Consider the following 552,438-nt stretch of genomic DNA (forward strand, 5'->3'; position numbering starts at 1 on the left):
CGCGCTCAGCCCAGAGCCCCCGAAACTTTAGGAGCCCCACAACTTTTCCGGGAAGTGCTGCCTCTCCGGGGGCGTGGACGGAAGGGGCAGGCGAGGCGGGAAGTCTGGGGGGAAGCGGCGGGGAGCCGGGGAGACTCGAACCCGCGGCGGGGGTGGTGGCGGAGTCCGCCCGGGCCTCGCGCCGCCGCGGCCCCCGCCTCCTTCCCCGCGCCCTCCCCGCGGCCGCCGAGGCGGAGCCTCTTAGGCGGCGGCGCGCCGAGCCCAGCCGGGCCCCCTCCCCGCGACCTCCGGGCCCTGTGGCTCGGACGCCCCCGGCGCGCGCGCGAGGCCGGGGCTCCCCGCCGCTTCGGGGGGCAAGGAGGAGGCGGCCGGGCGGCGCGCAGTCCCCGCCGTCCCGGCGTCGCGGGGCCGGGCCCCGGGTGTTGCATGCGGGGCGGGGTGGCTGTGAGCGGAGGCGAAGATGGAAGGTTTAACGCTGAGCGATGCGGAGCAGAAATACTACTCGGATCTCTTCTCCTACTGCGACAGCGAGAGCACCAAGAAGGTGGCGGCCCACGGGCGGGTGCTGGAGCTGTTCCGGGCCGCACAGCTGCCCAACGACGTGGTCCACCAGGTAACGCCGCCGCCGTCCCCGTCCGCCGCGTCCGGGGGGTCGGCCGGCCGCCGAGGTGTCGCTTCCCGGCGGCTCGGGCCTCCAGCCGCCAGCCTCCTCGAGGTGGGAGTGGGCGCCGTTTCCAGAAGGGCCGGCTGTGGGCAGGTTTCCCCGGGTTTCTCCGCTGCGGACCGGAGCCGCAGGTGCCCGGAAGGCCCGGACTCGCGAGGGGAAGGGGGTCGCTCTTCGAGGACAAAAGTCATTCAAAGATACGATGGGGGTGGGGTTGGGGGGGGGTCTGTGTATTATCTCTGGAGAGCGTAAGTCCTGTATCTCTCGGCTGCCCCTCAGAATCTGTGTTTTTCAACACTGGAAGAGCAACTTCAGATGAAAGATCTTGGATTGTTAACCATGTCTTTGAATCCTAGATCCTGGTACCTACTTTTATATATTTTAAGGAAGCTCAATTCTTAGGGAGATTAAAAAATTAGAACTTTTAGCTAGTAGTTTGCAAGTAGCTATGAAAAGAACTTTATAGGATGCGTGGCTGATGTAAACTGGGTAGTTTTTCGATTGGCATTCGATAGCACTTGGTGGAATTTGTGGATTGGGTTGGGAGGTAAGTATTGAGCAACTGGAAGTCAAAGGTGCATATTTGCCTCAATCTGTAGCCCTAGAGGAGCAAGCAGAGTAAGTTTTAAGCTTTCTTCATCACGTCTGCTTTTAAAATAGAAGGCTTCCTGGAAGTTCTCTCTAATGTATGTGGTGAACATTGATGTTACTCTGTGTTTAATGATGCAAAGCTGCTAGTGAGAGTCTGTCTAAACAACATATCAGAAACAGGTTTTAAGCTTCATCTTTATGGTGATCCAAGCCAGTTATCCAGATCTCCAGAACTTAGAGCCACGTGCATAGGTATGATGTAGTGCACTGCGGAGAGCCCTGAATGAGGACTTTTCACACCTGGGTCCTTGACCGCACTCTGTTAACCCCCAGTGTGGCTTTGGGCCAAGCGCTCTCAACTCTTCAAGCGTAAGTGTGCTTCTAACAAAAATTCTGGGAAATATAAAAATGTCCCCAAGGCCTCTGTTTTAGAAGTTACCTGTGCACTAGCTATGACTAAATTGAATGAGTTCTGTCTTTTCGCATAATCTTGTTTGTTTTACGTTGCTTTTTAAAAATTTTGGGAGGAAAAGTTCGGTGTCTTACATACCAACAGCTAGGAGTCTCATATTCATTCTGCTGAAAACAAAGTAAGTATTTTACGCTCTGCTGGCCACATACAGTCTCTTTATGTATATTCTTTGTTTTCATTCTTACAGCCCTTTAAAAATGTAAAAATCATTCTTAGCTCAAGGGCATACAAAACGGGGTCCACGGCTGTGCGGGTACTCTACGCTCCCCATATGGCTTTGGAGTTACACTTATAGGAGTAGGTCTGGTCAGAACATGCTCAGTAATGATTTTGCTCTTTTTGTAGAAATACTTTCAAGTCATTAAAAAACTAAAATTAAGGGGAAAACTCCCGTGTTCTATTCGGCTTATTATGTCTGGGGTGGGGGGAGCTGAAATAAACTGACTTTCATATTTTTAAGAGTGCATGTTGTTAAAAAAAAAGAGTGCATGAAGACTTTAAGACTTTATGTTATTCAGGATGCAAATTAGCATTAATTAACCTTTGCTTAAAATATGTTTAATCCAATCCAAGTTATTTTCATGTTGTGCTCAATTTATTAACACTCAAAAATAAATTTCTGTTGCCTTTTTGTATAAAGAGAGAACTTAAATAGCGTAAATAGTCAGGATTCAGTTACACGTTGGAAACTGGGAACTCCCTGAAGCAGAAGCAGAATTCTTATAGCTTTCTGGGTATTTTGCAGGCAGTTAACTTAAAAATTGGCCTAACACATAAAATGTGGAACAAAAGAGGAATATGGACAATTCCCTTATGGAAGTTCAGCATTGTCTGAAAACACAGCCCTCCCTTGCTTCTTAAGCGGGAAACATTTGGGGCAACTCACGTGTAATGTTCAGTTTTTACTTAGCACTGGGCGAGGCATTGCAGGGCATCCAAACAGGAGTAAGAAGTTCGCAAGGACCTTGTAAACTACAGGAATACACATGTGTAACATAAAGCAATGTGAATGCCCTAAGAGAGGATAAAGGAAGGTATGACCAGGAAAGGCCTCTTGACTTAATTCAGGTGGACCTTATATTAGTGTGGAGGGATGAAGAGGACTTCCAGGCAGAGAAAAAACACGACCAAAGGTGGAAGGTGTGGGAAGGAGCCTTTGCAAGGACTAACAGATAGACAGGTTTTGCTGAAGCTAGAGTATGTTTTGGCGATACTGGAACATAGAGTCAGAAAGAGACCACGGTAGGAAAGATTCTAAAGAACAGGCAGATTTCATATTTCAGTAGGCAATGGAGACTCAATGATAGTTTTCTTTGTTTGTTTTGTTTTTGTTTTCTTTTTTTTGCGGTACGCGGGCCTCTCACTGTTGTGGCCTCTCCCGTTGCGGAGCACAGGCTCCGGACGCACAGGCTCAGCGGCCATGGCTCACGGGCCCAGCCTCTCCGCGGCATGTGGGATCTTCCCGGACCGGGGCACGAACCCGTGAACCCGTGTCCCCTGCATCGGCAGGCGAACTTCCAACCACTGCACCACCAGGGAAGCCCCAATGATAGTTTTTGACTTTGAGTGAAGGAGAGAGTAGAGGGTGGGGAAGGAGGCTCGAGCAGTGATCCGGAATGGATGCTAGGTACTGGGCACCCAAACCAGGGTGACAGCAGTAGAACAGAAAGGAGGGGCTGGATGAACAGGTCTGTGTTATTGAAGGGCTGCTGGGTAGCCGCAATGTGAGGTGCTTTGTGGGATAATGTTTCATTGAGACCAGATTATCAAGGCTGGGTGGAGAGCTTTGAACTAATTGTGAAGGTGGCAGGGAGTTGTAGATTTAAGAGAACTGACTCGTAAAAGCAGTGCTTTAGGAGGCATTTAGAAGATCAGAGCATCTGGAAGTAGAGGAAAGAAACTGGAGACAAATTTGGGGACTGATTGTCTCGCACATACTGGGCTATGGGACTCAAATATGGGAGTGGGGGACACTGCGGGGAGCGTGATTCTGCCCCCCAGGAGGCATTTGGAGACAGTTTTGCTTGTTGTAACTCAGGGAGAGGAAGCAGTTCTGGCCTCTAGTAGGTAGAGGCAGGAGCGCTGCTAAAACAGCCTGCAATGCACAGAACAGCCCCTACAGCAGACAATCACCTGCCCCAAAACGTCAGCAGTGCCAAGATTCAGAAAACCTAATGTGGACTCTGGTGGTGACAGTGGGACAGAAAATGAGGCTGAAGATAAAGTAGAGATTATGAAGGTAGACCTGATGGGCTTGGGTTGTCTGGTGATATTTTGATGAGAGACGAGTAGGGCAAGTGTTACTCTCTGTTGGACACCACTCACAATTAGAAAAGGGGCAGGAAGAGGGCCTGATTTTAAAAAGTTGATAATGAGTTTGATTTCAGGCATTTTGAGACGGCAGTGCAAATCTCCAGGGGACAGTTGGAAATGTGTGATTTGTCCACCCTGAGTGCCGGTTATTACAGTGAAATTCACATGTTTGGGGTCTCTCCTCTTTATCACCTGAGTATCTTGGAGGTAGAGGCCAGACAGCTTCTCACAGGGTAGGCATGCATTTACACATCAGGGCTTTGACTGATGTGGTAGTTTTCAGCATTTGTTAATAAAAGTCATGAGAAGGCTGAGTCATCTGGGGGAGTGAGTATAGAGGACAAAGAACAGAGGGCCCAGAACTGAAGGAGGAAGGAGCTGGCGTTTATTGAGTGCCTGTTATGTTCTTTTACTGGGCAGATCATTTTCATGCAGGAACTCACTTGATCTTGTAAGAACCCTGAGAAGCGAGGAGTATTCTTGTTTATTAACTAGGAACTTGATAGGCAGAGAAGTTAAATAACTGGTTAGTTGTATACACTGATGTGTATAAAAATTGATGACTAATAAGAACCTACTGTATAAAAAAGTAAATAAAACAAAATTCAAAACAAAACAAACAAAAATGACTAGTTAGTGAATAGAGTACTTCTCCTTTACCATTATTTCTTGCCACCTCTCAGCTCTTTCCTGCTTTTCACTGTTCATGTGATTGGTTTGCCCATAGTTCTTATGAAGAGTAGAGACTTAAAATTATTTGATTTTGAGTTATATGTGGATTTCCTCCTTTGCAAAATAAATAATTTTATGTATGATGATGTCTGAAAACACAGCCACTTAAGAGAAATAGGAAGATTCTTGTAGTTGGTATCCTGAGTTTTACATTGCTACAACTGTCAAACATCTTGAGAAACGTTCATTACACTTGTTTTGGAATACCAGAGTAAAACCTGTTCTGAGTTTAAGAGTTTGTTTTGGGGAGACAGTGTGTTAATAGCTAAAGCGAGTGAGCTAAAGCTTTATAGAATTATGCTCCACACCAGAGGGGAACAGGACGAGGGGGAGAAAAATCTGCTTCATAGGATTTAATCATGAGGAATTTTGCTGTCTGCTGAGCGAGAAGATATTCAGTGGCTTAAAAATAATCTTCTTCAGAATTATTTTGTTTTTTAAACATTAGGGAAGGTATGCTATTTACTACACTAATCAGGATGCTTTTCTAGCTTTTACTTAAAATTTCATCTTTGGGAAAAGCTTTAAAACTTCATACAGACTTTGAATGAATAATAGCTTGATAAAAGGTTCTAGTACTAACTGTTCTTTTATTGAAGATTATAAGCAATGTATCCTATAAATGAGGCTGAGAAAATCTTTCAGTTCATTTGTGTTGAGCAATATCTTGGTAGAATATTTGAATAACACGTTAGTTTAATGGAGGAAAAGTGATGACAATGAAACAAACCATTTTGTCTCTCTTGAAATTTGTTCAATTATGTGATCTACTCATTAGAGATAGGATTAAAATAGAGAAGCAGAGCCTCATTTATGCATTGAAAGTTACAAACTTAATACTTAATGAAATAAATGTCAGGTTTGTTGTTCTGGAGTAGTGATTTTGTCTGTTTGTAATCACTAAAAAAATTATAACAAACTATAAAAATAATCTTACCTTGAACAGACACTTTACACAGTTGAAAAACATACTGTTTGTGAAAGAAGTCATACTTCATGGCTCTCTGTAGTGTCATATTTACTTAAAGTTTTTTTCTTTCCTATATCATAATGTACTTTTAGTCTTCTCTTTTTTAGCCAGTAGGCCAGAGTTAGAGTCTTAGTATCTTGAGAATTCGAGCTAGGCATTTTGACAGAGCTCTAAAAGAGTGTGAGAAGTTGATGTAAGGAGAACTAAACATGGAAGGCAAGTTCCAGCCCTGACCTTGAACAAGTCACTTTAATGCCTGGATTTTAGTTCTCACCATGGAAATGATTGAATTGGGGTTTTCAAAGGAGAGGTTACAGTGTAGGGATGGCCACTCTGTCCAGCCACATCCTCAAGAAAGTAGCCACACAGACTTGAAATTAGTTGATACGCTATTTTGAAACTGGAATTGATTTCTTTTACACACTTCGGGAGATTTGAAGAGGAGACTCTTGCCTAGAATGCTGAAGTGAGTATATATATAAGAGGGAACTGATGAAAGTGTTTTAATGTCCGTGGTACTTAGTTCTTCACAGTGTCTGGCCGGTGGAAATTTGAAATGGGTAAGACTTGGCATTTCTGATGTTTTCCCTGATACATGTTTCATTTTCTGTAGCCTTTCCTGTGATAGCTGCATCTTGATTTGTCATTTCCCTCTGCCTCTATGTAAGGAATTTATGGTTGATGGGTTGCATATATAGGCATGACATAAAAATCAGGTTGTAATAATTTTGCTTCAGAAATCTTTTCTTTAAGTTCATACCATATACCAAATTTTATTGCAGTTTGATAAATTATAGGACTTAAAAGTCTTAAAACCACATCTCTTCATTTTGTTTTAAGAGTTGACTCTATATGGAATTTAAGCCTCTTTTGTTAAATGATGAAGACCGAATTTATTAGACTGTATTTCCGTCTAACCTCTTTTTTGGTTGTGGATTCCTTTGAGATTCCTGTTGCACACCTAAGTGTCCATCGACAGATGAATGGATAAAGAAGATATGGCACATATATACAATGGAATATTACTCAGCCATAAAAAGAAACGAAATTGAGTTATTTGTAGTGAGGCGGGTGGACCTAGAGTCTGTCATACAGAGTGAAGTAAGTCAGAAAGAGAAAAACAAATAACATATGCTAACACATATATATGGAATCTAAAAAAAAAAAAAAGGTTATGAAGAACCTAGGGGCAGGACAGGAATAAAGATGCAGACATAGAGAATGGACCTGAGGACACAGGGAGGGGGAAGGGTAAGCTGGGACGAAGTGAAAGAGTGGCATGGACATATATACACTACCAAACGTAAAATAGATAGCTAGTGGGAAGCAGCCGCATAGCACAGGGAGATCAGCTCGGTGTTTTGTGTCCACCTAGAGGGGTGGGATAGGGAGGATGGGAGGGAGACACAAGAGGGAGGAGATATGGGGATATATATATATATATGTATAGCTGATTCACTTTGTTATACAGCAGCAACTAACCACTGCAAAGCAATTATACTCCAATAAAGATGTTAAAAAAAAGAGAGAGAGATTCCTGTTGCACATGCTGGACATCTGCTTAGAAAACATAGTTACGCAAAAATTTGCATATAATTTGAGATAGCCAGCCTTCCCCCAACCTAGTCAAGCTCATCCCATGGACCTCTACATTAAGACAGTTTTAAGGAAGAGCAGACAGACCTGGGAAAGCTGAACGTAGGTCTTAAGTCAGTTTTGTATATTTTCAGGAAATATTTCTTCATGGCTACTATTTATACTCAAGGGTGTGTATGCAGTGGTGAAAACTCAGAAATCTTCCCTGCCTTCATGGATTATAACTTGTGGTAATGTTAAAAAGGAAAAGAACTGTATTAATGGGGAATCATGGGAGGCTATGTGGACCTACTTAGGTATAAGGGAAGGCCTCTCTGAGGAGACGGGGACGTGGTAAGGGAGTGAGAATGAGATGTTTCACATAGAAGGAATGAGCACTCAAAGGGCCTGAAGAGCATGTGAAGAACTCTGTGTGTTTGAGGAGATGAAAAGCTGGAGCATTATGGGCAAGAGGGGAGAATGGCAGGGGCCACATGCTGCAGGGCCTTGTACACAGGGATAAAGAGTTTGGATTATAAAAGACTGAAAGTTTATATTCAGGGGAGTGGCAGCATCCAAAGTATATTTATCAAAGGTTACCCTGCTGTGTAGAGAAGAGAACATTGGGGCAAGCAGAAACAGGTTGGCCACTGGATATGCAGTAGTTCAGGTAGGAGACCATGATGGCTTATGTTAGTGATGCGGTAGGTGGAGAGGAGTGGACATATTTGAGATATTTGTAGGTAGAAATAGGAGGATGTGATAATGGATTGGATATAGAATATAACCGGGGGAAACATTCAGGGATGTTGCCGGAAGTCACCATTATTGGATGCCTGGAAGACGAATGGGTTTTTCAGGGTTTTTTGTTTTATTTGGGTGGAAGGTAATGGTGAATTTGGGAGTTTTCTTTTATCAATCGTAAGTTCTCAGAAGCCTGTGAGATCGTTAAGAAGGCCTCTATCAGAGAGGATCATCAAATCTTGAGGAACTCAGAGATATTTGGCTTGGAGATGTCAGTTTGAAGCTTACCAGTGTGTTAGTGATATTCAAAGCCATGCAAATAGGTGAAATCACTGAAGAAGAGACTATAGAGAGAAGAGAAGGATTGGTTAGAAATAGAAACCTGAGGAACACTGCACATTTCTAAGTTGGGTAAACTGGAAGCCCTCTAGGAAGGAAGCTAAGAAGGACAGCTCGAGTGGTTGTAGGGAAATTGGGAATATATATTGGATCATGTCATGGATACCAAGTAATGCAAGTATTTCAAGAAAGGGATACTTAACTATTGAGTTTGGCTGAGAGGTTGAGAAGATATGGGCACAAATATGGCTGTTGGATTTGGCAACCTAAAGGTCATCAGTGACCATAATGAGCCAGTGTCATAGACTGGTAGAGGTGGAAGCCAGATTTGAGTGACTTGAGGGATACACAGTGGCCCAGGAACTAGAAATTGGGTTTAAAGAAGTTAAAGGAAACAGACATGGGGCCAAAGCGGAAGTATGAGGATGTGAAGGAAGTCTTTGATTTTTTGAGTATATAAGAAATATTGCAGCATGGTTTTAGTTGTTAGGATTAATACGGGAAGGAAGGAAGATGAGGAGAGAAGTCCTTGAGAAAGCAAGAATGGTCTAGGATCCTGATGGCACAGGACAGCAGTTCTTTGATAGGAAACAGATAACTTCCACAATTTCAAAAGGAGGAGAGAAAGGGAAAAAATAATCTAGTCACAGTAACATCAAAAAGAATAAAATACTTAGGAATAAACTTAACAAAAAAAGAGCACCAAGATGTTTATATTACAAAACATTACTGAGAGAAATTAAGTACGTTTTTTTTTTTTTTTTTTTTTTTTTGGCTGCACCGTGCAGCCTGTGGTATCCTAGTTCCCCGACCAGGGATTGAACTCAGACCCTCGGCGGTGAGAGCGTGGAGTCCCAACCACTGGACCACCAGGGAATTCCCCTAAATAAAGATTTTTTTTTTTAAATAAATGGAGAGATAGTCTGTATTCATAGATTGGAAGATAGAATGTTAAGATGGCAGTTCCCCAAATTGATCTATAGATTCAGTAAAATACCTGTCAAAATTCCAGTAGACTCTTGTAGAAATTGTCAAGCTGATCCTAAAATTTGTAAGGAAATGCAGAGGATCTAGAATAGCCAAAGCATTTTTGAAAACAAAATAGGAGAGTTACCCTGTCTAATTTTAAAACTTATCTACAGTGATCAAGACAGTGTGATTGGCATAAGGATAAGCATTATAGGTCAGTGGAGCAGAATTGAAAGTCCAGAAATTAACCCTTATATTTATGATCACTTGGTTTTTGAAAAAGTGCCAGAAGAGTTCAATGGGGAAGGGATAGTCTTTTCAACAAATGGTGCTGGAACAATTGGATGTTTGTATGTTTTAAAAAATGGATTTAGATATACTGTTTTATATACTTTACACCGTACATGAAATTATCTCAAAATAAATCATAGACTTTGTCAATTTGTAATTGGAAAACCTAAAGCTATAAAAATTCTAAATATTACATAGGAGAAAATCTTTGTGACCCTGTGTTAGGCAGAGTTCTTAGATATGGCACCAAATGCATGGATCATTAAAGAAAAAACTGATAAATTGGACTTCTTTAATGAAGTTTTAGAACTTGTTACACTTCAGAAGATACTTAAGAAAATAAAAAGACAAGCCACAGACTCTCAGAAAATATTTGAATATTACAAACTTGGTAAAGGTCTTTAATCTAGAATATATAAAGAAATCTTACAACTCAGTTATGCAGAAAAAAATCCAATTAAAAAATGGGCAAAAGACTTTAGTAGGTATTTCACCAAAGAAGATATTATAAAGGGCCAATAAGCATATGAAATGATGTTCAACATCATTAGTCATTAAGGAAATGCAAGTTAAATCGCAATGATATATTGTAACACACCCACTTAAACAGCTATAATTTAAAACTGACATTACCTATTACTGGTATTGTGGAGAAACTGGAATCCTATACACTGCTCTTGGAAAGGTAAATGGTACAGCCATTTTGGAAAAGTTTGGCTTTTTCTTAAAAAGTTAAACATATGCTTACCATACAAACCAGCAGTTCCGCGCTTAGGAGTCTATCCAACAGAAACGAAGATGTGTGCACACAAAGAATTGTAAATGTCCATTTTAGCAGTATTATTCACAATAGTCAAAAATTGGAAAGCAATCCAAATGTCCCTCAAATGGTGATAAACAAAATATGGTATATCCATACAATGGAATACTGTTCTATAATAAGGAGGAACAAATTACTGGTAAATGCTACAACAAAGATGAATATCAAAAACCTGATAAGTGACAGAAGCCAAACAGAAAAGAGTACGTATTGTGTGGTTGCATTTATATGAAATGTCTAGAAAAGGCAAATCTATACAGAAAACAGAACAGTGGATACCTGAGGCCAGGGCAGGAGTGGAAACACTCTGGAGGAAAATTTTGGGGGTGATGTGATGGAAAAGTTCCAAGATTGGATTGTAGTGATGATGCACAACTCTATAAATTTTCTTAAAGCTCAATGAATTGTACACTTACGGTTGAATTTTGTGATGTATAAATTATACCTCAAAGCTGTAAATTAAAACTTTAATAATTTGGAGAGTGAGGGGAATGCATGAAATAGTCATCTTGGAGAATGCGCAGGTGAGTGTGGTAGAGAATAAAGGACTCTGTGCTGTCTATATAATTTTAATTACAAAACCTCAGTGTAACTTAATGTAATCTGGCATTTGGTTACGCATTTGTGTTTTGAATATCATATGAAAGGTGATATATCGATAGATATTATGTATGGAAGAGATTGCCATATGAAGATTCATTACAACTGGGTATAAATAAGTACATTAATTAATAGATTAAGAAGGGGTTGAAAAAATTGTGATATGGAATAATGGAAATATATATATTTTTTTGAAGATTTAATATTTTTATTTATTTTGGCTGCGTTGGGTCTTTGTTGCTGTGTGTGGGCTCTCTCTAGTTGCGGCGAGCGGGGGCTACTCTTCGTTGCGGTGCGCGGGCTTCTCCTCGCAGTGGCTTCTCTTGTTGCGGAGCACGGGCTCTAGGCGCGTGGGTTTCAGTAGTTGTGGCGCACGGGCTCTAGAGCACAGGCTCAGTAGTTGTGGCTCATGGGCTTAGTTGCTCCACGGCATGGGGGATCTAAGCAAACCTGGGATTGAACCCATGTCCCCTGCACTGGCAGGCGATTCTTATCTACTGCGCCACCAGAGAAGTCCCTATATTAATGTGCTCCTTTGGATAAAAAATAGCTGCTAAGAGTGCTGATCTAAGAGTGATTATTGCTTCTTGTCTGTGGATTATATAAAACGTTGTATGTGGAAATAGGAATATCTGTGTCCTTACGAAAAGAAATTATTGTCTAGAAACTATTCAAGAGTGTTTTTGATTTTTCTTGTCTCATTTGTGACTAGAAGGATCAGAGGTTTGACTGCTTAAACTACAGTGTTTATTGGTATTGTATGTTATTAATAGTTGATTTAGAAGAATTCATATTTTTTCTAAAGCACTTAATTATATTTCATAGAAAAGTATTTACTTACAACACCCTTGTAATTTTCTGCGTCAGCAAGTATTGAGTATGGTCAAAATTGCACAGACTTAGGAATGTGACAGTTCTAGATTTGAATCTCCACCTCAGTGCTTATTAACTTTCTTGCTCTGAGCGAGTAACTTAATTAACCCCCTTTGAAGACTCCCATTTCTTCATCTGTAGGCTGAGGATGATACCAAATCCAAAAGTTTCGTAATACCACAGTGAAGTAACATGTAAACCTAGTGTAGTGCCTGGCTCTTAGAGGGTGATCAGAGAAGCGTCGTTCACTCGAGCTCTGCTCTATTAAGGAAAATTCATAATTTGTAGGATCTTGGCTTTAATGGTAGTAAAAATCTCCCCATTGTTCTTCAAACCTAGCTTTATACGTTTTGTTGTTTTTGTTGCATTGAACTTACTACACTGCCCTCAATCCTTTGATCCTATCAATAATGCTTTGTGTTTCTCCCTTTCATGGTGTAATTAGAGGATTTTTACTCCTGAAGTGAAGTTTACCACCAAAATACTAAAATAAAGGATAATTCTGAGGTTTTGAGCCTACTTGGCTTGCAGAATGATGATAACCATTAATGGAAATAAAGAAGTGAGGAGGGGGGGCCTAGTTTAGTTGAAGGCAATGTGCTGAATTTGGATGTGCTGAGTGAGCACATCCATGTCATGTTCAGTCCATCTGGGCAGCAAGGTTTAGTGGGCATTTGAAAGCTTGAGAGCAGCAGCTGGGTGGCTTTAGAAGCTTGTGCAGACTTGGTGGTGGTTCCTGAATGAGGCTATTCAATAGAAATGAGGGATGCAAACTTAACTTAGTGTATTTGAAATGTCCTTTCAGAGTAGATGGTAAATTGCACTTTTGTGTAGAGATTTAGGTATTCTCACTTACGACTTAAGAAATTTTCTGAAACTCTCTTGAGACTGTTAGGAAGGCAGGGTGGATGAGGAAGTGTAACGTCTCTTTACCTGAACTTAGTCCAGCCTCCAGAGAATTGAACCATGGTTGTTAAACCCAAAAGGCATTTGCACATTTAAAGTAAGAGGTCTTAGCTGTTTGCAAGCAACCTCCAAGGCAAAGAAATTGCATTTAGCTGAGGAATGTGCCTCAGAGCTAGAACAGACTAGCCTACGCTTTCCCATCAGCATCTCGTTGCAGCTTTGTGCTTCTCATTTAACGCAAGATCTCTTTTAATCTTTATAATATAAGTCTGACAGATATTGTTATCCCCATTTAATTAATAAGAAATTGAATGCTCTCATGATCCTCAACAATTAGATGTGTGGAAAAATTCCTTGAGGGTGAGTTATCCTGGAGCATTGCTGTACCATTTCTTCAGGGATGGTTCTGTTGAATTCTGCTTTCCATATATTCAGAGTACTTTCTTCTATTTAATATCTTACAATTACATCATTAATTCAACAAATATTATTAAACATCTATTATGCATCAGGGTGTGCACCAGCGGCATGGAGTATGCAGAGGTGAATGGAAGAGACATGGTTCCTGCTCTTCTGGAAAACTTAAATCTTTCTCCTAAGCTCCAAGAACCTAGCAGGGGGTCATTGTTCCTATCTGGTCACAACTATATCTCTGGCACATTGTTGGTAGTTAACATTTGTTGAGTGTTGAATGAGTGATCATGGATTTATCCTTTTTTTCCCCCCAAATATGTTTGCTTGTCACTAGCTTGAATATATATTGCACCCAATTCAAATAATAATAGTAATAATAAATGCCAGTGTACTGCCTACTGTATGTCAGGTACTGTTTGCACCCCTTTACAAATATTAATTTGTGAAGTGGGTACAGTTTACTATCCCTGCTTTTAAAATGAAGATAAAGAAAGGACAAGTAGCTTAATACAAGGTCACACAGCTCGAAAATGGTAGAGCTTAGATTTAAGTAGTCCTTTTCTTAACCACTTTGCTCTACTTCCTAAATATTATATGATTAAATACTTATTATCCCACTTCCATGCTCATATCTTTACCATCTACTATATCTCTCAATATTTTAAATTCCCCAATTTCTTCTTTAGAGTTACTTGACATTTACAGATCACGCTGAGGTCCCCACACCAGCTTGTGTAGTCCCTGTACTGCTGTGAGTCTTGTTAGGTTCTAAGAGTTATTATAACAAGTCCGGTTTATCCATGTCTTTCAGCAGCGTGTCTTGCGATAGTTTTGCAAATAAAACTTAAAAATAGGTCCTTCTGCTACATTTACTTAGATGCCATTGTTTATTTTCGGTAGTTTGCTGAGTAAATTAATAATTTTATTGAAATAAAGGGATAAAATTTTAAACTGTTTTTATATAGAATACAAATAACACTCTACAACACAAATAACATTCTAAAAGATGGCTAAACAGAATACTTTCATCCGCCAAGGCCGACTTAGTCAATGTCTCCTCTAGGAAATCTAGATAACATTAATTTGTTTGACTTTATGAGGACCTGCTTCTCCAGAGGACTGAAACTTAGGAGAGGGTCCTTGGTAACCTGGTTTTGCTCTCCTTAGCATAGGAGTGGCAGTTTACGCCATTGGTATAAATAAGATCAGCCAGGATGAACTTGTGGAGTTAAAGGAAGGAGAGAGCAAAAGGAAGCCTGAGGTAGTAGCTGCCTGAGGCATTGGAGGGAAAGCAGAGAAACAAAGAAAGGAAGGAGAGTTATGGAAAGAGTCATCTGTCACATGCTACCAAACTCAATATTGGGTTTCATGGAGGCATGAGTGGAAGTCGGATTGCTTCCTGACAAGTTGGTACATTACTCTTTCAAAAATGTGTTCTAATTTAGACTTTGAACTAATTCATACTTGGTTTTTCTTTTACATTCTCTACACTGTTACTGAGGTTTTATTTATTCAGTATTTTTCCTTAGGATCCAGAGCATATCCTTCTCTTGATGAGTTCTCTATATTGAGATATTTGAGATATTTGCAAACTAACTCATTTTTTATAGTCCTTTAGTTTCCTTCAAAAATTTTATCCCAGATGTGATAAAAAAAATCTGAATCATCAAGGAAAATCTTGATGTTCATAAAAGACAATGTTGTACTGTTTTCATGGAATTAGAAAGAAAACGGAAAACCCCGAATGAAGTTTCTGGCCAAACCGATGGTTTGACATCCTGCTTCTTTGAACTTTCCCCTAATCCTCTCTACCAGATAACCCCCTTTCTGTAATCTTCCCATACTGTTGTATATGTTTGTACTTGTATATACAACTTGTACTTCTAGCTTCCTGTTCGTGTGTGTATGTTATCCTTGATAGGTGACAGGCAATTTGAAGGCAAGCGTTAGCTTATTCTTGTTTTCCTCAGATCACTCTGCTTGTGCTAGGCACCCAGATCTTATTGGACTGGTTAATTGGTGCTGCAGGGCTTCGCTCTTCATCAGTACCTTGATGGGTCCTAGCCTAACCTCTTCATTTTGTCATACCACTTAAAAAATTCCAAACGACAGGGAATGAGCCTTTTTGAACAATATGGAGCCTCTGAGACCTGATTATATAGATCTTCCAGTTAGACTGTGAATAAGCCAGTTAATATTAATACTTTTGAAGTTGTTCAGGTGGCTTTAGTCAGATATGGTGAGCATGCATATTAATAACTGTTCTTTAAGCCATTGTACCTCAAGGATGTTTTTAATTTTTTATTTTTAAAGATACCATAGTTTAGTAATAAACTCACATGAGATTCTCTGCCTTTCAGAAGTATAATTTCTAATTCTTGAACATGACAACTAGCAAATAGTGGTAGATAAGTAATCTAAATAAGGAAACAGGTCAGTAGTTTCTCATTTAATTTAGTTGACTCTTTTGGAGGAAAGCATAGCATTCTCGTAAAATGCTTGGCAGTAGGGAGAGCATATCAAATCTGAGTAGTCATGCTTACCCAGCCTTAAAAGTTATCTACCAACTCACTCCCACTTCTCACAATCTTGTTTCTGATTATTCTTCTAATGTGGACTTTGTGTTCTAGCAGATCTGTTTTCTGTTTCTCACAGTTACTTGTTAGGTTTTTTTTCCTCATCATGTTAACTTTCTTCATCTGCGGTACCCTCCCCCGGCTTCCGTGCTTCCATCCTCCCCCTTTTATTAAAAACGTGCCTTAGTTTTTATATGTTTGGAAATGTCATTTGAACAACCTTACCTTCTCTCTGACTCTCATTTGCCTCCTGCCTATCCTTCTGTATGTGTTTTGCACTGTTACTGCTTTTTGTTCGTTTATGTCATTGCTTGACTGCTTTTCCAGGATATTTACATCCCAACAATATTATAAGTAAATATTATAAGTAAACCGTAAATAACATTCAGGTTTCTTTTCTTTCATGACCTCATGATTATCTAGAGCAGCAAAAGCACATAGTAGATGTTTATAAAACAGAGCTAACTATTTAGGGAAGCCAGTTGCTTAGCTCTGCTATTGCTGTGCATATATGGATGTGATTGGGGTGACGAATTAAGGCACTTCTGGGGTCCTCACCCAGGAAAGTAAAAAGTACGGGTGGTGAAGCTTGCAGCCTTGGATGTTCCACTGCTAGTGCTATGGGTACTCTCTCCCCACCCCAGTCAGTATTCTGGGCATGAGAAGAGAAGGAGGCAGCAAGAACAGGAACAAATAGCACAGAATTCTCGGAGTTTTGACTTTGCAGCTTTGCTGACCAACATTGCCAGTTCCCTCTCCCTCCCTTTCAGAATGCTTTTTTCCCTATTCTTTTTTTTTTTAATAGCAGAATGTAAGAAGTTTAAAGGAAACAAAATAGGAATTTATTGGCAACTAAAATAAATCATGGTGGAATCTTGGCACTGTTGCTTATATTTTCTTTATAAAATATAATAAAGCACAGCTTCTGTCCAGTTCCAGTGTACCTGGCTGAAAGGAGAAGACCACAAATCCATTTAGAGGGAGGGTGCTGGGTACACTCACATGACAGCGATTGCACATTCCCTAGCACAGGCCATTGAGATTTGTGCCGTGTCACAGTTACAGATTATACTACTTGTCACGGTCAATGTAAATCTCACAGGAATAGTAGAAACTACTGATGTTAACCTTTGAAATCTAAGAACCTACTGTATTCTGTGCCTGCCTTCAGGAAGCTGAGGATTTAATAACCAGAGGAAAGGAATTTATAGTTAGGTTTTCTATTACTACCCACAATTTAAAACTCGTAGAGATAGAAATCTTTTACTTCCCTAATCACATTTCTGTAGATTACCCCTAAGACTTGTTTCTGGAGTGAATCCAAACTTGTGTTTCTCACACCTAACAAAGGGAAAAAACAGAATTGTCAAAATTACTAATTGTATTGTATAATGGTTATTTTCTAATAGTGTTCCTTTTTGCTTCCTGTGTTATTTATTTGACTGTACACCCATCTATCTGCCTTTCTATTTTTCTTTTACTGCCAAGTAACAAATGGCCCAGATTTCTTCTCTACTGTCTGTACTAGTAGCCTAACTTTTTTCTGTTCCTCCTACCCTACCCCTTAAAAAAAAAAAAAAAAAGAAAAAAAAAAGATATTCTTAAGGTTCACCTTTATCCTAGCCACCAAGTCCCGTAATATTTTCTTAGGTTTCATTCTGTTTTATCATCTCCCTTGTAATTGATACTGAATTAATTCTTGGTGGATATTATCTCTTCTTTTTGTTCTCTGTGATGCTAAATTATTATGTTATTTTATATCTTTAAGCATCCTATCTTCCTACTGTGTCTTTCTCTTGTGTAGAGTCAGCTTTGACCCCTTTTCTTAACATTCAGCCTACAAAGTCCTTGAGATTTTCTTTCTCTGAAAAATCTCAATCATCCTTTTCTGTCCTTTGCATTAATTATTTTCTGAGCTCTGACTATGTTATTGCTACACTACTGCAGTAGCCTCCTAAGTCTTAACTAGGTTTTCTGTAATTGCTAAAGAACAAAAAAGCGAATTTCTGAAAACTTATATGATACTCTTCAGAAGTGCTCAGTAAAGATTAGTCTGGCATTTAGAACCCGCTCCATCTAGTTTGGTCCAGTTTACTACCTAACCACACTACAATTCCTACTTTGACCTGTTGGCACCCCCCCAGTTTGAATGCCCATCTTGACTTACCCAAAAACCTGTCCATTCTTTAACATCCAGGTTAGGCTTTTTTTTTTTTTTTTTCCTAACAAATATTTCCAACCCATAGTAACTTCTCTCTAATTCTTACAGATACAAGTATTAATTACATAGCACCTGCTATGGGTCAGGCATTGAACTATTTGGCATATGTTTAATTTTAAACTTAGAGAATATATATTATTTCCGTTTTATAACTGAGAAACCTGGGGCTCCAGAGGCTACATGCTTGACATAAGCTGGAATTCAGATCCAGCTCCATCAGATGGCAAAACTTGTGTTCAAAACACCAGCCATTTCAGTGTATAAGATTACAGCCTTACATAATAGCTTATCTTTGTCATTTGTATGTTATGTTTTCAGCTAGGTTAGAAGTTTCTTAAGAATAGGGGATGTGTGTTAAAACTTTACATGCCTCCTAGGGCCTACTGTGTACTTTGAACATTGTGCGTACTTAAGAGGGGAGCATTTTGCTGAGGCTGAGGCATTTCTGTGGCTACTAATTATAACAGTGTGCCTACGTTTCTTGTTAGAGCATTCTCTAAAATGTTACGAGTGCAAGAAAGACTGCAGACATAGCTGCATACTGAATTAAAGGGAGGCAGTAGAGCAGCCTTATGATTTGTTTCCCAAAGTGTGGGCTATGTACCCAACAAATGCGAAAGCACATAGTGAGCTATTCCTTTTGAATTGTTTTTCAAATCTGATTAAGGAGGAAGTTTCGGTTTGTTACTTGTAAGTTTTTAACACCTTTCTAACACAGGTAACTCTCTTAATAAAGAACAGGTTTTTTTGCAGACAGTGGTATTTTGGCTGAAATTAAATGACAGTTTTGTTTTCATTGAACGTATTACTGTTTTTGTTATTTTCTATTTATCTCAGGTGATACTTAATTTCCATTTATATAGTGATACATTTTCCTTCTAAAATAAATTTATTAAGTTTTTAAAGTGTCTTGATTTAAAGAAGAAATATTAAGAACATAATAGCACAAGTGGCCTGTAGACATGGCAGAGCTTGTGATGGTGGTATGCAAGAATCTGAAGTTTGGGAAACGCATAATGGAAAAAGCCAGGCTTTGGAGTTTCTCAGAGTTGGGTTCATATCTTGGCCCTGCTGATTTCTAGTCTGTGACCTTGGACAAGGACTTTCTCTTCGCCTCACTGTTTTGATTTATAAAATGAATGTAACAATGCTTACTTCTTAAATTGTTTGAGGATTGTCTTAAATAAGTACTGGTATACCACTCAATAAATAGTAGCTTTTTCATCATCAATTTTGATAATTTGTTGTTTATTTCCTCATTTGGTCAACTAAAAATCTTTAATAGAATTTTAAAGATGCAGTTGAATTCTTAGTATTTTTGACCCTCAAGCAAGTATTTCACTGCCCTGGGCCTTAGTTTCTCTGGGCATTAGTTTTTTCATCTGCATATTGAGAATAACTTAGCACCTGTATAGGATTGTTTTGGGGACTAAATGAATTTGTAAGATAAGTAGAATACTACGGTGCCTGATATTTGGAGTAGTGCTATATAGCTATTAGTTATTACTATTATTATTTCCTTAGAAAGAATGTAGCTTTTTGGAAGATCCTGAGGCTATTTTTCCTTTGTTCTTACCATCCTGAGTTGGGGATGGAAGGTGTTTTGTGATATTTGATATGTTCATTAAGATTTACTGAGTGTAAAGCATCTTGGTACTAGCATCATTGTAAACCAGCAAGGGAGAATAAGGAGGTCTTCAGCAAAACTACTCTGAGCCACCACCCAATTATTACAGCGTGCAGTTAAAGAAACTGAAAGGAAGACAGATAAGCCCCAAAGGACTGAGGGGGTCTGATGTTGAATCATCATGAACTTCTGTATGTTATAGCATTTTCTAATTGAGTAAAATGCCATGGAACATTTGATATTGATATGTATACTTTATCGGCATTTTTTAAAGGCAGTACCATGGGTTCATATTAGTTGAATGGTTATATTTAGTACTACTTTTGTTCTTCAATTTTTATCTATTTTCTAAGATACACCTGGTTTCAGGACAAGTAGTGTTTGTTTTTTACTCTGTGCATTATGTTCCTAAATGTCGGTTATAAAACAAATGTGGTAAGCCAAGTCATTTTCCTATTTTTCTTGAGTAACAACACTGGTTCTCTTCCTATAAAAGGGAAAATTGACCTTAAGGCATAATAAAAAACTAGAGTCCAGAAAGTTTTTTGTTATCAAATATTTTATACAAAAATATGATAAAACACTCATTTACAAAGCAAAAGTACCGATGCTTGAATTTCACACCAGATATCTTTCCTTTGGAGGCAGATTTACAGGACAAAGTTTAGCAAGTGACTTAATTATTCCTACTTAAATCCCCAACACAGTGAAATTAATTCCTTATATTTTTTGCTCATCATAACAATTCATATTTAAATATGTATTTAAATATGTATCATTTTTAAAAGGGAGCACGTAACTAATAATCTTGTCTGGTACTTTGGCAGAAATAGATTTTTGAAAATCAGACGTTTTCAGAGGATAGTTTGTATTGTGGTTACAGACTTGATATAAAATTTTCATTCAGAGAAATAATATTTTCACTAGAAGGGATCTTAGAGGTAGAATCTAACATTTGCCTTTTATTTACGAGGAAACAAAACATATTATGTAACTTACCTATATTCACATAGCAAACAGTTATCAAAACTTGATTCTGTGACCTAGTCGTCAAAACTAACAACTCTTGTTTTATGATGTAACATAGTAGAACTCTGGTATAGCACAGCTTATTATATGAATTTACCACTGGGAAAATACAATTGCTATGAAATAATGTAGTGGTTAAGTGCATGGGTTTCAATCCAAGTTCTGTTGTTTGCTGTGTGTCCTTGAGCAAGCTCACCAGCATATCAGTTTTCTGTTTTGAAAGAAGTACCTACCTCATAAGGTTGTTAGGATGATTGTGTTAGTTAATATGTTACTGAGCTTGGAACAGTGCTTGACACATTGTATGTACACCATCAGTGTTAACTACCATCATAATCATTATTGTCATCCTCACCCTTTAATAACCTTCAATAGCCCATAGCACGGGTTAGAACACTATCCTAAGAGTGGGATAAATGGGTTTCTCTTTATCACAAGTAATAGAGGGACTTCCCTGGTGCCACAGTGGTTAAGAATCAGCCTGCCAGTGCAGGGGACACGGTTTCAAGACCTGGTCTGGGAAGATCCCACATGCCGCGGAGCAACTAAGCCCGTGTGCCACAACTACTGAGCTGGCGCTCTAGAGCCTGCGAGCCACAACTACTGAGCTGGCGTGCCACAATTACTGGAGCCCGTGCTCTGCAACAAGAGAAGCCACTGCAATGAGGAGCCTGCGCACTGCAACGAAGAGTAGCACCCCTCCCCCCCAGCTCGTTGCAACTAGAGAAAGCCCACGCGCAGCAACAAAGACCCAACGCGGCCAAATATAAATAAATAAATTTGTAAACAAACAAAACAAGTAATAGATATTTCCCAGGCCTGTGTTTTACTGACAACTTGCCAGTGATAGAGAAAAATGTACAAGAAATTACATCACAACTGCTTAACCCTGTTCACTCTAACTCTACTCACTGAGTGCAGACACTTTAGAGCTCCACTCTATTCTGTGTACTTAGGGAAAGTCATGGGCTTCCAGTCCTCCCAGTAAAGGAGCTGTAGTGGTAATATAGTGCAGTAGAGAAGAACATGCCCTGGAATCCTCCGCTTCCCCATTTCCTTGAACCATGGTGGGTTACTTTACCTCTATCCTTTAGTTCTCTTATCTGTAAAATAGCAGTAAAAGTCTCTGTCTTTCAGGGATGAAAGTTTCTGTTATGAAGACTAAATGAGCTAATTTATAAGGTGCTTAGAATGATGCCCAGCCCATGTTTAAATGTTTAACTTTTATTATTATTTTTAAAATTTTGGTAAACTAGAGTTGCTGTAGCTCTAGAATAGTCAGTTAAGTCTCCATGTAAGAAAACAGAGGGGCTTGATTACTAGTACTGGTTTCTGAAAAATGTTACTCTTTAATTAAGATTAATATTCAATATGACATATTGTAAGGGAACATGTTTTAAGTGTTGGCTTTTCCTGTAACCTTCTGCCTTCTGTTGGTTAAATGGAATCATTTATCTTTAAAGGTGTTTTGGAAAGGCAAGTTATAAGTCTGTCTTTGCTTGAAACAATCCTGGCTTATGCCTCTTGTCCAGGCATACTTATAAATAGTACTCCCTTTCACTCTTGCAAATGTCTCAGGTTGGATGTAAATTTTGTGGTCACCCTAAGTATAGTTTATTGGCCAGATTGATTTTACTAGATTATCTCCATGTCTCAATAATATTTTCTAAAGGCAAACACTACTACTTTAAGCCTAAGTTTTAGATGGTTTGTGGGATTTTTCAAATCACTTTTGTATTTTTATTGTTTTTATCCTTTCTTACCTTTAATCTATATTTCAGTTTTAAGTTTTTTTGGTTAAGTAGGTAATACAAAAAATTATTTTAATTGGACGTGGGGACTTGAACTACCAGTAAACTTTATAGGCAGTCATATAATTTTTCATATTAGAATCTTTACATTTGAGGCTGTCAGAAATGTTTTATTTCTTTAGACAACTAATGACTGTGATACTGATTATAAGCAATAAAATATTTATTGGTCTGTATGTACTACTCTTACCATAGTTGACTGTCAAAAGGAGTTTATATTGCCCAAAGCGAGTAAAATTATAGCATTAGGAATCAGATATATTGCTAAGAGGAATCTTTTTAATTACCTATACCATTCAGAAGTTCAAGTCAAGAACTTCATAAAATTTTAAAATCTACATCTGTCCTCTTTTTTTTAACCTCTGTCCTCTTTTATAGTAATTAACTCAATATTCTTTTTTTAAATTTTTAAATAAATTTAAAAAATTTTATTTATTTACTTTTATTTTTGGCTGCCTTGGGTCTTTGTTGCTGCACGCAGGCTTTTCTCTAGTTGCGGCGAGTGGGGGCTACTCTTCGTTGTGGTTCGCGGGCTTCTCATTGGGTGGCTTCTCGTTGCAGAGCACGGGCTCTAGGTGCATGAGCTTCAGTAGTTGTGGCACTCGGGCTCAGTAATTGTGGCGTGCAGGCTCAGTAGTTGTGACGTATGGGCTTAGTTGCTCCGCGGCATGTGGGATCTTCCCTGACCAGGGCTCGAACCCGTGTCCCCTGCATTGGCAGGCGGATTCTTAACCACTGCACCACCAGGGAAGTCCCTCAGTACATTCTTTATGGTTCCTTGTTTTAGCGGGCAGAATGAAATCTGCCTTCCAGTATTAAGCTTCTAAGTCCTGTAGCAGTTATCTGTATTGTTATAGTATGTTCTTTGATGAATTCCTGTGATAATATTAGTAAGGGAAAAAGAACTTGTATAATATATTTGAACTTTTTTCTGCTGAAAAGTTATAGGAGACATTTGTAGTTTTTCTTTACACTGAAAAATATACCTTTTGCAAATACTTGTAGTGTAGAAAGGGGATTATTACTTATTTAGTACTTATCTGATATTTCAGTCCCTGATACATAGTAAGGGCGCCAGAAAATTCTGATATTGCTATTTAGCTACAGTATTTGACAAATTTTATACGTATCTTATTTTTGAGGTGGTCTGCAGAATGATGTGTGCCATTTGTCAGCAATGTATAGATGGTTTTCTTTGTTCTTTCTGAGGACATACTGTTGAGGAAAGACTTGGAGAACTCATCCTTAACTGAGATAGGAAAGTGGTTGAAATGTAACATGGAAGTTATGCATGAGGGTATGAGTGAAAGGAAGAAAAGAATCAAGAGAATACCTGTTTATTTACCTAAGTGTTAGGATAAAATCATAGCAGGAGAAAGCAAAGAAGCCATGTGGTTTTGAACTGTAGGCTTGTAATCAGAAATCATTTGAGGGCTTCCCTGGTGGCGCAGTGGTTGAGAGTCCGCCTGCCGATGCAGGGGACATGGGTTCGTGCCCCGGTCCGGGAAGATCCCACATGCCGCGGAGACGCTGGGCCCGTGAGCCATGGCCGCTGAGCCTGCGCGTCCGGAGCCTGTGCTCCGCAATGGGAGAGGCCACAACAGTGAGAGGCCCGCGTACCGCAAAAAAAAAAAAAAAAAAATGAGTTGCGTTGTATAAGCAAAGCAAAAAGCATTAAAGGTTTTGGATAAGAAAGTAATATAGTAAAAGTGAGATTAGATATTTGCCCCAGTGCAACTAAGTATCTCAAAGGGGTTGGTAAGATTGCATTTCACTTCAGACCTGAGTTTAGTAGGAAATTGGCTGTGGAGTTGGTCACAGAGTGATAGCTAGAGTCGTTTAGGAATGCAAACATGCTTCATGAATCCAGTAATGGATGAGTTGCCCACTTTGTTGGAGTATGCTAAGCATTTAAATTAAATTGTTTTCGTAACAGAGGAAAATACTAGAGATTAATATGTCCACATAGCTTGTAAACAGGTGAAACATGCTTTGTGTTGACAGCAGTATTTGAAAGGGAATTAAGTCATGTTGGAATGATTGGGCTTTGATGTATGCCCTTATCTTCTTTGCCACTGACTTTTTTTTTCTTGACCTTTTCTACTTGCCACAGTGTACTGCAGCAAAGATGCATGGATGGATCATGTGTAATCCAAACTACATTGGACAACGCAAACTATGTTTATTATTAGAAAATGTTTCATTTTTAAAGGAATGGTAAAAATGATCTTTCCTAGTAAGAAAGATTTAATTCAAATGAAGACTAACAGAATGAATTCGGTAAATCAGGAGGATGTGGGCACCATGGGAGAGCAATTCTCTTCAGCGCTAAGTGGCAAAATACAGTGCCAGATCTTTCGGGGGGTTCCAGTATGACTAAGTCATGGTCTCTGCCCACAAGGAGTTTAATGGAGGGAGGAGGTGTCAGGAGTGTGCAGTGTGGTTAACCTAATTACACAGGTAACTCAAGTAACTCAAATGGTAGAAGCTGGAGTACTAGTACAAAGAAAGAAAAAGTCATCTGCATATGGATAGCAGATGTTACAGGAAGGCGGAGCCTGTTATGATGGTTTGTGAAGAAAGGGTATAATTTTAATAGGCAGACATAGGTTACAGAGTGATCTGGTGAGAGAGAAAAGCAAAAATATGGAGATAGGTGAGCCCAGTCTCTAGATTGACCGAAGTAAGACTAGAAAAGCAGTTTGGGACAATTTTACAGAGTCTTGAGTGCTAGACTTATGAGTTTGTTCTTTAAATATAATATACATTATTCAGAGCTATACTTTAGGTTTGTTAATCTGGTAGTCTGTATAGGAGTAGAAGGAGACTGCAGCAAAGTTGATTCAAAAATATTTCATTCATTCATGTATCCAACCAACAAATGTATATAGGTACTGTAAATCAGGAGTTGTTCTAAGTGGTGGGAATATAAGAGATCTTCTCTGTTCCTTGGAAGCTCATTCTTTTGGGAGATGTTGACAATAAATAACAGTAGGGTACTCAGAGGAAGGATTGCACTTTGAGCTGAGGTCTGAATGACCGAGGAAGTAGCCAAGCAAAGATCTGAGGGGCAAACTGCGGATACGGCAAGTGCAAAGTCCTTGAAGTGGGAGCAGTCTTGACTTATTGAAGGAAAGGAGGAAGCGGTGTTTTAGAGTTCTTGTATTAGTTATACTGTGGGTGTGTATAAGGACTGGACCTGACACTCCAGGGAAGGATGAAATAATGCATTTTCTTTTAATTAATTTCCCTTGGTTATTCTTCAGTTGTCTCAGTACTTTGAGTCACTTGCTAGATAACAAGATCTTATATAAAGCCATTGTATAATGATTCATTAATGACCTGAATTAATGACCTGAGAATAATTTGGGGGGGCTTCCAGAGTCTCAGCTGAAACACTCTAGGACCATTATATAAGTAGGATAGGTTAATATATAATAATACCTGTATATATGGTTATCTTTCATGAAACTTGGTCTCACTTTTTTCTACCCTGCTTGCTAGAGGACCTGAAGGAACATTATTGTAGTTTTTGCCATTTATTTTATGCCATTTTTCTAGTAACTATAGAATACTCTCTGAGACAGAATATGTAGATATGTGATCTAGGTGTTTTAGTTGATCTGCATATTTAAAAAAATTATCTGAATCCACATTAGCATTTAAAAATGAGAACAATATCATAGAATATTCCAGATTTCCAGCTTTACAAAAATCTGAAGATGGCATCATTTGACAGATGTTCTTCTATAGCAGCAGTTAGCTAGAGCTGAATAGCAGCTGCTCTTGTCACACCTGCTCACCTTACCTCACTACATCCCCCATCTGGCCAGTTTCACTGATTTATGGTATACTTGCTTGCGCCTGTAGACATTGTGTTTTCAGTGGCTGCTCTCGAGCAGGGAGTATGTAGCATTGACATCAAAGCAAGAGGTCCTTCTATCACTACCATATAGAGAGTGTGCTCTATAATAGCATTTCTCAGAGTTTGATCTGCAGAGCCCTGGTCTGATATTTTCATAATACTACTAATATGTTATTCCTCCCTGCTCCCCCGCTTTTTTTTTTTTAATCCTGTGTTGACCTTTGCATTGGTAATGCAAAAGAAGTGGTGGGTAAAACTGACTCCTTAGCACAAATCAATGCAGTGTCACCAAACTGTAATAGTATTGTATTCTTTACTGCCATACAAGAAAGAAACCAATTTCGCTGAAGAATGTTCTATGTAGGGAAAAAAACCCTGATTTTATTAAATCTTCACCCTTGAGCATATATTTTTTTCGTATTTTGTGTGATGGGAAGTATGCATAAAGCACATTTGCTGCATACTGAAGAATGATGGTTGTCTTGAGGAAAAGTACTTATTTTTTTGTTTGAGTTGTGAGCTGTACTGACTTTTTTTTTTATGGAGCACCATTTTTCTTGAAGGAACAGCTTACTTGGGTATTGGGCAAAGATTTTCTTGAAAATGAAGCAAGTATGACTGTCACTTAAGGGAAAACAACTAATGCTATTTGTTACTAATGATATAAAATTTGAGCTTTCTGGCAAAAATCAGGATTTTGGAAAACTTAGCTGCAACCATGTGTTTGACTGCTTCCCAGTATTTAATGACTTTTCTGATGAGACCAGTGGTGATATTAACAAATGTAATTTTAAAAAATATTTTGTAAATAAAATGTGTCAACATTTGGAAGATCTGCATGACTATGAACCAGTAGTTTACATATGACCAAAGCAGGTTGCAGTGCACCAGATACACCAATGGATTTTTAATGTAAGAGTATGCAAAAGAGTTTATTAATATGGCTTTGGATTCTATATTGCAGCTAACCTTTAAGCAACTAGCACTTGTAGAGTTTTGGTATGGTATCAAAAAATGATAACAGATTTATCTGAAAAGGCTATTTAAATTGCCCTCTGTTGGGACTTCCCTGGTGGCACAGTGGTTGAGAGTCTGCCTGCCGATGCAGGGGACACAGGTTCGTACCCCAGTCCGGGAGGATCCCACATGCCGCGGAGTGGCTAGGCCTGTGAGCCATGGCTACTGAACCTGCGTGTCCAGAGCCTGTGCTCCACTCCACAACGGGAGAGGCCACAACAGTGAGAGGCCCGTGTACCGCAAAAAAAAAAAAAAAAAAAAATCCACCTGCCAACGCAGGGGACACGGGTTCAGTCCCTGGTCCAGGAAGATTCCACATGCCGTGGAGCAACTAAGGCTGTGTGCCACAACTACTGCCTGAGCACCTAGAGCCCATGCTCCACAACGAGAAGCCACCGCCACAAGAAGCCCGCACAGCGCAACGAAGAGTAACCTGTTGCCACAACTAGAGAAAGCCTGCACATGGCAACGAAGACCCAAGGCAGCCAAAAATAAATAAATAAATAAATAAAAATAAAAAAAACTGTCCTTTGTCTTCCAACACATACCTGTGTGAAGTGAGTGTCTTTAAACAAAGCAACATATTGCAGTGAATCAAATACAGAAGCAGATATTAATCTTCTCATAAGCTGGACATTAAGGAAATTTGTATATATATAAAACAATGTACTCTCAATTTTTTATTTTGGAAAAAAGTTATTTTCGTAAAATTTTATGTTACGTGTGATAGGATTATTCTTGTGTTTAAATGAATTCATAGGTGCATTTTTTTTAATATCCCAATTTAAATTCTAATATGGTAAATATCAATAAATACAAGCCACAAAAACAAACGCTTTGAGGGAGTCCTCTTTAATTTTTTTAAGCATGTATAAGGAGGGATCCTGATACCAAAAAGTTTGAATATCACTACTCTGGACTCTTAAACAGCATTGATTCCCAAAGTGTGTTATACAGAGCATCTGATCTATGGATCACTAGTTCTAAAGCATTTTAATAGATACTAAACCAAATAGAGGTTTGTTTCTAGGCTGTAGGATTTTTTAGTGCCTCTTATGAACTAAAAATGCATTGTAAAGTCGCCAAGGGGGCTATAATATATGTTTATTCAACTACAGAGCATTTAACTTGACTGGTGTTCTTTGGAATACATTTTGGAACTACTGCCCCATAAACATGCCATGTTGAGAGTTCTGTTTAGCTATGCCTTGGAGGCACCTGGGAAGAGAGGCCTCGGACTCAGACTAATCTGGCTTTGAACCCTGACTGCCACCTACTAACCTCAGTTTCCTTTCCTATGAACTGGGGATAATGGTAGCCAACATTAGAGGAGTGTTCTGAGCGTTAAGTGGGACAAGAAGTAAACAGTCTTCCTAATAATAGGTATTCAGTGTAATTGTTCCCTGTTTTCCTCTAATTTCTCTAGTAAACCTGAGTCTCCATTACAAGTTATTCCCATGTCGGTAAAGCTGATGAGTCACAGAGAGGTGTGGGGACAAGTCTAACAAGTTAATGAAACAATAAAAGTTAGACTGACTTGGGAGCCAGCGTTGTGCATGTAGGTAGACCAAACTGCCTGGGCTTTTAAGCCAGCAAAAACAGTCAGCTTGTCCATTGACCCAGTCCAACTTAAATTAAAGAATGTTTATAAAAATGAAAGCAATGGAGTCACCTTCTCAATTTTAACTTGATAGTGACTATAAAGGGAGGATCTTACTTTCTATTATATTTTATTAAACATTCATAAAATTTCATTTTGGAGAGAATTTTGACAGTATTCTCAGTGATGATGTATTGATTCTTAGTATTATGTATAGTTTCATTCCACTTTTTTGCATTTTTCTACTTTATAATTCAGCTCGTAGATTCAAGCTGAAATTCTCAAATAACTTCCATATACCTTTCTTGTTGTTAGAATTCCCTGTACCTCATGTTCTGAGCATAGGATTAAAGAACCTTCCTAGTGCATTTAAACTACTCTTTCATTGTCACTTTGTACTAGGCACTCAACTTTTAGGACTTACTGAGGGTACTTGCTCTGAGGCAGCTGACATTATTCTAGGAAGAGGACAGTGGACAGCCTGTCTTGGTAGAAGATTAAAAGCATGACTTTGAATTATAGCTCTGCCCTTTTTTGAGCCCTCTGGCCTTAATTACTTGGCCAGTCTGATTCTCTTTCTTCTCCTGTAAAATGATAAAAATAGCAATTCTACTCCATTATTTTTAGGATTAGATGGGAACACCTTGAGTATTTAGCACTGTGCTTAGCATTGTGTGCACTCAGTAAATGTTAGCCCTTTCCCCAACATGTCCATATTTTGTGTATCAGAAGTAAAAAATGATGCTTGTGTACATTTTGCTCATTGGAGAGCTCTTCGAGTTATTATTAAAGAACTATTTATTCTTGTTTTCTACAGTATTAAAAGGTTGATTCCTTTTCTAAGCCATGGCGTACAAGGTATAAAGGCAATGACTAGAAAGACTGCTGATAGAGCAAAAATGCTACCTTGGCAAAAAGGAAAAAGTCACAAATCATTAAGAACAGAACAAAACAAAAACTCTTAATAGTGTTATTCCATTAGGTGAAAAAAAAAAACCCACTTTTTCTTAAGCACCCCGAATACATAAGTTATCTTCCAGCAGTTGTATAATTTTATGCTTTACATTTAGATCTGTGATCCATTTTGAGTTAATTTTTGTAAAGGGACTAGGTGTACTTTTTTGGGCATTCATTCTGCTTTGTGTTCTCTTAGCTTACTGGATCAGTGGTTCAGTTTCTGGCATTAATTTGGGGGAAACTTTTAGTTATTATTGTTTCAAGTAAATCTTCTGTTCTTTTTATTCTCCTTCTTGTCTTCTTATTACATGTATGTCATACCTTTTGTAGTTGTCCCACAGTTTTCAAATATTCTGTTCTGTTTTTTCCTCTTTTAGTTTTAGAGGTCTTACTGAGATCCTCAAGCTCGAAGATTATTTCCTCAGCCATGTCCAGTCTACTAAGCCCATCAAAGGCATTCTTTGTTTTATAGTGTTTTAGATATCTAGCTTTTTTGGGGAGGAGGGGGGGTTTCTTAGGATTTCCATTTCTTTGCTTATATTGCCTATTCTGTTCTTGTATGGTGTCTACTTTATCCATTAGAGCCCTTCACATATTAATCATAGTTCTAAATTCCTGGCCTGATAATTCCAACATCACTGCCCCTTAGTGGCAGAACAGCAACTTCCTCCTGTGCTGATTATTCATAGCAAAAATGACTGTATTTTTTCCTTGTGCAAGTAAACAAATGGTTATTGTTATTGTGATATGTTGCTGAACCAGTGACAGTTGCTTTTTTGCAATTCTAGTAAATACTTCTGATTTAGTACCACAGCGTCTCAGGTACCTTAATCTTCCTTTGAGTGTTTTGGGAAAAAGAAAATAGACAAAATATGTTCCCTTTGTACAAGAAGTTGAATTTTTTGAGACGCTGAGACAAGGATACTTAGTGCTTGTTTTAAGATTACTTTATGATGTCTGTATAGTAGATGTTACTCCAGCTTTGGGAATTATAATTTAATCTTGTAATTCAAAATTCTCTTTTCTAGTCTGAAACTTGCAGTAGCCAGTCGAGAAATACTTGTTGAGTGACTAGAATGATCCTTGAAAGCCTTCATGCTTTAAAAAAAAAAAAAAAAAGCAAACAAACAAAAATTGTTGTTTTAAAGAAAAGTAGTATAACCACATTAAATATAATCTGGAAAATAAGAGGGAAAAAAAACCATACTGTTAATCTCACCTAACAAATTTGTTGGTAGAATTTTTATATATCTGTTTGTTTTAAAAGTTCTGTTTATGTAGTTAAAATTTTGCCTCCTGCCTTTTCCCACTTAGTATGTCATTTTATGACTTACTTTAAATGGCTGCTTAATAATCTGTTAGTTGCAGAAACTTTTGGCCCTATTGTATGCACAGTGTTTATGAAGAAGAGTAGATGGTACATTTGTTTCTAAAAGATAAAATGTAGTTACTTATCACATGAATTTTAATACGTAGGAGAGTGATAACCCTCTTATTGTAAGGTCAGTGCCTTTTTATTTTCAAACATTTAAACCTGAAACTTGAGGAAGTTGGTTGTCAGTTGAGAGTAATATACCATATGTCAGCTATGTATTTTGGAGAAGTGATAAACAGAAGTTAGATAGCTGCTTATGTGGAGAATTATTGTCATAATTCTTAATGTTAACATTGTGTTCTTTTATAGATTATGGAGCTTTGTGGTGCAACTAGACTTGGTTATTTTGGAAGAAGTCAGTTCTATATTGCTTTGAAACTTGTAGCTGTTGCCCAGTCTGGCTTCCCTTTAAGAGTGGAAAGTATAAATACAGGTAAATACGGAATATATTAGTAACTGAAATGAAAATGAACTTCTAATCACAAATGAAGTAAAGTCAGAACTGTTGAGTCTTTCTGATGTTTCAGTGGTATTTGTGACGTTGAGTTAGTGTCATGTCTTTTACTACCATGCTCTTTTCATTTGTTAATATTAGAAAAATATGTCTGTCTTAACTCTGTTATGGCATATATGTACTTCATACATATTTGATGGTAATATAAAAACTGTTAAAATGGTGATTTTTAAAAATTAATTTACTAAAAATTGCTTAGAATTTAGATGAATAATTTTATCAAGGTAAATGATGAATTATAGCGCCCATCTTCATATATGCTTTCCTTATATTCTTTTCTACTAACTAAGTATAAAACAACATTATACTTTGTGTTTTCCTGTTTAGAAAAGCCATGAAAGCTCCATTTGAAATTAGAAAGTATTAGTTAACCAAAATTTTGATTGAAAGACACAGTATTAAAAATATTGGCAGACTAAAACCCAAATACAAGCATCTAACCACCTTACAAATGTCACCTAGGATAATTTGTTTTTCTGTTATTTGGAGGCTCATTGATGCCGAAGTAGGTGGAAATTCTATAAAGGTAGGCACTTAAATGCAGAGTTCTTTGGTTTTCATAGGAAAGGCAGGCAAGAGAAAACTTGAGGTTTTCTCTGATGTTAGAATTTTTATAACATAGTTTTCAGTACCAGCTCAGTTTATTAGTCATCCAGAGGTTTTCATTGTGGAGCTCTGGTTTGCCACATATCATTGTTCTGGAGTTGAGAGTTTACATTCTTTCCAGGTAATTTTGAATTCCTTTATATAAATGCTGAATAAACAATGTTTTCCCTTCTTAATGTGGAGATTCTAAAGAGAAATTCTGGTAATCATGGTGGAGGGAAGTACACTTTCCTCTAAAAATGGTTTTGGTGCTGTATTGTTCTAGTCTAAAAGTGTGCAGAGAAATTCTCAGTCTTTTATCCTCTTTTCTACTTAAAATTGAATGTAGAATATTTGCCTGTAGGAGTGTCATAAGCTAGACTGAAGTGGGTGGGTATAACTGACACCTTGTTCTGTGTCCTTGGTAGGTGAACAGTAAGTTGTTTTCAGGAATTTCTGCAATGAAAATGTCTAGATTAATCTAGTCTCAAACTTAGTGACATATTCTTATTTCGCTTAGAGCTCTAACATTTTCCTTTAGGGAACCAGTGTGAGTAGAAACAGCCTAGGCTTCGGGGTCCGATTCACCTGGGTGGAAATCCTAACTGTCAATAACCTTGGTATCTTGGAGTCTCAGTTTCTTTCTCTGTAAAATGGGGTTGATAATGGTTATGAGACGAGATAGATATAAAGTACAAGCATAGGGCCAGACATGCAATGAACATTTAATACAGCTTAACTCCTTAAGGACAGTTTGGTGTTACTTCTTTCTAGGTTAGAGTTTCCCTAAACAATCTAAGAGAGATGATCTGAATTTTGTAGAGGTGAACATTTTGTGCCTGTTGTTTCTGTATCAGTTTTTGCAAAAATTCTTTCTAATGTCAAATTCATCTCTTATTTTAGTTTTTCGTGTGTATACCTTTTTTTATTTTGAAGTAATACTTATTTTTGTGGTTAACAGTAAAAGACCTTCCTCTGCCAAGATTTGTTGCTTCAAAGAATGAACAGGAATCTCGTCATGCAGCCTCATATTCTTCAGATTCTGAAAATCAAGGGTCTTATTCTGGTGTAATTCCCCCACCACCGGGCAGGGGGCAAGTGAAAAAGGGATCCACAAGCCATGATACTGGCCAGCCTCGTACATCTGCAGATCAGCAGGTAAGCACGTGCATGTAAATGCTATCAGTTGATGTCCTGTGCTAATGCTTACACTGAAACATTTATTGAGTGCCTTGGTAATGAAAATGTTACCTTAAAATTTAAATTTTAAAGTAATGATGTTCTTTCTAGGAACCTGTATCCCCAGTAGTTTCGCCACAGCAGTCTCCACCAACTTCTCCACACACATGGAGGAAGCACAGCCGCCATCCCAGTGGAGGAAACAGTGAGAGGCCTCTTGCAGGACCTGGGCCATTTTGGTCTCCCTTTGGTGAAGCACAATCAGGTATTTAGAAATTTTTTTAAAGTAACATTTATTAAGGGTTGTAAATTGAAGAAAACTTGATAATGTTCCTTTAAGAGTTGCCTCCAAGTCAATTTTTAATTATATGTTAAGTGCCTTAAAAAGCAAAAGCCAGCTGTGAAAGTTTCTAAGTAGATATATCACTTTGAAGAGTGGTAATTGCATTTATTTATATCTATGATGCTTAGACAAAAGTTTACTGGGATCAGATTCTCTGAAGGGTAAAATGAATAAATAAATATTCCTAGGGATATATTCCTAAGTATAGATTATATTAGTGAAGGGAAGTACACTTTGTTGTAAAAATGATTCTGCTGCTATATTGCTTATTACAGCAATAAATTGGTTATACCAAATGAGGTATAATTTTAAATTGACAGAAAAGATTCCATTTTGGAAATTGTTAACATTTCTTCAAAGTTAGCATTTAAAAGAAAACTTTTATGTGTGTGTGGTGATTTGTTATCATTAAAAACCTTGTAACTTTATTTTTTTCCTCCAAAAATGAGTCAGCATGTTTACCCATTCTGCTTTTAGGTTCTTCTGCTGGTGATGCAGTATGGTCAGGGCATTCTCCACCTCCACCTCAAGAAAATTGGGTCAGTTTTGCAGATACTCCACCAACCAGTACTCTTTTAACCATGCATCCTGCTTCTGTCCAGGTGTGACATTTTATTGGTATTGCATTTTTATTTGCTTCATTCAGAGTATTGCTGCAGTCATTGTTTTCATATTTTGCTGTTGCAAATTTTATAAATGCAAGTTCACTCTTTTACAAAAAAACCAGAACTCTGTGCGTTTTCTTCAAGTCTGTTTTCATTGGAATGTTTCACTGAAAGTTTTGGCTGATTTTCTTGCTAATTCCATAGTGAAGCTTTGAAAGGTTTCTGCATCTAGGAATATATTTGCTTGGCTTTCTTAGCACATTTCACATAACTTTCTGTTGCTTACATATTGCTGTCGTTCTACACATTTATATAATCATTGTGCACAAACGTTTAATAACCTATATAACAAATATGTGGTTTGCTGATGAGTTTGTGAAGACTTCTTATTTTTTAAACATCCACAAAAAGTTTTACTTTCAAAGATAAGTAACCTAGCGATCTTGGTCCATGTAATCATATAGATAGATGCTGTACTGAGGAAAAAATGTTTCATTACAGGACCAGACAACAGTACGAACTGTAGCATCAGCTACAACTGCCAATGAAATTCGTAGGCAATCCAGTAGTTATGACGATCCCTGGAAAATAACAGATGAACAAAGACAGTATTATGTAAATCAATTTAAAACCATTCAGCCTGATCTAAACGGATTTATTCCAGGTGAGTTGTTAAAAACAGAAGTTCTTCTAGATGGGATAGGACAATCTCAATTTCATAATCTCAAAAACATGGTTTTATTGGTCAGAGATTATAAAGGATAAATTAATTCTCAAATTGCTTAAAAACTTTATAATCGCTGGAAACCAAAAACATGGCATGTACACATGTTACGGTTACCTTTTTCTCAGTGACAAAAGTCTTAAGACTCTTACCTCACATTTTATTCTTGGAGCTGTAAGTTCAGAATAACATTAAACAACACTGTTTTAATATTTCAGGATCTGCAGCTAAAGAGTTTTTTACAAAATCAAAACTTCCTATTCTTGAACTTTCTCATATTTGGTAAGTGTGGTATATCATTAGTTGGGTAATGTGGGTTGTTTCAGAGGAGTTTATAGCAGGTAGATTTTTGAACTTTAAAAAATAAACTATTAGAGTAACCTTTTCAAGAGTATTCTCAAAGTACTCAGTATTGCCTTATAATAGCCAGCTTCTCTCTCACTCTTTAGAAAAGAAATAAGTGATAACACTGTAGTAGTTCTTTAAAATGGGTTATAAAATTCTTTAAGCTGTATCACCTGTTTCTTGTTGAAAGCATAATGTGTGGAATAAAAGCTAGTTTGCTCATACATGGTTATGTTTATCACATTTGTTTTTTAACAGGTTTAGTAAGTCCTATACCAAGGCGTGATCTTAAGGACATGCTTAGCTGCCATTTAAATATAGACTGAGACTCAGGATAGCTGCTGTGTAGTTGAAATTAGCCATTAAAACACAAATTACAATCACAAATTATTTTTTAAAAACAATTATTGGATAAACAAATGTTATTTCTACTGTATATAAGTGTATTTCTTTACATTCTAAATTATTTTGTTATTAAGGTTTTTAGAAGCATAGGATGCTATGGTAGGAAGTAGGTAGATAATGCCTAAAACCGAAAAATCAAGAACTAGCAATATATGCATGCTATTTATGTAGTTTAAGGTAATGAATGAAAAATGGTTGCATCTGCAACCAGAAAATCGACATCAGGGTGGGGCTGCTCTTTCTTTGTATCAAGCCTTGTAATTCTGTTGGATGCCTTAAAGTGCATACATGTAGAAATTTGATAACAGTAAAAACAGTTTTTAAAAATTTCAGTGACTTACTAACTAAGCTTAGCTTTAACTAAATCCTGTTACTAAAAATGCATATGGGGTAAAGGTCATTTTTTGGTGACTTTATTTGTTGGGACTGTTTCTTCAGCATTTTATTATGAGAATTTAAGACATACAGAAAAGTTTAAAGAATTGTTCCTTGAACACCCATATGCCCGCTACCTACAGTTAACAGTTTGCTATATTTGTTTTATTACATATCTTTCCATCTATGGAATTTTAAAAATTATAGATTGCAATTTTCTGGGAAAGGATTTCTCTCCTTTTTGAGACCTAAAGGGAGTCAAAGCAGAATATGATTATATTAATAAGAAGTTTTTCTTCTAGGGAACTCTCAGACTTTGATAAAGATGGAGCCTTGACACTGGATGAGTTTTGTGCTGCTTTTCATCTGGTAGTTGCTAGGAAGAATGGCTACGACTTACCGGAAAAACTCCCTGAAAGCTTAATGCCCAAACTGATTGATTTGGAAGATTCAGCAGGTAAGACCGGGAGCTGAAGAGACCTGACTGCATGCCTTAATAAACATAACACTTGATTCTTAAAGCAAAATAAAGATAGACGTTAAAACTTAGTTTAAGAGCATAAACATTTCATCAGAAGCACGTAGATTTGCCATCAGAATAGGATGTACAGGCTGAACCTGGATTAATGGCTTGGCTTATTTAGTAAACTTTAAATAAAGAGATAAAGAATACATGCCACTATTTCACCTTACACTAGTGACTTGCAGAGATCTGAAGAGCATTTCATAGTATCTTGTTACTTTGCTGCCTTTAATTGCATTATAAATTGTCTGAAGTGGGTAAAGTAGCCTGTCTTCATTATCAACATTTTTCCATTTAATGCATCTTAATTTGTTGAAGGGAATGCCTGGTTTATCCTTAGACCTCTACAGTCGCAAGCATTTTCCTTTAAAAAGCCCACTTCTTTTCTTCAGACTCTAAAGAAATCTGGGAAATTTGTATTTGATTGTAGATAGTGCTTTTTTTAAAATGTTTACAAGAATGCTTTTATAAGTGCTCATACTTACTGGTAGCTTTCTTTAAAAGGAAATAAGACTACAAGGGGTAAAAAATGAGTACTTTTTCCTTACATTCTGAATGAATAAGAGGAAATTAATGCTAAATTATTAATGTACCTAATTAAAACTAAATTATTGTTTACAATTTTTCTATCTAAATTCTCTTGTATTTTATGTTGGAAGGAATTTTATGCTTTTAAAAAGAGAAGATAGAACGAAATTTGGCTCTTAAAAGGGCAACGTCTGTTTAACTCAGAAACGCAAGTCATCTGACTTCACTGTCTAAATTTTACGGAAAGAACCATATACATGTCATTACTGTCAGGAAGAGAACAGTCTCCTTGGAGTTAAGAATCTGAGTGTGCTTCTAGTTTTGCTACTTACTCTGTGACCTTCCTTGGGCAAGTTCTAACCATTTACTCTTATTTTTTCCTTCTGTTTCTCCACCTGAAATGCGGATTTGATGCCATTCATATTTTAAGACCTGAATTGTATCCTGACCTTTTATCAACCAATAGGTTGATTAAATAATTTACTGTTGATTTCAGTTTTTTAGAAACATTATCCTGTGAGAATCCTAGGATTTGCCTAATCATTTCAGGTAGTTATTCGGCGTCAGTTACCCTCTAACTTGAGCTGAAAGCGAAGCGTTTTTGTCAGATAATTTTGCTTCAGAGTTCTTTGGTTTACCTAATTAGGAAATAAACAAAAATCACTTCTTTATTTAGCTTTTTGCTAGTAGCCAAAAGGGAAGCAATTTTGATAGCTGCAGACTTGCTGCATCATTGATTTATAAATTGGGCTCGTATGTAGAGTTTTTTTATGACTTTAATTTTTTAAAACCTGATAGCATACTAATACAAGAAATAAGTCAAGCTTATTCTGTTGTATGTCATTTTCTAGAGGTTTGTCTGATCTTGTTATCTATTGGATTCAGATAGGTGAATCTGACTTTTGCATGTAGTCAGTAGAGTCTTTGTTTTCTTTCTTTAATTTAAATAAAGTGTGATTCTTTGTCATGTTGATCTACTGACGGAATTTTAAGGCTGATGATGCAAGTTCTTTCCTGGGCATTTGTCTTTTTACACCTGTTAGATTTGTTTAGCAAAGAGACACTCTGGTTTTTTGCCTGCATGTCTCTATACACTATTCCTTTAACTATAATTTTAAAGGTGTCAAAGACTCAGTTTTTTCCAATTCTAACAAAATATTATATGGTTTCCAGTCAAATTTATTGTGAACATTTTGACCACACAATATTAGATTAAAATCTGCTTTGCCTACTCATAAATGATGAATTTGGAGTTCTATTTTGAGGTGGGAAGAACCATTTAATCTTCTTTCTCCTACCTATCATAAGCCTGAGATTCATGACACAAAGTCCTTTGAATATAGAAATTGTCATGTGACACTGTGATTCAATCAGTATCCTTAAAAACCATTTTTAAATAGCTGTGTTTTTAGATGTTCCCAGTTAAAGGAGGCACACCCAAACACTTTCTTTTGGCTGACCTGAGAACTTACCATAAATATTCCTTCTGTGGAGACTTTGTGCCTTACAGGCAAAGGTGGTTTCTATCTTCTCTGATCTTGCACAGCATATCCTATGTGCTGTTCATTATGGCACACATTATGCTGAATCCTGTTCTTTTTTTCCACTTTCTACCACTACACTCTGAGCGCCTTAAAAAAATAGGAGATGTATCGTATTCATTGTAGTATCCTCAGGACCTAGCACTTGCAGGCATGGACTAAGTAGCTTAGTAAATAATTATTGAGTAAATTACGCTAAATATGTGCCATTTTTAAAGTAGGGTTTTTTCCTTAACATTTCTGTCTTTGGAAAAACAGTCATTTGTTTTAACTTTATGATGTTGGGACATATTAAAATATTAGCTCCACAAGTATTCTATATTTACAATTTAAGTAACTCTCACAGAAAAATAGATGATGAATAATGATGACTTGAGTTACAGTTGCTTGAAGTAACAAGCTAAGCTTTCTGTAGGCATGCAAACATAGGTGGGATATATATGTATTTTTTCCAAAGTCATTTGATTAGATTTATAGGATTAAATATACCAGATAAAACAGAACAACCAAGGACCAGAGGTAGAAGTACTTGTGTAGACCTGAATTAAAATATTTAACATTGAACATCACTGAATTTGACAGCTGGAGTAAATAACTTTCATTGTCTTATAAAAGAAAACATACAAGAATTCATCTGTGGAAGCTTTCTGAAGCTGAATTCAAGAAAGAATGGTAATCTTCTAGGAATAGCTATCTTCTTTTTTTCTAAATTTTTAAAATTTTTATTGGAGTATAGTTGACTTACAATGTTGTGTTAGTTTCAGGTGTACAGCAAAGTGAATCAGTTATATATAGACATATATCCACTCTTTTTTTAGATTCTTTTTCCATATAGGTCATTACAGAGTATTGAGTGGAGTTCCCTGTGCTATTCAGTAGGCACTTATTGGTTATCTATTTTATACATAGTAGTGTGTATATGTCAATCCCAATCTCCCAATTTATCCCTCCCCCCTCTTAGGAATGGTTATCTTCTATTAAAAAAAAAAAAGATTAAGGTGACCTGCTAGCCTACCACAATTGTATCTTAAAGAAAAAAAAAAACACGTTGAGTTATTATACATTTTAAACTCAATCTCCACCTCTTAAACTCAATTTCCAAAGAATCATCTTTGTAGCACAGTTTCAATTTTACATATATTTTTTTGCGATTATTTGGTCAGTCTCTCTTAAACTAGATTAGAGGTTCCTGGGCAGATAGTAACCAGATTGGTCTTGTTCATCATGTTTAAGCACCTAGCAGGGTGCAAACTGAGTACACATAAGTAGGCGTTCGCATTTTTGAAATGACTAAGTTGGCTGAACCACTTGTTTAAAACTGTTTCCTGTCTTCACACCACACTGCTCACATGAGCACCTCAGTAGTATCTGCTTGAGATGCTCAGAGAGGTAAAGGAATTTGTTCACTATTCTGTGTCCTCCTCCGTAATCGTTGCTTTGTACAGTAAACTTGAGCATGTGTTTCATTGTTGTTGATACGGTGCATAGATAGCATAGGTCCCCAAGCTCCTAGTGGTACTTTTAACATGAATATTTTTAAAATCCAGACTTTTTATTTATGAGTCGTTTACCAAAAATACATACTTGAGACTAGCTTGATGTGCGTTAATCAATGTTAATAGTTTCTCTTGTGTTCACACAGAAAATTTTAACATATAAAAGCCTGTAGAAGTAACACATCCAGCTATCTGTTTTTACACAAGTGCATTCACACTGTACATCCTTGATTTTTTTCTAATAATGTTGTACATCTCTGCACTTTGTTACATATAGAGCTGTCACATTCTTTATCATAATTTGTGAATGTTCCTTAATTCAACCAGTTTCTTATTGATGGAATTTTCGAGTAGTTTCCTGGCTTTACTTTTAAATTGGTGTTGCAAAAAAAAAGGTACATATATTTTTGTTTTGTACAGAGAACCTCGAATCTTTGTTTTGGAAAATTTACTCTCCAAGTGCCTTTAGTTGCAGAGGAAAATGAAAATAGGCACTAATATTCATCATTAACTTTACACCTAAGGAATTAATTCTCAAGCCCCCCACCCCATATATGTATACATTCTTAACACTCGTGTCATTTCTTTTCAGATAGTGGGGTATTTATTGGAGGTGATGAATCAGTACAATTGTAAATATTGGCAAAGGTGCACCATTTAGTGAAAGTGGACAAAATAACTAAACTCCTCAAATTCCTGGCAAAAACAAATTCCTGACAAACAAGACTAGCTAATACTTGAAGGAGAAAACCTCTGCAAGAATGACACAATAGGGGCTTTAAAAGATTATGGTTTAAATATCAGTGGATTCAGTAAGAGTCCTTGGGTATATTTAATGATACCGTTAATTATTTTTTGCAGAAATGAGCTTTTTTCTTTATGATTGTGTTGTGAAAGTCAAAATGAAGTGAAGGATGTCTGTCTTGCTCTGTTAGGACGAGAACTCCATGGAAATAAATGGGAGCCTTGTCTTCTTGCTCAATACTGTATCTTTGTTTACTATATTTACTTATAGGCCCTCAGTAAATGTTCACTGACTGAATTCATGCTTTTATTAATTTTGCCACCAAATTTCGCCCAAAATCTTTAACATCTTTTATGGTTTGTTCTTTATACTCATTTTCTGTGTAAGTCTTGAAGAAAACGCCCCAGTTTAGTTGTTTTTTCTCTTTATGAAATTTTAGTCCTTATTTTAAGTGGATTAACTTTAAATGGGCTTTTTCCATTTGTAGCTATACTTAGATAATGGAAACCTCCTGTATATCTGTGGGTAATATTCTTTGAAGTATAATAGCTGAGCCAAATGGTATTTGCTATAAAATGTTGATCAGTACTGCAAAAAAAGAAAAAAGGGCAACAGATGCAATTTAATTAGTATTTGGGGTAAGTGTTTTATTGTTTTCAAACCTTGTTAGACATGTTTTTACATTCATTTTTTAAAAATCTTTGGCTTTAATTCAAAACTAATAGACTTCTACATAGTCCTTAAAATCTGCTTACTGAGTAAGTTTCCATTTTGTGGAATATTGGGGAGAAGTGGAATTAATTTTGGAAATAGAACTTAGTTTTTCGATCCATGTAATATCATTCAAGGCAAACAAAGCATATCTTAAATTAAGTTTTTAATTTCTTTCTGCATATGCATTGCTTATCCCTGTCTTTTAAGTGTGAATGAAAAAGGTGCTGTTTATAGGGGGTTTTTTTAAACTTAAAATTTATCCACACCTGTTTTTTTTTAATTTTAAATGTTTTTTTCTTGTACAAATAATATTCACATCTCAAATAAATAAAAGATATAGTTACTTTTTGCTTAGATGAAGTTGATAAATGAAATTAAAACCTTGAACCTACATGATTGAAGAATTCTTCCTAGGTTTGTTTTGCTACTTGAAAAGAAAATAAGTTTTAAACCATAAGACTTCAGGGAGTATATATATTTCTATTAGATTGATAATAGCTGGCAGTCATTTTGAAGCAGTTTTTTTAGTGTATTGAGTATAATACTAGGAAAATGAGAGAAATTTGGGGTGGGTAGATTATAAACCTAGAATGAAACTGAAACAGGTTCTTTCTCTTTAAGAAAGAGGTTGTTCAGCAGGTACACTGAACTGAACTGAATCTAGGAACCTTTTAGGGTCTGTGGAGCCTAGAAGGATGAAAACTACTGACAGTATTTTTATTTTCTAGTGCGATCCTGAAAATAAGGTTTGCACTTTTCGTATTATCATTACTAACTTTTTTTTTTTTTTTTTTTGCGGTATGCGGGCCTCTCACTGTTGTGGCTTCTCCCGTTGCGGAGCACAGGCTCCGGACGCACAGGCTCAGCGGCCATGGCTCATGGGACCAGCCGCTCCGCGGCATGTGGGATCTTCCCAGACCGGGGCACGAACCCACGTCCCCTGCATTGGCAGGCGGACTCTCAACCACTGCGCCACCAGGGAAGCCCTATCATTACTAACTTTTAAATGTAGATTGACAGTACATCAGTATGATCACCCTGGGTTGTGCCTTCCAGGCACATTTCTATACATGCAAATACTTTTTGCATAAAAGCCCTTTTGGGGTTGATTTTAACAAATAATTTAGGCTCATGCTCTTCTTTTTCAGCCCTGATGCTCTGATGATGTCAGGGGCAGAGCAGAACCCTCAGGAGGGAGGCAGGGTTGACACAGTGTTCCAGCAGGAGGCTAGGTTGGAACACTGCATCAGGTAAGAGTAAAATTACACCCCTGCCTCCGTAAGGATACAGTCTTAAAGACTAACTTTTGTGGGCAGCTATGAAACTCTTTGTTGGAGTATTTATAAGGAGCCAAGTTGAAGGAAGTGTAGTTTATTTACAAACCTAATGCCTCTTCCCAGGCTCATGACTGTTAGTTTCTAGAACATAGGTAATTTGCTCCTTTTCTACTGCCATTTGTTGTACTATATATGAAGTTAGGAAAGAAGCAATGTGTAATTTTGCTAATTTATTCCAGAGATAATTTTTGAATTTTCTATGACAGTGATTTTTTTTCAAACTTTCTCATCTTAGGGACCCCTTTACATTCTTAAATATTTTTGTGGACCCCCAAAAAGGCTTTCTTTTTGTAGATTACATCTGTCAATAGTAACCCTATTAGAAATTAAAACTGAAACATTTTTTTAAAATACTTACTGCTTTATTTTAAAATAACAAGAGTATACCCCTTATATATTAGCATAGGTATTTTTAGGAAAATAACCATATTCTCCAAAATAAAAAAATTGTGAAAAAGGTGGCATTGTTTTACACTTATGCTAATCTCTTTCATATTTGGTTTAATAGAAGACAGCTTAGAATCTCAACTAGCTGCATTCTGCATTCAATCTGATGAGTGTGTTACTTTGTTTGAGGTATATCAGGTGTTGGCACACCAAGCCCTGAGGCCAGATCCAGTCTGCTGACTGTTTTTGTATAACCTGCAAGCAAAGAGTGGTTTTTGTTTTCAAAAAAGAATAATATTTATTACACATGAGAATATATGAAATTTGAATTTCAGCATCCATAAATAAAAATTTATTGGAACACGGCCAAGCCCATTCCTTTGTGAATTACCTATAGCTGCTTTTGACAGCAGCACAGTTGAGTGGTTGCAGCAGAGACCTTACAGCCTGCAAAGCCTAAAATATTTACTGGCTAGCCCTTTGCAGAAAAAGGATGCCAATCCTTAGTACATGAAGAAAATTTGGCCTCACGTAGTAAAAGGGAGGACTATTTTCAGATAATTTTGGATATTCTTTGCTATTGCACCAAAACTCAACAAATGGTAATTTCTTAAAGGTTAATTGCAGTGTAAAAGCTGAAACCATATTAATGAATTGTTTGTACTGTTACATAGATCTGTCTTGAACTTTGAATGAATCTTTTACCCATGCACGGCTTTGTAACATAATGCGCTGATTATTTGTAAAATATCGGTTCATTGAGTTGTACAGCTCTTTCAAACGTTGGGACATTTTATTATAAAATATCAAAAAGTGTGTTTGTTAATATCACAACCTATCTTATCAAGGAAGTACTGGGAAGCTCTTGAGCTTATAGACATGGATATACATTTTCCAAAATTCTAATCTTCACTTAAAAGCTCAAACTTTGTCATTAGTAACAAATACTGAAAATTGTTATTTTCCTTGAAGGGACAGGGTCACTTAATCCATTTTCAAGAAAATCCCTGCCTAATAGCCATGTCTGAATAATTACAGTTTATCACCTGTTCTTTCAAGAATAATAGTGGCCTGTTCAGCTGACATCTGAATCACACTGAGACAACCGTTGCACTTTAATATGGAGAAGTGCTTCATATTTGTTTCCCATTTTGCCACAGAATATTTTAAAAATGTGTTTCCAGGGGTGAGATTTAATAAAATTAATAATTTTTACTGCTTAATTGTGAACATCCTTCAGTGAAATTGTAATGCATATTTATTGATTTATTTTTACATATTTTAACTGGAATGCATGGTGGTAAAGAATACAATGACTGCTATATTGTAGCAGTAATCACTATATATTTAGGTGCCACTGCCTTGATTCTTGCTAATAAGCTAGCAGTTTTACCCACCATTGCTTTTGCACCGTCAGTGCATATGCCAACACAGAGAAAAAGCATTATTACTATTACAAAATAATTTTGATGTTTTAGACCCCCCTAGCAGTGTCATGGGGACTCCCAGGAGTCCACGGTTCACAGTTTAAGAACTGGTACTGTAGGAAAATAACTGTATCGGAATGACTATGAAGTATAATTATTTGGGTGAATAACACTTAAGTTCTTAGTTAGCCTCAAGGGGCTGGACCCACTGCAGCTTGGTACTAGTGAATCAAAGAGGTACCCAGAATCCATCCCAAACCTGAACTTCCCTGCAGTGGGGATGGTGTACATTCTGGCCCTAAATTTGTCAGTAGAAAACTAACAGGAGAACAGAGGTCCAGGCAAGTCAAATCAGGGCCCCAGTTTGCCTTAAGGTGACATTTGAAACTTAAATAATAATACAGTATGACTTTTAAATAGGTTCTTTCAAAAATTAATCATCCTATAGTTAATACTATTTTTATTCTATTTTTCCTTTCCTTAATATCTGCTTTGGGAGATCTTTTAAAGACGCTTCTTCATTCACCATCCTTCTGACAGAGTTTCACTTCCGGTAAACTATCAAATCTATAGCTATTATCCTTCTTTCTTTAATTCTCTTTCCTTTTGTTTTGTTTTAATTTAATAAATTTATTTTATATTTATTTTTGGCTGCGTTGGGTCTTCGTTGTTGCACACAGACTTTTCTCTAGTTGTGGCGAGCAGGGGTTACTCTTTGTTGCGGTGCACGGGCTTCTCATTGCGGTGGCTTCTCTTGTTGCGGAGCACAGGCTCTAGGCGCGCGGGCTTCAGTAGTTGTGGCACGTGGGCTCAGTAGTTGTGGCTCGCGGGCTCTAGAGCGCAGGCTCAGTAGTTGTGGCGCACGGGCTTAGCTGCTCTGCAGCATGTGGGATCTTCCCAGACCAGGGCTCGAACCCATGTCTCCTGATCTCTGCCCAGTGACATATGTGATCTCCCTGCATCCCTCGTCCATCCTCTCCCACATTTGCCAAAGTAGGCTGTCGTACTGCTCTGATGTAGAGCTCACTAGAAGCATCTTGCTGGTGAGGTCCAGCTCCAGTTTGCCGTCGAGCGCCTTGCCGTCCTTGCTACAGTCCAAGTTGAAGCTGCTGTGGGGCCGGGCAGCAATCACCCCCGGAGAGCTGGGCTCGGGGGCGAACATAGAGGCCGAGACCGGCGAGTTCATCCGGGAGCGACTCTGCTCCGCCACCATCTTTAATAACTTAGGCTAATTCATCTCCCTGTGTTACCATAGGAAAAAAAGTCCATGATTTTTGTTCACACTGAAAACCACAAGCTATTTCCATGAGGAATTTGCTGCTACTATTTATTATAAATAATTTTTTCATTAGTTTTTCTCTAAGAGCATTGTGTTAAGAGGTCTTCATAGAACATTATATAAAGCGTTTCTGCCTCTTATTTGTTCTATATCACTTTGGCACTTTTACTGAGAAAGAGATAGAATTAAGAAAGAAATAGCAAGAATGCTTGATCTTAGAAAACAAAAAATTATCAAAATATGATGCTGGACTACAAATTAGAACTTGCAATGTGATATGACTATAAAGAAATAATGTCAGGGTGAGTAAAAGGGGGGTATTTTGAGATAGTCATGTAACAGAATAGGTGAAGAAAAATTTTGAGACTTCTTCAGCGTATCAATAGTTAATTTTGGTTCTAGAAAAATAATGGTAATGGAGAATGAATTTAAATGAAGAACACACAAAAGTAACTCATTCAATAAATATTTGAGTGCCTAATATGTGGTAGGTCCTGTGTTAGGCACTAAAATGTGAAGGATTTACTTATGAATAGATTGGAAGGTTAAAACCTATACATTGCTAAGTTGTTATATGGCTGTCTATATAGGAATCTGAAGTATAGTACTAACATTTAATGGCAAATGTCTTTCTTTCTGATGGAGAAACTCAGGTGCTATTTATTTTATTCAACTTGCCCATGGTCAAACAATGAGATAGTGACAGATATTAGAGTCATATTTTTGATACAGGTTCTAAACAGATTAGGTACTCCCCATTAATTTGGCAATCAATGTGATTTTCAGACTGGGATTATATTCAAAGCCATGTAAAATTTGGGAAGATTGGAATGAGAATTTAGTTACCATTAAATTCCTTCTGTTTTTAAATTACAATTTGAGAGCTTGGAGAAGCCTTAACTAATTAAAAGTAGAACATGATGTCACATAATACTTTAAAAACCACTTTGAAATCCTGTCGTGGATTTGTAGCTCTCTCAGTTAAGTCTGTAAATGCTAGTGAGCCTAACGATAAAAGTTTGTTTCGTGTGGGCTCATTGACTTTGCTTTTTGCTCATGCCTGGGCTCTTTCTCTCCTTTTGCTGTCTGCCTTGAAAATATATGCTGCTTCTTGGTAACAAGGAAGACTTGTAGAGAAAATTCGAGAGAATTAGTGTAAATCAGCAGTTCCCAAAGTGTATGCCAAGGGAATATTGAGGGATTTTTATCTGATAAAAAAAGGTTTATATTTGGGAAAAACTGATTTAGACATGACAAGTCTTTGATATACAAATGTGCGTGGGGACACTCCAACAGGGAATTTTAGTATTCCCAGATTTATTTGAATAGAAAACCTAATTTTTAAAAATATCTTACTGATTGATATTCCATGGAATACACTTTGGGAACTGGTACAAATCCATCCCTACTAGATTCAAAGTATGTGCCCTATTGCATTGCTATGTACAACACTCTTTTTCTACTTATTTCTAACTAGATTTTATTTTCATGGAAAACTCTGGTTTCAGGTAGACAGTAAGTTGCAAGAATAAGTATTGCCTGATTGTCTGATTGTTAAGATGTTTGTTTCGGGAACATGAGAAAAGGAAATTTAGATTATAAATTACTACTTGTGAAAACCTTCTGTTAGGTTTTTATGAGTAAATATTCCTAAACTAAAATATATTGTTTATAGAGAATTTCTCTTTTTTAAATTGCAGACGTTGGGGATCAGCCAGGTGAGGTAGGTTATTCAGGCTCTCCTGCAGAAGCACCTCCAAGCAAGTCTCCATCTATGCCGTCACTAAACCAGACTTGGCCTGAGCTGAATCAGAGCAGTGAGGTTAGCAAAGCTTCCCTTTTCTCTCACTAACATTCACTTTTTTAAGGTAAGAAGTTCCGAGCAGGGTAATTTCAGCATATAGCTCTTTCAGCATGCATGCATAGTTGAGGGACCATATCAAATGTGACTGTGATAGATATTTGTAATTATATGACTCTGAGGTTTTCAAAGTACTTTTTCATATGTATATACTATCATTTAGTTTCCACCATTCATTCCTACTAAATCTCTGTGGGTTAGATGGGGCAGATGCATGAAATTAACAGTCGAAAGGGTAAATGTCTTGGACAAGATATCTTACAGCCAGTAAGCGACAAGGGCTGAGGTTTGAACACAGGTCCTTTGGACGTTCAGTCAGCTAGCATACCTGCTGTGTCACACTGCCTTCTCATTCCTGTAAGCAAGGCCTGGGATAATAGATTTGGAATCTTGGCTTTGGAAGTGATATGAGAAGCCACTAAACCAGCTTTCCACATGAAAGAAGTATTTTCTACATTCCAGGCTATTCATAGTAATTTATTTTATTTAATACAAAATGGAATGATTTAACCCTATTAAATGCAGTGGTTAAAGACCATGTTATATAAGACCAAGCCCAGCGTGGAAAACAGAATTTGAGAACCACCCCCCATTACTTTGGAACTCCATTATACAAAACAATAGAAGTAGGGCCACTATGATTAGAATAAGGGAAGAGGACCTGAGGCCCTGCCTCCACAAAGCACCCTCTGAGGCCCCTCTGTTAAATCTTCATGCTCTGTAGAACTTCAATTGAAAACCACTGCTCAGCCTGTTAGAGCACTTTTCTTTGTGAACAAGTTATATTTTTTTTCCTTACAGTCTTTTGTATCACTTTTAGATAGTGCTTGAAGCTTCTGTGCTTTCTGTGTCTTTTAAAGCCAGAAAAATACTGGGTTTAAGAGACACTAGTTAATTTTGGACAACTGAAAAACAAGAGAAGTAACTGGCAGGTTTAAAGTACTTTGCTGCTGCTTTATGACAGATACCTGCTTCTGAGACATTATAATATACATCCGTCATGCTGTCAGATATAAAACCATTTATATAAGTGTTTTTCTGGAGGGAAGATTTAAGCCTTGAAAGAATTTGCTAGTAGAGAGGCTTTATGGAGAATAGGCTCAGTGTTCTTGAAACCACTGTTTTTTGCTGCCTTTATTCATTTCTGTCATTTTTTTTAAAAAGCAGTATCAGATTAAAAGATTATTTTTACTGATATCTGTTCATAAATAAAAGCAACTCTTTCTAAAGCATGTCAGTTCAAAAGCCCATCTTCATTCCAAGTAAAAATCACATGTGATCATTAAAGACTAGCAATGGAAATCCCTTTCAAATCTGATTTAAGCAGTTGCATTTTCCCTTCTTAAATCTTCTTACCAAGTTTCATTTTGTGGTGTTTGCTAATAAGGACATGAATGTCATAATTGGTTTTTTGCACTATGTGTGGAAAATCAAAATGTTACTAAAACTAACATTGATTTTTGACACATTTGAATAATATTTATTTTTTTTAATTTACTTAGGATATGGAAATTATATTTTAATTTTCTACCTCAAAGCACTAATATTCTTTCAACAAATATTTATTCAGCATTTGCAAATATGGATGAGGCACTGTAGGGGATAACACTAATAATCTGTAACACATATTGAGCACTTTTGATGTAACCGTTCTGTTCAAAAAGCTCTTTACATATATTAACTCTTTACATCCTTATAACAATCCTGTGACATAGGCATTATTAATCTCACGTTACAGATGGTACAACTGGAACACAGAGAGGTTAGATAACTTGCCTGAGGGTGTGCAGCGTAACTAGGATTCCAGTCGTCTGGTTCCAGAGCCTGTGCTCTTAACCATTATACTAAAGTTACAAAGATAAGAGTGTTTCTCTGCTCTCCAGCTAGCTTACATACAGTCTTGTAAAATCAAGTAAAATCTCATGCCACCAAATAGGTAGACAGATGTCTTCTTTTTGGAAAAAATATTCTGCATCTAAACTTTTCTCCATAGTTAGATAATCAGAATTTTAAAAATTCCTTCTGTACCTATGCAACAATAATTATTGAAGAAACTAATTACATTAACAAATATTGGTAAGTCACTTCCCTGAAGTGATGTCCCTTGATAAAAGTGAATCACTGTGGATTTTCTTTATTCAGGAAACACGCTGAATGCATCTCTTATTTCTTAGTATATCTTAATTTTATGATTTCAAAACTAATCTTTAGGGAAAGCTGTTGAATGATTGCATTAGCCATTTCTGTAGATAATTTTTATAAATGTGTTCATTTGCTAACATTTAGTTTCTACATGTCTTCTCAAATTGAATATTACTATTTTAAATAGTAAGTCGAACTTTGAAGCATAAAAATGTATACTTTTCTATACTGAATTATAAAAAGAGGATTTTGGTTAATGGAGTAGGTGTGTCTGTGTGTAAACATTCATGTGTATATATTGTATATGTGCAGATGTTTTTCCTTCAGCGTATAACTGGTAATTCTTAAGAATCAAATTTTAATGATAATTTTAATATGATTTTGATATAAAATCCTATACTGTTTATTACTAAGATCTTCAAATGGAATTTACTAAAATTAATAATCACTTATCACTCCACCTAATTTGAGGTATGATATTTGTGTACCTCTTTTAGAAGAGTAGTATTTCATATCAAAATACATCTTCTATATATAACACATACTCAGTTGCTTGATTTGCTCTCATTGTGGCCGCATTCTGATTTTTCTAGCATGGGGTTGGAGGTGGGTGCCTGATTGGCAGTTTTGTCTTGTGGTCTGGCATGGCCCTGTTCATAATGCTGATTACAGGGGTTGACTTGCTACAGATTGACATAAGCTCAAACTTACATTAATTCCAGAATTCTTTGCATTTTATCTCAATTATATTTTATTAAATATCTATACATATGTACAGAATATGTGCACATACATAATAGAATCATCTTTCAGGGGTCGCACTGGCAAGTCGCACTGACTTGCTTTGTTTTGACCAAAACTTTGGTACTCAGAATTCATTAGTACCACCAAATCAGTGCATTAACATTTGGATTTTAAAAGAAGGATTTGAAGTTATTCTTTCTCTAGTCAAGACAAACCCCTTTATATTTTTCTTTTGTCACCATTTATACCACTTAGACTCTGTTCCTTTATTGTGTTTTGAGTTGAATTCTGTAAGGCTTTGAATCTCTCCCATGGAGATTGCAATAAATTGTTACTGTACATTTGATCGTGAAGCTGCTCACTTTACATTACAAGATGACCCAGCATAGATAATGTAGAATGTTTATGGAAAAACAGAGCTTACGGAATTTTGTCAGGCCTACGAAACACAACTTGCAGTGCAACCTCTGAATTACTTTGCTAAATCTTCTCCGGTGATCTTTTACTCCATCTTTCTCATCATGCTGACTTGTCTCTCCTCTGTCTGTTCAGCAGTGGGAGACATTTAGTGAACGCTCTTCAAGCTCACAAACTCTGACCCAATTTGATTCTAACATTGCACCAGCTGATCCTGTAAGTCAATCACTTAGCTTGCTTGTTTGAAATTAATTTTATTAACCCAAATTTTCATTCATTATGGTTTTTAGCTGATATGCATGATTCAGTGGAGTGCTTAGAGGGAAATGGTGGCAGGCTTTTCAATTTTGTGTGTTTAATGGTGGAAAGAACTTTTTTTTTTTACCATTCTTTGTATTTTCTAGTTATTTTAATGAGAGAAATCTATGTTTTTAAAATCTGATACATGTGTCTAAAGGAGCATTTTGTGACAGTTGATTTAGTTGACCTTGTTTTCATTTGCTAATTGAGTGTATGTTTTATTAAACATATACTGCTTATTGCAGTGTAATGACAGTAAATACTATTTTATTTGTATGCTTACACATCATGTAACATGTGCTATGTATGTAAACATGCAGTGTCATCTTTTATTTTAACAGTCCAGATGGTACAGCTTTGACTTAATTAGTATGTTGAGTCCTGTTACAAGAGAATCAAGTTCAGCAAAACAATAGCGCTGTTGGTCAAAGATTCCCATTGTGCAGAGGAGGCTCTGTCTTGTCTTCCTGTGGTTCACTGTGTTGCTTTGAAAATGCTACAAAGTTCACATCCTGATTTAAACAATAAATTCTGTCCCATAGATTGAACTTCATATATGCCCCACCCGTCCCTCAAGTTATTTGAAAACTTCTATACTGTAGCTATTACAGTCTTCTCACTGTTCACTCCTGCCTTTTCTTTTATTTTTCATTTTTTCCTATAAAGAGAAGGACATGCTAATAAGTACCTTTCAAAAAGAAAAGAGGAAGTAAGTAGGAAGGGAAGAAGAGTGTAAAGGTAGGATTTTAAAAATGAGTTCAGTGAAAAGAATTGGAGAAAGTGACACAAGGCATTCTTTCTAGATGTTTCTGACCAAAGATAGCCAGCATTTATTAATTAAATGTTAAAATAGTCTTGTTATTTAGTATGGATTTGGGAGAAGTGGCATTTAAAGATAATAATACATCTTCAACATTTTAAATTAATGGCTCTTTGGTGTGTTTTATAATTTTAAAGAATTTATATCTGTTTGAAATACAGAGAATGCTGTTATATTGAATTCAGACATAATGTATGGAAGTGTTTTAAGTGTCTATTTTATAATCTATTCATTATTCAGGGGCCAATTAATATGTAGATTATCTGAGCCTTTGGCCTTCTCTTTCCTTACTACTTTGAGGACATTAATCTTTGCTTTTAGTCTCTGAAAAATAGGAGAGAAATAAAAAGGCAGCACTTAACAATTTTTACTGCTTATTAGCAGCAGTAATTAAAGTTTCTTGGGAAGTGACACGTGCTATAAGCTGAAAGAAAGTTTTACTTTAGCTCTGAGTTTCATTTCTCCATATTATTCTTATCTCCTACTTACAGTCAAGTTAATTTTATTTAAAGTACTTAATAAAAGTATTTTACAGGGAAGGATGTAGCAGTAGAGACTCTTTTATTCTCTAACCCTTAAGAGATATTCAGAGTAATAATTCATTGTATTATGATCTTTGTCAGGCCAGAAAAGAACATTAAATATAAAAATCTAGAACTCGGAGGCAAACTAAATTGAGTCATGACTGGCAGGAAATGCAGGGAAATAGTTGACTTAATAACAGTGATATTCTTGTAACTTTTTGGAAATAATATCCAAATTTGTGAATTCCAGCTCTAGTGTTTAAATGATATGGCATAATACTTTCTTTTGCTATTTCTAGTATGGCAGGAGGCTCTAGGAAAGAAAGTTTTAAATGGTTAATTGACATTTTAAACTTGAGTTTAGGCCTCTAAATTTGATAAAGTTGGCAGTCTTAAATATTTATAATCTGGTACCTAGAAACATCTTTTTTCTTTTACGCTGGCAAACTATAATCTCACTGTAAACTTTCAATTAGTACAATGCCCTGCTTTCAGTGAGGGTCTGAGTTTCTTAACCTTCATTTAATTCTTACCTGACATATTATCAGTCTACAGAACACAGCCTGTGGCCACATTCCCAAATGATCCTTTGCAAGGTTTATATAAATAAGGATTATAAGTAAGTAAATAAGGTCCATTCAGATTAGAAGAGACTCACATAGGAGAAAAAGAACACTACAGTTCTGATATGAATTTGACATACCTTACAGTGTCAGAAACACTTAATGGAATAATTTTTAAAAGCCAAATTTTGATAAGTAGATATTGCTCAATAAAGTTTGTCTGTGAAGGACTCCAAACTGCTCTGTAGCACTTAGAGACAGCCATCACCCAGGGCAGTGACCTCACATGCAAACTGAGATGGTTAATTATTAGGCTCCCAGAATTGTTATGAAACTGAGTTTCTGATATCTCATTTCCAGCAACCTGATTACTTTTGTTGAACTGCTTATTCTGGTAGAATGTGTTTCCACCAGGAAATTCTAGACTGACGAGAAGTGCAGTGCACTGGTCTCTGCCATGACTTATCTCTGATCTTGAGTGCTGTAGAATGTTTGACTCACTCAGGGTATGACAAGGGAGTTCATTTGATCACTGATTATGCCCAGCCAACTCAGTTGGTTTGGTGGAGCCCCCTTCCAGGTGCCTGTGTTATTCTCTAGGAATATCAAGATGTCAAAAAACAAGTCCAGTCTTAAGTAGACCACAGCTTAATCATTATAAACTGATGGTAATATGCTGACTTTGATAATTATCATATGTAGCCATGAACAAAACTGTGGGCAGAGAACTGTGGGCTAACTCAACCCAGTGTGTTTGGGCAAGTTTTCACAAAAGAGGGTATGTTTGTATGATGAGTTTTGACTGAAACCGTGAATTGGCAGAAGTGGACAAGGACATTGCAAGCAGAAGGTCACGAGCAGCAGCAATTCAGTGCAGTGAGAGTGTAGGGTAGACACGTATGGGGGAGTGATGGGGAGCTGAAGAGTGTGGCTGAAACCTGACTGGGAAGATCTTTGTTTCCTAGACCAAGGATCTGAACTTAACTGGGAGCTAACAAGAAGTACCATGATAAGATGGGGGCGCCAAAGAGGTAGCTGGGGAAGATCGTTCAGGCAACAATGTGAAGGACTGCTGGGATCAAGAGAGAGTGAACAAACACATGAAAGAATACTCAACATCATTAATCATTAGAGAAATGCAAATCAAAACTACAATGAGATATCATCTCACACCAGTCAGAATGGCCATCATCAAAAAATCTAGAAACAATAAATGCTGGAGAGGATGTGGAGAAAAGGGAACACTCTTGCACTGCCAATGGGAATGTGAATTGGTACAGCCACTATGGAGAACAGTATGGAGGTTCCTTAAAAAACTACAAATAGAACTACCATACGACCTAGCAATCCCACTACTGGGCATATACCCTGAGAAAACCATAATTCAAAAAGAGTCATGTACCAAAATGTTCACTGCAGCTCTATTTACAATAGCCCGGAGATGGAAACAACCTAAGTGTCCATCATCGGATGAATGGATAAGGAAGATGTGGCACATATATACAATGGAATATTACTCAGCCATAAAAAGAAATGAAATTGAGCTATTTGTAATGAGGTGGATAGACCTAGAGTCTGTCATACAGAGTGAAGTAAGTCAGAAAGAGAAAGACACATACCGTATGCTAACACATATATATGGAATTTAAGGAGAAAAAATGTCATGAAGAACCTAGGGGTAAGACAGGAATAAAGACACAGACCTACTAGAGAATGGACTTGAGGACACGGGGAGGGGGAAGGGTAAGCTGGGACGAAGTGAGAGAGTGGCATGGACATATACACACTACCAAACGTAAAATAGATAGCTAGTGGGAAGCAGCCGCATAGCACAGGGAGATCAGCTCGGTGCTTTGTGACCACCTAGAGGGGTGGGATAGGGAGTGTGGGAGGGAGGGAGACGCAAGAAGGAGGAGATCTGGGGATATGTGTATATGTATAGCTGGTTCACTTTGTTATAAAGGAGAAACTAACACACCATTGTAAAGCAATTATACTCCAATAAAGATGTAAAAAAAAAGAGAGTGAGATGATGAGCACCTGAACTAAGTGACACAGGAATAGCAAGTAGACAGGACTGGTTTCAGACAGACAGGATAGTAAGATTTAAGCCAAGTAGAAAATGTAGATATTTGAGCACAATAGAATATTCAATAAAGTACGAAGATGTATAAAATCAAGTACCTAAATATATAATACAAATGTGCCATGAGTGTTTAGGAATGGGTTTCCTAAAGGTTTTGGGTGATTTGAATAGTTAGAAGAAAGTGAGCAGAGCTTGTGAGTCAGTCTCTTTACTTTTTTCTCTGTTTTTAAATATGGGGATGCTAATTTGGAGCAGAGAAAGTGTTACTTTGGCATCTTGTGCTCAGGACCTAGAGACTTACAGGCATTTATGGTTCTTCATCTGGGTGTTGAAATGCTTAAAGTCAAAGCTCGCTCTTCTGCTGCACGTCACAGTCACAGACCGAGCTTCTGATCACTAGTCTGAGGTTGGGCCTGGTCATCTGTGTTAAAGCTCTTCCAGGAATTGCCTTGTCCTACTAGTAGCAGGATCCACTGGATTAAAGCTGTTGCAGGCTCATAGCAACAATTAGTTATATGACTGAAGTATGCAATAGGAAATTGATTTGCTGGTACAGAAACTTATGCAAATTATTTAGAGAATGAATAGAACATTCATGATTTTCTTTTTGGGGGGTCATTATTGTGACTTCCCTTTATTGTACTGGAAATATATGAAAAGGCTACTTAATATATCTGTTACAAATTTTATAAATATGACTCTATGTACATATACACAGAATATATATTAGATCAATATTATGAGTTAAAGCATGTAATAAGTTTTCCTTGCTTGTTTTTTCTTAGTGTGCTTTGGGTTTGGAATAAGCATGAATCTATCATGCTTTCTCCTTTAATCTTGCCTTAGAATGTTAAAATCTGATTCTCAGCAGTTATTTCTGCTATTAAAATTGTAAGTTAAGAAAATAGTAGTTATTCTTAAAGCCATGTTTTTCATAACCATAAACATAACAAACAACATCTTGAGTGTTTTGTTAATAATTTAGAATGTTAGAATGTTAAAATCTGATTAGAATGTTAAAATCTGATTCTCAGCAGTTATTTCTGCTATTAAAATTGTAAGTTAAGAAAATAGTAGTTATTCTTAAAGCCATGTTTTTCATAACCATAAACATAACAAACAACATCTTGAGTGTATTGTTAATAATTTCCTGAGTATGACTCATTCTTATGTGAGAAATCTAAACTTTTATCCATCTATTATGTTTTATAACTGTAACTTTAGAGTTGTAGGGGAAGTGTTAGTTCAGGTTTATTAAATAGTACATAACCCTGTCCAGAATCTCACTGGCGTAGGGACAGGAAATTACTGTAAATGGATTTATCTGTATAATTGCAGTAAAGAATTCATTTGTTATAAATGGGTTGAATTTAGAGATTATGCGAATAAGCCAAGGCGACCTGTCAGACAGGAGATGGTATGCTAGAACTTGCAGAGGTGTGGTGTTAATACTGTCACCAAAACAGCGTCCAACTTAAATTGAAAGGTCATTATCCTTCACATTAAATGATAAATTTAAACTCATTACTAGTTATTTGAAATTTAAGGATCTCAAGTTCAGTCTTTAGCAGCAGCACATACAAAATATGAGCTGACTCCTAGTAGAAGGAGCTGAACTCCTGTAGGCATGTTTTTTAGCTGGTCTGTTGCTGTTAAGCCAAATGCTTGATCCGTTCTAGTTCCTCCCCTGCGCGTCTCAGCTCCCAGGGCCAGGCCTCCCTGGCTACCCAGATGCACCTTTCTCTCTTCCTTCCCTTTTGGAGAGGCTGCCATACATTGCCTTATACTCTTTTCAGAAGTTTATTCTGTCAGTTCCTTTACTCCTCTAACTAGACTTGCCGCTCATGCCTTATGTTGAGAATTATCAGATGTAATATAGTCATGAAAAAGTTTAAGGAAAGTATTAATGTTACAGTAGGAGTGTTACTTATCATAACTCTTAAAAAAATGGGTTCCTTTTGTGGAAGTTTTATGCATGAATTTTAAACAGTTCTGTAGAACTAATCTATAGAATATATGTATCATGCCTACTGTTACAATATGACAGGCATCTCATTAACTTTGTTTTATATATGAAAAAGAAAAGTGTCAAATTTTTTGAGCAGTTTAGTGAAAATGAATTCAATCTTTTACTTAGTCTTTGGGTTCTCATATAATAGTTCCTTTTAACCTCAAAGGTTCAGATTTGTATAACTTCATCAGATCATTTCACACTTTGCCTTTGAATATTGTCTTGAATTGTATTTTTATAAGATCAGTTTTCTTCTCAAATCTTTAATCACTCAAAGTTAAAATGTACTTTTTATAAAACAAATCAGAATATTAGGCGTATACAGAAAACTTGATTTTTTTTAAATATAATTCTGGAACTTTTATTTAAAAAATTAATTTTCATGCTTGCCTTAGTGTGAATGAGGAACCCTGTCCACCGGTTTTTGAAGTGTTTTTAATTTTGGTTATTTCAGGGTACCTGCTTGGCATTTTTAATACAAATTCTGTATTTCTTCCCATTTGTCTGTAGGATACTGCTATTGTTCATCCAGTTCCCATCCGTATGACTCCAAGCAAAATCCACATGCAGGAAATGGAACTTAAAAGGACTGGCAGTGGTAAGGAAGCTGTTGCTGGGTTGTGTCTTAGTTTAGGAGGTTATATTTTAGATTAGCATCAAACCAAAATACACAGGTAATCATTCTGAGTTCAGGTTTCTTTTGTTAATTGCTTATTTTTTTAACATAGTACTTTTTCTGCAATTATATTTGTACTGTGTGTGTGTGCTTGTATATTTTTTAAAATTTATATTACAGTTTTAAAAGCAAATTACTGAATTTAATTTATAAAGTTTTTAAATAAGGACGTTTGGAAAACGTGACTTTTCTGATACCCTGTGGGTTTTTATGATCATTCTTGTGAATTTACATTTAAAGTATGTTCAAATTTTAACCTAAGAGGTATATGTTAAAGTGAATCTTGACTTTGAAATAGTATATTTTGCTTTAACTCTTGAAGTTTCTCCTCATTTTAGATTAAATGTTTTAGTTAGGGTCTCTCACAGATAGATTTGTTTTCTATGTAAGTCAACAACATAAATTACTTATTTTACAGTCATTTGTGTGGTGTTTTATTTAACTAATTGCCCTACAGGGATAAAGTTAACAAAGTATGAACATGCAGATTGACTTTTTCATTATAAAGTATCTTCTGTTGTGGCAGAAAACAAAATTGTGTATAAACAGGTTTATGTTTGTCCTATTAAATATTATTTTGTCTTACATTTCATGGATTTACTTGCTACTTCTTTGGAGTATTGAAACAAAGTCTTGTACTCTGAGGTTTATGAATTTATTAATTCAGATACCTATATCTTGTATTTTTACCTATTAATTCTCTCCTAGATCATACTAATCCCACTAGCCCATTACTTGTGAAAACATCTGACCTTTCAGAAGAAAATAAGATAAATTCATCAGTGAAATTTGCTTCTGGAAATACTGTAGGTAAGTGAAAGATAGAATTACATCTTCCATTTGAGGTTTATTAAGTCTGGACTTAGAGTCTGAATAATTCAAATATATAACCATTTAATATTATCTTCACTGGATAATGCAGGAGAATAGTCAGTCCTTTTAAACACCCTACCCTCTGTATGAATAAATGGTTGCCCATTGCCACTAAACCTTCTTCAAGGCAGGCCTCCTGTTTGCCATCCCTCTCAACTAGCCAGATTTTGTACATTGGCTCTTTCCCACTAGCTCCTTTCTTTCTGTCTCACAAGAAATTGTGCATATATTCATTCATTCAGCCAATGTTAATGGAATACTATGTGCCAGGCTCTGTTCTAGACACTGGGGATTCAGCAGTAAACAAAACAAAACAAAAAAATCTTTGCCCTTTTGGAGTTTACATTCTGTAGGGAAGGTAACAGAAAAAAAGGACTCATATCTTAGGAGATAATTAACACCCTGGATAAAAATTAAGTTGTGAAAGGGGAGAGGTAGTGACATTTTAAATAAGGTGATCAAAGAAGGCCTTACAAAAGATGACATTTGAGTTAAAACTTGAAGGAGACGAGGAATTGGGCTCTGTGAATATCTGAAGGAAGGATGTTTAAGGCACAAGGAACAGCCAATATGAAGCCCTGGTTTAGGGAAGATGCCTTATTTACTGGGAACAGCAAGCAAACGCCCGAAATAGAACTAGTTAGTAAATTTGGCAGGTAGAGGTAGCAAGTGGGAGAATAGTAACTGGGGAGCAGTGTAAGACTGACTTGTACTGAGTAAGATGAAAAGCCATTTAGAAGGGTTTTGAATGGAGAAGTGACATAATCTGACCTTCCTTTTTTAGCAGGATTATTCTGGCTGCTGTATTGGGAATAGGCCAGAAGAAGGCAAGAGTTCAAACAGGGAAAGACCATTTTAGGAAACAGTTATAACAATACAGGCAAGAGAAGATGATGGCTTGGCCTAGGGTGGTAGCAGTAGAAGTGCTGAGAAGTGGTCAAATTCTGGTTAGATTTTGGTAGGAAAAGACCACAGGATTTGCTTGAATGTCAAGGGGTGGGGGTGGGCGGTCATGGGTGGTTCAAGGGATCTTAGCAACTGGGAATTGACAGAGTCTGTGGTAGGAGAAGGTTTGTGTGGGGGGTGGGGGAGTCGGAGTTCAGGTTTGGACATGATAAGTTTGAGATGCCTATTAGAACATCCAAATGGAAATTCGTTAATTTTAGCATCCTTCTTGTACCAATTAAGTAAACTTCTCAGTGATTTGACAAGAAAAAGGAAAGGGATACATTTTGAAATGAAACTAAACCAAATAACCAGTCCCTTCAATGTATCACTCTTGAAAGGTATGAGGAGTATTTCTTCAAATTATCCCTAGAGTTTCTATTTTAAAACTTCTTTACTGCTTCACAACTCTTAGTCTCTTCTGGGATTCTCTTCTCCTTCATAAGACTTTGAGGAAATTGAAAATGATATGACCTCAGGTGAAAAATTGGTACCCTCTGGTTAATTTCATAAATTTTATTATTGTCTAAGCACATTTTATTCCCTTGTCAAATTTTTAAAAATTTTACATTAACAGTTTTTAAGTTAGCTTTTTTACTTAAGATATTTCTAATTTATTCTTTAAAAATGAATTTTTCATTACAAAAATTATTCACACTTGTAGAAATGTAATAAATAAAAATATGAAAATTACTTGTAATCTCACTATTCTACGAGTGACTGTGATTAGCATTCCTTGTCAACCTTAATCCTCATTCTGGGCATGTTATATTCTTATGTGAAATGAAACTGTAATACATGTACTGTTTCCTGTCCTCCTTCCATGTAACTTATTTTGAATATTTCTCTGTTATTAAATAATAACTTTTTTAGATTGTAACTTGTTCACTGTGCATAGTATTGTGTTGTGTAAATAGTCCATGATTTATTTGATTTATATCTAATTTTTTACAGTTAGTAATACTATGATGAAATGTTAACGTGTTAGCCAATCTTTGAATATCTCTGACTTGAAACAATAATTCAGTTATATAAATGATTATTATTAAATAGCATATATCCCATTTATCAGCAGATGGTTACAGTAGTTCAGACTCTTTTACTTCGGATCCAGAACAGATTGGGAACAATGTAACTCGTCAAAGGTTAGTGTTTCTGTCAATAAAAAGCATAATTAAAATATCTTGTTAACGTTTTAATATTTAAAATTATTTAAAACCAAGTATAAGTTATTTTATTCTTCAGTTCTGCACTTCTCTAAAGGCTGTTAGGTTACCTACTGATTTATGTAAAAGGGAAATGATTTTGATTCTTTCCAACTTTAATAGGAAAACAAAAGGAACCGTTATGTCTTCATGGTATTCTGTGGAAGGTTTAAAATGAGCTGATAATTTCTTGGCAGTAGTGGTTGAATACAGTCCTTTTTGTAGCTCATCACTGAGAGTCTATTTAAGTAAGAAATGTGCAGATTTCCTTTCATAGCCTTATGGGCAAGTACCAAAAGAATTCAGTGTTTTAAAATGTCATCTGGAAGCACAGCCCAGTGTTGGACTACCTACCCACCCTGAAGATCTGCATTATACATAACGTCTCAGGCACAAACAAAAAAAGGTGTGGGGTAGGGTGAGGGTAGCAAGGGCTCTGTCTACAAGGGCTTCACCGTCCACTCAGAACTGTGCACAGGACAGAAGCATCTTTCTCCCCCGCTTTTCACGCATTGTAAGAGCCTTTTGCCACACTCCCGGAGGATATATGGAGAGAGTGGTAATACAGAATCTCTGAAGAGCTCACACAGTCAAAAGGCTGCCTTTTCATATATCTTAGAGTTCTCAGCCAGTTTGGATTTTAGTCTACTTTTTATTCCTATTAGTGAGGATCAGATTGCTAAAGTCCATGAGACTCTTTTCTGAATACATAGACGACTTTGGTGGCCAGTAAGTGAATCTCGAGAGAGGGTTGAGCATGAGGATAAATAATCACGTCTAAAATGAGAGGGCCTGTGGTAACACAGAACGGGCATCTCACACAGTGGAGCTACATTCTACCTCAGCTTACCAAACTTGAAATAAGTTGAAAGCTAACCGTATCTGAAAGTAGAGTTTCTCTTTTTTGAAAATAGCTTTTCAGACTAATATTATCTTTAAATGAATGGAAAAACATTACACTAGGTTAGAAGTCTACCTTGAATTCATGTTAATAGCTAACTTTCTTTCTAAATTTTTTGAAATTTTGTTGAATGTATAATTATACTTTATAAAGAAGATTCTTTGCTATATTAAATAACTACTTGTGAGTGCGCATCATAAACAGCACTGTTTGTTTGTTGTAATACTCGTCTGTCCTCTGGAGAAAATGTCTCACCAGTAAGATCCTTTGCTGCTTAGCTGAGTTTGAATGCTTAAGAAGAAAAAAGAAAAGCTCCAATGTCAGTAGCATGACCAATTGTAACGGGGCGAATTTTGCAGGTCTCATTCAGGAATGTCGCCTGATAACACTGCACCACCACCTCCCCCTCCAAGGCCTCAGCCCTCTCATTCTAGATCGTCGTCTTTAGATATGAATCGGACCTTTTCAGTCACCACAGGTAGGGGTTAGAGAACCATAATATATATTAAATACATTAAATATATTAAGCTAAAGATACACAATATTTTCTCTTATTTTTTGATACTTATATAAAGAAAAACTTTGAATTGAAAAAGTATCAAATGAGAGGGAATTTTTTTTTCTTAATGACTACCTAAATTGAGTTCAAATGATAACGATGGGAACCTGAGAGATGCCACAAGAGATTTTAAAAGAATGATGTGGAGATATCAAGGAGGTAAAGCTAATAGGTCTTAAATTACATGACAAAAGAGAAAGAAGAGTCATAACTTACTCAAAGGTTTCAGTTTTTATATGACCGGTCGTATTGTTATCACGCTGGTGGAAATAGAAAAGTTAGGACGGAGGGTGATGATGTTCTGTTTTTGATATTATGCGTTTGGAATGATGAGAAAAAACAGAAATAATCAACAGGCCAATTGGACTTGTGGATTAGGGAAGAGTGATGCATTATTTGAGAATCATTTACGTAGAATTAATAGACTGAAGTGTTAAATGAGAGAAAATTTGGAAGTCTTCATATTTGATAGCTAAAGAGCAATCAGAAATATGGGAAGAAAACCAAGAATGTATAGTGTTATGGAAATAGGGAGGAGCAAGACAAGAGTGCCTCATGCAGCAGAGCAAGAGAGATGAGGTCTGAGAAGAGGCCATGAGGCCTGACCACATCTAGACAGCTTTACAAGTTATATGTGGCTTCCAGTACCATATGTTGGTATTGGAAATCTTTTATCATTTGATCGCATTCATTCAGCCTGTCTGTTCTATTAGCAAAGTAATTATATATTTACAAAAAGAAGACTTGTGTGTTCATACAGGACAGCAACAGGCTGGAGTTGTTGCCCAACCTCCTGCAGTGCCTCCAAGACCACAGCCCTCACAGGTAATTCTCCTAGGTATTCACTACTAAGCATCAGTTATTATAGTCCCCTTAGTCAACTTGTCTGTTAGGTCTTTGATTCTATTCTAGAATTATTCTGAAGATCAGGAATTACATAATTGTCATTCTTAATGTGCATTTATTAATAATTCAGGGAAGGGGACTTCCCTGGTGACGCAGTGGTTAAGAATCCACCTGCCAATGCAGGGGACACAGGTTCAAGCCCCGGTCCAGGAAGATCCCACATGCCGCGGAGCAACTAAGCCCGTGCGCCACAACTACTGAAGCCCGTGCGCCACAACTACTGAAGCCCGTGCGCCTAGAGCCTGTGCTCCACAACACGAGAAGCCACCGCAATGAGGAGCCCGCGCACCACAATGAAGAGTAGCCCCTGCTCACTGCAACTAGAGAAAGCCCGAGCGTAGCAACAAAGACACAACGCAGCCAAAAATAAATAAATACATTTATTAAAAAAATAGTAATAATTCAGGGAAGCTAGGTCTTATTTTAGAAGATAAGGATTCCAATAATGATTTATTTTTTGAAAGAAGCTCAGAAGTGAACCAAATGATAATGTCTTGACAAAGGAGGGTTTAGAGGAAAGAGCAATGGACTGGGAGATATGAGGTGTCCATGTTATGTCCTGGATCTAACAGTGACTCAGAGTAACCTCCCTGCATCTCCCTGGATTTGTTACTGTGTCAGTGAAGGAAGTGTTAGATGACTTCTGCAACCCCCCTGCCAGGTCGAAGTTGTTTGCATCTGCATAAAACTGTTATGTTCCAAGATAGATTCTGGAATATAGCTTAGTTTCATGTGACTGACTGGCTACCTTTTACATGAATGAGTTCGGTTGATTTTTCTGAGTTAGATTCTTATAATGAAGTTGCTTATTTGCAGTAAAAAATATGGTTTCCTAATCATCAAATACACTGAAATTTGAATATTCCAGTATTTATTTTATCTAAAGTGCCAACAAAAATGCTTTTACTGTGTTAAGCTGTGAAACCCAGTGAGTTGGTCTCTTCACTCAAGAACCAGTCTAGTGCGAAAGACAGAACTGTAAACAATTATAATAAAAGTGCTGCAGTAGACATATTTATAAAATACTTTGGCACAGCTTTTCTAGCTGGTAAAGTCAGGAATCACATTGAAAAGGTCTAAGTAAAATGAAGTAAGTTAGACTTAAGCAGAGACTTGAAAGATAAAATGGTATTTCTTGGGGAGAGGGCATTACAACCAGAAGGAATGGCATAGAGAGGTGTAAGGTAAGCCTGGCATATTCTTCAAGGAAAAACCATTGAGTTCAGTACAACTAGAGTCATGGGAAAGGAAATTAAAGAGGTGGGAAAGGGGCAGAGCATCTCCTATATCATACTAAGAAGGTGGAATTTTTCTTATAGGATGTAGAGAATTTTTAAAGGGACTTTTTAAAGAGACTTCAGATTTATTCCTGTAGCATCCTGTACTTACTTCCCTTGTCATAAAACTCCTCAAACGGTATTTTAAACCCTTGTTTATTTATCTCTTGTCCTGCACTAGGCTTTATTAGGGGATGGGCCTTACTTGTTTATTCACTATTATATCTATCCATAGTGCTTGGCCAAAAGTAGATACTCAATAAATTTATTTTTCGATTGAAGACTTTAGAAGATTTGATCTGGCAAAGGAGTGGAGGACAAATTGAAGAAACGTGCACTGGAGTGTCAGAGAGTAGCTAGAGCACGGGTTTTCACACTTTAAAAATAACAATCTTTGGGCTTCCCTGGTGGCGCAGTGGTTGAGAGTCCTCCTGCCGATGCAGGGGAAGCGGGTTCGTGCCCCGGTCTGGGAAGATCCCACATGCCGTGGAGCGGCTGGGCCCGTGAGCCATGGCCGCTGAGCCTGCGCGTCCGGAGCCTGTGCTCCGCAACGGGAGAGGCCACAAAAGTGAGAGGCCCGCGTACCGCAAAAAAAAAAAAATTTTTTTAGAAACAAATGAAACATTTAAAAAAAATAGCTTTTTTAAAGAATGAACAATTATGCAGTAGCCCAATTAAGAAAAAAATAGATGCATGGGGAGAATCAGAGATTAGGGCCAGAACTTCCCCTCTCCTGTGATGCCCTTTCTTTGCAATAAGAATTTTGTAGAAGTATCTTTTTTAATTGGAGGTTTGTCATCTTAATTTTTTTAGTGTCTTAGCATTTCACTTAAGGTTTTTTAGAGCTAAATGTTACTGTACCTCACCTCCCTGAATTTTCAGCTAGTAAAAAGAGCATCCTTATAAATAAATTTTCAGAGAAAAAGAAGGCTACTCTCTGACACTGATAACACCAATAAAATGTCTGTTCCTCTATATCCTAAACCCTCATATAGGCTGCTGGTCCCGTCGTGCATCGCCCGGTGGATGCCGATGGCCTAATAACTCACACTAGTACCTCACCTCAGCAGATACCAGAACAACCAAATTTTGCAGATTTCAGCCAATTTGAAGTATTTGCTGCATCAAATGTAAATGAAGAACAAGATGATGAAACCGAGAAACATCCAGAGGTCTTGCCGGTCAGTTTTCAAGGGCTTATCTAATTTTCTGCTGGGAATCTTCTCATATCATGCTCAGAGGAACCCCTAAAAGAGCAAATAATAGAAGGGACATCAGCGAGTAAAATATCTGCTGCTGCTTCTTTTAGAGGATTTATATTCCCTAGGTCAGTGCTTCTCAATTTCTTATTGGCCTCAGATACCTGCTGGTTGCATAAAATGCTTAATAAGAATCAAAATCTGGGTGAGGGGTAGCTGTCACATGAAAAGACACAAACACAACCATCTGGTCTTGGCTAAAACACTGTTCTGGGAGTTGTACCTTAATGCTAAACATCTCGTGTGATTTGGTGAACATTTCTGTATAATAAGAGGCTATGGTTACCATAGCTACACTCAGTTTGTATGAGACTAAGTCACTTTATGGGGGGTTGCATCTTACTGCTAAGCATTTGATTGTGTGATTTGGTGGAGATTGTATGAGAGGAAGTCACATTAGTTAGACTTAACAGACTACAGGATGTCGAAATTTAATCTTTGCAGACAGTGTTCTGGGAGACTCTTTCGTTCTAGCAGCAAGAACTTCTCTAGGGATCCCTGTCTTCGCTAAGTGTAAATGTGGAGTTGGAGGGAACAGGGGAATTCTGAAGTCCATTCTGATTGTTTCAGTTTATACTGATCTTCTGTTAACACATCCAAAAATCTGATTGTTTGACTGGTGTAATTTAGACAAAGTGTTCTTATAGGTCTGATCCATGGAAAGTTTTCTACTAGCCACTTCTTCAATCCTGCAACTTTCTGCCTGGCCTGGGGCTACTAGGGAAATGGGCTGCACCTCCAGGAAGGCAGGGTGGGCCTAAGGGGAGTGCAGGTGTGTACAGGGTACTGGTACTGACTCGCCTGGAATGGACGCTTCCCCTCCCCCAACCAAAGAACTTCCCAGACAGTGCTGCACCCTCAGCTGCCCCCCACCCCCTCAGAGATTTATTACCTCCCCTCTCTGCCCTTTAGTAGTAGAGAATGATCATTTTATAAGGTATTCTCAAATTCCCCCTCATCTTCATCTCACGTTTCTTATTGTTAGAATGAATATTTTATAAACATTTAACTCTCTGATTTGTTACATGTATATTTATTCATATATGTATATTACTTATATATAATTTGTGATAATAATATATTCATCTCTAGGTTGAAAAAGCTTCTGATCCTGCAAGTTCTCTTCGAGTTGCCAAAACAGATAGTAAAATTGAAGAAAAGACAGCTGCTAGCGCTCCCGCCAATGTGGTATACAGAAGTCTTTTTAAATATTCATCATTTTTTGCATATGAAAAGTTATATGAGATAATTTGAAAATCTTAGAAATAAAGTTCGAGATGATCTAACTCATTCCATTGCCTTTAACTGTAATATGCCTAGTCCATCTCAGAACACAGTCCACCTAGAGATAGAGATGATAGCCTATCATTTGTATTAATGCATGCCACAGGTTCTCAAATCTTATGTGGTTATTACAGTCTTTCAAACATATAAAGTAGAACTTCCTTATTTGTCATATTCAGTTTCTCTTATTGCAGTTATGAGTATAATAGGGAAAAATTATCAACCCTTTAAGGTTAATGTTATACTCTGTGCTGTTTTTATTTAACTGTCTTAGGAATGATTTTTTTTCCCAAAAATTTATTATGAAAAGTTTTAAACATACAGAAAGGTTGAAAGAATTTTACATTGTACATTAGTAAACCCACACCTTGATTATACCATTAGTATTTACTATACTTTTTCTTTCAGTTTTATTGAGATGTAATTGACACACAACACTGTATAAGTTTAAGGAGTACAGCATAAAGATGTGACTTACTTACGTCATGAAATGACTGTCACAATATGTTTAGTGAATGTTCTTCATTTCATATAAATACAAAATTAAAGAAATAGAAAATATATGTTTTTCCTTGTGTTAATATACTTGCTTTATATCTCCATCCTTCTCTCTAACTATATCAATCCTTCTTATCTGTTGCTTGCATTTCAAAGTAAATTACAGATATCAGGACACTTCCCCTTGAGAAAAAAATTTTGGTAAACTTTTTTTTGTCATCATTAAGACATTCCCAGTAGTCATGAAAACAGTGAGTGTTTCTGAAAGTGCTTAAATTCTACTTTCTGGACACTTTAATTTTTACTACATTTAGTAGTTCTGTGATTTTCTTAATAGTGAATTTTATTTTTGTCAGTTAATGGCAATAAATTAAAAATAGCACTTAACCAAAGAGATGGCATTTGACTCTTGTTTTTATTTATTAACAGGTCAAATCAGGTTATGGTAAATATCAGAATACCATATTTGATTCTGCTGAGGACACATTCACAGTTACCAATAAAATGTCCACTCATTTTCAAAAATTATAATTATTGTGCATCTTAGTGATGGATTTTTAGAGAATTGCCTAGTTTTCCACTTCTTTATAAATTGTTTTATTCATTAAGATAATATATCTTAGGATTTTTGAGTAGGAAAGCCTATGGAGATAATGGATGCATATTTCTGGAGACTCCCTTTTATAGTTATTGAACAGGTATATATCGAGTGTATCATATTTATGTTAAAACTGAATATGATAGCTTTGAGTCACAGAATTTGGACCTCAAGGAGCTTATTATGTCACCCTATAAAAAAATTTGTCTAGTAAGTACATTTACAATTGTAGTGTCACTAGGAACGTTCTTTCCCATTGCAATTTAAGTCAGTTGTTGCCACAAATATATAAATTGTTTCAAAGTAGGACAGGTGACTCTTAATTTTTGGAGAATGAATGGCTTAACAAAACCATATGATGTTGGCAAAGTGCTAACTAACCGTGAATGTCTTCAAGAAATTATGAATGGAATTCATAATTATCATTATGATGATATAAGCATAATCATTATGAATGGAATTCTTGTCTCCTAGAGCAAAGGCACAACACCTCTTGCTCCACCACCTAAACCTGTTCGAAGGAGATTAAAATCAGAAGATGAATTAAGGCCAGAAGTTGATGAACATACACAAAAGACAGGTGTCCTAGCTGCTGTTCTTGCATCACAACCTTCTATTCCTAGGTAATCAAAGCCATTCCTAAACACATGTAACTACTAGAAACAAAAAGCACAGCAATTAAAAATATCAAACTGAAAGGAATTATAGTCAGACTAGTCCTGTAGGTGAGCATAGGCTTTCACTGCTCCTCTTTGAGAGTTCTCATTTTTGAGCGGGTAGAATATTCTTCCCACTTTTTTCCCTTCTATTATTAAGTTCAATTCCAATTCCACTTTTACACTCTATTGCAAATCCTGGAGCAGACTTTAAAAATTATAGTGCACAGGGACTTCTGTGCTGGCGCAGTGGTTAAGAATGCGCCTGCCAACGCGGGGGACGCGAGTTCAATCCCTGGTCTGGGAAGATCCCACATGCCGCGGAGCAACTAACCCCGTGCGCCACAACTACTGAGCCTTTGCTCTAGAGCCCACGAGCCACAACTACTGAAGCCTGCGTACGTAGAGCCCGTGGTCCGCAATAGGGGAAGCCACTGCACTGAGAAGCCCATGCACCACAATGAAGTGTAGCCCCCGCTCACTGCAAGCAGAGAAAGCCCAGGCACAGCAACGAAGACCCAACACAGCCAAAAATAAAATATAATAAAAAATTTTTTTAAAAACCTTAACCTTTAAAAAAAATTACAGTGCACAGTAACACTGATGTTTTAACTATGGTAGTTCTAGACCAGGAATTGGCAGACAAGGGCTCATGGGCCAAAGTCAGCCCATGGCCTGTTTTTGTAAGGCCCGTGAGCTAAGAATGGGCTTTTACATTTTTGTAAAAAAGAGGAGAAAAAGAAAAGATATAAAAAAAAGAAGAACATTCAGCACAAATGGTATGGCCTGCAAAGCTTAAAATACTTAACTGTCTGACCATTTACAGAAAAAGTTTGCTGATGCTTGCTCTAGACTGACTTAAACTCAGGTGATTGTACAGAATAATCATTAAAACAACAACTACAATAATTAAGTCTCTGAAGCTTAGATACTTTTGGTGGAGCATTAAAACTGAGCAAGTGAGGTTGAGCTATGCTAACAAGGCAAAGATGCTTCCTCTGCGTTCTGGGTTTAGAGATCAGGGAAGAATGGAGAGAATTTAAAGATAAAAAATGAAGGTAATTTTTTTTATCTTCTCAGGTCTGTTGGAAAAGATAAGAAAGCTATTCAGGCGTCAATTAGACGCAATAAGGAAACCAACACAGTTTTGGCCAGATTGAATAGTGAATTGCAGCAACAATTAAAGGTAATGTAGTTTCTGAATCTTTATTTGGGAAGTTCCATGGACTCAGAGCCTCTTAGTGTTGAACTGGAACTTGGAGGAGATCCAGCAATTCTTACGCTAGTATGAAACTTTACACGTAGCAAGAGAAGTGTAGATCTGAAGTGTTTTATATGCCTTTGAGTCCTTTAATAGTAAAAAGAATTTCCTGTACTCAATTCTGGTATGATTGCCTTATCCTACATGTACATAAGGCATCATATTCCTAAAATGTTTAACTTTCATAATGAGACCCAAGAGCAGAAATGTTGTGACCTCGGATACCTCCACTATCACATGTGTGGCTCTCTACACTCTAATTCTAAAATGATTTGAGTATTGTTAATTTACCCTTTTATCAAAGACAACTCAGATTCTATTAAAATGACTTAAACAGGTCTAAAGATGAGGGATGGGGGCAATTTAGATCATCTCTAAAGTAGAAAAGACAAGCCTTAAATAGAAATGGTGCTTAGTGCCAGTGTGTACTCCTGTCATCTGTACTTGAGAGGAATGAGTTTGTTTTTCTTACTTACTACTAACCATGATTTCTTTGAATCCCTACAAAAAAAGCTAACAGCCAGAATCATTTATGACTCATCAACATTATTAAGCATTCATGTCTTATAAACCAGTGGTTCTCAAACCTTAATGTATATACGCTTAATTAGGGGTCATGTTAAAATGAAAATTTTGATTTATATCAGGTATGGAGTGGGACCTGAGAATTCTACGATTTCTAATAAGCTTCCAGGTGATGAAGATGCTGCTGGACTGTTGGCTCCACTTTGAGTAGCAAGGTTGTAAACCACAAAGATGAGGAAAGAGTCCATTGAAATGTAAAATGAATACAGAGTTATTGAGTCCCATAACATTCTTTTCATATTCCTTATCTAGCCTTTATCACATTGTCCATATCTATGGCACATTTGTCTCTCTGTCCTAGTAAAACTGAACTTGTTGAGGGTAAACCATAATCATTTCTGTTTAGGGTGACCATATAATGTTCAAACCAAGGTACATTTTGTTTTTTTTTTTCTGGCTGCGTCGGTCTTAGTTGCAGCACACGGAATCTTTTGTAGCAGCGTGCGGGTACTTCGCTTTTTTGTGGTGCACAGACTTCTCTAGTTGTAGCATGTGAGCTCCAGAACGCATGGGCTCTGTAGTTGTGGCACGTGGGCTCTCTAGTTGCGGCACACGGGCTTAATTGCCCCGCAGCATGTGGGATCTTAGTTTCCCAACCAGGGATCGAACCAGTGTCCCCTGCACTGCAAGACGGAGTCTTAACCACTGGACCACCAGGGAAGTCCCCAAACCAAGGTACTTTTGAGAGAAAAGAGAGAGATGTGTTAATAGGCCAGGACATCAGAGATAAACTGAGACTGTCCTAGATAGATTTGTAACTATCTTGTCTCTGTCCCCAAAACCTCGCACATGTTAGGCATTTGATAAATGTATGTTAAAGGAATAATATTCTTGTATAACTCTCTGATCAAAGAAGATATTCATAGCTGTTCTATGATTATGAATTTGGTCCATTGTAAAGGAAGGTATTAGCATGACAAGCTTGCTAATACCATACCTCGAAGATGAAAGTTTTATTAATGCATGTTTTTCTGAAGAACTAAGGAAAATCATAGCAACATGTATATAGGAGCTATTTTAAAAATCACTTTTCTCATTATCTCTGAGGACAGAAAATAGGAAGTATGGTACCAAATAGGAAGAGGTCATCCTGGTTAAAACACTATACTATTAGTATGATAGAGAAAAAGGAAAAAGGAAAATGGATGAATTAGAAGTTGTGGGCTATCTGAAAAGTCTGCTCAAAATCAACAGTAATTAGAAATTCTGATTACAAAATACATTTATTCATTGTGAAACTGAAACTCAAAAGGTGGTTCAGGAGTTGTTATGACCAGATGTAATCACCAGGGGAAAGAATCTGTGTTAACTGATTCATCTACGGTTAACTACAGGGGGTAGGGGTTATGCAAAATTCATGCATCAGTAACTATCATTTGCAAATACTGGCTTTTCTGATAATGAAACAAAAAACATTTTATTACCCTGACTTAAGAAATGAAGATTTAATTAAGATCACATTTTAACATTACATACATATAAAGAAACTACATTTCTAAAGTAAAGTATCCTTTTAAAATATGAAGTTGTCCTTCCTCTTCTTAACAAATTTAAATTGTTTTACTGAATACAGAGCTGTTGTTAGATGTGCCTTCATTTTTATACATGTTGAAACGTAACTTGGCTTTGCATCTTTTTCAGGATGTTCTTGAGGAGAGAATTTCCCTGGAAGTTCAACTGGAACAGCTTCGACCATTCTCTCACCTATAAGCCAATTGCCGTTAACTGTGAACATACCCATTTTTAAGCGGTTTTGGGTTCAAAGCCAATTTGGAGACCCAAACGTTCAGCTCACTGCTTAATTCAACATTAAATTTTATGATTCTGTTTCGCCCTATGTGTTCACCACTGTATTTAAGTACCTTTTATTTTTTAATTGCAACAATAAAAGGGTCAGGATGACTTCGTGGAGGGTATGTTGTGTTTGTTGGCACAGCCCACCCTTGTTGCTCTGTAGCGTTAGGAGTACATCCATAACATTGGTCCATTATACTTATGTGGCCAGAACCGCTCACTGCTTGGATTTACAGAACGGGCTTCTCATTTACACCTCGAGCACAGACTCAGAAATATTTACAAAAGGAGACAAAATTAAATAAACTGTCAGTTTGTCTTTAGGTTTAGTACTTAACGTAAAGAATCCAAAAATCTTTAAAATGCATTTCCTATTTAATTTTTGATTTGAAAGAACTATATGGTATAAGGCATTCGTTAACCATAAGCTCTGCCATAATTAACAGTCTTCAAGAGTCACATGGTACTTTCAGACTTTTCCACATCAACTTGGGGGGCAGATTTTGTTTTCCTTATGAAAATTTGATCAGTTTCACCTGTGACCTAAACTTGCTTGTGTGTGAGATTTTAATTCCACAGCAGTCATGTAAACTTACAAATTAACTGTGAAGACAGGCCTTTTTAAATTGTCCCCTAGAAGCAAAGGGAAAGTGTTGACACCACAAACAACGTAAGTACTGTCCACTTGCAAACATCACCACTTTTTGCACGATTTATGTACTTAACTCTCAATTAGAAGCTTATGCTCATCAGCCTCTACAAGTTTTTTCAAGTAAAATGTTTTAAAATTTCTGAGGACCTTAATTATTCACAGAATAAATGGAAATTCCTTAAGATTTCTGGTTTATCTTGAGCTATCTTGTTACTCATTCTTTTGCCATAGAGAGAGGTTTTTCCTGTTAACAAAGGGTTTCTGAAGTTTGTCCTATTCAGGATAATGTAGCGTCTCAGGATTTGTTTTGTATTAGATGATATTTTCATTTTGATCACATTTGTAAGTTTGCATTTATTGCTGACTAACAGCAGATATTCCTTTAACGTTTTCTTCTGTGTGTGGCATCATAGATGTTAAGCTGCATGGATATATCATAAAAGAATCAAAAGTGTGATTTTTACACTAATAAAAACAGTATTTTAACTTTTGTACATTTTTTAACAAGAATTTGAATTTTTAAGAATTAAAAATTCTGTATTTTGTTGAAAGAAGAAAATGTTTAAAATAGCCTAGTTCACAATCCTAGACTGTACTAGTAAATTTCATTTCCTTAAAGGAGAATTTGAAGCAAAAAGGAGACTGACAACCAAAAGCTTCCTATATTAATACAACTTTATCTACCATTATTAAGTAAAAATATTTTTACTACTGCATATATCAGCTAAAGTTTCAAAGTGGCTAACAGGTTATAGCTTCAGTTTATTAAATAATTAAATGAAGGCTTTAAACGCCCAGAAAACTACTCAATACCTATTTTTATTTTTCTCTGTTTTAAAACAGTTGTCTTAATTTCTTCATTTTTTTACTCAGCAAAATTCCATTACAGGCAAGTTTTGTTTTTTAAAAGGTACCTCCCCACACCCCCTGCCAAACAGCCTTCTAATTTAACAGTGTAACAAATTTTTTAATCTTTTTATTTGGAAGGTCTAAGAATTTAATTTTGCAACAAAAGACCACTTAAAAGTTACAGAAAAATTTTTAGTACTGTATAGTGGTATATTTTTAATGCTCTCTGGAGGAGTACATTCATATTAAGGATATATTTGACAAGTTTTTAAATAAAGTACCAGTTATATTTCTTTTTTTTTTTTTTTTTTTTTTCGGTATGCGGGCCTCTCACTGCTGTGGCCTCTCCCGCTGCGGAGCACAGGCTCCGGACGCGCTGGCTCAGCGGCCATGGCTCATGGGCCCAGCTGCTCCGCGGCATGTGGGATCTTCCCGGACCGGGGCACAAACCCGTGTCCCCTGCATCAGCAGGCGGACACTCAACCACTGTGCCACCAGGGAAGCCCCCAGTTATATTTCTTATACATATTTTTTAAATCCATAACTATTTCATGAAAATGTTAAAGATAATTGGTAAATCACCAACAGATAAAGACATTTCTCTGATCATTTAAGAAACACTTTTCATTATGACTTTATTTTTCATTAGATCAGAAAACAAAACTTTAAATACCCAATATCCTTATTCAGTCTTAGGTTCTGTCAGTCAGATTACTCTAAATAATACTGTTCATGAAAAATAACTACCAAAAGAAGTGGTTCAAAATATCGTACTCAAATTTTTCGTACTGTGCATTTCACATAATTGAGCATAGATGATGAAGTTTAAAAGTTAGGAAGAGCTTTATGGGTCATCCTAGTTCATCCTCCCATCATCCATGACAAATAATCATTCTGCTCCTTACTGGATCTTCTGGAACAGAAAATAACATGCTGTCTGTCTTTGCCAGGGCAGGTTGGAACTCCCAGTGTTTTAAGTCCAGTCTCACTTTTCCATACTACTTTCGATGACATTTTGGAGTACTGACAACCACAGGAATTTATCATCCTCAACTTCTGTAGCACAAATCCATTCATGTTTTGGACCTTGAAGAATAAATGCATTCTTGATATCTATAAAAAAAAAACATTTGAGGTACACTAATTAGTCTTTGCAGGTAAAAATCAAAAGGAGAAAATGTTTTAAAATTCAAGTCATCTTGAAGAATTTTTTGAAAATTAAAAAGAGATTCAAACAAATACAAATCCAGTTTAGAAAATAACTTCCTAAATTACTGAATTATTCAAATATAGTCTAAAATAGTCTTGTCTTTATAATTGTTTAATTATAATTAGCAATTATTTTTAAAGACTAAGTGATAGACGATGCAATGTTCTTTAATTCCAGAAGGTACTGGGACCAGTAAAGGTCTTTACTAAGAGTTAACTGTAGATAAGAAATGCTGAGAGCTAGACCTAGGCTGCCTTGGTATGAGGCCAGGACAGAATTAAGCCAGTGACTTAGCTGAATGCCCACTTTTAGCTAACATTATGATGTTCTGACATACAGCATAACTGATTAAGAGGAGGTGAAAGGAGACATGTCATACATGTTATGGGTAACTAACCCTTCTTAGCTGAGTTTGTCTTCTAGGTGAAATGTTTATTCCCACATTTAATGTTCATTTTTTCTCATCCTCAGATTTTAAATGGAGCTGAAGCTAATGGGAAGCAGACCTTTTTAGATAAATTCCTTCTCTAAGATCTTGGTTCTGGCTTTAACCTTAAGTTCTACCTTCACATGCAGTGAAGAATATTGGAATGAGAGGTGTTACATTCAGATTGCCTGGCCTAACAGAAATATAGGAAAGAGATACGGATCCTTTTAAGATTGGGAAGTAGAATGTAAGATAAAAACTAAAAATAGGTACAGTAGGTTTAAGTAGGATTTCTTTTTGTAACAAATGATATTTCTGTTGAGATTATTATGAATGAAATGTTTGTTATTAAATACCCTTTACAAATCGATCCTTTATAGAAGAACTCTTAAATACGAACTTACGGAGGAAGAGGTACAGTCAGATCTGCAAAAATCACTTAGTCCTAGTAGAATGGAAAAATAATAGATAAAAACCTAAAATTGTAACATCCTCAAGCAAAATAGAGTAATGGTTAAGGACTCCAGCTCTCCTGTCAGACTACTTCAAAGAATCCTTCACAATGATGTAGGGTTGTGTTTCCCTTTGTGATTTTTTTTTTTTTTAAGATGTTGGGGGTAGGAGTTTTATTAATTTATTTATTTTTGCTGTGTTGGGTCTTTGTTTCTGTGCGAGGGCTTTCTCTAGTTGTGGCAAGCGGGGACCACTCTTCATCACGGTGCGCAGGCCTGTCACTCTCGCGGCCTCTCTTGTTGCGGAGCGTGGGCTCCAGACGCGCAGGCTCAGTAGTTGTGGCTCACGGGCCTAGTTGCTCCACGGCATGTGGGATCTTCCCGGACCGGGGCTCGAACCCGTGTCCCCTGCATCGGCAGGCAGATTCTCAACCACTGCGCCACCAGGGAAGCCCCCTTTGTGATTTTTGAAAGCTGTTTTCTTAATGTCTAGGGTGTGTGTCTGACAATGCCAGCATTCCTTTCTTTTGCTATTTTAGAGGTAGATGAAAGTTTACATTAATGAGACCCTAGAAGTATTTGGGAAATTATTTGCAAGCTGTCAAATTCTAGTTCTTGTCCTGCTTCTCTATTTTAATAGTTAATATGTTTTATATAATGTAGCTTTCTAAAGGTATTTAACTCTTGGGAGGAAAAGAGTACATACATTTGGAATCTGGAATATCTTCTATGAGTAGTCTGTGAAGGGCCACTGATGCAATGAACTGGTAGGTTGATTTTGAAGTCCTTTCAAACGGAGTATGAGACGTGCCCCCACTAGAAACAAGCAGTGCATCGTTGAAGAGGAAAAGACTGAGATCACAGGTATGTTCATAGAGCCTGGGTTTAAAAAGAGAAGGAGCAGTTTTAGAAGTTTTACGTACGTGTTTTGTTACACAGTTCACCATCTTTACGCTCATAAGCTGATAGTCAAGGTTCTTCCCTACCTCAGACCTTTTGAATGGCTTATTGAAGTTCTCTGTATATTTTCCTCCTGGTGTGAATAGTCCCTCTGTCTCTCAGACCAGTCATGTGGGTGGGCCTCAAGGTTCCTGGTGAAATGGTTTGAGCTTATCCATTGGACAAGTATCCAATCAATGCAGGAAAAATGAACACTGCACTTTCCCAACTTGATGACATGAATCAGGTTAAAGCTCTGTTTTTAAACTTTTGTCAGAAGGTTGGTATTTCGTGTTGATGTATTTAGGCAATCTGGGGAAAATGCATTTTCATTTGGTTTGGTTTCATCTTTAAGGGTAACACGTTGGGTTAGAAAAAAGCACAAGAATCAGTAAGGTGCAAGGTGTCTTAAGTAGGAAGCAGGGGAAAGAAAAGCATTCACTAAGTAGGAAATAGGGATTTTTCTAATTTTGATTGGAGGAAAATTGCTAAGTATGAAAAGCTGGAATTAAGTAGCTCTTCATTTCCACAGGGGTTGCTACCATGGTCAACAGTAGGCATGTTTATCAGCAGGCAAAATATTGTGTCCCTAACCTCCATCTAGTATCTTCTGTTGGTGGACCCAGGTCACAGTGTTTAGTAGGTTTCACTGTACTCTAGTATGGGTTATCTCATGTCAGTACTCAATGGAGCATCAAGTGATGTGCTAGGGAGGAGCTTCGGGGAGCCCCACCGAGCCCCCCCCATCTCCACCCCCACCAGGAATGGCCAAGTACAGCAAGCTCATTATTTTGATGGAGGATGACTGAAAAAGAATATGTTTTGCTGAGAAGCATCAAGCAACCCACAGGAAGTTACTGTGAGGAAGTGAGTCAATTTACTGGCTTTTTCAGAGGAATTCTCTTATTTTTTATCTTCATCGTCTTTGTTTAATTTTTAAGTTGTTGATTTAGATCCACATAAAGTTTTACAGCAATGCTAAAGTAACATCAGAATATACTATCAGCTTTTTTCGTGCACTGTTCTTTTGTTTCACTTTTTCTTTTTGCTTGGCTCACTCCTCCCTCCACTCAGGTCACCCTAGTGCACATCTTTCCACTTTTCTTTAACCTGCCCAGGTAGTCACTCACAGATGTACCTGTATATGCATCTACTTACAGGTAGGGTGCCATTGTTTCAAGTATTATTCGAGAATTTTTTCTTGATTTTCTCGTCAATGGAAATCACTTCAAGTTCTTTTTAGTGACTAAGTGATACTTAATAGTGTGGATGAACCATGATTTATCCGACTCTTCCCCGTTTGATGGGCATTTGCTTTGTTGACAAGCTCAGGTCTCTTTCTTCCCTCCTTCCCTCCCTCTCTCTCTTCCTCCTTTCATTTGTTCTTTCTTAATTGCCACTGTGATCAATGTTGGGATAAATCGATTTCCTTACATATAAACAAATTCCTTACATGTGCTGTTATTTCTATCAGGATTCCCAAGGGTAGGGTTGACTGGCCAAATGGCATATATATTTTTATCAAAGACTTCCAGATGGTTCTCAATAAAAGCTGCTATAATTCACATTTAGAATCCACTTTATATTATAATGGCTCTGACATATATAGTACAAACTTTAATGTGCATCTGAATTACCCAGAGATTTTATTAAGATGCAAATTCTGATTTGGTAGAGCTAGACTAGCCTGAGATTCTGCATTTCTAACAGCTCCTGGGTGATGCTGATATGCCGACCACACTTTGACTAGTGAGGCACTTAAGTTGTTTATTTATTACAGTCATGCGTGTGACATAGGCAGAGGACTAGATCGGGAGTTAAACATTTTTAAGGAGTGCTATACTTCAGGTTCAGCTCTTTGGAGCGTGTTAGGAAATGCAGGTCACATTAGGTGTGTGGATAGATAGAAGTGCAGTGGTCATCCAACCACTGGAGCTAACTTCCTTTTTCAAACATTTCCTTCCCACCTCTGTGATTATTTAGGCTGGAAGGAGTGGGATGCTTCATATTTACTCATAGTTTATAAGAAATAATGTTCTAGATCAATTTGATAGGTTATTCTGAGAATAATGGAGCACATAGAGCTAGGGATGAGGGAGAGGGGAAGCAAGAAAGATGGGGTGCGTTTAAATCGGTGTGTGGTGGGCTGTATATGGTGAATGGCCACTTTAAATAGGCAGAAGAACTTCACCCATATCCTTGACCCTTTTTTGGCAATATTTTTACTACTGATAAGAATCATCATATCATTTTAGAAAAATGTTCAAAGCTATAATAAAACTTTGCCGTTCTATCTGAATGACCAGGGAATGTGCCTACAAGAGTGTTTTGAAGAAGTAGCTTTGAAAGGGGTGTTTGCTTGGTAAACAGATGTTTGGTTTTTTCCTTTGGAAGGGACAGCATTGAAAGTAGAGGTAAATGAAGGAGAATTCTAGTTTTGTGACCCACTTGGACTGAGTGCGTGGATGGCCCAGAGGAGGGAAGGAGCAGGCACATTAACTTGAGCTTGGAGTTGAGGCCACTTGTAATCTGAGGACATGAGAAGAGAAAGATAAACGCACAAAGAGGTTTTTATTATTTTAATCTGATTAGGAAAGTGCTATTTAAATTATATATAAATGAATTTTACCTACAATAAAGCTTTCCGAAAGCCATTTACACCCCCCCCCCCAAGATCTCCAGTAATTTTCATCCAAAGACAAAAAACAACAGAATCTTTTTTAAAAAACTTAGTTCTTCTGCACATGTAAAAACAAGTGATTTTGCCCTTCGTACCGACATAATGGAGCAACTGAAATGGGAGCTCTGGATCCTACTAGGGTTTCATAAAGCTGCTTCTGCTCACATTCAAAAGAACCAACTCCAGGGTTAGAGTTCTTTCCTTGAACTTGGATAGGATTTCTTTGCTAATTCACAAATAGGCTCAGTGACTCAGCCAACCATAGTTTAAATTCTTAACACCATTCGAGAAGTGTTTTGTTGTTTAATTGCTACATTAGCCAGACCAAGAGACAAAGTACCCAACTTCCATAAATACATAAAACTTTGAAAGTAATTTTCAGAGCACAACCTTTGGCATGAACAGACAACAGTAGGTCATTGGTTCTGTGAGCTGACCTGAGCCAAAACTCTGAACGGTGGATCATTGTGGCTTTTTGGGTTGCCAGGATAAAAATCAATTCGGAGCCAGAGTCCAGCATCCCTGAGAAGTCTGGGTATTTCTCTCTCCCCAGTGCCTAGCTGCCCTGGAAAACGACTGTAGGTCCCTCTGGGTAAGCCAAAAGGAATGTTAACAGTGTGCATGCTCGGTAGTGTGGTAGTGTTTTTCCTCAAGAGGACTCGGGGGTCTGAGAAGTGGATGGCTCTGTTTGGTGGTTTAAAGCCATGCCTGTATTCACCAGTCTTAGAGGGCTCCACTTTTGCATCTTTGGCGACACCCCCATTAGAAGGAGAACAGAAATAAACAAAAATGCTAAAAATCAGCAAGCTTAAAGTCACATAGATGAAAATTGGTGTTTCTGAAAAAAACAATAATATAAAAATTCCAAGGTACATAATGTATTATAAAAGCTTAACAAACCCAGAACTCTGAGGGCTGTATCCGGAGAAGGGAAAAATGCCTCCAGATTCCCTAACTCTAAAATGACTGCGACTTCATCTCTACCCCAGAGCAAATTTTTTCATTTATAGTACAAATATTTACTTGTTCTTTTTGTGTCACTGCTCTTGTTTATTAGTAATTTGTTTAGTACTTTTTGCTATGTTGGTGAGTTTATTATGAGGAAGTCTCAGTTCATCTTTCCACCTGCTGGTCTAATCAGTGGATAGAACACTGAGACCTGGTTTTGAATTCTAAACAAGCACTTGTTAGTAATGTGACCTCAGACAAGTTACTCAAGTCCAGATTCCCCACGCATAACATGGTTCCATTCCTACCTTCCTCACCAAATGATTGTAAAGAGTATATCAAATGAGAGAAGTTACAATACGTGGTAAACTATAAAGCTTTAGACTCATGTGAGTTGGCACCGTGTGCAAAATATAAGCAGACTTTCCCCTAGTAGAAATCCCTGATAGAAATCGTGGGAATGTCATTTCTTGGGTTTCATATGACTTCCTAAAATGACAGAAAACAAGGTTTCAGCCTAAATGTTCTGTGATAACTTTTGGAATATGAACCTTTTTTGCATTTACTTAACTTAAATATTAATGTAAAATTACATTTGTATTTACTGCTTGGCAAATCACTGAGATAGTGCCTACTTAAACATAAATGTACCTTGTAATTAGAGTGTAAAATAATGTAGTATTCCCCTGTTTTCCTGAAACTCTCAAATGTACTGTTGTCCAAATACTAAAGCAGAAGTCTAAATTCTAATATTTGAGACTTCTGGTTGGATGTGTAAAGAGCTTGGAAGTCATCACTTCCATCGCACGACAAAAAGGAAGCTGAAAACTCAGAATCAACAATTCTTCCTAGATCCATCGAAGAAGTGAGGTTATAAAGTAGATTACCACCCCAAAGCTGAAGAGACGAGCTGATACGTAGAATCACAGCTTACTGAAAACAGAAACTGCTGTTGGAGCCAGCATCAGGTAAGAATATTAAAGCGTAGTTGACTAATTGCTAGAGCCTGAGTGTGAACTAGTTCAAGAGATTACGAATTCCTGGAGGCCTAGCACTGGCCCACACCACACCTCCGCACCCTTGCATGAGTTTAAAACTTGCAGGAGTTTTACCTCCAGGAGCCTCACCAGATTCTCACTGTGACACTCAGAAAAATACCCTCATTCTTCCCATGGGGAGGGAGAAAGTAACTATTTGAAACATGCCCAGAGTCCTATTCTATTCTCTTAACAAAGGCCTGCCTTCAAGGGAAACAGTTTTACCAGAATCTAACCAAGATGAGGAAAGGGAAATACCCAACCCCACAGCTACCTCTAACCTTCCTGTCTCGTCTTAGAGGTGACTAACAATAATAATAATAATAATAATAAAAGTAAAAAGCTGATAGACACTTGTAAAGGTCATAGCGCAGGGGTGCAGTCTCACTGAAAACCTGAGACCTAATGATAGGACATACAACTCTTCCCTTCCCCTCACATCTTCCTACCACATCAACAGGACTCCTTATAATAACAAGGTATTATAGCTGAAAAGGACTGCAAGGTTCAAGTCCTATTTAAGGAATATCTAGGAAAACCCAAAGACAACAGGGGAGACAAAAATGAAAATTTCAGCCTCTGACACCACAGCTACAACAAATGGTAAATACAGGCTAACATTTAGCCAGATAAATGTAAAACCTCATACTAAAGACCTATTGGCCTCATTTCCTTTTATCCAATACATGATGTCTAGCTTTCAACAAAAAAATTATAAGGCATGCTAAGAGGCAGGAAAACACAGTCTGATAAGACATGGCAAGCATCAGAACCAGACTCGGATATGGTAGAGATGTTGTTAGAATTATCAGACCAGGGAGTTTAAAATAACTAAGATAAGCTAAGTTAAGAACTCTACTGGAAAAAGTGGACAACATGTTAGTACAGATGGGTAATATAAACAGAGAGATGGAAATTCCAAGAAATAATTAAAAAGAAATTCTAGAAATCAAAAACACCATAATAGAAATGAATAATGCCTTTGCTGGGCTCATCAGCAGACTGGACATAGCCAAGGAGAGAATCAGTGAGCCTGAACTACATCAACAGAAAGAAAAGAGAAGAGTAAAAAAGAAGGGAACAATATCCAAAAGATGTGGGACAATTACAATGGGTGTATAAATGTCTAATGGAAATATCAGATGGAGAAGAAGAAGGATGAAACAGAAGAAATAGTTGAAGTAATAATGGCTGAGAATTATCCAAAATTATTGACAAGCACTAAACCATAGGTCCAGGAAGCTTAGAGAATACCAAGAAGGATAAATCCCCCCAAATCTATATGTATCACATACAAATTTGAGAAAATCAAAGAGAAAGATAAAATCTTGAAAGTATCCAGAGACAACAATGAAAAACAAAACAAAATGAAACATCTTTCTTATAGAGGAACAAAGGTAACGATTACACTGGATGTCTCTTTGGAAACCATGCAAGCAAGAAGAGGGGGGAGTGAAGTAAGTGTTGAAAGAAAAAACCCCACCAAACTAGAATTCTGTAGTCAGAAAAAGTATCCTTCAAAAGTGAAGGAGAGGGGACTTCCCTGGTGGTGCTAATGGTTAAGAATCCGCCTGCCAATGCCGGAGACATGGGTTCGAGCCCTGGTTCAGGAAGATGCCACATGCTGCAGAGCAACTAAGCCTGTGTGCCACAACTACTGAGCCTGCACTCTAGAGCCCGTGAGCCACAGCTACTGAGCCCACGAACCGCAACTACTGAAGCCCATGTGCCTAGAGCCCGTGCTCCACAACAAGAAAAGCCACCGCAGTGAGAAACCTGTGCACTGCAACAAAGAGTAGCCTCCACTCACCGCAACTAGAGAGAGCCTGCACCCAGCAGCGAAGACCCAACGCAGCCAAAAATTAATTTTTTTTAAAAAAGTGAAGGAGGGGCTTCCCTGGTGGCGCAGTGGTTGAGAGTCCGCCTGCCGATGCAGGGGACACAGGTTCGTGCCCCGGTCCAGGAAGATCCCACGTGCCGTGGAGCAGCTGGGCCTGTGAGCCATGGCCGCTGAGCCTGTGGGTCCAGAGCCTGTGCTCTGCAACGGGAGAGGCCACAGCAGTGGGAGGCCTGCGTACCGCAAAAACAACAACAGCAACAAAAAAAAAAAAAGTGAAGGAGAGGGACTTCTTCCTGGCGGTCCAGTGGTTAAGACTTCACCTTCCAATGCAGGGGGTGCAGGTTTGATCCCTGGTTGGGGAGCTAAGATCCCACATGCCTCACAGCAAAAACAAAAGAACAAAAAAAACATAAAACATAAGCAATATTGTAACAAATTCAATAAAGACTTTAAAAATGGTCCACATTAAAAAAAAAATCTAAAAGAAGTGAAGGAGAAATAAAGACATTCTCAGACAAACATTGAGGGAATTCATTGCCAACAGATCTACCTACCTAGCAAGAAATGTTAAAAGAAGTTATTCAGAGAAAAGGTAAGTTATATAAGTCAGAAACTTGGACTTACATAAAGGAAGAGTGTTTGAAAATGAATATATGAAAGTAAAATAAATTCTAATAATAAAAACTGGAATAATCCCTAGCATGTCTCCTACTACACCAGTGCGTTTAGAATTGCTGGCTTGACAGCTAGTTTCCTTCTACCACTGTAGCTCATTTCTATTGCTACTGACCAAAAACAACAAAACAAAACAAAAACACCATGACAATGAGAAAAGTGATACGACTATGTGATTTGATTTTCATTTAATATCCACTCCAGGTGGGGATCGAGGTGAAGGGACTGGAAGGGACTGGTTTCTTCCAACCTCCCCCATCCCCCGCCACTGCCACCACCCTGCCCTGGGCCTTTGGGAAACATTCACTGAAATATTCATTGAAATAACAGGCAAACCAATTTTCATTTCTTTTATTGCAGTTAATTCCTCTCCATTTGGTTGCTCTTTGTTGAGTTATCATCTTTGCCATTAATACTGAAAACATAGATTGGCAAACAATTTTCTAAAGCAGGAATTGAAAACCTATGGCCTCACCCCTTGTCTTCTGTAAATAAAGTTTTATTGGAACACAGCTACACTCATTCACTTAGGTATTGTATTGTTTTTGAAGATTGTATTATTCATTATGTATTGTATTTATGTAGCTGCTTTTGTGCTATAACAGCAAAGTTAGGTAGTTGCCACAGAGATCATTCAGCAAGAAAGACCTAGAATACTTACCATCTGCCCCTCTACAGAAAAAGGTTGCCCATCCTTGTTCTAAAGGAGGAAAGGGAATGCTAGCACCCTCTCGTCACAATAGCTCTTATACTGTGAGCACTGTACAAACTAGATATGTGAGACCTCAATACCATGGTGGTCTTAGGGTGAGACCTTCTGAATACTGACCTCAGTAACTAACTGCGGACAATCAACTGGTCTTCTCTTTCTCAGAGTTGAGCAGATCATCCATGTGGTACCCCGCAACACCTGGCTCTCCTCTCAGTAGGAAAGTGACCAAACTTCAGAACTCCTCTTTCAGTGGAGTTAGTGGTCCCGGCAATGACAGTTCAGTTTCTCCCATTCTACCCAGTAGCTGCCTGGTATGCGAGTAAGGTGATAAAACACCTTACATCATCTCAGAGAGGGGTGTGTGTGTAACTTTTTAGTTCAACACAAAGATTTATCGTAAATTTACAATATGACAGACATTGTACTGGATTCTGGGTACAAGATAAATATGATACAGTCACAGCCATAGGATAGTTAAATATTTACCTTAAAGAGAAACTTAGTTCCTCATCACAGCAGTGAAGTTGGGCTACATCTTGGACCCTAATCAGATATCTGTTTACTTCTGATAGAGTCTATGAAATAAAAAACAAAATTAGAAATATATAAATTTTTAGAAAATAATTTCCACTACTGAAGAACCATTTTATATCCCAGAAGATGTAAGTGTTGAGTAGAACTCAGTTCAATTATGAAAAAGCATTGTTTGTCAAACAGTGAAAACTGTATTTTTAAACTATTGAAAACATTGTTTTATTATAAATGCTTTCCTAGCATCAAAAATAAGGTGGGGGTGGGGTGAGTCAGAAGGGATCTATGGAGAAAAGGAGGTGAATGAAATGTTACAAATTAAGAAGTCAGGCCCTTTTACTGATCTAGCCATGGAGATGATCACTTGATGTGTATAGTGATCCAAAGGTAAAGTTCTGTGGGCTCTGTGAGTTCCAAGATTTTGGATTTTCTGTAATCCAACCAACTCCACCTCTTTCCCTATCAAAATGTGCAGATCTAAATTAGGCCCAAACAACTCCACCTTGCTCCCCAGTTTGAGCAAATAACAATAACACTTCCAGTCAACTGATATTTTAATTCAATATAATTCATATATTGAACTCCTAGTATATGCTGAACACTAGAAGACACGAAAATCATAGTTCATACCTGATGGAGCTCCCAATCTTGTGAATAAAGGACTGAAGGAAAACGTGGCAGAGACCTTCAGGGTGCTGCAGAATACCTAGGAAGGGGCAGCTCACACTGGAGACGTTGTGGGATACTTCACAAGGCAGACGAAGATTGAAATGGATCTTAAAAGGCTGAATAGGAGTTTATCCAGTGGAGTAGAAAAAGAAGGCAATTTCTGAGAAGGAAGAGCATGGGCAAAGCACAAATGTGTGAAGAGAGGCTCACGTTATTAGAGAACCGTGAGTAGATTTATGTGGTTTGTCATAAGGTGCTAGGCGAGGCAGTGAGAAGGAGGGTAGAATGGGACCAGATGATATTCCGTAGGTAACAGATAGCCAGCAGAGGACTTCTAGGATTCCCGCTGATGTCCTCAGTGGGCAGAATCCTGCACCAGATACTATGTGCAGGGAGATATAAAACAGTAAAGACACGGCCCCATTCCTCAAAGGGGGTCATGATCACAGTAGTCCCAAGAAAGGTGCTAAGACTGCAGAGAAGTTATGGGATGGGGTCAAGACCACATGTGCCTCTTCTCATCTAGCATCCTTGCCAATAACAGGGATGTGGAATATGAGAGCTTGGCAGCCCCTGGCACACAGCAGGCACTCAATGGATGTTAGCTGAATCAAAATCTGTATGTCTCCTTTTTGCCAGTGACTTGAGGTTATAATTCATGAGCCTGAGACGGAGCAAGTGCATCAGAATACATACCAGGCACCCACAGATGATTCTCTCTATGTTTGACAGCTGATCTTTCATATTGATGTTCTGCTTCATCCAGAAAACAAAGTGATTTTAGGGAAACTGAAATTGTGATGTTTTTATACATAAAAAGTAGATTAAAATATTTTATGGCACTTGATAAGGGCACGGTATTTTCATAAACTATTATGAGAATCTCCATTTCCTGTACCCAATATGTTTTAAAACAATGAGGCTAGCGACAACACTGTATTCAAAAATTTCTTCTGGGCATAATGAGCTGTCATTTACATTCAGCCCAGACTCCCATGCACTGTGCACGTCACAGTGATGTTTTCAGAATGATAGCACCGTACTCCAAGACGCTGAATTCCTGCAGAATATAGTTGTGATTGCTCTACTTACTTAGGCAGGAAAGTTAATTAATACATGAAAAAGTACTTTCAGAAACAAGGGGTTTTACTCTTTTTCTTTTCTTTTAGTTATCTAGAAAAATCACCCAAATACTCCATTTTTTAAACTTTTATATTAATAAAGATTTTATTGTACTTCTACAGGTATCTGAAAACATTGTCTCATGTGATTTGGTTTAGAATAGGTGCCCTCCGTGCTCAAAATCACTGAATACAATGATTTCACATTAAAAGGATGAAAGACTTTGAAGTAAAGAATACCCCAGGAGGATAAGGTATTTCAGGATCTTTGAGTTAAGAGTACACAAAAGCACTGTAACATTTTTAAAGGACACAGGCTCTTAGCAGCAGCCAACCTGATCTATGTAACCTTTGTATTTCTTGATTACTTCAATTGCAGTGGTCGAGTCCCGTGGTCAACATGTTCTGCAGAAGTGTGAAGCCTCAGAGCGTAGAGAAGAGAATATATTCTTCAGACCTTCGGGATGGGTGCAAAAGCAGCTCTGGAAGGCTGTATGAGGCACAGACAAGGGAGCCCTGGTCTCTTTCTGACAGCCAGAGAACGCCCATACTTGGGGTGCCCCGGCTGTGCTCTCCCTCAGAGCTTACCTCAGCATCTTTGTAACAATGGTCTTATCATGCCTCTTCAGGAAAGCTCGGAGTGCTGGTATCATTTCTCTGCACTAAAGGTGAGCATTATATTGTCAAATCTCTATAAGACAGTTTGGAAGCATTCAGTTCCACCAGGCGAGCACCATCTGTGAAGCGCTCAAAAGCAAAAAGGCAGCATCTACATCTAATCACAGTGTTATTAACACTATAGGTGCTTACTGATATCCCAAGTATAGTGTTTTAATTGTACCATAAACCTAACCCTATTCATTGAACTTAATAAGTATAGAAAACTGAAAATGGGCTTTGTGTGCAGGTAGGCCTGGATTAGAATTAGAATTCTAATTTAATTCTATCTAATTCTATGTGACTTTGTCAAGTTACTTAACTTCTCTGAGCCTCAGTTTTCTCATGGATATCATATCTAACCTTGCAGTGAGTGGGGAGGGGGCGAATCCTATCCGTAAAGTGCCTGTCACACAATAAAGGTTATTTCCTAATAGTAAGAGACTATTAATGGGTTCACCTGTAATACTGCTGTTAAGCATGTTTTCCACAGCAACATTAAAAAGGTGCTCCACTATACTTAATATCTGTTTTAAAATGTATTATTCATCACCATTACAGCCCCCAGGAAGTTACCTCATTTTTCTCAGATGGAAGTGATGCTAATTTCTAGAAGTCAAATAGTCACTGATTTCAGAAATGTTAAGAGCTAACGTTTATTGCATGCTTACTTATATTCACCCCCATGCTAGTGAAATAGATACATTATTATCCATAACTATAAAAATGTTGGCACAAATTTGCCTGTAATAATATATGATGCTTTGTTCCAATTCTTGTCCTAAATGTCAGTTCTATGAAATTGCTTTATTCATGCAACTTTCACATAATCGAGTTGTCCTGCAGTGTTTAAACTCCCCAGGTGGGGCAGGAAGAGGACAGCAAAGGGCAATGTCTGAGGTCAGGAATCGTCCAGAGACTTCCCAGCCCCGGGCTTTCCCTTCAGGGCCTCAGTGCAGACAGGTGGACATGGCCACAGTGGACGTGGGGACGGTGGCAGAGTGCACCACCACATCACAGGGTGCCTCTCCTGCTACCCTTTTGATGTAAACTGAGGAGGGAAGAGAGGTATCCTACGCCATCAGAGGAGATCCCAACAAGAGCAGCAAGGGGCATAGATGGGAGCTGCATATTTCCGCTCAGACGGTGTACGGCAGGAGTCACAACAGGGACAACTGTTTATAATGCACTCGCTCGGGAATGTACGACAAAGGAACTCCTCATTTCATCGTGAGATTTCACACATTGAGTGTTTTTATTCCAATGTGTGGATTATGAATTCCTTTTCTCCATGAGAGAGCTGGACTCGCCCAGGACGCCCAGGCCTGTAGTGGCAGCATGGAATCAGGGTTAACAGTCTTGCTTCTGCCTCATTGTGAAGCATGTTCCTGTAACCGAACCCCAGGGTAACTGGGACAGGTGGGAGTCTGGCTTTTTGCATGAGAATAAGTTCAGTCCCACAACCGGTTCCAGGGCGCTGCTGGATCAAGCACTGTGCCAGCCCGTAGCGACACAAAATTAGGTAAGTCAGGGTCCCTGTCCTCAAGGAGCTCACAGTAAACCAGAGAAGATCTGGAAGCCAAGAGTAGAGAAGAAGTCTTTCCTGGTAATTGTAGTCCTTCGGGTTACACATGAAACTTCCTCTCAAGCTCAGAAGGGCTAATAAGTGCCTGGATGGTCACTCAATCTTTTACCTTCTCCATAGTTTTCAGAATAACAGGGTAATTGTGGAAGAAATTGGTGTATATGTTCAATTGGCTTCCAAACTTTATGAATATTTCTCCCACGCAGTGAGCTGGGCCCCATTCCTGTAGTCTGTCTCTCAAGTCATCTAGAAACCACCTGCAATATGAGGAAAGCGTGGCCATGAAATATCGGCTAGTGACAACCTATAAACTTAAGAAATAAATTCGTGGTCAGTCGTTTAGGGCAGGGCTTTTGTCAAATCCTTTTGTCTTGACACTGAGCGGTTCAGATTTGACAGGAAAGGAGGAGATGGGAAGTGAGGACGCAGGTTGAGTCAGGTGGTCATCCACCAAAGACCTTCCACCAGTTTCCACCGAAACTCAGGCTCTCCTTTCTGTGTTTAGGGAAAAGTACCTGTGAACCCGCCACTCCTGGGTAATTAGGTTGCCTGGTGGTCCGTATTTTCTATATATCAAAGTCCTGTTTTATTTTGTAATGCAGAGGGAGAAGCCATACACTGGTGTAAAGAAATCCCACATCCTGATATTAACTGTGCTATGTTTATGTATGGAGAAATTAATTTTCCTTACTGGGACTAGGTAATTCCTTTCCTTATATTTGTACTTTTGAAAAGTTGTAAAATTAGTATCTTTACAATAGAAAACAATTACAGTATTCAATTTTTAAAAATCTAATGGCCTTGTAATATTTGAGGCTAGAACGATTAAAACTCCTAGAACACAATTTCCTCTTTTCCCCTCCAGCCCTAAGTCTGCCCCACACTGCCCCAAATAAAATATGGTAATACTAACGTGTAATGCCATGTGATCTTCACCTGAAACATCAACCATAATTTCATGAACTAAAATTAAAATGTAAAAGTAATTTAAGAGAAAAATCAGAAAACTCATTCTGTTTGAAATACTATAAGCACTGTTCTTGGTTAAGTTTTATCTTTCAAACACATGGTCTGTATATAATGCCTATTTAGACATATCTAATGAGTTAAAAAATACATCTATATCCCACTTGGCAGTTGGCTTACAGCCAACTGTATATATATTATATTTTATGTGTATTTACATATTTTTTACATATTTTTAAAGTACTGGCATTATCTAATATTTATCATCATTTTGACTTAAGGTTTCAGTTGTCACAACTTCTGTCGTTGTCTTAAAACCATTGTCAGGTATTATTACCAATAGTCGGATGAGATTCTATCATAATGACTGCACTATGTAAATGCCCTCCTCCTTGGTGGTTCCTGGGGTTGGGTTTGGGGATGAGTGAGCGCGGGACCGGCGAGGTCCACGGCGGCACCATCCACTGTAGGTGGACTGGCCCTGGGTGTTGTGTGACTGGGAAAGACCCTTGGGACTGAGCTCTGCGCTGCAGGATTCAAAATTCTCTCTTTGCCTGTTGTCTAACCTTAGGGAAATCCTTTAAGTTTTCTGACTTTACTTCTTCCTCTACAAAATGTGGGTTCTAACACCTGACTTACAGGATTCTGTGGTTGAAACGTGATAATAAATGTGGATGTGTGTTGCAGAAATGCTAGACGGCACGCATGCACTGTGTGTTACTGTCACACAGGACCAAGCCTCTGCCTGTCTGCACCTGCTTCACCCACTACTACCCTTTCTAAACGGAAAGACAGAGCCCTAAAAGTTATATTGATTATACTCAGCGTTTGAAGTCAGACCATAGCTGATGGGTCGGTTAAACCCTGTGAACCTTCACGTCCACGTACCACTTCTTTAAATGCCGTCCTAGTGTCCTATCAGAAAAGCAAGGAGTAGCACAGAGATGGCTCTTGCTGCCGAGATGTTACACGTCCATCCTCTTGCCTCAACTTCTTTTTAGACCAGGATTTATTCAAAAGAAAAATCTACTGGCTGGATTTCCCCCAGTTATATTTGAAGGGTTCTTTTCCCCTAAGAGAAACTTTCAAGAAAAAAGGAAAAACAAACCAGAATAAAGGTTGAAGCTTTTTTTTTTTTTTGGTCAGGAGCAAAACAAATAGAAAATTCTTATTATGTGATAATTGGCTTACCAACTCAAACAGCAACTCAAAATTTGGACCGTTTTTGCTGAGACTTGATTTTGTGTCCCGAGGATTATCTTCTATAACATTTCTTTCCTGAGGATTAAATGCAGACTTGGTTATTTGGGGCAGGCCCTGGGATGTCTAACTGCCCAGTCAGCGCCAAGCCCCCTGAGGGTTCAGAAGCTCTGCCCTTCAGCCATAACCATAGTGGCCCTGAGACACAATGAATTAAGCACTCGACAAATTTGATGCCTCTCTTAAATTAAATGTTACGTTAAAAAAAATAATAACCTTTTGCTTCCTAGGAACTGCACGATCCTTGAGAAACTAAATTCAGTGCAGCTCCCATTCCCCTGGAGTCAGGAGAGGGATTCTGCTCTTCAGCTGCTCCTCCCAGGTGCCTGGGACCAGGCCTCTGCCTCAGCGCTGCTCTGTCACCAGGCAGCAGAGTGCAAACAAGTTATCTTGCTTTTAAGCGCCAGAAGCAAAAGCTCACAGTACTTTGTAAAATTCACCTCTTTGTTCACCTCGTGAAAAAGCGTCAGAAGTAATTCACATGCCATTTCTAGATCTGTTTCCACATTAAATATGGCTTATTCTTTCTTTACTTTGCCTTGTTAATTGTTCTTGTGGCTTCCATATAATTTAGCATGTTAAAAAAAAAGCCCCCCCCTTCGGCCTGCAGCATCCCAGGGTCCACCCCAGCAACGGAACAATGGTCCCATGTTTGTGCTGAGACGTATGATAATTAGTGGCCACTACTGCTGCCCTTCCTAGTCAAAGATAAAACTATCTATAGCAACCCATTGATATGTAGGAGGGAGACTGAAAAAAAACACCAATTCACAAGCAAGACTCCCTTTGCCTTACCCTACTCAGGCAAAAACAAGTTTTTATTCTGTACCTGCAGCCATCCCTTATGGCTGCCTGAAGCCTTTGTATGAGAGGTCCTGGAACTGCACGCAGCCAGCCAGCGCCTGAGCCTGAGCGCTTCACAGCTGCCCCACAGAGCCTTTCTGCCATGTCCTTTGTCTTCCCCGTTCGGGGCTGACCCATAGCGGCCTGGCACGTATTTATACTTAAATCTACTTTGAATTTTGACACAATAATTTCTATGCATAGAACACTCTCTTCTTTCAAAATAAATTATAGTGCTGATAATTTATATGGAGAAATGATAACTTCAACCAGTCAGGGTGACAGCCGTAGTTGTGTAGGTATACGTGGTTGCAGGCGTAAAATGAAAATGAAACTCAACCTGCCTGGCCGAGGTTAAGAGAGCCCAAGCGGTACCGATCGGATTGTGGATCCCACAGACGAGGGAGGCCCCCTTACCTGGGATATCATCTTTTTGTACAGGCCCCCATGAGTGCTCAGGCATTAAACTTAAGGAGTGGACGCCTAGACCCCTCTGGCTCTCCTAGAACCTGCTTGCTCATACTGGGGCTTTGTTTCATCTCTGGCTCAGCAACAGCTTTTTAAATTTTTTGTTTATTTACTTTTTGGCCATGCTGAGTGTCTTGCAGGATCTTAGCTCCCTGACCAGGGATCGAACCTGGGCCTCCTGCAGTGGCAGTGCAGAGTCCTAACCACTGGACCGCCAGGGAATTTCCAGCAACAGCTATTTTTTAAAGGTAAAATTTTCTCTGTGGCTAGGAAATCAATTTGATGCAGTAATTGTGTTTGAACCTAAAAACAGTGAGTTCTCTCATTTTATATTATCCGTCTAATTATTAGGATTTTTAGAGTCTATTTTTTGGATAAGATACCATCCCCTCTTCGTTTTTAGGGATGAATTGGGATGAAGTAACAGGGGCAGCAAACTTTGCACATTTTTAAGAAAACAATTATTCGGAGTTGCTGGGCCTTTGCCTTGGCTCTGTCCATGACCCGTAAGGGAGACCTTGGATCACACGTTAGGAATTTTCCTCTAGGATCTTACTTATTGCTAACATCCTAGTTATTGCTGGCGCTTCTCCCAGAAAACACTTGGCTGCCTGAATTAGGGACCAGAAATAGTTGTGAAAATGACAGGTACAACTATGTCATATGTCATTGTCAAGAACAACTATGATTCTGGCTGTGACTCATCACTGTGGTTGTATAGTATCAGTGTAAACACTATAGACGTATCAAGGCCAGGAGTTAACTACTCACTGGGCAGCAAGATGATAGATAGATAGATAGATAGATAGATAGATAGATTGAGTGAGCTATATATGTATCTGTCTATATGTATATAGGTGTGTGTGTGTGTGTGTGTGCGTGTGTATTTGGTCCTGGATTTGGCAGACAAGCCCTCTTACACAAGCCCCTGTGGAAGGGTCTTTAAAACAATTATCTCAGAAGAAGACATTACTTTCCACTCCTATGGCTGAGAGTTTGTGTGCTCTTCTGGACGAGTATCTACACCTTTAAAAATAAACCCCGAGGTGTGGAGATACTCAGCTTCTCTATTTTATCTGAATTCAGCACCTACGTTTAAGCTGTGGTTTTCCTTCCTAGGGTCCCCAAATTTGTTTCATGGGCATCACGCACAAGCTCTCAAGTGTATAACAGAGAACCAAATAAGGATCTAACACCTATTTTTTCTGATTTGATTTTGAAAAAGGAAGATATCAAAGACATTCCTAGGCACTAAGGTGTTTCACATTTCTCTAGTTTTATTACAGGCAGACGATGTAACAAGAGCAGGCCTGACTTCCAGCATGGAGGCAACTTTAAGCCCAAACTTTCTGCATCATTTTATTAAAGTGATTAGATGATTAGGTTGAAAAGACTTAATTCGGTGTGGATTTTATTTGGCAGTGGAAAGAATGAAAGTATCTTTGAGAGGAAATGTTCTAGGTGACCATTCTTTTAGGGGCCAGAGATTCCAGAAATTGTTCTCAACAATAGTAAGGTCTTTCAGATGTAAAATGAACACTTCACAAGAAGAGGCACTTACAGTTTTGTTCCTTTTGCTTTCTTCAAGCTATCCTGCTCCAAAGAAGGGCATTTCTGGGGCCTGTATGTCCATGGTTGAGGGTGACAGCTTCATTCTTAAGAATAAAGGTTGATGGAAGAACTTCAGTAAGGTTTCCAGGGGGTCAGGAATGACCCAGATGTTGTAAGGACTTTGGAATAATTTGGAACCTGTGTGATGTGGTTACATGTCGATTATTCCCTTTAGTGAACCAAGGGGAAATTAGTGGTACTGGAGCCCTGGGTGCTATATTTCAAAGGTTTTCACAGGCTGAAGGAGGGATGGAGAATACATCCACCTTTTTGGGAGAATAATCCTCAGAAATCTCAAAGAGATAGTGGCCACCATAACAAGGCAGAAGGACTCTGAGAAGCAGAAAGAGCATCTCGATTAAATGCCGCCCCTTGTGCCCCACTCCCTCCCGTGCATTCTGCTAACAGGCATTGATCATGCTGCGCCATCTGTGTATGTGTCAGTCTTATCCACCTCAACGGCAGGGGCTGTGTGTTATTTTATGTCTATCCCCAGGGCTAGCACAGTGCCTAGCACGTGATTGCTTCCTATAAGTATTTAGGGAACCGAACTGAGAAGCTGGGGACTTGACCTCTGCCTGAGAAGTGGTTTGTGATGGTTAATTTTATATGCCAACTTGACCAGCCCACAGAGTGCCCAAATGTTGGCCAAACATTATCCTGGGTATGTCTGCTAGGAGGTTTTTGGATGAGTTAACACTGAAATCAGGAGACTGACTAAAGCAGATTGTCCTCTCTAACGTGGATGGGCCTCATCCAATCAGTTGAAGGCCTGAGTGGAACAAAAAGGCTGATGCTCTTGCAAGTAAGAGAAAATTCCTCCTACCTGAAAGCCTTCAGACTGGGACACTGGCTCTTCCCTGCCTTTGTATTTTAACTGAAACATCAGCTCTTCCTGGGTCTCTAGCCTGCCCTGCCTTTGAACTGGAACTACTCCGTTAGCTCTCCTAGTCTCCAGCTCACTGACTCACGCTGCAGATCTTAGAACTTGGCAGCCTTCATAACTGCATGAGCCAATTCCTTACAACAAATCTCTTTCTCTATATATACACTCACATCCTATTGGTTCTGCTTCTCTGGAGAACCCTGATGAATACATGGTCCGTGAGCATTTCCTGAAGAGAGAGATTTAGGGGTGGGGCATCAGGGAAGCAGGGCTCGGACCTCTAAAGGGTTTAGATGTCCCTGCGAATGTGTTTATTAAGACTCCTCTCGGGGAGGATGCTTGTGGTTGGGAAGAATAAGCCACTTCAGGGGGAGGAGGGGCCGCTAAGGTGCACAGTCTGCTAATGACGGAGGGCGGGGGCTGAATAACTGCAGGCCTTCCGTTCTGCTGAGCAAGTCTGGTGGAGGGGACGCTGCCTCCAGCCGTCCACCCTGTTTGCCCCTCCCTGCACTGTGCTGTCCTCTAAAGCCAGGTGGACAAAAACTTCCAGAATATCAGGTTAATGGGGCAACAAACGATTTGCCTGCTGGGGGAACCCACAAGTCTATTCCTCCTAACACTGTCCATGGTGACTTTGTGTTGGGGGTGGCATCCAAGCCTTCAGTCATCACAGATAGGTGCTTTTTCAATGGGCATGAAATGACATTTTCATAGAAATCAGCTCTCTGAATGACGATGCAATTTTCAGTGTTTCCTGAATCCAGATTATTTCACTTAACCAAGAATGTACGGATTCTGAATATAGTACTGGCAAAATTATTTTTTCTTGACTAAAGAACTAGCTTCAAACCCACTTTTTTACTTTTATGAATTTGAATCTCAACTTAAATTTAAAAAAAGAAGAACCATTTTTAGTTTCACCAAAAAAGTGTCCTGGGCCACAGATGAAAAAAAATTCTTTAGGTTATGTTGGGCAGAATGCGAGTATCCAGTTCTTCCCCCAAAAGCCAACTAGTTTTACTCCTGTCAGTGTGATGCCACGTATGCTTGTAAGTGGCTTAGATGTTACTCACATTATGAAACTACAAAGCATACTTTTTTAATAATAATCCATGAAAAGGAAGTTCTTAGGAGAAATGACCAGGTGAAAGCTTTCCAGGTAGAATTATCATTTTTGTTTATGAATTTCTTAAGCACATGTGTCTAACTGTACAGTGAAGCAATGGCATAAACATGCAGCAGCAACTTTACCTTCATGAGTAAATTGCACGTTGCCTTTGGGTCACATTTTGTCAGAATAAAATTTCCTTCAAAGTCTGCTCTTTCTACTACATTTCTTCAGCAGAAAATATGACAAAAATTCCAGAGGGTTGTCCTGAAAAATCCACCCCCCCCCCGCAAGAAAATTTCTATTTCAAATACAGGTCAACAGAAGTGCAGCAGAAAACACATTTTTTAAGTAGAGTTTTCATCTCTCTACCTAATTAATTTGCAAGTCCAGAAAACAAAGTAACTGTTATTCAATTAAAGTCAGTAAATGGAGCTTTCCAGTTAATTTCTCAGCTTATGGTCACAGTTCAGTTAGGATGCCAAGATCTTGTGGGAGGGTCTCAAGATCTTCAGAACCAAAGTGGCCCACACTTTTTAGCCAGATGAGGAAAGGGGACAGGACAACTCTTGTGTCTTCACAGGAAAAAGAAGGTCTGGGGGAGAGGCTCCAGCAGCAGAATTCCCGGGGAAAACACCCCGTGAGACTCCCAAATTTGGTTGCCTCTCTGACTGTAGGTTTGAGCACCACCAAAGTTATATCATACAAGGTTATTTTAAAATAATTTGACGGTAATAAGTACCATGAACCTACACCAAACATGTTGACTAATTTGTTGGTGTTTGGGGACGGTGCGGAGAATTTCAGGGCCTCAGGATCATCCCTGTAAACGTCTCTGATCATATTATCAGCAAAGTTTTCCAGGGCCTTTACCACTGAGCTGCCTGAGGATTGGCTAGTGCGGTGGGGAGCTGAGTCTTCAGGGAAGAAATTCATGGCTAACGGCAGCTCCCCAGGTTTCTCACTGGACAGCGTACCCAGGAGATGTCTGGTGCTTGCCCAGGAAGCCAAGTTGAAACCACGAGATAAGGAGACAGTGTCCAAAGACGTTGTTAAAGCACCCACAAAGTGGAATTACTACAGTGAGAGGGAAGGATTTGAGAATTTTTCCTTGGAAAACTAGAGACCTTACACAGCATCAGGTATGTTAATATTGCCCCTACTCCTGTCCTATTCTCAACTGCCTCTGAACTGAGGATTGCATACAACTGTCCCTCCGTATCCACAGAGATTGGCTCCAGGATCCCGGCTGGTGCCAAAATTCTCGGGCATTCAAGTCTCTTATGTAAAATGGTGTACTACTTGCATGTAACCTAGGACATCCTCCCATATACTTTAAATCATCTATTACTTAATACCTCGTACAATGTTAATAGTTGTCAGTGCACAGCCCAATTCAAGTTTTGCTTTTTGGAACTTTCTGGAATTTTTTTCCCCTGTATTTTCCACATGTGGTTAGTTGTCCTAGGATGCAGGACCCATAGGTGCAGAATCCACGGATACGTATGGCTGACTGTATTTTATTTTCCTATAACCTTGCCATGGTCTTGGGGCAGAGTGTGTTCTGTACACTGCCCCTACTCACTGTATCCTGGTATGTGGACTGACCTTTGTAGAAAAGCGTTCAAGATTTGTTTCTGATGAAAATGCTTCTTCAGGCTTTCCCCCATGCCTCTGCCCAACTAAATTACTGATTTGCTTATTTCTGTTCTTGTGTTCTCTTTCCTCTCTTATCTAGCCTTCCTTGCCCTTCATCTTTTTATATCTGATTTCACACTTTCTTAGGTTTTCTGCCATAATTGTTTTAACTGTTGAATAATGTTTATGTGAAATATAAGCCACTAAACGTGTTTTTTAAAGCCACTTCTGACTGAAATTAATCACAAGACAGAAAACAGTGCGTCATGTGATCAACTTTAACTTATCGAGATTTTTCCTATATGTCTATTTTATGCAGCTAATACATCTTGGGTTTAGAATCTCTCAGTGGCTTTTTTCCATAAATTGATGCACTTTCTCTGAGGAATTGCATCCCAGAGGGATAAACTGGTAAAAAACAGTAAATGCAAACTCAAAATTTATTTAACGTTGGGGTTTTTGTACTTTGTTTTATTCAAAGGAACACTTACAGAATTTTCTTTTGAAAGTTCAATCAATCCCTCTGCCAGAGCTTGTATAATTTCTCGGTTATTCAGAATGTTAGCCATACTCATGGTGTCAGATACAAATTGCCCTGAAAATATAAGGTGATAGGCCTGTAATTAAAATATGTAAGAGATATGATCAAGAAGAAAACTCAGTCCTCACAGTTGCTTGTTAGTGGATAAAAACGCAGACTAAGAATAAAAATTCTACTATGCGGGCTTCCCTGGTGGCGCAGTGGTTGGGAGTCCGCCTGCTGATGCAGGGGACACGGGTTTGTGCCCCGGTCCGGGAAGATCCCCCATGCTGCGGAGCAGCTAGGCCTGTGAGCCATGGCTGCTGAGCCTGCATGTCTGGAGCCTGTGCTCCACAACGGGAGAGGCCACAACAGTGAGAGGCCCGCGTACCGCAAAAAAAAAAAAAAAATTCTACTGTGCCATGTTAGCTACCATGATAAAGTAGAAAATGAGCAAAAGCATCTAGATGTGTAGCGTATAGAACGTACCCACCCTGACAAAGCTGGTATTGAATGAAATCTGTAAATTGGACAAGGAAAGAACATGTGAAAAAAAACCTTATAAAGTTTAGATTCTCAATTCCACCAAAAACGCTTCCATAGTCTGCATTAACTTTGTGCTCAAATCCGTAAATATTTTAAGTCCATAGGGAATAACATACAAACATACATACATAGACATCTTCTACATTTTAAAAATATTTTGAAAAACTTGCATTTATTTGAAAAACAACCTTTTTCCATTTGACTTTTCATTGCTTATGACCTACATGACATACTTCTATCATTCCTCTTGCCACTTTTCTTTCTAGTCCTTAATATCTGTGAAAGAACCAGGAAAAATAATTTCTCCTTGTTTATAGTCTCATAACTTTTAAAATACTGGTTGAACATCCACTAAATGTGGTAGAGTTAAAACCAAGAAGACAGGGCTTCCCTGGTGGCGCAGTGGTTGAGAGTCCGCCTGCCGACACAGGGGACACAGGTTCGTGCCCCGGTCTGGGAAGATCCCACATGCCGCGGAGCGGCTGGGCCCATGAACCATGGCCGCTGAGCCTGCGCGTCCGGAGCCTGTGCTCCGCAACGGGAGAGGCCACAACAGTGAGAGGCCCACGTACTGCAAAAAAACAAAACAAAACAAAACAACAACAAAAAAAGCCTAGAAAACCAAGAAGACAAATCCCTGCTTTGGAGACCTTTGTGTAAAGAGATGTAGGCATATGTTGACATAAAATATCCCCATGCATGTTTGTGTGTTACAGCTCTTGTGTAGACAGTAATTATGTTAACAGATGTCAAATAAGGAGCAGGACAGGGGAAGGGAAGAAGCAAGGCATATGACTTGATTGGTACAGTGCTTCAGTGACATGTGAAGAGTTAGGGAAAAATGAGTAGGCAGTTAAAGACACAGGAGAAACCTATTTAAATACGTGGGCTTTGTTTGTTTGTTTGTTTTAAAATACTTCATTTTAAAGAACTGACGGGTTTAGATGAAGATCTAAAGTTGAAACAGGAAGTGGTTTCCAAAAGACTTTCTTGTGATAATTGGATCATGAGTATGACTTGTAAATGAGAAAACACATTCAGTGATGTCCGATAGGCTTGTCCATGGAGCCCATCACCAAATTAAATATTTTAGATAGAAAATAAATAGAACTTAATTATAGAACAATTTAAGTCATGGGTGCTGTGGTCTAAGAGATGCTTAATTGGGATGTTGGCAGTTAACTTTTAGAGCAAATTGTAGAGGGAAATGGACCGAACTCTCTGGCTTAGCAAACAGTGAGTTTTGCCTAGGTAAACAATTGACTGACACAGAATTAATAAGATGGTAAAATTTGAACCCAGGAACTAGCTTCAGCATTTTGAAGATGAATATATTTTTTCTTAGTGGATATTCATGATATTTTGAAAGGAGATATGAAAAACAAAGGGAATAAAGTTTACCAAAGATGCTTAAGAGTCAACTTTTACTTGTGCATTCCTACACTTGTATTCACTCTGGATGTGTAACAGGCTTCAAAATTAAGCTGCAACAGAAGTAGCAAGAGTTCTTACCTGTCATCCTGCCACTTACGTTCTTCTGCAACTCCTTGAAGAGAGGACTTAGCTGTTGCCTTACTGATTTCAAGGTGTCTTCCAGGAAGTCGGTGAGGCTGGACCATGTCTGCAGCTTTGATTCGCTGAAGTAGGTGGAAGGGGGCGCCTTTTCCCACTGCCGTCCCAGCCAGTCACTAAGAACTGACATTATTTTCTCCTTTTAGCATCGCAGACTTAAGCTCAGATGAAAGAATTCTTCCTGTTTACAGTATGAAAAAAAACTTAATTGCATTTATATCAGGCTTATTATCCTTTCTCATTAGAAGACTAAGATAAACACCCATAGTCTGCTTTCAAAGGTAAAATTAGAAACGCAAAAAGGATGCAATGAATAATTTCAAATGCCTATCTACTCTTTGATGGATAAGGCTGACATGTTATACTGTATTTGAAATCAAAAATTAAATAGCTGCTGGATTTTTGCATCAGAAAGCAGAATAGACATCCAAGTAAGGATATACAATTGTATGTTTACATCCTAAAAATAAAAATACAGAAAAACCCCCCTCTGCCTGGTTTCTCCATCGTGTCATCCAAAGTCATCCCCATTGTAGCCAAGCCTGTATCTTGTTTACATCATGTCAAGCTACTCTTTCTCTACAAATATCTCTACAAGACTGTACTGGGGGCTTAAGAAAGTTCCTGTCCTTGAAAATCAGTGACTGAATGATACAGGACCAAGTGAAATTTGATTTTCTGTCCTAAATGGACAGTTTGATTCTTCTCCCCACATTTTTTGCTGATAAACGTGAAAGTATTTGTAACATGTTCTTCTAGAAGGAGAAGAAGAAGAGTGGGAAAAGGAGGAAAAGGAGACAGAGGAGGAAAAAAAGAAGAAAACCTGTTTTATAAACAGCAGTGTCTGCACCCCGCTGTCTCTGCAAGGCTGATTCCTCCCTGCTCGGGGCCAAGTATGCTCTCATTGGATGATGGTGCTATATAAACTAAAATTAACAAACACTTCTGCTACAAAACTATATTAGGTCAATGTGCTTTTTGTTGTATCTATATGGAAACTTTCCCCTTACAAGCCTCCCAATCATGCCAGCTTTCCTCAGTCTTGAAAGGCCCTTAGCGTTCAGGATTAGAGAAGCAATGCGTTATATAGTTTTACATCACTCTGAGTCCTCTTTGATAGAAGGTGAGGGATTTTTGAAGGGGTAAATGATTAACATTATTATAGCAAAGCAATTTGGCTCTCTCTGTTCGTCAACCTATGTTACATTTTGATCCAACAGTTGCAGCTTTAGTATCTAAGTGAAATTTTGCTCTCAGGTGTATTTTACCTTTGTTCTTCCTCTCGGATAATGAAACTTGAGCTGGCCCCTTCACCATCTCTTTATAGCTGCAATTCATTTTTCCAAATGAAAGCACATTGATAATGTTTTACTAAGAAAAATTGTTCTCTGTATTTATTATTTCTCTAAATCAGCTACTATACATCTTTGTTTAGCTGTTAAAGCTGGTGTTCTCAATGGAGTTTTTGCAAGTGATGGTTTGAAGCAAATATTTGCAGTAATAATCCCCTTCTGAGCAATAATAATCCCCTTCTGAGTGATGAGAAATGACCTAGTTTGGGAAGTGACAGCATTCCTTCAGAGAGGAATGAACCGTCGCCAGAACCAGGATTATGAGCTGTGCTTTGTCCTTGGTGATCCTGGAGTTGGTGGCTGTCATTGGGCACGGTGGTCAGTGCCCATATTCCCTTACTGTGTTGGTACGAGACGGTGGCAATCCCAGTGGGGGGCGGTCAATAACGTGCCAGTCAGTTGAGATAGCTGAGAAAGAACTTCTGTTCCTGCCTCTGCACAGCCAAAAATACTTTCATGAGTTTGCTCACAGGTTTTGCCATGAACAGTTAAATATTACTTAGAAGCACTAATGAGCTGGCCAAGAAAGGCCACTTGTAGGTCTTGTCTTCAATTCAAATCCCTCATGGAAGAGTCCATCAGCACTTTGCAGTTCACCCCTAAGTGCTGAAGTCCAGACACTTCATTCAGGAGGACTGACAACAGGTTGGAGAAAGAGGCGAGAAGTTTGACCTGGTGCTAATTTTCAAATTTGGAATTCTCAGGCCAAAGACAGAGAAAAGTCTACATATATTTTCTAAAATAGTCTGATTCAAAGAAGTCTCATTATAAGGGGATAGATTTAAAACTGTTAAACACATAATGGAATACAATGGTCAAATTTTAGCATTAATTTTACCCCTTCTTTGGAGACACAGCATATAGATCGAACTACTTCAAATAAAACTATAGGGTAATATATTTGAATTCTTTGTGGTCTAGGAGTAAATAATTACTCCAACTTGTTTCAGTTGCTTGCAACGAGATGGTAGTGGCTCAAAGGTCGGGGTGTCTCTCACTTATTGGTGTCTAATGTTTTCACTGACAAATAGATCAGTGAAGATAAAGAGCATTCATAAATGTACCTACACATATGTAGTCAATTGATTTCAACAAAGATGCAAATGAAATCCGCTGGGAAAAGGATGGTCTTTACAAGGAATGGTGCTGAAATAATTTGATAGATGGCCACATGTGTTTAAAAAAAAAAACTTCAATCCATACCTTGTGTTCTATTTAGAAAAAGCATAAATCAAATGGATCACAAACCCAAATTTCAAACTTAAGACTATAAACAATTTAGGAGAAAACACAGAAGTGACCTTGGTTAGGTAGAGTTTTTAGATATGACATCAAAAGCATGATTTATAAAACTTAAAGACTGATAAATTTGACTTTATCGAAATTAAGAATTTCTTGTCTTCAAAAGAAACTCTTCAGAGAAGGAAAAGATAAGCCATAGCCTGGGAGAAAATATTTGCAAACAACTTTTCCAGAATATACAAGGATCTCTCAGTAAAAAACAAAAAAACCTAATTTTTAAAATGAGCAAAAGGTTTGAACAGACACTTCACCAAGGAAGACAAATGGCAAATAAGCACATGGAAAGATGCTCAGCGTCATTAGTCATTAGAGAAAATGCAAATTAAAGCTACAGTGAGATACCACGACACACCCATTTGAATGGCTCAGATTAAGAAGACTGACCCTACCAAGTGCTGGGCAGCTGGAGTGGAAATATAAAATGACACAACCACTTTGGAAAACAGTTTAGCTTTTCTTTTTTTTTTCCCTAAAGTTAAACATACACCTATCATATGACCCATTCATTCCACTCCTAGGTATTTTCCCAAGAGAAATGAAAGCGTATGTTCACAGCAGCTTTACTTGTAAAAGCCCCAAACTGGAAAGAACTCAAATATCTATCAACAGGTGAATGGAACAAGTTGTGGTATATCAATACAATATAATCATTCCCAGCAGTAAAAAGGAATGAACAATTGATAACAGCATGAAGTGGATGAATCTAAAATAATTATTTGGAGTGAAGGAAGCCTGACAAAAATGCATGCATACTGTATGATTCCATTTATGGAAAATTCTATAAAGTGCAAACTAATATATTGTGCAATCAGTGGTTACCTCAGGTTGGAGTGGAGAAGCAGAGTGAGAAATTGCAAAGTGGCAGGAGGAAACTTTGGGGGACGATGAATGTGTTCATTATCTTGATTGGTTTATGGTTTCACATAGTGTGTAGACAGACATATGTCAAAATTTACCAAATTAGGGACTTCCCTGGTGGCACAGTGGTTAAGAATCCTCCTGCCAATGCAGGGGGACACAGGTTCGATCCCTGGGCCGGGAAGATCCCACATGCTGAGGAGCCACTAAGCCCATGTGCCACAACTACTGAGCCTGTGCTCTAGAGCCCACGAGCCACAACTACTAAAGCAAGCGTGCCTAGAGCCCATGCTCCGCAACAAGAGAAGCCCGCGCACCGCAACGGAGAATAGCCCCTGCTTACCGCAACTGGAGAAAGCCCGAGTGCAGCAACGAAGACCCAACACAGCCAAAAATAAATAAATAAATAAAAATTAAAAAATCACTTAAAAATTTATCAAATTACACACTTGAAATACTGTATATCAATTGTACCTCAATAAAGCTGTTTAAACAATTTAAATGACACCGAGAAAGATGAGTTTTAGGTGTCTGGCTTACGCAGTAACTGGTGAATGATGATATCTTAAGTGAGGAATCCTGGGGGAGGGGGAGGTTTGTGCTGGGAGGCAATCAAGAGTCTGCTGTAGGCGTGTGAACTCTGAGATGCCCATTAACCATGCATACTAAACACCCACATGAAGATGTCGAGTAAAGGCTAGATATGCGTGCAGCTGAGAGATTTTAGAGCTGGAGACATAAGTTTGGGAGTCTTCAGCATCCAGGTTGAATGTAGAGTCATAGGAATAAATGAGGCTCCCTAGGGGAAGAGTGTAGTCATGGAAAGGATGCGAGCCCGAGATCAAGTCCGGGACACATTTAAGGGTCTTGAGGAGGAGAAGCGGGAGCCAGCAAAGGAGTCTGAGAGCAAAGAGACCCCAGAGGTAGGAGGCAAACAAGGAGAGGGTAGTATTGGGGAAAGCACGGGAAGAAGAAGAGTTACCAGAAGTCTTCATCCTCCTCAAATGCCGCTGAGAGGTCAAGGCCCGGTAAGGATGGAGAAGGGACCGTCGGATTTGGGCACATGAGAGTCACTTATAGTTTTCCCAAAGTGATTTCAGCAGAAGGAGACCACTTGGACGAGCTTGAGGGGTGAGTGAGAGGTGAGGACGGTGGAGGCAGTCAGCTAGACCAGCGGTTCTCCAAGGGTGGCCCCCGGGTTAAGCAGCATTCGCATCACCTGGGACCGTGTTAGAAATGCAAATTCTCAGTCCCTGTGCCAGACCTACTGAATCCGAAACTCTAGGCTGGGACCCAGCAATGCGGATTGTAACAAGCCCTCTGTGAGTCAAATACACGTGAAAATTTTGAGAACCACTGGTATAGTCCACTCAAAAATTGGTGAGACAAAGTTTACGGTCTCTCTTTGTGGTGGGGGGGAGCGAGAGGGGAGGAGCTACTACAGGTGTTCTTGATTTGATAGGAATAATCCAATAAAGAAAGAGGACTCAGGCTGTGGGAGAGGATTTGAGCATAGGAGTGGCGTCTTGGGAAGGTGAAAGGCGATGTGTTTACAGAGTCCAAGCGGAGTAGTTGATGTTTGATTCGAGCAGGGGTGCTTCTTCCATCGTAACAGAAGGGAAGACAGAATGAAGGTAAGAGGTGGGATAGGTGGTGGATTTTGTGGTGGGCGGTAAATTAAGGAGTTTCCTTAGGGAAGTAAAAGGTGAAATCAAGTGAGAGAATTATTGAAAGATTGACTAAAGGAGAGAAGGGGGCTTCCCTGGTGGCGCAGTGGTTGAGAGTCTGCCTGCCGATGCAGGGGACGTGGGTTCGTGCCCCGGTCCGGGAAGATCCCACATGCCGCGGAGCAGCTGGGCCCGTGAGCCATGGCCGCTGAGCCTGTGCGTCCGGAGCCTGCGCTCTGCAACGGGAGAGGCCACAACAGTGAGAGGCCCGTGTACCGGGGGGAAAAAAAAAAAAAAAAAAAAAAAGGAGAGAAGGGACATCATAGTCATTTTAAGAGTGGGGAAACGAATTTACCAAGGAAATGTGATAGGATTGCTTATCAGAGCTGCAATCCCATTTGATATTTATGCCATTAAAGTTAGAGCAGTAAGAACAGTTGTGTTACTCTTTCCAACAGTCTTCAGCTGCTTTAGTACAGGCAGGCATAGATTATGCAGATGGTCGTGTTTTAACCAGCATTGGGGCTTAGCCAAATGAGCTGGGATTTGGCCAGGAGAAAAAGAAACAAAGAAGTTCAGATTCTTTGCAAGAGAGTAATGATAATGACGAACCATTAAATCCAAGTTTAATGAGGAAGGAACCAAGGTCGAAGCCATGGTGATAGAGAGTGAAAAAGTGGGAGTGTGTGCATTGGAGGTCCTCAGACGAAGAACTGATAGAGTGGGAATACTTGAGTATATGATTTGGAAGTTGTATTCGGAGAGACAAATGCTTGAGATCAAGATTTCAGAGGTGATACAGCTACCGGGAAGGACAAGCTCAGGAGTGATGCCTGAGGTGGTGGGAAAGAGATTTGTGACTGAGAAGCCTGGGCCTTTTGACTGAACCAGGGGCTTGATGGTTCACCCAGGTGGAAATTATATTTGACACGAAGTTCAGCGATGATTTTGGAGCCCAGAATGGCGGTGGGAAATCCATTGTTTGAAGACCATTAAGTTTCACTTGAGACCATTTTTGTGTCACCAAATCTATTATTCTTTTCCCTTTTCACCCTCATTCTCTCGGCCTTTGAATACTTTACTTTCCCTCATCCTTTCTTTTTTTCCAAAACAAATTTTAGAAAATTTGTTTTGCTCTCATTTTAAAAGTAACACTAGTTCACTACAGAAAATAGAGGCAAATAAAAGAGATAAAAAGGAAAAAAAAAAGAAAGGAAAACTCACTCATCCAACTATTGTTAGCATGTTGGTATACATCCTTCCAAACCCCTTTTATACACACACACCACCACCACCCTCCCCGACACATACACGGGATTTAAGCATTGGGATCACACCTTCCATATTCTTTGTAACTTACTCTTTTCAAACTGATTTTAAAAATAGGAAATTTGAAAAACACATCCAGAAATAGATGGTGTTAAGAGTTTGCTATATTTCCTCCTAGAGTTTTCTATGCCTATTTTCTACATAGTTGAGATTATATAATTGTAGTAACTGTAAAAAAAAAAAAAAAAAATTTTTTTTTTTTTTACAATAATTTATACTTTGTTTTCTTTTAAACGCCTTTCTATCCTTTTGCTTTTTCCTTTGCCTCGTGGAATCCTGCCAGGGTCATGCTTTGTATGTACTGAATAGTTCAGTGAAATCTGAGGATTAAGAACTTTAAAACTCACAGTTCCCTAAGGAATGGGTAGTAAGAAACAGTTTGAGAAACTTTAATTTCACACTCCCTCTCCTCTGCTTGATTTAAAAAACAACAAAAACAGACAAACAAAAAAACATAGCCCATGAGTCCATGAATACAGAGCTTTTATGTAACAGATATCTGTTAAATATGGCTGATATTAGACAGGTAGGCACTTAAGATTATCAGCTACCACACATCTCTACAAGGCACTCCACCGTTTTTAATACTCAGAAGAAACAGAAATACATTTCCTGGCTGGCTCTTGCCACTAGTGACTTTATTTCTTTAGGGACAGTTACTCTGACCACTAACCCTGATGCCCTTTCCCCCTAAATACCTCTCAAAACTGACCTGATGCTCCGAGTCATACAAAGAGGTCCACGTGGCCCCCTTCTTCTCCAGGGGCCACATAGCTTCCTAATTTCTCCCAGAAGTCTCTCACTTCAGGCCTCAGTAAATTTTTAATACCAATTTTATAGCCTGAGGGGGGAAAGATCAAAATGTCATATCTGCTCTAACACTGTTCACCACCATCTAGAAAATGAAACCAGAACTGTAGGAACGAAAGCCCATTACTTTAGAACACTTATTAATAAATTAAAAACAGTGAATATGTAATCTGTGATTTTTAAAGACTATTGTTTTTCTTCAAAAGCTATAGGAGGAAGATTTCCCCTTCATTTGTTCCTTTTTAAATTATTTTGTTTCTTTTCTAAGAGGGGAAATTTAAGGGCATTTGTACCTCCACCACTCAGAGAGAAATACTAACAAATTATTTTCCTCTAGCTTTTTCCCTTGTACACACCCATGCACAGAGACATATATACTGCTTTTAAAAATAATAAAATCGAGATCATACAATTTTGTAATGGACTTCTTAAAAAGATTTTGGGGGCTTCCCTGGTGGCGCAGTGGTTGAGAGTCCGCCTGCCGATGCAGGGGACACGGGTTCGTGCCCCAGTCCGGGAAGATCCCACATGCCGCGGAGCGGCTGGGACCGTGAGCCATGTCCGCTGAGCCTGTGCGTCCGGAGCCTGTGCTCCGCAATGGGAGAGGCCACAACAGTGAGAGGCCCGCGTACCACAAAAAAAAAAAAAAAGAAAAGATTTTGTTTTCCTCTTAATTATGAATTTCAAATGATCAATGTTGATAAATATTTCCCATTTAAATAAATATTAAAACCACTGTTCTTTTAATTCAACAACCAAATAAACCTTTCATTGTGATATAGTTAATTCATTAGCAGCAGACAGGTTAGAAAGTCATTGAAGGCATTGATTTTTCCCAAAACTTCATGCCACTTTCTGGAGGTCACGGTTCAACTGAATAGAGAACCGCCACATGGTTACATTCTGGTTTTTACCTAAACCTCCATTACATTCATAGTCAAATAAGTAATTATGGCATAGTCTTATGTAAAGAAGACAAATAGGAGAATGGACTCATTTGATTCCAGTTTATTCACCCTAACTCTGTCACCAGTTATCCTCTGTGCCCAGCATTATGCATTTTTAAACATTAGAGAAACTATCTATGGCCCACATGGAGATCAAAGCTCTGATCTTGCTTTCACGTGGATCCATTAAGCTAGCTAGTTGTAAATGATCCAAGTCAATTCCTAGATGCCCAAAAAGAAAAGCGATTTCATACCTTGACAGCAACCATTTGGTTACAAATAAGAAATTTTTGCAAAAATTTTCTAGGTAAGCCATTGAATGTAGTCTACTAATGCCATCCCTTACATATGTGCTTATGTGTGTATTAATGCATGTATATATACACATATACACATATACATACATATATAAATACATGCTTCCTATGTCTTCTTTGTGCTTCCTTTTTCTTATATTGAAATTTAAAATATATAACTTCATTATAGAAAGCATATTTTCATCTAATGGCACCCTCGTTAAATAGATCACAAAGTAGGATTTCTGACATTTTTCTTTTGAGAGATGGTAGTTACATGATATTATTAAGTTCCTTGGTCATTCCAAAGAAAATTTAAAATAATTTGTGTCACTTTGCTCTTTTATGGATTAAGTGCAACGAATTCGATTCAGTAAAAATGTATTGGACACCTACTAAATGCAAGGCAGTTTGGGTCTTTAATACTTTTTAAAAAATAATTTTGATTTATGGTTATTTTTATTGCTTCTGATTTTAAAAACTGTTTGGGTCTGTACATTTCCACCTAGATCAGACTGCTTTTCTTTTAGAAGATGAATCACTTTCGTACACATGGTGACCAAAAGATTGCCATACGTCCTCTAGGGGAGATGAAAAAAGACCCAATTCAAAAAAGGACCAGCCTCCTAACACACTCTGTACCTCATATGCAGGAATCCGAGATGATATTAATATGAAGTGTGGCTGGAGAGCATGTGAAGAGCTGCTGTCATTTTTATAAACTCCATGCCAATTTTTCTTTGATAATAAAGGGTAGGAATGGCATCCAAAAACATTGCTTCTGTAGGGAAAAAGGGAGAATAAGTGAAGTTTTGATTTTCTCTTAATTTGACTTTGACAAGTGAGCACCAGTATGTCCTCTGGATATCAGCTGTCCTGTACAAGGCAAGCAGCCTGAGTACCTCAGTCTCTCCCTGCGGTTTTCAGGGACAGCGGCAAATGGGGCTCCTGGGCGAGTGGGTCCAAAGCTGCCCTCTGGGCCTCTCCTCCTGCATTTGTGGGATGCCAGAAAGGGCTCTTGGAACTTACTTTTGTGGGGCACTTAAAACCAACGTAGTGACATACTTAAGGGCTCAAAATGACATTTGTAGAAGGAGCAGTCAAAAGATTTTATTTATTTATTTATTTGCAGTACGCGGGCCTCTCACTGCCGTGGCCTCTCCCGCTGCGCAGTACAGGCTCTGGACACGCAGGCTCAGCGGCCATGGCTCACGGGCCCAGCCGCTCCGCGGCATGTGGGATCTTCCCGGGCCGGGGCACGAACCCGCGTCCCCTGCATCGGCAGGCGGACTCTCAACCACTGCGCCACCAGGGAAGCCCCAAGAGATTTTAAATTTCCTTAATCACCTGGGCCTCATGATTTTCTGAGTAGTGTCCATTCTCTCCACAGTCACCCCTCCCCCATCACCATTCAGATAGGCTTACTCCTTACAAAAAAATTTCTGGAAAAATGTTACTTTTGCTCAATAACTTTATACAGAAAATACAGTACGTCCACAATATAGCCTCTTTGCGGGGTTAAGAATATTTAAAACGTAAATTTTGAATGTTATGTATCTCCCTCTTCAAGAAGCACGTTTAAGACCACTGTTCTTGAAGATTAAGGAACTATTTCTATTGCTATTTCATAGGATAAGAGCCATATAATTACACAAGATCCCTGCATGTTAGCTGAATTATTCTAGAATGAATTCTTGGTGTCAGGATGGTCCTCCACCTTCAGTAGATGGAGGTTTGCTTACCGCTTGGGCAAAGCTTCTAAAGATGCAAAAACAAGCTGTTTCTCCAAAGTGTCCTATAATCCCACTCGATCCCTCACAGTTTGGGAGAGACGTGGTTGGCATTTGGATTCGAACAATCTAGAGCAGCATGTTCCATTCACCCAAGGGGGTCGAACTTTGAACAAATTCTCTGAAAAACAAACAGCAGCAGGCTCGGCTGTTTACTTCATGCTTCTCCCAGCCAAGTCTACACAGTTAATGGCATAAAAATAGAGCTGTTCCAAGGCAGTATTCCAGATGGCAGTAATTAGAGCCACTTTTTACACACTCTTTGGTTTTCTTATCCTCTCGGCTCTGTGGCTGCAAGTTACCAGTCACTTCAGGTCAAGAAACAAGCTCAGAGAATAAGCAACTCTTTTCTTGTAGAAACCAGTTCATCAGTTTGTAGGCTTTACCTCATTTTTGGCCTTCTTGGCTTCAAGTAATTTCCCATTTGTTACAATCTCGCAGAGGGTGAGTAAGTGAAAACAAAGATGGGAGAACTCTAATCAGGTTTGCTCATTACCTTTACACACCGTGTAAATCAGAAGGCTTAGCTCAGAGTGTCTCATCCTTACTCCCTTTCCACTTAAAAAAAAAAAAGTCGTTATTCCTGCTTCTGTTTCCATTTTCATTTTTCCTCCTTTTTCACCGATCCTAATTCTTCCGAATTGTCCTGATCCTATTTATTTGCTTTTGCCTGTATTCGTACTTCTCTCTCCTTATTTTTGGTCTCACAGAGGCACTGACATTTGACCTTACATATTTTATCAGAAATCTTTTTGTTTTTCTTAATTAATAGTGAAGAAAAAAAGAGTTTGTCCTGAGATACTTTAGAGAATGCCACTTACAGGCTGTTTCAGAAAGACCTTGCTATCTTCTGTGGGAATTTGTATGTTAATCCATTGGTTTCTACAATACTTGGTTAAGATATAAAGTTGTAAAATGCCACTCACTCTTACGTAGTGCAATTTTCTCCCAAATTATTTTCCTTAGGCACTTTTCTCTTTGCCTCTCCTGTAGTTGCTCATCTTCTGTTTTGGGTTCATTCAGGGTCCCATAAAGAGCTGCGGCTTCCCTGGGGGTTAGTCAATCTAGGTTGGACACACAGCAATGTAATGGTGCTTCCAAGCACCATACTCATTATCTGTTGGTGTATAGGGCAGAAACCATCCAAACTTCATGCATTTGGACATCCATAAGCAATCCTTCAGAAAAAGAAATGAGAAACATAAGTTACGAGGACCATTTCCCAGTAATAATCTTTTCCAGTACACAGATCATTTTTTCTTATTACATTGAGATTTCTAGTGCAGTTGACTTGCCATCTAAAGTTGACTCTGAGAAATAAGAAGCGTACACCTTACTACACAGGAAAAATATTCTTTGATGAACATGTTTATTATATATGAATATATGTATTAGTCATCTTTGTACACTTATTCAATGCTCTCATAGCATTTGGTTACTTTAACCCCAGATTTTGAGAATTCTGCTTCTAGCAATTGTACAGTAGTTTGTCACAGACCAACCCTCCCACTGGGACCCATATGATATTGCCAATAGGCAACCAGTTTTGAGATACGAAAACTGCAAATTTCATGTAGTTTCATCTAATCAAATATCTAGACAAAATACTATAAAACAATGACTTGAGCTACCAATTCAATAAGGACTTGTGCAACCAAGACCTCAGAGAGGAGGGAAACCCAGAGAGGTAATATCCTGATTTGGCCTCACTTTTCACTTCAAGGCACTTGACAGTTCCAAACTCAGCCTTAAAACTAAGGCTGAGAAGCAGAGAAGGAAGTGAAGACTGAAAGACTTAGAAGCTGTTAAGAATTTTAGGCATTTTCGCAGGGAAGAGAGGAAACAAATTTAAATTCAGGGCCCACTAAGGGAAATAGCCCTGGTAATGACACTAGGCTTTTAGCTGAATCCTTTTCAGTAAGGATGACAAGGAATTAGACTGAAACTAGCTTTGAAATACTCTCTGATTGAATTTAAGTGAGCGATTCCTAGCCTAACCAAATGCCAGAAGCAAAAGCAAGATCTCTCTGGAGAAAGATAATATCATCCGGCGACTCAAATTATTGCATCGATTTTTTATATTCAATATTTGGTACTCAACCAAAACTATCAGGCACACAAAAAGACAAGAATTGTTTGTTTCTTCTTTTGTTTTTTAATAAATAGAGACCCTCAGAAGATCCAAAAGTTGTAATTATCAGACATGAACTTTAAAAAAGCCCTGTAATTACTATGCCTAAGAAATTAAATTGCTGGGTGGAAAATTTTGGCAAAGTAAGCAAATTGACACTCTAGAACTAAAAAATATAATAGCAAATTTAGAACTCAATGGACCAGTTTAAGAGCGAATTAGAATCCAGCTAAAGAGATAATTAGGAAACTGAAAGCTAGCCCAGAAGAAAAATCCAGACTGAAACACTGAAGGCCAAAATGATGGAAAAGGCACATTAGAGAATATGAAACTTGCGGGACATGGTGAATCAATTAAATGTATTGAAACCCAGGGCTTCCCTGGTGGCGCAGTGGTTGAGAGTCCGCCTGCCGATGCAGGGGACATGGGTTCATGCCCCGGTCCGGGAAGATCCCACATGCCACGGAGCGGCTGGGCCCGTGAGCCATGGCCACTGAGCCTGCGCATCTGGAGCCTGTGCTCCGCAACGGGAGAGGCCACAACAGTGAGAGGCCCGCGTACCGCAAAAAAACAAAAAACAAAAACAAATGTATTGAAACCCAGGAGAAAAAGAGAGAAAGTGGAGCAAAAGCAATATATGAAGAGATAGCATCTGAGAACTTTGCAAAACTGATAAAAGACATTAAAACCCCCAATTAAAAAATCAATGCAAAATACAAAACAGGATAAATACACACACACACACACACACACACACACACACACACACACACACACACACACACACACACACACACACACACACACACACACCCCTCCAGGTACATTGTAACAAAACTGCAGAAAACAAAAGACAGAGAAAAAGATCTTAAAAGCAGCTAGAGAAAACAGAAATATTACCTTTAAAGGACCAAAAATAAAACCCCCTACTTCTCCAAAAAAATTATGAAAGCCAGAGAACAATGGAACATTTTCAAAGTTCTATAAAAAATGAACTGCCAACCTAGAGTTCAAATTCCCAGTGGAAATATCCTTCAAATTTGAAGGTGAAATAAAGACATTTTCAGACAAAAACTAAGAGACTCTGTCAGCAGCAACCTGCACTAAAAGAAATATTAAAGAGAATTCAGAAGAAAATTGATCCCAAAAGGAAAATCAGAGATGCAGGAAGGTATAAAGAACAACAGAAAAAGTGGTTACTTCCATGGTGGTGCAGTGCTTAAGAATCTGCCTGCCGATGCAGGGAACACGGGTTTGATCCTTGGTCTGGGAAGATCCCACGTGCCACGGAGCACCTAAACCCATGCACCACAACTACTGAGCCTGTACTCTAGAGCCTGCGAGCCACAACTGAGCCCGCACGCCACAACTGCTGAAGCCCATGTGCCTGGAGCCTGTGTTCCATAACAAGAGAAGCCACTGCAATGAGAAGCCTGTGCACCACAACAAAGAGTAGCCCCTGCTCGCTGCAACTAGAGAGAAAGCCCACGTGCAGCAATGAAGACCCAATGCAGCCAAAAAATAAATAAGTAAATAAATAATAAAATTACTTTAAAAAAAATAAAGTATATTTTCTGACCACAATGCAACTTTGAAAAAAAAATTTTTTTGAAGTGGTTACTCATAAATAAATATTAACTATATAAAACAATAGTAGTAAAGGCTTGTGAGGTTAATATATATATTTTTTAATGTGTGTGTATTTTATATATGTATGTATGAGTAAAACTAAAATATTTGAAAACAAAAGCGTACAAACCGAGCAGGGAAGCAGACGGAGTTTAAGAGTTCTGTGCTCCTTGCATTACCTCAGAGGTGGCAAAATAACCCTGGATAAGTGGTGTAATCTCTATGGTAGCCATAAGAGAACTGCTAAAGTATCTACAATTAATCTAAAGAATATTTAAGTGGTGTAATCTCTATGGTAGCCATAGATAAGTGGTGTAATCTCTATGGTAGCCATAAGAGAACTGCTAAAGAATTTACAATTAATCTAAAGAATATTTAAGCTAATCCTAAAAGAGACAAGGAGAAAAACAAAATATAAAATAATAAATAAAAATAGTAAAATGTTGGACTTAAGCCCAAATATATCAGTAGTTACATAAATGCGAACAGACTAAATTACCCCAGCTAAAAGTCAAAGATTGTCACCTGTTAAAAGAAAACCACCACCACCATATTCTGTTTACAAGACATGTTCCTTAAATATAAGGACACAGAAAGGTTGAAAGTAAAAAGAGAGGAAACAATATACCATGGGAACACTAAGCTTGGATTCATAAATGCTCTAAATCCAGGGCTCACAGTTGCCTTTTGCATGTGGCCCCTCCATGGAGAGCCAGGTATTCTCCAAGATGAGAATCTCAACATAAGCCCATTCTGGAAAGTTTGTGTAAGTTAAAGGAGTAAATTATTGACTTGTATTTAAAGTATGTCTACCTTTACATTTCATTAAGTCTTTTAAAAGAAAGAGAGGAGACAAACGGGCCAAATGCAGAGATAATGGCAGAGGATGTAGATCTAGATTTATATTCTTCAACAGAGGTTAGCCAAAGAGGAGCAGTTAAAGTTGTGGTTGTATAGCAATTTTTGAGGTGGGTTATCACGAATAAAACAATCTCATGTAAAAACCAAAGTTTAAGTAATTTTTCACAAAAAAATGGACTTCTTAACCAAGATAATTAGTTTCTAAATAACTAAATTGAGTAAAGATTATTAAAATTACATGAATTATTAGAAGAGTGTATATCCCCCTGACTTATAAAATAAATTACTGTATTTAATTCATCCCCATTTTTTTCTCTTAAGGGTAAGTTAATTATGGTTCAGATATGCTCAGTTATTATCTTCAGGAAAGGGAGCTACCCCAATCACCTCATTACAGATGACAGCTGCATTTGGGCCCTATTACTAGGAAATGACAAGTGGTAAAGCTGTTCAGTTAAAAATTTCCAGGGCCAGCTGACTTGTGCCAGCTGCAGCACAAATCTTTTGGAAAGGAGAAGATACATAGAGAAATGAAGCGTGGTAGAGAAATCCACTTTGGCCACTTGCATCCTTTCTGAAAACCAGTCTTGGACAACCCTAAAAAGAAAAATGCAGAAATTTAGTTCAGATCACTAATATCTAAAATTGATTAAAATCCAGTATAAATATTGGTCACTGTTCTTTCTCTAGTGTTCTACCTATTAAAAAATTAAGTTCTAAATAACATAAGGCTAGATTTTTAAGTATCCACTTTCAATGATCCATTCTAAAGAGCAAGATGCATTACAAAAATATCTAAAATCCACAGGGGAAAAAAGTCGGAAATAAACATAGTTGTATGATATAAATCTGGATTTTTTCCTTTTTCTTTACCCAAATTCAATAAATCAGCAAGTCCTGTCGGCTCTATAGATATATATCCCCCAAATATGTCCCCCATCCCAGCCACTTCTCTCCACCTCCCAGCCTTCACTCTAGTCAGGGCACCTCCACCTCTCTCCTGGGCGGTTGCATCTACCTCCTGATTGCCCCCCTGCTTCCACTCCAGTCTTCCTAGAGCCCATTCTCCACACAGCAGCCCAAGTGGTTTATAAAAATGTAAATTAGATAATGTCACTCATGCAAGTAAAACCCTACAGTGACTTCCCAATGCAATTAGAATAAAAACCTATAGCTCCATCACACTTAGTAGTGAAATAGTAAACGCCTTCCTCGTAACAAAGCAAGGTTGACTACACTCTCTACTTTAACATGGAATAGAGGTTCTAGCCAGTTCAATAAGGAAAGAAAAAAATAATGAAAGGTATACGTATTGGAAAGGGAGCAGTAAACTGTCTCAATTCATGTACCATGTACGTGGAATCTATAAAACAACTATTTAAATTGTTGAACTTATTAATAAAACATTGTTGCTAATTTTCTTTATTTTTCAAATGTTTATAGAATCTATAGCAACATCCCCTTTTTCATTCCTGATATTACTAATTCACATTTTCTCTCTTTTATCCTTGGTTACTCTTCCTAGGAGTTCATTGATTTTACTACTACTTGTAACAAACCAGCTTTTGTTTTCATAGATTTTCTCTATTGTTTGTTCATTTTCTATTTTATTGATTTCCACTCTTATTTTCATTTCTCTCTTTCTATGTACTTGGGTGTAATTTGCTATATTTTTCCCCTAGTTTTTTTTTTTTTAATTTAATTATTTTTGACTGTGTTGGGTCTTTGTTACTGCACACAGGCTTTCTCTAGTTGCGGTGAGCATGGGCTACTCTTCGTTGTGGTGTGCGGGCTTGTGGTGGCTTCTTTTGTTGCGGAGCACAGGCCCTAGAGCACGCGGGCTTCAGTAGTTGCAGTGTGTGGGCTCAGTAGTTGCAGTGCACAGGCTTAGTTGCTCCTTCCCAGACCAGGGATCGAACCCGTGTCCCCTGCATTGGCAAGAGGATTCTTAACCACTGCGCCACAAGGGAAGTTCCTCCCCTAGTTTCTTTTTTTTTTTTTTTTTTTTGGCGGTACGTGGGCCTCTCACTGTTGTGGCCTCTCCCGTTTCGGAGCACAGGCTCCGGACGCGCAGGCTCAGCGGCCATGGCTCACGGGTCCAGCCGCTCCGCAGCATGTGGGATCTTCCCAGACCGGGGCACGAACCCGCGTCCCCTGCATTGGCAGGCGGCCTCTCAACCACTACGCCACCAGGGAAGCCCCTCCCCTAGTTTCTTAAGGGGGAAGTTGAGATCATTAATTTTAAAAGCTTTTTCTCATTAACATAAACATTTACATTATATTGTTTTCCCTCTAAGCTGTGCTGCAGACCACATGCTTAGCCATGTTGTATATTCATTGTCATTCAACTTGAAATATTTTCTAATTTCCCTTGTGATTTCTTCTTTGACCATAGGTTATTTATAAGTGCTGTTAGTTTCTAAATGTTTGGGGATTTTCTAGATGTTTTATTTTTATTAATCCCAAAATGTATTGCATTGTTGTTAAAGAATATACTTAATAAGATTTCAACCATTTTGAAATGTATTGAGTCTTAGTTTGTGGACCAGGAAATGAGGTATAAAGGTATAAATGTTACTTTGCTCATAAAAAGAACATATATTTGGAAATTGTTGTGTCTAGTTTCTATAAATGTTAGTTCAAGGTGGATAAGAAGATTGCTCAGTTCTTCTATATTCATACTGATTTTTTTCTTTAGCTCTATTCCATCAGTTTTTGTTTCATGTAATGTGAAACTCTGTTATTTGGTACATAAACATTTATAATTGTTATGACTTCTTGATGAATTGTTACTTATTATAAAATGTCCATCTCTACCTATCTCTCTGGTAACACTCCTTGTCTTGAAGTCCATTTTGTCTGATATTAATATTGCCATCCTACTTTTATATGCTTACTATTTGCATGGTGTATCTTTTCCTATCCTTATACTTTACCAATCAGTGCCTTTATATTTAAAGTGTATCCCTCGGGGCTTCTCTGGTGGCACAGTGGTTGAGAGTCTGCCTGCTGATGCAGAGGACGCTGGTTCGTGCCCTGGTCCGGGAAGATCCCACATGCCGCGGAGCGCCTGGGCCCGTGAGCCATGGCCGCTGAGCCTGCGTGTCCGGAGCCTGTGCTCCGCAACGGGAGAGGCCACACAGTGAGAGGCCCGCGTACCGCAAAAAAATAAATTAATTAAAAAAATAAAGTATATCCCTCATAGTCAATATACAATGAAATTTTTTTTAGCTCATTTGACGACCATTGCCTTTATTTGAGGGTTTAGTCTGCTTGTATTTAATATAATTATTGTTATAGTTGAACCCAGGTCTCAATTTTGTTATTTGTTGTTTGGTTGTCCCATCTGTCTTATGAGCCTTTATTTCTCCTCTCCTGCCTTGGTTTGAGTTAATACATATTTTTGTATTTCATTTTAATTCCTTTATTAGCTTTTTAGGATATCTTTGCATTAGTTTTATAAGTTGTTGCTAGGAAGAATCATATGCATCTTTAATTTTTTGTAGTCTACTTAGAGGTAATATTCATATAAAATTAAAGACCAGTGCAACAATATAATTCTCACCATCGTTTGTGCTTTTGTTGTTATCTCTACTGCATCTACTTATGTTATAAACCCCACAATACATTGCTTTTGCTTCAAATAGTCATATGTCTCTAAAATAACTTCAAAATTTTATATCTTCTCACACATTTATCATTTCCTGTTCTCTTCATTCCTGTTTATAAATCCATGTTTCCATCTGGTATCAATTTCCTTAGCCTGAAGGGCTTCCTTTAGCATTTCTTTACTGCAGGTCTTCTGACAACAAATCTTGTTAGTTTCCTTTTATTTGAAAATGTCTTTATCTCACATTAATATTTGTAATACTATTATGACCCCATTAATTAATTCAAATAATTATCATCCTGTAGCCAATCTGGTTTCTGCTACATCCTATTTTTCTTCTTCCTCCCTCATGCCGCTATTATTTTAAAGCAAATCCAAGACATCATATAATTTCTTTTTTTTTAATTATAATTTTAAAAAATTTATTTATTTACTTTTGGCTGTGTTGGGTCTTCGTTGCTGCACGCGGGCTTTCTCTAGTTGCGGCGAGCAGGGGCTACTCTTCATTGTGGTGTGTGGGCTTCTCATTGCCGTGGCTTCCCTTGTTGCGGGGCATGGGCTGTAGGTGAGAGGGCTTCAGTAGTTGTGGCGTGTGGGCTTAGTCGCTCCGCGGCATGTGGGATCTTCCTAGACCAGGGATGGAACTTATGTCCCCTGCACTGGCAGGTGGATTCTTAACCACTGCGCCACCAGGGAAGTCCCAAGACATCATATAATTTCATCCATAAATATTTCAGTGTGTATCGATAAATAATATGTTGTTTTTTGGTTTTGGGGGTTTTATTTGGCCGCACCTCGCAGCTTATGGGATCTTAGTTCCCCGACCAGGGATAACCCAGGTCCTTGGCAGTTAGAGCATGTAGCCCTAACCACTGCACCACCAGGGAATTCCCTATCACTAAATAATAATAATAATAAATTTTTAAACATATACTGCATATAATACTGTCATCATACCTTAACATTCAACAATTTCTTAATGTGACATTCATAAAGAAAACTTTTTAAATATGACATCCATCAAGAAAGACTTGTAAGTGAGGATCCAGAAGAAGTAAACTTCTTACAAGCATGCCACCTAAGCACAGACAGATCTTGAATGAATACAAAATCCAAGCCCCTACTCAAGTGGTCATCTTGGAAGCTATATAGATCTTAGGCCAAAGAAACATTTCATGGCCCATGAAGGATGTACTGCTGGCTCTGCAGCTAACAACTACACACAAAAAAGGACACTGAATACCTGATTGTCCTCTGTATATAATTAGCAATAAACATCTGCTACAGCCCCAAGCCACCAGATAGCAATCCAGGTATGAGTAAATCTAGCTCTTCCCTGAAACTCCTGATTTCCTCCAAACTCAGCAGAATTACAGATATTTGTGGCCAATCTCACAGCTGATTGGAAACTTTGGTATAAGAACCTACCAGAACTCATTTACCTAAGGCCACTGGGAGTACAAGACTTCTTCTCACTACTAAGTGGCTACTGCTACCCAATTACTGGGTCCTAATGGACTCAGATTAACTCACTGAAAGAAAAGTTGTAACTCTGAACAGACTTCGTCCTGCAGCGGATCTTCTCTGACCTGAATTCCCATAGAGTGGGTCAAGCCTCAGAAAGTTTCAATGTGAAATGAAAATGACACCTCCAATTAGGTACAAACAAGACTTTAGTTACCCCCACCAACACATTGTTGAATATCCATTAGACCCAGAGACAGTCTTGACCATGAATTAACAAACTTTTGGCTTAACTGGAGCCTCACTTACAAGTCTTGGGAAAGGAAATGTTCTACCTTGCTACACAACACCAATTCATACATGTAGAAGGAATTAAGAAATGAGAAAATCACCACTTGGTAGCTATCACAGTAATAAGTGCTTCAGGTAAGAATCATCAATGTATGCTAAAACTAGTAAGTAAAAGTCTGACAAGGAAAAAAATACTTGCATAGATTCAAATACTTTTTAATTAAGTTAAAAGTAATCACTCAAATACTTTTTAGTTACTTATTAATTAATAAATACTAAATACTTAATAATTAACCATCTTAGCCGATGGTAAAGTTAAGATTATAAACAGTAGGCCAAATTGACATGCTATTCCCCCAATATGATCCACTGAGAAGAGCATAGCATTAAGTCTGTGTTATTCCTGCCAAGAACGTATGACCTCAATGTCGTCTTGAGGAAATATCAGCCAACCACAAACCGAAGGTCATTAAACAAAGTAGCAGATCTATGCTCTTCAAAAGTGTCAAGTAAGAAGGTGAGGAAAAACTGAGCAATTGCTCCACATCGAAGGTGGATGTAGAGACATGAAAACTAAATACAACAGATGACCTTAGATTGGATTTTGGACTGAGAAGGAAAGGACGATTATAAAGGACACTGTTGGAACAATCAGGAATATTGAATGGAGTCTGTGCACTGGACAGTAGTGCTGAACCAATGCTGATTTCCCAACATTGCAGGATGCACTGTGAGTTTTCAGCAGAGCGTGCTTGTTTTTTAGGAATCATACTGAAATGCTTAGGGTTAGTGGGGCATTATGTTTACAACTCACTCTCAAATATTTGAAATAATAGGGTAAAAATGGTAAAACGTTAACAATCAAGGAATCCAGATGAAAAGTTTAGAGGAATTGTTTACACTATTTTTGTAAGTTAAACATTATTGTAAAAAGTGGGGTTTTTTGTTGTTTTCTTGTTTGTTTTTAAGAAGCAGCTACCTGCTTCAGTTCCAAGGTTTAATGATTGCCTGTTATTTTTGTGTGTTTCTACTCCCCTGACTTTAAGTCACTGCTTTTTCTTGGTCCTTGTCCATGCAGCTTTGTCATAACTGGAGACAAAACAGAGTGGCTTAAAATGAACCTGTTGTCAGGGCAGTCTGGAGGGAGGGTGGGAGTCGGGGTGTAAGCAGGAGGAAAAAGAACAGAGTTGTGTGTGTGCTGGCAGCACAGGGTACTCACAGGCAGAGGTGTCCCTTAGGGGTCTTCTCAGTATGGATAGACATTAACGTTCAAACTGAATGAGACTTGTGACCACACCAAGGACAGTTAATCCCAGTGGATTCGTGACCTTAACTCCTGCTTCATAGTCATTCCACTGGCCCTTGAGAGACAACTTGCTCTCATTTGGAACTCTAAGACAGATCAATAAAATAAAATGCAAAACAGAAACGTTTTCAGCCTCCTTTTCAGAGACGGGTCTCAGTACCTTCAGAGTCTTTGTGCCCATCCTCACAGCATCTACTGTTCCGTCCCAGCCAAGCAAAAGAGAATTGAGCCTGAATTGCTTTTTAAAGTAAATCTTAATCATACATATTTTATATTTGTTCCTAGTCTGTGCTGCTGCAAGGACACATTCGAGTATAATGAATTTTAAGCAAGAAGGAAAGAAAATGCTTCAGTCACATTAAAAAAAAAAAAATCAGTACATGAGGAGCAGAGAACTAGGGTGGTTTGCGGTAATGACATTGTGGCTCATTGCATTTTAGTTAACGTCGCAAAGTAAGAAATCCGTGAAGAGAAATACCAGCATGTGAGGAGACAATGAAGAAAATGTGCTTCGCTCGTTTGTTGTGACAAAGATAGCTTCATTGGAATAATTCATGATAGTGCCTCGCAGCGCCACGCACAATGTGTGCTTTGCAAAACTAATAAGCTTAGCGATATGGGACTTGAATCTAATTGTCTGCTCTGAAGTTTGTGATAAGAAATAGAAGGACGCTGCCCGAATTGTGATGAAATGGCTGAGGAGCAGATGGGGGAGGTGACCTGGAGAGGGCCGAGTGCCTTTGGCAGAGGTCCCTGCACTCTAGTGGCCCAGGCGGCACCTCCTCGTCTTGTCTGGTGGCTTGACACACGCTCCATGGCGTGGTAAGGGTCTGTGTTGGGTGGATTTCCACATGGAGGCCAGTGTCACACAGTATAACGACCAGGTCTGGGGTGGACAGAAAATGCAGAACCGTGCGCTGAGCTCTCCAGTGAGTGAGAGCAAAGCTGGTGTGGGTACAGCAATAAGGAGGGTGACTGAAGGGTTTTTTATTTTAAGCTTTAAAAATAATTTGTATATTCTGATTTGTAAATAGTTAAATGGGTACATAAAAGCATAAAAAGTTAGGTTATACTTAGTTGGTACAATTATGGGTGATTGGTAGTTTCCTCTTTTTGCTTATTTAAACTTTCCAGTGTGTCTCCAAAGGCCTGATTTTACCACTGAATGGTAAAAAATGTCTTGTCTATTTCCTACACATCCTTCAGAATCCAGCCTAAATGTCAAGTCCTCAGGGAAGGCTTCCCTGAGCCCCTGGACTAGGTGAGGTCCCAGTTACTTTTCCTTTGTCACTTAGCATCACCGTAGCTATTTCTTTGATATCTATTGGGTTGGCCATGCCTGCCCTTGGGTGGTGGAAAATAAAGGATAATGCATGCACATGGATGTGACATCACTACATGAGTGCAGGATGACTTCCCTTGTGTGATTCTTATTATTATATGGCTTGTGGCCAATGAAGCAGTAGGGTCCTGAGGAAGGAGTAAGAGACTTTCTCTGGAACCAGCATGGCAGATCCAAGTCACGTGGCTGGTAAAAAGCGATTTTTGCAACAATGTAGGTAACACTATAAGGCGATGTTAGTGGGTTGTTTTGGGGTGGTATTTCTGGGGTACTGCCAGAATCCTCTCACCTTCCCAACAGGCTGACCGTTCCTGCTCCCCAAACACTTCCCCGTGGGACGCTACTCTAGCCCACTGAGCCCTGCCTACTTCACGCCGTCTCATATTCTTTGCCAAAACCTGTATCCTTTACACTTGATGTGCACTGAAGTGTAACCTAAGCACTATTTTTGTGTTTCCTTCCTTGCTGACCCTCAAATTTAGTCCTTTTTTGGACTCATTCACCATTTAAAGTCTTTCTCTTCCACTGGACTGGAAGCCCCATAAACAAAAGGTATGGCAGCCGTCTTGTTTGCTGCTCTGTCCCCAGCATCTGGTATGGTGCTTGTAACTTAGCAGGGGGTAAATAGATATGTGTACATTAGAATAAAGAATGTAAAAAAAAAGTTGAAAAACAGGAAGAGAAAATCACTGCTTGTATTAATTTCCTGTTCATTATAACAAATTACCACCAACTTAGTGGCTTAAAACAGTACAAATGTATTCTCTCAGAGTTTTGGAGATCACAAGTCTGAAATCAGTTTCACGGGGCTACAGTCAGGGTGTTGGCAGGGCTGGTTTTTTCCTGCAAGCTCTAAGGGGAGAACTTGTTTTCTTGTCTCGTTCAGGGCCTAGTAGCTGTCTCTATTCCTCAGCTCAGGTCCCCTTTATCTTCAAAACCAGAAGCATAGGATCTTCAAGTCTCTCCATCTCTCCCATCATCACATCATTTTCTCTTCCGACTCTGATGTCTCTTGCATCCCTTATAAGGACCATTGTGACTATGTTGAGCTCCAGTGATGCAGGACAATCTCCCCAACACAAATTCTTAATCACATCTGCAAAGTCCCTTTGCTGTACAAGATAACACTCATAGGTTCCAGGGATTAGGGCCTGGACATCTTTGGAGACAATTATCCAGTCTACCACAGTGCTCTAACTTCTGAGACATGCAAAACACCCCCACTTATTTCCAGCGGTGCTACGTTGTACCGTCAGATATCCAGTGAGGTGCATGAACATCCCTCTTGTTCCATTTTAGGCCAAGTTTTAGTCTACTAAAATATGAACTTCAGAGGGTAGGGGTCTCTTACACTCTGTTTCGTGTGGAATCCCACTCACCCAGAACTATGCTTGCTATACAGCAGACCCTCGGTAAATATTTGTTGAATGCTGCATGCATAGACTTCAGCTTTTGTCATCCATCATTTACTTCCTCTTCTTTAGATAAAATAACCTCAGTTCCTATTTGGTGGTCCATGTGCTTCTACAGGAGCTGACTTCATTCCTGACTCCAAAAAGCACATGGTCAAAGCTAATGAAATTCATGTGGGTCAATCCCGTGGCCACAGCCACTGGCAGGAGGGGGCATGGACCCAAACTGGTCCAGAGGGAAACCAAACAGAATTCTTTTCTTCTGGACACAAATGAGGAAGCATAATAATGACGCCATGACTGCTGAAGTCAGAGCAGAGGGCCAGAAAGAAACAAGTCGTTTCATTGCTGAATCTCTGGATCGAGCTTCAGCTACAGCCAAACCTACCTATGGGTTTTCCAATTACATGAGAGTCAAATATTTCTTTTATTATTTGTGTCAAGTTTAAGGTTACTTATAATGAAACATTCTAAAACCACTAAGAAGTATTGCAAGTGAAACATGAAGAATCTACAGAAACAGAACAAATAATTTTGTTTTGCTAATAGAGAATAGGAGGGATGGGACACTCATACCATCTGTGTTCCAGCCTCCAAGAAGGAGTAGGTGAAAAGGTGGAAGAAGCCTTGGGGCCTTTAGGTCACCCAGGCCTTGTGTCTTACCCTTGGCTGGATACCAAATCACCATGGGAACTTAGTAAAAACAGCTTCCTCAGCCCCATCCCAGGTGTTTTGAGCCAAAATGTCTATGGGTGAGGCTCATAGTTCATGTTTTTAACAAACTCCAAGTGACTCTAACGGGTTCACCCTCCTCAACATTGGTGAACTTGACGGCCCACTGGTAGAAGAGGCAGCCTAGCAGATGCTGACGCCAAAGTACAAAGTGTTGAATACATGTATGGTGTCCTTAGGAGAATGTATAATCCTATTTGAAGCCCTGAATTAATTAAATACTTAGACTCGGCATGAGGGTCTGATGCGCTCTCTCCTATGTGTAAAGGACATCAGTTTGACTGCTAAATGCTTTTTGTTTTTCCAAACCTGGCTGGTTCTCTGCTAGATTCTGGAGAGTTGGTATAACAAGAGAAGTGACAACTAGATACATGGACTATTATGGACCATTTTTAAACCTATTTATCTTCCTTTCACTTTCCTTAAATAAGGGAAATCAGGATAGCTCCAGGGTTAGTGAATTCAAGAACTCAGTGTCACTAATGGCCAAGGATTTTCTATATTTTCACTTTGCCTGCTCAGTAATTTGCTTTGGTCCCTCCAACTTGTTCCCTGAGGTGGTTCCCAAATGACTGACTGTTGTGAGCAGAGATCTGCACACAACAGAGATCACAGGCTATAGGGCAGAAGAGGGCATGTCCTTCCCTCTAGTTCCTTTTTAGGTCCCTTTGAGAGTGAAGAAAACTCTCCCAGAAACTCTAGCAGCCACTCTCTTGTGTTTCCTTGGGCCGAATTAATATCTACATGCCCTTTCTAAACCAGACGCATAAAAGAGGATGGAATGACCATGATTCTGTCCAACCCTGACTCACTCTTTGGGGGTCAGTGTGACCCACCACCCCTGAAGCACATGATACCTGAGGGAAAAAAAGGGTTTTGTCAGGAAGATGGAGAGGAATTGGGGAATGGCATGGGTGTGTGGGTGTGTGATGGACAGTGTCTAGCCCACTAAACAGGAATTGGTGCAAGAAGAGGAAGGATCTCTAGCCACCCAAGCTTCTTTCTGATCTACCCAACCCTTAAAGACGCCTGCCCTTTCCCTTCCCTTCAGAGCACTTACTTATCTCAGTCCTTGCTTCCTTACACTTGAGATACTACATGGGGATATTTCATAAATGGATAAAAGTAGTTTTAATATCTGGTAGTACAACTCTTACTAATTTTTTTCTTTATATTTAAATTTTTCGTAGCTGTTGTAGTCCATTTTCTTTTCCAGATTAGCTTTAGAATCCGTTTCTCAAAGTCCATAAGAAAATGCCATTTTGGGATTTGTACCAAGATTGAATTGAATTGAAAGATTAATGTGGAGAGAATTGGCATCTTGAAACTTAGCATATCTATCTATTTACCCAGGTTTTTTTTTTCTGCTACCCTTTAATACAAATTTCTAATTTCCTTCATAAGGGTCTTGCACTTATCTTTTTAGTTTTATGCAACACACATAAGGAAGCAGAGCTGAGAGAAGGAAGAGAGTGAGTGAGCCCTGGTAACATTGAGTCTAAGGATCTAGCGCAGCCTAAAGTAGACAAATCTTAAGTCAATAAATTCCCTTTTCTTCTTAGGCTGGTTTGAATTCCATTTCTGTTATTTGCACTTGAAAGCATTCTGACCATGACATCAAAAGAATACATAGAGAGGGTAGGACAAAAGATGACAGGCAGTCACCGGGCACTTACTCTGTATGTAATTAGAGCATCCTCCTTCTGCTTCTAAGACTTGCTAGCCGTTTAGGTCTCACAGGGAGCTACGTCTACTCTCATTCTGCCTCAACCCTCCTGAAAATTTCCTAAAGAGATTTAAAAAGACAGAATGGAGACAAATGGTCTCTTAAAACCTTGTCTCCATTTTCCAGTGAACTATCTGTGGATTTGACCCTTCGCAGAGGGTAAAGGATACTTGGTAGATCTGGAAGCTAACATCATGTCCTTTATGAATGGCTGGTAGTGTCATCAGGGCTGCTACACTTGGGAAATTGTGCAATGAACAAGTTTAGGAGGTGCCGTTCACACAGGCGATAGAGTGAAATAGCGTCGCCTGGAGGTGTGCGATATGGCAGCCTTGGGTACTATTACTATGCATAATTCCTTTTGGAATTGCTTTATAGAGGTCTTGAATTAATTAAATAATGAAAAGTCTTCAATGAAGCAAAGTATTAGTAATATCCTGTATTCTAAAACTTGTAATATCTTGAAAAAAATCCTTCCTCTGAGAGAACTACCAAAGGAAAGCTTTGTTCTGAGTACCTTTTTATCATCATCGTCATTAGGAGTGGTTTACACATCTTCATTCATTCAAACAAGCATTTATTGAGTGGCTACTATGAACCTCGTATTGTTTTAAGTGCTAGGGACAGAAAGAGTTACCAGAAAAAGTCCCTGCCCTCATGGAGCTACCTTCTTGTGGAATAGGCAGATGGTAAATGAACAAGCAAGTACTATGGTGTATAACATAATGGCAAGTGGAGCTACCATACTGTAAAGAGAAGTGAAACATTACAGAGGGAGAGTAGCAACACTTATAAAACCGGAAGTGAGGACTTCAAGTGCAGGGGCTTTGCCTAATGTAAGCCGGTGACCGTCCTACCACCCACTCTCCCTCTGTCCCCACCTCCACCCAGTAAAACAGCTTCGGGGTTTGGCTTCTCCTTTCAAACTCCAGGATTTCCTTTCTTAGCTTCATCCACCCCTAAAAGCCACCCAACAGCAAATGCTAATATTATATGTGGTTGCCCACGACCATCTGATCTATGTGAAAGGACAGAAATATGTCCAGAATATGGGGCTGAGGGGAGGGAAGAGTCAGGATGACCCACGTTTCCAGACCTGTCTTGGATATTTAGAAAACAGTGGGTCTCTGAATACTCCCCTCTCCCCTCCACCACCTCCACACAGAAATGTCCTTCTTTCACATGGACGTCAGTAACTCAGCGTGATGTAGCTGTTCTATATTTAAGGTTAATCTAGAAGTGTGTTGTCTCTGAAAAATTTATGTACCAGATTTCCTCAGAAATTACAATCGAGATAAACATCCTCAACTGAGCCCTCTCAGGGGCTGCAGGGAAGACGGGGTGGGTATACTGCGGCGAGAGTGCGGGACGGCGGTGTTCCCTCTTAACTATACATGGGTTGGTATGTTTTTTGGTACATTTTTCTGCCCTCCAACCCCCCTTCCAGGTGACTCTGATGGAGACAAGCAACAAGAGCTAATCCTTGTTCGGTGGTGATCTCCCTCTCCCTACATACATACACACACACACACACACACACACACACACACACACACACACTCCATCCGTGTCTTAGGACTGCAGTTACATGAATCATGAATGTTGCTCCACCCACCAGGAAAAGCTACAAGTTTGAACAGCTCCAGCCCCATAATGAAAGGCCTTTGTAGGAGGCATTACCTCTTGCTGAACAGAAGCAGTTTGAAACCGGTCCCACCAGTGTGACTAGGAGACTGATTCAATCTTCTCATAGGTTTCTTCAAGTGTGGCAGACACAAACAGCCCAGTTTCCTTTAAGGAGTCACAGGAAAGGTCAGCCTACTCAAGTGGCAGGGGGACAACACCACTGGAAACCGTCAGACGTGTGGACAGATAAGCATAATGTACAGGGAAAATGCCACGATAGAGGTTTGTAAAAACGATGGGGGTGAAGGATGAGCAGGAAAGGCTTCCCAGTGGAGGTGACATTTAAGTTGAAGTGAGAGGGAGAACTTGCCAGAGGGAAGGTTTAAGAAGATGAACCTTTGAAAAATGTCTTAAATATTATAAAACTCCATTTAAGAAAATTTCCAAAGTCTTAACAATATGGAATATTTATTAGCATAGAAAAGAAAAATCTTAGATATTTGAATATATCTCATAGAGATTAAGAAGAAACTTTTAATGAAAACTGTGACAACATATTTCTGACTGGTACTTCAATATCCTGTTTAAGCTTTATAACTGCCTGAATTAAAACAAAGTTATTCAGAAATTATAAAACAAAGCATCTAAAACAATGGCTTCTCTGTCTGAAAAGCAAGGTATTGCACAAATATAGCTGAGCTTACATGCAAAGATTTCAGGCATTCGAATAATGCTAAATTCTTTCTTTTATTCACAAGCTTATTCATAGTTATGGGGGAACAGGGACTAGAGGAGTAAATATAATTCAGAAAAAACACTTAATAATTAAAAGTTGATGGCAGTGCTACCATTTGATCCAGCAATTCCATTTCTAGTTATATACCTAAAAGAAGTAAAGCGTCCATATAGAAAGACTTATACACAGTTGTTCATAGCAGCATTACTTACAGTAGCCAAAATGTGGAAACGACCCAGATGTCCATCAACTGATGAGTGGATAGATAAAATGTGGCCTATCCACACTGTGGAATATTATTTGGCAATAAAAAGGAAAGTCTTGATATATGCTATAAAACAGGTGAACTAAAGGCCACATATTGTATGATTCCATTTATATGAAAAGTCTGGAATAGGCAAATTTATAGAGAAATAAAATAGATTAGTGGTTGTGCAGGGCTGGAATTGAGGGGGGATTGGAATGGGGAGTGATTGCTAATAGATAGGGGGTTTCTTTTGTGGGTGATGAAAATGTTCTAAACTTAAATTGTGTTGGTGGTTGCACAACTCTGTGAATGTACTAAAACCAGGGGTCCCCAACCCCTGGGTCATCAACCGGTACCAGTCCACGGCCTGTTAGGAAGCAGGCCGCACAGCAGGAGGTGAGCGGAGGGCAAGTGAGCGAAGCTTCATCTGCCGCTCCCCATTGCTCCCCATTGCTCACATTACTGCCTGAAACACCACCACCCCAACCCTGGAAAAACTGTCTTCCACGAAACCGGTCCCTGGTGCCAAAAAGCTTGGGGACCCCTGCTAAAACCATTGAACTGTGTCCTTTAAATGCATGAATTTTATGTATGTGAATTACATCTCAATAAAGATACTTTAAAATTTTATTGCATTAACTTTAGGCTAAAAATGAAAATAAGTTGGGCTTTTAGATTGGGTTAAAATCAAGCACAGCTCAAACTGGATTAGACCATCTGCACATGGTGTCTTCAGCTGTCAGTAAGAGGGAAGAAATGGCTGACCAAAAGAGATGGCAGGAAGTCATGTAAGAAAGACTTCATCCAGACTGTGGGGAATGACCTGATTGATGTTCAACAACAAAAACCACCACTACAAATTAAAGATCCTGGTTTCAGGATGCCAAACCCAGAGACCAGAAATTGACATACAACTTCCCCCGAAATTAGTAGCCCAGAACATGTAATAACAGCTTCATGGGACTATGAAATACATATAACTCTGCAGAAACACAGCTGCTGTCAAACAAAGCAGCGTAATTTCACTTAACAGGTTAGTTCCATATCCTTCTCCCACAGAAAGAAGAATTCAGGTGCCAGACAGTGAATGAAGTTTCCAGTGAAAAAATGTCAGGCCTACTGTTGATGAGCCTCAAAATATACCACAAGATCACTAATGACCTCCAGTGGTTACAACTAAAATTGCTCGGTTTGTGATACATGAGACTAGAACAGGATGGCCCACAAAGCAATTATGGATAAAGGGTTTGGTCTCTTATTTTCTTATCTTGAAAGCTGCAAAATTGAAGTCAAAGGAAGTCTACCCAATGACTACCATAAAAATCTCCCTTCCTCCTGATTTTTTTTTTAATATACATTTATTTATTTTTGGCTGCGTTGGGTCTTTGTTGCTGTGCGCGGGCTTTTCTCTAGTTGCGGTGAGCAAGGGCTACTCTTCAATGCGGTGCGCGGGTTTCTCATTGCGGTGGCTTCTCTTGTTGCAGAGCACAGGCTCTAGGCACGCGGGCTTCAGTAGTTGTGGCACGTGGGCTCAGTAGCTGTGGCTTGCGGGCTGTAGAGTGCAGGCTCGGTAGTTGTGGCGCACGGGCTTAGTTGCTCTGCGGCATGTGGAATCTTCCCGGACCAGGGCTCAAACCCGTGTCCCCTGCATTGGCAGCCAGATTCTTAACCACTGCTCCACCAGGGAAGTCCCCTCCTGATTTTTAAGCATTGACTGAAGAGCCTCTTTGTCTGTGGCCTGTCTTTGCAGCCTCTTTTGACATGCCTGGAAGATGGCTGTCTCCCTCCAGTGACTTGGTGACTCCATCAGGGATAATCCACTAGGAGCCCCACGGATGCAGAGAAAGCGGACGATGGAGAAGGTGCGTTCGTAGGTAGGAGAGATGAAATGACTGTGTGAAAGTGTAAGAAAGACTGAGAGAAGCAGGTATTGTAAACTAAAATTACCCAATTTGGTCTTGCACAACTCTTGACACTTTTTGGTGAATATCTAAGAAGTTTGAGGGTTAGCCTGTCCCCCAAGCCCCACCACCAGGTTGTAGTGAAAGCAGCCCCAAAGGATGCCCTACCTGGAGTTTCACTGAACAAACTTTAGTAAATAAGCCCAAACCACTTCATACAGCCTCCTCTGTAGGCCTGACAAAATCCCAGCTCTCTGCCCTTTGGGTGAAAGATTCATTCAACTGAGAAAGAACAATGTTCCATGAACAGGATTCTATTACTATCCTTTTTGTTGGCCTCAGGCTACCAGAAAACCCCCAGTCAGACACGGCCATGTTTTGGAGATGAAACCATCCTTAATAAGCACCAACTGGCCTGGCTGGATTCTTCAGACAGGTCCAGGCCTGCCGGAGGGCTCTCTGGAATATTTTGGTCAGTCCACATATCTGAATACCTTTAATTTCACCAAAGACAGGCCATTTCTAGCATTCAACCAGCATGTTAACAAGACACTAGTTGCTCTGATAATAACTAATATCTAATATTTGCTATGCTAATTAGCAAAGTGTCTGGTAATAACTAAAACACTGTGACCTTTCCAATACAGTGCTAGCTAATCACCCCTAGAGTACTAACTCTTGATCAGAACACTAGCTGCCCCTGGGTGTCATTTCAACTAACACTTTCACATGTCACACCAGCCATGCTGGAGTATTTTGAAATAAATTACAGAGATAATAGGACGCAAGGGAAAGAATAAGAAGAACCAGGACTTAACGGCAATCAGTGACCACTGCCATATGAGTCTTGCCCATATTCCTAAATGCTGCTGCCACTGTCATTTCTCAGATATTTTTTGGATCCATTCATTCATGTAACAAATATTTCGGAGTACCTACTTCAAATATCTTATCTGTCTGAGAGTTCCAAGGAGAATTTAATATACTAAGAGAATGTTAAAAATTCATTGGCTGGGGCTTCCCTGGTGGCTCAGTGGTTGAGAGTCCGCCTGCCGATGCAGGGGACACGGGTTCGTGCCCTGGTCTGGGAAGATCCCACATGCCGCGGAGCGGCTGGGCCTGTGAGCCATGGCTGCTGAGCCTGTGCGTCCGGAGCCTGTGCTCTGCAACGGGAGGGGCCGCAACGGTGAGAGGCCCTCGTACCACACACACACAAAAAAAATCAGTTGCTTTTTTTCTGTAGAAAAAAAGAAACTCTTAAAAGTTATATGAACATTTTATGATATTTTATTTTCTTTAAGATAATTACATCATTAGGCTACATTTACCTTAATTGTAATTTAGTGCATCATAAAAAAATCGTGAATAAGAATTCTTGATGTTGCTTGTTAGTCCAGAGGTCAAATCAATGACTTATAAGAGCAACTCTTTCCTGAAAGAGCGATAAGGGAGAGAAAATGACATTTTCCTTTACAGTTCAATATGTTCTTAGTTGCTAAGCAATCCATAGGCAACCTAACAACCTCACAGCTAATACTTGCATTGCACGTTACAGTTCACAAAGCACTTTCACATATGTAGTAAGGGTCTCTCCCTTCAGCTTAAACTCCTTTTATCTGGGGATGCAGGCAAGCCCAGGCTTGTTGGGTGGGCCGGTGGGAAAGGCTGGCAGGGATGTAATTGCAGAGGGGCTCAAGGAGGGCCCAAAGAGATACTGGATCCTCACTATTGTTTCCACCTAAGCTAATGTGGTCCGGGAAACAGATCCCAAACATTTCATCTTGAAAACACATACTGGCTACTTGCTTAATTGTGAAAACAGGGCCATGTGAAGTAGGTGTGATTTTACTAACCCACAGTCCTACCTCTTCATAGCACCCACCAAAAGGAAAGTTAGTAAATTTTGCTGAAGAGCCATTGTTAGGAGTGTCTCCATGAAAGACATACACCAGGACCAGCGTCCCCCCAAACCAGGACTTCAGTCCAGCTTGGCTCAGAGGACATATATAAACCCACTGTCTTTATTACTAGTCAGGCTTTGGTCCCAGCCCATCTGGTCTCCTTCCCTTGTGAATGTGCCTGGACCACGCAGGAGCTCTGAGGACCCAGGCAGCCCCCTTTTCCAAGAAGGTCTGGCAGAGCTGCCTGGGCCATTCCAGTGACTACTTCCTGCGTTATCTTTCAAAGGAGGGGCATCCCCTGGCCCCAGGGAACCATGCAGTTGGCACAAGAGGGAAGAGAGAATGAAAGAAACACATATCAACACTCTCCACACCAAAATACCACCAAAGCACCTTCTCTTGTCTCCTCCCCCTTACAGCAACCAGGGTGTGTCCTGGAGGTTTCTGTTTCATCTCTGGAGGTGCTGACAGGGCAAAAGTGGGAGCAGCTCTTGCACCTCCCATAAGATTGGAGTCGTGGGCTGGGGTGAGGAGAGACTGTCTTTGGGGTAGGTTTATTTTTGTTTAAAGTGACTCAGAAACTAAGTTCTTTACAAGTATTTATTTTATTTTAAATATGGCAACATGAGACCCAATATATCACAGTAAAATTCACCTTAGAAAGCTTGTCTTATTCTAGAGTATGTGACTCACCTGTCAATTTAATGACTTGTTGCTAAAAGGTGTCCAGGCACTGAATCTTGTGTGGAAGCTCTCCATTTCCAAGCTTTCCCTGGGAGAATTCCCAGCTGACATCTCAGCAAATTATTTTCGTCCACACCTAGAACATCCAGTATATTAATGTTGTCCATATAGGAATAATAGAATTACAGCAATTCATTTACATATATTTGCTTATATAGATACAATTAGAGCAATTCATATATATATATCCATACAAATATACACAGAGAGTTCATGAACTCTAAATCATTGCGATTATTCTCTCCTCAACTACCTGGACCCAAATGTGAATCCAAACCAGAGCTGTTTTTTACTTTGCTGGCAAAATGACTCAGAAATTGGAATGATTCTTTATCAGCCATAAATACTGAATTTTTCTTTCTCTGGAAAGCAAGAATCTGAAGGGCTCAAAGAGGGCGCCCCCACTCCCACCCCAGTGCCTAGCTTTTGAGGACATAAGTCAAAAAGGATATAGAAGAAAAAGTTAGGCTAATATATTAATGATTTATTGCTGCATAGCAAATTACCCTAAAACTTAACAGCTCAAAACAACAAACTCTTCTTATTATCTCAAGTTCCTGAGGGTCGGGAATCCAGGCACAATCTAGTAGGGTACAGTATTGTTAGTCTACTAGGGCTGCCATTACAAAACACCACAGACTGGGCGGCCTGAACAACAGAAATTTGTTTTCTCACAGTTCTGGAGGCCGAAAGTCCAAGATCAGCATTGTTGTTTCTGGTGAGGCCTCGCTTCCTATCGTGCAGGCAGCAGTCTTCCTGCTGTGTTCTCACAAGGCCTTCATTCTGAGCACACACGGGGTGGGGTGCAGGAGGCACTCTGGTATCTCTTCTTCTTCTTCTTATAAGGATACCAGTCCTATTGGATTAAGGCCCCCAACCCTATAACCTCATTTAACTTTTATTACTTCTTTATAGGCTCCACCTCCAAATGTAGTCACATCGGGGGTGGGGGCTTCAACATATGGATCTAGGGGTGGGGGGACACAATTCAGTACATACCAGGTACCTCTCCTTCAAAATCTCCCATAGGCTGCAATCATTGTGTTGGCCAGGACTCCAGCCCCATCTGAAGGATCTGAAGCTCATTCATGTGGCTGTGACCAGGATTCAGTTGTTCGTGGACTGTTGGGTGGAGGAATCCTTTGCTTTCCTTGCCAGATGGGCTTCTCCATAGGGCAGTTCACATGGCAGCTGGCTTCCATCAGAGGAAGCAAATGAAAAAGCAAGAGAGGGCACACAAGAGGGAAGCCACAGTCTCTTTGTAACCTAACCTCAGAATTGGTATCCCATCACTTTTGCTCTGTTCTATTAGGTAAAAGCGAGTCACTACGTCTGGCCCATACTCCAGGGGAGAGGATTACACAAGAGCACAGATAGTAATACAATCTACCACAGTTCACCCTTTGGATCAGTTCCCTTCCTTTCCCACATGCAGAACACGCTCATCCACGCCTTAAAGCAGACAACCCCAAAGTTCGATCTCATCAGTATTTTGAGCTTAGATCCCAGGAGATAGAAATGATTCATAACAGCCTCTACAGACCCAGATATACCTACTCTTGATCTCGAGAACTCTGAACTAAAAAGAGAAGCTATCTGGTACCAGCTCCTACGCACAATATATATAATGGTAGAACAGGAAAAGGATAACTACAATAAATATTCCCATTTGTAAAGGAGAAGAACGATATATAAAAGAGTTAATCCGTAGCAGTTCTGAGATCCTGCTGTAGAAGGCTGGAACCCAGTTATCATTTTTAGTCTCAAACAATCACATTCTCTTTTATACCGTGTAGGTAACGCCTTTGACAAAATGGCTTTCTCAATATCTATCTCAAGTTATTTGATTCCAGGCAGTGCTATGTGCCACAATTGTTTAGAGACTTGTCTCTCTCTCTCTCTCTCTCAATTTAATTGCAAGTAGTTTGAGCCTATCAGACTTTCCTTAGGAAGAGCCAAACCCTAAGTCTCCCCTCTTTGAGATATTTTCCCAGCGTGAAAGTATTTGCTGGGTACCACCTTATTCCATTCAGAGATCCTAACAATGGTGTGACAACCATACTCTTCCTGACTTGGTCTTTGCCGCTAGGCAGAGTTTTAAGCAGACTTTTTTGCTCAAAGGACTTCTCTGTTGCTTCTTAACTAGTTGAACATGTGAATCAGTTGCACCTTCCAAGCTTGCAAAACCCTGAGTTTTTTGGTTGTCTCTGATTTCCTTTTCATTCCTGCTTGCAAACCAGCCAAATATTTTCTGAGCTCCTTTAATTCTTGTAGTACCTTGGCAAATGCAGCCAGTAGAAATGAACACATTCTAATAACAGTCATTTTCTACCTCTTTGTATAAAGTACAAGCTCATTAGGTATGTAATATGCCTTTTAAGCTATTCTAGACTATACTTTTATACATTTTTTTGGTAACATGGATTGCTGACTGTCCAAGTCTCCAATAACAATTTCATGCTGCCAGACTGGATGTTAATGTCACATAATTTGGAATGTATTGATGTTGGTATGGCAGCACCTTACTCCTGGAACCAATATTTGTATCTACCAAACATTTAAGGAAGAAATAACAAACTTATTCCAGAGAATAGAAAAAGTGGTAATTATTTCCAGGTCCTTCTATGAAGTCAGCATAACCTTAACACCAAAACCCAACAAGAACCTTATAAGAGAGGAATATTATAGGTTTATTACCATAAACATAGGTCCAAAAATCCTAGTCAAAATATTAGAACACCAAACCCAGCAATGTATTAAAAATCTTATTATATCACCAGCAAGTTGGAATGTAAATTTGATTTGATATTACAAAATCAATGCACTTCTCATCATTAATAAAACAAAGGAGAAAATCATGAAAATCTCAGTAGATACAAAAAGTGCATTTGATAAGATTCAACTCCCATTCATAACAAAAAAAATCTTACCAACCTAGAACTAGAAGAAACTTCCTAATCCAAATTAGGACATATTATAAGAAACTAGCAAACATTAAACTTAATAGTAAAATGTTGAAACTTTCCTTATAATTGCCACTACTATCTTTATTCAATATTGTTCTGGAATTCTGTCCAATGTAATAAAGCAAGAAAATTAAATTATAATCATTGAAAAGGAAAAAACTGTCATTATTTATTAGTGGCATAAGTATATGTAGAAAATACTGAAGAATTTACAGGTAAATTGTCAGATTTAATGCATGTTTAGGAAGGTTGCTATACACAAGGTCAACATAAAAAATCTGTATTTCTGTATACTAACAACAAATTTTTATTAAAAAACAGTATGTCATTTATAATAACTTTTAAAAATCCAATTTAAATCAGAGGTACAAATGTTCCACATAGAATACTAAAAATTTTATCAAGAGAAATTTTTAAAGATCTAAGTAACAGTAATGTCTATATAGATGTTTAGTTGTACCAAATTAATCTATTAATCAAAACCCAGCAGTGGGGTGGGGTGTTTGTGTGCACGTGTGTGTGTGTGTGTGTGTGTGTGTGTGTGTGTGTGTTTGACAAACTAATTATGAAATGTGTATGAAAATGCAAAGGGTCAAGAACAGCAAAGACAACTTTAAAAAGAATAAAGTAATAAGACTTACTCTACATGGTATCAGGACTTATTTACTATAAAGTTAGTGTAAATAGAGCATGAGATATTGGCATAAGAATAGACAAATAAACCAGTTGAGTCCAGAAACAGACTCGCAAATATATCTCACTAGATTTATGACACTAGTGGCACTGCAGAATAGTAGGAACGGAAGATTCTAGTCAGCAACACATGGAGTAGAACCACTGCATTCCGTTGGGCCCAGCTGATCCTCAGAATCATAACAGTAAAAGATTGTTTTAAGCCACTAGAGTTTGGAGCATTTTGTCATTCAGCAATAAAAACTGATAGAAAAAATTCATACCTGGAAGTAGAGTATTGCCATAACATAGCTTAAAGCATATGGCAATGATGTCGAAAAAGAGCAGCAAGTGGAAATTGGAAGGGTGGTGAGGAGACTGTCAGTGGAGCCTAGAAGAACAGTGAAGTTGCTAAGAAAGGCTAGAAAAAGGATCACCTGTGTTATGTAGCAGTGGAATGTTTAGTAACACTGTTGCCTGCATTAATGTGGACAATAGGAAATCTACCAAGGAATGTGCAGACCTGGCTAAAGAGATTCCAAGCAGGATATAGAAAGTTCTGACTGGCTTCTTAGCTGAATATGATACAATAAGAGAGACATGAACTGACCTGAAAATCTAGTTTTTTAGCAGAATCTAGCAGAAATAAAGAACATCTAGTACAGTATCTCCAGCCAGCAAAAAGTCTCAAAGTAATAAATGGCTTCATTTCAAAGACCTCCTTGATAAGGTCTTTGAAAGGTTTAAGGTGGTGTGTCTCATAGACCCTCTCATTTAGAAAATAAAAGAGTTCCTAAGAGTCTTAGAGACTTTGTCCCACAGCACCCTGATTCATATCCCAAGGCAGCCAGGGGCCTATCTCAAAGGGATTTGTGGATGCAGCCTTTGTTGAAGAGAATGGATTATAATAAGATACACAGAAAACCCACAAAATTGTCAAGAAGATTGTTCTGGTGAAAGCATGACCAGCTTGAAATAAAAGGGACTGAGAAGGCCTGAAATAGTCTCTGAGCCTCCAACTTTCTACAGGTAAGAAGCAGGCTGAGAAAGCTTTGCAACTGCAACCACAGATAATTTCTTATTGAGAAAGATGGGTGACGCAGAGGACAGAGCGAAGAGTCAGTAGTGCAGAGCCAAGAGAAGCTGAGATCAATGGATCAGGAGATTACTCCCAGGGAGTAGACCTGGACCATAATCAAGGAATCATCAGGACAACTGGTCTGGCTGAATTTCAGAATTGCTATGGACCAGAAACTGCCATGTGACTTGTTTCCCGCCTTTGTGAATAGGAAGGACTGCTGTGGTTACCCTTTTTGTGTTTCACTAGTGTAATCTAGGTGTCTGGGAGACAGCTAAATTCACACGTCTCCAGTTCAAGAGCAGCGACAGACAAGGAGCCTCACTTGCAATTGGGCCTGATGCAGATCACGAGAGACTGGACTTCTAGACTGATACCACAACTGGATGAGACCTTGGGTGTCTTGGGATGGGGTAAATGCATTCTGCTTGTGAAAGGCATGTGAATTGTTGTGACCAGAGGAAGCAACGTGGTATACTGTCTGTACATATGGCCAGGAATGATTGCTCCCATCCAGTTCTCCCATCAAGAAGTGGAGTCTTATTGCCCTTCCTCCCCACAAATCTGCACTAGCACTGCCTTGTTATAACCAATAGGACGTTATGGAAGTGATGATATATGACTTCTGGTCCTGGGCTTTGAGACTTGCAGTTTCTCTTCCTGCACTCTTGAGATCTAGCTGCCGGGTAAATAAGCTCGGGCTAGATTACTGAGTGAGGTGAGACCACATGGAAAGACAGAGGTTGAACCAGCCCCCAACTATTTCAGCCACCCCAGTCAGAGCACCAGATGTGTGAATGAAGCCATCTCGGGTATTCCAGTTCCAGCTGAGCTCTCAGGTAAATGCAACCAAACGAATGACCCCAGCCTACAACAGCAAGTGGAACTGCCCGGATGAATTGTGAACCCACAGAATTGTGACAAACAATGATTCCTGTTTCAGCTTTGGGGATGGTCTGTTATCCAGCACAGACTGACAAAGTTGTGTGTTGGTGAGCATCCAGAACTCATATATAGCTGGTCAAAGTGTAGATTAGTATAAGTGCTTGAAAAACGGGCATTATTTCCTAAAGTTGAACATATGCATACACTTGACCCAACAGAAAAACATGCACGTGTGGACCAAATATATCCACAAGAATGTTCATAGCTGCTTTGGATAGCTCCAAACTGGATACAACCCAAGCATCCATCAACGGTTGAATAGATAAATATATTGTCATATATTCATGCAGTAGAATGCTACAGCTCAATGAGCAGGCTGCTGCTACACACAACAGTATGCATGAATCACACACCTAAGACATTAAACAAGGGAAGCTGGAAACAAAGTAAAACATTTTGCATGGTTTTTTTTTTTTTTTCCTTTGTTGCGGAAAGCGGGCCTCTCACTGTTGTGGCCTCTCCTGTTGTGAAGCACAGGCTCCGGACGCGCAGGCTCAGCGGCCATGGCTCACGGGCCCAGCCGCTCCACGGCATGTGGGATCTTCCCGGCGGCATGTGGGATCTTCGCGGACCGGGGCACGAACCCGTGTCCCCTGCATCGGCAGGCCGACTCTCAACCACTGCGCCACCAGGGAAGCCCCTTGCATGGTTTTATTTATACAAAGTTCTACGCCCTAGTGGTTGAAGTCAGGATAGTGGTTACCTTTGGGGAGGAAAGAGAAGGTAATGACTAGAAGGGATATGAGAGGGGATTCTGGGGTGCTGGTATTGACCTAGGGGTGGGAGCCTGGGTGAGTTCACTTTGTAATTCATCGAGTATTACACTTATAACATGCATATTTTTCTATATCTTCTATTTTGATTAAGAAGTTTTTAAACAACATCAAATACTACTAAGTACCTAGAAAAAGTAAAAGTACAACTTTATAAGGATAGAAAACTTTACTGAAAAACAATTTTTAGAGACCTAAATCAATGGAGAGAAATGTTTAGAGGTATGTATTAGAGATTCAGAAAAATGAAGAGACTAATTCTCTCAAATTGATCTACAGATTCAATGCAATCCCAAAAAAATCCCAAAGTGATATTGTATGTGTGTAACTTGAAAAGCTGATTCTAAAATATTTATGGAAATTTACAAGGCTAAAGTAGTCCAGACAGTCTGGAAGAGCAAGAGAGGGAGATGTGTTTCTAGATATCAAGACTTATTATAGGAGAGGAGGGATAAATTGGGAGTTTGGGATTAACATATACACATTAACTGAATCACTTTGCAATACACCTGAAACTAACACAGCTTTGTAGATCAACTGTACTTCAATAAAAACAAACAAAAAAACAAGGATATATTGTATAGCACAGGGAATTACAGCCATCCTTGTAATAAATTTTAATGGAGTATAATCTGTAAAACTATTGAATCACTATGCTATATACATGAAACTAATATAATATTGTAAATCAACTATACTTTAATAAACAATTAATGTAGAAAAACTTATTATAAAGCTGCACTAATAAGATGACATGGTATTAGCATGGGGACAAATAACTAATCAGGGGAGCAGAAGAGAAGGGTCCAAAATAGAGAGACTCATGTATACATGGGCACTTCTTAGATTTCAAATCAAAGAGGAAGAGAGAGAATTTTCCATTTATAGAAAACAGAGTATCTATTTAAAAAAGAGAAAAGCAAGTGGACCACTTTCTCACACTGTACCACACGTACATCAGTGTCTGGAGGCTTTTTACATATAAATTCAATTACACGTGGCTTGTGAGTGCCCAGAAGACAAAATTAAGAACAATGGATGAGGTCAGAGAGATGGATTTTGGCTCAGTCTAAGTGGGAAAACAATCACTTCAGCAGCATTAGCTGTCTTGGGAGGTTATGTCCATTACAGAAGATGTTAAAACACAATTGGATGACTGCTTCCACTGAAATTCTAGCTGAGATTCAAGCATCAGAAATGTCTAAGTTTCTAAGCAACCCTCTGTTGCTATAAATACCAAGAAGAGAGGGAACAATGTGAATTTCTTCAGCCTGGAGTAGCTGAAGAAATTTTATTGGCAAGTCAGAAGAATCTGAGAATAAGCCAAACGCTGGTGGTGCCTCTTCGCTTATTACACTTCAATGAGACAGAAGCACATTTTAAAAATGAATATCTCGGAAAGTCACGTACCATATTAGGAACAGTTTTAGAAATATTAAAGAAGGGCAGCATGACATGGTGAGCACCAAATTTGAATTCCTGCTCTGATCCCCCTAAATTGAAGCCTTAGGAACTTCACTGGTGGTCCAGTGGTTAAGACTCCATGCTTCCACTGCAGGGGGCATGGGTTGGATCCCTGGTCTGGGAACTAAGATCCCACATGCTGCACGGCCAAAAACAAACAAACAAAAAACCTCAACCTCCCCACCCCAAAATTAAAGCCTTACAAGTAATTTCATCTCTGAGCCTCAGTCTCCTCACGTGTGAAGCAAGGCAGTGATGTGTCCTGGCAAACTACAGTACAATAATGTTCAGATAAAAACCTCATGGCAATGTGGAAAATTAAATACCTCCCTCTGAATCAACATTAAATCAAAACAAATCCTTAGTTTCATAAGATGCCCAGCTGTTGTTATGTGAAATCTCTCCAAGAGCCAACATAAGGGATTTTTATTTAGCAACTTCTCAAAATTGGTATTATCCTCTGTGGTAAGGTATTACTGAGTTACAAAATGAGCAGAACATTACAGAAAGAATAGTTGCTATCTCTGCTGGTGGGCTTCAATATGTGAGTACAGTACATCATATACAGATATAAACATAGACACATACAAATTCCCACAGGATTACATTCATTCTCTTAAATGAATATGTTACTTTATTGACTAGTTATTTGATCCAGGGAGAGACGGCATGCTGGCAGTCACTACTTCTTTAAATGGAATGATTTCTTTTCATAGTCCAGCATTTAAAATCTCCCCAGGGACTTCCTTGGTGGCACAGTGGTTAAGAATCCGCCTGCCAATGCAGGGGACATGGGTTCGATCCCTGGTCCAGGAAGATCCCACATGCCGAGGAGCAGCTAAGCCCATGCGCCACAACTACTGAGCCTGCACTCTAGAGCCTGCCAGGCATAACTACTGAAGCCCGTGCACCTAGAGCCCGTGCTCCGCAACAAGAGAAGCCACCACAATGAGAAGCCCGTGCACCACAACGAAAAGTAGCCTCCACTCACCACAACTAGAGAAAGCCCACACGCAGCAACGAAGACCTAATGCAGCCAAAAATTTTAAAAATAAAAATAAAATAATTAAAAAAAATTCTTTCAGCCTCTAAAAAATAAAACACAAAACTCTCCAAATAGTAGCTCCGTAAGCTATTAATAGGTATTTCCCAGAAAAGCAGCATCTGTGGTTAAATATGCCTGGAAATGATTGATTGAACAAAATTAAAACTTTTTTTGTAGGATGTTTTGCAAATTTAGTATATTGATGTTCAGTCAATCTCCAAGAGAAGGAGGTAATATGTAGCATATCTCTTGTTCATTGTTAAAGGAGCCTATCATGAAGTGTATTAGTTGTCTAGTGTGGGTATCATGGTGGGTATCTAGTGCTGTGTAACAAACAGTCCCAAAACGTAGTTGCTTTAAAAAAGCATTTATTCTCTCACAGTCAGGGGTCAAGCATGGCTTAACTAGGTCCTCTGGTTCAGGGTCTCTCACAACCCAAGTGTCAGCTGGGGCTTTTGTCATCCCAAAGCTGAACTGGGGAAGGATCCACTTCCAAGCTCGGGTAGAGGGTTGTCACACGATTCAGTTCCTCACAGACTGAGGAGAAAGGGCCTCAGTTCCTTGCAGGCTGGAGGCTCCCCTCCCAGGTGGGCTTCTCCACAGCTTAGCTCACAAAACGGCAGCTGGCTTCCACTCAAGTAAGCAAGCGAGAGGGCAAGAGAGGGCAGGCAAGATGGAAGCTAGAGTCTGTAACAAAATCTCAGAAGTGATATACCATTGCTTTTTGATTCGTCAGAGCAGGGGTCAGCAAACATGGCCAGCAGGCCATATTTGGCCCAATGCCCATTTTTGTAAATAGTTTTATTGAAAGACAGCTAATCATATTTATTTACATATTGCCTGCGGTTGCTTTTCAGTACAACAGCAGAATTGAGTAATTGGGAAAGAAACCACATGGCTCACAGAGCAAAAAATATTTCCTACCTGGCCCTTTACAGAAAAAGTTTGGCAAACCCTGCATTAGAAACAAGTCTAGCCTCCACTTGAGGGGAGGAGATTCAAAAGGGCATGAATACCAGGAAGCTGGGGTCGTTGGGAGTCATTTTAGAAGCTGCCTACCTTGTAGTGCCTGCCAACAGGTAGGGACTTGGCAAGTAGTTGCTGAGTGAATAAATGAATAATTGTTCACATCCACCAATTTTCTAAATTCAAGGGCTGAAAGAAAAGTTACTAGCCAAGAAAAAGCCAAATTCCTTCACCGATTATTAGGATTTGACAACTGCATCACAACTGTAACAACTTATCAACTTGTGTGATCTTCTTATTAGTAATTTCCATCATTATGTCAAGTGAGTTAGATGGCAAAATAAGCTTAGGATTGAATTCATATGTAGATCAGACAGATTATTCTTTCACAACATCAGCAAATTGGCAGAAAGCGTACGTATTTGAGATGAGAATTCACTCTGGGGGCAAGAATATTTATTGTGAATTATGTTTACAATCGGACAGCTACAGTATCTTCTAATACCAAGAGAGACTCAAAACCTAAATGTACAAAATCAAATTCTCATCCATTGTTTTCATCTCTTCTCCATGTGCTTTCTCCAAAAGCCAAAATACTGTACCACAAAGTTCTTCCTTGATCATTTAGGATCTCTCTTGTTCTAGTACAAAGTAGCGAGTCATTCTTGGAAGAGGAAATGCCCCGCTGCTGCTGCTTTGCTTACAGCCTAGTTTTCCACTGAATTGAAACTCCAGTGTGGGTGACACAAACTGGAGAACTATTTCTTACCTCACTCTGTAAAACAAGGGCTCTAAATATTTCTAAAGTTTGGTGCAAAAAGGGAATAAAATAGGAGACCCCAATCTGTGGTTTTTCTCATGTTACTGGATCCAACAAACATATTAAGTAACTAAATCAAAGTGGGGAGGGGGACATGGAATAAAGGCTATGTTTAACATCCTACATTTTTTTGAGTAGCTACTCTGACTGGCACAGTGCTAGTAAGTCTCTTTCCCATACACGAGCTCATTTATTTCTCACATTCATCCTGGGAGTTTGATTACAGATGAAAAGAACAGGGTAAAGAAAATATTCCAAGGTCACACAGGTAGTAACTGGTATCAAGTTTAAAGGTTATACTGGATTTTTCCCAACATGTGAGTGTAACTTGAATTGGATGTATGACTGGTATGGGTTAATTTGGAAATATACTTTCTATCCCATGACTTATTATTCTTTATAACTGACATATCAACGAGAAACTCAGCAATCCACACTTGCACCTCCATGCTTAGGGAGAAAAAGGCGGGTGGGGGGTGGCGGGTGGTGCCTGTTGTGTGACAACCAAAGCCAGGTTAAGGGGTGAGAGGGCTGGACAGCTGCCAGTCCATACAGAGAGCTAATCATCACTGGGATAAATCAAAACCCTGTTGTCATTAACTGTGTTTCCACAGGTGATTGGTTACACAGCTGGAGAAATGTAAATTACTCGGGTCCTACTCCACTGTGCAAGACACTGACTTGGAGTGGAAACTGGAAACAAAACATTGTTCCCTGGCACAGAGGTACCTACATTTGAGTACTTTGGCAATTCACATTGCAAGTCGTACAATGATTCATTTATTTTCTAAAAGTTAATCCTTTAAATATGCCTCCTCAGAGGTTGTGTGGTTCTAAAGATTGCAGAAAAGAACTGGTATACAGGAAAAGTGAGTGTGATTTGTGAAAAAATAGAAATGAAAGATAATTCCAGTTAAGTAAAATGTCCTATATTCGGGGCATGTAAAAACATGCCATTTTGAACATAAACTGGTATATAATTTTTATTAAATGCACAAATAAATAATGAAAGTAATAGCATGTTTTGAGGCACAGGAGGAGTTTTGTGGCCAAAACTGGACATAATCAAATGCTGGATTTGCTCACAGATATAGAAGTTTAAAGCTATAACATAAAAATTATAACAAGAAGTGACTGTACTATTTAAATTCATTCAAGAAGAATAATCAATTATTGTTGTTCTAAAACTTCCAAGTTCCAACCCCTACTTTCTTTCACGTAAATAATGGTTTTTAGAGCACAATTTTTGAGGTTCCTATGATGCACAAATGTCAAGACGGGCCTGAAAACAATTACACAGGTTGTGCTGCACTTGAATGCGTGTGTTGTTAGGATATTCTGTTCTGATACATGGCGAGGCTGATTAATAAGCAGAGCATGAGTCCTTTTAAAAAGATAAAATATAAGTATCACGATTTTAACTAAGGTTTGATCTTATTGATCTATATATGACTATAACCCTATTCATCAAATCTTAGCATATTAACTATTCAGAGCTATAGTTCTAACCACTTACTGTATTCGCAGTAGATTCTTTGTATTTCTCTTTCACTACCTGCCCCCCCGATCCCTCTCACTCCCCCCCCCGCCTCGTGACCCCACTTTTCGATCCGGAGGAAGAGGGTGAGAACTGCCCGAAGGAGGGAGGGAGTCGCTGTGAGCCAGCTCAGAATCCTATGAAGATCAGTGTTTTCCAAACTTCTCAGTAACTCAGTGACTTCATCCCTATCTCAAATGCGTGCTCTGCAGGAAATAAGAGTTTACTGGCCACAGCCCAATTCAAACCTGACCCTAGGCAGGGACAGTGGTGTTTCTCCCAAACGCCACTTCAGTGCTGTGGTTCTCCAAGGTCACCGAGGGGGAGCCCAGCGAGGGCGCTGCTTTGGGTCTTCCCGAGGCTGCACCGGGAACTAAACCGCCCGGGAGCTGGGCCCCCATGGCCCCAAGAAAAAGCTGTGCAGCCCGGAAGGCAAGCGCTTTACCTCCGGGAGGTGGCGGAGAGTCGCGGCTCCGAGCGTCTGCCTCCTCTTTGGACCGCGTGGAGCTGCAAGAGCAGGACCCCGGACGCAGCCTGAGGGGCAGGGGCAGGGCCGGCAGCCCGCCGTCTCCATAGAGACCGACCACATGGCCCCGCCCTCCCCCCCCCCCCCCCCCCCCCCGCAGCTCCCGGCACCAGCACCCACACAGGGTTCCAGAGCGGCTGGAGGGACAACGTGACCGACGCCTTCCCAGCTGGAAGGCCCAGAGGCCGGGCGGACCAAGCCCCGAGCGCCAGTGCCCTGCTGGCCAACGCCCCCTCCTTAAGGGCTGCACTGGATTCCGGCCCGGCCCGGGCGGCGTTCCCGTTTCTTTGTCACCCTTCAGGGAGTCTGCGGTGGGATCCCGGACATCACTGTAGTTCCAGAAGCCCCTGAAGACACGGAGCAGTGGGGCCAGACCCCGACAGGAGACTTGGATACAGAAGCCAACGTTTGCTTTCTCTCAAAGAAAGCCAGCAATTTTAAGGCTGTGTGATGGAAAAGGTGGGGTTTCTTATCTTCAGCAAATCCTCATAATATTTTAATACTTATTGCCAATTTTCACATTATACAGGAGGTACCAAAGCCAAAGCAACATCCTTCTTAATTAATTTCTAATGGTTCTGGTCAAAATGCCTTTAAGTATTTATTGTGAAGCCTGGAAGTTTTTTTCATTTATATGTAGATGAATAGTTACCACCAAGGAAAGATGTTCACAACATGAAAAGCAGGTTAGAAAACCATATGAATATTACTACCTAATTTTTGTAAATAAACGTTTGTCTAAGAAGTCTGGAAGTATGTAAACAAATGTTAAATGGTTTGCTCCCGTAGTACTTTAAAAAAATCAATTAAAAAAAAATTCTACAATAAATATGCAACATCTATATAAATAATAAATTTTATTCTGATCCAGGCACCTCATTTTTTTCCCCTGTTGCCTTTAACATGTTTTAGTTGTGTGAAAGGATACAAATTAGATAAACTAAAAATTTGTTACCTGGGACCCACATGGGGTTCACTGACACAAAGGACAAATGAACCAGCTGAATAAACAAGGTCAATCTGCTGCTCTGTCACTAAGCCACAGGAAACAGCTTTTGCTTTACTCTATGTCAGGACCCATCCAAGAAAAACACGTCGATTGGCAAAGTTTCCTTTTGCTCTGTCAGACCCTAGAATGCTTTTTCCCTTGGAATCCCTATTTGCTCAATCCAACAAAGCAGTTTTGAAGGTTACATTTAATGTTCTGGTGATTTTCTCAGTTTTAAAAGGGGTATTAAAAGGACTGATTAGATAAACTGATCAAAACTCTTGGAACGCAGAATGCCAAAAATGACTGAAATTGAGACTTTTAAAAAATATTGTTCAATGGGTCCCCACCCTCCCCATCTCCCATTAGGTGCTTGTTTCTGTGGCCTGGACACAAGGAGGAAGAAGCATGGACCTATTCTACAAGGTGAAGGCAAGTGAGCTATAAATGAATAAACAGTATGTGGTATATCCATACAATGGAATGGGATTTGGCCAGGAAAAGAAGTATTGATAACATGCTACGACATGGATGAAACTTGAAACCTTGAAAACATTATACTAAGTAAAAGAAGCCAGTTACAAAAGCCATGTATTGTATGATTCCATTGATAGAAAATGTTCAGAATTGGCAAATCCGTAGAAACAGAAAATAGATTACTGTTGTCAAGGGCTGAGGGCTTCGGGAGCTAGGGAGTGACTGCTAATGAGTTTCTTTCTGAGGTGATGAAAATGTCCTAGAATTAAATTATGATGAGGGATGCACAACTCTGTGAATCTATAAACCGCTGAATTATATACTTTAGAAAAGGTAAATTCTATGGCATATGAATTATTTCAATAAAGCTATTTAAAAACTAATGTTAATGTTCAGCTGTTTGCTGAACATTACTGGTGTCAGCTATTGTGCTAAGTATCTTATATGTACTTTTTTACTTCTTCATAACAACCACTACAAGCTGGTCATTAACCTCATTTTCTAGATTAAAAATTAAAATTAAAATAGCAACTGAGTAAACACACATGAACCCAAAGCTAATGGGCAGAATGCGCCATTCAAATCAAGGTCTAAGCAAGGTCAAAGACCATATGCTCTTTTCATTACGCCAATATTTAAATGTGCATAAGTTGCAAGATTTGCAAGAAAGCTACAGAACCTCAATTTTTTAAATACAGTTTACCTTTGAGGACTGAGCCCTTGTATTCCCAGATTGAAGACTGCAGGTTTCTCCAAAACAGAGAGAGAGACTAATTTAAAACAATCACTTTATTAAAAATAGCAAATTTCACAAATACGCATTTAACATTTTGTTGTCACTGGCCACTGGAAAACACACCGGGCGTGTGTACTGATTATCTAACGTAAACTGAAGCTGGGCTCCCACAAAAAGCCTGGGCATCATCAACTTATGATCAACGGTGGAATAAGTTTGGTGAGCTCAGGAAGGATAAATTGTTCGGCCCCATCAACAACATTTAGCACAGTGCATTTCAAGTATAACCCGTAAGGCAACAATATAAAGCATAGCAGCAAAAGCTCTGTATCACATTTCCTGTTATGCCTTCCACAAGGCCGGGGCCTCCAGTTATGGTGAATTATGGCAAGTCGAGTTCACTGAAAGCAGCATGTGAAAGCAGTCGCCGCACTTGCACTTTAATTAATTCCTTATTGTGGAAGATGATTCTGCTACTGGATTCAGCTAGAAGAGTAAAGAATGCTGCTTTTCTTCAAACCACGAGAAAGCGACTGCGTTTCATTTTAGCCGGCAGAAGTATTTGGAACATCTTGTGCATCTGCCAAATGGAGTTTCTGTCTGGATTCATCAGTTAAGAAGATTCTCATTCTCTAATGAGTACTTCTTTTAAGTTTCTGGAAATTACATTCAAGAGCTAAGAGACAGAGGTAATAAAAAAAGAAGTATGTTTAAAGGGAAAGTGCCTATGCTGCTATTGAGAAACTTGGATGTGGTAAGACAATCTTTAAATGGAGTAAAGTAATTTTACTATGTCTAGAATTTGAAGATTTAAAAACAAATCACTGATTCAAGACTATGTTCCAGGACTTCCCTGGTGGCGCCGTGATTAAGAGTCCACCTGCCAATGCAGGGAACACAGGTTCAATCTCTGGCCCGGGAAGATCTCACATGCCATGGAGCAACTGAGCCTGCTCTCTAGAGCCCGTGAGCCACAACTACTGAGGCCCACATGCCTAGAGCCTGTATTCCACAACTACTGAGCCCACGCGCTGCAACTACTGAAGCCCGCACGCCTGGAGCCTGTGCCCCGCAACTACTGAAGCCCGCGCACCTAGAGCCTGTGCTCCGCAACGAGAAGCTACCATAATGAAAAGGCCATGCACCACAACGAAGAGTAGCCCCTACTCGCTGCAACTAGAGAAAGCCCACGCGCAGCAACGAAGACCCAACGCAGCCAAAAAAAGAAAAAATAAAAATAAAAAATAGGGCTTAAAAAAAAGAAAAAAGACTATGTTCCAGGTTCTAATAGAGCACAGAATTATTTTAATGCAGCAAGAATCATTTTCATGGTAAGAAGCTGATTAGAGGCGAATATGAAAACTTACTGGATTAACGAAATTCACTTGAAAAGACAACACCAATTCATTTCCTTGGGAAAATAATTTCTTTGTGAAAGTCCAAGAGAATGAAATAAAACCGTCATAGCTCTAAAACCTTTCCTATAATCCTCTGAATTATTCTTCAAGAAAACTGGAAATAGAATAAAATTCCTGCATAGTTTATTCCATTCCCTTCTCATCACTGCCTTTCATTTTCCTCTTTCATATATATGATCCACTTGCCACCTGTTTTTCAAGAGTCAATTCAAGACTCAACAATGATCTGGATATACTGAGGACAACTAAATGCTAGGAATACGTGTACAGCAGACGTTTGCAAAAATGTACAGACATGAACTGTGCCGTCAGAGACATATCTTGTTCAATTGGAAGGTTGAGATTTAACACATATCAACAGATAATGAAATAACACAGAATGCTAGTTTGGGGTACAAACAAAATGCTTTATGGAAGTGGTCAGCTTGAGTGTTATTTGATAAGGAGAAGGGGGAGGCCAGAGCAAATCTAGGTAGAAAGTACAACCTGAACTAAGGCATTAAGGTGAGCATGAACTTGGGCATCCAGAGAGCCAACTTGGTGGGAATGAAAAATAATGAAAACTATAACAGGATGAATATGCTGTGATCAAATTACTGAGAACCTTTTAAAAATCTGACATAGTAAAAACTTCGTAAGAAACAAGAATGGCAAGATGAAAGTGATGTTTTAGGAAGAATAACTCAGTGGCGATGTCTAAAGTCTACAGCAGTACTGTCCAATAGAAATATAATGTAAGCCACAGACATAGTTTTAAAAATATTTTACTTATACTCATAATCATGAAATTATCATTTCAACATGTAATCATAAAAATATTGAGATAGTTTACATCTTTTCATTCTAAATCTTTGAAATCAGGTGTGCATGTTATACTTAAAGCACATGTCAATCCATGTTGCCGACACTTCGTGTGCTCAGTAGTTACTTGGCTAGTGGCTGCCATATTGGACAGTGCAGCTCTAGGGTTTCTAGAGAACAGAAATTTGCAAGATTGTGGAATCAGGTGATGAGGGCAGAGAATGAAGGAAGAATACAAAACAGAACTGATAACACCTGACAACTAACTGTAATTAAGAGACAGCAAATAATTTCCTGTCCCTGTCCAGGCTAAAGGCAGATAGTGCCAGGACTGATCAGCAATGTCTGCTATAGTCACAGAAGGGATTTTTAAACAATCTTGAAGATTAAAATAATAGGGGCACTTGAGAAAACCATAATTCAAAAAGAGACATGTACCACAATGTTCACTGCAGCACTATTTACAATAGTCAGGACATGGAAGCAACCTAAGTGTCCATCAACAGATGAGTGGATAAAGAAGATGTGGCACATATATACAATGGAATATTACTCAGCCATAAAAAGAAACGAAATTGAGTTATTTGAGGTGAGGTGGATGGACCTAGAGTCTGTCAATACAGAGTGAAGTAAGTCAGAAAGAGAAAAACAAATACCGTATGCTAACACACATATATGGAGTCTAAAAAAAAAAATGGTTCTGATGAGCCTAGGGGCAGGAGAGGAATAAAGACGCAGACATAGAGAATGGACTTGAGGACACAGGTATGGGGAAGGGTAAGCTGGGACGAAGTGAGAGAGTGGCATGGACATATATACACTACCAAATGTAAAATAGCTAGCTAGTGGGAAGCAGCTGCATCGCACAGGGAGATCATCTCAGTGCTTTGTGTCTACCTAGAGGGGTGGGATAGGGAGGGTGGGAGGGAGGCGCAAGAGGGAGGAGATATGGGGATGTATGTGTATGTATAACTGATTCACTTTGTTATAAAGCAGAAACTAACACAACATTGTAAAGCAATTACACTCCAATAAAGATGTTTAAAAAATAAAAATTATAGGGGCACTGATGACAGAGAGGAAAATTAGGAGGGGAAAGTATGAATACGGAAAGAACATTTATTACAGATGAGGAAACTAGGGTTGCTAGGCTTTGCTCAAGGTTACACAGCTGCTTACCAAGACCTGAGACCAAGCGATTCAAAGGCCATGCGCTTGCAGTCTACCACCACGGCCTGCTGAACCGTTGGGGCTGAAGTGAGGAAAGCGGGAGACAAATGAGTCTAAATGTTTAACAGAAACTCAGATAAGAGGAGAGGAGTTATGTCATAAGCAGAGAGAGAATATAAAGCATAGAATATAATGTAAAACAAATACAAAGAAAAAAAAGAACCGGGAACTACTCCTAAGAAAAGCCTCCTAATTAACTCCTATCTTACCCCCATATTACACTCTTTCTTGGCAGTGGTATCTTACATTAATATCTCCTACAGTTTATGTGGCTTCTCAAAACTGTATTTTCTTCATCTGTAAAATGGGGAGTATAACACCACCTACCTCCAAGAGTAGGACCAAATGAGATAATGCGTGTAAAACACTTCATATAATGCTTGGCAAATAGTAGGTATTCAATAAAGGTGAGATATTAATTACTATTACTGGATTTGTATATATCTTCCTATTTCTTCATTGTTTTTACTGCACAATTCAGCAGTTAGTATCAGTATATGTTATTGCAATAAGAGTGATTTTTTAAAATATCTTTTCTATATAGTTTGGAAATTTTCATATACACATGATTACATGTAGCAGTTACCCCGTATTAAAGACGATACTCAGAAATGTTAAACAATCTACCCAAATTTACATTAGCAAAACATGGAACCAAATTTCGAAAATCAAATCTCTTAACTCTACAACCAGTATCCTTTCCAGTATCTCACTATTTGGTTCAAAGAGATGTCTTACCACTAAAATTATTTTACAGGCAGGATCATTGTTTTGTTGTTCTTATATATCTCACATTGTGCCTATCAGTATGTTCAAAAATACATTTTAAAAATTTCTTGAAATAATTGCTCTAAATTGAAATGTCAAAACATGAATATTTTACATGTGCCTTTGTGATTTCCTTTAAGTTAATCCTATAATACACTTTAATGCATCTAAAATATTCTAGTTCTAATAGTAAATTTAGAGTACTGTGTTATGTCTGCTATCCCACTTCCATTTAGCTTAAGAATCTAAGATTCAAAATAATGTATACGGCAACTAGCCTAATTCTTAATTCTCTTGATTAAAACATTTTAAAAATTTGTCTTAAAAACCCAGAAACCATACAGAGCAAAGCACAAACCATAGAAAAACAAAATTTCAGCATACAAAACAACTGGGAAATTCCATTTAGAAACTAAAGGGAAAGATGGCCCCAGTAAATAGCAGTAGGTTTCTTCACTTGATTGGGACTATTCACCAAAAATTATAATCTGTGAACTTTTCACTGTTGATGTTAAGCAAAGGATACATGGAAGAATTCAATTCTTCTAGCTGTAACACAAAGTAACAAATTTAATTTTTATAAGATAACTGTCATAGATAATTGTTAACCATACATTATTAAAGACATTATTTCGCATTTAAGCTTTCTTTAAACAAAAAAGTATTAAAGAAAAAACTTTCTAAAAATTTCCAGACTGGGAAATTCACTTATGCAAAATAATAATAAAGTAGCTTTAGTATTTATGAAATAAGAATATAAGAGAATTAAAACCATATGATAAAAACTGAAGTTTTATAAGGATTCTTAAAACCATGCTTAATTATAATCATCTCTAATAATAGATTTTTTTTAAAAAGCTGCCATTTTAATGATCAAAATCTTTAAAAACTTTATGAATTACAAAAACGATTTTATGTGATATTCAGTTTTTAGTATGAGGTAGAATTAACCACCCCTATTTTACAGAGAGAAAAATCTGAGTTACAAAAACATTAAATTGCCCAAAGTTATACAGCTCTATGTAGACCCTGGACTAAACAAAGGCTCTCTGGTTTCAAATTCAGTTTTCAGCATACCACAATCACAATTAAAAGTATAGGTTTGAGGGCTTCCCTGGTGGCGCAGTGGTTGAGAGTCTGCCTGCCAATGCAGGGGACACGGGTTCATGCCCCAGGCCGGGAGGATCCCACATGATGCAGAGCGGCTGGGCCCATGAGCCATGGCTGCTGAGCCTGCGCATCCGGAGCCTGTGCTCCGCAACTGGAGAGGCCACGACAGTGACAGGCCCGCATACCGCAAAAAAAAAAAAAAAAAAAAGAATCCTATATGGTGTTACTGGTTGAATTGTATCCTCCCAAAATTCATGTTTTAGTCCTAACCCTTAATACTTCATAACATGACTATATTTGGAGACAGGTTCTTAAAAGAGGGAATTAAGTTAAAATGAAGTCATTAAGATGGGCCCTAATCCAGTATGACTAGTGTCCTTACAAAAAGAGGAAATTTGGACATAGGGACCCACACAGAAAGGAAGAATGCCATGTGAACATGAAGATAGTTTTCAACAAGCCAAGGAGAGAGACCTCAGAAGAAACCAACTCTGCTGACACCCTGGTCTCCAGCTCTCAGCCTCCAGAACTGTGAGAAAATTAATTTCTGTTGCTTAAGCCACCCAGTCTGTGGTACTTTGTTACAGCAACCTTTGCAAGCAAAAACACATGGCAACCTGCTAAATTACCATAAACACCAAACACACTATAAGTAACTACCACCTGAGTAAATAAGGCAAAATGCATTAATCATGCCAGGATCTTTTGACCTACTATCTTCTATATCTTAAGATCTTTTATATGTACAGAAGCAAATATTTTCCTTTTAGATTTGCCAATATCCCAGAAAATGTGCTTAGATGTAAATATAAGGATATATTGGATCCCAATATATCCTTGGCTATATTGCTTTCAAAAAAGAGTATGAAGTCCAACATGGATAAAACTTGAAAACATTACACTAAGTGAAAGAATCCAGACATAAAAAGCCACGTATTTTATGCTTTTCATTTATATGAAATGTCCAGAATAGGCAGATCTATAGAGACTGAAAATAGATTGGCAGTTGCTGGGGGATGGGGGAGGAGAGCACTGAGAGGTACAGGATTTCTTTTTGGAGTGATGAAAATGTTCTGAAATTAGATGTGGTGATGTCTGCACAACATTGTGAATATACTAAAAATCACTGAATTTATACTTTAAAATGGTTAAAATGGTGAATTTTATCTCAATAAAAATTTTGATTAAGAAAAGAGTAAAGAAAGAGGACTGTACTCACATCAGACAGAAGCCTATCCAGATTGGAGTCACTGGCTGCTTTTCTCTTATCCTCAGGAAGTTCCTCTAGCTCCCCATAGAGCTCCAAATTCAAGCGAGCTAATTTCTCCTGCATTCCCCGAACATGTTCCATCTGTTCAATGGAACATTCATTTCCTGGGGGAACATTCCAGAACATTAATAAAGATTAGGATAGGTCAAACTAACTGTCTTGAGGAGAAACTTCTAAAGTCAAGGTGCTTAAAAGAAATTGGTTTTCCTTCTTTTGTAAATTACATTAATGACTGCATATTTTCTGTGTAAAATTATAAATCAAATCTCCAACCAGGAACACAACAATCTAAAAAATAATCATGGGCATTAAAAAATGATATAGAAAAAAAATTTAAGAATGAAAGAACCCTTTAGGTAAAAAAAATTTTTTCAATAGTAATATATAGAGGGGTGTTAACACCATCTATTCACGTCCTAGTTGACAACTGCCATTAAAACTGAGTAACCCAGGGGCTTCCCTGGTGGCACAGTGGTTGGGAGTCTGCCTGCCGATTCAGGGGACGCGGGTTCGTGCCCCGGTCCGGGAGGCTCCCACATGCCGCGGAGTGGCTGGGCCTGTGGGCCCGTGGGCCTGTGGGCCCGTAGGCCGTGGCCGCTGGGCCTGCGCATCTGGAGCCTGTGCTCCGTAATGGGATAGGCCGCAGCAGTGAGAGGCCTGCATACTGCAAAATAAACAACAACTTAGTAACCCAACATTTTATAATGATCTGAGTGAAACTAAGAGTCCTATAAGGACTTCAACCATGAATCATTCTGCCAACCAACCGTGTACTCCTCCTTTAAGAAATATAAGTGAAAATATTAATAAAGTGTGAAGAATGTAATGAAGCATGAGAACCACAATGTATACACAGTAGAGAAAGACAACTTATTGCTAAAGGATAGGTCTTGCGTTGTTTATTGACTAGACTCCTCTGAGGTAGCATTATCTGCCCAGATCAACTGATGTATATACGTGAAATATTACATATTTTCATTCCGTTTCAGTACAGCCTCTCCAAATTCTTGATACTATCATTTTCCCCTCCCAAAACCTTTGATTTTTCTCAAAGGCATAATATAGCTCAGCTAAAGTTGAAGTATGTATCTTGAATAAATATGAATTAATGTAAATTATACTATCTTTTCCTCTAGCCAGCTTTATAACATCTTCATAAATTGACTATATTACATTATGTTAAGGACTACTAATAATTTTAAAGCTAGTTACAGCTCTTTCAAAATCATCCTTTCTTCATAGTAAAATATATCATATTTCCTCTATTTTAATGATGTTTTTCAACAGTTAGCAACCTGGAAGGTCAAGTGGAAGAACTACCTCAAGAGATATATATGTGTGTGTGTGTGTGTGTGTGTGTGTGTGTGTATACATATAAAGATGTACATATATTATATAGACAGAGGAAAACAATATAGAGTAAAAATATAAAGAGGTAGAAATCACAAGGAACAAGAGAAGAGAGTCAGGGGATGGACCCAGGTGACCTAACATGAGAACAACAGAATCTCCAAAAGGATAAAAAGGAACAGATGGAGGAGAAATAAATGACACATAGAAAAAAATGTTCCTTGAGATGAAAGATGAGTTGGCAGATATGAAGGGCTCACTGATTTCCAGGCAGGGATGATACGGTCCTAAGCATATTCTGGTAAAGGCTTAAACTTTAAAGATAAAGAAGAATATCTTTCAAGCATTGAGATTGAAAAAAGTTACTTGGTAAGAAAGAATCCAGGGACTTCCCTGGTGGTCCAGTGGTAAAGAATCCGCCTTACAATGCAGGGGATGCGGGTTCGATCCCTGGTCAGGGAACTAAGATTCCACATGTCGTGGGGCTGCTAAGCCCACACGCCACAGCTACCGAGCTTGCATGCCTCAATTAGAGAGCCTGCGTGTTGCAAAACTACAGAGCCCATGCCCTCGGGAACCCGCACGCCACAACTACAGAGCCCACGTGCCCTGGAGCCTGCACACCACAACTAGAGAGAGAAAACCCGCATGCCAGAACTAGAGAGAAGCCCGTGCACCACAACGAAGAGCCCCTGTGCCGCAATAGAAGATGCCGCATGCTGCAACTAAGACCTGACTCAGCCAAAAATAAAATAAAATAAATAATAAATAAATCTTTAAAAAAAAAAAGAAAGAAAGAATCCAACTGGCAATCAACTTCTCATCTGCAATGCTTATATATAGCAAACCATCGAATAACAGAGACTTCAATCCAAGAATACAAAGTCACTTAAAAGTTAGGGCAGGAAGGGTGTTGGGGAGAAAAGTGAAGAAGTAAAATTGATCCAGAGATTATATCTCAAGGGTGGGAGAGAAGAGAGGGGAGAGGGAAGTGAAAGTATTCTAAAGATGCCACCTTACCGGGATGGAGTAAAGCAAGGAGGAAGGGATGTCATAAAACATCTTTGTGAAATAAATAACGTGTTTTAATGTCTTCTTTTCAAATAATAGTATAACCATGACTGGAAACCCAGAGACTATAAGAAAAAATAGACATATTTGAGTATACAAAAATTTAAAACTTTTATAAGGTGATGTATACCATAAAATCCACACTAATGTTGCTTAAAATATAGAGACACACTAATGTTGCTTAAAAAAATAAAAACAAAAGAGGTCAGAGGGTTAGTACCTAAAATATGCAAAGGGCTCTTAGTAAATAAAAACAAAAGGATAAATAACCAAATAAAAAACTGGGTAAAGGTCCTAAAAAAGAGCAATCCAACCGCTTAACAAACATTCATGGCTATTCAAACTCAACAGTAATAAAAAAAACTCTTTACACCAACAGGCTGGCAAAAATGAAAAGGCTGGTCATACCTATTAGCTGGTGGGAATTCAGGGAAAAGAGTTGTTTCATAAATTGCTAATGAAAACTAAAAGTGCAATAGCTTTTCTGAAAAGCAATCTGGATACTTTTATTAATATTAAAATTACCTCTATGCTTTGACCCAGTAATCCCACTCATGGGAATCCATCCCAAAGAAATCAAAACAGCCACATAAGGATATATGTAAAATGATGTTCACTACACCACTGAGTTTAGCGGCTCCAAACTGGAGACGAAGTAAATGCCCTTCAACAGAGAAATGGCTGAATAAACCAAGGTATATTCACAACTTGAAAATTATGTAGCCATTTAAAAAAAGAATGAATTAGAGCTATACCAGGTGACTCAGAGAGATTGTCATCAGGTATTGTTATTTTATTTATTTATTTATTTTTTGCGTACGCGGGCCTCTCACTGTTGTGGCCTCTCCCGCTGCGGAGCACGGGCTCTGGACGTGCAGGCTCAGCGGCCATGGCTCACGGGCCCAGTCGCTCCACGGCATGTGGGATCTTCCTGGACCGGGGCACGAACCCATGTCCCCTGCATCGGCAGGCAGACTCTCAACCACTGCGCCACCAGGGAAGCCCCATCAGGTATTGTTTAGTGAGCAAAGCAAGACACCGAAAAGTGTATATAAGATACTATTTGTAGAAAACAATGAAAAGAAAAATCTGTGTGTGTGTGTGTGTGTGTGTGTGTGTGTCACACAGTTAACTGGTTGGGGCTGGGGGGAGGCGGAGGCAGTAGAGGGCGTAAGGGAAGGGGTAGGGAAGCCAAGTAAAAGAGCTGGGGAGGGAAAGACAAGCACTTAAAAACACAATATTTATGTTGATGACATTTATGCTTTTGTGTGAGATTCCATATGTGTGCATTCAATAAGTTTTAGATTGCTTTTTAAAAATGCAGGGAAATAATTTTTATCATCAGAAAAAGCTTATAAAGTGAGCTGGAAGCTGAACATGAAATATCTGACCATACACTTTGTGAACTCATATACAAAAATACCTATTCAGAGTTTTATTGGGACGATCAGTTAACTGTTCTTACATCTTCATCAAGCCAGATTCTTTAATATTCGAAAGTCAGGCATTGTGAGCAAGAAACAAGTTTAGGCTTGAAAGGGTAAAGAAAAATGATCTTGAGTCTTTCTAAAACTGAAACACTAAATCTAAAATATTTCAGTTGACAGAGAATGTCCCTTTTGTTTGTCACACTTTCAAGATACTTAGTCCCTCAACAGCAATCCTACTTTAACAATTCAACTAACTCTCTCTTTTTAAAAAACTTTTTCCCTGAAATCTTACAAGACAAATTATATCCCATGACAAATGAAATCTAGGTTGATTGCGTTTTATGCCTCTGGACTGTTGTTGTTTTTTTTTAAATAAAAGAAAATGACACTTCAAAAAGGAATTGCAAAATACATGCAGAAAATATGATGCAAACATCTTGAGAAGAAAAAGAGTAGAGAGAAACAGCTATGGATTACCGAATGCTTGGAGTTTTCCAGAGTGGAAGTCATTCAAAAGGCTGAGGAGCCCCCTCTCCATCTCCTGGACATCGGAGACGTCGGTGAGGAAGGAGTGCTGGATCGGGGTTGACTGAGCGCCTTTGCCTTCTCCACCCTGAGGCTTGGTCTTTTCTTTCATCACTCTGTAAAAAGGGTGCAATAAAAAATTAATTGCCTATAATTACCTTTAAATAGAGAGATATTTTTTCAGGCTGTTCTAGATTAAGGAAAAAACAAGACATCTGAATAAAATCAATACTAAATAAAAACAGCCATTTCAAGGAACAGGCTATGAAAATCTCAAACAAATGTATAAAATACAACTACTAAGGTATATAAAGAGTTTGAGTAATGTACTTTTACTCTATGGTAATTCCTTGGACTGCAAAAAAAACTGAAGAGAGAATTAGTAAGTCTTTTTACTAGCCTGTGTTTCATATTTCACTTCTCCGTAAACATATTCTGCCTTCCCACCTAACTTTATCCTAGCTGTTCCCTCAACTATGGGCTGTCCAACAAGTGGTTCTGGGGCCCCTACTCTGTAGCTGACATGGTGCCAGACACTGAGTATATGAATGCGTGCAGGCCATCAGTGACTGCACTGAACCACGCCCAGTCTAAGGAGAAAGACAGACAGAAATTCACAATCAACATGTGATGGAGCGCTAGAACCTGTTGGTCACACCCATAGAGCTGTCTCTAATCTCTCCTCCTCCACTGCCACTGTCCTATACCTGACCCAACTACTCCAGCAGCTTCCCAGCTGGTCTCCCGGCCTCTACGTCTCTGAGCCCACAGAGCAGTCAAGTCAATTTTTAAAAAGTAAAGTCAGATCACATAATTTACTTAATGCAAAGCTTTCAGTAGTCAGATAACCTGAAGAAATTCTATCCTCTCTTGTATGTCAATGCTCTACACATTCTGAATCTCTTTTGCTTCCTAGAAATCCCTTCTCTCGTCTCCTTGCAGCTAATCCTCTGCCCACGTTAGCATCCTTGCCAGGCTACCTCCCACACATGCTTCAAGTCTCAGTTTAAATGTGATCTGCTCAGGAAGGCCCTTTCCGAACCCCTAGACTAGGCTAGTTCTCATTACACACGTCTAGCATATGCCAGGCTCTCAAACTCTGGAGTGATGGTGCTATACATACTGTGATATGGGAGCAGAGAGAAAGAACAGTCTACTCAACCTAAGGGTAGCAGAGAAAACTTCCTAAAGGTGATATGTGAGTGAAGGCTTAAAGACTAGGAGTGAACCAGGCAAAAATGGGAGAGGGGGTTGTGTGTTACTTTTATAACCCCGACACGTGCTATAGATCCTGACGTAACACATATATTCAGGACTCAGTTAATTTCTACATAACATAGCATGAAGACCTCTTCCCCACAAGTGCACTCGCCACAATGTGGGTAAGACGAATAGGGTGTACGGGGGGCTGTGAGTGTGTGGGCAAAGGTGGCAAGACTAATTAATTCCCGTGAAAAGAAATCAACTTAGAACACATAGGCCGTTGACACTAGGTCACTAACAGTTCTTCACAAAACGGGATTTGTAATTTTACATACATGGTATTAGATTTACTATCACTATCTAGTATCTTGCTACTCAAAGTGCTGTCCAAGACCTGTACCATCAGTATTACCTGTGAGCTTATCAGAAATGCTTAGCTGAAGCCCCATCCCGAACTAACTGATTCAGAATCTACATTTTAAAAACATTCCCAGGAGATCCATATTCACATTAAAATCTGAGATAAACTACTATGGACTATAAGGTTTCAGTATAGCAAATTTTTTTTTTTCAAATTGGAAGCTTTATCCAAGTAAGTGTTTTGCATCAGTTCATCACTTAACAACCTTCTCAGAAAAGAAAATAAAAATCTGTTTCTTCTTACTTCGGTGTTTTTGATCATGTCACTCTGTCTCACTTTATGTTAAAATAATTCAATTAAAAAGCACTCACTGAAATTATACTATGTGCAAAGCCCCACTCTGAATACTGTCTGGCACACAAGACCCAGCCCTCAGGAAGCCCACATTCTAGAAGAGGGTAGAGAAATAAAGGTGCAATGTAGAAAAGACAATGAGATACAAATAAACTGATGCAAAAATTTGGAAAAAGGAATGATTTCCTTTCAAATCTCTTGGCTTTCTTTCCTCATCAACCATAACCATATTCAAAATCTGATTCTAAATTAAACTCCTCCAGGAGGAAAACCCCTTTCCAATCTGATAATATATTAAAAAGAAGCCCTTATAACTTTTGTTTTTCATTTAGTCCTTATTGGAATGTTCTTTTCCAAGGGTCTCTGGCTATGTCCCTTTCGTTTCCTCAAAGACAGTGTGAGATCATCACCAGCAATCTTGTCTTTTGTGTTAATCCAGTGGCTACAAAGTGCTACAAGCATTACTTCCTTAACTAACTCTCATGATGAGCTTGCAGTTAGAAGCTTATTTAATCATAATTATCTAGAGGATTGAGATTATGAAATGCTTTTTCTCTTAAGATATTATCCTGGTTTCCAAATATCTAACCCTACAAAATACTCATATATGCAGCAATAATAGGTAACATTTAAACTTCCCCCTTTTCCTTTAAAGCCTTAAGACAAATATTAATATGTTCACTAAATATTAATACTGATACTTCTAGGTGGTAGGATTTTAGTATTCTTCTGTTTCTTCTTTGAATTTTTCCTGTGTTTAAATATTTACAATAAATACAAATCACTTCTATTAAAACAGTGAACTCATTCTTTAAAAAAAAATAAAACTACCAAAGCACAAACACTCAGCTTAAAAAAAAAACAACAACCAGATATGTCTTTTCCATTTTTGGGTAACTCATCAACTTTGTCTGCAAGTTTTCTTGCTCTGTATTTTTTTTAAAATATTTATTTATTTGGTTGCATTGGGTCTTGGTTGCGGCTCGAGGGCTCCTTACTTGCGGCATGCAGATTCCTTAGTTACGGCAGGCAGGCTCCTTAGTTGCAGCATGCGTGTGGGATACAGTTCCCGGACTAGGGATCGAACCCGGGCCCCCTGCATTGCGAGCACAGAGTCTTAACCACTGTGCCACCTGGGAAGTCCCTGCTTTGTATATTTTAATACGAGACAGAGTAAGAGCCTTAAAGCCAATCATTCATTCTGCATTTTCTAATCTCTATACACTGTAACCTTCAAAAATTTTTTTTCTAAATCACATGTAATATGTGCCTCAAAAGTCAAACCAAGAGGAAAAACATGTTGTAAGGATTAGTGGATTTAGTATTTACTTTATAGCATTTTGCTGTGATAATGTGAAAGAAGAGAATTCACCTTTTTAACTTTGGTCGCTGTGAAGTTGACTGTGATGCAGGATTTGAAAACCCCGTGCTTTTACTAACTGGAATGGCATTTTTTTTGGCATTAACACCCTGAGTAGAGTGGGCACTAAAAGACTTAGGACTCCTCCTCTTCACTTTGCGCTCCTCCATTGTTTTAAGTTCCTTACTGCACCAAGGCCAGCTTCTTATAACCTAAGGAAATACAGCAAAATTATACATATATGCTATAATACGCCAAAATGAAAGGGCTTCAAAGACCCACTTCACGGGCTGTAAGAGGATCAAGAATTTCAGAGGTCATTAAAGAAAGTTAGAACAAGGATTCTTAAGCTTAGTTTACTGTATTATGTACACAGAATCCCTAACCAAAACTGCCTGTTAGACAAAAAATTTTTTCACTGTTTATTAATTCATCCCACAAAAATTTACTCTCTTCTACATGTCAGGCACTATTTGGGGCATTGGGGAGACAGTACTGAACAAGACAAAGTCCCTGCCCTCAATGTTCCCTACATTCTTATGGAAGGGGAACAACATATAAACACTAAACAAATCATCCAGCCTGACTCAAGCTTTATGTGCCCCTTAGGTCTCCCTTCTAAAATGTATTCTTTGAAAAACCACCTAGATACAAACAGATATATAATTGACATGGGTACCTGTGTTTTAATTAGCAACTAGAAACCTTATTTCAACTACCAAGTAGAAATTCAGTTGCTTCCTAGAGTTAATACTGATTCTAGTTCCTTGATCAAATGAAGTTCTGTAAAATTAAACTTGTTCCCTCACAATTTTAAATTTACTTTCTCTACCTATTTCCAATGAAACATGAAACTTTATTATATATGTTTAGTTTTGTCAATGTCAAAAAAGTTACACTATGAAGTTACAGTTGGTCCTTCCATAGAGAATATGTGTAAAACCTTCTATTTATTCAGTACTTTCCCTTTATGTATTAACCAGCTTTATTTCTCTAACAGCCACCCATCTAAAAATATCCTTCCACATTTCCTTTTTATTTATGCATAATATTAAATTCTTCCTAAATATATTGTTTCATGCATCATAAGATGAGAAATTTATATGGCTATTCTTCTCATCAGATTGTAAAGTGCACTAGGACTGTTAGGTCTTTTATTGTATGTTGTGTTGAATTTAATCATTCTATGACCATTCAAAAAGTCTCAAATCCACTGATGTCACTCCTCAAGTAATTATTTGAGAATTTTAATGAAAATAGATTTTTTTTGGCTACTGTCTGGACTCCGAGCTACTAGCACTGTTATTTAAACCACTGAGCTCAGTTGGCTCAGGCTGACTCCAGACAATCATAACTGGAGCTAAACCTCCAAAGGACCAAAGGCTGTAAAGGAGAGGCTCTATTGCCCAGTCTCTAATCCCAGATAACGAACGTAAATCCGCTTAAATCTTGGCTAACAATTTTTCCTTTAAGAAGCATTTTAAGTAACAGAACAGACATTTTGGGGTTGTTTCAGCATGCAACACAAATTAAATGTTTAAAAAAATAACTGAATAGAGAAGATGGGATATCAGTTCTCGAAAGAGGCAAGGGTCCGTATAAATTTATGATACACATAAACGCACTGGTTTTCGAATTTAATTATGCTTATACACAGTTGGTGACACAAGAATAATAATAATAAAAAAACCAGGAAACAATGCAAATAAACCAACAGTGGTCTAAACTATTGATAAGATGTTCTGAGGGGCCAGGGCTCGACAATTATGCTTTTTTGGTTAGATAACATCACTACTACAAGAGCACCGAAACCCTTCTTTTATACCAAGCAGCAAGGAACCATTCAGAGAAGACCTTCATAGACTACAGCTCGTAGTCTAACTCACACATTAGTTTGAGAGCCAGGAACCCACAGCCTCCAAGCCGGACCACTAGAAATTCCTCTTGACTTCACCTCATTGCCCTTCCCTCATTAGCCTTCACGGAGAACCTTCACTGCCCAAAATCCGGTAGCGGCCAGAACCGGTGGTGGGAGGGGCCTACAGGGGGACATTGCGGGGGTGCCTTTGCTTCCACTTCATACCTGGGGAAGAAGGGGATCGGGGTCCTCTTCTTCAACCTGCAAGGACCCCGGGGCCTCTGAAGCCACCGCCGCAGCTGCAGCCGCCGATGCTACAGCTGCAGCTTGAGCCGGGGTCACATCCCGGAGCTCTCGCCTTCACAATGCCCTTTGTTTACGGAAGTGACGTAAGGAGGCGGAACCTCCGCTTACTAGCCGGGAGCCTCGCCTCTTCCTGTTCCACATGTGAGGCTCCCGTCTCCGGCTCTGGCATCGTATTGCTTCCCCTGTCCTGCATTCAACTGTAAGTTCGACGGGCATGGAAAGGAGGATACAGGACTGGCCTTTCATTTTGGGCTCAGTGGCCCAGAAACTGGGAGGGTCAGGAGGGGAGGTGGAGGCAAGAACCGGAAATGTAGTACCTTTTCCGGAAGCTGTCCCGCCCCCTCCGTGTCAGCTCCCACGCACTACAATTCCCAGCACGCTGTTCGAGCAAGCGTGGAGGCGGAACCAGATTGTCGCCATAGCAACTGTTCCGGATTGTTTCTGACGCCTCGCCTGGACTTTGCAAGGTAAAACAACGTTGGCTTGTAAGGCCGCGTAAAAAAAAGTGATTCTGTTTAGCAACCCCGAGGCTGAGCCCCTGAATGAAATGCTATAACTGCTGCTATAAGTAGCTACTGTTCAGGCACTTGACAGACGTCATCTCTAAACCTCACTGTAATCTATGAATTAGGTGTTAGAATCCCCCTTTTAGAAATGAGGACACTCAGGCTGCGTCTCTCTGTCGCCAAGACAGTTCCTCCCTACCTTTACTCCCTCTGGAGAAGGAGTTGAGGATTGAGAGAGATCGAACTCTCCTAAATGAGGGGAGAATCCATGTTTTATTCCCTCATCTGGGGAGCTTTCCCCGTTGGGGGTGGGAGATATTAGGTTCATAGACCTTTAGATTGAAGAAAGCACCATGTACTTCTCCCTCGTTTGCTAATAAGGAAACCGTATCTAGAGGTCGTATCAATGCCCGAGAGGCAGAGCACAGACGAATATAATTATCCTGGTTTCTAATATGGGATGTTCTACCGCCACCCCGTCCACTTTTTAAAATTTTGAAATGTTTTAAAAAGAAAAACAGAGTAAACTTTCGTGCACCCACTATCTAGAATTAACGGATGTTACGTTTTAGCATTTTATATTTTTAAATGAAGAAATATACCATTACAGATAAAGCGGGTGCTACCTATTCTCAGTGCCACTCTACTTCCCTTCTGAGGGGTAACTACGGTTTTAAATTTGATACGCATCTTGCTAATCTAGGTTCGTATACTTTCACTGTTACTATGTATTTGTAAACAATATATAGAATGACTTTGGGCTTTTGAAGTTTTACATGAATGCTTTATATTTTGTGTATTGATCTACAAGTTGACTTCTCACCCAAGTCTGTTTTTGAGATCTATCCACATTGATACAGATGGCTAGACTTCATGTGTCTTAATTATATAGTATTCTATCAAATAGGCTTGCCACAAACTGAGAATTCCCATAGTGATGGACGTTTAGGTTGTTTCCCATTTTTCACCGTTACAAACAATGCTGTAGGGGGCAATCTTCTCAATATCTTTTCGCAATGTCTCTTAACTCATCCCTGAATTGTCTTATCTGAATAAGCAGAACTCGCAAACTGGTGATTCACAGACTATTTTTATTTTTTTTTCAAGTTGGTTACTAACAGTTAAAAGCGAAGGAATTAAAAATGATGTCAGGGCTTCCCTGGTGGCACAGTGGATGAGAGTCCGCCTGCCAAAGGAGGGGACGCGGGTTCGTGCCCCGGTCCGGGAGGATCCCACATGCCGCGGGGCAGCTGGGCCCGCGAGCCATGGCCGCTGAGCCTGCGCGTTCGGAGCCCGTGCTCCGCAACGGGAGAGAGGCCACTACAGCTAGAGGCCCGCGTACCGCAAAAAAAAAAAAATGATGTCAGCTCATCCATTTGGCATCCCAGTAATAAATGGGAAGATCTGACCACACTAGGTCTGCACAACAGACTGGCAACAGTAGTTCAAGACCAAGAGCAGCTGCCCCCTTTAGATCAGTTCAGGTGGTCTCTATTTTTCTCTAAGACACAATGTGTTTAGTATCCCTCTGAGCCCTGTGGTATTTGCATTTGCAACATAATACAGTAATGAGATAGAGTCATAGAGGTACTTTTATTTGAAATCTAGAGTTCTTGAAAGAAATTTTGTTCTTTGAGACGTACTAGATTTTCCTTTATACTGCAAAGATCCTTGCTTTGGATTGTTAAATGCACACCTTGTGTAAATTAATCAGATACTTTCTTCCTAAAGACAGTATGTATTTCCAGGATAGGAGCTGTGATCAACAAGACCACTCTCCTCACCCCCCACTAATGTACTCTATATAGCATATTTTCAAGACTTCCCTGGCAGTCCAGTGGTTAAGAATCTGCGCTTCCACTGCAGGGGGCACGGGTTGGATCCCTGGTCGGGGAAGACCACATACCACATACTATGCAGTATGGCCAAAAAAAAAAAGACTAGCATATTTTCAAAAATATTATTTCTTATGGAAAATTTCAAACATATACCGAAGAAGACAGAATGGTATAATGAACCCCTAAGTATCCATCATCTAGCTGTTGACTCATGGCCAATCTTGTTTCACTTATGCCCCTCCCCTGACATTTTCTCCTGTTAAGTAATATTTACATTGAAGCAAATCCCAGATATCACTGAATCTGTAATATTTCAGTATGGATCTCTAAAAGACTTTTAAAAACTTTACCATAATATCACTATTATTCCTAACACAACACTAATTGCTTAATATTTTCAAATATGCAGTGTTCAAATTTCCAATAGCATCATAAGTGTCATAATTTTTTTTTACATTTTATTAAATCAGGAATATTTTTCTGTGACGTCCTTAGGTGATGAATGGGTTTGGAAGCCACTGTTGTACATCTTCATTTGTTGAGCTGCAAACTGGCAATGTCTTTCCCCTGGAGGTTACACTCTAAAGGAGATGAAAGGTATCTCAACCCAAAGCAAATGGCTATTCTACCTCAGTGCCTGGAAGAGAGTCAACCTTTATTGTCCCTTGTGGTTCTTTTAGGGAAGAGATTTTTAGGTTTTGATTTTTTAACTTGGAAGCCTATCTATCATTTCCAAGGGTTCCTACATCTCCTTTTCCTCCTATACCAGAATGCCTAGGCCAAGATAGATCAGAATCAGTGCTTCTTTGCATGCCTGACTCAGGAAACAGCTAGTAAACAAGCCTTAAAGCAGAAATGAGCTTGCCATATTCATGGAACTGAAAGAATGCCAGTCAGTGTGGTGGTGTGGATTCTGGTCTACTCTAAGATGTACATCTTAAGCATTAGTGAAGGGTCCCAAAATAAACACAGGGACCCTTAAAGTTGTATTTTACTGCTGACGGCTTTGGAAGTGCAAGCAAGGGGGTAAACAACTGATCTGAAAAGTTACAGACTTAGACATTTACAGAATTCTCACATATATGGTCTTTGATTAATCTGTCTCCCTCAATAGGCTTTAAGTTCCTTGAGGGCAGATATTATTTTTTATTTGATTTTTGTATCTTAAGCACATTGCATTGTGCATTACATAGAACATGACATAAGGTAGGTGCTCAATAAATGTATGCGTTATGAATGAATGAAGTTCTCTGATTTTATTTCTGAAAGTAAAGTGTTTCACATAATTCTTCTTTAAACCCCGAAGTCCATAGATGTAGGCCCAGTCATAATGCCAATCAGATGATGTCACTAATCCCCAGGCAAGGGCTCTTTTTTTAGCTGGGCAGTTTGTGTTTTGTTTCCCAAGCCTTCATACCAAGGGATCTAATGAAGGAACTAATCCTGAAGCTTAGGGAAATTGTTGCCCGGGTGATTATTTTAAAAACTTAATATTTGGTATAGTTTCGGTTTGTGATTCTACAAAATTAATGTTTTAATATAATTTCGTATTCACACTTCCTTTTTAAGGGCAGAAGTAGTTAACAGGATTAGGGGATGGCTGTCAGCAAGATACGAGGACAATTCATCCTTTCTCTAAGTTCTTGTCAGAGGGACACTCCACCTTTAGAAGAAGGCTTACTGTAGGCTTAACCAAAAAACAAAGTATACCGGGACCAGCAAATTAGCTACACTGCATTACAACCCTTCCATGAGTTTTATTTCTTTTTGTTGAGCTTTAATTAAGTAGCAGTATTATCATGAAGCATCACAAGATTGCTAAGAAATACCTGTTGGGATAGCTTACAGAATAGCAGTACGAGATGCAGGGGAGGAAGGAGGGAGGAGGGAGGGAGGAGGGAGAGAAGAGGGAGGAGGGAGAGAAGAGGGAGGGCGGGCAGGAGGGAGTAAAGAGTAGGAGTGGCTCCCATAACACTATTTATATCTCTATTTAACGAAGAAATTTTGAAATGTTACCTAAATCCTAAGCTGCTACCACTCTGTCTTTTGAGTTGCCATAATTCCTATCAATGGGGAAATAAATGTTTACATTGGGGCAAGAAAAGGGATGAGACTCTAGGTAGATGGCCCATGTGTGTCGTAATACAATAATGAGAATTGGATACATACAGGTGAACAGGAGGCTGAGTTTGGGGATATGAGGTTGACAAAGGCGAATTGTTCTGTATGATAAAGTGGGGGAAATTGTTCTTGGTGGCAGAGGGTGTGGGTTGAGAAATGTTGCTCATAGTTAGCAAAAAAGTGGGGAGCAGAGCGGGAACGGAGGGACAAAATGGTGGGAAGAAGAAGAGCAACGAGGGCTGTTATCCAACTGTAACTGTTAGTGTGACTATAATTACACACACACACACACACACACACACACACACACACGTTCTCGATGCTTCCAAACTTCAAAATAAATCTGCTGCAAGCTCAAGGCTTTGTGTAAATTAGTCATTATGGAAATCAAAGGAAAAGCTTTGTATTCTACATCTTTAGGAGATTTGGAGAACAAGGGCAGTATGTATGGAATAGTAAAGTAATCCATAAACTAAACTATGTCAGATGAAGCAGGAGCTAAGAGTCCAAGGTGAACGAGAAAATTACAAGCCAGTTTCCCCTACAATCTTAGTAAGAGGGAGAGACATGAATTTTCCACCATCTGAAGATTGGAGGTTTATATTAATTTCATTTTAACCTTAAAGGGCAAGGGTACCTGGGATGACACCTGGTAATCTGCTGGTCTCTCCCACTAGTCTGTTACCTACCTGAAGGAAGGAACTATATCTTACACAACTTTATATTCCCAAGGTCTAGCATAGTGTCTGTCATACAGTAAAAACCTAGAAAATGTTCATAAAATGAATGAATAAATCAGGAGAAAACTAGACTTATATGATGGCGAGTAGCAGAATGGCATTATTAATTTAATCAAGTGTCACCATAACTCAGATGACTAATTCATAGAAATTACAAGGATTCTTAGTCATACCTACCTCTGGCCTCCAGGTGGCAGTATTATCTCATATTAAATTGTTTGAGACCAGATTGCATTTAACATTTGAGGGGGGAAAAAAATAACCATAAATGAATTAAACAATTCTGTAGCTTACTTCTGTAATTGTACTGAGCAAAAATAAGAAATAAAATGTACTTACATGAGATTATAGATTTCTTCTCAAATTTCCACACAAATGAGAATTACCGGTCATTCTCTAATTCAAGCAGTTTCCAAAACTTTGAAGGTAAATACAAATTGGTATACTTTGCTTACAAAACACATGTATTTCTTTAAAGTATGGAAATGTCGGGGGGGGCAGTAATATGTCTAGAAATAATTCATCTACCAACAAACAAGTTGACCAGATTGAATACAGGATGGTCAGTTAAACTTGAATTCTAGATAAAGAATACTTTATTCATATAAGTATATCCCATGCAATACTGGGGACTAAAAAAGTACTGATTTATCTGAAAATCAAATCTAACTAGTCATCCTATATTTTGCTTTGCTAAATCTTGCCATCTTACCAACAACATTTTGTTGTCGTCGTTAATTACAAAATAAGCAGAACTCTCCCAGGTCTGCAGGGCCCAGTGCTGTTTCCTTATTTGGAGAGATGAAAGGGAAGTAGCTTGGTAGGGTCGGCTTCCTCGCTGTAAGTCTAACTTTACCGTTCTTTGTACTCTACCCATGCAGATCAGAGTTCCCCAGCTGAGTAACTTATCTTCAGGAAACTGACCTCTCAAGCAAGTGCAGATGGTATAGCCTAAAGCGGTGATTTTATACAAACAGTGTTTTATAGCACTTGTGAGTCTGGTTGCAAAAGCCAAACCATGAATGAGATTCTAGACTCCGTCACCTCTGATTTATACTTTTCAGAGGTACCTGATCCATAACAGCTATGACAACAGCAATAGGCGAATTGCTTATGAAATAAATCCTATTTCAAGAAAGTAAAGAATTTTCTGGTAAATTCAATCATACGTTATAGTTCTATGTACATTTGCATTTTTAATATAAGCATTCCCTATCTTCTAGGTAAAATGTGCTTCATAATGTCATTTATAAACATTTCTGAATTTAAAATAAGCTTTCCAGGGACTTCCCTGGTGGTCCAGTGATTAAGAATCCACCTTCCAATGCAAGGATGGGTTCAATCGGTCGGGGAACTAAGATCCCACATGCCTCGGGGCAACTAAGCCTCCGCGCGCCTGCAACTATAGAACCCACGTGCTCTGGAGCCTGCGCCGCACAACTAGAGAGAAGCCCGCACGCCGCCGTAACAAAGAGCCTACGTGCTGCAACTAAGACCCATGCAGCCAAAAATAAATAAATAAATATTTTTAAAAAAAGCTTTCCATAGAAACAATATTATGAATGGTAGCTCTTCAGGTTACCCAGTAAAAGTGTATTTAATTATGTGACTGAACCACTGTATTTTAAATTAAAAACAGGTTTTTAAAAGGTAGTTATAATAATAGTATTTTAAAGAGTAAGAAAGAAAAAAGGTTCTAATTTTTTTTTTTTTTTGCGGTACGCGGGCCTCTCACTGTTGTGGCCTCTCCCGTTGCGGAGCACAGTCCCCGGACGCGCAGACTCAGCGGCCATGGCTCATGGGCCCAGCCACTCCGTGGCATGTGGGATCTTCCCGGACCGGGGCACGAACCCGCGTCCCCTGCATCTGCAGGCGGACCCTCAACCACTGCGCCACCAGGGAAGCCCAGAAAAAAGGTTTTAAAACATTGAATATTCGTGTTTGAGGAAATCTCAGTAACTCTTTGGCTCTTGCTCTGTCCCAGAAGTCATTCTAAGTGATTTAAATGAATTAACCCGTTTAATCCTCATAGTTACCCTAGGCGGTAGATTTTGTTATGATCCCACAAAAGTGGGGCAAGGGTTAAATAGCTGCCCAAAGTCACACAGCTACCGAGTAGTTGAACTGGGACTTGGGCCCGCCCACAGCTGCATTAAGCCCTGTACATCACAGCTGCGTTGGTGTAAATAAAGAGATCAGTGAATTGTGGGAGAAGATTCTGAAGGGGACATCTGATCACTGTCTAGGGTAGTACACCGTATTGTTCACTGAGCCTACAACAGTTCAAAGTGAAGGGCTGGTCTTTTCCTTAATTTAGGTGTATTTTGAGTGCTCCTTTTGTGCTTACCAACCAGAATGGAGCTGTTTTGGAGTTTATAGATGCAAAAAAAGAATGTCAGAAAGAGGAAGAAAGATTTACCTGAGGTAACTGGATAAGAGTTAATAAAAGGTGGAAGAAGATTAAGGGGCATATGTGTGTAGGTATGAGAAAGAAATTTCTGAGGTGGAATAACTGAGTTGAGACCTGAAAAGAAAAATAAAAAGGAGAAGAATTTGACTTTGTTAATTAACTACAGGAAAAGGAAATGGGAAGTGGAAGAGATATTGCCCCAAACTGTTGCTAGTTCTATCTAACTCGCTCAGATTTGTGATACCTGAGGTGGGTCATGCATGACCCAGTTGTGGCAATGGTGCACTTCCTGAAGGCCGTTGCTCAAGGCACAGTCCCTCATGTGCTGAAGGAAGAGTCAGACTCCAAACCCCACTTAGTCGTCTTTAGACACTCTGTCCACCCTTTACCCTCTCCCAAAGAGATAAGAGGTAGGAGGCAGGAGGGGAAAGAATCCTGGACTTACTCTTTGGGGAACAGCCTTCTGACCTTGCTACTTGGCTAGTTGGATAACCTTTGGCCTCTGTTTCCTAAGCTGGGAAAACAGGCATGATATTACCCACCTTGTGATATAAGCACCCAACAAATATTAGCTCTCACCCCATTTAATCTTCATAACTCTATGAGGAAGGTATCATTCCCATTTTACAGATATGGAAAAGGAGGCTCAGAGGGGTTAAGGTCCTTGTTCAAAAGCACGTGAGTGAGGGCTTCCCTGGTGGCGCAGTGGTTGAGAGTCCGCCTGCCGATGCAGGGGACACGGGTTCATGCCCCGGTCCGGGAAGATCCCACATGCTGCAGAGCAGCTGGGCCCGTGAGCCTGTGCGTCCGGAGCCTGTGCTCCGCAACGGGAGAGGCCACAACAGTGAGAGGTTCGCATACCACAAAAAAAAAAAAAAAAAAAAGCTCATGAGTGTGAGTACAGAGGTGGAGATAGGATTAAACCCTGTCGTTTAATCCTAATGACTGTTGCTCTTTCCTTTGCAGTATTGCCTTCAGTAGAAAATGCAACCACTAAAATAAAATGGATTACTTTTTTTCCCCTATAGTGAAAATAAAATAAAGCCTTTTTCTACTTCAGTCCTGATAAATAGGAAAAAAATAAATAAAACCCAGAAATATTTTTTTTCCTAAGATAGCAAAAATGGAAAGGTTTTCTAGAGCAAAATACACTGTTTATAAACATTCCAAAAAGCTTTCAAATTATGAATAAGTAGACACTTGTAGCCTTCATTCGTTATAGTAACTTTTATTTTTAAACTATTCTTTATTACACAAGTAATACAAGCCTATGCATTCAACATGTGTTTACTGAGCATCTACTAGGTGTCAGATATTTTTCTAGGCTCAGAGAACAGTACAGACAAAAATCCCCATTTTCATGGAGCTGGTATTCAAATGTAAGCATGGCAGATTGTACGAATAACCATAATAACGAAATCACTTCTATAGAATAGAAAGGATAAGTATTATGGGGAAAATAGACTTGGGAAAGGGGAATAGGGTTGTGGGTGGCCGTTGCAGTTTTAGATAGGGAGCTGTGTACGGGAAGGCCGAATTGAGCAGGTGAGTTGTGAGCAAAGACTTGAAGAAAGGGAGGGGGTGAGTCATGAGAACATCTGGGGTAAGAGCAGAGCAAGGACCAGTGCAGTGGCAGAAGGTGGGGGCATGCTTGGTGTGTAAAGACCAGTAAGGGGGGCAAGCTGGCTTGAGAGGGCTGAGCACGGGGAAGGGCAAGAAGTGGGGAGGTGGGAGAGCTAAGGCTGCGTGGGTGGGAGGGTGGGAAGAAGTGGCAGATTATGTGGGGCCTGGTGGGCCATGTTTAGGGTTTAGGGTTTTTTCCCTTTGAGAAATGGAAGCATCTGGAGAGTTTTGAGCAGAGCAGTAACATGATCAAGCCTCCGTTTTGATAGATCACTACCTCAGGCTGCTGTTGGGAATAGACTGTGGGAGTAGAGAGGAGGAGCAGGGAGACCAATTTGGAGACCATTGAGGTGATCCACGTGAGAGATGATGGTGTCTGGACCAGGGTGGCAGCTGGGAAGGAAGTTAGAAGGGGTCAAAACCTAGATCCATTTTGAAGGTGAAAGTAACAAGGTTTGCTGAGAGATTGGATACGGGGTGTGGGAAGATGTCAAGAATCACTCCCAAGTTTTTGGCCTGAGCAACTGCAAGGAAGGATTTGCCATAGACTAAGATGGCAAGACTTGTGTGTTGGAAGCCAGGGAGGGCAGGAAGTTCATTTTGAGATATGTTGTGTTCAAGGTGATGTTTTAGGCATTCAGGTGGAGATGCTGAGTAAACGATTGTATGCTTAAGTCTGGAGCTCTGATCCAGCCCGGATGTATAAATTTGTTCAGCACATAGCTAGCATCTACAGCCGTGAGACCTGATGAGATCACCAAGCAAACGCAGAGAGAGAAAACTCCTAAGGACTGAGCCTTGGGAAAACAGGAACTGGCAAAATTAGGAAATCAAGACAGAAAAGACTAAAGAAGGAGAAAATTAGAAATAGCAGACAGTGGCTACGCCGTTCACATTTTCATGTATATCATTCCAGACCTTTTTTCCTTGCTTGCATATGGCTTCCTTTTTTAAAAGTTCACTTAGAAATATAATCTAAAATTTTACTTTATAGATCCCTTTAAAAATAAATTTTGAGGCTTCCCTGGTGGCGCAATGGTTGAGAGTCCGCCTGCGGATGCAGGGGACACTGGTTCGTGCCCCGGTCCTGGAAGATCCCACATGCCGCGGAGCGGCTGGGCCCGTGAGCCATGGCCACTGGGCCTGCGTGTCCGGAGCCTGTGCTCCACGGCGGGAGAGGCCACAACAGTGAGAGGCCCGCATACCGCAAAAAAAAAAAATAAATAAATAAAAATAAAAATAAAATAAATTTTGAGTGTATCCATACATGTATGTGATATTCTAGTAAAAGGTAATAAAAGTTTTATGATGAAAAGGAACTCTCTCTTCCAGACAGCCTGGTTAGTGGTCTCATCTCACATGTGGACAATATATGAATGTATGTGTATATATACACACATGTATTCACACATGCTTAGGATATGCACATTATTCTGCCACTTTCTCTTTTCACTTAACAATGTATCTTAGATTTTGTTCCATATTGACATATGCAGAGCTTGCACTTTCTAGATATACTAGTATATTAAGATTGATTAATATGATAGCTACCCAGGTTATTCTAGTCAAAACTGTCAGGTGACCTTGGCTGGAGAGACCCCCACCACTGCATCTGCCAGAGCTTTAGGTCTGTCTTTCCTTTCATCCCCTTTCTCCTTCTAATCATTCAGTTCTTGGTTTCTTCGTTTTCTCCTTATAGAAACATATCTGCCACGGATTGCTTCCTCTCGGGGTTTTTTCTGCTTTGTCATGTGAAAGTGTAGCTATTCATTCACTAAATATTTATTAAGGATTTTCTACCTCTTTGGAACATAGTGTGAGTCAGGAGACAGAGTCTGCAGGAGCTCCTGTCTAACTGGAGGTGCAGGATTGTAAACAAGTGATTACAGTGCCACTTTACATATAGTGCAGTAACAGAGAGAGAGCAATGGAATGCTTTGGGAGCATGGGGAGGGAGGGGGGAAAGGAGCGACTAACCTGGCATAAAAGGTGAAGCTACTATAAAAAAGACTATTTAAAAAATATATATAATACATGTAAGATATATGATAACATATATATGCTCATACACACACACACACATATATACATGGCTAAACAAGACAGCTTCTGTCCACAGACCTAAGGATGAGGAACAGACTCCCCGGCCTGGGCGAGCAGGGCCTTCTTGCCCTGGCTCTAGGATATCCACACCCCTTTCCTCTGTCCCTGCCTGCCATTCTCTGTCCTTGGAGGCACTTCCATAACTCTGTTCTCACACATTCTGTTCCCTTGGCCTGGAACGCCTTTCCATATCTGAATACCTCTCAAGAGCACAACAGTGATAGTGATAATATCATTGTGAGAATGACAGTAGTCAAACAATACAAATAACTTTAGAATGTATTATGCACAAATTTACATGCAGTCTCATCTAATCCTTTTAACAACCTTATGAGACAGATACTGTTTTAACCCTATTTTTAAAATAAGGATGTTGAGGATAAAAGATATTAAACAGCCTACCCAAAGTCACACGACTAGTCAGTAGCACAGCGGGGATTTTTACCTAGCTCTAGCTAATTCTAGAGCCCACCTCTCAATTTGTTGCTACTCAAAATTAACTCTTTAGGGGCTTCCCTGGTGGCGCAGTGGTTGAGAGTCCGCCTGCCAATGCAGGGGACGCGGGTTCGTGTCCCGGTCCGGGAAGATCCCACATGCCGCGGAGCGGCTGGGACTGTGAGTCATGGCCGCTGAGCCTGCGCGTCCGGAGCCTGTGCTCCGAAACGGGAGAGGCCACAGCAGTGAGAGGCCCGCGTACCGCAAAAAAAAAACAAAAAATTAACTCTTTAGTAAAATAATCCTGCAACGTAAATATCTTAAGCAAAAATTTCCTCATATGTACTCCAATTATTTTATCGCCTCACTTATTAGTGTAATATCCATTACGATTACTTTTTACTTTTATTTTTCTTAATTGCAAAAGTAATGTTTATTATAGAAAACTCAAAGCTATAGATAAGCAAGATAACAAGAATAAGGTAATTATTATCCATAGTCCCACATTCTGGGGAAAAAGGACAATTTTAATCAAAAGACTACATACTGTATGATTCCATTTATTTGGCATTCTGGAAAAGGCAAAAACTGTAGGGAAAGAAAACAGTGGTTGCCAGGGGCTGAGCTACAAAGGGCATTAGGGCTGATGGAAATGTTCTATACCTTGATTGTGGTGATAGTTACACGACTGTATATATTTATCGAAACTAATAAAACTGCACACTGAAAAAGCACATATAAACTATACCTCAGTAAACCTGACTGGAAAATAATTAACATTTTCCTGTATATCCTTCCACACTTTTCCCTATGCATATATATTGTAAATATATATACTTTTAAAATAGTTTATATATGACTTTTATTAATATATTTGTTAGAATATTTCAAGATTTACAGAAAATTGCAACATTAGTATAGAGTTCTCATATCCACCTCCTACATAGTAAACAACTTGTATTAGTGTGATACATTTATTACAGTTAATAAGCCAGTGTTGATACATTATTATTAACTAAAGTCGAGAGATTATTCAGATTTCTTTAGTTTTAACCTAGTGTCCTTCCTTTCCTGTTGTAGAATCCCATCCAGGACCCCACATTACTCTTATTTCTCGTTTCTCTTTAGGCTCCTCTTGGTTGTGAGTTTCTCAGACTTATCTTGTTTTGATGACCTTGACAGTTTTGAAGTACTGGTCAGTGATATTGTAGGATGCCTCACTATTGGAATTTGTCTAGTGTTTTTCTCTTGATTAGACTGGGGTTATAGGTTTGGGGAAGAAGGCCACAGAGGATATATGCCATTTTCATCATATCTACATTAGGCTTTATAACCTACTTTTCACTCAAAAAATGTATCAAATGCATATTTGCTACTCACTACATATAAATCTATAGCCTTCTTAATGGTGATAATAATATTCTGTTGTATGGGTGTAGCAAAAGTCGCTTACCCAGCCACCACCTCTTCTGGACACTGTAGTGTTTTCACTATTGCAACAAATGCTACTCTATATATTTGTTCAAACATCTTTGCAAACTTGTCTGAGGATTTCCTTAGGTTAAGTCCTGAGCTGTGGAGCTGCCGAGGTAAATTGTATTCACTTTTTGTTGGTTGTTTAAAATGCTTTTGATACATAATACTGAAGTGCCCTCCAGAAAACTTATTATTAATTTGAGCTTCTAGCAGTCATGTTTCAGTGCTCTGTTTCCTCACGTTCTAGCTAATGCTGATTATTGTTCTTTTCAACCTTTATTATTTATTATATTAGAATATGTATTTCTTATTATTTTTTTCAACCTCTGTCAATTGTAGTAGAAAATGTATCATGTTGCATTATATTTGTGTATTATCTTCTGTCAGACAATGAGCTCCTAAAGGAAAAAGACTATATCTTATTCATTTTCCAATATCCAGAGTCTAAGTTACTGCCTGAAAGAAATAGGGGATATGATCTGACAAGAGAATCCGTGCTAAGGAGAGAAAGGGTTTTCACCATCCCTGGGTGCAGTTGCATCCTCTGAGCCAATGACCTGTGTGCATTATGTAATTGAAAGGTGTGGCTCTAATAGTGTGAGCTTCAGACCAGGAAGGAGAGAAATCTACACTAGACCAAAAGAGGGTAAACAGGATCTTGCCGTTTTCCTCAAATAACAGGCATGATGGCTGGGGATTTATTTTACCAACTCTGAAAAGGAGTATCACCTGATAGTTCCTTTAAGCTGTAATGCTATTAAAGCATTACATATCACAGCCTTTTAAAACAATTAGATATACTTGTGATTTCGAGATCAAAAAGAAGAATGTTCAGTCAATACCATCTTATATTTGTGGCCTTACTTAACAGTAAGGGCTGCCAAAAATTTTCTTCTTCTTTTTTTTCTGCACACTTCTCCAATATTTTATTTATACCTTTTCTTATAAAACCTTGACTTTCTCCCCTTCCCCATACTAGTTCTTCTTAAATCTTGATGTCACTTATAAATGTATTATGTAACCATAATGATAAATGTCATTGTTTCAATTTGTTACTGGAAGGGAACGCTATACAAAAAGAAAAGGAATCTATATTTTCATAGTAAATATCAATATTTTTAGTTTTGTTTTCTAGTTTTGCAAGATTGACTCAATAGGGTCTGAAAAAAGGAAAAAGTGTTTTTGAGGTCTAATGTAATTCATCACTCTTCTAAGATTATTAAATTTTCAGTGGGAGATTTCCTCAAGGTGCTGCTAGATAGAGTATCCCTCACATCTAAGAATTTCCATATGTTCCTTACAGGGCCTTCGCCATCCCTCCTAGTTAGCACTTAACCCCTTTTGAGTTATGGGAGTTCCCTTACTATATAATCTAGGCTGACAAAGAGGGGGCCCCAAGTTGTAAGATAGGATAAAAAAGAGAGCCATCATCATTAGGGCATGATAAGAGAAATTATCCAGTAAGTAAGAAATTATCTTACTCCAGACAAGTTCCTGGGGTAAGAAGTGCTGTAGTATTACGTAATTTTTTTTTTTAAATTTTTGGTTGCATTGGGTCTTCATTGCTGCGCATGGGCTTTTCTCTAGCTGCAGCAAGCGGGGGCTACTCTTCCTTGCAGTGCGCGGGCTTCTCACTGTGGTGGCTTCTCTTGTGGAGCACAGGCTCTAGGTGCGTGGGCTTCAGTAGTCGTGGCACGCAGGCTCAGTAGTTGTGGCTCACAGGCTCAGTAGTTGTGGTGCATGGGCTTAGTTGCTCCGTGGCATGTGGGATAAATGCTTTAAAATTATGTCTTTAGTTTTTTCTCTCATGTCCTTAGTAATTTCTCATACTAATTGTCTTGGTTTGATTACTTAAAAATTATTCGGTGATTTTTTTCATTGAAGCATTATTAATAATTATGGTATTTGAAAAAGTAATAGTCTCTATTCAAGTTAGATTAGTTTATGTTTTAATGGCATAGTTTTTTTTTTTTTTTTTTTTTTTTTTTTTTGCGGTACGCTGGCCTCTCACTGCTGTGGCCTCTCCCGCTGTGGGGCACAGGCTCCAGACGCGCAGGTTCAGCGGCCATGGCTCACGGGCCCAGCCGCTCCACGGCATGTGGGATCTTCCTGGACCGGGGCACGAACCCGCGTCCCCTGCATTGGCAGGCGGACTCTCAACCACTGCGCCACCAGGGAAGCCCCTAATGGCATAGTTTTTGTTGCTACAAGTTATATTTATTATTCACCTAACAGTGCCTAGACAACCTTACTATTAACTCCTAATCTAAAATTTAGTAATGCGTTAAGATGAATAGAAGTCAAAAGAGTAGGAGATAGGAAACAATGAAGACTTTAAACATCATTTAAATTATCAACGTTGTCTACCTGAGACTGTAATTGAGAAAGAGGGGGATCAGAATTGAGTTACAAGAAGTAGCCTCTTACTGTTTCTATCTTTAAAGAATCAAACCTGATAAGGACTCTAGAATGTTTCCTTGACAATCTGAGGAAAGGAACGTGGGGCTCAAAGTCTCCTCAGTCACGCTGGAGTTTAGGCATTTAATGATCAAATGATAATCAGGCATTTAGGTAAACTAAAATGAATACATCTGACTGCATCCCATCACTTCAATTCCAGAAGGTTAAATCTTTTAGAATAACCTGAATATTACAGCTACATTAAACCTTTCAAATATGAAGTTAGGTATATAGAATTCCCAATATAGTATTTCAGAAAAGAAGTTCCACAAGGCCTGTGAATCTCCTTGACAGAGTAACATGCAGAATGATGTCAGCCTAGTCAAATGTTTTGATAAAACAAGACTTTCAGATGGAATGATAAATTTAGCCATTGTATAAGTCAGTCAAGATTTTCTGAACAACTCTGTGACCTTAAGATGGCAGAGGCAAACTTTCCCACGTGAAACAATGAGAGAACAATAAGTAGTAGCCTCTCTTCCTAAACTATGTTCCCATCATGTCTCTATCTTGCTTAGAAGCCTCCTGTCCTTCCCTCTTTCTTAGAGAAGCATCTCCCCAAATCTGTGCCATGGAACACTGGTATTCTAAAAGATAGTAATAGATCTTGCTGAAAAATAGATGCCTGTGGGAAAAAAGAATTCAAAAATGTGTTTTTAATTCTATGTGTGTAAGAAAAACTCTAGGGACTTCCCTGGTGGTCCAGTGGTAAAGAATCTGTCTTGCAATGCAGGGGATGCGGGTTCAATCCCTGGTCAGGGAACTAAGATCCCACATGCCGGGGGGCAACTAAGCCTGCATGCCACAACTACTCAGCTCGCGCACCTCAACTAGAGCCCGCGTGCTGCAAACTACAGAGCCCATGAGCTCTGGAGCCTGTGCGCCCTGGAGCCTGCACGCCACAACTAGAGAGAGAAAACCTGCATGCCACAACTACAGATAAGCCCTTGCACAACGACAAAAGATCCCCGCGTGCCTCAACAAAGATCCCGCGTGCTGCAGCTAAGACCCGACGCAGCCAAAAATAAATAAATAAATAACAAATAAATAAATCTTAAAAAAAACTCTAAACACCTTTAAGAGATTATTAACATGGAATAATTTGCCTTTAAGAAATGGAATGCCAACTTCTGTACATCAAAAATCACTTTTAAAAAGTTAAAAGACAATAGAGACTGGAGAAGTTACACACTGTACATTTAAGTGACAAAAGATTGGTATCAAGAATATATTAAAGGACTTACCTGGTGGCATAGTGGTTAAGAATCTGCCTGCCAATGCAGGGGACACAGGTTTGAGCCCTATTCCAGGAAGATCCCACATGCCGCGAAGCAACTAAGCCCGTGCGCCACAACTACTGAGCCTGCACTCTAGAGCCCGCGAGCCACAGCTACTGAAAGCCACGCACCTAGAGCTCGTGCTCCGCAACAAGAGAAGCCACCACAATGAGAAGCCCACGCACCGCAACAAAGAGTAGCCCCCTCTCGCCACAACTAGAGAAAGCCTGCGCTCAGCAACGAAGACCCAACGCAGCCAAAATTAAATAAATAAATAAAATGAAAAGAATATATAAAAAAATGAGCAAAAGGTATGAACAGTAATTCACAGAGGAGAAAATCAAAATGATCAGTAAACACATGAAAAGATGCTCAAATTCACTAGTGATGGAGTGAATGCAAATTAAAACTAAAAATACCATTTCATACTCAGATTGGCAGAAAACCGAAGAGTCTGATAATGTCAAGCGTTGTGAAGAATGTGAAACAGAATTCTCATACACTGCAGGTGGGAATATGAGTAAGTACCACCCTGGAGAGTTGATTGTCAATATCCAGTAAAGATGTGCTTAACTCATGATCCAGTAGTTCTAAGTAGAAGCACATGTGCACAAGGAAATAGACAAGAAAATGTTCATGGCAACATTGTAAGAGCAAGAATTATAATATTCATGTCTCAGTGTGCCTAAATGGAATGGATATGTTGGGAAATAGTCGTTCATTGATTCAGTAAATATTTATTGAGCTCCTGCAGTATGCCAGTGCTGTTCAGGGTGCTGGGTACACATCAGTGAACAAAACAAAAAATATCTGCTCTCACAGAGCTCACATTTTATTGCGGGGGTGGGAGGTGGGGGCGGGGAACGGTGAGATGTGTTGTGGAGAAAAACAAAGCAGAGGACAAGGAGGGACCAGGGGGAGGTCTTGGGTGCTCAGGAAGCTAAGACCCTGCAGAGTGAGGGAGTGAGCTGCACAGACATCGGGGGAGAGCATGGGAGGCACAGGAGGCTGCAAGTGAACTTGAGGCAGGAGGATTCCTGGCGATTCTGAGAAGTGGCATTGGTGGGGTGGAGGGTTGGCAGGTGCCTGGAACCAGGTAAGCCTGAGCCCACTTTGAAGACCGCTGCTCTAACCCATGGGGCACTCAGTTACTGAGCGCTCACGACAACGCTCGGCACCATTCCCAGCTTTTTACATGTATCTTGTCATTTCATGTTCACAGTCTTCTTACGTCTTCTGAAGGTATTTAGCCTCATTTCATAGATGAGGCGTGTCGTTTAGCATATGCTAATGTATTCCAGTGAGTGTAAGATGCTCCAGGTCCCCTGGAAGTCGAATCTTCCACCATCTGGGGCCTAATCAGTTCTAAGGAGTTTGTGTTGTATCCTCAAAGGCAATGTCATTCTTTTAAGGTTGTGCCCTGCCCCCTTCCCTCCTGTCTCACTACCATTTGGGTGTAAAGATACTCTGTACAAGGACATGAGTCACTGCAAGCAGTGGTGGTCTCTGGGGAGGTGAACTAGAGTAACATGGCTCAAGGGTAGGAGGTAGGGAAATGGGCTTTCACTCTTGACCTTTTGTGCAGTTACAATTTTTTTTTATCAGTATACATAATACATTTTGCAAAAAAGTAAAAACTGAAATTAACAATCTGGAGGTGAACTATTGAAAATGTACAGTGATTTTTGGAAGAGCCTATTTCATATATTATCGCATATGCAGTGCTTGCTTTGCTATGATGCACCTTGTGAAATGTCATTTTGTTTTGTGAAAACAAAATGAAGGAGCAGACTTGATGCAGCACCTGATACAAGAACCTGACCTGAAACATTACCTTTAGCATCAAGCAGCCACATTATGGGGAAAAAAAGAGCCCCTTTCACATTTAAAAAGATTTTTGCATGTTATTTTGTATAGTAAAAATATAACATGAGAGATATTTAACATTAGGTATCATTTGTTTTTAATAAAATGTTTTGATTCTATAAGTAGATCTGTTAAAAATGGAAAAAAAAACCCATTTTGATAATTTCTTATCATTCGAGGGGACATTTTTGGCCACCTATTTTAATTTGGGCAGAAACTGTAACTACTGATTTTCTGATGGTATTACACGAGGATGTTATTACATCAAAAAGCATTTAACTCCTGGTGGTCAATGTGAAGACATTGTAACGTTAAAAAGCACTCTGGGGTCAGTTTGCTTTGACAAAGAATAAAGATGAAACTCCTCAGGCCTTCTCATGGTGGTTCCCAGCCACTGTGCTTTCCCCTTTTGTGAACCTTCCTTTACCCAAAGTATTCTATCCTTTGTACCCTCGTTCCATTTCATTTCTTACATTTTCCAGACTTTGTTCTTATTCCTTCTTTCATATTTGGACCCCTCCCACTCCACTTTTAAAACTGTGCTTTAAGGGCCAGAATAGATCTGCCTTTTTCTTTAAGCTTTCACTGACTGTCCTCAACTGCAGTGACTTTAACCCCCTGCTAAAATCTTATCATGTACCATTTCTTTACCTCACTTGGTCATTATCATTTACTGGGTGCAGAACGCAGAATAATGGCCTCCCAGCGATGTCCACATCCTAATCCCCAGAACCTACGAGTATGTTAGGTTACATGGTAAAGAAGAATTAAGATTGCAGGTGGAACTAAAGTTGTAAATTAGGAGATCTTAAAGTAGGCAGATTATCCTGGATTAGCCAGATGGACCCGCTGTAATCCTGAGTCCTTTAAAAGTGGAAGAGGCAGAAGAGGGAATGAGAAAGATGCAGTGTGAGGACTCAGCCTGACATTGCTGGCTTTGAAGGATGCCATGAGCCAAGGAATGTGGGTAGCTTCTAGAAGGTGGAAAAGGCAAGGACACAGATATTCCAACAAGAGTGTCTAGGAGGATTGCAGCCCTGCTGGCACCTTTATTTTAGTCCAGTAAGATCTGTTGCAGACTTCTGACCTCCCAGACTATAAGATAATAAATCTGTATTGTTTAAACGACTAAGTTTGTGGTAATATGTTACAGCAACAATAGAAAACTAATATACTAGGATTACTTAGTTACCTTTTTAGGTATTTTGACATCATCCTCTTAAGTGATTTTAAGTTCTGAGAAGATTGGGTACCAAGCTTCAAATATCTTTATAGGCCAACATTATAACAGGGTCTTGAGCCCAGTGTCATAATCCGATACTAAGAATTCAGGAAAGAGGGGAGAGTTAACCCACTAAGAAACCCTGTACTGATTTTTAGATGTCATATCTACACACACAGCCTTTATGCACAGGGCAATCATTCTTGGCTTTACTAGTTCTGATAGGGGCCATAAGTCTCTATGCTGGTATTAAACAGCTCTCCTGAACAAACTTAAAGGGGAGGATATAATTTGTGCAGCTTCCTAGTGAGTCATTTATTCAATGCACATGATGTGAAGGGCTTCAGATTGCTGTTTAAAAAATGTACTTCCATAGCTTCACTGATGCTTGCGAAGCCAGTAGTTAATATTTACAGTGTGCTTATTAAGAGCCAGGTACAGTTCTAAGTGCTTTACATATATTGTATTATCTCATTTCACCTTACAACCCCATAAGTGGGGCCAGTTATCACCCTATTCTGAGGAAACTGAGGGACAGAGACCTTAAGTTGCCCAATTACACAGAGTTTGTAAGTAGTGGAGCAGTGATTCATCCCTAGGCAGCCAGTCTCCAGAACCCAAGCTTTGAATTTTAACTTGTCCAAAACCAGCAGTTTATCATAAAATCCTTCATACCTCAGGCCTGTGGTGTTTAGGTAAAAGTTCAAAAAAAATGTTAGTTATAGGGGCCTCCCTGGTGGCGCAGTGGTTGGGGGTCCTACTGCCGATGCAGGGGACGCGGGTTCGTGCCCTGGTCTGGGAGGATCCCACATGCCGCAGAGCGGCTGGGCCCATGAGCCGTGGCCGCTGAGCCTGCGCCGCAACAATGAGAGGCCCGCGTACCGCAAAAAAAAATGTTAGTTAGAGGTGGCCTCCTTATTCATTTTTCCCACCTCTTTCCAATCAGATTTGTTTCCCGATCAGAATTTGGAAAATATACCCAGTTGGCATCTCTAACTTTTCTGAGTTACTAGCTCTTTTCAAAGTTCAGGTAGGAATAGCATAATTCACCCTATTTACATACAGGATTTACTCACTTGTCAACGTTTGGATTTGAAATTGAATTTGACATTTGGGTTCCCAAAGAATATATTTTTATTCCATTTCTTTACACTGGATTCTTATCCATAACATAACATACATCAAAGTATAAACAGTGAATATATCTGGTTGGTGAAATTTTGGGTGATTGTTATGTTCTTTGACCTTTGTTTTGCAAATTATTTTCATGAATGTGAAACTTTTATGATGAAAAATGCTATATAAATATTAAATCACAAAATGGTTCATACTACATAGATTTTATGTGTTTTTCTTCTATGCTGTTTTTAAAATGTATTCCCATCTTACTGATGCTACTTCAGTGACATCATCCTATTCTATAATATGAAGATATAATTTACTTTGCCGATATCTAATCACCTTTTTTTCACATTTCAATTGTGAGAAACAATGCCACAGTAAACATCTTTGCAACTAAATATCCATGCACTTTCATTATCTCCTTACGATACATTTCTAACTGTGAAGATGCTATGCCGAGGATTTGCAGGTTTTGTAGAGCGAATTTTCGTGGAATTTTAAACATATGCCAAATTTCCCTTCAGAAAACTTGTACCGCCTTTCTCTTCCCCACTAGCAGTGTTTGAAAGGTTAGGTTTCCCCCTCCCTTGACAATACAGGATATTTTACCCTGCATTGTTTGTGAGTTTAAATATTTCCTTTTTGTATATTTGTGAGTTTTTTTTTTTGATTGCCTAATTTGATTTTTTTTGGTCCATTTAAAAAATCTGTCTATTTTCCTTATTGATTGATAAAAACTTCTTAAAGACATTAGCTCTTTGCCTTATTTTTTTAATGATTATTTTCCCTAGCTTTTCTTTGCATTTTGTTCATGGTGGGGTTTTTCTGCTTGTTTGTTTGACCTTGAATCAGGGGGAAGAAACTGTACAGACTCCTTGGTTCATGACACACCTTTATCACTCTTTCATTTAAGGCTCTTCTCATGTGTTATCTATTATTTATTTTTTTCTGTTTTCCATTAGCCTTTGTCTCCAGTCTTATGGTTCTACCTACCCCTGGCCTTGGACTCCTGCTCCAAAGTGTGATGTCATTAATATATGTCCTTGAATATGTATACATTGTTTAATTATATAGATAGAGAAATATATTATAATGTTATTTTATGTGCAACTGTTTTAAATTTTCCTAAATTATACTCTGCTATAGATCTTGCTGTGTCCCTTTTCATTTTCACTCAAGCTGTGATTTTAAGATGAATTCCTGTTTTAGTATATGTATCTTCAGTAGTCCATCGAATAAAACTACAGCATTTAACTTATCCCTTCTGATGATGAAGACATAGCTTGCCACCAGCTCCCATCTGTGCTAATAGCGTTGGCTTGACTATCCCTGTATATGCCAATAGACACCGCTGAGTGAGTGTCTTTAGGACAGAGTTCTCAACCATTTTTGTGCTGTGACCTCTGTAGCAGGCTGGTGAAGCCAGTAGACTCATCTCAAAATATGTTTTTAAATGCGTAAGACAAAGTACATGGGACTGCAAAAGGTATGCTTCTTTGTTAATGAATTAAATATATGATAACTAATAACTAGCCATAAATAAAAATGAAAACATGATTTCTGTTCATCCCAATGTCACAGACACTACCAACGTTAGTGCGGTTAGTTGTTTACATACCTAATCAAAGTAAACGCTAGATTTCTATGTTTAGCATATATTAGCTCTTCGTTTGGGAGGATTTCCCTTTACCTGCATCTTTTTGGGCCATTCCTGTGTGGAGTTGTGTGTGTCCGCATTCTGTTTTTGGCTCACACCAACATACCTGTCTGACAACCAAGCCTGTATTTTATCTTCCTCCATCATTTGGTCATAGGTGCAAAGTGAGGCATTGGTACAATAAAAGTAGGAGATGTGGGAGCTTGGACTACCTGTTTATGTAATTTACTTGAGCCCTGGGGACATGCGGGACCTTATCCTGTATGTACCACTTACGTTTTATGGTGGGTTACTGCTACACCCATCTGAATTTATGGTTTAGTGGATCTTCTAATCTCTAATTCATGATGGGTAGGTAGCTCTGGTCACACAGTCACTTGATGTCTCATGACAGGAAATCAGTCTCTACTGGGGCCTAACTGTACACCAGGAGCTGCTTTTCTTTTCTTTTTTCTTTTTTTACGGTACGAGGGCCTCTCACTATTGCGGCCTCTCCCGTTGCGGAGCACAGGCTCCAGACGCGCAGGCTCAGCGGCCATAGCTCACGGGCCCAGCTGGTCTGTGGCATGTGGGATCCTCCCGGACCGGGGCACGAACCCGTGTCCCCTGCATCGGCAGGCGGACTCCCAACCACTGCGCCACCAGGGAAGCCCAGGAGCTGCTTTTCAAATGACAAGTAGTTCTCTGCCGCCAAAAACATCACTTTCCACCAGAATCCTAGGGTCTGAGTTGCAACTCTCCTATCGAGGTTCTCCAGTGATCCTTAACATCCTTAAATCCTTAAATATCAAGTATACTTCTAACATCATTGGTTCTCGGTTAGCATATGACTTGAGTGGCTTAAAATTGCAGATGCATGTTCTCTTTCTCCAGGCCCCACTCGCTGGCAGCCCTCTGAACTGCTTGATAAGTGGGTTGGGGCAGTATTCCCAAGTTTAGTATATACTGCCTCCAAAATCTAAAGAGGCCCCCAATCCCTGTGCCCCTTGGTGGTGGTACAAGGACAATGACTTGTCCTGTTCCTTAGGTGGTCTGTCTGTGACATCCCAGGCTACTGGCCCTCTGAAAGTTTCACTGAAGTAGCAGGCCTGTGAATCTTGGTAGTGTTTATCTCTCACCCTCTGGCATCCAGAGTACTTGTCACTTTCTATTCACCAAGTCTACTTAGCATGATGTCATAGTGGACCAGCTTGATTTTCCGGAGAATATCAAGATGATCAAGAACTCTGAGGACAATATTATGAAGAAAGCAGAAGAGTTTAAAAGCCCTGAGTCAGGACAGTAAAATATACTGCTGTCCTTCTCATGTAAAGGTAAATTTTTTGGATCCTCTTTATTGTGGGGCAAGAACTATGTACTGTATGCCAGAGCTTGTGTTGATCATTTCTATTAAACATACTACATCCAGCTTATCAGTTTCAGTTGGAGCTAGCAAGTGGTTAAGTTTAAAATATCACCATTAAGCAACATGATCTATCTGGTTTTTGCGGCAGTCATACAGGTGAATTAAACAGGGAAACCAACACAGTGCATCCTCTAAATATTTCAGAGCTGTGTGAATTCTTGAAATTCCTCTTGGGATGTGTTTGGTTTACTATCTTGGCACTTAGGCTGACTCTAGTGGGGGGACATTTTCAAGGATTTCTTTGTAGCCCTTCTTACCATGATAATTTTTACATAGTAGGTCACAGAATGTGAAGGTTCTGCCAAATGATAAGTATGTCCATTCGAATTTCACACCTGGGAACTAGGGAAATAACCACAGAGTAGATTATTTCCTATCTTTAGGATTCTGTTCTATTCTGCAGTTTTGGGGATCACAGTAACCATGGACTAGTGCCAGGCATCAAAGATATCACCTGGCATCCATGAGTCCTTACTCTACCCAGAGGTCTATGAAGGCATCTTGGGTTTCATTGTTTCAGTGTCAGTTCAGGCCCTATTATGTAACAGTCCTCAAAAAAGTCTAGGAAGAGGGACTTCCCTGACCATCCAGTGGTTGAGACTTCGCCTTCCAATGCAGGGGTTATGGATTCGATCCCTGGTCGGGGAGCTAAGATCCCACATGCCTCACGGCCAAAAAACCAAAACATAAAACAGAAGCAATATTGTAACAAATTCAGTAAAGACTTAAAAAAAAATGGTCCACATCAAAAAAAATCTATTAAAAAAAAAAGTCTAGTAAGATTCTTTTCTCCAGTGTAAAGTTTCTGTTTTAAATGGCTGCAAGAGGTTTTAAAGAAAGATTGGAAGAATTTTTTTTGTGCAGACTTGAGGAGGTATTATAAAGTCCTTCCTCAAGGAGACCCATACCCGCCTTTAATCATGGGATCTGGTCTACGAACTGGCTTAAAACTCAATGGGAGACCACAATATTTTTCTATTTTGCAGCTGATGTCAGTCTTCTCAGCAGTTATTTTGTTATTTTGTTTTTCATTTTCCAAGGTAAATAAGTAACGCCTTGATTGGGTATCTATCCCTCTGTCTTGCTCCTAGCAAGGTCATAATCTGTAACCATTACCACAGCTTTCTGTAAAGACACTGTTTGCCATTCCAGCCTTGCTGTCAATTACGGTAGTTATATCCATATTGACTCTGTCAGGTGCCATTCCCAGGCCTCTGCCGTTCTAGAATCTTATCACCTCTATTGAATGCTGGTTGCAAGGCATCAGAGGAAATGTGTCATGAGTTTCTCAAAGATCCCAATTCAAACTGCTTGATGCATTTCTCATTCCCTTAGTGAAGCCAATGTCCTCTAGGGCTTCCCGGGGTATATGGTCAGACAGTGCGTTCTCAGATCACGTGTAAGAAGTGTGATAAATCTATCTTAACATTTTCACCTCCCTGACCTTTATGACCCCTTCCTTAATATTCTGCCAAAGTAGTTCTGGCATCTCAACCTTGCTTACAGTAAGACATCTAGATGGCCACACTTCAAGAGCCCATCTCAGCAGCATGTTAGAATAACTCCAGATTTCCTTCCCAGGAAGCGTAACCCCAGGTCACAGGAGAGTGCTTCCGTGTCAGCAAGTTCTCCACTGTGCAGATTTATATTCTTTGCCCCTTACCACTACCCCGATCGATTGAGCACTCTCGAGATACACTCCCACACGTGCTCTTGCACTTCTTGCCAGCCCTTATTATTCTGGTCCTGTGATTGTTTTGATTGTATAAGCTATTTCCTCCCAGAGTGGGAAATGTTTTTTCCCAGTAAACACTTGTTATTCCTGAGGCGGTGAAGGTTGTAGTGGCATATCTTAAACAGAAAAAGCATTGTCTTACAAAGCAACTGACTCAGGTGAGGTTTTTGTAAAGCTTCCAGCCACTGTGAATTTTTCTCTCTAGCAAGGGGGAAAGGATTGGTGCTTCTGGCAGAAGTTTCATGGACATTTGGGGATTCAAGATATTCTGATGTATCCACCCAAATGTCACTATCCCGGATGTCAGGATACAGCTTTCCCTAGCAGGGCCCTGACTTTGGCACAGAAGACTTTTTGAGGTTGTGTCTTCACTCTCCTTTGCAGTTTTGCCACTCTTACAGTTAAGTCTGAGGCCTAATTTTTTAAGCATATATTGCCCTACAGCTATAGGAAATGAGGGTCATTTTATTTTTCCCCTTTCTCTTTTTATTTCCTTTTTTTAAATAAAGGTAAAATTTACATATAGCAAAGTAAATACATATTAAATGTAGAGCTTAGTATATGTTTACATTTGTGTATATGCTTATAACTGCTACCCCATCAATATACAAACCATTTCCAACACTCCAGAAGGCTTCTTCATATCCCCACCCAATCAACATTTTCCCCAGAAAGGCATCAGTATTTGATTTCTTTCATCATAAATGCATTTTTACTGGGAATTCCCTGGTGGTCCAGTGGTTGGGACTCTGCGCTTCCACTGCCATGGGCCCGGGTTCGATCCCTGGTTGGGGAACTAAGATTCCACAAGCTATGCATCATGACCCAAAAAAAAAGCACTTTTCTATTCTTTTTAGAATAATTTTTTAAAAATAAATTTATGTATTTATTTTTGGCTGTGTTGGGTCTTCGTTGCTGCGCACAGGCTTTCTGTAATTGCGGTGAGCAGGGGCTGCTCTTTGTTGTGGTGCGCAGGCTTCTCATTGTGGTGGCTTCTCTTGTTGCGGAGCACGGGCTCTAGGCGCGCGGGCTTCAGTAGTTGTGGCTCGCAGGCTCAGTAGTTGTGGCGCACGGGCTTAGTTGCTCCGCGGCATGTGGGATCTTCCCAGACCAGGGCTTGAAACCATGTCCGCTGCATTGGCAGGCAGACTGTAAACCACTGCCCCACCAGGGAAGCCCTTTCCTATTCTTTAACTTTGTAAAAATGGGTTCGTGTTTTGTACTCTTGCTCATCATTATGTCTGTGAACATATTATGTTGTTGTGTGAAGCAGTAGCTCTTGTTCATTGCTGTTTGGCATTCCATCGTTACCATAGTTCATTCATCTGTTCCCCTATTAATGGACATTTGGGTTATTTCCAGTTTGTGCTATTATGATAAAACTGCTATGCACGTTACTTCATGTGACTCATGGTGAACATAAACACTTATTTCTTTGGGAAGTAGAATTTTCCCAGAGTAGAATTGCTTAGTTATTGACCATATGTACATATACCTTTAGTTAAATACTGCCAAGCAGTTTCCCAAAGTTGTTGCACTGACTTAAACTCCCCTTCCAGCAACAAATTCCACTTGCTCCACATCCTCACCAGGTATTTACATCATCCTGACAGTTCTTTTCATTTAAGTCATTCTTGTGGGAGTGTAGTAGTATCAAATTATAGGTTTAATGTGCATTTCCTTGATGAATAGTGAAATTAAATCATCTTTTCATATGCATTTTGCCATTGTTTATCCTCCTTGTGAAAAGGGTTTTGGAGGCAGTTTTTTTTTTTTTTTTTTTAATTTAAGTATAGTTGATTTACAATGTTGTGTTAGTTTCTGTAGTTTCTGGTGTATAGCAGAGTGATTCGGTTATACATACATATACATATTCTTTTTCATACTCTTTTCCATTATGGTTTATTATAGGATATTGAATCTAATTCCCTGTACTATACAGCAGGACCTTGTTGTTTATCTATTTTATATATAGTAGTTTGTGTCTGTTAATCCCAAACTCCTAATTTATGCCTTCCCCCCACCCGCCTTCCCCTATGGTAACCATAAGTTTATTTTCTATGTCTGTGAGTCTGTTTCTGTTTTGTACATAAGTTAATTTGTGTCATATTTCAGATTCCACATATAAATGATATCATGTGGTGTTTGTCTTTCTCACTTTTTAAATTTAGCATGATAATCTCTAGGTCCATCCATGTTGCTGCAAATGGCATTATTTCATTCTTTTTTATGGCTGAGTGGTATTCCACTGTGTATATACCACATGGAGGCAGTTTTCAAAAATCCAGCTATATGAGTTTCTTTTATTCTTATTGATTTGTAAGAATTCTTTATGTGTTCTGAATCTAAGTACTTCATTGAATACATGCTCCAAGTCCTTGGCTTGCCTTTTAACTCTCTTAATGGTGTCTTTTGATGAACAGAAGTTCTTAATTTTAATGAAGTCCAATTTATCTATCTTTTCTTTTTTTAAAATAAATTTATTTATCTATTTATTTTTGGCTGTGTTGGGTCTTCGTTGCTCTGCGCGGGCTTTCTCTAGTTGCGGTGAGCGGGGGCTACTCTTCAGTGCGATGCACAGGCTTCTCATTGCGGTGGCTTCTCTTGTTGTGGAGCGCAGGCTCTAGTCACGTGGGCTTCAGTAGTTGTGGCACACGGTTCAGTAGCTGTGGCTCGTGGGTTCTAGAGCAAGGGCTCTGTAGTTGTGGTGCACAGGCTTAGTTGCTCCATGGCATGTGGGATCTTCGCAGACAAGGAATCAAACCCGTGTCCCCTACATTGGCAGGCGGATTCTTAACCACTGCACCACCAGGGAAGTCCTATCTATCTTTTCTTATAGTTAGTGCTGTGTATGTTCTGTTTAACCTCAAGGTCATGAATATGTTCTCTATTTTCTTCTAAAAGCTTTATTATTTTTTTTTAATTTTTAAAATTTTTATTGGAGTATAGTTGTTTTACAATGTTGTTATTAGTTTCAAGTGTACAGCAAAGTGAATCAGTTATATATATACATATATCCACTCTTTTTTTTTGATTCATTTCCCGTATAGGTCATTAAAGAGTATTGGGTAGAGTTCCCTGCACTTAAAAGCTTTATTGTTTGTTTGTTTGTTTTTCGGTACGCGGACCTCTCACTGTTGTGGCCTCTCCCCTTGTGGAGCGCAGGCTCAGCGGCCATGGCTCACGGTCCCAGCTGCTCTGCGGCATGTGGGATCCTCCTGGACCGGGGCACGAACCTGTGTCCCCTGCATCGGCAGGCAGACTCCCAACCACTGCGCCACGAGGGAAGCCCAGCTTTATTGTTTTAATATTTACATTTAGGTCCATGATCTACCTAGAATTACTTTGGGGATATGGTGTGAAGTAGAGGTCAAAGTTCACTTTTTCCATATGGATATCCAGTGGATCCAGAACCAATTATGGAAAAGACACTGACATGGAAGACTTTTTATTTTTATAGTGGGCTTTGCGTTATAGTTGAATGACATGAATATGTTTTCTTTTATCAAGACTTCTAAAGCAGTTAACAGAAGCCAAACCATTCTATAATTCTTGTAATTACTATTGCCATCTATTCCAGTCCCAAATTACCACATAACCGCGCTATGCCTTCTACTGCCACCACATTACAGTCCAACATGGGCGATTGCAATTTGCGAAGCCATTGTTACCAGAGATTATAACCATCTCACATACTACCAACAATGGGGTTCTTTTTGCTGCATGACCAGTGGGTGATCCAGGTTTAGAATCCTGTCTTTTTTAAAAAATAAATTTATTTTTAAATTTATTTTTGGCTGCATTGGGTCTTCATTGCTGTGCGCGGGCTTTCTCTAGTTGTGGCGAGCGGGGGCTACTCTTTGTTGTGGTGCGTGGGCTTCTCATTGCGGTGGCTTCTCTTGTTGTGGAGCACGGGCTTTAGGCACGCAGGCTTCAGTAGTTGTGGCTTGTGGGCTCTAGAGAGCAGGCTCAGTAGTTGTGGCGCATCGGCTTAGTTGCTCTGCGGCATGTGGGATCTTCCCAGACTAGGGCTCGAACCTGTGTCCCTTGCACTGGCAGGAAGATTCTCAACCACTGTGCCGCCAGGGAAGCCCTAGAATTTTGTCTTGAGGGTTTTCTTTCTGTGGCTACTTCTGGTATCAACTTGTTTATTCTGGGTTTCTCCCAAAGCAGAACCTGGGTCTAGGGTTACATGCAAATAGTTTATTTGGGCTGTGATTCAAGGAAGCAGAAAGGAGGGACCAAGGAAATTGAACTAGGGAAGGAGAGGAAGGCAACACTGGGCTGCATTATTAGGAGACTTGTTGGTGCTTGTTCCTGCTGAGAACTTCTGCAGACCTCTGTCAAAGGGAGAAGATGAGAAGCATTTCCCCCAACAGCTGGTTTGTGCTTCTGGGTGTGTTGTGTCAGTACCAATGAGCTACCACATTGTCCTATACCACTGGCCCAGAGAAACCATGCAGAGGAAACAGGAGTGTGTGGTCCACTCTCGAGGAGAGATGCTGTAAAAGAAAGGGTGGAAGCCTGTGTGAAATCAGTTGTATCACAATCAGATGTGAGAAAAGGAGATGTACACAAAAGGTTTCCAGTTCATGGGACCCAAGAGTAACAATGCAGCTGGTATCAAATGTATATGAAATCAAGTACTCGAAATCTCATTAGGTACTCTCTCCATATCTGCTTTTCTCTGTACCTCTCATTCATTTCCAGCTCCCGGCAGTATAGCTTTGTTTGATTCACAAATGCTGGGTGAGTGGGAAATGACCATCCATGTCTTTTGTGTTTATGTGTTCCCTATTCAATATGGCAACCAGACAGAACCGCAAATTCTTTATTACAAGTTCAAATTCCCTGAAATTCAATGTGAGCAGATATGACTTACATTATGTCTAAATAGAAGTGTTGATTATTGTTTTGTTTTTTGCCAACTCTCTGTATTCCCTCTACTAGGAGAATGTTAAAGAAGAAACATATGGCAGAAGAATTGCCATCAACCCATGGCTGATAAGCAATGTGAATGAGATATAATCTTTTATTGTCCAAGCCACTGTGATTTGGGGGTTGTTACTGCAGCTTACCTAGTAAAAGCTGACCAATCCACATGCCATGGTGACTGCTGACAATCGTGTTTTGACTGCAGTTATCAGCTGGGTATATCTGACTCAGGTATCTTTTATAATTACCTGAAGTTCTCTAACTCAGGAATTTTTATAAATAAAGCAAAAAGATTAATTAGAGTTGCTGGGACCTCACTGTGAACATGTACCACATAAATTTTACTCAGCAGTTATCTTAAATATACTCAAGATATTAAGCTCTTTAGGTTATAAGTAAAAGGGACATCTTTCGGCAGAGTTTAGTAATGGTGATTATTATAAAAATATAATTGGCAAAAAGAGAGAGAGAATCTCAAAGGAACTTAAGACCACTAGATATCTTCAGAATCTGGAACATGTCCAAGACAGCACAGGGATAGTTATGTATGGTCACACAGGGTTATGAGTGCCCTGGTATTAATATGACTCTAATAATCTTGATCTCTGCTTCTCTTGCTGTCTTTTTGCGTCTCTTTCTGCTACCACCTGGCTTCCTCGCAGTCTATTTTATGCACCTTCTCTTCCTCATAGCTTTTTCTATATCCATAGTTTCTGGATTTTAGTGCCTTCAGCTTGCTTGTAAGTTTGGTTTGCCCTTGGTTCCTTCTAGGACATCACTGAAACTTCAACTACCAATATTAGTTGCCTCGTCTATATTCTCCCATCTATATTCAAATTCCTGATTTTATTTGACCCAGCTGTAGTGGGCTGAATAGCATCCTCCCAAATTCATGTCCACTCAGAACCTCAGAATGTGACCTTATTTGGAATAAGGGGTTTTGCAGATGTAATTAAGGCATGGATATCAAGATGAGACCATCCTAGAATAAGGTGAACCCTAAATCCAATCATGAGTGTCCTTATGAGAGACAAAGAAGGATAAGAAATAGAGTCACAGAGAGGGTAAAGGCCATGTGAAGACGGAGGCAGAGATTAGAGGGTAGCCCAAAGCTGAAAGAATGCCAAGAATTGTCAGCCACATGAAGCCAGGAGAGAGGCATGGAATGGATTCTCCCTTGGAGCCTCCAGAAGGAACCAACCCTGCCAACACCTTGGTTTCAGACTTCTGGCCTCTAGAATTGTGAGAGAATACATTTCTGTTTTAAGTCATCCAGTTGGCAGTAATTTGTTATGGCAATTACAGGAGACTAATACCCCAGCTCATCTCTGAGGGCTTTTGATAGCCCTAGGCCATTGGCTGCGCTATGGATTGGCCACCCCGGGTGAAGTGCTGAGAGCAGGGTCATCAGTAGGGCTGTGAAAAGGGTGACTTCCTTTGAAATGACACTGGACATAGGAGACATGTAACTGGCATGTCTAAAACAATTTAATGCTTGGCTGCCAAGCATCTGTACTCTTCTTCCCTGATGGACAAAATGTCTCAGTTGATGTGATTCAGCTCCCCCACTCAGCACTGCCTATGTCCAATCAGACAAGTCTGGAGGTGATGTCACAGGAGCATTTCAGAATTTACTTGTCATTATCAGAATCCTCATTTTCTGGGCAATGTCCATTTCAATGTCCTCTATTCAACTGAAATCCCGATTGGTATTACGCTGTTGCTATTCAGAATCCTATAAATGAAACTAAAGTTCTCAAATTTGAGCCTGATCTACTTTAAAAGGGCATATACAGCTGAAAACCCTCAGTCTTGACTTCAGTCATTTAAACAATAATGCCACCTTCCAATGTATTAAAATAAAGCTATGGGTTTAAACCTGTAGAGCAAGAGTTGGCAAATTTTTTCTTAAAGACTAAGATAGTAAATATTTTAGGGTTTGTGGGCCATATCATTTCTATCCTGACTATTGTAGGATGAAGATAGCTGTAGACAGTACCTAAAATGAATGAGTGTGGTGTCTTCCAATATTTGGGGACAACGAAATTTGAACCTCATATAATTTTCACGTCATGAAATATTCTTCTTTTGATTTTTTTCCTCCAACTATTTAAAAATGTAGAAGCCATTCTTTGCCAGTGGCCGTATAAAAGCAGGCAATGGGACATACTTGGCACATGGGCCGTACATAGTTTGCCAACTCCTGCTATAGAACTTTGGGCTCTTTGTCTACCCAAAGTCACCCCTTATTTTGCTAATGGGATCCTAATTTCATTTGGGGAACCTATTTCGCACCTCCACTTCTCATTGAAAACTATCTGTCTGCTTCACGTTGTGCTACAGGAGCTATGGCCTTGGGTATAGTGACTGGTTCGACCAGAGTGCATAGTGCAGTTGTATGGGGTCTACTTTCTCTTTCCACAGAAACTTGTAGCAATAAGGACATGATTGTAAGCCTGGAGATGCCAGAGGCTACCACATGAATCTTAAGAATGAAGCTGACACAGCAGAAGGCTGAGCCAAGAAACTTAAGAGAAACTGAATTTTGATTACATTTTTGGAGCCCCTGGATCAAGCTACTCATGACACTAAACAACCCCAAGGCTACATGAATAAATAAATTTTTCTTTCCTATTTAAGTGAGTTTGAGTTTGGGTTCTCTGTCACAACAACAGGATACTAACCGAGGCAAAATCTTTCACCTTGACATTTATTAGAACTACAAAACAAAAACAAAATTTCAAACTAGATGCCAACTTAATTACCAAACCAGAAAATTTCACATCAACAATGCTATAGACGTTGTTTTACTGAAACTAAATTTCTCTTCCCAATGTGAATATGGCCTCGGCTAATATGTTGTGGGTTGTTTGGAGTTTTGCGTGCCTTTGTGTCCTACACAGAAGGTGTGTGCTCTGCAATGAATCATTTCTTCACTGCTTTTCTCTGTTTGAACTATTGCAAAACTTTCATTCACAGAGCCTGCTGTGACAGCATTCAGTCTCGTCTTGGTACAGATGTACAATTTACACAATAAGTCAGCCTCTTTACTTTCCTCTTTTGCTAAGACAAAGAAGAACATCATTGTGCTTGCCTTGCAAATTATATTGATATCAAATTAAACTTTCATTTTATTAAATTACTTAAGCCAAAATCTTTGATCTGTGAAAATATTTTTCAACCATGAATGGAAAATAAAGCTTTGTGTTTTTAACAAGAAACAAATTCAGCTGTGGTGATTGTGTCAGCCACTGGGACATGCCAGCTGTTGGTAATTAAGCAAGCCTGTGATGTCTAGACCTGCTTCATTTGTTTGTGGCCCTTTTTCTGTACCTTCCATTGATTCCCACTTGTGTCCCATGATTCCCTTCATTGGTATGGTCTATTACTTCTGTTAGGGGTTTTAAACTAATTGCACAGTTTGTTAGAGTCTCTTTGTCTACAATTGCATGAAGTCCTTGTATTACTTTTCAGTTGGAATACTATAATCTGTACTTGTGCTACTTGTTTAACCAGGAATGGTGTATTATTGCTCCAAAAATCCTGCAAAGATCTCAAAAACACTGTGGCTTATAACAGGAAGCATTTCTATTTTTGCTCACAGACCTGCAGGTTAGCAGGGGTAGCTCTGCTTTAGGCTGCAGGTTGGCTTGTCTTGGCTCTTGGCTTTAGGTCAAGTGTAGGACTGCCTGCGTATCTTACTATGGGGCCCATACTGATGGGCAGCAGCTAGCTGGTGCATGCCTCTTCATGGCAATCACGGAGTGCTAAAGACTGAGTCAAAGAAGGCAAGGACATGTAGGTCCTTTGTGCACGTCATGTTCACTGACATCCCATTGACCAGAGCAAGTTACATGGTGCGACATCAGTGAAGTAAGGAAATACACGCATCCACTCTAGTGTGCTGTAGGTTTACACGGCTGAAGGATGGAGGGAAGAATTGTGAACAGTAATCCAGTCTAGTACATATGGCTTCACTTTGTATGAACTCTGTCTCTGCTCCTCCAACCCTCTGATCTCAATTTCTATTGCTAATATGCCCTGTGGGAGTGAGAGGGCTTTCTATAGCTATTTTGGATTTTAAAGGAAGAGAATAGTTTCCAGATAGCTTAATGGCTATAAATCCAGTAGCTGTTACAGCTGAGTTTCCATTTTGGCTCAACCTTCTGGCTTCTTTGTTGATTTATTTTTATGATAAAATTAATATTTTAAAATATATTAAGATTTAATTTTGTGTTTTAATGCAGTAAAAAAATGTATATGATTCTATTTTTTTGATGTATCCTTAAATATACAATGTAACTAGTAAGACAATAAGGGGTCTTATTCACAGCCAGGTTTGTAGGACCTAGCATAGTGCTGGGCATATAAAGTATGCTTGATAAATATTTGTTACTTGAAGTACATTGCTTTCTTACTTACTAATTGTTACTGATCACTAGGTAGTAACTTGTACATGAATAGACATTTTCTTCTTTAATGGGTATATAATTAATACCCTCCAACTTCATCCATCTGTTAACTGTACCAAAAAGGTGTTTATGGGCTTCCCTGGTGGCGTAGTGGTTGAGAGTCCGCCTGCCGATGCAGGGGACACGGGTTTGTGCCCCGGTCCGGGAAGATCCCACATGCCGCGGAGCGGCTGGGCCTGTGAGCCATGGCCGCTGAGCCTGCGCTTCCGGAGCCTGTGCTCCGCAACGGGAGAGGCCACAACAGTGAGAGGCCCGCGTACCGCAAAAAAAAAAAAAAAAAAAAAAGGTGTTTATAATGTTCTATGTAGAAAGGTGATAAGTTTGTGTTTGCTCTTTTCAGGACTAGTACAAATTGTTGGTTGTGGTTTTTCTCAGGTTTGTTTTTAAAATTATTTACATACCCCTTTGATGTGCTAAGAGTCCTTAGAAGAATATCTAAATGGATATTTAGAAATATGTACCAATACAGGGCAAAATCTACTAATTTTTAAGTGTATAAATATCAGCCAGTGAAAATACCATTTTAAATTGCTTTCAAAAAGCATTTAAAATTAAAACTGAGTATGATATAAAAGGATCCTAATGCATGAGAAAGGTAGTAAAAAGAATAAGTGCTCCTTGAAAGATTATCTCCTCTTAGAAGGAAGTAAATTAATTCCTGGAGTTGATTTTATGAAAACTGAACACATCGTAAAACAAAATGAACTTTATTGAAAGACAGTTTGCTTTTTATAATAGGTCATCCACTTAAGAGAAGAGCAAGACCAAAGTAACTAAATGCCTTCTTGGGTTTTTTTTCCCAATGATTCTGAGAGTTCAGGCTATTTCCTTTGCTTTTTTACAGGAAACATTTATTATAGCTTAAACATGCACTAATGTCTCTAGTTATAATCATCTTGCCAGATATACTTAAGGCATAAAGAAAGGAAGGAAACTAATATTCATGAAGTGTCTACTATATGTCTGGTAAGGTGCTAGAAGCAAAGACTTGTTGAGATGAGAAATATTCTTGTTTCAGAAAAGAGGAAACTAGGTTCAGAAGTTTAAATGTCAGGGTTTTTTGACTCCAAAGTCATGTTCTTTGGCACGAGCTAAAACCGGAGAAAACTGTCCATTTGATAGTGTAGTAAACTGGCATGAACTCCACTTGCAAGTTCAGTAATTGCAGTTTAGTAAAACCAAGTTTTATTTAGAGATAAACAAACAAGTTTGTACATATGTTTTGCAATAGACAAATCACAGTGGTTCAAAGTCTTACAGTGGGTATTCCCCAGAGCCACATAAGAGGCCCCAAGGAATGGTTCAAATGTGAATCTACCCACTGGACGCTCCCCAGTCTTGGGCTTGAGTTGACACGTTGATTCCTCCTGGCTGCAATTTCTGCTTGAGGTTGTCCCTGCTGTGTCTGCAGTGCTGACCTTACCTCTCAGCTCCAAATCCACTTCTTCTGGTGGTGCCTTGTTTTCCTCGTGCTTCTAGACTCACTTTCCTACTCTGGTGAAGCCTCCAGACACTCTATTTTGACATTTCTTGATTTAGAAGAAGCCTTCCAAATTCCTTCTAATTCCGGCAGGAGATATCTCTTTCATCAAATACTTTTCCCAAATTAAAGGATTCTTTCCTTGATTATCAATTATCAACATTTATCTAGTGTTTGTGGTCTTTACAATCTGCTACTAATCTTTCCATCCTGTCCTCAAAGAATTTGTAATCTACTGAAGGAGAAAAACTGTTTACATAAAAATAAAAACTGCCAAGTGAGAGCTATGGGTAAGAATAGTAAGCATTTCAAGACTTCCTAGGAGGGAAGGATGAACCTGGACTGTGGTTCTTAGGGAGCTGAGACTAGAGCTGGCCTTAAAGGGGCTGGTTGACCAGAGGTCCTTCACCCCCCAGTCTAATATTAGGCTCTGGCTGGCATTAAAGGTCACATCAAAGACGGGAGGAACACAATGGGGCTGCCATTCTGGAGGAACAAAGGCATCCACATACTCTTTCTCCTGTACTGAGTCAACTTCCCTCTCCCCCTGCAGAACTTTAAGGGGGTTTGCTTTCTTCCCGGTCCGTGACTTCACTCAAAGAGCTCCGTGCTTATGAGAAAAGCTGGTCTGGTTCTGCTCTGGGCCTAAGGGGAAGACATATTTGTGGTTTCTATCTTGTCTGGCCCAACTCACAGAGTACGAGATAAATCTCAGGCAGAAACTCTAGTCAGAGGAGTAGCTAGTATGCATTTGCCTCGAAAGAGCTGTGTCCTATTTCTCTGGAGTCCTATGCAATGATGAGACAGGATAGCAATAAAAACTGGCTAAGGGCTTAGATTTGGGAATAAAAAAATATTTTCCTTAAAATAACTGTTCTAAATATAGCAGTAAGAGTTGGGAGAGGTCTAGAAGACTTCAACAGAGCTAAAGGTAGAATTTGGGAAAATATCTGATTATTATTCCACTTCTCCAGAAGTTGACAGGACTAGGTGCTCAGGATACCTGAGATCAGAGGTTTTCTGTGCTTCTAGGTTCTTCACACATGTTCATAATACCTGGTTGAGGTGGTAGCTCCATTATAAAAGACTAGAGAAGTTAACTTGCCCACGTTTGTGAAACTATTAAGTGACTGATGAAGCACCTGATGGGATGTGAATATAGGTTCATGGACTGAACTCGTTTTTAATTAATGTAATTGAAGAATTAGCAACCTGAGAATCAAATGAATAGTTCCAGACTGCTCCACTTCTCTAATTCACTAGCTCAGCTAAATTTTAATGTGTATGAGGATGCTGATGAATTAATGTTACCTCTCCCAAGTAATATATTTGCATTTGTAACTGGCATTAGGATATATCTTAACCCAATTATTGTTTTTTTTTAAAGCAATATAAACTTGCTGCGAATGAAAACTTACTCCAAATCCCCTTAAATAGAAGTGCGTAAAGCACGGCAGTTCTGGCTCAAATGTGAGATGGTGTAGGGAGTGGGTGGAGGACTTGCAAAATCTTTTTTTCCTCCATTTATTTTTTTCCCTCCAGGTTGCCCCTGACTGACTCCAATGGAACTCTCTGCTCTAAATTATACATATGATGACCAATCCCAAACTTAATCCCAGGGGAATGAGAACTCTAATCTGGTAGGTCTCCAGAGGTCTTCGAGTGTTCACCCTACAGGTGGACACTGAGACTTTCATGGCAGCTATACCTTGCCTATAGCTCCTAAGTCTCTTTCCTTTTGAGGAGATTGACCTAATCTAGATAGCAGAAATTTTCTCCAGTTTAATTATGTCATTTTGATTACAAAAATTAGACAAATAACCAAGAGCTCTCTCCAAAATTCACATCATCTCATGGGTAGAGGCTTGGGGAAGGGAGTGGTCAAGCTCTGTTTTGTAACTCTATCTGGTTCTGAGAGTTGCCCCAATTTACTTACTTCACCTACCCCACTGCAACCCCAGAATGAAAAACGTAATGTAATTATGTTGTGATATTTCAACTTAATAGTGAAGAATATTTTTAATTTCTTTAGGAGACTATAGCTGCAAAGACTGATTGTATTGTATATTCACAGGCCATAATTTCACTGATATTCTCTTTATATATTAATTCTCCATGAAAATGAAAATCTTTTAAATGTTAACTTTTTTTTTTCACTAAGTTGATTCTGCTAATAAGCTCAGGAATGCAAAATTCACATTGCACATCATGTAAATCAAGTTTTTTAGGCATTCCTAGTGCAGTTTGATAAAACACCTTTCTTAGGTTCTTTATAGTCTCAGGAAAAATAAGTTATAATGTCAGAGGGTAATCTGTTTTCCTTGGTGTATTACTTTTATCAGGTGTAAATGTGTTTGCCTGCAAGCAACTGAAAATGCAGGAAAGAGAGGCTTAAACATGTAAGAGATGTACTTGCCTCAAGCAACGAGATATCTGGGGGCAAGCTTCCAGAGTGGGGGTGATGCCTTAGCAATGCCTTCATGTGGCTCTCATTTTCATGGTTGAAAGATAGCTTCACTTCAGGCATCATGTTAGTTACAAGTGGGAAGAAGGAGGAAGAAGGAAGGGCAAAGTGTAAAGGAAGTTGCCAGTCCAGTCTTTAAAAAAACTTTTTTGTAAACCTCAGGCAGAGACTTTTGTTTACACTGCATTGACCAGAACTGGATCACAGGGCCACCCAACTTCTATCGGCCGGGTATAGGAAAGCAAGTATCTCTCTTTACAACCTGCATCCTAGTAGAGAAGGCTGGATGGAAAGCCGGTGAAATGGGTGGTCAGGGAGCCAGCTTACAATATCTGTCACCACTGACTGGGATTTTTCTCTCACTGATTCCTTGTCAAGTGGAATTATTTTAAGTAAACAAAAAGTTTTCAGTTCAGAAGTTCTAGTTGAAGAATGCAAAGTCCTCACCACTTATTTCCTCTTTTAAATGATAGATTTGGGCTGTCTTGTCTCTAAATAGCTACTTATTGTAGCTTGTGTTTTGAGAGCAGCATATCTAAGATCAAATGACAAAATGAAGGGAAACATCTTGTGACCTTTTGGTTTTAGTCATTTGGGATGTATTTCTTGCCAGGAGAGACAGTTCAGTATTTTTAAATATTCTGATGTTTATTTGTTCAAGACCAAGACAGAACCATCACGAATAATGAAGATACGAAAAAAGAGCCAAACAATGAGATATACAAATGAACAAGAAATTCATTTGAGTCTGTTGAACTAAGACAGTTCCAGTTAAAGAACTGTATTATCTTTTTCTTTGGAGGCAAAAAAAATTGTTAATTTCCATGGGTAAAATTTCACACTGTAGTTCTTAAACTCTGCTAAAGACATCTAAACATTGTTTATTGATCATAAAAATATCTAATTTGAATAGCCGATCTTATTGTAATTCTAATCATTAGATTATTGCAACTCAGACTAAAAAATGTTTCTTTTTACAATTAGAATAAAACACTCATTAGAGGGCTTCCCTGGTGGCACAGTGGTTTAAAGTCTGCCTGCCAATGCAGGGAACACGGGTTCGAGCCCTGGTCCGGGAAGATCCCACATGCCGCAGAGCAACTAAGCCCGTGCACCACAACTGTTGAGCCTGTGCTTTAGAGCCCGAGAGCCACAAATACTGAGCCCACGCGCTGAAACTACTGAAGCTTGAGTGCCTAGAGCCCGTGCTCTGCAACAAGAGAAGCCACCGCAATGAGAAGCCCGTGCACCACAATGAAGAGTAGCCCCCGCTCGCCGCAACTAGAGAAAGCCCACGCGCAACAACGAAGACCCAACGCAGCCAAAAATAAAAATAAAAATAAAAACAAACAAAAAAAAACCACTCATTAGAGAAACTTTGTAAAAGGAGAGAATACTTCATACATCCACTATTGTAAACACTTAACATTTTGATAATATTTCTGTTTATAAATAGGAAATAATAATAGCCAATGTTAATTTAATATATACTCTAGGTTAATAATTTTAGATGCATTATATAACTTAATCCTCTCAAAAACTCTAGGAGCTAGATACAGTTTTATCCCTGTGTTTACAGATGAAGATAGTGGTGGTTAAATAACTTGTTCAAAGTCATATGGTTGGTAAGTAACACAGCTGGAATGTCAGTTCAGAAAATCTTTGGAACCTCAAAATTCTCAAGACCTGAATGGGCCTTGTTGGGTATCTAGGAGGCTGGAACAGACAGACTTGAGGACTTGCCATTGCTTTTGTGTCTTTGTAACATGTGATTCAAGATTCTGATTTCCAGGGAAGATGGCTGAGCTGTCCATCAGTAGCCTAGATCTGAGAGCCGCCTTGGTTCTTGTTCTTCGTGAGGACTGAAGTTTCATGGATCCTTAGATTCTGTGAGCCTCTCCCTGGTGTTCAATAAATTTTCCCCTTCATTTCCAGAGTATTTCTGATGCTTCCTATCAAAGAACACTGATACAATAGGTTTTGTGACTTAAGTAGAAAATCTAAACGTTTTCCCATGGGAAAATGCAGTTTCCAACAAGAAACCCGTAGGTGAACGTCTTAAAAACATCCATTAGAAACTTGGATATTCTATTCATAAATATGAAACATATTATGTTCCTTATATCCTATCCTAATTGACCTTTTAAAAAAATTATCTTTCGCAGTACTATTTGTTCATTTTATTGTTGGAAGTTATGTACATAGGGGCCTCATATATTGACCCTAAAATTGTGTAGCTTTAGACATTTCCATTTGGTAGGGACCTTACCTGTTTTACATAATAGCTAATATACTATTTATGCTTAGTAAAAATTATTCATACTCTCTTATTTGTTTTAGTTAAACAAGTTATAGTGAACTTACTCATTTGTAAAACTTCAAACAAAACAGGCAAACTGGTAAATACTTTTAAACAAAACTGGAATTATTAAATAAACCTAAACTAAAAGGCTCCTTTTAATTCCTCCCAATCTCCATCCCTTCGCTAGAGGTGAGTTCAATTATCAGTTGGCAGTGAAACCTCCCAGTTCTCTTCTATACATTTACCTACATGCATGTCCACATATAGAAAGGTAGAGGCTTGCTCTGTACATTTTATGTTTTAAAACTGCAACGTGCTAAAGAATGCCAGTGGCTCGTGTCACACAACAGCTTGTCTCTGAGCTCTTTTCCGTGTCAGTACATTATGGATCCATCTTATTCTTCTAAGCTGCTACCAGGTATTCCATGATGTGGATCTACAATGGATTGTTTAATATTCTTCTGATGGACAATTTAGTTGTTTGTAATTGTTGATTATTACAGTGAAGTTGTGGTGAATATCCTTATACATTTCTCCTTGTGCATATGTGCCCATATTTCTCTAGGATAGATATCTAGCAGTCGATTTCTTGAGTTGAAATATGTGCACTTTAAAATTTTTTTAATTAATTAATTTATTTATTTATTTTTGGCTGTATTGGGTCTTCATTGCTGTGCGCGGGCTTTCTCTAATTGCGGTGAATGCGGGCTCCTCGTTGCAGTGCTCGGGCTTCTCATTGCGGTGGCTTCTCTTGTTGCGGAGCACAGGCTCTAGGAGCGCGGGCTTCAGTAGTTGTGGCACACGGGCTCAGTAGTTGTGGCGCACGGGCTTAGCTGCTCCGCAGCATGCGGGATCTTCCCGGACCAGGGCTTGAACCCATGTCCCCTGCATTGGCAGGTGGATTCTTAACCACTGCGCCACCAGGGAAGTCCCTAAAATTTTTGATAGGTAGTAAAATATGAACTCATAGCCAAGTACGTGGCTGTATACCATCAGTTCCTTGTGATCACACTGAATCTTTTGTTTATTGACAGTTATTCTTACAGAACATCATTCTTACGTTCCTTTTTCCGATTCCTCTCTCTCATACTTCCATTCCTCTAAATGACTCATATTAAAGATGCATTTTTGGTTGCAAGGAATAAGAAACTTACTCAAACCCGCTTAGACAGAAAGGGTAACTTATTGACTCATGTAACCAAACTGTGGGGAAGGCCCCAGTCTCACTGTATCTCAGGGCAATGGGCATTTGAGGCCAGAACACTGCCAGGATGCATTTTGCTTCTCAGTTTGTTTTTTTTTAATTAATTAATTAATTTTTGGCTGCGTTGGGTCTTCGTTGCTGTGCGTGGGCTTTCTCTAGTTGCGGCAAGTGGGGGCTACTCTTCGTTGTGGTGTGCGGCTTCTCATTGTGGTGGCTTCTCTTGTTGCAGAGCACGGCCTCTAGGCGCGTGGGCTTCGGTAGTTGTGACATGTGGGCTCAGTAGTTGTGGCACACGGGCTTCGTTGCTCCGTGGCATGTGGGATCCTCCCGGACCAGGGCTTGAACCCCGTGTCCCCTGCATTGGCAGGCAGATTCTTAACCACTGCGCCACCAGGGAAGTCCCTTTGCTTCTCAGTTTCACTCCTCTTCTACAGGGCAACTTCTTTCTTTGAAAGTTCTTTATATTCAGATAAAGTCCTTTATTAGATATGTGCTTTGCAAATATTTTCTCCCATCCATGGCTTGTCTTTTAATTCTCTTAATGGTATCCTTCAAAGAGCAGAAGTTTAAATTTTAAGTCCAATTTATTAATATTTTTCTTCTATGAGTTGTGATTTTAGTGTTATATAACACTAAAGAAATCTTTGCCTCACCCAAGGTCAGAAAGATTTTGTCCTGTTATCTTCTGAAAGCTTTGTAGTTTTAGGTTTTACATTTAGGCCAATGATCAATTTAGAGTTAATTTTTGTATACGGTGCAAGGTATGGATGGAAGTTTATTATTATTATTATTATTGTATGTGGATATCTGATTATTCCAGGTGGTTATTCCAACCATTTGTTGAAGACAATCCTTTCTTCACTAAATTGCCTTTGCATCTTTGTTGAAAAGCAGTTGTCCATTTATGTGTGGGTCTATTTCTGTACTCTCTATTATGTTCTATTGCTTTATTTGTCTATACTTCAGTACTACACTGTCTTGAATATTGTACCTTTATAGTAAGTATTGAAATCAGGTAGAGTTAGCCCTCTAACTTTGTTCTATTTTTTTTAAATTGTTTTGGCTATGTCAAGTCGTTTGCATTTCCATATGAATTTTAGAATCAATTTGTCAATTACTGTAAAAATGCCTGCTGGGATTTTATTATAAGTAGATTTTTAAAAATTGAGATAAAATTCATATCACATAAAATGAACGATTTTAGCCATTCTAAAGTGTATAAGTTGTGCAACCATCACCACTATTTAATTCCAGAACATTTCTATCACCTCCAAAAGAAAGCTTGTATCCATTAGCAGTCACTCCCGGTTACTCTCCCACCAGCGCCTAGTAACCACTAATCTATTTTCTGTTTCTGTGGATTTGCCTCTTAGGGACATTTCATGTAAATGAAATCATACAATATTTTGCCTTTTTGTGTCTATCTTCTTTCATTTAGTATAATGTGCACAAGAGTCATTCATGTCGTAGCGTGTATCACTTGCTGGAATTTTGATTGGGACTGCATTGAATTTATAACTCAATTTTTGGAGAATTGGCATCTTAACAATGTAAAGTGTTCTGACCCATGATGAGATATCTCTCCATTTATTTAGGTCTCCTTTAACTTCTCTCAGCAGTGTTTTGTAGGGTTTTTGTTTGTTTGTTTGTTTTTTAACAGATTGGTTTTAAGCAAATCTTTTTACTGTCCTGATACTTTTGGTTCTATTTTTACAGAGACCTACTTAACTAGATTATTATTTTTTTGTCTAGTGCTTTTTTAATAATATGTACTTATTGGTGTATCTTTTTAAAAGTTGAAGTATAGCTGCCGTACAATATTATATAAATTACAGATGTACAATATAGTGATTTTAGTATAGAAGTCTTGCACATATTTTGTCAGATATATCCCAAAGTATTTTATACGTTTTTGGCACTGTTGTAAATTTTTTTTTTAATTTCAATATGCAATTGATCATTGCCAATATACAGAAATACAATTGACTTATGTATATGAATTTCATTGATATTCTCTGTTGTTTTCATGTTTTCTGTTTCTTTCTTTCCTCTGTGACCTTAATTATTTCCTTTCTTCTGCTTACTCTGGTTTTCATTTGTTTTCCTTTTTCTAATTCCTTAAGGTGGAAGCTGGATCAGTGATTTGGTACCTTTTCTTTTTTCTAATGTAAGCGTTTAGTGCTATAAGTTTCCCACTAAATTGTGTTTTAATTTTCATTCAGTTTCAAATACTTTCAAGTTTCCCTTTTGATTTCTTCTTTGACTTATGGATTATTTAAAAGTATGTTATTTTTATTCCAAATATTTGAGGATTTTCCAGAAATCTTTCTGCTATTTATTTCTAATTTAATTCTGTTGTGGTCAGAGAACACACTTTGTATGACTTGAATCCTTTAAAATTTATTGACACCTTTTTGTGGCCACAGATATGATTTGTTTAAGTAAATGCTCTATGTGCAACTGAAAAAAATTATGTTTTCTGCTGCTGTTGAAGAATTCTATAAATGTCAGTTAAATCAAATTGATAGTGCTGTCCCATTCTATATCTTCCTTAATTTTCTGTCTACTTGTATTATTAATTATTGAGAGAGGGAGTAGAAATCTCTGACTAAAACTGTAGATTTATCTATTTCTCCACATAGTTCTATCAGTTTTTGTTTCATGTACTTTGAAACTCTGTTATTAAGAGCATAATCATTTATGATGGCATCATTTTATGATGAAAAAATGACCTTCTTTCCCCTACCAATGTTTAAATGCTATTTGTGTCATACCTTTTAATTATGCATGTTATTAAGTCTATAATACACTGTTATGTTTGTTTAAACATTCAATTAGCATTTAAAAATATTTAAATGAGAGAAAAAATCATATAATTTACCCACATAGCTACTATTTCCAGTGCTCTTTATTCCTTTTTTAGATCCATATTTCCATCTGGTATCTATTTTCTTTTGCCTGAATATTTTCTTTTGCTTTTAATATTTCTTAAAGCATGGGTCTGCTGGTGATGAATTCTTTCAGCATTTGTATGTCTCAATAAAATAGGAACTTTGTGGTTAAAATGATTTGGTCTTTGTTCTCAGGATTAGTTAATAATTTATTACAGGCTTGAATGTGGAGTATCTGTTTATTCATGTTGACATTTATATCTTTCAGCATAATAATGTCTTATTTTTAAATTGGAATTTTGTTTGTTTGTTTGTTTTACTGCCTACAATGGGGCAGGCTCTGTTGCTGGGTGAAAGGGCTGTCCCAGAGATAACACCAGCTTTGGGACCTCATGGAGTCTCTCATCCAGCCATGGGATCTCACATTCAGTACATCCAGTTCCCAATCACCATTTTATTATAATTGTGCCTATATTGTCCCAAGATAAATTTTCCTTTTAAATCCTAGGAAAGTTTTATGAAATTATTTTCAGCTTTTCTCCATTCCCTTCTTGAAATTTGGAATTATTCAATTGCTATTTCAGTATGCATTTAAACTTCTTTGGAATCTTCAAGGTTAAAAGTTCTTGTACAAAGAACATCAGAAAAAGAGTAACAATGTCTAGTTTTCACAATTTTCTGGTGTGTTATAGTGACTGTGTAACACATTTGTTCTTATCTGAGTCATCAGTGGACAGCTTCCAGGTCTCTATGGAACTTTGTTTAGCAGATGGTTTGTTAATCTGACTATGTCAGAAATTCAGTCTAAAGGGTTGATATAGCTCACTTAGTGACAATGATTAGTTTGCCAATTGCATTACTCAGTACTAGTCTAATAAGTGAATGTAATTTGAAAATGTATACTGAGCAACATTTTTATCCAGTTTTCCCATGGTACCTATCAGAAGTAAATACATAGCTTTGTTTTACATTTGCTCAGCCAGTAAATATAATTGTTCGACATTTTACAGAAATATAAAAAGCATCAAAACTAAGCATGTTATAAACTTTTTAAAGGGATGTTCCATTAAAACTGGAAATTTTATTTTAAGAGTTCATGTTGTTGCTGGATCATTGGTGCCTATAGGTTAGCACGCAGGATGAGTCTTGACCTCAGATATAGAGGCCAGAGGGGAAATGCAAGATGGGGTAGAATGAGGCCTGGGTAAGAGCAACATATGGGGTTAAAGATGCAGAACAGTTCCAAATGGAAAAACGGAATGGGCTCTTCCGTGAAGCAGTGTGTTTCACTAGGTGTGTTCAGTGGAAGCTGGGCTATATGGACTGTCATAGGATATACGTGTATTAAGGAAATGTGACTTCTAAGACCCCCCTCTTCATTTTAAGCTTCTTTTATTTTAGTAGTGCTACATATTATAGAAAAAGTTTATAAGTATCACAAATGCTCAACATCAGGGGACAGATTACACAAACTATGACTTATATGCATTTTAGAACATTTAGAACATGCATTTTAGAACATAAAGTTACAAGTGTACAGGCTGAGTCATTAATGACAAGCTCTACATAAATCATTTTTTAAAAAACAATCAAGACTGCAAGTTTATATTGATTATAGGCGTGTAAAATATGTTTATTACATATTATTTTAAAAGAATATGAAATAATAAAAATTAATGATGGAGTGTGTTGATTTTAAGTAACATCCTTTAGAGTCTTAGAAATTTTGTTATTAAAGAGAGTATGTATTTTGTTTAACAAAGTTTTATTTAGTGCCCAGGGATGAACTAAGGATTAACTGATTAATCCTTACAGCAACCCTAAGAATTATTATTATTATTATTACTATATGCTTTTAAGTTTTAAAAAAAAGCAAGGTGGAGAACAGAGAACAGTGTACAGAATGCTACTGCTCTTAAAGAGTACAGATAGAGATATGGCCTTGCATATGCATCAAACTTCTCTGGAAGAATAATTCTGTCTCTGTCTCTCTTTCACTTTCTCTCTCTCTCTCTCATACACACACACACACACACACACACACACACACACACACACACACACACACACACACACACACACACACACCCCTGCCTCTGGAGAAGTGAACTGGGGTTCAAGATGGGTTCAATACGTTTTTGTACTATGAAATTAAAAAAAAAATTTGCATCTATTATTTTAAAATACTATTGAAATAATTTGAGTCTATACTATATAAAAACAAAAAATAAAATATCTTTACTTCTGAAGTTGAAGCCCAGGAAAAAGACGTAGCAAAACCAGAAGTCAGTGCTTGAGATGGGTTAAACTTCATACGTGAGTAATGCCATAAGGTTCAAATAATGATTGAAGGTCCACAAGAAGGAAACCAGCAGCTAGATAATGAAACAGAGATTAGGATAAAATGAGAAGTTTAGGTTAAATGAGAAGTCCTAAATCAGGAAGGAGAGCAATTTCTAGGCAAATGCCATATCAGAGGGTTATAGCCACTGGGTGATCAGACCTAAAGATGGTTAAGAAATTCACAACACAAAAAGAGCATCGTGTCAAAAGTCCTGGAAGTTGATATCTGTGGAGCAGTTGATTTACAAGCAGCAAACCTTTAGTCCTAAGACTGCTTCCTAATGGTGACCCAGGCACCTTTTTACTTTTCTTGTTGAGGCAAATGGCCAACCTCACTTGGCAGACACAGCTCTTACAGATGAGAGCAAGTCCCACAGCATGTTCACAGGGAAATATTTCTCTCCTTCTCACTCACCTTTCATCATCTGTCCACTCCCTGGATGTCCACTGAGCACCTACTATGCACCAATAACCTTTAATAGGCATAGACTACATTTCAAAATTTAGGGAAAAGAGCACTGTTCTCTCTAAACTGTTTAATAAGCAGTCTGACTCTTGGTTTCTAGATAGGTATTGTAACTTAGTACTATCTGGCTTACTGTGTCATTTGTGGCCTAGCAAACGTCATAGGCTAATGTGTTAGTTTCCTGTTGCCACTGTAACAAAGTACCACTAACTTAGTGGCTTAAAACAACACAAATTTACTCTTCTTGCAGTTCTGGAGGTCATAAGTCCACAATCAGTTTCACTGTGCTAAGATCAGGGTGTACACAGGGCTACATTTTAAGGAAGCTCTAGGGGGGAATCCATTCCCTTGCCTTTTTCTTCTTCTACCAGCTGCCCACATTCCTTGGCTTGCGGCTGCATCACTCTGACCTCTGCTTCTATCCTCACATCTTCTCTGACTCTCTTGCCTCCTTCTTTCCCTTTCAGGACCCTTGTGATTACATTGAGCCCACTCAGATACTCCAGGATAATCTCCCTCACCTAAAATCAAGTGATTATGGACTTCAGTCAAATCTACAAAATACCTTCACAGCACTACCTATTGTGTTTGATGGGATACCTAGGGAGATAGACTGGCCATAAGCTGATCACCACATTTACTTAATATTTTCTTTAAATATGCTCACTATTTAAATAAATTTACTGAAAGGAAAAGTTTGTTTTACTACATGATGAAAAACCCATATCACATTCCATAAATAGAAAATATATGAAAACAAATACTATGAAAATACTTGTTAACTTCCAGCTAGATACCACTGCCTGCCGAAGGCTGAGCCTGTGGCTTGGTCTCATTGTTTACAAAAGGACACCAGCAAGCGTTAGAGAGGTGTTGACAATTCAGCACCAAACTGAGCCTTTCTCCTTGATAGGAAAAGAAGGATTGAAAGACCTTCAAAAGAACATGACTTTCTCAATATTTAATGAAGCATCCGTGCACCAAGTAAAATCCTATCACAGATTGCCAGAGATTGTGTTTCAGACTCTGGGAAACATTGACATAAAGTTTTCAAATCCAAGCTCTTGAATCAGGCTGAATATAAATCCAGAGTCTCTCCTTCGTGCATTAGCTATGCACCAAATCTATTTCCTTACCTGTAAAATGGCAGTACTACTAAAACCTGTTTGTAGTCCTGTTTGTAGTTATTTAAATGAGATAATGCCTGTACAGTCCTTGGCATAATGCCCAGTACATGGTAGGTAGGTGCCTCGAAAATATCAGTAACTTTTTAAAAATAAATTTATTTATTTTTGGCTGCGTTGGATCTTCGTTGCTGCGTGTGGTCTTTCTCTAGTTGCAGAGAGAGAGGGCTACTCTTCGCTGCGGTGGGCAAGCTTCTTATTGTGGTGGCTTCTCTTGTTGCAGAGCACAGGCTCTAGGTGCACAGGCTTCAGTAGCCGTGGCTCATGGGCTCTAGAGCGCGGGCTCAGTAGTTGTGATGCACCGGCTTAGTTGCTCCGTGGCATGTGGGATTTCCCAGGGCTCGAACCTGTGTCTCCTGCATTGGCAGGCGGATTCTTAACCACTGCGCCACCAGGGAAACCCAGAAAAGATCAGTAACTTTTAAAGGAGAAGTCACTGTTGTAACTCCAGCATCAGGACACTTTCCAATATTGTCAGCTTTCTCCTTTGCCCCCGCCTACCCTCAAGTTGAGATACTTGGCCTTGACCTAATCTCTTCACTCTCAAGGTACAGAAACACATGACTGAATCTTTTATTTTGGCTGTGGAATCAGAACCACAATTCAGGTCTAAGTACCCTCTAAGGAAGCGGCGTGGAAGTTGATCCAGGTGTGGATCGTGGGCAAGGTCACCTGAGCAATTGATGGTCAGCAGTGGCTTGCCATCATCTTCATGGCACATTACCAACAGATATTTAGCGTGAGCACCTACTATGGGTAAAACTTATGAGAGCTTCGGGGCACTATGCTGGGTGGCCTTTGTGAGCTTGAGGCTGGATGTCTGCAACACACTTTGAGGAGCCATTTGGAAGCTACAGATCATGTGCAGTTGGGCCACTTGATGGTTGAGAAGCATAAGCGCTAAGGAATAAAATTATAAATTGCTCAGAATTGTATTCTACATTTCCCTTTGGCTACCTGTTTGTTTCTCAGTATAATTTGAGGTGTTGACTATGGCCCACAATAATCTAGGTGGTTTGGGGTACTGAGCTGTCTTATGAATTACCTTTCTCTCTAACTTCCTTGTGGTTAAGATTGGCAAGCATAGTTTAGGATTACAATTGCTGAATTTCAATGACAGAAAGAGTACTCTGTAATGAAAGATACTTATATGTCATAAACATCCTGATTTGACAAGACATTAGTTTTCCTTGCGAAAAGGTCATAATGGACATGCAATTTTTTATGTTCAGTTTTTTTTTTTCTTAAATGTAGTTTTTTCTAGAAGGGGAAATGTGGGGGGGGGGGACATATTATTTCAACTCTTTATGGGCATACATTTTAAAAAATCTGGGCATGTCTGTGAAATCTTAATTGTATACTGAATTATTGCCAAATTCTAGTTTATTAGGAAGTGTGAGTTACGGCTAAATTATTAATAGAAGTTAAAAGCTAATTATTTAAACTACAGTTGGACTTAGTTGAATATTAAAAAGGGCATTTCTTCAAATTGTATTTCCATATTACTTTAAAAACAGCCTAATATAAATGACCCAAATAGGCACACATTTTTTTCTGTCTTATGCAATTAAAATAGTATTTTATAGAAGAGAGCTGGTTTGCTGTAGTTACAGTCTTACTTTGAGAAAAATAGACTGCTAGGTCGTTTTCCATTGAGATGAGGCATAGATCCAGGCTTTACGCAGCCCAAAGCTTATGCAATTTTGGAGTCCCTCTTTGAGAAAAAAGAATACCAAATAATTGATTTTTGCAAACTTCACAAAAATATGTGGCCCTGTGAACACATTGGTAAGGTCTTCTCACAGGGCCAAGGAAAAATCAAGTGAGGAGCCCTGAGGCATTAGCCTTGTTACCTTCACAGTAAGTTCACCTCTGACTAAATATACATTATTGTGAAAATTTCTGAGAATGCTCCAGTTTCCCACATTCATGAAAAAGCTCTTTGGGTTTGATCCTTAGGGATGCATAATATTACAAATAATCTATTACCTACGTAAAATGGTGAATTATTCTGTTATTGACAGTGTTCCCTTATCATATCTGTTTATTGAAGCATAATACAATAATTTAAAATTTTACCATTTTGTATTTTTCAAAAGAAATAGGCAATAGCCCTTTCACAGGATGTGAGAAAAATGGAAACAAAGGAATATATATATATATATATATATATATATGAAAGCATTTTTTTTTTCTCTTGGTGTAGATTTTTTTCTGGAGACTTAATAAGTAAGAAAATTATACCTTGCTTGTATTTACATAATAACTTTCTCATAGAATGTTACATTAATATATTAGACTTAAGTAGTGGTTGAAAGTGGGGGGAAAAAAAAGAGTAAAACAAGGAGCCTAAACTTAAAATAACTTCACAATGGAGAAAGAACAATTTTCCTGACCATGTTTCTTAGATCTCCATGATCAAAAAGAAGTGGACAATTTAGATATTTACTGCATGTAGGAAATAAAGCAATTTCTATAAATAATTCTAGAAAGAACTTTTTTTCAGAGCTTCTTGAAATAAGAATATTCTTAATTTTCCATTTTGACTATAGAAAATTGGTCTCTCAATTTTTTCTTGTCTCAGGTACATAGTTTTAATAGCCTAATATTTGGTCATGTTTTTCCCATTTCTGTTTTAAAATTTATTTTACTGAAGTATAGTTGATTTACAATGTTGTGTTAATTTCTACTCTGCAGCAAAGTGATTCAGTTATACATGTATACATTCTTTTTCATATTCTTTTCCATTATGGTTTATCACAGGTTATTGAGTATAGTTCCCTGTGCTATATAGTAGGACCTTGTTGTTTATCCGTTCTGTATATAATAGTTGCATCTACTAACCCCAGACTCCCAATCCATCCCTCCTCCACCTCCCCTCCCCCTTGGCAGCCACAAGTCTGTTCTCTACGTCTATGAGTCTGTTTCGTAAATAAGTTCATTTGTGTCACATTTTAGATTCCATATATAAGTGATATCATAGGGTATTTGTCCTTCTCTTTCTGACTGACTTCACTTAGTATGATAATCTCTAGGTCCACCCATGTTGCTGCAAATGGCATTATTTTGTTCTTTTCTTATGGCTCAGTAGTATCCCATTGTATATATCTTCTTTATCCATTCATCTGCTGATGGACATTTAGGTTGTTTTGATCCCGTTTCTTCTTTTTGAAGATGAAGAATGAAATAAATGACCAGATGAGGGAGGAAGGAGAGGAAAGAGGCATAAAATTAGGATCCTCGACTGGAAATTGGAGAAGGGGAATAATATGAATTTACTGAAAAATATATTCATCTGACCCACTTCATCATCTTATGACACCACATTTGGAGCACGGACACTGGAAAAGAGAGAGGCCTACTCTGCGGATAAGACGATTTGTCACCTCCAGTGGAGCAGGACTTGCTCGGTCTGTCCAGTCTGGGCAGCAGGGTGGTCTCTGCAATTGCCAGGTGGGCTCACTTGGTTTAGGTACCTCCCCTTATGATAATGCATAAACTATTTTTGCAACCTTAGAACATTAAAAGTAATAAGAGGGAAGGTACAAACTTTCACATAAGCACTAGGGATGCGATGTACAACATGATAAATATAAATTAACTTTGCTGTACATTCTATATGAAAGTTGTTAAGAGAGTAAATCCTAAGAGTTTGCATCACAAGGCAAAAAATTTTTTTCTGTTTCTTTAAGTTGTATCTATATGACATGATGGATGTTTACTAAACTTATTGTGATAATCATTTCATGAGGTATGTAAGTCCAATCATTATGCTGTACACCTTAAACTTTAACGTGCTGTATGTCAATTATGTCTCAATAAAACTGGAAGAACACCTGGCAGTCCAGTGGTTAGGACTCTGTGCTTCCATTGCAGGGGGCCCAGGTTCGATCTCTGGCCAGGGAACTAAGATTCCCATGAGCTTCATGGTGTGCCACCCTCCCCTCCCCCCAAAAAAACTGGAAGAACAAAAATTTTTTTTAAATAGAAAAATAAAAATAGTAACAGGGGTTAATTGGGAATGATGGCACCCATATTAAATAACTAATACATAGTTAATTTAAATTTAATGCACACCTCACCTTTATCAACCAAGGATTTGAGGCAGCTCACCAGGTACACACGTAAAAAAGTAAATATTCAATAAATAGAATTTTGTTTAAAGTATGGTCATGGAAAATAGAGTGGAAAGTTAATAAGTGTGGTGGTGGGATTGGGTGAAAATAGAACACATATATCCTGGCCCGGAGGGCACAGGTACTATAATAGGACAATAAATTTGTCATGAAGCTATGGGTCTACGGTCAGTTAAAATTTTTTTAATTAACCGCGGAGAAAAAACATACTCATTTCTTCTAGGAAGCAGTGCTTTTCCTAATATAGGTTTTAAAAGGAATTTCTCAAGTGAAGCTGTAGTAAACAAAATTCATAGCAAACAAAAAATAATAGGTTTATAAGCTGTTTCTTGTATTGTCAGTTGATGAAGACCAGCTGAGTTATTTAAAAGCTGCTGGGTAAAAACAGCTCTGCAGGGAGTAATCCATACTATGGAAGGAACCTGATACTCTTTACTAAACAGTTCACCAAAGTATAAATATGAAAGCAGAAAGCTAAAAAAATACATAGTGTAATACTGGTACTTCCAGTCTCTTCTCAGTAAGATGTTGAAATTGGCTAAGAGAAATGTTTCTGCCTTGATTCTGATTCAGGTTTTCTTTTACCTTGTTTTTTGTAGTATTCATACATTATAGTCGAATAACTGTAAAGAAGTTATTTCTAACTGCTCTGGTTGAGATTTTAAAGGCTATTTATTTGCTGCATTTCATCTTCTATAGCTGTTTTCTCTCTTTGAGTCACAGTTCCTTCATTCCTTCTTGAGGTGGTTACTTGTAGAAGAATGGCAACGTGATTTCAGTAAGGTCTTTGATAGTCTCCCGTGATCTCCTTATAGACAAGACGGTGGAATATAATTTGGGTAGCAGATCTGTAGCCAGTTGGACATCTCTATCACTCAAATGTTTACCAACAGATGGATGTCGTTCTGGAGGGAGGGCTCTGTGGCGTGTTATAAGGAGTAGTCCAGGTATAAGAAACGCTAAGGGAGGAGCAGGTTGGTGTGGTGGAGTAGATGAGCTCAGTTTTGGATATTTCTGTGAGACTTTCAGGTTGAAATGTCCTTAGCAGTTGAGCAAATGGATTTGGAGGAGGGAAGGAGGAGGAGAAGAAAAGGAAGGAAAGGAAAGAAAGAAGGAAGAAAGAAAAATTGAGATCTAGTTAAATAACACACGTTTATTAAGTACCAACAAGCTATATACCAGGCAGTGGCTAAGCACTTTACAGGTTGTAACTCATGTGGGTATCACAGCAGCCATGTAAGGATGATCTTGCTATGATCTCTGCTTTACAGATGAGGAATGGAGATATGAGTGGTGAACTGCCTTTCCCAGAGCCACACAGCTGGGAAGTGGAAAGAGCTGAGCTGTGAGCTCTGGTGAAAAATGAAGAGCTGGGCATTTAAGCAATAAAGTCATAGGTGTAGCTCTGAGAGCCTCTATGAGCTGAGGTACAGTAGCTCCTCCAAGGTCAGTGTGTTGGCCTATAGAGGCTCAGAAAAATAAAAGCCATATTTCCTGCAAATGTGCATTTTTCACAGTGTGTTCATAGCTTTTAGCCCCTCAAATTAGGAAAATATAGAGTGAGTGAAAAAGGAGCATGGCAGAAACCTGGGAACAGCTTCAAGAAAGTGGAAATGGTCAAAAAATGGGAGATGCAGCATAGAGTCAAGGGCCAAAGCAAGCACGAGGTTGTGGGTGACATCAGCAGAGCCATTTCACAGGAGGGATGGGTGGGAGAGAAGATTGCAGTGACTTGGTTTGTGGACCTGGAGACCTCAGATGCAGACTAGTCTAGAAGCTTGACTAGGAAGGGAAAGAGAAAGAAGGTGGGGCAGCTAATTATATAGAAAATTAGGATGAAGGGAAGGGTTTTTAATCTTTTAATGAGAGGCGTGAGTGTGTCTTAAATGCTCAAGTGGCAAGTGGGGATAGAGAGAGAGCAAAGATTCCAAAGAAGAGTGATTGTAGGAGCACGGTGTTGGAGATGCAGGAGCAGATGAATCCTTCCTAATAAGCACAGGCAGGTAGAATGTCCACCTGGAGATGGAGGAAATGATGTGTAAGTATACAGGTAAGTCTGGAGGTAGAGGAGAAGCCTCTGTACTGTTTCATCATGAGGAAATAGTGGCCCAGATAAGCTAAGAGATTGCTATCTGGTCTCACAGCCAGCTTGTAGCGTTTTTGGAGCTAGTAGAATCCACTGTGTTTCCATGATATTATTCCTCTCCCAGTGAAAAAGTCTCCCCTTGACTTCCAAGATACTAGGCTATTTTTGGATCTTCTCAGGCTTATTTGAGGAACTCTTTTCTGGTTTTCTGGATCTTGTTTCTTTTCTTACCAGTTAAATGTGTTCTGGGTCCCCTTGTAGTGTGACATAGTTGAATAGTTAGGGATCCTGGGGCCTGACCTGGGTTCAGACTCCGACTCTATTGCTTCCTAGCTTTGAGCTCTTGGACAAGGTACTTAAATTTACTGAGCCTTTCAGCTACCTCATCTATAAAGTGGGTACAATAAAACTTACCTTCAGATTACATGAGGATTAAGTGAGATAATATACACACAACGCCTGGCACAATCCCTGGTACGTAAGAGGTGCTCAGAAATACAACGCCCTGTCTCTTCTCTCTCCCTTGGTGAGATCCCTAGAGACCCAGGCTCCTTGCTTCTGTGCAATTTTGAGAAAGTCACTGAATCTTTCTGAATCTATTTGTTCATGTCAAAAAATGGAGACAATCTTACTACACACCACTGTTGTGAGAATGAAGATGGCTCTATGGAAGTCTCCGGGAGACTGCTCCATCAGTCTCTGTTGACTCTAAATCTTACCTACTTCCTGAGCTTCACTTCTCACCCATTATGAACATCTCCCCACAAGCGTATTTTCCAGCCTCTTCTCACTTGAGCATTAGGTTCTAACTACTTGTTGGATGTTGCCTGGATCATCTGCTAATGGGTCTGATTATTTTTATTTTTAACTTGTTATACTCACACTCGTCTGTGATCTCTTTTGTATCTTACATGGTTGGCAAACTCTTCCTCCTGACCTTTACTTTCCCTGGTGGCAGCCACTTCTTCTTCTATTTCTTCTCATTGTACTGGTTATTTTCTATTTGCTATCTCTCCCCTCCTCCATCCTTCATGCCTGAGCATCTCTTAGTCTCCCTAGCCAGCTGGCTTCTCATGAGAAGTCCTCGTCCACAAGGGGGGAAAATTGTCTATGCTCTGCTAGAGAACATAACCATGGTTCTATTAAATTGGAAGCTAAGATGACCCTCTTGGTTATTTGGGGCTCCTCTTGCCACTGGAGGTATTGGCTGCTTACTAAAGAGATATCTGGTTGTTGCTACACAAAACAGTCAATGGAAAGCTATTGTCCAGGACTCAGATCCTGCAGGAATGAAGGTTTGGTTTACCCTAATGGGTGCTGACCAAGAGTAAAGAGAATACGGAGTGGGTGGCAGAAGAAGGGTGCTGTGGTCACCAGCTTAGACCCCCCCAAGACTAGTTATAGAGGTGCGTGCGTAACTTATGCTAATTGATTTTTTTCTTTATCCTCCCCTCCTTTCCTGCTACCCCGTATGAGGTTCTGAATGTAGTTAACATTGCAATTTAGGTCCTGCTCAGAACATAACTGAATTGATATCCTGTGGCTGACAGTAGCTAGGGGTGTTTCCCACATGTTGGGGGTCAGAGTTTCTTCCTTGAGGGAGGAGCAGAAATGGATGCTGAGGGGAAAAGGTGGGCTGTTCTGATTAACCTCCATTTGTGTCTGCTCCCCTCTGCCCACCACAACAATTACCTGATCTGTTCTAGCCCAGGATGTTGGGCCAGCTTCCCACCAGTGCGAAGTACCAGCAAGAGATTGAAAGTGAGGAGAGGAGAGGTTGGGATATTCCTTCCCCACCCCCATTCTCTTCCTGCTCAAGGGCTACATTTTTGGCAGTGAATGCACTTCTTCAGTTTACAAGTGACCTCCTTCTCATGGCACCAGCCTGTATGGTGCTTTGAGAACACTTCCTTCCCCTGGGCTTTTTTTCCAGGTCAGGTAGGTTCTTTGGGAAACAGACTCTGATACTCTGTCTGTAGAAGGTTTGCTGAGGAGTGAGTGCTTGGGGTTGCTACTTGGGGTGGGGAAGTGAGGGAAGCAGGACTGGGCAGAATATGTTGGGATGGCCCTGCAGTTAGTTGTCACAACTGGGCAAGTGGGCGGGACCTTTACACCTCCACGTAGACCAGTCATTGTGTGTGGTTGCCTCTAGGGAAGGGCATGTCTTCAGTAAGGAAGTTCCTTTTAGTGAAGGACAAGTCCCAAAGAGGGATTTGGCTAATGCCTGTTGGCCACCAGTACTCCCAGCTGCTGGTGGATGAGGTCAGTCCTGGAGGGGAATCAGGGAGGTGCTCCTCTTACACCCTTCAAACCCAGGGGCCCCAAAGGCTTCCCACTACTGCTAGTCCAGGGGGTCTGAGCATCCACTGATGCCTCTCTTAACCCGCTCACACCTCTGGAACATCTTATCTTTGTTCAGTTCTTTTAACTGAACCATCTGAGTTGATATGTTTCCTTTCAGAGCCCTGACTAATATAGATATTAATTTACAAATGACATAAATACAAACTCTCACATGTTCGAGAAGGAGAAGTTCAGTACCTGATGATAGGGAGACCTGACCTGGCTGGGGAGGTAAGGGCAGGTTTAGTCAAGGGAGTGACGTGAGTGAACATCTGAAAGGGGAGTCAAGGTAACTATAAAGAAGAGAATAAGGCGGGGGGAGGGGAGGAGGAAGGAGAGACTTTTTTTTTGGCCATGCCACGCAGCATGCATGATCCTCACTGACCAGGGATCGAACCCGTGCCCCCTGCAGTGGAAGCTCGGAGTCTTAACCACTGGACTGCCAGGGAAGTCCCGGGAGAGAATCTTTTAACTGAAGAAAATATTGAGTCTGTACGGCCCACCCCATTCTCAGGTGAGGGTGAGAGTAGAGGCTGGAGAGGAAGGCAGGACCACACCTTCAGGCTTTAAGCCCCCCATTAAGGATAATTCCAAGGGTATTGGAAATGCTTTGCAGGTTCTGGAGCTGAGGGCCATAATCAGATTTGCATTTGAGGAAGATCTCTCTGGCTAATCAAAGACCAGTGTCATTTTTAATTTGGGGAAAATTACCACTTGCCTGCCAGTGTCTGTTAAAAGCAGAAGACTCTTTGATTTATAGAAGTCTCCAGACTGACTAGACAGAAATTTCTATCACTTGGCAAATCCCACATATAAACTACAGTATATTTCATGGACGGAATGTTGCATGTTACACCCCACTGTGCCTATTGTGTCTTTTTCACATTATGATAATTTGTTGCATTTTTTCCTACTGGGTAAGTGATACTAATAGTGTATCAACCATGAGACTTTTCATACAATAACAATTTGTACTATATATCAAAAAGTTGGAAAATACTGTATACTCTATCAGGACTTCTGATTTTGCTTTCCACTAGTTTTTGGAGTCTTTACAAAGTATATAAACTTCTACCACTTTGGTTCTGGAGTTGATTTAATAGGATTTCTCTTTATTCTCTCTTCAAATATGTTAATGGAAAAGTGTGAATACAGAGCGCTAGTCGTGGTTTCATGTACAGATGTAGTCTCGGACCTCAGGGCCCCTTTCTGCTTTCTCAGTTCTTGTTGACTGTTGAGCAGAGATCAACAGAGTCAAGGGCAGAGCCCGATCCCTTGCAGAATTTATGAATAGAGGAAGAGGGGTGACAGCCGCACAGAACAACTGACAGGAGGGCTGTGACCAGAGCCCAGAACACCAGCCTCACCCAGTATTTCTATCCTGTCGCCCTTCCCTGCACACCCTGCCTCACCCAGAAAGGTCCCAAACTGGGACCTGGGAGTTTAATATGCTATTGCTTTGTGTCTCTAGTAATTTAGGCATGAAGATTCTCTTTATCTAAATAATTAACCAGAAACAGTTGATTCTGTCATCTCATTGGGTTAGTGTTACTGGTCTAATTGTGTGCCTTAAAAAGGTATGTTGAAGTCCTAGCCCCCAGCACCTCACACTGTGACCTTCCTTGGCAGTAGGATCTTGGCAGACGTAATAAGTTAAGATGAAGTCTTACTGGAGTAGGGTGGGCCCTTAATCCAGTATGACTGGTGTCCTTATAGGAAGGGTAGAGACACAGAGACAGAGACTTGTGGGGAGAATGTGGCCATGGGACAGCAGAGGCAGGGATTGGACTGATGCATCCACCTGTAAGCCAAGAAACACCAAAGATTGTTGGCAAATAAATACCAGGAACAAGGAAGGATTCTCCTCGACAGGTTTCACAGGGAGCAGGGCCCTGCCGGCACCTTGATTTCGCATTTCTAGCTTCCAGAATAGTGAGACAATACAGTTCTGATGTTTTAAGCCATCCAGTTTGTAATTTGTTATGGCAGCCTGAGGAAATGGATATAGTTGGTGTCCATTTTTATCATAAACCCTGAGGTGAAACCCATATCTATTATCATGTAACGTTTGAGTCCTTTTTGATAAGATTTACTGACTACTAGAGGGACAAAAAAGATTTATTGAGCATGTAGAAAATATTTTGTTTCAAATGGGATAAATATTTTATTTCCATTAAAGGCAGATTTTAATTTTTTCCTTTTGGATAATTACCAAGAAGAAGACATCAACTGTACATCCCCTAGTTGGTTGATGCAGTTTGCTCTCCTTTGTCATTAAGAACATTTCTTTTTTCCATTCACATAACCATAAGTCGTTGTTCTATCTCTGAGATTTCATATCTGGTGCCCCCTTCTCTAATCACCACGTTCTTGCCTATTTTTTCTGATATTCCCCTGCAGCCACTTCAGGCCCATTCCGTGAAGTTCTGGGCCTTCCCAGGACTGCATGCTGGAAACTCTTCCCTTGAACTCAGGTCATTTACTTATGTTTGTCCGCCACGTTCTCCAATCCACCTCATACTCCACAGACAGCCTTTTAATGATGATCTTCATTGTGACCTTGATCCCCCTGAAGTTCCCACTGTGTTAATTTGCAACCGTCTGCTCTCTCTGTTCTGCGGCTTCTAGAGTGCAGAAAAGTTAGATCCACCTACCTCTTACTCAAGCCATCCAACTCACCTGAGCTGTCATTCAGTAATTCTTGTATTCTTCACTTGTTGAGTTGCTAAGAAACTCCCTACATTTCCTTTCTTTTTTTTTTAATAAAGTATTTTTATTTATTTATTTATTTATTTATTTATTTATTTATTTTGCGGTACGCGGGCCTCTCACTGTTGTGACCTCTCCCGTTGCGGAGCACAGGCTCCGGACGCGCAGGCTCAGTGGCCATGGCTCACGGGCCCAGCTGCTCCGCGGCATGTAGGGTCCTCCCAGACCGGGACACGAACCCGTGTCCCCTGCATAGGCAGGCGGACGCTCAACCACTGCGCCACCAGGGAAGCCCCCCACATTTCCTTTCTCATATCCCCTCCAAATGGATGGTTTTTGCTCCTGTCTTACTGAGATCTAGGCCATCTGGCAACTTCATTTGTATTCTTGGTCTCATCCTTCCATATTCACTTAATTCTCTCCAGAATCTTCAATCCCTTGATCACCCACCACTTCTTCCCCTCACAAATTCCTATGTATTCAACTGAAGTAACAGAAAAATCCAACCAACAGTTTAGTGCTTCTCAAACTAAAATATTACAATACATCTGATTCACCTGGGGAGCTTGTTGAATTATTCTCAGCCAGTCTGGGGCCTGTGATTCTGTAGTTCTAATGAGATTCCAGGTGATGCTAATGTTCCCGGTCCCCAGACCATGAGGATTTACCCCTTAAGTGCACATGGGGTCATCCTTATGGGGCAAGTGCAGTATTTGCATGATGGCTTTCATTCTTCTGGGTTGCGTCTCATGGTCTCAAGATCCTGCCGCAGTTCCAGATATCCCATCATGATCAGAGTGCATCCAAAGGCAGGAGGCAGCGGTCTGACCAGAGAGACGACAATGAGAGAGCCTTCTCTTTTCTTTCTCCTCTCATCAAGGAGGTGAATATTTCTTGAAGGCTCCCACTTCCCCTTAAAATTTATTGGCTTAGAGTTGGGTCACACCTGACCACTCACTGTCAAACCAGGATGGGACAGAAGGATTATGACATCTCAAGAGGCTGGACATACCGGTACACAAGGTGAGTTCTGTCAGCAGAAAAGGGGGAGGACGGCCCACTAGGATGGGCAGTGTCCTGGCTTTCATAGCGCCATCTTGAGCCAGACCTGGTTTTCAAGCACTACTTTGAGGGGAAAAATGTTTTGATAATAATGCCTTATTGAATCCATTTTTGAGCTTCTTTTCATGGCAGTTTTCTCTATGAATGTTCCATACACACACACACACATCCTCTCTCTCTATATCCTCTCTATTCATATCACTGATATCTGGCTTCTGCCCCCACTGTCATAATGGAATTGTTCTTTTGAAGGTTGCCAATAACCCCTTCCCCACTTACCTCTACCTGCCTCGTTTTGGCCACTTTTTCAGTCTTAAGCTCCGCTACCCTAGGGATTGGTGAAAGCCACCACTCAGATTTCCTCCTTTGTTTTCTTTCAATCTCCTTTCTTCTCCTCTTGCCCCCTGGCTGGGGCCTTTCCCTGACTTGGACCTTAGCTCTCTGCTCATCCATCCTTACAGTTAGTCATCTATTAGCTCTTAGGACATCTGTTCTCATGTATTTAAGTATTACCTTTAAGTAGTACCTCTATGGCTCCCAAACCTTATCTGAATTCCACCCTCAGATCTTTACCTACCCATGACATCCTTCTAACTGCATGTCACACCAAACCACTTCTCTCCCAAATGAGATTCTTTTCCTACTTTCCTTAACTTAGTAGGTGGCATTAAATTCTTCTTGGAATAAATTAGCATAGTTTTTTCTGTTATATATATTATTTTACAGGATGTTAACGGGGAAGTTATGACTGATGCACCAGGAGATGACAGCTATCAGATACCAAAATGAGTTAGGATGGAGACTACAAGGTGGAAATCTCAAAGTACTAAGTGGTTGAGGACTGATGAGATACCTATTCAGGCAGAGACTACAAAAGAGGTTACTGTTGGGAGGGCTTTGGGAGGAGCATTTGTTTGGATGGAGCTGCCTGGGGAGTTTTGGCCTCATTCCGCAAGGGTAGGGGCACTGGCATCTAACACCAAGCCAGGTGAGGACTTTCTCAGAACCTCTGAGAGCGTGGTGTAGGCTCCAAGCTGACGGTGGATGGTGCCAGATTCCCACCTGAGGAAGGTACTGCATCCTATGGGGCAGAGTAGAGGGCCACGTCTGGGAGGAAGTTGTTCTACCTTTCAACCATAAGCTTTCTAGAAATGTGTGAATCTCAGAGACCATATGGGATTCCACAGTAGGAAGGTCAGCTTGGGGTCATTTTGAAAGGGATTCTGCCTAAAAGGTCTTGCTGGAGAGTTGAGAGGACCCAACAGCGAGAGTCTGTGCGGAGTGGACTCAAGGAAAACCAAGACTGAGGTAGAATAAGCAGTTAGAGAGACTTCCTTGCCAGCCTTGCCAGCCTCTCGGGAAGTATGTTCCAGCATTCCCAGTAGGGGCCACAAAAGTGTTCATGAAAGATTTGGCTTCAAACGTCCATCAGGCCCAGAGGGTGTGATGCCCTTTCTGTCAGAGTACCAGCCCAAGATAAACTTTCCTGCTGCCCCACGCCTCCCTCCCCTCATGATTGTTAGCAAGCTGGCCGGGGAGGGTGAGATGGAGGACAAAGCCCTTTGCCTGACTTCTGCCCACAGATAGCCCTGCTGGGGAAGGAGCAAGATTTTAATTACTGAAATAAGAGCATGTCTTATCTCTAAGTAATAGCAGGACTTTCAATTACCTGAGAGAAAACAAAATAGTTATGGGACTGCTTGAGTTGTCATTAAGTGGAAGGGGAAGAACTGATTTTTAATGGGGCGGTAGGCAACAAAAATTGAGTTGCTTTTATGGGTACACTCCACAAATCCTGTTTATTCAATGTTCTGGTTACGTAGAGAGCTTAAATTCAGCTTCTGGAGTACTGAAATCATTTTATTAAAAAATTCTATTCAGGGCTTCCCTGGTGGCGCAGTGGTTGAGAGTCCGCCTGCTGATGCAGGGGACACGGGTTCGTGCCCCGGTCCGGGAAGATCCCACATGCCGCGGAGCGGCTGGGCCCGTAGGCCACTGAGCCTGCGCATCCGGAGCCTGTGCTCCGCAACGGGAGAGGCCACGACAGTGACAGGCCCGTGTACCGCAGGAAAAAAAAAATCTATTCATATTGCCCCAGGATTACAAATTAACAAAAATGTCCTTGCTCCCCTTATATTAGTTTATGTGATTAAACCATATTTCTTTGCAGACTAAGATGACAGTCTCAAGGGATGAGAAGGATGAATGCACAAATTAATGAATGCTGAACGACAACAGTCTGCTGAAGCAGTTAGTGTTATTCATGATAAAGGACATGTATCTAGACTATGTAAAGATCTATTCCTTCTTAATAACAAAAAGACAATAATCCAGTCTTTGAAAAATGGACAAAATTTCTGAACAGACATTTCTCCACAAATGTATGCTATCTTATTACAAAGAAGAGAAACAAATGGCTAATAAGCACATGAAAAGATGCTCCAAATCATTAGCTTTCAGGGAAATGTAAATCAAACCCACAATGAGATACCACTTCACAACCATTAGGATGGCTAGAATTAAAAAGATAATATCAAGTATTGGTGAAGATGTGGAAAAACTGGAACCCTTGTACGCTGCTGGTGGGAATGTGAAATGGTGCAGCTGCTTTGGAAAATGGTCTGGCAGTTCCTCAAAAAGTTAAACATAATTAGCATGTGACACATCAGTTCTACTCCTGGGTGTATGTATACTCAACAGAAATGAAAACCTATATCCACACAAAATCTTGTACATGCATGTGCATAGCAGCAGTACTTATAATAGCCCAAAAGTGGAAACTCAGCTGTCAATCAACGGATGAATGAACGAATGTGGTATATCCATGCAATGTAATATTATTCAGCCATAAAAGGAACTGAAGCACTTATATAGGGTGTAACGTGGATGAACTGGGAGAACAGGATGCTAAGCAAAAGAAGATAGACACAAAGGGGCACATATTGTGTAATTTCCTTTATATGAAATGTCCAGAAGAGGCAGATACATAGAAACAAAAAGATGAGTGAGTATTGAAGAGAACTGTGTTTTTGGTGGAGGGGGGGATAGAGGAGGAGGTGATTAAAATGTTCTAAAATTGTGATGTTTGCATAACACTGAATATACTAAAATCCACTGAATTGTATAAATAGGTGAATTATTTGTGAATTCAAAATGTTAATTCTGGTTCCCTGCACCGGGAGCCCCCTGATGGCTGGGATGGAGCCAGCTTTGCTGACTGTATCTTAATTTTCTAGCCAGGCTTCACACACAGGCGCTCAACAAATACTTCTTGAGAGAATCACACACTTTTATACTGTACCTGATGTTTATACGGTGCTTCATAAATTTCAAAGCATTTTTTTCAGGGACAGCAGCAGTTCCTTTGTGCCTCATAATAACCCGCAGGTTGTCAGAGTGCGTGATCTCTGAGACTGTTATTTGCCCGTATTGTGAAAAATGATCAGCTGTACAAGGGAAAGACCAGAACCCATTTCTATTAACTTTCATCTGAAGGTGCTCCCTTAGGCCTGTTTGTCTTGCACTTCTTCTGTCTCCCAGAGAAAGGGAATCCACTTTGTAGTACAATCAGCACAGCTCTGGGAGACTGATTCCCAAACTGCAACCCAACAGCACAGCAATTCGGGTCACTTGGGGGGCAGAAACCGAAGAACCGAGATTCCTTTGCTGAGCAAACATAGCGAGGAGGCCAGTGAGATTTTAGCTTCGGGGTATTGGACTCAGTCTCCTCAAATACTTCTAACCAGAAGGTTTGAGTTAGTGGGGTGTCCCATGACCGTGATCTCAATAGCATTTAGCTTAAACGTCTTCCAGGCACCGAATTCAGGGTTCTAGGTTCTGGTCTGCCCTCTCTCCCGTCCCCCCACCCACCCACCCCCGCTCCCCACTTTCCCAACACACACACTCACCCTCTCTCTCTCTCTCTCACATGCTTGGGGCAAGAAACCCAGGTTCAGCACATTTCTCCAGGACCCTTCCAGATGGAGGGAGGGAGCCACAGGAGGAGCCATTTTGCTAAGAAAAACTCACTTGAAGCACCTCCAAAAAGAAGTCCTTAGAGTCCTCCCCGCCCCCCAGTTGGGACGCGCGCACTCCTAGTCGGCTACAGAACCCCTGGCCACTGGGCGATTTAACGAGGTCCTCTTTTAGATCCACCGAAGCGGCCCGGAAGTCGTGGCCGCCTTCCAGAGGGGGACTGGGAGAGCCTAGGGAGACCCACAGAGGCCCCGGAGGGGCGCCGGCGGGCGGGGCGCGCTGACCCGGGCCCCGCGGGCAGAAGCGCAGGTGAGCAGCCGGAGCTGGGCTCGCCGCCGCCGCCCTCGTGCCTCCGCCCCGCGGCGCCCCACCCCTCCCCGGGCGGGGGCCGGGGGTCGGGCGAGGGCTCTGCCCAACCGCCGGGGGGGCTTTGACGGGAAGTGAGGCGGCGACGTGGGAACCCCCAGACCGGGCGGCTGTGCCCGGCCCGCCAGGGTACGTCCAGGCGCGGGGCCACCACCTCCCCGCGAGCGCTGGGAGCGGCGGCCGCGGGAGCCGCAGGTGGTTCCCCGGGCCGGCCCTTTTCTCCTCCCCCTTTCCTTTCTTTCGCCTCCCCTCCCTCTCGCCCGGTGTCGGCGGCACTTCCCCCGCTTCCTCCTCCCTCTCCAATCGGGAGGGAGGGAAGGAGCCGCCGGCTCTTTCCTGCCTCCCTGCAAACTTCAGCGGGACTCGCGTCTCCACTCGCTGCCTCGCCCGCCGCGCCCCCAGCCCGGGAGCTGCTCCTCGAACTTCCTTTGGCCGCGCGGCCCGGGAACCCTGGCGGCTGGAAGGGCGCCAGGCGGCCGCCGCTGGGACCCTCCGGAGTCCTTCCCCGCGGCTCCCCGGGCGGCCGCCGCTCCTCCTCCTCAACGCCCGCCCGCCCGTCGGTCCGTCCCGCCCGCCCGCCTCGCCGCTCCCCGGCGGGTAGGAGCCTCCCGGCTGCCCCCTCGGCGCCCCGCCGCGCCCGGACTTTTCTTTGTGTTGGATGCGGACTGGCGCCCCGCGCCGACGGGGGCCGGACTGAGTGCCGCGCTCGCCTGCGCCGCCCGGCCCGGCCATGCCCTTCCACCAGAGGACCGTGGAGCCCGCGCGGCTGCGCCAGCCGGAGGCTGCCGGGGCGGCGGGCGCGCCGCTCTTCCGCTCGCTGGAGCAGGTCAGCTCGCACGCCCTGGTCTGCCTGCTGGAGCAACTCGCTGACCTGTCGCGCTGCGCCGGGGACATCTTCGGCGAGCTCGAGGGACAGGCGGCCGCCCTGGGCCGCCGTACCGCAGCGCTGTACCGCCGCCTCGACGCCCTGCACGCCGCCACCGCGCGCCTCGACCACCGCCGAGTGAAAATCCGTGAGTGGCAAGCGGCTCGGGGGAGGGGAACGAGGCGGGGAGGCGCCCAGCCTGCTGCTCCCTCCCGCCCCCTGGCGGCCCCGAGCCGGCTCTCGGGCATCCGCGCGGAGCCCCGGAGCCCCGGCCCAGCGCGAGGGTTGGGCTCTCGAGTGGGGACGGCGGGACCCGAGACCCGGCGTGCGTGCAGGTGGCGGGCGCGTGTGGCATTCTCGGGTTCCGAAGGTTCCTGGCCGCCTCGAAGGAGTGGGCGCCCTGATGGAGTGTGAGAATTGGGCTGGCCCCGTCCCACTGTCCGCTCCTTCCCTCTTGTTTGTGTGGGAGGCTGAGAGGAGCCCCGGGGGCGCCGTAGGCAGAGGAGGAGCCGAGGTCGTGGGAAAAGGGTCCGGGAAAGGTAGTCTGTTGCGGAAGCAGGGTACCACATAGGTATGGACTTAACGATGTTTCTAGTCCTTGAGACTTCAGGAGGATCCGTTTGTGAAAATCTGAGGATCTCAGCGAGCGTTGGGGCTGCATTCACCTCTCTGACCGGTGCTCTTACCTAAGTACAAACAAAAGTCCGCTTTTAGTTCAGGGTTTTCTTTTTTGGTGCTAATTTTTGCCTCTTCCCGACCCCCGGCCCCTTCACTGACCCACCAGCTCTTTATAATTCAGGGAGCCTTGACCTTGTAGTGAAACTCAGCATCCCATTCGTCTTTGTCTAACCTCCTGCAACTCTGAAAATCAAGTCTCTGTCCTGAGGTAGTGATCTCTCCAAGCATCTATTTCATTTCAGCAGCTTAACCAGCTCCAGTGAATGAAGTAACTGGAATTTCCTGTTGGCCCAAAGTAGAGAAACTTTCAGTGTGATGTTTATGTGGTTTCTCCCCTTTTGGTACATGGACTTGGTCATATTCCTCAGTGTAAAGAGTAAAGTGAAGATGGTTGATGAATTGCAGGGTGGGAGGGGAGGTGTTGGTGTAAAACACGCCTAGATTTCAGCAGCTCTGGATGAAATACTGTCTCTTAGAATCACTTCATATGCAATCTTGAATAGCTGGTTTACATTTTTTTTTCATCCTTGCTAGAAAAGCTTAGCTCTATTTTACCACTTTACAACTGGAACAGTTCAAGTTTTTAGTACTTTAATACTGGTGAGATTGTTTGCTGTAATACATCTTTCTCCAAGTTGTGAAGTTATGTGACGGTTTTACAGTTCATCTCTCTGATATTGCTGTCAACACATCCTTATAAGTTGTGGGCTGTTCTCAACCAGGGAGAGTTCCCCCCATTCCTCCTCCACCAAAAAAGAAAGTTAGAAAGGGCGGGGGAGTCAAAGTGGTCTCATAAAGTTGTTGGATATAACAAGAATATATCTACTTAATGTGAATACTGACCTCATGCATCAGGATATACTGTCTTAGTGGAATGTCATTGTCATCTCAGTAATCACTAGATGCTTCTATGCCTTTCCCGTGTAGAGTGTCTGTGTGTAGGTGAAGGAGAATTTCACCCTTGAAGAATGCTGTGATGAGGCAGATCTGACTGCTAGGTGAACTGATCTATTGTGGGAACTGAAAGACAAGAGAAAACTCCCTTGGAGGTCAAGAACTCCTTCTTTTGCCAGTTTTGTTTTACATTTGAACGTATCACTTTTCTCTTCATACATATGCACCAATAGCTAAGGTTCATAGTCAAAATCCCCCAAATTCCCTGAATTAACTAAGGTTGTCCCGATTAGTGACTGAAGTAACTCACTTCAAAACTTTTCACAAGTTTCTTTGAATCTTTGGCTTTGATTTCATACTGCAAAACCTGGCTCATCCTTTTTTTTAATGATGGAGAAGGAAGTCTTTTATTGAATATAATTATGTCTGAGAGTAGAAGTACACATATAGAGAAGAAAGCTGAACTATAAAGACATGGTGTTTTTGTGGGTTTTCACCTTCACTCACTTAACTTTTTTATATGCTAAGACGCATTGAAACACCATGCATTCATCTTATTTAGACTCTGTTAGGATTCTTTTTATTTTAATGTCTTGTTCCTGTGTAAAAGCTACATTTTGAAGTCATTTTGGTCCCCTTTTAGGCAGGTCTAGAGAATAACATGCTACATTACAATGGACGCATAGACTTTTAGACTTGAAACTGCCTGTAAAGGACATCTCTTTCATTAACTCTTAACAAGGGAGGAAACCGAGTCCAAGAGAGTTGAAGTGATTAGCCCCAGGTTAGGTGGTGGGCTAATGGCACAGCTGGGCCTGGAGCCCAGACCTGATTGACTCGCCTCCTGTCCCACTGCATATATCCTGCCCCTTTTAGGGTTCGTGGGAATGGGGAACAATTTAGATACATTCCATAAACAGTCCCAAGGATGACAGTGACCATTTAATTTCATCCTTCTTGTCAGATAAACCTTGTAATGAGTCTCCCAAGGAGCAAGTAACAGAACTGAACAGTTTATCAGAAGCCAGAGTGCAGCAGCAGTGTATATTTCACTGCCTGATGGGTCTCTACTATAATCACGGGTGTGAGTGGAGCTGTTTAAAAAACGTATACACTTTTATCTTTCCAGTACAGAAACAGCATTTTAGTCCTGTGGGCCAGCCCTGCCTCAATAATTCTGAGAAGTATTTAGTCAAGTTTGCCATTCCTCAAAATCTCATAGGTAATCATCCAAAATAATTTTTTTGTTATAATTGGGGATAGCATACATCATTTTTTCCCTCCTGCTTATCCTTAAAGACTCCCCTAATGCTTCCCCCAACACCACCAGGTTGGAGGGAGGGTTCCCATGGCATCCAGTATAGGCATCTGTTCGGTCCCTCCATCCCCACATTTACCAGTGTGGGCTGAAATCTTCTATTCATTTCTGCTCCCCTCTGCTAGATAGCAAGCTCCTGAGGTAAGGATGGCTGCATCTTTGTTTTTCCAAAGTTTAAAACAGTGCCTGGAATGCGACAGCTCAATCGATATTTGAACTGAACTAATATTTAGTTTCTTAGTGCTCAGTGTCAGGAAGAATAACTACAAAAACATTTGGGAGGGGGCTTCCCTGGTGGCGCAGTGGTTGAGAGTCCGCCTGCCGATGTAGGGGACACGGAGGATCCCACATGCCGTGGAGCGGCTGGGCCCGTGAGCCATGGCCGCTGAGCCTGCGCGTCCGGAGCCTGTGCTCCGCAACGGGAGACGCCACAGCAGTGGGAGGCCCGCGTACCGCAAAAAAAAAAAAAAAAAAAGCTTTGGGAGGGACTGTTATACTGACTGCTGCAAGTCTGCATGAACAAGACAATTGCTTTATTTTATTTAATTAATTTATTTTTTTTAAAGGGAACATTTTGTTTACTTATTTTTGGCTGCGTTGGGTCTTTGTTACTGCGCATGGGCTTTCGCTAGTTGTGGTGAGTGGGGGCTACTCTTTGTTGCAGTGTGCGGGCTTCTCATTGCGGTGGCTTCTCTAGGTGTGCAGGCTTCAGTAGTTGTGGCCCGCGGGCTCAGTAGTTGTGACACACGGGCTAAGTTGCTCCGCGGAATGTGGGATCTTCCCGGACCAGGGATCGAACCCATGTCCCCTGCATTGGCAGGCAGATTCTTAACCACTGTGCTACCAGGGAAGTCCCGAGAATTACTTTAAAAACAGATGAAAAAGTAAACTTTCTGCCTCTTTAAGGTTATGAGTATACTTCCATAAAAGTCAAATGTCGTTAATTCTGCTGACAAAATAAGTTCCCATTAAGAATAGTGACAGTGGCCAGAAATCTGGGTAGTTACATCTTGGCTCTGTAAATATTCGAAACAGACTTTTCTATACAGAAATCAGTAGACACTCAATCTAACAGCCCTGTATTATTTTTAAACCCTGAGTGATTTGTTTCTTTTTATAATTAATAATAACATTATACTATGTAGCACTTTTATAACTGAAAGAATGTTTTTCAATTCTTGCGAGGTAGGAAGGCCAGGTTGTAGTATATCCGTTTTATGGACAAAGAAATGGAGGTTCTGGAATTAGTAAGAGGTATACATATACAGACATTGAGTCTTCTGATTTCTAGTCCCAAACTTCACCTTAACAGTGCTTCCTGGGTGAATACGAAATGTAATTGTCGAAACAGATTTGGAGAAAAGATGATTTGCTGGCTTTTTTCCCTTATAGCTCCAGAAAAGCAGGTTTTTCACCCCCTTAGAGTCTAGGAGTGTTCTAAGTTCAGAGAGGTTTGTTGTGTTGCACGACTGTAGGGGCACCATTCACACCTTAGTGTATGTTAACTGTGCTTCCGTGGGGTTGGTGTGGTTCTCAGCATGTGCGCCCATACGTGATGGCCTTGGTAGAATGTATACAATTTTTATAGGTGAGATAAATGGCACTCAAGATAGCTTGCTGGCAGAAAGATCGTTTGGGCACTGTTTTTGCATAAACAAGGGATGGGTTTGTATTGTCTGTATTAGGCAGACACTATAGCCTAATACTTTCCGGGTGGTGCTTTAAGTGTCAAACTGCATTGTCCTACCTCACAATGAATGTTCTCCTGACCCAGCCAGAGGGTTGGCTGGTCCTGATGTCAGAGTATCTTTGCTTTTTTCTCAGAATGAATCTTTCATGCAAGGTGCTTGTCAGAGTTGGGAAGACAGTACAGACTTCACTGCACTCTTAAGAACAGGTTGTGTGATTGTTTTTGTGCCTGCCTGCCTGCTGATGAATGTTTGTTATTTCTGGTGACATTGGCATAAGACTTGCTTTCATTGAAACATACCACATGCTGGGGAGGATGTTGGTGTGGAAATGAGGCCTCCACCAACCTCTAATCCCTGGATGGTCCCTAAATGTATTACTAGAAACTGACAGCTGAGCAGCCAGACTGCACCTCAGGTTTAGGAGGCCGCAGGAGATGAAGCAGTGTTTCCCATACTTGCCTGACCTTAAGAACTGCCTGGAACTCTCGTTTAAGTTACGGATTCCCAGATCCTTCCAAAGCTTTGTTGAGTCGGAGTCTCCAGTAGGCTTAACAAGTGCCCTTGTGTTCTTAGAGGACTTGGAGGAGTGCTGAAATAGACAGGAAAGCTCATTGGGTTGAGAATTGGGAGACTTGAGTCTGGCTTCACCTCTGCCATTTTCTAATGCAGATCTGGAGTAACTTATGCAAGACCTCCTTTCCTTATCTGTAAAATAGAGACTTTGTCTAAAATAACCTCTATGGGCCTTTCCAGTTTTGGCATTTTGGGATGCTAATGAGGGGTTACTATTTGGTAATAGTAGTATCTCAGATGACCTTGTAAATACAACTCTGATCAGTAATCTCTCTCCGATTCTTATCGTTAGGCATCTAAAAAAGTGTTTGTGTCTAAAGTCAATTCTTTATGACCATACGGACTCCTTTAACTCATATTTTACCCACGTGGAGTGCATGGAGCTTCACATCTTGAGGGGTTAGTCATTTTCCAAACACATCAGGTAGGTACTTGTTTCAAATTTGGCGTATATCCTGCCCACAGCCCATTCATAGCTTCCTCTTCATCTTTGAAAAGTGATAACATCATTTTGGAAAGAGAACTGTTTAAATGCATTTGCCATATGTTAGATTTCTTAAAAAGAGAGTTATTTTTGAAAAAAATTATGAGCATGTATTGTTTAAGCCAAAACATCAATCTACTTTTCGACTCCTGGGTACTGAAACTATAATTACTTGGTTTAAAAAGCTACCTAGGGTTTCCCTGGTGGCGCAGTGGTTGAGAGTCCGCCTGCCGATGCAGAGGACACGGGTTTGTGCCCCGGTCTGGGGGGATCCCACGTGCCGCAGAGCGGCTGGGCCCGTGAGCCATGGCCGCTGAGCCTGCGCGTCCGGAGTCTGTGCTCCGCAACGGGAGAGGCCACACAGTGAGAGGCCCACATACCGCAAAAAAAAAAAAAAACTATCTACATTTAGGTTGAAATGATTTATTTAGCAACTACCTAGTTTTCCGCTATATGAGAGAAAGAGCCAGTATTAAAATTTCATCTGTATGTATTGTGTTAGGATTGGGACTAGCAAATGAAAAAACTTACATAATAGGAGAGAGATCTTTGAGAGTCTTAATATTTTGGAAGAAAATTTAGAAACAGAGAAGAATAACGCAGTGTTTTCCTCTGGCTATCATTTTAATATGTTTTAAAAAATCACATTTTAAGTATAAAATAAAATGGTTTGCACCTAACTAAGCACCTAGTAACTTATTTATTTCACTCTGTTTCTCCTCAAATTGGTTTATATCCTGGAATGAATTAATTTTGCAAGATTTGAAGTTCAAACTCAGCAGGATGGTGCTGGATGATGTTACGGTTGTGGTAGAGGATGTTACCTTTGTGCTGCACGCCTTAGCAGCACTTTAGACAAATGTAACAAAAGAGATGGAGCATCTGCTTTTGAATGAGGGCTCTTCTGAGCAAAGGCCCTGGAGGTCCCAGCCTCAGTCCCTTTCCTTGTGAATTAAATGACATGTCTGTGAGAGCATTTAGCATCACTCCAACAAAAAAATGACATTAGTGGTATCAGTATCTAGGCAGCAGCACAATTCCAGTTTCTGGTATTGGGCTGTCTTTTCGGCAACTTTGTACTGTCTGATAGTGAGGACAGCTAATGTCAGAGCACTTGCTATAGGCCAGACACCTTACTATGTACACCAGCTCCAGGAAATGGATACCATTATTATTTCTGTTTGACAGATGATGCAGCTAAGCCACAAATAATTTGTTTGTCCACATTCACAGCTTAGTAAGCAACAGAGCTGGGATTTGAACCCAGGCAGACCTGTGTCCAGAGCCTGTCCTAACCATTCTGTGGTACTGTCTCTCCTCAAGTCATGGTATTTTGTACTCAGATGAGGAAAGCTGATGCTAAGAGGACATGGCAGAAACCTGGCAAGTGTCTAGTGGGGTCAGGCTGGGGGAAACTCTAAGTCTTTTGATCTTCTCCCTTTTCCTTCTTTTTTGGTTTTGAAACCTCTCAAACTATTAGCATATAGCCAAGAAATGTGAGACATGCCTCTGAAGTACTTAGCACAGTGCTTGGCACACAGCTAATGTGTATTTAGCCTTTGCTGTTGTTTTGATGACAGTGAAGGCTGAGTTAGCATATGAGGGTACATGGATGTTCATATACTACTGCAGGTGGCCCAGTCCGTCTGAGGCCACTCACTGAAGCCTAGAAGATGAAGCTTTGGTCAGAGGTAAACATACGGATACTTCTCATTTGAAAACCAGAGAGTTCTGCCCAGGATCTTAAAGTACATGTGGTTCCTGACAGGAAGCTGGGAAGGGTGGTGCTTTCTTTCTGCCTCCCAGGGGTCTGGCCCGTGGAGCTGGGGTTGGAGGAGCGAGCCTTTCTCCCGGGGCCTCTATGAGGATGTCTGAGAGCCCTCTTCACCTCCATTTCCTCCTTTCTCCTTGTGGCAACTGCAGGCCCAGCTCAGCTCCCACTGGGTGCTTAGCTCTAAGAGCGTCCCCTTTACCCCAGATGCCCAGGGAGCTGTCAGCACCTAAACCCTGCTCCTACCTGATTTCACATCCCCACTCAGAACTTGAGGGGAGCTGCTCAGACCTCAGCTTTCCCTGGGTATCTTGGACACAGAGCAGTTGTTAGCACTATTTCATTCACCTCGTGTTTCCCACACTTTCTGAGTTATCAGAAATGCACCTGGGCCCTGTTTAAAAACAAATTCCCAGGGATTCTGGAGACTCTGAGTCAGCAAGTCTGGGGTGAGGCCAGGAACATGCCTGGCTGACAAGTACCCCCAGGTGATTCTGATTAACCGAGTTTTGGAAGCACCAGTCTGTGTTATGTGTTAGGAATCTGGTCCATTGAAGATGGCGGGCTAGTCCTCCATTCATGAAGTGTATTTGGGGTTATTCTGCTAGTGCTGAGTTGTACAAGAGGAACAGGGTCCTTCTTCAGGTACTTTACCGTATGGTGTCAATGATTCAATATGTAAGTAAATATTAAGGAATTAAGCATTATTGACAACATTATTTCTTCCCTTCTGGAATAAGATTTTTTTTTCCCCCTGTGGGATGGTGGGAATTTTCTTCCATTAATATTCTTTTATTTTCACTTATTCTTCTGATTTGTTTCACAAGAAATTACCCACCCACACCCCCAGAGGAAAGCAGTGTCTTGCTTGGGGAGAACAAACAACTGTTTCTGGTTATTCTGCAGGGAAATCCTCTCTTGTTCTTTTCCTCTACTTTTTACCCCTTCAGATTAAAAGCTGGTAAAGTACTGTGTGGAGAATTGTGCAGTAACTGGCTGATTAAAACGGCAGAAACACATGGTAGAATGAAATGGGGGCTTGCTACGTGGCTATATTAGACATCCGATGAAATGTTCGGCGGACTCAGAGAGCACCATGTATAGCAAAGGAAATCGAGTTCAGTGGAGGCTATGCTGTGCACAGCCAACTCATGCCTGACTTACGTTGGCATCTGAGAACGACCGTTGAGGCGCTCTGCCATTTCCCTGCGATGGTCTGGCTGCTGTGACCACCATCTAGGCAAGGGAGCCGCCTTTCCCTCTCTCAGGATGTTCCAGCTGTACTTAGCTAGCTGGTGGCATGTCAGGGAGCTCCAGGTAGCCTGACTCTACAGCTGGGATTCTTTACTTCTGCATTATATGAGAGGGCTAAGGTTGGTGGAAAATCATGATGCATTCCAAATAATCTTAGCATAACTTTTCATTTCATTTATTGAATAGGCAGTACAGTTACATTGTTGAAAAAAATATATACAAAGTTATGCATTGAAAAGTCTCACTCCTGCTTCTGTCCCCTTTCTGCCATGTCCTCCCCCACTGCACTAGAATAAGCACTTTATTAACTTCTCTGTATTCTTTCAGAATTTCTTCATGCAAACATAAAAATGTTAATTTATGTTATTTTCCTTTCGTTTGCTATCTATCGATATATAATTTCTGGATCGTCCTATTGCCTTTCTTTATTTGTATATGTGATCCAAAGTGATTATTTTCATTATTTTTGTGTATGTCTTTTAAGCCAGTTTCTTTTTTATTTGTAAAATCGAAGTTAACTCTTTTTTTTTTGTCAGAGAATGCAGTTGCTTTGGGAAAAACAAGATTAATTAACCTTGAAATGGATTGTTAATCTAAGCAGCTTCTTAAATGTTTTTTATTGCCAGTGCTTTGATTTAGATACATTTAAAATATGAGCTTCCCAAGAGATGATTAATCTTTTCCTGTATTAACAAAGGAAAAGGGAGGAGGGGCTTCTGTTAAATGTTTGTAAGAACACAGTGTAAATTGAGTTTATTTAAAAGTGGGCATTTTCTGCCTTTTATCTGGATATCCAGCATGCTGCATGTGAATTACTTCCTGACGTGGGAGGGGGCTATTACTGATATAGGGCTGCATTTGAATTTTAGTGTGGAATGTTTTACTCTGAGATAGTGACTTCATTAGCTAAATAAATGCATACGTTGCGGAGGTCTGCTTGGTATTTTTAACTTCACTGTCTTGGTTATATCTACCTTGAGTGCAGAGTACAGTGCAGAGTGACACTCATAGACATTTGAATGAAACAACTATAGACATTTGAGGTTTTTTTTCCTGGTTGTCAGCCTGCTTTAGACCAAAGGTTGGTACTGAATTAGTACAGAAATGACTAACTTAAACATTATTCATGAGTGTAGACTCAGAAACTTAATCATTGAATTACACAGCCTACCGTGTAGTTTTGTGTAAATAAAAGTACATTAAAGAGCTTTCAGCCTTGCAAAGTATGTCATCAAATAGTTCTGATTTAAAATTATAATGTATATTCATCAAATATTTCAAACCTGTAAAGTACAGAGAATATAAAGAAGAAAAAGTATTACAACCTAGGGAGTGTCCATTTCCTCTTCTTTTTCTGGTTAATAAATATGTATGGATCTATCTATAAGTATAGCAATAGATAGCATTTTTAACAGAACGGGGAACATCACTGTCGCTATATAATTTTTTGTCCTGATCTTTTAAAACCTAGCTTATATTGTGAGAATTTCCCCCAGGTCATTGACATCCAGAGGCTGTTTTAAATGGGAGAAGCATTGGGGTGCATCTCTCTGACAATCTCTTACTTTGCTTTGGCTCCCAAGTGAAGTCCTTATGATGTTCCCAGGGGTCTGTGTGTTCACACAAGAGTTATCAAGCAGACAGAATTTTTTTTTGTTCTCCTGGTGCTTCCTAGGGTTTGTTCTGTGTTTAGTTATTTGAGAACTTGTCAATTGCACTCATGAGTAGTGTCTAGGAGAGGATGTGTTGGAGTTTTATCTGTTAGTCCAGTGGATTGCTAAGTCTTTGTCATTATCCCCATCTACTTGAAAAATTCATATTTTATGTCTAAGATTGTTTGCCCAATATGACAGTTCTCTGTATCCTTGCAGCAAAGAGATCGTTGAGTCAAAAGATAGTTGTCAAAAACAAACAACAACAAAAAAAAGATAGTTGTCTCCTTCCTTCTTTTTTGGTTCTTTAGTTGAGCTGCCTTCCTGTTGTACTAATAAATACTATGTTGCTGTTTTTCCTCTGAAGTTACATTTCTTTTTCCCTTGAAACACAAGTAACATTTCCCTTTTCCCTTCACCAAAATGGCAATTAGAAATCTGTCTCAAGGTTTCTCACCTTGACAGGCACCTTGTCTTGGCAACATATGGGGTCTGTTTAGATTAAGCTCAAGAAGATTTAAAAACAAAGGTCTGTCAACTATCTCTTGCTGCAACTTTGGTTCTTGTTTTGTGGAAAGATGAGGATTAACCTTGTTCCTTTTATTGTAAATGCTGGATGGTTTAGTTGAAAAATGAATAGTCTGTGGAAAAATAGGGGGATGGGGCAAATTCACTTATGATAAGGGTGGCAGGGGATGAAGGTGTGTAATGGGTGGGAGAAATGTCTTTGAGTGCCATTACTACATTTCACATAATCTAAATATATTGCTTGTAAATTGCCCAGTCCACTTAATAATAAGTATTTAGGTTAACATTGATGGGATGACATTTGTAGCTAACATTTGTAGGCTACTTACTGTGGGCCAGTTTAATTAATCCTCATAAAAACTGTGTAAGAGAGACATTACCACCCCCACTTTACTGAGGGGCACAGAGAGGTAAGGTAATTTGCCCAAGGTCACAGAACTGGTAAGTGGTAGAGACAAAATATGGTATAGGTGAGTTCTGTGTTTAAACATTTTTTTAATTTTAGTTAATTTTTGTGAACTTTTAAGTTTATTTTAATGTTGAAAAATTTCTGAATATGCCTAGGGGTTGATAGGTATTTTCTATTTTATTCTGGTTATTTTTAATCATTTTGCCACTAGCCCAGTGACCCATGGAGGTGAATTAGCAGCCCATGTGACAGTGCTCTTGTGAATCTGTAGAGAATTAATAAAGTTTGGCTGGTGGTTTGAGCTGCGCTGATGAAAGGTGCTCTCGTCTCTAAATACAAAGTCTTTTTGTTAATGCGTCCCATCTTCTGGTCTCTTTTCCTTTGCCAGATATTCATGATCAGTGTCAGAAGAGAGGTGATATAGGAACAAATTCAATTTCAGGCTTTTTTTTTTTTTTTTTTTTTTTTGTGGAACGCGGGCCTCTCACTGTTGTGGCCTCTCCCGTTGCGGAGCACAGGCTCCGGACGCGCAGGCTCAGCTGCCATGGCTCACGGGCCCAGCCGCTCCACGGCATGTGGGATCTTCCCGGACCGGGGCACGAACTCGCGTCCCCTGCATCGGCAGGTGGACTCTCAACTGTTGCGCCACCAGGGAAGCCCCAGGTTTATTTTTATTTAGTGCTATGTTAAGGGGGCAAATTCTCTTCTTGCCTTTCCCTTCTCTCCCCAAGCCTGCTGTATTTAAATACTGTGACACTGTAACATGCTCTCTCAAGCCTATACCTCAAGGAAGTGGCTTAGTTTACTTGTTAGTGATGGAGGAGGAGACTAGCTGGTTGATACTCCACTCTCTAGCACATTTACCTGTGTTAATGGAAAATACCTTTAACCGCATCGTGCTTGCTGGTGGCGGTGGCCATGGAAATTGAGATCCATAACCATTAACTTAAATCAGCAGTTCTCAGAGTGATTCCTGGGCCAGGAGCATCGGCATATCCTGTGAATTTGCTCGAAATGCAAAATCTTGGCCTCCACCCCAGGCCTACTAAGTCAGTCCATGTGGGTGGGCTCAGCAATGTGCTGCCAACGGCCCTCCAGGTGATTCTGTTGCTGGAGTTTGAGAACCACTGTCTGCAGTATCAGCTGGCCGGGGGCCAGAGGAGTGAATCTTAGAGACCTGCGCTGTTTGGGGCAGTGACTGGGGCTGCAAAAGCTGCCCCAGAGGGCCCTTTACCAAGCTTGCGCCTCCGCAGGGGCAGTTCGGGTTTATGAACGCGCACTTCATTAACATACAATGGGAGTCTTGCCTTAAGAGTCTCGGAACCCTGCCAGTCTGTGCCTCAGAGGCACACGGGCTAGCTGGCCTTGCTCTTTGGAGATTAATAACTTGCCCCCTGGGCTTGCTCATCGTCCTCAGGGCTAAGGGCAGCCTCTCTGATTTCCCTTTTCCCAGGAACTTTAAACAGCATCTAGAGAGCAGGGAGGTGACTCACCACAATCGTAGGGTAGGGACACAGTTTCTAAACAAAATCTGAAGGGAGAGGATTATTCTTTCTAAATACTGATTACATAAAACCCCCATTTCGATATTTTAGTGAGTGCCTCCTAACGAAAAAACGTAACTAGGAAAACTTGAGGCAGACATGGGAAATTTTACTTGTGCATGGGACTTACATGTTTGAATAAATGTGAGAAAAATACAAGCATAAACGTATTGAGTACTTGGTGTTCTGTTGCTGGTGGTGGAATCCTATTTTGCTTTACCCAATATAATTCAGCTTTTCCATTGATTATTTTCTTATTTACATAAGCTGTCCATAAATTAGCTGTTAGTACAGTGTAATCCACTGTAATTTGGAGAGGTCAAAGATAGCTGAAGCAGTTTGATAATGGCTGCAGAGCCTAGTAAAGAGACAGGCTGTGTGACCTTGAATAAATTATTTAACCTCTCTGTGCTGTGTTTTCTCCTTGGTAAAATGGGTATTGTGTTAATGGTAGTTGTGTGGATAAAATGAGATATATAGAACAGTGCCTGGCCCATACAAACAAGAAATATTAGCTGATAGGTACTTTGGATTGGCCCTTACTATTTTTTTTTTTTTTTTGGCGTACGCGGGCCTCTCACTGTTGTGGCCTCTCCTGTTGTGGAGCACAGGCTCCGGACGCGCAGGCTCAGAGGCCATGGCTCATAGGCCTAGCCGCTCCGCGGCATGTGGGGTCTTCCCAGACCAGGGCATGAACCCGTGTCCCATGCCTCGGCAGGCAGACTCTCAACCACTGAGCCACCAGGGAAGCCCCGCCCTTACTATTTTTTAAAAACTTTTAACTTCTTTTTTCTGAGTGTATTTCAAAATTGAAGTGTAAATAAAGTTAAGACTTTGGACTTAATTATTTGTTTGGACCCTAATAGTGTAAAGTTTCCTGATGAGTGTTCTGGTTAATTGTGTTCTGGTTGATTTAGTTTTCTAGATAGCTGATAATTAGGTTTGATAATTGGGTTGATTGTGGGACTTTAAGATCATTGTTTTGGATATCATGATAATTCAGTTCTGAAGGTCTAGAATATTGGATTAAATTTATTCAGCATGTTCTCTAAAAATAGTGTTTTGGTTACATTTTGATATGAGTTTTGATGTCATTTTCCTCTTTTCAAACTGGGATCGGATAAAATGAAGTTAGTTAGGGGTTTTGGTTTGTTGAGTTCCAATGAGTTGTTTTTATTACACACATAATCTCTAATTTAGAAACCTATCAAGTTACAAAAGTTAATTTGTAAGTTGTTTTGAACTTGTAATACATTTCCTCTTACAAACCATGTTTCCAAAGCATGACCAGGCTCAGGACACAGGGCAATCCCCGAAAGCCTGTTCAACCTGAAATATAGATACCCAGACCTACAGTGCCCCAGGGTCTAATCATCACATGAGAATTTGCTGTGGGAAAATGGATTATAAATGGCAACCAGGATACAAGATCACATTCTTCTGTCCTCCGAACCCTTTCCCTAAGCTGTGTGACACTGGCTTCATCTCTAGCATGAATGGTTTGAATCAGGCCTCCAAATTCCGTTTTGGAGGGAAGGGAAGGTAGACTTTATGGTTTTGTGATAGCAGGCTGTGTGAGTTATAAGGCTTTGGAAGCAGAGGGTACGGTGGCTTCCAGGGTGCATAGGTGTATGCGACTGAGCACGTTTTAGATCTTGTGCTTATTTAGCAGGATCTTGGCTGTGGGCACTCATTACAGTCGAGAGGTTCAGGCCGGGTCTGGGAAGGCGAAGCCACCAGCAGCCTTGCAGGTTCATGTGGGGCAATTGGCAACTATATGCAGAGCATTTCAAGCTGAGTGTTTGTAATAGGCAGCTGCTTATAGTGCCTCTTTTTCTAGGAGAGTTTAAATGGATGAGGGTCAGCAGTTTTATCAGTTTTAAAAACCCACTTATTATAATCCTTATTTTTTTGCTTTTACTTACCAGTTTTATATGAGCATGCATTTACATTTGATTTCTGTTCGAAGATTGTGTGTGTGTGTTTTTTAAATAAACAATATGTAAAGCATTAAAGATCCTTTCCACTTCCACTCAGCATTCTCTGGAAAAGGATCTGAATTGTTTATAGAATCCAGCAAGCTTTTGGTAAAGTACATGTTTTTAAATCATCTTGAACATGTAAAGAAAAGACAGACTAGAGCTTGTTAAAAAAAACTACTCCTGTCAACTCCCATGTAGCTTCGCCTGTCAAACAAGACTTGAAAATGTTTTCCCCAAGTGGCCATGTCTTAACAATTTATGTCCTTGAGGGAGTTCCTTGGAAGGAACTAAATTCTGGGAGGTCACATTTTTCTTTCAAGTTTGATTTCCAAAGTGAAAATGAACTTCTGTTTTTTAACTTGAACTTTGAAAAAAACTCGACGAAGAGCTTTTAGAACTGTGCAACGATTGTGTTATACGGAACTGGGCTTCCCCATCTCTGTAGCCAGAAATGAATCTTGACAGTTTCCTTTGTAGCTATGAAAATGAAGGGAGAAAGAGAAGAGGTAAAAAGTGCTGAGTCTTAGAAATTGTTTTAGCCACTTAAATCTTAGCTACATAAATGTCTGTTTATATTGATGGGACAAGACCAAATAATAATAATTTTTTTTTTCTAGTGAAATGTTTTCTCCCTTGGGAAACCACTTTGCTTATTTCTCAGGCTTTCTCATTGAAAATGTATGAATAGCCAAAATCTAGTATTTAGCATAATTAGGAAATGTACAGTTTTGACAGTCTTTGAAAAGGAATATATTTCATGTTTTGAGAGTCATATGTAGTACTTTAAGTTGAGCCATGGTGAGTATCTGCTTCAGGAAGAGTTGGAAAGGATTCTGAATTACCTGTAATGTCCCTTTGGTTCAGATGTTTTTGCTGTAACCATTTTATATTAGAAATAAACCATCATCTTTCAGATGGCATTGCAGATCTAGACAAAGCTGAAGTATCCTGTTAGTATACTGTGGGTTTTAATTTTCCTGGGTCACAGATAATAATTAAATGCTTTACTTTTTAAATCTTATTGTTGAGTGGTGGGTGGTCAGAGGAATAACTAGGAAGGGGAAAGAAAATCGTAAGGTGGAGGCAGTGATAAAATTCTTCATTGGCTGATACATAGTTTTTGCAACACCTTTAAGGGTAATGTATTGTCCTTAGCATTCAAGGATGTCACTGCTAAGGGTTTGTTAAGCTGCTTGCTTTGACTTTTCCCTGTGGCTGTAGAGGATTTATGGTGATTCATTTCATGCTTCCTTTGATGAGAGCTGGCTTCATGGCCGTGGAAATGAGCAGCGGGGATTGGCTCGTGTGAAAAAACCTATGGACGTGGGTCATATTCTATCCTAGAACCATTTCCTCTCTATGTATCTAAAATGGTACCTGTATTTCTGGGCTGAGTTAAAAATCCCTTTCTTTCCAAATGTCTCTCTTTTCTACTTAATAATAAAAATTAGAAAATGGCTTGCCTTTCATGTTATCTATCTCTAAAGTCCAACAAAAATACTAATTCCTCAAGAATGGGAGCTGCCTTATGCTGCTTAAGATTCTCTTACGTGAACTCATGGATGTGCAGACAGAGATCCAGAAACAGTATCTGTGGGTGACATTGGAAGAGTGTTGGAATTTTGAGGATTTTACCTTCTAATGCTTGACACTATGACACGTAGGCAAGTTATATCACCTCTCTAGGCTACAGTTTTATCATTTGAAATGTAGGTGAATGAGATTACATGATCTCTAGAATCCAAAGTAAAGAAAGAGGATTTTTTGTTTGTTTTTCTTAAAATTCCTAAGGAACTTCTCACATTGGGATGCTATGAACTGACATCAGGTAGAATGGACAAATAGGGTAAGAATTTCTGGTGATTTCAGAAATTATATAGTAGGACTTTGGTCACTGAATGCAGCTGGCATTTCTCTGCTTTGGGTTTTAAAGAGGAGTTATATTTTCCTTGGAGTCTTGTTTAAAGTTGAAACTGTCGATGCTGGTTAACACTTGGCATATGTGTCCATCGTAAGAGTTCTTTCCCAGTGATTCTAAGGTTTTCACACAGTGTGTAACATGTATTAGAATGTCTTCCTGACTTCATAGGAAGAGTGAAATATTAGCTGTTACAATTATAGAATTCCATAAGTGATGAACTTTTTTCGTAGTCCTGTACCCTGAGATGCAACTACTATTGGCAGGTGGTGTATAACAGAAGGATTTGAACATTACGGATATTTTCTGGTTGTTCACTTGATATTCGCCTTTCTAAATTCATGTTCATGAGAGTATGGAAAGGATATGAAAGTAGAGAAGATAATGAACAAAATAAAGATATATTCCTTTGCACAGGCAATTAAAGGGTCTGAAATTCTTTCTGTTAGATGCTTTGCGTTTTGACTTACTTGGGAGTTGGTGAGAGAATGAAATTCTAGAAGAGAATTGAAAACATTGTGGTTGACCAAACATTGACATTTTATCCTCCTTTTCTTTCCCTGTTCTTTAGAATAGTGTCTCAAGTATATGCGTTTCCATTTGGTTCTTTCCAAGAGAAATTATGTTGTGTTGAGTGATGGTCATGCTATCCTGCTTAATTTTTTATTTACAGCAGAACCCAGGCTTCACTTAGATGACTTTTGCATTATCTCACATGATGACAAAACATGAAAATCCAAATTTTGATGTAGACTAGAAAGCAATTCTTAGTGTTGAAGTTTTCCAGTATTTCAGTCTTTTTTTTTTTTTTAACAATGCCAGAAGTTGCTTCATTGTTTTCCTTTTACCTCCTATTGACCAGTTGTAGACAGAAATATTCTTTAATTTCAGTAAGAAGGACATTGTTATATGGTAGAACATACCTTTTACTGTCCTACAAAAAGCTTTCAATTAAAGAGTTGCTGTTGTAAACTGTTATTGGACTTTGAAGTCTGAAACAGCCCAGGAATAGGCATTTTAAAATTCCTCTTTGGTTTTTCTTGTTATGCTTGTGCTATTAATTAAGTTCAGAAATGGGACTCCGCTTGCCTGTTCCTGCATTTAGCGTCTGTCTGGAGTCGCAGTTCTAGTTCTTTGCCTTGGCTAAGGAATTGCCATCTTTAAAGGGATGTTGACACCAGTTTTCCCATGGAACACGGCTCTGGAACGCTAATGGCTGCAAATAGATGCAATTTGATGTCTAAAAAAAACCTGATAAAAATATTATTCTATACATTTCAGTGAAAGTATTCTTTCCATAGTAGTCACTTTGAGGGAGTTATGTGTTTCATCCAGTGTTGTTGCTGTTGCTAAAAACGTCGAATTTTTTAAAAATTGAATCTGGAATCTGTTAGCACATTTATATTTTTGGTTTGTGCTTGTGTATTAGTCGTATGATTAAATTCTCATTGAAAAGGTGCCAGTGCTACAGGATTTTGTTCCCCACACTCACTGGTGCCACTCCCCTCTGCAGAGTTAATCACAGTCAGCATCTTGGTGTCTGTCCTCATAGCTCCCATCACATTGTTTTGTCATCCTCCTGTGGATAGACTTTTGGGTTCTTTTTCAATTTTTATCATTTCAAGCCACGATGCAGTGAAAATCCTTGTACCCATCTCATTGTGTAGCAGTATTGATACTATCTGGTGTTACTGCATGGATTTCGTTTTTGGCAAATTTATGGCAAGAAATCTGGTGATAAGGTGTGTGTTCAAGCTCTTCAGGTGTTGAACATTTTGACATAGAGTGAGAGTTTCCAGAGTTATTCCTGGAATAAATGTCTCAAGATCATTGATTCAAAAGATGATATTTATCTGGATATAGCAGTTCCTAGGGTGGTGTGTGTGTTTAATTCATCTCCTTACTTTATAATCAGACATGATACTTGATGTGCCATTTGAATTGTGTTTAGTTATAATAGATGATTTTCCTGAATCTTTAGTTAAATAAACGTACTCTGATTCCTTGTTGACTTTCACCCCCCAAATGATAACTGCTGCTGTTTTTGACTGCATGGCCTTTCCTACAGTTTGTCAATCTGACGAAATCTACTGACTCTTGCAAGGAGGTAGCATCTGAGCTATGTTGTGTACTGCCTCTGTTCCTGTCCACTCTCCTGCGTTCTCACGGCACCCTGTACCTACCCATCTTAGAGCAGCTGCACCTGATGTCGTGTTCCTTCTTTACTGTGTGTGTCCTTGCAGATAAAGTGCATTCATTGAGAGCTGGCACTGTTTTACAGATCGATTCATCCCCCAGCTAGACACCGTGTATTTATTAAATTCATGACTGAATACAGTAGTGGAATAACTGCAGGGAGAATCTGGAGCTCACATTGGGAGGGACTTGGTCACTAGGTAGAAAAACAAGATGTGGATTTCAATGGGCAATAGGGAAATTAATGGTATTTGAATAGAGGGGTGATAGGATTATACCTTTAATTAAGGAGATTTAAGTGTTGTAATGTACGAGATGAAATAGAAACCTGAGACAGGAGTTTAAAAACAAGTGAGGATGAGGATAAAGTGGTCTGGCTTGTATTTGTGTAATGATAATAGAAAAAGAAAGGAGACAATATTTTAGAATAGAATTTACAAGAATGACAACTGACTGGGTGCAACACTCGTGTATTCATTCAACTACACGTGTGGTATGATGCACTGGGCACTGTGTTAGGCATCGGTGGGAAGGGGCAAAGGACAAGCCTGCCGAACAGGTGTGGAGAGCAGGTGACCTGTAGTGTAGCATGTTGATGCAGCTACAGTCGAGGTAAAGTCAGGAAGGAGGAACTGGTTTTGTTGGGTAGTCTTGTTAGCTTTTTTTTTTTTTTTTTTTTTTTTGCAGTACGCGGGCCTCTCACTGTTGTGGCCTCTCCCGTTGCGGACGCGCAGGCTCAGCGGCCATGGCTCACGGGCCCAGCCGCTTCGCGGCATGTGGGATCTTCCCGGACCGGGGCACAAACCCGTGTCCCCTGCGTCGGCAGGCGGACTCTCAACCACTGCGCCACCAGGGAAGCCCTTGTTAGCTTTTTGACTTGTAGAGTTTAAGCTGCAGAGGGATGATGAGCAGAATAATAGTTGGCACCGTGAGTTCTTTTGAAATGGATTTTGGGTTTAATCTGTGTGGAGGTGATAGTTGAAGCCACAGAAGTAAAGCAGTGCAAGAATTCGGTTCTGCATTTTTAGAAAGCTAAGTCGCTGTCTGTTGTGGCGTGGTGCAGAAGGCAAGGGTTTCTGAAAGCCCTCCTCCCTCACATCCAGGGCAGCAGACACAAGGACTGAGAAACGAACACTGAATTTAGGGGAGAGAAAAGGGAAGGTGGAAAGTCGACAACATGAAGATGAAGGGCCAAAGAACTGCTTATTTCGTTGTATCTGTTTCTTATTCCACTCTTCTGACTTGGCGTTCATGATGGTTAATTTTCTGTGTCGACTTGGCTAGGCTGTGGTGCCCAGATGTTTGGTCAAACACCAGTCGAGGTGCCACTGTGGAGGTATTTTTCAAGTGTGATGAACACGGAAATCAGTAGACTTTGAGTATAGCTGGTTTCCCTCCATAATGTGTCTGGAGGATCTCATCCTATCAGTTGAAGGTCTTAAGATACAAAGACTGAGGTCCTCCGGGGAAGAGGCAATTCCACCTCCAGACTGTAATGTCGGGTCTTCCCCGGCTCTCCGGCCGCCCTGCAGATTTCAGACTTGCCTGCCCTCACAGCCGCATGAACCAATTCCTTAAAATAAATGTCTCTCTCTAGATAGATGGGTGGACACACACACACACACACACACATGCACACACACAAGCACACACACACAACATACATACCTACACATACACACATACACTCTAACATGGCTAGAGGCAAGTTGTAAATATTTTCTATTTATTGAGCTTATTCTTTAGCATTTAGTGTCATCCCCGGTTTTGGAGTCTTTTGACAGACAATTTAAATTCTCCACTTCTCAGGCAGTTTCCGATTCTGCTCTTGCTTAGTTAGTACCTTGTGTGCGCCCCTCTTGGGCGTTATGTTATTGTAATTGTTCGCCTGTGTGCCTGTTTCCCCAAATGAATCTGCAAGCTTCTTGAAACTTACGACTTGCTCCTACTAGCTTGTGTAGCTTGGGTAGCCAGCCTAGTGGGCACATAAGAATTTGTCACTATGTGTCTACTGAGTGAAAGAGTTTATCACTGACTGATACTAGAAGGAGCTTGAAAGAAGACATACTAAAATGGAAAATAAGTGTGACCAGACAGAACCAGAGAGGCTGGCAGGCACATCGGCAGCGCCTTCCGGATCATAGTCTTCTATTGGATGGCAGGTGTGAAATGTATTATGGTCATTTGGATACCACAGCGAACCATTATGTAATCAGTATTTGGTTTTCAATTTGTCAAATATTTACTCAGATATGACTTCACCAGTCATGGCCAGATAAAGCTAGACTTTAAAATATTTCTTAGAGACATTTTCAAGGAAACATAGAAGCATTGGGAAAGAAAAAGAAATGCTTGTAATCTCATCACCCATAAAAGAAATGAACTTTTTTGGTATAGATCGACCTGGAATTTTTAATATACTCAGACATATGCAATGATAGCATATTGTATATGCTGTTTTGTTAATTGCTTTTTCTCAAGTAAACATGTCATGACACCTTTAGCTGTTATTAACTGTACATAATTTTTAATACCTGTGTAGTATTCCATTACAGGGAAATATATATTACTTAATCCCCTTATTATTGGACATCTACTCTCTCTCCTCCTCCTCTTCCCCCCTCCCTCTCCCCTCCCCTCCCCCTCCCCTCCCCTCCCCTCCCCTCCCCTCCCCCTCCCCTCCCCTCCCCTCCCCCTCCCCTCCCCTCCCCCTCCCCCACCCTTCCCCTCCCCTCCCCCTCCCCTTCCCCTTCTTCTTCTTCTTGTCTTCTTCCTTTCTATTTTAAACAGGGGTTCAGTGCATATATTTGCACATATATCTTTCTACAATTAACTATTATTTCCTAAGAATGAATTTTTAGAAGTAAAATCTCTGGGTCACTGGTAGCCAGCTTTATTTTTAACGGAGGTTTTTGCTACATGTTACCTAAGTGCCCTCCAGAAATGTTTTACCAATATATATTAATTCCAGTGGTGTAGGAGAGGACCATGAAAGGCGTTCTTGCAACATGTACAGGTATGTGACTGACCGATTGCGGTTTTCTTTTTTACCCTTTCTAGGACGGGTTCCTTTTTCTTGAGTTTTGAATATTCTGCATAAGGTCTTGTTCAACTTGTTAAGCCTATTAGTAATTCTACCAGGATAAATTAATAGTCATCATCTATCCAGGCTTGTTTGAACAAAATGCTCAAGCATCCAGAATATGAGTAGCCAGTCCTGCAGCATTCGTGAGTGACTCACTTGTTTGTTTGAAATGCAAAATGATGGGAGGAGGCAAGTCAAATGACTATGAATCTTCTTTAAAGGAACCATAGTACAATATGTAAGACCAAAGGACTATCCCCAACCCCAATCCTGGGGGGATGGAGTATAGCACATCCAATCATGTTATATTGTCATGAAAGTCCAAACAATTACCAGTGATACAACTATCAGTTAAAAATAATGGTTCCCCAAGGACCAGGATCACAACATCTCCGTTAGTATCTTAATGCGTCTCTGGTAAGAAATGTTAAAAGAGTAACTATTGTAGCCTCAAATTGAATTTTTCTCATGGATTACAATTAAACTACACTTGTAATGTTACTTCATGATAATCCAGAAAGCTTTTAGAATGGAAAAACATCTATGAAATCTATGGTAGTTATTTCTGTTTTTGTTGTTGTTCATAAAGCTACATTCATTTAACATAAAGGACTATCGTTTATTCTAAGATCAATTTTTTGAAAAACAGTTTTATTCTAGGAATAAATGTGTTTCCTCATTGAAATTATTCAAGACTCTTTTTCCTACTTAGATTTAGTTCTTTCTCCATGAAGCCCAGGACATTCTAGAAACTTAACTGAGACATGGTTTCATAAGATCAGTCCTGGTATTTCTTGTCTCTGTTTACTGCAGTTAACAAATGTAATAAAAGGTAAATCTGAAATATGAGAAGTGAAATTTAAATTTTCTCCTGTTTAACCATTTTTATTTTTTGATTAAAGATCGTTAAACAGTTGTTGGAAATTTGAAAATATATGGATAAATTTAAAGTAGTTCCCATGGTATTTATAAATTAAGGGGGTATGTGGAACTGAATGAATCTGCCTTTCTGTGTGTGTGGTCAGAGTCCTATATTTTTCTTTCCCAGAGTTCAAGGAAGGAGTTCTTTTATAAAAAACATTTCTGTGTAATCAGGTTTGTGCATTCGATTCGTTCAGTATTCAAATGGACGTACTAAGACACACATCAGTGAAATCTTCTGTGCTCAGACTCAAGTTATAGCTAATTGAAGTCTTAGAGGTTCCAGCACAGCCTAATTAAGAGGTAGAGGAAATGGAAAAATAGACAAATGACATAAAAACATAGTGCTGCTCCTGAGTGTGCTGCCGCTGAAGGGGAATTACGGAGGTGTGGTTACCCCTGCTAGTTGGAGTTAAATCTGCCAGGTGAAAACCCCTGGACTCCAGGGTCTTCAGTCATGGGGATGTTTAACAAAAGATACAGTATTTTGCATCAGGAAAGGAATAAGAAAAATGTGAGGTATTATGTGAAAGAAGGATATCATACAATTTATGTATTTCATAAATTTATTTATATTTATTTTTGGCTGCGTTGGGTCTTCGTTGCTGCGCGCGGGCTTTCTCTAGTTGCGGTGAGCGGGGGATACTCTTCGTTGCGGTGCGCGGGCTTCTCATTGCGGTGGCTTCTCTTGTTTCGGAGCACGGGCTCTAGGGCTTCAGGAGTTGTGGCTGGAGGGCTTGGTTGCCCCGCGGCACGTGGGATCTTCCCGGACCAGGGTTCGAACCCGTGTCCCCTGCATTGGCAGGCGGATTCTTAACCACTGCGCCACTAGGGAAGCCCCAAGTTATGTATTTTAGAAAGGGTGTGACAGGGAAAAGTAACTCTCCCTCTCTTAATTAACTAGCTATGTACTTGCCTGACTCAAGGTTATATTCAGTTAACATAATTAGTAAAAATGTCACGAAGGATTTTTAATACTGTGTATTTTTGTAATTCTCAGGCTCTTAAATCCTCAATGGGTCAATCGTTAGATGTTAGAGCATCATTCTCTTAACTCCAGATCCATAATTTGGTAGGAGATGCCCAGGATTATCTTGGCTTTTCTTCGGTTGTAGAGAAATACTCTCCTTCCCAGCTGCCATTCAGAAGTGTCTTAAATTTATTTACACTTTCACTAGTAGTCAGGAGAAGTATGAGAGTGATTTTGTAAGATAAAAGTTAAGAATTAGTGCAGGTGTCTCAAGCTACTTCCCTATGCTCTTGCCCTTTGTCAGTATGTGTAATTGTTGACTTCCTGCTCCAGCCCTGTCTTGCTTCGAGTACAGCTGTAGACTCAGTATGTGTGGGAGAACAAGGGTACACCTGTAAATATAAAAGAAAGGAAACATTTTCAAAGTTCTGTTCCTTCCTGCTAGCCCCATGAAATCCTCTTGTCATTAGAGTAAATTTTGTCAAATTAACTTGAAATTCTTTTAATGACAATTTAAAGTTTAAAAGACTTGTACAGACCACAGCTGAACTCAGTGATAGCTAGAGGCTTCTGTTTTAGGAGATAACTGTAGATAGCCAAAGATTGTTGCCAAGGTAGTCTTATACTTTATCAGATACTCTTTCTTAAATGATATGTTCAGAACTTTTTTTTTTAACATTTCTGTATATATCTTAAAATTCCTTTTTTGCAATTGTTTTCTCATTGGAATTATTTATGGACTTTTTCATTACCTAGATTTAGTTCATTTTCCAGATGGTTCAGGGACATTTTAGAAACTTCCAACTTCTGCGCAGAAATGAAAGACATTCGTTCTAGAGACAGCATAGATCAGCCTTGGTGTTTCTCTACTGCTGTTACCAAATGTAATAAAAGATAAATCTTTTTACAATACGAATATGAGGAATGAAATCTAAATTTTCTCATACTTGATAATTTATATTACTTTAAAAAATTAGATGTTGGTGTTAGTCCTGACATTATGCCAGGACCTAAGATGCATGTGTATTGGCCCTCATTGGGTGGAATGATTTTTTTTTAACCTCTTTATGAGGAAGAGTCTTTGGCTCTGTTTCTAATGTCATTGAAGGCCTCTGATAATTGGCTTATAAAACCTTTCTGAAAATGTATATGAATTTCTTTTAAAAATTACAGAATAGATAATTAAAATGTAAGTAAAAAAACCCAGTAACCTCAATTCTATGAACACTGGTCTTCTGACAGAACAAAACCTGTGTTGATTTTTTTCAGGCACCTTGATACATGCAGCCTTCTCAGAGTGACTCTTTAGTGAGAGTGATTGCCCAGTTATGCATGAGTACCGTCAGCAAGGAATCCAGTTCAAATAGTAGAATAGCATCTGTGAGTAAGAGAGAGAGAGAGAGAGTGTGTGTGTGTGTGTGTGTGTGTTTACGGGATGGAGGACAATGCATACAGATTGAGGCAACAGTAGGTCAGGCTGAAATCCTCTATAAATGAGAATTGATTATTGCAGCTGATAAATGTGGAAATGGGTAATTAAAACATGGTATGTAAGGACACAAAGTTTTCCTCAGTGTTGTCTTCGTTTTTTTTTTTTTTTTTAATTTATTTTATTTTATTTATTTTTGGCTGCGTTGGGTCTTCGCTGCTGCACGCAGGCTTTCTCTAGTTGTGGCGAGCGGGGGCTACTCTTCATTGCGGTGTGCAGGCTTCTCATTGCGGTAGTTTCTCTTGTTGCAGAGCACGAGTTCTAGGCACGCAGGCTTCAGTAGTTGTGGCCTGCGGGCTCAGTAGTTGTGGCCTGTGGGCTCAGTAGTTGTGGCCCGCGGGCTCTAGAGCGCAGGCTCAGTAGTTGTGGCGCACGGGCTTAGTTGGGATTTGGGATCTTCGCGGACCAGGGCTCGAACCCATGTACCCTGCATTGGCAGGTGGATTCTTAACCACTGCGCCACCAGGGAAGCCCAGGGTTGTCTTCTTAAGACAATTAGTGGTGTTGAGAACCTCTGTCAGGCTTCTCAATAATGTTTTCTTAGCTGGGTAATTAGGATGTGCTACTGATGTGATCCAAAAAGTTTTCAGCTCTGAAAGAAGTTGCCAAAAGAGGGGAAGCCTCAGTGTGTACCAGTCTGGAAACAGAATGTCGATTCTCCTTAGGAGTGAGTGGTAAAGGCAGGTCACCAGTGTGCCTGTGTGTATCATCACAACGGGCATCAGCAGCTTTGCTCTCTCCTCGTTTTTATATGGTTTTATCCCCTAGATCAGGGCTTCCATTCCCCCACGTTATCCTAGCTCCTCTTACTGTCTCAGCAACAGGATTCAGCACCGAGTGTGTTGCTAATTTCCACCCCCATAGATAATATATCACTAGGAATGTTTCTGGCTGCAACGGAAAACCCCTGCACTGGGGTAAACAGACATTTATTTTTCTCAGGTAACAGAAGGTTGGGCAGGTAGGCAGTCCAGGGTCACACAGCTGCTCACCAGCGTTGTTAAGGACCAGGCTTTTCCTGTTTTGGGGGACCCATCTTGGTCATGGGGGCTCCTCCTTAGAATTTTGCGGGGAGGTAATCTCTGGTGACTTCCACCTACATCACATTGGCAAGAACCGTGTATGTCCACCACCAGCTGCAAGGGGTCCTGTGTTTTCATCTGGGCACATGGCTGCCCTGGAAAGTAGTTGATGTTGGATTAGTAAGAAAGAGGGGAGAACGGGTCCTGGATTGGCACTGCAGTGTGTGCCACAGATGCTATTATTATTCCACTGAGTTTATTTGGATGTAATCCTTTTGATAATTGCTCACATAAGATGATAGTACATCATGTGGCTTTGCTTAATTCTTTTCGTTTCAAAGTTACTAAATTGCAAAAAAGTTAGTATTCTTTATAGGAGGAAGGAAAGACGGATTGTAATTTTGTGTTCAGCTGTTGCTGTTGAATATGATCTGTTTTCCTCTGACTTATCTCGAAACTATAACCTGCGTAAAACTCACGCCAAGTTAGGTATTTGTTTCACAGATTAAAAAAAAAAAATCATCATTCAACTGCCTCTTACTGAGCAGCAGCTTTTCAAGGGAGAGTGGAGAGTGACCAATGGATGGGACGTGGCCTCTGGCCTCACAGAGCTTCCGGTCTGGTGGGGCAGCCAGGGGACCAGCTGCTGACCACAGTGAAAGGGAACATGAAATACAAGCTGGATGTGGAGGTTAGAGTCATATTTTAACACGTATTGTGGGAAGAGAGCAACAAGGTGGACTTAAAAGTCAAGTAATGTTGTTGTTCAGTTTCCACGTTTTAATTGTCTTTTTATGTATGTTTAATTAACATAGTAAAGAAGGATCTTGTCACTTTAATAGGAAAGGAAGAGGACTTTTATGACTCAAGCATGTCATTAGAAGCATGTTCATTCCTCTTATTCTCTTTCCTTCCCGGTTTTATGGATCTTTCCCAGGCTCTACTCAGTCCTAGTTCTGAAAGGAGCCACTGAAGGTGTCTAAATATATAATGAAGTTTAGTTTCCCCAAATAAAATATTGTTAACCTAATGAAACTAAACCACAAATACAGAAAGAAATTCCTTTTCTTTTAAAAATCAGACAATATCGGGGCTCATAGGGCAGGATCTGTAAATCCCTTCACAGGTACCCAAACTGACTGCATTCACATGCACACGCACCAGTGTGGCTGATTCATTTTCACATAGTTACGGTCGTACTCTATGTGTGGTTCTGCAACTTGCTTTGTTTTTCTTTCTTGTAGCATCGTTTTTTGATTCTTTTCCCCACAGTACACATGGAATAGTGGTTTTCTCAATCAAATATGGTGCTACCCTCCCCTAGGGAGTATTTTTAAATATGTGGGGCCTTTTTATGACAAAGTATCCTGGCCAGACTGTCAGTAGCATCCCATGGAGAAACAGTGTCATGGAAATACCTTGTCTTTTTCACATTTCTTTATGTAATTAAAAAATGTGATTATGCCATAAATATTCCCTCCCCGATGGTCAGTGTCTTTAAACATACACACACACACACGTGTCTGTGCATCTGTAAGAGCCTAGCACAAATTACTAGAAGAATTGCTGGGTCAAGAGGGTATGCATGTTTAAAGTTTACTTATATGCTCCCAATCGCTCTCCCAAACCGCTGTACAAAATTACAGTCCTAATAACAGCACGCACATTCTCCCACATCCTTTTCAACATGAGATATCATCAGTTAAAACGTTTTGCCTACATAATGAGAAAAAATAAAGTCGTGTTTAAGTTTCCATTTTCCTGTCCAAACTCCTGTTACAGAGTCCTTTTAATATGGTGATAAGCAACTGACTTGCTTTTAGAGAAGTGCAGTCAGTGCTCATCTGCTCTGAATATCCCGTTGCCTGTTTCATTCATGTTTCAGAAACAGCCCTGTTCACCAATCAGTCACCTCTTTGGAGTGTCTTTTTCGTCTCATCTGCTGGGAGTGTCATACCAATACTGACTGAAGTGATTTTTGTGAAGAGCTATGAATTGGTATTTGTATAGAGGGAGCTGTGTTTTCCAAAATCTGGTTGCTGCCCAGTTAGTGGGTTGGTAAAACCAAATTAGGGCTCATAAGCAGCATAAAAACAGAAATAGAATGGAAAATGGTGGAGGGTCTCATATACAGTAAGGGTAAAGCATGTTTCATGAAACTTATTGAATGAGTATTTTAGAATGTGTTTTGAATATGTCTTTGCCTAAATACATGTATATATGCCTCTTTAATATGTCTGAGTGCTATACTGTGATGTAAAATATCGCTGGGTTGAGGATTTCTGGTAAGGAGAATCTTAGCTTTAAAAATTTATTCAGGACACAATTTATTTCTGTCCTAACCGAGGAAGAAGTTTTCATACTTGTTTGTGGCATTAAAAAATAAATTTCCAATAGTATCAATACCTACAAAAGGTTAAAGACTAAGGCTTTCAGAGGGGCTTAAATGCTTAAAGATAGGCGTGTCACCTAATTGGACTTGGAGATATAATGGGTGTGGAAAGCCAAACTGGCTTGGGTGCAGGAAGAAGAAATGATGAGTTCCACCATGCTAAACTTAATTTCACTGAGCAATGTAATTTATCTGCGCTCCAGTGCTGTCCCTGCCCTTTGCTCTGCAGTAGCTGCGCTGCTACGCAGGCAGGAATATGCAGGGGAAATCTTGACACTCAACAGTTTTGCCCTGTGAGCAGCACATGTGCAACTGATCATCCAAGAGTGGTGGCTTGAACTAATTTTGACTGTTTTGCTTCCCTCAATTCCAGTGCTGATCTTAAATGCGTCGCTTAGAAAATTACGTGTTGGTGATTATAATAAAAGGGGGTAATTAAAATTAAAAAAAAAAAAGCAATGGGACACTGCATGTGGGTGTATTTAATTACCCGGCAGCTGTTCCTATTTCTAAAGTGTGAGACATATGGGTAAATGATAGCCTTTCTGTTAGAAATTCTACCCACACTTTTGTGTTTCTTCCCTTTTATAGTTGGGTGTTTTCCATCATTTGCAGAGCAATAATGATGATGACTATTTTGTGCTGTACTGTATGTTTCCCAAGAGCTTATATCTTTCATTAACTTGGCCTCTACCAGTTTTAATGTTCTTACTTGAATTCTTCTTATTCAATAATTGCATCTTCATAAAAAATGATATGAGTGGAAACTTCTAATCTTATTTTCTGGATTTGTAAATAGTGATGTTAGAAAACTGGTGTGTTTAAAGTTCTGTGGTACAGTCATAAATTAATTTCTTTCAAATTTTATGAGGTATTGCTGATACATTTTTGGCAAATATAAACACTAGATAAGAAATCTTATTTCACAAACCAAAGAAGATGGAAGTGAAAGTTCTGTAAGGACTGTCAACCACCACATGATATTATTGGGTGCTAATGTTCTCTCTTGTTCATATGAAGCGTGGAGAGGCAGTGTTGACATTGAGTCTACTTAATTGTGTTACTTTAAATTTAGGTAAAATCTTTTAACCCCTCAAAAGGTTTCAAATTATTTTATTTTATTTTATTTATTTATTGGTAAGCACGCTTCTTTTTTGAAGTATAGTTGATTTACAATGTTACTTTCAGAGAATAATTTTATACATATTCTTATTCAATCTAATCCTGTCTATGTGATGGCATCCCAGGAGCAGAGCATGCATTTCTCTGTCCATCTCAGTTTTGCTCAGTGGTACCAAGGCATCTGATACCTAGTGTGATTTTGGATCAGCATCTCCTACTGACTTAACAGAAGGTTTGCTTGAGTAAGTACTTTGTCAGTGGTGATTATAATGACTGAGATTCCTGTTAAGCGTCTTATGGGACTTTGTTAGTTAGAAGATTCTTGAGATGAATTTATAGTTATCTTACAGAACCATGTTATTGTTCTTCCTCCTCCTTGAAAATCACTCCTTTCCATTTACCTTTCATCTAAAGAAGCTGCAGCATCAAGAAAGAGAAGACAAGGTTTAGGTGATGTGAGTGAGTGTTAGTGTTTCATTGTTTCTACTTTAGCCTTTCTGTTTCGTAACCTGTGTCATAATTTAAAATGATGTAAATGATAATCTGACCAGTTGGCTTGATGAAAGAATCTTGTATATTGCAGAAATAGTGTCATTTTAGTAGATGTTTAGAAAGAAAAACGAAAGCTAATGTCATAACACATTATGCTCTGTATATTCAATTTAGGAAAACATACTTTGTGCATTTCTTCGAATAGTATTATTTGTGCTACTCAACAATTTTTTACTTTTTCTCTTCTTTTTCTAAGATGCCCTCCCCAGATTTAAATAGTAAAAGGACTAGTGAGCATTTAGAAAAAAACTAAAGAAATGCCAATAAAAGTCAGTTGTAATTTATACAATTTTTTTCTTTGAAAATATCAAGTATTACATTAAGTTCCTTGGCACGTGTAGGCTTAACAGACAAGTTTTGTTGCGTGTGCTCAAACTGTGAGGCAATTTAAAACAATCGTGTTACAAACAGATCTAACTTGCTCTAATTAAACAAGACCCCCCACAAAACCTTTCAGAAATAGAATTCCATGTTTTTTCTCAGTGGCCTTATAGAAGGAAATAAAGATCTATATCATATTTAGGTTTAATTATTGGAAGATCCATAGAGTTTCAAGTTTCAGAATGGCTTCTTTGACTTGAGGAAGTAAAGCTATTGCATAGAAATGGTCTACTGAATGAGGCTATCTCTAGTGCCTTCCCAGTGAGGGGCCAGAAGAAGCTTACAGAACCCACATCCCCTGCAGGCTGTCGTGGTCTGTGAGGAGCTCTGGATATAAAGGTTGAGCCACTTCTTGCTGTTGCCTCCCGACTCACTCTGCTTGGTAGCCTGTCATCCTAATTGCCGATGAGGGTGTAGTGAATACACTTTGCTGTAATAACCCGGTGTGTCATTCTCTTTGTTCAGCTCCTTGAGGATTATGTGATACGTAATAAATAATGGCTAAACCAGCTTCTATATGCAACTCCTTCTTGATTTACCAGTAAACCAGTTTAATGATTTCAAAAAACCCAGAATATATCAAGGTACAGTTTTTACACCAAATTTGTTCACTTTTGCTATTTTGTGGTTGATTTTATTCACCTTACCTTCCACCCCCTCTACCACTCTCGTCTAGTGCCTCTCTTTCAATTATTTTGCCTGAAAGCTTTTTTTAAAAAAATTCTTTCCTCTTGCATGGCACTAACCCAAAGAAATACTGTGTAAGTTTGGAAGGTGGACTGTAAGTTGCCCTGATGGTCTGTTACATTGGGGAGTGCAATGAACGACTCCTACCAGTATTTACACCATGGTGTGGCCCTTCCCTCTGAATGTGGTTTTGGTCTGAGAGTTAGCTGACAGAATCAGCGGAAGTCACACTGTAAATTCCAGACCTAAACTTTAAGAAGTCCCGCTACTTACATCTAAGAAGTCCAGTGACCCTAAGGAAGAGGGCATATGGATGGAGAGAGGCCCTCTGACTACTGGAAAGAGAGGGGCCTGGCCCTTCCAGTTTCTTAGCTGGTCCCTGCTGGCTCAATGCAGCCTCCTGTGATGACTGGCAAAATGAGCTGAAGAGAAGACTTGCCCAGCTGAGCCCAGCCTGGATTGCAGCATTGCCAGCAAATAAAACAATTGTTTCTTTAAGCCGCTAGGTTTTAGGGTGGTTTGCTGTGCAGCAGTAGGTAAATGAAAACACCTTGAGATTTGAAAAATGCATTTTAATAGCTACTTAGCAATAATTTGTATTTACATGCTAGAAAAGTAAAATATAAGTTATTGCTTATCAGCTATTAAAATAGATTCATCAATGTACTATGTGCTGTTTACTAATATAGTTACATCAAGAGGGAAAGAACAAAATAGCCATTGGAGAGATTCGACTGTCACTCAGTGGTGTTATTAAATACAAGCTCTATAAAGTATTGATGACTTTGAAAATTTTGGCAGCAACTTAGACCGCAAAGTTGGAAGAGAAATGTAAGTAAGAACATTAAAAATATTATTATTATTATTATTATTATTTTGCGGTACGCGGGCCTCTCACTGTTGTGGCCTCTCCTGTTACGGAGCACAGGCTCTGGACGCGCAGGCTCAGCGGCCATGGCTCACGGGCCCAGCTGCTCTGTGGCATGTGGGATCTTCCCGGACCGGGGCACAAACCCGTGTCCCCTGCATTGGCAGGCGAACTCTCAACCACTGCACCACCAGGGAAGCCATAAAAATATTATTTTTTTGATGGGATGCATTAAGTTCCTTTTCTTCTCAGAATCCTTTTCTTTTCAATTGATGTTTCAAACTAAATACCTCTGTAGGTTGACTGATTACAAATGTTTTCACTCAAGCCACACTAGCTTCTAAATCTGTCTGTAAGCTGCTTTCTTAAAAAAGTGAATAAGCTTAGGAAATAATTATTCCACAGAGTACACAAAACTCCCGAGCAAGCTTTTGTTCAGTGGACAGATTTGATTCATCAAGAAACATCAAGATAATTGTCACGATTTAAATTTTTAAAAGAAACCAAGAAGCCTTTGGCTCAAGTATAAAACTTTCTGTTGTTTTCTTGGCATGACGCCTTGAATTGAATATTTTGTGCTGTACGTTGCTCCATTTTGTTTTGTTTTGTTTTGTTTCATATTTTTGCCCCTGGGACAGGAAACTACAGAACAAAATATATTCACTTTGGTAACCAGTGCTGGTCCTTTGGTGACTCATTCTTCTTGAGTGATTAGTACAAAAAAGAGAGGCTGACACTTAAATGCTGCTCCCTAGTGGATACAGACGACGAGCCAAGGTCTTATTCTTTCATCACAGATATTTTCTAAAGCCGGGAATCAGTATTTTGACAAAAGAAGGACAACATTCACATCCAAGCCCTCTCCTGTTTCATAATTTTTTTCTTCCCGATGTAGTATGTTCCATTTTAATTAAAATTCTTAATGGGCTCCAGCAGTGTACATTTGAATACACCAGTGTTCCCTCCCTCTTGGCATTAATCTGTGTGATGGTGTAAAAGTAATTTTATAGAGAAACATTTTCTCTCAAAATTGTAAGGTTCACAAAGGTGGCATCATGTCTTATTTGCTCAAGACTGTAAAATCCAGAACCTAGGACAGATCTTAGCATTTCTAACTCTACACTCAAATTATGTTTTGAATTAATGAATTTAGCTTTTTAGTCAACTTTTTTTTTCCCCCCAGGAGTTGCTGGTCTAGGCAGTAGGCTAACAGTCCCAGACTGGCAGCTTATGGTGAGGGATTATGTCACAGTTTCCTACTTCTTCCTCTGTGGATAGTCACTGATTTTTTCTACCCCAATTCTGTTAAAGCACTGATAATTATTTTTAATTCAAGTATCTATAATACGCTGAGTCTTTTCAATATACAGTTTCTAATGCTTACAAAATATCATTTGGAGTTAGGGGTTAAAAATAGTGGCGTGGTTGATTTTCTTATAATTCCCTGCTGAAACCCTGTGTAACAAGGGATTTATGTGGAATGTTAGGAATGTTTCGATGTTTCTGGAATTACTGAGTTGGAAGGTGCTTGAGGAAGAAAGATGCATTGGAAAGGCTTTTGTATCCCTATAATTACATGACAAGAGGGAAACTTTAGGTTCTTGGGAACTTTACTAGGATTTTCTGTTAACTGCTTGTATTTAACATTTCCCCCTACCTGAAAGAATATAAAGACGTTTTGGTTTTAGGTTTACCTTTTTGCTCAGAATATATCATACTTCGTTTTTTTAAAAAATTAAGTTATATGTATATCGAGCACTTATTTATCATATCATATATATCATACTTCATTTTTTAAAAAATTAAGTTATATATATATATCGAGCACTTATTTTATGCCAGATACCTCTTAAATTCTTGAGGTGTCATGGTGAACAAAAAGACCAAGATCCCTGCTCTGGGGAAGTCTGCCGCGTAGTACGGGAGCAGACAAACAATGAAAATAACGGCAAAAAGGAGATACTATAGTAGGTTGTAAGGTGATGAGTGCTATGGAAACAGTGAAGCAGGGTAATGGAAATCAAGGAGAGAGAATGGGTTATAATTTTAAATAAGCCGAGCAAGCCTCTTTAAGGTGACTTTTAAGCAAAGCTGGAGGAGGTGAGGGAGTGAGTCTGGACGATGCGGGGCAGGAGAGGCTTCCTGGCAGAAGGAAGGGTAGGGGAGGAAGGAGAGGGGTGGGAAAGGGCCTGAGCGGGGTACAGGCTGCCTGCTGCTTCTGAGGAATGCTTTGATGGTTAAACTTGGTCCAGATTGCTGCTAGATCATGCTAGCATTTGTGAACCTTATTGGAAATGAGCATTATATTATCCTACCATCAAATAAAATAAGACTAAAAAGAGAAATTACTAGAATAGAACCACATTATAAGATACGATCTTCAAACATTTCTCCTTTATGGTTTTGAGACCCTATGTAAATCATACAGTACCTTAGTGACAGGTAACTGTTGTTCTAGAATTCCTGATCAGGCCCCAGAGGCCTTTTAGATGTTTAGGGTCATTGACCTTGTATCCAAGGTTAGAGACCATATAAATCAGATAATTAGAATGAAAGGAGTTGAAGCACGTAAAATTCCTTAAATCTGTGTCTATACATAGTAAGTACTCTGCAGATATTAATTGAATCTAGAAGCAGAATTTTAACTGGAAGATGAACTTTAATATTTATATACTTATATAGAAAACATCAGTTTTTTAGTTTTTTATTTAAAAAGTAATAATTTATCTTTTGTCTTATCTTCGTTTTCTCTGCCATCTTACTTCCTTATCTCAGTCTCTATTCCTCAAAATCAAAATCAGATTTTGAATTAATAACAGTAATAATAACACAGCAATGCCTGTGTCTCCCTTTTAAAAACATTGTTTTGTGTGTCACGCATTTTCAGCTTTTCAGTCCAGATGGATTTTTAAACTGATTACCTGACACTTTGGAAGACATTGCTTCTTATTGCACATTACAATATGAAAATAGGTTTTCGAGAAATTTTTTGCTGCCTTCTTGTTCCGCTCTCCTTTTTTTAAACGACAAATACATATAAACTTGAAAAATAAGTTCTACCTCTTACTAAAAGTATAAGCGATTCTGTTAAAGCGGTACCTAATTATACCATAATTTTGATTTTATCTTTTTTAATTTTGATATTGTTTAGGGCCTGCTTTGTGCCAGGGGCTGACGAGGTGCTAATACAGGCACATCTCCATCTTACATACATGTGTTTTTAAACATATGTAAATGAGTTTGGGTTTGACTATTGGCCCGACCACTTTTAGAGATGTGCCCTCATTCAGGTGAACTGATTCTGTGAGACTCAGTTTTCCCATTTATAAAATATAGAACTGATGCTACCTTCAGAATTGAGAAGAACGAAGATGATGTCTGCAGAACACCTAGTTTAGTGCTTGACGTACAGTAGACTCAGTAAATGGTAGCTGCTGTTAATTTTAAAAAACCCAGCATCTCACTCAGTAGCTATTTCGGCTTGATTCGCTTTCATCTCTGACTCGTCTTCTACCTAATGTGTTAAGCTTACCTGTCCTTACCCTGCTCGGCAGCCTTTTGAAAATAACCACTTAAGTGTTTGATGAGTACGTTTATGAAGCAGATCCAGTATTTAAAAGAATCTTAGAGTAAAATACTTGAGAATGATTACCCTTTAATTATAGTGTCTTTCTTTGAACCCTTGAGTTTCCTCTTCATTATTTTTCCCTTGCAGGCCCACAGCCTTTATCTCCTTGTGCTCGGCCCCCTTTTGGATCTCCCCACTAATTACTCCCTCTTCTCCGCTCCCCCCACTTCTCTTTTACACTCTACACTGCTGCTAGAATAAATTTCCTAAAGCATCGCCATACCCCTTCTTTCATTTTCTGAAAACATTTACATTGGCTCTTTGTTACCACGTCCGAAGTCCTTTGCCTAAACTTCATGGTTCGCTATAATCTGGAACCCTCTTACTTCCTTATTCAGTTTAACTTTCCATGATTCCTAAACCAGACAGTGGAGACTACGCACAACCTTATCTGTTTCGTCTGCGTTCCTCACTTGCGGCTTTTCGTGTGTCCCAGTCTTTCTGCTCACGCCGTTCTTCCTCATCTTCTCTATCTCAGGTCAAGCCCATATTGTAAGGGTGTATTCAAGTTCTACACTCCTTTAAACTGTCTCTTTCTGACTCTGATTTCAGTGATTTTTTTAGAAAAATATTTCATGCATATACTAGTAAAACGTTAGAGAATGTACTTTGTAAAGCACTAACTGCTCATTTTAGTCTTATATCCTGAGGAGAAATATACGTTCTTTGTAGAATTGGCCTCTTTCACTAAATGTAATATCTGTGAGATTCACCCATGCTGTTGCACACGCCAATGCTCATTCCTTTTTATTGCTGAGTAGTATCCCAGTGTTTGAGCATACCTAAGTTTGCTTATCCAGTCTCCTGTTGATGGACATTTGGATTATTTCCAGTTCTGGACTATTATGAATAAAGTTGCTGTGAATATTTGTATATAAGTCTTTCGGTGAACACAGTTTCGTTTCTCTTGAGTAAATACCTATGAGTGGGATTCGTTGGTCAAAGGATTGGTAAATGCTAAACTTTATAAGAAACTACCACAAATTTTTCCAAAGTGGTTGGAATGTATGAGAATTCTAGCTGCTGCCATCCCTGCTGTTGTCATTCTTTTTAATTTAACCTTTTTATTATGTATGAAGATATATCTCACTGTAGTTTGAATGTTCACTTCCTTGGGATTGACTACCTTTTCATCTACTAATCGGCCGTTTGTATGTGTCTTTTAGAGGAGAGCCTGTCCAAGCCTTCTGCCTATTTTTGTTGCGTTGTTTGTCTTTTGATTATTGAGTGGTAGAAGTTCTTTATATATTCTCGTTATAAGTCCTTTTTCAGCTCTGTGATTAGGGATATTATATTGCCTTTTTCTTAGCAATTCAGAGGCAATAATTCTAGAAAACTGCTGCTTTAGACATTCTGTCTTCACAGAACTGTGTAAAGGCAGGATACTCTGGGGAGCGCTAGAGGCCAGGCAGCTAGAGAGAACATCTATCTTATGTTTTCTTCCTTCTTCTAAGAAGTGTTTTTTTCTTTCCTAGAAAAGCCTTGCCCATGGCCCCTCAGAAGACTTCTCTGTATGTCTTGTTGACAAGAACTGGGTTACTTGGCTAGCCCTAGATAGCTTGCAAGAGAGGCTAGAAAAGTGTCTCTTTTTAAAGAAAAATAAAGTGTCTATGGTGGTAGGTGGATGAATGAGAAGGGGGTTAAGAATGTAGTCTACCCATAGCTAGTCAAGGGCAGGGTGTCTCAGGGGAAGAAACATACCAAGCTCTCAGAGATGAGAGCACATAGCCTGTTCAGGGAACGGGTGCTGTTTTGAGAGAAAAATGAATAAATTTATTGCTTGAAGAACCTTTGCAGGGTATCTGTTTGAATGTGTTGGTAGCCAATAAGCCAGAACATTTGAGCTGGGAATTTGGTTTGGAAGCACTCAGAGAGTAGGTGGTACTTGAAGCTATGTGGTAGGGAGATCGCTCAGTGAGAGTTTATACAATATGAGAAAAAGGCAGACTGCAGGCCCTAGGGAAAACTTTATTTCAGGGATAGCCAGTGGAAATTGGGATCCCAAAGTAGACTGAGACCAACGAACAGAAAAGTAGACGGTGATAATACAGCCATGGGAGGAGTTTCAGGAAGGAGAGAAGAGTGGTCAGTGGAGTAGGAAGTCCCAGAGAAATCACTGCTGAGGTGTCAGGGATATCTATTTGGATTTGGCAGTTAGGAAGATATAGATCTTCTCAAAAGCAGTTATTTGGAGCGGAGGGAGTAGAGGTCAAATTGTAGTCAGCTGAGGGAAAATGGGAGGTAAGATGGTGGTGGCATTGAGTTAGACTACTTAGTCAAGAAGCTTAGCTGTAATTCCATTAAAAAAAACCTTTTCGGGGCTTCCCTGGTGGCGCAGTGGTTGAGAGTCCGCCTGCCAATGCAGGGGACACGGGTTCGTGTCCCAGTTTGGGAAGATCCCACATGCCGCGGAGCGGCTGGGCCCGTGAGCCATGGCCGCTGAGCCTGCGCGTCCGGAGCCTGTGCTCCGCAGCAGGAGAGGCCACAACAGTGAGAGGCCTGCGTACCGCAAAAAAAAAAAAAAAAAAACCTTTTCATATGGAAGAAGCATTTAAATATTAATAGATGTTAACGATATAGTAAAGAGTGAGGCAGTGATGGCCCACCTTCCCTGAGGAGGTGGGAGCAGAGAGTGAGGGGTTATCTTTCTGGGTAGGAGTAGGAAGGGGCTCCATATCTTCATAGGCTAGAGGCACGTGGCCACGAATAAGGGACACTTAATTTTTAAATTAAATTTAATTTTTTATCAAAGTATAGTTGATGTACAATGTTGTGTTAATTTCTGCTGTACAGCAAAGTGTTTCAGTTCTACATATATATACATTCTTTTTTATATTCTTTTCCAATATGGTTTATTTTATTTATTAAATTTTTTGGGGGGTGGGGAGTGGTCACGCTGCACGGCTTGTGGGATCTTAGTTCCCCGACCAGGGATTGAACCTGGGCCCACAGGAGTGAAAGTGCCGAGTCGTAACCACTGGACCGCCAGGGAATTCCCTCCATCATGGTTATCACAAGATATTGAATGTAGTTCCGTGGGCTATACGGTGGGACTTTGTTGTTTATCCATTCTATATATAGTAGTTGGCATCTGCTAACCCCAAACTCCCACTCCATCCCTCTGCCACCTCTCCTCCCCCTTGGCAGCCACAAGTCTGTTATCTATGTCTGTGAGCCTGTTTCTGTTTCATAGATAAGTTCATTTGTGTCATTTTTTTTAGTGTATTTATTTATTATTATTATTAGTCATCCATTATATACACATCAGTGTATACACGTCAATCCCAATCTCCCAAATCATCACACCACCACCCACACCCCCCGCCACTTTCCCCCCTTGGTGTCCGTACATTTGTTCTCTACATCTGTGTCTCAATTTCTGCCCTGCAAACCGGTTCATCTGTACCATTTTTCTAGGTTCCACATATATGCGTTAATATACGATATTTCACTCTGTATGACAGTCTCTAGATCCATCCACGTCTCAACAAATGACCCAATTTCGTTCCTTTTTATGGCTGAGTAATATTCCCTTGTATATATGTACCACATCTTCCTTATCCGTTCGTCTGTCGATGGGCATTTAGGTTGCTTCCATGATGTGGCTATTGTAAATAGTGCTGCAATGAACATTGAGGTGTGTGTGCCTTTTTGAATTAAGGTTTTCTCTGGGTATATGCCCAGTAGTCGGATTGCTGGGTCATATGGTAATTTTATTTTTATTTATTTATTTATTTTTTACATCTTTATTGGAGTATAATTGCTTTACAATGGTGTGTTAGTTTCTGCTTTATAACAAAATGAATCAGTTATACATATACATATGTTCCCATATCTCTTCCCTCTTGCGTCTCCCTCCCTCCCACCCTCCCTATCCCACCCCTCTAGGTGGTCACAAAGCACCGAGCTGATATCCCTGTGCTATGCGGCTGCTTCCCACTAGCTATCTATTTTACGTTTGGTAGTGTATATATGTCCATGCCACTCTCTCGCTTTGTCGCAGCTTACCCTTCCCCCTCTGCATATCCTCAAGTCCATTCTCTAGCAGGTTTGTGTCTTTCTTCCTGTCTTACTCCTAGGTTCTTCATGACTTTTTTTCCCTTAAATTCCATATATATGTGTTAGCATACGGTATTTGTCTTTCTCTTTCTGACTTACTTCACTCTGTATGACAGACTCTAGGTCCATCCACCTTATTACAAATAGCTCAATTTTGTTTCTTTTTATGGCTGAGTAATATTCCAGTGTATATATGTGCCACATCTTCTTTATCCATTCATCTGATGATGGACACTTAGGTTGTTTCCATCTCCAGGCTATTGCAAATAGAGCTGCAATGAACATTTTGGTACATGACTCTTTTTGAATTATGGTTTTCTCAGGGTATATGTCCAGTAGTGGGATTACTGGGTGATACGGTAGTTCTATTTTTAGTTCTTTAAGTAACCTCCATACTGTTCTCCATAGTGGCTGTATCAGTTTACATTCCCACCAACAGTGCAACAGGGTTCCCTTTTCTCCACACCCTCTCCAGCATTTGTCGCTTGTAGATTTTCTGATGATGCCCATTCTACCTGGTGTGAGATGATACCTCATTGTAGTTTTGATTTGCATTTCTCTAATAATTAGTGATGTTGAGCAGCTTTTCATGTGCTTCTTGGCCATCTGTATGTCTTCTTTGGAGAAATGTCTTTTTAGATCTTCTGCCCATTTTTTGATTGGGTTGTTTGTTTTCTTAATATTGAGCTGCTTGAGCTGTTTATATATTTTGGAGATTAATCCTTTGTCCGTTGATTCGTTTGCAAATACTTTCTCGCATTCTGAGGGATGTCTGTTCGTCTTGTGTATAGTTTCCTTTGCTGTGCAAAAGCTTTTGCGTTTCATTAGGTCCCATTTGTTTATTTTTGTTTTTATTTCTATTACGCTAGGAGGTGGATCAAAAAAGATCTCGCTGTGATTTATGTCAAAGAGTGTTCTTCCCATGTTTTCCTCTAAGAGTTTTATAGTGTCCGGTCTTCCATTTAGGTCGCTAATCCATTTTGAGTTTATTTTTGTGTATGGTGTTAGGGAGTGTTCTAATTTCATTCTTTTCCGTGTAGCTGTCCAGTTTTCCCAGCACCACTTATTGAAGAGACTGTCTTTTCTCCATTTTATATCCTTGCCTCCTTTGTCATAGATTAGTTGACCATAGGTGTGTGGGTTTATCTCTGGGCTTTCTATTCTGTTCCATTGATCTATATTTCTGTTTCTGTGCCAGTACCATATTGTCTTGATTACTGTAGCTTTGTAGTATAGTCTGAATCCAGGGAGTCTGATTCCTCCAGCTCCGCTTTTTTCCCTCAAGGCTGCTTTGGCTATTCAGGATCTTTTGTGTCTCCATACAGATTTTAAGATTTTTTTGTTCTAGTTACGTAAAACATGCCATTGGTAATTTGATAGGGATTGCATTGAATCTGTTGATTGCTTTGGGTAGTATAGTCATTTTCACAATATTGATTCTTCCAATCCAAGAACATGGTATATCTCTCCATCTGTTGGTATCATCTTTAATTTCTTTCATCAGTGTCTTATAGTTTTCTGCATACAGGTTTTTGTCTCCCTAGGTAGGTTTATTCCTAGGTATTTTATTCTTTTTGTTGCAGTGGTAAACGGGAGTGTTTCCTTAATTTCTCTTTCTGATTCTTCATTGTTGGTGTATAGGAATGCAAGAGATTTCTGTGCATTAATTTTGTATCCTGCAACTTTACCAAATTCATTGATTAGCTCTAGTAGTTTTCTGGTGGCATCTTTAGGATTCTCTATGTATAGTATCATGTCATCTGCAAACAGTGACAGTTTTTCTTCTTCTTTTCCAATTTGTATTCCTTTTATTTCTTTTTCTTCTCTGATTGCCATGGCTAGGACTTCCAAAACTATGTTGAATAATAGTGGTGAGAGTGGACATCCTTGTCTTGTTCCTGATCTTAGAGGAAATGCTTTCAGTTTTTCACCATTGAGAATGATGTTTGCTGTGGGTTTGTAGTGTATGGCCTTTATTATGTTGAGGTAGGTTCCCCCACTATGCCCACTTTCTGGGGAGTTTTCATCATAAATGAGTGTTGAATTTTGTCAAAAGGTTTTTCTGTATCTATTGAGATGATTATATGGTTTTTCTTCTTCAACTTGTTAATATGGTGTATCACATTGATTGATTTGCGTATATTGAAGAATCCTTGCATCCCTGGGATAAGTCCCACTTGTTTATGGTGTATGATCCTTTTAATGTGTTGTTGGATTCTGTTTGCTAGTATTTTGTTGAGGATTCTTGCATCTATATTCATCAGTGATATTGGTCTGTAATTTTCTTTTTTTGTAGTATCTTTGTCTGGTTTTGGTATCAGGGTGATGGTGGCCTCATGGAATGAGTTTGGGAGTGTTCCTTCCTCTGCAATTTTTTGGAAGAGTTTGAGAAGGATGGGTGTTAGCTCTTCTCTAAATGTTTGATAGAATTCACCTGTGAAGCCATCTGGACCTGGACTTTTGTTTGGTGGAAGATTTTTAATCACAGTTTCAATTTCATTACTTGTGATTGGTCTGTTCATACTTCCTGTTTCTTCCTGGTTCAGTCTTGGAAGGTTATACCTTTCTAAGAATCTGTCCATTTCTTCCAGGTTGTCCATTTTATTGGCATAGAGTTGCTTGTAGTAGTCTCTTAGGATGCTTTGTATTTCTGCGGTGTCTGTTGTAACTTCTCCTTTTTCGTTTCTCCTTTTATTGATTTGAGTCCTCTCTCTCCTTTTCTTGATGAGTCTGGCTAATGGTTTATCAATTTTGTTTATCTTCTCAAAGAACCATCTTTTAGTTTTATTGATCTTTGCTATTGTTTTCTTTGTTTCTATTTAATTTATTTCTTCTCTGATCTTTATCATTTCTTTCCTTCTGCTAACTTTGGTTTTTGATTGTCCTTTCTCTAGTTCCTTTAGGTGTAAGGTTAGATTGTTTACTTGAGATTTTTCTTGTTTCTTGATTTAGGCTTGTACTGGTATAAACTTCCCTTTTAGAACTGCATTTGCTGCATCCCATAGGTTTGGGATCGTCGTGTTTTCATTGTCATTTGTCTCTAGGTAGTTTTTGAGTTCCTCTTTGATTTCTTCAGTGATCTCTTGGTTATTTAGTAACGTGTTGTCTAGCCTCCATGTGTTTGTTTTTTTTACATTTTTTTCCCTGTAATTAATTTCTAATCTCATAGTGTTGTGGTCAGAAGAGATGCTTGATATGATTTCAGTTTTCTTAAATTTACTGAGGCTTGATTTGTGACCCAAGATCTGATCTATCCTGGAGAATGTTCCGTGCGCACTTGAGAAGAAAGTGTAATCTGCTGTTTTTGAATGGAATGCCCCATAAATATCAATTAAATCTATCTGGTCTATTGTGCCGTTTAAAGCTTGTGTTTCCTTATTAATTTTCTGTTTGGATGATCTGTTCATTGGTGTGAGTAAGGTGTTATAGTCCCCCACTATTATTGTGTTACTGTCGATTTCCTCTTTTAGAGCTGTTAGCAGTTGCCTTATGTATTGATGTGCTCCTATGTTGGATGCGTATATATTTATAATTGTTATATCTTCTTCTTGGATTGATCCCTTGATCATTATGTAGTGTCCTTCCTTGTCTCTTGTAACATTATTTTAAAGTCTGTTTTATCTGATATGAGTATTGCTACTCCAGCTTTCTTTTGATTTCCATTTGCATGGAATTTCTTCTTCCTTCCCTTCACTTTCAGTCTGTATGTGTCCCTAGGTCTGAAGTGGGTCTCTTGCAGACAGCATACATACCGATCTTGTTTTTGTATCCATTCAGCAAGCCTGTGTCTTTTGGGTGAAGCATTTAATCCATTCACATTTGAGGTAATTATCAATATGTATTTTCCTATGACCATTTTCTTAATTGTTTTGGGTTTGTTTTTGTAGGTCCTTTTCTTCTCTTGTGTTTCCCACTTGGAGAAGTTCCTTTAGCGTTTGTTGCTGGGCTGGTTTGGTGGGGCTGAATTCTCTTAACTTTTGCTTGTCTGTAAAGCTTTGGATTTCCCCATCGAATCTGAATGAGATCCTTGCTGGGTAGAGTAATCTTGGTTGTAGGTTCTTCCCTTTCATCACTTTAAGTATATCATGCCACTCCCTCCTGGCTTGTAGAGTTTCTGCTGAGAAATCAGCTGTTAACCTTATGGGGATTCCCTTGTATGTTTTTTGTTGTTTTTCCCTTGCTGCTTTCAATAATTTTTCTTTGTCTTTAATTTTTGCCAGTTTAATTACTATGTGTCTTGGCGTGTTTCTCCTTGGGTTTATCCTGTATGGGACTTTCTGCACTTCCTGGACTTGGGTGGCTATTTCCTTTCCCATGTTAGGGAATTTTTCGACTATAATCTCTTCAAATATTTTCTCGGGTCCTTTCTCTGTCTTTTCTCCTTCTGGGACCCTTATACTGCGAATGTTGTTGTGTTTAATGTAGTCCTAGAGGTCTCTTAGGCTGTCTTCATTTCTTTTCATTCTTTTTTCTTTATTCTGTTCTGCAGCAGTGAATTCCACCAGTGTGTCTTCCAGGTCATTTATCCGTTCTTCTGCCTCAGTTTTTCTGGTATTGATTCCTTCTAGTGTATTTTTCATTTCAGTTACTGTATTGTTCATCTCTCTTTGTTCTTTCATTCTTCTAGGTCTTTGTTAAACATTTCTTGTGTCTTCTCGATCTTTGCCTCCATTCTTTTTCCAAGGTCCTGGATCATTTTCACTATCATTATTCTGCATTCTTTTTCTGGAAGGTTGCCTATCTCCATTTCATTCAGTTGTTTTTCTGGGGTTTTATCTTGTTCCTTCATCTGGTACATAGCCCTCTGCCTTTTCATCTTGTCTGTCTTTCTGTGAATGTGGTTTTCATTCCACAGCCTGTAGGACTGTAGTTCTTCTTGCTTCTGCTGTCTGCCCTCTGGTGGATGAGGCTATCTAAGAGGCTGGTGCAAGTTTCCTGATGGGAGGGACTGGTGGTGGGTAGAGCTGACTGTTCCTCTGGTGGGCAGAGCTCAGTAAAACCTTAATCCGCTTGTCTGCTGATGGTTGGGGCTGGGTTCCCTCCCTGTTGGTTGTTTGGCCTGAGGTGACCCAACACTGGAGCCTACCTGGGCTCTTTGGTGACTCTGGAAGGGCTCTCGCCAAGGAGTACTTCTCAGAACTTCTGCTGCCAGTGTCCTTTTCCTCACGGTGAGACACAGCCACCCCCCGCCTCTGCAGGAGACCCTCCAACACTAGCACGTAGGTCTGGTTCAGTCTCCCCTGGGGTCACTGCTCCTTCCTCTGGGTCCCAATGCACACACTACTTTGTGTTTGCCCTCCAGGAGTGGAGTCTCTGTTTCCCCCAGTCCTGTTGAAGTCCTGCAATCATATCCCCCTAGCCTTCAAAGTCTGATTCTCTGGGAATTCCTCCTCCCATTGCTGGAACCTCAGGTTTGGAAGCCTTACGTGGGGCTCAGAACCTTCACTCCAGTGGGTGGGCTTCTGTGGTATAAGTGTTCTCCAGTCTGTGAGTCACCCACCAGCAAGTTATGGGATTTGATTTTATTGTGATTGCGCCCCTCCTACCGTCTCATTGTGGCTTCTCCTGTGCCTTTGGATGTGTGGTATCTTTTTTGGTGGGTTCCAGTGTCTTCCTGTCGATGACTGTTCAGCGGTTATTTGTGATTCTGGTGTTTTCGCAAGAGGGAGTCTAGTGTAGTTATCCATTTGTGTCATTCTGTAGATTACACATTTCTCTTTCTGACTTACTTCACTTAGTATGATAATCTCTAGTTCCATCCATGTTACTGCAAATGGCCTTATTTCATTCTTTTTTATGGCTGAGTAGTATTCCACTGTATATATATACCACATCTTCTTTATCTGTTCATCTTTCGATGGACATTTAGGTTGTTTCCATGTCTTGGCTATTGTGAATGGTGCTGCTGTGTACATAGGGGTGCATGTATCTTTTTGAATTATAGTTTTGAAGGCCACTTAATTCTTTATGGGTGGAGGGAAGGATGGGGTACAAGTATTTGGGGGCAGGTGGTGATGGGTGGTCTGGGTAATGCCATTGGAAGCAGACAGTGTTCTCCTGACTGCCTCTATTTTCTTTGAAATTAGAGGGGCAGGAATGGTCATCAGCTGAGATTGGTTTTGGGATAGATGGGGAACTGTTTTAATTTTCTTTTATTTTTCAATTCTACTTTAGAACAGGTCTACAATATTTTGGAAACATTGCTTACCAGTTATAAACATTGTTGTTGTCAGCAAAGTTGATGGTTTGTATATGTTTGGAGAGCTCAGTCTGATAATGTATCAGCCCATGAGCTTGAATGGGCCCAGGATTGAGGGTGACTTGGTTTTATTAACCAGTAAATATTTTTAACATACCTATTACATCCAAGGCATTTTGATAGGTGCTATTAAAATACAAAGAATTACTAGGAAATGATAGAATAAGTTCGGTTGCTCTAGCCTAATAGTCAGAGTACTAGGTTCCTTTCACTTATCAGCTATGCCACTTTGTATTGTAAAGGAACTTTTGGGCCTGAGAATTTCCTTTTCTGTATAACAGAGGGTGTGGACCAGATGAGCACTAAGATGGTATAAGATAGTAAAACACGCACTTACACACCCACAACTTATAGATACTTGATATAGATACTTGATATAGACAATAAAACCTTGATATAGACATTAACACCTGTGGACGATAAGAAGGGGAAAATTTGCCTCGTGACACAAAATGTTCAAGGATAGGGCTGTTGGCGGATCTCCGTGAGAATATAGTCTGTAATACAGTGTCTTACTGATGGCAGCTTTGAAGCGTTGCTAGTGCTCCCTCAGGGATACGTGATGAAGTATATAGCGTTCTGGAAGAAAAGCTAAGTTTCTTCAAAAAAAGGTAGCTAAAATGAAAAAACATTAGTTTGTATATAAAGATAAGAAGGTTGTAAACATTGATGTTTTAAGCAGTTAATGAGTAAATTTACTATGTGGCAATTACTTATTTTGTGGTGAATAAAATATGTTTGTCCCCAATTCTCAAGTTTTTAGATAATGCTTTTTATCCTGAAGATAGTTTCAAGGAATATCTTTAATTGCTCCCAGGAGTAGATGGAGAGAAGGAGTAATTTGACAGAGTTTCCAGATGGCCATTAAAAAATACTAAATTTCCTTTCAGTTCCTAATGACACACTGTGCATTTTGCTGTATTTCCTCTCCAGACAAATCAAGTAATCCTGACGTGAGCACGAATCTGCTGTAACCCAGATTTAACTTTATTAAAACAGACGGTACAAAAGGAGAAGAAAAGTCTTTTACCATCCCCTATGGGCAAAGCTCGGACTTATTTATCCTCCTCCAAAGGCAGTTTCTCTCTGTTTTGGCCTGACTTCTGGGAGCCCAGAACTCTTAAAAGATGTTTTCTTGAACATGGTGAGCTCTTTTCTTGTCTGTCCTAGTGTTCTTGGCTGAGCTCCCCGTATTCTGGCTGCTTTTACTCATTAATATTCAGCTTGATCCATAGTGACCGAGAAGGCAGCAAAGGGCTGGAAATTAGTGCAATGAAAGGGCCTATCAGGGCTTTCTGAGGAAAGATGCAAATGTATCCAGGAATAGTGTAACCAAGTTTCATTTTCTCAAGTTAGTTGAATGCTTAAGGCTTTCAATCCATTTAAATAGGAAGTGGTTTTTTTTTTGTTGTTGTTTTTTTTTGATGTGGATTCAATTAGGACTTAACTTTTTTTGCCTCCTTTACAGTAAATATACTTTTCTCGTTGAGAATAAAATAATGAATCAGGTTAAAATAAGCATAACACATTTCTTAGCTCAAGCATATTTACCCAGATTGACAAATATTAAATCATTTACAAATTGCTGTCAGCCACATGGTGGAGATGAAATTGATTGTAAAAGTGGAAACTGTATAACTTCAGAATTAGTTGTTTCCTTTTCAGCATACTGAAAAAACACATTTAGCTATTCATCCAAGGATATAATTATTTCTTTCAAAGATGGCTTTGAAACAAATAATCAACATATATAGTTGGTTTTACAAAAAAGGTTTTATAAAACCTTTTATAAGGTTTTACAGTATAGAATCTTTTTTTTTTAATTTATTTATTTTTGGCTGCTTTGGGTCTTCCTTGCTGTGCACAGGCTTTCTCTAGTTGTGGCGAGCGGGGGCTGCTCTTCGTTGCAGTGCGCCGGCTTCTCATGGCGGTGGCTTCTCTTGTTGCGGAACACGGGCTCTAGGCACACGGGCTTCAGTAGTTGGGGCATGTGGGCTCAGTAGTTGTGGCTCGCAGGCTCTAGAGCGCAGGCTTAGTAGTTGTGGCGCACGGGCTTAGTTGCTCCACGACATGTGGGATCTTCCCGGACCAGGGCTGGAACCCGTGTCCCCTGCATTAGCAGGCGGATTCTTAACTACTGAGCCACCAGGGAAGTCCCTACAGTGTAGAATCTTTTAGTAGAAGTTTTGGTTTTTTTTCTTCAGGAGAAATTGATTGTGTTCTGTTAAAGGAAATCTGAAAAATACATAATTGAAGAGTGTGGTCGTTATTTCTCCAGACTGCAGCACTTTTTTATGAAGCCTGTTTTCATAGAAATCAATTTGTAAATCCTATCTGTTTGCTTATTAAGGTTTGAGGCTTCCTAGAAGGCTAGAAGGAAATCCTATTACCACAGATGCTTCCACCACTAAATCTGTGCATTAAAAAAAAAAAAATCTGTCAATTGCTTTTTTAAAATTCAGTGTAATATTGATATAAAAATTATCGTGCCACAAACATATCTGATGCTTTTAAGTCATAATGGGATTTGGCCTTCATTGAAATGATTAGGGTGAAGATTCCTTGCTATCCCATCAGTTGTCCCACACTGTAGTAGCGTCTGGGCAGGGCTGATGGGAGGGAGGTAGAAACCATTACCCTTGGACGCTAACTTTATTCAGTCACATTATGAACAGAATATTCTTATGTGTACAGGCAGTGGAGCTTCTTCAGATGACTTCAGTATTGAACACTGTTTTTTTTGAAGTTGCAGCCTTGAGAGACAACTGTGTTTTATCATTAGAATTCTGATAGTGCCTCTCTGAGGCTGATGTGGGATGACTGGAAGTGGTTGAGCTCTGTAATGACATGTCTGATGTTTTCTTCTCAAAACTGTGCTGGATAAAAATGTGTTTTTTCAGCATCCATTTATCCCATAAATATTTACTAAGCACACAATTATATGGACTAATTCAGTTTTTGCAGTAACAGTTTCTGCTAATCAGCAAGGCTTCAAATGCCTTCTAGTCTTGGCCAGTGGCTACTGTGGAAAAAGAGTGGAGGAACGTGCTTTAATTACACAGAAATAAGTAATTTAAATGTAAGTGGTTCAAAATAATATTTCAAAATATTTCAGAATAATCCAAAATCAGTATTTTGAGTTATATAGTGAATGGTTCTTCTTGGGCTACTCAGGGTAAATTAAAATATTGAAATGGGGAGTTAACCTAACTGGTGTAGGGTGTAGTGTTCCAAAGTGTGACGGTAAAGCTGTAAGTCATCAACTCCATAGAGCAACTCAAATTGGCCTTGCTGTTTGTGATGCCAGACATTAGAATCCTCTCCTAGATATGCATATCGATATGCATATGATATACAATAATGTTTTGTTTAGTCTTGATTATTAAATGAGATAGTCATCTATAAAAATGTTTATTTGATTATATAAGCAATATTTGCTAATGCTGAGAATTTGGAAAGTACAGCAACCTGCCATATGGAATTGGTGTATTCTGTTATGTTTTGCCTTTTTTCTAATATTAATTTAGATCCCGAAGGGTAGTTGAGATTTATATGTGCATATGCATTTATGTATAGACTGTTATAGTTTGATATTCTGTTTTTTTAATCTACTTTCTTTTTTTTCTTTTTTTTTTTTTTTTGCGGTACGTGGGCCTCTCACTGTTGTGGCCTCTCCCGTTGCGGAGCACAGGCTCCGGACGTGCAGGCTCAGCGGCCATGGCTCACGGGCCCAGCCGCTCCACGGCACGTGGGATCCTCCCGGACCGGGGCACGAACCCGTGTCCCCTGCATCGGCAGGCGGACTCTCAACCACTGCACCACCAGGGAAGCCCCCTAATCTACTTAAAAAAAAAATTTTTTTTTGTATTAGCACAATGACTTATTTATTTTTATTTTTTAACATCTTTATTGGAGTATAGTTGCTTTACAGTGGTGTGTTAGTTTCTGCTTCTTAACAAAGTGAATCAGCTGTACATATACATATATCCCCATATCTCCTCCCTCTTGCATCTCCCTCCCACCCTCCCTATCCCACCCCTCTAGGTGGTCACAATAATCTACTATTATCATGAACATTTCCTCATGTTTTTTAAATTGTAATTGTTAGTGAAAACATAATATTCCATCCCATGTATGTACCATAATTCAACCATTTCCCTATTTTTGAACATTTAGGTTTTCTAATTTAAGTTTTTACTATTAACTTACTATAGTTTGTCATAATCTTTAATGAGCATAGTTGCTTGATTCTTTGATATGTGTATTTTTGTTACATCTAATATGATGAAATTTATACATGGAATATGCATATGACTTATTTAAGTGAAATTTTAATATGGATATATACACACACAAACACAATTACTATACTTTAAATTTTTTTCAAAATTCTGACATTAATCAGAAAAAATGCTACTTTGAGTAGAGTGAAGACTGACTAGGAAATATTTTACACTGTTACATTTAATTATTTTACTTTTTTGTGTAGCCTTAGATGTGATCATTGTTATCTTTTTCATAAAATAAAAGAAAGCTATAGAAATGTCTAATTAAATAAGTTGCTGAAAGTAGAAGTGCTTAAGGAGAGTATTGAGATGCAAATTTCATAGTAGGAATACAGGAATAGGAAATAATGTCTGATTAACCTGGGAAATGGGAGAGTGGGTCCTTTTTATTTTCATTCCCCTGTTTGGAAATTTTGTAACTTGACGGAGGCATAAATTTGATTTTAATATCAAAACCCCATGTGCCAGTTGATGAATCGATAACACAAAGTCTTTAATGCAACATTCAATTCCTACATTGAAGACTTAGTGCTGTTTTAAATTTTCTGGCAGGAGCAAGCTGTTTCTTTATCCTTGTCTTTATTTCCCCATTAAAGTCATCCCTTAGGACGGCTGTGGGGGGATTGGTTCCAGGACCCTCAAGGATGCCAAAACCCGTGGATGCTCAAGTCCCCTATATACAGTGCTGTAGTATTTGCATATAGCCTATGAATATCCACACTTCAGATCACCTCTGGACTACTTAAAATACCTAATACAGTGTAAATGCTATGTAAATAGTTGCCAGCATGGCAAAGTCAAGGTTTGCTTTCTGGGACTTCCTGGAATTTTTTTCCTCTGAATATTTCTGATCTGTGGTTGGTTGAATCCACACATATGGAACCTCAGGATACAGAGGGTCAACTGTATATCCTGTATTATGTTTTTTAAACCTCTTGCATTTCAAATTATATGTTTATTAAGAAAATTTTTGAACATGATTACTGTGTGGTAAGTTTTAAAGTCACTCCTGCCCCGCCCCAGGCTGTATCATGAGTGTATAAGAATTCAGTTGATCTTTGTGGATTTTTTTCTTTCTCAGGTAACATTGCTGCTTGTTTATCGTTCTAGGGGCCAGCAAAGTACAAATCTAGAGAGGAAAATTGAGGTAATGGGCTAATAAGAAGGGCCAGGAAAAACCCAAATAGCTCCACAGGGGCAAAGAGGGAATGTTTATGACCTAGACTCCGATTGCCAGGACTGGAGAGTAGGAGATAGAGCCAGGAGCTTCTGTCTCACACACACACACACACACACACACACACACACACACACACAGAGGAGACAGAGCCAGGAGCTTGTCTCACACACACACACACACACACACACACACACACACACAGAGGAGATAGAGCCAGGAGCTTGTCTCACACACACACACACACACACACACAGAGGAGACAGAGCCAGGAGCTTGTCTCACACACACACACACACACACACACACACACACACACAGAGGAGATAGAGCCAGGAGCTTGTCTCACACACACACACATATACACACACACACAGGAGATAGAGCCAGGAGCTTCTGTCTCACACACACACACACACACACACAGGAGACAGAGCCAGGAGCTTGTCTCACACACACACGCACACACACGCACATACATACACACACACAGGAGATAGATCCAGGAGCTTCTGTCACACACACACACACAGAGGAGATAGAGCCAGGAGCTTCTGTCACACACACACACATACACACACACACAGAGGAGATAGAGCCAGGAGCTTCTGTCACACACACACACACACACACAGGAGATAGAGCCAGGAGCTTGTCTCACACACACACACACGCACACACATACACACACACACAGGAGATAGAGCCAGGAGCTTCTGTCTCACACACACACACACACACACACACACACACACACACACCTCAGTACCTGGCTGCTCCTCTTACCCCCAGGGCTGTCAAATGCAGTAAGGGAAAGAGGAGTATTCTCCTTAAGAGGTTCCTCCCCTGCCAGGATCACAGAGAAGAGAAGCTGATGCTGAAACCCCAGTGAACAGCTTATTGCAAAAAAGGACCCAGTTGAGCCGTTTAATGTGCCCTCAATCCCAAGCGCACTTCACAGGTATGTCTGGTATGTCTGGTGATTTAGCAGAATTTATAGACTACGGAATCAGCCCATCTACGGACATCAACTGTGAGAAAATGACAGTAGCTGTTTTGCGGTTTTGCCTTAAGAGGAGAGATTCTTGCGTTAACATCCCACCTAAAAGAGTTAGTTCTAAAAATTGAATAACAGTCTTTAGATTGAATTAAATTAAGTGGACCGGTCAGGCAGGGCTGGATGCTTGTTTCCAGATGTTTCTTTCCCAGATCAACATTAATTTGTTGGCGAAGAAGGCACATGGAATGATTTGGACACCTCAGAGCCAGGGATCATTTGATCAGTTAAAACCAGACTGTCTGGAGACAGCCTTCTGCCTGTTCTTGATTCTAACAATGGATTCTTGTAGCCACTAATGCCTCCCTGCAGGGTCAGGAAGCTGACCGATGCTGAAGGCCGGAGAGAAACACCCCTCAACAGTAATTTTCCACAGAGAGGAGCTAGGCTAAGGAAACAACGTTCATTCAACAGATACTTTTGAGCTCACACTGCGTTCATGGCACTGTCTTGTCCTCCAGAAGTCTAGAGGGAGAAAGAAAAGAACTCCTTCAGGGATACAGAGCAGTTATGTAGTGAGGGGTAAGTGAGGGGTGATAGTCTAGACTTGAAGTGTGAAACAGACATGAACTCTGAAAAGCAATGTCTGGACAATAATCAGGACACATGGTGACCTGAAATTTTATTTAGAGAGTTCACGATTCGTTTTTCTGGTTATTTGTTCCACGCGTCTTTGACAGAACTTGAGGGAAACCTGTAATGCAAAGTAGTAGAGACAGGTACAGATATTTAAGAAATTTGGTTCTCATGAGGGATCTTCCCAAGGATCTGTCGAAGTTTTTGCAGACGCCCCTTCTGCTGCCATTTAGGATCTTTGGAAATATCAAAGTTCGTTTGTTTGGAGAAGAAATGTTAGGCGGTGTTCGATCGTATTTAATCCAGGTGGGAGAAATGTGAGAAGGTGCAGAGGCAAGCCTGACTGATCTGAGTGTCAGTCAGCACGGGGTTTCTGAGCGATATTAATTGCCCACTCAAGCTAAACAGGGCATCCGTTCTTCTGCCTTGACATTACATAATTTCCCCAGGTAATCTCATTCCATCTGTTCTACTTTTTGTACTTGTGGGAATTAAGTCCAGACTCACGACACCAGACGCATGCACCCAACTTCAGCAACCCGAGTCACCTTGTGTCATACAGTGAACTCTTAGAGCTGCCCCTCCTTCTCTTCTGTCTACTCCCTTGTCTCCTGGAGCAAGGGTCTGAAGATCCTTGCTCCTCTAAGTGCGGTCCGTGACCCGCAGCATCAGTGTCACCCGGCTTGTTAGAAATGCAGAGGCTCCAGCCCCAGTCCAGACCTACTGAATTTGAATCTGCATTTTAACAAGCTCTCTAGGTAATTCTATGCACATTAAAGTTTGAGACATGCCGTCTTAGACTTTGCTGTCTCTCACCATCTCACATCCAGGCAATCAATTAGTAATGTCAAAAGGTTGTCTCTCCTCAGTAATCTCAATGATCAGGATAGTGGGTTGGGATTGTATCTGTTGAAAAGCACACCGTGGAGGACTAAAGCTCTCCAGTGCACTGCAGCCTCCAGCACTCCCTGCTGCCTCCTTGCCTCTTTCAATCATTTACCTGCCTGCCCCGAAGACATCTGTTCCCAAGCATCCTGCCCTGGCCACCCTCACTTCACTGCACCAGTCCCGAGCTTCATTTTCTTTGGACTAAGTGACTGCAAGGGCCTCTGAACTGGCCTCCAGCGTCGTTCTGATCTGCTCACCCTCAGATCCACCTGCCCGTAAATCCAGATTCCACACCTGCTGAAACGCCTTCGTGGCTTCTCATCACTCACTGCTCTTTTCTAGAAGTTACTCCCTGAGTACACCTGGCTGATTCTGTCCTCTGTTTTGTACCTCCCTCCCGCCCCCCGCCCCCATTTCCCTGAACTCTCCCTTCCTGCTCAGCCCTTGGACATCACTGTAGTGTTACCTACCCTGTCTGCTCTTGATCCCCTCCCAGTCCTGTCCTCTACTACCAAAGGAGCACCACCCAGAGGAAAGCTGTGTGGCTGTGCTCTCCCACAGGGGAATGTGATGCCCTTGGGAGCAGGGGCTGTATTTTTATTTGTACCTGATATCCTGAGTGCAAGGTCTGATAATTATAGAGAGTGATCAATAGATGTTTCTTAACTTGAATTTGTTACACTGACTAGGAAATTGGGTTTGTTTTCCTGGAGTTATTCATATAGCTAAGTCTTCCCCCCGCCCCTTTCTGGAACTCGGGTACGCATAATTAGATCAATCATAGTTCTTGGTTTATGGCAGATTATCGTTGGTCCATGCTCGCCTCCCTTTATTTATTTAATAGTAAATTAATATGCACTCCCGACACCTCTTCCTCCCCAACATGAGAACCAATACCTTAGTGTTCATCTTTATTTGGTTTTGTATCTCTCCTTTGTATCATCCGCCGCTTCCCTGCCACCTCCCCTGCCCACCCCATCCTTGACAACTTATTCTTGAATTCCCTTGACCATTTATTCTGAGCCAGGCATGCTGATGAGCAAGTCCCTGATTCACTCACGGAATCCTCCAAACAACTCCGTGAAGTGAGCAATACAATACAATTCTCTCTTTTTTCTATTTTATACTGTTTGAGGGCAGTGGTTACTATCATCTTGATTAGGAATGGTGTCACATGGTATCCTCACCTTGTTGCTGTTTTTTTACTTTTTTAAATCGAAATTGGCTCACAGTATCTCTCCAGTAGGCATGGGGTTGAGTTTTGGTTTTAAGTGTATGTTCATTAGTACCCTTAGATACTTGCTTCACTGCATCACTGTTTTCCTTTAATAAGGTTTATATTTGGAAAGGCTGATGTTTATGGCCTTCTTGCCATCTACTAAGCTAAATCTGTTATGATATGGACTCTCCCCTGTTAATATGAGAAATCACGATGTTTTTCCTTCTGTAAAAATCCTACTGAGTTTCTAGTTCTTTGTTTAAATTGAATATGGCTCATTCTTCTCTCTTTCAATCTTTGGGATCAAAATAATATTTTCTCTTAAGATAAATTAAACATTTCAGTTTTATCTATATTTTATAATTTGTTATAAGTAGAGTGATTATATGAATATATTTATGAATTAAATGTAGAACAGGTTCTGCTGAAGTGTACTAGTGTAATACTAGGACTGACAGTTTGAAATTTGAACTTTAAAGATCATACTGTAGAGTCACTTTAATTATAAGAATGATTTTTTGAAAGATTGCCAGATTTTTCCAGTTCCTTCACTTGAATCTTTCTTGGGGAATGGAATTTTGTTACATTTGGAAATTTCCTCTTTTTTAATATAGATTTTTCTTTCCATTTATTGAATTTATTGATGTATTTCCTACTCACATACTTTATAGTTTTGTCCATTCTTCTTAGCTTAAAATCTATTAACTTTAGGTGTCAATCATTCATTTTCAAAAGAATCATCTACTGTTTTTGGTTGTCAATTTCATTGCATTTTCCTTCTCTATATTGTTTGTTTCTTTATCAAGTTTGCCTTTTCTAATTTTATTTTGGCTTGTTAATTTGTTCCCTAAGTTCTTCATCAAGAGGCTTGGTTTATTATGCTTTTCTTTTTTCTTTTCATTTTGTCACCAATATAATCACAGTCATAGAGCAACAAATTCTCTTTCCTTCTGCTTCGCAGCTTTCCAGCATATTGTTATCTTATTTACCAAAAATATTTGATTGTGTTCTGAATTCCTTCCCAGGTTCAGCCTTTGAGATACTTTGGTTTTCAGTTTGCATATACTGGAACATTATTCAGATTGATTTTTTATTTGTTTGTTTGTTTTTGCGGTACGGCAGGCCTCTCACTGTTGTGGCCTCTCCCGTTGCGGAGCGCAGGCTCTGGACGCGCAGGCCCAGCGGCCATGGCTCACGGGCCCAGCCACTCCGCGGCATGTGGGATCTTCCTGGACCGGGGCATGAACCCGTTTTGTCATAATGTAGGCCAAATTTTTGACTTACTGCATGATCCATTTTTGTAAGTCATTTGGTTAGAATTGGAAATCTAGTGTGTTTCTTTTTTTTTTTTTTTTCCATTTACTCCTATATGGCAGTTAGGTTATTTCAGGCGAATTTCATTGTCTGCTTAAGCTGTCCTGTTCTGGCAGGGCCTTTCAAGTCTTACTCTTGTAGTTCTCTGTGGCCACGTCATCCCAGCTTTCCCTCTTTTGTTTACATTGCTGCTAGCTTTTCATTTATATTTACTTATTTGCTGGCTAGACTAGAACAAATAGATTTACTTTAATGTACCTTGAGGCTCTTTGTCTAATTCCCTAATAGCTAGCGTGTTTGGAGCGCCCACTACCTACTATGGTAGTTGCTTTTACATACTTTCTCTCGTTTACTCTTCACAGGATCCCTGCAAGTTAGGTGGCATTATTCTCATTTGACAGAGGAAGAAGCTGAAGCATTCAGATGCTGGACACAGTTCCCCAAGTCACATAACTCGTAGGAGAATGACCTAGCGGACAGGGCTGTCTCCTTGCTGGAGCTGGCTCTGAAGCATGGCCTTCCTGTGACAGTGACAGTGGGTTCTGTACACACTGGGTACACCTGGGAATGTCCCCTGATTTTTAGTCTGTGTGCATTTTTTGGATAGGTAATCAGTTACACTAAAAAAAAAATAATTCAATGGAACTTTAAAAAAAATAGGAAGTTTGTTCTATTTATGTTTTCTTTTACATTTGAGATATTTCACAAGATAAGCTACCAGATGTAATTGGGATGTAATTGGTGCTATTCTCCACTATCCTGATTGTTTTTGCATTTTCTTGCTTTCACGTTTCTGGGATGAACTTAAACTCTGATTTTCTATGGAACTAAATTGGAAGCTAATGATATGTGCTTATTGTGTATAGGCAGCTCTGAACTTTGCTGTATGTGATTTGTGCACAATTGGTAGTGTAATTAACCCTTCTCAACAATCTCTTTATTCAGGATTCAGTGTTCTTCAGATTTCTTAACTCTGATGTTAATAGATCAGCAGTGACTCTAGGAAAAAGCTGCTCACGTTGGTGCTACTATGGCCTCATCTGTTCGACACTTCGCCCCTCACTGTTCTGTCTCCCCCAGACTAGCTTCTTGGGGAGTTAGTAAGGGCTGCTCTGACAGTGGTGTCCCCTCACTCACCCCATCTTTCCTTCCCACATGTGTGGCTCAGGTATGAAGCCAGGAGGAATTGTCCTTAGGTCTCCTGTCTCTGATCCCCTACTTCTGCTCTAAATACCCAGCACATCGGATATTTGAAAAATAGAGACTGGCTCACAAAATCATAAGCAGGGGGCACTTGGGAGATCGACCAACTTGTCTCAGGCCTCTGTAGCTGTTTCCCACCTTAAACACTAGTCAACATTGCCACACACTACTGAGCTTGAAGGAGGCTGTACTTGATGGAGCAATAATCTGGAATATTACTACATGGTTTTTTTTGGATTCTAGAATCCTTTCCCCTCACAGTTCAAAAGCGTATCTGTTCTAGTGTCAGAGGTTTGTGTTTCAGCATGCTTTTTGAATAGCATTATAGGCAATAAGGAAATGCTTTTATTTCCATTTTTTCATTAGCATTTGTAGTAAAATTGTTTAATTCTTGTTATTTTATATTAGCGACTTCCATCTTGGCCTCTTTTCTAGAACTGACGTGGCGTTTAGCATTTTCAGTAAGTCATATTCCATCATTATAGTAACAGACTCCCTTGATCTTCTGAAAACAATCGACTAATGTTATAAACAATTATAACATTTTGCTAACATTAAATTATTAGGGGGAGGGTCGTGAGTCTCCTGCATAAGCTCTTCCTACCCTATTGCTTTTGTTGTGACCTGCTCAGGTGTTGGTCTTATTGACAACTTGTTTCAGATCATTTAGGTCATGAAATACTTTCTTCTGTCTTCAAACAAACTGAGGGTTTTGCCTCAGTTCTGGGCCTGGGTGATAATTTCCTTTGTGCATATTTTCTTTCAGGCTCTTCTTTCTCTTTCCCTAAATCTGAAGGATTCTTTTCTTTGCATCTTAAATGTTATCTCATCTTCTTTCTTGGCAGGTACTACAGAGTATCCTGTTTTTTGTTTTTTTAATGCAGTTTAAAAACTTGACCATTGGGTTATGGTTTTGTTGTTTTTGTTTACTTGGGTGGCTTTAACTTGAAGATTGCTTCTTAATAATTTATGTCAATAGTCTCCTTCAATTCTTAGAAATTAAAAAAATTACTTCTGTGATTTTGGTTCATATTGTTCAGTTTCTCAAACCTTTCTGCTCTCCATGGTTTTCTTGGCCCATGAATTTATCTTGCATTGTTACATCCATTTGTGCACATTGTACTGGTATATTTTCAAATCAGTTAATTCTCTGGAATGGGATATGGTTTTGATTTTTGTCAGCTCGTTTATACCTTTAGTTTCCTTCTGAAGAAATAGTTCATAAACTTTTTGGAATAATGGACTCTTTTCTGGGCTTGAACACAACTACTGATGGGTGGTCCTACAGAAAAACTGTGGACCCCTTCCCTTGCCCCGAAAAAGGGGGATACATAATTTCAGAGCTTCGCGGATCCCAAGTTTCTATATGATTCTCCCCTCCTTTTTAAAAACTCCATGGAGAACATGCTGTATATGGACTGCTTGACCTTGCTTTTTCACTTAAACCATATTGGCAGGTCCTTTAATTAGGTGGAAATGGTGACTATGAAAAGCAGCAGCCAGTCAGCCCCTCCCATAACTGCTGGAGATAGTGAATTTTGTTCTGCTTCTAATTAAACTAGTTTTTTTTTTTTGCGGTACGCGGGCCTCTCACTGTTGTGGCCTTTCCCGTTGCGGAGCACAGGCTCCGGACGCGCAGGCTCAGCGGCCATGGCTCACGGGCCCAGCCGCTCTGTGGCACGTGGGATCTTCCCGGACTGGGGCACGAACCCATGTCCCCAGTGTTTCTGTAGAGGCAGAAAAAAGAAGGAAAAGTATTCTTCCCTACCCTAGTGGTGTCTCTGCAGTTCCCTTTATACCTTCCTCTTTTGAGTGTTATAGGTAAATTTGTTTTAAACTTTATTGAAGTACATTTTACATATCACCCATTTCCAGTGTACAATTCAATAATTTTAAGTAACTTTACTGAGGGGTGAAACTATCATCATCTGTTTTAGATCATTTTCACCACCCCTCGCCCAGTAAGATCCCTCATGCCCATTTACAGTTGATTCTTATCCCATTTCAAGACTGCATGACAACCACTAATCTGCCTTTTGTCTCCATATGTTTGCTTTTTCTGGATGTCTCATCTAAGCACAGTATGTGGTCTCTTATGTCTTCCTTCCTTCCTTCCCTCCCTCACCCCTCCCCCTTCCTTCCTTCCTTCCCTCCCTCCCCCCTCCCCCTCCCCTTCCTTCCTTCCTCCCTCCCTTCTTTCCTTCCTTTCTTCCTTCCTTCTTTCCTTCCTTCCCTCCCTTCCTCATTTATTTATTCACTTATTATTGAGGTATAGTTGATTTGCAATATTATATTAGTTTCAACTGTACAATAGTTAAAAATTTTAAAAATTGATTTCATAACTGGTTGTTGAGATAGCCTATACCTCTCTGGCCATATTAGTTAGTTGAGTGGTTTATCTGCAGTGATCTAAACAACTAGTCAGAAAATGTTTTCCATCAGTGTTTTGCTTTCAGCTTCACATAGTTGTTATTCGAAAAGTGCTTCCTCTTATGAATAGGACGGGACTTGAAGACAGCTACTAATGCAGTCCTACAGAGTGCCCAGAATGTTCTGAGTCATTTAAGACTGTGGGGTACGCCAGGTTTTAACTGTGTGTCAGAACCAGTTGGAGGAGCTTTTTCAAAGTAGGCGTGTCTGAGCATCACTCTGGCCCCAGTGAATCAGGAGCAGGGTTTGGGGCCCGGGCATGCAGCTCTCAGCAAAATCTCCTTGGGTGGCTGGTGCACGGCCTTGATTGGGAAGTCCTGATCTAACAGGTGTTCCTTCTCTAGCATTCCCGGGAATGCTTGCATGGCTTTGCCCTTCATTCTCTGTTATAAGTTTCTATAAATTAATGCATATTAAATAGTGGCATACGAAATCATGTCCATATGAAGGTATTCATATACCCCTAAGTACTGAATTTGCTAATGGATGTTTTCTATTTTTGAAACTTCTCATGGGCTCTGCCTCTGTGTATCTACAGAGTTTTAGTCAAAACCCAAGAGTGGGCACAAACAAAGCTTCATTAGAAATGTTTGGTGGTCAGGGTGAAAACTGCATCAGTGACAGCCTCAGATGTGAGCATGAAGCTGTCGTCACCTTGCGGGTCACTGTGTGTGCCCTACTCGGCTCACGGCAGTTTGAATGGCATGGGACTGTGTTGGGATCAGACAGGGAGGGGGTGTATACCCTTCCGTATTACTCAAGCCCGTCTTTAGTAGTGATGTGGACGTGGTACCTGCCATTCTGTAGCGTTCCTGATATACTCAGAAGCGCTGTCAAGCCTAGCTAATTGCTGTCTGGTATCTTAGTTTTTTTGTTCTGTTTTTCATTCTCTATTTGTTTTGCAAGCATGACTTTCTCTTCTTAACTGTTCTCAATACAGCAGACTCATGTCCTAAAGAACGGTGCTTCCTCTATGAACAAATAGTGGAGCGAGGGAGGGAGGAATAGACTAATAGATGGAGGAGCGCATGAAGGGTGAACTTGATGTCTTTGAATGGAGAGGGTGGCTCGTGGTGGCTCGTGGGTGGGAGGGGGTGGGAGAAAGAGAGAAAAAAAGAAGGGGAGGCAATTGACTGATTAACCTTTCCAGTGAGTCTGGGAGGTAAATGGATTTCATTGCGGGGAGGGGGTGGGTGGGTGGGGGCGTGAGGGGGTTTGCAGTTTATCTGTTTCCTATGAAATTCTTCTTGCAACAAGCCAGGACACCGACCTGACTTCGTATACATGTTACATCTGCCTCTTCCCACAGCCAGAAAAGATCTCCTTTCCCGCTCTGATTAGCCAACATTTTCCGTTATGTATAAGACTCACTGTGGCCCTGTGGTTACTCCTTCCTTCCTCTGCAGCCTCTAGTTTTCCTCCTCTCCCCTGAGTTACTATAGTATTTGAGTTGCCCTTCCCACTTTTGCACTTAATCACAGTCTCTTTTGATTTGCTTCTTGCTTTAAGTGAGGGAGGTAATTTGTCTTCCCAAACAGACGGTAACCTTACCAAGAACAGCACTGCATCTAGGTCACTTCTGCATCCCTGTTGCCCCTATGAGAGCAGTGCTAATGCTTCCTGGTCCGGCTCTGACCCTCCCAGAGAGCTCAAAGGGCTACTTCCTTTTGGCTTCTGGCTTGATGAGTGACGGAGAGATACACCTGTCCTCCCCAGACTGGATCAACCCTAGGAATGGCAACTTCTGTGGCTGGAGTTCATTGTTTCTTTGACCTGGTGCTAGCTGACAAGGCAGTTTTCCTGGAGAGCTTCCTCCCATTGCTATAGTCTTGGTAGAAGGAGAGGGGAATGTAAACTGGTTTCACAAATTCCAGAGATCTAGCAAGACCTGTTCTGTGCCGCTCCCCTCAGTTTCAGGTTGTTGAGTGAGCCCTCTGTGGTCTGGTTTATCCTGATTTGCAGGGAGCCCCTGCCCTTGCTAAACATTGACTCAAATACTCGGAGTGGCAAGGAGCACTGAAGGAACTTTCTCCTCTCTTCTGCCTTCTCTCTCCCTCTCTCTGTCTCTCCCTCCCTTTCTTTCTCCCTCTATCCCTCCCTCCCACCCGCAGGCTCTCTCACTAGAGTTGTAAATAGCAAGAATTGGCCTGTCCTGCTCCTGCTGTAAGTTTTGCTACTCAGCGGAGTGAACATTCTCCTTGAATTCACTGTTATTCATTGACTAGTATCTTGGTGTTCAAGAAGTGCAATGTTGGAGCTAAGTATCTGATGTTTATGAGGTCAGACTTGCAGTTTTTTGACCTTAGGTAGCAATTGTCCCATTGTAACATAGCTGTGCTGCAATGCAGAGTCCGCTTGTCGTCCCTTCAGCATGTATTTCAGAAACAACATCAGCAAGAAATAAAACTTGTGTATGAATTTATTTGCTTTGCCTCAAAAAATAGCAAATCAGACTTTATTATTTCTGGGGCTTTGGTAAATTTGATTAGAGCAGATATTTTGAAATAGAGTACTAACTCTGCTTCCATGTCAGTAGAGCCATAACCAGGAGTCATAGGTTTTGGCATAAACCTGGGCGTCACTCTTCTTTTTTTTTTTTTCCGGTACGTGGCCCTCTCACTGTTGTGGCCTCTCCCGTTGCAGAGCACAGGCTCCGGACGCGCAGGCTCAGCTGCCATGGCTCACGGGCCCAGCCGCTCCGCGGCATGTGGGATCCTCCAGGACCGGGGCACGAACCCGCATCCCCTGCATCAGCAGGCGGACTCTCAACCACTGTGCCACCAGGGAAGCCCTGGGCATCACTCTTTAAGTCAGTGGGCATTGGTTTGAATTTGCATGTTCTTCCTCCCTCCTCCTATTATTCTTAAGTATTTATTTCTTCATTTACTTAGTTACTTACCTTGCTTGCTTGCTTGGGTTATTTCCATTTCAAAGCGTGGTTTCTTAAACTAGGCACCTCTATTCATATAAAACGTGAATGTCTTTTTGTAGCTAAAGAAGATTGGGAATATGTCTATGAATAGAATCATCATTTTCACCAACAAGATAGCTGTATTGACAAGGAGGGACTAAAAGGCGTCATTTTAAACATTACAGTAAGAGGACTGTGAACCACACAACAACACAGTTGTTGTCCGGTTGCTGCCTGGAGGGCAGCTTGGGCTGGAAGGCTCTCCTGTGTGGAGAAGGCGTGGAAGGATGGCACTGACCCGGCCGACACCTGCAGCAGCCCGTGAGCCCGAGGTTTCCGTAACACTGGAGGCTGAGACCTGGGGAGGGGTGGGCTTTCTTGCTCTTTCCCAGACCCCTGGAGCTGTTCTGTCTGAACTCAGATCCCTGCTATGTTATTTCCTAGCTTTGTGATCCTACGGTATGTTATTTAAATTTGCTGCGTCTCAGTTTCCTCAGCTGAACATGGTGCTGTGGATAGTAGCTACTTTGTAGGGTTCTTGAGAGGATTCAGTGAGTGGCTTACTTCAGAACAAGTCCTGCTCTATAGCAAGCACCTGCTTCATTTGTCGTCATTCATACGTCATCGTACGTCCCAAACAGTGGTGGTTAATCCATGTGGATGTTTGCTTTCCTCTGTAATGGGAAGTTCAGAAGCAGGTATCCCAGGGATGGTAGGGTGGTGTCACGAGGCTATCATCATACTCCATTGTTTCTGCTCTGCTATCCTTATTGGGCCTGTCACCTCGTAGTCATAACATGGCTGCCTCATCTCCAGCATCTGTCTTAGGTTCCAAGCAGGAAGAAGAGGAAGGGCGAAGGGTGAGCACCAGCTGAATTGCCTCATCTTATAACGAGATTTCCCAGAAGCCCCATCCTTCAGTTTCCACTTGTATCCTGTTGGCCAAAATGGTAGCACGTAGCCTTATCTATGAGGGAAGAAAGAAAGTGTAGCTGTTTAATTAGTCATATTATCATCCTCAACAGTATCAAGGTTGTTACTGGTAGGAAGGAAGAAGTAGGAAATGGATATTGGGTAGGCAAACCAGCAGTGTCTGGCACTACACTCAATATTACTGTAGAAAGGGTCCTTGAATGTGGATGTCCCTGGAGATGGAGAACCTTGGGGGAAAGAGGTTTCACGATGCTGATTAGAAATTATGGAAATATGCAGACCTTCTGGAGAATGATTTCTAGAGTGAAACATCCATTTCCTGGCCATCCCAGAGTAGCTGTGAGCCTAGCAGCGACCCATTCCCATCTTTCTCCTGCTTTCTCAGCCTTGCCCACCTCCCCTCCCCTGTCACTTTCCAGGGACTCCAATGCCCTTTTTAGACATTTTCCCTCTATTCTGTTGCCCACAAACTCCAGGGTGCTTTGGGGAGCACCCATGGAGGCAGTGGCCTCCTGGTGGCCTCACCAGCCCTGAGGACAGGATGCAGGGCAGCCCGGTCATCCCCAAGGGGTGGGAAGCATGCATGTTAGCATGCCTTGGGGGAATTTCCCAGTGTCCAGCTCCCTGCTTGCTGTATTTTTTCCTCCCCTAATCGAATCCTTTGGCCTACAGACTTCCTCGGTTTTATTGACATTCCATTCCCATGGTGAGTGTTGATGAAATGGAAAAAGAGCCTCTGCCTGGATGGGTCAGCAGGGGAAATCTTGGCACAGGCTCCTGGACCCCTGTCATGGCGTTTCCCCTCTGCGGTGGCCATCACCGAAGTGACTTGCGCACAGCACACATCCATTAGTGCTTCTGAATTTGGGGAAGGGCAAGAGGCCAGATGTCATCGTCTAAAACTCCACCTCAATCAGAAATAATGAAAGACTTGTCAGCATGGGAACAACTACTTAAAACTCAGGCTCGGGCTTCGTTATAGGCTGTTTTATTAATAGCCAATATTTAGGCCTGCATTTGATTAAAAGCACAATACCAGCCAATATTTAAGCAGCTTTCCATACCTGTTTGCAGCAGTCTCATTTTCCCTCCAGAATCGGTAAACTTTCCATTAGGAAAAAAAAGGGGCCTGGTGTGGTGTTTCTCAGGATTTGCTTTAAATCTACTTCTAATTCCATTAGCTCTCTTTAGAGAGCCAATGCAAACACAATTACGGACAGCTCCTTATGAAGGCATAAACGCTCCTTAGTCTGGCTGAAACTCAAGGTGGTATCTCCAGTGCCCTCTCCTTTAAAAATGAGGGTTTTTTCCCTTCTGTCAAGTGGTGTATAAATGCAGTGGCTCAGCAAGGGAAGTTAGTTTTTTTTTTTTGCGGTACGCGGGCCTCTCACTGCTGTGGCCTCTCCCGTTGCGGAGCAGAGGCTCCGGACACGCAGGCTCAGCGGCCATGGCTCACGGGCCCAGCCGCTCCGCGGCATGTGGAATATTCCCGGACCAGGGCACGAACCCGTGTCCCCTGCATCGGCAGGCGGACTCTCAACCACTGCGCCACCAGGGAAGCCCGGGAAGTTAATTTTTTTTAAGTGTATATTTAATTTGTTTAATGCTATGTGAATTCCACAAACCAGCTCATTTAGTACAGGGAAGATATATTTAAAGTCCACAAGTAAAGGTGGATGCTATTGTGTCAGACTAGTTAAAAAGGAATATGGTTGAAAGACTAGTGTTTCAATTCAATTATAAATATGTTTTTTGTGTATGGAAACGTTTTCATAGTAAAACATTCAAACATTACAGTTCTCCTTGACCACTTTTCCTAGTCCCCTCCTCAGAGGTAACCAGCGTTTTCACTCTGTCATATATCTTTCCAGACTTTTTTTCTATGCGTTTATATTTACTTACAGAAGTTATCCTTAAAATTGCACATAGTTATTATAATTTGCATTATACAGCTTTCTGCTGTTAACAGAATATACCCTTTTTTAATTGAAATATATTTGACATACAACATCGTGTAAATTTAAGGTGTACATGTTAATTTGATATATTTATATATATTGTAATATCATTGCCACTTTAATGATAATTAGCACCTGTAGTGCATGACATAATTATCATTTCTTTTATAGTGGTTGGAATAATGAAGTTCTGGTCTCCTAGTAAATTTGATGCTCAGAACAACACATCTTGGAGATCATTACACACAGGCACATTTTTACTTGTCTCATTCTGTTCATTGCTGCATAGTATTCTGTATTATAGTTACACCGTAGTGTTAGTCATTCCCCTGTGGTTGGTCATGTAGGTTATTGCCAATGTTTTGGTTTATGGCTTTGTTTTTTGGGTATCACAGACTATGGTGCAGTTCTTGTATTTGTCTTCCTGTGCACAGGTGTGAGTGTTTCTCCAGGATAGAATACTGAGAAGTAAGATATTTGAGGCATAGAGTATGTGGCATTGAAAATTTTAATAGATGCTTCCAGATTGCCTTCTAAGAGGGCTGTACTAACGCACCCTCCCAGCAGCAGTACACGAGAGTTTCAACATACTTTTTATATGGCATTTCCTTTCTGTGTTTTTAAACAGCCTTTAATGGTTAGCTTTTGTATACATTTTTATATGTGTTCTGGGGTTACACTTAGTACTCATATGTATTTAATAAGCTTTTAATTTGAAGTGATGGTAAATATTAAAGCACTTTTATCCCACTGAAGCAGCAAAAGTACACTGAGAAATTGTCCCCCTAACTCTTTTAGTGAGGTATGTATGTATGAAAAGCATGATTAAGGTGCTGTCTGTTGATGGCTATGTTTTTTTAAAAATTATTATTTATTTATTTATTAAAAAAATTTTTGGCTGTGTCGGGTCTTAGTTGTGGCGCACAGGCTTCTCTCTAGTTTTGGCATGTGGGTTTCTCTCTAGTTGTGGCGTGTGGGTTTTCTCTAACTGTGGCACGCGGGCTCCAGAGCGCGTGGGCTCTGTAGTTTGCGGCACATGGGCTCTCTAGTTGAGGCGTGTGAGCTCAGTAGTTGTGGCATGTGGGCTTAGTTGCCCCAGGGCATGTGGGGTCTTAGTTCCCTGACCAGGGATCGAACCTGCATCCCCTGCATTGTAAGGCAGATTCTTTACCACTGGACCACCAGGGAAGTCCCTATTGACTGCTGTGTTTAATTGGCATTGTGAGTTGCCTACCAAGCATCCATCCACGCTATAGTTTTATTAGCAGAACCTCTTATTTTTTTTCTTCAGAAAGTGACCCCATTTCAGGAGTAAATCATTGAAATACCATTTTCCTTGCCGCTTGAGTTGAGGTATAAACATATGTTGTAGTTCTGGCCCACGAGATATGGCAAGACACCTGCTGAAGGAATTCTGGGAAGAATTCCCTCTTATTCGGTGTGTATTATTTCTCACTGTGACACCTACAGCAGTTGTCTCCATCTTTTGATAAGAACAACATGTTAAGGGAAGGTGGAAAGAAATTGGGTCCTTGGTCTGCCAGGTCAGCTAGGATTGCTCTCAGCTGCAAGTAACAGAAATTTAAATGAAGTGGCTTAAATAGGAATTTACATTTCTCATTTTTCTTGGCTCACCTTCCCAGTGATGTTATCCCCGCTCGGGTTTATCTACTTTCCATATGCTGACTTTTCCCCTTTATGCTTGTTACTTCCTGGCTTCTCAACTGTAGGGGGAAGGAACTCCCATTTAGCAGAGAGCAGACGCCTCTCAGCAGACTGGCTCTTTCACCTCATGCCCAACACGGGGGCACACGGCTGTCTTTACCCCCAAAGCTAACCGGAGTCGGATATTAGGCATGGGGGAAACAATTTTCATGATTTATCTCCTAATGCAATCTTTGCAGCCGTATAACAGATCTTTTTCTTGAGACATTTTGGTTTTTTGTTGTTTTTTTTTTTTTGCCACTTTTAGCCAAAACAGTTCTAACACATTCAAATAAACAGATGAGAATATCATGCCAAGAATCATTGTGCTTCCTTAAAGGCATGAATCTAGTCATGTGTTCCTTTGACAGATATGTGTTATTTGTGCCTTTCTAGCATACATTCCCTACGTTTTCTGTAAATAACATCTTTATTTTCTTTTGGGAGACCTCCTACCCCATTCTTGGTTTTTGTGACTTTGGGGGCAGCTGAGTTAAGTGTGGGCACTCGCCCCCAGCTTGGAAAGAGTTATTATCTTGGGTTTCCTGAGCCAGTGATGATCAGCCATGGGTCTTAGGCTGGGGCCGTCAAGAGACAGGATGGAACGAACGCAGAAGGAAGTTGAGCTGAGAGGAGAGTTTTGCGATCACGTCTTTTGAACTATCTGTCCCTGGACGTGTCACTTTTTGTTTATGTCTTTTAAGTGGTGTTTCTAGTATTTGCTACTGAATGTCTAGCCAACGTAGCCTCCGGACCTAACTTGTCTTTCTTCTCAAGTCTTAGTTGGCTCAAAAATTTGTTTGGGGCACTTTGGGAGGAGATGTTGGTAGAGGCCTGTCGGGGCAAACAGCCAGCCCCTGTCTTGTTGAAGTAGGTGGGGGTGATAAGGGGAAGAAAGCTGAGAGTGTCCTGCTGAATCCTCAGGTCAGGTACAAGGGAGAAGTGTGGCATGACGCCAGGAACCTACGATGCACCCTGCACCTGAGCGCCTCTCTCCCTTCAGTGGACGTTCCTGGGGGGCGTTGCAGTGGTGGGACAGCAGTAATGGTCGTCATCATTCCAGCGATAGCTGTTGAGCGTTGCTGGGTGCCAGAGGCTGTGCTCAGCACTTTGCATTCATTATCTCATTTAATCCTCATAACTACATCTGAGATAGATGATGTCGATATCACCATTTTATAGAGGAAAATGAAGTTAAAAAACTTGGTCGAGGTCACGCTCAGCAGCAGTAGTGGGACTTGAGCCCAGGCAGTCTGATTCTTGGGTTGCGTGTCCCCCGCAGTGATGTGTTTCCAGCTTGCTTGAGCAGCCTCTCCTGTGTCCTGCCTTTTTCCTGGCCGATGCTCTGCTACAGTTTTCGTCCCCCGCTCCTTCTCCCTTCATTCAGTACACCATTTCTATTAGCTGTGGCCTGTGAAACTCTGCCCCCTTTGAGGCCTCTGGAAAATCCACTGTTCTTGGTCACTTTATTTGAAAGTAACATTTCCTGGGAACTCTCCAGCGTGTATTGTCTGTATCAACAATTCTCCGTCTTTTAGGGACAGTGCACTCTTTGGATAAGCTTTATTCTCCCTAGAGAAAATTGCATATATGCATGTCAGTTTGCATACGGTTTCATGGGCTCGTGAGTGTCCTGAAAACCACTGTGTCTCTTTACATGCCCAGCATCTTCCCGTCTCTAAGGAGTAGATGCGTAATACAGTGCGTAATACAGGATATGAGCGAAATGTTCCTATCATGTAAATATCTTGCCTGCTTTTAAGGTTTTTTCCTAATCCCCCAGAAGGAAGGGATAGTCTCAATCTTATACTGAATTTATTTGTATATTATGATGTAACTAGCACAGTTATTTGTCTAATAAATTGTAGAGTTTTGTTCATAGTGACAGTTGAAGGAGACCCCTCTGCCTTATTTTTTTGCCAAATCATCCCTGTTCCAAGTAGTTACTTCAGTTTCTCGTCCTTAGTAATGGATCAGGAATTTTCTTTATGGAACGTTAACTGAAATAATATGGAAAGTTAGTAGATACAAAAGTTCTAGTGCAGGAAGCAAGTCTTATCAAACCTAATAGGCTCAAGAAATGAGTTTGGGCTACAGACCTATCACGTTGTAACACGCCTGTTTTTTTTGTTTGTTTGTTTTTTTTTAACACGCCTGTTTTATAGAGAAAGCGGGAATTCTTGGATACATACTGCGTTGAAACGTGTATAAAATTTTCAGCTCTCTTCTTAACAGTTTAGTTGACTCGTGCATGTGGAGCCTGAAAATGAGCTAATTTTTTTTTTTTTTAAAGACCAACTGTTAAAATTCTGTTGCATGTGTGCATTATAGTTTTTGTGTTTGGATTATTGGTGCTCAGATTGAAAAATCTTGAGACCCTTTTGTTGTTGAAAACTGACCTCCTTTATTTCAGAAATTACTCGGCATGAAAAACATGTCATTCAGAGTAGCTTTCATGATTTTCTGACAGACAGACGTGTTAGCGCCTTTCAAACAAACTAAAGCCTTCCTCTAATACGATTTCTGCTCCTGTGAACTAAAATATGTGCTCGGACAAAGCAGTGTCTTGGTCTAGAATTCTTTTGTTGGGGCTCACTCTTGTAGAACAGATTTCCCTGCTTCGCCCTGTGGCTGGACAGTGAGTGAGGCTGGCAGGGTCGAAGGTTAGCATGGGGGTGGGGAACTGGGGAGGCAGCAGCTCCTCTCTTAGGATGCTCGGGGAACACCACCGCATCTCCCGAGAGGACCTCAAAGGGAGTTGTGCCACTGAGGCCCCAGAGAGGCATACGGCCTCCTCTCACAGTCACCGACCATTGGAGCCTAGATCGTGGGACTTTTTAATTTGATTTCCTAGTAGATATGAGTTTAAAGTCATTACAGAGCATCAATTTGGTCTCCTGACTGTGTTCCCTTTGAGTAGTTGTCCTTCTGAAACAGACCTCAGCATTTGACTTGAAAGCCTGAGAGGATGGAGGGAGGCAGACGAGGAACTCCACTCTGTGGTTACTGTTATGACCACTGACGGTCCTCACATGTATGAGGCATTCGTCAGCGCTTTTATTCTATGCAAAGCAACTTGCTTTTCTTGAGTTCCCCAAGCTTTTGTACACTGAAGCAAGAATCAGAGCATCAAAACTGTAAACCTGATTACATTCCACCTCACTTCCAACTCAAAGAAATTTGCACCATTTTAAGGTGTCCTGTGTAAATTGAAACTCGTATTGCTACAAGAGCTTTTTTGCTTATGGGCCAGATGAAGTGTTTTTGTCTTCTCATCTGTTTCAGGGCTCATCTATGTGAACACGTTCTTTTTCTTTTGGTTGGTTTATCAGATGACAGTATATTTAGAAGTGATGTGCACTGCAATGATGTCAGAAATTTGTAAGAGGGAGACCACAGCTGACTCATCTCTCTGTTTACAGTGTTAGCACTGTGACTTGCATTCAGTGAGTGGATGAATTTATTGCTTGAATACTGACTGAGAGGCATGGTGCTAGTTTGTGGAGATACAAAGTTTAATAAGGTACTGTTCTTCTTAATGAGATGGAAGAGAGAGATAAAGAAAAGGAAATAATTACTAAACAGGGTGGAGCGTTCAGGCTGGTGCACAGGGAGTACGGTAGCACTGGAGAGATTTTTATCCAACTCTGGGGCGTCTCCTCTTTGAGAAGGTCCCATCTTAGTTGAGAGGTAAGCGGGGGCATTGTGAGTCACAGAACACAGCATGGTGTGTGCTAGGGAATAGAGGCACTGGGGACACGATGCTAGGCGGCTGGTGGCAAGAGGCCTATGATGGGTGGGGGTCCTTTTATCGTGGAGGACCTTGTGGCTGGCATACAAAGGGGCTTTGGTCCTAGCCTAGAGAAGTGACCTGGAGTGATACGGGCAATATGCCGAATAAGTAGATGACTCTGTAGGCTTGTTAAACAAATGGACATCTAAAACATCCATCATGAGGGACACTATGGGACTCTGTATCATTTTGTTGTTTTGAAATTTTGTGATGATGATTGATAATTAATTACAGTCTGTAGTAGATGGGAATGAGACAGTGGTAATAGTTCCTTCTTTGTGGAGAATGAAGTATTTTGGTTGCAAGAGGGGAAGGGGGGAAGGGAAGGAACAGGAGGAAGAGGAAGGAGGTGCAGGTGGTGTACTCTCCAGGCTGGATGGAGGGAGTGGAGCTGCCTGTGTAGGCTGTGATTCGTGGGAAGGGGGCTGGCACAGCAGAGGGCTTTGAGAACGCAATGAAGACTTGCATTCATAAAGCTCTTTCCTGCTTGTGAAGTCCCTTCACCTGTATTATTAATTTTGAGCTCACAAAATCCTTATTTAAGAAGCCAAAAAACAGCAAGAAAAAAGAAGCAGAACAGTAATTGCTGTTGACTTACAACTGAAGTTCAGAGATTGCGATGTTCAAGAATATGCAATTAGGAATTGAAAGATGTGGTAAAACCTCTCAAATTTCTAACTCCAGAACTCATGTCCATTCCGTATTACTGCACTTCTGCCCTGCTTCCTGGCAGTTCAAGGGTCCTGGACCTTTTCCTCCCAGCTTTGCAAGCAGCTTCCTTCAGCAGAGAGGCCGCTGTGTGGACAGACCCTTAACAGTATAGAAACTTACCTTATTCAGATGAAGATGGTGATGGGCCTACTCTCTGGAAGCAAAATCGTTTTGGTTGTATGATGCCTCACTTTGAGGACAATTTTGCTTTTATGGTTGTGCCTAACGTGTTACAATGCCCTTCAAATTAATAAAGTCATGGTGGGGAGACAGGGTGGGCGGACCTGGCACAGCACTGAGAGAATTAACACCTTTGTCTTCTTTTCTGCTCAGTAGTTCCTTATCACATACTTATAGCTGAAAGAAATCTGTTCTATTTTTGACTGCTGCAGTATTTTAATTCTGGCAAACTCCTTTGAGGAGAGAATGTGAGCATTTATATTTTTATTTGTTTACATAAAAAGGTAAAAGTGGTGAAATCCAAGTTAGGCCTGCTGTCTGTTTAACAGTGCTGTGCCAAGCAGTTTCTGCTTCTGATAATGGAGGGTTTTTTTTTTAATGCCTTTGTGCCAGGCGTTATCCTAGGTGTAGAATAACGGAGATATGCCCTTCTGCAAGGGGTTAGCCGGAAAGGTCTCACCTTCTGTGTTTCTGTGCCGTACAGCTGGGATTCTTAACTCGAGGTCCATGGATTTCAGGGGTAACATTTGTGTGTCTATGTGCTTTCTGCAGAAAATATCCTTAGTGTTCATCAGATTTTCAAAGGTTAAGGACCGCTGTTTAGGATGATCATTTCTCTTGCATGGATTTCAAAAAGAGATTTCATTATATAGGAAAATCCTGAATGCAGTTAACTCCTGCTCAGTCATCTTTGGAAAACTTCTGCCCCTCATTCCAAGTGGCCAACTTGCCCACACATCTCTGCTATTCAGAATCTCTGTGGTCTTCTAAATTAATTCCAGGTAAGCTTAAAATTCACAGTGTATTTTACCCAGTTCTCTCATCTATATGTGGTTGCTACAGGTGTGTGATTTTTCTCTCAAAAGAAAAATTAAAATCGATTTGGAATTTGTATTGAACCACATTGCCCTGCAACTATAGCTATGCCTCTTGGTAGCATTTAGTGTGTATGACGTGTTTACGTTTGAAAGGGGTGAGATGTTCTTAGAATGAGAGATTGAAAATGAGAGAAGGGAATCTGGAACTAAAATAGGTCTGGTTATACCTGTAAGAATTTATAATGGTAACTTTTAAGTCAGCCTCCTGTCTTTAGATTGTGGGCTGCTTCAGGGCAAGGGCTGAGGCCATTCTCATTTGTTCCTTAGCACCTAGTGTGGGGTCTGCACACAGTAGGTATCCAGTAATCTTTTAGTGAAAGATCTTCTCACATGAGCACTAGTTATACTGTGCAGGTCCCACCAAACTTCATAGTGCCTATCCAGGAACGCATGGGAAATCTTTACACTGATCTCAGAATCCTGAGGGCTAGAGCAGTGGTCCCCAACCTTTTTGGCACCAGGGATCGGTTTCGTGGAAGACAGTTTTTCCACGGTTGGGGTGGTGGTGGGGGCGATGGCTCAGGTGGTAATGCAAGCGATGGGGAGCAACAGATGAAGCGTCACTCGCTCGCCGCTCACCTCCTGCTGTGTGGCCCGCTTCCTAACAGGCCGGGGACCTGTAGTGGTCCACGGCCTGGGGTTGGGGACCCCTGGGCTAGAGCACTGAGTGGTGTTTTGTTTTTAAAATGCTCAAAATCCTCAAAGGGGTTTCTCCTAGAAGTGGATAAAATGTTATTCTTCTCTCAGCAAACTATTTCATTTTAAAACCTTAAAACAAATAGTTACATTTTGGCCAGTTGTTTAAGTAGCTAATTTGGGGAGTGGAAGGCCTCTTTCTTCTTCCCATAAAAGGAAACTGAGGCCAGCAAATACCATTGTGAGCTGAATTACTTTTTGTTCATGTCGGCAATTTCTCTGTTTGTTTGGAGAGCTTTCTCTGTGGGTTCCTCACATGCTTAACCATGATGGTGTCCATTGTCAATTTATGAACTGCCTAGGAAGGAATTCTGCTTTAGTTTGTAACAGCACAACAGTATCTTGAATACATGGATTCTTAATGATGAGGATATAATTCTATTATGCATACTGATGATGAAAAGAACAAAAAGCATGCCTTATTCAGTTCCAGGGGGATTCTCTTTGCTGCATTACCCATGGAAAATGATAAATGCCTCCACTTGTTGGACACGATCCAAAATTAGATCAAATAGAGATTTAAAAATAATTCTATTAACATGCAAAAATCATTTGCATTTCTATGGAACTGGAAATTTAAAATGTAATATCCTTATTTGCTCTGAAGAAAATGAAATAATAAACATGTACAGGATCTGTATGCTGAAAATTATAAAATGCTATTGAAAGAAATCAAAGAAAACCTAAATACTTAGAGAGACATACCATGTTCATGGATTGGAGGATTCACCATATTAAAGATGGCAGTTCTCCTCCAAATTCATCTTAGATTTAATGTAATTCTTACTAAAGTCTCAGTAATTTTTTTTTTTTTGGTAGAAATAGACAGACTTATTCTAAAATTCATATGGGGGCTTACCTAGTGGTGCAGTGGTTAAGAATCTGCCTGCCACTGCAGGGGACATGGGTTCGAGTCCTGGTCTGGGAAGATCCCCCACGCTGTGGAACAACTGAGGCCATGCACCACAACTACTGAGCCTGTGCTCTAGAGCCCACGAGCCACAACTACTGAGCCCGTATGCTACAACTACTGAAGCCCCCATGCCTAGAGCCCGTGCTCCGCAACAAGAGAAGCCACCGCAATGAGAAGCCCGTGCACCGCAACGAAGAGTAGCCCCCCCTTGCCACCACTAGAGAAAGCCCGTGCACAGCAACGAAGACCCAACACAGCGAAAAATAAATAAATAAAATAAATAAATTAAAAAAAATAAAATTCATATGGAAAGGGAAAGGCCATAGAATAGCCAAAACAACTTTGGAAAAGAAAAAATAAAATGGGACCAATCACTCTTCCTAATGTTAAGGCCTACTGTATAGCTATAATAATCAGGACATTGTGGTACTGGGGTTGGGTCGACAATAGATCAGTAGAACAGAATAGAGAATTCAGAAATAGGTCCACACAAACATGCTTAATAAATGATGCTGGAGCAACTGAACATCTATAGGCAAAAAATGAACCTTGACCTAAGCTTACACCTCATACAAAAATTAACTCAAAATGGATCATGGATTTAACTGTAAAATATAAAACTACAGAACGTCTAGGGAAAAAACATAGGAGAAACTCTTCAGGACTAGGACTAGGCAAATAAACACACAGACATTTCACTGAGAAAGGAGGTACAGATGGCAAATAGGCATATGAAAAGATATCCAAAGTCATTAGTCATTAGAGAAATGCAAGTTAAAACCATAATGAGATGTCACTACATACCATTCAGAATGGCTAAAATGAAAAAATAACGCCGAGTGCTAGTGAGGATACGGAGAAACTGGATCATTCCTACATTGCTGGTACAGAAACTCTGGAAAATAATTTGGCACTTCTGTTTAAAATTAAAAATGGACTTGCCATATGATCTAACAGTTGGACTCTTAGGCATATATCCCCAAAAGATGAAAACGTATACTGTTAATAAAGCTGTTAATAGCAGCTTTATTTGTAATAGCCCCAAACTAGAAAATACTCAAATGTCCTTCAGTGGATGAACAAACTGTGATACATCTATACCATGGAGTAATACTCAGTAATAAAAAGGAATGAACCTCAAGGAAATTATGCTGAGTGAAGAAAAAAAAAAAAAAAAGGCAATCTCAAAAGGAAATACGCTGCATGATTCCATTTGTATAGCATTCATGAAATAGCATAATTATAGAGACAGATAACAGATTAGTGGTTGTCAGGGGTTAGGGATGGGGTGGGTGTGGCTATAAAGGTGTAGTCACTGCGGTGATGTAATATTGACTGAGGTGATGGTTCTTCAAGGTAACATGTGGGACCCATATATATGCTGTCGACAAGAGACCCACTTCAGACCTAGGGACACATTCAGACTGAAAGTGAAGGTATGGAAAAACATATTTCATGCAAATGGAAATTAAAAGAAAGCTGGAGTAGCAATACTCATATCAGATAAAATAGACTTTAAAATAAAGAATGTTACAAGTGACAAGGAAGGACACTACGTAATGATCAAGGGATCAATCCAAGAAGAAGATATAGCAATTATAAATATATATGCACCCAACATAGGAGCACCTCAATACATAAGGCAACTGCTAACAGCTCTAAAAGAGGAAATCGACAGTAACAAAATAATAGTGGGGGACGTTAACAACTCACTTACACCAATGGACAGATCATCCAAAATGAAAATAAATAAGAAAACAGAAGCTTTAAACAGCACAATAGACCAGATAGATTTAATTGATATTTATAGGATATTCCATCCAAAAACAGCAGATTACACTTTCTTCTCAAGTGCACAGAACATTCTCCAGGATAGATCACATCTTGGGTCACAAATGAAGCCTCAGTAAATTTAAGAATGTTGAAATCATATCAAGCATCTCTTCTGACCACAACGCTATGAGATTAGAAATGAATTACAGGGAAAAGAAATGTAAAAAACACAAACACATGGAGACTAAACGATACATTACTAAATAACCAAGAGATCACTGAAGAAACCAAGGAGGAACTCAAAAACTACATAAAGACAAATGATAAATGAAAACACGACGATCCAAAACCTATGGGATGCAGCAAAAGCAGTTCTAAGAGGGAAGTTTATAGCTACACAAGCCTACCTCAAGAAACAAGAAAAATCTCAAGTAAACAATCTAACCTTACACCTAAAGGAACTAGAGAAAGAAGAACAAACAAAACCCAAAGTTAGGAGAAGGAAAGAAATCATAAAGATCAGAGCAGAAATAAATGAAATAGAAACAAAGAAAACAATAGCAAAGATCAATAAAACTAAAAGATGGTTCTTTGAGAAGATAAACAAAATTGATAAACCATTAGCCAGACTCATCAAGAAAAAGAGAGAGAGGACTCAAATCAATAAAAGGAGAAACGAAAAAGGAGAAGTTACAACAGACACCGCAGAAATACAAAGCATCCTAAGAGACTACTACAAGCAACTCTATGCCAATAAAATGGACAACCTGGAAGAAATGGACAGATTCTTAGAAAGGTATAACCTTCCAAGACTGAGCCAGGAAGAAATAGGAAGTATGAACAGATCAATCACAAGTAATGAAATTGAAACTGTGATTAAAAATCTTCCAACAAACAGAAGTCCAGGTCCAGATGGCTTCACAGGTGAATTCTATCAAACATTTAGAGAAGAGCTAACACCCATCCTTCTCAAATTCTTCCAAAAAATTGTGGAGGAAGGAACACTCCCAAACTCATTCCATGAGGCCACCATCACCCTGATACCAAAACCAGACAAAGACACTACAAAAAAAGAAAATTACAGACCAATATCACTGACGAATGTAGATGCAAAAATCCTCAACAAAATACTAGCAAACAGAATCCAACAACACATTAAAAGGATCATAGACCATGATCAAGTGGGATTTATCCCAGGGATGCAAGGATTCTTCAATATATGCAAATCAATCAATGTGATACACCATATTAACAAATTGAAGAAGAAAAACCATATGATCATCTCGATAGATGCAGAAAAAGCTTTTGACAAAATTCAACACCTATTTATATAAAATCTCTCCAGAAAGGGCGCATAGAGGGAACCTACCTCAACATAATAAAGTCCATATACTACAAACCCACAGCAAACATCATTCTCAATGGTGAAAAACTGAAAGCATTTCCTCTAAGATCAGGAACAAGACAAGGATGTCCACTCTCACCACTATTGTTCAACATAGTTTTGGAAGTCCTAAGCCATGGCAATCAGAGAAGAAAAAGAAATAAAAGGAATACAAATTGGAAAAGAAGAAGAAAAACTGTCACTCTTTGCAGATGACATGATACTATACATAGAGGATCCTAAAGATGCCACCAGGAAACTACTAGAGCTAATCAATGAATTTGGTAAAGTTGCAGGATACAAAATTAATGCACAGAAATCTCTTGCATTCCTATACACCAACAACGAAGAATCAGAAAGAGAAATTAAGAAAACACTCCCATTTACCATTGCAACAAAAAGAATAAAATACCTAGGAATAAACCTGCCTAGGGAGACAAAAGACCTGTATTCAGAAAACTATAAGACACTGATGAAAGAAATTAAAGATGATACTAACAGATGGAGAGATATACCATGTTCTTGGATTGGAAGAATCAATATTGTGAAAATGACTCTACTACACAAAGCAATCTACAGATTCAGTGCAATCCCTATCGAATTACCAATGGCATTTTTTATGGAACTAGAACAAAAAATCTTAAAATTTGTTTGGAGACACAAAAGACCCCGAATAGCCAAAGCAGTCTTGAGGGAAAAAAACGGAGCTGGAGGAATCAGACTCCCTGACTTCAGACTATACTATAAAGCTCTAGTAATCAAGACAATATGGTACTGGCACAAAAACAGAAACATAGATCAATGGAGCAAGATTGAAAGCCCAGAGATAAACCCACGCACCTATGGTCAACTAATCTATGACAAAGGAGGCAAGGATATACAATGGAGAAAAGACAGTCTCTTCAATTAGTGGTGCTGGGAAAACTGGACAGCTACTTGGAAAAGAATGAAATTAGAACACTCCCTAACACCAAACACAAAAAATAAACTCCAAATGGATTAGAGACCTAGATGGAAGATCGGACACTATAAAACTCTTAGAGGAAAACATAGGAAGAACACTCTTTGACATAAATCACAGCGAGATCTTTTTTGATCCACCTCCTCGAGTAATAGAAATAAAAACAAAAAATAAACAAATGGGACCTAAGGAAACTTAAAACCTTTTCCACAGCAAAGGGAACTGTAATCAAGATGAAAAGACAACCCTCAGAATGGGAGAAAATGTTTACAAACGAGTCAACGGACAAAGGATTCATCTCCAAAATATATAAACAGCTCATGCAGCTCAATATTAAAAAAACAAACAACCCAATCCAAAAATGGGCAGAAGACCTAAATAGACATTTCTTCAAAGAAGACATACAGATGGCCAAGAAGCACATGAAAAGCTGCCCTACATCACTAATTATTAGAGAAGCGCAAATCAAAACTACAATGAGGTATCACCTCACACCAGTTAGAATGGGCATCATCAGAAAATCCACAAACGACAAATGCTGGAGAGGGTGTGGAGAAAAGGGAACCCTGTTGCACTGTTGGTGGGAATGTAAATTGATACAGCCACTATGGAGAACAGTATGGAGGTTCCTTAAAAAACTAAAAATAGAATTACCATATGATCCAGCAATCATACACCCAGAGAAATCCATAATTCAAAAAGACACACGCACCCTAATGTTCATTGCAGCACTATTTACAATAGCCAGGTCATGGAAGCAACCTAAATGCCCATTGACAGACGAATGGATAAGGAAGATGTGGTACATATATGCAAGGGAATATTACTCAGCCATAAAAAGGAACGAAATTGGGTCATTTGTTGAGATGTGGATGGATCTAGAGACTGTCATACAGAGTGAAGTAAGTCAGAAGGAGAAAAACAAATATCGTATATTAATGGATATATGTGGAACCTAGAAAAATGGTACAGATGAACCGGTTTGCAGGGCAGAAATTGAGACACAGATGTAGAGAACAAACGTATGGACACCAAGGGGGGAAAGCAGCGGGGGGGGGGGGTGGGTGGGAATGGTGGTGTGATGAATTGGGCAATTGGGATTGACGTGTATACACTGATGTGTATAAAATTGATTACTAATAAGAACCTGCTGTATAAAAAAAAATAAAATTCAAAAATTGAAAAAAAAACAAAGTAACATGTGGTATAATTGCATAGAACTACACACATACAAACAATGAGTCCATATATAACAGGTGAAATATAAATAAGATGTATGGATTGTACCATTGTCAATTTCCTGGTTTTGATATTGTACTGTAGTTATGTAAGATACTAATTTTGGGAGAGGGGTGCATGGGACTTCCCTGTACATTTCTTTGTACCTTCTTGTAAATTGAAAATGATTTCAAAATCACAAGTTTTAAAAAATAAACCTGTTTCACCTTTGCATCTTAAAAACAGTTCCAACTTAATCCTGTCATTTTTCAGTATAGGCATGGTGCTGTCTCATTGTAGTCTTAAGGAGTAATGATACACTTATTGTGCTGTAGGGGTTTTTAATCTGATAGGTCACCTTAGGAGGAAGTTAAAGCATATACATTTCCTTCCTCTTTAATCTTAGCTTTGGCTTTTGTCATTAAAATAAATGAATCCCTGAGTTTTTGTAGTGCTATTGCCTGATTTAAGAAAAACTCCTATGGTCAGTATTAGTCACTATTTTAGCTTTACCAAAGAGGACTTTAAAAAAAAATAAAAAACAGTATTCCTCTGACACGCATTTTCTGCGTGACAGGTGCACTTAGGCAATAGCAACACATGTCCAAGGATGAAACTGAATGCATAACAGAAGGTTAAAGGTTTTCCAATAGATTACGGAGAATGTTTGACATTTCCTTAATGACGTAGGTGTTGGTTTAGCTTGAGGCTGGGTATACAGAAAACTGGAAAGTATAACTTAGGAGAATTTTAAGGTAACAGTGGCTATAGTTGCTGTGTTGGAATGAAAGAGTTAAAATCAGGCCAAGAAGTGTAACCAAAAGATATCCAACAACCCTGGTGAGGTTTACTTTAGATCAAAGTTCCAGGATAAACGATTTAGATTTATAGTGCAACCAGATTTTATAGTCATTCCTTTCCAGTTAATCCAAATTCTACCCTGTACATTTAATCTCTCAGAAGGTAAATGAAGGCACATAATATTGGATTAGGATCCTTTGTCTTCTGTTGAATTCAGTGCCTTCATAATCATCATGAAAAAATGCTCTCAGATGGGTAACAAATGATTTCGAAGTGGAGGCAGCTGTTTCCAAGTAGACAGTATATTCTGACGCATGATGATACATGGAGATGTATCATGTTACAGAATGAAGTGGCCATTTTTGTGGGATGAATTTTCTAAAGAACATTTTGAAATATTGGAGGTTTGGATTATTGTAAAACAAATTTTCCCCCTCACAAATTAAAGCCTTTGATCCCTCTAATTGCCAAACATATAAATTCTAATGAGGATATTAAGATCTAAGTGTCTGAATTTTCTGTTTACTGAAAAAAACTTGAAGAAAATCTCAAGTAAAATTCTGGATTGTTAAAAAGTGCCAAAATTATTTTTCCATTTAAACTTACTGTAATATGATGAGACAAATGGTCTGAACCCAAGGAAGCATGGATTGCACTTGATTTTGCTTAGCAATGTTCTCTTTTGATTAAAAAATGAAAGTTAAAGTTTAAAAACATTTGGAAAGAAAGTTCTTAGGTTTTTGTCACTCAGCAACCTAGAGTTTAATGACCATTTATACTGCTAATAAACACTTAATTTTTACAGTAGGCAATGTTAAATCAAGTTGAAAGAAGGCAGTGAGAGAACGTCAGAATACCTCTGTATTGCTTCATTTTAAATTTGCTACATTCTTCATCTGGGTATCCAGAGCATTATATTCTGAATTCTTTCAGCACCAATCAACAGGAAAGACATGTAGGTGACATTGGAAAGTTACTTTCTAGCCCTTCTGTAGGTACTAACCTAAGCCAACCTGAGACCTTGCCTTGAGATCAGATTGGACCAAACTGCACATCTGTCATTTGATAAGCTCAGGGTATCTCGAGCACTCAAGGAGAAACTGGAGGTTTCGAGGGTATCTGGGTTACACACTTGGTTAGATAAGCCAATTCTAATTTCATTAGCACCATTATTTCTGTGTATATTTACAAGGGGGGAAAGAAAAAGACTTCTAAGGAGTTCCAAATCTCTCTCACATAGTACAGGTTACCATAAAACTATTCATGTTGTATAGAATTTGTTTTGAAAAGATATATACCCGAATTCAAAACAATTAGGTGGCTCAGAATGTTTTCTGTACTGGGAGGTAACAAACAAAGCTGCTCCTAATTTTACAGCTGGATAAACTTGAACACATAGAGAGTAGGTGATTTGCTGATGATCAAACAAGGGGATCTGATGGAAAGCATGGCTCTGAGCTCTGAACTTTGACTCCTGTACTTTTGTTAATCTAATGATTGAAAACACGAGAGTGACCTGAATTAAAAAGAAATGTGCAGAAGGTCATTTGCTGGAATCTCATCTTCATTATAGAGCTTAAGGTGTGAGGAGACTGCCATCCTAGAAGGAACAGAGGCAGGATTCAGCACTGGGTAGAATCATCGTTTCTACCACCCCACTGCAAGGAAATGTTCCCCTCATTTTAGTCTCTTTGGACAAATCTGAATCTGTGAGTACTGTGGAGAAAGGGTCATGCTCAGGTATTGTTTAAATGATCTCACTAGTCTAACAAATACTTTGTGGTATCCTTTCCTATATTAAAATAAGAACTTCTTAGGCAGTGTAATCCATTTATACACTTTTGTTTTTTCTTGGTGTTGCTCTGCACAGCACGCAGGATCTTAGTTCCCTGACCAGGGATTGAACCTGCGCCCCCTGCAGTGGAAGCACAGAGTCTTAACCACTGGAATGCCAGGGAAGTCCCTATACACACCATTTTAAAAAGTCAATATAACACCCTAACTGTAATGTAAGGAGAAATAGAAGGAAAGTCATTTGTAGCTTTTCGTAGTCATTGCTCAGGCAAAACTATACTAGAAGATGTAATGACACAATTAGATGCTTCCATGTATGTGGAATGACCATGATGAGAAGGCTGGTGTTTCAAACACTGCGAGCGGGGGTGTTGTCCGTGATGCAATTTTCAGAAATGATGAATAATTCTCGATAAAATTCCAAAGTAAGCAAACTGAAATGATCTTTCAATTTTAACAATATCTGTATTTCTGGAAGATTTGGCATACAGTAAAGTCAAGCACAAATATTGCATTTTTATGTAAAATAGAATTGAGTTTCTAAGCTCAGATGATATGAAAAAGACTTTTTTACTAACATAAGTCTGTAACTTCTGAAATCTGTGAAGGAGGTAGGACCATATACTGTCCCACACATTATAAGATGTCCAGTATTCCCTGCTGCCTGCCCACAAAATGCCAGTGATGTGACCCAGTCAATGTGGCAACCCGAAATGTCCCACACAGTTCAAGATGCCTGCTAGGGGGAGGTACTACTACCATTGAGAACTTCCAGGGTTCATTTCCTGCTTCTTTTGATGATTTGCCTGCTTTTCAGAAGGCGGCACTCTGTCACACCATCTCCTAACTTCTCTTCATTGGGTACAGTCGTGGGCGGGAGGTGGGAAAAGATTGTAGTTTGTAGTAGTGGAGAGTAGTGTGATTTTAATTCATGAGGGATGATGGGTCTCTACCCTTAATAGTGCTGTTTACCCCAGAAAAAATCATTTCCCTGACCTCATCTTCTCCACAGTTATGCTGGAGAGTATGTTAAAAAACTATTGTGAAAAAGGATTGTTAATTAGAATTTTTCTTTGGAAGACTGAACTATTCAATATTATTAACGGTAAAATTTCAAAGCCTCAGACCACCTAGTTTTGGTCATCATAGCAGAACCAGTCACTGACAGCTGAGTGTGACTCTGTAACCTATCACGTGTTGCCGTATTTGACTAGTGTGTACCAGCAGTCACCTGATAGAGTAGACACAGTATGTGCTGTAACATAATAACAGTGATTTGTTATAATACTGTCCCCAAATAATGTTAATTGTGTTGCGTTTCAGATGCTACACCTCATGAAGATGTGCTTCTCTGATGCCCCATCCCCACCCCTCATCCTCAGAGCCATGTTTGTTCAGGGAGCCTGACCCAGTGCACTGGACTAGGTTGACCACTAATCCAAAGCTGGTCAGTCAGGGTGTCCTCTTGGGTATTGTGACAGGGAGAATGAAAGACGAGGGCAGAGAGAAAGAGAGAGAGAGAGAATTACTCTGTGTAGTAATTTTGGATTTGGGTGCTAGAGCTGAAAGCAAGGTGTTGGCAGGTTTGGTGCTTTCTGAGGGCTGAGGAAGGATTGGTACAAGGCCTCTCTCCCTGGCTTGTAGTTGGCCATCTTCTCCCTGTGTCTCTTCACATTGTCTCCCTTCTATTTGTATCTGTCTCTGTGTCCAAATTTCCCCTTTTTATAAGGGCACCAATCATATCGCATTAGGGCCTGCCCTAATGATCTCATTTTAATTTGATTACCTGTTTAAAGACCATATCCTCAAATAAGGTCACGTTCTGAGATACTGGGGGTTAGTATACTAACATATCTTTTTTGGGGGGGTGACCCAATTCAACCCATAAGAGGTCCTCTAAGCCATTGTCTTACTGTGTGGACTGGGGAGCACAGGAAGTTGATTTGCACAGATAAAGAAGAAGGCACAAACAAGACATGGAGAGAAATAACTTCATGGATTCCTGACATGTCATTTCCAGTTTTCCCTGGAGACCAGTTGTATTCTTAATGTTGGTTTCTATGAGTTACCATTTTGGCCTTCTAATACATTCCCCTTGCTTAAGTTTGTTTAAGCTGGTTGCTGTTAGTTTTAGCCAAGGGATGCTAACTAATAAAGAACCAAATTGAGACAGGCATGCCACCCTAAGGAACTGGTTATGACTTTCTGGGTTTTGTGAAGCTGTTGCTGGTTAGATGAACTAGAAAAAGGAAGCGGGAAGAACCATTTGAAGCCCGTTGTCATAGAATCATGAGGTAACGGAGGGAAAAGTAGAAAGGAGCAAATAGATATTGATCCTTTTCAGAGTATCTGTTATTACATGTTATGGATTGAATGTGCACCCCCCTGCCCAATTTATATGTTGAAAGCCTAACCCCCAGTGTGATGGTTTTAGGAGGTGAGGCCTTTGGGGGTGGTTAGGTCATGAGGGTGGAGCCCTCATGAAGGGAATTAGTGCCCTTTTAAGAAGAGACATGAGAGCTTGCTTACTCTGAGTTCTCTGCCATGTGAGGATTCAACAAGAAGACCACCATCTGCAAACCAGGAAGCAGGTTCTCAATAGACACCAGGTCTGCCTGTTTCAGCCACCCAATCTATGATATTTTTGTTATAGCAGCCTAAACTGACTAAGACACTGTGTAAACCCTTTCATTTAATTAGGGTCTGAATTAAGGACATGAATTAAAGAGATTCAAAGAAAGATGGAAAGTGAGAAATCCACGTTGACTTTGAATTTTCTGTTTTAGGCAGTGGGGCTAATGGGTTTGGTATTAACCAGTTAGATGGTACTAACTTTTCGTTTGAGGAAGGACCTTAAGTTCTGATTTGGAAGTACTGAGGTTGAGGGACTTTAGGTTAGTTAGATGAGGATTGCCAGGAAAACAGTTGGCCATGGTAACAGGAGTGCAAGTGCTGGAAACGTGGTTGTAGAGTTCTTGTAATATGTTATGTTGTTTGAAGGCATGTTGACTGGAAGATATCACCAAGAGAGAATCCCAGAAAGGGCCATGAATGAACATCACCATTTGAGGGGCAGAGGAGGAGGAGGGTCAGCAAAGAAGACTACAGCAGAGAAGTGGCCATCTGATATAGCAATTGGCTTTAAACAGACTCAATATACATTTATCAGACATTTATCAGCATAGCAGGTACAAAAGTTGTGAAGTTGTATTGCTGTGCACTGAGGCAAGAACCGTGCATTGAAAAAACTGAGGCAACAACATAGATTGTTCCTTCAAGACTGCAAGAAGGGAAGAAGATGGCTGCTCAAGAGGAAGGTAGGCTAGAAGGAATATTCCCCACACGAAGAGGGGAATCCATATTCCTCCAAAGATGTGCTACTTAAAATACCCATTGTTCACTGAGGCGTGCAGAGTGTCTGGCTGAATGCTCGGTATACATTAACTAATTTACCCCCCTTCTACAAACCTGTTTGACTTTAGAGAGAGAAGTTGGGCTAAATCTTTCTGTGTACCTCAAATTCATACAACGTATGTGGTGTTGAGCCAGTAAAGGAGCCCAGGTCTGTCCGAATCCACAGCCATGCCATCCCGCACGTCTACCCTCCTAAAAAATGAATTCAAAGTGTCAGTTAAATACAAGAAAATACAGAAAAGCAATTCAGGCCATCTCCTGGAGTGTTTGAGGTGGGATTTGGCAGGCATACTACATTACTGAATTAAATGAACAATAATAGGTTAAAAAAATAAAATTGTAAATGGAAATAAGAGGCATAGAGGTCCTGTTTGGCTTGGAAAGAAATTGGTCCAGGGTTAATTGTGTAAGTGAAATAATAGGAGTAGAAATTACAGACTCATTTGGGTGGCAGTTAGGAAAAAAAAAAATCAGTTAATAGAAAACTAGATGAGTACTTTCAATAAAGATCAGTAATATAATAAAGGTCACTTCTAAGAAAGCAGTTAACCAACCTAGATATGAGTGTCAGAAAGCCAGAAAGGCATGAGTTTGAAACTAGACTAGTAGATGAGAAAGTCAAAGATTAATGCAGAAAAATTAAACAGAAAGGTAGAGTGAAAGAAACCCCCACTGAAAAAAAAAAAAGAATATCAAGAGATGAAAGAGAAGAAATTAATAAACTAAAGTTGTTCTCCACTGGATAAGTAAAAATTTAACTTTAACATTATTACATGACATATCTTTTCTTCCATATATAAAAGGGTATGTGTAAAATAGAACCATGCAGTTCACAAATTGAAAAGTAATGTATCGCTTATTGTAGTAATGTCTACTAACTCACATTCCCCTACCTTTCTTACCATGCACCCACTGGAGCACCCAACCACATCTTACTCATCCTGTGTCCTTAGTAGTTCCCAACCTACCTGGTACACAGTGGTCCTAATAAATACCTGTTAATTCTATGTGTTCTTTCATTTCCATTTGATGCAGGAAACTTAAGAGGTGAGGGTCAAGGGTTTTAGGTACTCAAGTAACAATTCACTAGCTCAAAAAAATAAACACTATTTTGTTTCTATATCTGGAGTTGGAAAACTAAGAAATAGGGACTCTTAAGATGATGTAATTAAGTTACATTAGATTTTTCACATTATTAGAAATGATGTCTGTTATCACTTGGTTTCTGATTACAAATCTGTATTTCTCTTCATTATCCGATTTTTAACCCAAGATGACCTGTTGGAAAACCTAATAGGTACCTTCCTATTTAAGTGTTTTGTCAAACTGATGCAAGGCTCTATGTTACACAAGAGAACAGTGTTATATTTTGTTGATTTTTTTGAACTTTTAATTGAAAATAACATTCATACAAGGAATTGTATGTGCTTAACTGCTTTTTTTTCCCAGAGACACCAATTGTACTTGAACATTTGTTACATTTTTAAAATTATTTATTTATTTATTTTTGGCTGTGTTGGGTCTCCGTTTCTGTGCGAGGGCTTTCTCTAGTTGCGGCGAGCGGGGGCCACTCTTCATCGCGGTGCGCGGGCCTCTCACTATCGTGGCCTCTCTTGTTGCAGAGCACAGGTTCCAGACGTGCAGGCTCAGTCGTTGTGGCTCACGGGCCTAGTTGCTCCGCGGCATGTGGGATCCTCCCAGACCAGGACTCGAACCCGTGTCCCCTGCCTTAGCAGGCAGATTCTCAACCACTGCGCCACCAGGGAAGCCTGCTTAACTGCTCTTTAACTTGCACATGTCTTCTGCTTATTGAACAGTTTCATGGAGAGTTGGTTGGTCCTTCTTCTTGTACTTTAATAGATCATAATATTCATTTCTGGGTCCTCCCAATGTGCAGCTGCTAAAGGAAGCAAGAAGGGCAATGCTAATATTAAAATATCATGAAAAAAGAATGTCCATTTACATAGGACCTGCTGGGAGTACGGCGTATTAGGTTTTTGTGTTCTACTCAGTGTTTGGAGGTCTTAACTTTTTGATTGCAAGGTAGGACTCCTATGGGCTTAAAAGCTTCCTTGAGAGATTTTTTTTGGTTGAGCTTAACTCTTGCAAGGTAGGAATAATTTGCTGCTGCAGCTGCCTCTAGAAACTATTTTAAAGGGTTATATCAGTGAAGCTTTGAGAGTCTGTCCGTAGATGCCCATCTCCCCACCGCCACCTCCGTTGAATCTAGGTGAGAAATGGATGTGAACTTAATAATGTACACAACCTCATCAACCCTTTGGAGATGCTCTGCTAAATTAATTGCGGCAGACTCCTCAGGGTGTCCTTTTGTGGTACTGCTGATTCTTTTAAGAACCTTGGCTGTTTTGCCAAAGGTATCACATCTTTATAATCTTAAACATATTAATGAATGAAACACTGTTCTGTTTCTTCACTTGCTTTGAGGTATGTCATTGATAGTTTAGAGATCCACTTAGCCATCAAAATCCTATATTGACTTGTCCACATAATCCTTTTAGCCTATTTTTAGATTTATTAAGTGCTTTAGTTGATGAAAAAGCTTTCATTTAAGAAATTGTTTCCACATGACCCTGGGGGCCTCCCATTGTAGCTTAACAGTAGTTGAGATGTTGCATTGTTTGTTGGAAACTGCGAAGTAGAGTCAGTCCTGGCATATGGGCACCTTAGAGCTGGGAGGGCCTCGGGGTGGTAATTTAATCTCTTCATTTTACAGTCACGATGTCCAGAGAATTTCAGCAACTTATCCAGGCTGACTCCACTGGTCAGACAATGTAGATTCTGACTCCTAGGCCCTGTTCCTTTGCCTACGTCAGACTGACACTTGAATACCTGAAGACGTTGAGATCTTTGCCAAAGAAATGCCTTTCAAGTTGCTTTGTGTGAGAGATGCAAAGGAAGAGGTACTTTTGTCCTGAATGTGTTTGGTTTAAGTTTTCAAACAGTAGTTTATGGCCTTTTTTTTCTCCTTGGGGTTGGGAAAGAAGGCAGTGTTAAAGGAGAGAGAGACCCAGAAATGCCACCATGCTATCATAAATGAGGAGAAAGGTGGGCCGTATTGGAGCTGCCATTGTCAATTATACAAATCCTGCCGCAGGTGCATATACAACAGATGGTGTGGCAGCAGGAGCCTTGGCAGCCTCTAGACCCCTCACTTTCTCTTATCCATCATCTGCATCAGGACTCATGGCTTTGCTTCCTAACCATTTCTCAACTCTGTCTTTATGCTGGACTATCTTTACCCATTCACTGTCCGTAGATATCTTTTCTGCTGATTAAAGAAATTCAGAAAGGAAAGAAGGAGAGATTCTTTTTATATTCTATTCCAGGGTCCCCTATTACATATATTAAAGTTGGTTCTTTTATATATATATATATATATATATATATATATATATAAATTTTAACTCACTCCCATTTTGTCATGTTTGTTCCCTTTTCTGACACTCTGCTTAGAGACGATACGTATAAGAAAGGCTAAGTAAATATAACGTAGGAAGAAAGCTGGTTTTCGTACGTCACTTTCTATCTCACGTAGGTGACTGAGCTCCTTACGAAGGTCCCCCTGGAGGCCCGTACCCCATGCTGCGTAGCATACAGTAGTCTTGGCTTTAGTATAGTGAGCACTTCTGGTTTTCATTTTCTCAGCTGACCTCCAAAGGTTCAAGACATGTAATGAAATGAGTCCCAAATTAGGGTCATGTGCAGGGTGGGCTGGGCGGGGGGTGGACTTAGCTCACGGGAACCAGCAGATCCCCAGGCGCGGCCCTCTGCGCCTGAACGGGCTTTGGGGAGCGTGCTTTGTTCCGAGTACCTGCTCCTCTCAGAGGAATATATTTGTGTTTCTTTGTGCAAATGGCCCAGAAATGAAAAAAAGCCACCTGTGATTTGTCAGTAAATTTGGGGATTTATTAAAATCTTGCTATGCAGCCCTTCCTCATTAATGTCAATGGGCTCGATTCATGGCCCACGCATGGTTAATGATTTGTCGATTGACTTTGTCTTCCTGGGAAGCAGAACAGTGGTTTTCAGCTCTGGCTGCTGCTTCTTGGGAATCAAGTTGGATTCTGTAGATTTGGCATTGTGCCCACACATCTGTAGAGTTGAAAGCTCCCTTGGTGATTCTGATGTACAGCTATGGTTAAAACCCATTGAACTAGACTAGAGCACGAACTTCAAAGAGTTCAGGGGAAGTACACAACTACTCCAAGTCGTTCCACAGGAACAGGTAAGGAGGCCGTTTTTGCTGAGAGCCAGGGAGTGATTTCGGAAGCCCAGAGGAACTGGCAATCCTGGTGGCCGTGAGAAATTAAGCTCTTAGGGATTTAGCTCTGTTTAGGCGCCTCCTTCCAATCCCCATTTGATTTAATAAAGACTCTCACCTTATCCTGAAATAGTTGTGAATGGGAATGTAACTATTCTCTGCTGCTAAAGCACAAGTATATATTCTCCAATAAAGATGTTAAAAACAAACAAAAATAAAATACCCTAAAAAAAGTCCTTTCTCCGCTCTCTGTTGCCTGGAAGCGAGGAACCGGGGTAGTTGTGTTTCTCATATTGTATTCCCAACACCCCTGCCTCCCTCCAGATAATAGATGTGATCAAATAAACTGAAATCCCCTCTCACCCCATCCTTGGAAATTTTCAGCATTCATTAGCATATCAAAGGCTGGGAAAAGTCCTGTGGTTAACACGGTAACAAAAAATCTCTCTAAAACTTTGTGTGAGTTAAACAAACTTATTTGCATAGGAAGAGACTTTTTGCTCCTATTATACCTACAACTAAGTATTTTTTCCGTAACACCAGTTTGGGAAAGACTGGCCAAGTCACTTTCTGATTCAGTGATTTTCTGAGGGTTGATTTCTGACAGCTGAAGCTCTTTTTAAAATCCCCTTTGAAGTTGGACTGAATTAACAAATGGAAGGCTTGGCAAAGCAGTTTACTAATTCATAACTATATCCCTCTGCTTTCTTTGTGTTGCTAAGTACTATAATCTTTGACCTGAAAGGAAGAATACTGCTAACAAGTAAATATTTAAAAGGCCCATGAAGTATAATGTGTATAATGTGCGAGTTTGTGCCTGGGGAGGCGGTCTGCTGGCTGAAAGCAATGACTCACTTTTTCATCTCCTAAATAGGCTGTTGTTTTACAGTAGGTTGAAAGGAAGTATTTTAAGTGCTACGAGTTAGATTTTTTTAATTTTAAGTTTTAGATTTAGTTAGCCATTGGCTTCACCGATTTGAAGGTGACGTGTAATTCACAACTCTTGAGTGTGCTGGTACTCTGTACAAGCAAGTTAGCGTTATTGTGAATGAATGAACTCTGTGCTACCAAAGACGACTTGGAACAGAGCGAGGAAACGGAAACATGACTCATTGATGGACTTGAAGAGTATCAAGGGGGACTCACTAACTTCAGAGCCAGAGCGGAGGCGTGGTAAAGCAGGGAGAACCTGGATGGGGCAAGGAAACCAGGGTTCCAGTCCCAGCAGTGCCCCTGACTGCCTCGGTGACAATGGCTGATTCACTAAACCTCTCGGCCTTCTTTCTGCCCATAAGGGGAAGCGTGAATTATTTGTTGCTAGGATAACTGCCAGCTTCAAGACTTGATGAGCCTCTGAATTCTACGGATTTTCTGGTTTGTGTGGAAGTGGGTGTGTATGTCTTAATGGCCTTCAGATGGGATTCATCAAAGCTCCATGAAACAAACCTTTATTTTTAAATTTTGAAGTGAATTGCTATGACAGAGTATGGCTAGGAGAGCCCATGACAGACAATGAGGAAGCAAGTAAACTTTGGTTTGTAAGGCTGTGGGCAACCGATTTCCTGTGGCTGTGGCATTTGGTATAGAATGATGCGTATGGGACACTGTCAGAGAAAGGTTCATTATTGTCTACAGGCAAAAGTTTTGCTCTATCAGGGTTTCTTTTCAGAAGCTGTAAATTAGCTCCTAGCTGCCCTGTTCAATATACCTCACTGTGTTTTAAAAAACTATTGAGATCACCCTACTGAAATATATCCACAGACATTTTTCGTTAAGAACAGCAATCTGCATACCTGACACCTGATTTTTAGCTCTTGCAACGTAGTTTTTGCACAGTCACTATTGTATAAAAATAATCTTGTGTTCTACTATGTTCATGTAATGATTTTCTTTCACGCAGGCTAGATTGACAGGTACATTGAAATATCAGTGCTATGCCTGTTGGAAACTAACCTATGTATTCTCTAAAAGTGATAATCTGACTTGAATGTTTTGGGGAAGGGGGATAGCACAGTATTCTGAGGGTCATGATTAATTCTCTTTAATTATGGCTATGAGAATACATCAATTGTCAGGGAATAACTGTACCAAAAAAAAAAAACCAAATATTTTTAAAGGGTAACTTTCGAAGTTAAATCATATGTGAAAGTTTCTGTAACTTTATCCCTTTTTCTTCCTGCAGCTCAAACCACGGTATAATATTTTACTACCAGTGGTTTTTGTTTTTATTTTTTGATAAACTGGTGCCAGTAGTCCCTTACCTGTTTTTTTTCTGACTGTATTTTGCAAATTATCCAGTTCAAAAAGATACGCCTGACAATAATGATTTCCCTATATGCGTTGAGGGCGTCCTACAGTGCTATGTGCTTGACTCATAACCCCACTAGGTGGCAGTATTATTATTCTTGTTTGTATGTTTTCAGTGGGTGGCTAGGTTCAGAGAGGCTTGCGGCAGATCAAATTGTCAATAAGTATGTGTTGAAATCAAGATTGGAATCCAGCTGTGCCTAATTTATATATTTGTGCTGTCCCTCTCTCTCTGCTGTAGGAGCATGTCTTGGGGGGGTAGGGGAGGAAAGTGGAAAAGCCTTGCTTCTTGCATGATCTACTCAGTAAATTTCTACTGAACACCAACAGAATTAACATTTTTCTTCTCAAGGAGTTGCCCATCACTGGTGGACAGGAGAAGGGGTAGTATGGGTGGTTAGACATCAGTTACCTCTGGCAAACTAAGGAATCCCATATGCCCAACTTCGTGGTGCCTTGCAAGTTCTTGGGGCGAGGGTGTGCATAAATAAACAGCCACTTCGGAGGGTCAGAAATAATGCAACCAAGGAAGGGGTACTGAGATGAATCTAGAAGGGGGCGGGTTGGCCTCTGCTGCCGGGGCCTAAATCAAAGACCGAGAAGCCTGGGTTAGATTAGTAGCGGCGGCTCCTGAGCAGCATTTGACAAGATCAGGGCTGCGGTTCAAGGCTGACGTGGCAGAACGTGGAGGCCCAGATGGATCAAACTAAGCTGGAAGCTGCGGGGATTTCCCTTAGGGCAGACGGGAGAATGGTAGAGGGACGTCTCGACTGTCGCTTTATTTAAAGGGAGGTTATCTTTGAGTCTGGGTATGAAGGTGGGAGTGAGGCTGAAAGGAAAACCTAATGGTTTGGAACAACCTGGGCGACGTGCAAAGGAAGCGTAGAAATACTGTAGGAAGACGAGGGCCCAGTGGAGGTGGGCGATCCAACTTGTGGTCAGGCTGTTTTCCCCATTTACAGGGTGTTAGGGACTCACAGGATGAGAGTGAGCAACAGGTGGGGGGGCTGTACTGTCCCCGCTGCAGACGGAACTTGTGTTGAGGAGGCCGCAGCTGCAGGGAGGCGTTTTGTTGTTTGCAGTGGAGGGAATCAGAGGGAGAGGGAGGCAGCCTCTAGAAACAGAGGCTGAAAGTGCCAAGGAGCAAATTCATTCATGCTGTCGATGGTGAGCCGCAGGCAGGAGTGAACCAGGAGAGGGGAGATGGGATAAGTGAGGTTTTGGAGTGAAAAGGAGGGACAGAGAGATGCGGGGTCAGGGGTGGGGAGCCTGGCGGGTCCCCCAGCTGACGGGGAGGCTTGCTGGGCAGCCGGAGGGCCCTACCCCGTGCTGAGCAGTGAGGTTAGTGAGCCTCGCCCAGCCAGTCGATGCCTGCCCTGACCTGTACCTCCCCTCCAGGTAGTTAGTACACAGCCAGAGACCCCTAAACTTGTCTGATCAGCCCCCCAGGTGCTTCCCTGGCCCTTTCCCCAGAGGTTGTGTGTGTCTGGGAGGGGGCCCCAGAGTTTGTGTTTTAATAAGCACCCCCCAGGTCATGCCGATGAGCAGGCAAGTTTAGGAAACACTGACGTGGACGCCCGAATGTCCTAAAGGCTGGACAGCGTCCTCTGTGATATTTCTTCTTTAGCTCCTCAGCCATCTGGCCTGTGTAAGTATGAAAGACACTTCTGAATTTTAACCCGTAGGTTATTGAAGTGCATGGATACCCGACTGTTTCTATTTTATGAGATACCATCAGGTTCTGAGTTTTACGTAGGATTCTTTGCTGGGTCCTAACCCGGGCTTGGCCAGTGTTTGAATACTACAAATACTCTCCCTGAATTTACCCAAGCCTCTACTGCTTGGGGCTTTCCAGAAGACGGATTGTTCTGTTCTGCCACCTGCTGGTCAACCACAGGCAAACCATGTCAGGTTTTGAGCATGATTTTCAATGGATCCTAGATGAGGCAAAAAGTCTTATCTCTAATAAGGCCATCTGCTCTTAATTAAACCTTGTATACTTAATGTTGCAAATCTGACAAAGTTAATTTTCTCTTCTCTCTGGAACCTTTTTTCCAGCCCAGGTGTTAAAATACTAATAACAACGACACATTCTGAGAGATCAGTTACCTGTGTTAATCTCAGAAAGAATGGTTTTTTTATGCCTCATGTCTGTTCTATGGACAAATGATTCTGGCAATTCAAAACCACGGTGAAGACAGATGGGATTCAGGCTCCGGAGTATTGGAGGAGTGTAATCTTGGAAAATTGCTTTACCTCTCTTAAGATCAGTTTATTTTCAGTGTAGTTGCATCATCTTCATCACCACCATCATCATCATCATTATTTTAAACTGTGCCTGACTCTGGGTCCCAACTTTGCTGATGACCTGACAATTAATTTCTAAAACTGTTCTGGGGTATCTGTTAAAGGCTGGGCCACACAGTGGTAAACTACTTAGATGGAATTCCTGCAGCCATGGAGCTAGTGTCACAGTGTCACACAAAACCCCTCAGATTCTTTGTTTCCTCATCTGTAAGATGGAAGTGTATGACAGAATAAGATCTCCTTTGGTCCCAAGCTCCTGTAATTCAAACAGTCAGCGTGAGTGTAAGACTTAGTTTTCCTAGTGACTGTGGAAGGCAGTGTCTGTTCTCGGCCCTTCAGATAGGTACCCCTCTCCCCCCCCCACCCCCAGCCCCCAGTGACACCGATGCTGTCTAGGAAGCTTCTGAGGAGACTAATTTATGCTTGGCATCTGATGCTCTTTTAAACATTTTAAAAAGTTAGAATTGGAAAAATGGCAGGCTTCTTCATTTTATTGTTCCTTTAAATATTGTTAGTTGAAACACAGAACCAGCATTAACTTAGCTTTATCTGTAAACAAAGTGTAAACTTTCTCAAAGATTGGTGTTTCTTAATTGGGGGTAGGGGCATACCTTACACAAAGTGTTTGATGGCCAGAGAGACACAGGATGGGTCAGGCCCAGCTGGAATTGTATTAGTGCCTTGATTCTCAACCGTGGGTGAATATTAGAATCACCTTTTGTAAAAGATTCTTGTTCAGTAGGTTATGCATAGATTGGGTTTGGGGTGTTTTGTTTGGCCACTTACGTTTTTAAAAAACTAATGCAGTTTCACTTTGGGGCTGACCCATCCTGTGTTTCTTTGAGCAGTGCTAGGCCATCAGACATTGGGAACTTACAGGGTTCCAGACACTGTGCTCAGCTCTGGACACTGGACACCCACAAATGCTTACTGGTCATCACCTCTGTCCTCATCTTTCTCTCCTACCTTTACTAGGCTGGTGACAAAACATTTTATTAGGCTGTTGATTCCTTAATTATTCTTTAGTATGAGGCTGTCCCTTAGATAGGTAAGTTCGATTTTGAACTTTCCTCAGGCTTCATTGTAATCTCATTTTGTAAAGGTGTCTCTTCTGGAAGTGGCTGAGCATATGCTTACATATTAATTCTTGCTTGACTTAGGTAATTCTTAAATAACGTCACTTCCTTAAGTGACACCCTTGGACCTAATCTCAGATACAGGCTACAACCTACCATAATTCCCTATGGCCTGAACAAGCAATATTGCACTATGTAATAAATTAAAGGTTATGTGACACCATTCACTTTTTTTCTTATTTTGAATAGTAATTTACCTTTAGCCAAGCATTTTCTTATCAACTATAACCAATAATGTGTATTTTATGGAACTGTACAGTAACTGGTACTTTTCTTCTGTATCCATTCCTCCTCTACCAAATATTGTCAGCAAACTAAACTTTAGAAGATGCTGGAGCACATCTTGAGTATGCGTGTGCATGCATGTGTGTATTTGGTGATGAAATTTGGAAGTTTCTTTACTTTTTAGCTATTTTACACAACTGTCATTACTTATGAGGTAAGCTACACCTGTGCTATTTTTGTAGTAATTCCTTTTAACCTGTCAGGATTTCACACTTTTCTTCAAACCCTTCATGGCCTCACCTCATTTGGGAAGAGAAATGGGCCTAGCAGTTCCTTGAGAAAATGACACAGGTGCAGTTCCTTGAGAATTTTGTCTGTGTAGGTGAGGCCTGCATGCTTGGTTCTTTTCCTCACAATGCTGGCGTTGAGTGAACTGTTTTCCTGCTGGGAGTCTGACCCTCCTTTGCAGCTCACCATCCCCTTCCTATATATGCGGCCACAGTTTTAATCTCCTGCTTCTGGCCTTACCAGACGTCTCCACTTGTGTACTAGCCACCTCTACTTCAAGTCCTGTAAGATCAATGGTTACCTCTTTACTGCTGCTGCAGATGAAAATAACCTATCAATTATCAAGTGCTAGTGATGTCCGCATCTCCCCAGTTAGTTTTCAGGGTCCCTGGTGTCTTTGTCTTGCAGCGGGTTGAGCCCAGGAATGAGAACAGAGGGTGCCGTTCACTTGGGGCCTTTTGAGGGAACACTGTCGTAATTGTCCCTGCATTTCAGGGAGACAACAGAGTGGCTGGGCTGAGAGAAGGGAGATTAGAAGGGGGAGTCTCTATAACTAATGCCTTCGTCTGTGCTAGCCAGTCTCTATCCACCCACTCCAGCCTGCCATCAGTGGCAAGGGTCTAGTGTTTATTTTGTAGAAATACTTCACCCTTCTTTGAAGTTCTTTTCGACGGCGTTATCTTAAAGAAGCATATTATAGAAACAAAAATTCCCTTGATTTAACACATTCATTTTGACCCTGGAGAGCAAGTGTTTGAACCAAAAATTTCTGAACGTCTTAAGTGTCTTTTAGGCCATTTGTTTTCTGAATTTCTCCTTATCAAAGTGAGTTTATTACTTAAGACTGTGACAAATGTGATTGTACAGGGACAGCCAAAGTCGTCATCATCAGATTGAATTGCTCTTCTCTAAGCAGCCTTTTTACTTGGAGTTTTTGATGACTGTAAAAATTGTTGAGCTGAATGAAGAGAAAAACATATAAAGCCATCTTTATATGCTTTGTTATATTTTCATGTGTTCTAGAAAGCTTAAATTTGTTAAGCTTTTAAAGAAAACACTCTTATGCAACGAGTGAAATTTTAATAGACACAGTATGTGGGAGAAACACAAAAGTCCATTCCCTTAAGCAGATTTGCACATCGAGTGTAGAAGCTTAGGTATCGATTTTTCTCAGACATACCCTGCTGTGAAATGTTCCTTTAATTACCTAAACAAGGTTGTAAGAAAAGGATCAGGTGAATTGATTCATGAGAGGTACCAGGTCCTTGGCACCTTTACCCATCATGCCGCTGGTTGTAGAGTGAGTGGAAATTTTTTAATATTAACTATTTTATAAAAATAAGTTTAAGAATGATTTGCAGGGCTTCCCGGGTGGCGCAGTGGTTAAGAATCCGCCTGCCAATGCAGGGGACACGGGTTCAAGCCCTGGTCCAGGAAGTTCCCACGTGCCACAGAGCAACGAAGAGCATGTGCCACAACTACTGAGCCTGTGCTCTAGAGCCCGTGAGCCACAACTACTGAGCCTGCGTGCCACAACTACTGAGCCCGTGTTCCACAACTACTGAAGCCTGCTCTCTAGAGCCCGCGAGCCACAACTGCTGAAGCCCGCCTGCCTAGAGCCCGTGCTCTGCAAAAAGAGAAGCCACCACAATGAGAAGCCCGCGCACCGCAACGAAGAGTAGTCCCCGCTTGCCGCAACTAGAGAAAGCCCGCGCGCAGCAACGAAGACCCAACGCAGCCAAAAATAAATAAATAAAATAATAAATAAATTTAAAAAAAGAATGATTTGCAGTATAATATAATTTATAAAACTTTGACACACAAAACAATACTATGTCTTGATGACCTCACTGGTATGTAGAAAAAGTGTGGAAAATATGTTTGGGAATGATACACACTAAATTTAGAATGATGTTACCACTGTGAGACTGGGGACAAGAGGGAAATTTATCTGTACTACTTTTAAAAAATAAAACTGAAACAAATATAGCCATACGTTAACTATTAAATCTGTGATGATCTCTCTCCTTTTCTCTATGTCTAAAATAATTCTGCATGAAAATTAAACATTACTTGACTAAAACATTTATAGCCTGTGTTTAGCATACAAATTATGGAAAAACAAATGCCAAAGTAAAAAATTTTTTAATTTGTTATACTATATCTTGCTTGTAATATCCTACGATATATCATCCTAGTCTATTTTGTATTCATTTGGTATTATATCTATACTTTGATATAACGTTTGTGCTTTTTTTTTTTTTTTGCGGTACGCGGGCCTCTCACTGTTGTGGCCTCTCCCATTGCGGAGCACAGGCTCCGGACGGGCAGGCTCAGCGGCCATGACTCACGGGCCCAGCCGCTCCGCGGCATGTGGGATCTTCCCGGACCGGGGCACGAACCCGTGTCCCCTGCATCGGCAGGCGGACTCTCAATCACCGCGCCACCAGGGAAGCCCGTTTGTGCATTTTTAGTGAAATTATGAGTAAAGATTTGAATCCTGCGTATCTGTTTGAATCGTAGTGTAATGATGAAACTAGTGATTTTCAAATTGTAACATGCATGAGACTCATTTAAATGTGGACTCCCAGGTTCCTCTCCAGAGGTGTGAACTAAACAGGATCCAGGAATGTGCATTTTTAACAAGCCCTCCTGGCCTCCTAACTCCCCTACCCCAATCCAAGTTGATTCTGATACCGGTATCCTAAGGAGCACATTTTGGGAAACACTGGTTTGAACTATCTGTGCTTGTGCAGTCTGCTCAACTCCGAGTGCCATTCTTCTAACCCAGGGTCAATAGGCTATGGTCTAGGGACCAAATCCAGCCCACCACCTGTTTTAGTAAGTAAAGTTTTATTGAAACCCAGCCACCCTGATTGGTTTACATATGGTCTGGTGCTTTTTTTTGCCACAATGGCAGATAGAGTCGTTGGAACAGAGACCGGAGAGCTGACGAAGCCTAAAATACTTTCTCTCTGGCTCTTTACAAAAAACTTTGCTGACCCCTGCATGTAATCCATCATTTTGTGTGGGAGCATGTCAAAGGTAGTCCAGTAAAGAAACTGGAGTATATATAATAAGTTGACTATGATGATGAAGGGCGTATAATTGACCCGTTTAGTTTAACAGGCATTGATTCAGTCCTTACTGTGTGCTAGGTACTGTACATGCCTCGGTTTTCCCACTTGGGCAGCTTAGAGTCTTCCGTGGCAAATGCATGATTTCAGATGTGTTAGGGGAAGGGCAGCATTTCTTTTCATGGTGTGCCATGGGAGCGTGGCATCTAACGCAGTCTAATCCCTGAGGTCGGGAATGATGTCCTAGGAGTCTCTCACCCTCAGTAACTTGCCCAGCAGCTGCCTGTGGTAGATGAGATTCAGAAATAGGCACTCCCTTCCCCTTGCTTGCTCAGGTGAGTGGAGTGTGTTGCTCCGCCCCAATCAAGTTGGCTTGGCCACGTGACTTGCTTTGGCCAATGAATGTTAGCAGCCCTGATGCGGAAGAAGCTGATGCAGTTGAGCTTTGCTCTTTGGTGCCATTTCCATGAAAAAGGTAAGCCTGGACTGGCCTTCTGGTTCTAGGAGGGAGGAGAAGCACTACAGGTTATCCCTAGGGTGACCAACCATCCCAGTGTGCCTGGGACTGCCCCCATTTTAAAATAATTTCCATGTCCTAGGAAATTTCTCAGTCTCGGGCATACGGGAGCAGAGCCACCCCAAGCCGAGTCTAGCCTAGATTAGCTGGCCTCCAGATTACCCACAGAATCGTGGGAAATCCTAAATGACTGTTGCTTTAGGCCACTGAGTTTTGGGGTGACTTGTTATGCAGCAGGAGTTAAGCAGTATAGCGCCTAATAAACGTTTGCTTATTTCAGCTGAGATAGCTCCTGGCAGAAATTTTGAAGGTTGAGTAAAAGTCAAGCAGGTGAAAAAGATGAGAGGTGTTTTGGCAGATGGAGGCACAGAAGGGTCAAGGGCCCAGGGGCCTAGAATATAGTGTGAGCTGGCCCGTGGAGGACAGCTCTGAGGGGAGCGCAGCTGAAAGCAGGGGTCCCCTTTCCCAGGGTATCGTCATAGCCCAGGGGAGAGGCCCGAGGCTGAGGCCGTCTGCATGGTCGAAGGAAGGGCAGCGTATGGGAGGAAAGACCTTGGCTCAAATCTCAACTCTGCTACCTAATAACTTGGTGGGGGGTTGTTAGGCAAGTTACTTTATCACCTTTATCCTTGGTATCTGCATCTGCAAAATATGTATGATGATACATATTTCACAGGGTTTATGTTAGAGGGAAGAAACCAACAGGAAAGTTTGTGATTTCTTCATTCTGACTCTCCACTTACCTATCAAGCTGGCAGCACATGATCCAGTTAGAACAGTGTGGCCAAAAGCAGGATGGGCATTGCCACTGTTCTCACTGGTTTCAGAACTTTTCAAGTTTTCTTTCTCCCACCTTTTTTTTTTTAATGTTTGAATTTCTCATTTATTTCTCACACATTTGTCTGGTTCAATGGAATCATTCCTGGTATCAGCAATATTTAACCACATGTTTAGCAGGGAATGGTAGTATAATAAAGGGAATAGCTGAAATGATAAAATGTCTGTTAAAAAAACCCAGATATATTCAATGTGCTCTGTAGAGCCATAGTGAATATAGTTTTAAAGATAGAGCCAAATAGAATAAACGTTTTGGAAGGTCACTTAAAGTTGACTGAAAAAATTCTTTGTCTTAATCATGTACCAGGAAAAACTTAACAAAAAAATTTTTCCCACTGCCACAGAGCAACTAAGTTTACATGGTGGAACCCAGGAGGTCCCAGCCTGTCTGCATGGATTACCAGGTAGGATGTGGGCTGCTTTTCTGATTTTGGCTCTTTGTTGATTGTCCCAGGTTCTGAGTGGGATCATTGAATTCCAGAGTTTTGGTGGATGGAAGCAATGTAGATGTCTTTACAAATTAAGAAAAGCATGCCACCTAGCAGTTAATGACCGTCTTTCTTCTCAAAGCAATGCAGTATAACTCTATGGATGATGGAAATTTATTATTAACCCTTTAATTCAGATTATATATTTTTAACAGTTTACAAATTTTACTTCTGCTTTTTGTAACTTAGTGATAAAGGAATGGAATTTAGTTATAAAGGTCAAATTATCTCTTTGACCTGGAACATGCTAAGATCAAAAGAAAGAGGGAACACAGGAATGAGTAGACGATTCTGTTGTTCACTCTTGTGACCAGCATTGGTTAGTGCTGGCTGTGTGTTAGGTACCGTAGGGAACATGGAGGGAAAAGGATGAGCTCCCTGCTTTTGGGGACCGTTATTGGCTAGTACTGTGCTAAGTCGAAGATGGTCCAGGGCCCTACCTGGGTGCTTTGGGAATTCGGAATTTCAGACCCTATTCCAGACTTGAATCCGACTCTGTGTTTTAATAAGATTTCCTGTGATTTATGTGCAAGACAAGTTTGTGAAGAACTGGTTGAGTAAGTAGAAAAAATAATAATTACAAGGATCGGGAGAGGGATGAAGTACAAAGGAGATTATGATTAAATTTTTTTTTATTTGGAGTTTTATTTCAGTTTCAGAGTAGGTTCATCCTTGAACTTCAAAGTGAATGCTCAGTTTTAGGAGAGCTTCTCGTATGAACTTCTCGGATGGGGACATTTTCTTGGTCAAGGTTGGGCAAAGTTTGCCTTCTTGGCAAGCCCCTAGCAGTGCACAGTACACAGCAGTGACAGTATCCATCAGTGACAGCTTCTGACCAGGCACAGGCCTTACCCCCTTGCAGCACACCACATCCCAGGGGGTGAGAGCAGTAATGTGCTGCCACATTGCTCCTGTATCAGTGATCCTGGGGGAACAGTGTCACTAAGGCTTCGTGTCAGAGCTGTTCAGGAGTCCTTTTCAGACATGAAGACACTGAAACGTGGGATTTAGGCTTGTGGAGATACATAAATACGAGTGTTTGCATTTAATCTTTCCAGTTGAGGGAAGCATTATTAATTCCATTGAAAGGGACCTATTCTGACTTTCAAAGCTAGAGCTCAACGTAAAGGCAGTGCTTTTTTTTCTTTTCCGTATTGAGGTAGTGGTAGGTGAGGAGAACCCTAAAAACAGACCTCTCTCTGAACAGTTAATTGGCGACGTTTCATCTTCTCTGACTTCCTTCTTGAGTAAATCAGGTGCTTAATTCGGTAGTGGGTGGGAGGTGGGTGAGGAAGGAGGATTTCGTGTACTGTAGGAGTTGGCTTGCTGTGGCCCTGGGGGCAATATGGGTTTTTTGTTGTTAGTTATAAATGTCTGGCTCGAACTGTTTACTTCTAGATGTTGAGATAAGCTTTCATTATTCGTGTGTACAAATTACCTCATAGAAAGTTTGCATTTGAATCTACTCTTCAATTATTTACAAGAGATGACAGTTGGAAAAACGACTGCACCCTGTCCTAGAAGCTGACGGCCTCTGTGACTCATGGGGTAATCTGATAGGGTACACACTTCACTGCTTCTACCCAGTCAGGGCTGCTTTAGAACAAGACACAGTTCGGAGTGACTCTCCTTGCTGCGGTATATGTTTTTTTCACCCTGTCTCTGTTCATTAAGCCTTCTGTTTGTGCGCCCCATTCCAGCCAAGCCAGCAACCCTACCAACTCTGACCATACAGCACTGTTCTCCATTGGTTTCTGGCATCAGGGTCCTGCCTCTCCTATTCTTCCTTTCCAGGTTTGAGGGAGAGGTGTAATAAGGAAGAAGAACCTTTTGTATTCTATTACAAGTTAATCACTAAAGGGATGTTACCTATAAGCTTAAATTACACATAATGGCCAATCTCTGGGACCGCTGCTTCCCAGGTAAAGAGCATTAAGCTAAAATACCTTTGTTTAGCTCACAGGAAATATCCTGACCAGGCTCACCTGTGAATGACTGCAGGGAGGATGAAATTAACACAGCCCCTCTGGAGGCTGATGGGAATCAGGAAATGTTTGACTTTACTCCCTCCCCTTTTAGTATAAAAGTATAAAAGGAGCCTGAATTCTCACTCAGGCAAGATGATTCTTTGGGGCCCAAGTCCACCATCTTTTCCGTTTGGTTGCCGGCTTCCCAAAGAAAGTCGCTATCCTTTGCCCCAGCGATTTATCTCTCGATTATTGGCCTGTTGTGTGGCTAGCAGTACGAGCTTAGGCTCTGTAACAGAGGGTCAGGGCAGAAAAGGTACACATGGAAATTAAGAGTTATAATGCTCTTCTGTGGCCTTTGAGGCCAAAAAACTGATGGTACTTGAAATTAGTTCCTACTCTTGGCTGGCATTTTACACAGATGGCAAGGGCGGCAATTACATGCCCGATTGAGTTGAGAGATTTGTCTAATCCTATATCCTGTCATGTTTAACAATTCTTATTAAATCAAAAACTTCCATTTGAGCTTAACTCATCTTTAAGGATGTCGGTATATATCGAAACATGAAATATTGTGTCTTTTGGCAAGGACTTTCCAAATGTATTCAATCTCTCCCTTTGACTCTTGGTGGAAATATAAATAAATCTTTCCAGATTAATGGGTATTTGACTCAGGAATTCTCAAAGAAGATGATTCTAGAACTTCCCTTAGTAATATATTCTGGTGCATCCCAGTTTTTTTACTTAACTTTTCTTTAATGTATTACTTAAATCATTCCTGAAATAATACAGAGTAATTTCTTGACTTTTGGTCAGTAATGTTGGGTAAATTCCTCACCACCCTCAAGTGCTAAGAACTTAATATAAAAGAGGCGATAAATCATAAACCTGGTTTCAGCCCACCTGGGGGTCGTTATCTAGAGGCTGCTCCTCCAGCCATTTCAACCCTTGGGCTTCCATCTCGCAAGTGAAAGGACAAGGGTGCTGGCCAGGAGGCAACTGTAACAAAGCCCTTCCTTCCACTAAAGCTATGTATTTCACTCCGTGAGCGCTCATGACTCCCGTGAAGCATATAATTTAAGCAAGATTATTTATCTGATTTCCTGTTGCCTGAAGCTCAGCAGGGGCAAAATGGTAGGAAGGGAGCAGTTATTGGCACGTATGATGACAACAGAAGTTTCACTTTGACAGCCTGACAGTGAGGGGGGAGATGGGAAAGCACTGCACAGTAAGGAGTGTGGACAAAAAAATCTGTTCAGCATGTCTGTTTAAAAGGTCTGGGAAGAGTGTATTCTAGTGCAGATTTTCTTGGGAAAAAATGGTTAAATTATGATGTTTCATTACATCGAAGATTATAGTGGAATCTAATATTTGAAGAAACAGGTTATATTCTGAAAGTAGGGATTTTCCACTGTGGAGTTATCATGAAGATTAGCAGTAGTATATGTGATGTGCGTGGCACAAAGTAGCCATGACCCCGATGCTGCTGGCAGGGGTAGATTTGTATGACCCTAGGGTTGATAGTCCAGATGCTTAAAGTGTGTGGTTCATCATAGTTGTTGCATAGATATAGGCTGAATGAATGTAATAGCTTTTTAAGCAGTTCGCTTATGTTTTTCTAAGCTAATTGGAGTACATATCTAACACAGATAGTTAAAATACCAATATTTCCTACAAAGCGATTTAAGTCATTATATTTTATCTTGGTCATAGGGGAACTCTGGTCCAGTTGTAAAAGTAGTTAAGTTATTTGACCTTCTTTTACATAAGTGAAGATATTAACAATCAAGGCTCAATCTAACAGAAACGGAATAGCTCATAGATGGAGAATTGGTTATATGCAAACATAGCCATCTGTCTTGTGAATGATGGGAAATCCATTAAGTTTCTTTGAAGTCCAGCATTAAGTGTGTATTCATTTTGAGGAGAGTCATGAGTCCAGTGCTTGAATGGACCCGTTTTGCTTCTTGATTGCTTGGCAGTGAATATTCCTCTAGCCCCTGCCATCAGCTCTTTTTCAGATGTGTGTAGGAGGTACCGGAGGAAAACACACCAGTTACTAATAACATCAATTCCTCAATGCTGTTGTACGTGTGTGTGTGCACACTCCAAGGAAGCTGGTCTGGGGACACTGTTCAAAAGCACTTGCTGAATGTAAAGAACAGCATGAGATTTATTTCAGGGCTTAGATATTCCTAACTTAAAACTGTAACTGCAGGATGTAGACGTCAGCAGGGATACCACTGTGTTCCTTGTTTGGGGTCCATGGGTCCTTAAAGAACGCATACTTGGGTGTCAGGGGGTCCCATGAGCATCTGAAACGGTAAAAGCAGCATTTGGGATGTTTTCTATTTTCTGGCACGAGGGTCTTTTTTTTTTTTCTAAGTTTAATTTTATATTTTGAGTTTCTCAAAGTCTTTGACTCAGAAAGACTATTGGATATTTGAACTTTGATGTTAGCCATTGATGCTATATGTAATTTTATCACTTTTGCCCTTATAATAGCGATCAAATCAGGTACATTCTCTGGACCTGAATTTCTCCATCAGTAAATTGAGGGGCTTAAACTACATGATTTCTTGAGGACACTTTGAGCTTTTATCCCGAGTCCCTGTTTTTGCTACCTGGACTGTTCTGCACCTTTGCCCTTTAGTCCTACTACCTGTTCTCTGTCGCGGTTTCCATGGTGATATGAGCTGTCCATCCAAGGAACACTCGGCAGCAGCTCTGTGTTTTTCTTCTATAAACGTCCCAGTCCTGGTAAGCGTGTAGAGCCTTTTTCTTACAATCCCAGTGAATTGCAGTAGATGTATGATGCAAAATCCTGCTTTTATTATTTTTAATCAAAGTTTATTTTCTGTTGTAATTTGTTAGCTTTAATATATTTGCTATTACAGGAGAGTGAGTACAGGAGAGGGAGATGGACCCAGTTCTGTACTTGCCCTTACTCTGAATGACACTTTGGGGAGAGGACACTGACCCAAGTCTCTATGATGAAAAGTTGCAGAAGTTCTTTATGCCCCTAGGACCATGGAATTATGTTGGCCTTGGGTGAAACGATGCACCCAGATGCATTCCAACATGTGGCTGTAGATATTTTGCATGCCCTGATTAAGGGTTTCCAAAGGGCTGCAGCCTACAGCTAAAAGCTACTAGCACAGCTCTCAGATTATGGTTCTCTGTGATAGGATGATCATTCAAAGCCAGAGAGGAATGACCCCCAGGGGCTGCCGGTGGGGAGGCAGAAGTGGCTCATCAGCCCCCGACTCCTGCTGCTGGTGGAAGACAGGAGAGGCAGTGACAGGTGCAAGAACGGCTGCGTTTCACCTTCGCTGAAAGCTGGGAGTGACATAATAGCTGGGTCAGTTTTATTCCCTTTGGAAGTACATTTCCTTAGATGATGACATTCCTAAATCCACTTAGGAATGCTGGATGTGTATATAACTACATAATCTCTGAAAGCTCCTTCTCAAAATCCCACTTCCAGAAATGTGGTCTGACGATAATTAATTAAGTTTTGGCTTTAAAAAAAAAAAAGTGTCCAGAAGTGTGTACGCGTTTCTGTAGCTTTGCCGGAGTTCAGAAGTTTGAGCTGCCTCTGAAGTATTGACTGCAGCAGGGAGGCGGGGTTTTTTGTCTCCAATGAGGTGGCTCCAGTGTTGGGAAAGCCTATCGCCTTTCATAGGAGCGCTTACTCTGTAATCCAAGCAGTAGCCACACAGCCCGTTTTATTGTTTGTGGAGTCCTGTGGCTCCTGAGTGCTTCACAGACAGGAAAGAGGGCAAATGAGCTGAACTCTTTGATTTCTCCCAAGTCACCTGTGTGGCTGAACTTTAAACTAGGCGCCTGGGTTGGCGCTGAATCTTTCTCTCCAGCCTGAGGAGTTTCTTCTGTCTGCAGCAGACGGCTGGCTTTCTGCCCTTGTGGGGAAAGATGCCTGGGAGAGGAGTAGGATTACAGTATGGGATGCTAGGTACACACCAGAGAGTCGGAGTGCCTTGGTCTTGTTCTTTACCAAGTCCTGACAAGCGTCCCTGAAATGAACACCCTGCTTCATTTTTTAAATTATACTTTTAGTTATTTTTATTTTCATATTTTCTGGGGGTGAGGTAGGGACTGTGAATAGTCCTGATCTAGAGACCAGGTACCACAATGTGGCTAGGGTAAAAAAAAAAAAAATTTTTTTTTTTCCCCTAATCTCTCATTTTTCTTTTCTTTATAACTGGGTGGCACAGAAGCAATCTTTCTGCAGAGTGCCCTGCCTGACTCTCAGGATTGTCTGAACAAGTAGGAAGGAGCAGTTTCATTGAAAGGACCTGGAACGATTTTTAAAAACAAGCTTTTTGTTGGCTGGACTGTCCTTTGTCTATAGTTGATTTTGATGTGAAAGAAGATGAAAAAGGAAGGCTCTTCAGGTCCCTTCAGACTCAAGTCAAACCCAGGTTCCCTCTCACGTGCTGTGAGTTGGATAAATTTCTCCTCCTTGCCCAGGCAGACAAAGAGGCTGTTTCGCAGTGATGGAGAGCTCTCAGTTTGTGGGCAGCAGGTGGAAGCGGATGATGAAAACTGGACCTACAGAATCCAGCCCAGAAAAGGTGACTTGACTTTTTTCTATTTAAACATTTTTAGGAGTTTGCTATCTAGAATTCTTGGTTTCTATCACTGATTTCTGTTCACGATTCTTGGCCACGTTAGGAGTTTTTGTGTGTTTTTGTATTGGAATTCAGTGTCAGTCATTTGTTTGCATGTCTTTCAATTAGATTCAACCTGAGATTGTGTCCTTCTAAGAAGGATAAAATAGCTGTTATGTGTCCTCAGCACTGCCCCCCACCCCCAAATCATATCCGCACGCTCATGTGACTTGTGCAAAGTTCAGTGGTAAACTACATCCTGGGAGGAATCTTCTGCTCTTTACAACAATTGAAAGTTAGGACATGGAGCTCTTTTCTGAAACAGTGCACTGAGAAAACTTTGGGAATCGTGGATAAACTTTTTGCATATTTCTTTAAGAAGACTGATGAATTACACAAACGCTTGAATTAAACAGGTGTTGGGGTGACATCGAGGAAATGAACACACGAAGTGTGATATCCTGGCCAGAAGGAGTTTTTGGATTTCTTTCAAGTTCCTTTTCAGACCATTGCTGGTCTCTGTTCTCAGGTTTAGCATGTTTTGTCTTCTTCAAGGTGAAGAAATATAGCAGTCCTGGCGGAAAAGAGGGAAATATTTCAATATTTCTTAAACACACCCCTGTTTTATATTTAGAATTTCTGAGGTCTTCCTTTTAGTATGTTTACTGGAGAGACTGAATTGTTAGGCTCTAAAATGGTTTCTCCATTCAGAGCCCTGTCACAGCCCAGTGGGGGAGCACTATTTAAGGTTTACAAAGGAACCTCGTCCAGACATTCCGCATGCTTGTATTTTCCCTATTTATCACATTCTTCCCGTGCCAAGAGAAGCCTCACTAAAACCTTTCAGGGACCTGTCCTCCCCCTTCTTTGGGGAAATAAAACTGCTGAAACGTGAGAGAGCTAAGTTAAATCTGTGCTTATGGGGACAGTAATTATATTCCATGGACTGAGAATTAAACGCACCCTTCTTCATGGATAATGTGGGTTAAGCCATTTGCTCTTGTCTGTTAAACTGTGGCACAAGAGGGACTAGTTAATGCTCTTTGAAGATGTCAGTTGTTTATTATGTCAAGAAGGGGGTCCACAGTGGTCTGCTGATACTGAGCCGAAATACACAGGTTTTTAGTTCAGATGCTGTATAATTGCGAGGCGTAGAAAAGCCATTTGTGCTTTCTGGCTGGAGTTGTGTAGTTTAGTAAGTCCACGAACTTTACTTTTCTAAATCAGGAATAAGCTGTGGTTTTGGTAAATGGGTGGGTTGTAATGTTCAAAGGGTGGATACAGTAGTACTGTGGTCGCGAGAGGGTGTAGTTTTAATGCCTTTGGCCTTTGCCAGGGGTTGCTTTTTCATGGCTTGTTTTGTTTTAAATCAACTGCTGTCAAGTTTCTGTTAAAGATTGTGTACATGTGAGCACGCGGCTTTAGGGTTTCCATCATAGATGCGCCATCTAAATTAACGCTAAAGGGAAAGAGACTGTGAATTTGCATGGATTAGTTTTAGTTGGGAAATGAAGCAAATACTGTACACTTGACTTGTGAAAAATAAAGAAGTCATTGTAAAGACCAGGGGCGATTTGTAGAGGGAGGACTTGTTTATGTAACAATACAAAAGATTGTGCCCTTTATCCCTTACAGTAATAGGGGATACAGTAGCCTCATGAAGATAAATGGTGGCATAATACAGTGTGTAAATTTGTATGGTTCTTAGAAATAGTTGGACATGGATGATATTATCACTTTTGACATGTGCGGTTAGGGGAAAGTCCTTAAAAAGCTGCCTATAGATCAGAATTCGTGGGCTTAGATTCTTTTTTTCATATTTGACTTGCAAAAGAAAATTGGCTCCCAACTTTGACATGTTGCCTCAGGGGCATTGTAACAGTTGATCTTTAGTCCACATAATTCTTTCCTTTGGAGAAATACAGAGTGACATTTGTTTACGCTTACAGATCAAAAGAGGGAAAATCTTTCAGAGAAGTTATACAGGATTGGAGTTTTGTTTCATTTTTTTTTTTTTGAGCATCAGATAAATTTGCTAAAAGTCTAACAAGGATTATCAGTCAGTGCTAAGAATGCCCAATGGCCATATTAGGATTTGTTTGCAAATAAATACGCATCGAAGACGTATTGGTCTATGGGGATTGTGTAGCGTCTTTCTCAGGCATCCAAATCCACTTTCCTTTCAGCCTGCTCCCTAAACCCCTGACTTTATATTCACATTTTTTGATATACACAGGTTTCTAAAAGCCTGCTCGCCCTTCTTCTCCCATGCATACATATACTGCCATCAAGCAGTGACAGCCAGGAGTAGGGCAGTGTAGTTTAACAAGTCAGCCTTGTGTCAGTGGTCCTGTCTGTGTTCTTCCCTCTACCCGCCGCACCCCACCCCACCCCACCCCACCCCACCCCACCCCACCCCCAAGGGATCTCTGTCTGATGAGGTGTCCGGTTCTACAGGCTTTCTCCCTCCCATCCAGCAGCTGCTGCAAGGCCGGAGTGCTTGCCCTGCTCCCTGCCTACATCTCCAGGTCGCATTGCTTTGCACAGTTAGCCCCCAGAATCCCTACTATCAGTGTAGGTAGTATGTTGAATAAGATGCATGTTCATTCTATAAAACAGTTCTTTCAAGTTTTGTTTTAGAAGTTCTTTTTATAGTGAATCTCCATGCTAGGTTGCTTATCAGTAACATCAGATTGAAGTGTTTGAGTGGTTACCTTTATGGATATCTATCATTACACAGACCCATAGCTTTACAATCCAGTGTTACCGCTTATATTCGAGAAGCTAAGGGTAAAATTCCTGAGCCTAAAAAGTAACTAGAAGATACGTATTTATGTGTCCAAAGCAATCACAAGTAAGGACCTGTGTGCTTTCTCTTGTTCTAGCACATGGCAAGTTTCAAAACTCTCTTGCGTTGACATTTGTACTCTGGAAGGTAAAAATGAATTGAGTAACAGCAGTGACCCGTCCTTACGTTCTTCGTGTGATGTGACCCACTCTCACAGCAGATGATGTTTCGACTTAATTAGCCATAAAAATCAAGGGTGTGAATCACTGTCCTTTTGAATGTTACCTTTAGTGAATCATGAGCTGTTTTGCTAGATGCCTGTGTAGTCAAAAAGTAGAAGTCAGTTGGAGATGAGACCGTATGTTGCTTTTCACGTGGAGTTGTGAGAGCATTTAGAAGGAATTCTCATTGAGTACCACGTGTGGGATACAGAGAAATGTAGCACACAGGCCCTGAAGTCATGGAGTTCATACTTCAGTGGAGAAGCAGATAAGGCATTTAAGGGAGAATTAAAGAGAAAATGCAGGATAATTGTGAAAAAGTGTAAAGTGAGTGGCTTAGATGAGAAGGTACTTTATATGGAGCATTTCCATGTTTTGCATGGTCTTCTGGCTGTGCATTGATTTCAACAATATTTAATGAGCTCCTGCTTTGTTTCCAGCACTGGGGAAGGTTCTCAAGGGAAACTAATGACCAGTAGTAGTTATTCTGTGCTTCCCCTGTCTTGCTTACTTACTCTTCTCTTGTCAATTAAAACCAAAAGAGGAGGAATAATAATGGCGTATCCTCTCATTGAGCAGAGCGTGTTTTGTTGGAGCCCCAGTTCCGTGTTCAGCTGGGCAGAGGCATGATTGATGATCCTGGTATTGGCAGGTCAAGAGACTGGGTAATTGACATGCCAGGCTGCAATTTAGAAAATGCTTTCATTCTGTTCTTCTGGACATTGCCGTGTGTATTAACAACATTACAAAATTTGAATCATTTGGATTTCTGTTCCCTCCCTTTCCAGGAGCGACAAAAATGACCAGAGAATGACCTTACTAGATATCAAGGGTAATGAATAATCCATACACTAGATAATCAGTTGTGTGGAGTTGGCTGTATTTGAAATAATTTCATCCCAGTGTCCTCCCTAATAAAATAGTTGCAGAAAACAGAATCCTTGTGCATAATTAGATTAGCAGTGACTTCAGATACTACAGTGGAGGAAGATGGCATGGCAGACCAAAAGCAAGGTCAAGATCCTGTTTCTATGTAAATACCTGTAATTTATTTTTGATCATAAAATCCTTAACAGTATAAGATCTAAGAACATTTCCTTCGTGGCATTAAAAGAACCTGAAAAATATTAGCAGATATTGTCAAAGCAGAACCCCAAATTTGATAGTAAAATTAAACAAGTAATATTTATCCTGAGGGTCACTATGTATGTTGGAAAAATAGCTCAATGGAGTTTATCTTGGTGTCTTAATAAAAAGAGATAAGAATAATATTCTCAGTGCAGTGAATGTAATGTTTTCTTTCTTTCTTTCTACTGAAGTTGAGATTCTGTGAGAGAGACAGTGAGTGCCACTTAATATTTTAATCTGGTTCATCGAGACTGCCCTTTATTAACCTTTGATGGTTTTTTCTTTTGAAGTTGGGAATCTGTTGTCTCGCTGCCTTGCTTTATGGCAAAAATGATCCTGTTTGTTATTAAGTTGATGAAGTTCTGTTGAAATGATATTTTAACTAATACCCTTCTTTTATTTACTTGTTTTTAAAAGTTTGTGGGTTTGTTTTGAGACTTAGATACTTATTTAGATTACTGGAAGTATCGTAGAGTAATGAAGGAAGTTACTTATTGTCAGAGCTTGGGTTTGGAAGTGAGTAACCTGTGTTCTTTTTCTTTCTTTTTAAAAATTCAATTAATTAATTTACAAATTAGCGTAGAGTTAATATAACCTGTGTTCTTTTCCATGGAAATGTCTTTACTGGGTTTTAAAAACTTTTTTGAAATTGTTCTTTTCAAACAGTTATTTTAAAAATAATTTAAAAAGACACTGCACATTAATTAGGGTTAATTTTTATGTCTCTTACAATTCATATTATATTTATATAATTATGTATCAATATTATAGTCATAGAAAGTGTTATATTTTCATGTAATTTCAGGGGTTTGGGGTTTATCTATCATTTTCTATCAAATTGAATGATGTGTGTGTGTGTGTGTGTGTGTGTTTTGTTTTCACCACAGTATTTCCTATCAAATACTTCAGGTAGCTCCAATCTTATGAGTCTTACCTCAAGACCTATTGTGTCTGCAGCCATCTGTCCATCCTTACTGTGGTCCAGGCCCTCATCAGCTCTTACCTGGCCTTCTGAATGGTCTTCTACTCTTGTTATCTTCACTCTTGCCACCTTTGGGCTATTCTTGAGTCTACACTGTAAACAGAGTGATCTTCCTAAAATAAAATACCATAGTCCCCCCTTATCCACGGTTCCACTTTCTACGGTTTCAGTTACCCGTGGTCAACTGTAATCCGAAAATATTAAAGGAAAATTCCAGTTTTAAAAATTCATAAGTTTTAAATTGCATGTCATTCTGAATAGCATGATGAAGTCTACCAACATCCTACCTGTCCTGCCAGAGACGTGAATCATCCTTTCGCTCAGGGTATCCCGCCTCTTAGTCACTTAATAGCTGTCTCATCTCGGTTATCAGATCGACTGGTGTGGTATCGTGGTATCGCAGTGCTTGTGTTCTAGTCACCCTCATTATACTTAATAACAGCCCCAAAGTGCAAGAATGATGTTGATAATTCAGATAAGCCAAAGAGAAGCCATAAAGTGCTTCCTTTAAGTGAAAAGGTGAACTTCTCAACGTAAGGATAGGAAAAACAAATCATATGCTGAGGTTGCTAAGATCTGCGGTGAGAAGGAATCTTCTGTCTGTGAAATTATGAGGAAGGAAAAAGAAATTCGTGCGAGTTTTGCTGTTGCACCTCAAACTGCAAAAGTTACAGCCACAGTGTGTGATAAGTGCTTACTTAAGATGGAAAAGACATTAAATTTGTACAATAAGATATTCTGAAGGTAAGACAGAGACCATATCCACATAACTTTTATTACAGTATATTGTTATAACTGTTCTATTTTATTATTGGTTATTGCTGCTAATCTCTTATTGTGCCTAATTTATAAATTAAACTTTATCATAGGTATGTATAGGAAAAAACTGTACGTAGGATTCGGTACTATCCTCGGTTTCAGACACGCACTGGGGGTCTTGGAACGTATCCCCCGTGGATAAAGGGGGACTACTGTCTAATGGGGTCATTCTTCTGTGGCTCCCAGTGTGCATGGAATGAAGTCCTTATCATTTAACATAGCAGGAGATCCTCCTCCATCGGACGCCTCCCTGTCCCCTCTCCCTTTTAACTCCAGAAATAGCAAACAGACCCCCGGCTCTTTCACAGCTCCAGAACTTTCATCTCCCATTCCATGAGTCAGGATGCTCCAGTCTCCTCCTCTGCCTGTTACTTCCTGCTTTAAAACTGTGAAGTCCTCCCTGATTCCCAGAGGGTAGAGCTGATTTCTCCCTTCTCTGTGTTACTCCTGACCCCCTGCATACCTTTGTAATTGCGTCTATCACACACCGGGTTGTACTTATTTGTTTACTCGTCTGTGACCTGAGCTAGACTGTGAGTTCTTTTAGGACAGAGACCAAGTCTTCCTTACCTTTTTTATCCCCAAGGCTAAGTACCCAATAAAGGGTTGCTGACTCGGTGAACGTAACCCACCTGGGACACTATTAATAGTGCTGTTTGCCCAGGCCCACGTGCCAAACAGTACTCTGAATTTGCTTACAGCATGGTGGGTTATAGGTAGCACTGCATGCTTACTTTGTCGATTATACTGATGAATATAATCTTACAAGTGCTCCTGACTCTGGACTCTTCTGAGTGTAACAAAAGAGAGGGTGCAGTTTGTGGGAACATAAGCTTGGTGGCAGTCTGCTGTTTCCTGTTGCTCCACGCAAACTGTGTACGTATGAGACACTTTGTACAAGCGTTTGATCCCGGCTGTTTTGACCATGAGTAAAGTTGACTTAGTGAAGAGGGATGAGGTGTGGGTTGGACGATGCCATGCCTGATAAGGAGAGGCAGCTCGGCGCTATCGCAATCTTTTCTTAACCGGTTTTCCTGCTTTCACTCTTGTTCTGCCTCACCCCAAGCCAGGCAGTCTTAACACAGCAGCCTCAGCAACCCTGCAAGACATCAAACATAGGTCGAGCCGTGTAACTTCACTGCTTAAAACCCTTCTCAGACAGTTTAATAACGTCTTTACAATGTTCTATGAGGCCCTATGGGATCGGCCTCCCTCACCCCATTGCTTCCCCAACCTCATCACCTGTGCTTTCCCTTCACTCTCCACTAAGTCAGACCAGGCTCCTTGCTGCTGCGAGAACATGAGGTGCAGCTTGACCTTGCCCTCCGCTTAGAATCCCAGCTGTGCACACAATTCTCTCTCTCCCTCTCTCACTTTTGCCAGGTTTTCGCTCAAAAATCATCAGGGACCTTATTTAAAATTGCCACATCTTCAGAGAGTTGGCACATGTATGGTCTCCTCATTTCCCGTGCCATCCTGTGGAACAGTGATTGGCTCAGTAGCACTGGTCCCACCATGAGACTAGACTCCGAGGGAAGCATCTTGCCCGCTGCAGCTGTATTCCTTTCCTTTGGTGCTCTGCCTTGTGGATGATGGGGATATAGTCTAAGTGGGGACACCAGAGTCTGAACTTGGATGCCCCTGCTCTGGGATTGCTTAATGCCAGCAGCCCTGCACCGAGCTGCCTACAGGAAGTTGATCTTTTCATGAAGCCAAGCTTTAAGTATTTACCGATGTGAATAATTTTCCTATTCCAAGGTCATGTTTGTCACTACTTATCAGCAAATAGAAAGGCATGCGTGATCTAAGCAGTCTTCGCTGCCGTCACTTGATGATAGACTTAGCACTTATGTTTTCAAATAAACATATATGTTCTCCCAGACCTACAGTAGTGTAAGCCATGACTCCATCTGGCACAACTTCTGCTGACATCTCTTATCACATGGGCATATCAATGTTAGTGTCCCCCATTGAACTCTGAAACCCTAAGGGAAGATAATTTGCCTTTTTTGCCTTTGTGCTACCTGGACATTTTACAGTGCTTAGAACAGAATATATTAGATGGTCAATAAATATTTATCAGACTAAGAAAACACAAAATGTTTCCTTATAAAACAGATATCTAAGAAAAAGAAATGAAGGGAAGCGAAGATTTAAAAAGCATATACACAAGTAGCTTGAGACCTTAATAAAGTTCCAAGTGGATTTCCACCTGCAAAAAAACCAACAATAATAATAATAAAACTGCCACATCTTCATCCTGACCCTTCTGTCCATATCTCTGTTTTACTCTGAAATGCTCTCCACCATCTAATATACTATATACTTTTCGTACTTATTTTCAGTACTGCCTGTCTCCTCCAACTAGAATTTAACCTCTAAGACAGGAGTGATTTTTTGGGTTTGTTTTGACAACCAGTGTTTCCCCAGGCCTGGCCCATAGTAAGTGTTGAGTAAATTTTCATTGGAAGGGAATGAAGGATGCAAAGACGGCCAGGTCAGGAAATCTGGATGTTTTGCTTCTGTCACTCGCTAATTGTGTGACCTGAAACAAATCACATGGTCTGTTTAAGCTCTAGTTTTCCTTTCTGTAAAATAGGATAATACCTATTCATCATACATATGGGTAGCGGGTACAGCTTGTTTACTGAATAATAAACATGAGTGTGTGTTCTATAGATACTGTATCAGCCTACAGATTGAATCTGGTTGTATTTAATGGTACTGCCCCTGGGTTGGCAATCCCTTCACTATCAATAGTGGAGTCAAAAGATGTCTTTATCCTGGTATGGAATATATATATACTGATCTCAGAATTTTCAGTATAGAAGTAATTGCTTTTAAACTACTTGTGTAACCTAGGCAACCCAAATGGAAGCTATCACTTCCTTTACATAATTTTCAAGTAATTTATACCTCAGTTTTTATGTCAAATCCTGAAATGATTAAAATACTAAATTGAAAGTTGTGTCTAAATCAGTCAAGCCCCCGCCCCCCTTAAGTATTAACAACAGCTGACATTTAATGAGTGCTTGCCATGGCTCGACACTCTTAATGACACAGTACCTGAATGAACTCATTTAATAAGTACTGTCTGGATACCATAAGTAGTCAATAAAAATAATAGTTGGTTTGATAAGGAAGGATTAGATCATTAGGGAGAACTGAAAGCTGGGCAGAGAGACTTATATGTGGTGAGACGGGGAACCAAGCATAATTCTTCAGAAAGAGAAATGCCATTGAAAGCACTTCGGGCATTTTGGGGTCTTTGACTCGTTAGCTTCTGTTTTCAGGGCAAATGCTCTGCTTTGAGACTATTTGGGTATGTGCTTATTTGAAGCCCTTTTAAGTCTAGCCTGTGTCTTATCCAGTGTCTTGTACTTTACAGATAGTGAGTAAATACTAGTTGTGTGAACACATGATAAGCAGTGCTGGAGGAAATTGCTCTGATTTGGGCGTGCAGAATGGATCGGAGCGTTTGGAACTAGAATCCTGCCATATAGGGGCTGTAGAGGTTGAAAAGAGGCAAAAGTGCTGGTCAGGGCTTCCCTGGTGGCGCAGTGGTTGAGAATCTGCCTGCTAATGCAGGGGACACGGGTTCGAGCCCCGGTCTGGGAAGATCCCATATGCCGCGGAGCAGCTAGACCCGTGAGCCACAACTACTGAGCCTGCGCGTCTGGAGCCTGTGCTCCGCCAACAAGAGAGGCCGCGATAGTGAGAGGCCCGCGCGCCGCGATGAAGAGTGGCCCTCGCTTGCCGCAACTAGAGAAAGCCCTCGCACAGAAACGAAGACCCAACACAGGCATAAATAAATAATAATAAATTTAAAAAATTTTTAAAAAGAGTGCTGGTCGAAGCGATTATGTAGGCACATGAGGAAAGCAGTTACAGAACCACAGATTTCCATGTTAGGCCCTCTTTGTTAAGGTAAGTCATAGGTTTTTTTTTTTTTTTTTTTTTTGGTACGCAGGCCTCTCACTGTTGTGGCCTCTCCCGCTGCGGAGCACAGGCTCTGGACACGCAGGCTCAGCGGCGATGGCTCACGAGCCCAGCCGCTCTGTGGCATGTGGGGTCTTCCTGGACTGGGGCACGAACCCGTGTCCCCTGCATCGGTAGGCGGACTCTCAACCACTGCACCACCAGGGAAGCCCAGTCATAGGTTTTAATAATTACTTGTTAGTGTAGCAACAGTATCTGTGATTTTCAAAGGTATAGTTACACTTTTCTAGCTTTATGAAATGTGGGTAGTTACACCTTGTATTTCTAATCTTCCTAATTAAAGGTGATATTTATGGTGATCACTGTGATGATAAACGCCATTGGAAAACTTACATGTAATCAACGTACACATTGTTCCTAGACACAGATGTGTGTGGTGTGAGGCTGGGGGAGCCAGAAGCTGTTTGCAGTGGTGTCTCTGCGGTCTGCCACGCTTCAGCCTGTACTGAACTTCTCTGTTCCATCAAATGCAGCATTGCAAGGTGTTCTCTGTCATGTATAGCTGCCATTTGATGACCGACTAGTCAGCAGAGACATTAGATCAACAGCTATTTATTTAGTTCTCGCTAGAACCCATCACTATGCTGGGTGCATCACATTTTGGCCATTTATAGTGTACAATACATGGTGAGCGCTTGCCCAGGAAGCAGGTGTCTGAGACCATCTCCCTGGGGGCATTTGTTAGCCGGAGTTCTCAGTTAGTTCCCTCCCTCAATACCACCCTTTACTTAGACTTATTCCCAGGATCTGGGTGTGGGTTGTGGATTCTTGGGTTTTGAGAGCTGCTGTTGCCTTGTAGACTTGATATAAAGCAACACCTTGAGAAAGCCACTTGGAAGAGTGAGCCTCTCCTAGATTCAGCGTGAAGATGGCTTTGCTTGTGAGTGACCTTGAGTGACCTGACACACAGCCTTCCCTAGAGCAGGCACTCATTAAGGCTGGTGGAATGAAGAGTGACTCCATCCTGCCATTTTCATGCCCTCCTATTTTCAGAAAAGGCTGTGTTGGGGGCAGTAATGAATGGAAGATAACGGAAGAAGGTGGCAATAGATAGGAGTGAAGAAGGGAGGATGAAGATATAAGGAGAGAAGAGATAATGAGTCTCCATACATCTCTATTCTGCCTTCTTTTTGCGAACACTTTTCTGATCCCATCTTCTAAATCAATAAAATAATAGTCGTCTACTGGGACTCTGACACGTTTCTGCATATGCCCCTTGCAGGACTAATTGTGCGCTTGTAATAGTTAAGGTTTGTTTGCTTTTAAAGCATAGCTTAATAAAGTTTCTGTACATGGTTGAAAGAAGTGTGGAGTAAGGATAAAGGCTAATCTGTTCACTGGTTAATATAATTTCAGTGGTGCAAGTGAATTGTCAGATTAGAGTTTAATGTATATTTATCTTTCTCTAAGGGAAGCCCAGTTATAAATAAGTAAAAGCCACAAGCAGTTGAGATTTCAGTAAACTGTATCACTTGGTTTTTGGGGTTTTTTTAGTAAACTTTAAAAAGAGAAAGAATAAGTATATTTTATTGTTGTTACAATTCCTTTGCCTCTATTCCTGAAGGTTCTCTTTCACTTTGTAACTAGAAGCGCCTCAGCTAAAGTAGAAGCTGGGTATCTGGTGTTTCCGGATTACATTTTGAGATACGCCGGAATTCCTACCTGGACACAGGTGTGTATTGCTTCATTCTTGAGTGGCTGGGGATTCTTTTGCAAAGAATACGGAAGTCAGTTTGAGTTTACCCTGGTGGGCAGTTGTTGGATTGTTTGCTCTGGTCATCTTGACTGGTGGTTATTTATTTACATACTTTTTTTTCACCCATGGAAAGTACCTGGAGTGCTTTGACTTCCTGGAAAAAGAACTTTGATTTTCACCCTAAAGTAATTTTATTGCAGAGTTAATCAACACACTGTATTCCAACTATGAAAAGATCATTTAAGTCCTTTCTTTCCTTGCTAGCTTTCCACGTCCAATTCTTTGTCCTTAAGTATGAATGTCTGAATGTTGTTTTATTCTAAGGACCCCGGTTCTGTTTGATTTGTAAGCAGTTTTTGAGACAGCTTGTTGCATTGGGGATGTTCTTGTGTGCTTTAGGAAGCTGGAGAGTTCGGGATCGCTCTCCTTCAGTGTCCCTTTGGACCATCAGACCTTGGTTACTTCCCACACACTGGGGTGCGCGTTAGTTTGTCCCGTGGATCTGTGTGCTCCTGTCATTGTAACTAGGGGAGAGTTGTGTAACTGAGTTTAGAAATCCAAAAGGTTATGTTTCAATTCCAACTAATAAAGGTCTGAACAAAAACACAATTGCTAAAGTTTCCTCCAGTTTCTGAGAAAGTTAAGCCAAGTTTCTCTCCAATAAATGTTTGTTTGGAATGGGAGAAAGAACCTTCTGTAGTAGATCTATGATGTGAATGTTGAGTTTTTCAGTGCCCAAGGAGTTTAATTATAGTTGTTTAAGTCAATGACTTTCAGAAGTTTTGCCTGTGTCCAGAGTAACAAGTACACGTTACTTTTGTTCCTAGTCTATACAACACATATAAACACACACATATATACACACACATACATTCATATACATACGTACGCACATTTGCATCTATATACAATGAAACAAAAGCTTTGTGAAACTACTTACCTTTATTGCATGGCTACATGTGATACCCTCTCTTTTCTCTTCTGTTTTATTCTGTTATATTTTATTAGACAGACGACGTCAGTCCCGACCTACTAAATTGATTTTTATCACTACCTATTAGGTCACAGCCTTTGACTGGCCAAATAATGCTTTCAGAAGACTTCACTTCTGGTGGTAGGGTTTTATTATGCTGTATTCCAGATAGCTCCCTCACAAACCGTGATGGAGTTTCTGCAGCTAGTCCATCTTCATATTACTGTTGTAGGAAGTCCTCGAACACCGGAAGTATCTTGAGATGGAATGCAGATTACTGGTGCATCTCAGAAAAGCCACCTGGTCTGAGAACTGAGCAACGCTGTTGGGCATTCACTCACCGTAGTAAGTCCTCTTCTAGGTTTCCCTCTGTGCCCCCCAGCCCAGGGCCATGCTGGTGGATAAGGGGAGATGCTTGAAAACTCGCAGGCAGGACTGAGCGATTTCCAGCATGGACCTTGCTCCCTGCTGGAGCACAGCTGTGCAGAGCCTGCTAATGCGCTCCGTGCGTTCCTTGCACCTGCTCCCCGGCCCAAGGGAAAGCTCATGAATGGCAATGTCTGACGAATATCGGCCCTAGTCTGGAGATTTCTCTGTCATTATGCTTACTGGCCTGTTGTCCATCCCCCATAGAGGAAAATTAGTTGAGAAGTTCAGTCCATTTAACTTTACTTTCAAATTGTTGGACTCTAGCCTGTATGTATCAGAGATCCTATGTCTGAACTGGAAGAAAAGCTGCATTTTCTTTGAAACACAGTTATTGTAAAAAACTGACGACTGATAAGAGACGCTTTTCTAAATTGTGTTCATAGGGACTACACGTTAGCTTATATAAAACCTTAGAGGAAGGGCTTCCCTGGTGGCGCAGTGGTTGACAGTCCGCCTGCCAATGCAGGGGACGCGCGTTCATGCCCCGGTCCAGGAGGATCCCACATGCCGCGGAGCGGCTGGGCCCGTGAGCCATGGCCTCTGGGCCTGTGCGTCTGGAGCCTGTGCTCCGCAGCGGAAGAGGCCACAGCAGTGAGAGGCCTGCGTACCGCAAAACAAAACAAAACAAACAAAAAACAAAAACAAAAAACCTTAGAGGAAGATGTCTTTTATTATTTGTATTTCCATATAACAGAAGCTTGCTTCATTCATAGTTCAGAATTCTAAAACAATTTAAAAAATGTTAATGAACATCATTCTAAAATTTGCTCTGCAGATAGAGTCTGTTTGCAGGTCATAGTTTACCCAGTACTCACTCTGTATGGTCTCATTTCATTGCTCTGACAGTCCTGTGAGATGGGCAGGACGGTGGCGTTTACCAAACCCTTTTGTGCTGAGAAAGCTGTCCCTGAGAGATGAAGTGTCTTGCCTGAAGCCTTCGAGATGATAATGGAATAGTTGGATTTGAATTCACTTCTTATGACCTAGTCCCTCCCTCTCTGCATGACACTGTGTAGTATCTCTGCTCAATCCTCAGGACAATGGAAGCTTGTCTGGATGCCGTGGTGTCACTGTGAATAGTCACCGAACCTTGTAAGCACCTGGTGACACCCTGGTGGTTATTGAGGTTTGTAAGGTTCTTTGCTTTGGCACGAGGTGGGTCTCCACTGCCTGCTTCTTAGTCCACTTTTGCTGTGAGGCTGTGAGCTTTCACTTTTCACCCACATAGTCGTGCCTGCCTCTTGTCCCCACCACTCTCTGCTCTGGGGTTTCTAATATGTTACCTTGTGTGGAGGGTCTGGACAATCCAGTTTATTACAACAGTAATGACTGGAGGATCATAATAAGATCCGAACCCAGAGTCCTGTGAGTATTGCTATCTGGTAGCACAAGTGTGGCTATCTTGTGTCTTGGCCATATTGTGAGTGGTTGAGTGGTTGAGTTTTTCAGAAAAGTGATCTCTTAATAAGTGGGATGTTCTGTAATATGTAAATATGTTTTTTCCATGTTTATCTTCTTCTGTTGGATTTTTTTTTTTTTACTACAGTTAAATAAAGCACATGTTTGCATTAATGTTACAGAGTTGTGTCTATATTTGGGCATCCCCGTTCTTTTTGTAAATGTTAAATTTTAAACACATCTATAAAATCACTCTGAGTTTCCAAGTAGGATCACTGCGTTGTTTCACTTAAGCAAGCATTGCTTTTCAGCTTTGGTCTCATCATTAACCACTTTCTCTAGTAATGTGTTGAGTTCTCACTCGCCTCTCTTCTCTCCATCTGATAGCTGGACACCAAATATATATTTTTGCTTTTCATGTGGTTGAAATGGCCTCTCCATATCTTCACTTTCATATCTGCTTCTAAAAAAGTCAAAAGATGGTGACAATAAGACATGTTTCTGTTATCTGAAATCAGTTCTACTCCACTAAACTTTTTTGGCCAAACACTTACGTGACGTTTGATCCTCCTGAACACAAATGGGAATTATATAAAATGTGACTGAAAAAGCTGCTTTGTCTCTGCTTTTTCTGTGAATTTCTTAATAAACCACTAATACACCAATACTTGGAACTAGTATGACCTTTTAATAGTCTCTGTTGAAATAGTCCTCATTTTGGCTCACAGTAGTTGCTCAGTGAATGCTTTGATTTATACATAGGAGAGCTGCAAAAATGCTCGGGTGCAATTTGAATACATTGAAAATAGAGATGTAGAAAATACTTTTTTTCTATGACTCAAGAAATGAGGCTCAAAGAAAAGTAACCATTTCCAAAAGTATTGGTGTCTTTTCTCTCATTCTCCAAACATAAGAGAATTGATAGAAGAAGCTCACTCCTGATATGAAAAGCTTTTGATATCCAAAATAGTTATTTTGTGTTGTGTTTGTAAAATCTCAGAGACGATGACAATTGTAAAGATGTCTTTCCTTTTGAATGAAGTGAAATTTACAAGAATTCTGACTGTTCTGGGTATACCTAGAGAAACCAACTTTAGCAACTCTTCGAGAGAGAGCTTATTGAAGCGATGATCACATATTTTCTTCTCTCGGTGCCATTTGAGAGCATTTTAGTAAATATCTGTATATACTTCCTAAATCGGAGTTATAAAGGTATCTAAGTAGAGTTATCTTAAAAAACAAAGCTAATTTGTCAGGACTCGAGGAACTTCCGAGATAGCCTTGTGTGACAGATGAGAAGTCGGGGTCCAGGGAGGTGAGTTCACTTGCTTTAAGACCTCACAACATGGGACTTCCGTGGTGGTGCAGTGGTTAAGAATCCGCCTGCCAATGCACGCGACACGGGTTTGAACCCTGGTCCGGGAAGATCCCACATGACGTGGAGCAACTAAGCCTATGCACCACACCTACTGAGCCTGTGCTCTAGAGCCCGCAAGCCACAACTACTGAGCCCGCGTGCCACAAATAATGAAGCCCACGCGCCTAGAGCCCGTGCTCCGCAACTAGAGAAAGCCCGTGAGCAGCAACGAAGACCCAATGCAGCCAAAAATAAATAAATTAAAAAAAAAAAAAAAAGTCCTAACAACCAGGAGCAGCCCAGTTAGGCTGTGCCCTTGTGTCCTTTTCTACTTTTTTTTTTTTTTTTTTTTGGCGGTACGCGGGCCTCTCACTGTTGTGGCCTCTCCCGTTGCGGAGCACAGGCTCCGGACGCGCAGGCTCAGCGGCCATGGCTCACGGGCCCAGCCGCTCCGCGGCATGTGGGATCTTCCCGGACCGGGGCACGAACCCTTGTCCCCTGCATCGGCAGGCGGACTCTCAACCACTGCGCCACAGGGAAGCCCCTTTTCTTCTTTTTTAAATGGTGTTGAGACTGTGTTCCTTTCTATCAGTTTCTTTAATTTTGACACTCCTGACTGCCCTATGAAGGTCAAGTGACAGATTTCTCTGTTGACCTTCCAGAGCAGGTTTTGGAAGTTTTTCATCCACTCTGTATCACACAGAAAGTTTTCTAAATAGATGTGCCGAAAACAAGCAACTTACTGGTGATGGCAAAGGCAAAAGAGGGACAGCATCGACGCTGGAAACAGGCTCTCCTGCGTCACTTTTACTCTGCTTACAAAAGCAAAATTCATTCAGGTTTGAAAGAATTGAAGGAAAAAAAAACAACCAAAACAAACAGAAAACCCCAAGGGTCTCAGCCTGCAGCCTTTCCTTTGTATGAGCTGAAGTCCTTAGAGACAGTTGAATAACTTAATAGAGTCCTCAGAAGCATACCTGCCTTGAGAGAAATAAGGGCATTTTAAAACTGTGAACTTAGTATTCTGTTTTTGACAGAGAAACTTTTTCCTCTTGAGGAACTGTAGATTTTTATTATCCTTAATAGTTGAATTTGCAGAGATGTGTTAAATAAAAATAGAACACGAAGTAAATGCCAGCTATTTCCATCAACAGAATTGTAGGTGACTTTTATTAGAACTTTACTGATGTTAAGTGAAGAAAGAGGGAAAGAGAAAAGGAGAGGAAGAGAGAGAGAAGGGGGGCAGGAAGGGAGAGAGGAAGAGGTAAAACAAAAATGAAAATGGAAAAAGCGCAGATCTGTTCGTCTTGATCCAAGAGGAGGCTCAGAAAAGAGCTGTTTCTGTGGGATACTCTGTCCTCTGTGGATCTTGTAACTCTGTGATTATCTTGCCCTGTGGCAAGACGCCACCCTGAAATTGGTCTGCCAATCTGAAGAATCATTTTCTTGCTTATTTTTAAACTCCTAAGGACAGGGGAAAAGACTGAAGGAGCCTAAATGCTGTGGTTTCCTCAAACCATTATTGTTGTAAATCCTATGGGTCCTGAAATAACTCGCTATTCCTGAAGTTTCAAACTGCCCCCTTGCTCAGAAGACTTGGCAGTTGAAAGGGAAATGATTAGCTCTTTCCTTTAAGCGCTGTCCCCAAGGTTTAAGTGGGTCAAAATTGAAGAATGTGGTGATTGCAGAAGTAAACTACCTTTTTTAAATGCAAATTCTCTAGTTCTTTATACAGAGCTTTGAGTTTTTCAAATATTTTCTAAATCAAACATAAAATATTTTAAATTTATAAATCTTAAGTAACTTAAACATTAGATTATTTGATTTTCTATGCAGAAATCATCAGGAGCCTGGGCATTTTAACTTGGTGTCTTCCTTTGAATGTTTATGTTTTTGCTTGGTGATTAAAAGTAATTATAGTCCAGTAACTCTCTCTGGTTATGGGCTTATGTTTTACTAACAAGTAACTTGCGGCAGAACTTGTGTTCCTTCTGGTTGGCTGGTACATGATCTTGAATACTGTTGATTTGCAGTCTGACTTCTCTTTAGAATGATTTAGGACGGTGATTTTTGTGGACAGAAGAGTTGCACCTGTTTCTAGAGTTGAAGGTTGGCTATTGTTTTAACTTCCTCGCATTACTCAGATGCTTAGGAAACACTGATGCAAATGACCTCTTTATTTTTGTTTGGTTGGGTTTTTGTGGGGACGCTTGCCATTGATTTGTATATTTTGGGAGTCAGTCCCTCCACAGGCACATTGATGAAATATACAGCATGAAAGGTTATGAGTTTATTTTGATGGGTTTTAACCTAGATTCTCCGAAATATAATATGCACGTATTTGGCACACTGACAATGGCAAGGCTTTAAGAGGATGAAATTTACACTCTAGAGGTTTTCTGGTTTTCAGTAAGAAAGGGGATCTGGGGTCATTATTATGACATCTTTTGGTGTCCTCCCTCCAGCTGGACACACTGACCTCAACATTCTTGTATGGATACTTCCAGAAAAATTCTTTTTTTTTTTTCCTTTTCTACTTCCATCATCCTTCAAACATTTAATTTAGGCTGAGTGAGAGAAGGAAAAACTGCCTTCTGAGTTTGCTCTGACGAACTTGCCTTGAGAGAGAATGGTATCTGTGTTTGTGGGTTTGAAAATGAGGCCCCCTTTGGACTATTAGTTTAAAGAAATGATGATTTATAAAAATTCCACCGTAAGTTCAGCTATTCGGTAACTATTATTTAATGTTGAGTTTTAGTACAGTTGTATGTGGGGAAATAATATCTATTTAATTTTTAAGGAGTATGTTAAATATTTTTATGACTTTTCATAGGAATCATTATGCACTTGGATAGATATCTTATGCAGGTTTTATACACGCTCCACTATTTACTTTTGGGTGAAACAGTAGAGTAATAATTCTGGTTTATGCTATAAGCATTGATCATCTATTGTGTTTCAGGCACCACACAGGGCATTGGAGGTTAGGTGTGAATGAGCAAGTCCTTATTTTGAGGAACTCTCATTTTAGGTGGGCAGACAGAATTGTGACACTATCATAGCTACATAAATAAAGCTGGGGATTCTGCTGGGGGAGAGGAGCGAGGTCAAGGATGGCTTCAGAGAAGTAAAAAAACAGGCTGTGGGGATGGGGGCTGTACTCCAGACAAAGACAGTAATAGTCTGATCCAGGATAGTGCAGGTATGAGACCATATGGAATATGAAACAAAGCTACAGATGGGGCCGCTGAAAGAAATATGGCTGGAAACTTTGGGGAAAAGAATTGAGTTCAAGTCCAAATTTATTGATAGATGAGGAGTTCGGGATTTATTCTTGTGTTTTTTACATAAGTGGAAACATGATTTCTTTTTTTTTTTTTCCTCCCGTAAGGGGGAGAATGGAGCACTAAGTGCTCTTTTGGAAAGATGTAGTAGGTCCAACGGTGGATTAAGAGGTCAGACTTAAAAAGAAAAAAATAAACTATTATAAAGTTATAAAGGAATATTGTCACTTGAGGAAACATCTTAGCCATCAGCACTAAGTTTTGAAGCTCCATCAGGCTGGATGAATGGAGCAAGATTTCACAATAAAGGCTCCTTTCTGCTGCCATTGCCTAGGAGGCATACTGTGCTCCTACATGCGCTAGACTGGAGCCCCATGGACAGCAGTGGAGTCAAGGCAACTCTACATATCTAAGGGAGATCAGGAGAGGCTGTAAGATGATCTAAGCTAAGAGCTCAGGTCAACTTGGACACTCATTCTTACATTCCCTAGGGAAATAGAACCAGAGGGGCCCAAGGGTTCTTGAAAAAAGAAAAAAGTCCAATCATTTGGGTGTTAGAAGAGCTAGGGGTCCATGAATGAGATTAGAGACAAATTGCATGATAAGGAACCAAATGAGGGCTTCCTTCTTGGTTGTGATGTCAAGAAGTCTAGACATAGACTTGGCTCTGAAGGAAAAAAAAAAAAAAAGGAAATAACTAAGAACTGGCTCAGGAGAGTATATTTTAAAATGGCCAATCAAAGCAGAACTTCCATGATTCCAGGCGGAGATACAGTGATGCGAATGAGGCTACCTAAGACCAGGAGCCGTTGAAGAGCCCCAGTGCAGTATTTACAGGGTGCCTTGGAGCTTCATGGTTGGTTTGCGTTCAGCACAAAGTAACCTGTCTCCTTAATGAGCCAGGACTGAAACGTCTCCTGAGAGAAGAGTGACTGCAGAGAGGATGAAGGTTGCCTTTGGGATCAAGTAGGTCAGCCCTGGCTGCAGAGTGCAGAAAAATCAAAAAGGGTTCAGGGTCAGATGATATTAGGAGGAGAAAGAACAAAGTCCTGTGTGCCGGATTTTCCAATGATGAGCCAAAACTGCCTACGGAGGTGGCCAGGCTGGAGTACTGCAACCAGTAGTAGCTTTAAACTAGCCAGTTTAAAGTTATAAGGCTGTCATTTTTTTCCTTCTGTCTCTTGGTTCTGGGGTAGTAATAAATATACAGAAAAACTCAGACTGAGTCTCTCTCTTTTCTGAGAAATTCAGAATATTGGTAAGAACTGAAGTCTCCTAGCACAGTGGATAAGATGGGAAAGACTAACACTTTGGTAAGATGTCCAGAGAGTGCCATTCAGCCTTGGCCACCAGCATGGCTTCTTCTGTGGTCATTCTCATGTAAGCAGCACCAGAGGGTTTCAGCATCTTCAGTTTCTGGCAGTATAGGGGGAAATGGGAGCACTGGTGTTTGGGAATATGTCTTCAGTCTCCTCTGACTTTTAAAGCAGTGAGGTATGCCCCAAGATATAGGTATGAAAACAGGCCTTGCCTGATTTCATACCTTTCTATAGTTGATGCGAAACAAACCCTCAAATGGGTACGGAAAGGGTTTTTCCATCTTTGTCTGACTTTTTTGGGTAAGAGTCAAAATCAGGATGCATAAAGAAAAATATGGTTTGCCTGTTTTTCTTGTAATTTTGTTTTTTGTTTTGCCAGGAACAAAGAATTTTGAGCCCATCTAAGACTCATTCATTATATGCATTATGCAAATTAATTCCTAATTTACCCGCATCCCCATTATTTTATTGAAACCAAACAAACTTTTTTAGCAGGCAAATGAAATAGCACTGCAGCGGTTTGGAAGACCTGAGCATCTAAACATTTTTGGCTGTACGTGTGGCTGCCACTCCCTCTGACCGAGACAATAATATTAAACTTTAACATGATGCAGGATGTTGTAATCCTACAAGAGAGAGAAGTGGTTGGGCTCTAAGGTCATGGTTGGCAAAGGCAAGACCTTTGTTCTGTCCAGAGGGCTGTAAAATCTGTGAGCGAGCGTCATGCTTGGCCCGCTCCCTTCACGCAGGCTTCCTAGGGATTTAGTTTTGTCTTTTTTAATAAAAAAAACTATGTTAGTTTTATGTTTTTTTCTTTGTTATTTATTTTCTTTATTTTTTTTGGCTGCGTCGGGTCTTAGTTGCAGCACGCAGGATCTTAGTTGCGGTACGCGGGCTTCTCTCTAGTTGTGGCGTGCAGATTTTCTCTCTCTAGTCGTGGCTCGCGGGTTCCAGAGCACGTGGGCTCTCTCGTTGAGGCACGTGAGCTCAGTAGTTGTGGCGTGCAGGCTTAGTTGCCCCTTGGCATGTGAGATCTTAGTTTTCTGACCAGGGAGCGAATCTGAATCCCCTGCACTGGGAGGTGGACTCTTTACCACTGGACCACCAGGGGAAGTCCCCTTAGGGATTTAGTTCTGAATTTCACTAGCAGTGATCAGTGGTGGTAGAGAATAATAATTTTTTTCTTCTAGTTTTATTGAGATATAACTGACATACAGCACTGGTGTACAGCATAATGGTTTGCCTTACATACATCATGAAATGATTAGCACAATAAGCTCAGTGAACAGCCATCATCTCATGTAGATAGAACATTAAGGAAATAGAAGAAAGATGTTTTTTCCTTGTGATGAGAACTCTTGGGATTTACTCTGGACAACATTCATATTCACATACAGCAATGTTAATTATGTCTCTCCTGTTGCACATTCCATCCCTAGTGCTTATTTATCTTATAGCTGGAAGTTTGTACCTTCTGACCACTGTCATCCAGCTCTGCCTCCGCCCCACCCCCCTGCAACCTTCTGGTAACCAGAAATCTGATCTCTTCTTCTATGAGTTTGTTTGTTTTTGGAGTATAATTGACCTACAGAACTATGTTAGTTCCCGGTACACAACATAGTGATTTGATATTTCTATGCATTTCAAAATGATCACTGTGGTAAGTCTAGTTATCATCTGTCACCATACAAAGATATTATATAATTTTTGACTATATTCCCCACACTGTACATGTCATACCTGTGACATTATTTTGTAACTGAAAATTTGTACCCCTTAATCTCCCTCACCTATTTCTCTCCTCCCTCCACCCCCAGATAATAATTTTAATGAATAGTTCTTATTCTTTTTTCCTAGTTTAAACAGTGTGCCTTTTCAGGTTTTATTTCTCAAACCTATTCACAGTTGTTTGATGGTGAAACAAGGGATTTGTTTTTTAAAATGATTTTTGATATTAATAAAAGCCTATTCCATTTCCACTGCTTGTGTTTAATGCTGTGACTTTTCAGATGGTGATACCTATCATTTCGCTAATCAAACAGAAGATGGTATTTGTATTGTTTAGCAGTGTTATATCATGGAAAGATTTTTTTTTCCAGTAAAAATTTAGCCATAGTAAGTACAGTGATATGGGGAAAATAGGCTTTAAGCCCTTGTGATCATAAATTGAAGTCCGTTTAAAAAGAAAAAAAAAAAAATCATACCCCTTCTCCAGCAGTTGCTACCTTGCTAAATGGATTCATTTCCTTGAGCTGTTGTACCGGAGTACCACAAATGGGGTTGCTTAACACAACAGGAATTTCTTCTGTTCTGGTTCAGGAGGCCAGAGTCTGAAATCAAGGTGCCTGCAGGGCCTTGCTCCCTCCCAAGGCTCAGGGAGAAAATCCTTCCTTGCCTCTTCCAGCTTCTGATGACTCTAGGCATTCCTTGCCTTGTGGCCACATAACTCTCATCCTTGCCTCTTCACATGGCCTTCTCTGTGTGTCCTTTTCTATCTCTTATAAAGACACTGTTACTGTCCTTAATACCACCCTAATCCAAGATGTCATCTCATCTTGATCCTTATCTCAAGCATGCCTACAGAGACTGTATTTCCAAATAAGGTCACATCCTGAGGTTCTGGGTAGACAGGAATTGCGGGGGGTGGGGGGGCGGGGAGGAAGAGAGACAGTATTCAACCCATTACATTAAATTAGAGATGTTTTAACCTGTAGCTTGGTTAGATGGTAATAGGCAAGAAGCTGTCATTGATCATTATTAATTTTGCATATTCTTCTATTATATAATTATTATATAACTTATCACATTGTATTACAATTATTTATTTACCTACTTGCCTCTTGCATTAAATCATAAGAAGGCAAAGACTGTCTTTTTTCCTGATATAATGCACCTAACAAAATGGTTATTTATGTTATATTAATATACATATCTACATATATCACAGCAAAAAATGAATGGAGTAGGTTAGAAGGATAGAATCTTAGAGTAATTTAGTCCCTACCTTCAGTCCACACCTTTACAGGTCATGAATTGCTCTAGAGACCAGCTAGATAAGCCTACAGATGTGGCTACAGTCATGTTCTCTTCACTTTCCAATTCAGTGTGCTTTCTAGCACATCAAATCATCTCTATATTAAAAGGTTTAACTGTGAGTATTCATAGAGTGCTGTTAAAAGCACGCAACCACCCCAAACCCTGGGTACTAACCTACGTTCAGAAGCCTTACCTCTCCAGGGTGTAGAATTTCTCTCGCTGTGTGCAATTTTAAAAGTTGAATCTAACCCACAAGAATACTTTCAGGAATATCTTTGCAATTCATACATTGCAGAGAAGACCACTTGAGATAGGAAAGGATGAAGAATGACTGCGACCATCTGTGGGGAGGGTCACGTGTTGAGATGGGAAAGGCTGAATCAGGTGGTTTGACTTTGATCTTGAGGCAGCTGCTAATTAGTTTAGCAAATCACTTCATCTCTGAACCGGTTTCTCCAATGAGATGAGCTGGTTCCTTCCAGTTCTGTTCTAAGAGTTAATATCACTGTTTGTCATTCCACATGCAGGTTTCTTTTCATCCCAACTAGCTTCTGGCTAAGAACCTCTTCCATTTCTCTGTGGTCATAGCAACTAGTACAGTGACTTCCTCATGGTAGGGAACTTATTATTTTTTTTTATTTTTATTTTTCTTGCGGTACGCGGGCCTCTCACCGTTGTGGCCTCTCCCATTGCGGAGCACAGGCTCCGGACGCACAGGCTCAGCGGCCATGGCTCACGGGCCCAGCCGCTCCGCGGCATGTGGGATCTTCCCGGACCGGGGCACGAACCCGCGTCCCCTGCATCTGAAGGCAGACTCTCAACCACTGTGCCACCAGGGAAGCCCTGGTAGGGAACTTATTAACCAGGCCCTGCTAGTGATACTGGAAGGTGAGGAGCAGAAACCCAGCCAGGCTATGCTGAACCTCATGTCTAAAGCCAAAAGGCTCAGAGCATCCATCGTATGTAGCCAGGGCTGCAGCAAGCACCCCAGGACACAGACAGACAGATAGATTGGTTCTGAGTCAGTTTCCTGTATCCTGTGGAGTCAAAAGGAAGACCTGCACACAGCAACGGGCCTTGTGAACAATGGTCACTTCCTGTGACCAGGAGAGTCTGAGGGCCGGGGGTGGCCACTCACGGTTCAGACAGCACTTTCAGGCAGGGTGCTCCCGAGGCCACATCTGTAGACTGTTTCTCTTCAGATCTGCAATAAAACTCCTTCTCTCCCTTTTTAACCTGTGTTAAAGAGTTTACAGTAAAGTAAACCTTGAACTTGCAAGAGTGAATTTAGCTTTCCCGTGGAGGGGGAGATAACTAATACTCTGCTTATGGGTACAATAGCGTTGGATATTCATATACTCCGATGCCAGCTTAACTATATTCATCTTTGTTTCCTCGTGTGAAAAATGGCAGTGCCACAGAAGTTTTAAAAAACCCTCCACACGCAAGAGGGAGGGGATGTGGGGATATATGTCTATGTATAGACGATCCACTCTGTTGTAAAGCAGAAACTAACACAGCATTGTAAAGCAATTATACTCCAATAAAGATGTTTAAAAAAATTTTTAATTAAAAAATAAATTAAAAACCCTCCCCGTTTTTTATCCTAACACACAAGTATATTAATAGTAGTAGTAATAGTGGTAGTCGACACTTTTGTAGTGCTTTTACCATTTGTCTGGCACTGTTTCGAGCACTTCACACATATCCACCTACTCAGCTGTGTGCACAATGTCATATCATCATGTTCAGGGCTAATTCTGTACCGGTATATGAGTTGTTCCACATCAGGAAAAAAAGAGTGACTAGCAAAAGAATAATGATGTCAGAGAATAGTTGTGAGAATTAACAGCAAACAGGGAAACCGAATCGAGTGATTTCTTTTTTGTGTTGTGGATCACGTGAGGTGCTCCATCTGCTGCAATGGAAAATGCTGAGAGATAAGAGAAACAAACGGGCTGGCTCTCGTGCTGCCCCGCACTGGACCACACGAACATCGACTGCTCGCCCCCGGCTCCCCTCACTTTCCAAGATGATCCTGGCTGATTCCAGGGTGTGAAACTCCGTATGAAAGATAGGGAGGTGTCAGCAGCTCAGCCCAGAAAGCTGGGGATTGGGCAGTGGCTTCCTGTAATCCCAGGCGCTGGCTGACTGCCCCGCTCCTGGCAGTGCGGGCTGGGAGGTGGGCTGGGAGACAGTTGTGTTAGCACTGCAGCCCGCACCGGCCCGTGGAACGCTGGCCCCTCATGGAACTGCCTCACTATGTTCTGCCTGAAAGGTGAGGGGGCTTCGGGCCCGCTGGGGTGGTGAAGTTACAGTTAGAAAAAGGTTCGTTAGGCATCAGAGTCTAAATCCAAGAGCTAGTTCTCTTAAAACCAAAGTTTGAGGGAGTTTTGTTAAGCATGAAAGTGAAAAAGTCATTGTTCTTTTTTGGTTGCAAACAGGAAGAAAGACCTCCTGCTGGGGAGATGGAATTTTTCTTTTAGACAGAGAGGATATTTCTCTGTTTGGATGCGTTTGGGATGTGTTTTGTCATAGACAAGAGTAATTAAAAGTTTAGAATGAAAGGAAACTTAATAGTCTAAGTGGGAATGGTTTACAGCTGTAGTATGAGTCCTGTTAAGAGAAGTTTTCATGTGATGATTTGCTTCTGTAAAGGGTTAGAGTGAGTAGAAAGGGGGAAGCGATTCTATTGCTTTCAGCTTTAATGTGTGAATCCAGGAATTAAACTAATTTTTACCGTAGAACAGACTTCTCATTCTAGCTATGTGTGTGTGGATTATAGTACTTTGGGAAGTACTGGAAGATGGGGAATATATGTAGTGATTCCCCCATTAGTTGGAGAGTATTTTCTCAGGCAGTTATTTTTTCTTCAACACTATTTTTCTTCCAACTCCTGTCATAATGTAATTAAGCATTTAAGAATGTGGTTTTTGATGAGGTTGTTGGAATGGGGGAGTTAAAATGAATTTCCTTGGAACCAGAGTAGACTATTTTGTTCATATCTTTTGGTGTATATCATTGTGTTGATGCGAAATTCTTCATGGCTTTTTAATTTTTGGAAATAAAGTGGTCCTGGCTTGCTTTGCTGATTTGCCCCTTTGTCCTGAGTCTATTACTGAGGTGTTGACCAGGGTTCTCCAGTCTCACCCTTTATAGATTTAACCCTGACACCTTAAAAACGACCAAAGTCTTTAATATTAAACTTTGAGTTTGGGTTGTTTGTTTATATGGTTGGTATAAGTTTGATCAAATCGACGGGGTAAAAGCAGAAAAGAACATCACATCTTTCTCTCCCTAAGAATTCAACTAGGGGGCTTCCCTGGTGGCACAGTGGTTAAGAATCCACCTGCCAGTGCAGGGGACACGGGTTCAAGCCCTGGTCTGGGAGGATGCCACATGCCGCGGAGCAACTAAGCCCGTGCACCACAACTACTGAGCCTGTGCTCTAAAGCCCACGAGCCACAACTACTGAGCCAGCGTGCCACAACTACTGAAGGCCGCACGCCTAGAGCCCGCCACAGCTAGAGAAAGCTGCACACGGCAACGAAGACCCAATGCAGCCCAAAATAAATAATTAATAAATTTATTAAAAAAAAGAATTCAACTAATTCTTACTCTAAAGTGTATCTAGTTGCAATGGATTTCTAAGGAGCCCCATCAGCAGAAATGAATTTGAATATTTCTGAAAAATAATTTTAGGTGAAATGAGTTATGGGCTTTCCTGATGCTTTCTCAAAAAATTGTTTGCACAAATAAAAAGTGTAACTATGAAGAGCCAAAATTCAGTATCATTGGATGAGTGTGCCTCCTAACCGAGTGTCATTTCCCCAGCTGAAATCATTATGATCTAATGACAGCTTCCGGTTTAGGATTTTTAATTGAATTCAGGTGTGGAGTTGTTGCAGGGCATGACTTCCGCTGCTTCAGCGTGTTTGCCTCCACCCATTCCCATCACAGCAATTTCATTTTATTAAAGAATATATCAATTTCATGGACTCTTAGTTTCCGAGGTAACTTGGGAGATTTTAGAAAGTCAAGTGAATGGCATGTGATGACAACTGAATGCTTTCATGCTGAAGTGTGTGTTCTAATCAGGACTCCACGATCCCTTTTAAAAAAAAAACAACCCACTTTCCCATCTCCCAGCAGCCAGGACAGCATTTGACATTTTGCTCTCTTCCTGTGATTTATAGCCTCTTGATTTACAATAATGATTTTTAGGTTGCCCTCTGTCCTACACGTGAGGCCAACCCAAGATAAAGTCATGGTGAGTGAGATTAAACACAGGAATATCAAGGGCTGCTTGTGTTGCTTTGTATTCCTACTGCGTTTGTGTTTCCCTCTGATGGAGGCTTTTTCAGAGGACTTCATTAATTGGCCTGTTTCTGTGGCTCCCTGAGGTCCTAGGAGCTATTGGTTATGATTAGTGTGGACATTAAAGGAAGCATGATTGCCCGTCTTTTGGGTTCAATTGTGTCTTTGTGTATTTCTTTTAATTGTTGAAGAAGACACATCAGACAGCCTCCCACATGGATTCAGGGTTTCCTTTTTTCCGTTTATACTTCTTTTTTTCGGAAGTCATGTCTACTCAGCTTTTGGTCAATTTGGTGCTAGAAAAAGTGTCTTCTTGGAAGAGAGATGTCATCTTTGTCACTGTTGTTGGCTATAATAGCTCGTATAGTTACGATCACCCTCTACTGTTGCCATTGAAATAGCTCAGATACATTCACTCCACCCACGTTTGCTTCCTATGGGCAACATCTGAGCTCCCAGTCTCTGGGAAGATGTTCTCTCAAGTTCTGCCAAGGTCCTTGTCGTTAACAAAGCCGAGGTATGTTGTTCCTTCACTGTGTAATCAGCAGTCTGGGAAGTGAGTTTCCAGCCAGTCAAATAATATGATTCACAGGAAACTACCATGCATATATTATATACCATTCATGGATGACTTTATTCAAAAAATCAGAATAAAATATTTTTACTTCCAAAACTGCATGGAACATAATTAAGTTTCTCCGAGACGATTCAGAAATGCAGATTTCTTAATTACAGTGCACCAGCTTCATCTTTATAAATATTAATTATCTTTTCAGTACATCTCTTAACTCTGAAGACTATCTTTTTCTTTTAATTTCCAGTCTATCACAGATAAGTATTTTGTAAAACATAAAATCACATGCTGTGGGCTGTCACCACAATGTCAAACAGGTGTAATAAAGTTCTTAAACATTTTATTTCATTTTCTGTAGTAATCTTACTGTAGACTGGTAACAAAGCATTGGCGCTTGTAAGTAGACAAATCTGTATAGTTAGTAGACACTTCTGTATTAGTTTCCTAGAGCTGCTATAACAAATTACCACCAAGTGAGTGGCTTAAAACAGGAATTTCTTCTTTCAGTTCTAGAGGCTAGAGTGTGACCTCAGGTGCTGACAGGGTCTTGTTCCCTGTGAAGTCTCTAGGGCAGAATCTTTCCTTGCCTCTTCCAGTTTCTGGTGGCCTCAGGTATTTCATGGCTTGTGGCAGCACCTATGACTCTGTCTTCACATGGCCTTTCTACCTGTGTGTCTCTCTGTGACTCTCTGTCACTTGATTTTCTTATTAGGACACCTGTCATTGGATTTGGGTTCTACCCTAATCCAGTATATGAGCTCATCTTAACTGACTACATCTGCAGACTCTACTTCCAAATAAGGTCACATTCTGAGGTTCCCAGTGGACATGGATTTTGGGGGGGACATTAGTCACTCTATGAGAATGGACCATGCATAGCCACATGGATTGAGGGTAGCATTATAGGAGGTGTATTTAATGGAGAGCTGTAAGAATGGCTGTCCAGTGTAGCTGCTGTGATAATGTATTTGAAATGTGTAGCATTGCCAGTTTGACAAGTTTGTATGTGTAGGTAGAAGGGTTGAATGTACCCACTACGATCAGTCAAGCAAAAGAAAATGTTGCCTTTTTATTTCCTATAAGGGATCCAGTTTCCTTCAATGTACTCTGATCCTGCTGAGATGGGGAAAAACAAAAAACAAAATTGAACTTCAGTTCACTGCAGTCAACTCAGTGTGAGCCAAAAATTTAAACAGTTGCATTAGTTCCGCTCAGGCTGTTGGATGAACCGGTCTCTCAGAATTCTCCTATTATCTCCTTCTCTCCAAAGTGGATTCTGTTAAGTTCCTCCCTTATTAATATAACAGAAGTGATGCATGCTAAGTTATGTACTTTTGAATCATTGACTTTCTCATTACCTAATTTTTGAAATGTTAAAGTAGGGTACTTCCGTGTAGTTGCGTTTAAAACATAAGGTATTTTTAAAAGTGTCCTCACTCTTAATATGGAAAGGATTAGTACATACATCCTTTTGTACTCTAAGAATAATTTCAGTGCGTTTCGTGAGAATCGTGAATCTTAAGTTTCTGAATTTAATATTGATTTTACCTGGCCGGCATTCTCTCCAGGGATTTAAACCTGGCTTTGGGGTTGGACTAGATTCTTTCCCTTCCTCTCCTCTTACTGTCATCCAAGATCCAGAAATTGAGTTTCATGGTTTGGAAAAGTGGTGCATTCTGTACAGTGGGTGTATCCCAGCTGCCTACATACTCAGCATGGTAGGGTCCTGTCTGCATCCTTTTCTGCTTCACAAGTTACAGATTTAGGAAAGCCTTTAGGTTGTCCAATAATAGCAGAGTTATGTTGGAGATTACAGCTATGAACTATGTCAGGCATGTATTTCTGCTCCCGAGAGGGCAGTTCATCGTAGAAATTCAGCTCTGTCCTTCCTCCTCGTGCACCCTGGAACAGATCACAGGCCTCTTTCCAGTTGTCTCGTGTATGTTGTACATGTAAAAGAATTCCTTAGATTCTTTTCTTGGCAACATTTGGAAAATAATGTCTGGAATCAGAAGCAGATTTGTTATTTCTGTGCTGAAACAAGTGCATTTTTCAAGTTAGCAAGCAACCATTTGCTCTGGAAGGTTCCCCGCCCCTTCTTAAATCCAGTAATAACCTGTCAAGTAAGTGTTGAGCAAGGTTCATGTTATTTTACTATTTGATTCTGAGCATCATTTTAAAAGGCTTGAACAATCAAAATGCAAAGTGACCCTGGGAATATTGCATCTGTGTGAATCTGGACATTTCATTATCATACATTCAGATTTTGAGTTTTACTTAAATTAGGAGCAGCCTTTAGGACCACAGTCCTGCAAGCCTTTCCTCCTTTCATTTAAAAATGGCATATAATTGCTAGCCCATAACCTATAGCTACCAAGAGGAATTCGCATTTGCTAAATCTGCAATTTAAAGTAGCACTTTTAATAAACACACTGATGATATCATGCATTTTTCAAACTGGCGGGCAAAGCCCTTGAAATTTAATAAACCAAACAAAGCTAGCCCTTTATTTCCTTTGTCTTTCCCTTGAAAACTTTATCACGCTTTCCAGTTCTCTTTCTTCCTTCCACTACTAATCAAAATCTTGCTTTTAAATACATTGCAGTAGAAGCCAGATCACTGTGCTGAAGAGGTGATATAATAAAAACTAGGAGATGCCATCCTTAAGGAATGAAAGAGCAGTTAACAGAGCTTTGCTGCCTGAAGCACGCAGGGCTGGGGGTCTGCTTGTCTGTGGAGCATGCTCTGTGCAAGGATAGTGCCCTGGGTGATTTGGTGGAACTGAATCAAATGACTCGAATTACCAAAAGCTTTGGCAGAGGTTTCCGTTAGATTCTCCATTTGAATATCTCCTGTCCCATTTTTACCTATTTTTGGTTTCTTTCTTTGCTGATTTCCGTGTCTCTTTTTTTCTAGTTTTTCCCTTTCCTCCTCTCCTCGTCCTCTGATTGCTCATTGAGGGGGCTGCATCATACCTAAGCTGGCTTGAACTCCCTCTGGTTACGAAGGTGCAGATCAGTAATCTGCACACGCGTTAGTAAAGGTGATAGTTAATAGACGAAGGCAGATGGACCAGTGTGATAAAGGCAATTTACCACTCAGGACATCATGTCACCACCATCAGCCAGGCACAAAGGTATGCAGGGGTACGTATTTTTCTATTTTAAACATCAGAAGAAAATACTGCCGAACAACCTAAGGGCCTTTAAGCAATTAATAGCTTTTGCATGATTGAACGTATTGGGGACGCAGGGTAGGAAGATGGATATTCCTAGATTTGAAAAATGTCCATTGTTTTTTAAAATCATACATAGCAGTTGGATTTGAAATTAAGAGGTCTTCATTTGACAGGCAGTAGTATAATGACCAACTATTGGGTATCATATATGAGCAGTGTCCGTGCTCCATCTGCTGATTATGTCATGTTTATCGGGTTTTGTTAACTTAAATTGGGTTTAGAATTTGTATTGTTGTTACTGTCAAAATGTGGCTAATACTGAGAGCCATTGAGACAAAGGCCATGCTGGCTTGAATGAGGACTTAATTTGGGGGGGTGGGCTTGCACGATAAGAGCAGTGTGAGTGCTTGTCGCCACTTCTTCGTTGGAATGTCTTCTTATAACAAAAAGATATAAATAGCATAAATTGAGCTTTAGAAACTGGGAGTTGAAATATAGTTTAAGTGAATTTATATTTAAGTGGAGTATGGTTCTCAAAGGTCAGATTATATATTACATGTTTGTTCTTGAGAGATTTGGCAAGAGGCAAGACAGCATTTGGAAACAAAAGAGAAAAATTCCCTCCTCTGATGACCATAAGAGGACATCTATTCTCCTTGTGGTTTTATTTCACTGAGTGAAACTGTGCAAGCTTTGGAAACTTTTAGAATGAAAGTTGGGACACCGGCCTCTGCTCTCTGATATGTGGAGGGGGAGGGGCGGAGGGGTGCCCTGCGACTTGCCCGGGGTGTTCTTAAGACAGGGAAGAGAGAGGGCGTCCAGAATGGTTAAGGTGGCTTCAGGAAAGGCAGGAGTCCAGGAGATTCCAGAGTTGGTAGAAGGTTGGCTGGGGAAACTGAGAAGCTGAGAGTAGTGCCTTTTCTGGTTTCAAACAGAAAAGGTTCCTCAGCAAATGAAGAGGGAGCCTCAGAAGATGCCTGTGAGGTGGCATGGTGAGGGAGAACAAGGCATGTGGGAGCACCTAGCCCCAGATGGTACTCCGTCTCTCCTTCCTTGGCCATCTCTTACAAATTTGGAGTTTTTCTTTAACCCTTTCCTCATTTTTAAGAGGACAAAGGAGGCTGTAGTTCCTTCTTTTCCTGCAAAAATGTTGCTATAACAGAATACCTAGTTGTATGCAAAAAAAGGCCAATATTATCCCAAGGTGGCTACTTTATATATCTAGATTCATACAAAACTTGTTGATATTCTGAAATACCTCTGAGGTTCATCACATCTGACCGAACTGTTTTGACAGAGTTTAGGGTGTAAGTGTTAATTCATCAGATGCTAATGGGTGCTTACCGTGTGCCTGGCTCCCCCCGCCCCAGGAAAGCCTTCCATCTCCCACGGTCCTGGACTTCTTCCAGGCCCAGGACTCCTCGGCGCCCAAGACCTTTCCAGCTGCTTTCCTTTCCTCTCAAAAGGCACTACAGCTTGCGCCTGATTTGGGGGTTCCTTTTTCCCCCAAGATTGACTTTGAGAACAAAGCAAAGCCAGAGACTTTTTAAAGGGTTTCCCCGCTAATGATGACCCAGATAACAAAACAGTAACAGATTAATCTATGAAGAAGATTCAAGAAATCCCAGCTCTGTCCGTTAATAACATAAGCTTGAGTAAAGATCTCCTTAGCTATGAGAGTAGCAGCTGCCTGACAAAAGATCAAGGATTAAATAATAACTTACATAAAATGCTGGACCTTTTCTCACGAGTATGTAGTAGTGTTAGTTAGATGTGACCTCTCTAAGTGCTTCATAAAGTTACTGATTAGACTTACCTTGGGCTTGTGAAAGTAAAGACCCACTTCTACCACAATTTGCGAATACAATGCAACGATCATATATAGTGAAAAAAGGCAGATATACTTCTGGTTTTTCATTGCAACATATTTACACCAACTTTGGTAAAGTTTTCTGGAGTCACCTTTGTATAAATACACCCAGATGAATACAAAGAATCATAAGTCACATATACTGGCAAATGAGCACTGTAGCAACACAAATATTTTGAAAGCGGGGGAGGCCAAGGAGAGTATCCTGACGTGGTTCTAACTGCTCCAGCGGAAGTGTTTGCTCCCACAGCAGTTGAGACGAAAACCATTCCTTTTTGGAAATGGAAATGTTCCTGGCAGAACAAATACTTGATAACAGTTTAAAACAAGATTTGGGCTGCTCGTATGGTGCCTTTTATAAAACTGCTTTGTATTCAGAAAAATCTCTGCATATCTATAGACGAGAGGAACGGATGGGTGGGAAGTTTTATCCTTCATAGGTAGACATGTCCTTATTTCAGGTTGACTGTTGAGGAATCGGTAACTGGCTCTCCTTAATCGCTGGAGTATTTCTCCTTTCACTCAATTCCTTCTTCCATTGTTAATTGGCCCATTTTCCACCTCAGAGAGAACAGGTTCGTGAGTGTAGGAGTTGTCCAGCTGAACTGTCAGTAAACTACAAAGGAAGTTAAAAAAAGCAGACTCGAAAGATGACATTGTGTGTCCATTCCTCCAAAAAAGCAGGGTCCATAAACGCCGGAAGGACTGAATGCAGATGAGTAAATTTTTGATGGCTTTAAGCATGATTTAAAGCATTGGTTAACACGAGATAAAACATTAGTTTGATATTTGCGATCACTTTTAGGTTTGGGATTATATGATTACAACAGAGACAGCTTCTTTTCAGTCACCTATTGCGAACATCTAAAGCTTAAAGGTCCAGTGTCTTTTCTGCTTCCCACAGAAAGTTAATGTTGGCATGGCAGACATTATAAATCTTTATTTATATGCTATTTTGGCTTATAGTAACACATTTGGCTAGAAGTGAGTTTGTCTTAGTTGCTCCCCGCCTCTCACTCACCTTCATGAAATGGTTGAATAGATCCATTGTTGGAGTGTTATCTGCAAAAGATAAAGTGTCTGTGAACTGAGGGGAAAACAGGAGCCCCTAAAATAGATGAGATTCCTTTGGCACATGACATACCAAAGGGTTCTCCCCGACTGCTATTTTGGACAGTGTTTGACTAGGTTTTCTTTAATTTTCCCTTTCCCTCATTTCAACACTGGAAAGTGGCCTTCCTGCTCTGTGTATGAAGACCAGCTACCTTTCTCTGTCTCCCGCGTGATATCGGCCCCATAGCAACCCTGTGACGTCTGCAATTAGGTCAGGCTGTAGGGATGCCCGATAGAGAAGCGAGAGAACAGGCAGGCTTCTCTCTGCCAGAGTCGTGCTTCCTCGCCGCACAGCGAGAATTCTCATGTCAATTCTAAGATAATCCTCTAATCAATGTCAAGAGCCCTTTGCTGCTTTTCAGTAAGGGAATCTAGTATTTGTGATGTACTGATAATTCCCACCTTTCTATCTCCAACTGGGACCTCTCCCCTAAATTTCAAATGTGAATATCCAACTGCCTCCTCCACGTTTCCAATTGGATGTCTGAAGGACCTCATGAACTCTCCTGGTCCCCTTCCCGCTTTGTCCCCACATCTCTCCCACCGCAATCTTCCTCATTTCCATAGGTGGCAAATCCACTTTTGCAGTTGAGCAGGCTATAAACCTTGAAGTCATATATGATTCCTGTTTCCCTGCTAACCTCCCCCGTTTAATGTCAGAAAATCCTATTGACTCAATTAAAAAAACTCTTTTCTGGGATCTGACTACCTCTGGCCACCTCTACTGCCAGCTCGTTGCTGGGTCTCACCTGGACAACTATCACAGCTTCCCTTGACAGCCTGTTTTCAACCCGGTTGCCAGAGTGAACCTTTGAAAACCTAAGTGAGCTCACGCCACTCCTTTGCTCAAGACACCTTGCGCTCAGAGTAAAAGCTCAGGCCTTGGCAATTTCCCGTTGTTTTGGGAACATCAATCACAGGCCAAAACTAAACCATAGAGGAGAAGAGTGGTTTTCTGAGAACCACAGAACTTGTAGCTGTGTCAGATCCTTCATTCTGGCAGAAAATGAAAAGGTTTCCTTGCTGAAACCACAGCCCCAGGTGAGTAGTGTTCTTGTCCGGTGCCCGTGGAAGATGTGGTCTTTCATGAGATGCCTTCATCTTTTCTGTAGTGGGAATGAAGATCATTCCAGTCTGTCTCATTTTATCATCAAATGTAGCCATTTGTGTATTTAATGCAGCTACCAAGGTGTACCTTTAGTTTTTAAGAAATAAATTTGATAAGAGAGTTTCTGTTGGAATTTTGGAAAATTGATTCCCATGGCTTTTTTTTTTTTTTGATAGGGATTAAGTTAGAACTAAACAGTAGGGAGCCTATCCATATTAGGAAGCTAACAGAAATATTTAATAAGCAGCTCAGAGTTTTTATTCTTATGCATATACTTGGTTTTGGTTTTTTTGGGTTTTTTTTGCGGTACGCGGGCCTCTCACTGTTGTGGCCCCTCCCGTTGTGGAGCACAGGCTCCGGACGCGCAGGCTCAGCGGCCATGGCTCACGGGCCCAGCCGCTCCGCGGCATGTGGGATCCTCCCGGACCGGGGCACGAACCCATGTCCCCTGCATCGGCAGGCGGACTCTCAACCACTGCGCCACCAGGGAAGCCCGCATATACTTGTTTTGCTGAGCCTTGGTTTGTTATAAGGAATATCAAAAAGTCCTCTCATGATAAGTGCTTGATATTTCACTCTTTCATAGAACCCCGGCTTTTTTTCCCCTTTCATAGCATTATTAAAATGGAGGGCAGGCTCTGACCCACTCGTTGAGTGAGATTTGCAGGTTCTTTATGACATACCATTGTCATGTGTTTGGTAGTGAAAGGTGCTGTGGCTTCCCCACTAGATTCTAAGCTCCGTGAGGGCTTATCCCGTTATCTTGACCAGGAAAGAATTCCAATTGGTATCTGTGATTAAAGGAATGAAATGTAATAGTTAACCTAGTTTAGGTGGAAAGGACTTCATCCATCACTCTCCATGAAAATAAATGGACTCTTCTGAGGATAACTTAAAATAGAAAAGTGGATTTCTCTACTTTCAATGGGATGGAAAATATGCAGGCAATAAGCAGAGCAAGAAAGATTTTTAACTTTCAAAGTTTTATTTTCTATACAACCTTATAGAATAACCTAGTGCAACGATTTCAGTCATTAATGGCTTGTTAAGAGGGGGAAGCTGATCAGAGAGGAGGAGCAAGGTTAATGTGTTTCTAGAAATTCAAACATTCAGAACAAATGGGTCTAGACTTTGTGGTGACAGGCAGGGAGACGTGCTTCCCAGGTACCTTGGTCTTTGAAGTGGCAGGTCACCACCAGGGAAATGGCCAGCCCCCTGCTGGCTCCTCTCAAGCACCACCCTGAAGTGGTTACACTTCTCCTAAAGGACCGGGGATTTACTCACCAAGGAGAAGCGCAGCCTTTAAGCACTTTCTTCCCTCTTGAGTTTTCAATTGGAAAAAAACAAAAACAAAACAAAACAAAACAAAACTCTGCTCCAATGCGTAGTCGCATGAATGGGCAGTTGACTGTAGATAAAAGGAAAGTGGTAAAATTATCTTTAGAAATATGAGATTATTTTCTTTTAGCAAGTCATCATTTAAATATGGGACTTTTTCCTTTTTATATCTATTTAAATATTTCTATTGAAATTTTATCTCATTTGGCCTTCCTATCCCTGATTCTAAATTTTCAGATCCACTGGATTATTTTCTAGGGTTCCCCTGTATGCATTTCACTCTATTTCCATTACAACACTTGTTCCCCATTTTCTCCGTCAATATGCTTACAATTTGGTCCCTGTGTTTTTCTGTCCATGTTAGGTACTATGAGAACAAGCTGGTTATTATTCAGGACGTTATATCAGAGTGTACCTAGAGGTGCTTTATTAATATGTTAGTGAATGAGTGCTTAGCTGCATTAAGGACTTTATTTCTTCCCCTTTATCTCTGTGAACTATTATGGTTATTAAAAATTACAGGAACTTTAACCTGTAGGTTGTGTTTTCAGCTCAAATAAAATGAAAATGGTGGGGCTTCCCTGGTGGTGCAGTGGTTGAGAGTCTACCTGCCGATGCAGGGGACACGGGTTCGTGCCCCGGTCTGGGAAGATCCCACATGCCGCGGAGCGGCTGGGCCTGTGAGCCATGGCCGCTGAGCCTGCGCGTCCGGAGCCTGTGCTCTGCAACGGGAGAGGCCACAACAGTTGAGAGGCCCGCGTACCGCAGGAAAAAAAAAAAAGAAAGAAAGAAAATGGTGGACCCATCCATCATTTTAATGACCAGTTGAGATCTTACTAAAATGCACATTCAGGATAGTGAGCCTGAAATCTGCATGATGTGATTAACCACCAGTAAAATTTTTGCATGTGAAGCAGAAAGACTCTTTAACCTAGGAGTCAGAGAGGGTTTCTCATCCTGAGTCTATCATTTACTGACTCTGAGGAAGTCACTTAACCACTGAGCCGTTTTCCCCATCTAATAAATAGAAGTGGCTGCCCTGCCTACTTGAAGGGGTGATTTTGTGGGAATCAAATGAGATAAAGTACCTGGAATGTTATTGGGGAAACTGGCAATTCTCTTGCTTCCTCCTCTTTCATTTTCCTACACTTCCTGTCAATTCCACCTTTTTAATATGTTCTGGAACCTGCCTCTCCTCTTCATCCCCTGGGCTAGCACTGCCTTAGTGTGATGACTTAGCATTTCATGCTTTTATTGGTCTATCGGGAGTCTAACTTTCTGATTCTAGGCTAATTGCTCTCTGATCCCCTACTTCAGACCCTATCCAGAATGTAACAGACCTCATCGTGTTTCTTCTCTTACTGTAACGCTTCAGTTTCCGCACGCCCCCACCCATAACATTGCCTTCAGGATAAAGTTTAACTTCTTTAATATGATGCAGGGGAGCCCTTTATAAAAGAACATCTCTCTGTTTTCCTCTTCAGCCTCAACGCTCACTTGCCTCTTCCCCCCATCCACATTCACCACTTTTGCTCATCTTTCTTTGCACTTGTCAGGACCCTCAGCTTAGGAGGACTATCTGCTTCTCCCGTCACATCTACCTAACATTTAGATTGGACCGACAGGACTTAGTTCATACATTACCTCGTCTTGGAAGCTCTCCATCACTAACATTCCAAAGCCGGTTTTTAAGCCCTCCTCCGTGCTGCCTGTCACATTGTCATGCAGCTGTGTGTCTTCTTGTGCTAGGCAATGGGAACCTAGAAGGCAGGGCATTTGTATCAGTCATTGTCCTTGATGCCAAGAATCACAGAAGACTTGGTTGAGTTAATTCATTCATATTTGAAAATCTTTTAAAAATATGAGGGAAGATTCTGGTGTATCATCTGGCTTAGTATTAGAAGCGAAATAGAAAACATTACCCTGCCCGTGTATAAAGTTATAAACTTTTCACACCTGGGATACTGAGGCTCATTTCCAACTGTTCTCTTTAAGTAGGTTCCAGGGAGTTGAAATGCATTAAGACTTGCACAAGTAAGATTTTTTTTTTTTGTCTGGGAAGAAGTAACTATGCCCAAAAAAAGTCCTAAAGTAATTTGGGCTTTACCTGGGAAAACCATGTTTGGGATGCAGGACCACATTATTCTGTAGGAATAAATGACATGGATATTGTCAACTAAAGGCAGGTGTTCGGGTCTAGGGATTTATGACGTGGATGGTGGTGCATACCAAAAATATTAACCCATTCAAGACAAGTACAGATAAACGATTTAATGATGGAGCCGTAATTGATTATCAAGCTAAGATAGTATGTTTGAGTCTTCTGGAATGAGGAATCCAAGTCATGGAATACCGCTTCTCTGCTCCACCAAGCGTGATATGCAGACTTTGGCCCCGTGATGTCCATCGGCTGGCGCCATGCCTGTCGTCGTATTACACTACATGGCAAAAAGGGCCTTCGCAGATGTAATTAAGGTTACTACTCAGTGACCTTAAGAAGGGGAGATTAGCCGGGATTATCTAGGGTGGGCCTCATGTAATCACATGAGCCTTAAAGACCAGAGCCGCTGGCGAAGGGGGAGTGGGAGAGGCTCCAAGTGTGGGAAGGATTCAGTGTGCTCTTGCCAGCTTTGAAGATGGGGGGAGCCACCGGGAAACCTTGAGAAGGAACTGAATTCAGCCAACACCTGAATGAGCTTGGAAGCCGCTCTTCCTCTACAGCCTCCAAGTAAGAGCCCACACCAGCCGACACCTTGATGTAGGCCTTGTGAGACCCTAAGCAGAGAACCCAGCCAAGCCTGCTGGACTTCACAGAGCTGTACAGCCCCGAGATAAATAAGTGGGTATGGTTTTAAGGTGCTGAATTCATGGTATTTTGTTAAAACAAAAGTGGGGCTGACGTATGGGAGCTTCTTAGTTTGGGAACCTTTCTGTTAGGACACTTGATTTCCGGTGGCCCTTCATGTTGAATGGGCTATGTTTGACAGACACTAAAATAATGCTCTTTCTGATAGCTGTGAGGGGTCTTTCCTTCCGGCTGATCTGAGATCTTTCCCTGACCTCCGGAACATCAGAGTTGACCCGAAGCATGCCCATGAGTGTGTCTTAGACTTCTAAAGGCTCCAGTGGAAAAATCAACCAAGGGAATCTTATGTTATTATATGCTGACTTGGTTCAGGAAAGGTTAACAATATGAGGAATGAAGATTGTGTTTGGTAGTACGGTATCAAAGGCTCATTCTCAGTTTTTCCAAGTGTTGTATAAAAGTAGGACATTTAAGATGTTTACTTCCTTTTAGCATAGTTTCTCTAATATTGCCTTTATGAGAGCTATTCTCTGTCAAAGGCCCCGTCAAGCCCCAAATGCTCGAAATATATATAATCTTTTGTTAAGGAAAAGAGAGAGGATTTGATTGTGACTTCATTTAAGAAATACTGTACTCTCATGTTGCAATTCTAAAAGCCATTCATTTTATTTGTGATGTACAGGACAGGCAAAGACTTAAGTCTGGGCCGTGCTTTGTCAATGTGGTAAATTTGTCTGTATTAAATGTTAAAACAGTTGACTTGGTATCAAAATAGGAAACAGTTGTGTCTACATAGGATGATAACAGCCGAGTCAGAAATTAACAGAGTTGATAACCCTGCTCGCTCACTCGCCTTTGTAGAAATTGACAACCGCCTGAGAGGACAAATGTATCTATCCCTCTCAGAGCACGGTATATTGGGAAATAACAACCTTATAGATAATTCTTTGAATGACTAGTTGAAGAATGAAAATTAAAAAGAATGGGCTACTGACCGGATGGGGCAGCACCGCCAACAAAATTTTTTTTGCTTGCTTTGCTTATTTTATATGTGTAATGAATTTGAGATGTAATTTTGACTTTAGAAATAAGAGTTTCATTTGACCTTCTGCACATTCATTTCATCCCTCAGATATTGTGTACATTTTCTTGTTTTTCTAAGTCAGTCTCTTGTCTTTGTCTCTGCATATTTATCTTTTCAAAAGAAACATTTACTTAGTATGAGAGCAGAGCTCCTGCCTAGTGGTGTTTGAAGACCAAGCTGGCTACTAAATTTCTCTCTCCATTTCCTTTCTTCCTTGGTCCTCACACTTCCTTGGGCACACTTATTAACCTAGATCTACTTATTTATTGTTTTTCTTGTAAATATGTTTCATCCCTTCCTTCTGAATGGAAACCTTTGGGTTTTTTTCTCTCCTTTCTACCACTCTTTATAATTCTTCATTACTCCAGTTTCTCTCTGAGTATTAGGAATATATTTTAAAAAGAAATATCAGAAACAAAATCTGGATATTTTAGGCTTATCGTATAATCATCTGACATTATATTTACTTGTAAAGCCTTATAATTATGTCAAATAACTTGCTTTCTCTCCCTGATCCTCTCACCTGAGTCTTATGTGTACCATTTACTAGTGCCCAGTAAATGACAAAATATGAACTGGAAAATGGCCCATGAACCTCAGAGGAGGAATAAATTAGGAGACAGGTCTGGCATCCAGTTCACAGGCTCTTGTGTGGAGCTGTCTGATCACTGGTGACTTCAGCTCTGCAGGTGACTGTATGGCAGGGGGCAGGAGTCACCTACCTTCCCTGCGTCTCAGCTCTTTCACCTCTAATATACAGATGCTAATTCCCTAACTCATGAGATTTTCATGCAGTTCCAATGGTATAATGCATGTAAAGCTTGCCTGGAACCTGTCTACACCCAATAACTGTTAACTGCCGTTTTTCTTTCTGTCCTATATGTGTGTTAAATGCCACACAGCCTCTGTTAATCTAACTGCTGTTTGTGACACTGCAGCGTCAAAGAGGATCCTTTCACTCAGCGTTTTCTGTTTCCTAAGTGGATTGGTAGGGATCTACCCGCTTGTTTTTACTCTTCATATGCAGATGCTCTGAGCAAGTGCCCGAACACTGGTAATCCTGCTGCACTCTGACTTGCCGGTGACGGGAGCTATAAATTCAGCTGCTCTGCACGCATGAAAATGAGGGGATTTGTTTTCATAGTGCGATAAGCCTTAGAAGCCTTATTACTCTTTTGTCACTTCATATTTTAAAAAGAACAGAAACTTTTGCGGTTGTTGCACTTTTGCCTTTCCTGATTCACTGTCCCAGGCTGCTGGTTGTGAGCCACATTGGAACGTTCATCTAAATGTCTGTATGGGTTTTGGTGTTTCACTGTTTTGTTTTGTTTTTCTTTTTCCTCTGCACATAACTTTAGTTTCTAAAATATATAACTACGAAAGAAAGCCTTATCCGTACAAAATCCAGTGCAGCCTCACAGCGCTGTTCTTGACCTCATATGTCAATAGGATAAAAAGGAGGAGCCCAAAGAGAGACAGCATTGATTTGCGCGCTGCTTATACAGCTGGCTTAATTTGCCTTCTTGTTTAAACACTGCAAAGTAAAGACAAAGAAGCTAATGTTACACACGTTACGGGGTGTATTACCTTTTTTTAAGGCATATCTGTAAGTGTAAAGAAGCAGGATAGATGCTGGGGGCATTTTTAAAAAAAGGACCAAGATTGACAAACTTTTTATGGATATTATCAAGATGGATTTTATTCAACTTAAGACCCTGTGTCAGGTTACTTTAAAATTCATTAGTATTGCAGGTAAAAAATAGAAGGAAATGAGGATATTTAAATACAAAAGTAGACTCTTGAAAGTAGTGATACAGAGAAAGTTAAACTTCAAAACTGATGAAATGTAGCCAAAACTGCATGCAGAGGAAAATTAGTAAACTTACATGTTTGTATTTTTAAGCAAAAAAGAATAAAAATCAAGCTCTTGACTCCAGGAAAAGTATGAAGGTTCATAGTTATTGAAATGGCTTATAGTAAAAATTGGAGAAAAATGGCAAACCCACTGGAATTTGTTCATATATTACTGGTGTTCTGGGTAAAAGAAGAGAGGGCAGGGAAGGGGCATATATAAGAAGGAAGAGAAGTGGGGACTGTGTATGACAAAATATGGGGTTTTAACATTGTGACCCGAGATAAAATTTTAAATTTTATCTTTAATCTTGTGATCATTTTGGCCAGATATTTTCAAATCATTTTTTTCCCTAATAGACTTCCTTATCGGACCCCCAAATATTTCCCCAACACTTAAGTTGTCCTTAGAACTCTGCTGCATTCCCTCTTGTATCAGCCTAGCGAACCTCCGATTTTATGTTGTCTTTTATTTTGCAGCAAAATAAAATGATTTTATATCTTCTTGCTCGGGGTGCATATAGTGATTGTACAGGACTGAATCCTTGCTGTTTCTGACAGGCTAGAAGCATCTCTTTTATCTATGTATAGCACATAAGTTTGTGCCCCAAATAGAACTTTGAGCTCAACTAGTGTGATTCTGTCGTTACAGATGTGAAAAAACCAAGCCCCAGACACAGTAAGGTTCCAGGTCTCACCTATCAAGGTGTGAGGACTAGAAATGGCAGTCCTTGGCCAAAGGCTACTCTGTCTCTACCAGTTTGTAGCCAGCCCAGTTATTATATGTGCCAACCCTTTCAACACCCTTTCAACCAATTTTCTCTTCGGCTTTTATTACATGAAAATTTGGCAAGAAGGGCTTCCATCATTCAGATGATTTTCAAAGACAAAGACTCTCCTTTTAATTTATTTTTGATATTTAAGAATGGTCCTGTGATAATCACAGGAACATCCCTTCAATATTTTTAAATTCTGTTTTTACTTGAGTACTCACTTGATGTGGAAGAATACCTTTAAATCACTCTACTGGTCTTTCCTCTGTGGAAAGCTTTTTGGCATTATCTGCGTAGAAGCTGGATATATGCACACTATGAACCAGCAAATTCCCCTTTTAGTGATGTACCCAACATAAAGATATAAATATGTTCACCAAATGACACGCATGAGAATGTTCACAGCTATACTTTTCATAGTAGCCCCAAATGAGGAAAAAAACAAATGTCCATTAATAATAAAATGGATGAGTAAGTCTGTTACCATACAGCAATAAGAATAAACAAACTGCTGCTACATGCAACCACCTAGATGGATATCACAAACATAGTGTTGAGTGAGATATGCCAGACACAGAAGAGTATGATTCCCATCATATAAAATTCAAAACCAGGCAGAAGTAATCTTTGGTGATGATGTCAGGGTAGTGGTTACCTTTGGGACATGAACAGGGAGTTCTGGAAGCTGGTAACCATCTATGTCTTGATCTGGGTGCTGGTTACATGGACATCCACTTTGCGGCAATTCAGTAAGCTGCTCACTTAACCATTTGTGCACTTTTCTGTACCTGATAAAAAGTGCACTTAAAATCTATGCTTACATTTAGCTTTCGGTTCTCGGGCTTTGTGTGCATCTGTGTGGGGCTTGGCTTGCTGTGTCTTCTTTGTTAAGTGATTATTCCTTCCACAGACTTCCCCAGAGGGCCTATGGAGTGGCGAGTAATTAGGAGTGGGCTTCCAGCATCCCATACCTGGTTTTAATTCTTGCCCCACCACTGGACAAGCTTACGGCCTTTGAAAATTACTTAGCTCCTTACTGCGTCTCTGTGTCCACAAGGACAACTCAGGGCTGTGATCAGCACATCAGTGAGTTAAATGAGATAATGCATGGAAATGGTCAGCTCAGAGTAAGCACTGTTAACTTCTAGCTATTGTTTTTATTTTGTCTCCCTAAAGACTGTTCTGTCCTTTAAAAATACAGAGCAATCTTGCTCTTTGGCACCAGGCCAGACCTACAACATAGACATGGGTTTGGGCTTCCCATTCTTATGTCCTTAGACTTCATACTCTCCATTACTCTTCTGTTCCAGTATTCATGATTCCATGTCAAGAATTCCCAATCAAGGGAGTCAAGAATTCCCCTGTCTCAGTGCACTGTCTTCTATTCCTGGAGATATGGAGCTATTTTGCTGCAGCTTTTTTACCTTAAAATGTTCTCATTAATCCATTGCCTTCCCCACCCCCTCCACCTCCCAATGACAATTTTTTCTTCCTAAATACAAAAAAATGCTGGGTGAGCTGCAAGACATGGGGAGCAGACTTCCCGTAATTGCCTTGCTGGGTACCTTTTGCCCAAATGAGTGATTCTTCTCAGGAATGTTTAGAACCTGTATCCAGCCATTGTTTGGTGGGAAGATGGAGATCGCAAATGCTATACAAAGAGATCAGGAAAGGGTGAAATGGGGGGGCGGTGGAGACCCTTTCTTTTTTCCATTAATGAAACTCATCGATTCAGAAAATAATCCCCTCCCTTTATGCCTAAAGATTATTGTCATTCATTAACCCAGATTGTTGAATCTTGTTTTGTAATAATGTGAATCTAAAAAGGGCTTTTCAGTGACCCATGGACAGAGAAACAAACCAGAGAGCTTGAAGAGAAACAGACCAAAAACTTTCTGAAAAGGGATGTTATAATGACGTATTTCAGAGTTTGAAACTACTTTCTTGACCTCACATATCCTTTACGTGCCCACCCATTTTTCTCTTTGTCTTCAGAGCAAAACATGTTAATAAAACAGGTCTACATCCAACCTCCTCACTTTCCCGCCGCCTCTTCTCTTTTTCGTGGATGTGGATCTGGATTACCAGTCATCCACTGCAGGCCGTGCATCCCCTCAGGGTACTCGCAGCTTCCCTGCGGCCGGATGCAGCGCTTACATTTTTGTCTTTGCCTCACTTCAGTAGCACATTCTGTGCACGTGACTATTTCCCCCCTTTGATACAGTTTCCTCCCTTAGAGTTTAAGAACCTACTTCATTGGCCACTTCTTGACTCTTTCTTCCTCTTTCTAACCAAGAGCCTTAGGATTCAACCCTCCGTTCTCTTCTCTACCTGCCTTCTTTCCCCAGGTGTTCTCATTCAGTGCTTTCTTTTTTACATCTTTATTGGAGTATAATTGCTTTACAATGGTGTGTTAGTTTCTGCTTTATAACAAAGTGAATCAGTTATACATATACATATGTTCCCATATCTCTTCCCTCTTGCGTCTCCCTCCCTCCCACCCTCCCTATCCCACCCCTCCAAGCTCATTCAGTGCTTTTAAGTACCTTTTGTATGCTCATTTCCAAGACTTTTTTTTAAATTTATTTTATTCAAGTATAGTAATTTACAGTGTTGTGTTAATTTCTGCTGTACAGCAAAGCGTTCTTTTCCGTTATGGTTTATCACAGGATATTGAATATAGTTCCCTGTGCTATACAGTAGGACCTTGTTGTTTTCCAAGTTGTTTTTAATCTCTGACCCTGACCTCTCCTCTGAGCTTCAGACTTAACGCACAATTGGCCATGTGAGATTTTCACTTGCGGGTCCCATGGACGGCTCCCTTGGAGCATGTTTTGATTCCCTTCCCCTTCAACTGTTCCCCCTCCAGGGTTCCCTTTTTCAATAAACAGCATCACTAGCCTCCCCCAAGGTAAATTCTGCAGAAAACAACAACTGGAGTTAACTGATCCCTCCCTTTCTTTATGTCCTACATCTCACCTTTTTTTTGGCGGGGGGGGGGGGGGGGGGGGAGGGGTACTCGGGCCTCTCACTGTTGTGGCCTCTCCCGTTGCGGAGCACAGGCTCCGGAAGCGCAGGCTCAACGGCCATGGCCCACGGACGCAGCCGCTCCGCGGCACGTGGGATCCTCCCGCACCAGGGCACGAACCCGTGTCCCCTGCATCGGCAGGCAGACTCTCAACCACTGCGCCACCAGGGAAGCCCCTACATCTAACCTTTCTATTCTACCTCCTAAATATATTTTGAATCCACCCATTTCTTTTTTCAGCACCAGTTCAAGCCCCCATTATTTCTTGCCTAGTTCACCACAGTAGCTTCCTACTTCCTGTTACTTGTATACAATCTGTTCTCCACACAGTGGAAAATTGGATAGTGGTCAGAGAGATCTGGTTGAAGCTCATGTGTTTGTTCCAAAAATTAGAACTCAAGGTGGAATTGACCAGCTTCTCATTCAGGCTCTGTTGTCACTGTTCTTTTTTAGAGATAGAACATTTCAGTAATATAAATGGGAAGCAAAGAGTTACTAATCAACCCTCTCTGAATCCTGAAATGGAGGGAATAAGAAATACGATATGGCCAATGTAAGTGTTCTGGATCCTTCTCCAGACATCTTGTTAGAAACCCTTAGTTGTGTGTGGAGGAGCGTCATTTCTGAAGTGTGACAAAGAACTAGCACCAGACAACAGCCTGCAGACAGCTGTGCTTGTTTTCAAAGATTGTTTACGAAAGTTGCCCTGCTCCCTGTTGCTCTTCTGACGTGGACTATGTATCATGACGATTAAAAAACATCTTGTACACATGTCACACTCGCCTTGCAAAATTAAATTATTCATATATCGAGACGGCAGTAAATTACTTTCTTCATCCAAGATGCCATTTCTCTGGTTTTTAAAAAACTGGGTAAGAACGTTAGTATTTAATGCTTTTATTTTATAATATCAGGGTGTTTATGAAGAAATAAATATTTTTGAGTAATGAGATACATAGAAATTCCATTTGATTGTCATTTGTTTCTTGATAAGACTTTCTTCAGGTCATTTTATCAAAAGAAAAAATTGGAGAGCAAAATAGAATTTTTTAAGGAGATTCACTAAATTACCACTAAATTATGCCTTGAAAAAATACTGCTGAAGATATTACTATCTACATGGTGTTTTTTTCCTGCCTCATTCCAGAGATGGCTTATTTGTGCAGTGTGCTCAGAAAAATTGTGTTCTCTCAATAGAGGCTCACCTATGGAGTGTTTAATTCTTCAGTGGCATTTTGGAATGTGTAAGTATCAGAGTTTCTATATCACTGCTTAGATTATTCAGTCTTCTTCCTGAGAACACATGATATAGTAGAGAATTAAGGCCAAACATAAAACTTTTCTAGCATTGTTTCTGTTCATTTTTTTTTCCAATTTTAATTACATAAGATAGTTGGAAAAGTGAGTTTATCGAACTTGCTCTTTTAATTTGTGAAGTCAGATTGCAACAATCTATGGAATAATTCCAGTTTCTTGAAAATCATTCCTTTGAACCTTCCACTCTCACCTCTGTTGCCATTATTTTTCTTATATAATGTGACTTTGAGCATGTCTTTTTAAAAATCTGCTGTAATTTTTTTTTTAAGTTCTCCAAAAATGAAGTCTATGGAAAGAAACCAATCCTGGGCTGTGTTGAGTTGATGTACTTAGTAGGTGTACTTAGTTGATGTACTTAGTAGGTGACGGTGTTGGATACTACTTGTGGGCCACTGATGCAATTTGAGTAAAAGTATTCTCCAACTTTCTCAGCTGCTGATTTAGGAATATCAGATGTAAATGACTATATTTCTGGATCTGAATCAAAAACAGATATAAAAGGCAATGAATCCCAATTGATTTTGGAGCCTCTTGTAATTATTCTTTCTCAAGAACTTGGCCAGAAATCCTGCAGCAGTTTCTGTCACTGGCTCATTCAGCTCCATCTCACTCCCTGTCTGGCCTGACTTCTCCTATCATGTTAGCTAAGCTGACACCTTCATTTCCCAGACTCCCTTGCAGCTAGAGTTGCAGGTACATGACTTAGGCTCTGTCACCCAGACCCACTGATTGAATTTGGATGCCAAACTTAGGAATCCTAGGCAGTAGCTGTGTAGGCTGTTTGGATCTCCTGGCAAGCCCAGCAGCACTGGTCTCTTGCTCTTCCAACATTTGCTTCTGTGGACACTTGACATCCAGACTTGTACGTGATCAGTGATAGCCGGTGATGACCAGCAGGTGGCGACAGCAGCAACGTTTCTTTGTAACAGTCCTGACTATGTGGTGTGTAAACTTATCCTCTGGCCACCTGGAGAGTCTGAAAGCTCCTTAAGGTCCCTCAGTAATTCCTCTTACCTTAATATAATGAGTGGATTCTGTTTGCATCTAAGTGTTCTGGCATTGCCATCATAGCTGCTTTAATAAGGTGCTGGCTGTCCTGTTTCAATTATCTGATGTTCTTTCCCTAAATGCTGATAGTGGCTAGATTTTCTTGTGTATTCTTCATCAGAATTGATGCAGTATTTCAGAGTTGTATGTAATTAGCATTGAGGAAAAGACAGTGTTTTAAAAATAAAGAGAAACTATGTTATTTTTCATTTATGGTCTTTTTTATAAGATACATTTCTTTATTTTTTTCTTTTCCATTATAGGTTATTATGAGATATTGAGTTTACTTCCCTGTGCTATACAATAGGTCCTTGTGGTTCACCTATTTTATATATAGTAGTGTGTATATGTTAATCCCCAAATCCTAACTTATCTCCCCCCTGACCCCCGCTGTCCCCCCGCTATCCCCTTCAGTTACCATAAGTTTGTTTTCTATGTCTGTGAGTCTGTTTCTGTTTTGCAGATATGTTCATTTGTATCATTTTTTTAGATCCTATATGTAAGTAATGTATGATATTTGTTTTTCTCTGACTTCACTTAGTATGATAATCTCTAGGTCCATCCATGTTGCTGCAAATGGCATTATTTCATTATTTTTTATGGCTGAGTAATATTCCATTGTGTGTATATACCACATCTTCTTTATCCATTCATCTGTCGATGGACATTTAGATTGCTTCCATGTCTTGGATATTGTAAATAGTGCTGCTATGAACATTGCCTGTATCTTTTCTAATCAGAGTTTTCTCTGGATGTATGCCCAGGAGTGGGATTGTGGGATCATATGGTAACTCTCTTTTTAGTTCTTTATGGAACCTCCATACTGTTCTCCATAGTGGCTGTACCAACTTACATTCCCACCAACAGTGCAGGAGGGTTCCTTTTTCTCCACGCCCTCTCCAGCATTTATTATTTGTAGACTTTTAATGATGGCCATTCTGACTGGTGTGAGGTGATACCTCATTGTAGTTTTGATTTGCGTTTCTCTAATAATTAGTGATGTTGAACATCTTTTCATGTGTCTATTGGCCATCATTTATGGGCTTTGTTCATGACCATACAGTTTATACAAACCCCACTCTTAGGGGAAAAAAATCAGTTTGTCAAGGTAAGAAGTAATCAGGAACTAAAATGTTCATTCAAAATTGTCCAGCAATGTGAAATTGAAAGAGAGACTGGTGAGACTAGAGGCTAACGTGAATCAGTAGGTGACTGTATCCCATCCCCCCAGATTGTTGGTGTCCTACCTGGAATAGATTAGCATTGAAGAGAGGGAGGCAGTGTTAGGATACAGCCAAAGGTGAGGCATGGGGGAAGTCATTAACATAAGGGGCACAGACTACTTACCTCCATTCCTTCTTTCATCAACATCAGTTTATCTTGGTTTTATGGAATTTGCCTACTATCTCAGTTCATTTTTCTATGTCTTTCAAATTTTTCTAAAACACAGGATCACTGCCTTATATGAAAACTTTTGGTGTCCAATCATTACTGACTGAATGAAGTCTAACACCTTTATTTAATAGGCAAGATTCCTCCCAACCAGTCCTGACTTACTTTTCCAGCCATATTCCCACTGCCAGCCCTAGGAACCCCATTTTTTCATCTGAAGGGCCAGCAGATTTTCTCAGGCAGGTTCAGGTGCAGACAGCAATGTACGCAGAAGGGGATTCAACACAGGGTGTAAGGATCGTTGGAAAAGTTTGGGGAACAGGTCCAAGCTGAACTCCCAGGAATGATTTCCAAGAAACCAAGGGAGCCGTTATCTCTGCTGCAAGCAGAAAGCTGGCACTCAGGTTTGGACTCCAAGATCACATTGCCACAGCTGTGTACCTTACCTGCGAAATGAGTGCCACTGGTCTTGCCTACCATCTCCACGTAAGGAGGGACTGGACACTGAGGCTGCAGTTACCACTCCTACTGAAGTGTCTCAACAGTCAGACTAACCACCAGAGCTAGCTGAGTGCAGACTCAAGTTCTCAGCCAAGTTCAGGTGCAGCGACTTTTCAAACCAGGAGGCTAAGGTATACTGGGGTCTGGGAAATGTGGTTTCCAGCTCCCTGTGACTGCAAGGCGGTTTGACTGAGGCCATCAGAGGCAACGTGCACCATTTGTCGTACACATGCCTCAGTATTCTCAGCACACAGACGCCTCGCTCTCTTCTTTCGACCTTTGCTCTTGCACTTTTGTCTAGTTGGAATGTGTTTCATATCCTCTCTATGTAGCAAAGCCTTCAAGGTCTAGCTCGCACGTCATCCTGCTATGTCATGTTTTCCCTGATATCATTTCCTTTTGGCCCCCATTAGAGTTTACCCTCTGTTTTAAAATGCCTTATTACCATTTGCTTGTATCTGTCTTCTTCTATTCAATAGAATTCCTTACAGACAAGGAATAGATTCATTTTTGTCATTTAGTCAAACTTACTGGCATCTCCAAAGCCAATAAAGGCCTGGTCCCGGTCCTCAAGGAGGGAAGGTCCTAGTATGGGAGACAGATAAGGCCAGTTATGGAATGGATAAACCACAAAGGAGTGGACAACCCACTCTTGCTGGGAGAGGCCATGGGAGATGAAAGGATCAAGGAAGGCTTTGTAAAAGAATTGTCTCCATCTTGGGGTCTCCAGTGCCTAGAGTAGTTAGTGCTTGGTGTATAGCATCTTTAATAAAGAAGACCAGGCTGGAAAGGAGTGATGTGATATTTTTGAATGAACTTTTGTCTCTTCTTAAAAGCTCTCTATTAATACTGATATTTTAACATTAGTTTTTTTTGTTGTTTTTTTGTGTTTTTTTTTTTTTTTTTTTTTTTGCGGTACGTGGGCCTCTCACTGTTGTGGCCTCTCCCGTTGTGGAGCACAGGCTCTGGACGCGCGGGCCCAGCGGCCATGGCTCACGGGCCCAGCTGCTCCACGGCATGTGGGATCCTCCCGGACCGGGGCACGAACCCGCGTCCCCTGCATCAGCAGGCGGACTCTCAACCACTGCGCCACCAGGAAAGCCCTCTAGTTATTTTTTAATGCCATAGAGTAAAGCTAAATCCTCTAGAGCTCATTGTGTTTAAACTGTTTCTTTTCTTCCTGTAACTCATTTCTTTAATAAAATAATATTAATTGCATGCCTACTGTGTATCAGATCTGGTGCTCGGCACCTGGACCCTGCAGACCCGTTGAGCTGTGGCCTCTGTTCTACAGTCTAGATCCTGTGTCTAGTGGGACATACAGTTACTAAACAAATAACTACACATACACAAGTACTAGTGCTATGAAAGAAAAGTGAAGGTCTCCATGAGAGTGAGTAATAGAAGGTATAAACAGAATCTGGGTCAGGAAAGGTTTGCTCTCCTGAAGAAATGGCAATTAATCCGAGCCCCAACGTATGATGGGAAAAGAGTAAGAAAAAAGTAATCCACTATTCTTCTGTCTCTCAGTTTTCATAGCAACCAAAAAGGAGTTTTTCCCTTTAACTCTTCCCCCTTTGCCCCTCAGCCCCAGCAATCATTTGCTTGCCAATATACTTGGTATTAAAGTAAATAAATTCCAATTTCAACACACAAGGAGACATTTCAAAAAATGACTTGTACAATGTATAATGAGGTGAAAATAACCATTATCTGCGTGGAAATTTTTGTTTACTATTTGCAAGCTACTTCTTAAGGGAAATTTCCATAGAGGTTAAACAACTATGGCCCTATAGACAAATGCTTTTAAAATTTCCAGGCTCTTTCCCTCCCTCACCTGTTTCATAAAGATGGGTGATTACCCCCTTTTTTTGAATGTGCCCATGAATGTTATGTGTTGCCACATTGTATCAAGCTCCCAAGCATCTGGCTTTTCCTGGCACCAGGATTGGCCCTGTGCAAAGAGATCTGTATGGATTCGGCCCCGGCCCGCCAGGAGCTTACAAAAATGGCAGAGGGGTTTTTGCCATGTGTAGAATACACAAAGCATTAAGGCAGACAACTTAAAAACCATTTGACTCAACGCGAGAATGGATAATTGATGCTAGAGCATAAATAGACCAAGTACCTTCTATTAGGAAAGCAAGAAGAAAGACATTCATCGTGGGGAATGGAGGCAACCTTAGAGAAAGCCCATGTGGAGAGGGCAGGCTGAGGGGAATTAGCTCCTCCTTTGATCACTGTGGGAATCTTCCGAAGCCGTCTGCATAGAACAGAGGAGAGTTTGCAGGCTACTGCTGAAAGCAGTCCTCTGCCCCAGGACTACCAAACTATCCCCTTTTCCACTGCGATGTCTTTAGGACATTCTACACATTTCAGTGCTCTCTGAATGAAGCATTCACGTTGCCATTCAACATGTTTAGTTTGGGGTGCATTCTAAGTCAAATTATACAAGAAGCTATTTGTGGCATGCAGCAGCTGCAGAAAGAAGAGGCCGTGGTTTTTTGCGGGGGGGGGGGAGGGGAGTGGTGATGTTAAACAATATGAGTGAAGCTAGAAAGTTCAGAATATAGAGTTATCGTGTTGATGAGTGGTTGTGATTGTATCGACAAGAGGGAGAGGAAGGCTACTACTGAGCGAAGAAGTGAATTTTATCCTATTTCAACATGGGGTGTCCTGCTGGAAGTAGCTCTCCAGGGCTGCACCGGGGATTATTTTGATAATGAACGTAATACATTGTCTGGAGTCTGTGACTGATTCCTCTATCCAGTGGGGTGCAGTTGGTGAGTATTTCTCTTCAGAAAGCAGTTAAAATAATTAAATTCCATTCAAGTGAAGCTGATTGTACGTGAACATCAAGGCACGTATTGAAAAGTGCAGTTATTTTAGGACCGCCCTCGATAGTCTGAATGTATACTTAAATACAGTTTGCTAATGAGAATTGATTGTGGCAGCTTCATTTGAACTTGTTTCTATCATGTAATGATGTGTGTGGATTGCTACGCACAAAGGGATAGGTGTTTCGGATGAGGTGATAAAAATGGATGAAGCTGAGTCTTCTGAGAGCTGCCATACAACTTGAGAGAGGTTTGGGAAAACTATTTGGCATTGTAAGAACTTAATCTGTTTTATTTTCTCCCCAGACTTCTTTTCTTTTTATTCTGGTTGAGGAAGACATTGATTGCCCATGTCTTCGTTACCAAATTCCTGTAGTGGTTTCTACTCCCTTGACCTTTTTTCTTTAGTGAAAAAAGCACACACACACAAAATAATCAGTGGACCAAATTATGAAATATTCACACCTGTCTTTATATTTCCAAGCTTCATAGTTTTGGCTGCATATTAAAAATAATGTTAGGCACATGAAGAAGACTGTTGATCTTAATCCTGCCTGATATGATTGTATTTGCAAGATGTGAAGAATTTCTTTTTTTTTTTTTTTCTGCTTTCTGTTTCAAACTGCCATGACGCCGATGCGGAGGACCTAAGCATATCATTTTTTACAAAGCCAGTGGCCAGCTGTTACCTAGCATTAGCATTATTGTTTTGGTTACCATTGATTTTTCTCAGATTCTATGTGAGCCTAATTATGTGGGCTCTGCAATCACCATGCTTCCCTTCCCTTCCAGTTGTGTCCAGTTGTATTGTCCTCTAGCACCAGAGAATGCCCACAAGTGTGAAGACACTTCTGCAGCATCAGTTCAGAAATACACGTCGTGAAATCCTTGCTTTAGAAAGATTAGGTTACGAGAATTAGGTTACTGAACATAAGTCTCTATATACTAACCAATGTTTTTATTCTTGTCTCTTGCTGTAATTTGTTGTTTACTTATTTAAACTTTACCTCTCTGGATTGAAAAGAAAAATCCATTAAAGTATATGGAAACTTGAGTTTATAGGCAGGTTTTATTTGTTTCAAAAGTCAGTGACTGCCTAACTTAAGTAAAAGTTCTGTACTCTCTAGATTGTCTGAATATCATTTTATGCCAGGCTGACCTTCCCTTGGTCCTGCTGTGACATCTCCAGCATAATTACAAAACCTTCCTAGCACTCATGCTTTATAAGGAGCTATGGTTTCTCTGAAGAATTCTGCTGCTGTTTATTCAGTGGCTTAGGACAATGTAAATTTTTTTTTATAAAACCTAACACGAATCAGATAAATGTTATCCTTACCTAGATCAACTTTTACCATGACTAGAAAACGAAATACAGTTGGAGATATTTAACTATAAGTATTGCTGTCAGTTCATCAGCAAACCAAAGCAGTCTGTCTTCATTTGTCTAATTATCATTTTGCATGTGAACCAGCTGGCCTCTTAACAAAAGCAGTTGATCACATCAGCTTATTAATTGTAGCCTTCATCTTAACCATATGTGAAACAATATAAGAAATCACAGGAAATTAAAAAAAAAACTGAACAGTTCATGGAATTCTTCCCATTGCTTGTAAAATAAAAAGCTCAAGCGATTCTTTTCTCTAAATCTTCATACTTATTGATCATTAGTTGGGAAGAACTTAGGCAACGATAAATCTGATTTCCCCTTGTTCGTTTAAAATTATTTTTTGTATTTGTAGACAATATGGTTTCAGAATCATCTTCTCTCCAAATGGAAACACACTCCTTTGGATTCCTTTGTTATAAAATTTTACCTTTTGGTTGTAAATTGATACGGACCTCTATTTTCTTGGTCCTAATTATTCACTCGTAGCTGCCCCCTTATTGAATCAGAAATGCTTTCTGTAATTCAGGGGTGTTTCCTTAATCTGAGCTTGGTTGTAGATCCTAGGGAGCTTATGAATATTCACAAATCTTCCTGGAGGTATGAGATCAACTTTGTCTAAATGGAGGCTCTAAAGGGGCACAGAGTATGGTCTTTCTTTGGTGGAAGAAGATGAGGACATTCTTTTGAGACATGACCATGAATGTGGGTGTGTTAAACCAGAGCCCTTTTTTCCAAGCTTTTCTGTCAAGAGACAGCAGGAGGAATCCTTTTCCTGTACCAGTGTCTCATTGAGCAGACAGCGTCCCCCTGTAGGTGGCAACCTTCGACTTTATTTTGTCAGTTTTCCCCTGGTAGTCATGATTAGGAAGTATCCTTTGCTCTCAGTTTTTTTCTAGGTAGAAAATTCTTCTCAAGTGTAGATTCTTTACAGGTTTTGTAACACCATCAATCAAGCAGGTTCTTAATATTGTCCAATTTAAAAAGTAAAAGAGAGCCCAGAATATAAAGCACCTCAGCTAATCACATGACTCTCTTAAATTAGATTTCCAAGATCATCACATTATACTTTGGCTTTTCATTCCATGATGAGATTTTTTTTCTTCCCTGAAGATTTAGAAGAAAGGTTACATTCATTTTTTTCTTTTCAAATTTAAAATTTTATTTCCCTTTAAATTATTTTTATTATAAAAGGATATAACTGTGTTAAATTTAAATAGCCCAGAAAAAATATTTTTATTTCCAAGTGATTGAAAATTATTCTCTTCTCTAAGATGTGCTAGGCCTTTAATATGTATTCAGAAAATATGTTTTGAATGACAGCATTGGGGAAGGTAAAATGAGTTAACTTCATTGAACTAGTTGATATGTTGCTCTACTCGTATACATTATTTCTCTCCTGAAATGACCGATTATATACCTCATATAGGCTGAATAAAATGAATTAGATGAATCAGTGCACTCGGGTGGATGGATTAGGGCTATGCAACATGTGAAGAATAATTAGTCCAAGTATAAGAGGCTTACATTTAGTGATATTATTTGTTCTCTTTCTGCAAGACAGACATAGTTCACTTTGGAGGAAATTATCCTTGAAGTAAAATGACATATATTTTTGAAATAGAGACTTATGAAAGCTCTGTCAAGGAATGCTTCTTAAGGAAGGTTAATGCTTGAATTATAACTTTAAAAATGAATAGGGCATGCCAAGTGGATAAGTCAGGGATCCAGCATTCCCGGGGAAGAATAACAGGGTCACAGAGGGAGAAATGAGTGTGGATGGTTGGAGCCCTGCCCCATCAGCCCTCTGCAGTGAAGGCAGGGTAGCGTGGTGTATTGAAAACAGGAGCACAAGATGCAGCATGAGCTCAGCTGCTGGGGAGCTCTGTGATCTACTGCAGGTCACTTATTTTGTAAAATACAAGGAGTGTATTGGATGCTCTTTAGGGCTCTTTTCAGCTCTACCTTTCTAGGAGCCTGTGACATTTCCCCTTTCCAGTTTGCCCTTGCTGTATCCCTACCCACCAGTATTTCCAATCTCAGGGCCCATTCCCTTCACAAAGCTCTCCCCTGTCTGCCCCACCTTCCGTCCATCACGTCAGGACAGCCTCTGGATTGTCACATTCCCTACATTAGAGAGACAGTGCGTCCTTCCATCCCCGCAGGCATGGCTGAACTTTGAATGCTCAGTCAGCAGGGCTCCCTTTGTGTTTTAGACTTTTGTTGGGGGTTTCTTTTTTCCAAAGCATACTTTCCGTCTGCTTCGCCTTTCATTTGTTCAACATTTGTCACATGAATATTGTGACTTGACTAAACTAGTCACAGTGATAGCAGACGTTTTGAAATTGACCAAGCAGATGGTAGCAATGGTTTTAGATTAAATTATTAACTAGGATCCACAGCAGAAGCCTTTAGCTTTAACACATGCAGAGTGAAGGGTATTTCCTAGCGTCAGGATTAGCTGGCAAAGTGGATGCCGGATCAAGTTCCTTCTAAAGAATTGATACATTATCATCTCTTAAGGTTTCCCTTTCTACCCCCAGCCACTCCCCCGACCAGATATTGATGAGAAGAGAGATTTCCATTTGTCTTGTGTTCAACATGCCATATGATTCATCATTAAAGATTAACTCAGAAGCAGAAGAAAGAAAAGACTATTGTACCAATGAAGTTCTAGAATACTAGTGACTTTTAATACACTTTTGTGAAATAACATGATTCATGGGACGGTTAAGATAATTCTTCATGGGCGTCTGCCATCAGACACATATTTGCATTCCAGGCCAGCATCTCTACAACCATGCGTGCATGCGTGTGTGTGTATGTTTAACATTATTATTTAACTGTAAAATGTGTAAGATTACACCCAGTGTATATTCAAATTTCCCCATTTGTCTAAAAGGCCTTTCTTTATAGCTGGTTTATCCAAAACTTGCATCCTATCCAGAATCACACATCTGGTTGTGATGTTCCTTAAATCTCTCTTAATCGGGCGCATTCCCTTTATTGTTGTTATTATTTAATTGATTTATTGGAGAGGCCGGACCAGCAAAATGTTCCACTTTTCAGTTTGAGTGATTGTTTTTGTTTTTTCCTCTAGCTCTAAGTCTTGTATTTCCTGTAAAATGGAAAAATTGAACTTGTCAAAAATGTTTAACTCGAATTTACCATGGGTGATGTTTATATTACTTGGTATTTCATCACGTCCGGGCCCACATACTATCGGTTGTCCCAGCAGCGTCTGCTGGATTAAGGAGATGGCAGGCTGATCCCTCCTTTGTGCTATTGCCCTAATAGTCCTCTTAGATGGCAGCTTTTCAGTAATGGCATTTAAAACTGACAAGTAAATCAAAGAAAAAGTTTTACATGTTTAAGATCTTAGACTAAAGAGATGAAGAGTAGTAATTTGTAAGAAAAATGCCTGATGTGAAAAATAAGAGATTGATTCTTTTTTTTTAATTCATTTAATTTTTGGCTCGTTGGGTCTTCATTGCTGCACGCGGGTATTCTGGCTTTCTCTAGTTGCGGCGAGCAGGGGCTACTCTTCCGGGGGTTCCCCTTTGTTGTGGTGCGCAGGCTTCTCATTGCAGTGGCTAAGAGATCGATCCTTTAGCCAACAACTGGCGAACTCATCTTTCAGCTTTTAATCAATTAAGTGCCAAACAGCAAGAACCTATGGTGAATTCAATTTGTCTTGAATAATATGAAGTATATTTTTCCATCTGCTGTATCAAATACTTAAGGCTATTTTTTAATATCATAAATTACAATTGTATTAACAAATGAACTTGTAGATTTTTTAAAAATCCCTTAATTGTGAAATTTTGTCTATCTGAAATTCAACTTTATCTGGGCATGCTGTATTTTATTTGGCAGTCCTGTTTTTAAAATTTACTCCCTTATTTGTACATTTATTGATTGTATTAATTCATCTGCCTGTTATTAATTTGCTTTGCAGCTTCAATAATGATTGCCGTTTTCGTAGACTGTATATAATTTTATAGACTGTATATAATTTCTCTCAATATGCAAGTATTTATAAAAACATGAAACATAATTCTTCCAAAAGTTAAAGTTATGGGAAGACTTTGTTCCTCAATAAACCGAAGCTAGGCCTAAGCTTTCTGTAAGTCTATTATTAAAGCATTGTTATGAACGTTTATTAAGGAGATTATGTTGCTAGTTAATTTTTATAAATTTCTAAAATCTCTTACTACTAAGTGTGTACATTTTATTTTATAGACCTGTGGCCTTGCATAGGATACTTTCTGCTATAATTTCCAATCCAACAGAGTCTGAAAAGCACAAGAATGGATGGGTGTGTCTGTGGATTTAAACGTTGTATTTCAAGTATTTTAACTATGCATGAAGATAATCAGTACACCTAAATTAACTTAGTCATGTACAGTCTTCTATTTCAGATGTTAAGCTTGATTTTTAAAAATAGCATAAAACACATCAGTAGTCAGTAAAAGCACCATTTATAGATAAGGTTAGGCTGAGAAATTTTCTATTTTCAAGAGCTAAATTCCTTTGAGACATGCTTAAATTGTCATTTAGAATCTGGAGCTCTGACCAGAACTCCATTACATCTGACTTTTCTTTCCCTTCCCTCCCCTTCCCCACTTAGATGACCACGGTGATCTTTGTTGATTATACAGTCCATTTTCAATTGATCTAGGACTCAAATTTTATGTAATTCAAAATGTGTATATATATTATATGGCATAATCATGCCTTGTTTCTACTTGTAACTCCTGTTTAGTATTTGAAAATGTTTCTTTTTACAAAATACCTTTAAACAAAGTTTGTGAAAGTTTTCGATTCAAAATAAAGACTTTTAATGCCCTAACTGTATTTAATGCCTGAAGCTTTGTGTAAATGGGGAGGGGGAAGGGAAGAATTCAAGGGGGGGTGGAGGCCTATCTATGAGTCCTTAGACAGCTCTGCACGTAGCTTATAGGTTTACACCTGTAATCTTTTGTCCTTAATAAAAAGAATAAGGGTATATTTTAAGGTTTACTGCAAATGAAAGCATGAGTGGTAACAGGGTCATTTATTAATAGCTAAGGTCTAATTTTTGAAATTTTACATGTTAAGTATATAATGGTTCCTGAAACATAATACACACTGTTAAAGGCAGGCTGCTAAGACCAAGGGTGTTGTGGAAAAACAACCCTGCGTGAGAATTGGTTCTGACCTCCTCCCCACTGGCGTGATTTGCTGCCACTGGGTCTCCACCTTCTCTCCGTCCCTGCAAGTCAAGCCCACTTAAGCCCCTCAAACACACTCTTCACCTACACTAGTGATGTCTTACAGTGTCACGCTGGCCATACAACTTCCTCTCTTAAACTCCTTCCGTGACTCCCTAGCCCACCAACTGAATTCCACCCCTTATGACAAGCAAGGCCCTTCAGGGTCAGGCCCCTGCCTCTCTCTCCACCTTTCTCCGTGTCACTCTCCCATAAGCTTACACCGAAGCATTTGCAGATCTCCGTGTGTCCCAGGACTGGGCTTTACCTAGAAGTTCCCTCTTCACCTCTGTTCCCTAACAGCTGTTTGTCTGTTTTCTACTGCAAGTTTTATGGTTTCTTACATTCAAGTCTTTTATCCATTTCGAGTTGGTTTTTGTGTGTGATGTGACATAGTGCTCTAGTTTCATTGTTTCGCATGTGGCTCTCTAGTTTTCCCAACACCATTAAGGGCCCATCAACAGATGAATGGATAAAGTAGATGTGGTGTGTGTGTATACACATACACACACACACACACACACACACACACACACACACACACACACAATGGAATACTACTAGTAAGTCATACAAAAAGATGAAATCTTGCCATTGGCCACAACACGGATGGACCTTGAAGGTATCATGCTATGTGAAATAAGTCAGATGGAGAAAGACAAATACCATATGATTTCATTCATATGTGGAATCTAAATAAATAAAATAAACCAAACAAAAACAAACACGGATAAAGAGACCAGAGTAGTGGTTACCAGAAGGGATGGGGGTGGGAAGAGGGAAAAATGGATAAAGGGGGTCAACTGTATGGTGACGGAGGGAAACTGAACTCTTGGTGGTGAGCAGGCTGAAGTTCGGACAGAAGTTTAAAAATAATGTTGTACACATAAAACCTATGTAATGCTAGAAAGCAATTTTTTTAAGAAGCTTAAGTGGCTGCCAGTAACTAAAATATGTTTGGGTTTGCTTGAATTCTTCTGTAGGGTGCAATACTGTGGCAGTGTTTTCTGACCTAATACCTCAAAGTATGACACAGGATCTAAAGCTAAATATATTAACTTTCAAACACAAATAAAAAACTAATTTATAAAAAATAAATTTAAAATAAGTGAGCTACATACCCTTTATCATCTTTCCAGTAAACATCATGGTCTTATCTCTCTCGCTGTACTTATTCATTGTTTTATTATTTTTATCTGTTTGGGTGCGGTCACTGACTTTCGTAGGAAGTTCCTCCCCGCTGGACTGTGAACTTCCTAAGAAAGTCAGTGGCCATGTTGGATTTACTTTCAACCTGGATGCCTAACACAAGGCAGCTAATAAGCGCTCGATGTAAAATTGCTGACTGGTGGAACATAAATGCATATTCACAGTTAAAATTTTTAGAATATGTGTTACTTTGCAAAATATTCCTCTGACTCTTTGCTGGTATGTTATATACCCGCTCCTGGGAAGTAATCAGGTAACTGTAGAAATAATCGGATGATTCCTAGAAGAAAAAATTTAAATGTTGGTTAAAAATAAGATTTCATTTCAGAGAAAGATTAAGCAGAAATGTTGGACTTTTATGAATAAGGATGCCAGTATTTATACAATAGTAGTGGTAATGGAATTCCAAAATTCTGGACTAGGATAAGCCGGCAGGATTATTCAAGTGATATTAGAGCATATTTTCCTTTGTAATATTTGACGGTATTTTTAGAGAATAATGATTTACTCTTAAATATTTTAATTTATAGGTTCTAATAAGGACTTTTGTGTAAGACACATTAACTTGAATGTACTAACTGAAGACTTCTACTCTTAAATATTTTTATTAGTTATGGGCTCTAATAAAGACTTTGGTGTAAGATATATTAACTTGAATGTAATTAAAGATATCTTTGCAAAACTTAATTGCGCTAATGAAAGAGGGCTCAGGACACCCAGATTCTCATCTTAGCTCTGACATGCATCAGCGTCTAGATCTCAGTTTTCTCATTTTTAACTGGAGTTTAAATGTACCTGTCTGGTTCACTGAAAAATTGACTGTCAGCCCTAATAGAAATGAGAAAGTTCTTGATAAGTCGCTAATTTGAGTAAACTGGCTTAAATTAGACGTTCAGCTTGAGATAATGTGAGATTCGAGTAGAGGTTCGTAAGATGGAACTGGAGGACAGACCAATGAAAGACAGCAGATGGAGGTGAAGACTGAGCGGGGTGTTTAAAGGCAGAAGCTTCATCCAGAGGTCAGCATATCTTTCTCTAAAGGTCCAGAGAGTAAATACGTTCAGCTTTGCAGGGCATATAGCCTTTGACGCAACTACTCAGCTCTGCAGTTGTGTGCAGCGTGAGAGCAGCGTAGACAGTAGATGAATGCATGGGCGTAGTGGTGTTCCATCACAACTTTATTATTGGACACTGAAATTTGAGTCTCTCATAATTTCACATGTCATGAAGTATTATTCTTTTAGTTTTTTTCAACCATTTATAAAGGGACCAGCTGGATTTGGCCCAAGGGCCATAATTTGTTGACTCCTGCCTCACACCACTAAAATCATTAAGGTTTCAAGGGGGAATAAGTGAATAGCATAGGACGGAAGTATAACGACTGGCTCGTGGAAGCTTGTTAAGAGTTTGTCAGAATCCAGAGAAGGGGCAATCAAAGGTAGGAAACGAGCTAGTGGTTTGCAGTGTTGCTGAAGAATAGTGCCAGAACTGGGTCATTAGCCGTAAATGATTAAAAAGATGACTAGAAAGATGCGGAGAGAGCAAAAGACCCTTGGTACTGGTTAGAAGTTCATGGTGACCACTGAGAACTTTTTAAAATGGTGAGTGGTAGAATTTTAGGCAGGGGGAAAGATAATTTGTGCATCAAAACTGGAAGTGATAGGTTTAGAGCAATCATTCATGCAGCTGGCTATTTAACTCTGCAGCACGTAGAAAGACAACCATGAGGTTGTGAAGTTGATTTCCATTCACAGTAAAGGGCATTACTGTCCCTTTATTAAGCTTAAGGCTGCTTAGCTGTCTCTTCAGATATTATTCATGTCTCTAACAAATACTTATATATGCTAACCACATACCAGGGACTGTTCCAAGGACCTTGTCAATAATAACTCTTGAAATTCTCATAATAGCCTTGTAATGTAGTGTTATTACCTCCGTGTTACAGATGAGAAAACCAAGGTATGGAGAGGTCACTTCTCTAGTAAGTGGCCAGTATCCTGGGTGACATGGCTCCACAGCTGAGCTCTTCACTCCTTTGCTATGCCGTCAAGTCTTCCACGTCCGGGATATTAGAACTTTTTTAAAAAATTGTTGCTACTGGTATAGAGCTAAAGTTAGAATAAGAAGTACCATGGATTTATGTATTTTCTGTTGAATGTGTAAATGGAACCATTGAAAAATACTAGACACTTTCGTAAAACCATGGCTCTTCAATAAACTGTGACATCCAGGCAAATGCAAATTATAAGATGAAAACACTTCCTGGGCTTCCCTGGTGGTGCAGTGGTTGCGAGTCCGCCTGCCGATGCAGGGTACACGGGTTCATGCCCCGGTCCGGGAAGATCCCACATGCCGCAGAGCGGCTGGGCCCATGAGCCATGGCCGCTGAGCCTGCGCGTCCGGAGCCTGTGCTCTGCAACAGGAGAGGCCCCAGCAGTGAGAGGCCCGCGTACAGTAAGGAAAAAAAAAAAAAAAAAACCACTTCCTCATTCTTATGCTTCTATGCAGGATGTAAAGTAAGAGATGAGAAAATCATTGGGGAAATCTTTATAATTAAAAAGCTCTTTCCAAACACGACTTATTATGTAACACAATAAATACCATAATTTACGTGGTTCTTTCCTGAAGCTCTGGACTTAGGAGGTTAAGAGGCAGTGCGGAATAATGCATAGAGGACAGTGTGCCCCCTGTGCGCCCTGGGAAGTGGAGTGGAAGCCTGCTTTCTACCCCTAGACTCACCACTGACTGCTGTGTAACCACATAATGGCATTATCTTTACACAACTCAGGCCACTTAATATCAGGTTTAATTGAATGAGAAAGGAAATTACTCCATGCGTGACTCTTGCCAGAGTTCATAGAGCACTTCTCTGACTAGTCCTAATGTCTCACTACCAATAAACATATCTCCCTCTTTAAAATGAGAGCCGGTGGCATTCACTGGATAGATTCTTATTTTATTGCCATTGCCTCCTTCAAGGTTTTACTCAGATCTCACTTTTTCAAGCTCTACCCTGACTCCTGTTTAATACTACAACTTGGCCACCTCCCCTCCTCCCAAGCCCCTTTTATCCTATTCACCTTTTTCCTTTGTCCATTCCACTTACCATATAATTGTGGTTTACTGTCAAGTAATGTAAGCTCCAAGGGGGATCTCAAATGAGTGGCCCTTAGTATGTGCTCAATATTTATCTTTTAATGAATGAATCCATGTTCCAGTGCCATTGTTGTATACATGAAAGGCCATATGCTGTTTCCAGTTGGAAGTTTGCATGGGGACATTCTACCTCGGAAACTTGTTGGTTGTGAACTGAATAGGAGTGCTTCCTGCCAGAAACCTCTACTACCTGTCTGAGTGCAATGAGCTGAGAGGCAGCTCTTGAAGCCGGGCCAGGTTGTCATTCTTGCTTATAAGTGTGTTTTCCTGAGGGAGACTTTGCACACTCGTTTCAGGCAGCTTACACTCACAGTAGTTTGTCATTTGCCATCTGGCCATGTGGTTACTTTTAAATAAAGCTATGTATGGGATGAAATAACACAAATTGGAAATCTTTGATAATATGTATGGTGATAGGATAATATGTGTGTTTTGGTTTTTTTTTGTTTGCTTTGCTTTTGTTGTTGTTTAAAAAATAAGATTGGGGGGAAAATGATTTGAGGAGGAATCATTCCAAAGTTTTCCCTAGAGGGAGCCCCTTATATAAATTTTATTCTTTGACTAAGAGCTTTTGTTATAAACTAAATGTTTTGAATTAGTGGGTTATTACATTTTTCCATTCAGTTGTAAGCCTGGCCCAAAGCTATGAAATAAGAGGTTGTCTAACGTGCCTCAAAAACTGTTTTGCCATGAAGTGGAATTGGGGAGAGATGTGAGGAACATTCTTTTCCTTTGTCCCTTTTCATAATATTTTATTTGTGTTCTTTTCCTTTTTGTTCCTGTCCCTTTACCCCAGAGTGTATTTTTTACAGTGTCTGCTTGTACCACGTTTCGGATTCTTCTCTGTTTGTGTTTCCCCAGTTCTCTATGGCTAATTGCAAATGGGCGAAAGAACCAGAACTCAGTACAGTACATTCAAGTTAAAGAGAAACTCAAATAATGATTGTTAGAAATTATTCCTCTTCTCTCCCATGGGTGTGGAATTTTTAAAACCTGGCTTAGATGATAATTAAATTTAAAATACAGATTTAAATGATTAGGGTACTATATCATCTAATTTCTCCTTTGGAGTGGGAGAAGTTGAAGGGTTTTTTTGTGGGGTGAGGTGGGAGAGTTGCGGCAGCTAGATGCAAACAAGATCACCCTTTGGAACAATGACAACGCTATGCTCACACTGGCAAGAAAAAAAAAAGAAACTGGGTGAGAAGACAGGGCGTACTAAATTGCAGGAAAATGCAACCAAGTCCTCATTTACAGCTCCATGGAGATTCTATTGTAAAGTTTTACTGCTTCTTTGCAAACATTCCTTTGGTGTGGGAGGCTGAGCCTGGGGGCATGGTTGGGGAAACAATAGTCTGGCTCTTCTCCCCCCCCCCCCCCCCCCCCCCGCCGAAATCAGTTCAAATGCCTGACTTAACTAGGGAGTCAAAGAATCAACAGACTGGCTCTAAGACTTGGCGGCTCCAGTGAAAAGATCTGGATGTTCACAGTGGCCCAGTGAAAATGGGGAACACATTTACTTCACCTCAACTTCCTTAAGGAAAATCTGCACTGTTTTTTTGGAATCCAGAGAGGAGAAACTTCTGATCTATTGGAGAGAAAACTGAATAATTGAGCACCAAGACAGAAAGACCGATGTGACTATCATGCAAATAAGAACTGTGATTGGCTTTCTCTTTCTGTACACGTTGTCACTGGCCGCTCTCAGCCTTAAAGATTAGGTTTCAGTGGGAGCGTTTCAGGTTCAAGGACTGTTAATGGTTTGTAACTGCCTGACAATAAGCTCAACCTCAAAGTTACATCACCCCGGGCAGATGTCTAAGGATTCAAGGCCAGAGGAAGAAAGTTCGAATCTGGAGCAGAAGGATGCCGCTTGCCACCTGCTTGCTGCGCTGAGCTTTTAACGTGATTCAAATTTCTAAGCCCTATGTAGACATCCTGGAAATGGTGGTCTTTATTAATACAAAGATCAAGTCTTTAATTAAACTTTTTAGGAAGAAAAGTAAGTAGTTTCTTTTCTCCCCCACTACATGCGAGTGTGTGTGCGTGTGTGTGTTTTATGTACTACTTCATCCTTTCGAGTGACGGAATTAAGAGTGTGAAACAGCATAATTGGCATGAGTTAAACTCCATTCTATACCAAGTTGTTCAAACACCTCAGACTTTTGTAACTCTAGGGCAGCATTCTGTGATTTTTTTTTTTTTTTAGCATGTCTTATTTATTTATAGTTGGGATTTTAGGTGAATTCATTTCTGCTGCTCAAAAGAAGTCCTTTGAAGAAGGGGAGGGAAAAAAACCCTTGTATTTACTTTATGTCTGCCTTGATGTACAGTGTATGGTTTTTTGATTCTTTGGCTAAATATATGAGGAGCCTCTGTGTAATGTATCACATATTTTTGGTGGGGATGATCCTCTAAAACTCCCTGGCACTCTGTTAGGTATTTAAGAGCTCAAGGACAGGCTCTGTCTAGACTGATCAGTCATTGTAAAGTACACAGCTTTTGTGATGTGGCTTCATTGTATTCTTACCACTGGTTTAAATTTCTTTAATCCAGGCGCTTCTTCATTCTTTGGAAAGTATACTTTTTATAAATACATGGTTCTGTTTTTTACATAGTTGTTGGCTTATTTTATTTTACTTTAGTTTTTGGACCAGTGGATTTAAGCTGGATATATGTGCCATGGGCAGGAGCCACTGGTAAGAGGAACTTTGGAGAAAGCAAAAGAACAGCCCTTGGGGCTCATTTCTACAGCTTCCCTGGTTGAAGGCTGTCTTTGGATGGGCTGATTAAAGTCTGCCCTGGCAAGAGTGAGATACACCAGGGGAGAGACAACTGTTCTTTCTTAGGAGCCAGTTTGGTAGCTGTGTGGTGGGGCTGATGGTGTGATTACACAGACACTATTACTTGGATTTGATTTGTAATTGGCGAATAGGAAGAGTTTCAATTTTCAGTATTTTCCAACTATGAAGTATGGTAATTCAGTCTTTCAAATAAATAGACATTAGCGCAAAACATTGTAATTAACTGTGGCTACTCTTTGGGGGACATATGGTGAGTCCCACCCTGTGCAAGATTCTCAGATACATAACTAAGAGCTAAATCGGGTCTCTGTGGATTTCATAGATTAAGTTTGATAGTTCTATGCACCATGCAAAACATTTGTTCCACGGAGGTTATGTGAAATGCCAGGTGCCTAGTTTACATGCTGCTTTTAGCAAACATTAAAAGCAGAAAGCACACAGGACATTTCTGTTTTTATTTAACTTGATGTCTAGTTCTCAGTGTTTATTTTCCCATTTCGCAATTTATGGAGAAAGTGGGATGGTTTTAAAAAATTTTGTCCAGTTTTATTGAGATATAATTGACTTATAGCACTGTGTACGTTTAAGGTGTATAGCATGATTTGACTTGCATACATCATGAAATGATTTTCACAATATGTTTAGTGAACATTCATCACCTCATATAGATACAAAAGAAAAAGAAAAAAATTTTTTCTTTGTGATGAGAATTCTGAGGATATACTCTCTTAACAACTTTTATATAGAACACAGCAGTGTTACTTGTGTTCCTCATGTTGCATATCACGTCCCTAGTACTAATTTATCTTACAACTGGAGAAGGTGGGATGATTTAGGAAATGAATTATTTAAAGCCCGCCTTGTAGAATTCAGTAGCTGTAGAGAAGATGGTACATGGGGTGAGCGCTGACCATCGTATATGTGGTGGCTTGTGTTCCCAGGGGCACTGAGAAAGGCCAAGTTCCTCTTCAGCGATGGTTGAAAAGTCAGGAGCTACCTTCAAGTAATTGCACTGCTCTCGCCACAACCGTTCTTTACATGAGTTATTTCATAAGCTAAGACTTTACATATATTAGTTCATTTGATCTGTTTAATGGCTGTAATAGCTGTACTGTAAGGTACGTTGGGTTAACTTTAAACATGTTCAAATAGAAAGGTTCAATAGTTCATGCACACCTGTTGCTTTTATTTTACGAGTCTACTTTATGGTCTCATTTCCAGGGACATGTTACGTTGTAGAAACAAGTATGCCCAGAGTGCCCTGTGTGGCATAGGTCAGAGGTAGGGGAAGACTCGCCCCTGACTCACAGTTGTCGTATCTGCTGGTTTTACAGGAGTTAGAGTAGTCACCCTCAGTAACTGCCTCAGCACAGGGTCCTTCTCAAACTTCTTTAGTCTCTACTACACCTGGCTTATGGCAGCAGTTATATAGAGAGTATTTAAAAAATTGTTGTTGAATATTTATGGTGCTGTCAGTTTCGTATTGGTACCCCACTTAGATTGTGTTGTCAGGAAAAAATGAAATGCGTAGACAAAGCGATCCCAGTCCCTAGAAGGATAAAGGAAAATTGTCATAGATTTAGCCTACCTATCATTTCCCCCTCTGGTGTCCTCAATCTCTTTTGTGTTGGAAAAATTCAATTGAATTGGATTATATTGGGAAAAGTCAATTGCATTGGAATTTCTAAAAACATTGGAATATAAAAGTATTCCATGAAAGCGAGAAATACAGAGAAAATTTTGTAGCACAAATGGATTTCTAATTAGATATGCTATTTAAATGTATTACCTTGAATGTTTATGATTAGTTTTGTAAAAATTCAATTGAGTTTATAACAGTGATGTTTTAAAAATAATGCCTTAGAAGGGAAAGAATTGGTCCCAACTTCTTAGTAGAAAATTTGTTTTCTGTCTTGACAATCTAACATTTACTAAAGCAATGACATAGTACAATTGACTATTATTTGTCATGGCGGAGTTCAGCAGGAGTTGGAGGTCTTCATTGACTTTGTTAATCGCTTTCTAACATTGGAGTAGAGGGAGGGCCTAAAAAGCTGGGAAGCAATTAACTGAACAAACACGAAACACAGTGGGAAGGACCCCTGGGATCTGAGATTGAGTCTTTTTTTTTTTTTTTTTTTTTGCGGTACGGGGGCCTCTCACTGTTGTGGCCTCTCCCGTTGCGGAGCACAGGCTCCGGACGCACAGGCTCAGCGGCCATGGCTCACGGGCCCAGCCGCTCCGCGGCATGTGGGATCCTCCCGGACCGGAACACGAACCCGTGTCCCCTGCATCGGCAGGCGGACTCTCAACCACTGCGCCACCAGGGAAGCCCCCTGAGATTGAATCCTATTCAAAATTTGTTCCATTTCTCCCTTGCTGGCCCTTACCTATGGATGTGTTAGGTACCAAGAACTCACCTTGATGTAACACATTTAATTTGACCTCTGAATGTGTTCTTTCTTTCTACAGCTGTTTCCAACCTAGATGAGGAGAGTCGATGGACAGTCCACTACACTGCTCCATGGCACCAGCAGGAGAATGTGTTCCTTCCCACCACAAGACCCCCCTGCGTAGAGGACCTGCACCGCCAAGCCAAGCTCAACCTCAAATCAGTATTGAGGGGTAAGATGGTGCCCTGCAAGCATGTTGTTCTTGGATTATTGACTGTTAGAATTGAAAGCATAGATTTAGTTGCTATTTATAATGAATGGATAGTATGCTGTGTCTTTATAAAATATCATAAATACTCACAACCTAATACATGCCTAATATGTTCTGGGCTCTGAAAGCTGCCGGTTTACAGATATGCAAAACTGTCCTTAAAGAGCCTGCTCCATGTTAGAACCCTCGAGCATGTTTAAACCACTAGTACCAATTTAATCCAAATAAACACCTGCTGATGTGGGGAATTTTGCCACTGCCTTTTTAAGACTATTGTAAGTATTCAAAGCAAATTGTTAAAGCTAGTACTTTGTAATGGTTTGTTCAGTTAGTTCAAGTTGAGTGGAAAGGGGACCTAAATATAGACTGTGAAGGAGTGCAGAGTGGTTTGATTTATCAGAACTTGGGCAGCACCCAACGGGGCTCCTTTAAGCCCAGGTGGGCAGAGTGCACTGTGGCCAGTAGGAAATCCAGGAAGAGTGTACACCTGTATCTAGTTTAAAATTCTCATTTTTACCTCAGCTTGTTGCTGATGTTAAGAAGAGTTTACGCATGGTACAAAGAAGGCATCCTAAAAGTGATAAAGGAGGGAGGACGTTCTTTAAAAGAGGAAGAAGTGACTTTTAAGATTCAGAGACTTGCTCTTAAAGCAACAAACCAACATTCTTATCCTACCAGACTCTGCTTCTACCAGTTTTCTCCTCTGTGCTGTTTGGGATCTAACTATACTAAAAAAGTACTTGTTGCTTATCTGAAATTTAATTTAATCAGGCATCCTATGTTTTAATTAATTGTTTAAGACTTACATCTAAGAAATACTGTTATTGATTCAAGAAAAACCCAGCATGAGGACCCCTCTAATTTTTATGATATTTTTTACTTGTGTATCAGTCATTTATTAAGTAATTCATATATTAATGTACTGTTACTATAACTGCTGTGGTTACTAGCTAACATTTATTAAACACTCAACTCTATACCAAGTATTGCTCTAAACCATTGCACATATTATCTCTTAATCCTCACAGTAATCTACAAACCATTACTGTGCCAGTTTTACAGATGACAACATAGAGACACAAAGATTAGAAACTTGCCTAAGATCTCAAAGTTAGTGGCAAAACCAAGATTTAACCTTGGACAGTCTCAGGCTATAGAGCCCATATTCTTAACTGCTGCCTTTAACAACCTTTTGTTTGAAACCTATTATTCTGGCAGAAATGCAGAATACACAGACAGGGTCTCAGCTCTCGTGGAATTTATACTTATACCTAGAGTGCAAATCACAGTGTGAAAAATACCCGAGAGGTGCCAAAAATTGCTGTATTGTAATTAAAGAAAGCAGATAATCTCTGCTTAGAGAAGGAATAGCTGTCAGTAGACTCACAATAGATTTGGTATTCCGAGCAGAACTGTACAAACATTTTCGGTCATGGCCCTGTTTTTTCTTCCTTTAAGCTTTTATAATGCTTCAGTTATCTCATATGTATCTTGCAGTCCTATGTATCTTGTATCTTACAGTCTTGGCATTGGACTCTCCAGCAATGAGGACATTATTGAGCTCCCTTTTTCATTTAGACTGAATACCCTGTATATTTAGTGACTAAACGCTTAAATGAGAAGAATCACGTTAGTTGGGCTCCTCCGTATGGCCTTGGAGTTGTACTTTGACCTTTGTTGACTTCATGAGGTGCCTAAATCCAGCCACAATTTCTTCTAGATCCCTTCAGTTCCTAGTGATTTGCCTTTAGTAAATTTTGACAAAGAGCTTCTCTACGTAGAGCTCACCTTCCTCCACCAAAGAATTACTAAGAAGATTAAATGGCAAGGTTCCCAGGACAAACCCCTGAGGGAGTGCCATTGTTAACATTTCTCTTGTTGCTCTGAAGACAGAACACTGCATGGTCTGGCTTGTAGAGAATGCTTTCTCAAAGGTATATGTGAGTTTGAATATTCAGGCCCAGTGGTTTTTTGATAGCTCTCCAGGAAATTGTGCTTCACTACCTCTTTCATGTATTTTTCAAGTACCAGATCAGAGCTTCTCTTTTCTGCCCTTAGAACACTGAGCATCTGTATATAGATTTTTCTGATTTTATTTTCTTTTGGACTGTTCAACAGATACCTATGAAATATCATCACCACTGGTTTTGCCTACACTTAGATTTTATTTTGAAAAGGTAAATGCTTCAGTGATTGCTTAAATGCCCTAAAATCGTTCATCGAAGGGATTTACTATTAATAAAATTAATAAGTTTGGGAAATTCTTACAGCTCAACTTTTAAATCTGGATTTAAATGCACCTTAAGAGATTTCAGATAACTGATAACTTGAAGAATAGTGGTTGAGAAAGATGAAACAAGAAAGAACATCTGAGTTCTTTTGTTCTTCATTTATTTACTTTTAGTCACATGCACAGAACTTCACATACCACTTCCCCTACATCATGTTAGCAACTGGAAATAAACACATGAGTGCAGAGTATTTATTGCCTCATTATCAGTGAAGATTAAAAAGAAAAAATCCAGTCCCTTACTATATGGCAGCTGTTAAAGTATGATGTTATATAAGATTATCAGTCTAAGTTAATATGACCTCAACAGCCTTTGCTTAAAAATACAGAAAGGTAGGTCACTATTCACAACGAGCATTCTAATATTTTGTTCCTCCTTTTAGTCTTACTATGACTTTGTCCATTGTTCTAAGGAAGAAATACTATCGTTTAATGTTAAACAGGTTGGTGCTTTTTCTTAATCATTAAATGCTCATTGTCGGAGCTGTTCTGTCAGTTTTTGTGGGGCGCTCAGCTCCCCTCTTGAGGACCATAAAATACAGAGGGAAATGATACAGTGAATACTAACAAATGAATAACTAAGTGTTGTAAACATTTGCTTATGTTAAAGTAATGCACAGATGCTTACTGGTCAGTAGAGTGGTTGAGGAAGGCACTTTTTTTACGAAAAAGCTAAGCTTGAGTTAGTACATAAAGGTAGATAATAGACACTACTTAATACGTCTTTAAGAATCAGTTCTTTGCTATGCCAGGAGTTTTTAAATGAAGAGACAAAAGGTCGTGGGTCCCCAGCTTTGAAGAGCTGAGCTTGCTGTCTGGTGTCAAGACTGAAGTAAACAGACAGTAGTGTAATGGAGACGGGCGTGAGGTACGCTGGGCATATAGGGGAGAGCTCGGTCAGCCAGAACAGCACTGGGAGACCACCACTCTCCCATTCCCCCGCTGCGGAGGAGATGGGCTTTCCTGGTGCGTCACACAGCATGTGGAGTGCCTGCAGCAGGTGGTTTCCATTCCCGTCCAAATAAAGCAGAGATCTTTTATATTTGTTGTTGGGGGCTAGTCTCTGGAGAACTTGATAGAATTTAGTGACCATGCTCTTGGATCAAATGATTTGGTTTTGTTGATTTATTTAGTTACTAGAGATTTAGGTAATGACTTATTGCTAACAACAGTACAAACGTGTACCCATTTGTTTTTGTTTTTTTATTTTTGGCTGTGTTGGGTCTTCACTGCTGCGCACGGGCTTTCTCTAGTTGTGGCGAGCGGGGGCTACTCTTCGTTGCAGTGCACCGGCTTCTCATTGCAGTGGCTTCTCTTGTTGCAGAGCACGGGCTCTAGGTGCATGGGCTTCAGTAGTTGTGGCACACGGGCTCAGTAGTTGTGGCACGCAGGTTCGGTAGTTGTGGCGCACAGGCTTAATTGCTCTGCGGCATGTGGGATCTTCCTGGACCAGGGATTGAACCCGTGTCCCCTGTAATGGCAGGCAGATTCCCACTACTGCACCACCAGGGAAGTCCATACCCATATTTTAAGAGTATTTTGATATTTGGGGAAAAAGGACATCTGGCTAGTAATGAATAGTGAATTTTACTGAATTTCCAGAATTCTTCCCTTTTAATTTCCATAGTTATTTGAACCCTTCATGAGCTTCATCAGAGTTAGTTGTGATGATCAGTAACCTTTATCTATCTAAATTTTTATCTAGGTAGTTTTTATATATATCGAAGGGGCCACAATTCAGTGGGAAAAGGGGAATTGAGGGATGAGGTGGGCTCGCCCAGACTCAATGAAAGTTTCAGATTTTATTTCTTCACAACCTGTAGGCCTCATTTGACAGTTTTAAGATTATTAAAGGCTGAAACAAACATGTTATTTTTCAGCCTTCATTCCCCCAAAAGGCCAACTTGGGAGAGAGAGATAAACATACTTTCTCATAGTATGTTTAACAGGCAGTTTGGTTACTGCATCTGTGTTAACTCCTGCCTGAATTAGTTCACAGAGCATCTGTTGTTGGTATCAGAAACCGTCTAGTCACAGCTCTCATTCCTGAAGAAATATATTTTAGCAGGTCAGCCTACTCTGTGGCTCTAGAATTAGGAGTGCAAGCACAGGGTGGAATGTTGGATCTGGCCTGTGTTAATTCAGAGTCAGAAGGTTATGTTTATTGTACCTGGAGAGATAAGAATTGGGGATTTACACTTTGAAGAAATGACTATTTGTACCAAGTGATTTAAAACAATTGTGTGTGTGTGTGTGTGTGTGTGTGTGTACAGACCAACCTGTTTAACATTAAAGAGTGGTATACCTTTCTTAAAATTATGGACAAGGTTTCCAAGTAGTCCCAGCCAGGTTTCTCTGACAGTTCGTGACACACAGACTTTATCTAAGGGTCACTGCATCTACCTTTCATTGTCAAGAAACCACCTACTAGTTGCATTTTGACTTGGACAAGTAAGTCTGTTCTGGGAAGGGCTGTGGGGATCTCTGGATTTGATGAGGGGGCTTGGTGGTCTCATCTGTCTGCATTGGGCTGATGGGCCCCTGGGATATCCCAGGTGCCCTGTGGTTTTGGTTATAGAGTCTCCTCTTGGGGGTCCTGTGGCATTTTTTACAGAGCTTTCTGGAAGACACCTTTCTAGGCATGACCTGGGGGATGTTGGCTGAGAGCTCTCTCTCTTGCAATGATACATCTGCTCACCACCCAGACAGGCTCAGGACGAACATCTGCTTTGCCCACCTTGTGCTAATGACAATGAATTTTTCATCTTTTTCTTTTCTGTCACTTTTTAAAAATTATGACATAGAACACAGACAAATACATAAGACTTGCACAGTTTAACAAATAATTATAAAGCAAACATCTATGTAACTATTATTACTCTGGTCAAAAAATAGAATATGACCTGAACTCCAGAAACCTCCTGTTGTTCTTGCTTTCTAGTAGGAAAAGCCCAGGTTTCATGAAAAGTGCATGGGTCACATCTAGGTTCACATCCTGCCTCTTTTAGGTACTAGGAATATATTATTTGAGTTTAATTTTGAGTGCATCTCTTTAACATTTTGAGCTTTTTTTTTCATCTATAAAATAAGATCATAATATCTGTTTTCGTGGGAATAAAACCAACTTATTTATATAAAGTGTCTCAAAGTACCTGTGCCTCAATGTGGAAGCAGTGTTTGTAGAAAGAAGGGTGCCTTTTAAGTGCAGTGGAATACAGATAGAACTTTCAGCCCTCTTTCCCAAAAGGCTGTCATGATTTAGCTGACACTTCCTCTCCCAGCCATTATGCTCCTGGGATATACAGTGGGGAGGAGGAAGAGAGGAAGAGAGCAAGGAGCTTCGTCAGATGACAGTGACAGCCGTCGACACTTGTTCATTTCATCCACATGAGCAAGATTCCTTTTCCCCGACTCCCCATCAACCTCTGAAAGACGCCCAGGATGCTAGAGCTAGAAGGGCCCTCCCCGGTCCTCTGGTTAATAAATCCCCTTTCCATTTTGTAGATCAGGACCTATCAGAGTTAAGGGATTGATTGACAGCTGCTTTGCCGTTTATAAATGGCTCTGCCCAGAACTCCAAATCAGGTTTCTCAGCCCATGCTGGCCTGTTCTGATCTCAGATCCCAAGGGCCTATCTCTGACGCCTCTTCAGCTGCCCTCAACTTCCAGAAAGGTCACTGGGACAGGGCTTACACGGGGAATCCAAAGGCTCACGGCAGATTGGGTTTCTTCAGCCAGTTAATTTAGGAAATGCAAAATAGCCTAAGGTGGTGGCTTCCCTGTTGCTCATGAAAACTTCTCTTCACTCATTCCTGATTTCATTAAAAGTCAAATATGTTTAAGAGAAATAAAGAAAGGAGGCTTCATCGTGAGACATCACGTGTGACAAACATCTGTAACCATTGTTTCATCCTAATAGCATTTGGTGCGTATTTTTAGGGCAACGGTAGGTCATTAGTAACTCGATGGACTTAAAAAAAAAGAGTAATAAATAGGTTATAAAAGCGACAAAGGAAAGAAAGAGAAGGGAAGAGAAACATTAAGTATACCAACGATTTAGCACTTGTAGCCAGTTTACTCTTTGCCTACTCCTGTACTTACATTCTTCCTGAAGAATCCTTTGGTAAAATTGATGTGCAAAAGGAGATGGTTAAATGTCACTGGTTAAAGAAGGATTGTCTTTCATTTTTTTTTTATAAGAAAGAAACATTACATTACACTCATTCATGGAGAATTTTAACTTATTTACTAGTTTAAACAAAAATAGGCATAGAATTGAGGGCAGGGCAGGGAGTGGTTTGTTATTCTGGAAAAGCCGCTGAACAGAAGTAGGATGTGTAATTGTCTCATCTTTCCTGAACCACAGAGGCATTGACATCTTGTTCTGTTGTCAGTAACTGTTCTGAAAAATGAGTTAGGAGACCAGAATTGTGATTCCAGTGCTGCCAGTAGCCCATGAGGCGTTGGAAAATCATATACCTTTTTTTAAAAAGTAAATTTATTTTATTTATTATTTATTTTTGACTGTGTTTGGTCTTCGTTGCTGCGCGCGGGGTTTCTCTAGTTGCGGCAAGCAGGGCTACTCTTCTCTAGTTGCGGTGCGCGGGCTTTTTATCGTGGTGGCTTCTCTTGTTGTGGAGCACGGGCTCTAGGCATGCAGGCTTCAGTAGTTGTGGCACGTGGGCTCACTAGTTGTGGCTCGTGGGCTCTAGAGCGCAGGCTCAGTAGCTGTGGCGCACAGGCTTAGTTGCTCTGCGGCATGTGGGATCTTCCCGGACCAGGGCTCAAACCCGTGTTCCCTGCATTGGCAGGCGGACTCTTAACCACCGTGTCACCAGGGAAGCCCCATATCCCATTTTTGTACTTGGCCTCCTCCTCTGGAAAACAATTTTCAATCTCCAAGTTCCCTTCTAAGCTCCAAAATTCTGATTGGCCTCTTTTAACTGTTTAAGAGTGATATGCAAAGTTTATTAACACAAAGATACAATTTACGGCTGAACACAAGTACTGACAAATTGAATTGTCCACAAATCTAAGTTTGTGGTGACATAAAAGTTTCTAAGTGCACCCAGCAAGTGAGGCACTGGTCTGGATGTTGCAGCAGAGTCAGAGATAAATCGACATGGCTGCTTTCCTAGTTTACACCTCGTCAGAGAGAGAAGTGTGTGAATAACTCACAAGCTTGATAATGGTGGTATCACTGAGCCACACCCTTGTCCATGGGTGTTATCTTTAAAACAGAAATCTAATCATAGCTCTCATTAATCATTTTTTACCAGCTTTCCACCATTGGCAGGATAAAACCGAACTCCCTTAGCATCTGAGAACCTTCATTACCCCTGTTTGTCCAGCCTCACCTGACAAATCACCCTTTCTGCCCATGCTTCTCTCCTCCTACACCCAAGATCTTTACCTTGTGCCCTTACACGTAAGGATAAAGTCCTTCTGTGGGAACCCTGGCTTGTCTTGCCCTCCCTTTCTCTCCACCCAACTTCTCAGTCCACTTCCTCTCTCTTCTAAACCACAACCTCTCACACCTGGCCAACTCCTGTTCCCCTTGTAAGGGTCATCTGGTTGATGCTCGGGTTCCCCCAAAGCTTTCCTGGACTCCTCCGGGTAGACCTGGGCATCCCTTACCCACTTTTCTACACATGCCCACAGAACCTTACACCCCTCCATTAAACTAGTAATTGTGTTCACGTGTTTATCCCCCCACCTGACAGCAAGACCTTTGGCAGCAGGACCTTTTCTTGTCATTTGTGTGACCCCAGTGCGTGGTACTGTAAATACTCTTGTATTTGTGGAGGTCCTGGAAAGGTCATCTCGAGCTCACGAGGAAGATCAGTCACAGAACAAGTGGTGAGAACACGAGAGTGAGGAGATTGGAGATGGAGAGAGTGCAGGGAGAGGAGTTGTGAAGGTTGAGCCTGGAAGGCTTTGATCTAGAGGGCTGGAAGAAGTCAGCAAAAGAATAACTGGGGAAGAAGAGAGGAAATCAGGATGGGGCAGTGACCATGGTGCTCAGGGATGGGCAGAGTCGGAAGAGAGGCTACTGAATTGGTCAGTAGGCAGTCATTGGTGACCGTCCAAAGAGTGGTTTCAAGGGGGTCTGTGGATTTAAGAAGCCAGGTTTCACGAGATAATTATTTTAACAAGCAGAAAAATAATACAAGTAATATTTTTTAAGAAATAAATGATGTCAACAAGGCAAAGAGAAAAAGGACAGTATTTTGAGGTGGTGGCAGGCTAGAAGTAGTAGTATTATTTGTTTTAAAAACTAGAGCCAATTAAAACATGGTTGTAGACAAAAGAGCCCACAGGAGGAGAAAAGGTTGCAAATATAAAGAGAGAATGGGAGCATTCCCTGAGGAGACAGCAGGCAGTGAACGGGCGCAGGCAGAGGTCAGGTTTCGACTTCTAGTTCCCAGACGGGACTGGGGAAAGGGCATTTTGAGATGGAGCAAAAAAACACTGAATATGTTTATTAAGGGGTGTTGGAGTCTTGATAGAAAAATGGCCCCCACTATGTGGCTAGTTCCTTGGTGAGAAGGGTGACTTCATTTGGAGCTCTCTCGTTCAGTGCTTGTGAATTTAATTAGGTTGACTTTTCAAAGACAAATGGTAATGTTATTAAAGACTTTTTTTAATGTTTACTATTTCATTAGACTTCCTTTGGAATTTTTATCCTTAGGGAAAGTTGCCCAACCTGATGAAACAATGGATTGAATTCTCTATTGAGAAAAGAGAAGTGCAAAGACAAAAATAAAAAATTAACGGAATGGGATGATATACAAAGGTGGCGGTTTAACTTCTGTTGTTTGATTTGATGCCACACAAAATTTTTTATAATACTAACTCTCTGGGTATGATAACCCTGAAGGGGTAGTTAACCTGTGAGAGGGAAGTCAGATGCAAGAGCAAAGAAGAAGGAACAATCATTGCTTTTTCAGTGGGTAAAGAGACCTGTTGCCTTTTTTTAAAGGTAAGCAACACACAAAAGATAGAATAGCAAAGACAGTCATTTAAATGATCCAGGTCTCAACAAAGCACTATGGATTGTTTAAACAAAAGGCTTTTTGTTTTGTTTTTGTGTCCATGGTCAGTCTGCTGTTTCAGCAATTCCATTTTAATTCCTGATAAAGTGAGTAACTTGAGTGGCTGCTATATTTCGCCCAGCGCAGCATAAAAATGCTACATTGAAGGTACTGTGGATAAGGTTGTTATCATTCCCTGAACAACTGAAGTCCCTGGTGTTCGTTTAGAATCTTTGAGGCTCTTTGATATTGAGTAACCTTGGTGATGCTCCACGACTGCCAGTGATAGGGCTTTTTCATTCTAAAGTGAAATGAGATCACCTCCAGTTTGGCTGTGCTCTGGTGGTGCTCAACTAGGGCTTGCAAACTCGCAGCACCTTCCCATTTATCATGGGCACCAGAAAGCTTTCACTTTCATTTAAATCTGATTTAGTTCTTCAAGTCTTAAATGACTATGGGTGTGTGAAGAGAAGAAATGTTAAAAACCAGTTTTCTGCCATGGCAAATAACATTTGAGGAATAATTCCTTCCATGGTTTGCAATGAAAAATAAAGCTAACAGTTTTATCCAATGGTATAAGTTTTAATATTTAATTCCTGCGTTTTGGGAGGTTTTTATTCCACCCTAATAGAAATTAACCAGAGAGGGAGAATATCGGTCAAAATGACCTTTTTTTGCCCTTCTGTATAAGTGAGATTGCCTGTGGTGTTTCATGTCAGTGAAGGAGATACTGGTCCCAGGGTATGGAGCGAAAAGACTCTTTTCAATGCCGTTTCAGTATATTAGCAGATTCATTTCCTGTGTGACTGTTGAGCTGATGACACCACATTTTCCCATCCTGACCCCTTTATCTCCCCAAACTCACTAAGGAGATTGAAATGAGAAGTCATTTGGAATAGTGCCAAAATAAGTGTTAGGCGTATGAATTCAGCAATCTGCTTGTCATTCCCCCCCTCCTTTGGCAAAACCCATCCATTTCAAAGGTGGCTTTTCTGACCATCTGTCTTCTACCTTACTCCTTCCCAAAACTTTTCTGGGAGCTTTCCTGTGACATCTGTTCTGTCTGACCAGAAATCTTTGGGGGAGTTGCACGTGATGGAATTAATGTTTTCATGCTGGATTTGGTCAGTGTCCCTGAAGTTGTACCAAGACCAAATTTTCTTGTATAGATAACCCAAATAGAGCACTGAGTATCATCTTCCCTACCTGCTCTTCCCTCATCCTCTTATTTCCTGAACATATATGTGATTGGGACCCCTTCCCCCTTAAATTCTGTGTTGCTGCTGGCCCCAACCCATACCTGCCAGTTGTGCTTAATAAACACTGCTGACATACATGGGTGGTGTACTAGATAGATAGGCAGGTCCCATGCCTTGGGTAAATTAAGATGGAAAGTATGGCCAAAGATAAAATACACCTGGGTGAGGGATGGGGCCGGCCCTTCTGTCACATAATCACAGTACCCTTTCAAGTACTGATGGTTCATTCAGTTAATGAACTCCCTGGCCAGCCACACTGAGTAAATCATGTCTGGCTTAGACACCTTTAGGAGGACATTGGCTTTTACTTTCAGGGCCTGGGAAGCCATTGGAGAGGTTTGAGCTCAGGAGTGACATAACCTGACTCATCATTTTTAAATGGTTAAATCTGGTTCTGTGTTAAAAGCTTGCAGTAAAGGGATCGGGGTGATGCAGGACACTGGGCGGAGATACCACTGTAATCAAGGGAGAGGCGGAAGCAGCCTGAATCAGGGAGCTTTGTTTAAAGCCGAGCTGATGCGGTACGTTAAAATAACAAGACCTCTTCAAGCGGTTTAAGGGAATCTTGACCTGTAAAGTACTTCTACAGGAGCAAAACTAAAGCTTTTTCTGAAAACAACAGTATTCCTTAGGAACCGAAAGTAAATACCAGATATAGCATTTCTCCTCCTCCTGCAGTGATCTGTTAAATTCTTTTGTCCTTTGTTTGCTGTTTTCCTCTCAAGTTATTCTGTTGGTGAGTGTGGATCATCTGTGACATAATAAAAGCAACAGATGAACTCTCTTTTCCCCTCGGGCCTTTTATCATTTCTCACCTGGAATATGTAGGAAATCTTAAACTATGAAAATTCCTTCTTCGGGAGCCTCTCCTCTAAGTGGAAGACTTTTCCTTTTATGTCACACCTACCCCAAATGGCTGAATGGATTTCACATCAAGCACCTTTAATATTGTTTCTCCTTCTCCGTGGCTACTTTACCTTCCTCTGAAACAGTTTTCTCCTCCTGTGGCTCCCAGACCAGCAGTAGGAACATCACCTGGGAACTTATTAGAAATGCACGTTCTCGGGCCCCACTCCAGACCCACTGAAACAGACACTCTGGGACCCACTGGTCAGCCAAGTGGTTAACAAGCCCCCAGGGGATCCTGATGCACCTTAACTGGGAGAACCAGTGCTCCATAAATTGTCATGTGAACTTGTTTAATCAGTCAGCTAAATCGTAAACACCTTGAAAGTTGTACCCCTTCAGTTTCACTAGCTCATCGCAAGCTAGGGTTCGAACACACAGCTGTTGACTGTCGGAGTTTGAGCCCTTGACTGTCGCCATTCATCTCCCTGGCTGTTAGCAGAAGGTTACTTGAGCAAACTGATTCATCTCCTTCCAGGACGCTTCCTTCTCCTTGACACGTGGGTGGTGGTTGGCATATTTTCTGATTGGCCGTCTCTTTCTTACCTGCAGTTAAACAGAGTATACTCTAACACCTGGAACATTTTGTCTCAGATGCACCATTAAGAGAGGAGGTATTTCAGAACTTTTAGGGAGACTTGGGCTCCATCATTAAAGCCATATATTTTCTCCTTTTCTTTTTTATTTTATCGTACTTTGGATGCAAAGTATCTTTGACGTGACGATTGATAAAGAAATTGTCTTATGGACTCAGATATGCAGTTTTTGGAAGATAAATTTGGATATAATACTTCATATATAATAATATGCTTTTATATCATTGTAAGTATTGCTGTATAACTTCATATCAATTCAAACTCTTACTCTTAAGCGGAGAGGGCAGAAAAGGATGAATCATTAGTGTAATAGTAAACCAAAAAGGCATATTTATTTGGAATCTGTTATTTTAAATTGCTGTCAAATTATCTAGGACAATATCCATTGAAAATGTCTATATTAAGTCCATGGTGTCTTTAGATTTAACATAGCTTTTCAACTCACTTGATATGCTGCAATTAACTGAATAACTTAAAAACATTTGACCATTTATAGTCTCTTAATTATGTTCTAATTTGTTGATTCTTAAAGACGATTTAAATAAATTGAAGTACAGCTGTTCTGAAGAAAAGAGTTTATGGAAAGTCCAAATGTAATTTTGGAAAATCCAATATACATGACTGGCAAGGCAGAATCTGAACTACAGTATCAGTATGATTTCTTTCTCTTGCTCAGGATTGCCAAACCCAATAAATTAAGGTACTAGAAGGCTGATCCCTTCTATTTTAAAATACATTTTGGGTTGATTTTCATTAAGAAAGTAAGTTCCCTAATGTTTACAGAGCATAATATTTGAGTGCAGTAAATTTTTCCTACATGCTTATTACTTGAAAGCTCGAACTAGAATCTTTAGCTATATAAGATCTGATACAGCTGTTGGACTGGGATTGATTATTGATTTTCTTCTAAATATATGTTTAGAAGATATCTTCTTCTTAGAAGATGTCTTCTGTGTTCTCAGTTCTCTGGTACCGGACAAAGATATGTAATAGAACTGGCGTTTGACCCTGTCATTGATAATCTGATGGATAAATAACTGGGATAGAAGTTTGGAAACCTGGATCTACCAGAAACTTAAAACACTTGTGTTTTATAATCCATAAGACAGGTATAATATCTGCTTTCCTTCAATTCCCACAGAAATATTTTACACACAAATCAAAATGATGGCCAAGGGCTTTCGGTTTAGAAAATAACGCATTTATTAAGTGTCATCAGGAGTAATGGCTTTAAAAATCAGTGATCTGGAAAAAAAGAGTGTTTTAGACTGTGGTTCATCACAGAACATTCTCACTGAAGCAGTACATCATGACCACTATTTATAATTACCTTTGGAACTGGAGTCCTCCCAATTGTCAATGACCTTGAATTATAGGAGGAGGATTATGAAAGATTAAATCTGTTAAAAAGAAACCACATTTAGATTTTAAAGTATGGTACATCTAAATGCTGTTCTGTTGTAAAATACCAACATTGTGCTTTTGACCTGAATGTTTCAGCACTTTCCTAGCAGTTCATGCTCGTATACACCACCACTATACATATAACCTGAAAAATGACAAAATAATCTTTCTTAACTAGTCCTTTTGGCTTTTAATGCAGCAGTGCTTGTTTTCTTTTTTTTTAAGTATAATTAATTTACAATATTGTGTTAGTTTCAAGTGTACAGCAAAGTGATTCAGTTGTACGTGTGTGTGTGTGTGTGTGTGTGTGTGTGTGTGTGTGTATGCTTTTTCAGATTCTTTTCCATTATAGGTTATTACAAGATAGTGAATATAGTTCCCTGTGCTATACAGTCGGTCCTTGTGGTTCACCTATTTTATATTTAGTGGTGTGTATATGTTAATCCCAAATTCCTAATTTATCTCTCTCCCCTACCCCTGCTATCTCCCCTGCTATCCCCTTTGGTAACAATAAGTTTGTTTTCTATGTCTGTGAGTCTATTTCTGTTTTGTAAGTACATTCATTTGTATCATTGTTTTTATATTCCATATGTAAGTGATATCATATGATATTTGTCTTTCTCTGACTGACTTACTTCACTTAGTATGATAATCTCTAGGTCCATCCATGTTGCTGCAAATGGTATTATTTCATCCTTTTTTATGGCTAAGTAATAGTCCATTATGTATATATACCACATCTTCTTTATCCATTCATCTGTCGATGGACATTTAGGTTGCTTCCATGTCTTGGCTATTGTAAATAGTGCTGCTATGAACACTGCGTCTATCTTTTCGAATTGGAGTTTTCTCCAGTTATATGCCCAGGGGTGGGATTGCTGGATCATATGGTAACTCTATTTTTAGTTTTTTAAGGACAGCAGTGCTGCTCATTTTAAATACTTCCTTTATCATTGCTTTCTCTTCTTACTCAGACAAGCTAACGTTCAGCAAACCTCACTTGTTTCCCTTTTAGCGTCCACTCATCTTACCACATTTCCTTAGGGAATAAACGACGAATCCCTTTTTCTTCCCACCTTGCATTCAATTTCTCTTTCTCCATCTCCTCCTTTTCCTTCTATCTTTCATTTAAGTAAGTCAGAATTTAGTAACCGTTTAAGTTAAAAACTTTGTTCAGTCAGAGTATACTTCAAAGTCTTTATAATAAATTCATGAAATTTTTCACTTATAATTGTCTCTTATGGAATTATAAATACGAAAACATTAATTATGACAAATTATACAAATCAATGGTAAAAATGCCAGTGTGCTTTTACTAGCATCACTAGGTGATTTACTTTTCCTCATACAGGTAACGTTCAGGCTCTTATTATGGTTTAGTTAGAATTTATGTATCTGAGTACTGTTAGCTGAGTCATAGCATCTGGAGGAAGGTGGTAAATACAGGTGAGATCATGTCACTTCTCTGTTGGTAGTCTCCAGAGGCTACCCTCCGGCCTCGTGGTGACAGCCAGAGTCCTTACAGGAACCTCCAAGGCCCTATGTAACCTGCTCCCCCTTTACCTGTCTAACCATCTCCTATTGTCCTTCCTCTTCACCCAGCCCAGATCACTCTTCCCTCCAGCTCTTTCTTAGGGTGATGGAACCCACTTTCTTCACTCAGATGTCACCACTGAGGTAGCCCTGCTTCAATACCACTCCCTGTGCCCTTCCCTGCTTTATTTTTCTCTTAGCACTTAGGACCTTCTTACGTATTATGTAGTTGATTCTTTTTACTGTTTGTTGTCTGTGACCTCTTAGAGCATAAGCTCTATGAAGACAGGGATTTCTGTTTGTTCTGTTCACTGTGGAATCTCCTGTGCCTGTAACAGCACTTGGCAGGTAGTAGATGATTCATAAACATTTATGACTTAACAGATAAATGTGGCATGGGGGTGCTTTCCTCTGGACTGTACCTGAGGAACCGAGAAAAGAGAATTGTCTTAGGGGTTGATGACTTCTTCTAACTTCGATCCTGCCTTTTTGGCAGTAATTGCTCCTCTACCTCCTGACTCCTTTTCTTTGCTATTCTTTCGTTAAAAACACCAATTGAACCTGGCACAGCAGAGGATCTAAGGAAGTATGTGATATGGTTTATAATATTGAAGAGTTCAGGCTAGCATGGAACGTTGTAGTAACTAGGGAAAGCTTTGTGGAGAAGGGGATTTGAAGTAAACCTCAAAGGATTTTGATTGAGCTATCTTGAAGTAGCACAGTGACTTGGGTTCCCTGTAAGCGTGGCGGTTGCCACTGCCGGCCAGTAGACCCTGGATGCCATCGTCTATAAGAGGGTTTGGGAACTGATGATGGTAATATACATTATATATTAATATGTATAATTAATATAAATTGAAGAATTTATAAAATAACTTCCAGAAGGGATCAAAAGATTTTCTTTTTCTTCTTAAAATTCTGAGTCTGCTAATCTTTTCATACCCATTTGAGATATGCAGTGTTTTCACCTTACAGACCTGCTTTCCCTTTGAGGAGAAGTTAAGAGTCCATCTCTAATCTTAATTTTAGTAGACCTTAAATACCAACATCCTTTTAGATGAACATTTACTTATTTCATTTTGTACTCATGTTTTAGTTCTTGTTGTTATGGAAATGTAAGTATAGGGGAAAAACTATAATAAAACTAGTTTAACATCTTTTCTTTCTTGGAAAGAGTTTAAGGAAACTAAAACCCAAAAGTGAATGTACCGATTTGCTAGATAAAGGCTAATGTTATTTTATACATAATTAAGGGTGGTACAGAGAGATATGAAGGAGGGTAGTTTCTCGTCATAAGCAAGTTGATACTCTCAGGAAAGAGCACCAGCTTTGGGGCCAGAATACCTGGATTCTAATGTTGGCTCCACCAATTGGAGCAGGTTTCTTTTTGGGTCTCAAGGTTTTCATATGTAAAATGTGGATAATTATTATCCCCATCTCTTGGGCTCATTGTGCAGAGTAAATGATTTACTGTATGTGAAGTGCTTAGAGCAATGGCTTGTTCATAGGCAGCCCTCAATCAAAGTCAGTATTATTAATACACAGCAGTTAGTATGTCTGCTGAGAGTTGTTTTTACATCTCGCCTTTTCCTACTACAAAGGGTAACTTTTCTTGGGACCTTAGAGATTGGGCCTGAAGCTAACAGATGTTTCTTACCCAGAGTTGCACAGCTCTTCAGTAGCCAAACGGGCATCTCCAGATGCCCAATTCCTGTCACGGTTTCTTTTCCATGATGCTCTAAGATTTCTGCCAAAGGCACCCCTGTGCCATTTCTTTGAAGATCCTTATGAATGTCTTTCACACCTTAGCATCTCCTGGTTCCACACTGGGTTAATTTCCTAGGGCTGTGATGACAAAGTACCATCACAGCCTGGGTGGCTTATTAACACAGTAGAACTAAAAACAAAAACAGTAGAACTTTATTGTCTTACAGTTCTGGAGCCTATAAGTCCGAAATCAAGGTGTTGGCAGGGCCATGCTCCCTTCAACCTCTAGTGGAGAATCCCTCCTTGCCCTCTTCCAGTTTCTGGTGATCCCACATGCTCTTTGACTTACGGCAGCATAACTCCAGTCTCTGCCTCTGTCTTCACAAGGCTGTCTTCCCTCTGTGTCAGTGTGTCTCCGAATGGTCCTGGTGTCTCTTTTTCCTCTTCTCATAAACATCAGTCATATTGGATTAGGACCCACTCTAGTGATCTCATTTTAACATGCTTACATCTGGAAAGACTATTTCCAAGTGAAGTCACATTCATAGGTACCAGGGGTTAGAACTTCAGCATATCTCTTCTAGGGACACAGTTCAACCCAGCACACATACTTTCAGATCAGAGAACCTTGATCCTTTTCTGTCCTTGCTTTGGTAGTTACAATAGATCAAATACATTTACCAAGCACCTGGCTGATACTCTTTCAGTGTAAAAATGCCCCTAAGTATAAGGCTTTGTCTTACATGAAACTGATTAGGTTTGTAAATTTTGTAGTTAGATTAATTCAAATATTTGTGCTCTTTTTTTGGATTGAGAGGAGTTAGAAATAAATGTTCAGGCCATTGACATTAAGAGAATCCCCGTATAAGTGTCATACCGACTTGGGAAAAGCAATACAACCTCCTGATGTTTTGGTAAAGACGTAGCCAACAGCTTGGTCAAAGTGTAGAATCTTAAAGAACTGTGTAGGGCTTCCCTGGTGGCACAGTGGTTAAGAATCTGCCTGCCAATGCAGGGGACACGGGTTCGAGCCCTGGTTGGGGAAGATCTCACATGCCGCGGAGCAACTAAGCCTGTGCACCACAACTACTGAGCCTGTGCTCTGGAGCCCACGAGCCACAACTACTGAGCCCACGTGCCACAACCACTGAAGCCCGCGTGCCTAGAGCCCGTGCTCCGCAACAAGAGAAGCCACTGCAGTGAGAAGCCCGCGCGCCGCAACGAAGAGGAGCCCCCACTCACCACAACTAGAGAAAGCCCGCATGCAGCAACGAAGACCCAACGCAGCCAAAAATAAAGAAAATAAATAAATTTATTAAAAAAGAAAAAAACAACTGTGTGGCCAAGCAGGTCTTGTTATGGAATTGCTTACTGGCTTTTAGAAGTGGGAGAGTTTGGGGCTTCCCTGGTGGCGCAGTGGTTGAGAGTCCGCCTGCCGATGCATGGGACACGGGTTCATGTCCCAGTCCAGGAGGATCCCACATGCCGCGGAGCGGCTAGGCCTGTGAGCCATGGCCACTGAGCCTGCGCGTCCAGAGCCTGTGCTCCACAATGGGAGAGGCCACAACAGTGAGAGACCCGCGTACCACAAAATAAATAAATAAATAAATAAAAATAAATAAAAGTGAGAGAGTTTGAGGTAGTTATGGTTTATGTGGTAAATGCTGACAGCAGTGACTGTTTTTTGAGCACCCTCCAGGTGGAGTGTTCTGTGCAAAGTCCTGACACACCCTGACCTAGTCTCTCACCTTAAAGAGCAAAGTACTTGGAAATGTTTGTTGACTGATTCTCATGATAGCTTCCCAGAAGTACTGTGCCAGCGCTAGAGGTGGGATCTGAGTTTCCAGAAGGTGAAAATGCTGTCCCCCAGGTCTCACAGGTGGTGAGCGGTGCCTGGTTTGTCCTGGATTCCAGACACTCGGTGGCTTCCCCATAGAGTCCCTCCCAAAGGTCAACGCCCTGTTACTGAAACACAGCAGGGTAGCTTTTCATCGCAGATTCCACATCGGAAGCCTCTCAGTCTCATTCAGGAAGGATTGGAAATAAACACTTAGTAAGTGTTGGGAGAATGGGTGACAAGAATCTGGAAAATCATAGATTCAGTGTTGTCCCTCTTTTTGGAGGAGTCATTAGAGCTGGTGTGGGATAGTCTCATTCTCCCCCTTGCTTATGAGGTAGGGTGGCCCCTCCTTGTCCCCTCTGAAGTTAGGTATGGCTGTGTATGTGGCTTGTTGTGTCCAAAGAAATAGGAGCGGAAGTAAACTCTGGTTATTGCTGGCAGAAGTTCCCAGAGCCAGTGTGAAACGCACATTCTCCCAGCGCTGCTGCCTGATGGTCCAAGCACAAGCTGAGAAGGACCTTCCCTCGGCCTGGTCCCTGCGTGACTGTGGTGAGCAGAGCCCCCAGTAGCTCTGCCTAGACCAGGAGAACATGCAGGAAAGAATCTTCTTGTTGTATTAAGCCACTGGGATTTTGGAACTGTCTGTGACTGCTGTATATTCCAGCTCATTGTCACTAATTCAATACATTTAGGAGCAAAACAAAGAGAGTGGAAATTCATCAAGGATTTCCAGTAGAGAGAGTGATTTTGAAGATAACTCTAAATCTTCTTGCAGCAGACTCTCTCAGCATATATACAATATTAAAACAGAAAGTCTAAAGAATCGTTTAATATGTGAAGGTTTGGAGGACAGAACAGTATTAAATTCACAAGATGTTCAGGTAACCATCTCATCCTATGACAGTATTTTTTGCTTCTATATTAAAAACTTTGGTCTACCAAGGTGTTCGTCCATTGTTCTTGCACCAAAGAAAATAGTTTGACATGAAAGGAAAGAGGAAGAAATTTGTGGCTGGGAAACCAGAGGACACAATAAACAGTGACACCTTTATCCAAGTAGTACTGTGAGAACAATAGCATGGTTTTACTCTTAATTTCTGTTGCAAGAGACGTATGTGTTAAAGACTGAGCTTCTGTTACATTTAGTATCGTGTTTCCCTCCTGTGGTTACTGGCATAACCTGGCTTTAAATTATGCTTTGCCTTGCTCTTACCATCAGTTCAGTGTTTGAAAAGTCTTTGTTTATTCATGATGGCTCGTACTCACTTACATCTCACTCCACAGACAATAAACTCAGTTTTTAATGAACAAAGCCATGGTTTAGAAACTGAGAGCCATTGCAACTTGACAGGAGGAAATTTTCCTAGATTTCCCGTAGAGTTGGAATAAGATAAATGGCAATGGAATTTGATGAGTTTACTAGATTGCAGAAATCTGATAAGGGTATAAAAAATTGGTCATCTGCCATAAATTTATATGGACTTTTTTTTTTTTTTTTGGCTGCGTTGGGTCTTCGCCGTTGCGCGCGGCTTTCTCTAGTTGCGGCGAGTGGGGGCTGCTCTTCATTTCAGTGCGCAGGCTTCTCATTGCGGTGGCTTCTCTTGTTGCGGAGCACGGGCTGTAGGCGTGCGGGCTCAGTAGTTGTGACTCACGGGCTCTAGAGCACAGGCTCAGTAGTTGTGGCGCACGGATTTAGTTGCTCCACGGCATGTGGGATCTTCCTGGACCAGGGATCGAACCTGTGTCCCCTGCATTGGCAGGTGGATTCTTAACCACTGCACCACCAGAGAAGTCCCTATATGGCCTAATTTAATCTTAGACCAGCATCGTGTTCATTTGATATGCTACTGTTTGTTATACTACTATTTAAATATTTTTGTGACATAAACTTAATCTTGGGGGAAAAAAAGGCATTATCTTTTGAACTAGGCTTAAAAGGTGACACACATTGGAAATACTAATAATTGTGAGCCTTTCATGCTTTTAACTTATGGGTAATAATTTTACGATATTTTGGTCTTTTAAGATTCAACAGGTATCGAGTTATTAGGCTACTTTAAATTTCTTTTTAATTAAAAAATTGTAATTGGAGTGTAACTGTTGTACAATATAGTTTCAGGTGTACAACATACCGATTTGATATTTAAATACGTTACTAAACAATCCTAATAAGTCACCATACAAAATTATTACAGTATTGTTGACTGTATTCCTTATACTGTATATTATATCCCTGTGACTTATTTATTTTATAACTGGAAGGTTTTTTTTTTTTTGGTTTGTTTTGGTTTTTTTTTTGTGGTATGTGGGCCTTTCACTGTTGTGGCCTCTCCCATTGCGGAGCACAGGCTCCGGACGCGCAGGCTCAGCAGCCATGGCTCACGGACCTAGCCGCTCCACGGCATGTGGGATCTTCCCGGACCGGGGCACGAACCTGTGTCCCCTGCATTGGCAGGCGGACTCTCAACCACTGCGCCACCAGGGAAGCCCTATAACTGGAATTTTGTACATCTTAATCCCCTTCACCTATTTTGCCCAACCCCACCTCCCTCCCCTCTGGCAGCCATCTACTTGCTCCCTGTATCTATAAGTCTGTTTCTGGTTTGTTTTGTTTTTTAGATTCCACATATAAGTGAAATCATACAGTATTTGTCTTTCTCTGTCTGACTTATTTCACTTAGCATAATACCCTCAAGGTCCGTCCATGCTGTTGCAAATGGCAAGATTTCGTTCTTTTTTATGGCTGAGTAATAGTCCTCTGTATGTTTGTGTGAATACTGGAGTACATATGTCTTCTTGGATTAGTGTTTTTGTTTTCTTCAGGTAAATACCTAGAAGTGGAATTGCTGGATCGTATGATAGTTCTATTTTCAATTTTCTGAGGAACCTCCATACTGTTTTCCATAGTGGCTGCACCAGTTTACATTCCCACCAACAGTGCACAGGGGTTCCTTTTTCTCTACATCCTTGCCAACACTTGTTATTTCTTGTCTTTTTGATGATAACGCTTTGCTTATTTTTAATATTATTGCCAAGAATATCAGAACTAATATCACATTTAGAGATGATCTAGCCTAGCAGTCCCTTGCAGAGGAATCTTTTTCAAATACATTCTTACATGGTACCTGGTACGTGAAACAGATTTTTTAATATTATAAACTTCTCTAATTTGAGACTTGTACTTTTCATAAGGTCAGTGGATGAGGGGAGAAAGGATTATTCTGAACAGGGAAAGGACTTAGTTGAAGAGGCCCTTGGCCTTCACTTTGTATTTTGTTTTGTTTGGCAACTGTTTGAAAGCACTGAACTACGTGATAAGTAGCTGCCAGTGGTAATAGGTTTTATTGGTTTGTTTTACGAGGTTCACCCTGAATCCTTAGGCGACTTCAGTTTTATAGGACTACAGAGAAGTTAATTTAGCAATACAAGTTAATGACATGTAGAACTATGGAGCTGTTATTTTTTATCTTAGCTTTAAGATAAAAAAATAAAATCAAATATTTACAGAATCCCAGAACTCTGCACAGAACACCGTTTGAAAACTAGCTGTCATGCTCCTGGTAACATCGCTGTAGAACGAGAGCATAGAGTCTGGTTGTACTATCCACTTTTGCAGAGAGATTGTCAAATATTGGAGAAAATGTGAAAGTATTTCTCACTGAAAAGGGTTAGGGTTAGTAAATCCTCATTTTTAAAAGTGTGTTCTGGAAGTTTCCAAAATTTTTTTTTTTTAATTTTCTCTTTTACTCAGTATTAACAGTGGTTGCCAGCCCACACATTGTTCAGCCCGTAAGTAACTGAAGTAGTGGGGTTTAGCTCTCTTATGATTATTATATCATTAAATTATTAATTTTTAAGTTAGTTTGGCATTCTAAAAGAGCCTCGTGACTATTTCCATGGGACTTTTAAAAAATCTGATTTATAGTTTTGGTTTGGTTCTCCACTCCCACTGTGAGGTAGATAGCACAGGAGAGTAAGGATTTTTTTATTCTCCAGTTGCAGAATTTTTATCCCTCCACTAAAGCAACTATTAGTCTCCTCTTTGAAGAAGAAGCTTAGCTCCTAGTGTTAGAAGGGAACTCTGAAGATGCCCTACTTTAGTTCTGTGCCATTAGGCGCATGGTTTTGTAAAGCTGTGCAAAGAAGAAACTTGTCCAAAACCAAACACATGTCACCTTCCTTTACCAAGCTGGATATTTAAAGGAACCCTGTGGGGAATCCTTTTGCAAGGCAAATGCTCCTCTGAGGTATCTGGGTAATAGGAGAGCTCCTGGGGCTTTGAAAAGCCATTAGAACTCTTCTTTCTGTGCTCACCCCCACCAATGGGAGTTATCAGTGCAATGGTTTGTTGCTCCTTGAAGAGAATCTCTAATCTCTGAGCAGCCAGTGGTCCTAGTCCCCCTGTGATCCAGGGCTGCTACTTACCTTCCACTCAGTGGTGCCAGGCATTCCTCCGTGGACTGGAAGACATCTCAGACTGCCAGCCAGCTTGTACTAACTAAATTCTGCACAGTGATTATAGGCTGTTTAGCATCAAAGTTAAATTGAGAAGTAAAAACAAAATGAGAGCATTATAATCCATGATTTCTCTTGTCACTTCCAGCTAATCAGTCTAGAAAACAAGACTAGCATGAGAATTGCTTGTGTTTTTTGATGTGGAATTACTTAATCAATTGTTTCATGTCAAAAATTATAGTAAGTATGGAAACCAGTATGGAGGTTCCTCAAAGAACTAAAAATAGGGTTGCCATATGATCCAGCAATCCCACTCCTGGGCATATCCCCAGAGAAAACCCTAATTCAAAGGGATACATGCACCCCTATATTCATAGCAGCATAATTTATAATAACCAAGACATGAAAGCAACCTAAATGTCCATCGACAGCTGAATGGTTAAAGAAGAGGTGGTATGTATATACAACAGAATGTTACTCAGCCATAAAAAAGAATGAAATAATGCCATTTGCAGCAACATGGATGGACCTAGAGATTATCATAGTAAGTGAAGTAAGTCAGTCAGAGAAAGACAAACATCACATATCACTTATATGTGGAATCTAAAACACCACACAAATGAGCATATCTACGAAACAGAAACAGACTCACAGACATAGAGAACGGACTTGTGGTTGCCAAGGGGGAGGGGAATGGGGGAGGGAAGGATTGGAGTTTGAGATTAGTAGATGCAAACTATCATATATAGGATGGATAAACAACCAGGTCCCACTGTATAGCACAGGGAACTATAGTCAGTACCTGGTGATAAACCGTAATGGAGAAGAATAAGAAAAAGAATATGTATATGTATAACTGAGTCACTTTGCTGTATAGCAGAAATTAACACAACATTGTAAATCAACTATACTTCCATAAAACTGGAAAAAAATTATGGTAAGTAAGACCTTGGGTTCAAATTCTGAGTCCACTGCTTACTTGTGTAACATTACACAACAAGTGATTTAATTACCCTAAAGCTGACTCAGAGGGCTGTTGTGAGGTGTAAAGGTAATCCCTTTGAAGTGTATTAACGTGGCATGTAGAGTGTGGCCGCTGCTTTACTAATTCGTAGTTCTTTTTACCATAATTTTTATTATTAATATTGTCATTATTTTGAAATCGTGTTATGCGTAGAGAAATATTACTAGGAAAGGTAAGTAAGGAGGATTAAACTAATCCTGGTTCTTAAAGCCCTTTCTCCCCTCCCTGGCCTGTACCCCTGCAGAATGTGATAAGCTGCGGCAGGATGGCTACCGGAGTTCTCAGTACTACTCCCAGGGACCCACCTTTGCAGCCAACTCCAGTCCATTCTGCGATGATTATCAAGACGAGGATGAAGAACCAGATCCAAAGGTAAGGCTTCTAAATGCAACAGAGGATCCTGGACTGGATCCCAGAAGAGAAAAAGGACATAAGTTGGAAAAACTGGTGAAATCAGAATAAGTCTGTTTTTTAGTTAATAGTATTATCCCACGTTAATTTCTTAGTTTTGGCAAATGTACCATGATTATGTAATATGTCAATATTAGGGAAAACTGGGTGAAGGGTACACAAGGAATTCTCCATACTATCTTTACAACTTTTCTGTAAGTCTAAAATTAGTCCAAAAAAGGTAAGTTCGGGACCCAAGGAATTCATTAAAGGGACATAATCAGTGTATTGATTTCCGTACAATATTCAATAAATTACATGAGATATTAAACACTTTATTATACAATAGGCTTTGCATTAGATGATTTGCCCTAACTGTAGGCTAATGTTAAGTGTTCTGGGCGTGTTTAAGGTAGGCTGGGCTAAGCTGCAATGTTCGGTAGGTTAGTGAATTGTATACATTTTGACGTTTGTTTTCAACTTACGGTGGGCTTATCTGACAAAACCCCATCATAAGTTGAGGAAGATCTATACAAAGAAGGTCTTTTATTATAATAGGAAAAGCAGCTATTTCAAAATTGATCTAGCCTATAATTTTAAAAACTCACTTTTCTCTTGTTGGTGTGAGTAAGGAAAATTAAAATCAGAAGATGAATTACATGGTGAGGATTTTGTTTTGTTTAGATTAAGTTTTTTCAGCTTTATTGAAATAGAACTGACAAATACATTTTTATATATGTAAAGTGTGATGATTTGACATACGTGTGCTTTGTGAGACGACCATCACAATTGGGTTGATTAACACATCCATCACCTTCACTACTTTAAACACAGAATTATAATTCATTTTTTAAAAAGTAGTTATTAAGCGTCTTCTGTGTGCCAGCGACTCTTCTAGGTGCTGGTGATGTAACAATGAAGCAAACAAAGGAAATACTCGTCCTTGATGGTGCTTTGATTTGATGGTGAGACACCGAGAATAAATAAGCAATGATGCTGTACTAAGTGACGTGTGCTGTAGAGTAAAATAAAACAGAACAAGAGGTTGCAATTTTAAATTAAAGGGATAGGCCTTCCTGAGCAAAGAGGTGATTGGGATTAAAAGAGTGAGCCATGCAGAAATCTTGGAGAAGGACATTCCAGGAAGAAGCAGCAGCCAGTGAATAAATGTTTCTTAATGTATATAGCATTTACCTGCTACTACAAAATGCGAAGATTAATAAGATATCTGTACTTGCCTCAAGAAACTTAGAGCTCTCAGGTAGGGAGAACTCACCAGAATGAAAACTTTTACATATATTAACATGATGCAATAAATGTTTGTCATATAGTGACATTTGAAAGAGAAATTCTTCTGACTTGGGCAGTCACGAAATGGGGAAGGGGTTGGGAGAGGGTGAGGTGTGTAAGAAGAACATTTATAGACTACTGCAACAGGCAAGAAGTCCTGCGGACCTCGAGATCCAAAGAGTGGCTGTGAATGGTGAGGAAGGGGGAAGTTAAAAGCTAAAGTTAAGAGATGGTGTTATTCTAGGAGTTAAGGAGACAAATTTCAAGCGTTAGCTCTGCCTCTTGCTGCATTTCTTTGGATGTATCACTTGGGCCTTCAAGGCATTAATTTCTTCATCTAGAAAGTGGTGAGTGGAAAATTGTTCTCTAAGATCGGAGCTGTACTTCTGCCCAAGTTAATTTTAAAAATTAACACAATACCAATACAGTAAGTGCCCTACATATTAACGAGTTCTGTTCCGAGAGCATGTTCGTAAGTCCAGTGTGTTCGTAAGTCCAGCAAAGTTAGCCTAGGTACCCAGCTAACACAATCGGCTATATAGTACTGTACTGTAATAGGTTTACAATACTTTTCACACAATACGTATAAAAAAAACACAAAAAATAAAGAAAACATATTTAATATTACAGTATAGTCCTTGAAAAGTACAGTATGGTACCGGCTACATCACCGCTGCTTTTACGCTTGTTTCCGGACAACCTGGGCTTGAAATAAAGATACTGTACTACCCTACTCTATACAGTACTGCACAGTAAAGTACACAAAAGCATAAGCACTTGTGGAGGATGCACGCATGTGACAGTGTACGCCAGATATGTGACTTAAGTGATTGGACATGTGAACACGGTTCGCATCTTTGAAAGTTCGCAACTTGAAGATTCATATGTAGGGGACTTACTGTAAAAAGTTGAGTAGTTTTGTTCTGTTTTCATTTGGAGTTATTTTAGGGGCTGGGAGGAGGAGGGCGAGGACTGGAGAAACTGAGTCCAAGTTTCCTACCTGGGAAAGCTGTAAAACAGAAGAGCAGTGGTGGGGGAAGGAGAACCGGCCTGACCAGGTATTAAGACATAAAGAGTCAAGAATCACTCCAGTGTGGCACCTGGATATACAGACCAATAGGACAGAATATTAAAAACAGACTGTAAAGTCCAGGAGTAGACCTAAATCTTTAGGGATTTAGTATATGATGAAGTTGGCATTTGAGATCAGGTGGGAATCCATTAACTGTTACGAGGGGCTCCAAGCTAACATCTTATGTTCTCCACGTTAAGACCAAGACCCCTAACTACAGTCATGTCCTTAAATGTCATTCTAACAGTTGGGATCATTTTAAACATGATCCCAACTGTTTCGAGGGAAAATTCTACTGGGGAAACCCTTCACTTTGTATTTCCAGGTGGGCAGTGGAGGTGGGGCTATGGTGAGGAGAGCAGTGAACTATAGAGAAGAAGGGACAGGTAAGTTAACAAATGCTTAAGGGACAAAAAATGGTCTGAAAGCAAAATTAGGATGAAAAGCACGTAACTTGCATTCAAGAAATAATTAAGCATCTATTATGTGCTTAGGATAGAAGCACTCTCCTAAAATGAGAGTTGCTAATAGGGCAAATTTAAGGACATAAATTAGAACAGAAAACTTAGGGGACATCTGTTTTGGTTATTTTTTCTGGCTAATTGTTCCAGAATAATTATCCTAATGCAAAACATTTCCCAAGTAGGACTTGTGTTTATGGTGTGGTGAAAGGTATTTTGCTAATGATATCCACATACATCTTTCAAAGTAGTGGTGTAGTGTAGCAAGAAAAGAAATTGCTTGAAATATTTCCAACTATATATGTTATGTATATCATTAAATAGTAAACATGCTGCATGAAAAATGCTGTCTGCAAAGAGATTCAGAAATCTCACAAAATACCTTTTTATTCAACTGTAAAATCAAAGAGTGAGGCATTGCTTTAGTATTGTCCTAGCCTTGACATTTTTTTGTTCTTTCAGTTTTCCGTGTGTACCAGGTACTACCAAAGAGGTTATTCAGGTATTTGAAGAAAATTCAGTTATAGATGACAGAACACTTCCTTGAGAAGGCATTTCTCCAACTGCCATTGCTGGAGGTTATGTTTGATGAATATCTTCACTGAATCAAGGAAACATTCATAGAGGCCCCATTGTCTCAGCAGAAAGAATGTCAGTCATTACTCAATCTCTTGCATAAAATTCCCCCCCAAACAGATAAATTAGACTGGGATTGTGGCAATAAATCGTTGGCTCTAATGGTATTGAGAGAAACAGAAACTTTCTTTTCTAGTTTCTGTTTTTCTTTGAACTGGCATCTCAGGTTCTGTTTTAGTCTTCACTGATAAGAGATATTTAGACTGGAGGAGGACTTAGAAGACGACAGAAGGACAGTAGCCTTACTCTGTGACTGCACATGGAGGAGGCTTGTATAAAGTGATGCTTCAGAGCACCGGTCCGGGGCAGCTTTTCCACCTGTTGAAGCTGGTGGCCTTGGCAAATTGCTTCCCTCTGTGAGCTTCAGTTTCCTCAACTGTGAAGAGTCATAAACGACATGTTCTGGTTTTGCTCAGGACAGTCTGGTTTACAGCTGCTGTTCTGTGTGATGATTCAAAGCACCCCTTTCACTCTCAGAGGTGTTCTGGTTTTGATAATAAATTGCATGATTACCTCACCCACCTTGAGGATGATTGTGAGGTTGAAGTGAATTAAGGTTTGTAAGATCCGTAAGCATGGTGCCTGGTGCATAGTATATGCTCAAATGATGATGACTAGTGTCTTATAAACTGTCTGGTTTTATGAAAATTGGCCACTCTTTCAGTCACTCTGAGTCTTTTATTCCACCCACATAGAATTTCCTACCTAAGGCAAGGAATTTGAGAGGTTTCAGCAATTACTAAAAAATATCTGATTGTGTCTTCACAGGTTATCTACGTGTAGAACTACCAGTGGTTATACTGGTACTAACTTTATAATGATAGTAAAATGCTTTAGAACTTTTTCAAAATTATATCTCATTTTCACAAGAACTCCCATGAAATAGGTACTTTAATAATTATTACTATCATTGTAACCATCTGGAAACTGAGACTCAGATATATGAAATTACTTTCCCAAGAAGGTCACATAGCCAGAATGAGTCAGAGAACATGACCCAGGGCTTCTCACCTTATATTTCATTTCTTTTCATTGAACCATATTGGTGAAATAAAAGGGCAAGATTACTAAATTACCCAGTGCCTTCACATTATGCCTGCCGTTGTCATTTTTCCTTCTATTTTTGACTTGTCTGATGTTCATTCATTCATGCTGTTGTTTTCAAAGACCACTTAAGTCCTGCTTGGTCTCAGTATACAGACAGGGCCCCTAGCCTAGGGTAACTTACCATCTAGAAAACCTTTACGACGATCCTAGATACAGTCACTTCTCACTGGGTCTCTCTGGGTGAGCAGTTTCAGGAGGACACAGTGGAAGCACAGGGGAGTCTTTGCTGGCTCCTTGTGTTCACTGCTGTGCAGTCTGTGGCCCTTGTTACTCTGCACCTTTGCAGGCAGGGTGGGAAGATTGGGGTCTGTCGTTTCCAGACCTTTATGCATTCAAACAGTGAGGCTGTCTCCCATAACTTGTTCCGGTTTCTCTTGCTACACACATCCCATTAAATTGGAATGGGCTGTATTCATATCTGCCCTCCATTCTAGACTGGGGCAGGACGGGGGGACAGACACACAGCATTCTCACTGTGTTGATCTCTTATTCCCAGTATGGAGCCAAGCACCTGGCACAAAGAAAAGCTCAGAGGCTGGGCTCGGTGCTGTGTGTGTCTACTTAATACTTACTGCAGCCATGCAAGGTAGCCTGCATTGTGCGCATGTCACAGATGCATCTGTGCATCTGTGGAGGGATTACTCCACTTGCTTAAGATCACATAGCTTTTAAACCCTGAAACAGAGTTCTCTCTCTCTTTTTAAAAAGAACATTATGTGGTATAATTTACATAAAGTAAAGTACACGTCTTTAAAGTATACAATTTAATAAGTTTTGACATATTGATACATACAGGAGACCATCACCACAATCAAGATAGTGAACACACCCTTCACCCCCAAAAGTGAACTAGGATTAAAACCCAAATCTGTGACTCCACAGCCCCTGTTTTCCCTCAAACAATGAGTGTATGCGGAATTGAGGCTTAGCTGCCGCTCTTTCCTGCTAACTACTCTTTTAGGGGAGTTTTGAATTGTTGAGATAATAGGAAGAACATCTTTTTCAACCCATCATCCATCAGTAAAAGAGTGGATAAATAAATGTATTAGAATGGAATGTAGGCTTCAGTGAAATGGATTAACTGTAGCTCATACAACAACATGGGTATGTCTTCGAAACAACGGTAAGTGAATAACGCTACAAAGAGAATGGTACCATTTTTATAAAGTCAAGCAAGTCTAAATATGTAATTTAGACATATTTATGCACACACATAACAACAATTTAGGGAATGATAAATAACATAGAATTCAGGAGAGTGGTTACCTTGGGGGAAGCAGGGAAAAGTTTGGGGTGGATGCAGTTTTTTGGTACTATTTTAAGTCATGAGTTGGGTAGTAGGGTCTTAAAAATTCATGTTATTTTGTATATATGATTTATTATAATAAAAGGTCGTTAAAAGTAGGAAATTACATTATCACTTTGAACATTTAGGTTCACTTAATATGTGATCGTTTAAATCCAAAATATTTTAATTCAGTACAGGGTAAGAAAGTTTAGAGCCCATGATAAAGAGGCTAGGTTTGTGGTAATATACTGAGTAGGAGAGAAGGAACAATTGAAATTATTTAATAATGTGAATGTGGAAACCACCTCCTGGCCATCGTGGAGCTGCTTGATGGGCCATGAACTGTGCTTCTGTGTGGATCCCCCCAGACCACTACCCTTGGTTTTTGTTGTTGGGTCCAGGGCCCAGGGAGCCCGGGGGGAGGAATAAGGAGAGAAGAGAATGAAGTCAGGATGTCTTGTGTCTCAGTGTATTGACGGTGGAAGAAGCATATAGCCAAAAAAGACTCCAGACATTTTGGCACCTTATAAAACTATCTAGAATCTTTAAAAAGAAAGAGTTGACCCAAGAAAGATTTAATTCTGGAGAGAAAAACACCATCGACTAAGTAAGTGTCCTGTAAAAAGGACCGGAATGTATGTGGTTTTCCTCTTAAATGGTGCTCTATATAGTTTCATCTGTTCTGTATCTATTTTTATGTAATAATTGCTAAATGAATGCTAACTTTAACTCTGACTACAATTAGGTTTTCTAATTTTTTTTAATTTATTTATTTTTGCTGTGTTGGGTCTTCGTTTCTGTGCAAGGGCTTTCTCTAGTTGTGGCAAGCGGGGGCCACTCTTCATCGCGGTGCGCGGGCCTCTCACTATCGCGGCCCCTCTCGTTGCGGAGCACAGGCTCCAGACGCGCAGGCTCAGTAGCTGTGGCTCACGGACCTAGTCGCTCCGCGGCATGTGGGATCCTCCCAGACCAGGGCTTGAACTGGTGTCCCCTGCATTAGCAGGCAGACTCCCAACCACTGTGCCACCAGGGAAGCCCAGGTTTTCTAATTTTTAAAAGCATAGCAGATTTAAAAAAAAAAAAAAAAAAAAAAAAAAAGCCTGGGTGGGCACATGTGTTTCATAGCTAAGCCCACTTTTTGGTAACTTGGCCGTCTGCCAAAGAGACCATGTTTCAGGCCCCACCATCCATCTGGTGGGAGCTTGTCTGATTTCCAGACAGGACCTAGTAGTCTCTGAAATGCAGGACTTAACAGCATCCAAAATTCACAAAACAACTGCTGGTATGGCAGGTGATCTCCCTTTGTGAATTAAGCAATTTGACACAAGAAATCGAGGTTTCTTATGTTTCATTTGTGACTGTCCATTCCTTCCAGGATAAGGATATGGGGTGTTAATGAACATTACTGATCAATTTACAGTTTTTAAAACTGCATTTAAGTTCTGAAAGCAAGACCACTTTAAACTCAATATTTAAAAAAATAATTTACCCTGTACCGAGGGATCCCTTAACATGAAGCATGGTGACGCTATTTAAGTTATTCTGTTCTCAACACAGGGAGCTTGAGTTGCTCAAAACATACAGCTGGTAAATGACAGAGCCAGCATGATGATACTTACTGTTTTTTACTCCAGAGTGTAGTGTTCCACCTGCTACACCACACTGTTGACTTTACTCTAGCTTTTTTAAAGGTTTTGTTCTTATTCAGAGATATACATGGAGATTTTATTTTTATTTTATTTATTTTTGGCTGTGTTGGATCTTCGTTGCTGCGCACGGGCTTTCTCTAGTTGCAGCGACTGGGGGCTACTCTTCATTGCGGTGCGCGGGCTTCTCGTTGCGGTGGCTCCTCTTGTTGTGGAGCATGGGCTGTAGACATGCCGGCTTCAATAGTTGCAGCACGCGGGCTCAGTAGTTGTGGCTTGTGGGCCCTAGAGCGCACAGGCTTCAGTATTTGTGGTGCACAGGCTTAGTTGCTCCCCGGCATGTGGAATCTTCCCAGACCAGGGATTGAACCCATGGCTCCTGCATTGGCAGGCAGATTCTTAACCACTGTGCCACCGGGGAAGTCCGGAGATTTTAATTTTAGATAGAAAACCTAGTAATTTATTGCCAAGTTGTTATTTTACACTGTTTGACAGCAGAAGCTTAGAGGGCACACGTGGGTTCTAGTCCCAGTTGCCCACTTGTGAAGTTCCCAAAAGTGAAGTTGCTTTACTCCATTTCCTTATTTACAAAACAAGGCTAATGCTGTGAAGATTAAATGAGGTACCAATTCCTATAAAGCCTGTAACCCAGGGCAAGGCATTGAACAATCAGTTACTAAATGGTGACCCCCTTTTTTAGCTAAATTGTGAAATAGCTCTCTATGCAATTCTGATTTAAAGCCTTCTGAAACTTACATTCTCATGGGAGAGACAAACAAGGTGAATAACTAAAATATATGCACACTGGTGATATGTACTGAAGAGAAAAAAGAAAGCTGAGAAGGGGGATATAAAATATTGGGGAGGAGTTGAAATTTTAGGCAAGTGGACAGGTAAGACCTCAACAAGAAGGGGACTCTTGACTAAGCACCTGAAGAATAAGAAGGTGCTATCTGTGAGGATGTCTAAGGGAAGAGCAAGTGCGAAGGCCCTGAGGCAAGAGAGTGCTTGGTTTGTACAAGGAACTGGATGGAGGATGGTGAGGCTGGAGTAGAATAAATAAGGGATAGAATAGTAGAAGATGAGGTCAGAGGTAGCAGTGGGCCAGTTCATAGGTCATGTTGGGTCTTGTAGGTTATAGTAAGGATACACAGGAGCAGCCATGATCTGACATATTTTATTTATTTATTTATTTTAAACATCTTTTTTGGAGTATAATTGCTTTACATTGTTGTGTTAGTTGCTGCTGTATAACACAGTGAATCAGCTATGTGTATACATATATCCCCATATCCCCTCCCTCTTGCGTCTCCCTCCCTCCCACCCTCCCTATCCCACCCCTCTAGGTGGTCACACAGCACCGAGCTGATCTCCCTGTGCTATGCGGCTGCTTCCCACTAGCTGTCTGCCTTACGTTTGGTAGTGTATATGTGGATCTGACATATTTTAAAAGGATCCCTCTGGCTTCTGTGTTGAGCAGTAGACTATTAAAGGGGCGGTGGGGAGAAGGGGAGGGTGGCCAACAAGGTCAGAGCATGGAGACCAGTTAAGAGGCTAAGGTAATAATCCAGAGCATTACAGTATCCATCTTAACGGAGTAATTGTGATGTGTTCGGCCATTGAGATGATTGAGGTTTCTCCTGTTCCCCTGCTGCATTTATAAATGCTGAGAAGGATGGGAGTCAGATCATTCTGGAAGTTGTACCATCCTGGTTTTTTATTTCTCTTTAGTAGATTGTGGCACTGTATAACAGTCCCATTTGCATATAACTTTATCTGTGACCTGCATGTGTCGGAAGTTTTCTTGCAAAGGAAGGGATCACTTTATAAAATAGATGATCTTAGGGCTTCCCTGGTGGCGCATTGGTTGACAGTCCGCCTGCCGATGCAGGGGACATGGGCTCGTGCCCCGGTCCGGGAGGATCCCACGTGCCACGGAGTGGCTGGGCCCATGAGCCATGGCCGCTGAGCCTGCGCGTCCGGAGCCTGTGCTCCGCAACCGGAGAGGCCACAGCAGTGAGAGGCCCGCGTACCGCAAAAAAAAAAAGATGATCTTCGTCACTTGTCATACTGGAGCGGTCCCTGGTCATCATCCCATGGCAACGAGGCTGAACTGAAGTACTATTGCACTGTGACAGTTTTCAATTCTGACACTCTCAGTCAACTGAAAGGAAGGCAGGTTACTAAGGCTGATGAGCCCCATTGAGCCAAATACAGACCACAGAACAGTGCTTCTCCCCCTCCCTCGGCAGACGTGACACGGAAAAGGGAGCCCTCTCTGTAGGGTGTCACCATGCTATTTATTCTCCATCAAGCTGAAGCTTTACTTTTCTTTCTTTCAGACCTTTTTGATTAGGATTTGCTTCTTATGGCCTTTAAAATTTGTGCTATATTTCAAAGTTGCCTGAAAAATTATTTCTGTGTATAGATATCAGAAAATCAGAGTAACCTAATTTACTAAACTGAGATTCAACTTCAGACATGTGACCTTTACACAAACTGCATGAAATTCTCAAATAAAATTAATTTTAATTTGTGTATCTGCAACATAGGGTAGATCATGAGTATTATAAATCAAACCCAACGCGAGTGTCACAACTGCAAAAAGGATAGAAATAATTGATTTACATCGGCATGGCTTAGCTGCTGCTGATTCAAAAATCCCTTTGATTGCCTCTCAAGGATCTGTAGGAGTTGTGATCATTTTGACCAGTGTTGGATCAAATATGAATAGATACGGTGCAATTTAGTATCATCATAGGATGTCAGTAACATATGCTCATTATAAATTGAGTATATTGTCAGTTTAATTACACACATTTCACGTTTTCCTTAGGTGGCAAAGAAACTAGGTTATCATTTTATACACTAATAATATAAAGTCTCAAATATCGAGATGTCTGTTCCTATGATTTATATTTTTATTTCCACGATGCCTTTCCCACAGCTCTCATGTCACTAGGTTCACGAATACCTCTAGTGGCGTGTGGAAGGGAGGGAGGATAGTCCTTTTTTACAGCCAAGTAAACTTCAGTGTTTAGGAACAGCTTCAAGATCAATTAACTGTAAAGTGAGTGACCTGAGTCTTTGGATTCTTAGCCTAGAGCCCTAACCCCGCACCATCCCATTTTCATTAGCCCTTGTGTAGTCTTTTTCAGATTTGTGGAGTGCTAGTAGTTGTAGGATAAATACAGATATTTTGCAGGAGGGTTAATTCAATAGCAGTAAACAGAGATGGCAGTGTTCTTTTGTTTGAGATATCTAACTAGTGCATTTCTGTAGATGTCTTACTGATGTCCTCTTGGAAACTTGCGGTAAATCCAGAAATGCATCAACACATGCTTTTTTTTTTTGTGGTACGCGGGCCTCTCACTGTTGTGGCCTCTCCCGTTGCGGAGCACAGGCTCCGGACGCGCAGGCTTAGCGGCCATGGCTCACGGGCCCAGCCGCTCCGCAGCATGTGGGATCCTCCCGGACTGGGGCACGAACCCGTGTCCCCTGCATCGGCAGGCGGACTCTCAACCACTGCGCCACCAGGGAAGCCCAACACGTGCTTTTTAAAGATAGAAAAATCTTCACAAACATAACGTTAAATGAAAGAAATAAGTCACGAAACAGAAAATACAGTATAATTTCCCTTAGAGAAAATTGAATTACAGGCAAATGAAGCTGGGGTGTTAGGAGTCAGGATAGCAGTTACCCTTTTGGGGGGCTGTGTGGTTGAGGGGTGCTGAATCGACCTGGGTGCTAGTATTCTAGGAATTCCCTTGGGAAGGTTTATTGACTTTTCATTTTTAAGGAAAACCTGTCTTAACTGCCTTAGGTGGTAGTTAGTTTAAATGCTTTTGACTTGAAGAGCAGTCCTTAAGCGTTTATTATGATTATAACCTGCCATTTCCCAACAAAAGTCAATTACCCTTTTTTGTTGTTATTGTTGCTGCTGTTCCTGAGACCGTCACATTTCTTTTGAGTTCTTGGTGTTTTCTTGTCATAGAACCAGCTGCTGGAGCCATGGTGAAGTTCATCATAAAATGCTTGCCAAAACAACTTTCTTGCTTACACTTTTTAAGATGTTACAGGAAGAAGGGTATTGACGAGGGCTCCCCAGTTAGCATGTTAATCTGTATAAAAACAGACACTGCTAGAAATGTTTTCACGGGACTTTGATAAGCTCCAAGCAGAGCTTCAGTCAGCTTCTTACAATTTAACAATTTCACACTGATTTTTTTTCCCCCATATAAATGGTTTCCGAAGAGCACAGATAGTTGAGCAACAAAAGCTCTATCATTTTCAAACTGTTCTTTGAGGTCAGAGCCTAAAGGAAATGAGATTGAGGCTTAAAAAATTTTGTGGGTCAGCAAAACCTTTTGCAGTCCTCATGGCTTAGAGACTAAGGCCTCTGCAAATCATATATATTATGGGTCATACTCAAGGTGATGAACACGTCTCTTGCAAACCGTTGCTTCTGTCCCTAAATGTGACCAATTTTTTTTTTTTTATGGCTTCAAATCAGTTAAAAAAATTTTTTTAAAGAAATGTATTTTTAAATGTTTCTGCCAGCATTTATACATACTATGGCTTCCTCTCACTTTTTTCCCCTGCAGTGTTCTATCTCTTCGTCGGAAGAGGAAAGACTTTCTACCAGGAGACCTAAAACGCCAACCTCAAGTGACTTCTCTGACTTTAATACTCAAACCAACTGGACCAAATCACTTCCCTTGCCAACACCGGAAGAGAAGATGCGACAGCAGGCCCAAACAGTCCAGGCTGATGTAGTTCCTATTAACATAACTGGTATGCTTTGCTCTGCAGACAGGTTCCAAATGTTCTGGGAGAATGACTATGGCTCTTTGTTTGTTAAATGCTCTTAGCATGTCATTTACACATCACAGGTAAATAGCTGTGGTCTGACTTCCTGCTCTTTGTTTAATGAAGGGAATACTAAAACATATATATGTGTGTGCATGTCAAATATATATTGCTTTTAGATTAGAAGACTCTATGTCATCAAAGGTTGATGTCAAAGAACTCAGTGGTCCAGCCATTCAGCTGAAGTGTTTCTTTTAATTGATTGGCCTTCTAAAAATATTTTGGCCGTATGGGAATATCTTCCAAATGTGATCTTGGGTAAGAAAAAATTAGGTTTACCTTCTGAAGGGCTATTTTAACTGATTTTTAGAAGTGAAGATATAACACTTTAGTGATATTTCTGAATGATTTGCTTACCTTCTTGTTTTCTCAAGTAGAAAAAGAGAAAAATTACTTGAAATAAAAATATCAAATGAATTAATAATAACTATAAATATATTTTTTTAAACTTAATAGGGTGGTAAAATTATATCTTGAGCTCCATAATTTGAATTCTATAACCATCAAATAAAAATCCATTCCTTCTGAATTTAAAAATATCATCTATGATAATTAAAGTGACAACAAGGTACATAAAGTTCAAAGACAGTATTTCACAAATGTAGAAGAACTGTTAAAAGATATCAAAACTTTTGTACTTTATCACTTCCATAGCCTGCAGAGAAGCTAGGTCAGTGGTTTGGGGAGTGTACAAAATGCAAAATAGACACGTTAAGAGGTAGTAGCTTCAGCCATTAGACTATGTGTTCAAGAGAAATAGTTTACTGATAGTTATATTGATAATCAGTCCATACAAAGCCTGGTTTATAGGGCCAGAACCTAAAAAAAATCAGGTGACCAATAAGGATAAGCTTTCATAAAAAATTAGGATGAAAACCCATAGCACCCTTGCTGTGTTTCTGAGGCAACTGCTCTTGACTACTTAGAAAGCTTTTTGCCATGGCATTGGTGGGACTAAAAACATTCTGTAAGGAACTGAAAACATTTTGATAGTTACTGATGAACTTTTTAAAACCTTACAGGATGTTTAAAAATTACATTTAAAACTCTATTTTGAATTGCAGAGAAATTTAATAAATAAGTACCTGAATTATTTTAAATTCCATGTGCATTTTTCCATATTTGCTATACTTAAGCCTTAAAGGAATAGCATGGCATTTCATTCCATTTTCTATAAAAATAACATTGATTTTTCTGAGCGTGATTCTCATTTACCTAGATCATATTTTATTTTTATTTTTTTATTTTTTTTTTTTTTTGCGGTACGCGGGCCTCTCACTGCTGTGGCCCCTCCCATTGCGGAGCACAAGCTCCGGACGCACAGGCCCAGCAGCCATGGCTCACGGGCCCAGCCACTCCGCGGCACGCGGGATCCCCCCGGACCGGGGCGTGAACCCGCGTCCCCTGCATCGGCAGGCTGACTCTCAACCACCGCGCCACCAGGGAAGCCCTAGATCATATATTTTAAAGATATTTTTAATACGTAGTTACGTTTCAGAACGAAGTACAATGTTTATTGCTCAATGAAATACATGGTGCATATTTTCTACAAGATAATGCATTACATTATTTGATTGATTAAATGCAGCAGAAATGTAATTACATTATATATGATTAAATGCCTCAGAAATAATATTATAAGATAAGATTGTGCTATGAAATATGACAGTCCTTAATGGAATTAGGGTAAAATGCATTATCGTGAAATTAGGAAATTTAAAACAGAGTAACTAGAGTTTCAGGAATAAAGAATAATTTGCAGTGAAATACATTGTCACAACAGCAGACACTGTCAGTCTCTTTGAACTTAATTCTCTCCTGTGTGACGACTAAGTGGATGTGAATTACATAGAGTTTAAAAGGAGGGCTTGAAAATGCCACACAGGAAAGGTGAATGACAGTAAACAAATGAGCAGTATGAGTTAGGAAAAAATGCAGTTTAATTCTGAGTGGTTAACGTTTTTGGAAATGTAGAAAGCAAATACCTAATTATGTATTTATTGATCCATTTTCTAGATCCGTGTGTTCACATATACACACATATTTCATAAAGAAGTAGTTTTTCTAATATTCCGGTATAAATAAGCATTAAATTTAAAATGTTTACTTTTAGTGGTTGAATTGACATAGGTTATACAACTTCCTGCTCTTTAAACGATATATTTCTAAAGCCCTAGAAGACTTTTGAAATAAAAATGTAGCTTCCTGTAGGGCATTGTCATGTGTTCATTTTTTTGGATGAACATTGACCTTCTATTTGGTTTGCAGTACAGTTCAGCAGAGGGAAGAATGCCAATAAATATATTATTTCAAATCCAGAGAGATGCTCGCCAGGCATAGAGGTAGAACATTAGCACAGTGATCTGCTGGCTTGAAAATCAATTTAATCCCTTTAGTCATAGTCCTGTGGGACTCGTCATGTTCTAAGAGTTGAGAAAAAAATGTTTAAAATAAAATGTACATATGAGTATGTCCCATAGTCGGCCATGTGGGATAACAACTCTTCCACCTGGAAGATAAATAGAGTGGGTAAACATACTTAAGCACTTCTTACAAACTGCCTTTGTACTGATGTTCGAGCTAGCTAAATTGATTTCTAAGTAGTAACCATGACCAACTAATGCCATTTTTCAATGAAAGGGAATAATTAAATTCCTCTCAATTCAGTAGATATTTACTGAATAACTGCTTTGTATCAGGCATTGAGCTGAATGCCACAGGCGATGCTACAGTACATGATTACGGACCCTACCCTCCAGAAATGTATAATCCAGTGGGGGAGACCGTCCTTTTAGGTCACGATTCAAGATGGAGTGTCGGCGCCAGTAATGGTGTATGTCTTAGATGTTCATCTTCATGATTTGTTTCTTAATTTCTTTGGAGCTTGGGTGGTTTATCTTTGTTTTGGTTTAGGAAGCAAAACTGGAGACTAAATGCAGCTATCTGTTAATGTTCTGTCCATTCTTAATGGCTTGATCCAAGAAAATATTTTTCCTCTGCTTCAGGGAACTAGTGGACCAGTGAACTCCTGACTTGTCCCTTACAAGCGCCATGTATGCTATTGTACATAGTGACCCATTTATCACAGTGATGGTACCTTCCAGCGTTTCAGGGTCTTCTCTAAGTCATTTCTGTTTTTCTCCATTAGGAACAGAAGTGTGAGCATTTTCAAGTTTGCAAGTGCTTATCTAAGTTTGTTGCTTTGTAGGTGAAATGTGTTTTGATCATTCAGATCTTTTATCCTCTGTTTTGACTAGAACCTTATTGGTTCTATTCACAATTTATTCCCATTAAAATAGAAGATACATTGTTTACAACATACCCACTTTGAATGTGCATCAATATTGCTAAAAAGAGTGAATAATTTTTATACTTTTCTTAGAACATAAAAGTATGTATTTTGTGTATGTATTTTTTTTAAATCTCTTTGAGAAGAACCATTTAACAAGGTCAGTACTATAAAACTTTCTTTAATTAAACTGATAAATTTAAAGCAGACCAATCAATAACTGATACGTTACTATTTTATGGTTTCCCATGATGTGTTAATCACACAGCTTACACGCTAGAAAGAAAAAGAGTCCTGTGGATGTGGCATTCTGGGTTTGGTTTCAACATAACTGAAATGAGTTTAGATCAGCTTTAAAAAGTGATTCAGAAACGGCAAGAAGCAGTTCAGCTTTAACAACATCAGTGCTTCTGGGTCTCATTGTGATAAAAGTACTTTATCATTATAAGGCTTTTTCTTTTCCATTATCATTGTATCTCACACCATAGCAATTACCACAGTCTATCCAAATTATCAGCCTCCTTGATGGAAGAAAAAGCTCCTCATCCAAAATTCTTGATTTGTTTCATCACATAGGACAAGACATTACATTGGTCTCTGGAGAGGACCAGATGAGTCAAAGGTATTCATCGCTGGCACTGCATACACACTGACGTTAAGCGTGATTTCAGTGACCAGAAGACCTTTGTAAAGTACTTCCAAAATGATACGTTTTTTAAAGAACACAAAATCACTTTTCCAGTGTGTTATTCACCAGTTTGTATTTGCCACTCCAGCTCATTTGCAAATGAGCTCAAGGTGCTTCCTTCGGAAGGACACACACATGGAAGTTGGAAAATAGCCTTATGGTGCTAATGTGCTTGCCTTCCTTTTTTGCCCTTCAGCATTCATTCATCATCGTATGACTGGCTAACATCATTATTAATACCTTCTTATCATTTTACAACAAGCTTCTGGAAGAAAGTGCATGGTGTCGCCTTGCTTGAAAATAACCTTGCTTTGCTTGTTCTACTGCTCTACATTAGGGGAGAATTTCGATCGCCAGGCCAGCCTTCGGCGGTCTCTAATTTACACAGACACTCTGGTAAGACGACCGAAGAAAGTCAAAAGGAGAAAGACTATTACAGGAGTCCCTGACAGCATACAGAAGGAGCTAGGTATGGCTCATCAGAACTGTATTCTGTTGCCCCTCATTGCTACTCACCATTACTACGCTAACATCATCGGTGGTGCTTATGAAATTGATACATTCTGATAGCCTTTTGGTACCCCAAAGGGCCAGCTTCTTTCCTGAACGAAGCACTGGGTACAAATCTTAACATCCCATGCAGATGATGTATTCAGTTTTGTTGAGAAGGTAAGAGAAGACTATTAATTGGGATGATAGAAATTTAAGTTATGTCATCATCTCTGTGTACCTTGAACAGTGGGCATTCCCACAATAAAATTGACTTTCAATTTAGAGCTTAAGTCTTCATGAAACCAAAAACTTATTCTAGGACTTCAAATTATGAATAGAGACTTCATTAGCTGTACCGACAATATCGGTGGCATTTTGTCATCAGAGACAGCAGTATAGCATAATTAGTAAATACCAGTACAGTAGAAAATAGTCACTTATGTGGGCTGGTGCTTTATTGGTACTTCGGTGAAACAATTTCATAGCTTTTTGATTCAGTATTTTTCAACCTTTGATTAAAAAAAAGAAAATGAAAAATACTTTCGGCTGGTGGAGAGGGTGATTTACTTCGTTATTCACTCATACATTTTGTTTCTGCTTCTCTTTATATATGCTTTGGATAATCCTTTCCTTCTTTTCTTTCTATATTCACTTCCTCTCCCTGTTTTTTCATGGCCCATCAGGAATGACTGCCGAGATAGCAGGGCTAAGAGCAGGGGCTCTGGTGCCAGGCTGCTTGGATTTAAATCCTATCTCTGCCAGTTACTTGCTGGGTGGCCTCAAGCTGGTTACTTCACCTCTCTGAGTCTACTTTTTCATTCAAAAAATGTGGCTGGTGATGTTACTAGAACCTACCTCATAGGGTTGTTTGAGGATTTAATGAATTTATACAGATGAAGCACTTGGTGCCTGGTACTACTATAAACATAATAGCTACAATTACAGTTATTGTATTCAACTAAATGCTACCTATCTCGAAACTTGCCTTTTTCTTTTTGGCCAACCTGTGGACTTCTTTCCTTGTAATTACTTCACCTGGTCTTTTTACTTTTATTTGCTATTGAGGGCTATACTCTAGAAACTCCTAATCATTATTTCTGAACTTGCCTATTAGTCTTTTAATCAAAATGAGTTTATCCTAGCAATATTGGTATATGTTATAGCAGTTTGAGGTAGCATTTCAACATCCAGGTGCCACAGACATACTCTTGTGTGTTTTTTTCCTAACACCCTTGCCTAAATGCTTTGTATTAGGGAAGGAAGTCTCACTCTTCTGCACCCCGCGTCTTCTCTCTTACTGCCATCCAATTCTACAGCATGTGGTCTCTGCCTTCCAGACTGTAACAGCAATGGGACAAGAGTAGCGATGCTTCTCCTCTGCTCTAGGTAGCTCCAGTAACCCCGATGACATATGGGTGCTCATCTTATCCCATAACACAGGAGTTTAATCACAAACAGAGGCAAGATTGCATCCACAGGATTTATGAAAGTTGCTTCTGGTTCATGCCCTCACATCTGCCTCCTTTAGTGGGCCAGGGCTCCTGTATCCCATTCTTTCAGGCTCTATTTTTCTCTCTCCTTTAGATAACAGCTAACTAACTTGAGAAAAAATAATATGTACTAGTATGTTCAGCAGATATTAATGGGCTAAGTTTTTACAGAACTCAGGTAATATTTATATTTTAACTGATCTTCTAGGAGATGAGCCTTAACCTAAAAAAGTGACTTTAAAGACAGCTCTTTGCAAGATAACAAGGTTGATGTTTCCAGGTAGGCTACATTTTGAGTGGCTTTCCAACCAATATGGGTAGGTTTTGGATGGCTTTGTGCAGAGTATAAGAATAGTTTGGCCTGAATAAAGATAGACATACACATAAGTATTCAATATGAATTATCTATCTATCTATCTGTCCATCCATCTATCTATCTATCTATATTTCCAGAGCCTCAGAGTTAAGAACTTTTATCACTTTTATTACTGAACCAACCAGTATGGAGCCAGTAACTCAGTTGCCTCTTTGACCTTACTGGAAGGATCTGATCAGCTAGGTAAATCATATCTTCTGTAATTTTAATATTTTTAAAATCAATGATAGAGTCTCTAGGGTCTGCATTCATTTCTCTTTTGCCCGTAACATAGGAACACCACTAATCCTAAGGGAAAGACAATAGCTTTCCCTACACCATCTGTGTTGTGAGTGTTACCAGATGTGAGACAGTTGATGTCATTGCACAGTTGATGACATGTCTTGGATCACCGCTGGAGGTCAACTGAGACAGCTGTATCTAAGTTAGAGCTAGTTTTTTTAAAATAAGACAATTAGACAACCACTCCACTTGTTTTTTTTTTTTTTTTTTGCGGTACGCGGGCCTCTCACTGTTGTGGCCTCTCCCGTTGCAGAGCACAAGCTCCAGACGTGCAGGCTCAGCGGCCATGGCCCACGGGCCCAGCCACTCCCGGACCGGGGCATGAACCTGCATCCCCTGCATCGGCAGGTGGACTCTCAACCACTGCGCCACCAGGGAAGCCCCCACTCTAGTTTTATAGATAGGGTAGTTGGAAGGATTCGTGGGTAGAGTAAGGGAAAGTAACATTTGAATACAGTAACATATAGCAAAAAAATTAGATCTTTTCTTCGTTCATTTGGACAAAGGTTGACCTTGCCCTTTCTTCTAATATTTTGTACTTATAAGGTGTCTGATTGGAAAGCTTTGTGCTACCTAACTAATGATTATCAAAAATAGACACTTCATGTTTTCTTTAAAAATTAGTCTTCCTGGGCTTCCCTGGTGGCGCAGGGGTTGAGAGTCCGCCTGCCGATGCAGGGGACGCAGGTTCGTGCCCCGGTTCAGGAGGATACCACATGCCGCGGAGCGGCTGGGCCCGTGAGCCATGGCCGATGAGCCTGCGCGTCCGGAGCCTGTGCTCCGCAATGGGAGAGGCCACAACAGTGAGAGGCCCGCATACCGCAAAAAAAAAAAAAAAAAAAAAAAAAGTTAAAAAAAAAATTAGTCTTCCTTAGATATAAAGCATAGGGAAGGATGGCTGAGTCAAACAAGTTAGATTTTTAAAGGATACGATTATCTGAAAGAAAGACATTTAATAGGAAAGATGCAACCTGTCCACTAAACACTGCCCAAGTTGTTGGGACTTTGGATATTTTTTTTTTTTTTTTTTTTTTTGGCATTACGCGGGCCTTTCACTGTTGTGGCCCCTCCCGCTGCAGAGCACAGGCTCCGGACGCGCAGGCCCAGCAGCCATGGCTCACCGGCCCAGCCGCTCTGGGGCATGTGGCATCTTCCCGGACCGGGGCACGAACCCGTGTCCCCTGCATCGGCAGGCGGACTCGCAACCACTGCGTCACCAGGGAAGCCCGGGACTTTGGATTTTTAAAATCTAACCAGGGATGCTCCCGGAAGTAGAGTCAATTGTGCTTAATTATATGCATCTTTTACTTCAAAATCTTTAGTGGCCTCGCGAGACCAGTCAATATATAAAGCTTTAAAATCAAGGTATGATATTTTCTGTTTAAAGCATATTTATGGTATATAATGTGTTGCCTTCCGTTTAAATAAAAGGCCGAAATTTCTAACTCTTTCTTTACTCTCATCTTAAACGTACATAGAATTATATTTGAATGACCTGTTATGAGGTTTCCTCTTTTAGAAGCAGATAAGATTATTTTGTTGGTATATAATGATTGTTTGGCTGCTGAATCATTTGGGTACTCCTGGAACTTACCCCAATGTGGATTCCCCAAGCAGAAAAGGCCTTGTTTAAAGGAATCCGCTCTGAATAATTTTTGCTGGTTTGTACTAAGAACATTACTTTAGACCTGACAATACATTAAACCTTAAGTAAAACTAACTTGTAGATTTCTATCATTTTTGATTACATGTGTTTTTTTAAAATTGGGCAGTCCTTGTAGTATTATATAGTAAGTAAAAGAAAAAATATGTGTAATTATTTTTAAATCAGGTAAATCCCATCAAGATTTTTAGCAGCACCTGAGCCGACTATATTTGTTTGTAGTCCTATTTTTGTAATTTTTGCTGTTTAATGAAGATAGCATTCATCTGTGTCCTGTAATATTGTCACACTTTTTTTGTACTGTGAAAATTTTGGAGGATCTGTCTTGGGAATAGAATTTTGGTGGTCCCTGTGATAAATAATATCAGAGTTGTTTTATATGTATATTTTAGAGGTCTTTAGAAAAGCATTGGGTTTTTTTTGTTTTGTTTTGTTTTTTTGGCGGTACGCGGGCCTCTCACTATTGTGGCCTCTCCTGTTGCGGAGCACAGGCTCCGGACGCGCAGGCTCAGCAGCCATGGCTCACGGGCCCAGCCGCTCCGCGGCATGTGGGATCTTCCCAGACCGGGGCACGAACCCATGTCCCCTGCATCAGCAGGCGGACTCTCAACCACTGCACCACCAGGGAAGCCCAAAGCATTGTTATTTTAATTAAAAAATAGTATTGAGCTCTAGGTGGTAAAGAAATGGCTGTAGTCCCATTTTCAGAAGCCTAGAATGGTTTCACCTGCAAAATTGTTACCTGAAAGCATCAAGACTTTGTTTATGGCCCTTAAAGACATTTAAAAATCTACCACTGACCTCATGTAAAAACTACTGCAAATTTGAAAGAAAAAGATATTAACATAATAAGGTATGCTGAATGTTTGGAATTGAACTGGTGCAAACTGATACAGAACTACAAGTCAACCCCCCACCTTCTAAAATACTAAACTGCAAAAACTTGCACCTTTTTTCTTTCCTTAAAGTGGGTTTTTCTTCTGTTCCTGCCCTTTTGCCCACTTCCCCTCTTTCTGAGGCAGAACGTCACATGTGCACGTGAGTGTGTGTGTGCAGTAAGTATACTTGGCAGAGGGTAGGAGGAGGAAATAGATCTTCTTTGCCAAAGATACAGGTACAAAAGTGATTCTCCATCATCACAGTGAAGGAAAGAGCTTTATGCTGGGAGCCTTCGTTGCAGGGTAACATCTCCTGTGCATTTGATACAAGACCACTGCTGCCATTTTAGCATTATGCTTTGCTCCTTGGATAAGCTGTGCTGTGCAGTCAGGGACATGTGCTATATGATGGTTAATTGAAGTGGGGTAGGAAGGGAGATCTCAGGAATCCCATCATCACCAGTGTCCCTGTCCAGGTAAACAGGGATGCCAGTTGGTCCTTGTTGGATGATAACAACATAGAAAGAATTATGGTTTTGCTATTATTTTTCAAGATTTAATTTGTCCTAAAGATTACTATGCATGGATTGATTTTTTTTCTATTTATACTTTGAGTAAGTTCTTGGCTTCATGATTTTTTTTTTTTTTTAAGCTTCTCTTCTTTCCTAGGTAGCTTGAAACCTTTACCTACACTTCAGGATTTTTCTCATCCATTTTCCTCCCTCTCTGTAAACGCTGCCTCGTGCTGCTGCTGCTTCTTTTCTTTTTAAACATACTATTCTTTCTGTTTGGTTGTAAAGCTCCAAGAAATGAATAATCCTAAACTGAGGAAGTGTTCACTGGATCTGTTCCTGCTGCTTTTTCCCCACCAGAACACAACAGATTGCTACTGAATTTTGAATGTCATCAGCAGACAGATGATAATGGCTTAAGATGGATAGAAGAGCGTTGTTATTCATGGATAATGAAATGTTTGAAACACAGATGGGCCTGTATATCATTTTTCTTTTTCTTAGGATTTCCTTCTGACATAAAAAATTAATGTAATTAACAATGTTTTATACCAATATCCCTCATAAATGGTATCTCTGTAGCCCTATTGTTGAACTGCTACATTCATCTGTCTTTGGAAAAGACAGTCACTGCTTGATGGCTGTTCTGTGCAATGACCAGGTGGGTGAAAGGCTACCTTTACAAAAAGGAGGTTATGTGAAAAGTAAACCTTCCAAGAAGCACTCAGCTTTGATCTCAAAGGCAGTACCTGAGAATCCTATATGCAGCACTTAATCTATAGGAGGATTTGAAGTATATATTAAGAGAAGTACCCAAAATTCATAATAAGGATTTTCATTTTAGGGGCTATCAGTAACTGTCAATACTTAAACCTTCTCTTAGGTGCTTACAGGAAAAAAGAAACCAGACCAAATAGAAAAGGTTTTTTTTCTTTTAAGTACAACAGAACAGAGTCAGAAGAGGGTGAGAGATCAAGGTAATGAACTAAGATACTGATTTTTATTTTTAGGTGACAAGCCTCTTTCTGCTTTATCTCCAGCTTTGGGGGGCACTGGCCAAGATGATGTCGGTGGCCACTCAGTGGACACCCCAGACCACTACTCTACGCTTGGAAGGCTCGATGGCTATAGATCTGCTGGGCAGCGCTCAGAAACCAGGGATTCCAGCTGTCAGACTGAGGAAGTGAAAATCGTACCACCTTCGATGAGAAGAATCAGGGCGCAGAAGGGGCAAGGCATTGCTGCCCAGATGAGTCACTTCCCAGGCTCCTCTGGGAACATGTCTGTGCTGAGCGACTCTGTGGGTGTCGTGTTCCCTTCTCGTCTCAACAGTGACACTGGTTTCCACAGTCTCCCCCGGTCTGGAGCGAGGACAAACGTTCAGTCCCTGGAGCCACGGCTGGGTGCCCTGCGCCCTGCAGAAGACGCAGATGAAACTCTCGCCTACCAGAGGGGTCACCTGCAAGTAGACAAAGACTTCGGACATCTAGGAGCTGCCCCAGGGACTGGAACACTTTTGAGGCCCAAATCCCAGGAGCTGGGGTACTTGGAGGGTGAAAACGTAACAAGCCCGGCATGCGTAGTCTCTCCTCACACGACCTACTCCACCAGTATCATCCCAAATGCCGCACTCTCCTCCTCTTCAGAGGTTATTGTGATTCACACTGCTCAGAGCTTAGGGCAGCTGGACAGTAAAATTACCAGTTCGTCTTCATACACAAAGATCAAATCCAGAGACCACTTCCTCTCCAGGCAGAAAGATGGTCATCATTCTCCCCGTGGTAACTGGACTGAGGGGCACCCCACCATTTTTTCACAGGCCTCAGATCCTCATTCGTCCAGTGCAACCACTGTGCTGTCCCTCTGTGATTCTGCGGTCTCTCTAAATACGCCCGCAAATCGGGAGAATGGGTCCCAGGCCATGGCCTATAATTGTAGAAACAACCTGAGCTTCCCGGTCCACCCCCAGGATCTGAACAGCAAGAGTGAGTCCAGTCATTCAGGAGGCAGGGGACACGGCGGCAGCGCGGAGCCCTGGGAATACAGTGCCTCGGGTAGTGGGCGTGCGTCCCCACGGAAGCCACATTTGGCAACTCCTGGTTACTCCACTCCTGTAGGTAACATGAGCAGTGGCAGTTTGGACCAGACGTCCAACAAAGATGATGCCAGGGCCGTGTATCCAGAGGACCACGATGGCTACTACACTTCTCTGCGCACCAACTCTGGACACGGACCTGGGAATGTGTGCAATAGCAGCGATGGCTTTGGGAACCCGAGGCACAGCGTGGTCAATATCTTTGATGGAAGAGCGCGGAAGAACCAAGGGGACCGGTCGAGTTGCCAAGACAAAAACCTTTCTCGAAACATCTCTCTGAAGAAAGCGAAGAAGCCTCCCCTGCCACCCTCTCGGACAGACTCTCTGCGCAGGATTCCCAAGAAGAGCGTCCAGTCGAACGGGCAGGTGCTGAACGAGAGCCTGATCGCTTCGCTCCAGCACTCGCTGCAGCTGAAACTCCCGGGCAAGGGCGGCAGCTCGCCCTCCCAGAGCCCGTGCAGTGACTTCGAAGAGCCCTGGCTGCCTCGCTCCCGCAGCCAGAGCACAGTGAGCGCGGGCAGCAGCCTGACCTCCGCCACCACCCCCAACGTCTACGCCCTGGCCGGGGTCACACCGGCACAGAGCGACACGAGCAGCGTCAAGTCCGAGTACACAGACCCGTGGGGTTACTACATTGACTACACGGGCGTGCAGGAGGACCCGGGGAACACGGGCGGGGCGGGTCCAGCTGGCAGCGCAGCATCGCCCGGAAACGGGCCAGGCCGCGATCTCCCGGACGGGTCCAGGGCCGCGGTAGCCCCGATGCCCGATGGCGCAGTCAAACCAAAGATCACATCGCCGGAGAAGTCACACAGGGTCACTTCTCCATCCAGTGGGTATTCCAGCCAGTCGAACACACCCACGACTCTCACCCCTGTGCCTGTGTTTTTAAAGTCAGTGTCACCAGCCAATGGGAGGGGGAAGCCCAAGCCCAAGGTGCCAGAAAGGAAGTCCTCTCTGGTGTCTTCAGTATCCATCTCCTCCTCGTCCACGTCTCTTTCCTCCAGCACGTCTACGGAAGGAAGCGGAACCATGAAGAGGCTAGATTCGGTGCTGGCCGCTCCCCTTGCTGCGCCTCCTCTGCCCTCTCTCCCATCTCCCTGTCCCAGGGACAAGTCTCCTTTCCTCCCTCCTCCCCCTCCACCGGCAGATTTCCCCGAGGGCTCGCCTCTGCCGGACTCTCCCCTCTTCCCCACTCCACCGCCAGAAGTTCTCACGCCCTTCTGTCCCCCCACCAACGCCTTCTTTCCTCCGACACCTACAGCACTCAGCCCCCGTCTTCTGCACTCATCTGCCTCCCTGCCACCTCCACCACCTGCCTTCCCCCCCTCGGTGCCCCCGCCCGCCCCACCGCTTGACCCCAAATTGATGAAAGATGCCAGGCCTTCTTTCAAAAAAGCTGGCCAGCCAGAGCCCTCCCGGGAGGCCTGCAGGCAGCCTTCCACCAAGGAGGAGGGCGGTAGACCCCCCATGCCCCTGATCACCACGGAGGCGTTGCAGATGGTGCAGTTGCGGCCGGTGAGGAAGAACTCAGGAACCGAGGTAGCACAGTTACGTGAACATGCATCTCAGGAAAAACGAACTCCGGTTGTTCCCCAGTATCATGTAAAGCCATCTGCTCTCCTGAAATCCCGAAATAGCATAAATGAAATGGAGAGTGAAAGCCAGCCTGCCTCCGCGACAAGCTCGCTCCCGACTCCTGCCAAGAGCTCGACTCAGGGTCACCAAGACAGTGTAGCCGAGCGTGGCCTCCCGAGCCGCAGCCCGGGCCGTGCCGGGGAGGCAGAGGCCGGACCCGGGACCGCCCCGCCCCATGAACCCCCCAGCCCGTCGCCTAGCAGGAAGCCCCCCCCTGTTTCCAAGAAGCCCAAACTGTTCCTGGTGGTGCCACCTCCGCAGAGAGATTTCACGGCGGAGCCCGCAGAGAACGTGAGCAAAGCGTCGCCCAGCCCCACGAGAGGAGAGGCACGAGAGAAGTGTGCAGCCGGGGCTGGTTCCGATGAGACCGACTCTGGCAGCTCGGTTCTTGCGGGAGGAGCTTCAAGATCTGAGTCCCCGGGCAGAGTGGAAGCCAATGTCCCCATGGTGCAGCCCGATGCCTCGCCAGCCCCCTCGCGGGAGGAGCCGGGCGCCGAGCGCTGTGCGGACGCCGGGGACAACGTGGAGAGCTGTTTGTCTCTGCAGGACCCAGGGCGTGAGTCTGGTTTTCTCTTGTTCCCCTCTGACCATATGCAGCTGAGACGAACAGGGCTGCTGCACGTTCACGTTCAAGCCAGCAGTATGTGGACTCCCTGCGCTGCCTCGTACTTAGGTTACCAACTTGGCATTTCTCTGAAAAAAAAAAAAATTTTTTTTTAACCTAGATCTAAGGGTAGAGCTTACAGAAGCGCAGAAAATAGAGGGGGTGGAGTGGTCGGCAGCAGGCTGGGTATTAAATAGCAGTGAGTAATTCCCTGGAGAGCTGCAAAGAAATGTTCTAACAAAATTTAAGGGAGATTCAGTCAGTTTATCTAGACTTTAACAGAAAAGCCTGAGCTGTGACTGTCATGCTTGTGTCATTTTCCCCATCTTTGTAAAATATCAAACTACAGGCCCTGCTGCCTCTCCCTGTGATTCTCCCGTTGTCAGAATGGTAGGGAAGTATATTTGGGAGCTTGGCTAAGGACTGAAATTCAAGTCATTTGTGCATCTTGTGTCTGCCTGCTTGTTTCTCCACAGCTGGGGTACCGGAGGCTGACACAGCCGGTTCTTCCTCAGAGGCCTGTGACTTCTGTAAGGAAGATGGGAGTGATGAGGTGATGACCCCCAGTAGACCCCGGACCACGGAAGACCTTTTTGCAGCTATTCACAGGTATCCAAAACTCCTTCCTCTTTTTTGCACCTACTTTATGAGTCCCCCTTTCCAAATCGTTTCTCGATGTATTTTTCTTTCTTGAGGTTTCTGCTGTCACCCAGTTAGGCTTCATTAACCTGCTTATTGATTTCTTAGTTTGTTTCTATATTTTTATTTGCCTTGACTCCAATTTCTGTTTTACTTAGTTCCACTGATTTTTATGATCATATGGGGGACAGAGGCTCAACGTGATGATGCCATTTGGTTGGCCCTTCTCTTACTAGCAAGAAATGCAGTGTCGCTGTATTTGATTGGATATTTACAGGAGTTGGGTTAGAGTAGCCAGTGGTCCAGTCCAGGATGAGGGATGCTGTGTTCTAATGGACTTAAGATGCACAGACTAGCCGTACGGGACTTCTTCTTTCCTAACAGTGTTTGGTTTTATTGCTGTTATTATTTTCATTTTACAGAAAAACTACGATTTTATAGTGTTATATCTTTGGCTACTTAAATGTTTCAGTAAAAGTGCATCTTTTTTAAGCAGGAGCAAAAGGAATTAAACTTGCTTGTTAACTATATACTGCTAGTGCCATCTACTGGCATAAGAAGTTATTGGGTTTAAAAAAAATGTAGAGTAAAATTTTCAGAATAACTGCCTGAACTGTTGTACTCTTTACATGTGATCACCTTGAAGAGTGAATATGACTTAGCACTAAAGTTTTATTTACTACCTCATTTTTCTGGCCATAAACAGTTGAGTACTCCCACAACGGTTTCATTGTAAAAATGGATATGATTGTGTTCGTGCAAGGACTTTAAACTATATGCTGTATAAACCCTTTACTTCCTTCTAAAATTCTTTACCATAGTATTTTCAGATAACTCTTATGAATGCCCCTGTGCTGCCAAGGTCCCTGAATCAAGGTCCCTTTTTTTCCTCCTGAAACTAAACATCCTGTAAAATCATTTGATTCTCTGTGTAAGTAACCTGTGTCAGCAGTGCTTTCCCAATTCTTGGAATCTAACTGAAAAGACTGTTATTGCATGAGATGGAAAGCAGAGGGTGTGCAGTCCCTACCTGCGATTCCTCGTGCAACATGTAAACATCTAACTTAGGGGGGAAAAAACCAAGCTGATGAATTAAGGTGTTTGTCAAGAATTATGTTCTTTAACTCTTGACTCCACTACTGGTATAATGTCCCAATATACCCTAAAGACTGCCTCTTTAACATTGTCTGACCGCTCTCTGTGCTCTCATTAGAAATAAAAAGGTAACTAGTGATCACATTATTCCTCCAAATAGGGAAATAAAAATTCCACATCCTTTGAAAGCAACTTCAGTGACATGTCTAGAGGTTTACGCTGATGTTTCTAACTCGAGTCATGCTGGACACCTAACGAGCTCTCAATGACTGTGTAACTGTCAGGAAATTCTTCCAAGGCTCAACTTCTCCTGTTCGGTATGGGATGCATTGGGTTGGTAAATATGCAGGCATATATATTTAAAACAGCATCCACAGAGAAGATGTGTTGCCTGGTTGCTCTGTGCACTAAATACTTGGTCTCAGAGAGAACCCCAACTGTTGTGGGGCCACATTACTACACACTTTTCCTAACAAGATACCAAGGATCTCCTCTGTATTTTATTGTGGCAACCTTCTTAAGGCACTAAAAGACTGTGGTTTCTCCTACCAACAAGTTACATCTGCTGCAGATGCAGAAATTGGCCAGTCTGTATTGTTCCGTGTACACGACAGAAGGAAAGACTGAGTAGGGTATGGATTACAGAGTGAGAGTGAGGATGCAGGCTAATTTTTAGTAGATGGATGGATGGATGGATGGATGGATAGATAGACAGATAGATAGATGCAGGCTAATTTTTAGTAGATGGATGGATGGATGGACAGATAGATGCAGGCTAATTTTTAGTAGATGGATGGATAGATGGATACATAGATAGATAGACGCAGGCTAATTTTTAGTAGATGGAGTTATAGGTATAGATAATATATTAGCAGACATAATAGGAAGCCATCTAAAGTCTGTGATTTTTAGGGCTTTATTTTATATCCTTCAGTACCTAAGCTAATAATCTAAATTAAAGAGTATCTAAATAAACACAGCTTTCACATTTTATAATGCAAATTAATTCACTTCAGATTTAAAGCCAGATGGAAAATGTAGAACACCAGTTGAGGTGTGAAGTTTTTATCCTCATTGAAGTAATTTAAATTTTTTTTTTGAAGTAATTAGTTTTTAAGCCAGTGTTAATTGTTCAAGCGTTTTTTATAGCCATTTTCCTTAGAAATACACACACATATTTATAGTCTGTGTGTATATATATACATACATATATGCAGAGAATTCATATATTTAGTTTTAATTCTCATTTTAGTGGGCAGTTACTCTTGACAAACAGCAATACTTTTATAAATCCCCGTCTCCCGTCTTCATTCTAAATCTACAATTAAAGGTTGTAGCTTTAATCAAGCATAGCTATGGCTCGTTATGTGGATCTCAGCACGCCTTCTCCATGTAAAAGCCAAACAGAAAAGCCACATTTAAAAGCCACAAACCAATACCTACAAGAATCAGATGAGCAGAGATGTCTTTGGGAAGCAAACAGTATAAATTGTGAGGTCATGTGCTCTACTGGAAAGGTACTCCATCAGGTCTTACTTCTTGTATTAAGCTGTATGACTTCACTCTCTAGACCTCGATTACCTTCTCTGGTCAGACCAAACCACCTAAATGTTTTCCAGTTCTGAAATTCTGAGGTGTTACTGTTTCTGTGGTTTCTGTCAGTGGGTCAGCAACTTAACTCCAGAGCAACGCTCTTGTTGACAGCGGAACAGAACTGTTGAACCAAAGTATCATAGGCCAGTCTCTGCTGTCCTGAAGGGGCTGGTGCTATGTCAGCCCTGGCCACCCCCTTCAGCCTCTTAATTGGGTTTTTACCACTTCCTGTCTTCCATTTTAGTGGCTTCTTTTTGGCCAGAGCACAGAGAGGACCCTGGGAGCACCAAGCCCAGGGCAGCCGTCACGGGCCCATCCTCCCCTGTGCCTCGATGTGCAGGACAGGTAAAAACAGCGCTGAAGCCTGAGCTGAGAGCAGGAAGGAAGAATTATATTTCCCTAAATGACACTGAAAGTCTTGTTAGGCACCTACTCTATGCCTGACACTTTATGGCTATGACTGCATTTATCTTTATTGATAAGCTCTGAACTGTCTACTGTTATTCCTCTTTTCCAGACAGGAACCAGGATGAGAAAGTTTAAGATGCCCCAGTTTACAGAGCAAGGAAGCTTTAGCAGTGGGTGTACCCAGGTCTGTGTGACTCCAGAGGTCCTTTATCCCACTGAATCCTCACAAACCTGTGAGGTTGTTACCATCATCCACATTTTACAAGTCAGGAAAACTTGTAAATAGATGAGAAACTGGTCCAGGGTCACACAGCTAGAAGTTGCTCAGATTCAACTCTTAATCTCTATGTTCGGACAGCATCCTCTCAACCTTTGCCTGTTGCATGTTCTAGAATTTTATAGCAGAAAAAGAGGTATAACCACATCTTTAGTAAATATATCGAGTTTCCTTATAGCCAGTCCACCTGCACTTAGCTGAGAGATTCCTCCCACACTGAGTTGTTGGTATGAAGAGACCTGCAAGGGGCCACTTGGTACATCTGCTTTATTTTCTCTAATGCATTCTCAGTAGAAGACACATTAGCCAGGAGTTTCTTAGAGACTGGTTATAAGAAATTCCCCCAGGACAGTTTTACTTTTCCTGAAGGCCCCTCCTCTTTCACATGCTACCCACATCCCTCACGTTTGCTTGCTCGGCTAGTGGTTCTCTGCAGTCAGGCAACAGGATCTGATGTGGAAGGTTCACTCTTATTTTCCAGAAAATTGGATTTCTAGGAGTTGACGAATGGTCCAGTAAGAGCCAAGGAGAGCTGGTTTTATGCCAAACTCTAGAATGATGGAGAGTGTAAAGTTGCAGAGTTGTTCTAGAACCTGAGGTGGGGGCCTGTCTCAGTATGTAGGACATTCTAGGAGTTGGCTTATCTATTAGGCCAGCGGTCCCCAACCTTTTTGGCACCAGGGACCAGTTTCGTGGAAGACAGTTTTTCCACGGGGTGGGGTGGGGGGGGAGGATGGCTCAGGTGGTAATGAGAGCAATGGGGAGCAACAGATGAAGCTTCGCTCGCTCGCTCGCCCGCCGCTCACCTCCTGCTGTGCGGCCCGCTTCCTAACAGGCCCCGCTACCCCGCGGCCCGGGGGTGGAGACCCTGTATTAGGCCGTTCGAGTGCCAGCACCATGAAATTCACTCAGCCTCAGTCCCATACAGAAGAGTTAAGTAAGAAGTGGCAGTGATTAAAAACGCTGGAAATGGTCCTATCCAAAGTAAGATAATATGATGTTTGAGATTTGTGTCAGAGTAATCCAGTGAGGGTAGAAATGAAAACAGGGTGGCCATAAGTTAATAATTATCACAGCTGGGGCATGGGCACACATAGTAATACAATGAACTATTCTTTGTGCCTGGGTGTTTGGTACTTTCCATAGTGAAAATAATAGATGGTGACCTTAACGTGCAGTGAGAGAAGCAGGGTGGATGTGGTGGGCATCCAGTGGCCCCCCGGGAATTAACCTTCATCTTAACGTTCTGAAATCTCAGGTCTAAGAGGAAAGTCCTTGGCCGTAAAGATTCCGATGATGATCACTCCCGAAACCATTCTCCCTCCCCGCCAGTGACACCCACTGGTGCTGCCCCCAGCCTGGCCTCCCAGAAGCAAGTGGGATCGATTCAGAGAAGCATCCGGAAGACCAGCACCAGCAGTGACAACTTCAAAGCTCTGCTGCTGAAAAAAGGGAGTCGGTCGGACACCAGTGCCCGCATGTCCGCAGCTGAGATGCTCAAGAACACAGACCCCAGATTCCAGAGGTCAAAGTCGGAGCCTTCCCCAGACACCCCCGAGAGCCCATCAAGCTGCTCCCCGAGCAAGAACAGAAGGGCCCAGGAGGAGTGGGCCAAGAACGAAGGCTCGATGCCGCGGAGTCTGTCCTTTTCTGGCCCCAGGTACGGCCGCAGCCGAACTCCGCCTTCCGCCGCCAGCAGCCGGTACAGCGTGCGGAACCGGATCCAGAGCAGCCCCATGACCGTCATCTCAGAGGGCGAAGGGGAGGCCACGGAGCCCGTAGACAGCAGGGCTCTCCGGCCCCTGGGCGCTCTGAGGGGACGTTCGCTGGAAGCACTGATGGGGGACGGAGTGGGTGAGGGCAGCCTGCTCTGTGCAGGGCAGCCCGCTGCCTCGCGGGGGGCGCAGGCTCCTGGCCCCACGGAGGGGCGGCCCAGCGCAGAGGGCACGGATCCATCAGAACAGCGTGGAGGTCCCCAAAGGGAAGAGAGCTAAGGGCAAGAACCTCCCAGGTGACATGGGGAGATGTGCAGCACAGCGCTCTGGGAAGCCTGACAGGTACCCTTCCCTGCCTTGTCCACGGATCCCGCTCAGCATCTGTGCTGTGGGCCCGGCACGGCCGGCCCCGCAGCGGAAAGGGAGGGCTATTTAGGACTCACTTGGCACTTGCCCTGTGGCTTAAAAGCAAGTAGAAGCTTAACTTCTAAAAGTGCTTCCTGGGGAAGATTTTTTTTTTTTTCCTCTAAATGCTGGGTGTGTGTGCAGGGATGTGGATGTGTGTGCATTTGGAACACTTTTTATGTTAAAAAAAAAATACAGCATGTACAGAAATAGGAGAGACAGCGTTAAGCTAGGTAGAGTAATGGAGCCTTCTGAGCGAGGTGGTAACTGCTTTAAAAGTGTTACGTTTATGGAAATTAATGAGTTCCAGAAGGGAGAGGACCATTACTTCTGAGAAAGAGGGGGTAGATTTGCTGGTTCTGAGCGCACAGAACGGGTGGGGATGTGCACAGGTGTGCTTTCAAGGGGGGCCATGTAGTGGTTACCCCAAAAGTTGGTAAGGGGCTAAGTGACTCATTGGTTCAGGTACTTTTTTCTGGGGAAAAAAGGCTTTGTTTCTTTTTTGTAAAAATGACAGATACGTGGACATGGCAACGCTGTAACTCGGAGTCTGCTGCTGTGCAGCCACAGACACACAACTTCTAGCCTGGTTTGTAGAAATGTAGGTAATTTTTTAATGACTTTCCTCCTTGAGCAGCAGCTGAGACCTCCTTGGAGAGCTGAAATGACAGTGGCACATACAGAGAGGGTAACAGAGATGAGAAAGGGGAGAGGAGTAAGTGATACACTGCTGGAATTTGTTTCCTGCTTATTAAATGAAATTATTTTTCAGAATTAAATTTTAAAACTTGCACTACAGAACTGTGGGTGGAGCCTTTCCTTTTACAACTTTTTTTTTTTTTAAACCAGAGTTGAAACTTCCAGTTGGCGATTTCTTATCACTTGAAACGTCAACATCTGCTAACTTTTGGATATCCTTTTGGTTACACCAAAGAAAACGTTAATGCTATTTTTCCTTGAACTGCCTGCCGTATCGTGTCCTCACTTAGAAAGGTTTATCAAAATCTATTCTATATTATCTTACTTTGAAGAAAATGCTGAAGAGCTCTTTTTGGTCAAATAAACTGATAAAAATTGGCAGGCCTTGGCTCTTAATTAGCCCTGGGAAATGAATTTTTAGATTAAAAAGATTTTTTGCATCATTTGGTTTGTGTGTTTTTATATTTTTTACAAATAGTTGAGTTCACTAATTACCTTCTAATCTTCTCTGGTTAGAATTTTAACACTTTTAGACATGGAAGAAAAGTGTGTAAAGTATTTATTTTTATGTGATATTCTTGTGACCACTTCCAACTGCCATGTACATAGACTCCTTTATTTGTTGGTTAAATAAAATCAGTCTTGTCTTCATCAGAAGGACTTAAGATGAGAGGACTGAGATTATTAGCCTAAATACAGTGCAGCTGCCAATTTTCATCTTTTTTGGTATGAAAATATCATCTAAAAGTTGGACTGCACAGGCCCAACCATCACAAGGTTTATACAGTAAAACATTAGGTACCCATTTTAGACCCGGCTTTGAGACAAAAACAAACCTAAAGAATTGAGACTCCTTCCATCCTCTGAAGAAAACAAAACACGTCTTTTCACACAACCAGAAATCAAGACCTGACATTTGACCAAGAGCAAAAGGACTTTCTACCACTTGGAGCAAAGCGTCTGCTACATTGGGCGCAAGAATCTTTTCTCCTAAATTTTAGAAAAGTGGCATTGGCTTTGGAATATGAAATCTTTTCATAGCTACCTAAAAAGGATGAGAATGTACGTGGATATCAGAAAACAAATTTAATATATAAATCATTTATGTTGAAGGTAAGATAAGCACCCTCAAAACTAATTATAAAGCTTTTTTTAAAATCCCCATTTTTAAAGGAAAAATATATTAAGTTTTTAAATTTGCTTTGAATAAAACAATTGTAAAGCAAACATTTGAACCTTTTTTGTTCTTGCTGTTTGTACGTGCATCTTTGAATGGTGAGCTAGGTCTTCTGGTTACAGAACTGCTGAGTGCTTCACTGGATACGAACAGAACGGCAGTGATGACCAAAAGGTGCCTGTGGGAAGTGGGGACCCAACAGAGAGGAAATAGACCATCACAGACACTGTGGGTGGTGCCGTCCAAAAGGACCTAGGGAAAAGCAACTCTAAGAGGTGTCCTATGGACTTTTGAATAAAATCCCAGTAAGGTATCGACTGAGAGTTCAGGTGATGTGACGTGTAGAGAGATGCGAGAACTTCTCACAGCATGGTTGAAATATAGGGAGACAAGGATCTAGACTTACCCCGGCAACGCATGGCACCTTCAGCTTTGCTACTTTGTGAGGCTCGATACTGTTAATGCCCCATATGTACTTAAAAACTCAATGAGGACAGACTTATTGACTCTTCCCTATAGCCCGAGACTTTAAAGCCCCAGGGCTAAGCTATTTCCACCTTGTTTTTCTAAGAGTTGGGAGAGAAACAAATGACCATTTGGTCTGTTGGTTGGAAGCAGCCTCAACTTTCATCTGATTTCTGCCCTCCTATTTCTGAAAAATGTTGATTGAAACCATTGCTTCTCCTGTGGGGATGAGACCGTATTTGGGGAATCACAAGGACAAGGAAAGAAAAGGAGACATTTCTGTTTCTCGATCTTATTTCCCATCCACCAACACCACGCCCAGCTCTGGGGTGGGTGTCCCAGGAGGACAGGGGAAACACAGGATTAGTTTTCTGCATGAATGTGTTTTCAGCACATAAATTGAATTTGAACAATTGTTTATATTGCTGGGGTGCCGTCATGAAATGGGTACAATAGGATGATTTCGCAGACATTAGGATATTGTTGGGCGGGTAGGGGGAAGGAGGGGCTTTCGAATAAAACATGGACCCGATTCTTGAGGTTCTGTAATAAGCTATTCAGTTACTATAACATAGTTTCTTTCAGTGAGCTGCCCTAAACTGCTTTCCACACAGGCCAGCCTTCATTCACAGAACAAGAACTAGAGCAATCTGTAGTCACTTGTTCAGCATTGGAAAAAAAAAAGCCTTTTATTAAATACTTCTCATGTGCTAGGTAAGGAAGAGAGAGTTCTAAGAAAAATGTGGATGAGAGATCATTAAGGTGCTTCCAACCTGGTGAAGAAGACACACAGTGAACTGTCAGAGTAGACGAAAAGGAAGAACCCTGGGCAGACGTTGCTGCGCGCCCTCCCGCATCGTGTGAGTTCCCCTTTACCCACAGAACACCTGATCAGTCAGCCAGTGCAATGGGGAACTCTGGGGAAAAGATCACTTACCTAAGGAGTCCTGTGGTGGACAGAAACAGCTAGGTCCTTTACCACTGTCTCACGTGGTCTTCGGCAGGAGACTAGCCATGCACCAAGTAACATACTAGTACAGCCCACCCCACCAGCTCCCACAATCCAACGGGCCATGTGGCACGGTTTTGGCCAGTGAGACTGGCAACAGTCTAGGAGTTGCCAAGAGAGTTGCTTTCCTTATGTAGGTGCCATCCCCTTCCTCCTTTTATCCCTAGAGTGGGTGGGAGGCTGGAGGAGGAACAGTACTCTCAAAACCTTTGAGGCACCAATAAGGACGGAAGAAGCCACATGTTGTGGAAGGCGGAGGAGGAAGGAGCCTGGTCCATTGATGACAGCCAGAGTCACTGCACCAGCCTCGGGCTGTCTACCTCCAGACCCACTGGGTAAGTCATTTGTCACCTGCTTTGCAGTTGAGTGGTACTGTTCTCAGAGGAAGATAAGAGAGGGATTGGCTATGGTGAACCTGAGCTAAGAGTGTACGAATGAGGAGGATTTTGCCGGACAGGGGAAGCTGGCAAACGAAAGACACTCCAAACGGAGGGGATAGCAGGAGCAGAGGCGCAGAAGCAAAGTGTTTAGAGGAAACCAAGGAGCTAAAATAGGAAGTCTCTAGAAAAACAAAGTGGGACATGAGACTGGAAAGGTCATCTCAGGCAAGAATGTAGAGGGCCTGGGATGTCATCCCAGGTAATTTGGGTTATGTTTGTAGTACTGGGAAACAATGAAGGTTTTTAAGAAGGGGAATGATGTGACCTGCCTGGGGTCTTAGGCTTTTCTCAAGCTACTCTCTCCCTTGGTAACTGCATCTAATCTCATAGTGTTACATTAATGTAATATATACCCGTCACTCCTGAGCGTCTCCTGTCCTGACTTCATCAGTATATCAGTTGCCTACTCAGAATCTGCATTTAGAGGTGTTTTAAACTTAAATATATCCAAGCCTTTATCAATGGGCGTTACCACTCACACAGTGGCTCAGGCCCCAAGTCTAGGCTCATCCTTATGGCCTCTCTTTTCACCCCACATCTAAACCAGAAGCAAGTCATGTCAACCATGTTGCCAAAATATATCACAAATCCAATCCCTTCTCACCAGTTCCACTGCCACCTCTCAGGTCTAAACTATTATCTCAGACTACTGCAGAAGCCTCCCAACTGGTTTTCTTCCCTTTATCATGCATCTTCAACCACCCTCAATTCACCCTACAAAATTGCTTTTAAAAACAATTCAAGCACTCCCCTGCTTGAAACGTTCCAAAGACTAGATGTTACAATTGGAATAGGCTTCTGACTTCTAGCTGTGGCCTGCAAGGCCTTTAAGATCTGCCACTATTCCCCTCACTCAAAAGGTTCGCCTCATTCTTCTTTCTGTGCCCTGATAGATGCTACTTCTGGACTTAGAGACTTTATTCTAACTATTGAAAAGAAAGGTGCCTGTATTTCTATGCTGGTTTAGGTTCCTTAGGAAGTAGACACTGTAACACATTTGAAAGGAAAAGGGAGGAAAGAGAATGGGGCGGGCAGAGCTAACACCCTGCAGTACTACTCAGTCAGCTAGGTCCTTTATCAGTGTCCTGCTTGGTCTTTTGCAAGAGGCCACCCTGAGAAGAGTGTGCCCTCAATTTCCACAGCTTAGTGAAATCACTGACCACTTATCCTGCCTGCCTTGAGAAATAGCATGGCCTCAGCTTGAAAGCTAAGGTGGACCTTTTGAAGCCAAGAGTTGGAGGCTGTCAACCGTGCACACTTCTTGCAGCTGGATGGCAAGTCTTTTCTTGAGGGGGGATATAATAGCACATCTCCATGCCTGCCACACTCCACCACTTGCACTGTTTGGATCCAGTTCCGCAGAAGCGTGTGGAGAGCAGCTCCTCCAGGGCTCTGGTGGACCTCTCTTCCTGAGGAGAGATTTTAAAAGAATTTGATAGGACCAACTATAGAACCTTCCAGCAAATAGTCTCCAGGACACAAGTGGCACTTATCATCCCCCACCTCCACTCTAAATTCCTTTCACCCTCAACTATCACCTCTGTGGGGCTTGGGGCTTTTCCGATGGTGTGAACCAAGCCCTCATTCCAGAGTGTTCTGAAATCCTGGGAGCCCGGGTGGCTGTACTTGCCTGTGGATAGACAATTGGGGAAGGAGTACAAAGGGTGCCCCAAGTGGGCCCTCTAGTTCCCCACCTCATGCAACTGTAGGCTTGCCTACAGTTCAGGGTCAGTTGCCCCTGGCAAGATGGTGACTCTTCTTGCCTGCCGGTCCCTGGATACAAAAAGACCAGAGAGCCCAGCTGGCAGCAGTAGGTTGAAGTTCAATGGAACCCTTGCTGTGTTGCCAATGGGGAGTGTACACCTCTGAGAACAAGGACCTCTGGCTCTGCAGAGTTGTGGGGTGGAAAGTCCTACATCCCTAGTGGTTCATTGGGAGTGACTGATGATAAGTGAGGTCACTCCTCCTTCTACCCCTTGGTTCCCAGATGCACGTGTCCTTCCTATTATAGACACAGCAGCATACAGGTTCTCTGGTCTAGTAAGTGTACTGTGTTTGGGAGATGGCGCCCCATCTTGGCAGGGTATTGCCTCCAGCCAGGCACTAAAGCAAGTCATTCCAATATGCTATCAGGCCAGCAGCTTCTAGGTGGTGCAGTGTGTCAGAGAACCAGTGGATCCTGCGGCCATGAGCTAACTCTCCCTGATTGGATGTTATGATGTGTAGATCACCCGTTCTGTAAATCCACGCCAGCGGATCAGAGACTTTGTAAGTTTCTAGACTGTGGTGCTGGGCAAGGCCCTGTGAGCAGGAAAGAAAGCTGCATACCCAGAATAGGTGTTAACCCTGGTGCCAATGAATTGCTGGCCTGCCAGGAACGAATGAGTCTAATATACTCAACTTGGTATCAAATGACAAGTCAGGCTCCGACAGCCTTACCAGGGTCTCAGCATTGGTACGTATTGCTGGCAGGTTAGACATTCAGATTCAGCAGTATCTAGGTTGGCCTTGGTAAGTGGGAGTCTGTATTTTTGGGGGGTCCATGCATAGCCTCCATCTTTGCCACCACGGCCACTATATTTGTGTGCCCATTGTACCAGCCCTGGGGTGGGCACCAACAAGAGCTAATACCAACGGGCAAAGTCATTTCATCTACCTGGTTGTTTAGTGCCTCTTCCAGTGGGTACTTTCTAGCGGGCCTTAACATATGATACGGTTTTTCAGGCTCTGTGCCTGTTCCCAGATGTCTAACCATATGCCTCTACCCGCAGACCTTGTCTCAATTCCATTCTTTTTCTTTTCAAACTCCTGACCAGTTGGACAAGCCATTGGCCACTGCCAAGATTCCATATCTATTTTAACTTTTCTCTCTCACGAAGTGAGTGACCAGGTCCATCACCAAAAATTCTGCCTTTTGTTTTGCAGAAGATTTTTTTTCTCGAAGCTTTCTTTCGACGTCACCCCTCAATGGGGGTGTAATGCAACTGCTGTCCATCTCCAGCTCGGGCCACAGTAAGCCAACCCACCGACCACCAAAAAGCAGGCTCAAGTCCCTGCCCACCCCCCTCCAGCCTATCTTACAGGTCCCAACAGCCATAGGGAGGGAGCAACGTGGGGGCAACCGTAATGACATGGGGATCTGGGCCACCTGCTCATGTCACTTGCTCACGTGCTCCACTCTTGCACATGACTGCTCCTCGAGGTATCGTTTCCATCTCATGATGGAACCGCCTAAGGTCCCACAGACCTTAGGACGCGGTGCTTCTGACAGGGCCCAGCTAAGATGGGAAGCTCTGGATGTATCTGATACATCCAGAGCTAGAAGTCAGAAGGCCACAGCTAGAAGTCAGAAGCCAGAGCTTCTCATGGGTCCATCTCTACCAGGACCCAACAGCACTCCAGAAGCTGCTTTTCAGAAAGCATGCGGTTCTCTCCTGCACTTAGCACAGCCCTGCTTCAGGACCCCAGGGACCTGCGTTGCGTGGTCCCACTGGGTCTTATAAATTCCACACTGCAATTTTTTTCACCACTGACACCTCCAGTACCCTAGGGTCTGCCAGGGTCTGCCAGATCACATGGTCCAAGTGGCTGATTCCTTCATATCTACCCCTTCTGGACGTGTTTTTAGTGATTGATTCCCCCTAATTATGGGTCATATTTTTCTGTTTCTTTGCATATTTTTCCAGTAATGTTTTTATTGGATGGTGGGAACTGTGAATGGTAGGTTGCTCGTCGACAGATTTTACTGTATTCCTTTAAATAGTATTAGGCTTTATTCTGGTGCACAGCCAAGTCTTTTGGAATCCATTTGATCCTTTCAAGGCTTTTAAGCTTTGTTAGGGGAGCTCCAGAGAAGCCTTTGGTTTAGAGACAATTTACCCTCACTATGAACACCATACCCTTTTGAAAACTCTACCTGATGCCCCGTGCGCTATGAGTTATGTCCACTCTTGCTAGTGGGAACAAAAGCTATTCCCAGCCCCACATGTGATCTGTGACTCATTTGTTCTGCTGCTTCCGGTTGTTCGTTTCTTGGCAGGGATAGTTTCTTCTTACACCTTCACAGATTAGTGCTCCACCAAGAGTCAGAGGGACTCGCTGCGGATCTGCAGAGCGCTCTGTGTGTGTTCCTCCTCTCCTTTGTTCGGCCCAACAAGTCCTAGCCACCTTGGCGTCCCATCCCACTGGTCCCGGTCTCCTCAACTCAGTGAGACCACTGGCCTCTGTTTGGCTTCCTCCCCCCTTCCTGCTTTGCTGCCCGGAAACCATACCTCCAGGCCATAAGCTCGAACACTCACTGGACTTCCCTTTCTTCCCATTCTCTCAGAGATCACAGTGGTGTGCTGTGGACTTTCCACGTCCGGCTCCTGTTTCACCATTGTGGCCAGAAACGCATGTTCATCTGGGGAGCTTTAAAGAGCATTGCTCAAGGGAGTACCGCTTTCCTTACCACCCTGGCTGAGGGAAAGGGGGTTTAGAGACTTACACTCTTACTTCACAGGTCAAGGAATCAGTGTGGGTTTATCCTCCCTGCCAAGTACGTCAATCTTAATTATATATCCAGGGACTGGAGAAATAACAATGAGGGTTTGCAGACCCAGTGGACCCACTAGAAGCCAAACTTTGACTAGTACTCCATTTCTTTTCTGACGTCCACATGCTCCCACTTTAAATGGGAAGGGGAGCTAGGATGACACTGAGCTTCTGGGTATCAAATGTCAGTTTGAATCCCGGCATATCTGGATATTTTTCTTTCTCCGATGTGTAGCCACCTGAGTAAATGGCCATAGCCTTTTGGAAAAACACTAAGGGAATCATTACTGTACACACTGAACTATTGCAGTGACCATTCCCCTAAGGGCCCAGTCAATGGGTTTTGAGTCTGGAAACTGGGCAAGGGATCACAGTTCTGTGGGGTTTTCTTGGAGGTTTTTTTGGGGGGAGGGGGGGAGGTGATCTCAGCCCCCTGCTTATCCATCCTTGATCTCTTTTGATGATAAAGAATTACCCTTATTGGTCACCCTCTCTGTTTTGCCCCTAGGAATGCCATGTTCTATTAACTACCTCCGTAAGACTTCACAGGTCAGGCCCCCTTGGCTGCCATTTCGACTTTGGTGTTTAATATAATTTACGCACCCTTACTTTTGTGGTTAGCACTGCCACCTGGGCTCTGCAAGGTCTCGTCATCACGCACATTGCTCTCAGCAAGCCACGTTCCACCCCAGCCTCTCCAGCCAGCCCAGCCTGCAGAGGAGATCCTCCACAGAGTCCTTGGTGATGCTCACACCTCTCTTACCAGTGCATTCCTACTGGCCTTGGTAAATGATGGCTCCTCTGGGCCTTCTCGTGGAACACAATGTCTATGGACTGAATTGTGCCCACCCCAAATCTATATGTTGAAGCCCTAGCACCCAAGGTGATGGTATTTGGAGATGGGCCTTTGGGAGATAATTAGGTTTAGGTGAGGTCACGAGAGTGGAGTCCCCAAGGTAGGATTAGTGTCCTTACGAGAAGAGAAAGAGACCAGAGCTTCCCTTCCCTCTCCATCACGTGAGGATACAGGAAGAAGATGGCTATTACAAGCCAGGAAGTGGGCCTTCACCAGGCACTGATTTGACCAGCACCTTGATCTTGGAAGTCCCAGCCTTCCAAACTGTGAGAAATACATTTCTCTTGTTTAAGCCACTCAGTCTATGGTATTCTGTTATAGCAGCCCAAACAGACTACGACAAAAATCCGATGGGCCTTGTTGCCACCTATGATATACCCATTCCAGCATGCCCCTTCCGTGAGCCTTTTCAGTCCTTCCTTTTTTTACCTCTTCCATCAGTTCAGGCATTTCAACATTTCTATCACTTTTTCAGGCTACTAGGTGCCTCCCTAAAGCAGTGAGTTTGCTGTACCCCCTGGAGTTCTACTCATGGTGTTAACTCCTGTATCCAGAGCAACATCCCCACGTCAATAAGCTTCCTTTATCCAGTCTTGTGTCCTGGCACCTTTGACTGAGCACCTTCAGAGCCTAGTCCCCAGGGTACTCTCCTGACCCCTGCCAGTACCCGTTGGCTAGGCTATGCAGCAACCTTTGCACGTCGTCCATCTCTTCCTTCATCAGGCCCAGCCTGGCCTCTGCCAGGTTATGCTGTGACTTAACCTTGGGTAAATGCCTGATAGTCGGGAGATGGGGTGGGGACAGCTCCCAGAGGCACCTGTTGCCTTGTGGGGGAAAGACCTCTATATTGTCTTTCCTCACATTAGGGCAGGAGGAGGGAGAGAGGGTAGTTCTAGCTCTTAATGGGGGGAAGGATGGGCCTCTTCCACAGGCCCAGAATGTTCAGAAACTTTTAGGGAGTCAACACTGTTGGGGGCATCCACCGGATGTCCCCATTTCACGTTCCAGGTTTGGTCCTGACCTTGACACGGCAGATGGGGCTTGGCCGAACATCCGTTGGTGGTTATTCCTTTTACCATCCAGTCCTCATGCTGGCCTTCTGCGTGAGGTGAGGACTTCTTAGCAAGCTATGAAAGAGGCTCTGGCCCTCACATGTAGTTTTACATTCTTCGTTAACTGACCGCAACTTTTCATTATCCACCTGCAGGACAACAGTCCAACTTAGTAACAACCATTCAAGTCTATTGTCCTTGTACTCATTATCTACCCCAGTCCTAATTTTTGAAGCTCCTGAATCATTCACCAGTCACTGCATTCCTTTTCACCAGTAAGCTATTCCATTTAAGGGATTAATAACTAGACAGCCTCGTGCCGTGAGCTGTGTATGTACGGCCTGTCCACAGGGATGGGGAACTCGTAACCAGCCAGGCAGTGCATGACCCAGTCCCCCAAACGCTGTCTTACTGCCCACAGTCTTGGGGCCACACTGATACCAGCTGTGCCAGTTCGATGCTGAGACAGAGTTGGGAGTACGAAAGGTGTATGGTAATGTCATACCAGTGAAAGGAAAAAGGAAAAACAAGATGGGGCAGGGGAGCCGTCAGACTGCAACACAGATCCGACACTTTCTACGAGCCCGCCAGGGAGCTCTGGAGCAAAGACTGCTTATAGGAAGGGTCCCGAGTCGGACAGAAGTGGCTTGGCCTTTGTACCACCAGCTTGCTCAGTCTTTGGCTGAAAGATGCCAGTAAAAAAGCACGCCATCAGTTCCTCCTGCCTCGCTCCGTTGTAGGCTAGGTACCCCCTGAAAACAGTGTGTCCTTATCTTGAAATCGGCAGTGGATCCTGAAGAAAGTCACAGCTGGAGACATCGGCTAACCACACCCCTCACAGCTGGGCAGCGGTCCTTTCATGAAGGTGGATCTGAGTGGCATGCCCCCACCCCGTGCTTGCCGGCCATGACTCCAAATCCCAGAAGAGAGATGCCCATTCTTTGGCCACAATCAGAAATAAGTACCAGAAGTGATTGATGAGAGCTTCGCTTCAGTAACCTCGCCTCTGAACCAGGCTCCTAAATCACGCTCAGCAGCAGCGACCCTGCTCTGGTAACCGCACCTCCACAACTAAAGCTCAATCAGTTGCTAAGTGATTCCGAAAGTCCGCTAATCCTTGAACTCTGCACTTCCAGAAGCTCCGTACAAGTCAGCGTTTTCTGTGTCCAGAGAGACCGTGTCCTGCAAGCACAGCGCTCCCTGCTCAGCAAGCAGTATGTGCAGCTTTGTTCTGGATACTGAAGGGGGCTTCTCCCTTTGACACGTCACCTCTGCTCAAAAGGCTTCCCCCGCCCCCAGGCTGTCATCTGAGTGGCTCCTTCTCATCATTCAGATCTCCTGTGTCTTCCTCCGGAGGCCTGGCCTGCCCGCCCACGTGACAGCCACTGCACTCCGCCCAGCCACACCCTAGCTCACTGCCCCATTGGTATTTGCACTCCCTCGCTCTCCAGAACACTTCACAAGGACAGGGGCCCTGCGTGTCCTGTTCACTGTTGTATTCTCAGCTGGAAGGTGGACTGAGTAGGAGAGTGGAAGACGTGGTTGGATTTGACGGGTACAGCCACTGTTGGGGGCATTTCTGCCTGTCACCATAGCCCAGCCCCTGGAATAGTGTGCAGAGCCTGCGACCCAGGAGGGACTCCATAAGGCTTCTTGAAGAACGAATGAAAGTAAATGGCATTCCAGTGAAATATTTAGGAGGAAAAGCAAGACTTTTAGAGGGTTAAGTGATGACTAGAAAGGAATGAATGAATGCACTCAGTTTAAAGGATTGTTTTCAGGCTTTTAAAAGCATGAAAAATTGACATACACGTAGACTAACGTGGATGGGTCTGTGGGAAGCACAGTGGTGGTGGTGGAGGGGTGTTGCCCACCTTAAATCCCTGTCATGGTCCCTGAGATACCTCCTCACAGCCTAGAGCTGCAAGGAAGCCTCTGGACAACTCTTTCCAGAGAAACTGGATAACCAAGGTAAGGGAGAAATGGGAATTATTGTCCTATGTAAGGGTCTAGGGGGAACTAGGATTTTATTCTGGGGAGCTGGGAGGATCAAGCCAAATCAGAGCCTGTTGGTAAGCAGAGTGATTGGAGCATGTTGGGAGGGAGAGCCTGAAGATGGGAGAAGGCCTAATTGATGGAGCATGAGTTAGACCAACAGGAAAGGTGGATGGTTTAGGCTCGGAAAGGAATCTAGACATGAATTTCCTATTGATAAGAGAAGGAAAATCTCAGTAGAAATGTTGAGGGATATTTTGTAGTCAGTGCCAGCCACATAATTAAAATAACTGATTCATTGCTGTGAGAAATACTCTCTGGTCTGGATTAATTGAGGGCTGAAAAATGTTTTATTTATGATTTGTGGACCAGGAGGGGAAAATGGGATACCTTGGAATGAATAGTACAAAATCGCGTTTTTATGGAACATGTTTCAGATTACAACTAAATCTTGGCAATCAGACATATGCTCTTCTCATTTAAAATGGAAGTTACTTCATAAGAGATGTCTATTTTTATAGAACTATGGGGTAAATATATAAATATTTACCTCATACCAGTAGAGGCGAGTACTGTGGACTTTCATTAGTAGGAGGGCTAGAAGGTGACCCACAGTTGGTTTTGGTAAATGAGCTAAGAAAGAAATTTAATTTCTTTTTGGCAAACACAAAAATGCAAAGAATAAAAAAATAATCAATGCAAGCAAATACCTTTGGAAAATAATTGCCTAAGACTTAAAAAATTATATCTATATAATAATTTCAAAACCGGAAACCTAGCTTGTTTTGTATCAAAAATTATAATCTAAAAGGTATCTCTGAGGTCATAATCACGTTGATTATGCATGCATGACACGCAGGAAGGACCCCTCAACACAGTCCTAGCCCACTGATGGCCTGAGAAAGCTGCACTCTAGAACACTGGCTGCCGGTGGGCGCAGTGGTTAGCAGTCTGGACCCAGGAGTCCGACTGCCTGGGATGGAATCGGCCTCTGCCCTTACGGCTCCAGCTGGAGGCAAGTTACCTTACATCTCTGTGCCTCAATGTCCTCATCTGTGAAACGGAGATGACACAAGGTGGCACACAGGGTTGTTCTGAGGGTCGACTGTGGGAATTCAGGTGAAATGCTTAGAAAGCTACACCTAGAAGGCAATCCATGAATGTTAGCTATGGAAACCATTAACTCTAGGTACGTTGGTCTAGTGTACCCAGGTTAGGGAGATTAATTTTAAGAGACACCATATAATGTTGGGGCTGCAGGGACCTTGAGCATCATCCGGCCCCACCCTTTCATCCACTGGAGACCCAAACCTGCCACATAAGTGATCACGTGCCTGCTTGAACACACACAATGATGGAAACGGGAAGTAATGTCATTCGTGGGCAGCTTTACCTATTGGGAAGTCACTGAGCTCCAAGGTGCTTTTCTCCTTCGTGCCTACAACCGTCATCCACTAGGAGCCCACAGTAAAGCTATGACCTTCCCATGACAGGCTTCCAGATATTGACACTCTTCTCCAGGACAAGCGTGTTCCAATACAATTAGGTCCAAATTTCAACCTCTTTGATTTTGCAGCAAACCCCTCTTTGAATACTGAATCATTTTTATATACTGATTCAGTATATAAAAATACTGCATAAAATACTTTAAAAATTCAAGTGAATTTTTTTTAATTTATTTATTTATTTTTGGCTGCGTTGGGTCTTCGTTGCTGCGCACAGGCTTTCTCTAGTTGCAGAGAGCGCGGGCCACTCTTAGTTGTGGTGCGCGGGCCTCTCAATGTGGTGGCTTCCCTTGTTGTGGAGCACGGGATCTAGGCACAAGGGCTTCAGTAGTTGTGGCTCACGGGCTCAGTTGCTCCGTGGCACGTGGGATCTTCCCAGACCAGGGCCTGAACCCATGTCCCCTGCATTGGCAGGCGGATTCTCAACCACTGCACCGCCAGGGAAGCCCCTCAAGTGAATTGTAAAAGTCTACGTTTGTATACATTTCTTCAGAAAAAACATGCCTCTCTTGAGTATCAAAATAAAATAGGAAGTCCCTAACTTCATACATTTATTTTTTGTCACGGAATATTAGCAACACTTTTGAGTATTGTGAGAGCTTTTCTCGTGTGTGGGGAGCAGCGGGCAGATAGGAAAGAGGGCTCAACGGAAAAAGTAACAGCGGCATCTGCAAAAGACACTTTGATTTTTGTTTCCAACTGAACTTGAGTTCTCTAGGCTTGACGGCCTTGTAGTTCCACACAGGATAAACTTTAACATTTTTATTGATAATATCTGGAGGAGGTAACATCCAACTGACACAAATCCAAGTAGAAATAAGGCAACATGATTGTGATACAGTGAAGAAGGGGGAAGTAACATGACGTTTCCCTGGAGCCTCATAGAAATAAAGATCGATTTACATGTTTATAGAATACTGTCCCCTGTTACCTGCGTATCTAAAGCTTCAAGCATTAAAAAGGCACAGTGGAAATAAGCTCAATTCATAGTAGTACTCTCAGGTAGAGCTACTAGACACATTTTGCTTATGGGTAATGTTGACGTCTATGTTAAACAGAGGTTTTGCCCCTGGCAATGTACCTTCCTCTCATTTGCTCATTCCTTTTCTTCGGAGGGTTCTTTTTTCTGAATCAACCACACCTCATTTTTTCTATCAAGCAATTCGAAAGGACTGTTGTAGGCTGCGGTGTAGTAAACCTTTTCATCGAAAACTTTTCCTTCTTCCCTCAAAATGCTTGCTAATGTCAAGAGTTGTTCTTGATTCCTTTGGGCACTAGAGAATCCATCGAAAGACCTACAAAGGAGAAAGTAAATGACCATAAATGATTTTAATACTGATGTGAAGGTCAGTCTAAGAAGAAAAGTGGGGGCTGATACAAGGAAGCCTGGATGGAGTGCGGTTTCAAAGCCCCTCCCTCTAGGCAGCTGAACTGACTGTCCCCTTCCTCTGGTTCCCAGGCTCAGCGTGACCTCACACGCACTGAGGGGACCCAGGAGGAGGCAATACGTCCCAGCTGTTGGGCAGATTTGGAAGTTATGCCATCTTGTGCTCTAACTCTGTGCTTCTCAAGCTCTAATGTGCGTGCGAGTCACCTGGGAAAATGCAGGTTCAGGACGTCTGGGCTGGGGCCCAAGAGCCTGCATTTCCAACAGTCTCCTGTACTACTGATGCTCCCGGTCAGAGAGCCACAATGAATCCCCCTTAGCAGCCTCCCTTTCAGTCTTTCCATTTTCTTTTCTTTTTTTTTTTTTTTTTGCGCTACGCGGGCCTCTCACTGCTGTGGCCTCTCCCGTTGCGGAGCACAGGCTCTGGACGCACAGGCTCAGTGGCCATGGCTCACGGGCCCAGCCGCTCTGCGGCATGTGGGATCTTCCCGGACCGGGGCATGAACCCGTGTCCCCTGCATCGGCAGGCAGACTCTCAACCACTGCGCCACCAGGGAAGCCCCAGTCTTTCCATTTTCTATCAAACATTTCCCGTTTCTTCTTCTCCTTAGAAAAAGGGCAGGCACTGTATTACGGATGAACATAAGTTTTGACCCTATATGGAAGAGATGGGCATTTTGGCAGCTCTATACAGTCTGAGAAAAGCTTTAACAGAGACAGAATCAAAGTGCTTGGGAACGCTGAGGATATGATTACATCGGGGCAAGGTGTGTCTCTGAGTGGGGCCTGGAATGGAGGATAGTTTTGCTGGGCAGAGAAAGGGGAGGGATAAGAAAAGAACAAAAGTCCAGAAATACAAAGCAATTTCATAGTGAGGCATAAAATGAGGTCAGAAAGGTGAGTCAGGACTTCCCTGGTAGCGCAGTGGTTGAGAATCCGCCTGCCAAGGCAGGGGACACGGGTTCGAGCCCTGGTCCGGGAAGATCCCACATGCTGCGGAGTGGCTGGGCCCGTGCGCCACAACTACCGAGCCTGCGTTCTAGAGCCCACATGCCACAACTACTGAGCCCACATGCCACAAATACTGAGCCCACGTGCCTAGAGCACGTGCTCCGCAACAAGAGAAGCCACTGCAATGAGAAGCCCGTGTACCACAACGAAGAGTAGCCCCTGCTCGCCGCAACTAGAGAAAGCCCGTGTGCAGCAACAAAGACCCAACACAGCCAAAAATAAATTAATTAATTAATAAAAGAAAGAAAGAAAGAAAGGTGAGTCAGAGCTGGAAGGAGGAACCTTGTACATCATCCTAAGGCCTTTTGAGATTATTCCAAAGGATGTTGGAAAAGCAGAAAAGTAACTTGATTAGATCTGGGTAAAAATATAGGCAGAGAGATGGAAACTAGATTGGAGAGAAGGAGCCAGTTAGGAGGTTGCTAAGAGGATGGGGATGAAAAGACAGTCAAAAGATTTGCATAAAAAGTAGGAAAATAGAAGTTTAAGTGTAGATTTTAAAGTATATAAACAAAAATACCCTGAGATTAAATCATGACAGCACACCGACCTAGCTGAGTTGCTGAAATGTAAACATGATGAATTTGAAGGCTGAGAATAGGAAAAACAGACACAAAAACATTCCTAATATGCCTTCTTTAGCATAAATAAGGTTTATTATCAATTTGCCAGTGGAAAAGATCATTCCTACCATTCTTCAGATAAGATGTAAGGTCTCGAGGGTATGAACCAGGCCTGTTCTGTTCCACAATGTCTACCAGGCACCTAGTCATTCCTGGCCTGCAGTACCTTTTAAATTCCAGTTGAGTAAGTAGAGGAATCTGTGTATGCACATGTATATAAAACAAAACATTGAAGATAAATTGATAAATCTGTTCTATAATTTCCATCATGTTGACTGATGATGATAATTCTGAACCATGTGTTAGGAAACATTTCTGCTCCTAAATTTAGTATTTATTTCCTTAAGGAATGTTCTGCCTAAAGGGAATCTGTTTCAGATTCCACTTCTTCCTTGAAATCAAATCTTGAGCCTCTTACTTAGAAATCATCTTTTGTCCTCTGAATACACGTTGTTCTACAATGATCTATCCACGGCTTTATTCAGGACACAGACATATACTGAGCCTCCCCACACGCACCTGCCTCACCAGCAGCCGAAGGATATGGGCAGAGTAACGTGTTGCTGTATTCTTGAGGAAATTACAGTCTATCAGTAGGTCATTAGAATTTAGAATCATAGCACTGAGAGGCTGGCTGACTGGAGAAACTGAGGAAGGCATCACAGACAAGGTACCAATTGATCTAAGTCCTGAAGGATGAAAGTAGGCTCTCTAGGAAGAGAAGAAAGAGGGAGCTGGAGCTGGTAGTAATATCATGCTCATGTTCTACGTATTTTAGGTAAATTAACTCATCTGATCTTCATGGCAACCCTGTGAGATAGTAGGTAGGTACTGTGATTAGACACATTTTACAGATGAGATTTTTGTCAAGCAAAGTCTCAGTAACTTGCCTAAGGTCAAAGGTACAGACACGTGGAGGAACTCAGCCTACTCAGTGAAGGGCGGGAGGCGGGGGGGGGGGGGGGGAGTTGTCAGGGAGACAGGTTGGGCCGCGTGTTGCAGGTGATGCAGTACGCGGAACGGTCTGAATGTCACGCGGAAGCAAGAGGAAAAGCCAACAGATGTTTAAACACAGTAACAGGTTGGGGTTTTGTTGCTGTCGTTGTGAGAACGATCGGCGTTCCAGAGTGGAGGGCCAGGGAGAGGAGACTGGTGGGCAGAGAGAACAGCTGGGAGGCTCTCAGAATGGAACCTGAGACTGAAAAACGTCGGAGTATCTGGTGAGTGTCAGGCATGTGCCGAGCACTGGGGTAGCAAAGAGGACTCAGCTGCGGTCCCTGTAAGGTGAGGGCCCGAGCAAGTAACAGTGGGGAGGAAGGGAACGGAATCACACCCCTTTCTAAGGCGAATGGGCCAGATTCAGGGGCTGAGTGTGCTGCCGATGGCTACGACAGTCCTTGCTGGGGAGGCCGGCAGGCTGATTAGTGGCTTTACTGAGACAGGCACTGTAAGGTCAGAGTAAGGAACCAGTAAACCAACCAACAGAGGCAGTCACTGCGGGAAGCAGCTGCCATCCTTTGGGCTGGGGGAACAAAGGGAAGAGTTTGAGGCTATCAGAAGCTACTAGTTGAGAGGAGGGGTACCATGCACTGTTTTAAGGTATTTTTCTCCAAATTTAACTAGAGGGCAGGTAAGGACAGTCTTTTGCTTTTGTGGGGGAAGGTCCGGTGTATGTTTGTATTGCGTCTTATCTGTGGAAGGTGTGCGTCAGCCTTCTGATAAATAAAATACAAGTTATTTCTTGTAAAGGACCCTTAGTAACGTATAAAACTAAGTCACTAGGAAAACACCACGAAATGCATTAGACCTGTTTTTATGGAAGGGGGAAAAACATAGGAGCTAAGCTGCACAGGAGCTAAACTATGAGTGCCCGCAAGTAAAACCAACAGTCAGAAAGGCTATAAATTATCTACCACTTACCGTACGAACACCGTCATTTCAGCTCTGTCTTCAATGAAGACATCTGACTCTGAAGGCCTGGGGGGATCAGATTGCTGTTCAGAGGGGATATACAGGGAAATGGTAATGGTAGACTCGCTAAAAGGACCTGAACCGGGCTCCACGTAGCTTGTCACTGGAGCGGTCATCTTTATTTTCATCTCTGTGCCACAAAAAATATATATTTAAATGCAAAGGAGACCGTGAAAGCAGATTTAGTGTATTTATGACTACATTTACAAACTTATTTTTTGACCTGAGTTTCTTGATTTACTTGACATAAATATTTAAACTTTAAGATAATTTTCATCTTAAAAAAAATAATAAGGGCAAAATGACAATTATCCACTGCCCACATTAAACACTTTCTGTATTATTAATATTTTTCGTTAATAAATTCCATAGTTTTAGGGATAGAAGGGGAAATGAGAGATAACATAGTCCAGTTCATTCTTTACTTTTACAATTCAGAAACAGAGGTCCCATTGGCTAAGTGACCTGCTAAAACATAAATAGCATGAGAGCCAAACCAGAAGATATATCTTGACACCCTGGATCTTGTGTTCTTTGACCCTTCCTGCCTCCTAATGTCTCTTACTCTACCAGTCAGTCACCAAATTATCTCAAAGCATTAGCCATGAAAGGGCCTTAATGCTTACTTACACAGAGGCCCAGTTCATCCAGCAGAACCACAAACAAGGAGAACAGAGGCTAAAAAGCACTGCCCAGTACTACACTCCTCTAGACGCCTCGGGTCCTGAGCAGAGTCCTCCTCTTCAAACATTAAGTCTTTGACGATCTGGTTATTTTTCTATTCTAAAAGGTATTTATTTAATCAGCGAAAACTCAATAAGCCAGGGCACTCAACCACAATAGTGTGTATAATTACAAGGTAAAGTGCCTTCACCTTTCTCGTTTTTGCCTTGAATGTAGCCGTTCAGCCTTGTGAAGCCAGTCTGCATGGCCGAATCCCAGTCCATAGACTCAACCGAAGTGCTGACCCACTTCGCAGGTCCGTAGTGTCGGATCTCATAACTTCCAGGCTAAGATGGAACAGGGGGTACTTGGGGAAGCAATTCTAAGAAGGCAGAACGTGAGATGCAACAGTACAGGTACCTTGATCTCGGGTCCACCTGGGACAGCCAGTCCAGGGGCTGCGCTCCCCTGGAGTCCGGCCGGAGGTTCTGGCTTCCCAGCACCGGGCAGGGCTCCTCCCCCGCGGCTCCCATCTTTGGGTTAGAGACGCAGGCGGCCTCTGCCCCACAAGCACAGGTAGGGAGAGTCGGCTCGATTCGGGTTAAAAGCAAGCAACTGTTCCGCCCCCGCCCGGAGGGTCCCATCGCAGGTTTTGGGACGTGGTCGATTTTTTTTTTTTTTAACCACAAAGAAAAGAAATTGAGATGTGGCCAGTGCCTGGGGGTAACTACGGCTTACCGACCGCATCTTCCCGTTTGTGCAGGAATGGAGCTAGGGACTCTGACCATTTTTAAAAATGTGCTTTTAAGTTAAACCTATGGGACCCTCCGGCCGCATTGAAGATCACCTCGAGGACAGCCCCACGCTGCCCACCCCCCCGGCCCTCACTCTTCGCGCCCGCGGGTGGAGCCTACCTGGGGGCTCGCGTCCTCCGGGGCTTCCCAGCCCGGCGTCTCTGCGACAGCCTCCGAGCCCTCGGCTGCCCCGGGATCGGGCTCCAGCACCTCGGCCATGGGCAGCGCCGACACTCCGAGAAAGAGGCCGGTGAGCTGCGCCGGAAGGGGGCCACTCGGGACCGCCCCGCCTGCGTGTCCCCGAGTCCCCGCCCCGTAGACGCCCGGCCCCCTCTACACACTGCAGGAGCCCCGAGTCCGCGGGGCACTGCGGGGCCCAGGCCGGGAGGGGGCGCTGCTACCGCGATCCCAACCCTGGCCGGCCGCTCCCATGCGGGTCCCCCAGGAGACCCGATAGCAGGGTCTGCTTGGCCAGGCTTTCTTCGGGGGGCGTTCTCCCTTCCCCACCCTTGTTTTCTTTTTCTTTTTCTTTTTTTTAACATCGTTATTGGAGTATAATTGCTTTACAGTGTTGTGTTAGTTTCTAACGTATAACAAAGTGAATCAGCTATATGCATAGGAATATCTCCATATACCCTCCCTCTTCTGTCTCCCTCCCACCCTCCCTATCCCACCTCTCTAGGTGGTCACAAAGCACCCAGCTGTTCTCCCAGTGCCATGCAGCTGCTTCCCACTAGCTATCTAGTTTACATTTGGTAGTATATATATGTCCATGCTACTCTCTTACTTCGTCCCAGCTTACCCTTCCCCCTGCCTGTGCCCTCAAGTCCATTCTCTACGTCTGTGTCTTTATTCCTGTCCTGCCCCTAGGTTTATAAGAACAATTTTTTTTTTAAGATTCCATATATATGTGTTAGCATACGGTATTTGTTTTTGTCTTTCTGATTTACTTCACTCTGTATGATAGACTCTAGGTCCATCCACCTCATCACAAATAACTGAATTTCGTTTCTTTTTATGGCCGAGTGATATTCCATTGTATATATGTGCCACATCTTCTTTATCCATTCATCTGTCGATGGACACTTAGGTTGCTTCCGTGTCCTGGCTATTGTAAATAGTGCTGCAACGAACACTGTGGTACATGTCTCTTTTTGAATCATGGTTTTCTCAGGGTATATGCCCTGTAGTGGGATTGCTGGGTCATATGGTAGTACTATTTTTAGTTTATTAAGGAACCTCCATACTGTTCTCCATAGTGGCTGTACCAATTTACATTCCCACCAATAGTGCAAGAGGGTTCCCTTTTCTCCACACCCTCCCCAGCATTTATTGTTTGTAGATTTTTTGATGATGGGCATTCTGACCAGTGTGAGGTGATACCTCATTGTAGTTTTTGTTTGTTTGTTTGTTTGTTTGTTTGTTTTTTGCGGTTCGCGGACCTCTCACTGTTGTGGCCTCTCCCGTTGCGGAGCACAGGCTCTGGATGCACAGGCTCAGCGGACATGGCTCACGGGCCCAGCCGCTCCGCGGCATGTGGGATCTTCCCGGACCGGGGCAGGAACCCGTGTCCCCTGCATCGGCAGGCAGACTCTCAACCACTGCGCCACCAGGGAAGCCCCTCATTGTAGTTTTGATTTGCATTTCTCTAATAATTAGTGATGTTGAGCATCCTTTCATGTGTTTGTTGGCAATCTGGATATATTCTTTGGAGAAATGTCTGTTTAGGTCTTCTGCCCATTTTTGGATTCGGTTTTTTGTTATTGAGCTGCATGAGCTGCTTGTAAATTTTGGAGATTAATCCTTTGTCAGTTGCTTCATTTGCAAATATTTTCTTCCATTCTGAGGGTTGTCATTTTATCTTTTTTATGGTTTCCTTTGCTGTGCAAAAGCTTTTAAGTTTCATTAGGTCCCATTTGTTTATTTTTGTTTTTATCTCCATTACTCTAGGAGGTGGGTCAAAAAGGATCTTGCTATGATTTATGTCACAGAGTGTTCTGCCTATGTTTTCCTCTAAGAGTTTTATAGTGACTGTCTTTACATTTAGGTCTGTAATCCATTTTGAGTTTATTTTTGTGTTTGTGTTAGGAAGCGTTCTAATTTCATTCTTTTACATGTAGCTGTCCAGTTTTCCCAGCACCACTTATTGAAGAGGCTGTCTTTTCTCCATTGCATACTCTTGCCTCTTTTATCAAAGATAAGGTGACCGTATGTGTGTGGGTTTATCTCTGGGCCTTGTATCCTGTTCCACTGATCTATATTTCTGTTTTTGTGCCAGTTCCATACTGTCTTGATTACTGTAGCTTTGTAGTATAGTCTGAAGTCCGGAAGCCTGATTCATCCAGCTCCGTTTTTCTTTCTCAAGGTTGTTTTGACTATTCAGGGTCTTTTGTGTTTCCATACAAATTGTGAAATTTTTTGTTCTAGTTCTGTGAAAAATGCCATTGGTAGTTTGAGGGGATTGCACTGAATCTGTAGATTGCTTTGGGTAGTATAGTCATTTTCACAATGTTGATTCTTCCAATCCAAGAACATGGTATATCTCTCCATCTGTTGGTATCATCTTTAATTTCTTTCATCAGTATCTTATAGTTTTCTGCATACAGGTCTTTTGTCTCCTTAGGTAGCCTTATCCCTAGGTATTTTATTCTTTTTGTTGCAATGGTAAATGGGAGTGTTTCCTTAATTTCTCTTTCAGAATTTTCATCATTATTGTATAGGAATGCAAGAGATTTCTGTGCATTAATTTTGGTTCCTGCTACTCTACAGGATTCATTGATTAGCTCTAGTAGTTTTCTGGTATCGTCTTTAGGATTTCTATGTATAGTATCATGTCATCTGCAAACAGTGACAGTTTTACTTCTGCTTTTCTGATTTAGATTCCTTTTATTTCTTTTTCTTCTCTGATTGCTGTGGCTAGGACTTCCAAAACTATGTTGAGTAATAGTGGTGACAGTGGGCAACCTTGTCTTGTTCCTGATCTTAGAGGAAATGGTTTCAGTTTTTCACCACTGAGAACAATGTTGGCTGTGGGTTTGTCATATATGGCCTTTATTATGTTGAGGTAGGTTCCCTCTATTCCTACTTTCTGGAGAGTTTTTATCATAAGTGGGTGTTGAATTTTGTCAAAAGTTTTTCTGCATCTGTTGAGATGATCATATGGTTTTTATCCTTCAGTTTGTTAATATGGTGTATCACATTGATTTGTGTATATTGAAGAATCCTTGCATTCGTGGGATGAACGCCACTTGTTCGTGGTGTATGATCCTTTTAATGTGCTGTTGGATTCTATTTGCTAGTATTTTGCTGAGGATTTTTGCATCTACGTTCATCAGAGATATTGGTCTGTAGTGTTATTTTGTGACATCTTTGTCTGGTTTTGGTGTCAGGGTGATGTTGGCCTTGTAGAATGAGTTTGGGAGTGTTCCTCTCTCTGCTATATTTTGGAAAAGTTTGAGGAAGATAGGTGTTAGCTCTTCTCTAAATGTTTGATAGAATTCATTTGTGAAGCCATCTGGTCCTGGGCTTTTGTTTGTTGGAAGACTTTTAATCACACTTTCAATTTCAGTGCTTGTGATTGGTCTGTTTATATTTTCTATTTCTCTTGGTTCAGCCTTGGAAAGTTGTGCTTCTCTAAGAATTTGTCCGTTTCTTCCAGGTTGTCCATTTTATTGGCATATAGTTGCTTGTAGTAATCTCTCATGATCCTTTGTATTTCTGCAATGTCAGTTGTTACTTCTCCTTTTTCATTTATAATTCGGTTGATTTGAGTCTTCTCCCTTTTTTTCTTGATGAGTTTGGATAATAGTTTATCAATTTTGTTTATCTTCTCAAAGAACCAGCTTTTAGTTTTACTGATCTTTGCTATTTTTCTTTCATTTCTTTTTCATTTATTATTCGGTTGATTTGAGTCTTCTCCCTTTTTTTCTTGATGAGTTTGGATAATAGTTTATCAATTTTGTTTATCTTCTCAAAGAACCAGCTTTTAGTTTTACTGATCTTTGCTATTTTTCTTTCATTTCTTTTTCATTTATTTCTGATCTGATCTTATGATTTCTTTCCTTCTGCTAACTTTGGGATTTTTTTGTTCTTCTTTCTCTAATTGCTTTAGGTGTAAGGTTAGGTTGTTTATGTAAGATATTTCTTCTTTCTTGAGGTAGGATTGTATTGCTATAAACTTCCATCTTAGAACTGCTTTTGTTGCATTCCATAAGTTTTGGGTCATCGTGTTTTTGTTGTCATTTGTTTCTAGGTATTTTTTTGATTTCCTCTTTGATTTCTTCAGTGATCTCTTGGTTGTTCAGTATCATATTGTTTAGCCTCCATGTGTTTGTATATTTTACAGTTTTTTTCCTGTAATTGGTATCTAATCTCATAGCGTTGTGGTCAGAAGAGATACTTGATACAATTTCAATTTTCTTAAATTTACCAAGGCTTGATTTGTGACCCAAGATATGATCTATCCTGGAGAATGTTCCATGAGCACTTGAGAAGAAAGTGGATTCTGTTGTTTTTGGATGGAATGTCCTGTAAATATCAATCAAGTCCATCTTGTTTAATGTGTCATTTAAAGGTTGTGTTTCCTTATTTATTTTCATTTTGGATGATCTGTCCATTGGTGAAAGTGAGGTGTTAAAGTCCCCTACTATGGTTGTGTTACTTTCAATTTCCCCTTTTATGGCTGTTTATTCTTTAACATTTATGGCTGTTTAGTTCTTCTAGAGCGTTGTTAAATGTTGCTTTAACATTTATTTAATGTATTTTCTCCATTCTCTTTCCAAGATTCTGGATCATCTTTACTATAATTACTCTGAATTCTTTTTCAGAGGTTGCCTATTTCGTCTTCATTTATTTGGTCTTGTAGGTTTTTACCTTGCTCCACCATCTGTAACAAATTTTTTTGTCATTTCCTTTTTTTTTTTTTTATGGGAGCTGCTGTATTCTTGTCTTACTGGTTGTTTGGCCTGAGACATCCAGCCCTGGAGTTTGTAAGCAGCTGGATAGAGCTGGGTCTTGGTGCTGAGATGAGGGCCTCTGGGAGACCTCACTCCAATTGATATTCCCTGGGTTCTGAGGTTCTCTGTTAGTCCAGTGGTTTGGACTTGGTGCTCCCACCACAGGAGCTCGGGCCCAATCTCTGGCCTGGGAACCAAGATCCCACAAGCTTCATGGCACGGTAAAAAAAAATACAAAAAAAAAAAAAGAAGAAGAAAGAAAGAAAAAGAGGAGCAGTACAATATAAAAGCATAAAAAACAAAATAAAATTAGAAAGGTAAAAAATATGTATTAAGAAAAATAAAACTATAATTGAAACAACTGCAACAAGGTAAAATAAAACCACAACAGAAAAAAGAATAAAAAAGGGGGTGGGGGAACAAGCCTAAAGGAGAGGTCACTAACAAAGTATAAAGAATAAAATAAAGTTAGAAAAATAAAAGATTTATTAGAAAAAATAAAAATATAAAAGAATCAACAATGAATCAGCAAGGTAAAACAGAACCCCAATCTAAAAGAGAAAAAAAAAAACACCTTGGCTGTGGGGGCAGAGTTTAGGCACAGGGGTGGATCATAAGCAAGGGTGAGGTTTTGGGTGGGGAGGACCTAGGTGGGTGGGGGGTGACTTTTGAGCGTGGGCCCGCCCTTGTTTTTTAATTAACAGGTACACAGAGGCATCCACTCTGGGAGCCGGAGGCAGAGGACCGGGCAGGGGGCCGGTGGGGTTTCTGGTGTAACCAGTCCGGGAACCTCTCCCACGGCCCCACCCGCTCGGAACTGGTTCTGCAGACGGTCTACTCCTGGGAAGGGAAGTGAGCAAGGCCCGCCCTCTGGGTGCCTTCAGTGAAAGGTGGGAGTGGGGGCGGGGAGGGGGAATGCTCCTACTGACTCTGATCTTGGCCGCCCCAGTCCGCACCCCGGTGGGCCGAATGCTCGTGCGTGGGTTGGATCCGGGGACCCAGCCCGGGGCGAGTGGGCAGCCCCACTCACACCTAGACGGCGGCTTAGGGCCCAAATAGCCATCAGGGACCCTAGGGAGAGGAAGTGGGTGGGACCACAGTCCCACCTGGAGAAAATCTTCAACTGTACTGGTTTCTTGTCCTCTTCCACCCAAATGACCCCCACGCCTCTGAGTCATCCCACCAGACCTAACAGGCTGGGAAGGTGGGATGGGAGAGAGAGAAGGGACAGTGGCTAGACCCTAGTGATTTTGAAAGTTTTTGGTTAGATTTATTCTGTATTTTTTTCTAAGAGAATTATTGAGATAAAATTCACTTACCATATAATTCACCCACTTAATTCACTTACCATGTAATTCACCCACTTAATTATTGAGATAAAATTCACTTACCATATAATTCACCCACTTAAGGCATACCATTCAGTGGTTTTTAGTGTATATTCACAGTTGTGTAACCATCAACCACAATGAATTTTAGAACATTGTCATCATTTTCAACCCCCCAAAAGAAATGCCATTGAAACCCCTTTAGCCATCATTCTTCAATCCTCCACCACCCAGTCCTAGGCAACTGCTAATCTGCTCCTTATTTCTATTCTGGACATTTCCTATAAATGGGATCATGCAGTATCTCAATACATTGGGCTGCTATAACAAAACACTGCAGACTGGGTAGCTTATAAACAACAGAAATGTGCTTCTTACACTTCTGGAGGCTGGAAGTCCAGGATCAGGGTGCCAGCAAGGTCAGGTGAGGGCCTTCTTCCTGGTGGGACTACTTATGGTCTCCTCACATGGTGGAAGAGGCAAGGAGCTTTCCCTGGTCTCTTATAAGGGCGCTAATCCCATTTGTGAGTGGTCTGCCCTCGTGACTTAATCACCTCCCAAAGGCCCCACCTCAGTGCCATCACATTGGGCATCAGGATTTCAACATACGAATCTTGGAGGACACAAACATAGCATATAGAACGTGGTCTTTTATGACTAGCTACTTTTGCTTAGCAAAATGTTTTCAAGGTTCATCCATGTTGTAGCATGTATCAGTACTTCATACCTTTTAATGGCTGAAAAATATTCAGTTGGATAAACATTTTGTTATTCATTCATCAGCTGATGAACATTTGAATTGTTTCAAACTTTTGGCTATTATGAGTAGCAATACTGTTCTACACACTTGTATACAGGTTTCTATATGGACATACGTTTTCTTTCTCTTGGGTAAATACCTAGGAATGGAATTGCTAGGTTAAATGCTAACTGTATATTTAACTTTTTGAGGAACTGCCAAACTGGGTTTTAAAGTGTCTGCACCATGGGAATTCCCTGGCGGTCCAGTGGTTAGGACTCTACTCTTCCACTGCCAGGGACCGGGTTGGGGAACTAAGATCCCACAAGCCACATGGTGCAGCCAGAAAATAAAATTTAAAAAATAATTTAAAGTAAATAAAGTGGTTTTACATTTTCACCAGTGGGGTATGGGCAGTTTCTCCACATCCTTACCAACACTTCTTATTACCCGGCTTTATTATTATAGCCATCCTAGTGGGTATGCCTAGTGCTTTACATTTTTTTGTTTTGATATATAATTCACATAACATAAAAGTCACCATTTTAAAGTATACAGTTCATTGTTTTTCAGTATATTCACTATGTTATACAGGCATCATCACTAATTCCAGAGCATTCTGTCACTCCAGGAAGAAGCCCTGTACAATTTAGTAGTCACTCCCAACCTCCTGGCCTCTGGCAATCACTAATCTACTTTCTGTCTCTATGGATTTGCCAATTCTGGACATTTCATATAAATGGAATTATATATAATATGTGATCTTTGGTGACTGGCTTCTTTCACTTAGTGTAATGTTTTCAAGAGTCATCCATGTTGTAGCATGTATCAGTACTTCATTCCTTTTTATTGCTGAATAGTACCCTGTTGTATGGGCCTCCTGCTTTTAAAGCAATTGATGTTTTTACCTTTCCTTCCCCTTCCTGGCCCAAACAGGTATGCTGTGGCCTGCAGATACCTGATACTTTCTAGTGTTACAGCAAATCTATTATTATGCTGAGCTAAATTTGAATTATTTAGTGAAGGCTTAATAGTGAATTTTGACTTATTTTTTTAAATAGCCTTATTATTTTAACTTATGTAACAGATGTGATCCATTGTGTAGGTAACTTTGCAAAGCTAAGAATACAATTTTACTTTACAGAAAGGTTTTCTTTTTTTTAAAGAGGAAAGAGAAGTAATTTACACTGTTGCTTAAGAAATCTGTTGTTCTTTTTCAACTGCACCACCTTTTACAGTTATTGATGCTTTTTGACGGCAAGAGCATTTTATTTGTAGAAAAACTGAGGCTAAATTTGGAGACATTCATTTTATAGGGTGTGAAATATACAATTAATGAAGGTAACAGCAGGTGACTAAGCTGAATTATCTATATTTACAAGGTGATAATTAGTCATATAAAAGAAGGAAGGAAAGAAAAGGATTTATTTTAAATTAATATAATTTCAGTTAGAACAAACAATGAAATTCAGAAGGCTCAAGTTTTATACTCATGTGTCAAATAATCTAGCTAGTTTTCTTGTTGATTAATTAAGGTAAAATTTTTCTTTCTATCAGCTCATATTTAATTGATGTTTATGTGACATTATGAAGATATTTGAAGATTTACAGCACTTGTGGCACCTTTGTATCACCAGGGGCCTCCAAGTTCTTGCCAGCAGGGAGCAAGCACGGGAGAATACTGCAGCAGGAATTCCAGCTGGTTCTTATTATTCACGGCACGTATATATGTTCTATAAGATCACCACGGACATTGAACTAGTCAATACTGAACCATCGCTTCTAGAAGAAATACAGACTTAGGCTCCTGTGAGCCTCTGGTTACAACATTTTCATCAACAGATCAATATATAACCTCATTTTATGTGTGTTATTGTATAAAGATAACTCATTTAATATATACTGTTAATTCACTAACATTGAACTCACAAAAAACAACACTGTAACTTACGCCTTAATGAAGTGTATATAACATATATCTTCTCTGAAAGGCACATCCCAGCCTTTTTGCACTTAGGAGCACTAGATAGCACTTCAGCACTGCTTGGGGCGCATTTAAAATAGCAAAATCACCAACAAGAAGCACAAAAATGTGAAAAATGTGGCACTAAATAAACTGTGAAAAGGACACTCGTTTACCGTATAAGACCTCGAAGTAGAAGGCAGAGCTTAGCCTTGCTCGACCTCAGCTGGGAACGTGCAGCAGTGGCTCAGCTCTTTCACCACTCTACGCACGCACATATCCACCTGAGATCCAGAAAGTGCTGTATTGATTTGGGGGTTACAAATATATATCAGTAAGTAGGTGAATTTGTAAATATGGAATCTGTGATTAATGAGGATTGACTGTAAATGCTTCCTGCACTAAGTTATATTAGTCACTTCCATTCATATTTCATTGACCAAAGCAAGTCATCGGGCCTTAACTGACTTCAAGGGGGTGTGAAAGCGCAGTCACACTGTGTCGTCAAAGAAGATTTCAAATATTTGAGAGAAGTACTGATGCCAATTGCTGAAGATATCGTCTGGTCATTCATTGATTATTCCATACTTGTGGCAGATTTTAGTTCCTGAAGATAGTTGCAGCATTATCTCCCATCCAACATGCTGTTCTTATTATGTGACTTTGACTTACCTCCCATTGACAGAATGAGGTCTCTGCTCCCTTTCCTTGAAACTGGGCAGACTGTGTGACTTCTGAGGCTAGGTCATTAAAGACCTCCACCTAGTTCTAAGGACACCTACTCTTAGAAATACAGCAACCATGCTGAAGGGAAGCCCAAGCAGCTCCACAGAGAGCTATGTGTAGGTTCCTAGCTGATGTCCTGACTGACAGGTGGCATCAACCACCACACGTGTGAGTGACCAAGGGTTCAGATGGCTCCAACTCCCTGTCCTCCAGACAGCCTCCATTCTTCCAAGCTGAGGCCTCAGGGGTCATGGAGCAGACACAAGCAGTATCCACAGAATCTAATAAAATGGTTATTTTTTATGCCACTCTGTTTGAGGTGACATTTTTTCAGGAATAATAACTGGAAGAGTTATACGTATCATCTGTGTATAGTGCTGTAGTAGGTGTTCGTGGGTTTTAGAAGTGTATAAAATTTGGTCCTAGTCTCCACATATTACATTCAGGTCATTGTTTAAACTGAGGCCATTCTTGTACCCACAATGTAATTAAATAATTGGTCTTTTTATAGTTACCATGATCTCAAATATGGTAACTATAAAATGGGTAGCAGCTTGGTATTCTAACAGAAAATGTAATGTTTTATTTTGCTTGGTTTCTTCTTTAGCTTTGGTGAGAATTTTAATACTCATCCATTATTTAGACACAAAACAACCCACGAAGCTCCATTTACACTTAGCACTTTGCTCAGTGCCTGACACGTAATTGCTTGATAAATGTTGAATGAATGCCAGTCCGAATTTATCAGACACAGACCGTGATCGAGTGTCTTTAGAAGCACTTGTGAACCGCCTTTCTCATGGGCCACAGAAAATGAAGAGGCATTGATTGAATGTGGGGTTGAGGGTAAGAAAGCTAAGGTCTAAAGCTGGGAATGTCTTTAAAAATTAAAACATAAATTCTAATCAATGTGAGGCTGATATAACTTCTGAGACTGTGGTGTTTGTAAAAACAGAGAGGGATATCCACACTGATTTTAAAAGGTTCATGCATTGAAGTAAAAGTAGACAACCAAATACACCACAACTAGGTAGCCAATGTTCTCAAAAACTCTTAAAAGAAATTAATCTAAATTCATATTTAAATATATTACATACATTTTGTGTTTTAGTTTGGTTTTTATTATTTATTTAATGTTTAGAAACATGGGGAATTTTTCCAGGTTCATATTTATTGTACAAATGGAATATCATTTGATGAGTTGATATTAGCTTCTCTAGGGCTGAGAACATAATGGATGCAGTAGAGACAGGTTGGACTCCGTAAATGTTGCTTTCACATCTGCAACTCTTTTGGACCTGCACTTGAAATACAGGATAACCAAAGCAAAGCCTGCATATGTGGTCTGTACATGGTTCATTCTACTTGTGAGAGTGTAAGTGTTGACATTTTTTTTTTTAATACCAGTGAACTGGAATTGGGTGTCAGTTTCTGGGCCCACGATGGCTTCAATCCTGCCATAGTCATGAATTCTATAGCTTGCGTCCTTCAACATATAAAGCCATCCCTCCACCAGATCAGAAGAAGGTGTCTCCTTCAAGATTTAAGAGTCTGGCTTTCCATCCCAGCTCTCCTACTTCCTGGTGTGTGACCTTGGGCATGTGGTTCAGCCTTATTGAATCTGTTTCTTTATTTGTACAAATGGATGGTATTCACCTCATATGATTTTTGAGGATTCCAAGAGATAATGCCTGTTTATCTTAGCCCAATGTTTTGCATGTTGTATCCTGATAAATAGTAGTTATTAGTATGGTCTTTTGTGAGTAAAAACTCTGGACCTGTTCATTAGGAACTGAAATTGGTTCTTTGAACTCACCTGATCCCTTGCTTATTGAACACACATATTGCGTTCTTATACATTCTGCCTATAGGAGAAAACTTATTGAAATCACTTACTTGTTTACTTTTATGATGACGTTAACAAAATGAGAGGAGAGAGGGAGGGAAAGTGTGGCTAGAACCATTGGGTTTGTATAGGGAGGAGAGAGAGAGCACAGGTGTTTCCTCTGAAAAAATTCAGATCTCTCTTCTCTTGCCTGAAGCTGGCTTGCTTTGAACTGGGATAGCCTCTCTCCCAGGGCTGCATTATAACTGTGACAGGCCCAAGGTACTTTTGCCTTGGTGGGTCCCTTCCTCTGTAGAAAAATACAAAAATTATATTTTACGACTGTGCTGGTATAAAGATGAATATAATCTTTGACCCCCAAAGTTAACTTTTAAAATTCTGATTGTAAAAGAAATGAAAATATTTTTATGGGCCCCTAAAAATAATGTGAGCTCTAAGCATGGTGCCAGGTGAGGCTAATGGAAAGGCAGGCCCTGATGTCTTAGTTTCCCTACAAGAGGGTAAGAACACATGGTGTATTATAGGGGATGATAAATACAGAAAGGCACTAGTACTGACTCTGCCTTTTTGGCAGATGTGTGTTTTAACATTGTATCCTTCTAACAACCCTCTGAGACAGGTCTTATGAATGTGATAAAGGAGTAACTAATGAATAATTTAGAACCAAGAAGATTCAGTGTTTGAAGTGAGAAAATTTAACTTTGGCCTCACCTTGTTCCGAATCCAGATGGAGAAGATGAATGCTAATGTTGGCCCTTCAAAACATCCAACTCTGTGTATTGTCTGAAAACGCTGGGGAATTGGAGAAGGTAAGTTTTAACTCTATATTGAGAGCCCTGCACTGCACTAAGAATACGGTGGGGATTAAGAGTTTGTTGATGCTTATGATACCTTATTCTAACATCAGAAGATGGTGATCTCAGTTCCTTTACCAGGGGTTGATTTGGTCTTTGGGACCACATGGTTTCTGAGGAACAGTTGTGTGTAATTCTCATCTTTCCTCTTCTATAGGTAAGGTTCTCTCCCCCAACCCCCTGCCAGCTTCTTTCAAGACTTTTTCTTTATTTTTGATTTTCTGCAGTGTGAATATGATGTGCCTAGGTGTAGTTTTTGTTTGTTTTGTTTTGTTTTGTTTTGCTCTGTTCTGGGCATTATTCCTGCTTGATATTCTCTGAGTTTCCTGGATCTGTGGTTTGACATTAATGTAGGGAAATTTGCCACCATTGTTGCTTCAGATATTTCTCCTGTTCTTTTCTTTCTCGTCTCTTTCTGGGATTCCCATTACTCGTATGTAACCCCTTTTGTAGTTGTCTCACAGTTCTTGTATATTCTGCTTTGATTTTTTTTTTTCAGTTTTTTTCCTCTTTGCTTTTCCATTTTGGAAGGGTCTATTAACATTTCCTTAAGCGCAGAGATTCTTTCCTCAGCTGTGTCCAGTCTACTGATAAGCCCATCAAAGGCATTCTTCATTTCTGTTACAGTGTTTTTGGTTTCTAGCATTTCTTTTTGGTTCTTTCTTAGAATTTCCATCTCTCTGCAGGCATTGCCCATCTGTTCTTGCATGTTGTCTATTTTTTTTTCATTAGAGCCCTTTGCATATTAATCATATTTATTTTACATTCCTGGTCTGATCATTCCAACAACATTCCTGCCATCTCTAATCTGTTTCTGATGCTTGCTCTGTCTCTTCAAACTGTGTTTTTTGCTTTTTAGTATGACTTACAATTTTTTCTTGAAAGGTAAACTCAACGTACTAGGTAAAAGGGACTGCAGTAAATAGGCCTGTAATAATGTGGTGGCTGGTAGTTTGGTGTGGGGCAAGGGAAAACGTTTTATAGTTTTATGATTAGGTCTCAGTTTTGTAGTGAGCCTATGCCGCTGGGCTGTGAACTTCACAAGTGCTTCTCTGTTGCTTTTTCTTTTCCCCCATTAATTGCAACAAGATAACTAGCAGGGCTGGAGTTGGGTATTTCCCTTCCGCAGAGTAAGACTAGAACCAGCTGGGGCTGGGAATTTCCCTCCCCCCAGGGGAGTTAGGCTCTGATAAAACCCCAGCAGGCTAGGCCTTGGTGAAGTAGTTTCTCCTGAGGGCAGACCTCGTTAAGAAGATCGGCGCGTTCTGAGGTATCTCAAAATGGTTCCTCTTCTCCTCCTGCTGGAAGCACGAAAAGGTTTTCTTCCCAGAGCTCCACTGTGAGAATCTGGTAGGGCTCCTAGAGGCAAGAGTAACTGAGTTTGGGCCCCTCTGGAGTTTTTAATTCTCAGATTTGTGTACTCTGAGCCTCCAGCAATCCTTCGATTACAGTTCATCTTGCCCCACCCTGGCGCTGGTCCCTGAGGACGTTTCTGCTTGCGGATTTCTGCTGAGGTAAGTTGTGATTCTTTGTATCTGCCTTCTGCCTAATTTGGGGGACAGCGGTTTGTGACCTCAGTTCTCTGAGGGATTTAAGAAGAGTTGTTGATTTTTCAGTTTGTTCAGCGTTTTCTTGTTGTTAGGATGGAGGAATGACTTTCAAGCTCTTTTCATGCCAGACCAGAAACTGGACTCCTTTTCCTTTGTATAAAATGTTACCTGAGTGATATTTTCTCGTCCCGTGTAGAACTTAGTGAAAATGTCCACATACTGGTCACTGTTCCTATTATACTCCCTCCCATTCTTAATCTTTTCTGGCTACAATTATTGCTTCCCCAAATACGTTTTAGCTGTTAAAGGTCTAGTTCTTTCATCCCTGGATTTTTAAAAAAAATTCCACTCTCTGTCTCGGAGTGCTAACAGCTAGTACTACCCATGGGTGCCAGTTGTGTCAACATTTACACAAGGATGCACTGTTGACACTGTTGTTTCTAATATTCTGCTGGCAAATCCTGCTTTGTGAATTGAATTGGTGGCAGATGCACATTAGGCTGATGGCTTCAGGAGGGGATTTACAGAGAATGCTGGGTTATAAATGATGGTTCAAAGCTAGATTTACAGATCTAGTTTTCTCTAAACCTGTTACCGTACATGTGTCCACATGGAAGCTCACCTGTATTTTGTACCCACCCACATTACGTAGAGAAAGGACCTTCAGCCTTGCTTTCGTATTAGAATCACTGGCTTTATTTCTGTTTAATTGGTCCAGATGGGTCTTGGTATCAGTATTTCTGGCAGTTCGTCGAGTAATTCTACCATGGAACTAGGGTTGGAGTCCACTGGTGTGCAGCAGGTTTCAGCAAACTTTTTCGCTAAAGGAACCGATAGTAAATATTTTAGGCTTTGAAGGTCATATAGTCTCTGTTGTAACTACCCAACTCCTGATGTAGCAGCCATAGGTAAGTGGGCGTGACTGGGTTCCAATAACTTTATTTCTAGCTGCCAGAATTCTAATTCATATAGTTTTCATGTGTCATGAAATACTTTTCTTTTGATTTTTTTTAACTATTAAAAACGGCAAAAATCAGTCTTGTCTCAGGATGTACAATTAACAGGTTGCAAGTGGGATTTGGCCTAGGGGCTGTAGTTTGGCAATAGTTCAGCTGTAGTTTATTTTCTTCAATTCTTCAGTTTGGTTCCACAAAAGAAAATGTTTCCTTAGCTACATCATTGACAACATCTTCAATGAGTCCTAACATTGACTACTTATTTCAAATAAGTCTATCAGAACATTTTTAAACATGGCAATGTATTTCCTTATTAGCCTTTGAAATTGTGGCAATTGGGATGCTTTTGTCTACAAGTAACAAGCATGGCTTAAATGGCTTTAAGCAGTAGGAAAGGTATTCTCTCATTAAAATATAGATAGCTGCAGGGTTATTCAGCTGCTTGACAATCATCAACCCAGGTGTTTTCCATCTTTCTACTCTACTATCCTCAATACTAGTCCTGGCTGATGTCTTGCCTCATGGTTGCAGGATGGCTGCTGCAGCTCTAAGCATCACATGCAGATACATAACATCCAGCAAAGAGGAAGAGTATCTCCTTCCATGCGTTTATTTTTAATATGAGGCAGTCTTTTTTAGACCAAGCCTCTCCTCCTGTGTAGATCTCTCCTTCAGTCCCAAAGACCAATCAGCCACCAGTGAAGGAATTGAGATCACCATAATTAATTATCATGATGCGTCCCCTGTCATCGGGCGGGATCTGGTCTGCCTCTCACAGGTGGTTCCAGGATCCCAGAACCAAACCAGGGTTCTGTTAGCAAGGGAAGAGGAAGAAATGGCAGTTGGGAAAGACTCAACAGAGTCTCCCAAAAGAACTAGATTCTTAGGATTAAAAAAAGAAGGCTGTCTGCTGAGCTTTTCATTTCCATTTGTTTATTTACTTCCCTTAAAGGCCATTAGAGAATTGTTCAGTACGATTTTCCTGAAAGAAATATTATTAATTTTTTTCACTCAAATAGATATTTTGCTTCAGCCCTCAAAGAAATTACTTTATTTCTGTCAGATTATGTTTGAAAAGTAACGCATCCTACTTTATTTTTCTAAAACTGTACCACGTTGCATATCTAGCATAAAAATGTTCATGTCAAAAAAACTTTAAAGGGGCTTCCCTTGTGGCGCAGTGGTTGAGAGTTCGCCTGCCGATGCAGGGGACACGGGTTCGTGCCCCGGTCCGGGAAGATCCCACATGCCGCGGAGCGGCTTGGTCCGTGAGCCATGGCCGCTGAGCCTGCGCGTCTGGAGCCTGTGCTCCGCAACGGGAGAGGCCACAACAGTGAGAGGCCCGCGTACCGGAAAAAAAAAAGCTTTAAAGAGTCATTTGTTGTTCATTTTGAACCATCAAAAGGTTGTTTAGTGTTGTAGTTTATACTGTGAAAACACTAAAAATAGTTTTTCCCCCTGAAATTACAGCAATAAGTACGAGTTTAAAAACCATGTGTGGTTCTTATCCTGATACCCACCCAGGTGGGTGGGTATCCTGATACAGCCCCCAGGTGGTACATGACCCACCTCTACCTCCCCATTTGAAAATCATGGAGGGAGATTTGTATCCCATTCCAAACCCAGAGCTATGTCCATCCTGTTGTGAGTGCTGACCCCCATTCAGGAGCGGGGACTGAAATTCCACATTTGCAATTTCTTGGGAGACCAGCTGGCACCGTGGAAGCTGCTCTGGCCCAGGATGGAGAGGCCAGGCTTCTGGTCCCAGCTCTGCCTCTTTGGTGGTATTTAACACTGGACAAGTTACTTAACCTCTCTGAACTCTAGTTTTTTTTTTTCCGGTACGCGGGCCTCTCACTGTTGTGGGCTCTCCCGTTGCGGAGCCTGTGCTCCGGGCGCGCAGGCTCAGCGGCCATGGCTCACGGGCCCAGCCGCTCCGCGGCATGTGCGATCTTCTCGGACAGGGGCACGACCCCGCGTCCCCTGCATCGGCAGGCGGACTCTCAACCACTGCGCCACCAGGGAAGCTCTGAACTCCAGTTTTGACATCGGCAAGGCAAGAGTTTGAACTATGCGATGTATAAGATTCCTGTTAGAGCTTACCTGTGTTTCTCTTTACCATGGGATCCAAGATTTCGACTTTTCCCTTCCAATGTTAAACTGACTTCTATTCTTGTTCCTGCTGCTTGGTGAGGACACACACTGTCACTGTGTCCCCCAAGGTAATGTGTCAGAGCAGCTACCCTTTGTTCAGCACAGACAACCCACAGTATTCTAGTGTGAGACATTCACATGTAACTAAGCCAAATCCTCTCATTCTAGGAAGCAAATCAGAAAGTAAGCAAGAGCAGCACTACAGAGGAGAGAATTTCGGAGAGCTTTTTTTTTTAAACTAAAATGTTTGCAACTGTCTGTTCTTTATTATTAATATTGAAACATTTCACCATTATTTACTACTACAGCTCTAGAGGTGTTTCTCTCACCTTCTAGAACTCTCCATGCATCTTCACACAGAAGTGAAATGATGAGGCCCTGAAAAACTTGTGTGGGAAGAAAAGTTTTATTTTGGTGGCAAAAGCAGTTATCTTTGGCTTATCAACATTTTTCTGTTTTTCTTTTCAGGGCTATTTCCTATGTTCACTAGTAATTCTTTTTCTTCCTCCTTTTCCTTCCTGTGTTCACTAGTAATTCTTTTTTTTTTTTTTGCTGTACACGGGCCTCTCACTGCTGTGGCCTCTCCCGTTGCGGAGCACAGGCTCCGGACGCGCAGGCTCAGCGGCCATGGCTCACAGGCTCAGCCGCTCCGCGGCATGTGGGATCTTCCTGGACCGGGGCACGAACCCGTGTCCCCTGCATCGGCAGGCGGACTCTCAACCACTGCGCCACCAGGGAAGCCTCACTAGTAATTCTTTTTCTTCCTCCTTTTCCTTCCTGTGTTCACTAGTAATTCTTTTTCTTCACATGGAACTTTCTTGTTTTTCTCAGGGCCGTTATATGTTATAAAAGAGCCCGGTCATCTTTAGAACGACCTGGGGAGACTTTTCCCTAAGGAACTTGAAAATGCATTAACAAGATTGACGTTTGTCAAGCTCCCCCCATCCCCATTCATCCAGGTGTTGGCCAGTGAATTGCAGCGTCTTAGGTCCAGAGGCCCTTGTCCCCCTGCTCACGCGGGCTCATTGAAGGGTGGAGAGCTGTTTTAATGGTTACAAGAGCGGTTTATAGTGAACCCGCTTTATACTGAAGGCCCGCATCCAGGGCCTCTCCTCCAGGGGCGTTCCTGGTGGCCTCTTCATAGGAGGGTGGTGAACACGAGAGAAGGGCTACCTCCCCGGGCAGCAGGGAGTAAGGGAAGGTCTGCTCGCTGCTCCAGAGTAAGCCTGGCAGGAAGTCGGTCACCTCTCCTGCAGGCGGGTGCTCTGGAAGGTCGAGGCTGGAAACCTGCCCCTGGGGCCGAGAGGCCTGGCAGTGGCGATGCAGGAAAAGCAGCAAAAAGGCCAGGAAGAGCAGGACAGTGGCTGGAAGAAGGATGCACAGGAAGGGCTCCACATCTTCCTTGGTGGAACTTATCTTCTGGGTGCCCTGGAGTTAGGGAACGGAATTGAGTTAGAAGATGGGGAAAGAAGAGCGCTGCATTTCTAAGGCTGATCTCTGTCTTCGTCTTGTATTCTCCTTATCATTTACTGACTCTAAAAATCACTCTAATCATTCATTTATGCCAATGAGCTTGAGCCTGCATGAAGTAAGGTGTACTTCCGTGATAAAGTATAAATTCAGAATGTCAAAAGTACACAAGGGTACCCTACACTATTTCCACTGAAGTAAAAACATTAGGATAAGTTTCAGTTGGCAGGTCCATCACTCATTCTTTGAATGAGAACGCTTACTATTTATGTACTTATTTTGTTTAGAATTAGACCGATAATGTTTTATTGCCACAGAAGGATTATATGGAACTGACTTCTTTAATTCTGGAGTAAAATCTGACATTGTTATGTGCTCAATACTCATGTAATCAACATTTGAAATCCGATTGGATAGCTGATGCTTATGATGATTGAGATTTTGAAATTTCCTCAGTATGTTTTTGCAATATTTGTAAGATAAATATGGAAATTTGGAATTCTCTTAAGAAAAAGAATTGCAGATAAATTTATTTATTTACTTTTGGTTGTGTTGGGTCTTTGTTGCTGTGCGTGGCTCTTCTCTGGTTGTGAGTGGGAGGCTACTCTTCTTTGCGGTGCACGGGCTTCTCATTGCAGTGGCTTCTCTTGTTGTGGAGCACGGGCTCTAGGTGTGCAGGCTTCAGTAGTTGTGGCACACAGGCTCAGTAGTTGTGGCACACGGGCTGAGTTGCTCTGAGGCATGTGGGATCTTCCCGGGCCAGGTCTCGAACCTGTGTCCCCTGCATTGGCAGGTGGATTCTTAACCACTGTGCCACCAGGGAAGCCCAAGAATTGCAGATAAATTCATTCTTAAGCAACCTAAAAGGTATTGATTTTATTGTGTCAGCTCACAATAATGATGGTTCTTGATGGAGTAAATAATAAGCATGAAATGATACTCCAATGGCAAGGTAGAAAAGCCCTATGAAAAACTAAGTCCTGTTCCAGATTGCATAGACATTGCTTTACACAAAGCTACTGAGAAATAATGAAGTATTAACAAGCTTCTCTGTTCATTCACAACACATGTGAATGTTAGTATACACTACTACAGAGGAAAAGAAAACAGTGTAAAGCCTTATAATTGTGTTTAAAGAGACAACATCTTAAGATCTTTGTCTACTGATTTAAAATAAAACTTACAGTAATAAAATACGAAAGCTGAGGTTTTTGCCTTGATTTTGGTGGAAATAACAAATGTTTTGCTGGTCTTGACCTGTTAAGAGACTGACTTATCTAGTGTTGTTCGTATAATCTTTTTTAATTCCTAAAGAATTTACAACTATGTTGTTAATTCTGACTCAAAATTAGATGGTTTATTTAATAGTTACACTGCTAAATATTTTGTTTTCTCTAAGATATGAGTTAAGATATTTTAACTTAAAGTGCATACAATTAAAGGTTTTCTTGGGAAGCAGAACATCGTCTTTGGGCTTTGATAGCTGTGGTCTCGAATTCCAATATGACCTTCTGATACCTGCATGACCATGAACCATTCACTTGCCCCTTCTGTGTCTACTTTTTCTTCTCTATGAAATGAGAATAAGAACATCTTTTATGGAGGGTTGGCATGAGAATTTAATGAATCAATGAACTATGAATTCTTTGTTTTCTCACACATAATCTAGTTTATCAGAACTGTTGACTAAAAATCTGCTGTGCTGTAACAAGGACTTTGATTATAAAAGCTATAAGAACTCAAATAAATTTACAACAGTTATTTAAAAATCAAGTTGGACTGAAAAAGCAATTTAAATGTTTATTTTCTTCCACTACATGAATCATTTAAAATGTTAAAGCTATTATCTCTTAATACTTAATCACTCTTCAACCTTGATAAACGAGGAATTTTGCATAACTGATTTTTCCTTCATTCTCCTTCAGTAACGTGGATGATAATAGTTTCCAAACAGTTGTGGGCATCAAATTTTAAATACTCTATTTAAACCCTCTAACTTCAGTATGCATAGAATATGAAGATACTTAAAATTCTATTTAAAAGTTTTTCTGTAATAGACCCTCTTGCTTACCATTATGCTATTAATGCTATTAGTTGCAAAAATTTGTGAAAACAGAGATGCTACAGTCCCCTTCTGTAATTGGTACGTCCATTGGTTATTTTGTCCAAATATTGAGTGGCACTGAAAGGCTTATTTAATACCGCAGATTAGGACAATTTCTTAAGATAAAGAACTCTTCTTTCTTCCTAGTTACGAGATCACAGAGCTATGAACAAATTTATGATGGTATCCTTAATTTGTTTATTTAATGATTCATGGTATATTGGTTCAAATTGTTGTGGATTTTGTTAATGCAGAAAGGATGTCTTTTTCTTTTTTAACGTCTTTATTGGAGTATAATTGCTTTACAATGGTGTGTTGGTTTCTGCTTTATAACAAAGTGAATCAGCTATACATATATCCCTATATCTCTTCCCTCTTGCCTCTCCCTCCCTCCCACCCTCCCTATCCCACCCCTCTAGGTGGTCACAAAGCACCGAGCTGATCTCCCTGTGCTATGCGGCTGCTTCCCACTAGCTATCGGTCTTACATTTGGTAGTGTATATATGTATATGCCACTCTCTCACTTTGTCCCAGCTTACCCTTCCAGGATGTCTTTTTTTAGTCAAATATTCTAGTTGTCTCACTACCCTCAACGTGGTTTTTTAACTTTTAATATTTCTCAAGGACTTTGCTGTTCAGGGAATACTTTAAAGAAATAACCAGTAGAAAGTGTAACTGCTGCAGGATATATCATATATATGTGTATAATTTATTTCTGTTAAAAGTGGTTTTAGAGAATTTAAATACCAATCTCACCACTCGATTTTCCAGAAAACAAGAAAATAGGTTTGTTTCCCCCTTTCTGGTGGGACAGTAGCATCACACATTTCCCTGCTGATCGTAAAATTAATTCTGAGTTTTTAGGTTTCTACCAATATTTTTCCTTAATGACGCCTCAGATTGAGACTTCTTTGGGGATTTCCCAGGTAAAGCAAAACAGCTGCTGCATTTCTTAGTGAGAGGCAAAGCGTCCTTAACCCTCTGCTGCCCTTCCTGAAGTAAGATCCTTCGCTTCTGCTAACTCTTAGAAACAGCTGGAGAGCCAAAGGGAGTCTCTCTCTCTCTCTCTCTTTTTTTTTTTTAATGTAGACTGAGCAAAGAACAAAGTTGTCATACCAAGGCATAAAAATTTGTTGACTTCTAGCTTCGGTGTTCTTTGATATATTTGCTATATCAAGCGTTCTTAGAATATATTTGTGACAAGTTTTACTTGAGTTTATCATTGTCAAAAGATACCAACTTTCAAGGTAGTTCCTTAGACCAAGCCGTTCAGTGAATTCATATTTTTGTCACGCCTGTAATACAAAAGTTGCCACTAAGTTTTCCTAAAAATGTAGGCATTGTTGGTTTTAAAGCTAACAAAGATAGTTTGGGGAAGAAAAGGCATAAGTCATAGGTACAAACCTGCAGGTGGGTTTCCGGAAGAGGTAGGCTCGGTTCACTGGTTAACCACTCGTATGTCCCCCTGCCAGCGTGGCCAAACTTCTTCCAGCTGCTGCCCATCAGTTCCCGCATGTTTTCACCCGACTGATGTGCCAGGCACCCTTCCCCCTCGCTGCCCAGATTTCAACAATACTGCTGCTTCTTGGCCTGCATCCAGCTTGGATGAATTCGGCTGATGGCTGTTGGGAAATTTGTTCTGAGTGTCAACAGGGAAAAGAAACCAACCAGAGAGACCTCTCAGGACTATATTTAAATTCAGTGCCTCTGGATTTGCTTTTGTGGCCTTTATCACTGTAAGGATTGGCATCAGATGTCGGACATGGAATAGATTTCAGACAGAGGAGTTCTTCGCATTCGTGTTATTATAGTGTCGCGAATGGTCTCAGTGAATAAAGAGCTGTTTGTATTTAGATGTAAATACGACCCTCTTCCTTCCCTTACCATATCCCTCTCCAGACATATAGCTGAGCAAAAACTACCCAAGCTGAACTTCCTGTAATTATTTCTGGATTCTGTGGTACAGAGAGAAGGAGTATTTGGTAGTGAAGCAACACTCATTAATATCATTTTTGTGAATTATTTAGATGAAAGACACTAAATGATAAAATTGTACACAAGCCAGAGAGACAATAGCTCCGACTGTTTGCATGGAATGTTTGCTGTTTTCATAGTCTTAGTTCTGATTACCTTGTGAACTTTATAAAATTATTTATATCAAGCAATAAGAAACTTTCAGTTTACACATTCACTGAGGTAACTTTGGGATGTTTAATTCTACTGGACATTTAAGACGTGAGAGTTGGATCCTTTCTTTTAGTAAACTTTAGCTTCAAATATTTACTCAAAATGTTACAGCTCAGAATTGCAACTACCCATGTTTTTATCCAGGCATCCTTTTCATTCAAGTGATTGTTATGATTGTTAAGTGGGATTCTTTTCTCTTAATTAGGATTCTCAATCTTTGGCCCATGGTGGTCTATGGATAGGTTTTGGGGAGGGTGGTGAACTCCCTAAACTTTTAGGTACATCTAATTTTCGTGGGAGGATCCATAGTTTTTATTACCTTTTCAAAGAGAGCTGCCCTCCCCAATACACTTTGGCACTTTGTCAAACTTATTTGTGATAAAAAAAATTTTCACTAAGTGTCCCAGTGCCTCAATCAGTATCCTAGTGTGGAACACCTTTGTCATTTCATCCTTTCCGTTCTTCATGTGGAATGAGTTGATTTTGTGCTTTCGGTTAACATGTTGCTTTGTTCCATGGATGTGTTCCTATTTTAAGTCAATCCTGTATCCCCACTTTGAAACATCAGGAGCACCTGGAGACCAGTGCACTATTTTGCTTTTTTGCATGTCAGTGGTTTTGCCAATACTATGCCCTCAACTCCTTCTCCATCTTTTTTTTTTAATAAATTTATTTATTTATCTTTGGCTGCATTGGGTCTTCGTTGCTGCACACAGGCTTTCTCTAGTTGTGGTGAGCGGGGGCTACTCTGTTGCGGTGCACGGGCTTCTCATTGTCGTGGCTTCTCTTGTTGCAGAGCAAAGGCTCTAGGCGCGTGAGCTTCAGTAGCTGTGGCACGTGGGCTCAGTAGTTGTGGCTCGCGGGCTCTAGAACACAGGCTCAGTAGTTGTGGCACACGGACTTAGCTGCTCTGCAGTATGTGGGATCTTTCTGGACCAGGGCTCGAACCCATGTCTCCTGCATTGGCAGGCGGATTCTTAACCACTGCGCGACCAGGGAAGCCCCTCCTTCTCCATCTTATCTACTTATTTACTTTCTTTTCTTGAGAAGCAAATAAGCAAGTTGGAAATATGGATCAAAAGCATTAAATGTGAATCTGTAACGTTGACCCTCCTCCAGCATTGAATGAATCAGAAAAAAATTACTGCTTTTATGGATACATTTTTGGGGGGGACCAAGAAAAAGAAACATATTACATAAATAACATATGTAATACATCAGAAGGTGATAGATGATGTGGAGAAAAAGCAGAGAAGGAGCAGAGTGAACGCTGAAAGGGGGAGGCATATTTTAAAGTGGGAAGTCAATTAGGATCTCACAGGGAAAGTGATATTTGTGTAAAAAGCTGAAGGATTCAAGGGACTGACCCATGAAGGTATCAGAAGGAAGAGCACTGCAGACAAAGGGAATAGCCAGTGCAAAGGCCCTGAGGCAGTCATGTGCCTGATAAGTTCTCAGAATGGCTAGTAGGTCAGGGGGGCTGGAGCAGTGAGCCAGGAAAAAAGTAGAAGATAGAAGACAAGGTCGGGGAGGATACATGGGTGGGAGGTGGTTGGGCAGCACAGAGTGCAGGATTTATAGAGCATTGTAGGAATTTGGCTTTTATTCTGAGTCAAACGGTGAAGCAGAGGAGTGACAAGATCTGACTTCCATTTTAAAAGAATCACTCGGTCCTCTGCGTTTGAAATAGTTACAGGGATTAAGGGCAAAAATAGAGAGACCAGCTGGGGCTCTTTAAATCAGGGGAGAAATAATGGACCAGACTAGCAGAAGTGGAGGTGGTGAGGTTCTAGATATATTTTAGACTTAGAGTCAATAAGATTTCATGAACTAAAGGTGGTATAAGATTGAAAAAATATCAAGGAGGAAGGAGGGTTCTGTTTTAGACTTGAGTAATAAGAAGGGTGACCATTGAAGGGGAAAGATTGGATGGGGCAGGTTGTTTTGTTTTTTAGGCAAGATGAGTAAAGATCAGGAGTTGAGTTTTGGGCATGGTAAGTTTGCAATGTGTGTGAGTTTGTGTATTTGACTTTGGAGTTTAGGAGTGAGAACTAGACCACAGATAATAGCTGGAATCCATTGGCAGGGAGATTGTATTTAAAACTATGAGATGTAATGAGATCACCAAGAGAATGAGGGTCAGTAGGATGGGGGGACAGAGTGAGTGGCCAGTGAGGGAGAAGAGAAACAAAGAGCGTGTGATGTCCTGGATCTAAGGGAAGAAAAAGTTTCTATAAGGAGGGAATGATTATCTATCTCAGAAGCCACTGTGTGATCAAGTAAGATGATGAATGAGATTTACTCTGGGATTTAACAAAATGGAGGGAAGGAGTGTCATGGGTTGTTTGGATAAGAGCAGTTTTGGTGGAGTGGTTGGGGAAAAGCCTGATTGGAATGGTTATGAGAGAGAAAAAGAAGAAGAATTGGATGTGGTGAATATCAACAACTCTTGAATTATGTTGCTTGAAAGGGGATCAAAGAAATGATCCAGTAGTTGGACAGAGAAGTAAGATCAAGAGGGTTACACAGTAAAACAGAGCAAGTTAATAGATTATAGAGAAAAGAACATATCAGTATATGTCAGCAATTCCACTTCTAGGAATTTTTCCTAAAGAAAGAATTTGATGACTACTCAAAGATATATATACTGTTGAAAAATGTTTTAACAAATCTTAGATGTCTATAGTAACAAACAACTAGAAATTTTTTAAATTCTACAAAATGATAATTGGTTAATAAATTAAGGTAAACACATCTTATCACCCGAAACTAAATACCAGAAAGATGTAAACATGCTTACCATGCATTAAGAGAAACTTGTCAGAAAACTGCATGTTTATTATAAATTTCCATGTCTCTGCTTATAGAAAAAAGTCAGTGTTAACAATGGTAATTTTTCTTATTAGTGGGATTGAGTTGTTTCTTATGGGACTAGGGTTTTTCTTTTTGCTGATACACACTTCGTAATTATTCATGAATGTGTTATACAAGCAAGACAAAATAGTTTCAAGATCTGTCCATCTTTGGAGGCCCACGTGAAAGCCACCCTGTTGTAATATCCTGCAATTGCCTGCCCTCCACCTGAATTAGGAATGAATTACAATGTTCTCTGAATTCCCACTTATTCCAATATTATAACACTTATTTAAGTCAGCTTTGTATTTCAAAAATAAGTTAGGAAATTGTTAGTTGACTCAGAAAGGGGCTCACTGAAGAGTTGTATAAAATAATGTTCTCTGGTATGACTTCAATTTATGGGGATATGCTTAGCCTAGAGAGCCAATAGCTGAATTTGCTGTAACTGCTTACAGAAATGCTGTAGTATTTAACTCTAGAAAGTTATACCTGTGTGGATTTTAGCAATCAAAGTGTTTTTTTTACAACTCCATAGTAGATGATCTTTTTCTTTTCTTTTTTTTCTCCACCCTAAAAGGCAGAACACTTCCTGTTATTTCAGTAGGCTTTTAGCTAAGATTTTTCTGTTTAGGACTTTTATAGCTTGATTTTAATTATAAACGCTGACACAATTAGTCTGAAAGTTTGATTAGCTATTTCTAAAACTTCTCTAAGTATTTTAGAACTGAGGAGAGGAGTTTTTCCATGCTCTACTTAATTCTTTTCCTTCTCCCTCTCTCTCTTTTGAAATTGACTTGTCTTCAACCATTTGATCGATTCTTTCTTAATTCCCTTGAACTCAACATTATAAATTTTCCATTTTTATTTTCAGGAACTACCAAGACTTCTTGGTTTTCTCCTGATTTGTGGAACTTAAGGGAGTTTGACTTTGTTGTGTTACATATTTCATCTTCTGGGTCAGTAATGGAGAAAAAGTCCTTGAAAACTCAAGGTCAGGGAAGATGGAATTAAGCGAAAGATGCCTGTAAAGTGGTAGGGTTTTTTTTTTTTTTTTACATTTAATTTCTAAGCTAGTAAATACATTTGAATTTTAGCCAACTGGTCACTGCACTTTCTCAAGATGCTATTATGAGAATTAAATAAACATATTGGATTAGGATGACTGAAAACGAATCAGCAGATGGCAGGCAGTACTGTGACGAATCACTGCCTGCATCAGAGCCGGTGGAGGCCCAGGGGTTCACCTAAGGGTCAGCAGATCTGGCCTTGGTTTTTGTTCAACTTTGGCCCTGATAATCTGGAAGGAAAGACATAAACAGTTTGACTAAATCCACTAACAATATGGACTGAAAAAAGAAGCTACCCCAGAATGATTTTTTTAAACCAACAAGTATGACAATAAAAAAAGAAATTGATATGAAGTTTACTTTGGAAGAATATGAGCACTTACGGAAAGGGAGGTTTGAACAGAAGATTTAAAAAAAACTTTTTATGAGGGAATAATATAAAACAGAACACAAAGATCTTCTGTGTTCAGTTTGATTAATTTTGACAGTTTTATTCACTCCTATAATCACTACCTAAAACAAGATATAAAACATTTCCATCACCCCAGAAATTTCCCTCCTTCTGCAGTCAACTATTTTAAAATTTCTATCTACAATGGAAGAGTATTTTTAAAAATCTCAATCCTTCAGAAAAATCAGGGAGCAGGATATGAAATGTATAAGCTTACTGTGTTCTCTGGTTATGAACTTGAGTATTTTCAAACATTTGGCCTTTGGTTTTCTATACTTGGAATCACGGAAAATCTAAGCATATTTAAAATAGAAAATGATCACAAATGTATGGAAATCAAATTGAATGAATTTAAAACAGGAACTAGTAGGTAGATACATTTAGATTAAAATTTCTCGTGTAATTTATGTATAGTTTTTTTAATTCATATATACGACAGGGAGTGGGTTAGACAGGGTGGAAAAACCTCATTATTTATTTGATACTTAAATTGTCATATATTATCATATTATATATTTTTCTTATAATAACTCTTGTTATAAGAATTTTTTCTAATTTTGCAGATTAGGAAGTTAATTTGAATTAAGCAAACTTGGGGGAAAAATTTCCAAGGTTTTCCAAGATGATACAATTCCAGGAGCCAGGTCTGGATATATCTAATGCCTCACTGTCTGTGAAGCAAAGGAAGTTTATATGACAAAGAAGGCCGTTCCTCTTTTAACAGGTGTAGCGGCCTTATATTTGGTGTACAATCCTAGAGATGGCAAATGTGGTATGACCATAAATACGAGCCTCATAGAAAAAATTAGAACTCCTATTCTTTCTTTAGCATCAGTTATTTTTTGACGCCTCCCTGTTTTGACACCTCCCTGATTTGCCTCTGTCACCAGGCACAATCAACTACCACCTCCTCTGGACTGCTTCTGTGCCATATACATGCTTTCATTAGCTCATATGCTATATTTTGTGTTGAAATTGTGTGACTGTCTTTCTTTACTTCACTGGTAGAAGACAAAGAATTATCTTTTAAGTTACATTCTCCTAAAGCTCATTCGAGGCCTGACATCTCATAGGCACGTGAATGCTTTGGAAAGAATGAAGTGCTGGTGTCTCATTTTATGTGTGATCTATATTACTCTTTGGAATGCTGTCAGGAAGAAGACCTCACCAGAGAGAGGCTCTTAGTGGATTGCATGCACCTGCAGTATGTGAGGGGACCCTGGGGGTTGTCCTGTCAGCTGCTGAAACTATGTCTAGCCTCTGGGCCAGTGCCTCCCTCTGTGGTCTCTGCTTATTCAAACTCAACTGTTGCTGGAACTTAATCAGTGGGCCTACGCACTGTCCTGCCATTTACTTGAGCTTGTCAGAATCCCCCCAAAGATGTTGCTAATAAGTTCAAGCAGTTGTCACTTAAAATATCCAAAAATGTTCTCAGGAGAATTTTAATCTGAACAGGGAATTTAGCAAGTAGTTTGGAATAGAACAAATACCATAACTGGCGTATGTTAGGTCGAGTACAGTTTATGAATAAGCAGGAGCTAATCTTAGACATAGAAAAGAAGGATTAGAACATTCATAACTCTGATTTAAGTACGTATTTTGAAGTCCTTTTTTACATTAAACTCTTCTCATCAGTTTAGAAATATTATCATATGAAAATGCTTGACGGATTTGACTTCACGATTCAAAATCAAAGAGAAATGAATTCCAAATACATCTTGACTATGTGCAGCCTGATAATTGACACAAAATTTCTTCCTTCAACAAACATTTCAACATCTTTGAACTAGTTATATTATTCAAGTCACAACGTATAAGTTCCTGATATTCTTTCCCCTATAGACATCAGTCAATAATTATGAGTTTGTCCAAATAAGAATAAAAGCTAAACACCCCGTCCATGCCCCTGCCAACACACACACTCATGCTAACAGAACAAAATCTTTGTTGGATTTGTGATTACAGGCAGAATTATGGAACTTCCGTTCTATAAAAATTAGGTGGAGGGACCTTTTGGATTGTTGTCTAAAATGTTGTCCTGTTTATTCTAAATAATATTATATAGAAAGATTTAAACAATTTGAGGATGTATTTTCTTTGGGCAATAAATCAATCAGGTGTCAAGCTAACCAGAAATGAGAAGCTTCTGTTTACGTAGGCCACAATTGCCTGCTCCAAGGCATTTACCTCTGCTTTTTTCTTTTACTCTAGTTTATCACAATTAATTTTAATCTATCTGTTCTTTATAATCAAAATATAAGCACAAATAATGCATTGAGAGACTCATTCTCAATCAAAATATAAACATAGGGAAATAATCAAAGCAGTAATTTTCACTAGAATCTCTTTAATATCAGAAATAGATGTAAATGACACTTAACCTGTTACCTTTGCACGGCCAGCGTACTATTCCACTTAGAGTTCTAATAAGGCAACAGTTTCCCAGGAGAGCTTATACATGGCCCAATTACATTTCATTTCCTGATCATGCTCTCTCTTTTGAGATTTTAACCAAGAGGAAAAATAAAAGTTTAAAGGATAACAAAGGATATAAAGGATTCAAAATCTGGGTAATCAGCTTTTGAATAACAATTGAAAACTCATTCTCTTTTTGGAATTTTATGAGAAATTATAGGATCTGAAACAACATAAATGCCCATATACAGGAGACTGTTTGAATAAACTGTGATGTGTCCCTACAAAAGCACACTCTGCAGCTGTAGAAAAGAATAAGGAGCATCTCTATGGATGGAGGAATGAGAACATGGCAATAGGGATAGGAGGGAGCAATACTTCTCTGATTATACCTCTTTGTATCTCTCTGACTCTTAGAATCTTGGTAATGTCTCACATATTCAGAAATTTTTATTTTTCTCTAAGTTGACCGATTTTATGTTTTAAAATTTATTGTCATCATTGATATTATTTAAAAATCACACCTGTGTCTATGGTTAAGTTCTTTTTTTCATCCCCAGTTTTATTTGTGCCTTGTAATATTTTTCATCTTTAACAAGATTATACAGATTTGTCAATTTTATTAATCTTTTCTAAAGACAATATTGGGCTTCTTGATTCTTTGTTTTCTATTTTATTAATTTCCACTCTAAAATGTTTTTTCTACCTTCTTTTAATTTATTTTGCTGCTCTGATGATTCTAAATTTCTTGATGAATGCTTAACTCTGGAAATTTTTAGTCTTTTTTCCTAATATGAGCATTTTAGGGCTATAATAACCCTCTAAGTATTGCTTTAGCTGCACCCACCAAGTTTTTATATGTATAACTTTCATTATTTAGTTCTGAGTATTTATAGATTTCAAATATTTTTGTTTGACCTAAGACTTATTTAGATATGCATTTAATTCCTACCTGTCAGGATTGTTCATTTACACTTGTTTTTGATTTATAAATAAGCTTGATTGTTTTCAGAGAACATATTTGTATGAACCAGTTCTTTAAAATTTTATAGCACAATAAAAATATGTGGTTGGTTTTTCTTAAATGTTCCATGTGTGGTTGAAAACCATGACTGTTCTCTAAGTGTTGACTTTAAGGTTCTGAATATTTTAATCAGATCTTAATCATTTTTTTCAAATAATACAAAGAACTTGGATCACCTTAGCCCTAGCCCCACCCCCAACTTGAATGATCTGATATTATAGTTCTGGTTTTTTTAATTTAATTTATTAATTTTGGGGGGGTGGATAGTTTTAGGCTTACAGAAAATACTGAACAAAATGTATAGTGTTCCCATATTCCTTTTTACCCCACCCCCAATTAACCATATTTTTAACACCTTATGTTAGTGAGGTAGATTTGTTATAATCAATGAACCAATATTAATGCATTATTATTAGTTCATAGTTTAATATTAGGGTTCATTCTGTTGTACTACGGGTCTTGACAAATGTATAATAACATGTATTCATCATTATAGTACCATACGAAATAATAGTTTCACTGCCTTAAAAATCCCCTGCCATTCACCTATTTATTCCTTCCCTCCTCCCCACAAATCCTTGATCTTTTTACTGTTCATAGTTTTGCCTCTTCCAGAATGTCATACAGTTGGAATCATACAGTGTGTGGCCTTTTCAGATTGCCTTCTTTCACTGAGCAACATGCAGTTAAGTTTCCTCTGTGTCTTTTCATGGCTCCATAGCTCATTTCAATTCTGGGTGTTTTTTTGTTTGGTTGGTTTTTTTGAGTCCGAAAATAAGACACTCTCGTTTTAGGTAATTCTTGTTTAGATTTACCTACATATTTACAAATTTCTTGGCTTACTATCCTTCTTGCATCAAATTTTCCTTTAGCAATCATTATTCATCTTACTTTCACGAAGGAATAAAAGCACTCTTAAAAACACAAAATACATTTATTTTACTCTCATTGTTGAGATAGCTTTTCTGAGCAAATATTTCCAGATTGACAGATATTTTTATCAGCATTTTGAAGATGATATGCTGCTGTCTTCAATATCTGTTGTTGAAGAGTTAGTTATAACTGTAATGTCTATACCCTTGTAACTAACTGATCTAGCTCTTCTACCTGGCTGCATTTAAAGAGTTTCTTTTTGTTTTTGGTCTTTAATATCATTGTGAAATTAAAGGTGAAGATAACATTTTATTTAAATCTTATAAGTTGTGTTTTATACATCTGTGGGTCCTTGTCTTTCATTAGCTGTTGGAAAATTTCGAATTACTATCCTATTGCCTTTCTTTCATTCCCTTTGAGTTTGTTACTAAATGTATTTGACCTTTTTATGCTGTCCTCAGTGTCTCTTCTCTTTTCATGTTGCATGGCTTCAAATCTGTGCTGTGTTTTGCATTTATCAACTGATTAGTAATTCCTCCACCAAGTCTAATCAGCTGCGAAACACATTCATTCTTGAGTTTTACATTTTAACAATAATTTTCATTTCTAGGTGCTTTAGGGTTTTTTCCCCTCAAAATTGGTTGGCAAATTTTCATAGTCTATTCCTAGAATCCTTTATTTTTTTGTAACCTATTATTTATTTCTTTAACTGTTTCTTAAAACTTCATTTCTTTATCTCATCATTTAAATATCTATGTCCTTTAAGGTTAAAGTCTGTTTGTTTTTGCTTAATCTCTCTCAGGAGACTGAGAATGGATTTTTCCCTGTGTGTTTGGTAACTTTTAAAATTGTGAGGTCATATTTGGTTGAACCTGATCTATGGGAATCCTGAGATACTAAATTGAAGATGCTTTCCCTAGAGACGATTTGCATTTAGTACTGATGGGGCCAACACCACCCTGGGATAACACTTTAGCCACACTTAAGGATTCAGGATTAAAAATGGGAGTTGCAGATTCAGCTTTTGTCCACCTTGTTGGAAGCCCCAGGTTCAGTCTTTTAATTCCATGGTGACAGAGGCAAGTCTACCTTGCTGCTCTTTTCTCTGGTTTCAGCTTCACCTCACCCTGCCTGTCAGATTCTTGAGTATCCTTCTGTGCATTGCTATAGGATAGAGAATTTCTTTTTTAAAATTCTTTAAAAAAAATTTTATTGAAGTATAGTTGATTTAAAATGTTAATTTCTGCTGTACATCAGAGTGACTCAGTTTTACACATATATACATTCGTTTTTAAATATTTTTTCCATTATGGTTTATCACAGGAAATTGAATATAGTTCCCTGTGCTATACATTAGGACCTTGTTGTTTATTCATTTTATATGTAACAGTCTGCATCTACTATCGCCAAATTCCCAGTCCATTCCTCTCCCACCCGCCCTTCCCCTTGGCAACCACAAGTCTTTTCTCTATATCTGTGAGTCTGAGTCTGTTTCTGTTTTGTAGGTAGGTTCATTTGTGCCATATTTTATATTCCACATATAAGTGATATCGTATGGTATTTCTCTTTCTCTTTCTGACTTACTTCACTTAGTATGAAAATATCCAGGTCCATCCATATTGCCGCAAATGGCATTTTTTCTTTTTTTATGGCTGAGTAGTATTCCATTGTATATTTTATCCATTCATCTGTTGATGGACATTTAGGTTGTTTCCATGTCTTGGCTATTTTGAATAGTGCTGCTATGAACATAGGGGTGCATGTATCTTTTTGAAATATAGTTTTGTCTGGATATATGCCTGGAGTGGGATTGCTGGATCGTATGGTAATTCTATTTTTAGTTTTCTGAGGACCCTCCATACTGTTCTCCATAGTGGCCGCACCAACTTACATTCCCACCAACAGTGTAGGAGGGTTCTGTTTTCTCCACACCCTCTCCATCATTTGTTATTTGTAGACTTTTTAATGATGGCTATTCTGACTGACATGAGGTGGTACCTCATTGTAGTTTTGATTTGCATTTCTCTAATCATTAGCAATGTTGAACATCTTTTCATGTGCCTGTTGGCCATCTGTATGTCTTCTTTGGAGAAATGACTACTTAGGTCTTCTGCCCATTTTTTGATTGGGTTGTTTGTTTTTTTGTTGTTGAGGATAGAGCATTTTTTAATATTATTTGATCATGGAGGGTTTTTTTGGGGGGGTGGGAGACTTATTTTCAGATCTAGTTTTCCAATGAACATTCCTTGAGCAATGCAGTTCTAGTTCAACACCTTCATTTTATAGGTGAGGAAACTGAAGCTATGTGACTTATCCAGTGTTTCACAAAGAATCGGCATTAGAACCAGGGGAAAATCCTTTACGTCATAAAACTAGTGTGCTTTTTAACCCTGAAAAATTCCATAAGTAGAATGTATGTGACATGTCTCACCATTAGACATGTTTCTAAGAATGACTATCTTGGGACAGATATTTGTTAAAATATATAAGTAAAATCTTAGATTCTTTTTGGAAAGAGGATTTTTTGGGGGGAGGGGGGTGATGTTATGATAGGTATTGTGCTTGGTTGGAGAATACGCTGTGTAGTTGCCCAATAATTAGGCTACGTGATTTAGAAAGATATTTATATACTCTAGGGTATTGCTGTTGAAATACAGAGGGGCAAGCCATTAACAAGTAAGTTCATGGCCCAATTTATCCAGATGAAAGCCTTTGAATTGAAATGTGCATTATTTAACAGTCCTGTTCTTTGATATACAATTGGGATACTGGTGATTTAATTTTGGGACATCAGATTTGAAATGCCAACTTTCATCTGTATTCCCATTTTAAGTCTCATGCCTTAAAAATAGTATTTGTAACTAAAAAGTTTGCTGAATCTTATATTTCAATTTCTTACCATTATATATTTTGCTTATACTTTACACATATTTTTAATACCTCTACTGGTAGTTCTCCCTGCAACTAGATATTTGTTACCATTGTTATAATAAGCAGTTAGTACTGAATTGAAATTTGAAACTCTTTGTCCATCACTGACTGAATTATAGAATACTGGAGTTTGAAGGATTCTTAGGTGGTGGAGTCTAAGTTAAGGGCCTCAGATTTGGAATTAACCACTAAGCAAATGGTATAGATCTTTTACTACTTGGCAATATTTTTGTCATTTATTGAGCAAGCATTTCTGTTGGGTATCTATTAAATTCTAGGCATTATGATGTGTACCTATAAAGCAGTCCCTGCCCAAAGAAACTTGTAACTGTGTGTAAGACAGACAAGCAAATGAACATTTAGAGGTCAGTGTGAAGCATTTGGGCATCTGTATACCCAAAGAGCAATTGGAAACCTTGAAGAGGACAACTAAACCTAATAGGGATGTGAGGACCGGTCTTCTGGGATAAATACGCAATTAACTCTTTTCTTACTCCTTCCAAACATTCACCACTCTCTTTAAACCCTATGCCAACCTCCCCTCTTTTCTCCTGGGCTCATTTTTTTTCTCTCTGAAATAACTATTAAGCAAGACTCTGTCCATTCTCACTTTCGTTAACCTTCCTCATCTTTTCTCATCCACCATGGTGGGGGGGTTGCTGTGGAAGAGCTGTCCTTTTCATCCAAAGCAGCTTCTGTCTGCCCAGGTCCATCTCCAACCCATCATCCGACCCAGCCTCCTCCCTCCTGGGATCCTGTTTGCTTTCTCCAACTCGCTCACTCTCGTGCTCACTTTGTTGCTCTCTCTTCCTCTGTCTCTCTCTTCCTCTCCCTCTCTATCCTGTCCCCTTCTCTCATACCACAAGATACCACATCCACCCCACCCCCATCCCTAGCAGATAGTGACTGTCTAGCCTCTCTCTTTCAAATGATTTCTGCTCAGTCGATAAGCATTAGATTATCTCCCATCTTGAAATAAACCAAACAAAAACTGTTTTCCTTGGCCCTTGTTCCTTCTTGCCTTCCTTACCTCCACAATTTAAAATGGTCATTGTTCATGTCTTACTTTCTCCAATTGCTCTTCTCTCTACAGTGTGGCTTCTGCCCTCACCTTTGCCCTGTGATTGGTCTAATGAAAGTTATCGCAGTCGTCAAATAGACTGTAGACTATTTCCAGTCTTTTTTTTTTTTTTCCCCCTTGCGGCACGCGGGCCTCTCACCACCGTGGCCCCTCCGGTGCGGAGCACAGGCTCCGGACGCGCAGGCCCAGCGGCCATAGCTCACGGGCCTAGGTGCTCCACGGCATGTGGGATCCTCCCGGACTGGGGCACGAACCCGTGTCCCCTGCACCGGCAGGCAGACTCCCAACCACTGCGCCACCAGGGAAGCCCTATTTCCAGTCTTCATCCCACTTGATATTCTTGCTGAAAGCTCTCTTTCTGAAGTGCTCCTTTAGTCGACTTGGTTAACACTGTTCTCCACTAGTCTGGTTGTTGTTTCTCAGGCTCCTTTGTAAGCAACTCTGCCACAGGCTTGTTTTTGCCCATTGATTGGTCCCATGGTAAGCTCTCTCCAAAAAATCAACTTTATTTATTTACTTATTTATTTACTTATTTTTACATCTTTATTGGAGTATAACTGCTTTACAATGGCATGTTAGTTTCTGCTTCATAACAAAGTGAATCAGTTATACATATACATATGTTCCCATATCTCTTCCCTCTTGCGTCTCCTTCCCTCCCACCCTCCCTATCCCACCCCTCCAGGTGGTCACAAAGCACCGAGCTGATCTCCCTGTGCTATGCGGCTGCTTCCCAGTAGCTATCTACCTTACGTTTGATAGTATATATGTCCATGCCTCTCTCTCGCTTTGTCACAGCTTACCCTTCCCACTCCCCATATCCTCAAGTCCGTTCTCTAGTAGGTCTGTGTCTTTATTCCTGTCTTACCCCTAGGTTCTTCATGACATTTATTTTTTTCTTAAATTCCATATATATGTGTTAGCATACGGTATTTGTCTTTCTCTTTCTGACTTACTTCACTCTGTATGACAGACTCTAGGTCTATCCACCTCATTACAAATAGCTCAATTTCATCTCTTTTTATGGCTGAGTAATATTCCATTGTATATATGTGCCACATCTTCTTTATCCATTCATCCGATGATGGACACTTAGGTTGTTTCCATCTCCGGGCTATTGTAAATAGAGCTGCAATGAACATTTTGGTACATGACTCTTTTTGAATTATGGTTTTCTCAGGGTATATGCCCAGTACTGGCATTGCTGGGTCATATGGTAGTTCTATTTGTAGTTTTTTAAGGAACCTCCATACTGTTCTCCATAGTGGCTGTACCAATTCACATTCCCACCAGCAGTGCAAGAGTGTTCCCTTTTCTCCACACCATCTCTAACATTTATTGTTTCTAGATCAAAAAATCAACTTTAAATATAAGGATCCAAATATATTGGATGGAAAAGAATAGAAAAAAATATACCGTGCAATCATTAACCAAATGATTAATATCATTAATATTAATATCAGATAAATTGATATCAACATAAGGAATATTAACAGGGTCAATTTGTTAAGATGATATAATAGTTCAAAAGTTAACAACAGAGCTTTGATACATGAAGCAAAACAAGAAATTAAAAAAAAATAGACACATGCACAATTATAGTTGGAGATTTTAACATTCCCTTTCAGTATAATTGACTTAGTTAATATTTGTAGAACATTCCACCCAACAACAGTAGAATATGCATTCCTTAGGTATACACAGAACACATGACCATGTTATATGGTCAATAAGACAAACCATATTTTGGGCCATAAAAGTCCTTAATAAACTGAAAAGTGTTGAAATCATGTTCTCTGGGATTTAAATTGGAAATCAATGGAAACATCTGAAAAATATCCAAATATTTAGAAATTAAACAACACACTTTTCAATAAAGCAAGATTAAAGAAAAAATCACAAGGCAAATTAAATATTTTGAACTGAATGCCACCTTAAGAAGCTTAAAAAAAAGGAGTAAATTAAACACAGGTAACAGAAAATGGATCACTGACTTAAACTAAGAGTGATAGCAAAACAAAACAAAACAATAAAAAAAACTGCTAGAAGAAAACACAGGACAGTTTTTTTAATGAACTTAAGCAAAGATTTCTTAGATGCAAAAATCATGACCTACCAAAAATTAAAAGTGATAAATGTGATTTCATCAAAATTAAAACTTTTGCTTTTCAAAATTTACTGTTAAGAAAATGAAAAGACAAGACACAGTCTGTGATTTACAAAAACTATATCTGATAAAGGACTGTATCCATAATATAAAAAGAACAATTTACGACACAGTAAGAAAACCAATAATTTTTAAATGAGTAAAACAGAGATATAGAAGTGGAAAATAAACACATGAACAGATCCTCAACATCATAGTCAATAGGGGAATGCAAATTAAAACTGTTGATACAATGAGCTGTTACCAAATATCTCCCTAGAATGGATGAGATTAACAAGATGTTAATCTCCCTGACAATACAGATGTTGACAGGAATATGGAGAAGCTAGAATTCTCATACTAGCTGCTGGGCATGCTGAATAGTATCACCACTCTGGAAAAAAGTTTTACCGGTTTTTAAAAAAGGAAAACCTACATTTGCCCTAAGATCCAGCAAAGCTACTACTGGGCATTTATCCAAGCAATAAGAACATATGTTCACACAAAGACATATATGTCTCAATCCTGGGACAGAAAATGGAATAAACATTAAATGACAGAAGAGAAAGATGACAACAACATACAGAACAAAGTGGATCAACAGTTTTCAAAGGAGGGGGTTGATATGAGTCAGGACAATGGTGTGGAAGCAGATGGTGGGGAGCCTAGAGTCGTCCTATACTTCTTCCAGCCTGACTTTTAGAAATGTGGAATTGAGACTTCCCTGGTGTCGCAATGGTTAAGAATCTGCTTGCCAATACAGTGAGCACGGGTTCAATCCCTGGTCCAGGAAGATCCCGCATGCCGCAGAGCAACTAAGCCTGTGCACCACAACTAGTGAGGCTGCATGCCACAACTACTGAAGCCTGCGCGCCTAGAGCCCGTGCTCTGCAATGAGAGAAGCCACCGCAATGAGAAGCCTGTGCACCGCAACGAAGAGTAGCCCCCGCGTGCCGCAACTAGAGAAAGCCCGTGTGCAGCAACGAAGACCCAACGCAGCCAAAAATAAATAAATGTATTAAAAATAAAAGAAATGTGGAATTATCAAGGAAAAACTGTTTTGTTTAAGGTGAGGGAGTTGTCTAGAAAAGAATTGGCAAAGAAGGGGAGTTTACTGATAAGAGAGCAATTATAGATTACCATCATAACTGGATCAAAAGCAATATAAGTACAACTCTAGAAGATAACTGTCTGTTCAGGCAGCTATAACAAAATACCATCGGCTGGATGGCTCATAAGCAACAGAAACTTTTTCTCACTGTCTGGAGACTAAGAAGTCCAAGATCAAGGCACTGGCCGATTCACTCCTGTTCGTAGACCTCCATCTTCTTGTTGTGTCTTCACATGGTAGAAAGGGTAAGGGAGTATTCCGGCATCTCTTTTATAAGGTTTCTAATCCCATTCATGAGAGCCCCACCCCATAATCTAATTACTTCCCCCAAACCCCACCTCCAAAACACTATAACATTGGGAATAAGTTTGTTTTTTCTTAACATCTTTACTGGAGTATAATTGCTTTACAATGTTGTGTTAGTTTCTGCTGTACAACAAAGTGAATCATATATGTGTACATATATGCCCATATCCCCTCCTTCTTGAGCCTCCCTCCCACCCTCCCTATCCCACTCCTCTAGGTGGTCACAAAGCATCAAGCTGATCTCCCTGTGCTATGCAGCAGCTTCCCACTATGGAAATAGGTTTCAACACAAGAATTTTGGTGGGACACAAACATACAGTATATAGGGATAACTCAAGTTTTTTGTTTTGTTTTTTTTTAGATTTTGGTTCTATGCATAAATAGACTATTTAATAGAAAACTTTAATTTGTTGCTGATTTGGAAAGTCTTAAGACCGTCCAGTGCCATTATGAGAATTAAATATTCAATTACTATATCCCACTGGATTTTACCTATTCTAGATTAACATAAATTTTAAAAATTTATGCATAAATACTACTTGGATACAGTTGCTTGATAAACTTTATACGTTTTCAGGTTATTCTACTCTGTAGGTTTATGAATAGGCTTATAGGCCAGTAGTAAAAGGCACAAGCTCTGGGGAAGACTGGTTTGAATCCTACATCCACTGTTTAAACATGAATGGCGAATTAGGTAATGTCTTTAAACCGCAGGTTCTCCTTCTCTAAAATAGGGATAATGCCTAGCTTAGAGCTGTCATGAGGATTATGTGAAAAAATTAATATAAAATCCTTCATACTTAGTAAGTGCTCAACGGCAGCTACTGTGATGATAGGAAATGCTATTTCTATTGTTAAAGGAGAATTAGAAAATTTAACAGAAATTTAACCCTGAGAGCTCTTGGGTCATAATACTCTTCTTGTTGTTGGTCTCAACTCTTTAGAGAAGTATGTGTTCTAAAGAGAGACTGGAGACCTCATAGACCTTCCCTCCTCCCAGTGGTGCTGATGGACCCATGTGGGATTGAGCCACATCTGCTTTAGATTCTGTGGGTTGTGACACTGAATGGTATCTGGCTAGTATGGAGCAGAAACTTGGGTGTCTGGTGTGACCCTCATATTAAGAGGATCTGCAGGTATGTATGCTGGTTATGTTACAAACCAGGTTTGTTTTCCAGATGTACAGCAAGTCAAAAACCGAGACACTGAGATTTGCAGCAGAGAAAGGGTTTATTCATAAGGCAGCCAAGTGAGGCGACTGGAGAAATCTCAGATTTGCCGCCCTGAAGCTGAGGGGCTTGACATGTTTATGCAGTAAAGAAGCAGGGTAGACTTTGGTGTGGGGAAAGGTGATTATAGGTAGGGAAGGATAAGGTAATCACTGTTCTGCCCAAGTGTGTCTGTGTTATATACTTCTTAATGGGATGCATGTTCAAAAATGGAGATGTTTAGCATGATCTGAGGGTGGAGTATTTGGCCCTCTGACATCAAAAGGTCATTCAGTGGATGCCTACACAGGCCCAGTTTTAGGGCTAGTGGTTCCAACCAGTCTTAGCTGGCCCAAACTGGACAAGAGCTGACTCCAAGTTTCTGGAAAATAGCTTAAGTCCCCATTACTGTACAACCCCATACATCAGAGGTGTCATCTGTAGTGGGTGGTTAAGGACACAAAAAAATAATTAAGGTGAGCTTGGTCAGTGAAGACAGATTACAAGTGGAGGATTTTTTTTAATGTTTAAGTATAAATTTATATAAATACAGGTTATCCAAAATAAATAACATATATACTCTTATCACATAGAGAAAAATTGCTAACAGTTTGTTGGTTTTTCACATATATGGAAGACTTTAAAAACGAGATAACTAACATTACATACTTTTCATTATCTACCTATCTATCTATCTATGTTGTCACTGTTATTACCAAAGGCTGTATGCCAGTTGGTGAACCAGGGCCATGTTGGTGACACCTAGACTATTTTGGTATTTCCAGCATTTTTGATTCATGTTAAGTTTATTAGCTTCACTGAAGCCCCTCACATCTCTTAGGTCCGTTGTAGGAACACCCTTAAACCAATCACTGACGTGAAGAATAAAATGATGGTGATTAGCTTGAACTAAGAAATGTTTCTAGGAGGCTTCTATACATAATTTTCCCTCATTCTCTTAAAACCTCTTCTATCTGTTTAATTATACAGATGCAAAACCTGAGACTCAGAAGTAGTAAGCAACATGCCTAAGACAAAGCTTGTCAATGACAAAGTCAAAAACAAAATTTCCCAAGCCCTAGCTTTTAATTTAGTCTTCTTTGCCTACTTCAAAGTCTATCCATAGGGACAATCTGTGACTTCATTCTGTGTTGTCCTATGGTAGGTGAACTGTGATGATGAATGCCACCAGCCCTGATATTTTTATGGCATGGAGTTTAATATATTTTTCTATAAAAATATGTCTAGTGAGGGCCATATCTTTGGGATAGAAATTATTATGGGAGAAAAATATGTTTTTCTCTGTAGGTGTAAATCCCCAAAATTAATTTCTGTAAATTATACCATATTTTTATTGCTCACAGCTCCGTATAACAGATTTGAAAGATAAGCCCAGAAAGATAAACTACACTGGAATTTGGGCCAAGACAGGATGAGATCTGCCTATAGGAAATGACCATTTGTGTATTATAGATCTCTGCCTTTTTTGTTGTTGTTATAAAAGATTTATTTATTTATTTATTTGCTATACAGTAGGTCCTTTTTAGAAAAATTTTTATTTTATATTGGAGTATAGTTAGTTTGTTTCAGGTGTACAGCAAAGTAATTCAGTTATACATATATATATATATATATATCTCCATTCTTTTTTAGATTCTTTTCCCATATAGGTTATTACAGAATATTGAATAGTTTCCTGTGCTATACAGTAGGTCCTTGTTGATTATCTGTTTTATATATAGTAATGTGTGTATGTTAATCCTGAACTCCTAATTTATCCATCTCCGCCACCTTTCCCCTTTGGTAACCATAAGTTTATTTTTGAAGTCTGTGAGTCTGTTTCTATCTTGTAAATAAGTTCATTTGTATCATTTTTTTCCAGATTCCATATATAAGCGATATAATATATTGTTCTTTCTCTGACTTCACTTAGTATGATAATCTCCAGTTCCATCCATGTTGCTGCAAATAGCATTATTTCATTCTTTTTTATGGCTGAGTAATATTCCATTGTATGTATGTACCACATCTTTATCCATTTCTCTGTCAATGAATATTTAGGATGCTTCCATGTCTGGGCTATTGTAAATAGTGATGCAATGAACATTGGGGTTCATGTATCTTTTTGAATTAGAGTTTTCTCCAGAGTGGGATTGCAGGATCATATGGTAACTATATTTTTAGTTTTTTTAAGGAACCTCCATCTGTTCTCCATAGTGGCTGTATCAATTTACATTCCCACCAACAGTGTAGGAGGGTTCCCTTTTCTCTACACCCTCTCCAGCATTAATTATTTGTTGACTTTTTGATGCTGACCATTCTGACTGGTGTGAGGTGATGCCTCATTGTAGTCTTGATTTGCATTTCTCTAATAATTAGTGATGTTGAGCATCTTTTCATGTGCTTTTTGGCCACCTATATGTCTTTTTTGGAGAAATGTCTACTTAGATTTGCTGCCCATTTTTTGATTGGGTTGGGTTTTTTTTTTGATATTGAGATGCATCAGCTGTTTGTATATTTTGGAGATTAATCCCTTGTCGGTTACATCGTTTGCAAATACTTTTTCCCATTCTGTGGGCTGTCTTTTCACTTTGTTTATGGTTTCCTTTGCTGTGTAAAAGATTTTAAGTTTACTTAGGTCCCATTTGTTTATTTTTTTAATTTTCATTACTCTTAAGAGGTGGATTCAAAAAGATATTTCTGCAATTTATGCCAAAAGGTGTTATGCCTATGTTTTCCTCTAGGAGTTTTACAGTATCTGATCTCACATTTAGGTCTTTAATCCATTTTGAGTTTATTTTTGTGTATGGTGTTAGGGAGTGTTCTAATTTCATTCTTTTACATGTAGCTGTCCAGTTTTTCCAGCACCACTTATTGAAGAGACTGTCTTTTCTCCATTGTATAATCTTGCCTCCTTGTTGTAGATTAATTGACTGTAGGTGTGTGGGTTTATTTCTGGGCTTTCTATCCTGTTCCATTGATCTATATTTCTGTTTTTGTGCCGGTACCATACTGTCTAATCGATTACTGTAGCTTTGTAGTATAGACTGAAGTCAGAGAGCCTGATTTCTCCAGCTCTGATATTCTTTCTCAAGATTGTGTTGGCTATTCAGAGTCTTTTGTGTTTTCACACAAATTTAAGTGTTCTTGTTCTAGTTCTGTGAAGAATGTCATTGGTAATTTGATAGGAATTGCATTGAATCTGTAGCTTGCCTTGGGTAGTATAGTCATTTTGACAGTATTGATTCTTCCAATCCAAGAACACGGTATGTCTTTCCATTAGTTTGTGTCATCTTCATTTTCTTTCATCAGCCTCTCATAGTTTTGGGAATACTACAGGTCCTTTGCCTCCTTAGGTGGGTTTATTCCTAAGTATTTTATTCTTTTTGATGTGATGGTAAATGGGATTGTTTCTTTCATTTCTCTTTCTGAACTTTTGTTGTTAGTGTATAGAAATGCAACAGATTTCTGTGTACTAATTTGTATCCTGCAACTTTACCAAATTCATTGATGAGCTCTAGTAGTTTTCTGGTATCGTCTTTAGGATTTCTATGTATAGTATCATGCCATCTGCAAACAGTGACAGTTTTACTTCTTCTTTTCTGCTTTGGATTCCCTTTATTTCTTTTTCTTCTCTGATTGCTGTGGCTAGGACTTCCAAAACTATGTTGAATAAAAGTGGTGAAAATAAAATTGGTGACATCCTTGCGTTGTTCCGGATCTTAGAGGAAATGCTTTCAGCTTTTCACTGTTGAGTATGATGTTAGATGTGGGTTTGTCATATATGGCCTTTATTATGTTGAGGTATGTTCCCTCTATGCCCACTTTCTGGAGAGTTTTTATAAATGAATGTTGAATTTTATCAAAAGCTTTTTCTGCATCTATTGAGATGATCATGTGGTTTTTATTCTTCAATTTGTTAATGTGGTGTATCACACTGATTGATTTGCATATATTGAAAAATCCTTGCATCCCTGGGATAAATCCCACTTGATCATGGTGTATGGTTCTTTTAATGTACTGTTGGATTCGGTTTGCTAGTATTTTGTTGAGGATTTTTGGATCTATGTTCATCAGTGATATTGACCTTTAATTTCCTTTTTTTGGTGGTATCTTTGTCTGGTTTTGGTATCAGGGTGATTGTGGCCTCATAGAATGAATTAGGAAGCATTCCTTCCTTTTCAGTTTTTTGAAATAGTTTCAGAAGGATGGGTGTTAACTCTTCTCTAAATGTTTGATAGAATTCTCCTGTGAAGCCATCTAGTCCTGGACTTTTGTTTGTTGGGAGTTTTTAAATCACAGATTCAATCTCAGTACTTGTGATTGGTCTGTTCATATTTTCTATTTCTTCCTGGTTCAGTTTTGGGAGATTGTATCTTTCTAAGAATCTGTCCATTTCTTCTTGGTTGTCCATTTTATTGGCATATAGTTGCTTGTAGTAGTCTCTTATGGTCCTTTGTATTTCTGTGGTGTCAGTTGTAACTTCTCCTTTTTCACTGTACTTTTATTGATTTGGGCCCTCTCCCTTTTTTTCTTGATGAGTCTGCCTAAGGGTTTATCAGTTTTGTTTATGTTTTTAAAGAACCAGCTTTTAGTTTCAGTGTTCTTTTCTATTGTTTCCTTTGTCTGTATTTCATTTATTTCTGCTCTGATCTTTATGATTTCCTTCCTTCTCCTAACTTTAGGTTTTGTTTGTTCTTCTTTCTCGAGTTACTTTATGTGTAAGGTTAGGTTGTTTGAGACTTTTCTTGTTTCCTAAGGTAAGATTGTTTCGCTATAAACTTTCCTCTTACAACTGCTTTTGCTGCATGCAGGTTTTAGATCATCATGTTTTCATTTTCATTTGTCTCTAAGTATTTTTAAATTTCCTCTTTGAATTCTTCAGTGATCCATTGGTTGTTTAGTAGCATATTGTTTAGCCTTCACATGTTTGTGTTTTTTGCAGTTTCTTGCTTGTAGTTGATTTCTAATCTCATAGCATTGTGGTTGTTCCATGTGCACTTGGAAAGAATGTGTATTCTGCTGCTTTCGAATGGAATGCTCTCTCTATATTAAGTCCATCTGGTGTAATGTGTCATTTAAGGCCTGTGTTTCCTTGTTGATTTTCTGTCTGGATGATCTGTCCATTGATGTAAGTGAGATGTAATGTTCCCACTATTATTGTGCTACCGTTGATTTCTCCTTTTATGTCTGTTAACATTTGTCTTATATATTGAGGTGTTCCTATGTTGAGTGCATATATATTTACAGTTGTTGTATCTTCTTCTCAGATTGATCCCTTGATCGTTATGTAGTGTCCTTTTTGTCTCTTGTAACAGTCTTCATTTTGAAGTCTATTTTGTCTGATACCAGTATTGCTACTCCAGCTTTCTTTTGATTTCCATTTGTGTGGAGTACCTTTCTCCATCCCCTCACTTTCAGTCTGTACGTGTCTCTAGATTTGAAGTGAGTCTCTTGCAGACAGCATAGTATATGGGTCTTGTTTTTGTATCCATACAACCAGTCCATCTCTTTTGGTTGGAGCATTTAATCTGTTTACATTTAAGGTAATTATCGATATGTATGTTCTTATTGCCATTTTGTTAATTGTTTTGGATTTGTTTTTTCAGGTCTTTTTTCTTCCTTTCCTCTTTTGTTCTCTTGTGATTTGATGATTTTCTTTAGTGTTGTGTTTGGATTCCTTTTTCTTTTTTTTTTTCTGTTATAGATTTTTGGTGTGCAGTTACCATGAGGTTTTGATCTAGCAGTCTCTCTATATACATGATTGTTTTAAGTTTCTGGTCTGTTAATTTCTTTTTTTTTAATTAATTTTATTGGAGTATAGTTGCTTTACAATGTTGTGTTAGTTTCTGCTGTACAGCAAAGTGAATGAGTTATATGTAAACATATATCCCCTCTTTTTTAGATTTCCTTTCCATTTAGGTCACCACAGAGCACTGAGTAGAGTTCCCTGTGCTATACAGTAGGTGCTCATTAGTTATCTATTTTATACATAGTAGTGTATATATGTCAATCCCAATCTCCCAGTTCATCCCACTCCTCTTCACCCCTTGGTATCCATAAGTTCTCTACATCTTTGTCTCTGTTTCTGCTTTGCAAAACATTCATCTGTACCATTTTTCTAGATTCATGCTGGTCTCTTAATGCAAATGCATTTCAAATATCCTGCATTTGTACTCTCCTCCTCTCATGATTATTGGTTTAGATATCGTGTTTGTGTGCAGATGATTTCCTACCTTTACTGAATGTTTGCCTTTTCGGGTGAGCTTTCCCATTTTGTAATTTTCTTGTTTCTAGTTGTGGCCTTGTCTCTTCCACCTAGAGAAGTTCCTTTAGCATTTGTTGTAAAGCTGGTTTGATGGTGCTGAATTCTTTTAGCTTTTGCTTGTCTGTAAAACTTTTAATTTCTCCATCTAATCTGAACAAGAGCCTTGCTGGGTAGAGTATTCTTGGTTGTAGGTTTTTCCCTTCCATCACCTTAAATATATCATGCCACTCCCTTCTGTCCTGCAGCGGGTGGGTTTTTTAAGAAGCTATCCCTTACCCACTGTTCTGCAAGACAAGCTCAAGTATTTCTCATAGTCACCAGTTTCTGTTAAGCCTATGGGGCAGTTTCAGGATGAGCTTTGTAACCCTAAGGGGCATGGTTTCAGTTGTATCATAGAGTTAGCTAGATCACATGTTTCTTGGGAAAATATTTTATTTACATGTGATTTATATATTGCTTGCTTACAAAAAGGCTTTAAGGTTGTTCATAAATAAAAACCATATAAAACTAAAGGGCAGGGCTTCCCTGGTGGCTCAGTGGTTAAGAATCCGCCTGCCAATGCAGGGCACATGGGTTCAAGTCCTGGTTCGGGAAGATCCCACATGCTGCAGAGCAACTGAGCCCGTACGCCACAACTACTGAGCCTGCGCTCTAGAGCCCACGAGGCACAACTGCTGAGCCCGTGTGCCTGGAGCCTATGCTCTACAACAAGACAAGCCATCGCAATGAGAAGCTCACAATGCACCACAATGAAGAGTAGCCCCTGCTCGCCGCAACTAGAGAAAGCCCACGTGCAGCAACGAAGACCCAACACAGCAAAAAAAAAAATACAAAAAAACCCTAAAGGGCAGGGAAATGGGTACTTCCAGAGGATAAGAGTGAAATAATTCTTTCCACGTGGCTGGAAGAATTGAACTTTGAATCAGACCTGGGCTTGAATTCTGACTATTTTCTAGCTGGGCAGGCTTAGGAAAGTTATCTCAGTATACTTTCCTTGCAATAAAGTGACATGAATTGAAAGGACTTCGTTGAATCGTTGTAAAGAGTAAATAAGCTGAGTTAAGATACGCAGTAAGTAACATGGGGCCGGTGGGGTGTTCTTCCGTTACTCCTCAGCACACTTCTCTGCGTGAACCTGAATTGAGCTCTGAGTTTTCTGGAAGTTAAGGTAAAAACTAAAGCAAGTAAGCACCCAATTTTTGGAAAAGTCAATAGTTAATGCACGATCAGATAATTGTTATCAAAGACTCTGGTTTTGAATTCTGGAAAAATGGGCCTCATGGTTCCTTATATAAGAAAACAAATGAGTAATGTAATGGGCACCTGCTATTAATATAGATTTATGGAAGACAAATTTGGCGATTTCTCATATCAACCCTTTTTAAAAGCTGCGGGCATGACATTAAATCTTAATTCAGTGAAGGCATTTCGAAAGGAAGCTGAGATAATTTGGTCTAAATACATTGCTTCTCAGTAGCACAACCTAATGCAGGAATAAAATTAGAAATTCGAAAAGTTGTGGATATTTAAAATGACCTTTTAGTTTGTCTTCAGTATTAGCTCCCTCAAGTTTTCCTTTAGCAAGTGCTAGATTGTTGGGTTGAATACAACCATCAGTTGAATTTTGTGATGCTTATTATTATTATTATTATTTTTTGCGGTACGCGGGCCTCTCACTGTTGTGGCCTCTCCCGTTGTGGAGCACAGGCTCCAGACGCGCAGGCTCAGCGGCCATGGCTCACGGACCCAGCCGCTCCGTGGTATGTGGGATCTTCCTGGACCGGGGCACGAACCCGTGTCCCCTTAATCGGCAGGCGGACTCTCAACCACTGCGCCACCAGGGAAGCCCTGTGATGCTTATTTTTATAGCAGATGGATTTATTCTGTATTTCCCATGGTCATGACACCAGGCCAGCTCTCGTCGTGAGGACTAGTATAACACAACTATTTTGAGAGTACCGGTTTTAAGAAAACGTTTGAAATTTAGGTCTGTGGGTGATTTCAACTGATTGAGGTTGGAGATGCTGCACTGGACAGGGTTTTCTCCAGATTGTTAATTTCCTTTTCATTTTTACCCCGAGGTATCATGTGATGGAGAGAGCATGGCTTTGCGGTTAGACTGATCTGGGTTTGATTCTGGCTCTGCCAGTTGCTAGCCATGTGACCTTCAGCAACTTATGCCCCCTTCTATTTTTTTGGAGCCTTAACTTTCCACCTGTAAAATGTGATCTGAGAAACTTACGTTGCAGTGTTTGGTGACATGAGAGGACATATTGTAAGTACGTTGTCTAGCGCAGTCTGGGTATTGAGATAGTGAGGATGTGGTTTTGGGGGCTTGTTTGGGTTCCTTGCCATCTGATGCTCCATTCAGACAGGAAATATTCTTTCTATGACAAGCTTAAACATGAAGTAGCAGAGGCTCCTGTTCCTCTGGAAAGTTCTCTCCTCTTAGTCTCACCTTTCTTAAGAAAATGCTTACTTCAGTGGTCTATAAATTCATTCTAAAAATGAAAATAACAAACAAAATGAAGAAATGATTAAATAGTCAACACTGGCTGCCCATTATTGGTGTTGTAGGTAAAATTCTCCTAGATTTTTTGCATAGTCTGTTGACTAACAGTATGAGACTGTGATAATAAATGAGTTTGACCATTTATCTACCAAGTTTCCCTAGTAAAGTCATTGCCAATATTAGTTATTGAATATTTTATTTTATTTTATTTATTTATTTATTTTTTTCCCCGCGGTACGCGGGCCTCTCACTGTTGTGGCCTCTCCCGTTGCGGAGCACAGGCTCTGGACGCACAGGCTCAGCGGCCATGGCTCACGGGCCCAGCCGCTCCGCGGTATGTGGGATCTTCCCGGACCGGGGCACGAACCCGTGTCCCCTGCATCGGCAGGCGGACTCTCAACCACTGTGGCACCAGGGAAGCCCCCTATTGAATATTTTAGAATGAATATTAGCTTAATAATTAGCAGTCAATAGGTTCCAGACATCTAAGTGTTGGTATATTCACTTATAGGGTGCCAAATCTGGATAAGAATTTAAAATTCATTCTTTTGATTTATATGTTACCCATTTCATCTTTAAACATTGTTAGGTCTATTTTTATTTTTGGAATGTTCCTAATTCAAAGCAATTTTAAAATTTATTACATGAGACTAGTATTTTTTTTAATTTAAAGGGCCAATCCCAACATTAAAACATTGAATTTTTCTGTTGTTAAATATTTTTTCTTACAGCGCTTTAAAAGCCCAGACCAAGTGGAATTTTTTAAAAAAATGTATGAAATTCATGAATACATACGGAACTGTATGTAAACTTTATAGTAGGGAGATACTTCTTAGTAGGAAAAATCTGTGCACTGTTCCTCATCTGAATATCTCCAAAGCAGCAGCCTTTGTGAGAATTTACAGGAGCTGCCTTTCAGAATTCTGGTCAGGGAAACTGAGTTGTTTATATTTTACCAGATGTAGGCAGTCACTTCACGAGCCATGTCACGTAGGAGATGAGGGAATGAGACTCGGAGAGGTAATTTGCTTACAAACACACTGTGTTGATCTAAGACTGGGAGTTAGGGCTCCTGATTCCCAGGTGATCACAATAGAATATAAGGTGACATGAGAGAAAATGGACCTGTCCCAAACATAACCTGATGAATTTACCCTAGATTTACAGCCATCCTTCATTATGATAATCCTAGGACAGAATTTCTTTCACTGACTGTTGTGCCACAGATTCCTTTGCAGTTTGGGGAGGTCTGTGAATCCCTTTTGAGAGTAATGTTAAAGATTTGAAATAACTTTAAATGCATAGACTAAAATACATTTTATTACAAAGGAAACCAATGTAGCTGTCAAAATACTCAATTTTTGAAACAGTAATATATAGGTATTCTTCCCCATTAACACATTCAATGACAAGATCTAGCAACTCTAGTGCTTCCCAAATGTGAGAATTTTGAGGGATCTGCAATAGGAAAAGATCTGTGACTTCATGGGTAACAAGTCACTAGGCCTGCCATCATCACTGTGGTTTGTTGCCTACATTACAAATTGAAAGACATGTTAACTTTCAGTTAGAAGTCAGTAAAAATAAGGCTATACTTTTTCCCTTTCTTGTTTAAGAATCCCCTAATTCTTTGCACACCCCAGGTCACAAATCTCTGCTTTAAAGTGAATCAACCGGGGGGGTTAAATGCTGGAACAACTGCTACCCACTTCTGGGCCTCTACCTACACTATTCCTTTGAGGGACCAAACTTACAGCCTTTTAATTTTAGGTCAGATTATATATCAGATTCTTAGAACTAGATTCTTAGAATAAGACTAAACGTAGAATAATTTTTGAAGAGTGACCCATAGGGTCTCTATCAGAATCCTGTTGAAAGGTTGTCAAAATGCAGATCCCTGAGGCCTGCATCATTCTTACTGTGAGAATTTCTATGGTAAGGCCTGGACACCTGCAAGTTCAACAATAGGTCAAATAGTTGTTATTTCCATTACAATTTGAGACTGTCCAGGGTAGCTGAGCTGGTGCAGGTGTGTAAGTTGGAGGTACGGGGAGGCATGTTTTTCATAGAGATTGAGCCACTCAGTAAGCTTTTGTCCTGTTACGTTCCTTATGGAGATTATATAAAGAAATAATTTACAGTTCTAAGACTGAATTTGGCTACAATCCACATGGAATGGGCGATGTCTTTTGCCGGTTAGCTAAAACATGAAGTGGGACTAATGCAGCCACTGGCAGAAGGGAGGTGAGATGCCTAAGTTTACCTGGAAGCAACTAGAAGGGAGGCTAGGGAATCAGGTGGAGGACACATTTGGTTTACTTACAGCATCTGGGGCCTCCAGATGGGAGGAACCAAGCTCTACTCTGTCAAACTAGCTCACACATCTCAGGGGAGAGAATCTGGGACCTCAGTGGAAGATGATCTGATGAGGCAGCCTTATTCCCAAAGAGGCAGAAACCTTTCTGATGCTGCCAAGGGCCAAAGGCATTGGACCTGACAGGGCTCGTCAAGTGCCAACTCTGTCGGCATTTCCTTGGAAATAAATTTGCATTTGTAGGGGCAGCTGTCTCTGCCTGCCACCCCCCCAATTCCAACTGCCTTGCAAAACTAGACATACCGTGATTTTAGATTATTCACTGCAAAAGCTGGTGTAAATCTCAGTCCACAAAGTTCACGTATCACATTTCAATTTTCTTTATTTTCTTCTAACTTACCTAAAAAGTGTTCTGAGCCTCCATTCTGCCAAGGTGGCTGACCACTCTGTTACTTCTACACCATGAATTGGCGTGTGGAGATCTTTCTGCTACTCTGTGACACACCTAGGAATTGGGACGTTTTTCCCAGGCTATCTGGCCTGACTGCAGCCAAGGAATACCATGACAGGAATGCTTTTTCTTATAGTTTTGCCAGTGCAGGGGTCCTCCCTGACCTGCAGCCTTTCTGCTGTTAAACCTCTTCTTCCTCTTCCTTCCAGCCCTGGGAATTCAGCTCTAATCAAAGAGGAAGGATTTCTTTTCCCTCACGTTTCTACCATAGAGAGTTTGTCTTCATTCTCCCTTTCCATGACACCCTTCCCTCAAAACCCACAATTAAACTCCTCCCCCTCCCCTCCCCCCTCCCCCTCCCCCTCTCCCTCTTTCGGAATATAAGAGCCAGAGAATCTTACAGGCAACTTCTTGTCATTCTGCCCCATCCCTATCCCTCCTGGAACAGTGAACCCCAAGCCAGTCATCTACTTGAATAGATACTGAACAGATGTCAGCTATGCTCAGTTTTCCAAGAAATCTATTTCTAAATGGTTTTGATCTGAGAGGGATTTGTAATAATATATTCCTTCTACTTCAAAAATGAATCTATTTTAGGGTTTGAGAAGAATGTTATTTTTGTAATTTATTATTAATTAGAAAATTCATTAATACTTACTGATTTGATGGCCATCTTAGGAGCAGATTAAAACAAACCTTAGAATATTGAACTTTTAACTCTAATATAGCTAACAGTATGTTTTCCTTTATAATTGGTAAATTAACTTCAATACTCACTATTTCAAGTTGAGTTATAATGGAGCCTTCTGCATCACAACATTTAACATCTAATCTATTTTCTTTAAGATTATTCTCTGCTGGAGAGACCAGCAGAAGGATGTTGTTTTATATCATTTGCATTGGTTATAACAGTAGCTCAATATAGCAAATAATATATTGATATAAAGACTAGGAAACCATATCAAAATCAATTAAAGTTCAATATTTGAGTTCTCTGCTCTAAACTGTTGTAAATCTGATCCCTTCATCTTGAAATAATACTTTTTTGTGATTTAGAAACTGCTTATAAATTTTTCTGGGATTTTATTATGTTGGTACCACGTCTGAGTTTGGATGAGACCATTAAACTAAATAGTTTGTTTCTCTGACAACAGAACATCTTGTGCAAACAGATTAAGTTAGCAGGGCAGAGTCAGGGCACAGATGACTTGATGTGGTACCTAGGAATCTATAAATAAAAACAAACAAGGAAGAGCTTAGAGTGCTCTTCCAGAGGCTCGAGATAATAGGAATGTTGGTCAATATGTGAAAGCCACAATATTGCATTATACTTCAATTTTATCTTCACTTACATATTGAACCTATCTTTAAGCTGGATGGGAAAGTGAATTTTCTAATGAGTGATATAAAATATTTATCAAAGCTAAATCATAATAGAAGTTTTGACCATAAGCCAAATAGTTGAAGCATATCGTCTCTAAAGAAATACATATAGATTTATGTACATATTGTATTTATTGCTGAATATGAATAATGGAAGAATTGGTATTGACCTAGAATTTATTTCCAAAGTGTTCGGTTAAAGAGATCTGCATCTGAGCTGCTGACCTCCTCTTATAAGATTGGCACAAGATGTTGAGCTTTCTGTGTTGTAGTGCATTCCTGGATGTGAATGTCAAGGATATGTACACATTAGATCTCAAGTATAAATCATCTTGCAGAATAGTGGGGCTAGTTATGAAATGGGTTATTCTCTAACACATGGTAGTTAGCATCTATTAGGCATTAGCACTTACAAAGCACTGCAACATTGGGGCTTTCACGTTATCTTTCACTTTACAGAGCAGGAACCTTGAGCTCTGTATGCGAGTGTTGTCTTCCTACTCCCAGGAAGGGGCAAAGCGTAGGATGTGAAGTCAGCTTTTCTGGCTAAGGTCCAAGGCCCTCTCTGTGCTGCCACAGCTGTCTCTGTGAACATGCTTGGTCCCTTGTTGGTGATTTCCTTATGCAAAGTATGTTCGTGTCTATTTTAGATTTATTTTGTTTATACAATGGAAGGGGCTAAGTCTTAGCAGTACAACTGTGAGATTACCAGAGTGTATGACAGAATGATAGACTCATGATTTAAGGTCATATACACAAATTCCATCCATTTTGTATGGCTTTTATCCCCCGAGTGGCCAAATAGCAGTTTTCCACAATTCGGGTTTGATGATTCCTAGGCTTATACTATTAATAGGCTTTTGAAATTGCAATTTAAAAACTGCAGTCCAATAAGATAATGAAGTTAAAAGCGGCTGTATTTTTCTTTTTAATATTACCTTTTAATAACAATATTCCTATTTAGGGATTTGGTTGTTTATGAACAATCAAGGTAATACATTCGTTTAGTTCTTTTAAATGAATAAACTACATCAATATCTACTGATAACATGAATTTGATATCCATTCTTATGAAGAAAGACATCAAAATAATATTGTAAAATACGCCCTCTTTTTATTTTTATTTATTTATTTATTTTTTTTGCGGTATGCGGGCCTCTCACTGTTGTGGCCTCTCCCATTACGGAGCACAGGCTCCAGACGCGCAGGCTGCGCGGCATGTGGGATCTTCCTGGACTGGGGCACGAACCCGTGTCCCCTGCATCGGCAGGCGGACTCTCAACCACTGCGCCACCAGGGAAACCCCAGCCCTCTTTTTAAAAAGGATACAATGGTATATATGTAGTAGATATATATAGTAAATATTATATATAATGTAGTATAATACTGTATATAATATATAATACTATGTTATATATATTTTTTTCTTCAAATGTATTTTCTAGGCATTCACCAAATTGTCAAGTGACTATTTCTGTATTATAGAATTGGAAGGGGAGTTTCTTCAGAGTTACGAAACGCCAAGGAAAGGAACCTAGTTCATTTAGCAGAATTCTGTAAACAGGATATTTACATAGATTATTTTGATATATTTATTCAGTGAAGAAAATGGTTTCACATATCAGATTTTTTTGATGCATTTGAATCTTTATTCTACAACACAAGCAACATAAATACAATATCTTTTAAAATATTTTCTCTTTAGAATTTTCATTTTCACCTCAGATAAAATGTACACAAAATACACTTGCAAGCTTGCTTACAGGAACCTGTTAAACAACACAGATTATATCAAATCAAATAGTTATATCAACATATAAAGGATGGTGGTTTTCATTTTTGTTTTTTAAATTGACCAAACTGACTAAAAAAGAAGGCAAAACAAAAACTACTTCCTTGACAAGTCCTTTGGAGTAAACAAAATGCTTCAAGGCTCCTGGTGAATAGGGTTGCAGGGATGAGTTTTGCATTCTATGGATAAAATGGTATATGGACTCAAATCATTATGGCTATACCAAGCTTCATTTATTTATAATTTTCAGTGAAAACAAGTCTAGTCTTTGGCATAATACAAGAAAGGATAAAAGGACCCTTACCACCCATTGGCTTTACTTAGAGTGGGAGATGGTAGCAGGGGAACCGATTATAATGTAATTTATCTAAGTCTATTCCTCTTAGAACAGCAGGAAAATCATCTTGAATCAGTTTTTGGCATGATTAGGGCAATAAACTTCTTATTCTTGCCCCCATCCCCACCCATCCACTAAAAACAAATTAAGAAACAAAACCAAACAAAACCAGCCTTTCCCTCTAGGCACCTGCTCCTGCCCCGTTCATAGCATACCTGGAAATTCTACCACATGGTTTCAATTGAAGTGAAACCAAACATATCAAAAAGCATTAATCTTTGTCCAGTTTTACCTATTGTGTGGGAAACCAAGTTTTATTGGAGAGGACCACTTCCAACAAAAATTGGATGTAAGGAGAGAGGGAGGCACACGAAGTTGCCTGTACCTAGTCACGAGGCAGCCGTGGTGGCCACTGGTGGCTGGTAGAGCCAGGGCTGTGAGCTTCCCAACTTTAAGAGAAAACATACTTTACATGTTAGTTTAAAAGACTGGCTTTTGGATTCCTTCCTCCCCTTTTTGGCACCAGCTGGTAAAACAAAAATAAATGATTACTAGAGATTAATTTTTAAAATTTAATTCAACATCCGTTATTATTAAAAAAACGAAACGCACACATCATTTCCAAAAATGATTAGGGGAAATGAAGCTGCAGTAGAAAAGCTTCAATTATTCCTGTCTACAGAGGCAAGGACTTGAATCCTTGACATCATTAACACTGGTGTGCTTTCTCATCTCACTAATTCTAGTAAATATAGTCATTACTTTCTACTTATATAACAGTTTAAATAATGTCAGGATACTTACACAGAAGTCTTTAGAGAAACTTACTGAATCAATAAAAATTTTGTGTCATTAGTATATATACAAGGGAGATGATTTTGAGGTACTCAATTTTTTTTCTCTTGAATTATTACCTCTGTGGTCCTTATTTTGTTTAACGGAAAAAGAATTACCAAAACTAATTAACTGAATAAAGAGTTAAGAGATAAACTAAGGCCCCATCTATATTTAACATGATTTCACTGTATTCCCAAAGCATACTGATGCGCTTTCACATTTTTCTCCTCATTTGGAAAATGAGATAATGAATATGGTCTTGATTGTGTAGCTACATGCACAACACAACATGTGTAATGAAAAGTCCTTAAAACAGGCACATGTGCTGCTCAAAAGGGAGTTGGTTCCACTTGCAAATTCTCGTGAAGCCATTTGGTAGACTCTTTACAGATATGTAGGAAATTAAAATATTAATTTACACCAGACAGTTAAGTGAAAGATGAAGACACATCAAGTAGTATAGTATCATCTTGATGTGCTGGTATTCTGGTGACTAATGAGGGATATAAAACTACTGGCAAGCGAGCAACTACTCAAAAATTTCTGGAAGCCAGGAGCCAAGGTTGTGATGGAATCAACATGGAAACATCTCATCAAAACTATGGACAGAAGAAATCAAAACACTACATACTTTAAAATCACCTTCAGTACAAGTCAAAAAGTCAACATGATACAAAAGGTCATCCATAGAGTTAATGTTTCTAAATACAAAGACGAGAAGCTTACATTGATCTCACTGTTCCATAGAACTTATACATTCATTGTCTTCTACCTTGTAAAAATCAATTGTTGGCATAATAATAAATAATAAACCTGGAAACTGGGAAGACTGAACAGCAGTGCTGTAGAGAATCCAATTCCAAGTTGTCTGCCCAAGGTGAAGTTCGGTTTTTCTCTAGTGCTTGATAAGTCAGGCTGATCTTAAAGGGAGTAGTTAGAAATTTTTTCCAGGTATTGGACCTCAAAGTGTGGTCCCCAGACCAGCAGCACTGGCCTCATCTGGGAACTTGTTAGAAATGCAAATTTCTAGGCCTACTGAATCAGATACTCTGGGCTCTGGACCGGCAATCTGTGCCTTAACAAGACCTCCAGGTGACTCTGATATGTGCTAAAGTTTGACAACAACTGTTCTAACGTCAAAAGATACGAGACGACCACTACTTGAACGTTCAGGATAGGAATTAACAGTACAAACAATTTTTGGTAGTTGAAAAGGCTGGAAGGACTGTAATTGGATGGAATTCAGCAGAAGTTGACTGCAGTTTGTGTCACTAAGATGGCCAGCTAGCTAGTCTCTCCTCCCTAGACCCCCCCTTGCATTATCACACAAAGATAGAGGGGAAAGGTTTTGGATGGTGCTAGCTGTGTGGTAGTGGGTTTTTCTTCAATTGATAAGTACTGCCCCTCTTTACAAGGAAATTAGGCATTGTTCTCAAGTAAGTTTCTCCTACATTATCCCAGGGGATGATTTTTTTTTTTTTAGTCTATCTTCCCTGAAGTAATAATTGTATTTTGGAAATCTGAATGGTGTTCTAATCCAAAACCTTAATTATTAGTTACTTCCACATCAAATACAAATATTACAATACAGCCAGAGGAAAGGGATCTCACGAAAGACAGAGACAACATTTTCTAGATTGCTGCACTCGTGAAGGAGGAGAGCACATTTTTTTTGGATGAGGCATAATTATAAATGACTTCTTTACCCAATTTCATAAATCTTGCCATAAACAAGCTCATATATTCAATAAAAAGTGCTTAAAAATAGTCCTGCTTTTTTAAGGCCACACTAAATCTTCCTAAATGGTACCCAAGCAGATGTAAGTTTTGTCATTCACTTACTGCATTATGTTGGATTTTTCCTTCTGCCTGTTTCCTTGTCTACAAGGCAAGTATATTTAGGTGTCATGGCACGTGGTTACTCTGCATATTGACCTGATGCCCTCAGTACCTGAATTTTTAAGCAATCTTGTGTTGCTGCTTCTTCAGAGAATGTGCATTTTGAAAAATGGTCATTTATTTTGCATATTCCCAAAGTTTGATGATGACCTACAATTCAGTCCTATATACTTCCAGGGGAAGCAAGTAGAGAGGCACTGTTGGCTACAGGACACTTTATTCTGAGTGATTAAATGGTAATTGGTAAAGGTCAACAAATTGTTGCTGTCATTCCAGACACAGACTGTCATGTTTTTCCACATAATAGCTGGCCATGGACAATATTATTCCATCATGTCCACCTAATTTGGTGAGTTTCCTAAATTACCACTGAGGATCTGCGTTAAGATTAGATTTTGTTTTCTTTATTTTCAAACATAAAAATATTATGTTATATATGACCTTACTATGCCTAAACACTATCTTTTTCTTTTAACCCTATTGAAAAATCCCCATAACATTATAGATAGGGACATCAATGTAATATCTTCAACTCATTTTAACTGTTTAATTCCTTGAAACACTGAAGTGTTTACACTGTGCACTTAGACATGGTGTTGTACAGAGCCTGGCCTTTGAACTCAGGAACATCTCTTTTGCAACCAACTTTGCCATTTACGGGTTATCTTGGGCAAGTTTCTGAACCTCTCTGGGTCTGCATCCTCATCTGAAAAAATGAGGACAACAATACCTGTTTCACAGTGTTATTGTGGGAATTAAATATGGTAAAAGTAGGTAAAGGTCCACGTTCTCAGAGGCACTCAATGATGTTACCTCCCCCCACTGCTGTTTGTAACCTCTTGCTATTGTTATCAGCTCCAAACAGAGGTCTTCATTTTTTATTTATTTATTTATTTTTTGCGGGACGCGGGCCTCTCACTGTTGTGGCCTCTCCCGTTGCGGAGCACAGGCTCCGGACGCGCAGGCTCAGCGGCCATGGCTCACGGGCCCAGCCGCTCTGCGGCATGTGGGATCTTCCCGGACTGGGGTACGAACCCGTGTCCCCTGCATAGGCAGGCGGACTCTCAACCACTGTGCCACCAGGGAAGCCCCAGAGGTCTTCATTTTGCTTAGTTTGATGGGACTGACACAAATGGATTTTTCTTTCTGAGAAAGAAAACTTTCCTACATAAGCAGTACTATGATGTATTTGGGGAAGTCAAAAATATCTATTACTATAATTGCATTACCTTCTTATAGTTAAGGCTATTTGACTCTCAACTGACTCTGTATAATCCCTCTCCTTGGAACAACAAGAACAGCAACAACAAAGCCTACTGATCGCTGTACCAAGAAGTTTCAATTTAAAGGTACTTTGGAATTATGATAACATTTGGTCATGTTTGATTTAGTCTGAGCTGTTTTATATGTTAGCATCTGCCTTGGTCATTAAACAGCCTAAAAGTGGTAAAAGTTGCCCTAGTTTTGTATTGATGGAGAAGGCAGGAAAATAATCGTAAGGGGAGAGATGACAAGAGGGTGTAAAGAGACAGCCTAAGCATCTGTCAAAGCTGATCAGGAGATGCAAGAGGTAGGAGAGATCCTATGAACAATTTATTAGCCCTCCATCAAATCTAAGTCCTCCTATGGCAAGGAGACATCTGTTGCAGAGTGTGGTGTACTTGGCTGGGCTATTCAGTCAGGAATTCTTTTGCACTTTGAGTTTTCTAGCGTGCTTCCTCACTTTGGAAAAGATGAACACTACCAAAATATTAGAAAAAGAATAAATCTCAACCAGAGGGTAACACACTTTTGGCAGTAAATACAGGCAACTAAAAGCAATAAAAATCTTATTCTGCTTAGATCTGAAAATATATGGTAATAGCCGTTGTAACTACAAAGGCTTGTCTTGACCTTGGTCTTTCAGAGACCATGGGAGGGAATGAAAGAAGAGATGGGGAAAGGCAGAAATGGAGACACCAGGAAGAGTGAGGGACTGATGGGGCAGTGTGGGGAGGGACCACTCATCTACTAAGGGTTTTTACATATGTCCCTTTCTTCTTCACCCCTGGGAAGATCTGACTAACTTCTCTATGACCTGAAGTGTACTATTCCTCGGAGATTATTTGCATCAAGCCATGTCCTTTTTGAAAACTGCAAACACCTCTGAGAAGTATTACTGTGACTTAGCTAATTTTCCAGCTGAAATCTGACATGGATGTGATGCACAGTGTGTTGGGAATGGAGGTGGGTTGAAGACTGCTGTGGGCCGGAGGGGTGGTCTACAGAAAAAATGACGGGAAGGGACCAAAACCCTCTGACAAAATTGTAGGTAAAGAATGATGTACATCCTCTCATCTTTTATTCTTGGGACCCATAATTAGGCTGGTACTAGAGCAGTGTTTGAATACAGAATGGGGTAAACTTGTTTTCATAAGCTAGCCATGAATCCCACAATAGAGAATCTGTCAAGACGATGAATTCTGACTTCTAAACGGTTAACAACTTCCAGGACATGACCTTCATGAATTGAGACTGGCTTCCTTTGAATTTTTATACTTTATAAAAAGTTGCCAGATATAAACATTTTGTAATTACTCTGATTTGATAATACTCTGCTTTGTTGAAGCTCCCCCCACCCCCGTAAACTGCGGAATACTCAGAAGCTCACAAGGAAATGAACCTTAGATGAGCTACAAAAAGAAACAAAACAACAATGGTGTACTGCTTATGTTAAAAAAAAAAAAAAAAAAAAAGAAGTATCTACCCAACTTTCAATTCTACTTACAAAATATAAAAAAAAAATCTAAAGTATAGAACACAACTTATTGCTATCCCAACGATTCACTGCTTGTTAACATCAAATTGTTGATCTGTTTCTAAACTTGCATTATTGTCTAATGAGCAAAAACTGAAGGCAAAGAGTGTTCTGTGGAACTGGAAAAACATCTTCTGAATTCTGTGGTGATCTCCAGATGGCATAGCGAATGATAAGGTTCTTTCTTTTAGATTGCCTAAATAAATCAGGGAACCCTGTCTTCCTCTTAACCTTGTAGATAGTTATATATTCCCAAGGAAGACAAAGTTTACAAATACCAGCACTGAATAAAGCTGTCAGTTTTAAATCCTTACTTCCACCCTTAAGAGTTGATGTTTTAGGGACAATATTCTCAATTACGAATAATTTTTAGAAGCTGGGAAAATTAAAACATATCTCTTAGCAACTAACTCTTTAGAATGTGTGTGAGTGGGTTTGAGGAGTTTTAATCACTATTATAATTTAAGAAATATTAAATATACTGTAAATAATAAGATAAAGATTTCAAATTAATTTTCTAGTAATAATTAGGAAAATAAATATCTGGTTAAAATATGCTTGAATTAAAAGACCTCAAACAGAGGGCAAATCTACTTGCCAGAGAGGAGAAATATTTTAAACTGAAAAACTTCATTTCCTAAACTTCATTCTGTGTCCTTTTCTCCTGTAGTTTTATTTTCTTCTGAGACTAGAGTGTGTATGAACGATACCATAATTTCATACGATTGTTGTTTAATATTTTCAGATTTAAAATGATTTCATCATCACCTCCTTTCCCACCCCTTCCAGCTGTCTCCCTAACCCCACACTTCCTGCTCCCTTCCCTGAGAAGTCTGTTCATTGGACGGTGAATTCTTGAGTTCCTTTCTTCCAAGGGTGTTGATATAAAATGAGTTGTTTTGTTTTCTTAAAGACAAAATGTTATACCTTATGTTCAGATAATTGTGGAGCATAGAAATGTGTGTGCAACAAGGAACTAAGGCACCATTTTTTCTTTCCCTTTTCATTTTTGCGTTGGGAACAAAAGCAAAGACTATTGGGACAGTCAGGGTGGCCGGTCTTAAGTCATTTGGCTCTATCTGTATCAGCCAATACCACTGAGTACTATGTGTCAAAGGCTGCCATGCCACAGACTTAAAGTCCTGCCATGAAAGAATTTCCTTCCTTTAGAAGTAGGGAAGTGAAGGCACAATAGTACCTTACATGAGGAAGTTGGCAAATACCAACCAGAAAATCTTGACAACTTAGGAACAATTTTGAAATGTTCTGGAATATTTTAAAGATTATGACACCCAAGAATACATTTTTCCAACTGTTTTCTTCCCTGCCGAACTCATAATCATAATATAAATCTTCCTCCAATTAATCACGTCTGGTACTTCCTCCAATTAATCATGTCTGGTAATCATGTCTGTGTGTACATCAGCTTGACTTACCAGCAGATATTTCTTTAGCTATTGCATTTTTTAAAATGATGGATCGTCCGGGTTCAATCCCTGGTCGGGGAACTAGATCCTGCAGGCATGCTGCAACTAAGACCCGGTGGAGTAGTAAATGACCGATGTAGTTATAAATAAATAA

The 552,438-nt window shown here is 40.3% G+C and overlaps 6 protein-coding genes, 1 non-coding gene and 1 pseudogene across 23 annotated transcripts; 2 read left to right on the forward strand and 6 right to left on the reverse strand.

The window, feature by feature from the left end:
- The first annotated feature begins 335 nt into the window (after nt 1-335).
- Nucleotides 336-73,257, forward strand: REPS1 (RALBP1 associated Eps domain containing 1). 10 transcript variants are annotated; one of them, XM_060029878.1, is made up of 20 exons: nt 336-613; nt 31,661-31,784; nt 33,412-33,608; nt 33,741-33,894; nt 34,450-34,574; nt 35,079-35,241; nt 35,520-35,583; nt 36,729-36,883; nt 48,104-48,225; nt 51,703-51,783; nt 58,382-58,469; nt 59,256-59,357; nt 61,438-61,510; nt 62,831-62,949; nt 63,773-63,855; nt 66,209-66,394; nt 67,565-67,660; nt 69,327-69,475; nt 70,589-70,694; nt 72,996-73,257. In XM_060029878.1, exons 1-20 carry the CDS (start codon nt 461-463, stop codon nt 73,062-73,064), a joined length of 2,409 nt encoding a protein of 802 aa, XP_059885861.1. In that variant the 5' UTR covers nt 336-460; the 3' UTR covers nt 73,065-73,257. The 10 variants fall into 10 exon arrangements, with proteins under 10 accessions (XP_059885861.1, XP_059885863.1, XP_059885862.1 ...); XM_060029880.1 differs by having other exon boundaries at nt 63,791-63,855; XM_060029879.1 differs by having other exon boundaries at nt 61,441-61,510.
- Nucleotides 73,258-75,634: 2,377 nt separating this feature from the next.
- On the reverse strand, nt 75,635-148,330 carry ECT2L (epithelial cell transforming 2 like). The gene is given in 26 exon segments (XM_060030419.1): nt 75,635-75,762; nt 77,445-77,617; nt 86,056-86,144; nt 87,466-87,558; nt 88,226-88,275; nt 88,278-88,331; nt 88,334-88,380; nt 88,479-88,552; nt 90,242-90,436; nt 92,290-92,376; nt 99,404-99,507; nt 101,491-101,673; nt 103,243-103,276; nt 103,278-103,336; nt 108,771-108,899; nt 110,747-110,892; nt 111,854-112,022; nt 112,828-112,983; nt 112,986-113,081; nt 116,971-117,007; nt 117,010-117,067; nt 117,069-117,119; nt 134,244-134,383; nt 135,510-135,636; nt 136,560-136,751; nt 148,272-148,330. Coding segments are annotated over 24 exon segments (2,454 nt in total). The 5' UTR covers nt 135,612-135,636; nt 136,560-136,751; nt 148,272-148,330.
- On the reverse strand, nt 93,818-93,890 carry TRNAG-GCC (transfer RNA glycine (anticodon GCC)). Its single transcript has one exon. It is a non-coding gene; the product is annotated as a tRNA-Gly (tRNA).
- A 2,250-nt stretch (nt 148,331-150,580) lies between the features above and the next one.
- Nucleotides 150,581-167,031, reverse strand: CCDC28A (coiled-coil domain containing 28A). Of its 3 annotated transcripts, none has more exons than XM_060029889.1 (6): nt 166,888-167,031; nt 164,817-165,016; nt 161,479-161,642; nt 157,100-157,254; nt 155,297-155,319; nt 150,581-151,153 (listed from the first exon to the last, which is right to left on the reverse strand). In XM_060029889.1, the coding sequence occupies exons 2-6, from the start codon at nt 164,972-164,974 to the stop codon at nt 151,099-151,101; spliced, it is 555 nt and encodes a 184-aa protein (XP_059885872.1). In that variant the 5' UTR covers nt 164,975-165,016; nt 166,888-167,031; the 3' UTR covers nt 150,581-151,098. The 3 variants fall into 3 exon arrangements, with proteins under 3 accessions (XP_059885872.1, XP_059885873.1, XP_059885874.1); XM_060029890.1 differs by lacking the exon at nt 166,888-167,031 and adding an exon at nt 166,691-166,789; XM_060029891.1 differs by lacking the exon at nt 150,581-151,153 and adding an exon at nt 151,164-152,942.
- Nucleotides 167,032-233,744: 66,713 nt separating this feature from the next.
- NHSL1 (NHS like 1) lies at nt 233,745-471,705 on the forward strand. 6 transcript variants are annotated; one of them, XM_060029892.1, is made up of 8 exons: nt 233,745-234,395; nt 412,649-412,801; nt 437,133-437,260; nt 449,383-449,572; nt 453,962-454,093; nt 460,358-463,606; nt 464,131-464,263; nt 468,925-471,705. In XM_060029892.1, the coding sequence occupies exons 1-8, from the start codon at nt 234,113-234,115 to the stop codon at nt 469,658-469,660; spliced, it is 5,004 nt and encodes a 1,667-aa protein (XP_059885875.1). In that variant the 5' UTR covers nt 233,745-234,112; the 3' UTR covers nt 469,661-471,705. The 6 variants fall into 6 exon arrangements, with proteins under 6 accessions (XP_059885875.1, XP_059885877.1, XP_059885876.1 ...); XM_060029893.1 differs by lacking the exon at nt 233,745-234,395 and adding an exon at nt 341,711-342,772; XM_060029897.1 differs by lacking the exon at nt 233,745-234,395 and adding an exon at nt 367,670-368,515.
- A 12,559-nt stretch (nt 471,706-484,264) lies between these two features.
- On the reverse strand, nt 484,265-490,250 carry HEBP2 (heme binding protein 2). Its single transcript, XM_060030508.1, has 4 exons — nt 490,087-490,250; nt 489,384-489,519; nt 488,459-488,639; nt 484,265-484,812 (listed from the first exon to the last, which is right to left on the reverse strand). Exons 1-4 carry the CDS (start codon nt 490,183-490,185, stop codon nt 484,614-484,616), a joined length of 615 nt encoding a protein of 204 aa, XP_059886491.1. The 5' UTR covers nt 490,186-490,250; the 3' UTR covers nt 484,265-484,613.
- Nucleotides 490,251-500,893: 10,643 nt separating this feature from the next.
- Nucleotides 500,894-501,172, reverse strand: LOC132437128 (ATP synthase membrane subunit K, mitochondrial pseudogene; annotated as a pseudogene).
- Nucleotides 501,173-508,118: 6,946 nt separating this feature from the next.
- On the reverse strand, nt 508,119-512,126 carry SMIM28 (small integral membrane protein 28). Its single transcript, XM_060030510.1, is given in 3 exon segments — nt 508,119-508,141; nt 508,144-508,465; nt 512,016-512,126. Coding segments are annotated over 3 exon segments (456 nt in total).
- Nucleotides 512,127-552,438: the final 40,312 nt, after the last annotated feature.

Source organism: Delphinus delphis, chromosome 14, assembly GCF_949987515.2.
Source record: "Delphinus delphis chromosome 14, mDelDel1.2, whole genome shotgun sequence".
NCBI lineage: Eukaryota > Metazoa > Chordata > Mammalia > Artiodactyla > Delphinidae > Delphinus > Delphinus delphis.

Bases quoted from the DNA above. Each gene is read 5' to 3' on its own strand.
- NHSL1 (XM_060029892.1), top strand. From the start codon at position 234,113: ATGCCCTTCCACCAGAGGACCGTGGAGCCCGCGCGGCTGCGCCAGCCG. The intron at 234,396-412,648 runs GTGAGTGGCAAG...TTCTTTCTACAG, and splicing joins CCACCGCCGAGTGAAAATCC to CTGTTTCCAACCTAGATGAG. The intron at 464,264-468,924 runs GTATCCAAAACT...CTGAAATCTCAG, and splicing joins CTTTTTGCAGCTATTCACAG to GTCTAAGAGGAAAGTCCTTG.
- REPS1 (XM_060029878.1), top strand. From the start codon at position 461: ATGGAAGGTTTAACGCTGAGCGATGCGGAGCAGAAATACTACTCGGAT. The intron at 33,895-34,449 runs GTATTTAGAAAT...TTCTGCTTTTAG, and splicing joins CTTTGGTGAAGCACAATCAG to GTTCTTCTGCTGGTGATGCA. The intron at 35,242-35,519 runs GTGAGTTGTTAA...TTAATATTTCAG, and splicing joins TCTAAACGGATTTATTCCAG to GATCTGCAGCTAAAGAGTTT.
- HEBP2 (XM_060030508.1), bottom strand. From the start codon at position 490,185: ATGGCCGAGGTGCTGGAGCCCGATCCCGGGGCAGCCGAGGGCTCGGAG. The intron at 489,520-490,086 runs GTAGGCTCCACC...GTTCCATCTTAG, and splicing joins CGGAGGACGCGAGCCCCCAG to CCTGGAAGTTATGAGATCCG. The intron at 488,640-489,383 runs GTGAAGGCACTT...TTTGTGGCACAG, and splicing joins TCAAGGCAAAAACGAGAAAG to AGATGAAAATAAAGATGACC.
- CCDC28A (XM_060029891.1), bottom strand. From the start codon at position 164,974: ATGGAGGAGCGCAAAGTGAAGAGGAGGAGTCCTAAGTCTTTTAGTGCC. The intron at 161,643-164,816 runs GTGAATTCTCTT...CCCTTTTTACAG, and splicing joins CAGCGACCAAAGTTAAAAAG to AGTGATGAAAGAAAAGACCA. The intron at 157,255-161,478 runs GTAATCCATAGC...ATGTTCCCCCAG, and splicing joins TGGAAAACTCCAAGCATTCG to GAAATGAATGTTCCATTGAA.